Genomic DNA, 576716 nt, shown 5'->3' with positions numbered 1-576716 from the left:
AGAAACTTCCACCGAAATGATTCGGCTCAACGTGGAGTTATTGATGATCAGAACTATGTCGAAACCTGAGAAATATAAATGAGAAAATTTATGCTTATATAGGGCCCGCCATCTATCGTTACGGATTTGAACTAGGTATTATTTGAAGAATGGTAACACTTAGCTGTCATCTGATTTGACAGAAAATTAGTTTTATTCTTCCGCTGAACGAAAATGGGAAATAATGCTGGGAAATAATGCGACATTACTTTGAAAATCATGGAATGTTGCAGAATGTGTACGAAAATTTGGTACGGCAATGGGAAGAAGAAAAGCACCGAATGAAGCATATGTGCGTTACTTTGCGAAAAAAGTAAGAGAAACTGGGTTGCTTATTGACAAACAAACGCGTGACCGACCAAAAACAGTGCGTACACCCGAAAATATTGCTGCAGGGGCCGAGAGTGTTCGTGAATCACCAGGAACATCAGTTCACCGTCGTTCTCAACAATTGGGCATTTCGGAGACATCATTGAGACGAATTTTGCGTAAAGACCTTGGTATGACGCCGTACAAAGTCTATATGAATGAAGTTGTATTCTCTCATTAACCGGAAGGATTGTACTTCAAAATAAAAAAAAAAACAGTTTGGAAAAATATTGAGTAGTTTGATTTTTATAGCATTTTTAATTCCGTAAAGTTATATGGCGGACCCTATATTATAGCTGGATGTTAACCCATTTAACATCTTGGATTTTCGAATACATTACTACAACTTCAAAATTCACACCAAATAGGGGTTCATGCTGAATAAATGACCGTTGAAGATTCTCAGTTCCCAAATAAATGAATTCTGCTTGTTCACAAATCTGTCGAATTCGAAAGCGCCACAGCAGAGAAGATGACACTGCTTGAAAAATAGTCATTCACTGGTTGTTACTGTAAACGGCTCCATTACCTAGAAGAAGGTAGAAACATTTTGAATCATATATGATTATACCGAGAACTCCGAATTCTCTTTTGCTTCTCTCGTAAACGTCTCTCTCTCTCTTTTAGTAACAGCAAGAGCTCATTCATCATAGGGGATACGAGCACTATTTAAAGAGTCTAGCGAAATAATTCCTAGACAACACCTTTCGTTAGGTAACTTTTGACATTTGTTAAGTGGACAGATGTACAATGTACATGGTTTGGCGGATTTCACATGGGATTTGCATTTGCATCCTTACAAAATTCAATCAACACAAGAGTTGAAGACAACAGATGGTTATCAATGCAGAAATTTCTTGAATTGGTTCTTAGAACATGATGCAAAATCATCTTTAGTGATGAAGCTCCTATCACATAAACAAACAATATTGCCGCCTATGAGAAAAGAAAATCATCGATTAATTTCAGAAAAATAATTACATCCACTAAAATGTGCTGCTTTATGTTGTTTTTAGGCACCCGATTTTCTTAGAAATGAAAAATAAGGCGCTGTTACTGTCCGTAGACATCGCTATAGGCAACTGATTCAGGATTTTTCATTGACCTGACATTGAAGCAATAGACATAGACGATCTTTATTTTCAAACAAAATTTAGCCACAAGTCACACAACAGGGAAAAACAATGCACCGTTTCTCGGTCGATCAATTTCACATAACGGTGACATAAACTGGCCATCTATATTATGCGATCTAACTACACCAGACTACTCTTTGTGGGGTTTTGTTTATAGTAAAGTCTATGTGAACAAGCCATCAACGATTCTAGAGCTGAAACACAACGTTCGGATCGAGATTGCTGAGCTTAGTCCGAAGATTAATTAAGATTAAGATTAATCCTTCAAAATTTTAATTCGCGTATGACAGCTTGTAGACGTGCTCATGGTGGACATTTAAATGATATAATTCTTTGTATATAATTGTTAAGTGCCGTATTTTGAAGGGAAATAGTGGAACTTGAAAAAATCTAAATCGTTTTAGGTCAGAAATTCACGGATAATGATAGCATTGTGTGAAGGTGCACTATCACGGTGTAAAATTCAGGCGTTGTTTTTCCACAAATGACGAATTGTTTCACATAAACGTAATGCCCGAATAATAGTCTTTATTAACTATCTGATCTTCCGGCAAAAATTCATGGTGAACAATACCGTTGTAATCCATAAAAATCGTGAGCATCACTTTCGTTTTTGACGGAAGTAGTTTTTCGACGTGTTTTTTTGGCCTTGGTTCATTCGAAACTCTCGACTTACTCGCCTGATGTCTGAAATGCGTGTCGTTCTCAAAACCCACGTCTTGTCTCCAGTAATGATGTGTTTGATGAATGGTGGGTCGGATTCAGCTTTGGAAATCATGCCTTTGGCGGTATCAGCGTGTTCTCTTTTTTGAATGAAATTTAGGACCCTTGGAACCAACTATGCAGCAACACGGGGCAAACCCAAATCTTTAACTGCAATGTCCTGAAAGGAGCGATAAGCTCTGTTCGAGTCCTTGCCAGCTCTCTGATGGGTAATTTGCAATTATTAATGAACTTTCCTCTCACTTTATTGACGTTTCCATCAGTTTTCGGTGTCGACGGCCTGCCACTCCGTTCGTCTGTCCGGTGGACTTTCTTCTGAAGCATGCCACTCGTGAATAGCTGCTCTTATTAGAGTGTCATTACTGAAACAGTTTCGAAACGTTTTTTTGGTCGGCGCGATGTCGTCAATCTACTCTCTGAGAATGCTCTTCCACAAGCCAAATGTCGCAACTAAAGAACATATGTATGGCGCCATCGCTCGGTACTTCCCAGTATATGAACCTAGGGTTATTTACCTTAGCCATGCGGTACAGATATTTCAAGAAGTATCCGAGACGATCTGAGCCAGACAAATTATTTCGATAAGTTTTGCTCTTAAGAAATTTCCGGATTTTCCGGAATACTCATTGTGAGAGGAGAACAGGAATTGAATATTAGGAGAATTTTGAAGAAATGGATTGCTGAATCGGTCGTTTCTCCCTCGTTGCATAGTTTTTGCGAAAATAAATTGTAGATTTTTTTGGTGTATTCCAAGCATTCGAAACTTTGGCAAGGTACCCACTATACAAAATATTGACGTTTTTATTTAGACACCCTTTTGAAAGCATGTTTGTTTAAGTGTGTAGATACTTGCGTAATAATCTTTGTAGTTGCTGTAGTTCTTTTTTCAGTTTTTACTAAAGCTGAATTAATTACCGTTTCATAGTTGATAAAAGCGCGCGATGTGTGGTTTGTGTAACGCGACCGCCATGCGGTATTGCCGATAAGCCTATTAAGTATATTATATGCGTTTACATCCTTCCATATATTGCACATATACATACATACATATACAAAAATATTTCATAATTATTTAATTAAAAAGCATTTATTTATCTACTGCACAGGTACGCCACTACAAATTTCTTGTAATTGGGAATTTGTATTGGTATTTCATGTTTGCGTAACTTACCTTTTGTTTTATCTCGGTTATAATAACGAGTACGCATATTGAATTTAATTTAAACACCAGCTGGCAACGAAGCTCCCAATAGTGTAACTTCGCAAATTTATTTGTATTCTCAAATGAAATGAATATTAATGCAATGAAAAATTATAGTTTAAGGCCTGCATAAGCAAAATGTAGAAATGGAAATTGTGTCATAACTTTAAATTGAATAATCACCCTTTTACGCGGGCACTTAGGCCAAGATCAAAAATGGGAAGCTGCTTGCCCCCTTAGCGAAGTCGTGGAAGTTATTAACGCCTATTGATTCAGAATCTTCCGAGCTTCGTTCCTTCATAGCGTTTACATGGAATCCATGGATGTCAAGTCGAACAAACGATCCACCTTATAATAAACGGTTATATGTTTCGCGATTTCCTTACTTTTAAGCTGCAGCGTCATCACTATGTCATGCATTCGTATGCAAAAAGTATATAAAGTTGCTACGAGGGTTGCCTTTATATTCTTTTGCGCCCAATAATCAAAAGATAGTTAATACAAATGGCTTTATTTTTTTCCAAGATATTATCTTTGGAAGTTAGTACACTTCTGCATTGACTTGAAATTTTCGCGTCTAACTGCATCGTTTGGGCGAGATGAATTACTCAAAAGAGCAAATAAAACTCGTATGCGAAAATTTTATATTTAAAAATTACAGCTCATTACTCTCGTAGCTCTCTCAGTGTATGCAGACGATCGTTGGATTCACCATCAGACACTCAACGCGACCTTCTCCTTTTTAAAGAAGCAGGCAAAGGCAGTCGGCAAAAATACCTTTTATCTATTTATTTAGTATTTATCTACATAGAAGGTGGCATAAGTACCCCAGCTTATGTTGTGAGAATGAATACTCGCTTCATTTGCTGGCTGTAGCGAAAAATACCTTCACTACATTGGAAAACCCAAACGGAGAAAGACTAGATTTCAGCTGGTGTTTAAAATTGGCGCCGATCACTACAAGAAATAATAGATGGCCGACGCGCTTTGTTGAAATTGGCCAAAATCGCTCAGGTAACTACTGCGGCAATCAACAAGAAGAAGAAGAACAGATTGTCGGGCTGAAGAGTTTGCTTTTTCTCAGCGAGTTATTTACAAACAAAGCATCATATAAACTAGGAGTGCCAGTTGCCGATATAATTGAATTTAATATATTTTGAATTAACTGATAAATTCAATTTTAAATTAATTAATAGCTTTATTTTATTTTTATTTGAATTTATAAGATTTATTTCAATTGAGTTGATATTTAATTAATTAATTATATTTAAAAGTAATTAGTTTTTATAAATTGTTAATTTAAATAAATAATTTATTTTTTTCTATATTTTATTTATGTTTCAACTTAATTTGGTGAAATTTATATTATTTGATTAACTTATTTTAAATGATTTTATTTGAGTTTAACTTTATCTTATAATGATTTGCATTATTTTATTTCATTTTGCATTATTTTGTGCTAGCCGATTCTAACTTAACCTAAACGTCATAAACCAAGCTTAGGCATATGATAAACAAACTACTTCGACACATTAGTGTTTTTGTTTTGGTATCATATACTTTTGGTTTTGTGAAAATGTCTGATTTTGTGCCGAATAATTGTCATTTGCGGGAAGTGTTGATTTTCCTCTTGCATTCGAAAAAAACGGCTGCTGAAGCGCATCGAGAGCTACAAAAAGTTTATGGAGATGCTGTTTTAAGAGAAACATCGTGCCGAGATTCGTTCCGTCGCTTCAAAGACGGTGATTTTAATGTTGACGACCGTTCGCGTGAAGTAAGGCCAAAAACCTTCGAAGACGCTGAATTGGAGGCATTCCTCAATGAGGATCCGCTTGAGAAGAGCTTGCTTCAGTATTAAGAGTTACCCGACATTCCATTTCCAAGCGATTACATGCTTTGGGAATGATTCAGAAACAGGGGACTTGTGTTCGTTATGAGTTAAAACTAAGGGATGTTGAACGTCGTTTTTTCGGCTGTGAACAACTGCTCTAGTGGCAAAAAAGGAAGGGTTTTCTTCATCGTATCGTAACGGGTGATGAGAAATGGATTCATTACAGCAATCCAAAGAAAACAAAGTCATGGAGACTGCCCGGTCATGCTTCTAAGTCGTCGCCGCGGCCGAATATTCACGCTGCAAAGGTTATGCTATGTATATGGTGGGACCAAGTTGGTGTTATTTATTATGAACTGTTAAAACCAAGCGAAACCATCACTGGGGATCGGTATCGACTTCAAATGATGCGATTGAGCCGAGCACTGCGCGAGAAGTGGCCGCAATACGCGGAGAGACATGAAAAAGTGATTCTACAGCATGACAACGCTCGGCCTCACATTGCCAAACCTGTTAAAACCTACCTGAAAACACTGAAATGGAAAGCCCCACCTCCCCAGCCATATTCTCCAGATATTGCGCCGTCAGATTATTACCTGTTCTGATCGAGGCCACATGGTCCAGTTGACCAGCAGTTCCATTCATAGGAAGTCATCAAAAAATGGCTTTATCCGTGGATAGCCTCAAGAGATGAACAGTTTTACCGCGACCAGAAAGATGAAAAAAAGTAGAAGCCAGTGACGGGAAATACTTTCAATGATAGTGACCATTTTTTCAGAATAAAGTTATATTTTCATGAAATACCTATTTTCATAGAAAAAATTACGAGAACTTAGTTGCGCACCTAATAATTTAGTATACAGTTTTTTTACTCGATTGTTTTAATTAATGTTTTTAGTTTACTTTGATTCATTTTATTTTATACTAGCTTTAACCCGCGGCAGCGCTCGCGTAGCAGTAGTTTTGAGGGACTTAGGATATGTATATAAAAGAATTACAAAGAATAATTTCATAGAAAATAATTTTTTATTAATAACCATAATATTACAATACCCGGCATTCGTTGCTATGCCTCGTTGCAAATTTATTTTTATTAATTTTCTAGTCATAGTTGAACAACTTATGCGGATTATGAAGTCTAGAGTGTGCTCTAAATAGTGGAAAATAGGAAAAACTTAGATTTTTTAGATTAAATTTAAGCAAAAATTCGATTATTATTAACGAATGAGAGTGGATAGTCAAGCAGCAATAAGAGCAATAAGCTCATATTGTATTAAGTCCAAAAATGTTCGACGGAGCAGGGAGGCCATAGAAAGGCTAGCCGGAAACAATAGGCTGCATATCTACTGGGTACCTGGTCACAAAGGCATTATGGGGAACGAAATAGTAGATGAGATAGCAAAAAGTGCTGTGAGGCTACCATTTGATCAAGAGAACGACATACCAAAACCGCTAAACACAATATACAACGAAATGGACGACCACATGAAAAGGCAAGTGGAAGCTAGGTGGACTAACTTGACCACATGCAAAACAGCAAAAGTCATGTGTAGAACTAACGACAAAAAACTGACTCCATTCGTACTTATGCTCTCGCGAAAGGAATGCAGAACTATCATAGGTATGCTAACAGGCCACAATCTACTGGCTGCATATGCGTACAAGATAGGGATTGCTAACACGGACAAATGCAGGAAATGCAGAGAGGATGTTGAGGAGACTTTAGAACACCTTCTGTGCGCTTGTCCGGCATTACTAAAAACGCGACTAAAATGCCTGGGAGCCCCACTGTTTGAGGGTCTGGAAGACGTCTCTAAAGCGGAGCTCCCAGCCCTACTTAGATTCGCTAAAAGCGCTGACATCCTACATGATGTCTACTTCAGGTATTCATAGAGGTCGGTCTCCATCTGGTATCGCTAGGGACCAAAAGGTCTATGCGCGGCTTATTGCCAACCAGGCTAACCTAACCTAACCTAACGAATGAGAGTGGTGACGCAGCCTGGGGGCTGTGTGAAGGGAGTTCCATCATAAAAACATGCCTATAACCTTCATTGGGTGAAAATATAAATGTATAAAAATTTGTACGTCATTTGGTGTTGTCGTTTCGTAGTGATGCGCGGACAACGTACAGACATTCACCTTTATAGTATAGATTAATTTACATTATTTTATTTCATTTTATTCTACATATTTTAATAATCTTTTAATTTCATTGGGTAAAATAAAATTTCTTATTTAGCTAGTTTTATTAATTTTATTTTATTTATGTTGATTTGCGTAAATTTTGATTTGTTATTTATAAAAAAATTCATTTAATTTAGTGGAATTTAGAGTTTTATTTTTTTTTTTAGTTTATTTTATTTCATATTGATTTGATTATTTTATTTCATTTAACTGTATATTAATATTTTTTCAAAGTAAAACTTAGCGCAATTTTTTCGAGTTTATAAATTTTTTTTAGTTAATTTTATTTCGGTTTCTTTCCATTACTTTAATTTAGTATAATATATTTTAGCTTTAGTCTATTTTATATTATTTTTATTTATACTAAGTTGGTTTTAATTAAAATAATTTCGTGGCAGAAATACACTGAAAGGTTTGCCATTGCCTGCCGGGGGTCGGCTGTCATCAGAAAAAACTTTTCTTATCATTTTGGTGTTTCATGTATGGTGATTCGAACCTACGCACTTCCGAATAATAGACACGCACCCATCCATTCGGCTACGGCGGCCGATCACTTGTATATATAATACATACATTTCATTTTATATCAATCAATTTAATGTAATTTTATTATTATTTTAATTTATTTTATCTTGTACGATTTTAATATATTTTTAAATTAATTTGTTTTAGTGTAAAATCTTTTCGTTAATTTTTATTTTTAATTTTACCATTATTTAATTTATTTCTCATTTAATTTTGCTTTGTTTAATTTTATTTTAAGTCATTGAATTTTTTAATTTTAATTAATTTTATCATCTTAATTTTAATTATTAGAGTTTAATTTAATTTTAATTTATTTAATATAATTCATTTATTCTATTAAGCGTTTTTTAGTTTATATTACAATATTTTCTGCTTTAATTAGTTAATTAATTAATGCTTTAATTTTATTTTATTTTATTGTACATTATTTTTACTATCTTATCTTATTTCTATTAAAATATTACAATATATTATATTTAATGTTTTTTTATTTTATTCCATTTTAATATATTTAAAATGTAATATCGTTTTCTTTTTAATTTGATTAAATTTAATTGCAAGAACATGCTTTATCTATGCCAACCGATTCGGCTGCGAATTGAATTACATGCCAATTAATTATGGCAACAATGCTACATATGGCCGGCTTCAAATTATGGTAAAAACGCCGATAAAAGACAAAAAAGGGCGGAAAAACGGATTATATTCCCATAAATATTTAAGAATAAATTCTAATTTTTTACCCTAGGCTATTGATGAAATTTAATCATTTACTATATATACCTTTACAATCAGGATAATATACATACACTCACACATTATTACAAGAACGAAATTTCTGCATACAGCTCCGAATAAAAACCTCTTTATAAAAAATAATAGCACGCTCTCATTAATGTTTTATATATTTTGTATATACATAAATAGTCGATCACATGATTTTTCATACCTACTTTCAAATATAGATAATCACATAAATAAAACATATTTACAAAGTAATTTTTCCCACAATTTTTACTAATTTCATTTCAGCTATAATACAATATTTGCTTTTAAAATGCTGACTCCTTTTTTTTGTAGTAGTTAAGAAAATTCAACACGTAGAAACAATTATTTAATACATTTTTTAATACAACTTATTTCAATAAAAAGCTATTTTATCCTAGAAAATTGAAAGCATCCATTAATCATCTCATTTTTTTATTTTTTTGTTTCTAGAATTCATAACAATTTACTTACTAGTGGCTGCCGTCGAAGCCGAATGAGTTGGTGCATGACTACCATTCGGAATTCAGAGAGAATGTAGGTTCGAATCTAGGTAAAAGATCAAAATAAAAGAAAAAGTTGTATAGTTTAGCGGTATTTCTGCCATGAAAAAGCTCCTCATAAAAAATATCTGCCAAGGTATAAGCCTATAAAATGATACTTTTTTTTCAATTTTAAACGTTTAGTAACGAAAAATGGTAACAAATTTAATCCCCGAAATATTAGCCATCTCTAGCGACACATTTTTCCAATCTCTCAGGCAATTTATGGATGCCGCGCCAAAGAAATTGGGTTTTTGGCCACAAACCAATCATCGAGTCATTTTTTGGCGTCTTCGTGAGAATTGAAGCGCTGCTCGGAAAGTGCGTGGCGCATCGATGCAACCAAATGATAATCGGAAAGCGCCAAGTCTGGTGAGGAAGCCGCATGCACCAGCGGTTCCCAATCGTAAGTTTCCACCAATTCCCGGGTCGCTCTTGTTCGATGTGGCGGTGCATTGTCATCAAGAAAAATAACTTTGTGACGTCGATCGACATATTCTGGGCATTTCGGTGTATAGCGCTGTTCAAATCGGCCAATTGTCGTTGGTAGCGTGCACCGTCAACTGTTTCACCTGGTTTTAATAGCTCGTACCAAATCATACTACGCTGATCCTAGAAAACATGCAGCATTGCCTGGGAGCCGAAGCGATTTGGTTTGGCCGTTGTTTTTGGCTTGTGCCCGGGCGGACCATACGATCGTTTACGCTTGGGATTGGAGAACTACACCCATTTTTCATCACCCGTAACGATTCGATGCAAAAAAGACTTTCTTTTGAACCGGGAGAGCAGCATTTCACAAGTGGTTTTTCGATGTCCGCAAATCGTAGTTTGAAGGCACGAAATTCGACATTTTTAAGAGCGATAAAAATGCATTGTTGTATGAAACATAACAAACAATGAACTGGATATTGTTGACAGATGACAGACGAAAAAAACAAGACATTTCGGAAGGTTTAAAAATACTCCTAGTGACATCTATGGACTAATAGCTGGAAGTCTCATTCCATATTTGTTTATCACCCAAAAAGAGTGTACGCGCCAATTATATACATATACCTATATATAGTCTGGGTCAGAAGAAAATAACCCGTTTTTTTCTTGTAACTTGAAGATATATTTCGTTCTGTTTTTTGCTGCATAATAGTCCTACTTAAGGGCTACGATGCCAAAAAGTTTGTTGTGATGTGGAATCAGCGGTGTAAGGTGTACACAAATGTTGATGACTTTTCCGAGCGCGGCGTGAAGTGAGTGACGACAAAAAAGCAGGATAAAGTGATCGTTCAACTTTTTAAGCGGGACCCTTCTTTGTGACTACGCCAAGCATGATCAGTTCTTGCTAAAAAGGGAATAGATATGAGTATCAACACCACCGAACGTCAATTGAAGGAGACGAACATATCCTACCGTCCCACATCATCAAAACCACTGCTCTCGGAAAAACACATTGAGAAACAACAAAACAAAAAAATGGCGTCACAGTATTGGATTGACCTTTCTAGTTCCCAGACGTCAACCCCATTGAAAATGTGTGGGGAACTATGAAAACACATTTCGCCGGAAGGCCAGTCCATGATTTAAAGCCACTCGTGTCTCAAGTTCGCAAAATCTAACTATATCCTTTATATTTCATGAATAATCGCGGTTCCCTTTTTCTGACACAGACTGTATATAGTGGTATCACTGTGCGTCTCGGTTATGGAGAGTGGCGACCACCGAAACATAACCTAACTTGCATAATGGAAGTGTGACCGCCATAACTTAGAAACTATTTGACCAATTCGATTCTTACAAACTATATTATTTACATTGAAGGCTTATCATATTTATTGTTCGCAATATATTCAATAAAATTTATAGTCACACCCATTAGCTGTACTGTTTTCATACCTTTGAGTTATAGGTATTGTCCGGGGGAGTGGTCAACGGTATACCGTTGCGCCCATTTACTTATGAACATCTTCGACTTGTTCAAATATTTTGGTTCAGATGCACATGACGTTTTTGGATCTCTAGGGAGTGTACATAGGAGCACTGCTTCAAATCATTTTTCATTAGCGGAACTCAACTTGTGCATGTGTTTGTATTCACCTTTCCTGTTTGGTTGTTGCCGAACCAGTCTCAATATTTATTGAAAATTTTATTTTTCTCTTCGAACTATGCTCCTTCCGAAGTGACGCACATGAAAAGAATTAAGCTTTGGCAACCAAATTAAGTTAAATGAGACTAGCAAAGTACGGTACCACTTATAGGTCGAGTCGATGGCATTCGTTGAACAATTTGTCAAAATTAAAAAAAAAATATATTGTTGCTCGAGAGCCTCGAGGGGTAATGAAATTGAAAGTAAAGTTGATGGTCTTCATTTCAGCCGATTCTAACAGGAATATCGAATTGGGAACTGACCGAATGATAATCACATACAATAGATACACATGTGGGTGCCGCAATCGCCGTTACGGCTTACTGTAATAAATAATAATTCTTATAAATCTCGAACTAAAGAAAGTTGTCTTCGGACTTATCGACAGCCAAAGGAGGATTTATAATCCGTACATAGAAGAATAGATAGATTTGAGGTTTGCACCTTATGGGGTTTTGTGCCCTCTACTCGTCATAATACCTCATCCAAACCCAGCTCCTTTATTAAACTTAAGATAGAGTTAGACTGAGCGTATGTGCCTTTCATTCGGCTGCAATTGGCTGAGATGTCTAAATCATCTTCGCGCTATAAACCTGCATTGAAGAAGGAAGTGTATTAGAGTCTCCGGGGATTGGTCGCAAAAACCAAAAGAGTTAGTTTCCTAAATCTCTTCTGATTGTGCCCCCCCCAGTATGGATTTCGCCTGCCATAGCCCCATAATTTGGTGCAAGCTAACTTTTCTTAGCCTCTTCACTCCTAAGCTTTTCCTTAATGGTGCTTTCTCCCTTAGTATGGAAGGGCTCCAATCCTTTTATTAACGAGTAGGTATTTCATTACATTAGGGAAAGACCATCTTTATTTTTTTTTGCGGATAACGAGTTTTAAAATGCTTAATGCATCATCAAAGCTGTGGTCGCAGTAATGGTATGTCCGGAGACTAAAAAACTTTCCTTGTTTGGAGCCGTCGCCTACCCTGGAACTGCTTTGGTATTACTTGAGAATGTAGAGTGGCGTTCTATTTTCCTCATTATAAGGTCAATGCTTGGGTGCTCGCGTCCAGATCCCGCTTTTTCAGCGGGAGAACTTTTTCCGTGAAATCACTGATGATTTCCCACGTTTCCTCACTGGTTGTCTTTGTGGAGAAAGGTGTTTTCAGCGTCATCTTCGGGTGTTCGTATTTCCCTATTTTGAACAGGCATTTCTGGAAATATCCGTGTTCAAAAAGCGTTCGGGTTGAATAGAAATTGATTTCGCCGAAATTCCTGCTGCACCATGTAGCGACGTCAACACAACTCTGAGAGCAGCCGTTCGGTGCATGTCTTTAGATTTAAGAAGATATCAAAATCAAAATAGGTTTCCACTCGGTGGAATAGTACAAAAAAGTAAAATATGTGGATTATTTCATAAATTATATAGATTACAAAATTTAACTGACCAGTGCGGAATAAGACTGCATTAATTTTTTTCATGTATCTTTAATTTAAATTGGTAGTTCAACCACCTTTGTTAGAAAACTATTTAATTTATTTAGAAATCTTTTATAACACCTATATGCATATCTATGTACGAGTATGTGTATTTATGTATAACTCACTTTCTTTAACGTTTATTTCTTTTTCTCTTCTCTTCCATGTAATCTCATACCAACTTGGGAAATCTTAAAACGAACTTATTTTCACTCCGTGCCAACCAATTTTATTAACGCGTGTGTGCGATGAATTCTTACACAATGCAGCCCGAACGCATTCGTCAACGTGACAGTCGCAACAAAAACGCACTACACTATTGTGCTGCACAGAACGCTCACACGCGTGAACTCGTGGCGGCGGCCAGCATCGCCGTCGCAGCTCCAGATTTGCTGGAGTCTGCCGACGAGGATGGCTTTACGCCGCTTCACTTGGCTGTTATTCAGGGCAACTTGGCAATGGTCAATTTGCTGCTGGCGAATAAAGCCGACGTGAATGCGGTCGATAACGAGGGCCATTCTGTGGTGCATTGGGCGACGGGTAAGTACCAACAATCGCTAATGGATACGTCAATGAACTGGCGATGACATTTTACACCATCACACTATTCGGCTGTGTGAGACTGAAAAAATTTTACACTGCACGCATTAACCCAGCAAACCAAATAGGTAGCGTTAAGAAATTAAATTAAAGAAATTAAAGTCTTTAAAGACCTCATTCAGGGAGAGCTCCTCAAAAGCGGTACCTATCGAATAAATGTTGAAGGTAAATATTTCCTTTAGCAAATATATTGCATTTTCAGAAGATGAATCAGATATTAACGTAATTACAATTTTAGAAAATTCTCTGTTCTGGCGACATTAACCGCTTAAAAATAAAAGGAGTCCTCTAATAGTGTTGTCTTTATGATCTAAGCTTAGTGCTTTTTTTAATAAAATGAAAGAAAAAGTTAGCACTTCTTAGGGCGTTACTGCAATCAGCAAGGCGATGCGCTAAATTTTTATTTAATTCTCCTCTTTCTTAAAAGTTGTGGTACAGAAATAAAATAGTAGTTCTACGTCACTGAATAAAAATCAGGTAAAATAATTTTTCAGTAGAAGTAAATCTCAACTACAGTCGATTTCTGCTTAGAAGTAACCTGTTTTATAAATGTTGAATTGACGCGGTTTTGGCTTAGTTGAACAAAGCGAGCCAGTCGTTTCTTGCTCGCGATCTCCACCTTATCTTTCTAAGGCAGAGAGATACTTCCAAAGCTGGAGCTTTTGCATCCATATTTCGTTATCCTCTGTCTATGTCGCCATTAAACTGATTCCAACATCTGCGATATGAGCTATCAACAACTGGCAAAGGTACAGAACTCTTGGCCGAATCTTTCCTTCGAACATTCCGAGTACTCTTTCATCGGATTTTGTTAGTGTGGTTGGTTCTTTCTTTTTTTGGGTAATTTTGAATTCGAGATGCCAGCAATACTGCTTTTTAAAACTTGTGTTTGGTACTTTATGAGTCTAGAAACAGTCCACTAGAAAAATTTCTGCATTTCTGCTTGAGTCTCGTATCATTTATAAATACTTAAAATACTCCTCAAGAATACGAAAGCTTCGAAGAAGCAATCAATAATATTTTATTTCACGGCCCTTATGGTTTGCTGGGGAAGCACACGCACTCGCAAACGAACATAATTGAACATGCTTACACATACATACATACATACAGTAGACACATTCCTTTCTATCGTTACAGTTTGCGGTGAAATAGAGGCTTTACGTTCGGTGTTGGCAGCTGGTGCGAATATCGCGATTTCTGACTTGAATGGTGGTACGCCGCTTCATTACGCAGCGCAGATGTGTGGCGCCAGTGTTGACAGCAAAATGGGTCAGGCTAATGCCACTAAGCTGGCATTTGAGATACTCGGCATTCTGCTAACACACCCGCATTCCAGCGTTGATGTGCAGGACAAGGATGGACGCCAGCCATTACTGTGGGCTGCTTCGGCGGGGTCAGCGAAGGCTGTCGTTGCATTGGTAAAGGCTGGAGCACGTGTGGAAAGCGCCGATAAGTAGGTTGCTACTTTAAAATTTTAAATGTATTAAATGTGTATGAATATATACTAGCCAATATCGCTTTGCTCAAAATTTAGTGCAACTAATATTGTGTTTACGCTTACCTTCTGTTAGAGATGGGTTGACGGCGCTGCATTGTGCGGCTTCGCGCGGTCATACCGAGTGCATCGATACGCTGATTAGTCTGTGTGGTGCACCCACTGATCTGATTGATTCGAACGGCTGTACGGCGCTGCATTATGCGGTGACATTGGGACATGCGGATGCGACGGCACGTTTATTGGATTTAGATGCGGATCCGAATCGGCAGGATCGAAAGGGGCGCACACCGGCACATTGTGGCTGTTCGAAAGGACAATTCGAAACGGTTAAAATGCTAAAGGAGCGCGGCGCTAATCTGTGGTTGCGAAATGCTAAGGGTGATCTACCTGTGCACGAAGCCAGCTCATCGGGAAGGAGAGAGCTCGTCGAGTGGCTGTTGGAGCAGCGACCCAAACAAGTCAACACTACAAGCAATGACGGGCGTAGTCTTCTACACATTGCCGCTCTCAATGACTACACTGATGTGTGCAAAACTTTGTTGGACTACGGCGGAGACATCAACGCCATATACCGAAATAGTAAAGGTATTGTGTTTACGCCACTTGATTGTGCTTTGCAAAAAGGTCACCGATCTACTGCCAAATTTCTACAGTCACATGGCGGTTTGCCCTCTAGTAAGCTCCGTTTGGCGGCACGCAGGTCTAATCCTTTTCAGGAAGTTAGCACTGATATGGTGCGTCCGTTGCGATATGTGGAAAAAGAAGAGCTACATGACTTGCAAAACTCTAAGAAGTATGTCGTGTACTTGAAACACTCGGATTCGGATTGTGCTGGCGGGGAAGGCGATAGTAATTGTAGCTGTCATGAAAGAACATACCGCAGAGAACAGAAGTTTGCACATACCTGCCGTCGGCACCAGCGCAGCAGGCGACAAGCACGCAGACGCACCAGCAGCTGTGGAGAGCCAAAAGACAGTCAAGGACACGGTAGCGATGAAGTTGATATATGTCGTTCTAAGAGCAATATCGAGATAAGGCGTCGAAAGTCACGTGAACGCTATGCGAGTTCAAGCGAATGGGATGACAAAGGTGAAGGAAACCATGATGACGATGAAGACTCTTGCGAAAATTGCTGTTATCATAAACGCCAAAAACAGCGGGTCATACGTAGAAAGTCAATATCACGGCGTCGGTCTAAAGAGGGAGGTGATCGCAGCAGCGAGAAAGAATCATCACCGGAGAAACGTAGAGTAAGAGAGGTGGAGGTAGAGCGGGAGAAAGAGGAAAACATACAAGAGCCAACATCTAAACCGAAAGATGGCAAGGAAAAGGATGCAGGAAGGGTTAGTCGCCAACAATCTGCAACTACGCGTGCAGCAACAACTATACTTGGCGACGCAGGAAAGGAAGCAACTTTTATCAAGTCTTCGGAGAACTTCAATGCAAATATGCAATCGCAATCTATGGAACTAACGGATGAGGAAGAGAAGCCGGCCGCTGAATTGGTAACCACAAAAGTCGATGTGCATCATGAAGAGGATGCAGCTAACCTGCAGCAGGAAGAGGAGACTGAGGAGAAACCACAAGACGATAAGGTAACGGACGACGAGAAAGATTTAAGCGTACTGGCAGATGAGATGAGAAAAGAAGTCGACCAGGTAGTGAAAATAGCTGCCCTTGCACTAGAAAGCGATACGCAGAATGCTGGAAATGGAAATGGTGAGAAATATGAGAACAGTGAAAAGCCAGAAGATGAAGAGGACAAACAGTTAGTAGCACAAGCGGAGGCTGCTGTCAGAACAGATACTGCAAAAACTGATGCACCTACACCACAACTCGAAGTGACGGAAGTAACTAAAACCGTACCCAGTGTAATGGAAACTCCAGCAACGCCAATACCAACACCATTGCCAAGTCCCACACCAGTAGCAGCTGATGAGGCAGCTGCTTCGACTGTTCCCTCCACTATGCTCGCACAATCTGTGGAATCACATGCTTCCACAACTGAAGTGGAACCGGTTGAATCGTCAACCATTCCTACTAGTACCGCTGTGTCGGCTACAGATGCTACAAATGTTGCAACTGCCGCTCAAGCATCGGCGGATGCACGCGCAGATGGCGGAGCTGACGTCGTAAAAAATACAATTCCAAGTACAACGGCAACCGAAACAGCATTAGTAACTGACCACACTGCACTTCCATCCGACTCTACTTCCGAACAACCACAACCACAGCCCCAGCCACAAACGCAAGCACAAAAACCGCGAGAACAAGAAACTCGGCGTTCGTTTACACTATTGCCATCGGATTCAGCTGAAGATGATGCAACCGAAGAAGTAGCGCGCAAATCAAGCTTCCAAATTTTGAAAAGCGATGATTCCGCAGGAGAAGGGCTGAGCGGTGGCGCTAACGGTCACCATAAAGATCACGAATTTAGCGACACTCAGATTTTTAAAATAGTTTCTGAGCCACAAACGCATTTGGGAAAGCCATTCCACGAACTGGAAGCAAGTTCAGCTGAAGACGAGCATAGACTTGCAGGTGCCGACTATGAGCACGAAGATCACATGGATGACGAAGACGATAAGGAGGAGTTTAGTAAGAGCGCAGCTGACATTCGCAATCGTCATGGTGTGGGTGGTATTGAGGGCCCTTTACCCGCTAGTGCTGTACTCGGCGTCTACGACTACAGCAATGGACGTAAGCGTCGCCTAAAGAAGCGGATCAAGAGTGGACCGAAAACGCGCAGCAGTTGGAAAAGCAAAACCGATGACGAGGGTGGAAATGTGCAACAGACTGGCAGCTATGCACATGCCACACAATCAAGCAAAGATCAGGACTCGGGTTTCGAGCCAAGTCCACGCGCAATGAAGAGCAAGATACCGACACCGAGAAATGTGTACACTGCACATGTGCCACGTCGCCACATCTACGCCACGCTCGATGGACGGTCGTGCAGCAGCCGACTTGAGGGACGAAAGCCGGGCGATCGGGGTGCATGCGATATGACAGCGGTAACGCGGTCCATTCAACGCAATATCAGGAGGTAAGTGAAATAAACGATTGCTCAAGCACATAAACAAAATAATACAAGGTGTTGTTGTTATTATGTTTTGGTGGCTATAAAAATTTAATTTAAACCAAATTAAATGATTCAAGGAATGTCTTCATTTCGGTGGCAGAGTTTGCCGTTCATACCAAGCATCTTTTAATTGAGCTCTCACATTGACGCTTGGAGTCATTGGCAGCGGCGGCAATAACTTTCGTTACATTTGCCTAATTTATGAGCTGACGTAATTTTTTGCGCAGCTTGGTTGGCTGTGTTTTTGCATACAAAATTCCACCAGCATTCCTTCAAGGTATAAAACCGTCTGTGAGCTTTTCAATCGGCACCTGGTCTTCTGGTTCTATCTGCCTTGTAATTACGGATACTTGTTTGTGTATATACTATATTGTATTGTGTGCATGTATGTGTATTAGGTCGACCATATTATATTTATAATCGAGTCTGCATCTTCACTTCTTTCATCTTTCTCTGCAACATCACTTAAACGACGCTCCCGGATGCCATCTTTACGGCTGTGTTTAAGATTTATTTAGAATTTTAGAGTGGCTGCTGTCCACAGGCGCAATGTTTACATACACTCCCATTGACACTTATACACACACACACTGCTTCCATTATATTGTTAAAAAATCCTCCTTGGCTTGGCCAGTTTTTTTAGTTTGGTGCTTCCGGCTACATTTAGTGAGCAGGCGCCTGCAAATATGTACTTGGCTTCTTAATGGCGCCACACTACCAGCACAGCCGTCCGTCCACAATGGTAGAGATTAAATTTTTTTAAGTAAATTTAGTTAAAATTAAATGACCTGCCACCATTTCTCATTTTTGATTCTCAATTTTTATTAACCTTAGTACTCTGCTTGTTGACGAGTGGGCGGACGGACGGCTGCCTGCCCGTGGTTTTACTGTCTTTGGAAGCTGTTGATTGTTAGGTGAGAATTTTAGTATCTTTTAATGTGGTTAAGTGCAATCAAAGCGCTATTCATGGCATTTTTAATGGTATTTTCTCCGAGGCTCGTGCACTTTGCATGAATTTCGTTTAAAGAGGGAGAGGAATTTTTTATGGTGCGCAAGTCAAGTCAAAGCGGAAAGCAAGCCATATATGGAATGACAGCAAAACAATGTACACAGAAGGAGGCTGAGAAAATGAGATTTAAAATTTTGCATATAGTAAAATATTTTCAACAGCTTGAAATGATAAAAATTTATAAGCTTGGAATTAAATTTTCGAAAGCTGTCGAAGGTATTACTTTCGTTTTTTCACTTTTCATTTTTTTCTACCTGGAACACTAAATGTTGTGTCGAGTTAAAAAATATGCAAAAAACTGCTCAATATTTATTTAGGTGGTAGCTATCAAAAGAAAAATAATAAAAGGGTTTTCCAATAAGAGGTGTTATTCCCGTAAAAGATCAATGGTTTCGTTGCTTGTGTGGCACGTAGCGCCGTCTTGTCGAAAATAAACTTTGTGCAAATCAATACCATCCTATTCCGGCCATAAAAAAATCGTTAAACATCTCTCGATAGCGCATTCACCGTAACTGTTGCTCCATCCTCCTTTTCGAAAATGTAAGGTCCAATGACTCCGCCGGACCACAAACCGCACCAAACAGTCACACGTTGAGGATAGAGAGGCTTTTCAACAATAACTCTTGGATTTTCTGAGCCCCAGAGCCGACAATTTTGCTTACTGACGAAGACACCGAGGTGAAAATGGGCCGCATCACTCAAGATGATTTTTCGATGGAATTCCGGATCCTTTACATGCATTTCAACGACCCAATCAGCAAAGACACGACGTTGTTGATGATCGGTCGGCTTGAGTTCTTGTGTTAACTGGACTTTATAAGCCTTAAGACCCAAATCTTTATGCAAAATACAGTGTAATGACGTTTGTGGAAAGCCTAGTTCCACAGAACGATGAGGAATGGGCAAACCTGGGCTTTCTTCAATACTTTCGGCTACAACAGCAATATTTTCGGCAGTTCTTGAGTGACGTGCACGGATTTTATTCTTCACATCACTAACTTGTCCCAACAGCTCGAATTTTTTCACCAATTTCTATATTGCGGTCCGATAAGATGCTTCACGATGACCCAAAAATGTTCGAGTTTTACGAGTTTTTACATTTTTATAGTGAATTTTAATAATTTGAGTGCGCTTAGTGCATCGATCCATATTTATCAATGGCGTAGTTTTTACTTGTCAGATATGAAAAAATGACAGCTTCAAAAGTGACATCTACCGAAATCGCGGGCTATTCAAAATAACATCTGTTATTGGAAAACCCTTTAGTAAAGCAGATTGTTCCATCTAGCATTTGAAAAATAATTTTTAATGCATTTTCTTATTACCCGGGTGGCTCTTCCGGCTAGGTTGTTTAACGACGGACCAGGATTTCTTGCTTGAACAAAACACTGAAAAATATTAATATCGCAACACAAACATTTCCTAGATTTCAAACCTGCGCTCCATAGCATACACTGCTGAAAAATCTCTGAAGTTTTCGCAGAACTAGGCATAAGCAGTAGGACCAATTTGGTTATGGCCACCCTGACAATTAGTACCGGAAAAATAATAGCCCAGTAGTCCATCTCCCTTCCCCTTGACATTTCATGTGGAGTCAAACAAGGCGACTCTCTCTCTCTCTCCACAACCATTTTCAACTTGAGAATGCAATTGGAGATGAGGTAAAATTTAGCAATCTCTTTAACCGCCCAAGGCTTAGAATTGCATATGCCGATGACATCGCGGCAAATGAAAAATAAAACTTTTACTCATCGAAAAATGTGCTGCCACCGTAGGACCTAAAAGAAATGCAGAAAAAAATATCTGAGGATTTCACTCTTATAAGCTTTAAGACCCAAATCTTTATCTATTACAGTGTAATGACGTTTGAACGACGAGGAATGGGCAAACCTGGGCTTTCTTCAACACTTTCGGCTACAACAGCATTATTTTCGGCTGTTCGTGAGCGACGTGCACGGATTTTATTCTTCACATCACTAACTTGTCCCAACAGCTCGAATTTTTTCACCAATTTCTATATTGCGGTCCGACAAGATGCTTCACGATGACCCAAAAATGTTCGAGTTTTACGAGTTTTAACATTTTTATAGTGAATTTTAATAATTTGAGTGCGTTGTTTAAGCGTGCATCGATCCATTTTTATCAATGGCGTAGTTTCTACTTGTCAGGTATCAAAAAGTGGCAGCTTCAAAAGTGACATCTACCTGTTATTGGAAAACCCTTTAGTAAAGCAGATTGTTCCATCTAGCATTTGGAAAATAAATTTTAATGCATTTTCTTATTACCCGGGTGGCTCTTCCGGCTAGGTTGTTTAACGACGGGCCAGGATTTCTTGCTTAAACAAAACACTGAAAAATATTAATATCGCAACACAAACATTTCCTAGATTTCAAACCTGCGCTCCATAGCATACACTGCTGAAAAATCTCTGAAATTTTCGCAGAACTAGGCATAAGCAGTAGGACCAATTTGGTTATGGCCACCCTGACAATTACTACCGGAAAAATAATAGCCCAGCAGTCCATCTCCCTGCCCCTTGACATTTCATGTGGAGTCAAACAAGGCGACTCTCTCTCTCCACAACCATTTTCAACTTAGAATGCAATTGGAGATGAGGTAAAATTTAGCAATCTCTTTAACCGCCCAAGGCTTAGAATTGCATATGCCGATGACATCGCGGTAATCGCGCGAAATGAAAAATAAAACTTTTACTCATCGAAAAATGTGCTGCGACCGTAGGACCCAAAATAAATGCAGAAAAAAATATCTGAGGATTTCACTCATGCTGGTGAGAAAAAAACAGAAGACATGATAATTGGCACTTACCGCTTCGAGGGCGTACAATCATTCAAGAATCTAGGCGTCACTATATTAAACGACAATAGCTCATACAACACAATATAAAGCAGGATGAGGCCAAACTATTACCATCTAAACTTCTTACGAGAGATTGCAAATTACGTCTCCTCTAAAGAGTATTCGAGGAAAAAGTGCTGCGAAGGGGTTTTGGTCCGCTACGACTTTAAACTGGTATCTACCGGATACGCTAAAGTGAAAAATGTATGCAACTAAGTAACGGCGAGGGCATCGTGAAATATGTCAAGTCCAAAAGATTGCGATGGTTGGGTTATATTACGCGCACGCGAGCTAACCTTCCCCAGAAATCAATCGTGTCATACAACCCCATAGTGCCTAAAGCACGAAGACGTCCAAGTTTGACGTCCCATGGTTTGAACAAGTGTTTATGGTCCTGAAAACACTGGGTGTTAGAAAATGGAGAACTGTTACCGAGAGATCGAGAATCATGAAAACGAAGCTAAATCTCAGTCCAAGCTGTAAAGTTGCCCGATTATGATGATTTTTTTATTACAAAGTGTCATTAAACACGAACCGCATTTTCATTTAAACGAAACTCATGTTTGGCTTACAGTAGCCCATTCCACCAAATCAATTTTCCGATATGTATCGTGAGTCTTGTCATCTATCTTATTAACGATTTTATATTTGAACTTCTGAATCGTTTCGGAATTCGTGACGAAACATTTACCCTGAATGGATTGCCACAGAAAATATTCTTATGAAGTCAAATAGCAGCTTCTGGTGGCCAACTGATATTCGATTTTCGATATTCGATTCCAATATTTATTTCCCAACTTTGGTGAATCGAAAAGCTATCATTTTGCCATTTGCTAAACAATAAATTTGATTTCTGGCGCATCACACAGGTTATTTAGTTTTGTAAAAAAAATAAAAATATTACAAATTCCAAACCCGATACAGACACTTTGCATTATTAGATCACCAAGAAAGTTCGTGAGTTGGTTTCCTGTAAGTTCCATGTATGATATGACCGAGGCGAATTTTAAGGTGATTTTTCATGCAATATAATTGTGGATATTCCCCTGTCTACCTGTGGTTTGCTTTTATATAAATGTACCTCGAAGTAACTCATCGATCGGTGGCCAAAATATCAACATACAAAGTTGCTGAGCACTTTTGGCCTCTGGTGGCTTGTCTTCTAGGGCTATCAAAGCCATAGCCACAGTAGGAGGGATTTGAAACGGTTCTGAGTCTTAGATTTTTATTTTGTAATGACATTGGTTGAAATCATTCAATTAAAGCAGCCAAAATTTATCGGCGTAAACAAAACTGATCATGATAACAGGTATCCTGTCCCATCGTTACAAAGCCAAGTCACATATGCTCGTGTTGAGAGAGTTTGGAAATAAGGTTTGAATGGATCCACTATGTACTCCAAAGTTTGGACCTTATACCCTTATGATATCTCTTTTTTATTCACTGTAACACTCTCTTAATTAAATAAAGGTGAGCCAGTTTTTGCGCAGAAGTGGTACACTGTTGTAATTCTTCATCAGTGTAAAGGCTTTACTCGACAAATCTGATATGTTCATCAAAATTGCGGATATTCGGTTTAAATGGTTAGGCCAGCGGCGCAAAAAATAGCATATTTTAGAAGTGAAAGAATGAATATTTATGTAATTTAATACTTTTCAAAGTAATATAAAAAATGGCGTTTGCATGAAGTTTTTGCGATTATGTATTTCTGTTTTTGAAAAGCGCGCGGTGGAATCAATGAGGCCAGCAAATTTTAATTTATTTTTTTTTTTTTTCGATTATACATGTGAATAGCATTATAGGTGAGAAAAACGTTTTCTGTAAATCGATTTTTAGAAAAATTGCGTTTATGAAAAAAAACGTGAATTAATTAACAACAAAAAAAAACAGCACAAAAAATTAATTGGCGGAAAATTGCTTATGCAGTGAATCAGTAAATTTAAAGCCCGATTTATCCAGCAGAGCTGACCAACCGAAAGGCTGAAAGGGAGCGAAGCATCCGTACGTGGCAGGAGGAGTGAAAGAATTCTAGGAATAATGAACGATGGACATATCGATTGATTCCGAATATCTCGAAATGGATAAACCGAAAACATGGACAAGATATACTTTTACCTGTGCCAAGTACTTGATTTAAGCATGACCAGTACTGCATTTTTTGTGACAACTTAGTTAAAGACGCAAAACAAGTTTTCCGTTTGTGCCCTCGTTCGATATTCCAAAGGGAAGAGTTCAGTATTAAGGTTGGAAAGCCAATAATGGTTAATAACCTAGTGAATATTATGCTTAACTCAGAAAAACAATTACGAGGGGTGCCTTTTACATGTCGGGATTTGGCAACCCTGGTGTTGTAATCTGGCAACAGCTGTATCGCAAAGTTTGACATTTTTTGGCTTTTACGTACTCAGAACCTTTTGCAATATCAGCGCTATTTGTGTTGTTTACAGTAACTTAAAAGATTCATCTCGGTCCAAAAATGGAATTAAATCGTGAACATTTTCGTGCGATTATTTTTTACAACTTTCGACGTGGATTAACTCAGCAACATTGCATGGATGAACTTAATTCATTTTTTGGCGATGAAGCTCCATCAAGGACCAGTGTTTATCGATGGTATGGTGAATTCAATCGTGGTCGTAGTTCACTCCAAGACGAATTTCGTGAAGGTCGTCCAAAATCAGTTGTTGTTCCGAAAACCATTGATGCTGTGCGCGAACTGATATTGCAAGATCGTCATGTGACCTATCGTGAGATTGAGACAATCTTAGGCATTAGTGGAACCAGCATACATTCAATATTGCATAAACATTTGACTGTCAGAAAAATTTGTTCGCGTTGGATCCCACACAATTTGTCAATTGGTCAAAAAAAGGCTCGTGTCGATTGGTCGAAGGAAATGCTCAAAAAATACGATCGCGGGGCTTCGAAACACGTCTATGACATCGTGACAGGTGATGAATCATGGATTTATGCGTATGAGCCCGGAAGTAAACAGCAGTCGACTGTATGGGTGTTTCAAGATGAGCCAAATCCAACAAAAGTTGTTCGTGCACGAAGCACTTCCAAGCAAATGGTCGCCTGTTTTTTCGGAAAAACTGGACATGTCGCAACCGTACCACTAGAACAACGCAGAACAGTAAATTCTGAGTGGTACACAACCATTTGTTTGCCAGTTGTCTTCCAAAAAATTAGGAAAACCAATCACCAAAGACGGATCACTCTTCACCAGGAAAATGCGAGCTCTCACACATCGGCTCAAACAACTGCATTTTTGAGCACCCAAAACACAATTAATGGGTCGTCCGCCGTATAGTCCTGACTTGGCACCGAATGACTTCTTTTTATTCCCGTACGTAAAAAACAAACTGAGAGGTCAACGTTTTTCGACACCTGAAGAAGCGGTTGCGGCATTCAGAATGCATGTTTTGGAGGTACCTCATTCAGAGTGGCAAAAGTGCTTCGACAATTGGTTCAAACGCATGCAAAAGTGTATAGATCTTCATGGAGAATATTTTGAAAAACAATAAAGTGATTTTCGATGATTAAAATTTGTTCTTGTTCTCTAATCCCGACATATGAAAGGCACCCCTCGTATGCGCTGACAGCAATATGGCAAAAATAGTCATCACCAAATTGCATCGCGCTGAACAACAGCGCAAATCTTCGTAAAGAGACAATAGGCCACTCCCCCTCCCGTGAAGTGATACTTGATAGTCGTCCCGCTGTGGGGGGGACGGAGCGGTCGGTTTTTAAGGGGTGAGCCGAAAGACAAGTCTTACACTTTTCGGCTTTTCAACGCTTTGAGCCACCTCAAAGAAAAAAAAAAATTTGTTAAGTACAACCATTCCTTATCCAATAGATAAAATGGGCCGACATTACGAGTCACAACTTGTTCAGTGTTTCTTTTGTTGAAGCTTTAGCCGCTACAATAAAAACATGAGCTACAAAAAATACAAAAACTTACAATTACCAACAACAACGGCTTAAATTTGCTAAATAGGCACTTATTAGTTGAAAGTAGCAAGCGCGAAGCGCGTCTAACATACATAATGTGCTTGTATGTAAGAATGTGCGATGATTAGTTGTTGGTGGTGGGATGCGATGAGGTGGCGACTTTTAAAGCCACTTGCAAATCTATGAATATATTTACTACTTAGTACTTGTAAATACCGACGCACGCCCAAACGAATTTGTCGAGGCCACACCTAACGGCATACCGCTGTCATTGTCAATGTTTTTGTTATTCCGATTGTCGTTGTTGTTGTGCACTATTTGCATTCACGCTAATACCAATTGTAAGCAGAATTAACAAGGATTTAGTTTTGCTAAGATGATGTCGTTTGTGTGTGTGTGTGTGCTAGTGTGTAGGTGTGTGTGCTTCTTATTATTGCTGTCGCGGAGTTACTCGCGTTCCCGTTCCCCTTTCACTTCCACTTCCCGGTGGCATAGCGCGCTTTCCATGTTTATTGCCATTTCACCGATTAAGTAGTTGTTGTCACTGTTGCTGCCATCACACAGATCTAAATTAAATACACGCAGCACAAGCAGCAAGGTCTCCATCGCTGCAGCGAACATTTAATTCCCGTAAAATACTTTAAACTTGTCACATCGCGCCTCTCACACCGCCCACATACATCACACTTCCACGTCATAGTGGCTGTCAACCAATTTGGTTGCGTTCAACCGCATTCAACACGTACATATACATACATACATACACACACACATACATATGCACATCCCCGTGCAACCGCGTACCCACATTTTCTCGCTTTAATTCATTTGCGTAGAACTATTTTCTTTCACAAGTCATTGTCTAAAAAGTGTATCAACAGCTTTGAATATGAAGCGTTTATTTACAGCATGCTCGCATTGCGTTGTTTTTGATGTCTAAGTAAGCGTATTAATTTAATTAGATTCAACAAATTACAACTGTAAATAAATACGAAACGTTTGTGTGTGACACTGGTTTCGTTTGTTATCTTTTGTGTGGATATTTAAGGGTGAAACCGCGCTCTCAGAATCTTATAAATTTATATTTTTACGAGTAAGTACACACATACATACGTACGTATGTAGATGTAAACTGCCTAATTAAAGTAGAGTTGTTAAAATGCTCATTTCTTCATAAAAACGAAAAGTTTGTGCATAAAGAAACTACAGAAAGGAAACTAAGACTATTGAAAAGGCTTCTATTCTTACTTACTGGGCATTCTTGTAGGCTTAGGTTTAATTTTGTTTCAGTGCTATCAAAGCCGTTCAACAGATATGAGCTTCAAAGTTGCACTAAAAAAATTCATATAATTTTAAAATCCTTATTGCCTAGACAAACGGTGGCGGTAATCGGGATTATCTCATGAATTAAGTGCAAGTAATGCGGATTGACAACTAGGCTTAATTCTCATAATTTGAGCAGATTAGGGGAATTTTCGATGGCAGCATTGCCGAAAAATGATGAAACATTTACAGGGAAGAACAATAGAGACTGCATGCAATGCTGCTTTGCTTTAACACGTTCCAAACTACATTAATTGTTTTGATATGTCGGATCAGTTTGAAATAGTGCAATTTAAGATTTTTTTTAAATAAATAATTATTTCTTAGTAACAGGGCAGCTAATACCCGTATTTGCTGCTTGCGGTCCATCTTTGACTGATAAGACTATCCAATAAACAAATCAGTTGTTCACTAATCCGCGTAATAGCCGTCTGTTACACTACAATTTTAATCAGAAGTAACTGCGCCGGTAATTCCGATTAACGCCGTGGTCTGTCTAGGAATATTAGAGTACAGTTTAACTAGATTTTGTGTACTCCTTCATTCTGAATTTGAGCTTAACCGAACCACAAATAAGACTTTAAGAAATACATATTTCGAGACCCTGCATCAACCAGTGTATCGTTTTTTTATATCCATTTCTTTATTGCCGCCTGTTTTTTAAAAACTTTAAGCAATATTTTTACTTTTACCTGCCGATTGGAATTTAAGTGTGCTCTGCCCAATCCATAAGAAGGGCGATCCTGCAATTTGTGCCAATTACCGCGGGATTAGTCTTCTAAATATCGCCTATAAGGTTCTAGCGAGCGTATTGTGTGAAAGGCTGAAGCCCACCCTCAACCAACTGATTGGACCTTATCAGTGTGGCTTTCGACCTGGAAAGTCTACCATCGACCAAATATTTACAATACGTCAAATCTTGGAAAATACCCCTGAAAGGAGAATCGATACGCACCATCTTTTCGTCGATTTCCAAGCTGCATTCGACAGTACGAAGAGGAGTTATCTGTATGCCGCGATGTCTAAATTTGGTATCCCCACGAAACTAATACGGCTATGCAAGATGACGTTGCTTAACACCAGCAGCGCCGTCAGAATTACGAAGGACCTCTCTGAGCCGCGCTGTTAGTTCTGCCTTCTCCAAGCTGGATAAAGAGGCAAAGTGAATGGGTCTGGTGGTGAACGAGGACAAAACGAAGTACCTCCTGTCATCAAGGTTTTCGAGGTTTAAAAGACTTCGTTTATCTAGGAACCAGCATTAACACCGATAACAATGTCAGCCTTGAAATCCAACGTAGAATCTCTCTTGCCAACAAGTGCTACTTTGGACTAAGTAGGCAATTGAGCAGTAAAGTCCTCTCTCGACGAACAAAATTAACACTCTACAAGACTCTCATCATGCCCGTCCTAACGTATGGCGCAGAAGCTTGGACGATGACAACATCCGATGAAGCGACGCTTGGAGTGTTCGAGAGAAAGATTCTGCGTAAGATTTTTGGACCTTTGCACGTTGGCAACGGCGAATATCGCAGACGATGGAACGATGAGCTGTATGAGCTTTACGACGACATAGACATAGCGCAGCGAATAAAGATCCAGCGGCTACGTTGGCTGGGTCATGTCGTCCGAATGGATACAAACGCTCCGGCTTTGAAAGTATTCGATGCGGTACCAGCTGGTGGTAATAGAGGAAGAGGCAGGCCTCCTTTGCGTTGGAAAGATCAGGTGGAGAAGGACTTGGCTTTACTTGCTGTGTCCAACTGGCACCGGTTAGCACGAGAAAGAAACGACTGGCGCGCTTTGTTAAACTCGGCCAAAATCGCGTAAGCAGTTATCGCGCCAATTAAAAAGAAGAAGAATATTTTTACTTAAAGCTATTTAATTAATTTAAGAGAAAAAACATTTATGGAATACACCCAGAGGTGCACTAATTTTATGATTAATAATAATTTAGATGAATTTATTAACATTTTACGTCTTTTGCAGATTTTCGCTTGAGTCTGGTGAAGGTTATGGGATTTGCAATTATTCCCGAAACAAGAGGGTTTGAGTGCGATTGCAGTCGTTTGTTATTTTCTTATTTCTTCAATTATTGTGGGTACTTTGAGATCACGATAAAATTGTGCATTTGTAATATAATAAGAGGCGTTTCATTCTACGGGTTTTTCGTGGAAGTATTTCGATGTTGGAGTTAGCTGTAGTGCACTGCACAAAGTTGAATGCCATATGTTCATATCGGTCTCAATATAGCTGAGTACAGTGGGAGCTTACTTTCGAGAGAAACTTGCGGATTTCGATGTAGTAACCAATTTAGATCTCTAAGTTTTATTCCTAGAGCCTTCCGTTTGGTGAAAATATGGCTTTTACATGTGAGTTTGCTATCAAGATGCATGTCGAGATATTTTGTGACGTCAGTTTAGGGGATGATTATCTTATTGAGCTTAACGGGTGGGCAAGTTTTTCATTTAGTGTAAAAGTGACTTGGGAAAATTTTGTCCCCTTTAGCTTAATGCGCCACTCTTTCAACCAATGAGTTATAAAGCGTTTTTCAGTAAGAGCGCTTAAACTTTTTTTTTTGAATAAAACACAAACGGTTTGACTTTTTTAACTAATTTTTTTTTTATTATGGAGTTTGAACATATACATTTAAGTATGAAATTCGATTTCTTTTGCATGGCCATCGCGTTCACGTTTTACGAAGTCCAATCGTTGAACCCAATTTTCGACCACTCTTTTGCATAAATCGGCCGAAATTCCAGCAATTTCGCGTTCAATATTGGCTCTGAGCTCACAAATCGTCGCCGGCTTGTTACTGTAGACCAATGACTTCACATAACCCCAAAGAAAATAGTCTAGAGGCGTCAAATCACACGAGCGCGGCGGCCATTCGACCGGCCCATTTCTGGAAATAATGCGCTCATCGAACTTACTCTTCAACAAATCCATTGTAGCGTGTGCTGTGTAGCTTGTGGCCCCGTCCTGTTGAAACCACATGTCGTCTAAGTCCATACCATCCATTGCGGCCAAAAATAATCGTTTATCATGTCGCGGTATCGATTTCCATTCACAGTAACGTGGTGATCGTTCTCGTCAACGAAAAAATATGGGCCAATTACGCCGCTGTCCAATTGTCCTCAGGGTGTCTGCTTCTTTGCCATGTTTTTTTTGCCTGTCCTTTTTCCTTCAGATTTTCATTTACTTCACAGACATCCCTGTGTGTGGTGTTGCTTGGTGAGGCAGGATCTTGATTTCCATGCTGCATGTTGGACACAATAATTGAAATGCTCGACAGCCTTTACAATGTCTTCATTGCTCTTGAGTGGGTGTTTTAGGTTAATCGTTGAAGTAATAAGAGTTCGGAAATGCATCCAATTGGTTTTCCTGTTGTGGAGACAGCAGCGGGTAAGCAATTCATATGAATCTTTATTTAATGTGACAAAACCACGTAGATGGTATAGGCCGAGTTACTGAGAACGGTGTCGAGTACAAGATTATATGCAAGCGACAGTGAATCGCTGACTGTCATCAAACAAGCAGTCAGCAGACTTGCTTCTCTCGAGTCCTCGTTCATAGGGTCAGCCTTAATATCAAATGGAGAGTCTCTGCTATAAATAAGTGCCACTTTGGGCAATACTTTCTGGACGAGAAAAAATTACAAATTATAAGTCTAAATTATGCCTGCCCTATTATATGGTACATAATCCTCGGCCCTTAGAACATCCGATGAGGATAAATTTATGCTGAAATACGAGTACTATGCATTTTTAAATTACTTCACGAATGTCTTGGTGATTTACGTCTGTACACCTCTTTGCACCCTGTCCATTTCGATTTGTTACCCTAATGTTTAAAGTTACGTACATTTCTTGGTGCTTGTATTTGCTTCCATGTGCCTTTTTTGATCCCTGCATTTTTCGCTGCATAGTTTCCAGTTTACTCCATCTTCTCTACTTCTGCGCATTTTTGCTAACTCACTTTTAAAAATGATAGCCATTAAGAGCTCGTCACTCCAACCACACTTCTTTGCTGAGAGAGACGTTCAAATTGGTTAAAGTGAGCAAAAGATGAAAAACAGTTTCTTTGCTAAGATTTTGCCGCTGGCGTCGCTTAGTTGCTGCCAGTTGATTTGTTGAGTTGCTGGTTTCACATTTTCGCATATTTTCGCTTGAATTTCTTTTAGCATTGTTGTTGTTTACTTGGCATTTATTAGAGGTGTGCAGCAACACGCTGGAAACACTTCTCGAATTTGTGTCACTAAGTGGAAGTGTCAGGTGGTACATAGTATTGCAGTTGCGGAGCTGTTATAGTTCAGCCGCGGGCTTCAGAAATAAAACAAAAATGAAAAATAAAATGAAACCTATTTACATAGCAGAGAATAGTGGTGGCGCAACAGTAAAAGTGTATTCATACATAGCTGGCGAAAATAAATGAAAATCGCACAAAATATTTGTGCCAAGGCCAAAGTTGGAAGTAGTGAAAAAACAGCAACAACAACAAAGCAAGTGTAGGGGAAACAAAATTCAAAGAAACTAAAGTAAAAGTATGCAAGGAAAACTGTTGATCCTGGCCAGTGCCAAAATATCTACGACAGCACCACGAATCACGCGCTGCCCAATGAATGAGTAGCTAACATGAAACTAAAAGAATGAGAAAATAACACAACGTTCGTTCGCTTATGAGCTAACAGCGAGCGTGCACGAAGCCGTCGAAGTCGAATGCCTTGTGACGCCCACACAATTCGCCTCAATTTTCGTTGTATTCCTTTGGCAGGTAAAGTTGCCTTTGGGAGATCGTTAAAAGCACTTAAAAGGCCATTCGTAATATACAAAGATAAAGGTGAAGTGGGTATTTAAGATTACATTGCTTTTTTTTTTTTTTTGCTGCCCCCAAAAGGCTAAAAAGCGAAATGAATGCAGCAAAAGTTAAAACCTTACCTGATTTTCGCGTGTTTTTTGTGGTTCGTTTTTTGCTTTTAGGTGATGCGTGCTGATGGTTGGTCAGAGGGTCAGCGGGTCAGGTTGCTGAGCAAGCTATTCGCTATTAGCCGGGGACTTGCTTTATGCTTCTTCAGCATTTGCATTTGCGTACTTGAAAATTCGTTTTTCCGGTGCTTGATGCCGCTTGTCTTGCAATTGTGAGTGCTGCGATGGGTGACTTAGTACCCATGGATGGTGCTTATTTTTTTTTCTTTATCCGGTCGCAACTTCTTTTCTAACATTTTGCTGGGACTTAAAAACAACCATAAAATGGTATTGCAGGAAAGTTAGAGTGTTTCAATTTAATTTTTTCATGACATTAGTACATTAGTACATAGTGTTTTCACTGCCTGCATATCAATATATAAAATACTTAGTTTTGCCATAAATTCTGTGACATTTTTTAGAATGCGTACGATCGTGTGCATTGTCAACTCATTAATTATATTCTGTTTCGTGGCAAATTTCGCTTGTTAACAATGGAGTGGAGAGCTAAAGAAATGCATTTCATAAGTGAGGTAAAAGTGCAAGTGGGATTTGCGAATTGCTAAAAAAACTTAATATTTCGAAAATCGTTTTTCCCAAACATCTGAAGTGAGAGGCAAAATAAGAAGTAGTCGTCCTCGCGTGGTTCGAACCAGTACAGCCATAAAAGACGTTCCAGAAGCAATTCGCAGAAATCGCTTAAGAAGGCAGAAAAGCATGTCCAGGGAAATGAATGTATCGACCAGATCCATGTCAAGCTTAATTAGAGATGACCTCCACATGAAAGCCTTTCGTCGCTCAATTTTTCATCTTTTCACAACGCGCTTGAATAAAATTAGACCCCACAGATGCCAGCAGCTTTTTCGGTGGCACGCGGTCAACGGCCATGAAAAAATTCTTTTCACATATGAGACCATTTTCACTCTTGAAGAAGTTTTTAATAAGCAAAATGACAAAATCTGTGCTAAAACTTTTAAAGACGCAAAAAATGTTGTGCCAAGAATTCATCGTGGCCACCATCCAGCCTCCGTAATGGTTTGGTGGGGAATGTTTTGTAAAGGGTAACGCCTTAATTCTCTTCACTTCTGCGAAAAAGAGGTTAAGACCGGGGCAAAAATGTACCAGGAGGATGTATTAGAAGGCATGGTGAAGCAGTTGAGCAGTAATCTTTTCAATGGAGTGCGTTGGATCTTGTGGCAAGATTCCGCTCCTGCCCATGGGGCAAAAACCACCCAGCAGTGGCTAAAAACAAAATTCCTCTGTTCATAACCGCAGAAGATGGACTGTCTAGAAGTCCTGATCTGAATCCATTGGATTGCAGTTTGCTTCACAGGTCTAACAGAAATTTGGTTTGAGCAGCGACGTCCACATCCATAGAAACGGTGCGTGCTGCAAGAGCTGAATGACCTAATCTTTTGAAGGCTTGTAAAAGCAAATGGTGATCGTTTCCAATGAAATTTTTAAAATTATTTTCCTTAATATTTACATGATTAAATACAACTAGCATCATTAAAAAAGTTATTTCATATCTATAACGGACTTAACTTGTAACAGAACTTATGGCAGGACAAAGTATTTTTGCATACCCACTAACTATAGAGGCTGCTTGAATCCTAACAATGTAACTTAAACCTAATAGCAGCCATATTGGTAAAGCAAAAGCTGTAGTTTGTATTTTGTAGTTTTAGTGATTCGATGGTTGTACTAAACCATCAATCGAGTTTATAGTGCTAAGCGAATCACACGATTTTACTTTCGTCCTGCCTTTCAATTAGGCTCGAAGTTTAGTGCTGTCTGCCGCCGGTTTGTTACTTATTTTATTAAAATCTTCGATTACTCTAATTCCTTGCCTTTTTTTGCCAGTCACAAAAATATGTAGAAGATAGATCCGAATGTAATCCGACTCTGTAGTAAGGACAGAATACGAATTGTTTGAAGCACACATACTGACATGCATATATCGATGGTTTTCGAGAAAAGTGACATAATTCAAAAATACAAAATACTGAGTTGGGTCAGTTTTCTAGATAAGTGACGGGCCAATTCGATCACCTGACAAAACGACACTAACGCCATCTCTCAGAATTGCTTCAAGATTCGCTTATGACGCTTTTACAGATAAAAATATATAAACTCTGGAGTCGCTTTTAACGGCAAAACTCCGATTTTTGAGTTAATTTTGAGTTGTGTCGCTTTTCTCGAAAACCATCGATATGTATAAGTACATACAGGGTGAACGATATGAAGTGTTACCTATTCAAAACACCATAACTTTTTTGTGTGAAATTATATTACAAAATTGTTCAAAATTGATTACAATTTTAACATATATTCACTTCAGCTCGATATGACCACCTTTTGCCTTGACTATAGCCTTCAAACGGTCAAAACGGTGCACGAATGTGATCTTGAGGTATTTTGGGTCATTCTCGTATAATCGCTTTTTTCAGTGCATCCATATAGGCATATTTTCTAGTCCTCACCTTGATCTCCAAAATAGACCAGATAGAATAGTCCATCGGACTTGCGTCTGGTGAATTCGAAAACCATTGTGTGGACGAAATGAAGTGTGGAACATGATTTTTTAACCATTCTTGGTTCACACGAGTTTATGAGACGGTGCCGAGTACTGCTGGAACGTCCATGGTCTACGACCTAGATATTTGCGTGTCCACGGCTCTAAAGCAGCTTCCAAAACATTTTCCCGATAATAAGTCGCATTTACTTTGACACCAGGCTCGTTAAAAGCGATTGGAGAGCGTTCATCTTATGAGTAACAAGAACTACTCCTCAAAAGAAGCTATAAAAAGAGGTATCGAAGCGTATTTTGGCTCGAAGGACAAACAATTTTTTGAGCAGGGAATTAAAAATTCGCCTAAACCTTGGGAAGACATTGTATCTAATGAAGGAAAATATATTATTGATTAATAAATACCTTAAACATCTTTTTTATTAATTTTAAAACCACTTTTAAAAAACGCGCGAACTTATGGACTTACCTAATACATACATTCAAATTGTCTAGTCAGAGTGAATATTAGCAGACCTTTCCAGGTGAGACCCATTTAATATCAGATGCGAGTTTTTTAATTTCTTCTCTAGTACCTATAAAACTAATTGACTTATCAACAAACTTTGTAGTCTGGCAAAATACTACATGCTCTTAAGTCCGCTATTATCCACCTTTTTCCTTAAAATTTGTCAGCCAAACTCCAAAACAGACTAACAATATCAAGCGAAAAATTGAAGAGCTTCCGCCAAAACAAAGATGGCGCTGTACTTCGAATCAAATATGAACTATTCATGACCCTGATTGATGGAAAAATTGCCCAAGTACTAACTGATACTATATATCATCAAGTTTTGTATGCTTTATGCGGAGCTAACAATAGGGATGAATGATCTGAGCAAAGTTTGTTCTAAACCAGAAAACGAAGAAGATGCCGGTATGTCCTTTCCACCTCCATGCCCGGATTAGATTTATGGAAACCATTTTACATATGGTTCATAATCTTGCGTTCAAGAAATGATCAGCGAAATCTCCGGAAAATAAAATAAGCAAAGAAGAGAAGAAAAAATATGTAAGAAAGTAGGTTTCGAAATGAACTTGTCATCCATATAGGAGGAACTGGCAACAGTAATAACGCAATTTTACCTAGAGGTCAATTGTCTAAGGATGCACCAGAAGCGCAAAGTGAAGATTATAGACGATACTGATAACATCATTCCAGGAAGAGTTCTCGCTTAGGCACTAAGGAAGATGTGCTACATTCATTATTATTTACATTAGATCCATATATTTCAAGCCTAAGAGCACCAAACGTCTCTTTGGAAAAGGAATTACTTGACGATGCCAAAATGCTCTTGGATCTGCCTAGAAACCCAAATATATACAATAAATAATATACCCCGTTTTGTCTAATAAGAAAATCTATGATTGTCTTTATTAATAGCTACTCATTGTTTCATAATTTAATAGGACTATGAATAAGTTCGTGCGAAATTTGAAACTTTATTGACGTAAAATGGTTACAAATTTAATATTCAAAGTATTGTCCATCGCTTGCTACTACTTTTTCCCATCTTTCTGGCAATTCACGGATTCCCTTTGTGAAAAATTCGGTCGGTTTTGCCGCAATCCACGAATCGATCCATTTTTTGACTTCATCGTAATTACGGAAGTGCTGGTCAGCCAGGCCATGTTGCATCGATCGGAAGAGATAGTAATCGGATGGCGCAAGGTCTGGACTATACGGCGGGTGGGGTAGGACATCCCATTTGAGCGTTTCTAAGTATGTTTTGACCACTTGTGCAACATGTGGCCGAGCATTGTCATGTTGCAAAATAACTTTGTCGTGTCTATCGGCGTATTGCGGCCGTTTTTCTCGCAGTGCTCGGCTCAAACGCATCAATTGTCGTCGGTAGACATCCCCCGTAATCGTTTCATTCGGTTTCAGTAGCTCATAATACACAACACCCAGCTGGTCCCACCAGATACACAGCATAACCTTCAGGCCATGAATATTCTGCGCCGACGTCGATGTTGAAGCATGGCCAGGGTATCCATACGTTGCCCGACGTTTTGGATTGTCGTAATGGACCCACTTTTCATCGCCAGTCACAATTCGATGCAAAAAACCCTTTCTTTTGTGCCGTTGAAGCAGTTGTTCGCATGCCATAAAACGGCGTTCAACGTCTCTTGGCTTCAATTCATACGGCACCCAATGGCCTACCTTTCGGATCATTCCCATGGCTTTTAAACGTTTGGAAATGGTTGATTGATCAACTCCCAAAGTTTTTGCAACCTCTTCTTGCGTTTGAGCCGGATCTTGATCGAGCAATTCCTCCAATTCGGTATCCATGAACTTTGGCGGCGCACCCTCGCGTTCTTCGTCTTCCAAGAAAAAAACAACACTTTTAAAGCGTGCAAACCACTTCTGGCACGTTCGCTCAGCTAGAGCATGCTCACCATAAACTTCCACCAAGATACGATGACTTTCGGCTGCTTTTTTCTTCATATTAAAATAATGAAGAAGAATTCCCCGCAAAAACACATTATTTGGCACGAAATTCGACATTTTCAAGTGTGGTAAAAATATTGTTGTTTACGCTTCAAATAAAAAACTTATACTGACGTTTGTGCCTTACGACAGTAGCTCTCCAATGAATGTTTGGAAATGTGGATCGATGGAATAATAATCAAGTTACGCCATCTGTTGTAAAACCGCAAGGAACTTATTCATAGTCCTATTAGTTTTTTATTTATCATTTTCGGCTTTTTTAAAATAAAGTTTAATGTTGATTTAATTAAAATTTATTGCATTAGAAGGTCCATATATTCAATAATATTTGTACAAATTTTCAAGTCCTTATCATTTACGATAACAGTGTGTCTACATTATTGAGACACTAAGCCGTTTCCGTTCTATTGTGTGTCTGTTACCAGAAGGACCCGGGGATGAACTACCACAGCCGCAGTGTTTCCCTAAAAGTATATTAGGAATGCACAATATACATTAGGACGGGTCGATTTAAAAATCGCTTATTGCTCGGTGAAAATCGTATTCGAACGAAAAATCCCACTTTGACCCATTTAGAGTGCTCCAATCGAGTCCAAATGTATGACCGACCCCCACTAACTTTGGACGGCCGATCCACTCATACCAGTGGCACACCCCCTGGGACTCCCCTGGGGGATTCCCCATACAATAATTTCAAAATATCACCATTTTTGGCCTTTACATGAGAAAAGAAACTAAAAAGTTCGACCCAAATTGGGGGACATCAGAATTCGTCTTAGAGGTATGGTTCCTTCGGCCAAGTTTCTTATTTTGATCCCTAGAGTATGATTTTCACAGAGCAATGGGCGATTTTTTTGCCTTCCCACAAAAGACACTAAAAGTTCGACCCAAATTGGGGACATCAGAATTCGTTAGAAGTATGGTTCCTTCGGCAAAGTTTCTTATTTTGATCCCTAGAGTATGATTTTCACAGAGCAATGGGCGATTTTTTTGCCTCCCCACAAATGACACCAAAAGTTCGACCCAAATTGGGGGACATCAGAATTCGTCTTAGAGGCATGGTTCCTTCGGCAAAGTTTCTTATTTAGATCCCTAGAGTATGATTTTCACAGAGCAATGGGCGATTTTTTTGCCTCCCCACAAATCGACTCGGCCTAATATACATACATACATACCTGAGATGTACTTTTAAATTAAATTTAAATTTTTGGACAGCTAATTTTATACGCATTTAGTAATGCTCTAGCGGGTACATACCTTCATATCTGACTTAAGAAGTTATGCTAAAAAAGCACGGGGCTAACGAATCTTAAAACGGCGGTGGGGTCTTCTGACTCGTCAGTCAAGTTTCAAATTAGGGTGCAATTCAAATGTTTTTTGATGGTGTCGTTATAAATTTGGAAATTGTAATTCAATATTAATCTTCTTCTGTCAGAAGCGGTTCATTCGGTCTGATGGGCAATTTAGTGTTATGCCTAAACTCGATCTCTACTGAATTATATGAGACATTGTCACGGAAAATCCACGCCTTGACTACGTTTTGTGTGTTACCTGTTAGACGAAGAACAAATGCACAGGAATATTTAGTTGAGTTCAACCAAAATTATTATAAACCAATTTAAGGGTAATAGAAATAAACATTTTTTTATTTCTTCTTACTGCCGCAACCAGCAATGCTCTTTCCAACTAAGTTTTATTTTTTGCTTATAAAGTTAAATATAAGCGGTTTTTTTCGTTACCTTTCTTTCTTATTATGGTTAATAAAGATGCTTAGATACCAGTTTATTGGTTTCTGCTGAACTGTTTTGCGGCAATAAGTTGAAAATTTCATCAGAATTAAATTTGAGACAGAGGGGAAAATTTCAATTTATAGAGAATTTCTGTTTACATACTTCTACCAATTCTTGTTCGGAAGCCACTCAGTACATACTGCCAAAAAAGTATCGGAAATTAGTCAGTATATCATAAAATATTTATTTTTCATTCAAATTGCGCTCTTGCTTTTAAAGTATGCATCTTTCTATTTCTATATTCTACATAGTCGCAATCCAATAAAAAATAAACAATGAATAATTGGCGTGCATGGCGGCCGAGCTGCTCCTCCTATTGTTGGCGTGCGCCTAGATGTTGTTGCACGAATGGGAACCTACACTTTTAAGCCGACTCCGAACGGCAAATGATTTTTACGAGGATCTTTTTATTGACAGAAACACATTCGGAGGTTTGCTATTACCTGCCGAGGGGCGACCCCTATTAGAACAATTTTTTCTATGATTTGGCACAGAGAGAGTCACGCACCAACACATTCGGCTACGGCGGCCGCCAACAATTCAATTAGCAAAGAAAAATATTTCCCATATGTAGCTATTTTTCGCAGTTGGCTTTTATTCTCGATGCGAACTCTCTTGTAAATCCTCTGTTGACTGAATTGGACTGTTACGAACTGTTATAAAAGCGAAAGGTTTTGGTTGTTCGATAATTTTTTGTGCTCTTTGCGAGGAACTCGTTTCCATTGATAATCTTGAGAGACGCGTATTTGCTCTTTCAAATAATGTCCACAACAAAAAAAAAACCTTCACAAATTTATTTCCACATTCCCCTCAAACGGGCTTTTTAAATGATCTATTTCCGGTAGATACTTTTTTGACCGAGTGTTTATGACATAAATTCATAACTATACACAATTGTAAGCCTTCAAAGACGGTTTGGATTTTTTTTCAGTTCGTGCACTTTATGGAATGCCGTAAAAATCTCGATGCTTTATTGTGTAGATGAAAGTGGGAAGTAGTGCAATAAGTGACAGTAGGGGGGAGTACGAGACAGGCATTGCCGGCCGAAGATTGACAAGCCAATGCGCCATTCGTTTGCGTTGCCTTGGTGCGTCACAGCGTATGCTTTTCATATTTTTTCCTCAGATTTTATACCCATCCCCTGGTGCTTTGCTATGCTGACAGTAACAAGGGCCTTTGAAGCCCAAACAAATATCAGCATCCCCCTTTTGCCTTTGTCATGTCAAATACAATTCAACTCGCTTTTTGCACGAACAAGAAAAAAACGTACAATAGTCATAACAACAACGACAGTGCGTACAAAAAACCAACAATACTGCCAGCTGCAGATAAATGAATATTGCCCGGTATTGCCGCTATTTATGCTCGTATTTTGAGGCATTTTTTCACGCACACATATAAACATATATACTTACATATCTACCTATTGCATTCAAATCTGCACAATGCTTGTATGTGTGTGTGCGTGTGCATTCAAGGCCTTTGCTCTAGCTCCTCTTTGATTCACTTATCATTATTTTAGTGTGTATGCACGTGTGTGTGTGTGGGTGTGTGCGTTTTTGTGTGGTCTTAAAAATTTATCACCTCTCTTTTGGCTATCCCTCGCAGGTATTACATGGAACGAAAAATTTTCCAACACCTGCTGGAATTAAAGTCACTGCAAATACGTTCGACTAAACTAAATGAAGCTGTATTGGTGAAGCGTGCCGTCGACGATTACCACAAATCATGTGCGGCTCTTGGCGGCGAGACTGGCACGCGCCTGCGGCGTTATCCATTCAGCGAATACACATTCAAGAATTTTGAGTTGTTCCTCTACGAAACACTGAAAACGCTGCAAAAGCCAGGCACCTACAATTTTCAGAATATCAATGAGGTTTATGAGGAGGTAAGTGGCGTCGCGTACAATATGTGCATATATGTATACATATACATATGCATTGTGATTGACATGTGTTGAAAATAAGCTTTCGGCTGAAAGTTATTGAAAATTATGTGTACTTTATATGCATAACGCTTGAAGGTGAGCTTAAGCAAGCGAAGGAGGATGTGGATGCAAGTGGGAATGTAATAAATTAAATTTTTATTTGCATACTTTTAGGCGGAACGGCGCTTGAGTCCCGATTACAACGCATACGAGAAGGCACTCCAATGCACCACAAAGACCCACCGTTGCCTCCATGCGGCACACGCATACACTGGCATCCCGTGCGCTGCTTACAGTAAGTAAAATATACTTGAAAGTTCCATACACCATACAACCACACAAGTGGGCCCGTATGGATGCGTGTACACGTATGTATGTGCATACTTAACTTAAGTTAAAGGACTTTGGTGATGGTTTTATGGGCTGTAAAATCGAATGGCAAATTTGTATGCAGATGGCAAAATTAACTAGAGCTGAAGGGTTGCCGTATTGTCGATTAAACGCGATTGCAGTAAAACTTTTCTTCCTTAACTGCACAGAATTTACAGTTTCTTAAGATACTTTGCTGATGCAGTTAATTCAAGCGAATGTACACACATACATATATATGCATGTGGGAAGGGAAGCTTGCCTGCGTACAAGAGAAACTTCTTTTTAATTTCTTTAGCTTCCATTTTATATTGAAATATTTTTAAGTAATTTAAAAGGATGCTTCCATATGAGTGGTAGTATTGCAAATACAAGGTGTGTTCAAAAAATAAGGTGACTTTTCAAATTTCGCTCCCTGCGTACATTCGACCTTCAATGTTATTTGTTTTTTATGTTCGAACACTCGTCTCGAAGATATGTTTATGATTTTAGCAATATCGCATTTTTAGTTTGTTTGTGAGAGGCATAAATAACACAAGTGTTTTGCCTGTTCGACGATTTTCTGCTATCGAAAAAAATGGACCAAAGAAGTTGCATCAAATTTTGTGTAAAAAATAAAATTAAGTGTTCAAAATTACTTGAAATGTTCACAGTGGCATACGGTGAGAGTACTCTGAGTCAAAAAAAAGTTGTGGTACAAGCTTTTCACAGAAGGTCGAGAAGATGTTAATGACGACGCTCGCTCTGGCCGCCCCAGGACATCAGCAACCAATAACAATGTTGAGAAAGTGAAGAAAACTATTATGGAGAAGCATCGAATCACAATTAGAGAAGTTGCTGAGGATGTAGGCTTATCAGTTGGTTCATTCCATGAAATCTTTTCGGAAATTTTGGAAATGAAGCATGTGGCAGCAAAGTTCGTTCCAAAGGTGCGGAATTTTGACCAAAAACAACGTCACATGAGCAGAAATTGTTGAATGGCGGCAACGATGATCCTGATTTACGTGAAAGGGTCATAACTGGTAACGAATCATGGGTATAAGGTTATGACATCGAAACGAAGGCCCAATCATCCAAATGAAAAAGCCCTGAGATATAAGACCAAAAAAGCACGCCGAGTTCGATCAAATGTCAAGGTTTTGTTTGTGAGAGATTAAAACGCCACCGTTTTCATGCCTTAGCCACCGTATTCAGCAGATTTGGCCCCCTGCGACTATTTCCTGTTCCCAAGTGTGAAGAGACCCATGAAAGGACAACGTTTTGCAACGATTGAGAAGATAAAAACCGAACCGCTGAGAGAGCTCGAGGACATACCAAAAAGTGCATTTCAGAACTGTTTTGAGGATTGGAAAAAGTGCTCGTACCAGTGTATTATATCTGGGGGGACTTCTTTGAAGGAGATGAAATAGAAATTGATGAATAAATAAATATTTTTTGAGAAAAATGTAAATTCACCTTATTTTTTTAACACATCTCGTATATAAAATCTTAAAATAGTTTCTATTTAAATCTGGAATGGCGAGAGGCTTTTCAGGTTTTCCTTGTATTTGTATATCAACTACCAAGAAGAATTTTTTTTAAATTATTATACTTATTTCAAAAAACACGATTTTAAACTGACTAATTTTTTTTTTGTTAAAACTTTATTTTGTATTCTGTCTATACTTAGAATTCTTACAATTCATTTTACAAATATTTGGTTACATTTAAGAGTGGCTTTGATTTTAGTATTAAAGGAATATTTCCAGTGGAATATCCTTTCTAATAAATAAATTCAATATTTTATAGATAAAAAGATACATGATGGTGACATGAGGGTAGAGGCCAGTTCATTTGGGTGCGATAGAAGTCGATTTCGGTATTTACTGGTTACATTTTGTATTTCCTCTTTTATTGAAGAGATGTCTAAGTCCCGATGAATTTGGGCGTTTGTCACGTACCACGGATCGTTGACTAGGGGGAGTAGAGTCTTGGACTGGAAACGCTGCAGGATTTCCAAGTTTGAATTTGACGCAGTACCCCACAGTTGGATTCCGTAAGTCCAGATTTGTAGAGGATAAGTTTGCTGTCCATTGAGAGGATGGATTTGAGGTTTAGCAGCCAGTACATGTTACGAAATATTAAACCTAGAGCTTTCCTTTTTGCAAAGATATCCGTTTTCCACGTAAGCCGTTTATCCAAATGAATGCCTAGATATTTAGCACTATCACATTGCGGAATTGGAATACGGTTTAAGTTGATTTGTGGGCAGGTGGTTCTTTTTGTGGTAAAGGTTATGTGTTGAGATTTATGTTCGTTTACTTTCAACCGCCAGCTCCGGAGCCATTTGGAGATTTTATTTATGTTTATTTTGAGCATATAAGAGGCTTCTACGGGATCCACTGCTGTCGCCATAATAGCAGTGTCATCGGCAAAAGTGCCACCTTTTGTAGTTGGCAGATCGTGTGTAAAAATTAAGTACAGGATTGGACCTAATACACTGCCTTGTGGGACCCCAGCTTTAATTTGTTGGAAATTGGAAATTTCATTTTCGTAATTTACGTAGAACATTCGTTGGTTTAGATATGATTTAAGGACCAAATAGGCATTTAGTGGTAATTTCTTTTTTATTTTAAAGAGTAGGCCTTGGTGCCACACTCGGTCGAAGGCTTGTGATATGTCCAGGAAAACTGCTGAACAGATTTGTTTTCGGTCGAGCGCTGTTTGTATTTTTTCGACAAGTCTATGGACTTGCTCAATTGTCGAATGTTCATTCCTGAAACCAAACTGATGTTTCGGAATTATTTTTTTGGGTTCAATAAAAACCATTAAACTGACTAATGAAGCTAAAGAATAATGAATATATATACATAATTAAATTACAAAAATTTACGTTTCACTAAATTAAAAGAGAAAGAGTTAAGTAGTACAAAAAATAAATGAGAAATCTAGGAAAATGAGAATTGGGGATCTCATTAGCCAAATGGGTTTGTGCGTGACTACCATTCGGAATTCAGGGAGAACGTAGGTTCGAATCTCGGTGAAAAACCAACATGAAGAAAAAGTTGTTTGTAATAGCGGTTGCCCTCGGCAATAAATGGCAAACCTCCGAGTGTATTTCTGCCATGAAAAAGCTCCGCATAAAAAATATAAACTGTAAGTCCCTCCGTTTATGAAACAACATCATGTCGCACGCCACAAATAGGAGGGGGAGCTCGGCCAAACACCCAATTATATATACAAAATAAAACGAATACTTTGACGCAGAAATGGGCAATCAATGCTATCCTTAATAACATTGAAAACTACCAAGAGAGCAAGAATCGATCTCCTACGATCTCTTTTAAAAAAAGCTTCAAGCTGATCAATATCAAACGAGATGGATTGGGTTAGGATCAGGAAACTTTAGTGATCTAAGTGCATATTTTAAAGACACCTTTTGCACAAGTTTGATGCTATCAATCAAAAATTTGTGGTATGGGCTCCAAATAAACCCGTCATATTCCCACCTACAAAATCCAGTAACTAGCACAGATAACTTTAACTAACTGATATATAAACTCTTCTAAAAGAAACAACGGCTCGAATAGAACTAACTATCGATCTTAGGGCCTAGTTTTTATAGCTTCTAACACAAGTACATAGCTTATGTATGAGATTTATCTTGCAAGCTTTTTTTATGAATAGGTAGGTGAAATGGTTAAAGTACCAAACTGGCACTCCACAAGTAGCACTAAAGTGCCGTTTTTGATATCATTAAGAGACCTCCAGCAGGTAGATCCTACAGCCAACCAGAGTTGTTGATGTGACGGAGAAGGTTAATCGGATTTAGGCTGGATCACTGCCCCGCTGAACACATTATATATCTAAAATGTAAGGATCACATAGTTTACTATGCCGATTTACCATAAGAATAAGCAAAGGATGAAAACTTAAATTAGTTAACCCTAAAATGAAATTCAGACGTAAACTTTGAAATAACCGACACAAGATTTTTTTTTGTTTTTTGCCCTCGACCATACTTCGTTGTTCGATCACTTGGTTTATACTTGGTCTATACCGATAATACTATAAGATAATGTAAGAAGAAGAAAAAATCCGGCTTTTGCCTTAAAATATCCGACACAGGTATAGCTTTTTTTGCCCACGCTACCAGAACAAATTCCCAGAACCTTTTAGTTGTGTTGCACAGTGTATTTAGCATATGTGTCCACAAGAGCGGTAGGCATGGCAGTTGGCCAAACTCTACTATAATTAATATTTATTCTTTCCCTATTACGAGTAGAGTATAGATGTACCAGATATATCAGATTTCTTATCATAGCATATTTAGGGACGTTCCACTGTGCATCATAGTGCAGTTCGCCGGTATTATGTTTTTAATATTTCTAAATAATTTTAAAAAAGAAGGCACCATAAAAAATAGTTCCTCGTAGGAGTTGCAACACAGGCTCTTATACCCGAATCTCCGCAACTGGAAATCAAACTCATTTTGACCAAAATCGGGGCTCATTAATCGCATTTTTCAATAATTAAGTAAATTATATTTAAATATAGGGTTTGATTGAAAAATAATGAGACTTATTTTTTTAAGCAGTTTAATTAAACCTTTTGGCTTATACAACTAATATTCTTCAAAATAGGACCCTTGAGCGTCAATACACCGCTGGTAGCGGTCCTTCCACTGCAGGAAACATTTTTGAAACTCATCTGCCGGAATCGCTTTCAATTCGGATGTCACAGGTTTTTGGATCGCCTCGATGGAGTCGAAACGCCTCCCCTTCAGATTTCTTCTCAGGCGCGGGAACAAGAAGAAGTCCGGAGGGGACAGGTCTGGGCTGTAGGGAGGGTGGAGAAGCACCGGAACCCCCATCTTGGCCAATGCAGAGGTGCAGAGGAAGGCGGTGTGCGCCGGCGCATTGTCGTGATGAAGGGTCCAATTGTTGACGAGATCGGGCCGAACCCGGGCGACGCGTTTTTTCAGCCAAAGGAGCACTTCTTTGTAAAATGCCGGTCAATGTTCAAAAATTCACGAACCCGGTTCACATCTTCGTCTGTTTGCGTCGCCGAAGGCCTTCCAGATCGCTATTCGTCTTCGACACCCTCCCGGCCTTCCTTGAACGACTTGTGCCACCATTTTACCTAGGCACTGGACAGAGATTGGTCCCCGCAAGCCTCCTTGAGTAGCTCAATGATTTCGGTACTCGTTTTGTTTAGCTTTACGCAAAATTTGATCGAGTAACGTTGCTCCAACGATCGCTGCATCTTCGCCACTGCCAAATCCTAGCACACTTTTAAAACAGCTTTCACGCGCGGAGCGATGTTGACTGCACCGCTGTTGCCAGCGAACTGGGACCGGTTTCTAGTTGAAGGTCCAACGATCATTTTCCCCCACCAGCCGATTCGGTTGATCGCTTGGCAGATGCTCCGCGCGGGAAGACTCATTACTTTTCAATCAAACCCTGTATTGTTATTTCACTAGAATCAGACAAAAGTCGAAAACAAGATCTTAGGGAAGATTTATAGGCGGTGGCGCGAATTGCAGTCGATGGAACAATGAATTGTAGGGTTTTGAGGAGAGCTAGATGTAGAGCAGCGAATTAAGGACTTTACTACTCAATTGCCTATTTAGTCCAAAGTAGTACTTGTTGGCAAGAGAGATTCTCTATTGGACTTCAAGGTTGACATTGTTAACGGTGTTAATGCTGATTTCTAGACAAACGAAGTTTCTTGCAACCGCGAAATCGTAACTATCGACAGTGTCGTAGGTGCCGATAAGAGAGTGCCTCGACTGTGCGTTTGATAACGGCTCAGAGAGGCCTTTCCCAATTCTGATGGCGCTGCTGGTATTGAACAACATTATTTTGCATAGCCGTATTGGTTTTACGAGTATACCGAATTCAGACATCGCGAATGCAGCTTTCAAGTCGACCGAAAGATGGAGTGTGTCGATTCTCCTTTGATGCGTTTTTTTCTAGGACTTGGCGTATTGTGAATACGTAAAATTACGTTGCCTAAGCTAATAACTTAAGTATCATCCATTTTAAGGGATAGTTGTTAAGAACTGACTTTTTTGCATTGGAAAGCTCACGTGGGGAGGACCTGGATTGCACTTGGTATTTTTAACTGACACCGCTCACCAAGGAACACAAATGACCGGCGCACTTTCGGGAAACTGCTTTTACCGCGCTAATCAAGAAGGGGGAGAAGGAACTCAGAACAAACGCAACTAATTTGATGCGTCGAAAAGTTAAAAAATTGTTAATTTTTGTCTTCAAAAAATCATTATTATTAATATTTCAGAGCAATCTAATTTTTGCGCACAATTCGAGGTCTGTTATATTGCGTTATGTGTCAACGAGAGTAGATACTATTCTCTTTTTGTCTAACTGGTTCTTCGTCTCTGTCACGTTTTAAAAGAAAAACAGCCTGAAAATGTCCACTCATTTAAATTATTCATTTTATGTATTTCCAACACTCTTTTTGCTTGATATTCTAAAGAAACACAGACAAAGCGGTTGAGCTTGACAAGCTTCTAATCGGCCCGCTTACACAAAATAAAGTAGAGTGCATAAATCCTTTAAACGTAGCTGAAGCCGGCGGCCAAGCGCAGGTACATTGCGCGTGTTGACAAAAGGCTAAGAGTGCGCGGGTAGGATGCTATCGACGTAAAGGCAGAATGGCGGAAAAGAAGAGAGGTTAAAGGACTAGTAGAGAGAAGTGACTCATTAAGCAAGAATTAAAATTTAAATATAATATAATTCAGGGGTTAGGAGACAGAGAGTGCGCTATATTCGTAGTATACAGCATTAGCTACGGGACGGAAGTGATAGAAGGTGGTGGAAAATTTCAGATTCCAGGCATTTACGTTTTAGCTTAAGTTGAATAAGAAGCAAACAAAAAGAATATTTGTTTTTGTAAAAGGTTGAAAACAACAATGTGGTGAACGGAAGCAGATGATAACTGAGTTGGGCGTGGAATCACATTTCAGGTGCCAAAGATGGTTTTGTTATGCTGGTTAAGCAGGTTTGTTGTCGTACCTGCATTGACTTTGACGCTTTGCTTACTTTTGCCACGTCGCGCCGTGCCTTGTGAGTGCTCGGCTATGCCATACTGTAGGCATTGTTTGACGCACATGAAAGGTAGAAGCTTCGATAGTTGTTAGTGTGCTCGGGGTGCGTCAATTACACTAAGCATTTTGGGCTTTTGAGGACGACAAGACATTTGCTCTGCGGGCTAGGAGCGCTTTACAAACAGTGACACCTAATGGTCCAACAACCACGGGGTTCACTCTGACTACACGCGCCCATACATACAAAATATCTAATTATGGAAAAATGCTTCTTACTATATTTGTATTTAGGAGCTTTTTCATTTGTTTTTAGCCGCAAACAGAATTAGTTCAGAGTTAGCGAGGTGTGTTTGTATTCACAGTTCCTCTGGCTGGACTGCGAAATATTGTTTGACACTAAGTACATATATAAGTTAACATGAGCCAGCTTACCACCGTGTGAAACGTTTACAAACTCTACGAATATTAAGTATTTGTTTTTTATTTTGTTTTCTCTTTTTGATTAACGCACATTAAAAGAGGACACTGTTTTGAGTATTGCAGCATGAACGAAAGGTAGCGTGCCATAGCCACGTATTAAATATCTCTGCCCTGGAACTGCTAGCTCAGGGGCTAGTAAGCTCATAGGCTCCAGCTTTTGTCCGCGCATACGAAACTCGGCACCTTAGATAATAATAATCTTTATCAGCTGACTTCAGGTGGTACGGATGAAGATGTCAAATCTCGTTGGTAAAGCTAGAACCGCCTTTGGTATGCTGTCTTCTTTGTGGCGCAACAACAACATCAGCGTTCACACAAAAATGGGAAATTTCGAATCCAACCTGGTATCAGTTCTACTTTATGCTTGTTATACATGGAAAGTGGCCAACTCTATCATTAAAAACCTTCAGGTTTTTATAAATCGCTGCTTGAGAAAAATCTCCCGCATATTTTGGCCACCAAAACAATTTCGAACTCGGATCTACGGAAAAAGAGGCAAATGAAGCTCATAAAACGACAAAAATAAAGATGGATTGGACACGCTCTATGCACACGATGCATGAAGGCTCACGAATGTTTCAGGCTGTTGACCAAGGGAAACTTTCAGATGAACAAAGGGTTGCGTTCAAAGGGAAGCTGGAAACATCGAAAAAGCTGGAAGCATCGGAACTGGAACCACTTTAAGTACATTGTCACAAATCGCACAAGATGGCGTGCTGGCGTGGTTGACGCTCTGTGTCCCACGAGGGATAAGGGACGTGAAGAATAAAAAGAAGCTGGCTTCAGCATGAAATCTGCAATATTCTTTCATTATAGATTTTCTAGATTTCGGGAGCATAACGATAAATATCTTATTCACTTACCTCGTAGACTGGACAGGAACTGTTTTAGCCAAATCTGTGGAGTGAAAGCCTCGTATTCTGAAAAGAATTGTGTTAGTTTGTGCCGCCATAGGTCTTGCTAGAGGAAAATTGAGCGGAGCCTTTCTATCTTGAGCATCTTTTTGTCTAGCTCTGCTGCAGTGCTTGGACGGGGCCATGTATATAATTGGCTCTTACACCCTTTATTGGGTGTTTGATTGAGCTCATCCTCCTATTTGTGGTGTTGTTCCTCAAATAGAGGGGCATAGAGTTTTATCGCATCTCTGAACGGCAAATGGTTTTCATGAGAAAGTTTTTCATGGCAAAAATTTGGTGTTTCGTACCTGGGGTCATGGACCTCCGAACGGTGGTCACGCACAAACCTATTCGGCTACGGCGATCGCCTATTACATTTTAGTATTTTTTATTTATTTACGATTCTCGCAATTTGGGAAGTAATCTCTAGATCTTGCAGTTTGCTCCACCAGCATAAAGTTTATTTAAATATTTTTTACGAAAGTCTATGATGATGGAGGTCAGTGATACGACTCCACGAATTTGGAATTTATGTTCATAATTATTGGATATTCAGGGTTTAACGCTTTTGTCGATTTTAGTACTTCGTTGTACTTTTAATTCATGTCGTCGTTTTCCTTGTGCCTTTCGCATTTATAATTTACCGTGGTGTCTGCAACATCTTCGCACTGCGCCACTTCTTTGGGTCTACAGCGCAATTAAGTAAATAAATATGCACATACACACATGATCATTAAAATAAGTATGCTGCCTTTATCTATCGATTTCCTTGTGCTGCTCTGTAAAAATAAAATTTAAAGTTTCACTATTTTTACAAATGACATAACTGCTTCGTTGTGAATTTGAAAAATCCTTTATACAATATATAGTTGCGTTATCGGTGGCCACCAACTAAGTAAAAAATATAAGTAAGTAGCAAATTGATTATTCGTTAATAACTAATAATAATACGAATTTCTTGGGGGCTTGTGGTCAATCTTCGAAAACAAAAAGATCGTAGAAATTTATCGCTGAGTCATTTGGATACTCCAAAATTTTGGTTTTAAATGCCCTTCATCATCATCATTCGGCGCCACAGCTCTGTGAAACCTTTGGTGTGCTGCATAAAATGTCTCGATTTGACCCGATCCTGAGTTTCTTTATGTTACCTTCTAAAGGGTTTTTCAATTGGCGCGGGTCGATTTTGGCGCCATGTGGCAGCCATTTTGTTTTGGTGACATCTGTCAAATCTTTTGTTTATTATTCAGTTGTTTATGCCAAATCATCATGGCAAGTTATACGATTGAACAGCACGTTCAAATGATAAAATTTTATTATCAAAATGAGTGTTCATTAACGCAAACGTTGCGCGCATTGCGCACATTTTTCGGTAGACGTGGTGGCCCTTCAAAGTCGACTCTTCAACGTTTGGTGGCCAAATTTGAGACGACCGGGTCAGTAAACAATCAGCCAACACCCGTACGTTCAAGGAACGCAAGATCAGCCGAGAACATTGCCGCGGTCCGTGAAAGTGTACAGCAGAACCCGAGGCAGTCTATTCCTCGCCGTGCACAAGAACTTGACCTTTCGCAGACTTCAACTTGGCGAATATTGCGTCGAGACTTGGGCCTACACCCGTACAAGATCCAACTGACCCAGGAGCTCAAAGTTGATGACCATAGACAACGCCGTTTGTTCGCTGACTAGGCTTCGAATCGTTCGGAAGAGAACCCCAGTTTTGGGCGAAAAATCATCTTTAGTGACGAGGCGCATTTTTGGATGAATGGCTGTGTTAACAACCAAAATTGCCGTATATGGGACGACACCAATCCACACGATGCATCCTCAAAAAGTTAGCGTTTGGTGTGGATTTTGGGCCGACGGCGTCATTGGTCCGTACTTTTTTGAAAACGACGTTGGTGAGGCGGTCACCGTCAACCGCGAGCGCTACACAACGATGATAAACAATTTCTTATGGCCTATATTGAACCATGTGGAGCTAGACGACATGTGGTTCCAGCAGGACGGCGCTACGTGCCACACAGCAAACGCCACGATTGACATTCTGCATGAACGATTTGAGGGTAAATTTATCTCTCGCAGGGGTGATGTGAATTGGCCACCAAGGTCATGCGATTTGACCCCGCTAGACTTTTTCCTGTGGGGTTTCTTGAAGTCTCAGGTCTATGCAAATAAACCACAATCGACCGATGCTCTAAAGGTGAACATAACACAGGCCATCGCTCAAATTCAGCCGGATCTATGCGGAAGAGTCATTGAAAATTGGACCACTCGGATCCGTTCCACCGTAAGAAGCCGAGGCGGGCATTTGAATGATGTCATATTCCACACTTAATGGAATATATGCGCCTTTCAAATAAAAAAATAATTTTGTCAATAACTCACACACAGCTTGTTTTATTCCATCTCAACATCTGCCCGCCCTTATTGAAAAACCCTTTACTTCGTCAATCCATCTTGATCTTGGCCTGCCTCTTGCTTTTGTCGCAAATTGGCGTGAATTATTTTTTTATTAGCAAATGTCTTTAAGCTCAAAAAAATAACAAAACCACGTGGTGGCAAAAAGAAAATACTTTCGCTACTGATAATTTAGTTGTGACTCTTGCCAAGAGGGATCCTTTTAAGTCGCCACTGTAGATGAATTCAATAACGCAGTATCAGCGGGAACCATACGTTGTTCAATATGAACCTACAGACAGAGTAGTTGCTCTGTTGAAACAAGCAAATTTAAGAAAGAGAAAAGGAAATTCATTGTATTCTCAGTAGATATATGTAGTGATCGATATCGTATTGATTAAACAATTTAAGATTTATGCTCGTTGTCAGGCTGACATTTTACACAAAAACTTTTGGTTTGTTCCATTCAGTTGTGAGTTACGGAGTGTTAACAATGAAAGTCAACAAAGAGAAAATTCTGTACATTTTACTGTGTTTCTTTGTTAAAGGTGAAAATGCAAGATAAACCGCTGAAATTGCGAATGGTGTTAATGGTGCCAATGCTGTCACAGCTAATTACGTGCAATTTTGGCTTCGTAGATTCCATTCAGACATTTTTGGTGTTAAAGTTGCATTTCGGACGGGCAAGCCCGTCGTCGAAAATGTCGATAAAATCACGGAAATAATCGAAGTTGAGCGCCCCAAACCTAAATATAGACCATGAAACAGTTTTAAGCCAATTGCGCAAAGCTGGAATCAAAGAGAAGCTCGATGTTTGGGTGCCGCACCAATTAACACATGGATCGGGTTTGCATCCGCGAAGCCTTTGCCAAACGGGATGAAATCGACCAATTCTTTAAACGGATGGTGACTGGGGAAGAAAAATGGATCGCATACGACAATATTGTAAAACGGCGGCCAAACCAGAACTAATTTACGTTTATTTGGTGCGACTTTAAAGAAATTATTTATTATGAGTTACTTTCGTGTGGTCAAACACTAAATTCAGATCTCTACTGTCACCAACTGGACCCCTTGAGGCTAGCAATTGACCACAAACGGGTCGAATTGGCCTACAGAAGAGGTGTTGTGTGCCACCAAGACAACGCAAGGCCAAACACTCTGACCCGTCTAAAACTCCGTGAGCTTGGTTGGGAAATTTTAATGCATCACCATACAATCTGCTCCAAGCGATCATCACCTTTTTTTCTCATTGCAAAACTTCCTGACTGATTGTGAAATTGGTTTCAAGTGAATATTTCGAAATTCGAATGTTACAGTTTTTCGCCATTAAGGACCAACACTTCTATGAGAGGAACATTATGAAGCTAGTCTAAAATCACAACAAATTACACAACAAAACAGTGCATATTTGATCCAAAGCGAACAATACGAAGCATCTTAAATAAAGTTTTCAATTTTACACAAAAATAATAGATTCCCAATACCGTACGATATCTGGGGGTGATTTTTGATAAAAAAGTATCTTTTTGCGATCATGTAAAGTACATACAGGAGAAAGTAAATTTGGCGATTAAAATGTTATATCCCCTAATAAATAGACGCTCAGGCTTAAGTGATGAAAATAAGCTGATAATTTATAAGTCTATATTTCAGCCAATAATATTATATGCCTGTCCAGCCTGGAGTAATATCGCAAAGTCACATGTTAAGAAACTGCAAATCTGCCAAAATAAGGTACTCAAAATGATGCTACGACTCCCATGGCATTTCTCCACCAGAAAGCTTCATGATGAATCAAAAACTAAGATTTTGTCAGATCAAATACAAAATTTGACTAAAAGATTCAAAATTCGTTCCAGTTTTTCGGACAATCTACTAATAACTGAACTTTCTTAATGTTCAATTAGGCCCTGGTACTTAAATGCGTATAGATTAACCCTAGCTTGTAAGATGTATAGCGGAGGTTTTTCATAGTAGTTTTTTCCTTCGAAAAAAAGAAAAAATCATTTAAAAAACCAAACCTGTGATAAATATACAAATATAATGATGTAGAATTAAGATTTAAATCATATTCTGTAAATTGTGCGATAACATAAGTATTGTAACGTTTTTCTACTTAATAAACTCTTATCTTACTTGACTGATGACAACATCTGATGAGGCATCCCTTGGAGTGTTTGAGAGAAACATTCTGCGTAAGATTTTTGGACCTTTGCATGTTGGCAACGGCGAATATCGCAGACGATGGAACGATGAGCTGTATGAGCTATACGACGACATAGACATAGCGCAGCGAATAAAGATCCAGTGGCTACGCTGGCTGGGTCATGTCGTCCGAATGGATACAAACGCTCCGGCTTTGAAAGTATTCGATGCGGTACCCGCTGGGGGTAGCAGAGGAAGAGGAAGGCCTCTTCTGTGTTGGAAAGATCAGATGGAGAAGGATTTGGGTTCACTTGGTGTGAAGAGAGAAAGAAATGCCTGGCGCACTTTGTTGAACTCTGCTAAAATCGGTTAGAAGCAGAGAAATTATTAAATAAAAACAACATGCAATTGAGTATCTCTTATTATTAATTTAAAAACTTGCATTTTCCTTAAGAACGTGGAGGTTACCCATTTTAATGGCCATATGTGTGCATTTATTTTGAACTCATTTTCTTCATCCCTTTTCGAATATCCTTATTGCTTTCCTGTTTTCTTCCGCTTAAAATTCCTAGATATTTAAATGTCACTTTTGCTTCGCATTCTATTTATTTCATTTGATGCTTTTCTTTCATTTCGTCCCTGTCACTGTGTCGCTTTTTCTGCTGTTATCCTTATTCGTCCTTTTCGTTTGCAATCAAGTCCATTGCTGACATTGTTGTTGCAGCTTCTTTCGCAGTTTTTAATCCTTGCTCACATCGTGCTCGAATCATACAATTTTTCAGCGCGTCCCCCGTGGGGTATAAAAATGCAACGAACGGGTTTTAATATAATTTTTTTTTGTTTTTTAATTTTCTACTTTACAACGCTACTCCGAACTCTCGCTCCTTTCACCATCTTCATAGCCACTGCAATGCTGCTTCATTTTGGCTGCGGAAATATCTTAGCCATTTTCGGTTCTTCTTGCATGAATGCATGTAACTCCATATACATACAAGTAAATTGCGAATGTATGGGAGTATATGAACATTCCGGTAACTTTTTTGTAATATCAGTTGTTGTGGTAGTGGTGATTATACTGGTGTTCCAATATGCAGTTGATGTAGCGGCTTGATGTTGTAATGTTGCATTAGTGACAGTGTTCGCATACCAGGAAAGTGGTGAAAGAGTCTCCGCAGGCAGTGATGTATCATTTGTTTTGTACATACATACATTCATACACACACATGTACATTTGTGAGTTATAAGTATTCTTGTCGTAGGAGCCGTACGAGCAGCAACAGTCAGCAAATGCAATTTATTTTGGTTAAGTAACAAAAAACGAGTTTCTTAGTGAGAATAATGCGAATATAAACTTAAAACAATGGACATGGAACGCTTCACGTAAGCCGGCACACATACATAGTAATGCACAGGACTACATATGCATAAATTGCACACCCACTACCGGACACCGGAAGATCCATCAGACGGCATTGCTAAATCTTTCTCTCGCATAGCGCAAAAAACTTTAGAGAAGGCGTGCGAGAATTTAAACTTTACACAACGAAGGCTTAGTTAAAATCTATGATGGATAATGAAAAATTTCGACATAACCTTTAATTTACGACGTGGTAATACATTTTACATTCTCTTTTTTTCTGTGCCACTAATTTATATTTGAGTAAAAAAGGCTGTGGAAATAAACGAGGAATTTTCCTTAGAAAACCAAAATGTCTTATAACTCTCTTTCCTAATACTGAATTGAACTGAATTGAAATTACTTCAGATTCGTTTATATTAGTTTGTGGAGAAAGAAATCCATTATTTTCCAGTTGAATGGCTGTAGTGATCGATGCCTCGTAAAGTATCTATTCAACAATTTAAGGTTTATGCTCATTGTCGAGGTGACATTTCTCGCCAAAAGAATTATTTTGCTGTTTTTTGTTTGTTCCATTCAGTTGTGGGTTGCAGGGTGTTAAAAATGGAAGTCAACAAAGGGGAAATTCGGTACATTTTACAGTTTTTCTTTCATAAAGGCGAAAATGCAAGCCAGACCGCTGAAGTTGTGAAAGGTGTTTATGGTGCCGATACTCCAACAGCCAATGGCGTGCAATTTTGGTTTCTTCGAATTTTCAAAAAATTTATGCAAAAATAATAGCTTTCTTTTTCGCCAGGCTAATATAAATTTCTAACTATTATCAAACTAAAACGTCTACGAGTATTTATTTAAATTCAATACTTGCAATAAATGAAGATTTGCGCGTAAATTTTGATTCTAAGTTGAATTCCACTAGCCACGTTAACTATGTCATAACACCGCTATATTCGATGCTAACATTCGTATGCCGAAATTGTTCTGCACTCACTAATCCACACACTCGCTAAACATTGTGTGGCGCTTTTGTCAGATCGAGGTAAAATCATCTGGATACCGTTCTAAATAGGTCACTCTAATCAGGTTGCGGAGCTATTTAAGAGCCTGGATGCAGTGGGAGAGGAGGAAGCCTACACTTTGCTCACAGAGGTCTGGAAAAGCGAAACGCTGTCTAAAGCATGGTTGACTGGATGATTGTCCCAAATCATAACAAGGGAAACAAACTCGTGCGCGAAAACTATCACGGTATAGCATTGCTAAATGTTTGTTATACAATTTTCTCTAGCATCCTAGCAAGAAGAATTAGTAACAAGGCCGAATAATTTATAAGAGAATATTAATGTGAATTTCGTCCCGGCAGATCAATCATCGCTCAAGTCTTTGTTCTTAGATAAAGCCTATAAAATTGTTATGCATTTGATTATTTCTGACGTAAACATACTTTTTATACACTTCAATCAAATTTTTGGCAGTATAATGCAAGAGAAATTACCAAAAATATTTGATGCGCTGCGAATGAGTACATAAAAGCTTATAAGATTATCTATGGCGCCGCTCCGGAACACTATGTCAAATGTCTGTATTCAACAAAAACACAGTGATGCTTTCATTATCTGTACCGGTGTACGGCAGGGAGATAGCTTATCTGCAATATGCAATTAAGGATTTACAAATGTTGAAATGCCAGCTAAAAGAGTTGGTTTAACTGTGAACCAGCAAAAGATCAAATACAAGGTTCTGTCAAGAAATGAGGAGAGAAGACATGTGCAGTGTTTTGTCATAAACGAATTTATAGAGTTATAGATAAATTTAAATGCCTTGACGTCATAGTAAAAAGCGACAACAGCACAATGGAATGTATTGAAGAGCGTCTACTCACAGCAAACAAAGTCTTTCATACTCATATGAACCTGTTTGAATAAAAACTTCTATCTAGAGCAAGTAAGATGCTGATGTCCAGAACAATAGTTCGGCCAATAGCAATTTATGACTCCGAAGTATGATGCTTGACGAATTTAGTGGAAGAGTTTCTAAAAGTATTCGGAAGGAAAATACTCCGTAAAATATTAGACTCAAAGCGATATTAGAGAGGCGAATACATGCTACGAAGTAAGTCGGAACTGCTCAGTCTAATGAATGGAAAAGATGTATTTAAATTCATGAAATCGCAGAGGATAAGATGGCTGAAGCCGTTGCTGAATGGGTTGGTGCGTGATTACCATTCGGAATTCACAGAGAGAACGTTGGTTCGAATCTCGGTGAAATATCAAAATTAAGAAAACGGTTTTTCTAATAGCGGGTTCCCTCGGCAGGCAATGGCGAACCTCCGAGTGTATTTCTGCCATGAAAAAGCTCCTCATAAAAATATCTGTCGTTCGTAGTCGGCTTGAAACTGTAGGTCCCTCCATTTGTGGAACAACATCAAGACGCACCCAAAACCCCCAAAAAAGGTGTACGCGCCAATTATATATAGGTATATATATAAGATGGCTGAGACACGTCATAAGAATAGAAAGTACTCGCGCTCAAAAAAACATTATGGGCCATACGCCGATACCGGAGAGAAACTGCGCAAAAGATGGCTAGACTGCGGCGAAGAGGGTTGAAAACAATTCGAGTGAGAAACTAGCGGTCACTTGCAAATGATAGAGAAGCCTGGATGAGAAGAGTGTAGCAAGCCAAAACCCACCCCGATTTGTAGCGCTGACTGATGGTGATGATAATGATGAATAAGGCTAAAAGAGTTCAGAAAGTTTTTCCACGATTTGTGTTCCTATTTTTAAGCTTTTTAGTAATCTTACCATCGCACACTGGTTGCGCTTATATGGGGCTGGTGGCCAAAAATACTTCCCGTAAAGATAGAGAGCTGAAATTTTTTTCTGGGTATTAGAGATGAATTTAGATAGCTTACAGTAAATATTTGTGAAAGAGAAACTCCCCGACTCCCCCTGCGCTCCAGCAATAAATAATTTAAAAAATTCGTGATTCCATTTTTTCAATCATATATAACAGCAAATATTATTTAATTATAAGATAATAAAAATGATGAAAATTAAAAATAAATAATAAACAAAGTTAACATACGTCATCCAATAAATCATATGTAGATGATAAAAAAGTGGATTTCTGATTCTTTGGCAGATTTCTTTGACCTGTTATAAAAGGGTCTGATTTCAAAAGAAGCATTTTAATTAAATCTGTATTTGTCAGTATACGAGACATCTTCCTAGTATGCTGCAGCCGGCACTTTTTTATTTCTTTATTGTTTGACTCTGCAGCTTCCTCTGAGAGCTCTCCTATCGAAACCAAAGCGTGCTCTATAACCTTTGGTGCATGAATTAAAATTGTATGCGCTGTTGCTGGAAGGTAGTACCATGGATACATTTCAATTAATTTATTCGCTGTATCTAGTGCGAATTTTTCGAATTTTTTTATATTTATTTTGTATCCTGATGCTAAGGCTTGCAGTATCGTAGCGCATCGGGCAATAACTTCTTCATCAATGCCTGTAATCTGAGATGCTAAGCTTGGGTTACTGAAAAATTTTCTGGCAGTATTGCCATCGTTGGAGTTTCCTCTACCTCCATCCTTTGGCGTATCGACCAGTAACCCCATTTTCTCTCGAAACTCCGCTTGAATTTGATGTTTTTTCTTTAATACAATAGACTTGAGTTCTCCCGATCGTACTTGCCAAAGCTTTACATCCAGCTTGTACGAAATGTGCAAGAAATATTCGAAGAACCGGATATATGAATGAAGTGGTGATAGCCCGAATTCAAAATACTTTTCTTGCACATCTCTTCCAACACATTCTTCAATATTATTCATTTCTGTAGGCTTTGCTCCACATATAAAGCATTTCATCGAGGACGTGTTGCTTAACGCGTTGCAAACTTTACCATCCACCATGGTTAATTGAAGGGCGTGCTTTATAGAAAATGTTGTATTGCAAATTTTGTGCTCTGTTGTCTTCAAGTTAGCTATTTTCTCCTTGAAGTAGAGCTCTTCTTCGACGGAAAGTGCGGCGGTCTCCTTTTTAAATTGAAGCCTGAGTGGCCTACAATATCGGGTAGACGATGGCCTGAGAGTTTTCCATATTACTTTAGAGTCGGTTACAAGCTGAAGTGGGACGTACGATGTGACAAATAAACTTTTCTCGTCATTAATACAATTGGAAAACTTGTGTTTATATTCGCTGTGGCCAGTGCTGCCATCGAATCCCCATATTCCAATTAATGTTAGAGTTTTTTCAGTTTCATCCAAACGTTCTTCAATTAAACTCTTTTGAAGCTCTAAAATACTTGAAGCCGTGTTGTCTAAAAGACTTTGTAGTTCCACTTCTGCATGTGTTTCGTCTACAACAATATTATTTGGATATCTCAATGTTTTGAACTTAAGAATTTTTTCGTATCTTGGCAATAAGTTATAGGAAACTTCTGAATTTATAAATGATCTAATGACCAAGTATTGGTGTTTGGACAACCCAATGTCGACGACAAGCGACAAGACCTTTTCAATATTTATTTCAGTTGCATTAAGGCTTGACTGAGAATCAGATGAGCGCAAAACAGAAGCTGCAGACTCATCATGCTTTTGTAGTAGGGCTATTCGGCGACGTTTCGTCCTTTTTGAGGACTCAACAAAATCCATTTTGGGCCGTCCACGACTAGAACTCAGATCAATTTGTTGAGCACTACCAGTAGGCTTCAGGACAATAAATTCTTTAGTTTTTAGCCATTCAGATTGGTATTGTACAACTAAACTTCTAATTCTTTTGTACTGAATCCAGAAGGCAAATATCTTTTTGCAAATGTACTGAATACATTTCTTAAGGTCAATCGTATTGACTTCGTAGCCTTTGCTTTTTATGTTTAGTGCCAGTAAATTATTTATGCCTTGCATTTTTTCGGCATTCGTGCCTTTTTCTTTGCACCAAAGATCAAAAATGTGGATGCGTGAAAACACACAGTTATAAGATGCTCCTATACAAAGAAAATAAAATGTGCAAAAAAAAAAAAAAAAAAAAAAAAGGTTCCCCTATACAAAGAAAATAAAATGTGCAAAACATAAATTAGTACAGTAAATTTAATGTAAGAAAAGGTACAAAACAAACGACGAAAACGAAACCAACAACACAAAGATCAACTGATAACGGTGGATATTTGTCCCATGAAAATAAATAAGACCACTTTAGTTTATTTATGAATATAAGGTAATTAGCAACTTTTAGCAACTAAACTTTTCATGATTATTACCTTAAAACATTGACAAATACAGTGATGACACTCTCAATGGGGGCATCCGGGGGCAACACAACTAAAACTTTTAGTAAACATAAAAAAGACGTACACAAAATGCACAAAAAAGGTTAAGACGTTCAAAATCACACCAAAATGTTTGAATTGATAAAATAACCTTTAAATAAACATTTATTAAAGTAAATACCTTCAATTACAAAATCCATTTTAAATTATTAATATCGGACCACTTTGTCAAACGTTTGATCACTTTGAAGTACGAATTCGCAATGACAAAGTACAAACAAAGCTCAGACGGGCTGCAAAAATGTACACAAGTTCATCCTTTCAATGCTATTTTTAAAAAGTTCCGTTAGATTTGCGGGAAAACCGGTTTGGCATTTTGAAGATTGAATATTTTAGTGTCAATTTGTGTTCGTTTTGTCCAAGTATTTTGTGATGAAATTTTTGATTTTTGGCCTATGGACGCAACCAGTGTGCATCGTACCGCTCTCGATGTTCATTGATTGATTTTAAGAAACTTGATAGCAGAAGAATAGGATTGTCCCCCTAATCTGAATAGAGTTCAGTTTGATGTTTTTTACAAGAATTTTCGATACTTTGAAATCATAAAAATTGGCTCCTATTTTAAGGCAATGTGCGGATTTAACTTTGTTTTAAATTCTTCTGATGCGGATTTGACATGGCCGTATGCCATCTTAGTCCAGCTTCTTAAATCGTTTTTTCTTAGTAATTATTACGCTATTGTATTGGCTTAATAGGTCTGTTAGAACTTGTACATTCAAAGACTTTATATACAAATAAACAATAAATAATTAAGCGGTTACATACGTCTAGCAACGCCAAAAATGCGCTAAAAGAAAAACTGTTTTTAGAAGGGATAACAATAGAAAGAAATATAAAAAAATTTATTATAATTTTTTTTTTATAATTATATTAAAAACAGTTTGAGTTATCATACAGACCGTGCCGGAACTAGTTTCGAGAAAAACGAGTTTCAGCGGACCGTTCTCTACCTAGTTAATGGCCTGTAGAAGCTATAATATTGGAAATTTCCGTATGAAAATTTCGCAGTATATTCTTAAAATACTTTCGAAATATCGAAAAAAATAGATTTTTTTGAAAATTCTTAAAGGAAAGAAAGTGGTGTAAAATTTACTACCAACTCCGCCTACGAGTATGTACATATACGAGGAGTGTAAGGGGAATTTTCATTTTTCTTAAAAAATATTTATTTATTCATCAATAATAGACATCGCTCTAAGTAGTCCCCTTCGGATATAATACACTGGTGCCAGCGTTTTTTCCAATCTTCAAAACAATTCTGATATGCACTTTTGGTATGTAAAGGATGACTTTTTAAGAGCTATAGGAAAGTTTTTCAAAAAAAAAAACATACGTAAAATTCAGAAAAACGCATGCAATTCTTATTCAAATCGATAGTACGGTCCATATAATTTAATGTTTGAAGATTATTTAATGCAAATATTGACCGCGACTGCGCTTCAAATGCGCTTAGCCCAATTTTGACATACTCCTTCCAATGTTTCGGCCGGTATCTCACATATAAATGCTTTAATTTTGTCTTCCAATGCGTTAATTGAAGCAGGCTTGTCTGAATAGACATGAGCTTTAACATAGCCCCACAAAAAATAATCTAAAGGCGTTATATCGCACGATATGGGTGGCCAGTTGACAGGTCCCGAACGTGAAATAAAATGTTCACCGAACTCGCCTCTCAACAAGTCCATTGTTACGCGTGCTGTGTGGCATATGACACCGTCTTGCTGAAACCACATGTCATGCAAGTCAATGTCTTGCATTTTGGGCAAAAAAAAGTTGGATATCATTTCACGGTAGCGCTCACCATTCACAGTTATGTTACGATTCGTAGCATCTTTGAAGAAGTACGGTCCAATGATACCTCCAGCCCATAAACCGCACCAAACTGTGACCTTTTCTGGATACATTGGTAGCTCTTGCAATTCTTCTGGCTGATCTCCACTCCAAAATCGACAATTCTGTTTATTTATGTACCCATCGATCCAAAAATGAGCTTCGTCGCTGAACACAATTTTTCGATAAAAAAGTAGATCTTAAACTTTCTTAACAGAACACGCATTTTTATAATAAAATTCAATGATTTGCAAGCGTTGTTCGTTTGTAAGACGATTCATGGTTAAATTATAGACCAAACTGAAGATGTTTGACAGTGAAATAAAACACGAAACGTGCGTCAGCTGTTTAACACGTTCGCCGCCGGCGCTGTTATTCATGGCCTTCGCCCACAGACGGCAATGTTTAAGTCTTTTCGCTCTATCGGAAGCGATTGCAGGTCATAAAACGAAATTTTTTCATAAGGGTAGTCGTTTATGGCATCTCATCTTATAGGTACGGTTTAATAAAGTACCATTGGTGGTACGCGCTGCCTAAAGACGCAATATTGGTACACGCTAAAAAATCACCCTTTACTTGAGCTCTCAGAGGTTCGATTTTTATCCTCTCAATCGTCGCAAAACCCGTCCTTTCATTGGTCTCTTCAATCTTGGGAACAGGAAAAAGTCGTAGGTAGTAGTTTTTTTGTATTGCTTCATGCGAACGGCACATAATTTCAAGGTAGTAATCCTTGTTTACAGTACGAACTTTGTGGTAAAAACTCCTGATGCATTACGCTATGGCAAACGAAGAAAACAGTGAGCAAAACCTTGCCATTTGATCGAACTTGACCTGTTTTTTTGGTCTTGGCTCGCCTGGACTCTTCCGTTGGGATAATTGGGCTTTGGTTTCTATCTCATAACCATATACCCATAACTCACCAGTTATGACCCTTTTAAGCAAATCTGGATCACCGTTGACGTCATTCAAAAATTCCTGAACGATGCTCATATGACGTTGTTTTTGGTCAAAATTCATCAATTTCAAAACGAATTTCGCTGCCACACGCTTGATGTCCAAAATATCCGAAAAGATTGCATGACATGAGCCAACCGGGGCGTCCAGAGCGAGCGTCGACATTCACATCTTCTCGACCTTCTGTGAAAAGCTTGTAGCACTTGTAAACATTTTTTTGACCCAGAGTACTCTAACCGTGTGCCACTATCAACATTTCAAGTGCTTTCGATTAATTCCACTTTTTACACAAAATTTGATGCAACTTCTTTGATCCATTTTTTTCTATAGAAAAAAATCGCAGAACACACAAAACCCTTGTCTCATTTATGCCTCTCAAAAACAAACAGTGAACATATCTTCGAGACGACTGTACCAATATAAAAAAATGGAAGTCGAGAGTCGAATGTAGGTAGCGAGTGAAATTTATTTTTGAACACACCTCGTATAAGCGGCTTCATCCTAACGAAATGTTATGAATTCAGCCGAGAAGGAGGATTGCTATAGTATAAGTGGGAGCTTGCCCCACATACCACTACTGCGGCGGCATCCTTGATGATGTTTCTGACATTTAGATTTTAGTCCCCTTAAGGCGGCCGCCGTAGCCGAATGGGTTGGTGCGTGATCACCATTCGGAATTCACAGAGAGGTCGTTGGTTCGAATCTCGGTGAAAGCAAAATTAAGAAAAACATTTTTCTAATAGCGGTCGCCCCTCGGCAGGCAATGGCAAACCTCCGAGTGTATTTCTGCCATGAAAAAGCTCCTCATAAAAATATCTGCCGTTCGGAGTCGGCTTGAAACTGTAGGTCCCTCCATTTGTGGATCAACATCAAGACGCACACCACAAGTAGGAGGAGCTCGGCCAAACACCTAACAGAAGTGTACGCGCCAATTATTTATTTTTATTTTTAAAGAGACCGTTTGCAGTTAAGTCGACCTCACGGTAATTCCATCCTCGATACTTCGTTAGTAAATTGTATTCCAAAGTTAACCAAACCCCCTCTGGCTTATTTACCAAATACTTGTTACAATTTTCTTAACAGAAAAGAAAATAAGACGGAGATATTTTGCAACAGCATAAAATATTTTGTTATTCAGTTGATTCTTGTTTTTTTTTTTTTTTTTTGGTTTGTAATTACTATCTGTGTGCTTTTTCTCTACATACACACGAGTTCATACATAAGTCAAATATTTCGATGTTCTTGTGGGGTGATTTAACAAAATCAAATAATTTAACATTAAACTGCGGTGACAGTTAGTCGTGATTCCAGTGATGCTTTACCAGCAACTCTCCCTCTTAGCCGGCCATTAACTACCAACTGAATTTCGCCAACGACTTAATCTTCTGTAAAATTCACAGTAATCACTTTTTTGCACTTTAATTAGCTAAGAAATTTCTCAACTTTGTATTTATATTGTATATGTAAAGACTAACAACTATGTTTGTTGTTGTTTTTGTTTGCTGTTTTTCAGTACCCATGATGAACCATCATACGATGCCCAAGTTTGGATTTGGCCCCTATAAGAAGACGGGCGTGGGGAGTTTCTATCTGCCAAAGATACTTACGAGTGGCGGATGTGGTGCAAGCGGAAGTGGTTGTGGTGGCGGCAAAGTTGCGTTGGAGCTATCACATGGCAAGAGCAAACAACTTATTTCCCTGCCGTCGGACAAGTTGGACAGCAATAAGCGCTACTACGTCACATTTACCGTAAAGGAATCTGGTGGTGGTGGTATGTTGGGCGCGACGGCTACAGGGAGTGGCGGTGTCACTGCTGCGGTTCAAGGAGATGCCGGCGGTGTTGTAGCCGATAAACAGCCAAATGCAGGATGCTGCGGTGGCAACGATGCAACCGGAAAGTAACAACCAACCGTATACTGTTATACTACTCCGTCTCCTCTATGCCGCACTTCCCGCGTCAGCTGGACAAGTTAATAACAAACGGAAATCAAATGCAATAATGTCGTGTGCACTTCCTCCGCACATGAGCGATGTCCGAGTTTGGTGGTCTGAAGGGATGATGTGTGGCGCGTGATGGGCGGGAATATGAGCAGGGATAGGAGAGCTAAGCAATGCTGCTGAAAAAGTTTGATTTTTGATAACTACAAGCGCGCACGAAAACACAAAACAGACATAACGGAATGGTAGAGAAAAAGCGCGGATTTATTGCTTCATTGCTTCAGCAAAACTTTCTCAGTTTTTTTTTTATTTACTTTTATATGAGTAGTTTTTTTTTTTGGGTTTCGTTTTGTTTTTGCTCAAAGGCAAAACTTTGGTACCTCACACAAAATGCGCGAGGATTCATGTGGTGTAACACTCAAATGTTAAAGACAAAAACAACTTTCGCCAAGCAATTATAAGATAAGCATTTGATTGCTCTCAAGTGAGTTGGAGCTTCTTAAAAAATTAAATATCTATAATTAGTAAGTATTAAAGCGAGGCTCCCTACACCGTTAGCCTTCTCACTCCTGATAATCGTCGCAAGTGGGCAAGATTGCGCATTACATATGGGCTAGTAATCTGAAGGTCCTAAGTTGAATGCCTATTTATTGCAGATGAAATTTTAAGAGTGTTTTGTAGCGAACGAGAGAGGTGTTCAAAAATTATTAAACGCTCTTTTGCATTTAGGTATACAAGATGAAGTCCAAAATAAACAAGAGCTCAAATAGAAACGACAAGAGCTTCCTTTTAATAACTTGGACTTTATTTATTCAAAATAATCCCCTCTGACCTTGATACACTGTTTTGCGCGGTCTTTAAGCTTTTCGAAAGAGTGTTTCAGGTCATCGACCGGAATGTCCTTCAGAATGTCGGTACACGCCTTTTGAATAGCCACTACGGGCACAAAACGTTTTCCTTCTATTAGAAATGCAATTTTCCGAATAGGTAGAAGTCACAGGAAGCCATATCAGGCGAATACGGTTAGTGGTTGGTGGTTAAAATGCGATTTCCAGTCAAAAAATCAGTCACAAGAGTGGATCGATGAAATGGTGCAATATCATGCAAAAAGCGGCAACTTCCTCTTTCGTGGTATTCAGGGCGAATTCGACGAATACGATGCAACAAATGCTTCAAAACGCCAAGATAGAAAATTGCATTCACGCTTTGGCCCGTTGGCATGAACTTCGTGTGGACAATCGCCTTGGAATCGTGAAAACAAATGAGCATTGTCTTGATTTTTGACTTCTCCCAAACACGATGTTTTTGTGGTGGCTCGTCTTTCATTCGGCATTTTGATGCTTACATAGCTTCAGCTTTAGTTTGGAAACAACACGTTTCGTCATCAGTTAGAATGTTGTAAAGGAAGTTTTCGCCTCTTTAATGAGGTCTTTCGAATGTAAAATTCTGAGCAATTTTTGGTCTTCAGTTAACTTGTGCGGAATGAAACGTGCACAGACCTTTCGTAAGTCCAAATGATCAGTTAAAATGCGATAAATGGATGTTTTGGAGATATTCAACTCCGATTCCATGAATTTCAACGATGATTTCGGTTAATTTTTGATAAATTTATAAACAATTTTGATGGAGTTTTCGGTGATTACTGATTTTGGGCGGCCCCTATGTTCATTGTCATTTATGCCCTCTCATGAACTCTGGAGCGAGACAGACAATCATCGCTATAAACTTTTTTTTATCAATTCAAATGTTTCGGTAAAGGTTTTACCGATTTTAAAACACAATTTGATATTAGCTCTTTGTTCGAAACTCATTTTTGAACCGATGGAACAAACATACTGACACTTTAGACGCAATAACTTCGCTTGCACTAAACCAAATGCCAACAAGCTTTCACAGGAAGTCTGCTAGGGATGACGCCAGTCTTTTTTATTTTGGACTTCACCTTGTAGGTCAATGGACTCATAACTAGTGGAAGAATTATTATTATTACAGAAATTAATTAATTTAATAATTGCTTTCAAGACTAAAAATAAAAATAAAATGGCTACGATGTTGCTAGTAATGGGTGTAAATAAGCATAACTGTAAAGCAGCCTTCAGACGTTGCGATTTGTTGTACCATTTGACGATAGTCGAAACATGCAAAGTTAAGTTGTATTTAGTGTACAATAGGCTAAGTTAGTTGGTTGGCTCCAAGAATTCCAAGAACGCTCATTTAGACCAGAATTCTACATATACAAAATAGAGTTCTAGATACCCGGCCATCGAGTAGTGCATCTAGTGCGACACTCGCTCAAATTTCATTCATTGCGCAACTACTCAAATGGTTGTGCGAAATTTTCAAGCTTTTAAGCAGCTAAACAAAAATTTTCAATTTTATTTGTCACCATTTCTTTAACTTTACAGCAATGTTAGCACTGTGGATGAATAATTAGTATGAGACAATTCGATATACTCGAGTAATGCGAATTGAGCTGGTGTGCAGGAACTTGTTGCTTGTCGAAAGCTCCAATATGGCTTCATCCATTGCGGTTGTATGAAATTTTTTTTTAATTTTTGTCTGTATTTTGCATAAAAGTCGCAGCGTATTAGCGCATATTGTACAATTTCATACAAATTGTTTTTTTTATATTTTATATTTTTACCCGCACACGCAAGCTGGAATTGACTGACCGCGGAATGTGGATAGATTTCATTAACCTCCGATCTCTTGAACAGTAAAAGTGAAAAATACAAGAGTAAAAGTGAAGTAAAGTGAACAACTTTTAATGAAATATAACAAAAATAATGAGAAAGCTACAATTGAGCACGCGTAGAAAAAATAGAAAATGCAAACTGATAGTTTTGTTTTGAGTAAGTACTTCAAATGTTGTTTGTTTTAAGTACTTCAAATGTAGTTTCTGTCGGTAATCAATAAATAGTATTAATGGCTGTACTTTTAATAGTGGCTTATCTTTTGAATGAAAATTTCCATTTGCAGTGTTTTTTATATTTTTTCTTTACATTCAATCACACCCACCATTTATACAAGAAGATTCAGCCAAAATTTTTACCAAATCATCCAGTTTTATATTCAACCAAATTTTTTACCATTTTTTTCATAATTCTCCTATGTTTGCCTTCCTCGTGTATAATTTCCTCTATAATCAAAAGCGATTTAATTTCATATCTCATTTCATTTGTACTCAACCAGAGCTATAAATAAAATGATTTGGGGCAAACGAATTGTACAGAAAATTCCATCGTATGAGTCTCAATGGCCAGAGCTTCGCGTGACCAATCGTACAATCTGATTACAATATTTGGTAGCGCTAAACGGATTAAAAACATCTTTTATTAAAAAAAAAAGAAAAAAAAACTCGAGCTAGTTGTCATACAATAAAACAACAGCAATTAAAAATTCAATTTTTTTTTAGGGCAATTCGCAATTAAACGGCAAATATTGTTTTTTCAAAAACTCCGTATACCACGTACATGGACACATTTTAATAAGCGAACTCCCAAATTAATTCTAATCAGTATCGACGAATAGTATGGATATGAACAAGGCCGAAGGTTGACTACTTACAATTGTGGGTAATATCTAAACCCGTTATGGGATGCCATTCGTGCTTACCATTCTGTAGTGCCCGAGTTCAAAACACTGAAAATTATAGAATAATTTTTTTTTTTCAAAGCGGTCGCTCCTCGGCAGGCAATGGCAAGCATTTTATAATATATACCCCATGCATTGCTTTCTTAGTGCCAATCAAGGCGAATCTATTAAAGGTGGTATCGGTAAATCAGCTGATTTGTTTTTTTTTCTTTCGTCGTGTCCTAGGCCAATTCAGTCTTTGTTTTCTATTTTGCTGCGACAATGAAACGCACCAGCTGTAATGAATGCGTCTTGGTGCTGTTATTTAATCCACATTTCATTTCATAGGATGAATGTCCAACGTGGACTTGTTTTGGAGCTGAATTTGCATGGCAAGATAACTCATGAAATTGTGAAGTCCATGAAAAGGTTTAATGTGAACAAAAGATTTGTTCAGCGAACCGTTGCACGTTTTGTCGTACTGGAAGTATGCAAATAAAGAAAAAAAAGCAAAACTAGCGCATTTCATAATTATGGAAGACCTTAAGCTTAGAACTTATAAAAAATGCATGGACTCCCAGTAACTCCCAGTTACAAAAAATAGTGTAAAATGCTTCTAAAGAGGCACGCAGAATCAGAAATCTTATTTTCTGACAAAAACCTATTTTTATGATATTAGAGCAGCCCCTTAACTCTCAAAATTATCGTTTTGAATCCAAATTATCAAGGCACGCTTTTCCTTCTTATGGATATAGGTGTTGAAATAAAAACGGAATATTATCTAAAAGATGTTTTAATAGATCATTTGCAACTTTGGATAGTTTCAAAAAATCAATTGCCAAAAACTTGGAGCAAAATATCAAAGTTTTCTCAACCATCTGGAAGTTTTTTAGGAAATTTTTTGCACGTTGACTGTAAAGTCTTGAGAAAAGACTTGTAACTCTTCTTATTGCCTCTGTCGAAAAATAGCTTACCTTGTTTTTCCACAACTTGTAACTTAATCAACGAATTTTCTAAAAAAAGAAAATAAATAAAGTTCGCCCCTCTTTGCTGGGAGGCAGCAACCAATGATAGATTGCAAGGTGTGGCCATTCGAAGCATAATTGTGAGTGTAACTTCAGCTGACATGTCCTAGACAATTCGGCAGCAGAATTCAGCCCGCTCATTTCACTCGTATTCACACCCTCGTCAAGTCAGTCGTTGTTCAGACGGTAACTAAGTAAAGCAAGTGGAGACTGTGTTGATTTTATCTTATATCACCAACAAATTTTGTTTTAAACAAATTGCTGTCACATCCCCAGTTACCGCAGCAAAACAGCTGATTCCTTCAAAATTGCTGAGATCCGGCTAACGGTCTGATGTTGGCCACACCTTCCAAATCGTCTGAACCGTGGACTATCAGAAAGCGTGCACAGGGTAAGCACAATTCCTTCACGAATATTTCGTACTTAGCTGTCCGAACAACATTTCGTCATAATTCGGATCCACCATAACCATAGCCTTAGGAGTAATTGGAGTTTCTCTAACTAAAAAAACAAAATAGCTCATGAAGAGCTTAAGAGCTTTCTAGAACGAAATAGCTTATGTAAAAGTCTTATACGCTTTTTGCCATTATTTTCAGATGGAAGTCAGCTGGACTGGAAATGACTGGAATGAAATTATAAATTCACTATTTTCTTTCTGAAAAAGTTAATCTAATTGGATAACTGGGCAAAGGCAAACCTTTAGTTTCCTTGCTGTTATGAAATAGTTTCTCAGAAAATCATCCATCTTTTAAGAACGGCCACAAGGCATAGGAACTCGCATGCGAAACTCCACCTAAACCTTTCAAGTCTAGTCAAGTAATACATATTTTATTTTGTATTTGTCGCATTTTGTATTTGTCTCATTTTAGCGTTTACTAAATTCTTATTTTGTCAAATTTTATGTTTCTTTTTGTCTTATTTTGTTTTGTCCTTGGTGTCGCTCATGCAATAGGGAGAGCAAATTTTTTCTTGCTGATACCAAATATCAGTGAAAAACGAAAGTTTAGTGTTTCGCAACAAAAATTTGTATGCTTTAGAGACTAAAATGATTTTATTTAGCCTTCTCTTGCTTAGTTGAGCTTAAAACTTGTTAAATTCTTCTGGTTGCTCAGTCACTTCATTAAGAAGTTGCATTGCTTGAAGGACAAAGCTGTATAACTTTTATTTACTAACTAAAAGAGCAGTACGAGTGTGATAACATTTTTGTTGTTGAATAGAGCGAAAAAGTGTGGTTGGGGAAAGAGGAGATATGTATGTGAAGAAATGTTCAAAATTTGTTGTTTTAAGTTTCCAATGCAATGCATTACTCAAGCGTATTGTACTTTTATTATATATAGGCTCTTTCAAGCTCGAGTTTTTTCAATTCAAATTAAATTACAAATTTTAATGGTAGTTCATTACACTGTTCGGTATTCGGCTAAAGAATTGATGAAACCTAGTTTTTTTGAAGCTCTGGGTTTGATATAGAAAAGTAATTTGTCAGTTTTCTCGGATTGCCCATCTTTATTTGGTTTTTTTTTTTAATTTGAAGTTGGTGTTTGGAGGAATATGCAAAATAATTTTTAATTAATTTGAAACAAATAATATTAATATATATATTTTTTTACTTCGATAAATTCACTGCCTGCTTTTTTTCGCGAGCGCAATCCAAAATTGTGGTTGGAAGGAAAGGGGTAAACAATGTTCCTAGATGTGATTAAAACAGTTTATGAACCGACAACTAAATGAATTGCGTTACTTGAAGAGATTTGTAGGTAAGCTACACTGGTATTCAATAGGCAATACAGCGCAATCCATTTAAGCGCATGTTCTTTGATCTTTTTTCCTACTGAGCTTCTGAAACGTGCCTACACTGATTTTTTTGGTATTGTATTGAGTCCATGATTAAAACTTGTTTATTCACTTTTATATTCCGAGCTCTTTTAGACGTTCATATACAAAAATAAATAATTAATAATTGCCGCATACACTTCAGTTGGGTGTTTGGCCGAGCTTCTTCTCCTATTTGTGGCGTACGTCTTGATGCTGTTACACAAATGGGGGAACCTACAGTTTTAAGCCGATTCCGAATGGTTTTTTTTTGTCATTTAATATTTTATTCTAGGAGATTCGCACCTGGGCACTTTCGAATGGCCAACCCACTCGGCTACGGTGGCCACCGGGGATGATCATAAAGACCGAAAATATTAAAAAATTTAGCGAAATTGTCTTAGTTTTCGAGCAAAATCGAACTCAATTTAGTTAATTTTATATTTTCCACTAAACAAGTATCAAAAGAGATACCCACTAACAGCTGTCAAAAACAAGAAGCTGGTAAAAAAAGGAAGTTGGACTTGAAATGCGCTGTGCTTTAAAGCTGCTCAAATACACTTTGGCTTTGTCATTTGGAAGCGGTGTTGCTCTAGAGTTAAAATAAAATCAATACTTTTTGCTAAACGATTACTCAGGGTGTTAAAAAATATATCAAATACTATATGTCCTATGCGGAAGCTTTTTTTAAAACTCCGATTCTTGTGTTTGTCACAGCGCCTCACAGCTGCTCTTAAGTGCTCGTACAATTTTAACACGTTTGCCTTGGAATCAATTTATTGAACTGGGCGGATAGATTAAACTAATTACATTAAGTGAAATTACAGAATATTAAAATATGGCTTGACTTTTAATTTCCAAGTAATGACACACTTAAAATTTCACAATGTGATTTGTGCCAAGTCCCTTCCATACTCCACTTTTATGTACAATAAGTTTTCAAAGAACTGGGTGGAATACTGCCAGTTCAATACAGTGATTGATATTCCAAGTAAGAACTGGGATATTTAACTGGTTAATCGATATTGAACTCTCAGTGCATGTTTTTCGTTTGAATTCTATTTTCTACTTAGACTAAGCGCTAGTGTTTCCCATAGAAGGCTTGCCGATGTAGTCGTTTTTCCACCTGGTACCCTTGTTATACATATATCTATGCACATACAGTGAAGTCTTGATATAAGGAACCTTGATAAAACGAATAACTCAATATAACATAATTATTGCTGGAAAAACCTCGTTGTTGGAAAATTTCCCTTACAAAAATGATCCATACATAAACGAAGAAATGTCGAGCATGAAAACCTGCGAAATGTATTAACGGTTATAGCTTCGTTAGCGCAAGCTTCTATAAAACGAGGTGGCGACTCAAAAGCCGCTAATTCTGAATATGTTGACGGTTGGAAGTGTTCTGTATACAAAAGCCTCTCATAATGCAGAGTAGTCCGTTGAGTGCACATTCTTAGTTCTGTTTTAATTGTTTTCCAAATGAGTTGGCCAGTGAAGCGTAAGTCGATTTGCCACAATTTATTTAATTTTTATTTCTGCTGCATTCAATGAAATTGTATGTGGAATATCAATACGGGCAAATAGGTGCCGCGATGCTGCTGTGTAGCGGACTACTTTTGACTGACATCTGTATTTATACATATTAATAATAAATAATCCAGCCCGTGTTTATGCTTTTCTTTATTGCTTAAACTGGATATAAAAAAAATAGTAATAATAGACTAAGAAGTTCAAACGAAATCTTCCCAAAATTTAAATACATCGTTGCATTGAGGTTTCGATATTCTACGAGTATAAATATAACGAATCTATAGATAAAACAAATTATTTGTTGAACTCCTTCAATTTCGTGACGTCTACATCCAGTTTCACAGTAGATATATTTACATATATTAATGAATTAATAACTTTTTCTAATTTTATGTTTTATATTTATAGCTGGCTTTGCAGTCGAACCCAGTTATAAGATACGGCGGCTGCCACCATATCCACATATAGTACAACCTGCGAAAAATCTATAGCACCCCAACTTTTTGACAAGTTTAACTTTTTTTTCATTTCAATTAAAAATAGATATAGACCATTCGACCAGTTATGTGCATGTGTTCCAAACCCGTTTCGGATACGATACACTAAAATTATACAAAAGTTTTTTTCTAAAAGCGGTCGCCCCACATCACACAGTGATAAACCAACGATTGCATTTCTACCGTGAAAGAGTTTCTCATAAAATACCATCTGCTGTCTGGACATGGTGTAAAATTGTAGGTCACTGTATTTGAGCAAAAATATTAAAACGCATCCAGAAATTTAGGAGGAGTTCAAACCACAAAGCTCACAACCAACAGAGGATGCCAGCGCCAATTATACTTAAAAAGGGTTTTTCAAAAGACACACCTAGACGTTGTGTTAAAATAAAATATGTAAAAATTTAGATTATTTCAGGTTTCATTATTTTTATTCAAAATACCACTCTCAACAATTATACGTGAAAAATTACAACATTTAAATGTCCGCGAATAGCACGTCTACATGTATGACAATACAAGAATAAAATTTGTTTGTGTTTCAGTTTGGAATCATTGTTGGCTTATTCTCATTCATTTTATTTTTCAAAAAGCCCACAATAAGTAGTTTAGCGGAGTGAGATCGCATGATCTAGGTGGCCAGTTTAGAGGCCATGGTGACACCATAAAAATTAATCGATCGGGAATCTTAGATCGCAATAACGCATTGTTTTCCTCTGTTTTGTGGCCAGTGGCTCCATTTGGTGAAGATAAATATCGTCTATGTCTATTGCTGCAAGCTCAGCCCACAAACAATTTTTAATCAGTTGTCTACAGCGAAGCTACAGCTGCCACTCCGCTACTCTTTCATTTTCACACCAAATAGTACATACATTTTAGTAGATGCGATGATCTTTCTGAAATTATTCGCGGGTTTTCTTCTTCTCAGATACGGCAAATTTTTTTGGAGAAATCCATCTAGTGTGATATGAGCTTTCAATTCACGAAATTTCATTATCATTGATAATCATCTGTTGGCTTGGATTCTTGTGTTAATTAAATTTTGTTAGGATGCAAATGCAAATCCTTATGTAAAGTCCGCCAAAAAGTCAATTCATGAATGTCGATTTGTTGAGAACGTCGAGATATCGATGCTAGAGATTGTTCAGCAACACTTTGCGCCACAGCAGCAATATTCTCGACAGCTCATCCAGTTTTTGTTCTACCACTCCTTTTTATATCCGCGGCAGAACTAGTTTCATGAAATTTTTTGACCAGCCTTTGAGTTGTCAATTCATTCGGACGATTATTTAACCCCAAAAAACATAAGTTTTCCGATGTTCTTATAGACCCTTCATCTACATGATAAGTTTCAACAATTTTGTGGCGTTGTTCTGTAGTTCAAGTATCGATGGTTAAAATTATACATCTGTCTACCTGGGAAATGTAAAAGATGATATATGCAAAAGGTTCCGTCTAGAACTATTCACTACTGACATCTAGGAATTACTTTTGAAAGACTATTCACATATATAAAGTACATACATAGTTTATTCTATAACAAAGACTATATAGTTTAAGTTTCAAACTTTGTACAAGATTTGTAAGAATCCAATAAATTTTCAACAAAATTTCAACCTTTCCAATGGACAGAATTTTGGAAAAAAATATGGGTACACAATTTTATAGCCCATTCAATTTTAGTATAGAATGGAATAAAGTTTGAAGTGGTTCAAAATTCTCGCTGATTTTTGTTAATTTTTTTTCCGTAACCATATAAATTCGGAAGAAAGGAAATTATAAAAAGTCAACGACATTTTTGAGCAACTTCAAAACCGTGGAATCATGCTGAAAATTTGCGTGAATCTTTCTAGTTTTTGTATAAACTTTGAAATATCGATTTACAGGGTCTTTATTGAACAATGAGCTATGCTTTTATAAGAAAATAATAAACATGCAAGTACATAAGTAATGAATATACTCTCTTGGCGCCAGTTATTCATTCTAGTTAGATACTATTTCGCTTCGTTCTTGTCAGGATGGCTTCCATTCGTCATTCACAGAGCTGGGTATTCAATTTTATTATTTGTACGTTCTGGGCTTTATTTCTCTTTTTCTTGAGACGCAGAGCCAACTTACAAGTGCCTTACCTTAAATTGTAGTCTTCTTACAATTCGTATATGTAGTGATGTTGCTGGGATTCGCACTGTTATGGTGAATGAGTTATGGTGAATGAAGAAAGAATAAATACAGCTGTAGACTAATTAAGCAGACGCTCCTAAAATACGCACACACACTTGCGGGTATACAAATTAAAGTTAAAATACAAATGCAAATACAAATACAATTATAAATACAAACCAATAGTTATGTAATTACATTTAGAAAATATGAAGAAAAATGTAAACCAATTTATTGTTGCAAATTGTAATTGCTACTTAAACTCATACTCGTATATCAAATACAATAGCATTCTTGAGGAATAAAGTATATCAGACTTTTTGCTAAGAAATAAAAATATTTTGAAAACTATAACGGAGCGAGAGGAAGAGCACAGCTGTGACGCACAAACTCATACAATTTTAACCTTAATGTGAATCATAGATAGCTGTATGTATGTAAAATTTTATTGATAAAATTGTGAAATAAATACATTTGAATAGCCTACAAAGGGATTTCATAAAAATAAATGTCGTGTTTTTATTTCATTTGCCAAGGATTCCTTATACTTGTCGAAGTTTCGATTGGCAATTGATCTTAGATTCTGTATCTAAAAACTAATGACGATTTAAATTTATTCCAGTTGTATTTGTTGTACACCACATATTTAGTAATTTAGTTTGAAACTTTCAAAAATAGCATAGACACTCGCACATACAAATTTATCACCGAACTTACTAAATGCCAATTTTAGATTCCCCAGTGATTAAGTTGCAGTGATTTTATGTGAAATTTTTTACACGTCTTCTATAAAGGTGTTATCAGATGTGTTGAGGAGAGCTTGCAACAAGCCTGTTGAAAACTTTGTAAAAAGCAGAAAAGTAGCTCCAACTGGAAGGAAACCAAAGTGGAAATAAAATTGTAGAAGTTCGGTTAGGTTAAATGGGGAGGAACCAGACAGAATCTAGGACTTGGATTAGAGGATTTGAGGATGACAAAAAACAAACCGGTTTAGGCATGTGTTAACTACTTCAAGCTGCTGATGAATTTCACCAGATGTGTGATATTTAAATCCGCAATATCCGCTGGTGTAGCGAAAAAGGGAGAGCCCCCTAAACTTTAGCCCGACGAAAGCAGGGCAGCTGAGAAGAAGGTGCTGAGATGAATCCATCTCATCCTTCAAACAGCTTCTGCAGAAAGGGCTTGAAGCAGGGTCAATCCTCATCGCATGGACACCTAACGGACATTGTCCGGTGAGGACACCTACCAAATTCGATAGCTGTGGCTTTGTTAGCCTCAGAAGTTCTTTCGAGCGCCTCCGATCTACCCGGAGCCAGAAGGATCTCGCGACTTTACACGTTTAGGTACTAAGCCAGCACTCGCTGAGTTGACGGAGGCCCATCTTTCCAAGAGCCGACCACAGGTTCTTAAGGGAACTCCAATCCTCTCATATTGCGAAGTTAAATGATGATATTAATAATTGCAGCTTTAACTTAACACCCAATAGGGAGAATCCAATATACAGTAAATTATTCTTAAATAATAAATTAAATAAGGTTCGCAGAACTTCGCTTCCATTTACTCACAATCGATAATTGAATGAGTTGAACAGTTACAGAAATGAATTGTGTGAGAGCGTAACAGTTTTGGCAGCGAAGGGGAATACAGGTAGAACGAAGGAGAATACATCGTCCCCTTAGTATAACAATAGCCTATGTGCTCATAGGCTATTATTTTTTTTTTTGAATTTTTGGATTCTCCATCGTCGATTTTATATGTGGTCAAAATTTTGTCGAATTCTAGTTCCACAAAGTGGGTCAAAACGTCAGTCAAAAAATAATAAATATTTACAGACATAACGAGATTTGAGTGAGAGCTACTTTCGACAAAAAGTTTGAAATTCATTTTCTCAAAACATCAAAAAATTTATAGGCTATTTTAATACTAAGGGGACGACATGTTGAGCGCAGAACGGCGGCGCTCTGATACGATGTAGCGGATAAAAGATGGCGATAATAAATGATATGATGAAGAAATTGTTTTTGGGTATACTTTTTCCCAGTTTTGGAATTATTGCAGGCATAGCCAAGTAGAAAAAAATGTATACGAGGAATTTTGATCCTCAAAATCTCTACCTGGAGCAGATAAACCAAAATTTCATAGGTTGAATCATATACTTAAACGTAACTTTATATTTATTTATTTAGCGAGCAAGCCTTATATGTGTTTCAAAAGAGGACATTTGTCTGCTGCAATGGTGTATGAAATATTAATCTGCCGGAGCAATAAGGTAAAACGTGAAAACAAAATTTTAATCGTTGTACATACTATATTTGTCAACATAAAAAATTTACCAGTTCCCAGTTTTTCTAATTTTTTTTCCAGAATACCAGGTGAGTTCAAAGAGTAAAGTGACCTTTAATTTTTCTCCCACACTTGTGCCAACGCCTTTTTCAATCTTCTAAACACCCCTGACCAAACTAGCGCTTTGTTTTGGCCTAAGCTTTCCCAAGGCTGCGGAGTTTATTTCCACAAACATGGCAAATCTTCGTCTTTTCAGATACATTTTCCGTTTTGGAACAGAAAAAGTTTGAAGGAGTTAAGCTCGATGAACCCGGTGGTTAAAGCAAGATTATGGTTCAATTTGTGTCTAATAAATTCAAATTTCAAATCGCCGAGCACGCCAAACCACGCCTATCCTTAATTACTTTTTGAACACTTCACATCAGGGGCGTATCCAAAACATACTTTGTTATGAGAAACCGCTTTCTTTGCCACGCTGTGTTTATCTACCAGGCTTGCCATTGCTGTTTGATTACACTGTGCAACATGGATCACTGTTTGGGAATTATTATAACTCAGCATGAAAAACCTAGACCCATATAGTAAAGCCGCCAAATTTTTTAGCATTTTAAGGGAATATTTTTTATGGTCATATTAAGTTTGCATCTGTTTACCTGTGTGTTTTTAGAATAATCAGAGAGAAATATGAAGTTTGAGTAGATTTGGTATAATAAAATTTCGCAAGGAAAAACTTTGTAGAGCATTTTAATCATTACCTCTGTCACGAAAAAGACGTTTAGACCCTTTTTTCAAGTCTAAATAAAATAGCATTTGGAAGGTTATTGAAGGATTAGAATAGTCAAGAAAATTATTTGGCGGGAAATTTGGCTATGGCTATTCTTATACAAAATCTTTAAGCAAAGTGTGTAAAAGTATACAGAGAAAAAAGCAAATATGTCCCCTTGTAATATGCAAATTTTGTATGCCCTCTTTTATTTACAATAAATTTTGTTCATAAACTCAATTTTGTTCTGAAAATCAAGCATTTTTCTTATTTAATTCATACTTCAAATTTGGAATCATTCCGCCCCCAAAAATTCTGCTACACTGTGTTAGTAAGCCAGGTATCCATTTCGAAATAGATTGCCGAAAAGTTGAAAAGATCTTCCTCAAATCACTTTTCAACAGCAAAATGATTTGGAAAATCTCTTTACTTGTCATGTCTGTTCGCACCTTAAGTTGCTCTCAATATGATTTCTGCTTTTAGTTTTGTTTTTGCTGTGCGCACAATCACTTTGTTTTGAGCTTTATGCAGATTTTGTATATCTAAATTGAAATCAAAATTTATTGCCACACTGTAGGGCGGCGGGTGCAATGGAGCCATCATTGTTGGCAATCGGGTATGAAATTTATGTTTTCAAGTTCAGACTATATTTTCAGTTTGCTTTCCTTGGCTTGGCAATGGCGCGTGATAAAACCAAAAACAACAAAAGAGCAAAACAAAACAAGAAAAAAAAAATGGGAGCAACAGCATCAAATGAGAAATGTGCAATGCAAAAGAAAACAGATAACAAATCGAAACTTGGGCAAATGTATCTTAGCTATAAACTTTGCGAAGAATGGATGAGTAACGGTGAAAAATAAGGAATAAATAAACAAAAATAAGTGCGAATATCTTCAAGAAGCTACATTTCGCTTTGGAAGTAAATTTTACTCTATCTTTATTGCATATTTTTATGCACTTTAGTATTAATAGCACGATTTGCTGTCAGAGTTTACTAAGGGAACCTGTAGTAAGACGAAACGCCTGCCGGGAGACTTAACAATAGCATGAAATAGTGTCTTACCCTTTGTGCGTCCAGTAAAATGATTTCGATAATGTTGTTGGCCAAAAAGTAAAATAAAAATTTGCCTTAAGCATCAGTATCAGACTGAATGAAGCGTCAAAATGTTAGGCACGCTGCGGCGGCATCTTTTCAAAGTATACTTCACGTAACGTCCTGATAACACAAAAAAGTACGTAAATTGGCAAACTGAGCTCGCATCGATGAAATTAGGCAACAAAGCCTGCTCGCTTTACGATAGAAAATGCGTGCTTCTTAAGAGAGTCACAAAAACGCGAATTAGGACGAATAAATAACCGCACGCTATTCTCCTCAGCTCATATGATTTTTCTTATCAAATTGCAATCAGCTATTGGGACGGCGAAAAATGTTGTCACGACAATAATGAAAAAATGCAATAGTGCGCAATTTGATGTTGTATTTTGATTGTAATTTTGCCGTGACATAATTTTTAATGATCCGTGAGAAAGAGCTGAGTGAAACTTTCAAAATAGCTACATTTTGTGTATCGAAAGGGAAATAGTATTAGATTGGTGTTATAATATAATAAATAAATAGATAATAAATAATTAAAATAAATAATAGATAATAGAACAAAATTGTTTAATTGTACGGAAATTCTTCTAATATTACGTCAGCTCAGTCACGAAAAAAAGTCAACCATTCGATATATGGAGAAAATGCAAAACACCGCAGCAAAGAAAAAAATTATCAAAAACCAACGCGATTTTTCAGCTACTTGAAACTTAAAATTAAAAAAAAAATTATCAAATTTTTAATAAAAGTTAAATTTCGTAAAGTTTGAAACTGAGATTAATATTTCTTTGTGGAAGAATGAACTTATATTTTCAAATGAAAATTATTAATTAAATTAGAAATAAATGAATTGTCAAAACTTCTCAATAAATTGTTGTATAGCTATTTTACTTAGCATACCATCTTGATCAAAAAGTCGCCAGAACAACGACCCGACGACGCTCACTCCCCTGAAGTCAACTGCTGAACTGAAGCCATTGCTTCAAACTTGAAAAAGTTACACCGTATTGAAAAACCTACCTCTGTACGCATTTTCGGATTTTCGGATTTTCACATTTTAATTTGAGTTTCTATTAAATTTTGGGTAAAAATGGATTCTATGATGAGGAAACCTTACAAATTTAGGAAAACTGTTTCGTGACATGAACGCTTCAAAAGTGATTGTGAGTACATAGAGGATGACGAACGTAATGGCAAGTCGTCGGCATCGAAAACTGATGAAAATGTAAATAAAGTGAAAGAAAGGTTAATCAATAACTGCAAATTAACCATCAGAGCGTTGGCAGATGACATGAACATTGCTAGTGCTTGGGTATTGTAGTTAATGATTTGAGTTAGCGCCGCGTTGCTGCAAAGTTGATCTCAAAGTATCTGAATTTCAAGCAAAAAAAGGGACCGCGTTGATATCGCTAAAGACAACATTCATCAAGCCTATCACTACTGAGGACGAGAAGTGAGTTTATGAGTACTACATGCAATACAGACATAAGGCGAGGGAGTGGAGAGCTCCGAATGAACCAATACCAAAAAACCACGTCGTTTTCGGTTAAAAAAGAAAGAAGTGCTTACGGTTTTTATGGATAACAACAATACCGTTGAATTTTTGCCAGAAGGTCAGACAGTCATGTCTTGGGCGTTATGAAACGTTCACGTAAACCAATTCGCTAAAAAATAAAGGGTTTGTGAGAAAACAATCCGTGGATTTTGCTCCATGATAACGCACCGTCGTACAGTGCCATTATTATACATAAATTTTTGTCCAAGAACGAAACGAATACCATCCAACAGTCATCGAATTCACTTAATATGGCTCAGTGGGAATTGTTTTTCTGTTAAGTTCTGTTTTTTATCTCACGCAGCTCCTAAAGGCAGATACATACATATATAGGGTTCATATAATAGTTTATATTTAAAAATTAAAAAAAAAATTCACAAAAATAATTTTTTCGTTAAATTGCTGGTTTCTTCGAAAGAGCAACCATTTTCATTATTTATAGAACACGATTTCGTTCATGTGGCTTTCATTTTAACCCAGTTTTCTAATACCTTGGTAAAGCTTTCGTGCTCTACCTTCCGTATGGCTTGCTCGAGATTAGTCTTAAGAACCTGATTCGTTAATGAATTATTTGTATATTATCAGTCCTTCATGGCACTCCTCAAAAAAAGTTTAACAGCGTGAAATCGCAACTCCGACATGGTTAATTCACATCGCCGAAACAGCTGATAACTCGATTGCTGAACTTGGCGCGCAAAATATCGATTTTGGCAGGGGCTGTGTGTCATGGCTCGCCACCCAAGATTTGCCCTACTTCAAGTCTTGAACATCCGGCTACAAAAGATCGTTTATCATGCCCCTGTAGCGCTCAGCGTTGGCGGAATTTTTATCTCTAGCAACATTTACAAAAAAGAAAAAAATGATGCCACCACTCCAAAAGCCACCAAGCTATCACCCTCTGAGAATATAATAACTGTAGCAGTTACGTATCATTGGCATGTTAGTGCAGCAATGAAATAATCGATTAAATAAGAATCAAAACACAGATTAACATAAAAAAATTGAAAATTAGACAACTTACGAGTTGTGGTGACGAAGTGACTTACATCGCAATAGCTTCTGACTTTTTCTCCGTCAATGGACTCACGAATATCTTCGATAACGTCAATCAGTGCAGTTATACAATCATGTCCTTTTCGAAAGCCAGATTCCCGTTGTGTAAAATAGAGTTCTTAGAAAGAAAAATGCTCAACTGTTTATGTCCGACTAATTCGAATGCTTTTGAAAGATAGGGTAAAATTGCAATTGGTCTGAGTTCACCGTCGGATTTAGGGATTGGCAAAATTTAAGCGATTTTCCAACATTTGGGCCGTTTCCCCCGTTGTTAGTATCATGTGAAAACAGTGAATACTATAGGGAAGTAGAATCGGTAGAACAGCTTTTAGAAAAAACAGTGTGTATACCATCCTTCCCAACGGCATTTGACTTAATCGAGGGAAAACATTCAAGGACGTCGGACTGATCAATACACGAAAAGCTAAATTATAAATCATGTGGTAGAGAGCAAGAAAAATTTATGTTAGTGTTCGTGACTTGAGGTGCCAAAATATTTACAAATCTTTCATACTATATAGAGCCAGAATCTAACAAGTTTTGACAATTTTTCACTTTATTTTTAACAAGACAATACGATTTGATTTTTTGTCAAGTTTGCTTGCTGCCGATTGCTCTTGCAAAACTGTTTTTAAAGTATTTGGATTTGACATTTCTAACCATTCTAGTAACTTCTTTCCTCATAGCTAAAAACTGATTGCGAGAATCGTATGTTTTGTATTTTTTCCAACGAGCATACGTTTTATTCAGTCTCTCTACAGCCTTTTTAATTTCTGAATTGAACCAAATGTTGTCATAATCTCGCTTAGTCGTTGTCTTGAGTGGAACAGGAGTGTTAAATAGATTTACTAATTTCGTCTGCAAATATTTCATTTGTTCGGCGGTAAATATCATTTTCTTTACAGAATGCCAGCCAATTTTATTTACGTCATTGTTAAGCTTACTATAGTCTATACTTTTAAAATCTCTAAAGCTAAAGTCCTGAACGTCATCAGTTGTAGTGACACAGGAGCCCAACATCAAGAAAAGTAACTCATGTTTGCCAAAGGAAGGCAGAGATAATTGGTCATATAATAAAATTCCTTTTAAGTTATTCGTATAAAAGTGGGCAATAAGAGAAACCGACACTACAACTGGTGAAGTGCGTTGGTGTCACTGAACTCACTGGTAGAAGACCAAAAGTGCTCATTATAACAGTTACGTAGTGTTCAACCAACAAATTGCAGTTGAAATCACCAGCAACAACAATATCTTCATAAGATAGTGATAATTTCTTAATGGTATTAGCTAGTAGGGCACAGTCAACATTTTTATTTGGGCGGTACACAGTACCAACACGAATTTTACAATTATCGGTCAGTCCATAAGTTCGTGCGCTTTTTAAATTTGGTTTTAAAATTAATAAAAAAGATGTTTAAGGTATTTATTAATCAATAATATATTTTCCTTCATTATTTACAATGTCTCCCCAACATTTAGGCAAATTTTTAATTCCCTGCTCAAAAAAATGTTTGTCCTTGGATCCAAAATACGCTTCGATCCCTTTTTATAGCTTCTTTTGAGGAGTAGTTCTTGTTACTCATATGGGATTGAAGTCCACGGAAAAGGTGATAATCACAAGGTGCAATATCCGGAGAGTATGGTGGATACGGCATTAGCTCCCATCCGAGTTCGTTCAGCTTGCCTAATGTTTGCCTTGCGGTATGAGGTCTTGCGTTGTCGTGGTGAAACAAAACTTTGCGTATATTCACTAAAGACGGTCGATTTTTTTTAAGTACCTTATTCAGGTTTGATAGCTGATGGGAATAATAATCAGCAGTTATCGTCTGGTTTGGTTCCAGAAGTCCATAATAAACAATATCGGCCATATCACACCAAATAGATAGGAGAATTTTTTTGGAGTGAAGGTCATCTGTAGTGGTCGGTTCTGGTGTTTCGTATTTATCTAACCATTGGCGTTTGCGAACAGGATTATTGTAAAGGACGCAGTTTCCATCACCAGTAACGATACGGTTCAAAAAACTTTGATTTTCAAGCCGTCGCAGCAGCTGAGAACACACATTCACTCTCTGCTGAAGGTTGGCGACGGAAAGTCTATGCGGAATCCATTTTCCCAGCTTTGAAACCTTTCCCAACTGAACCAGATGCCTGTGAACTGTTCCATACGATGAATTTAACCCCTGAGCTATCATATCGACTGTCAAATTTGGCTCAGCTTCCACGAGTTCGAGCAAGGCGTCGGAGTTAAAGACTTCAGGACGACCAGCGTGCGGGGCATCCTCCACGTCGCAATTACCACTTCGGAATTTTGAAAACTACTTTTGCGCAGTCTTTACACTCACGGTATCCTCTCCGTGTACTGTGTTTATTTCTGCAGTTGTTGCATTTTACCACTTTTATAAAAAAAAATACAAAATATGCCTTTTATACACATTCGAAGATTTCATTTTATTTTTTAACAACACATGATTCTATCCGCGATTAAAATCACTAGTTAAATGCACAATACAGGGTTGGCCATATTAAACTGACTCATTGAGTAACCCTATAACTTTTTACTGTAATTTCAGATCAGCTAATGACATACCGCGTTGGAAGCGTCAGTCGAAGGAGATTTATACCATGAAACAGTACACCCCAATAGAACGCGCTGAAATTGTTCAGCTGTACATTCAAAATTCCTTCTCGATTGTAAAAACGCAACGTGCGTGGAGAAAAAAAAAATAAAGTGAAAAGTGCGCCGTCAAAGAACGCAATCAAGCAAATGCACAAAAGATTTTCGTCTTCCGGCACTGTGGCTAATACCCGACGTCCAAATAAAAAGCGGCCAAGACGATCTAACGAAAATATCGCGGCCGTACGAGCCAGTATCGAGTCATCGCCGCGAACGTCAGGTAATCGTCGTTCTGCTCAGTTGGACATCCCTCGGACCACTCTACGACGTATCATTCGTTTGGATTTGGGGATATTCCCGTACAAAATACAACTAAATCAACAACTGTTGCCGGCCGACAAGCCTCGTCGCTTGGAATATGGCAATTTTGTCGTCCGAATGGCCCAAACTGATGAGGATTTTTGGCATCAAATCATTATGAGTGATGAGGCCCATTTCTCCTTGAACGGAACCGTAAATAAGCAAAATTGCCGTTTCTACGCCACTGAAAACCCTCAAATTATTGAAGAGGTACCTCTCCACGACCAAAAAGTTACAGTCTGGTGTGGCATTTGCGCTGATATGGTCATTGGGCCGTTCTTCTTTGAAAATGGTCAACACCAACCATTGACCGTCAATCAAGAGCGTTATCGGGCCATGATAACCGATTTTGTGATGCCGATTGTTCGTGAAAATGGTATGGAGCACTTCTGGTTTCAGCAAGATGGCGCACCACCACACACAGCACGAGCCACCGTCAACTTATTGAAGACTTTGTTCCCTGGCCGTTTGATATCAAAAAGCGGCGATTTTGACTGGCCGCCACGATCACCGGATTTGACGCCACCGGACTTTTTTCTTTGGGGCTATTTGAAATCTAAGGTTTACGTCAACAAGCCAAAGACACTAGGCGCTCTTAAGGCCAATATCCGACGGGAAATAGCCGCCATATCGGCCGAGACGCTGGCCAAAACTATGGAAAACGCCGAAAAACGGGCACATTACGCTATACGAGCTAAGGGCGACCACTTGCGCGATATCATTTTCAAAAAGTGATGTAAACGAATCTCCTTGAACTAAATTAAATGTTTTTCACAATGAAACACAAAAAAATGTTTCTTTTTCCATATTTTTTTAATAATAACATGGGTCAGTTTAATATGGCCAACCCTGTATATCAAAGAAAATATAAATAGTTCCGTTATATTCCGCGAATAATTTTTTGTATGCAAAAATCGTACAAAACTTATGGACTGACCTGATATTACAAACCATTTCAAAAAGCAGATATTCAACACAAAAATCTACACTAGATTTGGACTTCACAAAACATTCCAATAATCCCTCTCACAAATCCCTACTTCTTTCCTCCTTCATGCCCTTGTATATCATGCGTGTGAATTTTGTGACCTTTAGCTGCGAAGAGTTCATCACACATACAAAGTGAAGTCCAAAATAAACAAGACTGAGCTAAAATAGAAACGGCAGGACATTTGTTCTTATAACTGCGAGTTTACTTATTCAAAATAGTCCCCACTGACCTCGATACACTGTTTTGAGCGATATAAAAGCTTTTCGGAAGAGCCTTTTGGTTGGCCTTTGCGGACACAAAACGTTTTCCTTTCATGGCAAAATGCAATTTTTTTAATAGGTAGAAGTCACAGGGAGCCATATTAGGCGAATACGGTAAGTCATTGTTGGTTAAAATTCGATTTTTAGTAAAAAAAACCAGTCACAAAAGTGGATCCATGAGATGGTGCATTATTACGCAATAAGCGCCAGCTTCCTCCTTCGCGGTATTCAGGGCGAATTCAACGAATGCGATGCAACAAACGCTTCAAAACCATAAGATTGAAAAATGCATTGACGGTTTCGCCCATTGGCCTGAACTCCTTGAGGATAATTCCATTGGAATCGTAAAAACAAAAGAGCATCGAATTGATTTTTGACTTCTCCAAACTCGATTTTTTTTGTGGTGGCTCGCCTTCCATTCGGCACTTTGACGCTTTGCTTCAGCTTTATGTTGGAAACAACACGTTTCATCACCAGTTGCAATGTTGTAAAGGGAAGTTTTCGCCTCTTTAATGAGGTCTTTTGAATGCTGAGTTCTGAGCAAGTTTTGGTCCTCAGTTAACTTGTGCAGAATGAAACGTGCACATACCTTTCGTAAGGCCAAGTGATTAGTTAAAATGCGGTAAATGGATGTTTTGGAGATATTCGACTCCGATTCCATGAATTTCAGCATGTCGGTTAATTTTTGATATATTTACGAACAATTTCGATGGAGTTTTCGGTGATTACTGTTCTTGGGCAGCCCGTATGTTCATTGTAATTTATGTCCTCACAACCATCTCTGAAACGTGTAAACCACTTATGAACTCTGGCATGAGACAGACAATCATCGCCATAAACTCTTTTCATCAAAATTTGATAATAGTTCTTTGTTCGAAACTCATTTTGGAACCGATGACACAAACATACTGACACTTTAGTTGCAATAACTTCGCTTCCACTGAACCGAATGTCACCAAGCTTTCATTAGAAGTCAGCTAGGGATGTCACTTCCAACGCATTAACTTATTAAGAATATGGCGCCATCAGAAAGATTTTTATAACGCCATTTTTCTATTTTCGCCATTATAAGCGAACCATGTTTCTGATATGCACACAATATCAATAAGAGAATTCTCAAAGTAGTACTGAAACTCGTCAATTTTCCTACATAGACTCTGAGCATTGATATGGCATATTTTTAGCCCTTTTCTTATCTTACAAAACACCCGTAATATTGCCTAGTGACTTATATTTTGACTATTCCCTTCAATGACAGGCTCAGTCAAAGGTGTCATTTAAATGAAAACTAAATTAATTAACGTGAACATATTCAAATAACACAGCAGTTGTAAATACGAACGAAATTATCGTCAAATATGGAGATATAAAGATAATTAAGTATTAAATTGAAAAATAATTAAAATAAAATTCAAATGATTCAATTTTTCATTCTCATTCTTCTGAAATGCTGTTCAGTATAGAAAGATTGCGCTTTACACAGAACAAGGTAAGTTTTTTTAACTAATGAGGCATCCCTAGTAAACACCTGTTGCTTTTGAGTACCAGCTTGCGTGGTCTATTCTCCATACACTCGCACGCACACACACACTCCCTTACAGCCGCAGGTAAGTTCATATATCAAAGGTGTTGCGAGTACAGCGTTGACATTTGGCGCAATGGGGTCGACATATTTTTCACTTGCCACTTGTCACTGTTATTGCCCCTGCTGTTACTCCAATATTTGTACACACACACGCATCTGCAATGAATATAGAACAAACTCGTGCGTGGGCGTGTATTTGTACATGAATTATATTTGGTGTAATTGTTAAAGTGGCTGCGTTGGTTTGCCGATAGTGGAAACTGCATCAAAACCAAACATTGGTTGGCTTGACAGAGGCTAGAGGGGTGTAATAACGACAGTTACAGCAATAAATTCATTAATTAAGTTACGTACAAGACCAACAATAACAACAAGGACTACAACAACAACACCAATAACAACGACAGCACCAATAACAACAACAATAACTAAAAAAAAACAAGAAGGAGCGGAACATTATAATCACAAAGTCATAACGCTGCTCAACTTACAAGCGCTGCCACTGCCTGTACCGCAACCACAAACACAAACGTATACGCATACGCACTCAATCACACGCAAATCAACTTACGCACGTCAGCCTTTTCCATACGCGTTGGGATATTTACATACATATACGCATACATACACCTACAGGATGGTATGGAAGGCTGTTAGCTATGGAGTAGAACAATGGGACTATTTTGCGATAATGTGGGGACTGTGGCGATGAGCGCCGCTTCACAAACCCATTGACTATCAATTCACTGGCCAAGTGTGCATAGCCAAGTATGGATGTACTCCTATGTACGTAAAAGCACTAAAGTACTCTGTCAGCTACAGGCGTTCACTCACTCATTCTAACTGTTCTAACACCAGAGAAACCATCACTAAATGCGGCGCTTATATAACCTACAACATGCACAGGTACTTACTTATGCATATGTATGTGTGTTCGCAAATGAGTGTGTTCAAGTGTGTTGAACGTGCCACTTGCGCCTGTTACTGTTGCTGTTGATTTTGACTATTGACCATTTGTGAAGATGCCGATGATGGGAACCTGAAATTGAAGCCAGGACGTTATGCTGTTGAAGCTTATACACTATTGCAAGTGTGGTTCGAGGTACCTGGATATTGGAGCTCTCATCTCCTGCCCAACGCTGCTCATCACAAATCAAAAGTTGAGTGTAAGTGTATGAGTGTGTGTTCACTCGACTTAGTGTTGCTACTATATTAGTGCCCAGCGCATTCTTTTCTTTGGGTTAGTACAAGTACAAATGAAGTCGCGGAGAGGCAGCGAAATATTTATCACGGCTAAATAATTATACATATCGTTCTTCTTCCATTCAAGTCAGTGTATTAGCTAACACTCCGATAATGATCTCGTCCCAACAAGCACGCCATGGCATCTGGCGCATTGGAGCAGCGCTACCAACAATTTCATATTCCGACTTAAGCTAAACTTATGAGGAATGATTGTGGTTTTGAGCATTTCACGATATTCTATTCATTAGTTGGTGAGTTATCGAGCTAAGAGTGAGTAATTTTGTTATTGTATCAAAGAGAATTTCGTGTTTTAATTTTACACTGTTTTTTGAAGGGGGAAAATACCGTGCAAGCGAAGCAATGGCTTAAGAAGTGTTAGGGGGCTCCGCTCCAAAAGAAACAACAATAAAACGATGGTTTGCTGACTTCAAACATGATCGTACAGACTCCAATCATGCACAACGCAGTGGACTTCCAAAGGAGGCGGCAACGCCAGAAAACATAAAAAAAACACAAAATCGATTTCAATGATCGAAAAATGAAGTTGCGTGAGTTAGCTGACATCGTAAAGATATCGAAAGAATGTTTCGGCTTTATATTGCATGAGCGTTTTACTGTGAGAAAGCTCTGTTCAAAGTGGGTGCCGCGTTCGCTCGCTGTTAACTAAAAAAAAGCGTGTCATAAGAAAATCAAAACAATGGCAAAACTAAAATTGAACTTCGAATTGCTCTACATCCACCGCATTCGCAAGATTTGATTTCCAGCGACTAATGGCTGTTTACATACCTAAAAAAATGCTAGCCGGTAAAAAATTTCGCTCAAATGAAAAGGTTATCGCTGAAACTGAGGCCTATTTTGAGGCAAAAGGTAAATCGTTTTACAAAAGTGGTATTGAAATGTTAGAGCGGAGATGGAATGATTGCGCTGTTATTGAATTAATTTGATGAATACCTCATTTAGAACGGAACAAAAGTATTTTCTTTGTTAGGTTCAGGACTTTTTAGCCCAAGTGTTATATGACAGAGCCCTTGAAAATTGTATCTCTCAGATTTGCTAAGTTACAGAGGGCATTTGCACCATGCCATATTGTATATATGTAACGGGCGTTTTTTAAAAGTTTGAGCACTTAAAATGATAATCGTAAAAACAATAATAATAATGAATGAATAATGAAATATCAACCTCAAATAGTGGCAAGAGGGATAAGACTAGGCGACAGCTTAGGCCCTATCCTATTCACGCTGATTACGGACAAGATGATATGTGCTGTAAAATCTAAACGGGCAAGGTGATATTTGCTGGGAAATGAAGTCAAGATAATGTGCTAACGACGGCCTTATAATGGTGGACAAAGACGACCTTCAAGAAAGCTGCTTCTGCATTTAATATGCAGATATCGGTAGAGAATACGCAGAGCATGGCAATATCTGAGGTGTAAGCTCGCAGTATACGAAAAGAGTACGAAACAGGTTATGGGACTCTGCTAATTGGGTACCATTATTACATAATCGAAAGACTTAACAGCTGAAGTAAACAACCACATGAATAAAGCAGCACGAATCTCTGGAAGCTTACGCGATGGAACATGACGAAAAAAGCATCTAAACTTAAAACGTAAAGTACGAAAACAAGCAACGCACAAAGTTGAGATGCGAAACTAAGAGATTGGAGAGAAATTCGACACGTGAGACATTGTTGGGTTGACCGGAAGACGAAGAAGGGAATGGAAATCGATAATAGGTTGGCTAAACTAGTAGTGACGGGAAAGTCGATGACTACGAGGCGGGTTTTTCAGTAAGAGCGCTTCAACTTTTGAACTTTTTTGAATAAAACACAAACGGTTTGACTTTTTTAACTATTTTTTTTTTATTATCGAGTTTGAACATATACATTTAAGTATGAAATTCGATTTCTTTTGCATGACCACCGCGTGCACGTTTTACGAAGTCCAATCGTTGAACCCAATTTTCGACCACTCTTTTGCATAAATCGGCCGAAATTCCAGCAATTTCGCATTCAATATTGGCTCTGAGCTCACAAATCGTCGCCGGCTTGTTACTGTAGACCAATGACTTCACATAACCCCAAAACGGGACGGCTTGTTAAATGGACCGTAAAATGGCCGTAATGCTCTTAAAGTAGCAGCAACAGAACGATTATTTTCATAAAAAATTTGCACGATTTGCAATCGTTGCTCAAGTGCGTAGCGTTCCATGATGAAATGTATACTAATGAAGTTTACAAATGACAAGCGAAAAATAAAAAATATTGCGTCGTTCGCTCTCCTTATCGCAAAAAAGTTAAAGCGCACCTATTGAAAGACCCTATACAATAAAAAACAAACAATTTGTATCTCTAACACAAAAATTGTTGAGGAACGGGATTTAATCTTATAATAAAGAAAAAGAAGAAGAAGAAGAGAATAAATGTTGTTGGATTGAATTTTTTTCATGGCACTTTTTTCCCAATATGATAACCGCCATTTTTTCTGCCAATTCACGAGTGGTTTGGCGACCTTTCCCCTTTCAAAAGTGATTTGAGATGTTCTTCGACGAATTCAGAAGGCCTTTCGCTGCGGGACGTGTCATCGACGTCAAAGTCGCTACTTTTGAACTTTGCAAACCATTTCCGTGCTGTTGAGTTACCTCTGACACCTTCCCCATATACGTTGTAAATGTCCCGGGCTGCTTCAGTAGCTGTTTTACCTTGATGAAGAACAAAGAAGAGCAGATATCGCAAATGTTGATTTTTGGGTATTAAATTTTTAAGCCTCCAAAGTAATAAAAAATTAAATAACTCAATAATATTGTAAAATAAGCATAGTTTTGTAGAGCAGAAATAGCTCTATCGAATGAATACTTACCCTTTGCCAAACAGCAAACAAGTCATTGCAAAATAAAGGAAAAATGATATGAACTTATTCCCCAACCCAATAGAAGAACACACCTCTTTAGGGGTAGTTAACATAATATTGTGAACAGCACAATCGTTAGGGCAAAAGGCAAATACTTTAAAGTTAGTAAATCGCACAATTATCGATATGGATAGCTCTCCAGCAGCTAAACAAATACCCGATATAAAGGCATGTATGTGGTAATTCCAGGTAACGCAGATCTTTGACACCTATTATTACCATTAATTTATTGCAAAATCCATTTGGTAACAACTTTCTTTCCAGAAGTGATCCTATTCACTGACCTCCTCGTTCGTGCGACTTAGGCCTTCATCAAGTCATTGGTTTATGCTGCCAAACCTCTCTTGAAGCATTGGAAGCCAATACTAAAGTCACAATGGAAGCCATACGACCGGATTTATTGGAAGAAATGAACTGATGGAATGGGCCATGGCCTCGTAGCCACGGCAGACATATTGTATGTCGGATATTATATTCCAAAAATGAATGCTATGAAATTATTTAGCAGGTTATAATAAAAAATTAAAATTAATAAAAATAAGTAAAAATGCATCCAACAATATTTCTGTTTTGTGTTATCCTTTAAAGTTCTCTAGCTCTTAAAAAAAACGCACTAGAACTTGGAATCCACTATACCAGCGATTTCGAAATTTTCCACATTACTTTTGTGTATAATCCACCAAACGTAATTGGTTTTTTTTGTGTGGGTCTTTTTAAGGGGTTAGGGGTAGTCAGAATTTTCCAAAAATGTAATGATTTTTGCATTTTCTTAAAGTCTAATATCTTAAAAATATTGTGTGAAAGTTTTAAGAAAATCCGACAAATACGTTTTGAGTTATTCAACAATTAACTAAGGGCGCTCGGGCGCTCCGGAGCGGATAACAAAACTTTAAATGCGTTTTTCTCAAAACTATGTTTTTTGAACTAGTGATCACTGTAACTTAAAAACCGCTTAGTAGATTTCAATAAAATGTATGCTGCTTTTGTAAAACATAAAAAACTCGTGCCTGATCGAAGGATTTTTTTAGTAAAAATTTTGGATTTTTTTTAAACAATAATTAATTGTCGGTTTTTTTTTGTTCTTGAAAATCTCCGAAATATTTCTTGAGGCCGCCATATTGTTAAGTTTGAAAAAAAAAGCTTCAATCAGGCACAAGCCTATCTATTAATAAAACCAATTTCTCTTGTCCGATTGATTTTAGATGAATCTACAAGCACTTGTGATGATCACCGCAAGGTGAAAATTTTTTTGAAAATCATAATTTTTTCGGACCTCTGACTACCGCTTACTTAACCCCTTAATAATTAATAATCTTACAATAACAAATTAACCAACTACTATATTTTTAGCATCAGTCGATTTTTGGCTTCCAAGTGCTAAGAAAATTTTAAACATTAGGAAAATCAGCCCAGGAATACCTCGGAAAAAATCTCCTTTAAAAATACTTTTTTTTCTAGGGGATTCTGTTGCTAATTATGATATCCACCGCAAAAAATATTATTTTCTCAATCCCTTGATTTTCAATATTTTGCTATATAATAATATTAGGACAATTTTTTTAAGTATTGCCTTATTATGTGAAGACTGAGTGAATAAACTAACATTATCTGTATCGCAAAAAAAGTTCTTAAAATCATTCACCGAAGCCGCGCACCGCATAAGTTTCGAAGGGCTCAGGTAAAGACGCGGGCAACAATCAAGCCGACGTCAACATTGGCAGCAAAATACCAGCTGGCCTAGCGAAAAATAGGCGAGGTCCCGCTGCTAGGTAGATATTTCGCTGCTACCTCACGAAAGTGAGGGAATCGGCGGTGTTCACAGCGGGCAGAGGGTATGCCAACTTCTTGTTTTAAATCAGAAACACAAGTTATTCCTCTAAGTAAAAATGAGAGGTAATGAGTAACTTAGTTATGTTTTTGTACAACTGTGTACTCACACATACTCATATATCTCTCCATATTCAACTGTGATTGTGGAATTGCATAAACTTATCCACTTGAAGACATTCACAAATTCAAACTACGAAAAAAAACTTTTGTGTCTTATTGATGTTTTTCTTACGAAACACGTTCATGCAAGCAAACATACACACATGCAAACATACTTTAGTAAATACTTGTACATTCGTAAGCACTGAATAAGTGTACGCTCCACCTACACCTGCCACAACCAACCATCAGACCACAACACCGTTGTGGCGTAGAACTTGTTAACGAGCCCGGTAATCGATCGCTCTACTTTCAAATCCCGTTTTCCTTCATGTTCCTACAGCGAAATAACTATTCTCACTCAGAATATGCTCCAGGCAACCCATACACACACACACACGGGTATGCGTGCATGGGAATTAGTGTACACAAACACACATACACACCTCTGTCTATACAAATGCTGTTGTGATTCCACTCACACACACGGGCACATACACATGCATGCATGTAGAGCTAAAAAAAAGGGGCGCGCAAAGCGCTTGCAATTCACATTCTACGTTACGTGGCGTTGTCAGTGAACGAAGCTATAAAGCAAATAGAAACTGAATGAGAATGCATTGGAGCCGATACTCAAATAGACGTGTAAGATGTTGTGTACGAAGCATCAGCTCGCACGTGCATTAGGGCGGGTACATTTTTTTTTCGACATCATTCCAAGCAGACTCGGATTCTACAAGAAACAACTCAAGTAGCATAGCCCTGAAGACAGTTTCGAGCCCTCTTATATATTTGTTTTAACAAGCTATATTTAATTAACATGAAAGTAGTGATGGAAAAGACACCTGTTGAAAGTAAAAGGGACATAAAACCAGAATATTTGTAAAAACGTTGCTGGTTGTAAAAAAGTGAAAGATGCGAAAAAAACTTGGATAATATTTAATTTTGTTTTTGGCTGCAACTTTTGGTTTGATTTACACAAAACAAAAATTCAAGCTTTTACATTTCATATTACAATATTCAAAAACTACAATACATATAATTTGCTGTGTTCCTCTATCTTGCGATTCTTTAATAAAAATAGTATATCAAAAAATACAGGGTGCATACGGTTCTCGAGGACATGCATATATGGGGCTATAACTTGCCGAAATCATTTTTTTTCTTTTTGCTCTTTTTCAGATAGGACATGGAGGACTACACCTTTATTCGAGAAATGAAGAGACATGCAGTTATCGTCGCTATATGCGCAAATCACACCGATTTAGAAATATCTATTTTCATTAAATGCGCCCTTTGATTAGATAAGTTTTGCAGTAAATTGAAAGCCTCAGGCGGTGATGGAGGATTTGCTGCAAAACGCAAAAAAAAACACTAGAAACGTTCAGACACTGTTCGATCTGCAGAATTTTTGACGAGACCCCTTCAAAATCAATGAGGGCCCTTGCGAGGGAGCTTAATGGAGCTCTTTTCTGTCGACTTGCCTATGAGGATGTCATATAAATCTTACGCTATGTGACGAAGACAGTTTATGTTGGAGCAAATACGCGAACAGCATGTTTTCCGATCAAAAAGCCTTCTAAGCAAAATTAAATAACCTGAAGCATCTGAGATGTTTTAGTTTTGTTCTGACGAATAACATTTTGAACAAGACCGGAAGACCAACTACAGAAATGACGGAGGAATATGTTCCAATTCTACACATAGTCATACACATTTAGTTTCTAGCCACTGTTATGCGTTTAGGCGTTGTGAGCCATACAAGACAAGCCATGCTACCACATTCCTTTACTAAAGGATTTCGTGTGAATTCTGCTGCATATATCGAGGCGGTGATAGCGTATACAACTTTCGGCAAGACTCTGCTCCGTCGCACAAAGCGATGATGACACAAGATTGGATAGCTGTAATTTTGCATGACGATATAACACCGAACTTAGGGGCGCCTAAGTCACCAGTTCTTAATCCTCTGGATTGCTACATATTTTTTTCATTTTTTGCTACTCTCGGGAACATAGGGCCTCAACAAGACTCTTCCATCGTACACGGTTTTGTGCTGTTGTTTTTGCACCGTCCCATGGGATGTCGGCATCTGCTGGTTCGCGCAACATCGACCTTTTCCAAGTGTTTTTTGGTCAACCGCGACCTCTGTTCCCTTGCAGGTTTCGGTCATAGCACTGGACTCGTTATGCTACCTTATGGTTTTCTCAATGTGTGACCTATCCATTGCCACTTTCTGCGTTTGCTTTGCCTAAGGATGGGTTCCTCATTCATTAATTTCCACAGGACATCGTTACTGATGGTGTTTGGCCAGAATATTCTGCAGATGATGCGGAGGCCAATATGAGTAAGGAGTATTTGGTTCGGCCATGCAATCATTTCCGGACCCTAATGGGAAAGAAATTTTGTAGATGTTTTAACTTGGTGTAAAAAATTCGTAAAGTTCCAGCCAAGTTAAACACTTTCTTCCATATAAAATGCTCATCAAAAACAAACGCAATTTTAAACGAATTTGAACTTTCACTTTAATGGACTGAAATTATCATAAATGGGCTATACAACTGCATGACCAGAAGTTTTCTACAAATTCTGATAAAATATTTAACCTTTATTTAAATTTATACAAAGTAGTGAACTTTCATTTATAAGGTCTTTGTTATACAATGAACTGCATTTTTATGAAAAATTACAATTCTAGCTACTTTTAAATTTTAGATGGCTGAAATTGTCTTTAGAGCTATGCTCCAACCGAAGTTTTTCCTATAATCTTATGCAGAATCCTAATCTGCTAGGAACGATGTCAAACAAAAATATCATATATAAAATTACCCGCCTTAGCGTACATACATACACACTGGGCCATGTTAAATTTGCTTTTTGAATTGGCTATAAAAAAAATTAATCAACATTTTTTCAAACTGTTTTTTTGTTTTAAAGATTGAACATTGTCATTTATGAATGAAAAATTATATCGTTCAAATGATTGCCACGACTGGCTTTACAGTAGGCCATTTGATCAACCCAATTTTTTAGCACATTTTCGATTGTTTGGGCTCCAATTTCATGAATGGCAACTTCGATTTCGTGTTTTAACCCTGCAGTAGTCACGCGGTCTACATATGTAATCCACCATTGTTAAATTTTAAATTTTTTGAAAATCGTGCATCGATTTCATCGGAGATTTTTGCTACTTCTCACTAACAAATAGAGAGTCACTCTTAGTGTTCCGCTGTTAATTGTCGCATGCAGTTGTGTCGCTAGAGGTTCGTGAAATTCATGGTCTACGTATTTATGCCGCGCGACCGATTACGTAAGTATTTTAAATTAGGTTTTATGCCAATAGCTAGTTATACTTTGTAAAAGTGGACTTTTGGCATACTTTTTCATTTTACAATTTTGTGGAACTTTTCTGATAATATTTACATATGTATGCTACTCTGCTGAAATGACGTAGATGTCCTTCAGAGGGCGTTGTTCTTTCCGTCAGTATATTCCAAATAAATCTGCTAAGTATGGACTGAAAGTGTTTGCACTTGTAGATGTTCATTACCCATACACCTATAACTTAGAAATTTACGCCAGCCCGAAGGTCCATTTCGGTTAAGCAACGAGAGATTTGATATCGTGATGAGAATGGGTCAACCAATTTTGAATAGACATATCAATATTACTATGGACAATTGGTTTTCCTCTCTGAAAATAGCAAAGCAATGATTTGATAATGGAATTACAATGATTGCTACCGTTCGAAAAGATAAAAGAGAAGTTCCCCGGGAATTTAGAATAGCTAGAGGCAATCCAATATGCTCCTCAAAATTTGGATTTCACTCTCCATATACTCTGGTTTCTTATGTACTAAAAGCCAACAAAGTGGTAATAGCCATGCCAACAATGCACAACAATACAGCGATTGATTCTGACATCGGAGATCAACGAAAACCGGAAATAATAACATACTATAATCGCACTAAAAATGTCGGTGATCTGGTAGACAAGATGTGTTCTCTTTATGACGTATCTAGGAATTCGAGAAGGTGGCCGCTGACTAAGTTCTATAATCTTGTAAACCTCCGTGCTCTCAACGCATTATGCATCTACACTGCGAACAGTAACTATGAATCTGTCAAAAGGCGTGATCTTCTCATAGACTTAGCCTTGTCTTGGATGAAACCATTGGCGCACCAAAGATTAACACTTACCACGCTACCTAAAACACTGACATTTAAAAGAAAAGACTTCCTGGATCTTCCACAAGTTGTAACGCATCAAGGTCCAACGCACAATAACTACGTCGGTCGTTGCTACGATTGTGGAAGGGCCCGTAATAAAAGCACCCGTAAAGTGTGTAACGCTTGCAATAAACGCATTTGTCCTGATCATTCCAAGACTGTATGTTCGTCATGTTTCGAAAACAATTAAAACATCTCAATTATCTTCTGGTTATTTTATATATATAATATTTTGTGAAGTATCTTAATTTTTTGTTAAAAAATGAAGTTTTGGTTTTTATTTATTTTATGTAAGAACAGAAAGTTTATTTATGTTATTTTTCATTAATATTAATAGATTAAACAATAACAAGAATATTTAAAACAAAAGCAATGGAAGAATTAAATATTTATCTTTTGTATTTTTAATTTTAAAATGGATTACATATGTAGACCGTGCGACCAATTACGCCAGTTTCAGGGGCGCGACTACTGTAGGATTAAAGCATCAATCGTCTCTGGATGGTTCGCATAGCATTTGTCCTTAACGGCTCCCCACAAAAAATAGTGCAACGGGCTTAAATCACAGCTCCGTGGCGGCCAATTGATATCGGAATTTCGGCTGATTATTCGGTTTTCAAAAACGGTAGCCAAAGGTTCGAGTGTAACTTTGGCAGTGTGACAAGTTGCACCGCCTTGTTGAAACCAAATTTCGTCCATGTCATCCTCTTCAATTTTTGGAAACAAAAACTCGTTGAGCATGTCACGGTAACGCTCGCCATTTACTGTAACCGCGGAAGAAGAAGAAGACTCACCACTTTGGAAATAGGTTTTCAATATTTCCCAATTCTGTTCAAGCATATAGCGTCCAATTTCTTAAATATCAAACCTTTAAGTAAGTTATGAACACATTTGACATGTCATTTGTGTTACGATTCTCAAAAAAATAGGTGGTTCAAAAAGCAAACGCTATATGGCCCACCCTTACAAACGTATGAATATGTTTGTGTGTGCGTTGTAATTTCAACGCATTCATTGCAATCAATCTTGTATATTTCTCTTCTTCTTCTTCTTCTTCTGATTCAATATTTTCTCTTCGCTTTTCCCTACTTGTGTATGACATTGTTGCCGGCATCACCTGTCTGCTTGCTTGTTCGCTCGATATTTTGCGTGTGTGTGCCAGTTTGTGTCGTATCTGAACGCCTGAATGTGTGCAACAAACGTAAATACCAATTTAGCACTTGCTTCGCTTTCGCCATTGTTTATTGCTTTGCTTGAGCGACGGCAACACTACTTTTCTTCTCGTCGCTGTTGCCATAAGCAATCGATTGGAAACCCTAATCGAGCCGAACGATGCACAATGCAGCCAATATGAAAGCCACAACTGCTTGCGTAGCGGCATTTGAGTAGTCTTCTTGCATACTGCATACAAAAATGATAATATTTTTGTTTCTTTTTCAATCTCCAGTTTGAAAAATAGGTAAAAGTGTTTGTTTGCTTATGGATGAGTGTGTATGGATGCATATCCAGCTATGTATAGGTGACGGTAAGGAAGGCACTTGAATGCATTTTGATGGTTAGATAATTGAGCGTCATCGTGACGGATATGAATACTGAGGAAAATATGGTTACGAGCACGGAGAGTATGGAATAAATAAACGAAAATGTTCAAGCATATGTAAATAAATTTTGTTTCTGTGATTTTTTTTTTTTTTTTGTTTTAAAGAAATGGTTGCCACATAGTTAATTATGCCGGAAGAAATATTTTCCGATTAAGAAACACAGGAGGAGTGCTACTGATTTGACTTAGCGAAGTGAAAATGAAAACATCGAGAATAAGTAAAAAAATGATTTCGGTAAGAACTGGCTAATTGTCGGATGCTTTCTTTTTTTCTTGTTTTTTTTTGTGTTTGCAGAAAAATTCCCCTCTTGAAAAATATAAATATATACTCCTTGTTCGGTTGATTTTTTTAATTCTTTTTATTTCGTTGAAACATAAACATATTTTTGAAATTAAAACTTCCTATAAATAAGAAGAAATATTTCAAAACGAGAAACTCAAACAAAAATTTAAAAATAATAAACAAATATCAGCAGTGAAGATATTGAGCTGTTCTTTATAAAACTACTGATGCCTAGCGATTGTGCTGAAATATTTATTAAATTTTAGTTAATTGAAAATATTGTAAAGTAAATAAAGGGTTTTTAATAAGAGGTGCTATTTTGGTATTCAACGAACAATACTATTTTTTAATATAAACGATCGGAGGTTTATTTCATTATAAAGAGGAAGGTATGCCGTTAATATTGGAAAATAACATGAGGCAAATGACCTCCACGACCATACTTAAAGGATAATATCCTTTTGTTGAAATTTTCCATAACCAAATTGCAAAGTGGCTGACCTATGTCCTCGATAGCCTCACGCATTCTATCTTTGGGGTCTTGAATTGACCCTGGGCTGTTGGCGTAGACCTTCTCTTTCACGTCGCTCCAAAGAAAAAAGTCACAAGGCGTTAAATCACAAGATCTCGGTGGCCAATTGTGATCACCTCTTCGAGAGATAATACGGCCCGGAAACTTTTCCCGTAAAAGATCAATGGTAGCGCCGACTTGTTGAAAATAAACGTTGTCCAGATCAATACCATCCAATTCCGGCCATAAAAAATCGTTAATCATCTCTCGATAGCGCAATCCATTAACCTGTAGCACCTGTTATTGGAAACCCTTATATTTTGTGTCTTATCTACAAATAGCACACGCCCACCTTCTAAACTCGCAAAATGAACTAAAACCTAATATTCTCCACCGCATACCTATGTTTAAGCTTATTAGTCAAACACTAACAGCTGCACCTGACACAACGGAACGGTAGGGTTGTTATTATGAAGAAGTAATATACGGGCGTTATTTATCTGTATGAGAACTATTCATAACTATGGTTTGACAGCTGAGAATGTCAGGCTGTGTTGATATTTCCGTTCAGTAGGGTTTGGTAATCCATCATGAATCATTCGCACTCCAGAACAACCCTTCAATGTTCTGCAAAAAAATAAATCTTTTCACGGTGTTCATAGAGCACTGGCGGCATCGGCCCTTATTTCTTTCGAAATGAAGAAGGAGCTACCTTTGCCTTGAATGAATTTTTAGTTCCAAAGTTAGTCACCAAAACACCGCCAACCCGCAAATTTTGGCGGAAATTCTTCATCCCCGCACCGCCGCCATCTGGGACAATGAAAAGCTGCCTCCGTCCTACGTTTTGCATGGGTCCGGCAACTGGCGAGGAGTATCCCAGCTCAACGCCATCTACAAAATTCTACCCACGATCATACAAACTAGGCTTCAATGTATCGAATGCTCCTTAAGAGACGAGCAATCCGATTCGTCCTAACCGAAGCTGTGTTGACCAAGAAGCAGAACAATCAGTTGAGTGACGCTCCCAGCTTTATATGCAGTGCGTTGATTTTAAGAAAGCATTCGACACAATCAAACGGGACTCAGTATGGCTCGCGTTGAGTAGAAATGGAGTTCCCACTAAGATAATCCTTCAAATCAAACCCTTTATGAGAACTGAGAATGGGCAGTGGGTCGCAACGGCAACATCAGCGGCTCATTCACCACCAACGTAGGCGTAAGGCAAGGTTGTCCGCTGAAGTATCTTCTCTTCACCATTGTCCTAGGTGACATCATGAGTCCATTGACCCAGCACAAAAGAGGCATCGTATGGAGTTTCCACAGCCATATTGAGGACCTGGACATCGCCGATGATATCTGCCACTTCTCTCACAAACTCACTGACGTGCAAGCGAACGCGGACCGACTAGTCACGCTGGCACTGTCACGGCAGACGGGGGATCAGATGAAGTATCAACTGCAGGCTAAACAAGGCAGGGACGGCGGTCGGGCGAATGCATACAGAATAGGCGGGTTGGCAAATCTCCAGGTGCTCTAAACTGCGAATATTCAGCTCATGCTTGAAGTCAGTATTGTTCTACGGATGTGAAACATGGCTGGTCTCATCATCACACAGGGGCTACAATCTCTCGTCAACAAATACAAACGCATTATCTGTAGAATATTCTGGCTGAAACGCCATCAGCAACTACGCGATGTTGGGATCAACGAATGAGAAAGTGGCGATGGATAAGTCACACGCTTAGAAAACCACCAGGAAATCTTCAGAATGGCACTGGAGTGGAACCGGCTAAGGAGTAAAAGTCGCGATCGGCCAACTAATATTTGAAGAAGGTCTATGTTGTGCGAGCTGGCAGTTGCATTTGATGTTTTAGTAGTGAGTTTTGTTTTTTACTTGACTAATAATGACGGCGGCCATCGTATCCGAATAGGTTCATACGTGACTAGCATTCGGAATTCGGAGAGAATGTATGTACCTATGAAACTCCGTGAAACACCAAAATGAAGAAAAAGTATTTTAAGTTTTTTTTTTGCTAATAGCGGTCGCCCCTCGGCAGGTATTCCGGCGTTCGTAGTCGGCTTAAAACTGTAGCTCCCTCCATTTGTAGAACAACATCAATACGCACACCAGAAATAGGAGGAAGTGCTCGCCCAAGCACACAAAGAGTGTGTAAGAGCCAATTATAAATATATTGGGTATGGGAATAAGTTTCCGCCCTCTTAAAAGAGGTGTCACTGCTGATACTGTTTTTGTGTTCGCTCTAGTAATATACTGGTGAGTTGAAGGTCTATATGTGAAGTCTCGATGGCAGTAGTTGACATTCGTTTGAAGCATAAAGATCCGTTTTTAACTGACGGCAAAAACGTCTACGTTCGTCCCGAAATACAGCATTTGCGGAAGTTATCCGCAACTATTACCTGTCGTGTCGTATATTGACCAATATTTATTCTAATCATTCTCCATCAAATACAACTTGTAAAGAGTGTTTTCGACGCTTCAAAAAGAAGCAATTTCCACGTGAGTTTATCACTCACGAAGGGGCACGAAAAAGTTCGAAGATACTCAACTACAACAATTATTGGATGAAAACGCATGTCGAACCCTTGATGATATGTCTAAACAGTTGGATGTGGACAGGTCAACCACCGGTAAACGTTTGCACGCGATGGGAATGGTCCAGAAAGTAGGTAACTGGGTGCCACATTAATTGCAGGAGAGGGATATCGAGAGACGTTTGGTGCTCCTTCAACGGCAGAGAAGAAAAAGTTTTCGGCACCGCATCATCACTGGCGATGTAAAATGTATCTATTATGATAATCCTAAGCGTCGAAAAAGTTGCAGGCTGCATCTGGTGGGATCAGAAGGGTGTCATCTATTATGAACCTTAACTAGCGACAGTTACCGACTGTAGCTAATGCGTTTGAATCGAGATCTCAAACAAAAGTGGCCGGAATGGGACAGTAGACATGACAAACTTGTTTTCCTGCATAACAGCGCCAGGCCACACGTTGCTAAATTGGTCCAGAAATATTTAGAGGGACTGAACTGGAAAATCTTGCCCCACCCGCCGTATTCTCCAGACATTGCACTTTCGGATTACCATCTGTTCCGATCTCCTTATTGGAGTTATTGGAGAGCGTTTGACTTCTTACTAGAGCATCGCAAACTGGCTCAGTGAATGGATCAAGTCAAAAGAACTCGAATTTTTCGTCAGAGGAATCTGTATGCTGCCGAAAAGATGGAGTAAATTTGTAACTTCCAATGGCACATACTACAAAATATCATGTTTTATTTAATTGCTTAAATAACTCGTAACTTTGGCTAAGAAGGGCGAAAACTTATTTCCATACCCAATATAGATGTATAATAATAACGAATTCACTTATTTACACTAACTCCCACATTCAAAAGAAAGTGGTCTTCACGTTCCGAAAGATAATGTTTACGGTACGACTTCTTGCACGATTTGAATTTTGAAGTATAAATATATCCTGATTATTTCATGCGCAATAGTTGTTGGAAGTCCCGCCATGTCCGATACGAATAATGAAACTAACATAGTCCGCGGTCCCGTCCCACTCATACGTTCAGCGGTCAGTGCGATACTTTAGATTTAAAATCTAATTCTGCCACAGAAACCTGTTAGAAGCTTAAAATATTTTGTTGCTTGAATTTAATTTTTTTCTTAACAGCCAAGTCGTTTTTCGGCTTAACTTGTATCACTTTTTTTGATACATACATACATACCTACTTAGGATTACCTAGTCCCTCTGTAATAGTAATTTATTTTTAAAATAATTTTGTACACATCTTTTTCACGCTTTATGTGAGAAAACACTCAACAGGACATTAAATCTGGATTTAGTGCACAGAAGCAGAATGGAAAATTAATTATCTTCGCTGAGATTACATTCTCACCTTCGCTGTTGATTTATTTGTCACAGTTTTTGCCATTATTTTAATGCACTCTAACAAAAAAAAAATATATAAAGCAAGCCACAAGTGGCTTCTATACTACGTTAAAGTATCTTATTTTCATATTGGTGAAGGGATTGTGACAAAAAATATTTTAAATAAATACTTACTTTTTCACGCTCCGGCTATAAAACCTTGCTAAGTTTTTTTCGATTTCTGCAGAAAATATTTACATTTCTAGAGTAAAAATGAGTGGGAAAGAAATACCTGTAAAATACTATAAGTTAGGAATTATTTCAACAATTAAACAACACATGAGATTATTTGAAGTATGTGCTATTGGAAGTTACAACTTTACTCTATCTTTCCGGCAGCATACGGATTCCTCTGACGAAAAATTCGAATTCTTTTGACTTGATCCATTCATTGAGCCCGTTTGCGATGCTCTAGTAAGAAGTCAAACACTCTCCAATAAGGAGATCGGAACAGATGGTAATCCGAAAGTGCAATGTCTGGAGAATACGGCGGGAGGGGCAAGATTTTCCAGTTAAGTCCCTCTAAATATTTCTGGACCGATTTAGCAACGTGTGGCCTGGCGCTGTTATGCAGGAAAATCAGTTTGTCATGTCTACCGTCCCATTCCCGCCGCTTTTCTTTGAGAGCTCGATTCAAACGCATTAGCTACAGTCGGTAGCGATCGCCAGTGATGGTTTCAGGTGGTTTAAGGATTTCATAATAGGGGGCACCCTTCTGATCCCACCAGATGCGTAACATAACCTTTGAAGAATTAATACTTTTTCACTGCCGATGGATCTGGTTCACCTGGCAGGCTCCAACTTTTTCGACACTTACGGTTATCATAATAGATTCATTTTCCATCGCCAGTGACGATACGATTCAGAAAATCTTTTATATTCTACAGTTCAAGAAGTATCTTACCAAACGTCTCTCAATATCCCAAACGTTTATCAACGGTTGATCTGTCAACATTCAACTCTTTAGACATATCATCAAGAGTTCGACAGACAAAAAAGGATCTCTGCGCTTCAAACGAATGTCAACTACTGCGATCGAGACCTCACATATACGCCTTCAAATTAGTAGAGCGAACACAACAATAGTATCACTACACTTCTTTTAGGATGGCAGAAACTTATTCCCGTACCGAATATTTGGACCAGTTTTGATTACTTTTGTTTTGTTGTTCCACGAAAAAAAGGCAATTGTGAAATTCTACTCCTGTACAGAAATTGACTGATAACATTTTTTGCGACTAATACAAAAAATTCTATGACCGGAATTTAGAAACTTATATTCACTGTAAAAAGCAACTGAGCCGTACCCAACTACAATATAACTTTGTGTTAGAGTGGTGGTCTACTCTTAAAGTATTTACTTTCATAATTGTACAGTCGCTTTTCTTTCTCAAAAATTAAAATGGAAGAGTTTTATAAACATAAACTTAAAATCATCCTAGGAAAAACAAAATCATTTAACGTCAACTGCTCATCATCAGGTTCTGCTATTTGAGATGTATAATCCTCGCAGATGGAGGAAGTGAGACTGACGTTGAAATCAGATTTACCAAAGCCAAAGCGCCGAGTTAGAGGATCCTATACATACTTACTTTTATAATAATAAAAAATTTCGGCTTTATAGACTTGGAATTTTATACTGTACCAAATTTACTTACGATCCAATAAAAGGCGCTGTTGAATTCTTTTTATTATTGTATTTAATTATATATTTATTAAGTTTTTTTTTCGCAAATATTTTCTTTTAGTCTTCGTTAATTTAATTTCATTATATTTATTATTTTGTTGTATGAATGAATTTTCAATTACAATTACATACATATGAGTCGTCGTATGTGGATGGTGTGATGTGAGTGTATGAGTATTGAAAAATGTTGTATCGAAAGAGTTTATGTTGAGTGTACGTGTGTATAGGAAGCCTGCAGAGAAAAGCCAAGCTAGTATAGAAACATAATAGCTCAGATACTGGTATTTAATAGAAGAAACCAGTTTGCTATTGACTAGAATAGTACCAGTCGTCAAATTATGAGTTGCTCAGCAAATTAGTTGATTTTTATTTCGAATAGAGAGTTTAAGACTCGTCCATGGACCCATTAATCAAAATTTGCATAACATTTTTTCACTTTATATGTAACCTCGCACCTTAAGTGAGTAAGATTAGAGGAATGTATTTGCAATAGTGTTACACTGGCTCAGTTTAAGCTTTAAAATGTCAAAAAAAAAATTATTGGGAGGTTGAATTAGTTTTAAAGGTGACACACAGATGGCGCTATTTATCGCGTTGGCAATACTGAATATATATTCATGACAAAGCCTCATCCCTAGGCTTTGTTTATCAGTATCTGTCATTTCGCTGAAGTATAAACAACGCAGTGTTTTCGTGCTGCGAGTATGTCAACTTTCGTGCCGTCGAAACGCAATTTGCGGGAAGCTTTGCTTTTCTGCTTCAATTTGAAAAAAAATACAGCCCAAGCCCGTGAATTGCTGCAGGAGGCCTATCCAGACCATACTCCGTCGATTTCAACATGTGAGTACTGGTTTCGACGATTCAAAAGTGGTGATTTTCACACCGAAGACAAGGAGCGTCTTGGCCAGCCCAAAAAGTTCGAGGACGCGGAATTGGGGGAATTGGTAAACGAGGACTCGTGCCAAACCCAAGAAGAGCTTGCTGAATCATTGGGCGTTGATAAATCAACCGTTTGCAACCGTCTAAAAGCGATGGGAATGATCCAAAAGCAAGGACATTGGGTCCCGTACGAGTTGAAGCTGCGCGACGTCGAACGGCGATTTTTTACGTGCGAATTGCTGATCGAGCGACAAAATCGGAAGGGTTTTTTGCATCGGGTGGTGACTGGCGACGAAAAATGGATCCACTACGATAACCCAAAACGCAAAAAATCATGGGGTTTGCCCGGCCACGCATCAACGTCGACGGCCAAGCAGAATATTCACGGCAAGAAAATCATGCTCTGCATTTGGTGGGATCAGGTCGGCGTCGTATATTTTGAGGTGCTCCAACCGGGCGAAACAATCACGGGGGATCGTTACCGACTGCAATTGATGCGTTTAAGCCGGGCATTGAAAGAAAAACGGCCGGAAACGGTAAAAGGGCACGACAAGGTTATTTTGCAACATGACAACGCTCGGCCGCATGTTGCTTAACCTGTCAAAAAATACCTTGGAACGCTTGGCTGGGAAGTGTTACCCCACCCGCCGTATAGTCCAGACATAGCTCCCTCCGATTATCATTTGTTCCGGCATATGAGTCTCGATTTGGCGGACCAGCGGTTCTCCTCGTACGAGGCTACCAAAATATGGGTTGAGTCATGGATAGCCAAGCAGCGGCCAGAATTTTGGAGAAACGGCATCCGGAAATTGCCCGAAAGATGGGCGAAAGTTGTAGCTAGCGATGGCCAATACTTCGAATAAAATATTTTGTACCGTTTTTTTTCACAATAAAGCCCCAAATCTTCGAAAAAAACCTTTAAAACTAATTCAACCTCCCAATATTAAACTTTGTTAATGTCGGCAGAGAAAAACATAATTATAGAAAAATTGGATCGGCAAGATTTCACCGAAAGGTCGATTAAACACTATTTTCTTCTGAACTCTACAAAATACTTAATTAAGATGAATGAAAAGGTGGTACCGGTAAGCCGTACCATGATGGTCCGTATTATTTTCGATCACAAAGAATATGTAGGGTGTAAAGTACCAAGTTTAGATTTGACAGATTTCTGTAATAAGGAGTCTGCTTCAGCATTTATCCGCAAAAACCTGAAATAAGTGTTTAATTTTTTTTGAATAATAATTATTAATTTATTATTTATTATCTTATTATAATAATGAAGTACAAAGTAGGCAGGACCCACGTCAAAAAAGCTCGAGGAGCATACAAATTTCTAACCTCAGAACAACCGAGAGCTGTCAAATTTGTGAACATAGCAAACAGCAGCACCCAATATAAAGTTATATGCCGGTGGAAAAAAAACACCCTATGAAATAGCAGTTATCATATCTACAGATTCTGTTAAGTGCTACTAATATTCACTGTTGAAAGAAATTTAAAAAAATTTATTCACTCATTACTGTTATGTTTTATTTTTCGAACAATAAATAAAAATTATAAATGTTGCATTTTTCGCATTTTCTTTGTTTTTTTTTCATGTTTTAGTTTTTTTCACTACAATTATTGTATTTTGAATCGGACACAAAGTACTGGACTTAAATTTTTTTTAAGTCGCATCAGGGCTTGCGTGTGATATTTTTTATCCAAAACACTTAATTCACTGAATCGAATAACTGGGATATAATATTTTTCGCTGACTGTTTAAAAATTTCAATTCAAAAACTTCAATTCGCTACTTCTGTGCTCGGTATGTTTGTGTTCTGTTCGCTAGACGAAAAATTTGCATGCGAAAGCGACAACAAAGTTATCGAACAAGATTCGCCGCTAACGAGTCTGGTTATGCCTCATTAAACTGGTATAACTCACTACATATTTTCAGTGCCGCAAAATCTCTATTTTCTGATATTAGGCAAGTTTCATTAGACTGCGGTAAGACAGGCAGAATTTTTTTGCTTCAACTTGGTGAATCCGCTTTTGGTGTTTCCGTCTTGTTCACACACCTGGCAATTGTTAGTTTTAGTATACAGTCTACAGTTTGTAGTCCGCAGTCAAGAACAACATTGATAAGAACGAGAACACAAAGTGTGTTGACAGAGCTCAATCAAATTGGAACAATCAAAGTTGCATTGTATGAACTCGAAAAAGGTGAAGAAAAATGGAGCCTAAATTTAAAGGGGATCAATTTTATTATAAAAAATCAATAAGATCTCGCATTTTCTGAAGATCTAATGGCCAATACGTTGGTTTGCTTGTCGATATCGATGTGCAGCCTATTTTTTACAACAACTGAAGGAAGCGAGTTGTGTGATGCACTCCAAAAAGAAAATACTTGCAAGAACTAACAAAAAAAAACTGTAATCCCCATCTGTGCAGAGTGCACCAATCAAGACGCCGGATAAAAAGTGGGCAAAGACCAATAGTCAAAAATCAGATGTCTTCGCTAATTACGAGTATATAGACATTGTAATTACTCCTTACGGCTTGTTAACTTTAAACGAGGAACACGTTAAAAATCATAATACTGCAAATGTGATACCTCCGGCAACCGCGGCGAAATAATAAATGTAATTAAAAGATTAAAGCAAAACAAATCGCCTGGTTATGACCTCATAACTGCGTAGTTTCAAAGCAGCTGCCAAAAGAACTATTAAGCACTTAACATTTATAATCGACGCCACATTTAAGCTGAATTATTTTTCAATTTACTGGAAAATGGCAGAAGTCATAATGTTCAATAAGTCAGGCAGATCAGCGTACGAAGTAACGCCATACCGACCTATCTAACTGCTGCCCACTCTATCAAAAATTCTAGAAAAATTATTAATCAAACGAATTAATACAATAATTGAAGAAGAAAATATAATTCCTGGGCACCAATTTGGATTCCGCACTAAACATTCGACTATTGATCAAGTCCGTAGGATAGTTCGAGTAATTGAGAATGCATTTGAAGAGAAAAAAACATGATTTGCTGTATTCCGCGACGTGCCAAAGGTGTTTGATAAAGTATGTCATGCTGGGCTACTTAAAAAAATAAATTTACTATTAACAATTGAGTGCTATGCTATCTCATTTTACCTTGCTGTTTACCCGATCGTTACTTCAGAGTCAAACAAGAAGAGTCAAAGAAACAAGATAATTTTGTAGATGCAAATACTAAAATCTGTGTGGACTTTTGGCGTTCAGATGTGGGGTTGTTCCATCCGAAGCATTATTCAACTAATTCAAAGGTTTCAGAATAAAGAACTAAAATGTGCCGTTGATGCTCCTTGGTATATCCGTAGCTCTGATTTAGAACGTGACATCGCTCTGGATTCAGTTCCAAACGCAATATAGAAGATAGCTAATTCTTATAAAGAGAGATTAGATTATATTAGATTAGATTTTTGGGGGGTTGGATAAGTCTCACTCAGTCAGGAGACCATTGTACTACACCCGGATTGATTTCAGTAGAAAGAATAGAGAGATAGTAAAAATAAAATGTGGGTGGTAAGATGGAAAAATTAGTTTGAGGTCACTCTTCCATAAATCTCTTGGATTTATTGATGATATATAGAGAGACTGAGTGAACAAATAAACACAGAAGTCTCGATTTGGCTGACACAAGTAAATGGAGAAGAAGGCTTAAGCGCACAAAGCCTCAAGACCTGGTCAATTATGTCCAAATACTAATTTGTTTTATACAAACTCACTACAAATCGCTCCTAAATTTGGAATATTTTGTAACTAATCGCAAGGAAAACTTAATAATAAAAAATAAATAAAAAATTGTATTATGTTCCTTAAGTGAATAGTTTAAATATTATTTCCTTATAATTTTTTCTTTTTAAAGAAGTGTTTTTAATGCTTTAGAACTTACTTATAGTGTAAATTTTGAATTGCAGAAGCAATTACTGTACCTGAAAGAAGTATCAATTATTTTAAGAAAAAACAACTTCTGAGCACTTTTTTCATATGAAAGATAATATTCTGAAACTTTGGAATGAAATTCATATTTTTTTTATTTGAGCTGGTCTAAAACTGGTTACTTTATAAACATGTTGGACTAGAACTTTTTTGGTTGGTATGAACTGGTATTTTAACTGGTACTTTGCTGATGCATGGCCGAACACTTGACATTCCGTAGCACGTCGCCGACTTAGAAATACCACAGGCAATCATGGAAAAAATAGAATACGAACTGTTTGAGCTTAAAAGTTAACTGGTAGTATGATTTCTTCACAACTAGCATTTTTTTCCTGCCGAGAATCTATGTAGCTGAATCTGCTGTACTGTGGTTCCACTGGAATTGTTATTTGCATAAAAGGCGACTCGCTGGTCTTGCTGCTTATGAAATTCGCATAATTTCCCAATGATGTTTTATTAATTAAATGCAAGTTTCGGCATAATTATTCGCTTTTAAATTTGTTTGTTTTCATTGCATTAGTATAGATGTGCTTATATGAATGTAAGTGAATTTCTGCATGTATTATTTCCAATTTTTAATTGCGACTTCGGTAATTTTTTATAAAATAGTCATTAGCAATGGTGTACATTTAATTATACGAGTAATGTCCGAAATGAAAATGAACAAAACAAAAAAAAAAAACAAATGCCACAAATTTTTAAACAGTCAGCGAAAAATATTATATCCTCGTTTCAGTGAGTTAAGTGTTTTGGGTAAAAAAATGTCATACGTAGGAACTGATGCGACTTGAAAAAAAAAGAAAAATGTAAATGCAATATTTTGTGTCCGATGCTAAATAATTGTAGTGAAACTCAGAGAAAAACACAAAAAACAAATCGAAAAATGCAACTTTCATCAATTTTATGCATTGCGCGAAAAATAAAACAGATAAAAGTAATGAGTGAGTAAGAATTTTTTTCAACAGTGGATATTAGTAGTATTTAACAGAATCTATAGATATGATAACTGCTATTTTAAAGGGTGTTTTTTTCACCGGCAGATAACTTTATATTGTCAACAATGTCTGCTGAGGCAGGCAATTTGTTTTTGTTTTGAGGTAAGTTTCGTTAGGCAATTCATGATGAATAAACTTACGCCGAAGCAATAATTGCAAACTTTTCTAATTTAACTCGAAACAAATGGTTCAATTCACAGTTATCAAAAAAAAAAAACAAAAAAAAAAATAGATAGAGTGACCATTTGCTACGCTTTATGAGGTGGTGGCATCTTCCCATTAACATGGCATTTAACTCTTTAGATTATTTTCTCTGTGGTTGTGTAAAGTTCCATGCCTTCGCCAATAAACCAGATACATGAAAGCTAACATTCGACGCGCCGAGAAATTACTGAGAAACGTGGACTCAGACTTCCAGATTATGCCGCGTAAGAGCAAGTCAAGAGGCCAATGGGAGGCACATGCGTAACAGCTAGGCTCCTGTAACCGCAAATATCTCGAAAGTCGCGGCTTGTACAACCGGTCAACCCTTTTCTCCCATGAATATTGTAGAAGCTCCTTCATGAATAGTGTAGAAGCCTCTGTAAATGTCCAGCCTTAGCTAAACTCAAAGCAGGAATTCGAGGTAAATATTTTTCAATTCTCTTATGCATCTATCTGACGTGAAAATGGGACTAGAGCCACAAAATGGTTCCACGTAGAAAAATAAATGAAGTTCCCGTGTCGCACAGTGGTAGTACAACGAACCTGTAAGGTCTAAGTGAGTTGGTCATACAGACCGGCTGCCACCATAACCTTACTTAACCTAAGAGCTAGCCTTTATGTATAATATATTTACGCAATATTATATTATTTACATATAATTGGCGCTTAAATCCTCTGTTTGGTGTTTCGCCGAGCTTCAATTAGAAGTGTGCGTTTTGGTGTTTTTCCACAAGTGAAGGCATTCATCGACTCCGAGTGGCAGATTTTGTTTTTTTGAAGTGAAAACTTCTTTAGAATCGTTGGGAGTGATTTGAGAAAAAGTGAAACGAAAAAGCGACCATCTTGGCTTCGAAGCGTTATATTATATGTTGATATAAACGTAGCGACGAACTAAATAAGTTTTATTTTTTCTTGTGATTCGAACCAAAGATTTTGGATCGGAAGCTCACATTGCTAGCCGCTCGGCTACCGCGCCATGCTGTTGGCGGTGGCCTAAAAGTTATTTAGTTACGAAGCGTTATATTATATGTTGATATAAACGTAGCGACGAACTAAATAACTTTTAGGCCAACGCCAACAGCATGGCGCGATAGCCAAGCGGCTAGCGATGTGAGCTTCCGATCCAAAATTCTTGGTTCGAATCACAAGAAAAAAAAATTTTATTTTTTTTTTTTTGAAATTTGCATTGTAGGACATTTCTGATTATTTATTGAAAACAGGTTTTTGGCTTTTCTATTTTTGGTTTAGATACTGAAAGTCAGTTTAAGTGAATTGGTATAAATATTTCGTACATTAATTTTTGTGAACGTGTAATTCTCAAAAGGTTTATTAGAAAATGTATTGACAAGGTAGTTTGTTGGTTGTGTATGGTTATCGCTTCTCGGCCTTATGGCTAAGATCAAAGTGTAGCTTAATCAGCTTAACATAGATAGATCCTTCATCGGAGGACAACAAATGTTAAACTGATTTTAATATATCTAGCGAACCGTCACTCTCGAAAAGAGTGCGGGAATTTTTTATGTATCACCCCGGGGGGGAAATGTCCCCCCGGGGAAAACGGTCTTGAAGCCCACTTTATCTGTTCTTATCAGCTTAACATCTGATAGATCCTCCATCGGAGGACAACAAATGTTAAACTGATTTTTGGAAATGGGCGGAGCGTTTTAGTGGCTTGCTCCACCTCTGCCACGGGTTGGCCCGGTATTGCAGTACGGCCGGGATTTCGGCCTTGAATAAATACAAGAAGAAATATACTAATACATTTAGCTTTGGTGGGAAGAGACATAAATTTTTATATGAATACAAGTAGACGAAAATGGAAGAAATTTGTAAGTCTGTTTCTTCGGTCGGTTTGGGTATTTTTTTTGACAACATCGAAACCAAAGCATTTGTATCATATTTTAGCTATCATAAGCCACTCGTATCATTTGTCGAAATTGAAAACATTGAGGATGAATAATAATAAAATGAAGAAAATAAAATATGAACTTTATAGCAATATTATAATGAACCTATAATTATCCCGCCCCTAACGCTGCTTTCGTCTCATTCTCTCTCAGTTTGTTTTACGGAAGGTTTCACTTCTATCGCGTCTAACCGTTAGACTGGTATTTTTTTTTTTTATTGAGGTCCTTCTAGTGACAGAAATACTCTCGGAGGTTTCCCATTGTCTGCCGAGGAGCAGCTGCTATTTCAAAGAACTTTTCCAACGATTTACTGTTTCACGCACACAATGGATTTCGAACTCGGACAAACCCGTTCGCCTACCTGCTGCCACTCCATATTAAAACATTAACGTCGTACATTTTTTATTAAATTAAATAAATTATAGCTCCAAAGAAGAACACCTTTTATAAGTATGTGCATATGTGAAATACCCAGCTGTTGTTTTCCAGATATGTGGCATTTGTGTAGCGAAGTGAAAATAACATAAGCTACATACTTTCACACTGAGCTGGTTACTTTCGTGATTTATTTACATTGCAGCTGGTCGAAATCTATTAACTGTAAATTGTGTATTGGCTGGTGCTAGTGCATGAATTTTAAGCGAAAGTGCTGTTTTCGATAGCTCAATATAATGATTTTTATGTAAGTTCTTACATTAATGAAACTGAGAGTGCTGATGGAAAACTTGCAGCATTTGAATTTGTTGAATTGGTTAGCGTATTAAGTCAAGTTTCATGTTGAGGGGTCAGCAAGCAGTTAACTTTTATTTGATGGCTATAGGTTTGCTTTGAAAATGGAAAATTAAAACGAGGTCTCTATGTTAAGTCACAATAAACGGGTACGATGACCCTAAGACTGACACTTCCCTTGAAGGTGAAGATGGTAACGGTAATTATAGATCGTTGATACAAATTATAGACAGTAGGATAATAGTTGATACGCAATTGTCCTTAACGGTGCCAAGAAAAAGTGCAATATAGTAAAATCGCAACTTCTTCATTATTCAATTTTCTATATTCAATTTTAATATTTCTCAACTTTTTTTTAACCAAAACGCGAAAAGAGACCCTTTTGGAAAATATGCATAAATTGGATGTCTGATACAGCTGTCAAAGCAGAAAAAAATTAAAATTTCAAATTCCAACGCTAGATGAACACCCTGTAAATCAAAGCAGCAAAAAAATCGTTGTTGTCATTAAACTTTAAATAAAAATTGCGTATGAAACGCGCGTTCCGCATAGTAAATTTAATGCTCACTTTTGGAGTTTATTGCAGTATTGACTATTCTCTCAAATGAGCACACAATCTCGATTTTTATTGTGCAAGCTGTAATTCTCAAATCAGTATCAACGTTTTAAAACGTTTGGTATTTAAAAAAGACTTAAATTTTTTATATCTTAATATGTATTTTATATGCATTTTTTCTGCCTAGTTTCTTTCGATACATTGTATAAGTACAACTGTGCATATGAGAATGTGTGCGTAGCTACCAGCTATATAATTGTATGCACAGGCACATTGTATGAACCCTGTAGGTAACGGATTAATACTGAAAAATACTCGAAAAAAGTAGGAGTTCGCCAATTCTCAACACTTTCCGCTACTTGTGTGACCTCTCTGACCTTGAAGTGTCGAAGCAGAAAAGTACAGGTATGCTCAATGATTATAGGTTACAAAGTTTGTCCATTCGCTTTGTCGTTTGTCCATTAAACCATTTTTTCATATTTTTATTTAGTAAACAAGTTTTTCATAAACAAAATTGATGATTAAAATTGCGCCATCTTGTATTAATTATTTTAATAAATTAAAGTAACACTGGTTTGAAACTAGTGAAAAGCGATGCTGAAATCTGATTTCGATCTGAAATATTTCAAAATGGTTGAGGCCGGAGACTTTATACACTTTCTCGGGCATCGTCATGGAAAGATCCACCATTTATAGTTTACATGGAGTACTGTAAATAAATAAATTAATAATGAATATTTGGTGCTTATACCCTTTTTGGGTGTTTGGCCGAGCTCGTCCTCTTATTTGTGGCGTGCGTCTTGATGTTTTCCCACAAATGGGCCAGTTGCTTATAAATCATTTATTTATAAAAAAGAGAAGTCACGGTACTATAGTAAAAGCACAAGCAGCACCTAGCTCGCTACTAGTGGTTTTTCCCTGCGGGTAATGAATGAATTGTGTGTGTGTGGTTTTTATGTGGTCATGACATATCTTTACCGTAAATTCAATCAGATAATTAATTAATAACATTTACATTTACATTTACAATAATTTGTCGTGTATTTTTAATACTCGTTTATTTATTATAATTATTATTATTTATTAGTCGCTCAATACTTGCATCTTACGCACACACACACAGATTTTCTTACGTATGCATGCATATGTGCAAGAGCTTTCGCAGTTGCTGGCTGCATCTACGTTTCAGTGCAACACTGCGGATTCTGGTTTGCTTATTTGCAGTTTTTTTAATTTCTATACCAAATTTTTTTCTTTGTTTCTTTTCTATTTCACGGTTTTTCTAATTCGAAGAGGAGAAATTACATTTAGTAAAAAGTGGTGAATTTTCAACATATTTTATTGTTTAACTGCAAGTTTCTATGTATGCATGTTTCGTATATATGTATGTATGTATGTACTAGTATACATCGTCACTAACACTAATTGCCACTAATGCTGCAGTTGCCGCGTCCGTTGATTTCTTTTGTGATTTTTTTGTTTTTGGTTTTTGTTTTGAATGTTTCTCCATGCATTTTTTTATTATTGTTTTTGCTTTTCATTAAACTTATTTACTTTGTTAAACTTAAATGAAATTCTTTTTGATTTTCATCAGCTACACTAATCAAACTTAACTTATACATATGTATATGTATGCATGTGTGTATATATATATATATTTATCTAATTCCTATATAATGAAATAATTTACAAATGATTTTGATTACTATTTTGACTATTTGATCATTGGTTTTTCTCTTTTGATTTACTTTTGTTTGTTTATTTTTTGTATTTGCTTTGGTTTAATGAAATGCTTACTTACAACTATGCTTTTGCAATTATGCATCTATGTGTGTGTGTGTGTACATATGTATTTTCATATTTACAGTGTTCTTTGTATGCTGTGCTGTAGGCTTAACCAACAATCGAGTCAGAATTTACATTAGGTTTAATTAACTAATTTTTAGGCTTTTATAAGTACTTTGTTTGTCCTTACAAGTGCACTATTTGGCAATATTCATGCGTATCAGAGTGCGATATGCATTTCCTTTCCATTCATTTAGCATTCATTGTAAGCCTGTTCGTAAACGCAGTATTATATATTAGTTGCATTGCTTGATTGACTTTTAAGGTGCTGACCGAATGCAGGCTGACTTCGTCGTACTTCAAGCGCTTCAAGTTACATTTCATATATTTCAGGATTGTTGAATTCATTTTTGACAGTTATCAAAGCCAAGCGAACAAAGTCAGCCTACATTTGGCCAGCACCTTCTGCTGCTCGCAACATCGACATATTTACTGCACTTGCTGTAGAAATTCTGATGTCTGACTGGCACGGTTTGTATCAAAATACTTACTTTTAATTCAAAAAGATATTTTCACACGACTGTTTTGCTATCGCCAAGCGTGCAGTGGTACTACATATAATACTGTGTTTATAAACGAATGCTGCATTATTCTTTGAGCAGATACTCAGTTCAGGTGACCATCTTCAACTTCAAAAGCAGAACACTCCCATAGGATCCATGAGGTGCAGGGATGCAACTTTTTGAACTTTCGGTTGAAGCCAATTTTTTTTATTAGTATCTATGACATATTTTTCCTTAGTAGCAACCAATTTTGTAAGCGCTTCATGTTACCAGCAAAAAAAAAAAAGATTTGCGATTTTTAAACCAACAATATCGACATTCCATTCCATAGCAGTCGGCACTAAGCTACCAAAATCGTCAGTATTTGACAACTATGCCACTACTCTCTCTTTCTACTTTAATCTGAGCATGCCACTAAGCAGTGAAGTGCTCTCTCGATGAAATATACGCCTGAATAAATATGTCTCTCATCGTGCCCACCGTTATTTTATAGCGCGGAAATCTGGGTAATAACAATATCCAATCGGTGGGCGCGTGAAGTTTTCACGAGAGAGGATCTATGAAAAATTGATATACCTGTGCGCATTGCTCACGGCGAATGCTGGAATGATAAAATGAATGAATTTTATAAGAACGTAGATCTGGTCAAAGACAAGTCGTATGAATGCCTTAGCTCGGCAAGCTCTTTCTTTATCCGGTACCAACGGGTGATTGTAGAGGAAGAATTTTTACTTCTCAAGTCGAGAAGTTCTTAGCTCACGGTAAAAATGAAAGAAAAATACTGACAAGCATTTTGTAAGTCGACTAAAATTACTTAGAAAAATTTTAGAAGAAGAAAAATGCTGACATGCATTTTTGAAGTCGACAAAATTGTTTGGCGAAATTTTAGAAGAAGAACTAATGAATTTCGTATGCATTTACTTTTTCCCCTTTCTTATATGAGGTTTACTTTTTTCACAGGTATGAGTTGGGTAGCTCCTCTTAATACTTCCTTTATACTCTTAGTCATTGAACTAAACCATGGTCCTTATTCTTAATTTATATCCATCATCTTAAGAGTTATGAATATATGGTAGATGGCATACGAGCTCAGGTTACAGAATAGCTAAACTAACTTGGTTCGATTTGGCTCCAATTAAATCACTTGGTTTATAAATAAAGCGAAATACGCTTTATAAATTTGAGTGAAAGTCTGGCAACTGTTGCGTAGCACCGTTGAGTATTGAGAACCATGAATAGAGAAAGTGGGGAACCGAGCATAGCGAAAATGTTACCAGTGTTTCTACATGAGCTCTTTCATGTCCGTTTTTATTTGAGCCTGATAGCTGATGAGATTTGTTGCGCACCTCAATATAGTCCGGCTAAGCACCTTTTGATGAACTTAATGAGGTATTTATCAGTCGTAGAGTAGTTATTGTGGAGAATCTAAAATAGTTTAATCAAATAATTGTTCAGTTTTGTAAAATATTACATGAAAAGGAAAATAATGAAAATTTATTAGAAATTGGGAAAATTTGCCTAAAGTATCTCGCATTTGCCAGACACGCCCAGAGCGGGGCCAGCAGGTAGAATGACTTCTCGTATTGCAATGTGCGAGCGTATGCCATACAGAGGAAATGCTTAAGAAGATACATTCAATCAGGAAAATAAATGTATAATATTTTATTTTTTTTTTTTGTTTTTTAACAATTAATAGAAAAGCTTTAACTGTACATATTAAATTTTTTTCTCAAAGATTGAATTAAATCTATTTCCATTTAGGGCACATTTGATACCATTAACATTTTTTTCTTACCAATTCACTATTCAGGCATGCCGATTAGACATTTCATTTTCAGGTTTCTCAGTGCATGGGAGACAATGCCAGTTCGCACTCTGATAACAATTTTTATTAAAGTAAAAAATAATTTTGAATGTGTGCACGATTTCTTCTAGTTTCTAGTCATTTCATGATTATAGAGCTCGCAATGCTAAACACGAACAACAACGTTCCACAACTGATGCTGTTTTGCAAATTTCATATATTACGGTCACTTGCGCCCACTCGTTAGCAATGCAGCTTTAGCGTTAATGATTTACAGAATCTCACTGCAGATTTTCTATTTACAACATTCGGAGTTTTATTATTTTTTCTCTTTCATTGCAGCATTAATTTACGTTTATTCTTAATACTTTTAAGTTATTCTATTCTCTCTTAGTTTCACTAAATCTTAAATTTATTTAACTAATTTTATGCTAATTTGTTTCATAAAAAAATTCGAGCGTCAACCTTAAAATAGACATAACTAAAATTCCTTAAAATGCATTGTTTCATGTTGTTTTTTGTTTTTGTTTATTAATATTTTTTTGTTTTTACGTTTATCCGACAGGATCGGCAGGTAAGTTGTTTATTTCAGCGTCGGGTCCAACGTTGTAAATTCCATTTCGCCGCGTGGCAAAATTAAATCTGGGTCTGTAATGTAGACTAGCGTTGCAATAAAAGAAAACACCACAGATAGATTTGAGTTTTTGTTTGGTTAGTGGAAAAGTGTAAGGTCACAGTTAAACAAAATTGTGGATTAAAGAAATTATGAAGAATCGGGGCGGGGTGTGGTTGGGAGGAAATTAAAGCAAAATTATAATCAAGCGAAAGCGTGAAAATTAAGCGAAGGCATTAGTAACAGTGCCGTGTAGGAGTAGTGATATATGTATGTAAATATATGCAGGACTGGATACAGGTTAAGGTACATGGAAATATACGTATACTTATTAGATCAAGTCAATTTGTTTGAAGTGAAAAACACCTTAAAATGCAAAGAAAAAAATAAATCCGAAATTCTCTTTCTAAAATTCTCTGCCATGAAAAAATAAAGAAGCAGGCAACAAGGAAGAAAAAAATATTTTTTGCATAACTCATTTCATAAGTGAAAGACAGCATTTAAGTAATTTTTAGATGCACCTTCGTTAGTTTGGTTACAAAACTGGATGTGATTCATTTTCGAATACAATAAATTTAAAACATTTCATATAGCAAATTAGATTTTTTTAGTAAAGAGACTTTCAAAAGACGCGCCCAGATGTTGTTGCCAAATAAAATTTGTAAAAATTTTGATTCTTTCAAGTTGCACTATTTTTTATTCGAAATGCGACTCTTAACAACCATATAGTTTACTTTTCAAAAACCTTCAATCTTCTCCGTCAGCCCTTTTTCTATCCTCGACAGAACCAGTTTCTTGAATGTTTTCACCAACCTTTGAATTATACACATTTATGTATATATAAAGGGTGGGTAAATTTTAAGGGCCAATAAAGAATGTGAACCACCTCTAAACTTCAAGTTTTTTTCTCCATCTCATTTGACATTTTTCAATTTCAGATTAATTCAATTTGAACCATGGAAAGATAGACAATCGAGCGACGCGTTAAAGTTATTCAGGCTTATTATGAAAACTGGCATTCAAATCAAAATGCATATTGCGCACTTCATCTTCAGTGATGAGGCACATTTTCACCTCAGTGGATTCGTCAATAAGCAGAATTGCCTCATTTGGGCGAATGATAATATAATAGTCATTGCCGAAAAACCAATGCACCCACAAAGAGTGACTGTTTGGTGCGGTTTATGGGCCGGCGGCATCATTGGGCCGGATTTTTTTCCAAAATGAGGCCGGTCAGGCAGTTACTGTGAATAGTGGTCGCTATCGTGAGATGATAACCAACTTTTTATGGCCCAAATTGGAAGATATGGATGTGGACGATATGTGGTTTCAACAGGACGGTGTCACTTGTCACACAGCTAACGAAACAATGGCTCTCTTGCGTGAAAAATTTGATGGCGTCGTGGCGATGTCAATTGGCCGCCAAGATCATGTGATTTGACACCTTTGGACTTCGTCGATAAGCCAGCAACAATTAAAGAGGTAAAGGATGAGATAATTCGGCACATTAACGGCATAGAACCTCAATTATGCCTCAGGGTCATCGAAAATCGGATGAAGGTGTGCCGCCGAAGCCGCGGCGTCTATTTGGCCGATATTTTGTTCCATACGTAATTGAACTATACCAATATTATCACAATAAAGAGAAATGACAATAAGTTCTTAAAAAAATTGAATTTGATTCTAAATCAACACCGGGCCTTAAATCTTAACCACCCTTTACAATTGGCGCGTACACCCTTTTTGGGTGTTCGGCCAAGCCTCTCCTCCTATTTGTGGTGTGCGTCTTGATGTCGTTTCACAAATGGGTCCCAGATTCAAGCCGACTCCGAACGGCAGATGTTTTCATGAGGAGCTTTTTCGTGGCAGAAATACACTCGGAGGTTTGCCACTGCCTGCCGAGGGGTGACCGCTATTAGAAAAATGTTTTTCTGAGTTTGGTGTTTCACCGAGATTCGAACCGATGTTCTCTCTGTGAATTCCGAATGGTAGTCACGCTCCAACCCATTCGGCTTGAATTGCCGACAATTATTTCCACCAAAATATCACGAATTTTGCGATTATTGTTCTTAAAGATTATTGTTAGGTTAGGTTAAATGGCTGCCCTTGAGAGCCTGAGAGCATACAGGCTGTTAGAGGCTTGTGAGGGGGTGAGGAACCAGACAGAATCCATGGTATTTGAATTCGCAATATCCGCTGGTGTAGCAAAAAAGGCTTGGAACAATGCCAAGTCTCATCGCATGGACAACGGACACAGGGTCTGTTGAGGACATCTACCAAATTCGATAGCTGTGGCTTTGTTAGCCCTAGAAGTTCTGTCGCGCGCCCCCGATCTACCCGCGGTCAGAAGGATCTCGCAACGTTCCATGTCTGCGCACTAGCCCAGGGCTCGCTGAGTTGACGCGAGGAGCAAACTACAGGTTCTTAAGGGTACTCCAATTCTCTCATATTGAGATGATGCCGTCTCCAGGGCCCCCTGCCCATCCTATTCATCGGTCCAGCAGTTTCCCTCTATGCCGCTGTGAACGGGAACCTAAATGAGCCTAATATCGAAGTATTCTGATGCAATCCCTAATTGCGGCTACTTCTGCTTGGAAAACACTACAGTGCTCCGGAAGCCTAAATTTGAGCCCGATGGAGAGCTCCTCGCAGAATACTACCCCACCGACTCTTCCGTTCAACTTCGAGCCATCTGTAAACATATTTGCCATGCAATGCTTGCAAATGTTGCACCCCGCCTACTCTTCTCTTGAAGGAATATGAATGGAAAAAATTCCGCTCGGACCTAGCGAGGGTGTTAAATAATCCATCACCATGGGGATGAACTCAAAGTTGTTAAGAATGCTGGAGTGTCCATAGCTTAATTCTAGCTTATGGCCCGAATACCTCAATCTGATTGCGTTGCGTGTAGCAGCACCGGGAGCATAGGCCTACAGTGATGCACAAATTCAAAATAATCATAGATGAGCATCGAATAATCAATGTACTAGAAGATTAATACTTGCGGCTTAGGGTATACATATATTAAAGCTCCTCTAAAGTCCGTGAAGGGGGCATAATACATCTTAAGACGGCAGTGCTTGCACTGCAACCATAATAATAATATATTTTTTTCTGAGGATTATTTTTGCTTGCTTTATATATATTTTTTGGTATTCATTGCTTATTCTTATCAAAACGTATCTGGTAGCTGCTAATTAACTACTCACTTGATCTATAGTTTTTCGGTGTTTCAAAACAAATTGACTCAGACAATTTTTTTTTAGTTATTCATAAAATATAATGTATTAGTTAATAGGAATTTAAAGGTAAAAGGTGGCGCAAAATGAATCAATAAAACAATAATTTTGTTTTTGCATTGCTTTTTTGCTAAGCTAAAAAATGATTTTGTTTGATCGAGATCTTTATTTTGACTTTACCAGCTCCATTGCTTGTCTTTTTTTATGCTCCAGCCTCCAGCGACGTCACTCGCAAAAAATTTTAAATCTTTCGACAAGGTGATTAATTTTGCGCCACCTTGTGTAATACGATAAACACACACACATAGTACACGAAAAATAAAAATACACAAAAAAGCTGTGCATAAGCGTAATTTTAAAGCAAAAGCAGAAGCTAAAATAAAATTTGCAAAAAAAAGGCGAAAGCGCGTGAAAAGCCATTATTTAATAAATAATTTGTAAGACTTCAAAATTTTCAAAAATATCAGCATAGCATACGAGTACAAAAATCGTTTTTTTAACATCACTTAAATATTAAATTTGGCCTGTAGTCGCGGTCTGGCTCAGTGTTTACTTAGATGTTCGTTTGGAGGGGCAAAATAATATACGCACATTTTATTATTTTATTTTCACTCTACAATGCCATTTCGTTTCGAGTTAATATCGTTTTTATATCATTTTATTATGTGCGCCAGTACTCGCTTTGCTTACACTTCTCTCAAACTCTTTTCCACAAACGTCACACCCTTCTTCAGCAGTTGCTCATACTGGGAATGGTTTTATGCGGCGCAACAAGCAGCTTGCAACGTGTGGTAACACACACAAGACACCCCAGATGAAATGCGCCACACTCATATGTGATTATTGACCACCCCCTTACTGCCACTGCATACCAGCTGCCACCCTTTTTGTAGCCTTCCCTTGCCAGGCTTTCGATGCTATTATCTGGCATGCGTTTACATTAAGCTTTGCGCTGTTAACTTTCAGCTTTTATATTGTTCCGTTATATCCGTACGAGTACATTTTATTGTTATTGCATTTAGTGCACAATCACATACATATGAGTACGAGTATGTGTGTGAGTGTGTCGCAAATGCGAGACTGCGGCATCTTATGGTCATAAAGACGCTGCATAGAACTCTCGAACGAGACTCACAAGGTTTGCCATCAAACTGCGTGCACGTTCAGTGTTAATGTGAGAGTGTGGCGAATTGCGTTTGTGAGAGTGTAACTAAAAGAAAAAAATTAAAAAATATTTACATTTGTGTAGTCGTAGCACATCAGCCATATCCTACCACAACTGCCTTTTTATTATTTCTATTACATTCTTTTGGTGGTGCCTTCAAAGCTGCTTGTTAAGGCGGAAATTACGCAACACTGTTATTGCTTTTAGATGAATTCCCATACCTACATATTTGCACTTCTGTGCACAATAACAGCATGTCGATATATTGCAATGTTTTGGTTATTTATTTACTTTTTTTTATAAAAAATTATTTAGACTACAAAAAAATTCGTATGACTTAAAGCTTCATACTGTGTGCGAAATTTAAAAAGATCAAAAAAATGTTGATCAAAATTTCAAACTTTCTAGTAAAAATCTTTAGAAAAATGTAGAAATTTAGTTTGTGAGCTTAATGTTGTTCCAGGATTCCATCCGTTTAATACAATTTTTTGCTGCCATTGTTGGGTATTTTTCTCCATATAAACAAAATTTCGTCCTTTCTTTAGCTGATTTCAAGTAGTCATACAATAAAAAACTTCCCTTGTTGTATTCAATACAATATTCACACATATCTTCTCCGATGCGCCAACTCACATGTCACCACTGTATTATTTCCGTTTTGACAAACTGTTATGTAAACCCTTGTAATCCCGTTACGCCTGAAAGCTAGCAAAATGGTTTGATCCCTTCGTAGAATGGTGAAAAGCCAAGCATCCTGGCACCCTCATTACATTTAAACCTCAACCTATTGTGCAATCTACTGCTTTTCAAAGCATTGCAAAACATAATAAAAAAATAAATGAAAATATGCAAAATATATAGAGAAAAACTTGTAAGCACTGGCCTAGGCATATCTCTTCTGAGCTAAGTAATTGTAAACAAAGTCGCTTAATCACCGCTAAATTGTTGTTACTTTTACATACGAATTCTTCGCTTGCCGAGCAGCAGAGTTCTCTAGCGAGCAGAGAAATGGTGAATCGAATGTGGCATTTAAACGGAGAAAATGCAAAAGATGGTTAGCAAAAAAAATTCTCAAGTATCAAAGTAATTTTCGAGCAACTTCAAACTTACACTTTGTTAGTGGGCTACAAAATTGTGTACACAAAATTTGTCTAGAAATTGTAACTAGAAGGTTTTAAATTTTAATTTATTTAATTTAAATTTAATTATCTATGTATTTTATATAATTAATTACAATCCTTACAGACTTTGATACAAAAGACTTGGGCTATACTAATATAATTTGCTGAAAGTTTGAAACCTTGTGTTACATGTTTTTGTTGTGGAATAGACTATATTTTTATAAAAAAATTTAATGAATAAATACATAGTTAAAGCTTTGCATTATGACGCGCTGCCATTAGTGTGAACACAGCTGTGTACTCGCATGTAAGGACATTTGTAAAGTATTGTACATAAAAGTGAATTAATTTGTTCTTCTTGGAGCAGGGCTAGCAGCAAGAAGAATCATAAATTTTGCCATTACAAATCAAGGTAACAGCTTTGAATACATTTGAGTGCCTGAAATGCTGTCCGTACTTATTTACGTGTCGTAGCAAAATCATTTGGTTGTATTCAGACGTCATCTTGAGCGCAAAGAAAGTTCAATCAGTGGCTTTCATTTCGGACAAAGACTATTAAATCTAACTACAAATCTGAGATAGAAGTAGCACGTTGCGGTGTGTACTTATGTACTTATGGCTCCTCTACTGTGAGCTCGACAAAATATACAGCGACTGTCCAATTAAAAATCCAGTGAAGCATGAACCACGCATTTTAGAGATATTACCTTAAAAGAGGGCCAGATCCTAAAGTTTACTCTACTTTTTGTGTTGTTTTCAAGAGTGTAAATGTGTAATGGCTCTGCTGCACGTTCGCCTAGAATCAGAGCTACTAGCGAGCGTGTAACGGTAGGAAAAATTACTTACTGTATGACTACATTCTTTTCATTTTCTTTACTATTTTTCATTTCTCAAGTGGTCAATATGTTCAGGTGAGTGCCATTTAAATTGCCGTTGTTCCATCACCAACTGTCCAACCGACTGCCTTCAAGGAAGATCTACATAAGTTGATCGGAGATATGTACATATAATCTTTTTTCTTGCATATTATCTTAATGATAGTTTCTTTTTAATATGCGGTGAAACAAGCAAGGTTGACGGCGACCACCATTTGGTGGGTTCAAATTCAAAGCGCACTGTAAGCACGAATTATCAACTAAGAGACATTTTTTTTTAACATCAATCTCACCTCGGTATATATGTATAATTCTTTGACTAGGCGGCAACATTTTTCAAATCCAAGAATATTATTGCATTTTACATATAAAAAAATTCATCCGATTATTTTAATAAGAAGTCATTATTAATTTCTTCTAAACCGAAATTCTCGAGCAGACTTGCAAATTTCGAGTTGACACGCTTATAAATATAAACATACACACCTAGAAATGTAACTAAACCAGTCTTTGGAACCAAGAACGCGCGCTATTTCCACTTTTTCGCTCGTCAACTCATTCATTTCTAAGCAGTACTTTAGTATATTGAGTATATTTGGCATTGAGTAGAGGGTCACGAGAGTCAGATCGTCCTTTGCTATGCTAAAAAGCATATGGTAATCTAAGCAGCTAACCGCCAGAACATAGTTAAGGACTTTGAACTCGAATCTGAAGTCTATACTGCTGTATGTCTGCGAAACGTGGCCCGTAGCGGTTTCAACAACAAAAAAGACTTTTATAAACTCTTATAAGCCGCTGTTTAAGAGGTATACTGCGTATATGGTGGGCAGATAACTGAATTTCTAATGACGAGCTCCTTGATCGAAGCGAACAAAGGCCGGTCGATATACGCAAAGGAAAGTGGAAATGGATAGGCCATACGATTTATAAATCTGTGACTGATATTAGCAGAATGTTCCTAGACTGGAATCTGCAAGGCTTTCGCCGAAGAGGACGGTCGAAAGGAATATGGAAACGAGACCTCTATGACGAATTCATAACATCTGACGACTCGCTTACAAAGTACCGATTAAGTAAACTCTACTAGAAACTAGGCTATGAGTCTAATTACAGCCTCTACTTGCATTGCTTGCCCTATTCATCCATTGCAAGCCCATCAAAACAATGCTTGTGCAGATAGATGTATAAAGTCTTAGTTTAATTTCGGAAGGGCTATAACACTACTAAATTAGACAGAGTGCAGAGGACTGCATGTATTGGCGTCACTTCCGCCCTTAACGCCATTCTCCACTTACTTCCCGTTGATATTCAAATTCAATCCATTGCTGCTCAGGACGCTATTAGGTTGAGGAGGTTGGCCATATCTTTTCCGATAGTGAAGAGGCCCTGTCGTCATCATGTTGCAGATCTCTTGTGGTCAACTGCTGTAAGGAAGTGACCAAACGTGCAGGAAACATTTCTCTTATCTGTGTTCCGGGGCATAGGAACATAGAGCGAGATGAAAATGCCGATAAGCTTGCCGGGGAGAGGTCGACAGAACCGATTTCAGTAAACCAAATCTCAGAGATCGGTGTCCCCTTGACCGTTGTTAAAGGGAAGCTGCACTATTTCTTTCTTAAAAACATCTCAAAATAACTGTGGCCTCAGTACGAAAGAAGCAGGACGCTTAAAGTGCCGTATAATCCCCAATGCAAAAACTGTGGGGATACTTCAGAGAAAGAGACTATTGAACTCGTTTCTTTGCAAATGTCCGGGTCTGGTGGCTAGGCGCTGGAGGTTCCATATAGTGTTTTTTGGGGATAGCCCGGAGCAGTTATCCGTTTCTCTTCTCCACTACATCAACAGCACTCGATGGCTTTAGATGGTTTATCTTCCTTAAAGTTTTATAATTTTTCGCAGGTAGTAGTCTATATTATGGTATCAAAACAGCACTCTAGTGCAACTTGCAGTGTACCCGTGGTACTCTTGCGATCTAATTTACCTATCTACCTTCTTTAATTTGAAGCAAATAATCGGACGAGCTGCGCTGGTGCCAGTACACGTTAAGGTACGAGATTCAGCATTCACCTTCGGCCCAATCGACCGATAATACAACAGTCTGGTGGTCGGAAACAGCAATAGTCTGGACTGTTCTGCCAGTAATCATGAAAATATTCGAAAGGTTTATCTTTGCCACATAATCAAGAAATAGCTATAAATAGTAGCAATGTATCAATTGCCTTTAAGAGAAACTATTTTCCGAATATAGCAAGTAATATTGTGAGTCAAAAAATTGAGTCGATATAACACCCCCTCTGTAAATGCCTTGCACTTTAAAGAAGCAGTGCAACATGGAAATCTACAAAATGTCGCACTGGAGGTAGTAGTTACTTTCTTCAAAAGATTTAAAGTGATTTAAGTAACTTAGTTAAGGGAAGTATATCAAATGCAGGTATCACATATCTTAGGGCCATCCGGTGTCTTGTCTTAGACAAGCAATCTGACCAACCTAACCAAACCTAAAATAAGTAATTTCTTCAAAATTTCAAATACTATTTCCTGAATAAGAAACGGCGAGTCATAATACTTTTTAAAGTCCTGGCATAAATAATTAAGAATGTGAGGCATTTCAAAGTTATCCTCACATGTGCTTGGTGCAATAGGCTTAAAATATATTGAGTCTTGAAGGAGTATTGAGATTTATCTCACAAAGTAGGGCAGAAACGAAAAGTCCCTCTCTGCTACTATGAATCGTAGGCAAATTCAAAAGCTTAGAGATTTTATTGTATGGAGGAATATCTCTTGACGGTTCCCAAGATAAATTTTTAGTACAAATAACAAAAAATGTTTCTGTACTGATCCAGCTGACAAAAGTATGTTTTATACTTTAAATTCTGTTCCTTGAAGGATTATTTTGAAATTCGACTATTTGACGGAGGAGATAAGGGCTTTGGAAATGATAATTATTATATTAATATTTATTACTGGAACTATTTTTTAATTAAATATTGTCAGTACACAAATAAAAATAAGGTAACAACGTCTCTTACTCAAAAAAAAAAACACAAAAAATACTTCATGTTTTTTGATTGATTTGAGTGACCTCACCACATTCTTCATTCTTCTAAGCTCATTGAAGTATTTTATCGTCTCCTTGCGCACAGTATGACGCCATGTGTTTCTTGGCCTGTCTTGGGGAGTTCAATGTAGCGCCGGATGTGAGACGTCATTAACATCTCTCTTGAGCGAGCGACCGATCCAACTATATTTTAATTTGTTCATATGAGCTTCAATGCCATTTTGACCACATATACTATATGTATGTATGAATGTAAATAAGCTTACATATCAAAGGAAACTAGGCAATGAAATACTTGTGGTTTGAGTGTGCTTTTGAATAGAGGTCGCGCTCTTAAAATAGTTCATTGAAAATAAACCGATTATTTTCACCTGCAGGTCATAACTAGGTTTGCAAAATACTCTAAAAGGGTAGAGACAGACATATTTCATTACACAATAAAGGCTACATTTGCGAAATGCGAAAATGCCACAGAAATTAGTGGAATGAAACAATATTCTTTTAGCCCCCTCAACAACATAAATGCTACATCTAATGCCCTTAGATAACTGTTGCTTCATTTGAGAGTTTGAACTTGTTGAACTTTAAGAGCGTGAGTAGGTACTTTGTAGATAATAGAAAAGTGGAAATGTGTTTGTTTTTTGTAAATTTTACTTCTTTTATGAAAATTTTTAATTTTAGAACAAGCAAAGGCTGAACATTGTAAACAAACAGAAAAATGCATTTACCCTAATGCACCTAGCAGTGGAAAGCCAAACTACGCAGCGCTTATTCTGGGTCGTGAAGTAGTATTTGATGAAATAAGTAGTACTAGTCCAAAAGTAATTAATATTATACTAGTTGCAGGAGTAAGTATTCTTCCATCTCTATAAATAGGAGTGCTTTAATACTTAAGAAACCACGAGATGAGTTTTCGACCATTATAAATATTTATTGTTGTTGTGGGTGTGGTGTTACTTCACTAAGCCTTGCCAGTGTGGTGTAGTCACCGATTATTTAAAGGCAGACGCAGTAAGCGTGCCGTTTTGACAGTTTCTGTCCAGAGTGAAAGTGGTGTTAGGTGAGTAGGTTCGATGGGGCCTGTGAAAAGGTAATTAGTATTGTGCGATATTCCTTCCCATGGCAGACATGAATTGAGTATGTCGGGGTTGATTCTGGACAAGTAGGCGTTTACCCTGCTACAATATGCAGACCGTAATTGAGCCAATGGTTCGTGGTTGGACTCCGCTAACGGCATTCGGTGGTCGGAAGTTTGGGAAGATGGTGAGATTCTCCCCATGAATGGCGTTTAAAGTCTGTCTATATACTAAATATTGATGAAGTCAATTAGCTTAGGAGTGAATTCTAAAAACCCAAAATTGTCCTTTGTGCAATTAATCGAGAGACAAATTGTAAGATAACTGCGTATTTTAATAAAAGGCGAAAGCCTGAGCAGCCAGCTTCTTTTATAAATACCAGATTGTTCAATAAGTTCCGCGGTTCGATTAGCGAGGGCGTTGCTATATCCCAGATTTGTTTGTTATTTTGGTACACTCTTCGTATGAACGTACGTGAAGTCTCATTTCAATCTCTCAATTCATTCTTTGTTTACAAGCCATTTAGTATCGACGCATGTATCACAGCATTTACTACAATGGAAAAAACCAAGTATCGTGTAGTGATTGAATTTTTATATGTAAGAGGTTGAAAAGCAAAGGAAATTTACGAACGAATGTTGGGTGTATAAGGACTTTTCATTTTCGCCATCAATTGGTCCGGTAGACAGATAGGCTGCTGAACTTAAACGTGATCGATCGTACAAACCTTGAAGACAACTAACGTCAGGAACGTCCAAAAATAGAAACAATACCAGAAATCGTAGAAAAAATACAGGATATCGTAAAAGAAAATTAGTCGAATGACTGAAAGATTTTAGTAGAAGCAATAGGCATCTCACTGGGCAGTGTAAGTAACATTTTGACTGAAGTATTGGGTTTCAGAAAGCTATGTGTATAATGGGTGCCGCATTCGCTAACAATGGAATAAAAACGCAAAGTCGAATGTTATGTTTTTTTTTTCGAAAGAACAAAGTGTATTTGCGTTTGCATTTTTCATCAAATGATAAAGTCATAGCATCTGTGGAAGCGTAGCTCTTCCAGATTCTCATAATTATGGAATTCATAAAATTGAAACGCGTTAAAACAAATGTACTGATAATCAGGGAGACTCTATATATATACTCAATATTGAACTGTACTTCAAACCATAAAATTGTATTTTTCTTATCGGAACGCAAAAATTGTTGAACAGTCATATTCATAATTAAAAAAAAATAAATAAATAAAAAATGAGAGACCAAATTTACTTGAACAGCAAAAATTAAATTAAATTGTGATGAAGTGTGCAGTTTTGAAACATAAAATCAATTCAAATAAATAAGGAGCACTTTTGCGTTGTGTTTTTATTCATAATAAACTATTCTTGACACTTTCTATTCCTTTTTTCAACTCACCCAAAACTGGTGATTTTAGTGAAAAAATGGACTAGTTCGTTAAATATAGTTTATACCAGTTGAAGAGGCTGACTAGGCATTGGCTCACAATCGACATTCCAACGCTAAAAATACCAGTTGGTAGCATTGCAAAAAGTTAAAAGACGGACTAGTTGAGCTGCTAAGTAAACTGGTGTAAGGCAGTAGGTTTGATTGCAGAGTACATACAAACATATGTACATACATATAAGCAAATTCTACTCAAAGTGTTATATATACGCCATGACCATCAAGTTTTGCAATTCCTTATTTCGCATATTATGCACATACACATGCATATGTATATTTACGGTGCCATTATTACCCATCAAATTTGTTTTTCTTCCACAGCTGCAACAGTTGTTTGTGAATTTAAGGTAAATATTTACACTTGTGGCTTGTTTAATTGGCCTCCCATCGCACGCCTACCTGAATGCATACAGTAGCCAATACATACATACATATGTATGAATGTATGAGTGCACACACCAATAGTTATGCACAATAGGCGTAGGCAACGTAAACGGATTTTAATAAAAAAATGTTGATTTTATTTCATTTTAATTACTCTCCCATTATTTCTTATTAATCATGGAATTTTTAGGTTATCAAAGCAGGAAAATACACACGCGTCCACTGGCATTTGTAGAGACGCTACCCTTGTAAGATTTAAGGCAAACATATGCGATAACAAAAATAAACATTGAAATATTGAATCTGTGCAGAGAAAACAACGACAAAGAAAGTAATAGAATGTAAACTTTGAGTGGCAAGAACTAAAATATAGAGACATAAAATACTTGCATGACTTGCATGATTGTGATTTAATTTCGACATACAAATGTATGCATAAGATCAGGTCGGTGGCCATACAAACAAAACAAAAAAAGTAAAAAAAGATAAATAAAAAATAAAAAAATTAAAAAAAAATTCAAAACAAAAAATTATAAAATATTAAAAATACCCAAAGAATTATTTTGCGACGATTTCGGCATCAAAAAAAATTTTTTTGTATCCTTCTAAAACCCGCTGAAATGGTTTTTTCCTTAAAACTTAGTTCTTTATTATCCGATTTTCGACAACAATATGCCACTATTCTAGTCGTGCAGAGTTCTACATTTCGTTCTTAAGTCGTTTTCCCTTAGTTGGGCCAGTAACGCAGAGCTGTAGCCCTCTAAAACAATCAATGTGTCATCAATCTGAAGCGCTTTGAAATGCAGTAAAAGTTTGCCTTTAAGAAGAACTGTGAAAAACTTTTGATTGTGTTATAATAATAAATTATATAAAATATTAATAATAATAAAGAAAATAAGAAATAAAAATAACACACAACAAAAACAAAAAAAATTTCGAAACCAAAACAACCAAACTTTTTTTATGGTGCTGAAATCCACTAAACATAAGCTTTAAATTAACTTAAAACTTGTTTCGACCCAGTTGAGGGAGCTTTCCCTAGTTATGAAGAAGTTAAGTAGAAAAAAAAGTTCAGAATGCATCAGAAAGGCAACCTCGCAAGAAGGTACCTTCGGGAAATGCATGAGTTTGCAAAATATATTCAATATTATGCCTCAAACATACATACGTAAGGGCATAATTAGTTCATAGCAGATAACGGCAGGTAAATTTGTGCGAGAAAAATTCGTTGAACACTCCAAAATGCTCATTTGCTGGCTGATTGCCCCACTAAAGAGCCAGCTTTACAATGAAAATATATCGAAAGCATCTTAAGTGGGATAAAGAAAACGCAACTTGGACCACATTTGTTTATAAGAAAGTTTTATTTTCAGGGGATTTCAAATGTAACGCAAAGATCGGTTGATCGCCTAATTGTTTTAAGATAATCTTTGCCCTTTTGCTCTAAGCTAATGGCCATGTAGGACCTCAAAGAGTGCCTGAAATTGTTCGTATTTCAATGCCATATTTTTAAAATAGAGGCAACAAAGAAAATATGCAGTGCTTTACCTGAGCAGGATCAGGTCTTTGCAAAACTGATATATTAATAGTGGAATGCTCAAAAACCATTATGCATTCTACTGAAGCATTTTTTTTTCAGAATATCTAAATTTATTACTGCAAAAATCAACGTTTTTGTATTCTATTCAAAATGCCATATTTTCATATTTCTGTGCTCAACTTCAGTTAGCAAAATTAACCATCCTATTTTGTTTTTGAACCACTTTTTTTACTAAATAAAAAAAAAGGATTTTGCGTGATGGAAATCTTTATTCCGACCTTTACGCTCCCCGCTGCTTGGCTGTTTGTTTACTGCAGCTGTCTAGTTCACAAGTGCCATTTCCAAAAATTATATGTACATCTCCCGAAAGTGTGATTGATTTTGCGCCATTTTGAACATAAAAATTATTTATTTGCAACCAACTTTTTGGAAGAGCTATTTCACATTTCCATTGCTAGTAGTTAATGCAAATGTACCAAAACATTCACATGTAAAAAACGAATGAAGCAGAAACAGCAATTTTTTCGGTAACCCCCAGTGTGTCCGTCACTGTATATCAGAAATCATTCGTGCATCAATTGTTATTGGAATTTCTAACACAGCGGCGAACAGAGCTTCGTCATAATTTATTTTTCGGTGCATGTAAATATGTATCTAAGATATTCTATTCCATTAGGCTGTTAGGGACCACCTCCATGTGAACAAAAAAATTGCTATACCATTAGTATTATTCGGGATTCAGGTATTAATGCAGCTTGCAGGTCTGGGTAATTGAATACGAACACATTAACCCAGCACAAATGATAAAGACGTAGAATTGGCAAAATAACACAAGGTTTTAGTATAGTTAAACAAAAAAAAATGGAAAGGTAGAAACCTTACAGTGTATAAAAAATTCCAATCACATTTTTTCTACTTTAAGCTAACTGTAAATATCTGAGTGTCTGTGCAATCAGTGAATTGGAAATTTCAAAGAAAATTTTTTAAGGGTAAAAACCAAAAAATAACAATGCATAGAAAAAGTAGTTGAGTAGAGTTGCTGAACTGTATGTACGAGTACATGTAAGGATGTATGCATGTATTTTGTGTACATATGTGCGTGTACACAATCATTCATTAATTAATCAAATTTCTACTATGTTAGTATGTATTGGTAACTAAATTGAACGAACGATTTCAAACATCGCTGCAGCTCTGATAAATGAGTAATTTCTGTTGAGTTCCCTTAAACGGCGCCAGCATTTTGTTGCCTCTGCCTCCGCATGGAATCGAAAGGTATGGATAACGCTTCGAGGAACTGACAGCAGCAACACCTTGGTATTGCTTGCTTTTGCCACTTGTGCTGCCGAGTACTGTGGCCTTAAAATTGTTGGTACGAGTATTCTTGGTGCAATCAAGCAGAGGAATTATGAAGTCGCCTAAGAGAAAATTTGTTTGCGAGTGAAAATATGAAAAAAAATTTCATTTTGGAAATTCAATTATATTCTGCTATGAGTACTACGAAAAGAAGAGAACAGGAGTATATGAATATGACAAAAAATGCAATTAAATACCTTAAAGAGTGAGGAGTACAGATAGAAAGGGAGGGGTAGGAATATTAAGTGATATATACGTGACTATTAACTAACTGTAAAATTTACTATGGGGGAATAACAAGAGAGGAGCAGATGCTCAATCTACTCAACTTATATGTATGTACAATTACAGAGAAATAGACTGAAAATATATTACAAGAAGGTCGAGAAGTTTTAAGTCATCATTTTTATTTTTGTTTTTTTTTCCCCCGTTCATTAAATAAAGTGCAAAAGGGTTACATTTTCGCATTTATGCGTCATACTTAAATAAGTGATGAAGTAAGATGGACAAAACTGATGTTACCCGTCATGTACGACCGACTGTCGCAGTTCCTGCAGCCACTAAGCAGAGGGTACTGTAGGAGTAGGGCAAACACATGGAAAAGGTGGGCATCACAGACAGTGTACTCTGCCCAGCATGTGGAGAGGAGGATGAGATGGCGGACCACTTTCTGTGCGTCTGCCTCGCCTTCGCTCGTATAAGGCTTAAGGCCTTAGACACATATGTGTTAAGAAGCGACCACCTTGGCTTCACAAGATCTACCCAGATTTCTTCGGAGATAAAGTAGATTTAAAGAAAAAGGGAGTCCGAGTGCAGTGCAATGGACTTAATTGGGTCTGAGTGCTGTACTTGCTAGTCTGTCCCGACAAAAAAAAACAGTTCTAGGCACTTTTCGTTAGATGTCTTCGGTGAGTCATATCGAACGATGTATCTCATTGCATCGGATCCTACTATACGGCGACTTAAATATGACATTGCGTTTTAAAAAGTGTACTTTGGCAGTTTCGTGCTGCCATTTGCAGATAATAACATTCCCAAATAGAGGCAAAAGCGAGAAAATCAGACACAGCTGACACATTTTTAAGTACCACTACAACTAAAGAAAAAAGTGGGACCAGACAATATTGTTGCGCATGTAATAGAAAGGCGTGGGTTGCGACAACTTCGTTCTGGTAATATGAACGTCTAAAATTAGCGACGGCCTAGTAGGCCAATCGTCGAAAGTGTTGATAAAATCGCAGAAGTCGTGATGTTGGATTATAGTAAGACCACTTTTCCATTGCCCATTGCGTATTAACTAAAAAATAGTCGGAAACTCCCTTGGAATTATTTGCATAAGGCTGATCTCAAGAAGGCTGACTGAAGATATTTCGCGGCAAACTGTCCGAAATTTTATTTCATCTAATAATAAATAAGTATATTTATGAGACTTAGATCTGATGGATCCTTGAAATTTTCCCGATACTTCCTAGATTTCACTTTTCTTTCTCGCTACTACATTGAACTTGAGGGTACACTCAGAGTTTTACTTGAATTTTTTTTTAATTTGAGTATGGCTTAATGGTAGAAACTGTTAAATATTGAGTATGCAGCAACAATTTGTAGATGAAAACAAGCTGGATATTTTCAGAAATATATCAAGCAATTTGCGCTACCCGTTCCACTGCTCATCTATTCAAGTTCAAAGTAGTAGAGAGCAAAGCAATGTTTTCGTTCGTATTGATGTTATGAAGTCGTCAATACTAATCCTGCGTATAACAGTAAGATGATGCCTAAACGATAAAATAATGACGATGAAATCAAATTTACTTTTACTTTTGAGTGGCCAAAAGGAACTTGTGCCAACTATGATCTCACCCATAACACATAACTGATCTCCGCTCTCAAACATGACGCACGGCTTTGCGAGCTTTAACGAATTGCTGATCGGCTAAATCTCGTAATGTAGAAAATTGCTTAGAACTATGCTTGCCATTTCGTAACCTGCAAAATGTTTGGTATTGACATGGAAGACACTCTAAAGCAGTGATCTGCAGGCCATAGCTCAATGAGCGCTTCCTGATTCAGTGCATCCCACGACAAGGATATATCTTATCAATATTTTAACTAGCTCTGACTCTATCTCTTTTTCCTGTCACACGATAGGCTTGCGCGATATTCGCTTTAAAGGCCTGAATCGCTAATGGATTGTTCACATAAATAAGTTCTTTACGCTACCACACAAAAAAAGTTTAACGGGGAGAAACGGTAACGCCGTCGGCGCCTAACGATGTGGCATGAGCTGTGTAACATGGCGCACCATCGTGCTGAAACCAAACCAGTGAAAAATACCGTATATTTGCTTACTAATGTATGCAGTGACGCTTCGATCGATTTACAAAGGGACGTCGTATACAGGGTTGCCCATATTCGACGGACCCATCTGGCTACCCTGTATCTTTTGACAGAGACGTCAGATCGCTTAAAGACATACCGCGTTGGAAGCACCAGTCCAAGCAGATTTTTGCCATGGAACAAAGAAGAACAAAATCATCAAGTCCGATCAGGCTCATTTTTTATTGAATGGGACGGTAAACAAGCAAAATTGCCGTATTTACGCCACTGAAAATCCTCACGAAATTCAAGAGGTACCTCTTTACGACGAAAAAGTTACTGTTTGGTGCGGCGTTAGTGCGAAAACGATTATTGGGCCGTTTTTCTTCGAAAATGAAGATGGTCAAGCTGTTACCGTCAATCAGGAGCGTTATCGCGATATGATAAACACTTTTGTGATGCCAATTATTCGTCGAAAGCGTATGAGGCAGTTCTGGTTTCAACAAGACTGCGCTCCACCACACACAGCTCGCACCACAATCGATTTGTTGAAGAAATTGTTTCCTCGTCGTTTGATGCCGAAAAATGGCGATTATGACTGGCCACCGCGTTCACCCGATTTAACGGCACCTGACTTCTTCTATGAAAAATGCTGCAAAACGGACACAATACGCCGTACAGGCTCAAGGCGGCCATTTGAGAGATATCATATTCGGAAAGTGATGTCAACAAATCTACTTGAACCAAATAAAATGATTATTATCGTCAACATCAACAAATTTTCTTTGATTAAAAAAAAAAAACATGGGTCCGTCGAATATGAGCAACCCAGTACTAGCGCTTCGCTAGTACTTTTCACTAGTTTGCTGTATGCATGTCAATATAACTCGAAAAGTTACGGGTATCCCACAATGAAACATTCAACTACATAATCTCAGCTAATAATGTTAAATATTTATTTAACGGCCGCCCTGGCATACATACTTGACCTACCACCGATAGATCTTTTTGCAGAAAACCTTGTAGCGAAATCTGCAGGAAGTCTAAAAGCCTTAAACAAACCCTCATACAAGAACCTATGGAGCTAGCTCAATAAACCGGAACACTATAGTCAATATGGACAATATGGCTTCGGTTTTTAAAGGAGGGAAAAGGTTCAAGATTACTATTGAAAAATAATACGCTCAACTTTTATACGGTTTTAAATGACTAGTGGAGAAGGCGCTGGGATATACTACTCAGAGTTAGACCTAATGAAGTCGTGTAAGCTTCAAAATCCCTCTAGTGTATTCCAGTCCGAACTTTTACATCGAAGGTCAGGCTGCCAGTAAACCAATCACATTGTTTCATATAACACCCAAGATCGTTGTTCAGAGCAGGGAGGCAGTAGAAACTACATTTCTATTGGCTTCTAGATCATAACCTCTTTATACTCGGCGTCTTTCTATCCTTGAATTTTGTCAAGGAAATACCAAAATCAAAACGAATACTATACAACGAACTAAATGAAAACATGATCAGAAAATTGAGGACCAGATGGGAGAGCTTGTCCACTTGCAGCAATGCTAAAGTCTTGTGTTAACATGGAGGCCATAGTCCTGCTCGATTTATACTATTTTTAATACGCAGACATTGATAGGCGTGCTGACGGGACATAACCCAGTAGCAGCGTACGTTCGGACAGCAGGAGATGTAGGGAGCAGGGCTCAAGAGAAACTGTAGACCATCTCCTTCGCGGTAGTCCTGCGTTATTCAAAACACGCTGGGGGCACCACAGTTTGATGTATGGGAAGATGCTAGAAATGTCTGCTTAAATTCGCAATTGAAACAGGTACCATGCGGGTGGACTATTTCAAAACACAAACACATAACTAATGAACTCCATCTAGTATCACTATGGAGCGACCCGGTCTATATGTAGGTAGGTAAGTGAAATGGTTGAAATGCTAGTCTTGCACTCCTCAAGTAGCACTAAAGTGCCGTTTTGATATCATTATGAGACCTCCAAGATGGATGGGATTTAGGTTGGCGCACTGACCGAGGCTGCCGAAGAAAGGAGCACCCAGTGATCTTAATCGTCTACCTGCCAAACCCGGACATTTACAGAGAAAGTGCTCAACAGTCTACTTCTCTGAAAGGTTCCACAGCTTCTGCAATGGGGGTTAAATGGTAACCCCAGCTTCTCCGCGTGGGTGCCGATCGTCCAGTGAACGGTAAACACAGCTAAGAGTTTGGAAATTGAATGTCGATGAATCTAAAGAACTTTCTGAGCCCTTTGTATATTGTACTGGGGCTAAAGGGTTTTCGAAATAGCACATGAAGAAATGGAGCTCCATCTTTTCTGCGCTTTACTGTGAAACAATTTGAGCAGTTCCCCTTTAGCAAATGTCAGGGGGTCGCCGATGGCCGGGTAGGAGGTCTCTGAGATCAATTCAGTCCCCTTCTTGGCAAGCTCCTATGCCCTGGAACCCAGATCAGAGAAATGTTACCTGCGCACCCAAGAGATTTGATCTCCTCCTTACAGGAGTTTACTAGTTTCGTTCCGCACCATGGCGTCGTCAAAGCCTTGATCGCGGCTTGACTATCGGAGGAAATGTTAGTATCTCCCCGCTCCCACGTTCCCTAAGTATTTTGCATGCCTACAGGATGGTAGGTCTGTACGTGACTGAAATGAAAAATAATCCGAATGACAAAAAAAAATTGCAAAAATCCAAAATTATTGATACACAAAAAAATATTTCCCCCCAAAATTTTGAAAAAAATTAAATTTTATTTAAATAAACTATTATTTGTTTGGAAAAAATTTATCACAAAAATGTATCTTTCTACTTAATGAAAAATAATCTGAATGCCAAAAAAATAACATGACAAAAATCAAAAATGATGCACAGAAAAATTTTGAATAATTTAAATTATAGGTACTTTTTTTTGAAAAAAAAAAATGTATCATTGCCTGACTATGACTGCAAATGTGTAAACAATTTCAGGTATCGCATCACACTATTTCAGTGTCACGGCCTTTATTATTGCCATCAGTTCAGCCTGAAAGGTATTGCAGTAGTCGGAAGGAGATCCTCAGATGTTCGAAATAGTCATACATCTCCGTCCACCCCGCCCGCGAGCTTTGAGCAATCTGTGTATATACATACAAAATTAAATAAATAAAAAGCATAAATAAATTTTTAAATGTGTAAGGCACTGTGTATGTCATGATGCATACCCCGCTTGCTCTTCTTACTAATAATAAAAATAGTTTTCGGGAGTTTTCGAATTAAAGTATGTATGCAAAAAAAAAGGAAAAAATAAATATTTTTTTTTATATCTGGATAAACCCGCTTTCGTTTGATATCTTGATTGCATAGAGCGAGTAGAAGTAATAAAAAATATTTTTTGAAAATTTAGTCCTTTTAAACTTTAAAGCGCTTTAAAAATTAAGTATACTAATTTTTCCTGAGTACATTAAACAAGTTGGTTTTGGTCACACGGTGTTGTACAGAAATGAAGAGTAAGAAAACGAAAAAAATGTAAAGCCTCTACAAAAAAGAGAAAAGCGGGCATCCCGTTGAAGAGGCATGTGTTGTTGCTTCTCAATTTGCGTGATTGTTAGGCTGGCATAGACATACAAGCACACAAGGGTATTAAATAAAACATAGGTACACACTCACACTCACGTGTGGTGAATGTGGCACGAGCGGAAATGTTGCACGTTAAGTTTATTTAGTTGTCGGTTTGGTGGACACCATTGTTGATGCTTTCAACTTCATCATGTTGACATCAAATAACAAATTGTAAATGTTGTTGCAACGAGTTGTTCGTTGCGGCAGCTTTTATTTCATGCGTTGTTGCTGTTACTCAAGTTGTTGTTGCTTTGACGGCAGTAAAATGCATTTTCGATTGTATACCGATTGTTAGGTTCGTGGCTATTTGCGCTCTTCATTGGGTATTTTTGTGTTTTCGCATTCATGCTATTACTTTTTGTTGTAATTGTTATGGATTGCGAAGTTTTGTTTTTTTACTTATTTTTATTGTTTGTGTTTTGTTTTCTTGTTTTGCTCCCATTTTATGTAAAAATTTTTTTTTCTTACTTGTGTTGTATTGCAAATTCATTTTCCGTGTTTTGATGCAACTACAGGCCACAAAGTGCCGAACGCAAGAACCATCAATGGCGGCCGCAAGTGCGTTGCAGCGTTCGATATTTATTACATAAACGTATACATACGAATGCGATTATTTATGTGAATGTATTGTATTTTCACAAAACACTGACTGGCAACTCGCCGGAATAAATGAAATTTAAACAATGGCGCACACAATAAACAACAATACAATGCACCGCCTGAAAGCCCCACACATCAGCCGCATTCACGTGTGTCCTCGAGTGTTGAGTAATCGAAATTTTAACTTCAATTTCCAATTGGTGCTATAAGGTGGCCGAAGTTTTTCGCTATTGTCAGCTTTAGGCTAAAATTATACCAGTAGTGCGCCCGGAGTTCGCTTAAACCTGCGCAACGGAAAACGTAGTGCGGTGGAGAGATGTGATGCCTTTGCAAAGAACGATTTTAACAAAAAAAATATGAGTAAGTGGGTGATGGAAGTGAGAGGAGTGCCATGGAGAGTGCTTCCTACCTTTGTGGTTTAAAAAAATATATATATTTTCACCTTTTTTAGAATCTCGAAGTTGCAAGTGAGCGGTCACTTTTTCTAGCAAAGACTTTATTTTGTAATTTTTTACCATTATTAACGATAACGACCCAGCTAAGTCGAATTTTTTAAACACAACCTCTATTCTACGCTCACCGCTCAAACTTTCTGGTGAAGCTTAGTCTTTACAATTCTCAATACTTTCAAGGCGAATGGCATACAGAAGGTGGCGTCTTCCGAAAGCCGCTACTGTATTTTACGCGATTTTGACAACCGTCGACGTCATGAACCATAATAATACTAAACAAAGAAATAAAACACACAAAAGGAGGAGGAATTTCATGTTTGTAAAAATTCAACGAATGGCTTGTAATTTAAAAATTTCTGGCTTTTAAAATAAACAAATTAATGAAAACGAAATACCGCCTGTTAAAGTGTCAAAGCACGAATTATAAGCCTAATGTTTTTGCATTTTTATGATGATGTCGTGACAAGATGGTGTTTGTGTGTGTGTGTATAATTTTTTGTGTTTGGTAGTTTCTATTGCCTCCGCCTCTGTACAAACAAGTAATTTCCCTTAATTTTGTTTGCATATTCTCGGGTATGACGTCGCAACGAATTCAAAAGGCGCAATCTTGTGTCCTATTAATCTTGGGTTACGTTGGCAGGTGATTCGATATTTTGTACCTTGAAGCAATATTTTGGAGTCCATTCATTATCTTCAACCGTGCGATAAAACTTTTCGTCCACTTTACAAATCAACAAACAATTTGAGCAAAAAAAAAGTCATTAATTTTTCTAACAGGCGGCGCCCAAAAAAATTTGTTTAACCCTTGCCGTGTTATTTAGCTCGTCAAAACTCGGGCCCAAGTGATACGCGTCAACGCGTGGTAAACAGATTAGACTGATGCGCGAGATGATGTAACAGTAATTATGGGACTCGTGACTAAATCTGGCGGCGAACAGATGTTTATGTTTGACCCGGCTATCTGTATACAACTTCGGCTCAAGATATTTACATTTGGCCCGACGATCTATTCACGAGCCTGGCCCGTCATATTCATGTTTGGGCCATAAGTTTCATTACGAGTCAGACTATTTAGCAAACTCAATCAGACCTTACATTGAGTCATTATCTACATAAAAGGAACTGCGATTTATTATAGCACGCTTGCTGTATAGACACAATCGGCTAGAGCGTCCATTAAGCCTTAGATTTACAAATAAAATAAAATAAAAACTTATTCAATGGAGCTTAGAGTGGAAGTAAATGGGTTTCTTGCTGTTGCCTGTTTAAAAGTGTTGCTGTTTTTGAAGGCATTCACTACTTTATACCCACCGATTTATATGTTTAAATACTTCTACAAGGTTATCCTTACCATCCACTTTACACATACTTTTTTATGACTGTATTTAACTCATAACTGTTTCACATCCCTGTACATATGTAAATAAATAGTTAGGTTAGGTGTTGGTCTAAGCATAAATAGTCCAATACGATAATTGAAAATAAAATTACTCAACAAAATCATTTAACGCCATACAGAGTTGGCCATTTGAAGTGGACGCATTTGAAGAAAGAGGAAAAAAAATTGGGTATCGGAATAAGTTTCCGCTTTCGAAAAAGAGGTGTCGCTGCTGATACTATTTTTGTGCTCGCTCTACTAATTTGAAGGCGTATATGTGAGGTCTCGATCGCAGTAGTTGACATTCGTTTGAAGCGCAAAGATCCTTTTTTATATGACATCAAAAATTTCTACGTTCGTCCCGAAAAAACACCATTTGCGGGAAGTTATGCTTCATTGTTACCTTTTAAAGAAAAGTGCAGCTGAAACGTGTCGTATATTGATCACCATTTACCGTAATCACGCACGAACTTGTAAGAAGTCGTTTGGACGCTTCCAAAGCGGGAATTTCGACGTGAGTGATAAAAAACGCGAAGAGGCACCGAACAGATTCGAAGATACTGAACTGCACAATTATTGGATGAAGACGCATGTCGAACCCTTGATGATATGCCTAAAGAATTGGATGTTGACAGATCAACCGTCGGTAAACGTTTGCAGGTAATGGGAATGGTCCTGAAAGCTAGTAACTGGGTGTCACATTAATTGAAGGAGAGGGATATCGAGAGACATTTGGTGACGTGTGAGATGCTTCTTAAACGGCAGAATAGAAATGGTTTTCTGCATCGCATCGTCACTGGCGATGAAAAATGGATATATTATGATAACTCTAAGCGTCGAAAAAGTTAGAACCTACCAGATGAACCAGGTCCACCGACAGCGAAAAAAAATATTCATACCTCCATGAACCTCCACTGACAATAGTTACCGATTGTAGCTAACCGAGATCTTAAAGAAAAGCGGCCAGAATGGACGGTAGACATGACAAACTGATTTTGCTGCATGACAACGTCAGGCCACATGTTGCTAAATAGGTCCAGAAATACGTAGAGGGACTGAACCTTGCCTACCAGAACCACCAGAGGCTCAGTTGTGGGAAGACTCAGAAAATGAGCCCGCATTCGCATTATTACGGATGGCTCCAGGACCGAGCATGGCTCCGGCTTTGGGGTCTACGTGGAATCCAGCGGGACAAAACTGCAATTTGCTCTTGGAATGCATGCATCTGTGTTTCAAGCGGAGGTGTATGCAGTTCAAGAAGCGATGAACTTTGTTGTGGAAAAACGATGGAGAGGCAGATCTATATGTGTTTGCAGCGACAGCTAAGCTGCACTTATGGCCTCAGACAGACCTCCAACCACATCAGGGGTAGTAAAGTCCTGTAAATCCAGGCTGAACTATGTCGGTAGACATAATAGCCTGATGCTAACATGGGTCCCGGGACACGCGGGTAACGAGACCTCTGACTCCTTAGCTAAGATAGGCTCTGAAGCCAACTTCTTTGGCCCAGAGCCCATTTTGCCATTCCCTTCTGCGGCCATCACAGCCACGGTTAGCAAATGGGTAACTACCACCCACAAGCGAGCTGGACAGGCTGAGAGAGGCTGCAGGTGGACTAAACTGATGTTACCTGTCAGGTCCAATGGACTGTCGCAAACCGTTCTGTCATTAAGCAGACGGCTGGTTGGACTGATGACAGGTCACTTTCTGTGAGCGAAGCATATGGAAAGGTTGGGCATCTCAGATAGTGTACTCTGCCCAGCTTGTGAAGAGGAGGATGAGACGGTGGACCACTTCCTGTGTGTCTGCCCCGCCTTCGCTCGAATCAGGTTTGAGGTCTTTGGCACTGATGTGTTAAGAAGCGACCATCTTGGCTCCTTGGCACCACAAGATCTACTCAGATTTCTTCGGAGATCGGGTAGATTTAAAGAAAATTAAAAGGGAATCCAAGTGTAGTACAATTGACTTAATTAATGTCTGAGTGCTGCACTTGCCAGTTGTCCCGACAAAAAAAAAAAAAATAAAAAAAAAAAACACAAAGAACCTTGCCCCACCCGCCGTATTACCCAGCTTCAGATTACCATCTGTTCCGATCAATGCAGTCAGTCCTTATTGGAGAGCGGTTCCCTTCTTACGTTAGCATCGCAAACTGGCTCATTGAATGGATCAAGTCAAAAGAACTCGAATTTTTCTTCAGAGGAATCCGTACGCTGCCTGAAAGATAGAGTGAAGTTATAGCTTCCAATGGCACATACTTCACATAATATCATTTATTATTTAATTGTTCAAATAATTCGTTTTTTCTAATAGCGGTCGCCCCTCGGCACGCAATGGCAACCCTCCGAATGTATTTCTGCTATGAAAAAGTTCCTCATAAAAACCATTTGCCATTTGGAGTCGGAGGAGGAGTTAGGCCAAATACCAAAAAAAAGTGCAAGCGCCAGTTATATTATATATATATATATATATTATATAAATAATTTATAACTTTGGCTATAAATGGACGGAAACTTATTTCCATACCCAATCAAAAAAAATACAAAACAATTTTTTTTAATTAATTCTAAGTTAAAAACAGAAAAAAAAAATAAAATATAGGAAAATTAATTAAAAAAATTTAATTTAGAAGGAAGAACAATATAAAAATAAAAAGTTAATAAAATATGTTTCTATAATAAAAAAAAACATTTTTTTTACTTTTAATATAAAAAAGTAAAAAGAAAATTGTAAAAACAAATGAAGCAAGTTGTAGGTTTTTAATTAAAAGAAAAGTTAATCGGGAAAAAACCGATTAAAAAAATGTAAGAAAAAAATTTTAATTAGAAAAAAAAATGCATATAAAAAATTAAACTTTAATTCAAACAAATTAAAAAGAGAAAAAAAATTTAATTGAAAGAAAAAGTAAAAAGAAAATAAAAATTTTTTAAGTAAAACAGCAAAAATTATATAGAAAACCAATGTTTTAGGTTAAAAGGAAAAATTAAAAAAAGATTTAAAAAAAAAATTAAAAAATAACATGAACAAAAACTTTTCTTGTTCTTCATTAATTTTAGTTAAGGAAGACTTATTCTAGCTGCTTATTAAATATTGTATCACCCAGCCAAATGTGACGGTCATCCGTCGGGTTTCGATTTTTTTAATATGAAGTTATTTTGAATGTACACCCGAACCCGCGTTCTTTCGAAGTATTGGGTTCCATCGCGTAATTCACTTTAGGCTGAATGTTCCACAGCGGTATGACATTAGCTGATCTATCAGATCTATCAAAAGTTATAGAGTAGCCTGATGCTTCCACTTTAAATGACCAACACTTGAACTCTAGAAAAAATTTTAAACAAAAATTCAGGAATTTTCTTAGCGCATTACATATCGATAATTTTATTATGACTGTTTCGATTTATTTTCTTAGGATGACTAGACAAGTAACCAATTTTTTAGTTTGATAAAATTAAACGTATTAACTAAAGTAAAAGGAGTTTTTTATGTAAATTAGATTTTAAATTTACAGAAATAGTTCAAAAATTTACACAAGCATTTGAAAAAATTTTAAATATTTTAGTCTACATAAAATTTAAATCTATAAGATACATCACCAAAAATAAAAAACACTGTACAGAGCCAAGGCTTAAACGTAAGAATTTTTACATGCCAGCGAAATGAAAAATAAACACAAATTGCTAATAGGAGTGATTTAACAATAATACTTATACATATACTTTCATTTTGGTTTCTCGAAATATATGAAAGGAAATAAAAATTTTAGTTCCTTTTTTACAAAATTCTCTACATACAATTATATACATAAATGCACAAATTTTCTTCCTTTCAATCTGTCAAATTTGTAAGTTTAAAGCATTGCAAATTGCTGTGAGTAATACAGTTATAATTGCATGGTTGCAAATTGGGCAACTCAAATTCTTAAATGCCAGTCTGCAACTACTATTTATAGTATTTATTCTGCAATAAAGTTCTAATTCAACCGCCTTCATTCAGTGCATTGCAAATAAAAACGATCCGTACATACATACAAAGAAATTATTCCATATTTAGGTAGGGTGAAGAGAGAGCGGAAGTTAGCGTCAAATCGAGCTGCATAAGTTTTTACTCAAAGCCATACAATAAATAAACACAGATGTACACATAAATACGCAAACAAAGCAAGAAAGAAAGGAAGAAAGAAAGAAAGTTATGCTTAGAGTATTTGAAATGAAAGGAAGTGCAAAGCAATAAGAAAGTTTCAACTAAATCTACTACTACAACTACAACTAAAACAAAGATTTGCAACTAAATAGAATGTATGTATGCATGTGTACACGCACACACACATGCACACGCGACCAAACTAAAGACTAAAGTCGATTAAGTATAGATTTGGGTATAGTACCATTGAGGCTTGGCTGCGCGTACTGAATGAAACCCTCGGAAATGTAGTGATGTTGACTGCCCGTGGTGCTGGCACTGCAGCGCGGTCCCAGCGTGGAGGGGAGTATGCGTGCGGCACGTATGTCGGCGGAACGTGTTCCGGCCACCGCCTCCTCATCGTTCAGCGCGTCCTCTTCGATATACATGGACGGCACATCGCTGCGCGCGGGTCTGCAAGAATCGTAAGAAAGAAAATTAAGCAAATACGTACAGATGAGTTCATGTGAAAAGTTTTTCAAATTTTTTTAACATATTTGCTATGTAATACAGTGAATTGTAAATCAAATTAGCTATGTGGTTGCAGTGATTCCAGATTTTTATTTGCACTATTTTGACCGCAATACTTTTAAATCATTATTTTTTGAGCTGATAAAATACAAAATAAAACAAAGAATAAAAATACAATATTACTGATCTCTTGAGATAGTGATCTATAAATTTAAGTGCTGGCATTCAGTAATTTCAGCCAGCTTGAAGTCATAAAACATGAGATTTTATGTAAGAGACGGCATTCAGGAAGTAATAAGATAAAGTCACAAACAGTCAAACAAACGGGCACGTTGATGGGGTCGGTCCGACGGTCGACGAGATTTGAAAGCGAACTTTTGCGATACAGAGTACAAAGCAAAGTAAACGACTCACAGTCTTACGAATCCATATAAAAAGTGGGGAAATGGATGGATTTTGCTAAAAGAATGTAACTTAGTGGGCCAGAGCATGCTGAACTCGGAATTCAATTGGATTTTTGTATAATTGTAGCATGTGTACAGGGTGGCTGATGAAAGCCGCTACCAAAAAAAAAATTGAATAACTTTTTTTCTGTTTAAGTTATCTGTTCCATTTTTGTTTTAATTTGCAGATTGATCTTTAAAATTTATTAAAATGAATAACTGGGACACGCAAACAAGAATTTGGATAGTCCGCCGCTATCACGCACTGGAGTCCGTAGTTTTGGTACAGAGAGAGTACAGGCGGATGTTTGGCGGCGATCCCCCGAGCAGATGGACCATAATGAGACTGGTGAATAATTTTGCTGAGCAAGGAACAGTCGCAAGAAGGCCTTATCATCGAAACCCACCAGTTCGGACGGAGAAAACGATCGCTGCTGTAGCTGCAGCTATACAAAACAATCCAAGGGTTTCAACAAGAAGCTTATCTGCTCAACTTGGTGTCAGCCGACAGTCTTTGCAAACAATAATGCACAAAGATTTAGACTTATTTCCCTACAAAATTCAAATGGTTAACAAACTGAATGCAGCAGACTTGCCGATTCGCTTGGAATTTTGCCAGAAGATCCTGCAAATGGTGGAAGAAGACCAAAATATGTTAAACTGCCTTTTCATGTCTGATGAGGCCCATTTCGATTTAAACGGCAATGTGAACAAACAAAATTGTCGAATATGGAGTACTTCTAACCCACAGATACTCCACGAGACGGAATTGCATCCTCTTCGCGGGACAGTGTGGTGTGCGGTTTCTTCACGCTGTATTGTCGGGCCTTATTTTTTTGAAGAAAATGGTCAGACCGTTACGTTTGCTGGAGACCGTTATTTGAAAATGCTGAAAGAATTTTTCTATCCAGAACTACGCCGGAAGAGAATTCCTTTCAACTCTGTGTGGTTTCAACAAGATGGGGCAACGTCTCACATAGCCCAGACTGTTATGACAGAGTTGCGACGAAAATTTCCCAATAAACTGATTTCAAGAAACTCCGAATTTCGTTGGCCCCCCAGGTCGCCTGACCTTACTGCACCTGACTTTTTCTTGTGGGGTTTATGTAAACAAGAAGTTTATAAAACAAAGCCAACAAATTTGGATGAACTAAAACAATCCATTCGGGCAACAATTGCGGCTATTCCTGTCGCAACTCTCAAAGCAGCAATGAACAACTTTTTACTAAGATGCCGCACTCGCGTCAACGAGCATGGGGGGCATTTAAATTCAATTATTTTTAAAACTAGTTAAGCTACATTTAATACAATTTAATGACCTTTAACTTGAAAAAAAAAAAAAAAAAATAAATGAATTCCATACACTAAAAAAAAAGTTATTTGAGTTTCTTAATGTAGCAAAATTCATCAGCCACCCTGTATTTAAAAAAAACTTATTTAGAAAAAAAGGACAAAAAAATTTAAAAAAAATTCAATTTTTTTTCTTTAATGTTTTCTTTTCTTTTTAATATTTTTTTTTTAATTTTAGATTTAAAAAAACACGAACACCTTTTTTTGTTTTTAATTTCAATATTAAATTTTTTATCGAAATGTGACGGTCAAACGTGTTCTTTCGACTTTTTTAAGGGGTTATATACAGTTAGAATTTTAAAAAAATGGATGTGTTTTTTTTCTTAATATACATTCATTTAAGACTACACACAGAAAATTTAATATCGTTCCGGAGAATATTCTTGAAGTTAAATGGGTTTCAGAGTGCTTGAAAGTGCAAGGCAAACCTTAAATGTGTTTTTCTCAAAATGGTGTTTTCAAAGTCGGTGACCAACATTACTCGAAAACGGCTAAACCGATTAGCCTCCAATTTTCACACGAGCTTTTTACATATATTTTTTGGTAATTAATCGAAGATCTTTTCTCACCGATAAATATATATTATATATTTTTTTATAAACAATTTAAGGCCGAATTTTTGGTTAAAAATCGAATTTTGGTTTTTGAAAAACCACCATTTTGTTAAAAAAATTTATTTTGCTTATTTCTTCGATTAGTTACTAGATTTAAAATTACTGTAACGAAATCTGTTTGGTTTTTTAATTTCAGAAAATCCAGTTCAGAGATATAGTGGTCACCGCAAAATGTCTTTTTTGAGAGGAGATCCCGAAGATCAGCTGTAGCTCCTTTCCAAATAAATATTTATACTAATACAGTTAAAAGATAACATAATACGTGTACAAATTTTTAGATCAATAAATTTAAAAGTTTTCTCAAAAACATTTCTATAAAATTCGCTTTTTTGGCCTTCTAACTGTATATAACCCCTTAACTAAGAAGTTACTTTGGCTAAGCTCCTATTGGTATTTGTGGTGTGCGTCTTAATATTTTTCCACAAATGGAGGCACCTGCATTTTTATGCCGACTCCGAACGGCAGATTATTTTTATTAGCATCCTTCTCGTGACAGAAGAATACGCGGAGGTTTTGGCATTGCCTCACGAGGGACGACCGCTGTTAGATGGAGCCTTTTCTATCATTTGGAATTTCATGGCCGGGACTTGGAACCCGAATGGTAGACATGCACCAACCCAAACAAATAAAGTGGAACAACTCAGATTTTCTGTGACCCGCTAAAAGTTCATTAAAAAATACAGACTTTTTTTGAAACTAGAGACAGCTTGCAACTTGTCTAGTATAGCAACTGGTATACAAATGAGATTCCAGAGTAGAGAGCCTCTATTTGTGGATAGGGACTGCTTATTGAACACATTTTCTTTAAATTATGATCTGTTGATGCGAAATTTCGCCCCATATCCCAACCACTTCTTAGATTAAATTATGATCTGTTGATGCGAAATTTCGCCCCATATCCCAACCACTTCTTAGATTTTAATTTTTTTTTTTTGTGAACAGGATAATCATCAGAACTATAACAATAGTATTCGTTTTAGAACCGAGTGTAATGAGTCCTTTCGTTAATTCCGCTGCTGCAGTTTGCTCAGGAGAATTAGGGGAATTCTCAATGGCAACGTTGCCAGAAAACTACAGTTCATATCTATTATGAATGAAAAATAATGAAACTTACAAAGGCGCTTACAGCCTTTTTGGGTGTGTAGCTCCCCCTCCTGTCTTTGCAAGCGCGTAGTTCTAGTTGTATTCGTCGCATCGGTTCACGCTAGAGTTTTTTGGAAAGCTCTTTTCACGTGCTAACACGTGTTTGATTAATTGTTGTTTGCTTTTAGTCGTTCGTGAGTTATAGCGTCGCAAACATGGGAAAAAATAAAGAGAAAATACGGCATATTTTACAGTACTACTACGATAAAGGCAAAAATGCATCTCATGCTGCCAATAAAATTTGTGCAGTTTATGGACCCGATACAGTTTCCATTTCCACCGCACAACGATGGTTTCAACGTTTTCGTTCTGGTGCAGAGGTGATCGAAGATGCGCCACGGTCCGGAAGGCCTGTCGTCGAAAATTGCGATAAAATCGCTGAATTGATCGAAAGAGACCGGCATAGTAGCATCCGTAGCATCGGCCAAGAGCTGGGCATGAGTCATCAAACCATTATAAACCATTTGAAGAAGCTTGGATTCACAAAGAAGCTCGATGTATGGGTGCCACACGACTTGACGCAAGAAAACATTTTTGCCCGTATGGATGCATGCGAATCGCTTCTGAATCGCAACAAAATCGACCCGTTTTTGAAGCGGATGGTGGCTGGCGATGAAAAGTGGGTCACTTACGACAACGTGAAGCGCAAACGGTCGTGGTCGAAAAGCGGTGAAGCTGCCCAGACGGCTAGTTAAGCCAGCTTTGTACGCTTAATCCACCCATGTGAAGGTCGCCTTATTAGAAACATGTTCCTTCAATTTCAACTTTCTATAATGTGGGTTTCCCTCCTGTAGCTATTTTCACTGTAGAAGTTCGTTGAGAAATGTGAGAAAGTTTTATCAGAAATAAAGTTTTTTGATTTCTGATTCTGATTCATCAGCTGCAGTAGTTAGGGCGTTACTATGGCTTTTGAGGGCTGTGATTAATTATATATATATATATATATATATATAATTGGCGCGTACACCCCTTTTGGGTGTTTCGCGGAGCTCCTCTTGCTATTTGTGGTGTGCGTCTTGATGTTGTTCCACAAATGGAGGGACCTACACTTTCAAGCCGACTCCGAACGGCAGATATTTTTATGAGGGGCTTTTTCATGCCAGAAATACACTCGGAGGCTTGCCATTGCCTGCCGAGGGGCGACCGCTATTAGAAAAATGTTTACCTTAATTTTGGTGTTTCATCGAGATTCGAACCAACGTTCTCTCTGTGAATTCCGAATGGTAATCACGCACCAACCCGTTCGGCTACAGCGGCCACCAGATCATTAGTCACCATTATAAAAATATAATTTTTTTTACAAATCGGTCAAAACTTTTAAAAATATGATGTTTTTTTTCGAATATATGATTTTTGACTATTAATAGCACCTGTGATACAATTTTGTGCAAAGTTAAAAAGTTATGAAAAGCAAACGAAGTTTGCGTATCATGGCGCAAAACTTGAAAATTGTTCCTACTTAAATTTTAACTTCAGAAAAAGAAATACAAAAGAGCTGCGCATCACTTGAAATAACAGTTAATAACAATACCTGACGGTATTTATTCAGTTACGAAACTTCAGCAAATGAATCGAAAAGCAATAATGATTTTTAATGCATATTTTTTGTTAAATTAACACATCGCAAAACAATTGACAATAACATTTTGAATAAATCTGAAATATTTGCAGAATTAAAACTCGCTTTTATGACCGCAATATTAAAATAAATATAAAATATTAAAACAATACATAAAATAGGCAGAAATGAACCTTCGTATTTTTCGGTGTACATTCTGTCAAAAAAGCGACGGGAATTGGTCAAAAAAATGCAAATGATTTATTATCTATTCAAATTTATTTTGCCGCTTCAAAGTTGATTACTTCTAATGAATGTTGCGGCCCAACGCAAATTTTTAACCTATAACAATTGTAAACCTTGTTTAAGTTTTCGGTTGCTGACAAACTTAATTTGAACCTTAAACAAGATCGCCAGATTTCGAGATATTCCGGTTTAAAGGAGTAAAATTTATATTTTGTCGATATTTTTGAGGTTCTACAACATGAAGAAATAGTTTAATTAATTTGTAGTATCTGTAGCGTGCCGATGGCCGATACTTCGCCCTAAGAATCTTTTGTGTCCTACTACAAGTTTTAGAAGTAGCTAATACTATTACTGGAGGATGGTTCCATGTGTAGAAGTCCACGCAAGTGGGGAAAGTTACTGATCGCCATTCACTTGGGAATGGCCAGGACGATTCTTCTGCATATGGTTCAAGCAGCTCACAACGTCCGGGATTAGCCCACGTATCCTCTGGGTAGCTTCCGAACATCCGTTCGGGAGTGAGCTAACGTGAGAAGGCGAAATATTCCAGGATAGCTGGTTGTGCGTTGGGTTTGGGACCCGCCACTTAAAAATCGCCCCCAATGAAAAGTGTAAAAAAGCCTCGGATGAGACCTCCCTATACTGATGACGACCCCTGCAAACGAACTAAGGATTACGATTTGAGGGCATGCACCTGGAATGTCCGGTCCCTTAATGGGGAAGGTGCCTCTGCCCGGCTGGTTGATGTCCTCGTGAGAGTAAAGGCTGACATCACTGCCATCCAAGAGATGCGATGGACGGGGCAAGGTAAGAAAACCATAGGACCTTGCGACGTCTACTACAGCTGCCATGTAAAGGAGCGCAAATTCGGTGTCGGATTTGTTGTGGGAGAGAGACTTCGTCGCCAAGTACTGTCGTTCACTCCGGTGGACGAGCGTCTCGCAACAATCCGCATCAAAGCCCGTTTTTTCAACATATCGCTAATTTGCGCCCACGCCCCGACGGAAGAGAAGGACGATGCGACCAAAGATTCCTTCTATGAGCGCCTGGAACGTTCCTATGAGCGCTGCCCCCGCCACGACATAAAAATCGTGCTTGGCGACTTCAACGCCAGGGTGGGCAAGGAGGGAATTTTTGGTCCCACAGTCGGAAAATTCAGCCTGCACAACGAAACATCCGGTAACGGACAGAGGCTGATCGACTTCGCCGGGGCCCGAAACATGGTAGTCTGCAGCACCAGATTCCAGCATAAAAAGATACACCAAGCTACCTGGCTGTCTCCTGATCGAAAAACGCGAAACCAGATCGATCATGTTGTGATAGATGGAAGACACGCTTCTAGTGTATTAGATGTACGCACGATCCGAGGACCCAACATCGACTCGGATCATTACCTTGTTGCAGCCAAGCTGCGCACACGCCTCTGTGCAGCAAAAAACGTACATCTACCTACGCAAAGAATGTTCGACATCGAAAAGCTGCAATCACAACAGACAGCCAGAAGATTCGCCACTCGACTCTCACTCCTGCTCTCCGAAAGCACTACCCAACAAATCGGCATGCGCGAGCAATGGAGCCACATTTCTCGTTCCCTACGTACCGCCGCCGAAGAAGAAATCGGATTCCGGCGAGCCCGAAAAAACAATTGGTACGACGAGGAATGTCATGCTGCCGCAGAAAGAAAAGATGCCGCTTATAGAGCCACGCTGCGATCGGGCGCAACGCGAGCCATGTGGGATCGCTACAGAGAGCTGAAAAAGGAAGAGAGACGTATTATCCGAAAGAAGAAACGAGAGGCCGAAATACGTGAGTGCGAAGAGCTTGAGATGCTGGCCAACAGGAACAACGCCCGAAAATTCTACCAGAAAGTTCGGCGGCTTACAGAAGGTTTCAAGACCGGGGCGTTTTCCTGTAAGAACAAAGACGGCGAACTGGTGACTGACGTACAGAGCAATCTTAAATTATGGAGGGAACACTTCTCGAACCTATTAAACAGTGACAGCTGCGCATGTCACAGAGAAAGTGAAGATCCCGATACCCCAATCGTTGACGACGGAATTGTCGTTCCGCTACCCGATCATGACGAGGTGAGAATTGCGATAACGCGGCTAAAGAACAACAAAGCCGCGGGCGCCGACGGACTGCCGGCTGAGCTATTCAAACATGGCGGCGAGGAGCTGGTAAGGTGCATGCATCAGCTCCTATGCATAATATGGTCGGATGAAAGCATGCCTGCCGATTGGAATTTAAGTGTGCTCTGCCCTATCCATAAGAAGGGTGATCCTGCAATTTGTGCCAATTACCGCGGGATTAGTCTTCTAAATATCGCCTATAAGGTTCTAGCGAGCGTATTGTGTGAAAGGCTGAAGCCCACCGTCAACCAACTGATTGGACCTTATCAGTGTGGCTTCAGACCTGGAAAGTCCACCATCGACCAAATATTCTCAATACGCCAAATTTTGGAAAAGACCCATGAAAGGAGAATCGACACACATCATCTTTTCGTCGACTTCAAAGCTGCATTCGACAGTACGGAAAGGAGTTACCTGTATGCCGCGATGTCTGAATTTGGTATCCCCGCAAAACTAATACGGCTATGTAAGATGACGTTGCTCAACACCAGCAGCGCCGTCAGAATTGGGAAGGACCTCTCCGAGCCGTTTGATACCAAACGAGGTTTCAGACAGGGTGACTCGCTGTCGTGTGACTTCTTTAACCTGATGTTGGAGAGCATTGTACGAGCCGCAGAACTTAATCGCTCAGGCACAATTTTTTATAAGAGCGTACAATTGTTGGCGTATGCCGATGATATTGACATCATTGGCCTTAACAACCGCGCTGTTAGTTCTGCCTTCTCCAAACTGGATAAAGAGGCAAAGCGAATGGGTCTGGTGGTGAACGAGGACAAAACGAAGTACCTCCTGTCTTCAAACAAACAGTCGGCGCACTCGCGTATCGGAACCCACGTCACTGTAGACAGTTATAATTTCGAGGTTGTAAAAGACTTCGTCTATTTAGGAACCAGCATTAACACCGATAACAATGTCAGCCTTGAAATCCAACGTAGAATCTCTCTTGCCAACAAGTGCTACTTTGGACTAAGTAGGCAATTGAGCAGTAAAGTCCTCTCTCGACGAACAAAACTAATACTCTACAAGACTCTCATCATGCCCGTCCTAACGTATGGCGCAGAAGCTTGGACGATGACAACATCCGATGAAGCGACGCTTGGAGTGTTCGAGAGAAAGATTCTGCGTAAGATTTTTGGACCTTTGCACGTTGGCAACGTCGAATATCGCAGACGATGGAACGATGAGCTGTATGAGCTTTACGACGACATAGACATAGCGCAGCGAATAAAGATCCAGCGGCTACGTTGGCTGGGTCATGTCGTCCGAATGGATACAAACGCTCCGGCTTTGAAAGTATTCGATGCGGTACCAGCTGGTGGTAGCAGAGGAAGAGGGCGGCCTCCTCTGCGTTGGAAAGATCAGGTGGAGAAGGACTTGGCTTCACTTGGTGTGTCCAACTGGCGCCGGTTAGCACGAGAAAGAAACGACTGGCGCGCTTTGTTAAACTCGGCCAAAATCGCGTAAGCGGTTATCGCGCCAATTAAGAAGAAGAAGAATACTATTACTAATTAGTTAGTCCCAGTCCATCATGAGATGGTAGTCCGATGCCAAATATTGTCGGCACGTTTAATGCAATTATCCAAATATTTCTAAAAAAATATTTTTTTCAGATTCGACCCCGGAACTTCTCTTTTATACCTGGGTTGCTTGGAGGTGATAACTGAAGTCTCGGAAAACAGTCAGCGGAATTTAGGTCAAGAAGTTAGGTGTAATCATCTTAGCACCTTCTCTTCAGCTGGCCTGCTCTCAGCGGGCATATCTGGGCTCTCAATATTTTGTTACACCGGCGGTTATAGCAGATTTAAACACTACGCGCCTGGTAGATTTCATTCGCAAATTCAAGGGGTTAACATAATTAGTGACCGTTTGGACATCACCCTCTTTCTTCCCCCTTCTCGGGTTTTGTTTTGTCTTTTTTTGGCATCACAATGAACGAATTTGATTCTTTGTCCAAGTGGGCTCTCGTTTTAGCAGGCTTTTATCCTAACCTAACTTGGGTTAATGCGGTGGTTTTTAAATTATATTGATTAGATTTTTCACAACTCTTACTTTTTTGAGTAATTTTCTCTCCCTAACACTGCATAACAGCCTGTTAATATTCTTTGTTAAAGGGAATCATGTTAAAGGTGCTTTTTAAACTTTCTATTCCTGGTACTTTTCTAACAGAATTTGCCTGAAATTTATGTAAATATGGATATGAATGCCCACATACACTTGCGTATATATTCACACATACCAGCATGTTTGTGTATCTCTTTAGAGTTGTTTGGCTCTGCCCATTGATAGCATCGTGGCTTTGTAATTTAAATTCATTGGTGGTTCCGCAACCAATTGTAGTTTTTATACGTTTTGAGTTCATTTTTTCCTGTTAAAATTTTATTCAAATATTTGTTATTGCTTCAACGCAGTCACTTAAAAAAACGTTACATACTTTTATGCGCAGGAGACCCTAATGGAAAGCGAAATGTCCTGGCATGCATTGAACGTTTTCGGGGTAAAATTGTAGTTTTGGAAAATTATTTCTTAGAAACTTAAATTCTAGAAATATTCAGAAAAAAAAAAATCCTTTATAAAGAAAAAATTTCTTTCTAAAATTATTGCTTTAAATTTTTTTAAAAATAATTGTTTAAGCTCGGATTGGTTGCAATATATCGCAGGTAGTCAATTATTTCGTGCATGCGAAATTCTAAGGCACTTCTTATTAACATTCTATTCAATTAAACTTTAAATATCCAGCGAATGGTTTTGGTGGTTTTGCAAATGAGACACAACAATAAGAGAATTTCATGTATGTATATAGGTATTTCTATATTCAAAATTGGACCACCAATGTTTTATCAGCTTTATTAGATGCCAAACGATTGGAAAAATTTGATTTAAAATTTTGCTATGTTGGGTAAAGAATCACTAAACCTTAAATATCTTAAGTTGGCGCAAAATGAATGACCCTATCAAGGGAATCATATTTGACACTTGTGAGCTAGACAGGCATAAAAAGATACACTCAAAATCAAAAGAAAGTTATACAAAAACCAAATTGGCTGATTAATTTTTCCCCATCTTGTAGTTAAAAACGTTTTTTTTTCACCAGGACAATTTTTGTTGTTTCAATTCGTAACTTGTGGAAGCGAGGGAGACGACGACAGGAGAGGGGAACCAAGTTTCTCGGTCTCGGTCAACACGCCCTGAGTTCCCATTCTTCTCAATGCTTTTGAGGGTTGTTGGGTGAGCTCCTTCTCCTATTTGTGGCGTTCGTCTTGATGTTGTTCCACAAATGCGAGCGACTTACAGTTTTAGGCCGACTCCGAACAGCAGATGCTTATTTTTATAAGAAACTTTTTCATGGCAGAAACACACTCGGAGGTTTGCCATAACCTGCCGAAAAAGCTATTAGAAATAACTTTTTTTTATCATTTTGGTGGCTTATGCACGGAGTTTCGAACTTACGCACTTTCCAATGATAGTCACCGGCTGTGGCGGCCTCCTTTTTATTTCATACTTTTAGTAGTCTTTGACTTTGATAAAATCATTACAGTTTACAATAAATGCCCTTAAAACCCGTAAAATTCCTACACAAACCGTTAACACAACTTTCATAAATCGAACTTTCTCGCTCTTTGGAAAACCGCATACTCTATTATGGTTTCTGAAATTTGATGCGGAAATCGACATAAAAAAGTATTTGGAGTTGCCGGTTAATACAATAAAAACTAGCTGCATGTCATAAACAATTGGTGCAGCAAAAAGCTGGTTAAAAACAAAAATCATGCAGATGATTTCCGATTTGTTGCGGTAGCCGCCATCAATGGCGAGAGACAGGCAGGCTTGTGTAGAACTGCCTATTGATATTTGTAGCAGCAGCATAGGCAGAAGCACTAAGAAGTACATAACCAAAAACAAAGGTTATACACAAAACCAACGGCATAGCGTATGCATGTGTACGTGCATTTATATGTGGCAGATTCAACCAAATACAAACATCACAACAATGCCAACATCCGGCGGCTATTTGAGTTCGAAAAATTATGAAACCACATTCATAATTGCTTACATATGTAGGTTTGAGTGTGTGTATGTATATTTTAAAATCCCAGTCAAGCATTTAGACTTGACTTGATTCAACTCACTGCGAGCAGATCTGTAGTGCAACTAATCCGATACCTTTGGTTTAGGTCTGCCGCCTTCGGGGCGAAGCATTTGAAGATGATAGTCCATATCCGCTCGAATGTTTCAAGACGAGGTTTATAGGATTTCAGGATTATGACACATGAAAACCACTTCTTTAAAACGAAATAAAAAATTTTTCGGAGAAAGCTATATGAAGCATTTGAATAAATATCTGTTAGTGACCTCTACGCTTGGGTTGGTGGAAAGCTTTCCGGAATGGCTATAATATCGCTAAGCTGAGGTGGGTGCAAAGTTACTTGTATTATTGGCATCACCTAACTATGTAAAACTTGCCCCAGTGCTGCCCTTAATGTCGTTTTGCATTTACTTTCCATCGATCTTTACATTATCCCCATCGCTGCTCAAAGTGCAATTAGGCTAAAGGAGGTTGGCCTCTGGAGGCAATCGCTCAAGGGACATGGTAGCATTTTTAGACAGTTACTACCCCATTTATCTGAACTTTGTACAAATCTCTCTATCCGAAAACTGGAGTTTGAGTGTCCTGGTAAGGCAATTTTTGCAAGTACGCAGGATTGGAAAATCTTTACTGATGCTGGTATCTCTATCTTCACTGACGGTACTAGTGGTTTTTAGGAAGAAGTCTTTGCAATCCTGCAGGCATGCAAAATGTTTTGGGAACGTTGGAGAGAGGGAGATATTAAAATTTGTTCCGATAGTCAAGCCGCGATCAAGGTACTGACGATGCAATTGTGCAGATCTAAACTGGTCAACTCCTGCAAGGAGGGGATCAAATCTCTTGCGTGTGCAGGTAACAATTCTTTGATCTGGGTTCCAGGACATATAAACATAGGGGCAAATGAAATTGCTGATGAGTTTGCCAGGAAATGGTCGGCTGAGTTGATCTCACGTCACGCCAATAAACTTCTAAACTCGTGTTTTTATTGGTCACTGGACGAACGAAAAACGCAGCTAAGGTTACCATTTATTGCAAAAGCTGTGTGGACATTTCAGAAAATATGACTGTTGAGCACTTTCTCTGTAAATACCCGGGTTTGCTGATAGACGACAAAACCCACTGGGTGCGTCTTTCTTCGACAGCTTGGGGTAGTGTTCCGACTTAAATTCCATCGATCTTCTCTATGATATCAACAGCTCTGGCTGGCTGTAGATGTCTGTCCGTTGGAGGTCTCATAATGGTATCAAAACGGCGCTTTAGTGCTACTAAGGGAGTGGCAGACTTGTACTTTAACAATTTCATCTACCTACATAACCTCAAAAATATCAGAGTTGTCTAAGGCTATCCAGATAAGAGGCAGATTAACGGTATACATTCCGACATGCTTAGAATTGCCATTCAGTCGCGGAGTTCTGGATTTTCGGGCAATATCGACCTTTAAGTGCACCCCAAAAACAAAAACATTTTTTTTAAAGTGCAACTTTGTTGTTAAAATGTTTCACAATAATGATCTTCTTGAAATCCTGTCATAGAATAATCTGAATAGCATTTCGGATATTTACTTTTGAGACTGTTGCACGCAAAATAAAAATTTCTGTGAACAAAATTTTGATATATTGACCCGTTCTAAAAAATCCTATTAAGATGTGTCAGACTATAACTTGGTTCTACAAAAGCGGCGTACAAATGATATTTGAGTGGATACTGTAGAATTTTTGTATCGAAAATAATTTCGGTTGTGGAATTAATAATTCGAAAAAATACTCGGCATGTCTTGATTAAGCATCGGCATGTATTGCACATAAAAGAAGACATTTTTTTGTTGCGATTGGCAGTATTTTAAATTTTTCAGTGAACTTTACATGGGGGAGTTTAAAATGTTCTTGTCAATAATAGATACTACCCAACCTTTGATAAATAAATAGTTTATGAACCTGGTTAAATGCAAAATCAAACTTCGATTTTGATTTGGTATTATTTTGGTTTAAAATTAAAAAAATTATATTTTTCCCAATATGTAAAGCAATGCTTGTTGGGTATTTGGTACTAAGAAATATAGGGTTACTGGAAAGTCATTCTAAAAATTTAAGAAAACTCCGTTCCTACTGCTTAAATTATTTCGGGATGCTTTTTAGTTGCAAGAGAACTGCCAATATCGATAAATAATATTAGGTGCGCAACTAAGTTCCCGTCAATAGATGCCGCCAGCAGTGTGTGCTAGTCGGTTCTAACATAACCTAAACGTCATAAACCAAGCTTAGGCATATGGTAAACAAACTACTTCGACACATTAGTGATTTTGTTTTGGTATCATATGCTTTTGGTTTTGCGAAAATGTCTGATTTTGTGCCGAATAATCGTCATTTGCGGGAAGTGTGGATTTTCCTCTTGCAATCGAAAAAAACGGCGGCTGAAGTGCATCGAGAGCCACAAAAATTTATGGAGGTGCTGCTTTAAGTGAAACAACCTGCCGAGATTCGTTCCGTCGCTTCAAAGACGGTGATTTTAATGTTGACGACCGTTCGCGTGAAGTAAGGCCAAAAACCTTCACAGAAGCTTATTTGGATTCATTGCTCAATGAGGATTCGTGTCAAATGCAAGAAGAGCTTGCCTTAGTATTGGGAGTTATCCGTCAATCCATTTCCAAGCGATTGCATGCCTTGGGAATGATTCAGGAACAGGGGACTTGGGTTCGTTATGAGTTAAAGCTAAGGTATGTTGAGCGTCGTATTTTCGGCTGTGAACAACTGCTCCAGCGGCAAAAAAAGGAAGAGTTTTCTTCATCGCATAGTAACGGGTGATAAAAAATGGATTCATTACAGCAATCAAAAGAAAAGAAAGTCATGAGGACTGCCCGGCCATGCTTCTACATCGTCGTCTCGGCCGCATATTCACGCTGCGAAGGTTATGCTATGTATTTGGTGGGACCAAGTTGGTATTATTTATTATGAACTGTTAAAACCAAGCGAAACCATAATTGAGGATCGACTCAATCATCGACTTCAATTGATGCGATTGAGCCGAGCACTGCGTGAGAAGCGGCCGCAATACGCGGAGAGGCATGAACAAGTGATTCTGCAGCATGACAACGCTCGGCCTCACGTTTCCAAACCCGTTAAAACCTACCTGGAAACACTGAAATGGGAAATACTACCGCACTTGCTATATTCTCCAGATATTGCGCCGTCCGATTATCACCTGTTCCGATCGATGGCACATGGTCTAGCTGACCAGCAGTTCCATTCATATGAAGACATCAAAAAATAGCTTGATCCGTGGATAGCCTCGAATGATTAACAGTTTTACCACGACTGTATACGAGATCTACCAGAAAGATGATAAAAAATAGTAGACAACGATTGGCAATGCTTTCAATTATTCACTTGTAATCATTTTTTCAGAATAAAGTTATATTTTCATCAAAAAAACAGCAAAAACTTAGTTGCGGACCTAAAAAAAAATAAATTTTGTTCACGAAGTCCATAGAACGAAGTGTTGAAGAAGACGCCGAAATATCTATTTGTTGTCATTCTTAATTTGTTGGCCTATAGCCTTCGAGTACGTAGAAAAGGCCTTTTGGGTGTTTGACCGAGCTCCTCCTCGTATTTGTGGCGTGCGTCTTGAAGGTTTGCAATTACCTGCCGAGAGCGACCGCTATTAGAAAAAACTTTTTCTTCATTTTGGTGTTTCTCGGAGATTCAAACCTACGTTCTCCGAATGATCTTAGCTTACGTATCTATAAGGTAAGCTCTCGTACAAGATTTGAAGCCAGATGACCATCGTTTGAGCCGCGTTTTTGCGGATTGAGCTGATTTAAATTTATTATTCAGATTTATTAGAAAAAGTAGTGAAAAATTACATGGTTCATTCGATCAGCCTAGAATGAGCCATGTAACTTGTAGTTGGATATCATATTCTAAAACTTAATGTGATGAACTTATCTGCCAGATTATAAACAAAATTCATTCCAACATTATTTTTGTTTTGTAATATCATTTCAAGCTCTCAAGATCTTAGAAAAACACTCGATACTAAACAGGTGGTGTTTGTAATCGAGATTTGGTTATGTTGGATTTCCTGCTCAGTTTCTTCAATCCGATTATTTGTGAATACTATACGTTTTTGGATAGCTAGAAAGACATAGTTTTCAGAATAGTTTTTCAGAGTTTTTGAAGCAGATATTTTAAAAGTGTCCGGGCTTGGTTGAAATATTATTAAAGATTTTTAAATTTAAACAGAAAAGCATCGGACCTCTAGGGAAAGGACCTCTAGAAGGGAAAAGGACTTACAAGCAGAAAAAAACAAAATTTTTGTTTTAAATAAGCTTTGAAAGCAAATATCGCGAAAACGGTTAAGTTTCACATCATAGATTAATCATCACACTGAATGAATCAGAAATTACCTAAAGAAGTATCTTGCGACTTTCCCGGCAACCCTGTATACTTATACTCGTATATAAAATGTATATTTATGGCATTGTTACAAACATTGCTTGTGCACACATATTGCAGATGTGTTAGTGTCTACTCTTTACCTAGTAGGCACTACCACTATACGCACAAACACTACCTTCGACCGTTTGTGTTATCATAAAGCCGAGCACTAACCGCCACACAATCAATATAGTAAGCCATGCAGTGCAATAAAAATGGAAGTGAACATCAATTTAATCAAGAAATTGACTCAATTAATGTAATTGAACAGAATGTTCGGATAGACGATGGGCCAAGCGAGCTGTGCAGGCATTCACCGTGAAATGAGAGAAGCCTTATGGTGGCGCGTTGCTGAGCACGGCGAGATAACCAACAACTTCAACTTGTAAGCGGATGTTAGTGTATCTTCTGTGCCTTTAAAATAACTGATTATTAAAGCGTCAAATCTAAAACAAATTCAATTGTAGGACAAAATGTTGTAAAACAATTTGAGTATGGCGCGATTTGTGCAATTAAATTTAACTACCGAAAAGTATAGAAAAGTTTAGGTTTGAGGTAAGACCGTTCCCATAAACAATACGACCTCAAGAATGAGTTTTGACATTGAAAGTAAATTCAATTTTTCGATTCCAAAAGAAACTAAATAAAGAACTCTTTATTTATCTTTGACTTCTTTTTGTACTGATTCATATTTATTCACAGTACTTAAAGTGATTTAATAAAAAACTCTGAAATTCTTTGGAAAAAAACAACTAAAGCAACAAAAACAAATAACATACTATTTCCACACTGTCCCTAAACTGTTTCAAAGTGTAAAATATTTACTCGATACTTGAATATATGCGATCATTTTTACCGATATTTAAGCAGGACTCGATACTTTGCTCTTATGCCAGAAACCAGTTAAGGTATGAATAATAAGATAGTTTCTAATGATCAGGACATGTGATACTTCGCGAGATTGAGGTTTGTTTGGGCACTAGTCTGCATTTGGTCGCTATAAATATTTGTTCACGTCTATTTGAGAACTGCTCAAAAAAGGCTCATGTCGACTAACCCGAAAATTGTCTCAAATGTAAGCAGAAGTGCATTTACCATCATGGATAATATTTTGAAAATCAATAAGGCCATGTTTGGTACTAATATTAATAATATTTACTATTACTTGTGCATCTCAATATTTAGCAAAAATCGTAACCCTTGAGCATTACTTACTCTTACGTTTGAGCATAAGAATTTGTACATGCGACAAAATAGAATGTATTTACGTGCAAAGTAGCTTCTTCTGGCATTACCCGCTATTAATTCCATTTCTTCTCATATACACCCCGTTTCAAAATTATAAACACACCACTACTTTTTATATAAATATAGCTCAAAATCAAGTAATGCAAAATTACAAACTTTGTAAAAAAATAATAAAATGTATTCAAAATTTTTCAAGGCTCTCAACTGTTGAACCAGAGCCTTAAGCATTTTTCTGAGTATGCAGTTTAAATTAAATTTTAGTATAAAAAGGTGCTAGTTTTAAGTGACTTCGAAATACCATTGATTTTTGATATTTTTTTCGCTGAGGTGTTACGCCTTTTCTTCCATACGAAGTATGTGAGTGCTTGGAATTTTCTTTGTTATCATAGAAAAAGCTTAGCTCAGTCATCTAAAAATAGTTGTGTACTCGTATTTATAATTTTGCAACGGTGTGTTTATGTAAAGAACTAATAGTGGTTTGGGCCAGTATAATAATAACAAATAGTTACTTTTAAGTTAAGCAAGCCACAAATTTTCGCATACTTAAACGAACAACTTTTGCTGCATTACAGCAAACAGAGCAAAAATATATGTGTATACATTTATTCAACCTCATTGAAATTACTAAGTTCTCGAGCTCATTTCTATGCGAGTTTAATGCCCTTTTCAATCACCTCTCGAGTGCGCACAAACGATGCCGAATTGTACAGGCATTGAACACTGAGACTTTTTGGCTATTTAGAAGTTAAAAATTAAATAACTATTCTACCTATAAGACAATATAGTTCAATTAAATGTTATATAAATGAAAATATAGTCTGGCGTAAAATATAGACTCATACATAGATGAGATATTGTTCAAAAAATCCCATTTAGAAAAGACATATTTGGTAGTTTGCTAATAAAAGTTGGATTGTAGGCTGGTTTCCTTTGCAGTCACGTTATTTTGATACTACAATCATAAAGAGCTTTGTGCAGCAATTGCATGAATGAAATAAATAAACAAGAAACAAACAAAATCTAAATTTAAAACTAAGATACGTTTTAACATCTAAATACCTCAAAAGTGCCACTGTGCGTAACTTCGTCAAATTCCCATGCAGAAGGCAAAGACAGAATTTGCACTCATACCCCTCTCTGCATTATTGTCAGGTATTGCACTTAACATAGATACATATATTTGTAGTGTTGGTCGCCAAGTTAAGGATAAAAGTTGGTTGAATGAAATTATGCTATTAGAAACTTTTTATTTGTTTATCAACAATAATAATTTCAGTGTACTTTTTAGTGCATAACAAACGATAGCGGCGGCGATGGGACAATAAAAATTACACCAATGAAGCTGCTGCGGCCTTTTCGGGTGGCCACTTGCATTGGTGGCTAACAACTTTAAGTGCCCATTGTTGTTGATGGCAGTTTAGAGTCGTTGAGCCGTTTTGGGACCACAGCAGCGGCTTAATACTTTGAACTCAAACTAAGCAAATCGACGTCAGCGAATGGGCATAGACAGTATAAACACTATTGTGTATACACACACACGCGCACTGTTGCTGGTTGGGCTAGAAACATTTTTTTCTTTCTATTTAATATACATTAGTTTTATAGAACTCTCCTGCCTTCCTTAAATCGACAAGGTGCTAAGTGGATGTATGGATTATTGAATTGAATGTTAAGGTTTTACTATTTGCTTTCTCCAAATATTTGATTTTTTCTTGTTGCCTTTAAATGGACACTTTTTACCTAACTTGCGCACTTAAGCACTATTTGGGTGCATGGGAAATATTATTGAAATAAATGTGAAATATTAAGCCCCACAGAGGCAACTCAATAATTGGATTTTAAGGGGAGATATATGTAAAAATGAATTATTTACAGACAATTTTCTAATAGTTTTTTTTTTTTAATCGAAATTGAAGGGAACTATCATAGGTTTGCTTTCAAACCTACATATATATACATATGTATATACTTATATGCATACATTATGCCTTTATATGAGCACGCGAAATATCTCGAGTAATTAGTTTATTTTAGTAAACAAGTTATTCAAAAAGAAATCGGATTATTAATTTTGTGCTATCTTGTAGTCAATGATAAACTCTTACGATTTCTTCCAATAAATACCAGTATCTGAACTATAATATAGGTTGTCAAAAAAGTCTTGCGGTATTTTTATTGAATTTTCAATTGTTCATAAAATTGGTTGTAATAATGCGATTTAAGTCAAATATGCGCCGTTTTATTCGATGACGAGTTCCCAACGAGATGCCAACTTCATAATGCCCCTCTTATAGAAGCTCGCTTTCCTATTGTCAAAAAACTCGGAGAGCCAATTTTCACAGGACTCTCTTGTGGACAACTTCCGACTACCAAGCTCGTTCGCCATGGACAGAAATAGGTGGTAATCACTTGGTGCGAGATCCGGACTGTACGGTGGATGCAAAAGAACCTCCCATCCGAGCTCCCGGAGCTTCTGGCGCGTCACCAAAGATGTGTGTGGCCTGGCGTTGTCCTGATGGAAGACAATTCGGCCTCTGTTGATCAAAGATGGCCTCTTTGGCATGAGTACTGCATTCAAGCGGTCCAGTTGTTGGCAGTACAGGTCCGAATTGAGCGTTTGGCCATAGGGGAGCAGTTCATAGTGGATGATTCCCTGCCAATCCCACCAAACACACAGAAGAACCTTCCTGGCCGTCAATCCAGGCTTGGCCACCGTCTGGGCAGCTTCACCGCTTTTCGACCACGACCGTTTGCGCTTCACGTATTCGTAAGTGACCCACTTTTCATCGCCAGCCACCATCCGCTTCAAAAACGGGTCGATTTTGTTGCGATTCAGAAGCGATTCGCATGCATCCATACGGGCAAAAATGTTTTTTTGCGTCAAGTCGTGTGGCACCCATATATCGAGCTTCTTTTTGAATCCAAGCTTCTTCAAATGGTTTATAACGGTTTGATGACTCATGCCCAGCTCTTGGCCGATGCTACGGCTGCTACTATGCCGGTCTCTTTCGATCAATTCAGCGATTTTATCGCAATTTTCGACGACAGGCCTTCGGGACCGTGACGCATCTTCGATCACCTCTGCACAAGAACGAAGACGTTGAAGCCATCGTTGTGCGGTGGAAATGGAAACTGTATCGGGTCCATAAACTGCACAAATTTTATTGGCAGCATGAGATGCATTTTTGCCTTTATCGTAGTAGTACTGTAAAATATGCCGTATTTTCTCTTTATTTTGCTACATGTTTGCGACGCTATAACTCACGAACGACTAAAGGCAAACATCAATTAATCAAACACGTGTTAGCACGTGAAAAGAGCTTTCCAAAAAACTCTAGCGTGAACCGATGCGACGAATACAACTAGAACTACGCGCTTGCAAAGACAAGCTTGCGGAATTACCGCAAGACTCTTCTGATAACTTATATTTACATATTAGTTTGGCTTTTCGCTGCAGGGTAGTGACAGTAGAGCAAAAACAACAAGATCAAAGTATTGGTTTCTAAAATGTCAAAATCTGTAAGCAAATACAGACAGTTTAGAGTAATTTAAAGCAATCTTTATATTTTCGCGATAAAATGCATGGGGAAAAGTAAATAATCGGCTCTACTTCTATTGCGAATTAAATTTGCCTTGAGTTGAAGCTTTTTCTATACATCTCTGGACATTTAAGTAGCCTGGAGTCATCACTAAGTTCAAAACCACGTTCCACATTTTCAAAAATGACAACTTTTTTAACATGAAAATATTCAGAAAAAAAATAAACACAAAAAAAAAAAATTAAAAATTGTATTAAATTTTAACACTTTGCTTACTAATTTCGTACTAGTTGTGCCCCAGGCTCTGCATTTGTTACTCCTTACTGCTGACCTACCACACTCCAACAGAGTCCTCTCTCGCTGAAAAAAACACTCTTAAAAAGTCCCTGCATTATTGTATGGCGCAAACATATTAACGATGACAACGATGAGACGGTCATTGGAGTGTTTGAGCGAGAGACTCTGCTGTTGACGTTTATAAACGCCCCTGCGTAAGAGACAATGAATATCGTACACAATGGGTTTTTAGTGAGCTTTTAAAGAGACACTGGCGTAGTGCAGCGAAATACGAGTAACATACAACAGCTCTATTGAGTCACGGCAGGGAGTGTATAAAAGATGGCGGCATCCGCGAATAGCTTTTGTGCTAACGTAGTGAGTGGGCATTTGTTTTCATTTTATTGTTATTACGAGCAAAATTATCGTACTCTTTCGTATTTGCCTGCTTGTTACGTCATAGCAAGAAATACTCTCACTTTTGTCGAAATCTTGCTTTTGGGTAGATCTTGCCATACAAGTGGGTCATTCAGGCTCTGAAGAAGCAGGCTTAGTTCCATTCGATAACTAATTTTCCATATATGTATGTATAGTTTTTCCCTGGGAAATACGGTTCTGAAAAAAGGCCTCTCTGATTTGTTCGACTCATAACGAAAATACAATTTTACTTGGCGAAAATTCAAATTCCTAAACTAGATATTGATTTGAATAGATACGAGTAAAAAGCGTTCAGTAAATTTGTATAGGATTTTTCCACATATTTATATCTACATATCTGTATGAGTGTTCCGACGTATTCGAATGGGGAAAACATTTGCACCAAATGTCATAACACTTTAGGCACAACAGAAGTAATGTGAGAAAGCTGTATGGTTACGCAGCCATTGCTGACAGCCACACAAGCAGCGCAGTTAAGATAGTCAGCTTAGCTGATGCGATCTGCTTACTGATGCGCTACTTTTCTCCTATCTACAAAAGGCGCCTTCGATTCGCCAAGCGTTAGAAAGTGGCGAACAGATGAAGCAGCTGATATAAATAAACATATCTTGGCAGCGCTGAAATAGAACTGCTTAAAATTACAGCTCTCTTTTCTCTACAGGCCATTTCTCTTCTCGCTATCTCTCTGCTCCGTCACTTGACGAAAAATTTGCATATGAAACCAACAACAAAGTTATCGATCAGGATTCGCCGCAAGCGAGACTGGTTATGCTATTTTACAAACAACTTTAGTTTTATGGAGTTCTGTTCCAGGACTGCCAAGATACGAATATTTGTATGAATGTACGCTAACGCTTGTCGAAAAGAAGAGGCCTTTTATACATGCCACTAACGCTCGTTTTTCGCCCTATGCGTGGGCGCCTGTAGTTCTTTGCTACTTCTAGCTTACAATATCGGTTGTTTGATCGATCATTAAACCGCATGAGCTAATTTGAACCCGTCTGCAGTTATCGCCATAGATGTCTAGATGTGAAACTCTTTTTCTCGTGAGAGCACTGGCGTCACATTGGTGTAGTTGCAAGAGACAGATGTGAAAATGTGAACAAGAATGCGAGAAGTAGAGATGCTTCATAGTGCATTTTATATAATTTTCCTGAGTAATGCCACTCCAGAAGAAATATTAGTTGGCTTCTTATTTGCTATTTAGTTATGGTGAAAAAGAAAATTGTGAGGCTAACTTTACCTACATCACCTAAATCGTCTTAGTTTTTTGGTAAACACACTTCAAGTGACGTCAGCTCATCAGCTGATTCTGTCAAATTCGCTCAAAGCCGAATATGTCTGACGGTCTGTTAGGAGGCTCACCTTTCAAATCTTTTCACCTTGATATCACTCAAATACACACACACACAAAATAAAAATGCGCATAATCAATATAAAATACATAAACAAGCCTATATAAATAAGCAAAAAATTTAAAAGTTAAGAAATATATTAATTTATCCAATCACTCAGCAACTAACTCTCGCAGGGTATACATATATAGGAATGAAGGTATGGGAAACTGAATATAGGGAACACACTGACATGAGGGGCCTAACTTGTATACATTTATCTTATATGTATGTGTGCATATAAAGGCAGTTCATAATTAAGTGGAAACAACTTGACATGTAGCCATTTCAAAATGACTATGAGAGAACAACCGCAAAATGTTACTATATACTTGGCATCATAATTTTCCAAAGCCATAATGCCACGCTGTTTGCACTTAATTGTGTACTAAGACTGTCATTAGCTCAGGTAATGTAAATAGAGCAAATAAAATACCTTCCAGCACTTCCGCATAATTTTATCTTAGAAAATCGCTCTCATAAGTATGCAACCAAGGCGCACAAGACGACACATAAAAGGTCAGTCGCAATAAGTTAACGACGAAGTCGACGCTGTGTGCTTGGCTGTAAATCTGGCATGCAGATTAAGCTGCTCTCTGTCTCTCTTAATGGTAGAAATTAAAATGCCAAACTAATTAAAATGACGTTCGAATCCATAAACCAAAGTTGAATTTTAATACAATTACATTTAGTAGAGTGAACTTTGAGTTCCGAAGGCTAAATTAGTTTGCTAACACACATACATACATACATTATAATGTACATTAAGGCCTATGACAGCAGCTTTTGCTTTAATTAATACGAAACTCAAACTTCGAATAGCCCACTGCACATGCGGCAGTACATAGAGGGTCTTCGAAGTTTGTGACTCCTAATTTAAAATTAAAATTTAAATTCGTAACCCATTATCTGCTAATTGACATATGCACTTACTCGTATAGCATAAGAAATTGTTTGCCTTTTTGCCAAGATCCCACTATTGAGCTTCTACCTTGTTTTCAATCCCTATATAGGTAAGTTTGTGGAAAAAGAAATCCATTATTTTTTCGGTAGATGGTTGTAGTGATTGATATCTCGTAAAGTATCGACGAAACAATTTAAAGTGTATGCTCTTTGTCAAGATGATATTTCACACTAAAAAATTCTTTTACGGTTTTTGGTTTATTCCATTCAGTTGTGAGTTACAGGGTGTTAACAATGGAAGTCAAGAAAGAAAAAATTCTGTACATTTTCTGGTTTTTTTTTTTTTTATAAAGGCGCAAATGCAATACCAGGCCGCTGGAATTGTGAATGGTGATTATAGTGCCGATGCTATAACAGCCAATTGCGTGCAATGTTTTTTTCGTCGATTCCGTCCAGGCATTTTTGATGTTAAACAAAATCTCGATAATGTCGAAAGTTTCGATAAGACCGCAGAAATAATCGAAGTTGTTAGCAGTCGTAGGATGGCCCAGGAGCTAAGGATAGACCGTAAAACAGTTTTAAACCATTTGCGCAAAATTTTTACGCAATCATAATGAATTTTTTCCCCCAACTGATATTATATTTGACTGCTGCTGGATTTAAATTTAGCAAGCAAATGGTTCGTCTAATTTCAATGAAGTGCCGAACGATTTTACCCAATCTTTTCCTTTCATTTCGCCTTTCAGATTTTAAAAATCTCATAACGTTTTATTAGTTTACTTAAAATAGAATCTCTGGAAAAATATTAAGCTATTAAAAATTAAGTACTTTAAAAACCATTTTCCATTAATTATATTTACTTATAAGGCTATAATTTGCGATTACTAAAAATATTAAGCTGATAAAGCAATTTTTGTTTGTTGGAAATGTCAAAATATGATATAATGATGATAATGAGAACACTAGAAGGCCAGAAATGTTAGTAGCAACCCTCGTACGTTCCTGTCGTCTAAACAAAGTCAAAATAAAGCAGAATTGGTGAAGTATTGCATGCTAACTTTCTATTCTACTACTATGCCTTAAGGGGGTGCATGCGTCCAGAATTTAAAAATATAATCGATTTCTTATTTTTAAAAAATTATTATTCTTAAAAGTTTAAGGCGTATTTCTGTGCAAGACGATGAGATGCAAAGTTATGGTGGAAAATGTAACTGCCCGATGAGAGTTTGATGCACACAGGTAGCTTTCGTTTGAGGCAGCTGACCGTTACCACTCGTTTTTCTCGAAATTACTTTTCTCAGCACGGTCTGCATGATACATTTTTTAATATTTTTTGATGCGGTTTTTTTTAATATTCGAAAGTGTTTTCTCTATAGATTTAATTTTTGATATTAATAAAAATATTTAAAAAAATTTATAAACATAAATAAAGAGTGACATTTATGACGAAATTCAAAAATCCGGCTCGACAGACTATACCACAACTTATTTAACAAGAATTTTTTTACTTTTTACAGATCCATCAACATTTCAAGGAGACATGATGAAGACCATGGAGGAACTTTTTTGAAGTGAAGCTTCTTTAGCGGCGGTCTGATATTTGAGCGAGAATGGAGAGTGAATTGGAAAAAATGTTACGTTTAGAGATTTCGTTACGCGAGAGAGAAAAAAAGATACAACGTAGAGAGAAGGAGAAAGAGAGCTATACATTTTCTATACCTGAGACACAGGCTTCGTTGTATGTGCGGTATACTGTGTTTGTGAAACGAAACTGTGTTTGTGATTGGCGTACTGTACATGATAACAACGAATATATGTAGATGTGGCAGACGGCTTGGCAAATGGCGCAGTGGGTAAGTTAGTGCAGCTCGAATTTGATGACAATGGAGAAGTCACCGTTGCATGGCTTGAATTTCCGGATTGCTCTTTCTACAGGCATAATATCATTACCAATCGGACGACGCACATCAACAATCCCGCTTAACAACAACAAAACGATTAACGCTAAACGATCACATTTACCATTAGTTTGTGCTTGTGCGACGACCATTCTCAGGGAAGCACATATGCTGAAGTTGTTTACGAATATGATAAAAAACATTCGCAATCATTAGTTTACGTTGCTTTATCACGAGTCACTTGTATTGAAGGCTTGTGGATTATAACGAACGGAAATGATTTTAGATTCTACCATGGTCGACGAGCATCAGTCAGTATGTCTCATTTACAAGATTAATTCCGGAGACTATCGTTAAATAGACTGGAAACTGTGGATAAACAAATAATCGATTTCATGACTCAGAGAAGAAGGCTAACTGGATATACTCTTCATTGTCAGAGCCAACGAGCACATTCCGCAGATTCAACAGACTCTGTCATCCGCAAATCGAGTATAGTACTTTTGTCCGAAACTTGGTTAAATGATAACGAGGATATTAGTATACCAAATTTCAATTGCGTCATCAAATATAAGCGACTAAATGTTAGAGCTGGCGGTGTGGCAATCTACCACAATCAAGATGATAGCGTAAATATCGTCACACCAAACATGGAAATGACTGCAAGGCAGTCTCAGTCATATTCATCAACAGTCACACCAGTTGGCGATGTTTGCATTACAGAATGTCAAACGCTGAATGGAAAAACTATTGTCATAGCCGCCATCAGTATCTCACCGAACCAAAATCTTGATGACATAATATATTTCATTCACCGCTCACTACTGGTTTACAGCCACGCAGGTGCAAATACACTTGGAAGAGGCGAAGATAAAATTCCATTGATTCTCGGAGCAGATTTCAACGTAAATTTCAGATCCAATGATTCTTTGCCGTTGATTAAATTTCTTCGAGAAACACTCGGTTTGCAGATAAACAATAACCCTAAAGAATCAACAACAAAATCCGGAACTACACTAGATGCAATTTTCACACGTTATCTAGAAAATATTGAACCACGTACATATATTTCATATTTCAGCTAACACAAACCAATTAATCAGTATTACCAATTGAACCACCAACAGATGATAGTATATATAGTTAATAAAATCGAATTTTGGTTACACAAATTTTAAACTGTTGTATTTCTTTAGAAATTATCCCTGTCTGCTTCTCTTCCTCTCTCGCTCTTTCTCTCTCTCTCTCTCTCTCTCTTCTTCACACTCATTCACACACAGAAGTTTCACTTCTACCACGTGTACGATGCTGCACATGATTTTTTCATTGTACTTTGGGTCACGTGATTTTTTATAAATATAAATTTAAGATTGCATGCAATAAATGCAGAAAATTTTAAATAAATTTTGCTATTAGAGGGCTAACTAAAATAAATTGAACCCGCAACAAAATGATTTGTTGTTTACGGTCGATATTGTTTCACAAACTCTTGCTCCTTTTGCGAACGAAAACGTCTTGAAAACATGTAATGAATGGATTTGAATAGTTACATTCGCTAAAATGAATAGTAAATTCCTTATGGTGTCTGCGGTAATGTCAATCGATTACCACGAACCGTCAGCTACCACCTTATAATTTTTGCAAATCCTTCGCTATCACTTGAAATTATAAGTAAATAGAAAAGCAAAGTGGAATTTTTTTTAATTTAGTTTCGCAAACAGAAACAGAAATACAATCCAAAACGCGGTGGGCCATTGTGAATGGAAAAGGTATTACGATCCATTTGCACTCGTATATCGTCATCGCACTCAGATGATACGATTGAGGAATCGTGTAATTTTTTTTCGTACGATTGCCGATGCGTTCCCGAACAAAGCTTCCACGTTTCAAACAATGCGTCCAGTTACAAAGCAACATTAGTATTTTGATTAAATAAAACCATTCGCGCCCAACAAAGGTTTTTTTTGTATTCGTTTTTGAATGTTTTCACAGCAACTAAAACTCTTACAAACTAGATTTGAATAGAAGTCCGCTTTGTTGGCTGTTTGACCGAGCTCCTCTTCGAAATTGTCTTGATGTTTTTCCACAAATGCAGCGACTTGCCATTTTATGCCGCCTCTGAATGGCAGATGTTTTTTATGAGGAGCTTTTTCATGGCAGAAACATCGCAGAGATTTAACACTGGCCGTGAAGGGTCGAACACAATTAGAAAAAACTTTTTCTATCAATTGGTTTTTCATGCACGGGGATTCGAATGGTAATCATTCAAATAATCCGTTGAGCTACGGCGGTCGCCTAATAATGCTTAAAAAAAAAGGTGTGTGTGTCAGCTCCGACACGCGACTGGAGTTTACTCCTTAAGAACGCTTACCGTGATATTTAAAAATATATTTAATATGCAAAAGGAGTAAATGAAGACCTTTTCTATATTACTGGAAAAATAAAAATTTATTTATTCTATTCGCTATAGTAAGCCACCTGGAATGAACAATTTTTTTGGGGTTTTTCTTTTTTAAGCTGTCGTTGCAATGTCCTGTTATAATAGCACTACAAATATCAAATAGGTATTTTTGATCCGTACTTAAATCTTTTTCACTGGATATATCTGGTAGTGTGAATATAATTGGTTTATAATTGACGAAAGAAAGCTTCTCACAATCCTTCAATTTTTTCTCTATTTCACCGTTAAAGCTTTCAGACGTAGAGCCATCAATGTATTCAAACAAATGTCTAAGCGGTAGTTTATTGGCGTGTAATTGGCAGATGAACCATTGTAAGGGTTTTTGAAGACAATCTCCTCCAAAGGTTCAGACGACATCACTGGTATATGTATATAGGTTCTCAACGAACCCACAAGCACTAGATAGGAAACGGAAATAAGCACCAAAATGTGGGCAGTGTTATTTCTGACTAGAAATTAGCAACCACAAGGAAATATATATTTCCTACAAGTTTGCACCAACAAACCAGCGCCACAAGGTATGCAGTGCTTTTTCTCACGAGAAATCAGCACCCACAAGGAAAATGTATTTCCTACAAGTTTGCACCAACAACCAAGCGCCACAAGACATGCAGTGCCTTTTCTCGCTAGAAATTCGCACCCACAAGGAAAATATATATCCTACAAGTTTGCACCAACAAACAAGCGCCACAAGGTATGCAGTGCTTTTTCTCACTAGAAATTAGCACCCACAAGGAAAATATATTTCCTACAAGTTTGTACCAACAAAGTAGCGCCACAAGGTAGGCAGTGCTTTTTCTCACTAGAATATTGAAAAAGGGCAACGCGTCACTTCCGTCAGCGTACACTCCCGGTGACTCACACGATTTTACTACCCATATTTTTCATACCATGGGCCTTATATATAGTTTCTTAAGGAGTAAACTCCAATTAACTTAAAACAGAGATGATAAAAGATTCTTGAAGCAAAACCTAGTACCATGAGATTCATCAAACAAACTTTATAATTCAAGTGACAATAATTTTATTAGTGATAGTATCTTTGCTTAAGCCGCAGTATCAGCTGTTACAACCTCCGTCTAATCTGATCTATTCACAATATAACAAAATTAATTATGGCAAATTTTCAATTTTCTACTTCACATCTGTCACTGAGATCCGCATCAAACTGTGCCAGTTTTCAAAACACCTCTTTGCTAAAGAAACCTCACACTTGAAAGACCTTGTATCTGCTTTGTATTCAGGTAGATGTCTGCTACCATTCGCTATTGATTTTTAATGTTATTATTGCCCACTGAGTGTGCTGTTTAGTTCATAAGCGGCAAATTTTAACACATTTCCATGCACAGTTTAGCTGCAGGGCCCATAAAAATTATTGTGATATAATTTCTCGTTTAATTCCATTGCGTTCAGGCCGTTGCTTCTGCTGCTTCTGCAGTTCCAAGCTACCATTACCAGTTAAAGAAATTAAAGTTCATTGAAGTTCATTAGATTTGCGAAAATTCCAGCTGTTTGTCTATGTAACCGCCCAACTTGGTCACATGCACACCACCATCTTTGTGTAAATGCTTGTGGCACGACTTGAGCATCTTTCTTCTACACAAACGGCATTACTTGCATGGTCAGCAAAGGCAACAAAGTCAGATATTGGTTAAAATGGGCAATGTCTATAATGGCCACAACTTCAACCTGAACATTTTCATTGGCATATCAATCGACTGCAATAAATTTTCTATCGATGTGACCTCCACCGATTTTGGATACGGACTCGAATTTGGCTGTGACCAACTAAACGTAAACGAGTAGTAGAAAGGTGCAGTGATTTTTGCTTTAATCAGCGCTTTACGTTCGAGGTGGACGGATGACGACGGTTTGTTCGCAGAGAGATAGATGCTGTTGAGTGGAAAGGGTCGAGGGCTTAGGAGAGAGCGTGAGTGAGAGACCAGAGAAATTTACGATAAGCAAACATTTTACTCATTCATGTATAGGTTTAGATGTTCGCCGGTGTTTGTGTGCGTGGCTGTTGTGTCTATTTTCGCACATGCGAGGTTGGATAGGCGTGCATGTGTATTGGTGCATGCTTGGCCCGTGGCGGTGTCGAAAGGGAAACGCCAACAAATTTCATCTGTTCAGCTCAATTAATTCGAAATTGAGATTGAGCATCAACGATAAGTGTATCCAATTAGGAAAAATGGCCGCTCACTTGTATGGGCGGCTGCCAACAAAGCCGCGTAAGTGTGTGCGTATGGTATTTGTGAGTGAGTTACGGTACATTTAGACAAGAACTTAAGTCATCTGAGCCGAAAGAAAACGCACACAAAGAATGAAAAAAAATAAATAGAAATGATTTACGGATTTTCCAGATTGAAAGTTTTTGAAGAAGAAGTAGCAGCAATAAGCCAACAAAAACTTACAAACAGTGAAAACACTACAAAAGCCCCCATTCACAAGCACACACATACACACACACAAATGTAGGTTTTTGCAATGATGAGAGTCTCACGAGCCATATCCCAAATGGAATAATACCAAATCACGAGTCATTGCTTTGTCGATTGAACGTTAAATGACCGAAGAAATATTTTTATGTTTCGGTTAAGACGCAAACAAAAACAGGATAAAAAAGAGGATAAATAAAAATAAAATGTACCGAAAATCATTACATTTTATCAAATTCTTATTGGCAGCGGCTTACGCTTTGGAAGTATAAGTTTCGCAGCCACAGCAACCACAATTTAGGACAGATTCATACGAAATTTATTGGCACGTCACACAAACTGAAGCACCCAATTGTTTTCGGCTCAGGCACTTTTTGAAATGACGTCAAAGAAAAGGTTGTTTCGTGTAGAGCGGGGAATGCAATGTGAAAAGTTTCATCATTAAACTGAATTGATAACAATTTACGCCGCGTGAAGCTTCTTCTTACCTAAATTCCATTCGCTTGTTTCGCCAGTCAGCTGCTGGCGTGTTGGCTTTGTTCAATGACTACGAAGGAAAACTGGTTAGTGCCCACGCTTGTGGTCTGAGTTAATCAACGCCAATTTAAAAGTTAGCACATGTATTTAGACCTAAGAGCTGGCATACAATTATATAAGAACATATTTTCGATGTTGGTTTACTCGCATGTGGGGGTTGGTTTGGATTGAATTGAGAGAACTTCCAAAAAGTGATGACTATATTATCGACATGAGTTTTGAGGTATGTGAAATTAATTTTTGATATTTATTTTGTTCACAATTCGTCGCTTATTTTTTAAGAGAAAACATCGATCTTTCTTATTCGTAAATAAAAAAGGACTATTTGTTGTAATTTTTTTGTTTCAAATTAATACAGTAAAATACAATACATAAAAAACGTGAAAGTATTTGATAAACAGAAGAATATTCCAGAAAGTATTATGTTCACTCCAATTCACTATATTTGTCCCTATAACATTGCACTGTGTAACAAAAACACAAATTCCGAATATATTGCAGTTTTTTTCAGACTTGGCTAATTTGATACAAACTGTATCCTCTGAATATTGAATTAACTCTGGACTCAGGTTGAAAAACCAAATTTTCATAGGCTGAATTATAAACTTACCAGTAATTTTAATTTTTTTAATACTTCAATTATAAGCAGATATATGGCGGCGAACCACGCCGTATAAAATGTTAATAAATCTTAAGCAATGCACGACCATGAAACATAAGGAAAATTTGAAATTATTGTAAATTTGCGAATAAACTAATTTTAATTCTGTTTTTAACGAGCTTCTAATTTTGTTTTTGAATAACTTTTTTACTAAATAAAGAAAAAATGATTTTGAGTGGTGGAAATCTTTGCTTGGGACTTTACTATTTTTCTGTTAAGTGAAAACTATGGCATCCCTCAAGTGGCATCCCTCGATAGATATTTGTGTTCAGTTTATCGCATTTTCAATGGCTTGCCGTAAGATTCCCGGTAATAACTGTGCGCATTCCTGTATAATAATCTCCTTAAATGCTGGATTGCCTGAGGCTTATTGGCATAAACCCGAAACTGCAAGTAGCCACAAATGATGATTGGGATGGTTAAATCAAGCAGTCTTGTTAGCAATGCCAAATCGCCAAAGGCGGCGACTACGGAGACGCGAATTTCCCGAGCCCCAAAAACCAAGATTTTGCTTATTGACGTAACCGCTTAAGTGGAAATGCGCCTCATCTCTCATGATGATTTTCGACACAAAATCGTCCTTTCCGTTGTTGTGATTGATGATTGTCATACGCGGCTGACGGTACACAGGCACTGATGCACTGTTTCCTCCATGTGCGGCGCCCATCTTTGTTTAAAACTCGCTGTAGAATCTGTCTGTTGATGCCCAATTGTTTCTTTATTCATTTTTAGCGAAATCGGTCGCGATATTCTCGGCCGATCGACTAGGCTGGTGGCGACCAAGCCCTGCAAGTCTCGCGTTGTTCCCATCTGTTTGACTCCAGCAGTTAAGCGGCAAAACACCAACGCCACCGACCGATTTTTGGTAAAAAAAACCTACACAAATATTCCACGCTTTTGCGGAGTGCAGCACTCTATTGCTTACCTGTTGTATGCCGCAGCTGAATAGTTGACAAATGTCAGCTATGATTGACGTATGACGCCATTCACAGAAATTATAATGGTGATTAATTTGGCGTATAAATTATTAAAATCCATTAAGGCTCGGCAAGACCATTTAACCATTTTATTTCATCATAAAAAAAATAGCATACATATTTTGAAAAAAATATGGGAACAATTAATTTAATTTTCTCTACAAAAAACAGTGGCTTAAAATCTAAATAAAATATTTGTCATAAAATTGTACTAAGTCTCTTAATAAAACAAAGATCAAAATTCCACTTCAAAAAAAAATAAATAATTGCCGCGTACACTTCTGTTAGGTGTTTGGCCGAGCTCCTCCTCCTATTTGTGGTGTGCGTTTTGATGTTGTTCCACAAATGGAGGGACCTACAGTTCCAAGCCGACTCCGAACGGCAGATATTTTTATGAGTAGCTTTTTCATGGCAGAAATACGCTCGGGGGTTTGCCATTGCCTGCCGAGCGGCGACCGCTATTAGAAAAATGTTTTTATTAATTTTGCTTCCACCGAGATTCGAACCAACGACCTTTCTGTGAATTCCGAATGGTAATCACGCACCAACCCATTCGGCTACGGCGGCCGCCTTTTCCACTTAAACACCAGAAATTGCTCAAGTTGGTTGCGTTGGAGACAAAAAAAGGTCTATCTATTCAGGAATTTGTATCACAAAATGCTCCCTGTTGTTTTTTTATTGAATTTCTACACATATTATGTATCGAAAATGTATGGATCGCATAGATCATGGATCAGTCCAATTTATTATTGACTGTGCAAAAGGGCAAAAATTGTATCCTACCTAAAAGGAAATTCTGATTTAAACTTTCAAATCGCCGATCCCAGTAGCTAAAATGTTTAGTCCCTGCCATCAAAATCCATTTTCTGAACCTTGTTTGTTTATTATATTATATAAGAAATGTATACCATTAAAATTCTTGTGGTGTTTTATACATTTTAATTAGCTGCTATTTAGTCGTGTGTGTGATGAATTGGAAAAAGCGGAAACGAGTTGGCACTACAGGTGGGTTAATGAGAACAACTGGTAGATGTAACTAATGCTAGGCGCTCTGGCGTAGGTATTTGGGCAACGTACAGGTATCCCTGTAGATACAGCGTTCTTAAGTTGCAACTTTTTCGAGTTACATGGAAAAAATGCGACATTCCTTCGAGTTAAATGTTATTTAAGTTAGACGATTTTTACCAATTTTCATAAAAAAGACAAAATAATAACTACCTAACAATTATTTATTAATATACTTGCATATGAGTATGTTTATAAAGGATAAAGTCCGTGGCAGGCTTTAAAGTGTCTAAAGACAGGTTCACCTCACTTTTATGTTTTAATGCATCAGAAGATTTTTGTGTGAAGCCGATGAAGCCGATATATAAATCATTGAAACCTCCGACATTAAAGAATTGTGATAATTCAGAAAGAAAAATATCTTTTAAAGAAAAATGTAGGTATTAAGGCGCTATTGCTGATAGATAATGCTACTGGGCATCACGAAGAACTACATTACCTAAGTGTGAAGGTTGTGTTTCTACCACCCAATACAACACCATTAATTCCGGCATTGAAGCAAGGAGTCAATATCCACTTTTAAGACGTATAGTTCTATATACCAATGTCGTTTCAGTCTATTTTGGGAAATATAGAATATGGCGAAAAATTTTATTTTCTCCACTGCAAAACCCCTATATCGTCTGGTTTTAAAGCTTCAACTCGTAAGCCTGCTGGAAATCTCTTTCCTTTTCTCTTTCCTGACGTGGTGTGCGAAGATAGTTAGGTTCTACGTAAAGAAAATAAATATGAGCGCATTATAAATGTTGCTCATTCGCTGCTTGGTGAAGGATTCGACGATATGTCTAGTGAAGACATAAATTAACTATTATTTGAAAAGTTTTGGATGAAGAAGAGCTTTAGAGCTCCTTTCACAGTCAACGTTAAATTTAGTGACAGCCAAAGAGGAGGAAAGTTATGAGGATGCATCTACTCAGAAACTCTCAATGACTGATGTAGAGCATGGCCTAAATATGGCGAAAGAGTTGGAAACTTATTTTGCATAAAGAGGTCCTTGTTTAGCCCGTAGATAAATATTTGCAGCAAAACTAAATAAATATTTAAAGCCATTAAAAAGATGTATCGCGGATTTGAATGACTAAATTGTTTACCGAGAAGCAACAAGATAAAGAAGTTTTCAGCGGCGAGGATTTTTTGCCTCTGAAGAGAAGGTACATTAAATTAACACCATTTTTTGATTAATTAGAGTAAGGACGCCAAAGAGTTATTCATAATATACATTGATATTTTTTTATAAAGTAGTCTAACATTTAATGCTAAGATTTGAAAAATAAAAAAATTCTTTTTCATTGAAAATGTTGTACTAAATCTGAGTTTCCATTCACACGGTTTTGAGTTACACCGAACCGATTAATCGTGCAACTCAGGGATACCTGTAAAAATCAAAAATTGATTATTTGCACACAGAAAGCACATAAGTGCATACATAACTTTTATTTCAAAAAAAATTTAAGAAAATAAATAAATAAATAACAAACAAATAAATAACAAATAAAAAAATAATTGGAGATTAATAAAGGAATTAAAAAAAAAAAAAATAAATAACAGATAAATAAATAACAAATAAAAAAATAAAATAAAACCAAAATGTATTTACGAGCTATGCTTCTGAGTACTTTGTTGTTCAAAATTGCCAGTAGAATACTTCAGTCGCCGAAACAAAATAGAGGAAGTAACTTAAGTATCTGATAAAGTAGCTTAAAATATATCAAAAAATCTCGCTGAAAACAACATTAAAAATTGAAAAGTGGCTTCAGAAAAAATCAGTGTTATGAGATGTGATTTGATCTTGAAATTATAAAGTCCGAACGCGCTTCTATTATTCATAAAGATAACTGAAGTGGCCGCCTTAGCCGAATGGGTTGGTGCCTGACTACCATTCGCAATTCACAGAGAGAACGTAGGTTCGAGTCTCGGTAAAACACCAAAATGAAGAAAAACCTTTTTCTAAAAGTGGTTGCCCCTCGGCAGACAATGGCAAACCTCCGAGTGTATTTCTGCTCATAAAAACATTTGCCATTCAGAGTTGGCTTGAAGCTGCAGGTCCCTCCATTTGTGGAGCAACATCAAGACGCACACTACAAATAGAAGGAAGAGCTCGGTCAAACACCCAAAAAGGTAGTACGCGCCAATTATAGATATATATACCTATATAGCTGAAGTGGATGGCCATTCATTCACAACACAAATCTCAATATTTCCGTAATTTGAAGAGTTGAACGTTGAGCACAACAAACCCAGCTGGTTTCTATCGCAAAAGTGTTGTAAACGCAAAGCATAAACATTTCCCATACATGTACGGTGCTGGAGTGATAAGTCCTTGGACCGAGTCATTCCGGTAACGTAGAACCGACTGCCTTTTTCAATGTTGCTGTTTCGCTACGAAAGTGTGTTTTTCGGTCTCCATTTCACATGCTTCGTAAGACATTACAACAGCCGTAGTATTTGAGTGATTATCGCAGAATATCAGGATTGATATTCCCAGTGCGGAGTATTCTTGAACTGGCTACCTTTGGCGCTATTAAATATTTCAATTATTTTAAGTAACTAATCACTTTCAAAAATAAATTTATTATTGAATTTAAGGTTTAAATATTTTTGTATAACAAGGGCCATACGCATTGAAAAATGTGTCATTCGCATAATTCCTGCACCCTTGCATTGTGTCATGACAGCACTCATACAACTACATAAATTAGTAAAGTTTCTCTCTAACTTGTTAGGCTTTGTTTTTGTCTTTCCCTCATCAGGGCTCGCATTGTCTGGTGTCTTTTCAATTATTTCTATTTTTTAATTTTTTATACTCTCTTACGCTTTCGCTGCTGCTGCTTTTGTTAATTTTATCTTCATGCATACACCCTTCATCCTCACCGTCATCATCATCATCATCCCTATCATCAGCTGGCACTTCTTTGCTGTGCTGTGATTAGCTTAATTTAAAGTTAATTTTAGCTAAAACAAGGTTTTGTTATTCTTGACTGCTAGTAGGGGAGGTGGCGTCACCGTCGCTTCGTAGACACCACACAATAGAAGAGCATACGCAGCTGCTAACTTACACACATACATACATACGTACATACATACATATATGAAAGGCATGAGTGTCAGAAGAATGGGTGCCCTACAGCTGTGCTAGCATCTGCTAGGGATCGCATACACTGTGACGTTGCCGCAAGGGCCACACCTGCAGCTTCTGCTTGACAACCCTAACAAGTGACGGCACAGAAAATTCAATAGCATGGGAGAAGTGTGGCGGCTGCAAGAAAGCCAGAAACAGCAACGCAGCAACTCACCCAACACTGTAACTGACCGTCTCTGACTGGTGACCGCCCAAGTGAGATTTCTATCTAAATTGATGCGTTTTTCCATGCTTTTGATGAGTCCAATTAAATTAATTACCGGGCATTAGATAATCCAGTTTATATGAGCAAGCGGAGTAGACGCAGCGCGGCATGCATAGTGCTGTGCGGAATTAGTTCTAATCAAAAGGTAGTTCAGATAGCGCATACGGCTGCGTTTACTAATACAGACTTCAGTTTTTTGTAATGGTTTTTGTTCTTTTCTGTTTGTTTGTTTGTTGTTGTTATTTTTTTGCTCGACTGAAAGTGCTACACTGTGACTAGTGAGTGAAGGACGCAATGTAAAGGATCAGAGTGCGCCAAGTGGACCTGACAGCATTTTTAGTTTCAGCAGCTACACGCCTACATACAAACGCAATCTGATTTATGCACTCAAGCTTATTTGTGTGCCTAGATATAGGTATGCTTTTGCGAATACGCAAAGCTGCGATAAGCAATTTTGTATTGATGTGGATTGATTAAGTTAATTGAAATTCACACAAAGCCATTCAGCTGCTGCTAATAAACTACTAGTAAACTGGTTAATTGATGCAGAAGCTCTAGGAAAAACTTGAATGTTTGCATTAAATAGTAATTACCTATTTGATGGCCTCCTCCTAGCACTATGCTCAAGCTGTGATAAGCGAATCTTTGTTGGAGCAATACTCTGGCTGTGGTTGAGATTCACTTTGTGGTCGAATGTGAATTGCTGTGGAATATGTCGAGTGGCTAGCCACTGAGCTTTAAAACTTACACGTTTGAGTTTTGTAAAAATACAAATACTATATACATATAATAAATTGCGGCCGCCATAGCCGAATGAGTTGGTGCATGACTACCATTCGGTAGTGTCCAGATTCGAAACACCAAATGTTAGAAAAAGCTTTTTCTAATAGCGGTCGACTCGAGACAGACAATAGCAAAACCTCCGGTTGTATTTCTGCCATGAAAAAGCGACCCATAAAGCACCATCTGCCCTTCGGAGGCGGCATAAAACTGTACGAGCCTCCATTTTTAGAAAAGCATCGCACATAGGAGCAGGAGCTTGGCTGAACACTAAGTAAAGAGTGTAGGTGCCAATTATAAATACATATGTAAAGGGTGATTGGAGGTACTTTTTCGAACAGTTTTTTCTTGCGTCAAGCGTGACTATTGGCAAACCAAGTACACAATTTTGGTCAGTATTCTTTGATATTTTATCATGGAAAGGCTTGCACCTCAACAACGTTTACAAATCTTACAATTTTTGTACAAAAATCGACGCTCTGTGCAAAAGTGTAAGGCGCCTGCTTAGGCCAAGTTATTGTGTACATAACCGTTCAGCGGTTAGGCCCATTTTTGGCTGAATGGCTACGTAATAAGCAAAATTGCAATAAAGAGAACTTGCAGCCATTCAGAACAGCCATTACATCCATTAAAACCAACCATTTGGTGAGGTCTATGGGCTGGAGGAATCATCGGTTCATATTTCTGCAAAGACGTGGCTGGCGCCAATGTAGCAGTGAGTGGCGAACGCTATTGCGCCAAGATAAATAACCTTTTGATGCGGGAAATTAAGGCCCGTGATATCCACAATGCCACTACTTGCCATACAGCCCGTGAAACAATGGACTTACTGCGTCGTCTTTTTAGTGAGAAATTTATCTCTCGCCTCGTACCAATGCATTGACCACCAAACTCGTGTGATATCATACTTATGAATCTTGAATACATTAAGCAAGGCCAATATCATTAATAAAGATGTCCCAAGTGTACTTCCCTGGGGAATAGCAGGACATGCATGAAAAAGCGAGAGAACGTGTTGTTGAGGACCTCTGAATAGTATCTGTCATTTATAGTAAAGGTCACAATCCGATACAAATACCTGTCGCAAAAAGACAATACCACCTTGATGAAAAAGTTCCCGGAACAACCAACTCTTGAACTACTGATTTGAGTTCTGTTTTTTTTTAATTTTGCCACATCTGTGATCAACATTCCTACCAATATTTTATCGTCATTACTTGACATTTTCTATCTATAGAAAATCCATCTCTGCACAGTCTTAAAAATGAATTTGAATTTGCAATAAAGACTTTGTATTAAATTTTGCGTTTAAAATGCATTCGATGAAGCAAAAACCTTAGATATGTTGGGAAACTGTTTCGATAATGACACTCTAAGACGCAAAAATAATCACCCTATCGGGAAATGTATACTTTTTTCAAATAGCGTCGTACGTCAATCATAGTTGACATTTGTGAACTATGCAGATGCAGTATACAAACAGACAAGCAAAGGAGCGCGTAAGGATCAAAATAAAAATTTCCATGAACATATAATACTTTTTTTTAATTTAATAAAAAAGTTATTCTAAAACAAAATTGTACTTATAAATAATTTGCTTCTGTAAAGATTACGTAGGACACCTGTGCAGCGCTAGTAAGTGCGCCAGTAATGAATGTATTTTGCGCCAATGAACCTTTCATTAATATTAGACTTAAAGACATTGAGAACATTTTGTTGAAGATTCAATTAACGGAGCTATTGTCGCTCCAAAAGCTCACGAAACACTACTCAAAATCTGGGTGATTTTAAGAAATTTGGAAAATTGTAAAAAGATTAACAAGGAAAGGTAGAAAAGGAAGGAATGAAAAAAAATGTAACTACTTAGATTCTTCAACATAAATTGATTTTAATTGCAGTCTATAAGTAGAGTATTGCCGTTTCTGGCTACCACAATGATACCCTTTTAAAGTCTCTTCCACTCCGGCAGCGCACTAAATATCACTAACTCGTTTATTTTTATATTTACATACTGGGAATATTCGTATAAATATTATTTTTTCGCTTTTTCTGCACTTTCAACTCTTCCTTTTACTTTTCATAAAACACGTTTCTCATTCTCCCCATTACGTTCGGCTCTACACGATTGCATTACACAGGCAATACACTGCGTATGAGCGACTCAAGTGCGCACCTTTTCATTTCAATGACTCACAGAAGAGTTTGAAAAGAATTTAGAAATAGGAAACGAATAATACTAAATGAACAGAAAATGAAAATAAAATACAAAAAGCCCTCTGATTGCCACTTATTTGTATGGCCTTGGCTGACATTTTTCACACTTGGCGTTAGCCATAAATTTTCTGACTAAATAATTTCCGCATAATTTTTATGCAAATGAAAATTCCTTTTAAACTTTGGTTGCTTACCGTTGCCGCATAACTTGTAATTAGCGCTTCCTTCCTCACACAAATAGTCAGAGTGGTCAGTGTGACTATGGAGTTCATACAGCTGGCAATCCCACCTACCGTCTGCGTGCCCACTTGCCCACCCTCTTGCCTATTCTCGCGCCGACTCGTTTGCCAACCAGCACAATCCGACCGGCTCACTCTGTTTGACCACGAAGTAAACTATGGTTGCTTGCCAGCGCTGCACAGGTGGGGTACTAATTTAATTTTTCATGAGCTTCGCAAAACTTTCACATTTCTGCAGAAGAAAACAAAAGCAAATGCGAAAACAAATAATGTTGAAGAAGAACTTGCAAAAAACCAAAAGCAAAAAGGCCATTCACTGGCGGGGCCCAGTTCACCGCAAAGCTTTTAAAGCAAGTTATTTATTTGTTTATTTCCTTGGCTGCACGTTGTTGGTTGTTTATTTGCAGGCCGCCGACCGGCGCGAGTCGGAAAGTCAGCTCATACTAAGGCAGCCGCAAGAAGTCATTGCTATTTGCAGTGTAGGGACATGCGTGAGTGCTGCGCAAATTTGCGTGAATCTGCGTTTCTGAACGAAGTTCTTGCGGTGGGTGGCGACGGAGAAGAAGCCAGACTTGTGTGAATATAAAGTTTTGCGCTTAAATGAATGCCGTGCTAATTACTTATAGTTAAAATGTTTGCGAGATGAGTTCGGACAGAAGTGGCATTTACACGAGTTCGACTTGTTTAAGAACGCCAAAGAGATGTCAAGAGTTGCTAAATACTATTTGGTCAGCGTAAATGTAAACGTAAATGCCCGTCTGTTGGATGGACGGTTGGGTGGTTCAACTTGTGTATGAACTGCTACTATCTGGACAAGTAATTAACGGTAATTAGTGTTTGTTCGTAGTTTTTGTTTATTATATATGTATATGTATATGAATATGATGAATATGTAATGTATACATTTGGTGTAATTTCTGCAAAAACTGTATGGATTTCATGCATTCGATTTATAGTAAATTTGAATGGTTCGAAGAGGTTTAGGCGAAGAGGCGATCACCGTACCCGAATGTGTTGGTGCGTGTACTAAAATTCAATGGGTTATAAAACTGACCACCTCAAATTTTTCTAAAAATTCTGAGTAAAAAGTTTGATGTTTTGATGGGCATTTTATTTGTTCATAAAAAATTATTTTATTTGAATTACAACAAAAAATGGCCAAAACTACTGAAAAGTCGCTGTGCTATAGTTATGAAATGCTATTTCTATTGTATTGTATTGTGTGTATGCATATCAAGAGAGCTGAGATAAGGCTAGTTGAGGCGAAGTGTGTCGAGTAGACTTTGGGTGCGATGCACAGATGATAGATTTCAAGGTTTTTTCTTAAAATAATTGTGAGGGGATTTTCGACTGCCACGTCGCCATCGTTGAAGTGTCATTGTTTGATTATTTTCGTATATCACCAACACAATCTCAGTTTGTTTGTTAATACACTCCAAGTGATATTAGCTCATGAGCTGATTCTGTCAAATTCATTCAGAGTCTGTTAAGGAGCTCACTTTTAAAATCTATTCACCACGGGAGAGATGAACTGAGGTGAGTTTAGATGAGGTACGGCCTATTTGGCGGTTCTTCGATCTGCCAAAAAACAAAAAAGGGAGACTCTAAAAATATTCATTAATTTTTATGAAATTATTTAAAAAAAATTGAATGTTTCGAAATAGCAACTAACAACTTTATTCCACAGCAAAAAAATTACACTGAAAAATAAGTTTTATTTTTGTTCACAAAAATATAAGTCGATATTTGATTATATTTTCTTAGCAATATTAAAAGACTAAAATATTTATTACTATTTTGAATCGAAAATCTTAAAATCTCAAAATAATGGCTAAGTATCAATTTTTTTGATAAAACTCATAATGATAACAGTTCTCGGATCCGGACATAAAAGTTCAAATATTACCGTATTCCATACGTTTGATTTTATCGTTTGACCAATGATTATAATTTAAGTTCACTTCAAAAGAAAGGTGCCAAGCTGTAAGCAAAAATGATCAAAACCGCGTTTTTTATTAAAAATTGTTCTGTTCTCAATTTTTAATAAAAAAAATAAAAGTAAAATTTTATTAATGAAACACAAAATCGAGAGCTGAACGGGAACTACTACATAGTATTATGGAGTAATTTGTACAAATTTCATTTTATATTGAAATAAGTCACTTGGAGAAAAACGCGTTTAAAGCTTTCATAAGAAACCGGAAACATGCGCGACTTGTTAGTTTCTATTTTTTTTTTTTTTTTTTTGATAATTTTGCACTTACGGCAAAGCTAACTCCTGCTAAAATTCGTCTGCACTTCAAAATTATTTTCGTTTCCTCGGCAGGCTGTTATGTGCAAAGAAATATTTCTCTATTCGCAGGCACTCATTTTTTTCCATTCGATACTCAAACCTTGACAGTTTATATAATTACCTTAAGCGGGTTTACTGATCTTTAAATTTCAAGTTTTCGTATTTTTATTTGGTGAGCTCCATGCGGGTTAAAAATAAAACAATGAATTTACTTGCCCTCAATTAGAAGTCATCTTGAGGACAGTTATAAAAAGCTATAAAGAGCTTTGTGCTCTTCTTTCCAAGTTTTTGTGCAATAACTCTTTAATATGTAGATTTAACACAGCGTGTATTTCGGGACACATAACCGCTTAATGTAACAACCTGGGCGCTGGTCTTGAATAGACTGAGTCAACCCGAAATTGAAAATCAGCTGAACGGTTTCCATCAAACCGATGAGCTGGCAAAATCCAAGCTGTGGAGGAAAGTGTTGAGAATAAGCCTGTGACTGGTTGTTCGTCGGAGGTGCCTTCAAAACAATTTGACCAAAGATTTGAAGAAGTTTATCTACAATATTCAGCTGAACAATGAGATGCTAATTTTTGCGAATAATCGATTTTGAGCGGCGAGGCTAACCATTCACCTTTTTGAACAAGTGAGTGAACAAACTATGCAGTTTTAAGTACCGACAATACCTGTAAACTCAAAAAAATACCAAACCACGCCCAAAAAGTGATCGTATGGTGCGCAGTTTACTTAAATCATGCGCCAGGTTTTTTTTCAATAGACAAACGAAACGCGAAAACTGTCACTTGTTAGCGCTATTGAAACAGTCTGAATGAGTTCTTAATACTAGACTATTTATATTTGGAAAAAATGTTACTCCAGTAAAACGGCAGCAATGCGTGTGCAATCCGAAATTTTTAAAAACACTTTTCTTTGCCCGATTTGACGGTACCAGACTGCTTTCTCTGGGTTTACCTAAAGGAACTGATCTACGTTCATATGCCGTGAAATGTATAGGTCCATAAAATCAGCACGCGGCAAAAAATCGGCATTTGAAATAATTAATATTGACGAATGTGATGCAAAATATCATAAAAGAGCCGAAATTTACGTCAACTCTGATGGCGGCCTCAAATCATCATTTGCGAAAACATGAACAAATAAACATATGCCTTTAAAAGAAAATTAATATTAAATGTTAAATTAAGTTCAATTACTTAATAACTTACAGAATTAGCGCAAAAGAAAATCGGATGATGATTTTTTTTGTATTTTTTTTTTCGTGTTTTTCGTAGCGTCAGAAAATATTAACAATACAATTTTTTATCGATTTGACGCCTCCGCTTCTGTGGATAAATTTATGTGTTTTGTTGACTGAAATTTCATATAGTGAATTATTATGCAAAATTTACGTATTTTTTATTTTTTATTTATGAGCTCGCGCAATTACAAGAGCTGCTTGGCTAAACAACAAGAAGTGTTGCTAGTTGCAATCTGATGTCTCCATTGCACAACCTACTTTTTTTAATTGAAATGTACTTTTCAGAAGCGTGAATTATTTGTGCTATTTAAAGTGATTCGAAAAATTCATCTCCACAAAAAAATGTTATTAAATCGTAAAAATGTTCATGACGTGATTAACGTTCTGATACAAAAAAAAGTAGAAGGTAGTTCCATTAAATGTTTTGATGGCAATGTTAGCCATTTGGTTTTTGCTGGTATTATCATATCTTCATCAAAATCAGGCTAGTAGTTGCAATAAATCGATTGTTTTTCAATTGCTTCTAAAAATATTTGAAACAAAAGATAAACAAATAAAAAAATTACAGCATTTTCAATCAAATAATAGCGAGAATAAAAACAGTTGCGCATTTGAAGGCTGTGTGAATTTTGTAAATAACTACGTGTAAGGGTTGCGGAATGAAATTTTTGCAATTTGATTCCATTCCTTTCATTAGGAATAAGTGATTAGAAGCTTGTGATGTGAAAGAAGAAAATCTGCCCAAGGCGCGAATTGCTTGTTCGAAGTATTGCGAGGTAATAATACAAAAACTAGTATGTGACCTATGCCACAGGAGGGGAGATGGTAAGTATACATACAGCCTGCGACAAAACGAAAGCAACACAACATTTGGGCCAGAGTTTTTACTAGGTTTCTCCTTTTTTCTTTGAATACTCAATAATTTTATACGTACATATATTTCAAATTATTTGTTTTGTATTGCACATAGTAAGGCAAAGTCTTGTGATAGTACATCTTCTTATAATGGAAAACGAAGTTGGTACATCTAACATGCAACTTGGTACTACTGGTACCAACTCCACGGTTAACTTTGGCACGGATGGGAGAGCTACTCGCAGGAAAGCTAAGGTCTTGTGTAAACATTGTTGAATAAATTATTGAAACGTAAGATGCAATATTTATAAATAAATTAAGAATTACTTCTGCTATCACCAACACGTAGAGCTTGTAAAAGTGCTGTCGGGACATAGCCCAGTAGCAGCGAGAAATGCAAGAAATGCAAGGAACAAGGCTCAAGGGAAACTGTAAAGCGTCTTTACGGATGTCGGGAGTTATTCAAAACATGCTTGTAATATTACAAAATATTTAGGGGCACCACAGTGTGAGAGATTGGAGGATATCACAGCAGTGGGTTGGAAATCGGTCCTTAAATGCACAATGGAAACATGGTGTGCGGGTGGACTAAGTAAGTATTTAAGTAGTAATTTTTTATCTCATTTATAAAAGCCACGGTTTACAATTGATTCAATTGATACAATTAACTCATAAATTAATTCATTCAATATATAAAAATAAATAAAGAAATACATTATGTCATAAAATTACTGGGAATTGTCCAATAAAACGCAAAAAATGGTTCAATCATTAAAATTTATTTTTTCGCCTTCAAAATAGGCTCCATTCGAAGCAATACACATATGCATACATCAAAGCACCTTTCAATCTCGTTTGGAGAGATCTTCTTCAGCTCCTTCAGCGAATGACCTCTATAGACTCAAAGCGGCGTCCGCGGAGTGGCAATTTAAGTTTTGGGAAAAGGAAAAGGTCACAGGGGGCTAAGTCCGGTAAAAATGGTGGTTGATTAATGATATTTGTCGAGTTTTTGGTGAAAAAAGTGTTCACAGTATGAGCCTTGTGAGACGGTGGGTTATCATCGTGCAAAATCCATGAATTTTCTTTCAACAAACCGGGCCGTTTCCTACACACATTTTCTCTCAAACGTCGCATAACTTCCAAATAATATTCTTTATTTACCGTAAAACCATTTAGAATGAATTCCGAGTGCACAACATCATGATAATAAAAAGAAAATTAGTAGCATGCCTTTCGCTTTTGACGGACTTTGACGTGGTTTTTTGGGTTTCGGCTCATGTGGATAGCGCCATTCAGCCGCATGTTGATTGGCTTGCTCGTCAAACACACCCCCATATACCCACTCCTCTTATGATATGCTGGATAAACGTTGGATTCGAATTCACTTCCTCAAGTCATCTTCACCTCCTCAGCCACCTTCTTCCGAAGAATTTTTTTAAGGAAATTCTACTCTCTTGGAACGAGTCCAGCAGCCACGCGTCTCATGCCTTGTTCATGGTTTATTCGTGAGACCCGCTAAGATCACAAGCTACCTCTCTCAAACGTAAATGATGGTTTTTCGGTACCATTTCCTTGTCTTTGTCAACGTTTTCATCCGTTAAAAACGTTGATGGGCGACCAGATCGGAGTAAATCTTTAACGACTTCCCGGCCCTCTGCAAAAGCCTTATACCACTCGTAGACCCGTTTTTTTGATAAAGCACACTTGCTATAGGCTTTCTGCAACATTTTCAATGATTCCGCAGACGAAATTCCGTTCAAAACACAAAATTTAAGACAAATTCTTTATTCGATATTTTTATCCATCGCATGAAAATCGCAGAGCACACCTGCGGTTGACTGATTTCTGCTCAAATATGAACGAGACTGATTTAATAAAACACAAACGGTTAATTATTGTTCAATTTTTATTTTATCTCCTTCAAAATAATCACCATTGGAGGCGATACACATATGCCAACGTTTTACCCAATCATCATAGCATTTCTGGAAGGCCGATTTCGGTATGGATTTCAGTTCCTTCTTCGAATTCTCTTTTATGACTTCAATTGTCTCAAAAATGTTTTCCACGGAGCGGCAACTTGAGCTTGGGAAACAGGAAAAAGTCACATGGAGCCATATCAGGCGAATACGGTGCTTGCGGAACGATATTAACATTATGACAACAAGACGTGATGTGTGAGCTGGTGCATTATCGTGATGCAAAAACCATGACTTGTTGTCCCACAATTCCTTCCTTTTAAGACGAATGTTCTCGCGCAAACGCTTTAAAACGTCTAAATAATATTCAGCGTTAACCGATCGGCCTTGCGGAAGGAACTCCGAGTGCACCACACCTTCGTAATCGAAAAAAACAGTCAACATAACCTTAATTTTTGAGCGACTTTGGCGTGGTTTTTTGGGTTGATGTACGGCCCTCTTTGAACGATTTGTACCACTGGAAAACACGTGCACGCGATAGAGCAGAGTCCCCATAGGTTGTCTGCAATATTTTTAAGGCGTCTGAAGCCGAAATTTTGTTGGAATAACAAAATTTCAAACAAATTCTTTGTTCAACTTGAATTTCCATCGTTAAATTCGAAGAACACACTCGAGCTTGACTTTACAGTAGCACAGAAAACAAACTATGTGACATATCACGCTGAAATTTGCCATGTAAGCTTATGCCAGTCCTACCAAAAAACAAAAAATTTATTTTTGCCATATGCCATCCGCGGACCGTTTTATTGATAAAGTCTCGTTCATATTTGAGCAGAAGTTAATTAAAAGCTAATTGACAGATCTCGCTCAAACTCTGCGACACTATCGAGGACAGTTGTACCAACTTTCCAACAAAAAAAATTTAGACATATGTGTAACGCGCGCTTTTTAAATGACTCGTTCCCTATAGTTTTTTGACAGAATTTGGATAAGAATGTTTGTCACAATAACGATTTTGTCTGCCACACCTCTAAAATAAAGTAATAGTTAAACTCTGCAATATGAAATTCTCTATAGTGTTATGTCTTCGTCTTCGTTTAAGGACTCAAGTTTGCATAGCGTTTCTATAGGCTATTGCATTCAGTTTTAGCAATTCACATCCGGCTTTAAATATTGTTCGGATGTCAGCTAGCCGTGGATCTACTCTAAAATATGCTTCTTTTTTAGAGTAATCTAAGTAATCTTACTTGATTGCGCTTTTTGTTTTGCCATATTTAAATTTTGTACTTTCACGTTTGATAAAAGCGGGGTACAGCGAACTTGCCAGTCCCTAGCAGCTATACTTTCTTTAAGCTTAAATCCGAACTCCATACCAAAAAACGTTTGTGCGTGAGTCTACTGCTGCTGTACTCATAAATATATATTTTTCCAAATGTAGGTATTTCATGTGTAGTTCTAGTGAATAAGAAAAGCTATCTTTCATGTTAGCTTCTTGGTTATTGCACAATTCGGGGTGAAGTTAGGTAATTTCAAAGTTCTTTCAATAAAATAATGCTCAAGTTTTCTTCTTCTTTTCTTCTTCTTCTTTCATCATTCTGTATGAAATCTATGTTTTAGCTAAGAATTTGGTAATTAATATTAGGTCTTGCTAAATTATTTCTGGCTTCCAAATGCTTAGCATACGTCATTTTGGCTGTGAGAATGACTCCGAGATATTTATATTCTGCCACCTCTTTTATTTCTTTTCCTTTGTATCACCATTTTTCAGTATTGGCTAGTGGACCACCTTTTCTAAAGACCATCTCAGACTTTATTGAATTTATTTCCATGTTCCACTCAGCGCAATATTTTCCCAGTTTTTTAATCATAGATTACATGACATTGAGACTATCTGCCAGGAGGACAATATCATCAGCTTATAGAGGAAGGCGTCCATTTAGGCGGGTGGACTATTTCAAAACGCATAACTAATGAACTCCATCTGATACCGGTATGTAGCGAACCGGTCTATGCGTGACTGCAAGTCAACCACTTAAACCTAACCTAACCCAATATTCACCTCAATACTTTGAATTCGCTTCTTTAGGGCATCTCTTAAGTAAAATTTTTGCGTAGTGATAATAGAGGCAAAATTATGAAAACGTAGAAATAATTCCACTGAAACCAACGAATACATGAAATTGGCATTAAAATCATTCGTAATTGGAAATGTACAGAGCAAAATTTTTAGAATCATCATCTTTGATAATCCACTACACTCGACTAAAAAATTATCGCAGCTATCGAAACACAAAAAACTGCAGCGACTGAAATTTTTTGCTGTTCGCAACTGTACATTTCGCAGTTTGTAGTAAAATTACTTTTAATGGCTTACATTTACACCGAAGTTTTTATGTAATGCAAGTGCGCACGTACGCAATCGTATATTTAAACTTTTTATGAGAAATCGCTGGCACTGCAGTTTTTTATTTTAACTCAGCATAAAAAATCACTTCACAAACTACATACACACATGTATTTCTATATATATATATATATATATCTGTATATGCATACATGCATGAAAATGAACTTACCGCATACTTTTGCGCACATCCTGCGGTTCAGGTGGCCGCGGTCGATGCCTGCAGACGACCACAATACCCGCCACGATAATTGACGTTACAATGACGGCACCTATCGCCACAACGGCGGCCAATATAAGAAGTGTCGACTGCTGTTTATCATGTCCATGTACATCGATGCTGGCGCCCGCACCCACGCCCGCACCACTGCCACTAGCACTGGCACTCAGGCCGCCACTTGAATGATGTGTAGTTTCTGCTGGTGTGGGATCCTCGGAGAGTATAGACTCGTCTGTGTATCAAACATTGAATAAAAATGAATGCGAAAAGACAAACCAAAAATAAAAAAGAGAAAAGAAGAATTAGTGTTGAGGTAAGCAGAAAAAAATGAATCAATAATGTTTAAATGAAGTAGCTACGAATGTATGCATGAGTATACTCGCACTGGCACACTTCGACAACTGTGAAAGCCACATGCCAGTTTGCAAGAATATGTTCACGCACCCTTGCACTAAGTGCATATATACATAGTTACACATATACGCAGATATATTCACGAGTCTGCAAAATAAATGAATGGCATACAAACCCACACACACATGCTACACACTCGCCCACGAGCAGCGTAAGTTGAAGACAGTCGCAATATGCTGGTGCTTTTTTCTATGTACTTTGCCATGCAAGGAAGTTTTTATTCATGCATTGGTACCATACAAGTGTGTCCTGAGTATCTATTGAATACATATACGACGCTAAAATAGATTTGCTCCATATTTGCTTGAAATTAGTTTACTTTAATCTTATTCCAAGCATACTCGTAAGTCTCGCATCCTTTCGAATTCATTCCGATATACCAATTCGTGATAATTTCAAACTAGTTGCCAGTAAGGAGGTAAAGAATTCGTGAGGATATTGTCAACAGGCTTACATACTTCTGGTTCTGCTTTATGTGGTATGTGAGGCACGCTCTTCCTGTAACATTCCTATAACATTCATCCCGCTCGGCTGCTTTCCACCCTGAGACCGCTGTAAGCATTTTATCAAGGTGGAGCCGCGTTTATGTCTATTGACATAACCAGGTACCGGCGTCCAGTTCCCTCTCTTGTGGACGCATGGGGACTTTACTCCAGCTAGCCGAATGGATTGGTGCGTGACTACCATTCGGAATTCACAGAGAGAACGTAGGTTCGAGTCTCGGTGAAACACCAAAATTAAAAAAGAGTTTTTTCTAATAGCAGTCGCCCTTCGGCAGGCAATGGCAAAACTCCGAATGTATTTCTGCCATGAGAAAGCTCCTTATAAAAAATATCTGCCGTTTGGAGTTTGCTAGAAACTGTAGGTCGCTCCATTTGTGGAACAACATCAAGACGCACGCCACAAATAGGAGGAGGAGCTCGGCCAAACACCCAGAAAGGGTTTAGGCGCCAATTATATATTTATATACTATCCCCTCCTCCCACTGTTTTCATAAGTGGTTCAGACAATTCTGAATACCGCAGAGAATGTGAAGATCCTGGGACTCTCGTTCCGCCACCTGACCATGAAGAACTGCTTATAGCGATAATGCTGCTAAATAACAACAAAGACGCGAGAGCTGGCGCACTGTCCGCTGAACAATTTCAACATTTCAGCGAGAAGTTGGTAAGGTGCATGCATCTGCTCCTATTCAAAGTATGTTCAAACAAATTCATGCTTGTCGATTGAAATTTAAGTGTATTTTGCCCAATCCGTGAGAAGAGTGATCGTGCAATTTGCAATCCAACTACCGCAGAATAAGGCGTACAAGGTTATATCGAGCATATTGTGCAAAAGACTGCAGCCTCCATCAACCAACTGATTGGATTTTATCAGTGTGGCTTTAGACCTGGAAAATCCGTCATTAACCAGATATCCACAATATGCCAGGTCTTGGAAAAGGTTCATGAAAGCGGAATAGACACACATCATCTTTTCGCCGACTTCGCAGTCGACAGCATGAAAAAGAGTTGTCTATATGCCACGATGTGTGAATTTGGCATCACCGCAGAACTTAATCGCTCAGGCACAATTTTTAATAAGAATGTACAACTGTTGCCGCACGCCGATGATTTTGACATTATCGGCGAATTCGTTTTAATTATTTTATTATTCGAGTATCTTCTGGACTGCTTCAGTCCGTAATTCAATTTGCATAAACGCCCCGGATACTTGCAGTCTTTGCAGCCCTCAGGTTGACGCATGACACCTCTGCACCTCGCCTTATACTTCTCTACAGAACCGTTTGCATCATTTCTAGTAAACACCCTACTTTACTTTCACGAAAGAGTCCCGGCCGACCCCTTTTGCGTTTTTCAGCAATTACTTCGCCCTCAATCCTAATTCCGTCTACGCTTTCACTCACTTCAACACCGCCAGCGATTGACGATTCCGGCTGCCCAATTTGTATTTCGTAGAACATAAACAGTTACTGTTTTATAGCGATCACAACCCCTTCCTTATTAGAATATTCAGAATTACAGTCTTCATTCATATTCACATACGAGCTATTAAAGTTGAAAAATATAACGTCACTTCCTACAAAAATTGTTTTGTATTGGCATTGTGTAACCTATAAGCTTTAGCGTGAGATGCAGGCAAAGCAAACTTTTACACATCTACCGTCAAATTTTAATCGGCCAGACCCATGTCTTGTTAAGCCCCATGCCTTCGCAGCCAATTCATAGTGTGTCCTACCTTTTAACATCTTTGTTGGGCTACGATTGCGAGTATATGCTGCTGTGTTAACTGCTTGCGACCATAGAGAATGAGGGAGATTTGAAAAAGGTAGCATACATTGTGCCATTTCGGAAGCCCGGATCTTGAGATTATGCCCACTGGTCTCGTAAATAATTCCGTCTTTATAAATAAATTTCTTACAATTATCACTAATACTCGTATATTTTTTCCCGCATCGATTGCTGCTGAAGTGACAATCTTTGGTCAGGTGTAAGCAAATCTTAGTCGCTGTGGCAAGACAACCCCGATTATCATGGAAAGGTCTGTTTTGATCGGTCTCGTGTATACCCGTACAGTAAAAAATGCCAGTATATTCCTTAAAAGGTGGTGGATTTCAGTATTTTCTTATGTTCATTTAAGTTTAATCTTTAACTTGACCATATTTTTCATGGAACAGGGTATTAGGTAAAAGTCACTCTTACGATTTATTGCTATATTCGCAACACGCTTCTTCGCTGCGGTATTGTTTCCACCTTTTTTATGGTGAATTCGAGCGAATTTACCCCTCACTTAGAGCTCCAGTTGGTATGGCTAATAGCTTTTATGTTCGAGTAGAGTTAGGGCGTACTAATGTACATCTGTATATGTGTGCCCATAGATACAGTATATGCAATTTACGTGCTACATACACGCATATATATGTATATGTAAATACTAGGGTGCATCACTTCTTATACAAAAAAAATTAAAGGAATCTTTATAATTTTTACACTGGCACTAAAAAATTATAATATTTTTAGACTTATGCTAAATTATTTAGAAAAAATTGTGAGACTTAAAAAACATTTTTTTTATAAATAAAATTAGTTTTAAATTAGCAGGCCTTGGTATTAAAAACCTGGAGAACTTCATCAGCAGCATAAAGCGCTTAACACATCCGTAACTCAATCATCGTTCGTAATCCGCAAATACTCAGCCCTGCTCCTTCTCTCCATCCCCTCAATTATCACATTTCGTCCCATCGGTTACCTTCAATTGTTTCCTTTGCAATGGGGTAACAAAGGATGAGTTTGATTTCTAACCTAACCTAACCCATTCTAACCTAACCTAACTTAACCTTAGTATAAGAGCTTAGAAAGATAAGAGGCCTGCATAGTTAAAGTTCCGGTGGTTGCCACACTCCATAAGGAGGCCTAGACCCATTATGATATCATTAGTTTGGACTCAAGCTCCCCCTCCACTTTGCAATTGAAGTAAAATCATTTTGTCTCTCGAATAAACGATAAAATACTGTGAATGGCTGTCGATTCAAAGTCTGCAAGACTTCCAAAAAGTGAGAGTTTAGACAGCGATATCGCATTTTAGCAGAAGCGGGGTAAGGACAGAGGAACTGCTCAGTGCTCTTCCCGAAACCACATACGTTTCCCATGTGTTCCCATTAGACGGTGTCCGGTGATGATATCAACTACCGCACTAATGGAATTTCGGTGTAGATTTATGAGGGATAATAGTTATGTGCTCATTTCCTCTGGGTCAAGCCTGTTTAGTTAGCTCACCAGTAGGTTCCATGGCCCATCTACTGTTGGATTAAGAAAAGTAGGTTAACCGAATAAAGAATAAAGAGATGCCTATATGTTGGGCAGAATTGGTGGATTTAAAATCAATTCCGTTTATACCCAGCTGAACTGCCTTGAAACCCAAACACCATTGGTGGTGCACCGCTTAGCCAGCTCATTTAGTTCTACTATACTTTTGATTGCTATTTTGGATGAAGTACTCGGACGTTGTAAAGATTTTATAGCAGCTTGACTGTCAGAGTAGACAGACGAGTTCCTTACCCACAACGCAGCCTACCTTAAAGCAATTAACACAGCATAAAAAACGCTTCAGTAGCCACGTAGTCGTAGATTTAAGTTCAGTTGCCCCTTATTATTTAGTCTCTAACCGTCAGTAATGATAGCCGCTCAAGATAATTAATATTATCCATTTCATATTTCTTTGGGATAATTAATATTATCCATTTCATATTTCTCTGGGATTATGTTAGATTAGGTTAGGTTGAGTGGCTGTCATCCCACATATTTAGGCCCAAATAACCCCATTGTGATACTACTGCTTTACACGTTTTAGTCTTCTCTGAACCAACCTATGGATTTAATGAATTTCAATCCTATCAAGCAAGGCGAATCCGAGCATGGGAAGTCTTTTTCTGTATAGAGTAATGCATGTACACGAATGGTGTTTCACGGTTGCCTCTTCTTCAATAACTTGACACCATCGGCAAAAGTCAATATGTATGATAGTATCCCCAGTTTATATGCATGCCTTCCAATTAGACAAAGCCCTGTTAGTATCCCATCGCATTTCTCATATCCTGTCTCCTAAGATTTAATAGTGATTTTCTACGGCCATGGTTCCATTCTGTCCAAGTTTGCCTGCTTATTTAGTCAAAAGGTAATTACCCCCAACGGAAATTTTCAGAATTAATGGAGTGTCTATCTATTAATAATTTACACGTAGCTAAGGAAGTCGGTATTAGTGCATTTTTGGGATGAATATTTAGTGTTGTATCTTCCTTTGTAAGCTCAACTGCTTTTTAATTACCTTCTATATTTCTATGGTCTGACACCCAAATCAAGTTTATTTTAAAATATTGCAAAACTTTGCATACTAACTTGGGGGCATTCAACTACTGTTTTGAATGGGTGTTTTACTGACTCTAACGATTCCAGAATCGCCTGATTATACGAGTAGATGTATACTTCCCTCGTAGTTAGCGGTCTCTTCTTTAAGAGCAATACGACCTCTTTTATGAATATAATTTCTGCTTTAAAGGCACTATAGTCAATAGGCAAGCAAAAAGATGCACTGATGCTTAGGTTTTTTAGCTTTTCAGAGTAAACTCCTCCTCTCCCTGTCTTTTTAGGATGCATGTGGGAAAATTATTTTCAAAACAGAATTGTAGAGCAATTTAAGCTTGTTCCGTAGTGTTCTCGAAAGTGTTTCGAGTGCCCAAATCTGCATAAAATTTTTTAAAATGTTATCTACGAAATCAAAACTATTTGATTTTTTACGCTAATTTTGAATTTTTTCGGATGAAAAGTTCAACGGAAACTTGAAAAGCTTAGCCAAATCTTGACCGATTTCGATTTATGAGATATCATTAGAGAAATATTTGCTCTTGCCTTTTCTAGTTTTTGAAAAATTTAATCATTCACGTTGTAATTTTTTTTGCAAATGTTAACTAATCTCTGTTCCATTGATTTTATTGAAGATCTGTTTAAACATTTCAAATCGAGGCATTTTAAGCTCAAAGTCTTCGATTGTCTTGTTTTGCAAACAACATTTTCAAAAGCTCTCTTTGTTTATTAAAAACTAAATTCTTGGAAGAACTTTCAAATCAGAGCACAAGCACAAGCATTTTTATTATGCTATTATTTTTACGAAATGTAATATTTTGGGGGAGGTCTTAAAATATAATTTATAATTCCAGTGGAAAACTCGCAGCTCTGTTTTGGTGAAGCACCCTGGTGTATGTATGTATATATGAATATGTGCATACATATATACATACATATTCATATATATGCATAGAACTCATATATATATGTATGTGTCGGTGTGTGCTCTCCTATATGGTGATGAAAATTGAAATTAGTTGAATGAATATGGGTGTTAACGCTGCTCGACATTTACACACACATATACACACATAACCGTACTTGCGCATATGAGATGCGATGGCTGCAAGCGAGGACAAGAAAGTTTATGGCTTTGCAAATGGGTAAAAATCAAGCAGCAGGCAGACATAAATGCCTAAAAACTACTATGGGGTTAAAGGCCGACTGCAAGGGCAGAGGATAATAATTTGCCAAGCCATTTCACAATTCTTTAATTTTAACGTATTGCTATAGGACTTGTGACTTCGAGTTGTATTTTTAAGAGCACACATACAGGCCAATTTATTATATGCACATAATGCTGGAATAGGGAGGAGAAGTATGAGCGGATAAGTCAACTGAAATATGAAAATTAATATTGCGAAAAATTTTGTTTATTTACTTAAAGAATGCGTGTATGTATTTTTCAAAGCCAATACCAAATAAAGGGTAGGCCATATAGCGTTTGCTTTTTGAACCACCAATTTTTTTGAGAATGGTAACACAAATGACATGTCAAATGTGTTCATAATTTACTTAAAGGTTTGACATTTACGAAATGGGACACTATACGCTTGAACATAATTGGGAAATATTGAAAACCTATTTCCAAAGTGGTGAGTCTTCTTCTTCTTTTCTGATTTTCACATCGGGCGCAACGTCAATAAGCAAAATTGTCGGATTTGGGGCTCAGAAAATCCACACGTTACTGTAGAGAAGCAAATGCATCCACAACGAGTTACTGTTTGGTTCGGTTTTTGGTCTGGCGGCATCATCGGGCCATTTTTTTCCAAAATGAGCGAGAAGCCGCGGTTACAGTAAATGGCGAGCGTTACCGTGACATGCTCAACGAGTTTTTGTTTCCAAAAATTGAAGAGGATGACATGGACGACAAAAATAAAAAAATAAAAAAATAAAAAAATAAAATATAATACGTTTTATCAAAGCCCAACGAATTAGATGGATTGGGCACGTACTGCGCATGCCGAAAGAGCGAAATGCTAGGAAAGCTTTTATTTTAACACCAATTGGAGGAAGAAAAAGAGGACGCCCACGAAAGCGATGGTTAGATGACGTCGAATCAGATCTTAAGCAAATGAACGTACACAACTGGAGAGATGTAGCCATGGATAGAATAAAGTGGAGAAAAATTGTTGATGAAGCTATGGTCCACCACGGACTGTGAGGCTAAGAAGAAGAAGACATGGACGACATTTGGTTTCAACAGGACGGTGCAACTTGTCACACTGTCAAAGTTACACTCGAACTTTTGGCCACCGTTTTTGAAAACCGAATAATCAGCCGAAATTCCGATATCAATTTGCCGCCTCATAGCTGTGATTTAAGCCCGTTGGACTATTTTTTGTGGGGAGCCGTTAAGGACAAATGCTTTGCGAACCATCCAGAGACGATTGATGCTTTAAAATACGAAATCGAAGTTGCCATTCATGAAATTGGAGCCCAAACAATCGAAAATGTGCTTAAAAATTGGGTTGATCGAATGGCCTACTGTAAAGCCAGTAGTGGCAGTCATTTGAACGATATTAGTTTTTATTCATAAATGACAATGTTCAATCTTTGAAACAAAAAAAAACGTTTGAAAAAATATTGATTTGTTTTTTTTTTTTTATAGCCGATTCAAAAAGCACATATTACATGGCTCACTCTATACATAGCTTAAAAGTTGTCTTCGAAAATTCAATGCATGCCATTCTTCTTTGAAAATATTTTTGGTAAATTTGTGCTTTGGTAAATTTGTAATGTATTTTGTAATGTATTTTTGTAATTTGTATGTAGGTATTCTCCAAAAAGTTTGTGATTATAGTTATCGCATTGGAATTTAAAAGGAAATCTTTTTTTAACAAACAATTTTCCGATTTGGATATTATTTGATTGATTGATTGATTGATTAAAAAAATAGAAGTTTTTCCTTTAAGAGGAATATTAATTTTTCTTTTTAAGCGAGAAACGCTTCTGTGGTTTACATAAGAAACACAGTATGAAAAACCATCATTTACGTTTGAGAGAGGCAGCTTGTGATCTTAGCGGGTCTCACGAATCAACCATCAACTAGGAATGAGACGCGTGGCTGCTCGACTCGTTCCAAGAGAGTTCAATTTCCTTAAAAAAAATCTTCGGAAGAAGGTGGCTGAGAAGGTGAAGATGACTTGAGGAAGTGAATTCGAACCCAACGTTTATCCAGCGTATCATAAGAGGGGTGGGTGTATGAGGGTGTGTTCGACGAGCAAACCAATCAACATGCTAGCCGCAATGGCGCTATCCACATGAGCCGAAACCCAAAAAACCACGTCAAAGTCCGTCAAAAGTGAAAGTCATGCTACTCGTTTCCTTTGATTATCATAGTATTGTGCACTCGGAATTCATTTTGAATGGTTCTACGGTAAATAAAGAATATTATTTGGAAGTTATGCGACGTTTGAGAGAAAATGTGTGTAGGTAACGGCCCGGTTTGTGGAAAGAAAACTCATGAATTTTGCACGATGATAACCCATCGTCTCACAAGGCTCATATTGTGAACACTTTTTTCACCAAAAACTCGACAAATATCATAAATCAACCACCATTCTTACCGGACTTAGCCCCCTGTGACCTTTTCCTTTTCTCAAAACTGAGTCTTTAGAGGCCATTCGCTGAAGAAGCTGAAGAAGATCTCTCCAAACGCGTTTAAAGGGTGCTTTGAAGACTGAACTAATCGCTGCCCTATGTGTATTGCTTCAAATGGAGCCTATTTTCAAGGCGAAAAAATAAATTTTAATGATTAAATTATTATTTTGCGTTTTATTGAATAATTCTGATTTCGAGACACTCGAGGTGTACAGACCACTTAAAATACTAAATCTTTATATATGAACTTAATTTATTTGCTCATGTTTCTGGTTGTACAGAAGACTTTTGCCTTTTAAACACATCATATTCAATGCAATAATATGAGTAAATTATGAAATAAATGCTGTTCAAAAGGTGACGCGAATATGTTAGAAGTGAATATTTTCTAGATCATGCGATGGAAAATATTTTGCAGCCAATATCTTATTTTGCTCCACTTAAATCATCTAGCGCACAGTAGGCAAAATCCGACAAAGAAAAAGTCTCTGGATTCGCTAAATATCTTTCAGATGTTTGTAAACCTTTTCCTAGCAAAAGCTCCGAAGGTGATAAAAAAAATTTACGAGTTTCTATCAACCTTTCCAAAGTGGATTTTCCGACTCTGAAATTTACTTGGGAGAAAATAAAAGACGCATTATGCAAAGCATTAAACCCGAACAAAGCAACGGCATACGATCTTATAACGAGCATAGTACTAAAGGAACTACCTACTTGCGGCTCTAACTTCGTCACTTATATATTTAATGCGATGATTCGAGCAGAGAATTTGTCAGTGCAGTGGAAAGTACCGGACATAATCCTAGTACCTAAGCAAGGAAAGCCCTATGATATGGCATCCCTTATAGACCAGTAAGTCTGTTTCCTATTTTATCGAAAGCCTTCAAGAAAGTCTTACTAAATCGGTTCAACCCTATAATTGCACAAAGAAGTCTTATCCATATGCAACAATTTAGATTCAGGAAACACTATTCTACCATCTAGCAGGTCAACTTTTTACATAATTTCGTTAGAAAAGCATAGGAATATATAAAATACTGTGTTGTCGTCTTCTTAAGGGGCCTGCCATGCAAACTAAAAATTAATCTTCTTCACCATTTTTTTATGCTGTTAAAATCGTACTTACAAAGCAGACATTTTGGAGTTAAAATAAATGCAGAAGTTACCAATCTGTTTGAACTCAAAGCAGGTCTGCCGTTGGGAAATGTTCTGGGACTAGTACTTTATACGTTTTTCACTGCCGACCGACCTTTAACAGTAAGCAAATATCCAGCCACATATGCAGATGACGCTGTAGTAGTGGCACGAAATAGCCACATTTCAACTGCTTGTAAGATGGCGTCCATAAATTACGTGAGGTGTTTTTTTTTTTCAATTTTCTGTACCTCCCTCCCCACCTGATGAGATGTCGTGAGATTTTATTCAACCCCCTCCCCCAATCTCACGTGAGATTTTTCAAAATGTGGGTTTCTTATGTAAACGCGTTAGATTGTTATTGTAAAAAGAAAAAAAAATTGCTTCGTGCTTTTATTTACGACTAGTTAAGACTATCAATATTACTGAGTTATAAGTGTAATAAAAATTTAACAATACTCGTAGAAGACTTAAATCGTAATTACTGCGATTAAAAAAAGAATATCTACTCTAATTCAGTCCATGGAGAATGATGCGCGGTTACAAGAGAGACTATTGGGACCAACATGTCCATATGATTTTCAGTAAAAGCATCTGCTCTTTCAACTTCGTTCTGATCTATCCACTCTAAGCCGTTGACGCTTGCGCACAGTAACTCATTAGCTCGTCTTTCGACAATCCGTGAGGGTCGCACTTTGCGGTACATACGCGCTTGCTTAGCTGGTGCAATGTGAGCTGCTCGCCTGTGCTCTACAGCTCTTGTGATAGATGCGAAGTAAATACCGCATGTACTGCAGCATATTTTCTCTAAATCATCACGTATACTTGGGCAATAGAGATCATAAGGCGTGCTGATAAAGGCATTCAGCGGTTGAATCGGTAGGCGTATTAGAAATGGAGCAAATGACTTTCCGTCATGTTCTTTAAAGTCCGAAATTATCAAACGTCAATCAACCTAAGTGATGGGGTATGGAGGTGGCAGAAAACGGTCGTGAAGAATCATATGCAGATCACTCCGGCGTGGGCTGCAGCAGTTATGATCATCGCATTTCACAACCTAAAAAAAAACTAAAAACAATTTCCCTTTGTAACTCTTAATAAAAATTTGTTGACATTCGCGCTCGTTAAAACACTAAAAAAAAAAAAAATAGGCACGCATAAGAATTTGATATGAATCAACTGCAATGTACCTGGAGTAAATATTGGCTCTCTCTAAACAAAGAAGGTTGGAACCTGTCCGTGTGTCGCTGCCACTCAGCTCGTACGCTCTTGTTAATCGAGTCGCACGTTCGGCTGATAGTGGCGCGAAAACAAATGACTGGCTACACTGTACCGTAAATTCAGATTAAATTGAGCTATTTGGTATAAAACTAATATGGTTGTTTGACAGCAGTAATGTATAACGTCGAAGTATGAATGAAACTATTTTCTTTCGAACGAATTACTGAATGATCTTAATCATACTACGATTACGCTTAAGATTAAATCTCAAGCATGTACAATCTGGATAATGGAAAAAATAGTAATATATAATTTTTTTTGTTTCAATCAGAAAAAAAATTGCGTGATATTTGCCGAGACCGCCCCCTCTCTCCTACGTAAGATTAGATGAGATTTGACTCGACCCCCTCCCCCTTTAAATATCTCCCGTAATTTATGGGCGCCCCCTAATCAACCTCAGCAAAACCTTGACAGCCTTAGCATATGGCTAAACAAATGGCGTATAAAAGCCAATGAAGTAAAATCAGCGCAAACAACTTCACAAATACTTGTTCCCCAACTGTATACCAAGCTGACCACTCTAAATACTTAGGCATGCATTTCTCACAAACAGATATAATTTTAGTAAAACATCCAACGAGTCGGTTAGTAGTAAATATTTTAGGTGTTTTTCTATTTTTTATTGTTCATACTTTGGTTTTGGCATTGTGCTGTGAGAGTTCAAATCCACTGTATCTATTCATAAGCTACAGATACGCAAGCCACGCGGCCCAATCACGGCGACCAATAATAACTTATGCTAAATATGGCCAGCAGCTATCTTTTGTGCAACGAGAAATTCTTAGGAAATATTTATTCTAAGAACATGCAAAGGTATTAAATTTTGGATAAAAGTCTTCGCTGAAAACCCAATTGTGTCGGTTCGTTTTCATGCAATACTTGGAATTCCATATTTTCGAGGTCATAGCGAAATCAAACGGTAAAGGTTAAGGCGCACACATGTTGGTAACGGTGCAACAAACTACCGTTTAATTTTATTGCTTCACTCGTGCTCAATTTTATTGCATTATGAACATTTCTCCTTTATATTTCATCGTCATCGATTGGTATTTTTATTGAGTTGCTTATGAAATTCTCAATGTGCACCTTTAACCAACCAAAGTCTTTAAAAATCACTTAAGGGCCTTCGTGTGCCGCTTATTGGCTCATTTGCCTGTGATCGAATTTATATACTTAATATTTAAGCATCAGCGGCATATTGTTTTATAGCCACGTTAAGCAGCAAAGCCACATAAATTATGGGGAAATAAATTTAAGATGCGAAAGTTTGCTTCACAAGCAAACAGTTAACGGGAACTCACGTACGCTGGCGAGTATCCTGCGACCTCTTTTGTTTATGCTTCGTGGTTTTCAGTGGCGAGAGTAGAATAAAATCGCCATAAAATATTGCCCACTGAGCCGACTAGGCGCAGCTTTAAGCCCCTGAGCGATTTTCGATTCCAGCGGTGTAGGTCTATTAACATACACATGCACACATGCCTATACGAGTATACATACATACATACGAGTTCATGCACATTATATAGGGCATATGCTCATTTTCGTTTATGCACGTATGTTTGTGAGAGTGTAAGTGGGCGCGTACGCACAAATCCGGAGCTTGGCATATTGTGAGAATCTTAATGTGCATGTGATTAGAAAAAGAAGTCATGATTCCAAGTTGGGGGCGCCTCCGACTCACTAAATGTTTGCAGAAATACAGAAAAATTGGGGCTGTCAAAAATGCGTACTCACAGACTAAGGCAAGAACAAAAGGGAAAACTCAAACCAACTGCTTTGCACATAACACAAAGCCGACTGATGCGCCGCTGTGGTAGATGAAGGCGCCGCCGGTGTTTAGGTAACGAAAAGTAGCATAAAAGGATGTTGTTAAATTTTTGGGAGCGTAAATTGCTATTCTACGAGTAGCAGCTCATAATTGTTGCCTGCTTTTGTTGCACTGTAACAAACTTATGCACATATGGCTGCCTAGGATGGCCACATTTGCTTAAGTAACTGTTTGTTATGAGTTTACGGGATAGTGCTGCTTGGGAGCTATGAGGCCTATGTATATGTACGTGTGAATGTACATATGCATAAATGTATGAATGTATTTATGTAAAATTGCACGTAATTTGACGGTGTGTGTGTATGTGTGTGTAGAGAGAGATTGACAGCATTTTCTATTCCACTTTAGTCCCCTTGCATCGCCCGCACCCCGCATCCGCAATATACTTTTCTCTTGCAGCAATAGTGCTGCAATTGTTTGCCCGTAATCTGAGCTATTGTCTAGGTCTCGAGGTCAGGTTGTTGACGGGCAGAATGGCTGAGTGGCAGAGGGAATTTATGCGGAACGAACGTGTTGCTGCCATAAAATGCGAACACACATTCGCACTCTTGCACATGGGCGCTGAAGCTTTAACATAACCGAGCCATTAATATACTTGCACACTTGCGTATGTATGTGTGTAGGCGTTTACTAATATGTTGCCCAAAAATAACATTATGTGGAAGTCGAGAGCTTCTTTCGACTTAATCTACAGAGAGCAACAATATTGCTCATACGCCTTAGACGGCTAAGAAGGCTCACAGTGTACTGATCCAAATAATGCATTGCTTCGTGCCACAATAATTATTTAATAGAAGGGTATTTCACTCACTATTGTTTGAGTCGGGTGCTTGTTATACTTTGTACTACTTCCCTTTTTGTATGCAGAGGAAATTTCGTAATTTTTTTGTATTTTTTAATTTTAGGTTTTTAACTTAGTATGCATTTAATGGCGAAAAGGTTAAGGCAACATCAAAGTGTAGTTAGTGTATTGTACGTTGCAAGCATAACTGATGATCGACCCAAAATTCATTTTCATTAGCAACGACAACATCGAGAGTATTCACAAGACGAGAGTTAAAAACTAGAAGCCTTGAAAATACTAACATGAGAAACTTATGTCGATTAATGATGACAACATGCGATGGGGCGTTTCTTGCACTATTTGAGAGAATATTTCTGCGTAAGACTTTTTAAGATTTGGGGTTTTTTAAGCTCTGATTCGCTAGCGCTTTGTGGTGTGCTTAGTGTGGCTCTGATACGGTTGGCGACAGTTGGTTGGACTTCCACCGTCTTGCCCATGGGAGCAAATGTGTTTTTTTCTGCTCCGCCGCGACTAGCTTGGAGTGCCAGCGCTTAATTAAATAAAAAATGCATGGATTTTTGATATCGCCATGCAAAATGTGCCACGGTTCACAGAAACGGATGAGCTCACCTATTACAGAATTCGTTTACCGACGAGATCAATGGGAAGATAGTAGCAATTCGATTGCCTCATCTATACCTATCTATACCAATTTGCTTCTCATGACATTCTTTTCTGCACGCCGTTTCCGTGGGGTTTCAAGCTATTTACTAAGATTGTGGGCGAACACATCCCACAACATCGTAATCAGAATCTTTTTGGTCTAGAGTCTGATGTCCTGTCTGCCGCGAATTAGTTTTTAATAACCATTCCTATCATGGAGAACAGGCGCTGACGAGTTAGCCGGCCACTATGAGTTAGTGGCTCATGGAATTTTTAATTTTTCACCATGCCCATGCTTGATGAGGGGGACACATATTTAATTAGGTGGTGTTTTTTCGTCTGGCACAATGAGCTTTATGAGCTTCTCGCGGACATAGGTATAGTGCAGTGAATAAATAGCATGTCATGTCATCCGAATGGATACTCCGGCAGAAGAAGAGGAGTGCTTGCTCTATGTTGGTAAGAGCAGGTGGAGAAGGACTTGGTATCCCCTGGTGTTTCCAACTGGCGCCGGTCACTAGGAGAAGGAACGATTGGTTTGCTTTATTAAACTCCGGCAAAATCGCTTAAGCCGTTAACGCGCCAATTAAGAAGAAGAAAAATGATTTTCACGTGATGGCGATGCAAACTCAATCTAATTCTAACATTCCTTTACTGTCTCATCTGGTGTTTCTCAGGTGTCATTTTATATCCATTACTTCTTGTAATTTGCATTCATGCATACTTAGTTATTTCAGTTGCTTAATCTTTTTACGTTATGCCGAGGAAATATGTTTTTACAACAGTGGCAAATACATCCAAATCTGTGAAGCATTAATCAGATTTTATTCTTTTTCGCCAACATCTAAATACATAAATAATAATAAAGGAATGCTATCATGTTCTCTTTTCCAAACCCCTATCTCCACTTCTTATTACATTGGTGATTGGTAGGCTGCGACATCAAAGTATTTGGGACAACCTCAAGCGCCGGGGAGTCTTATCATGACATGGCGGACTTACGACTTAATGACTTACGCTTGCAAGCCAAAAATGTACGACTGCGAATCAATGTTGTACCAAAATCAACACTTTACTCCAAAATAAAAGAAAAGACCAACAGCTTCACCTATCTAGGAAGCCAAATTACACTGGACGCAGCTCCGAGGCGGCCAAACGATATCAGAATTTCGGCTGATAATGCGATCTTCGAAGACAGTGCGCAAAAGATTGATCGTAGCATTCGCTGTGTCTCAAGTAGCGCCATCTTGTTGGAACCAAATGCCATTTCCCAGCGATCTTTGAGCGTATACACAAACATTTTCGCTCAGCGGAAGAATAGAACTAATTTTCTGTCAAATCAGATGACAGCTAAGTGTTACCATTCTTCAAATAATACCTAGTTCAAATCCGTAACGATAGATGGCGGACCCTGTATATGCAACACAACTCATCGATTGAAAGAGATAAAAACCAATAAACATTGAAGTGCGAGAGTGAAAAAGAAAACGAATTAGGCACTGCGTAAGCCCGTAACCGACATAAGTAGAATGGCACTCTGCTGGAAATAGCTTCTTCATACAGAACAATATCAGAAGCAACGGTTTTGGATATCTTCCAGCACCAGGGCATAAACGAAGATAAGAGGAAAAAAATTAAGAATTCCAGGACCATGTTTGTCTGACATTAGAATTCAAACGCTCACATTTTTGTAAACATGATGGAACTCTGATCAGTACTGTAGATGAACGACGAGACTAATACCCGATTAAAAAAATGAATAGAAAGAAAGCATAGTGAAGTTAATTATTACCTCATGCAGTTTTTGGCCGGACACGAGCCTTTTCGCAAGAATTTGTTGCGAATGGGAAAAGTAAACCTACCCAATTTCATTTATACAGATACTGATATGATGATGCAGAGCATACCTTTTTCAAATGCGAGAGGTGGAACATAGACTAAAAAGCCCTGCAACGAGCTATTAGTGTATGTAGACCTGAAGAAATCATCGAGGAAATGTTGATAGGTGAAGAAAAGTGGAATGCCATCGCAAATTTCGCTGAAGATATTATCGGAAAAAAGAGGGGTGAAATGGAAATTGGAAATGCTGAAGTGCATTAAGCATGCGTTTTTCAAAACATGTTTCCTGGCCGTAGGGGAGCTAGTGAATGTGTTCTTCTTAGGACGCCGTCTTAGACCTCTACCTGGAAGCAATGCGGAGACAGTCCCGGGGTTGAGCGAAAAATTAAAGAAACTAGGAGGGATGTTTTTAGTGGAATCACCACACACGTAGTTAAGACGGTTCCTGCATGGTGCGAAGGCATTTTGAACCAAAGCAAAAAGAAACAAAAAATTGCGCTAGAGTTACAATTTATCTCACTTATATGATCTACGTTGGAATGTATTGCGTTTGAAGGTGTTGTGTTGGAGGCCGAATCACCTTTGCCATATCATAGACTTACACGAATGCCAACGAATTTTCTTCGTTTCACAATCAGTTCGCCTAATTGTGATGACCCGTTTCCTTCATATGTTGCAAGATGTGTCATAATAAATTTGAAGTCGAAGAACATTATTTCACTCTGCTTTATCTTTGATATTAACTGATGTAATTTACTGTTCTCTAATTTTAGAGCGCAGTTATGTTTACATTCCATATAAAACCTGCGGAGTTATTATTTATCCTTTCTCAAAATGTTTTTGTTGTATATATGTGTATATAATTGGCGCCTACACCCATTTTGGGTGTTTGGCGGAGCTCCTCCTTCTATTTGTGGTATGCGTCTTGATGTTGTACCACAAAAGGAGGGACCTACAGTTTTTAGCTGACGTCTAATGGCAGATATTTTTTAGCAGGAGCCTTTTTAGAGCAGAAATGCACTCAGAGTTTCTCATTGCCCGCCGTGGGACGACCACTGGATTTACTAAGAATAAATTAATAGATAAATTAATAAATAAATAAATATAAAACTTTTAAATGTTAAGCAAAATCTGGGGAAATTCCCTTGATAAACTTGCTTGATTGCGTGCTTCCCCGATATAAAATCGAATCGCATTTATTCATAAAGCTCGCAGTTAGAGGAATGTTTCACAAATTGCCACTTTGGTGCTCTTAATTGATCGATCACATTTGCAAAATGCTTAGGATTTTTGTTCTATTAAGTGTTGCATGTAAATATATATATATACGTATATGCATTAGTATAAGCACAAGTAGCAATTTGGCCATTCTGCATATCACTCTAAACATACATACATACCTACACACATTGGCTAAAATTCCTACAATAAACATCGTTAGTTTTCTATTATTTAATCTGTTGGTATTTATATGCGCATAATTTGATGGCTAAAATTAGCAAAACATGGGCAAATTGATGAATATGCCCACAAAGAAGTGATGATAGACGAGAGCTAAAGAAGAACAAGAATGAAAAGCTTTTTGTTCGGACATTTGTAAGCACAAGTGTTAAGAGATCGCCGATGAATGTCGTATAAATTATTAGTTGTGATGCACACATACCTATGCACAATACTTTTTTGTTTTGCCTGTGCGCTTGAAGAAAAACTTGTAATACACCAGCTCATGTTTATACCTAGTATATTACATACTCGTACATAGGAAGCCATAGTACTGTGCAAAACCTAAGCAACCTTTTCGGCTGAGACTAATATACATACATATATGTTTTTTTTTTTTGTTTTAGAAATCTGTAATAAGCGGTGGTTAAGTTTCAAGGGCCGGTGTTAATTTTGAATAAAATACAATTTTTTAGGAAATTATTGTTATTTCTCTTTAGTATGATAATATTGGTATGGCTCAATTACGTGTAGAACAAAATATCGTTCAAATGGCTGCCGAGGCCTCGAGCCCCACACCTCCAAAGACCACCAAATGCAAATAGCTCGTTATCTAAAGAGTGGTTAAGTTTTAAGAGCCGATGACGCTGAGGCATAATTGAGGTTCTATGCCGTTAATGTGCCGACTTATCTCATTATTTAGCTCTTGAATTGTTGTTGGCTTATCGACGTACTACTCTTCTTTCAAATAACTAAAGAAAGAAGTCCAACGGTGTCATTGACGTCAACTCTTCAACTCATCAAAATATTTTATGACATTTTTTTTACACAAATATATTTACTTGCGTAATGAATTTTTAGTAGTTTTGCTTTCCAAAAACGAATAAAACTTCTATGGGAAATCCAAGCAAATTTTTTTTAATAAGTTTTCAAACGGCGCAGTGAATATTTTGATTGAAAAATTCTTTATGTATGTGATATTTTGTATTTCAGTGCGCATTAAAAAAAGCTTAATTAAAAAAAATATTAAAACAAAACAAAAAAGCAAAGTTTACTATCGACAGGCCGGAAAACCTTCAAACTGCTGCTGATAGGCTAATAGAAGCATAAAAGGATGTGAAATTCTAGTGGGCTTATGCTGTAAAACATTTTGGTTTTTTAATTTCTTAAACATTTTATTTTAATCAGCTTCATTATACTCTCTTCTTCTACCCTCACAAAGCTACATGCGAATCTTCTTATCTCCTTGTGGAGGGGCCCCATGGCTTGTTCTTCCACAATTCGGGTGGTTTTCTGATTTTATTCTTTTACTGAGCTTTGGAAAATCGTAAAGGTGGTGATGCTAACTAAGTCTCGATTTACACAAGGAAATCTTTGGAAGGGAGACACTGGAAATTCTCTTTGAATGTTTTATTGGCGGTCATACGCGCAAACTTGTTTTCGGCAAAATTCGTAGCTTTTGACGTTTACTTCTTTAAGTTTGACAATACGAATAAGAAGCGCAAAGCGTGTCGCCAGTACGAAAACAAAAACCCCTCTGTTTTCCCCTCCCATTCTTCCCCCTTTCAAATTTTTCCCTGAGTATATCGCAACTAATAGTTTAACCTTTACCAAGGGAGTGAAGGTGCTAGATTGGACCAGATAACCAATTTTCACGATATTTTTATCTGCTTTTGACGCGGCAGGATGATCCGGGCTGGAATCAACTTGTAATTCTGCTTTCCAACTGACGCCGGTTAGTACGAGAAAAAAACGAATGCAGCACTTTGTTGAACTCGGCCAAAATCGCGTAGGCGGTTATCGCGCCAGTATACGAGGGTTGATATTTATATTTATAGTCTTGGGTACTTCCACGTAATTCATTCCCCTAAGTAATTTTCGAATCACCCTGTTTCCCCGATGAAATTTCACTTTGGCAGCTCTTCATGTTGTTCTTAGCTTTTTATTATTATAATTTGCTGTGAATATCAGTGATGCAGAAAAAAAGTAAGTTTAAACTAAGATTTTAGTTTATCCGAAAGCGAAGGTTTTATAAACTTATTCCTGATGCTTTCCATTTAAATTCAACCGGGCTATTCGGGTCATGTTCTTCGATTTCGATGTAACTTAAATATGTTGCTCTCTGGTCAAAATAATGAGACACGTATTTTTTTGTTCGCCCGAAAAAATTTTTTTTCAAGAGTTATCGGCAATTTTGTTTTTCGCCTCAAACTCGATTTTTTTTAATTATATAAGAAAATTTTTTTTTTAAATGCCCATAACTTAGTCAAAAATGAACCGATTTTAATAATTTTGGGTTCAAAATGATCGTAATTACATACACAAGCGACTTCATGTAGAAACAATTGCAAAAAAGTAGTTGAAATTTTTTTATTTAGCAAAAAAGAAAAAAAAATGAAATTTTTTCGAAATTCAATATTTCAAAAAGTGTATTTTTTTTTTTTTTATAACTTTTTCCAAATCAAAAGGACATCTCAAACTTTAATTGAGCTGCATGCCTAGTAGCTAAATTGAGTTGTTTTTGAGTAATGAATTTTTGAGTAAAGAACCTGTTTCGCACTTTTTGTTTTTTGCTAAATAAAAAATTTTCAACTACTTTTTTGCAATTTTTTCTACATTAAGTCGCTCCTGTAAGTAAGGACGATCATTTTGAACCCAGAATTATTAAAATCGGTTCATTTTTGACAAAGTTATGAGCATTTAAAAAAAAAAAAATCTTATATTATTAAAAAAAATCGATTTTGAGCCGAAAAACAAAATTGCCGATAAAGCTAGAAAAAAATTTTTTTTGGGCGAAAAAAAAAAATACGTGTCTCATTATTTTGACCAGAGAGCAACATATTTGAGTTACATCGAAATCGAAGAACATGTCCCGAAAAGCCCTTTTGAATTGAAATGGAAAGAATCTATATAAGAAATTTTTTTTTAAATGCTCATAACTTAGTCAAAAATGAACCGATTTTAATAATTTTGGGTTCAAAATGATCGTCATTACTTACACGAGCGATTTCATATAGAAATAGTTGCAAAAAAGTAGTTGAAAATTTTTTATTTTGCGAAAAACAAAAAGTGCGAAACAGGGTGTTTACTCAAAAATTCATTACTCAAAAACAACTCATTTTAGCTACTAGGCATGCAGCTCAATTAAAGTTTGAGATGTCCTTTTGATTTGGAAAAAGTTATAAAAAAAAAAAAATACACTTTTTGAAATATTGAATTTCGAAAAAATTTCATTTTTTTTTCTTTTTTGCTAAATAAAAAAATTTCAACTACTTTTTTGCAATTGTTTCTACATGAAGTCGCTTGTGTATGTAATTACGATCATTTTGAACCCAAAATTATTAAAATCGGTTCATTTTTGACTAAGTTATGGGCATTTAAAAAAAAAATTTTCTTATATAATTAAAAAAAATCGAGTTTGAGGCGAAAAACAAAATTGCCGATAACTCTTGAAAAAAATTTTTTTCGGGCGAACAAAAAAATACGTGTCTCATTATTTTGACCAGAGAGCAACATATTTAAGTTACATCGAAATCGAAGAACATGACCCGAATAGCCCGGTTGAATTTAAATGGAAAGCATCTCCTCTTATTTAATATTAAATTTTAAAAATGTGTGAATTGAATGCGGCATTGTAAATAAAAGGTGTTTCTCTAATGAATGGAAAAACTTAAAGGGCTCGAACTAGACTGAACTAATCCGGATTGTACTGTAGTAGTGGCATTCATACACTGCCTGCCTTTATTTTCACATAATGCACCCCAGCGCCCTATTCGTAGTTTCATTCCGTTCTGATATTTCTCACGGTTTTCATAAAATATACTACGGCGCCTGTCTTTTCGCCTTCAAGTAATACAATAGTTTTCTAATTTTTTTTTTATACTTTTTGTAATTTAGTAGCTAAGTTTTGACCAGCCTTCTTTATAACTATATTTGCTTCTAAATTAATTTTTAATTCCTCATAATAACTCACTAAATTTTAAATTTCTGAAAAGTAAGTTATGGTGAGCGAAAAAATGATTGAAATAAAATAATTTAAAGAATTTCTTCAATCCTAAGCTATAAGAAGAAGTTGCTTTTGTTTTGCACAACGCTGTATGTACGTAGGAGGGCAGGACTGTATAAACATACATATCTACAGCACATTTATAGCGCATAAAATGCTGTAAGAAAAGTGGCGTCGCTGGAGACACAACTCATCAAATAACGATAAAGCAGCAATCAAAATACTAATAAAATTTATGGCAAAAAATTCAAGCGAAAACAAGCGCCTTTGTTCTTGTATACATGTGAACATATATGCGCATCTAAATACATCTATACGAGAAAACACAGTACACAAACTAGGTTAGGTTAGTTAGGTTTGACAGTACACAAACTATTTGAATGAAGATTCTGCAGGGTGGGCACTTTTATTTGGTTTGTCATAATATAAGTAAGTAGAAAGAAATTTAATAGGATGGCATGAAGAAAAATTATACCGGAATGCCAATCGCAATCAGTTGTCATCAATTTTTAAATTTGTGAAAAAAAATGTAGATATGTATGTACAGGGCCCGCCATCTATCGTTACGGATTTGAACTAGGTATTATTTGAAGAATGGTAACACTTAGCTGTCATCTGATTTGACAGAAAATTAGTTTTATTCTTCCGCTGAACAAAAATGGTTGTGTATACGCTCAAAGAGCGCTGGGAAATATTGCAACATTACTTTGAAAATCATGGTAATGTTGCAGAATGTGTACGAAAATTTCGTACGGCAATGGGAAGAAGAACAGCACCGAATGAAGCGTATGTGCGTTACTTTGCTAAAAAAGTAAGAGAAACTGGGTTGCTTATTGACAAACCAACGCGTGACCGACCAAAAACCGTGCAGACACCCGAAAATATTGCTGCTGTGGCCGAGAGTGTTCGTGAATCACCAGGAACATCAGTTCACCGTCGTTCTCAACAATTGGACATTTCGGAGACATCATTGAGACGACACATACAATCGAAAATGTGTTGAAAAATTGGACCGATCGTATGGGATGGTGCATGTCTAGCCGAGGCAGCCATATGAATGAAGTTGTGTTCCATCATTAACCGGAAGGATTGTACTTCAAAATAAAAAAAACAGTTTGGAAAAATATTGAGTGGTTTCTTTTTTATAGCATTTTTAATTCCGTAAAGTTATATGGCGGACCCTTTAGTATATACTGAAAATCGATTTACTATTCAGCTTGGTACTACTTTTGTTCGTTTTCCCCCTGGTTTCTTTAAATAGAGTGTTCTCTTGTAAATATAAATTGGTTATGGCGACTCCTTTGAGAACATTTTTGAAGTCAATCGGCACGGGTACTAGTCTCAGAATGTGCGGGAGTGTGACATTTGTGGATCAGCGAAAATAACAGAAATAGAGCAGAGGGTTTCTCAGGCAACTGTGGTTCACTTTTCGCTGGAGTCTTTATGTCTTCGTAAGCTTAACGCAAGATTTGTGCCACATAAACTGTTAGTTTAAGATAATACACAATCTCATCTGTCAGGAGTTGTATTTCAAACAAAAGGGCAAATTGTTTCATTGCACGCTATTGTTTTTGCTTCATACGTACGCATATTTATTGTATAGAACAACTTCAGCGAAAACTAGGAAGAAGAAGTGTGCGTGCAGACTTTCTTCACAATTTTTGTGACTCACAATATTTTTTCTAATTTTTTATTCAATGATTCAATACCAAAGGTTTGCTCAATAATCAGCTTTCTCGTTTCCTCTTGACAAATCGTCTCTTAGCAAGTAAATATGCTGCTAATTCTAGAAATTTTAAGTAAATTGGAGAAAAAGTAAAATTTGTATTTCAGAAGTTGTGGGCTTATAAGCAAGAATTCACTCAGTATATCCAGTAACAAGGAAAACATCCTGACATACCGCTTAAATTAGGATATCATAAAGCATTTTTCAATCGGAACCAGATGCCTTTCAAATATACATAGATTTGGTTAGGTTGAGTGGCTGTCATCCGGCACACTTAGGCCTGAATAGAATTGGATACTACTAGAGCTCGTCCTTTACACTCCTAAGTCTTTGAACCAACTTCTGGATTTAATGAGTTGCATAATAATTTCTGGCATTCAAGTACCATTTTTAAAGTGTGTTTTACCGGGTCAGAGGATTTCAAGTTATAGGATTTCAAATTTAAAAACACATATGTAAGCTACCTGCAGTAGTTCATTTAGCTACATGTAATTAATCACAGCCGCGGCCGCCGTAGCCGAATGGGTTGGTGCGTGACTACCATTCGGAATTCACAGAGAGGTCGTTGGTTCGAATCTCGGTGAAAGCGAAATTAATAAAAACATTTTTGTAATAGCGGTCGCCCCTCGGCAGGCAATGGCAAACCTCCGAGTGTATTTCTGCCATGAAAAAGCTCCTCATAAAAATATCTGCCGTTCGGAGTCGGCTTGAAACTGTAGGTCCCTCCATTTGTGGAACAACATCAAGACGCACACCACAAATAGGAGGAGGAGCTCGGCCAAACACCCAAAAAGGGTGTACGCGTCAATTATATATATATGTATATATATATATAATTAATCACAGCCCTCAAAAGCCATAGTAACGCCCTAACTACTGCAGCTGGGTGGCTTCACTTAAGTGAAATAGCAGAATTCATAAAACTTTATTTCTGAAAAAACTTTCTCACATTTCTCAACGAACTTCTACAGTGAAAATAGCTACAGGGGAACCCCCATTATAGAAAGTTGGAATTGGAGGAATATGTTTCTAATAAGTCGACCTTCACATGGGTGGATTAAGTGTACAAAGCTGGCTTAACAAAGCCCAGATCTAGCTCTCTGGGTACTGTCAAATAATTTGAGCTAGTATTCAAAAGCTTTAACGATACTGCAATAGCTACTTGGAAAAGTTTATTACGTGTCCGAAGCACGTAAATGCCTTCACCGACGTCAAGAAGTTTCTTTAAAAACAATAATGTAGCAATTGACAAAAAATTTACACAAATCAAATAAACCAAAAAAAAAAAAGTAAAAATAAAAAACGTCTCTTAAATATAAAATAATAATAACTAATTTAAATAGGTACAGGTAGTCTGTCAAGCAGATGAAATGAATACAGACAGAGAGAGAGAGAAAGATAATCCTGTAAGAATTTTCCACTTTCTTTGGCATATCTGAAAATATCCTCTAGTTTGAGAGAACGAATTTTACTCATTCTCATAATATCCGAACCGGAAATTCGAAGACTTGCTCTAGCAAAGCCAGAACGCTCACAATGAAATTACTCAGTGCTATCCGCCTCCTCTACAACAATTAACAAAGAGCGTATAACTCTACATAAATCCATAGCAAAACTTTAAATGCGTTTTTCTCAAAACTATGTTTTTTGAACTGGTGATCACTGTCAATAAAATTTAAACTGCTTTTGAAAAACATAAAAAAACTCGTGCCTCATCGAAAGATTTTTTTCAAAATTTCGATTTTTTTTAACAATTAATTGTCGGTTTTTTCTCGAAAATCTGAAAAATATTTCCTGAGGCCGCCACATTGTTAATTATGAAAAAAGCTTCGATCAGGCACAAGGTTGTGTATTAATAAAACTAATTTATCTTGTCCGATTGATTTTAGATGAATCTCCAAAGACTTGTGATGATCACAGCAAGAGATTCTGGAGAAACGGGCTCCCCACAAAGAGCGATTGCTTTTACAATTTTTTTTTTTTTAATTTTGCTAAAGTCAAGTCGAAACATTATATATTAATGCCATGTTTTTATTTTTGCAAAATAAGGCAATTGACTAGCAAAGCAAAATTATGGAAAATCATAGCAATACATCATCATAACAACGCAATTCTGCAAAAATTCCAATCAACCTAAAAATGATGACAAACGCCTTATATTAACTACATTACAAATGCGCAAATATATCGTGATCTCAAATTTCTCATAACAAAAAAAAAAATATATAAATAATTGGCGCGTACACTTCTGTTAGGTGTTTGGCCGAGATCCTCCTCCTATTTGTGGTGTGCGTCTTGATGTTATTCCACAAATGCAGGGACCTACAGTTTCAAGCCGACACCGAACGGCAGGTATTTTTATGAGGAGCTTTTTCATGGCAGAAATACACTCGGAGGTTTGCCATTGCCTGGCGAGGGGCGACCGCTATTAGAAAAATGTTTTATTAATTTTGCTTTCACCGAGATTCGAACCAACGACCTCTCTGTGAATTCCGAATGGTAATCACGCACCAACCCGTTCGGCTACGGCGGCCGCCAATTTCTCACAATACCTGAAGGAATACAAAAAATTTGCCACATGACACAATATAAGAATGCAATCGCATTTTGTTTTGGCCGTTACTGTATATACTTTAAATGCTGTATTAAATATTGGCCATTACTGTATATATCAAAAATTCCAGATTTGTTTATGTGTAAGTATAGTATATATGTATATACATACAAATGCTTTCATACACAATGGTGGAAATAAGTGCGTGCGAATTTGTTACTTCCTCGAACACTTCCTGCTTGTCACGCTAATACCCGTTTGTCATACTTTCGTGCTTTCCAGTTCCTTTTGACGATTGTGTTTTTTGTTTAGTTTCACTTTTATAATTTCACTTTTGCAATTGGAGGAGGAAAGAAATTCATAACGCTTCATCAACCAGGCGCGCGTGCGTTGACGTACAAGTAAATGGAGCTGAAATTCGCAAGCACTTGAAAGGGACCAATTTTACTACTAGCTTGAAAAATATATTATGATTTTGTAGTAGGATATTGCGGAAGCACTAAAAACTTATGCATGAAAAGTTGTTTTAGATGCCAAGCGATGAATATTTAAATAGAGAACAATAGAGAACTGGGCCAAATTAAGAACTTTTGAATGATTAGTGGAAGTGGAGGACAAAAATTGCAGGAAACCAGAAACTGCACCCATATACTTCTTTTCAAATGAGTTAACCAATGATCGGTGAGACAATATTAAGATGCACCCCGCAAATTCGAAGAGGAGGTCGGCCAAATACCAATAAAAAGTCTATGTGCCAATTTATAAATATACATACATAACCGATGCTCGGGCGTAGTATTTATTATCTTCCTAGTCCTATTTAGAGTACTGTTAATATAAACTTTTTTCTTTACCTAAGACATTACACTGTCTTGCTGGATCTTAAATCAACGAACTGTTGCTCCTCAAAATGTATTCCGAATTTCGTACTTGTATAAACCTAGTTTGAAATATTGTCAAATTTGTTAGAGCTATGCTTCACTAGAAATGAGGCCTGTGCATTTGAGTTTAACTCCATTATACTCGTATAAGTATATACTTAACCAAAGTCAGCACCGATTGAAAGAGCGTAAGGAGAGACCAACGATATCGAAAATGTCCCAGTTGCGACTGGAATAAATATTTATCATTTTTCTTGATATTTCGTTTTGGCGAAAAAAGGGACGATATCCTCACCTGCGACTTTTCGTATTCGCCGAGAAAAAATCGTACCCCAAAGGAACTTATCAAGTCGGTGTGTAGGAGATCAAGAAAGTTGTAATGGAACTAGCTGAACGGACTAGCTACGTAGAAGTGCTAAGTGAGGCCGTGGTGGCCGAATGGGTTGGAGCGTCATTCAGTAGTGTCTGGATTCAAAACCTGCTGGAGCACGAAAATTTAAAATTACAAAAAATGCTTTCCCTAATAGCAATCGCCCCTCGGCAAGTCTCTAAGGGTATTTCGGGCATAAAAAGCTGCGCACAAAAAAGCATCTGTCGATCGGAATTGGCCTAAAACCGGAGTCGACCTTCCATTTGTGGAAAAAAGACACACCACGAAGTGGAGAAGGAGCTCAGCCATACAACCAACAAATGAGCTCCTATAGCAAAATTCAAATCAAAATGCATATCGCGCACTTCGTGATTTTTTCGGTCAATTTAATCGTCCAAATGTGCGTACAATCGGAAAAATTGTGCAAAAGTTTGAGCAAACCGGGTCTGTAGGAGATGTGCAAACACCAGTGCAGGCTCGTACAGCTCGTATTGCAGAAAATATTGCTGCTGTTCGCGAGAGTGTGGTTGAAGAGCCGTCCACCTCAACTCGTCGTCGTGCCCAACAATTGCACCTCTCACGCTCGTCGTTGATGAACATTATGCATAAAAGCTTGCATTTCCACGCTTACAAGGTGCAATTGACTCAAGAACTAAAGCCTCTTGACCATTTCAAGCGTCGTCAGTAATGGTGGCAGGAAATGGCAACAGTGACTGACCAATTTTCGAAGAAAATCATCTTCAGTGATGAGGCACATTTACTCCTCAGTGGATTCGTCAATAAGCAGAATTGTCGCATTTGGGCGAATGATAATCCAAGAGTGATTGCCGAAAAACCAATGCACCCACAAAGAGTGACTGCTTGGTGCGGTTTATGGGCCGGCGGCATCATTGGGCCTCATTTTTTCCAAAATGAGAACGCTCAGGCAGTTACTGTGAATAGTGTTCGCTATCGTGAGATGATAACCAACTTTTTATGGCCCGAATTGGAAGATATGAATGTAAACGATATGTGATTTCAACAGAACGGTGCCACTTGTCACACAGCTAACGAAACAATGGCTATTTTGCGCGAAAAATTTGATGGCCGAATAATCTCACGTCGAAAATTTGAACCATCGGATGGAGGTGTGTCGCCGAGATAGCGGCGACCATTTGGCCAATATTTTGTTCCACACGTAATTGAGCCATACCAATATTATCATTATAAAGAGAAATTACTATAATTTTCTAAAAAAATTGTATTTTATTCAAAATCAACACCGGCCCTTGAAACTTAATCACCCTTTATATAAGTATAAAATGATCCAGTAAGGACCGTCGCGAGACCTTATTCACCAGGAAGGAAAAACATGCTTACCAATCCACTGATGATACCAGGTAAATTTATACTTTCTCCACTACGTATTAAAGTGGGCCTAATTTAATTTCATTAAGGCGCTTGACTGAGACGGAGCGACTTTCCAATACTCAACTGGACTGAATGCAAAGATTTCTTACGTCAAAATAAAATAGCTATTTTCATTGGACCTGAAAAAGGAAACCTATAGCGACAACTTTACGCGACGTTTAACACCTACAGAAAAGGCAACACGTTCATCTTTCAGGAGCATCGTCCATAACTTTCTTGGCAAACGGAAAATACACAGCTGCAAGTAAATTGTCGCGGAACCGTTGCTGAACTACAGCAGAACCGGTGCTCATATGACGCTACATTTCTGTCTGGATTTCCTTCCGAAAAAAGTACGCGATAAGAGTCGCGAGCACGGTAGGTGATTGGATCAAGATTTGCAGGGAATACAGAGAAATTACCGAGGGCGATAATTCTTGGAGTCTGTTACATGAAACATAACCACCACAAGAACACAAATAAAATAGTTATTGCAAAAAATTGTAATTTTAGTTATCCTGACCTTGGAAAAAACGGCCTCCGAATTTGAAATCAGCATAGAAAATTACCGTAAGAATACACTTTGGTTTCTCCGATGCATAACCGCGGATTCCTATGTTATTAAAAAAATACTAAAGTGGAATACTACAGAACGCAACGATGTGGCCATCAAACCATTAATCGGTTCTCAGCGAATTTGAAGGCACCAGCTACTTTGCTGACGTAATAATTGTGATAACAGCTGTTTGTTCACAAAAGAGATCGGGAAAACTGAGAGTGTGCTGATCACACAAGAAAAAATTAACTCAGCTATCGCCCATGTTGCTTCATTGCCATTCGAGCAACGATTGATTGGAAGAGCGTAAGAATACGTGCGAGGGAGCGGACGCAATTGTGCTGTCGAGTCTCTGTAACGTAGCCGTCGAAGTGGCTCTCAAAATTTTGCTTCGGATCGCCAATTGTTGTATTCTACCATTCTTGCTTTGGGTGTAGGTGATGAAAACAAGAAAACTGGTTTATTAGTGAACAAAATTGTGACTTGTGCTGATTGAGACATGCAAAAATATTTTTTTAGTCCTTGAAAATAGTCTAAGATTTACTCTTTTACGATAAAACCTCAATGAAAAGTATCGTTTTTTTCCGCTTTCTTGTTCGGAATTCTTGAAAGTGAAATGTTGCTTGCCTGGTATTTGGCCCACGATTTCTTACATAACCTGTTCTAGCATAGATTTGAGAAAATATAGCTGTTATGTAAATTTATCATTTGATGACTTTAGATGGGCATAATCGTTAACTAGCAATTCCCGAAAAATATCATTGTATTTGTAAGTGTTCTTGTATGTATGGGTGCTGTTACATTTAAACGTTTACATGGCTTCTGAAATTTCTTCACCATTGAGCAGTTAAGCTTAGTATGAATGGAATATTTGTAGCTGAAAGCTTTTAGTTAACTCTTTGATATGAGTTAATTCAACCCTATAAAAATGGTCCTGCCACTGGGTATTCTGTTTGATTTCTTCCATCGTTGAGTTTTCACTATAGTTACAGTAACTGGCTTAGTTGTTGTAGTGGCTGAAATACTCGGAAAGCATTGGAATTGATGATTTGAAACTGTTTTAGTGTTGAAGTGCCTACGCAACGAAGCGTAGAATGAGCAAATGAAAAGGTGCTTTCGAAAAACTGCCACTTTTCTCGGGTGCCACACGGCACATATACGCACACACACATAAAGGAGCGCATATATTTTCAAGTCAGCGTGTAAGTATTTGTATGTGCCTAGAGTGTGTGAAATCAGTTAAGTGGAAGGCGTTCAACTGCAAGAAACTGCCGAGTTCTCAAAGCGAATTTACAAAAAAAAAGAGAGAAAAGTTTATCAAATGGAACCAGTTTTGTGACTTTCACAGCAGTGACAATTTGGCAGTCATGTGCGTATATATATCCATACTTACATACATATATCCAGATTTACATGTATGCAACCTTAGAAATTTAAATGTGACTTACCGTAAGGCCCCAGTTGTGCAGCCACACGCACACGCTCGATTACCACCGGTGGCTCGCTGCGTCCCTTTGCATTGACGGCATACACCAAGAATTGGTATTCTCGCCCGGGCTCTAAGCTGTTGAGTCGAAACTGTGGTTGCGGCTCCTGCATGCGTAGAACCGGTGCTGACGTCGCCTGAAAGTATGCAAAATATGCGAATTGAAAACAAAATTCTGCAAATAGCAAGAAAATACGCATATCTACACCTACGTATATACACACACACACCGCGCAGTAAGTTCGAGAAAAGATAAGAAAATGGAGGATAAAGTGATGCAAAGCATGGTATTGACCATTGTTGGCAGCAAGCAATTTGTCGGCTCAAGGCAAAAATATTTGAAAACTTTGCTTTAACAACAGTCAAAAGAGCTTTCGCTTAATTCGAACAAAATGCGCTTCGCTTTTGTGGCAGAAAATGCTGTCAGTAAATTTATGGTTTGAAAGTCGATTTCAATGGAATCGATAAGCAAATATGGCAGCGCCTGGTGCATGGCGGTCTTCAAAAGCTCTTGCCGCGAATTCATTCATATTAAGGCAGTCGCCATTTGACGCAGAGCAAAACTATTCAAAACTTTGCCTTCACAATACCAACTCAATAGGCTTTGAGCCAATTCACGTAGAATATGATGAAGAAATAGCAAAAAGAAAGACCTTAATCGCTTTAGATCAAAGTAAGTTCTTGGCTGCCAAATATGCCAGTAAGTTGAATAAAGCAATTTAGTGCACGGCGGTCGAAAGTGTTTGAAATTCGAGTAATTTAAAAATTTCTTCTTCTTCTTCATTTCAGTGACAGTCATAAAGATTTCAGTTAAATACAATCTTTTTCCTCTAATAAAGAATTCTTAAATAAATCGTATAACTGAGACAAAGTCAGATTCATTCTTTCTACTGAGGCTGGCCTGAAACCACACAGTGGGATGTTTTGGGAGCTTCAAACGCCCAGCAGTTAATTGTGCATAAATAAATGCGTCGAACATCCACTGAAAACAAACGGAAGTTCCCTTTTAAATTGTCCGCCTAACAATACAAATACAGTAAAATAATAATAAAATGACTTTATTGTGTATCTAAATATTCTTCTTCGAAGTCAAAAAACTTCTGAAAATAACTTGAGCCAATTTTCAATACACTTTTGCCACTCAGTAGAGGATACCCTTCAAAAGGACCTGTTTAAATACTTCAGCAGCTCCTTTGTGCATTGAAAAATTTTCACCTCGCATTTGGTGATGTTCAGAAACAAAAAAAAAAAAGTCAGAAATCATTAGGTGCTAAATTTGCGTTGTATGGTGGATGATCCATTAGTTTCATCTTTTGAGTGTTCAGAAACTCTACTTTCTGTGCCGATACGTGAGAGCTCGCATGTTTTTCGTGAAGGATGATTCGCCTTCGGCGTTGGTTTTACCTAATTCTCCAAATACTTCTGGGAAAGAAATCACTGACTGCTTGGACTTTCTCTAGTTGGGGCATAAAAAGACTTCCCAAGAAAAACAGGCGGTCATTTGTTTTGTGGATAGAGCTCGTCTTTGAATACCTGTTGGCAAAATTTTTTGCAATTCAAAAAAAACTTTATTTAATTAAGGTTTACAAAAATGAATTAAAAAATTTGGTGGCTCTTTCTGCCTTGCTTACTGTTCGCGTACTGCCGTTTTTCCTACACGCCTTTCGGTTTTCTTTGTTTCTCCCGTTTTCTCCTTTTTTCATCGACCAATCACCGATCGACACGTATTCAATGTTGCTTGGGAGCCACAGTTGGATCTATCCCGACCGTGCTGCCAGACTGTTCGTAACACTCCCCCCTGGTATATCCTGCCGATTAGGATGTACCGAGCCTTTCAGATCTAGAACGGCTATTTTAGCAGCAGGTCTTTCATAGATTCCACAGATTGTCTGAAGAGTAGCGCTTCGAACCCTTCCGTCGGCACTCGTTCGCACGCCAATTACCTTACCCTTGGGCCAAGAGTTCCTTGGGTTGTTTGGATCAACTATGTATGCAATATCTCCGACTTTTATTGCTTTAACGTCTTCGAACCATTTAGTTCTCCTAGTGATGGTGGGCAAATATTCGGTGACCCAACGTCGCCAGAACGCGTCCGCAAGGTTTTGTGATGTTCGCCAGTTACGACGCATTAGGACGCCCTCAGTAACTGGTTCTGCAATCGGCTTAACACCATTGGAGCTGCCTAATAGGAAGTGGTTGGGTGTTAGTGCCTCTTCTTCTTCGTGGTCAATAGGAATATAAGTCAACGGTCGCGAGTTAACTGTCATCTCCACCTCCATTAAAGCAGCATGAAGAATCTCGTCATTTGGACAGTTAGATGTCAATATCTGTTGTAGGACGTCCTTGACTGAGCGAACTAGCCGCTCCCATGCTCCGCCCATGTGTGGAGACGCGGGTGGTATGAAATGCCAGTTGGTTGCGGCCGAAGTGAAAGTTCTCGTCAATCGATTTTGGTCTACGAGCGTAAACGCAGATTTCAGTTCCCTCTCAGCGCCTTTGAAATTTGTGCCGTTGTCACTCCATATCTCCAATGGGCTCCCTCTACGCGCCATAAAATTACGTACGGCCAAAATGCAGGAGTCTGTAGAAAGCGAATATGCCACTTCGAGATGCACCGCTCTGGTTGTCAGACAGGTGAATAATACCCCATATCTCTTTTCGGTGCTCCTTTTAACCGTGACCAGAAGTGGACCAAAGTAGTCAACCCCTACATAGGAAAATGGACGACAAAATTGTGCGATGCGGGCTGTAGGTAAGCAAGCCATTCTAGGTGGACGTGGTTGAGCGCTTCTGTTTTTGCATACCTGACAGCTGCGTCGAATTCGATTAACTGCGATGCGAAGTTTTAAAATCCAAAAGTGTTGCCGAATTTCGTTGACGACTGTCTCCGAGTTCACATGATGATATTTGACATGAAAGTGATTTATAATTAAGTTCGTAATGTGATGATTGTTAGGCAGCAAAACTGGGTCCGTGCGCCCTATTATTTTAACTCGGCCATCTATTCGCAAAACACCATCGTCATCCAGATAGGGTGATAATTTGAATATTTTGCTAGATTTGTCAACGGCCTTCCCAACCGATAAAGATATTATTGAATCATTGAAAATGTCTTGCTGGGCTTTCCTCCAAAGAAAGTTTTCTGCCTTACGAAAATCGTCGGTAGTGGCAACGCTACGTAAGACTTGATTGTCTCGCACTACACTTAACCAAATACGAGCGCAGTACAAGGTCGTGGCGGTTGCTCGGAGGAGACGGTCCCATGTAGAAAATCTCTCAGGTTTGGGCACCATAAGAAGTTGTTCTGGAATTCTACAATGAGCTCCAATAAACTGAGGACGGAGTTCTTCTGTTGAAATATTTTGCGGTCCGTTAGACACGGGCCATTCGTCACACGGAAGATATAAAAAAGATGGTCCGCTAAACCATCGGCTATCGTTAGAAAAATCTGGATCACCATTCCATTTGGTGGCTTCGTCAGCAACGTTTGCTGCAGTTGGCACCCAGCGCCACTCACTGACGTCGGTAAGTTCTAGAATTTCACTAACTCGGAAAGCCACAAACTGTTTGTAGCGGCGATGATCAGCATACAGCCAGGCTAATACCGTTCGTGAATCTGACCAGTATACGGAGCTATCAAGGTGGATAGAATGCGACTCAATGATATGCTTAGCAAGGCGAGCTCCCAACAGTGCTGCCTTTAGTTCCAGGCGAGGTATGGACAATAATTTAAGCGGAGCCACTCTGGTTTTACTGGCGATCATCATACAGTCGATTGAATTACCATGTGAGTATCGTAGGTAGCATACAGCTGCATAGCTACTTTCGCTTGCATCTACAAAGGTATGTAGCTCTATTTTAGGTGTATCGTCAAATTTGACTCGCGCATAAGAACGTGGAATCCTTAGGTTTTCTATTTTTGGAATAAGCTTAATCCACCGCAGCCATTTCGCAAATTGGTCATCTGGAATTGGGTCGTCCCAGTAGCATCCAGCTCGCCATATTTCTTGCAAGATAACTTTGGCGTATACAACGTAGAAACCTATCAGCCCAATTGGGTCGTATATAGTCATAACCAAGCTCAAAACTTCGCGCTTGGTAGGTCGCCGCTGAGAAAGTAACAGATCAGAATTCTTATATTTGGATGATACACGAAAGGCGAAGTGGTCACTAGAGGTAACCCACCACATGCCTAGTACCTTCTCAGTTGGCTGCTCGTTCTCAAAATCAAGGCATAGTGCATCAGTGGGGCTGCCATTTAGGGCGGCTAGCACACGACTTGAATTCGATAAAAAATTTCTTATGTGAAAACCTCCCATCGCATGTACGTGACGCACATCTCTCGCTAACTTAATAGCTTCTTCTTCAGTATCCACGCTAACTAACATATCGTCTACGTAGTGGTTTTCTATTATGCACTGCGAAGCACCAGGGAACTCTTCACGAAATTCTTCTGCATTTTTGTTCTTGACATATTGAGCGCAGCTGGGCGAACATGTGGCCCCAAAGGTCATAACAGTCATCACGAATGTAGTTGGCTCGTTGGCATTCTGTTCATACCAAAGAAAACGCATGAAATTTTGATCTTGTTCCCGGACTTGAACTTGGTGAAACATCTCAGCAATATCGGCCGACATGGCGATTCGCTTTTGTCGAAATTTAAACAACACCGACAACAATGGGGTCGTTAGGTCTGGGCCTTTGAGCAACATGGTATTCAAGGATATATCATCAACCTTCGCGGCTGCGTCCCAGACTAAGCGCACCTTGCCTGGTTTGTTGGGGTTAATTACTGCAAAAACCGGTAGATACCAGTATCTTTCAACGGCGCTGTCGACTGGTGTCATACGTCTAGCGTACCCCTTTTGAATATAATCATCAATTTTTTGCTGAAGCACCTCAGCCAAGTTAGGGTCGCGTTGCATCTTCTTCAGCAAACACTTCGCTCGAAATAAGGCCATTGGTAGGCTATTGGGTAGCTGCATTTTAGGGTGCTTCCACAATAAGCTGGTTCGATATCGATTGCCAACTCGCACAGTGTGTTGTTGTAGCTGCACCATAGCAAATTCGTCCTCTTTAGACATTAACGCAGAAGATTTAGCTGACACGCCTAAATTATCGAGGCAAATGTACGATTTAGTAATTTTAACGAGTTCAGCCTGTGCGGAGCAGTCGCAAATGTGAAAGACAGGGTGCGCCGCATCATGGTTTGTACTTGATGCTTGTCCTTTCAATGTCCATCCGAGTTTGGACTTCTCTGCTATTGGCTCATTTTCACGGCCATATAAAGATTTGATTGGAGAACCAAGCGCAGCGTTGTTTAAACCAATCAATAGTTGTGGTACCGCGTTTGAATAGGACTCCAGAGGCAACCTTTTCAAATATTGAAATTTGGACTGCAGTTTAGCAGCGTTAATCGATTGAAGAGGCAGGTCAAGCTTTTTGACTGTGTGAACGCCTTTAAGCCCGAATTTCTTATTACCGTTTTTAGCTGATATGGCTAAGTCGACAACCACAGACTCGTCCTCATACCGATGTGTATCACCAGTCCAGCGCAGGCACAGTGGTTGTGGTGTGCCCTTTATATTTAGCTTATTCAGCAGCTCTTCGTCGATAAGGGTGAGCGACGAACCATCGTCTATGAAAGCGTATGTTGATACACTCCGTTCGCCTGAGTGTAGAACTACGGGAAGGACACGGAAAATGGTACTGCCTTGGCCCACATTGTGCATGTTAACGTTGACCGCCCGCATTGTAGTTACGCCCTTGCCATTGTTTGGAGCGTCTTTAGCAGCTAACTCTGCGTTGTGCAACAGAGGATGGTGATTTCGGGTGCAACTATTAACATTGCAAGGTGCAGTCGATTTACAACCGGCTGTAGGATGGCCCTTCAAGCATCGGTGACAAAGTTTCAACTTGCGAACAATTCCCCATTTTTGACTACGTGTCAATCCCTTAAAATAGACACATTTAGAGACATCACTGCAATTTTCTTCACAAACGATACATCTTACCGCATTAAAATGATAATTAATTGCGCCCCGTTTGCGCACCTTTGTTGACTCCTTTGGCACGATAACAGAGTTGGCGCCTTGTGCTAGTAGAAAAAGCCAATCACTGAAATGTTGTAAATTACAGATCGGTAAACTTTGCTTATGCATTCCCCAATAAGCTGGTAGTAGCCCAGGCAATTTCGAAACCAGCTTCTGTTCGAGATCGGGATTATTCAAATGGCTGGTCAGGCCTGACGCAGACATTGTTGCGCAGATGTTCTGCACTTCTACGGCGAAGTCGACGATCGATTCCAGCTGACTCTCTGACGGTGATGGAAGCTCATAAATTTGTCGCTGTAGAACGCTGATAATTAATTCTGGTCGTCCAAATCGCATTTGAAGGGTAGCAATAATTTGGGGCACGCAAGAGGAATGCAACAATAAATTTTTAACTGCATTCCGTGCTGGCCCTTCCAATGCCTGCCGCAGTCTTATAAGATTCTCATCGTCCGAGAATCCACAAACCTCAGTCGATTGGTTATATGCGGCATAAAATAATGGCCACTCAGTTGGCTTGCCATCATATTTCGGCAACTCTTTAGCAAGGCTGTTACGAGAAGCAATCTGGTCTCTACTCAAGCGTCGAGAAGTCGAGGCACCGAAAGATAAACTATTAACGTGCCCAGCTGTTGGCAAAGTAGTTTGTGCCGGTTGCGGTTGTGGCGGAGAATATCCTCGATTGAGTGTCGAATATCTGTGTACTTGCTGTTCGAGTGACTGTATTCTGTCTAATAGGCATTGAAGAACAGATCCTGTTAGACCCCCTCCTGGCTGCTGGGCATTTGATCCACTTATCAAATTGACATCGTCCGGGGCAGAGCCAGTATTGGTAAAATTATTGGCACCGGAAGCAGCTATGTTGAAAGGTGTAATAAAATTTGGAGGTGGCTGTATAATTTGCGTTGAATGTGGACCTGAATCATGCGCGGAAGTTGAAAACCTAGGTACAGTGCATTGTCCATCATCTAGGTCATCGTCAAAGCCCATCGCATCTATGCGATCCAAAAAACTATGCTCCTCTCTTAACAAAGCCTCCCTCTGACGTAAAATTTCGCTTCGCTCCTGTATAAGCTCAGCTCGACGGCGAAGCCCTTGCGAGCCAACAGAGTTAATGGAGTGAGCGGGGCTAATCGGCGGGTTTCTCTGGAGCAGTAGTCGACCGGATGGCATGGTGTGCGCTGTATTAGGCGCGGAGGGAGTTCCATATACAATACCAGCATTCAGGTTTTCGCGATGCGCCATCGAGGCTAGTTGTGGGGCAGCTGCACTATTAGCGGCACACGTTTCCAGCATCAGCAAACTGTTGCCCGGAGCGATCGAATTGGATGCAACGGGATAACTCATTGCCGCGGTGTGATTGGCGGCGGCACTGGAACTAGGCGCAACGGCGAGATTAGCCGGCGCAGCGGTCACATCGGTTATGCTCGAAGACAATGTAGTAGCCTGCGACATCGGAATTTTTTGTACGTACGTTGTGGGCAGAACAAATTTTTTAATTTGTTGGCAAAATTTTTTGCAATTCAAAAAAACTTTATTTAATTAAGGTTTACAAAAATGAATTAAAAAATTTGGTGGCTCTTTCTGCCTTGCTTACTGTTCGCGTACTGCCGTTTTTCCTACACGCCTTTCGGTTTTCTTTGTTTCTCCCGTTTTCTCCTTTTTTCATCGACCAATCACCGATCGACACGTATTCAATGTTGCTTGGGAGCCACAGTTGGATCTATCCCGACCGTGCTGCCAGACTGTTCGTAACAAATACCCATACGGTCGATTGCTGTTTTGTTTCCAGCTCATATGCTTATATCCAAGATTCGTCACCTGTTACTCGTACGCTATCATAGACGCGTTTTGAGTCACCGCGGTTGAATTACTTCAACATTTCGTTACACCAATCACCTCAATCCGATATTTGTCATATTGTGTGGCACTCAATGAGAACAAGTCGACTAAGTGTTCATGCAATACTAAGGGTATGCTGATCGCATCAGTGCCCCAGGATGCCTCTATCTCGCGATATGTCTCTTGATATTCTTGCTTTATCTGGATATTCTTGCTTCTTGTTTCTGGAACAACAACCGCTTTGGACGCCCTTCGTGAAATCAGCGCTTTACAGTCGCAACACCAAAAGTTGAATTAAGCCTGTCTTGAAAATTTTACGGGTTAATTCCATTTTTGGGCTAGAAAAAAGCTCGCAAGTAAAAAAGCTTTTCGATAAAAATATCGAATTACAGCTCATCAAACGTAGTGTTGCAAAGATGTGTGATAAAACGTGTATCACCGAAAGCAAATCTGACATAAGGTCTTATGGTCTTTATATGTAGCATAAAATTAAATGCGTGACTCGATTTTTAGGCATTTAATTTTATACTGGCGAACAAGGAAAGTTTGAGAAACATTTCGCAGTGAGCGAAACGATGTATTTAGCTAAATAGAAATGGGCTTTAGTCACGAATATAAGTTATAATATAATAATAATAATTTAGTGTTGTGAGAAAGAGGTAATCAGAGCTATGCTAGGCCATCGCCAATGCATCGGATCCATCGTTTGGCTTTCACTTATGATTTTTTCAGCATTGAATTAAATTTTTTTCAAATTCTTTGCAGTTAACTTCTTATTTTTCTCAAGCCAGCAAATAAACTAATTTTTCAGAAAAATTTAAGAAAAGAATCAAGTGAGATCACTTAAGATACGATCGTTCTTTATGCAGTATTTTCATATAGTTATCTCTCATTAAAAAAAATTAAGTAAATACAGCAGCTGTTTCCTGGGCGAAATGCAACTTAACTTTTACCCTTATGATACTGAGCTCATTGGTTTACTATGACTTTGCTATCGTTTTAAAGAGTATCAGAAACTCAAAGCCTGCAAATAATAATAATCACGCTGATCATCGTCCATTAAAGAATATAATCACACAACTATTGATTGTGACAGTAGCAAAATGATATGAATATTTAATTAATCAAGCGGGCCTCAAAAAATGCCATAAAAGCGGAAATATTGCTGCTTCCCGACCTATGTTTCAAAAGTTTTTGCTTAGTAAAAAATGTATTTCTAAACAAAATTGGTTGATTAATTTTGCGCCACCTTGTATATATGTACGTCTGTTTCTGGCCAGAGAACAAAATTACTTCTTCTAATTATTTTCCAGTTTTTTATTGCCTAGAAAACAAATATTATTTTTTAACTTAAATTTGTTGTTTAAGAAATAGAATAAAATTTTCAAGTTTTAGTTGTTTATTTAGGAAACAAAAAATAATTACTTTATGAGTTTTATTTTTTGCTAAGAAACTAAAACTAAATTTTTGGATTTAAGTTTTCATTTAGGAAATAAATTTTAATTTTCAAGTTTTATTCTTCCTAAGAATGAAAATTAATTTTCTGGATTGAATATTTTATTTATGGAATAAAAACTGTTTTTTCAGTTTTCTTTTCCTTAGAAACTAAACATAATTTTTTGACTTTCATTTATTATTTTATTTTATTTAGAAAACATATTTGTTTATGATAGTCCGACATATAGCAAAGTGTTCACTACAAGGTGAAGTCCAAAAGAAACAATACTGAGCTAAAATAGAAACGACAGCAGCTTTGTTCTGATAACTTTGAGTTTATATTCAAAATAGTCCCTTCTGGCCCGGCCTCGATACACTGTTTTGCGCGATCTAAAAGCTTTTCGAAAGAGTGTTTCAGTTCACTGACAGAAATGTCTTTCAGGATGTCGGCACAAGCCTTTCGGATGGCCTATACGGACGCAAAACGTTTTCCTTTAATATCCAAGTGCAATTTTCCGAATAGGTAGCAGTCACAAGGAGCCATATAAGGCGAATACGGTGAGTGATTGATGGTTAAAATGCGATTTGTAGTCAAAAAGTCAGTTTCAAGAGTGGATCGATAAGATGGTGCATTATCATGCAATAAGCGCCAGCTTCCTTCTTCGCGCTATGAACGCGAAGATAGAAAATTGTATTCTTTGTGGACAATTCTCTAGGAATCGTAAAAGCAAATGAGCATCGACTTGATTTTTGACTTCTCCAAACGCGATTTTTTGGGTGGTGGCTAGTCTGGGGCCTACCATTCGGCTCTTTGACGCTTAGTTTCAGGATTATGTTTGAAACACAACGTTTCATCACCAGTTACAATGTTGTAAAGGAAGTTCTCGTTTTTTCTCGACTCTTTAATGAGGTTGAGTTCTGAGGATTTTTTGGTCCTCAGTTAACTTATGCAAAATAAAACGTGCACAGACCTTTCGTAAGCCCAAATGATCAGTTAAAATGCGATAAAAAGAAGTTTTGGATAGATTCAACTCCGATTCCATGAATTTCAGCGATGATTTCGGTTAATTTTTGATAAATTTACGAACAATTTCGATAGAGTTTTCAGGGATTACCGTATGTTCATTGTAATTTATGTTCTCACAACCATCTCTGAAACGGGTGAACCACTCATGAGCTCTGGCACGAGACAGACAATCATCGCCATCAACTTTTTTCATCCATTCAAATGTTTTGGTAAACCGGTTTTAAACCAAAATTTGATATTAGTTCTTTGTTCGAAACTCATTTTTGTACCGATGGCACAAACATACTGACACTTTAGACGCACTAACTTCGCTTCCACTGAACCGAATGTCACCAAGCGTTCATTGGAAGTCAGCTAGGGATGTAGCATCCAACGCACTAACTCATTAAAAAGATGGTGCCATCAAAAACATTTTAATGACATCAGTCTTGTTTATTTTGGGATTCATCTTGTATTTAACTATTTTATTTAATTTTTTTCGTAACTCAAAGTTTCAAGCTTTATTGAAAATTCAAAAAAAAAAATCAACAAATTTTAAATTTTCGATCAAAACTCCAAACCTTTTAGTCAGGGTTTTTGGATATGCGGGGGATGTAGTTTTATAGCGCAAATTAAAGTACAATTTTAAAGTATTGATTTGTCACAAATATTTTTAACATATAACAATAATATCGAGCACTCGTTGCTGGAAGAAAATGTATAACATCATCAACAAAAAAATACTCAAAAACCAACACAAATTTCGAATTACTCTTAACTGACACATAACTGTATCAAAATTGAATGGGCTTTAAGACCGCGTACCCAGAAATTTAGCAAAAATCAGACTAGTAAGTTTGAAACTCTTAATTATATAGATTCTTTATGAGCAAAAAAAATGTTAAATAAATAAATTTGTCAAAACTTTGCCATATATCGCGCTGCTATTATTTTAAGCACAGGTGCACGAATACACGTATGACCATATTTATCCACAATACAGCCGCTGCCCCATACCAGTTGGCCAATTTTGTGTAGCCCGGTGGCTCATGTGAGATAAAATTTTCTCATAATTTATATTGAATTTACATATTCTTCCTCTTTTCGATATAATCAAATTCTGACATTCTCGGTGAATCACCCTTAAATCATCTAATCTACGAAGGAGAAAACTTTAACAAACGATTTTTTCTCGTACAACATCAAATCTATTTGCGCTGCTAAACCGCTAAAGAGCCAAGCAAAAATACGACGGTGGAAAAGCGGAGATGCAGAGATACAGAGAAGCGCACATAGCTGGCAAAGCAAGTAGCAATAATCGAACAAGTTGCAAAAGTTTCCCAAACAATTAATCATCCTTGCAAACTCTATTATAAAGTTTGTGTTCAATGCAGATCTTGGCAATTTTTTCTAGCACATTTTTTTTGTAATGTATTTTTCTTTGTTGCTCAGTTTGTCTTTATCAAAATTCTTTGTTGTTATCTCTCAAATATGTATGCCATAGAGCATTTGTATTTTTTGATGGCGCTGTTTTTGGTTTTTCTGTTTGTGTTTTTGTACTCTTGGTGCACAATCGTCTCGCTGACCACTTGCCCGTATGCGTGCAAACATTTATACTTGTATTGAACCATAAATACGAGTATGTACATATGTATGTGTGTATGTGAAAGAAAGAAAAGCACAATCACAAAGAAACATATACCTCTTATTCCAAAAAAAGAAGAAAAAAAATAGAGGATAGAGAAAATCGGCGTTTATGAAAATTATTCTTTAAACACAAAACTGATGGCTTTTTTTCGAAGATTTTTTTTTTGCCTTTTCCATTCCATAGTATTTCGCTAAAAATTTAAAATTTTAGATAAATACTGTAAATCTTTTTTATTTTGCATCTCATTGTCGTATATGCAATTAATCTAATTTTTACCTTAAATTTCAAAAATACAGAGATTAAAAGCTTTTCGACTGTAAAATAAAAACTAAAATTGTGAAACTTTCCAAGCTGCTAGAGAATTATACTTTTATTGATTATCCTAGTTTTTGAGCCAACTAAATTTGCATTGCGGCCGCCGTAGCCGAATGGGTTGGTGCGTAACTACCATTCAGAATACACAGAGAGAACGTCGGTTCGAATCTCTGTGAAACACCAAAATTAAGAAAAACATTTTTATATTTTTCCACAAGTTGGAGGAGGATCTTGGCCAAGCACCCAACAGAAGTGTACGCGCCAATTATTTTGTTTTCATAAATACCACATTTTGTGTTTAAAAAAAAAATAAATAAATAATTGGCGCGTACACTTCTGTTAGGTGTTTGGCCGAGCTCCTCCTCCTATTTGTGGTGTGCGTCTTGATGTTGTTCCACAAATGGATTGTGGATTGTGTTTTAGTTGCATATAAAAGTAGGCGTGATTGATACACAACCTCACCCATTTTTAATACCGAGAGTACCTTCTATAGGAGTAACTTATGCAACCTATTTCGTAAAGTTATCTTCTTTTTTATGCTTAAGCTAAAAATGTATTTAGAAATTTTTCTATAGGTTCAAGGCAGGTAGGTCACTCCTTTGACAGATTTCAACCATTTTCGGAATTTTGGTTTGGTTTGGTTTTCCATTGCCTGACACGGAGCGACAGCCATTAGAAAACTTTTCTTTTATCATTTTTGGTCTTTCATGTACAGAGACTCGAACCTACGCACTCTCAAATGGTAGGAGCACTGCTTCTAGTGTTTGCCAAAAAATGTCTGACGCCATACCATTGTGCGCCGTTTGGATTCAATAATATCCAAATAAATGTTTTTCAACAAAAAAAATATTTAAAGCGTTTATCCAAAAAAATCGACATCATTTTCGTTTTAAGCAGCTCAAAAGAAGTTCAAAAATAAAGTTTTTCGATTGCATTTTTGCTTGTATACTAGTCACAGGGTGCCAAATCAGGTGAATACGGCGAATGGTGTAATGAAGTAAATAAATAAATAATTTACCTTTTTATCAAAACTTCACGCACAACTCTTTAACGATTAGATTGATCTTGTGGTTGCCTCTCAGTATATTGTAATGAGGTCATGGAATATTAAAGACTCGTTCAAAAAGTGAGACTCAGTTCCCTGAGAAATCCAAAATCCATTTTTGTGATTTTCACAGCCATCCAAATGTCACACTTGAATCACAGTTTCATATCGAATTCCATATTCCAAATATTCCAAAAGATGTGACTTTAAGCACTGTTTCCTTAAAAGGGTTCCAGTCTTTTTTTGCACACAGGGTGTATAGCTCCATGCCGCAATGCATAAGTATTTTGGTATGTAAGCAGCATGCTTTGCTCAAAGTTCGAAACCTCTTTGGAAGTTCTCAGCCATGGTCTTTATTGTTGATACTTGTCTAGCCATTGACTGCGCTTCCTTTTACGAGTATTACAGTTACTTTTCTTTTCTTTATCTTCGTTATTGTTTACATCTTCTTCTTCCTTCGACTTTGCAACTTATCTTTCTATGCACTTGTGTTGCTGTTTTTGTGTACTCGTACATATACTTATAGTTTTGTTGATTGCTTCAGCTGGGTCGAACGGGCGGCGGAGCTGCTTGGTCTCTTTAAACGGTTACGCACAAATTCCCACTCAAGTAAGTGGAAGTAATTTATTGTGTGTCCCTTTTGTAACTGGCAATCAGTGAAGCGCTTTCGTTCCTTTCGCAACCATGTGCTTATGAAGGCTCGCGGCGCTTTGCATCGTCGAACCAATTGCCCGTTCGTTCATTCATTCAATGCTTTGTTTGGCTTATTAAAAAGCTTTATTGTTTCTTAGCTGTTCGAGTGGAAGCAAAACTATGAAACTAATAATAGTTGCGTAACATCCATAGGATGATAATGTTATTGCCATTGAGAATTAGAGTGTTGGAATGTGGCACTTGAGGCATTCGAAGCAGCAAGGGTTACAGCTACTGCTTACTTACTGACAATACACTCATAAATAGACGTATGTATGTGCGAAAATGGCGGCCAATAAGCAGTTCTCAGTTCGCATTTCATTCGAATTTCACATATTTCCGACCCTGACCCTGGCGGCTACCCAACTATACGACCCAATTGGCATGATATCTCATGTTCACATGCGAGTGTGCGTGTGTTTGTGTGTAGTCTGCCTTGCCTGCGAAGTCAGTTGGGTCCGTTTGAGCAATAATTGACCGTATGAATTACAAAGTTGTGTTGTTTAATTTGAATTGGCTGGCAGATAGTCATAATTGCTGGCCAACTCACTCATGTGTGCAATTATTATATACATACAGATATATGAACAGTAAAGATATCTAATTGAATTAAATTGAATGATGAAACGGTTAAGAGATCGTTGTTTCTAGTTTTTTGCTTTTTTACCCTTTAGAGATTTGTTTTTTTTTATTGTGAAAATTTAGGCAAAATAAATTGAAATTTGAGGTGCATGGCAGCTGGGAAAGAAAAAAATGACAAGTATGAGTACTCCGATACTACATAATTTCATATCCAAATAATCCATATCTACATAATTTTGGTCTTTTGACAAAACAGCTTATCTGATCTTAGCAGGTTTTGTTTTTAGTTCAGTGTTGATAAAACATGAGCACACAAACACAAGCATATTTTACTATTATAAACGTAAGTAGATAACTATTCCGCAGGCAAAAGAAATATCAGCGCGATTTGAGCAATATCGAATCAATTTGGTATTCATATCGCGAGTAGCAACATTCATATTTAAAATGTGAAAGTCGAAGGGGAAACCTCAATAAACGTCCATTGCAAGCGTGATTTCTAACCGTATTACGATATGTGTTTTTCACGAAAAAAATTATTTCGTAATTTTTTATAAACGGTAATGGTGCAAAATTAATCACCCTACGGGAAGGTTTACAATTTTTGCAATTGACGTTGTATGCTAATCATATTTGATACTTGTATAGTAGACAGCTGCAGTATGCAAAGCCAAGTATTGAAGCGCGCAAAGGTCAAAATGAAGATTTCCATTACTCAAAATTATTGATTTTTATTTAGTAAAAAAGTTATTCAAAAACAATACTGGATGATTAAATTTGCGCTACCTTATACAAAATTCATACAAATTTAACGAATTTCAAACAATTATCATCAAAACTTTCAAAACTACTTTTTAATCAGAATTTTTGAATAACTTCCAGGTATGCAGTTTTATACCCCATTCAATTTTAGTACAACAAAGTGTACTAAAGTTACTTGGGAATAACCATTAATCATGACAAAAAAATTTTAGTGGAAATTGGTCACAGAATCCTTACGCTCACAGGAAAACGAAGATTTCACTGTACCGCTCAATTATTATTCCCACCTTACTAAATATATAGGATATACAGAAGCTGCTGATCTTTGAGAAGCGAAATTTTTTAGACGTGGTACGTCATATGGGCGAATGCGGAAGCTCTAAAATCATGAACTCGAACGTGCCCACGTACCTGTATGCAATAAACGCAGTTATGATCAACCGACTAATATTTTAAAATTACCCACCCCAACAAATACTCTTCAAAATGGGTCGGCAGACAAAGAAGAAGAGGCCGTTCGCCGCTCAGATGGATTGACGGTGTAACTTAGATGGAGACGTAGGTTTTTTGGGATTTCGGGCTTGGACGACGCAGGCACGAAACCGAGACAATTGGAGGTATATGCTGCAGAAGGCGAATACCCAACGAGGGTTGACCAGTACACAATGATGAGGACATATATGTATAGACGTATATATAGTATTTATTTTAGTATTAGTAAATAATTATGGACATTTTTTTTTAATTACTTTTAATTTTCTTTTGCTTATCGAAGATATCATGGCCCCTACTTTTCCTGTTGGTGGTCGACGTGACATTCTATGGAAGCTTGATAACACCAGATACCTGGCCTATGCAGATGACATCTGCTTACTGCCACCAAAGCTTTCTGATCTTAAGGCTATGACAACGTCCGTGCAAAAGCTACTTCTTTCGACTGGACTTAAAATCAACGTCAATAAAACTAAAGCGCTGTATCTCAACAGTACCGCCTCTGAGTCATTGAACGTCGATGGGCTGTAGTTCGAGAGCGTGGAGAAGTTTTGCTACCTCGGGAGTATTGTCGACGAAAGTGGAGGCTCTGACATAGAAGTTGAACAAAGTATGCAAGGCAGAGGCACGCGTGTCTATGGCAGAACAAACTGACAATATTCAATTCTTGCGTTAAATTTCTGCTGCTGTCTGATTGCACTACTGCTGCACCGTAAAATAAGCAAGTCTGAGGTGCCTAGGATTACCAGTCAGGTCGAGATTGCGTGTGAAGTGCGGAGGAGGAAATGGCAATGAATTGGTTACACACTTCGGAAAAACGACAACAACGTGGCTAAACAAGCGTTAAGATGGGACCTATTCCAACAAGCAGGACGTTCAGTAGGTAGACCTCGCACAACTTGGCAAAGATCAACCGAATCCGAAATGGCAACTCTTGGCTTATCATGGAGCGAACTAAGGATCGTGTACAAAACCGTACTCGCTGGCGATCTGGAATTGTTGACGCCCTATGTTCTTCAGGAGTTAAAGGAAAACATAGATATATTGGGTATGGGAATAAGTTTCCATTCTTTCTTGGCCAAAGTTACGAATTATTTAAACAATTTAATAATACGTGATATTATGTGAAGTATTGGCCATGGCGGCCGCCGTAGCCGAATGGGTTGGTGCGTGACTACCATTCGCAATTCACAGAGAGAACGTAGGTTCAAATCTCGGTGAAACACCAAAATTAAGAAAAACATTTTTTTAATAGCGGTCGCCCCTCGGCAGGCAATGGCAAACCTCCGAGTGTATTTCTGCCATGAAAAAGCTCCTCATAAAATATCTGCCGTTCGGAGTCGGCTTGAAACTGTAGGTCCCTCCATTTGTGGAACAACATCAAGACGCACACCACAAATAGGAGGAGGAGCTCGGCCAAACACCCAAAAAGGGTGTACGCGCCAATTATATACATAGATATGTGCCATTGGAAGCTACAACTTTACTTCATCTTTGAATGCAGCATAATTTTAGTAATATTTGTGTTTTTCTTGATGGATTTTTGAAATGTTTCATTGCTTCCTGCCAGTTCATATGGTTTTGGATCAATAGATCATGAAAATTCACAGAAAAATTTAACTATTGTATTCATATTTTATTCATATAAATCACTTAGGTACATTAATTAGTATTCAATAATCCAGATATCCAGCAATTTAGTGCCTAATAAGTAAAAGGTGCTATGCCGACTAAAATTGTTTCCCTTTTCTCAGTTGCTCCACCGTAAATTTGTGCCTTTTAAGCTTTCTCGAAATATTCTAAATTCCAAAAAGGCATCTTAACCATTTAATTACTTTATTTGATTCAACTGGGTATTTTTACTGTTTATTATTATTTGTTTAGGGAAATAAAAAATACAACTTTGGCAATACTAGGGCACTGGTTGCGAGGCCTTCGGCGCGTACGTACTTGTAATAATTGCACACATGAGTGAATTCCCAAACGATTATGATTATCGGAAAAAATGTGTTACTCTGCAATGTGAATTCGAGTAAATTGAATTCTGTGAACCATTAGAAAAGATTTAGTAAGTGGAAAAAGTATTTACATATCTTAATTTTATTTACAAATCAGAATTTTAAGTAATTTTAAGTACAAATCAGAATTTCAAGTAATTTTAGAATACTACAGCAGCAAGTTTTAAGGTTGGAATTACCACCGTAGATCTTATAGATTCGTATAGCTCGTGAGATATGCTTCTGAACACGCAATTAAAGGCTTGCTTGGAAAACTGAACATTTTGTTGGAGGATAAAATTTCAAATGCATGTATATTAACAAGTGTAATGTAACAAAATTTATGTATGTACTTGTGCTTTTCACTATAATTCCATAATATTTATCAAATGATCCTTTTCCAATTTTTATCTTAAATAATTTCTTCGTCCATCGAAAATGTAACAGAAGCCATTTTTTTATTTTGTAAATTCCTTTTTTGTTTCCTAAATTACTGAGAAATAAGTTGTTTATTTATTTCCTTCTATGTATTTTGTCTTTGGTGCAATTTGGCACCAATAACTCGATCCGAAACTTTTGTAGAATAGAATTCGAACATAATCAAATTTCGAAACGAGTAAACGGAATAAGGCCCGAGACACCAAGCCTATTAAAATGAAATGTAAACTTCTTTCATAGTACTTAAATACCATCTCTCAAAAATTCACTTCAATTGTAGACTCTGTCTTGAGGATGATGAAATCACAGGGCTTATCATATGTAATGGCATTGTCTTGGAAAATACAAGATTGCACATCTTTCGTCAAGATCAAATGGATCCGAATGAAATCAAGAATGCTCCTGCTGCAGGCTTTCAACCAATTCCCAGCCTAGGGCAGGGAACATCTGGGTTAAATAGAACTGGTTATGATGGTTGATAGCTAGATCTGGTGGCTGCTGTGGGATCCCTTTTAAACCATCTTGTGGTTTTTATAAACGAGCTTAGCTTCGTTAGTTTAAGATGCGCTATATCCGGTACATCTGTTAAAAATGCACTACCAAGCGTGTGAAGTCTTTTTCTAGCTAATCCTTCACACTCACAAAGGAGGTGTTTAATAGTTTCCTCTTCTTCGGTGTTGTAGCAGCTTCTACAATAATCATAGTATGCAACTCCCATTTTCATGTTCAATAAAGTCGGTATCCCAATTTTTTTTCGAAGGAAACATTGCGGTGGAGGATTTATTAAAATTAATGCAATTGGTATAACAAAAGTCTGTTTTGCAATGAATACAGGTGAATTTCTCCAATATGGTCGAATGACCTTTATGAGTCGTTCTAAATGAGTTTATTTCCCATAATCTAAGAACTGATTTGGCAGCTACTGGCTTACCCAATAATTTGATTGGTAGTAAGTTCAACATCATATTTAATGCATCTGTAGGTGTAGTTCCAAGAGTTGCTCAAATACATAGATTTGTCGTCCTCTGTAAAGGATTCATAGTATTTTTGATGTACCCACTTTCTAAAGCCAGCCTCCATACCAGTACGACGAAAGTTGGGATTGGTCTTACTATTGCTGTGTAAATCTAATTGACAATGATCAAAATCTTTTACAGGAGTAAAGTGCTATAGTGGCTTTCCTTACTCTATCTTCGATTGAGTTTCCTCTCTAGTATTAATCCCAAGTAGCGGGCTTCCTCCCCAATCGAGAGTACCGTGCCACTTAGGGGAGGAGGAACTAATTCCGGGATATTGTGTTTCCTAGAAAATGGAACCATTTCGGTTTTGTTTGGGTTGACGTTTAGCCCGTTTGCTTTCGCCCGCTTTCCAACTGAATTAATAGTCCTTTAACAATTTCACAAAGCGTAATGGAAAATTTCCCTCTTTCTGCCGTAGTTACATCATCCGCGTAAGAAATGATGTAGGCTTCCTCTCCTCCAGTCCAGTGAGCATTTCATTAATTGGCAGTACCCACAGAAGAGGAGAGAACACACCGCCTTGAGGTGTTGCTCTGCTAACTTTTTTCCTAGTATTATTTTATTATTAGTACATAAAACATGTAGTAGGACACAAAAGATCTTTTAGGGTGAAGTGACTGCCATTGGGCACTTTACATATACAAAATTGTTATTTTTAAATATTATTAAACTTTATTTAAATTTTAGCGATATCAATTGTCAAAACTGAAAATCATGTAAAACTTGTACATGTGGCAAATATTTCGAAACAGAAAGAAATAAAAGTTTCTTTAATTTTTATAAGCGAACTTGGATAATTTATTTTTAATATTAATACAAGTAAACGAAATACTTGTAATTTAATAGAATTTTTTGCATTTTTTAAACATGCCAGGAATTGAAATACATTTGTTAGAAAACAACCTTTTCAGCTTCCATGTTACATGTATCAACTTCAAAAACTTAAAAACAAACCAAATAAACTTCTTAAACAATTTTTGGAATCTAACAATCAAACTCTCTTTATAAATTACCAGCAATGCTGGTAAAAATTCAAATGCTTAAATAATTTTTTGTACAGGAACTATATTCTTACGATTGAACAGAGTATTAAGTCAAATCCTAAGGCTGTTTGGCGATTTGGAATATCTAAAAAGTCAAGCGCTAGAATTCCTTCTGCCGTTCGTTTTAATAACAAATTTGCTACTACACCTGCGGGCGTAGTCAATTTGGTTGCCGATTTTTTCGAATTTCACGAGTGATGGTGCATGCTCGTTTTCTTCTTGCTATGCTAAACTACATTCATCTTTAAAATTTGACTATTTAAAGCTGCTTTCTCTGGACATTGAGAATGGGATTTTGAGGTTAAAAACTTCTTCGCACACTGTTGAAGATGGGCGGCCCGTGATTTTTCTCAAAAGCTGCCCGGCTATTGTTATTCCTCTCCAAATAATTTTTAATAAGTTCCTAACTTCTGAAGTTTTTATCTACGATTGGAAAATCACAACTATTATCCTTGTTTTCAACAGTGGCAAAATGATTGATGTGCACAATTGCAGGTCGATCTCCAAGCTTTGTATCATATTAAAACTTTTCGAAGGAATTGTAAAAGAAAAGATGCACTATGCGGATAAAGGTTTAATTTCGCCCAATCAACATGGACTTGCCATTGGTATGTCTACCGTTTCCAATCTAGCTGCTTTTGGTGAATATTGTTTTTGCACTTTTGCTGAGGATTTCAAGTCGATTGTATTTACACGGACTTTTTTAAAGCATTTGATAGAGCTTGTGATAAAGTTCTATTACGTAAATTATCCTCGCTTGGTTTTCATTCTGTTTTCTTTCAATGAATGGAATTTTATTTATCCGACAGATGGTGTGTGGTAGGGGTTGAGGGTGAATGTTCGAAACCTTACATTGCATCTACAATGTACAGGTGTGCGACAAGCCAGTATTTTAGGGCTTCTTCTCTTCGTTCTGTTTAATAATGATATTATCACCTGTTTTTCGTTTGCAACTTTTCGGAAGAATTGTGCAAAAGTTTGAGCAAACCGGGTCTGTAGGAGATGTGAAAACACCAGTGCATGCTCGTACTGCTGAAAATATTGCTGCTGTTCGCGAGAGTGTGGTTGAAGAGCCGTTTACCTCAACTCGTCGTCGTGCCCAACAATTGCACCTCTCACGCTCGTCGTTGATGAAAATTATGCATAAAGACTTGCATTTACACGCTTATAGGGTGCAATTGACTCAAGAACTAAAGCCTCTTGACCATTTCAAGCGTCGTCAATGGTCAGAATGGTGGCAGGAAATGGCAACAGTGACTGACCAATTTTCGAAGAAAATCATCTTCAGTGATGAGGCACATTTTCATCTCAGTGGATTCGTCAATAAGCAGAATTGCCGCATTTGGGCGAATGATAATCCAAGAGTGATTGCCGAAAAACCAATGCATCCACCCAGTGACTGCTTGGTGCGGTTTATGGGCCGGCGGCATCATTGGGCGGCGGCATCATTTTTTCCAAAATGAGGCCGGTCAGGCAGTTACTGTGAATAGTGTTCGCTATCGTGAGATAATAACGAACTTGTTAGGGCCCGAATTGGAAGATATGAATGCAGACGATATGTGGTTTCAACAGGACGGTGCCACTTGTCACGCAGCTAACGAAACAATGGCTCTTTTGCGCGAAAAATTTGATGGCCGAATAATCTCACGTCGCGGCGATGTCAATTGGCCGCCAAGATAATGTGATTTGACACCGTTGGACTTCTTTCTTTGGGGTTACTTGAAAGAAGAGGTGCACGTCGATAAGCCAACAACAATTCAAGAGCTAAAGGATGAGATAATTCGGCACATTAACGGCATAGAACCTAAATTATGACTCAGCGTCATCGAAAATTTGGACCATCGGATGTGCCGCGGCGGCCATTTGGCCGATATTTTATTCCATACGTAATTGAGAAATACCAATATTATCATAATAAAGAGAAATGACAATAATTTTCTAAAAAAATTGTATTTTATTCAAAATCAACACCGGCCCTTGAAACTTAACTACCCTTTACTTAAAATAATCGGATTGAGCTTATGTTAAGTATGCAATTTTGTTTAACGTATCGTAAATTTCAAAGATGACAAAAACTTCTCTTTCAAAATTTACTATTTTTTAAGGAAGATACAAATTTAATTTTTTAGAAAATCTATGTTATCCCCGCCATAGTTTCTGCACAATAAAATAATAGTGTTTTAAAAAATAATTAAAAAAATGTTTATTAAAATTTATTTATCAAAAATTATTTAAAAAATTTGAATTTTGTAACAATATAAAAATTTTACATTTTTCTTAAAATTTTGCACAAATTACGTTTCCTTGCAAGACTAATATTTTACGATGTAAAAATTCTTAGAAAAAGAGGCATTTGTTTAAAATTTCATATCTTCATTTGTCTTAATATTTAACACACCAAGCACTCATTCTACAAAGCCACAAAGTTGAAAAAATTTCTTTGATCCACCATTTCCCTTTCCTATGGAACTGCCCATTATTTTCCATTTGCCTGAGTGACAATAATTTCCTTGACTTTTGGCTTAGACCAAATTAAATAAAACTCAACGAGATGTGAAAATGCTAAGCTCAATGATTTGTCAGAGCAGCGTAGGCGTCATTGATTTCAGCGAATGAACATTTAATCAAAAACAGTGACTCTTCAGAACGATTGTAGAATGCTTATTCAAGTGGGACTACATACAATAAGCATTACATTACAAAATATAACAAGCTAATGCTAAATTATAGTAAAATAAAATTCTGGTTCGGGAAGAGCTGTTTTTATTTGCGTGATAAAAAGGAGGACAATTAATAACTTTTTGTCATGGTTCAGCTTTTGGTGAAGCCAGTATTTTTCAATTCTAAGATATTTCAGGCGCACAGGATAAGCAGCAGTAAGCATTTGAGTATTGCTATTTCAGGTGGAAAATTACTTACACCAGTTGCTTTATGATATATTGTGAGATATATTTTTATCCATAACTCCCAGAGAGTAAATGTCACACTCACACAAAACCCGCACATTTTATATTCAGCTCAAGATACATAAGATATATACAAGCAGGTCATACCAAAGTCAATAACTAAAGTTCAGTTTTAAAAAAATACAAAAGTATTAATTCAATTTTATTTAAATGCAGTTAGTTAATATACCCCGCGGAGAAATTTCTGACAATTGCTGAATTGGTCAACACATTCGAGACGAGTCGTAAACTGGTGCTAGATATCAAGCATCAATTGTTTCAATATTTAATGTCCAACAATTAAACTTACAAACACACTGCCAATAATGAAGTTCCTTGTCAAATTAAATACACAAATTGTTTAATATTTGCTTACAAAGCCATTGAGAATGAAGATAATTTTCAATGTTCGCTTTCACTTCCACTCAATCATACTCGAATGTATGCGTATTTATATAGAACTATTTATGTATGTACATACAAACATATGCAAATTGGTAAATATATAAACTGCTTACCTGGTCGTTCATAGTGGAGAGCTCATTGTCGCCCACATTAGCATCGGCAAAACTACGCCCCGCATCGTTGGCATAGAGTGGATCGCCACCAATTACTTCGAGCAGGAAGTATTGAGTGAGGCCGCCATCGTTACCCGCCACACAAACTACCTCCAAGACGGTGTCGTTGCGCAATTCACAAGCTTTAGGTGCCTCTGGTGGATCTGTAAGAAGTAGGAGAAATAATTAATTACAAACATTATGAATGTATATATGTTTATATATATACGTATATGTTTATAGTTATATACAAACATGTGCATGTGGTGTGTATACAGCTATGACCAACATTCTACAAATTTGCATACACAGAACAGCAATTTCAGAGTGCACTATGCAAATATAATATATTCACATGACATATACGAGGGCTGCCTTTTACATTTTAAGCCTTTGCGTGATGAGCTATAGTTCGATATTCTTATAGAAAAATCTAGTATTTTTTAGCACAAATTTACGTATATCGGTTTCATTTACGAACTATATTCGTTCCTTTTACAGTGAGTTGAAAAATTCATATCGTCCAAAAGATGGAATTCAGTAGTGAAAATTTTGATACTATGATTTATAACGATTTTTGATATGGACTCGGTGGCTGTTGATCCTTGCAGGATGAATTTCGTGAAGGCCGTCCAAAAACGGTTGTTGTGCCAGAAACAATCGATGCTTTACATAAATTGACAACGCAAGTTTGTCGCCTGACATGAGATCAGCATTCCTTCAATATCGTGTGATTATTTTGTCGTCTAGAAGATTTGTTGGGTACGGGTGCTCTAAACCAACTTTATCCAACAAAATTTGTTGTCAAAAGAAGCACCTCAAAGAAAATAGTCGCCTTTTTTTCAAGAAATCTCTTTTTTTCAGTGCTACACAACTATCTGTTTCCCAGCAGTTTTCGGAGAATTAAGTAAAACCAACCGCCGAAGACGAATCATTCTTCACGAAGACAAGCCCAGCTCGTACGTATTGGCGAGTTTTTGATTATCCGTTTACAGTTCTTATTTGGAACCAAATTTTTTCTTCTGAGGGAGGTATCCACTTCTGAGTGACAAAAGTGCATTGAAAATTGGTTCACTTGAATGAAAAAGTGTAGAATAATTTGATAGCAAAGCTATTGTGATTATTATTTCACCCTGTTTTCATTAATGGGCACAAAATACAAAAACCAGGCCCCGTATATTCTAATGCGACTATTATTATATATAAAGAAAGGGTGATCATCACGAAAATTCAAATTGATTGGGTAATCTCTACTATTTTTGTGTAGAACCATTCGTGGCATTTATGTTTTAGAGATAATCTCTTTGAAATATTGCCGCAACTGCACGGTAATTCGGCCATCAGTAAACATCAATTTTGAATGATTCACCGGAGGACTTCGATCGATATCTCGTGAATAACTTTAGTAATATTGGCTTCTAATGCCCCAATCAAAGCTGGTTTATCCACAAAGCAATTAGACTTAACAAACACCCACAAGTAAAAGTTCTAAGGTGCGATATCGAACGATCTTGATGTCCTGTCCTCTGGTCTGAGACGAAAGATAAATTGTTACCGAACCGACGACGTAGTAAGTCCATTGTTTCACGGGCTGTATGGAACCAAACGTTGTGGAGCCCACGGGTGTCAATTTTCGACATCAAAAAATCATTTATCATGGCGCCATTGAGTTCGCCATTCACTGTAACATTGGCGCTAGCCTCGTCTTTGAAGAAATATGGGCCGATGATCCATCCAACTCATACACCGCACCAAACGATCTTTTTTAATGGATGTAATGGCAGTTCTCGAATGGCTTCGGGTTGCTCTTCAGCCCAAATATGCCAAGTTTTCTTATTGATCGGTGCTATTATTATGAGCGCAGGTGCTCTCTGTCCGCGAAACTATTTTTATTCACAATTGGCTCCTTTTTGCATTTTTTTACTTTGTAATTGGCATAATTTAGCACCAGCATTGCACCAGAACCAACTAGCCCTTCATGCACCAGTTGCGAAAGTAGAAGTTTTCTGTACCTCAACGAATTTCCCGGCAGGCTATTGACTAAAGTAAGCTTTCATCTACGCTGAAGATTGTGTGAGTGAGTGTGCAAATATCTCTGGTGATACTTGAAATGCAGTTCGTGGAGTGTTTGAATAGCTTGTTGGCTGAGCACTTGCACCAGCTCATCCTTATTCAGCAAATACCATAATGGCGTTTGCAACTGGTTGTAGTTGTTGGCATTGCGCCGTTGTGCGAGAAAATTGCAATCTGGAAAAGGAAAGCTTGCAACCAAAAATGCCAACTATCACACTATGTTGGGCTCAAATTAAGTGCCACTTTCATCCCCTCATCCGCGTTTGGGTATTATGTGTCCCACAACAACAACATTAACCGTTTGACCAACATTTAAACATTTACAAGTCGAATTGCCCGTCCTTTGAGCGTAATAAGCAGTTGGCTTTGATTTGAGTAGACATTTTTGCAGAACTTTCTCTGGATTAATTGCCATTTATTTCAATTTTCACTTACTTGCTGGGAGTATATGCACCAGACATGGGGTGGTTTGACGCCCCACCGAGTTGCTCGCCCAGCAGGCGAGCGTTATCAGCTCGGAATCGGTTTGTGGCAGATAGGTTACCGTGCTGACCAGTCCATTGGAAGTGATTCGAGAGTTGAGCACCTGCAAATAGAAGTATATAAATTCAGAGTTGCAATGAAAATTCTAAAATAAATAAACGAAAATTCAATTTGAATCATAGAGATTTAAGTTAGCAACCTTTGTGGCTGAAGATATGAAAATAAATATTTATTTCTATGAATGTGAATATGAAAGTCTCCATACTACTAAACACAAGCACTTGTGGACTTCAAAATCTCCCATGAAATATAGTGTGAAAGAAAAAGTAAGGAAGTGCTAAATTCGGTTCGTATCGAGCTTCAAATACCGGCGCACATTTCAGTAGAATTTAATTTGGATTGGCTGTTAAGTTTTGGAATCAAACAAACTCATAGGCATTGAAGGAGTTATAACTTGCGCAGCAGACGGACGGGCGGAAATTAAGTCTTAGTATATAAAAGGGTGGTGTGGTTTTTATCTCATTTCAATAGTATTTACGGTGAGTTTAAGGGTCGTAGGTGATGGCCTAGGCTTTACTATAGAGCGGAAGGAATATCTATATATATAAAAATTAAGCCGAAAAAAAGTGTGTATTTGTCCGGGGTAATCTCAGCAACGCGTTTAAGGAAAACAATGAAAGTTTCACACATTGTTGGTGTTTCTTTGGCAAAGGTTTCTGTGAAGTTTGGTTGAAATCCGATAACGCGTGTGTGTGCGGTGCGTCGGTTAAGTGAGTGTGTTTTTGCTATTTGCCGCACGTATTTTTTGTACCGCACATAGCATTCATTAGAATTGAATATATTTTGGTCGTGTGTGTCTGGGCCGATTATTATGAAATTTGGTATATATTTATATATATTTTTCCAAGGGTGGCGCTGCCGAAGGCCAAAACGAGGACCCGGGTAACCCTAGGATGTGTTTTTACATTGTGGGTATCAAATCAAAGCTACTGATGAGTGCTTTAATACAGAGTATTTTTTAGATCTCTGAGTGACCACGGTCTCGAGATATAGCCAAAAAGGTGGACCAAGGTACCCTTGGATGTGTTTGTACAATATGGGTATCAGATGGAAGCTGTTGATGAAAGCTTTTAAGTGAAGTAATTTTTACTGCCCGTTTCCGGGATAAAGAAAGGAGATGGAGCTGGAGATGGAAGAGGAATAACTACAGGAAGAGGAAGACCACTTATTATTAAAAATTAAAAAAAAAATTCTAAAAAAATTTTAAAATGTTACATATACGCTTATTATATAATATAAACGTTAATCTGAAGTCAGTTATAGTGAAAAATTCATTGTATCATTGCCGGCGTGATTGGTGATCGTTTCCTTAACTTTTGCAGAAAGGTTATGCTAATATGAGATATTACAAATCACAAATATACGGTTGAAGCAAATATATGTCTTCGTCTGGAAAAGTTTATATAAATTTAAGAAGAGTAAATAGAACTTATTATATATCAGACTTCACGCAAAAAAGTCATTTGCACCTGAACATATAGCTGGGTTAAAGCTGGGGGAATAGAACAGTTCTCTTCTCCTTCTCCGCTTTTTCGCACACGTAATTGTATGGGATGAGTGCCCGATGGCACATAAAAAGTCACTGGAAGCGCTTGATAGGACATTACGAGATTTACGTAGTAAAAATGAAATGTTTGGTCGTGCCTTAGTGCTGCTGGCAGGTGATTTTAGACAAACACTGCCTGTTATTCCTCGAGCAACTATAGCAGATGAATTGGTTGCATGTTTGAAATCATCATATTTGTGGAGACACGTTCAAACACTCAAACTAACTACAAATGTACGTGTTCTTATGCAAAATGATCCATCAGCTGCTGAATTTTCACAGCAATTATTGGATATTGGAAATGGCAAAGTTCCTGTCGATAATTTAACTGGCTTAATAACTTTACAACCAAACTTTTGTCAAATAAGTCAAACGAAAGAACAGTTAATTCAAAGTATTTTCCCAAATTTGCCTCAAAATTACAAAAATCATGATTTTCTTAGTGAACGAGCCATCATGGCTGGCAAAAATAAAGATGTTAATGAAATGAATGCGGCTATTTTGGCTAACATACCAAGTCCAGAACAAACATATCGATCCGTTGACACTGTTACAAATCAAGATGATATTGTAAATTATCCCACTGAATTTTTGAATTCCGTTGATTTACCTGGATTACCGCCACACATGCTAAACTTGAAAATAGGAGCACCGATTATTATGTTGAGAAACATACATAAATCAACCACGACTATGTAATGGCACTCGATTAACAGTTAAGAGATTGATGAATAACGTCATTGAAGCAACACTTCTGAATGGAAAATACTCTGGTGAAGACGTTTTAATATCGCGAATACCAATGATACCATCGGATATGCCGTTTGAATTCAAACGTCTTCAATTTCCTGTTCGCCTAGCATTCGCGATTACTATTAATAAGTCACAAGGCCAAACTTTATCAATTTGTGGTATTGATTTAGAATACCCATGTTTTTCTCATGGCCAACTTTATGTTTCATGCTCAAGAGTTGGTAAACCATCGGTAGTGTTCATTTATTCAACAACGCATGGAAAAACGAAGAATATTGTATACCAAAGAGCATTACAATAAAAAAAGTAATAAAGTAAATCACATCAAACGTTTTTTAATTGCTACTACTATTCAAAACTTCTTTCCTTACTATTCAGGCGCGAGAATTTTTATAAAAAACACACAGTATTTTTCGGCTTAATTTAATTAATTGATCTAGATTTTTTTAAAGACGACCAGCGGAACGGGCGTGTTTTCGCTAGTACTATATAAAAGTGAGGTCGGAAACTATGTAAATATTTACCAAGTGCCTATTGAGTGGCACGCATTTACCAAAAATTTGTGTTAGCTTCATCATTTGATCCACAATTGAATAATTTTAATTCATTATGGAGAAATCAAGTGTTTGCTTTTTCTAAATTACCGCTATATAGTGGTAGGTGTGCTTATTGACCGACTATTGACAGCACCTACTTTCGTTGGGCAAGCCGAACGTCGTACTCCGGATGTACAACTTAGTGATTCTGTCAATTTTGATATATGATTGCTTGCTTTGGTGGGTAGCTCTTCGGAAGGACTATAATAGCACGAAATTAGAGAGAGTGTAGGGCATAGGATGTATGGCGTCACTGGCCCTTAACGTCATTCTGCACTTACTTCCCATTGCTTATCAAGTTCAAACCATTTCTGCTCATAGCGCATTAGGTTGAGGGAGATTGGCCTCTGGAGGCGATCTCCTGTAGGACATGGTTGCGTTTTGATGCAGATTTTGCCTCTCTATGTGAGAAAATATTTCAGTCTTCTTAAAACTGTTGGAAAGTATATTAGTTGTGTTTTTCAAGCAGAAGTCTTAGCCATCCTGCAGGCATGCAATTCTTAGGCATCGCTGTTGGGAGGGAGACATATATATCTTTTCCTATAGTCAAGCTACGATCAAGTCGCTGTCGTCGCCATATTGCAGATCTCTTCTGGTCAACTCATGAGCATAGGACTATAGAGGAAAATTAAATTGCAGATGAACTTGCCAGGAAGAGGTCGACAGAACCAGTTTCTGTTGTCCCCACTTCAAACATGGGAAACTGCACAATTGCTTTCTTAAAAAAGAGCAAGACAAATGATGTTCGATATCATCGAGCGCTATTTCAAAAACACTCTGGTCTCAGTACGACAGAAGCAGGACGCTCAAAGTGCTGGGGATACGTCACCATTCAATTTCCAACTCATAGAGAAGGTCACCGGTCACTGGGTGATCGGATTTCATGCGGAGAAGCTTCGACTTCCGAGCAACCCCTATTGCAAAAGCTATGGGGATCCTGCGGAGAAAGAGAATGTTGAACACATTATTTTGCAAGTGCTCAGGTTTGGCGGTCAGGTGCTTGCTTATTCTTCCTCTAAATTTTTGCCTACGTTATGGTATCAAAATGGCTCTCTGGTACTACTTGTAGTGTACCCGTGGTACTCTTGCCTTCCAGCTACCTACGTACCTTGGACAAGGACACTGAAATACATTAATTTTTGTGCGAGCTATCGTGCACATGGACCGACCGGGCTAAATTGACTACTCTCATCATTCATAGCATTTTGGTATAGATCTATATGTCTATATCTATCTAGATTCCTTTATGCTGTTAAAATTACAATACCCTTGAACACAAGTGCAGGCGAGTATAAAAATATGTATCATACATACGAATACGAGTAAAAAACGAACGCATACAAACGCCCACATGCAGCGAACGATGTGATGGAGATGAAGCAGTTGTAGGTAGTTGTAAATTCTGCATAACTGCTGATAGCAGCCAAACGGTGATGCGAAGCAGGACAAGTACAGGGGGAGTGGGAGAAAATGTGCACACGGGAAGAAATAAATAATTTATAGTCGCACAACTTTATTAGATTTTCCTGTAGTCACGTACGACGCTGGCTGTGCTGGCTGTTTGCGTGCCGGGGAGTTGTCTCTATGCTTTTACGCTTTGACAAACAATGCAGCGTGTTTCATTGAATGCTTTAACGAAATCACATTCTTAATATGGCAGAGCTTCTGCCCGGTGAGTGCAGCAACCGGAATGGGCATGAATCGAATAAGAGATGCATGACTTCGAATGACCACCAATGAAACCTGCAGCTAGAGTAAGTAGTTTGCAGCTGGCAAGGCAGGGATGCCAACTGTCCTTTTTTAATGGTGTGCGATTTTAAAATAAAAAATTTAATATTTAACATTCTCAACAGATTGCATATTTACGTGCGTCCATTTAGAGCGATAACTGAAGCAGAGAGGGTGCGAATGTTAAGACCACAATAATTTGATAGAGTCCCGAAGGTGTTGCGCTCCAAGATTTATTGAAATATTGCAAAGTGCAAGGCGAAGTGGAATGAAGTGCTTTAAGGAAAAGTTGATCACAAAAGGAAAGACAACAAAAAGTAATAATAAAAACAGAGAACAGCAGTAAAAGCGCTATAAATGTTAAGCTGTTTATGCGAAGGCTTGTGGCTCTATGAAAGCAAGGAATTTGTGCTTAATTTTTATTTCTATTATGGTATAAAACAACCAAGTCGCTTTAATAAGCCGCTTTTAATGCTGATTTAAATTATCATTTTGCTAGCTCGGGCGCCAAGCGCTTCAGATGTAGACTTTTTCTTAAACAGAGAGACAAGCAAAAAAATGCCGCCTATTGGCGAGTGGTTGATCACGATGGGTGATGCAAGATATATTCTCATGCACAAAATGTGAAAAAAAAACAAAAAAAAAATATAATTTTGAGATTTATTCAATGTTGAAACATTTTGAACTGAAATATCTTCGGTTCTTTTCAACATTTTAGTATTTTTTTAGATAAAATGTAATTTTCAAACATTTTTGTTTTTGAACATGAATTCATTTTTATGGTTATAAAAAGTATTAGAAAAAAATAAAAAAATATGAAAAATTTATAATTTTAAGATTTAGTCAATGCAAAAATTTTTGAAGTGTGTAATATCTTCGGTTCTTTTCAATATTTTAAAAATTAGTTTGGGATGTTGTTTGTAAAAGGTTTGGAAAAACATTTTTTCATTATTTTTGAAAAATAGACCAGCCAGTTTCTCTTCCTAAATTTTCCTAGACAGTAAAAAAAAATTAATTCCCCAAAAAAAAAAAAAATTTTTGTTTTTTTAATTAAACGTTATCCTAAAACATAAAGTAGATTGTTTAAAAAATCGAAAATACTTCCCTTTACAAAGCCCTGGGTATATTAAAATTAAAAATCTTAAAAAAAATCAGATAAAATGTAAGAGAAAAAATCGACTTAAGAATAGGAATTGTGCGCAGAAATGCCCACTACTGTATTCCAATAGCTTTGATAAATAAGTATATATGTAAATATTTCATTAATAGAAACTTAAATAATCCTTTCATCTACTGAACGTTTCTCTATGCAAATTTTAAGATAAGTACATGAAATACCCAACGGTATTTACAATAATGAATCCCGCTTTCTTACTGGTAGTCACGCGCTGCAGCGAGAAAGATGCCAAGCTAAACATTTTCTCTCTCCCTCCTCCCTGTATTCAATATAGTCGATGATAAACTTCAATTATTGATTAGAAACACATTTCACTTATAGCTACGTACATATAGTTTGTAAGTGTGTATGTATATACTCTTATCTATGTATGTTAAATCAACCTCATACTAACCGGCGACACATTTCTTGTGTTGTTGTAAGTCCAACTGAATTTCACTGAGTCTGGCGGATCCGCGTCCACTTCGCATTTTACCTGCACCGAGTGCATATTCAGTGCTCCGAGTGATGTTTGCTCTGTGCCCGGTCGGCATCTGGGCGAGTCTGCAATTGGAAAAGGAAACGATTTATGTAAATGTATATTTTTTTTTCATTTGCTGCAAGGATAAAAAAACTAAAACGCTGAAGAGCCCAAGCACCAGGCATTTAAAGATGCACTACCGGAATACGGTTGCATTCGTTACACTGACATTGCGGTTGTCGGCTTGCGGTTGATGATGACTTGCACACATTACGCACATACATACATATATACAAATAGACGCACACACATACACTCATATATAACCAAGTTTTGTTTGGTTTCCTTCAAGTGCCTCAAGGCGAGTAATTAACATGGTTCAGTTTGGTGTTGCGGTTGTTTTCTATATATGCGCTTGTATGTGTGTGGGTATTTGCAACCGAACGATATGAGCTAAGAAATATTTACTTTCATACACGTTTACGTGCATATTATATATATGAATGTAAGTATCTGTGGAGTATATAAACATAAGTATATCCCCTCATTTATAAAAGATACTTTTCGGTACATATCTGAATATTTGCGAGCGTAGGGTATATCAAGCACATGTATTGGGTGAGGGGGGGGGACTCAAACTCTTACGAAAATTTCAAAAAATATACAGTTCTCTATAAAAAGTTTGCATAGACATTTCAACTTTTCGAGGTATTTAAGGGGTCCTGGAGGTCTAGAGCCCGAATATTTAGGTATTTTCAAGAATTCATTTCTGCAATAAAAAGCGAAAAACGATATTTAAATTTTTTAGATCTAAAAATGATAAACAAAAATTTTTTTAATATTAATAAAAAAATAATAATTTAAAAATGGCGCTGAAGTTGACCCGATTTATTGAAGTTGACCCACGATTCGGTTGATAATATCGAGATAAATGAGTTTAAAGTTTGAGGTTCAGGAGCGCGCGGACCGTTCTCTATCTAGTTAATGGGCTATAGAAGCTATATTATTGGGGATCCCCGCATGAATATTTCACAGAACGAAAAAACGCTTTTTTGAAATTTCTAGACCACCGGGTCCCCTTAAGCGGATTTATTGTCCAAGCCGGTAAAGTGCAATGGACTCAAATTAAGTTTTTAAATTATTGTCATTGATGTTGTCATGACTTTTTATTGGCTGTAATTGGGATTCTCATTGGCACAACAATTCACAATTGCACCAGCATCCGCAGATTCGAACTCGCCACGTGGTTGGGACTGTGATTGCCGAATTTTACTTTTGTTATTCATTGCCTTGCTAACTTAGAAAGTCTATACTAATGGATGGCTCCTGAGATTTTATGCTGATGTATATTTACCGCTTAATGAATTAGTGTCTTAGATCAAACAGTGGTGTCTCCGCGTTCCTCTACTGATAGTATTTCTATAGTCACAGTGCCAGATCGTATACCTATTCCTTCTACTATTGAGATCCTTTTCACACTTTTGATGATTCGTTTTCTAACATAGCACACCATATTTTCTATGTATTTTGGAAATGTAGTAGAATATAGAATATGAAAGTTAAAAGAAGCAGAAAATGTGTTTAAAAATAAGGGAACTTTTCAGATTTCGTAGACAACGCATGGTGAAAAAAAGCATAAGGTCTGCCTAATATCACCGAATTTCAAAGAATAATCAGCTGATTCTCTGACGTAACAGGGGTCATGACATCGGTTTGTTTACGAAAATACTAAAACTACGTTGGTGATATACAAAAGACATGAATGCAGTCTCCCCCATGTTGCTTTGTTGCCGTCTGAACAACGACTGATATGAAGAGTGTGCGAATACGTGTGAAATCAGTGAGCAGAATTATGCTGGCAGCTGAAGTTACTCGCTCAATTTCATTTTTCACCATAACCGAAGGCAAAACCTTATAATCTATCATCCTTACATTCAAAATACTTCCCATGCATTCCAAGGCTAGAAGTATTTTGATGGGCTCGGGGATTTTCTGCTATTAAAAAAAATTTATAAAAAAATTTGAACTTTTTGGCCAAAACTACTTGCCAGACTTGACTCCTTGAGGCCTTTTTTTGTTCCAAAACAGAAAATACCTATGAGGAGGCAAACAATTTCCCGAATAGTGAAGATAAAATCGGTATCGTTGGAAGAGCTTAGGCCGTACCAAAGCGCTTTTTGGTCAGAGGTTATTCGAGGTTTGGAAAAAGCATTGGTACAGGTTTATTGTATATTTTATCTGATTACTTTGAAGGGGACAAAGTAGATATTGGTGAATAAATAAATATTTTGCGAGAAAATCAAAAAGTCCCTTTAATGTTGGGGGCTTCTCTTCAGTCAGAAGAGATCTTGAGTCATAAAATAATGGCTTAGACTACTTACATACTGTTATTTTCCTATGTATACAAACACAGTGTAAGAAGACACTACTCACATTGAATACATCCTGCTACCCGGTGCATACCCACAAGTACAAGCGTAAGGAAAGTACAGACGGCTACGCACATCGATTTTCTTCTTTAATGTCTCAGAATTAATAAAAATCAGTTGCTGAACTGCCTGAATTATAGAGTCTTTTATATTTCGCTTTGTTTATAACAACATTTTTTTATATATTTTTTCTACTTTCTTTGCTATTCTCTTCCGTGTTTACATCAATCTAACCTAAATTTTCAAAATTTTCTTTTGCAAAATTTCCCTATTCTTTCACCTCGAACATAACTCCACCTTACAGCTAATCTGAATTGATATCACTGCAAAATTAGTATCAAAATTCTATTTCAATCCATGTAATCCTTTGCTCTATCACTTCAACTTTGTAATTTTATGGCTTTGGTTTCTGTCAACAGCATTCAAAGTTTCTCAAAATTTAACATTTTTTCCTTTGTTATTTATCCAAAATCTTCTACCTTCAACCTTTCTCCATTCTGCTTGTGAATTAATTAGGATATTTTTCACATAGAATTCTCATGGCTAATGAATGTATGTATATGTAGATGTAAGTGTAACTTATTCGCATAAGTCTTATGGATACCAAATGAAGAAATTCATAGGCTGGATTAGGTGGTCACATGGAATAAAAGTCCAAATCGTTTGAGTGAAAAACCAATGCTCCATGTTTTCTTAGATTAACTCGGCGTATTCTGGTATGCGCTTCTAAGTAAAATCAGTGTCAGTAAAATCAATATCAAAAGAGACAAAATAAAGAGATTTTCCTCATGACCAATTAACCATCATATCGAGCCAAGTGTGCCAAAAAAATTGTACGAGTACTTAACTTTGCAACACTGGAACGTAGTGTTTATTCATGGGACTTCGTTGCATCTGATTGCTATCTTATCGTGTCATTGATGAGAGATGCACGTGAAATGCAGCACCACATTTCTTATGAAAATGTGAGAAATTAGTTTGGCTTAAAGGACGAATAATTGGCGAAGCATTTACAGAATAACTGAGAGGTAAGTAGAAGTTAGAAGGCGGCCGCTGTAGCCGAAAGGGTTGATGCGTGATTACCATTCGGAAGTGCACAGGTTCGCAACACCAATTCATCGAAATAGTGATCAGTTATCGCTAAACAATAGCAAACATCGGAGTGTATTTCTGCCCTGAAAAAGCTAATGATTAAAAAAACATCTATCGTTCGGAGTCCGCTTAAAACTGTAGGTCCTTCCATATGTGGCAAAACATCAAGACACACATCATAAATAGAAGGAGCAGCTCAGTCAAACCCGCAAAAAGGGTGTAGGTGTCGATGATACATGTAAGTTCGTAAGTAATTTTCTTCCACTTTTTGGCCTGCTAGGTAGTGTGGCTTGCTGCGAAAAAAACGATAGAACTGCGACTGCACGATTCGGCATTGTAAATTCAAAAAACAAAAGAAAGTCAAATTTTCTCCATGACAGACAACAGTCTTGTGCATTTAGAGCAGTTGATTTCGACGTATTTTTTTTTTCTATTGTATTACGCACTTCACTGCCGCTTAAATATAAGAAGTGCCTAGCAGAGTAAACAGTGTTCGGCTTTGGGGTCTACGTGGAATCCAGCGGGACAAACCTGCTCTTGGAATGCATCTGTGCTTCAAGCGGAGGTGTATGCAGTTCAAGAAGCGATGAACTTTGTTGTGGAAAACCGATGGAGAGGCAACCGATATGTGCCTTAGACAGCCCCAAAACCACATCAGGGGTAGTCGAGTCCTGTAAATCTAGGGTCTAACATGGGTCCCGGGACACGTGGATATCGTGGGTAACGTGGGTAACGAGACCTCTGACTCCTTAGCTAGGAGGCCAACTTCCTTGGCCCAGAGCCCGTTCTGCCACTCCCTTCTGCATCCATCAAAATCACGGTTAGCAAATGGGTTGCCACAACCCACAAGTAAGTTTGGCAGGCTGAGAGAGGTTGCAGATGGACCAAACTGATGTTACCCGTCATTTTCGACTAACTGTCGCAAATCCTCCTATTATTATGCAGATATGACTGCAGATAGCTGGTTGGCCTAATGACGAGCCACTTTCTGTGGGTGCGGCACATGGAAAAGTAGGCATCTCAGACAGTGTACTTTGCCCAGCTGGTGAAGAGGAGGATGAGACGGCGGACCCCTTCCTGTGCGTCTGCCCCGCCTTCGCTCGAATCAGGTTTGAGGTCTTTGGCACTGATGTGTTAAGAAGCGACTCAGATTTCTTCGGAGATCGGGTAGTTTTAAAGAAAGTTAGAAGGGAATCCGAGTGCTCTACAATGAACTTAATGGTGACTGAGTGCTGCACTTTCTATTTGTCCCGACATATAAAAATAATGTTAGCTTCGGAGAATGATCTACATGCTGTTGGGTGATCTTACGTTTCTTGTACCTGTACCTTTATTTTATAAATTACCTCAATATTTAGTATTTCAAATTTTAAGCAAAAATTGTTCATTTCCGACTATTTTTAATTTGGTAATCGGATTCAAAACACAATTTAGACTGAGAAAATATTGATAGTTTATAAAATTAAAACATTTGAAACATAAACTCAATATCGCCACTGGTAATCGCTCCGACTACGAATCTAAGACTAGACGCTTATTATAAGATTGAGCTTGAGGGCCTATTTCAAGATTTTGAGAGCAAAATACCAAAAATACAATTTTTAAGAACTCACTTCATAATCAGTTTGACTGAAATAATTAGTTATCCTGCCAATATTTTGATCGAACTGACTTTTTACCACAAAGTATCTACAAAACTACAAAATTCTTCAGACTCTGCAGATAATTGGAAATTGGTACCAAGAGATGACTTTTCTGTGACAACTTAGAGAAATTTTATATGTATATGTAGGTATATATATTTGACGCTTACACCCTTTCTTAGTAGTTCAGCCGATCTCCTTTTCCTATTTGTGGTGTGCGTCTTGATATTTTTCCAAAAATCGAAGAAGCTACAGTACAAATACATTCGAAAGTTTGCCATTTCCTATCGAAGGACGGCTGTTATTAGAAAAACCCGTCTCCGTTTTTACTGTGCACTACCAAATTGTAGGCACGCACTAACCCATTCGGCTACGGCGGCCCCAAGAAACCTTAGTTGTAATTAAAAAAATTCCGCACACCACTAACCGAGGAACCTACCATATTTGTGACTTGCATTGATTGCGTCAAATATTGCCACTTATTTTTTATATTTAAATTCACATTATTACACGTCATTATATTGGATTTTTTATTGCACAAGTCTTAAGGGTAACTAAAGTAGGAATGTTGAATGCCCCGCTGAAAATAGCTGAATCAGCGGTTTGGTCCGACTGTTCACCATTTGCCCAGTTTGCACGGCGCATTCGTAATTCACTTTGGCAACTCTTTTTCTTGTTTTTGGCTTTTTATTCTTTTATAATTCGCACATTTTTGCCTCGGTGCATCCGTTTTTTTATTTTTTAAGTGTAAGTTCATCAGCGTCTTGGCTGTCTGTCTCCCAGAAGTATTGAGTAAAATCCATAAGTTCATATACAAATTTTAAAAGACTATTTATCTTCTTTCAGTTCTTTACTAATGGCTAAAAATAGATGATAAAGTTGGTTCTGTTGTCCACTGTTATAAGCCAAAAATAAGCGCTTCGCTTCGTTTTCCTAATAATTGTAGCGTATTTTAGGCTGAAATTTTAGCCATTAATCAGGTAGCTGTCTGGTTAGGCCCAAATGTAACTACCTCCAGAGAAGTCTACATTTACTCCGATATTCAAGCCGCTATTAAATCTCTTGGTGGGGTTACAACCAATTCCATCCTTGCTCGCAAATTCCGGATATTTTTTAGCTGATGCCGGAATATTCTTTAAGTGTTCAGCAAACTCATCGACATAATAATTTTTTCCCACTATCTTTTTTTTAATAAAATCTAATCTATTTTCTGGCTATAATTCAATGTTTGGAAATTTTGTTTTGGTTGACTCTTTCTTTTTGGTCTGAACGCTAATTTCGATAAAAATATGATACAAATTAGAGAAGAGAACAATTTATTCGTAAATCGCAAAGTGATTGAGACTGAATTATTCACAAATGAGATAAAAATGTGCTCTTAAAATGTTGCATTGCAAATTGCGCAATTCGAACGGTAATTGGGAAGTGAATTACGAATAAAGGAGCGAATTGAGTATGGGCAGCGAGTTGTGTGCTCTGGGAACTTAGCACTAGTCTAAAGGTGAAGGTTTTTACTCCCAACGAATTAATTTTCAAATAATACTCACTAGATCACTAAGATTTGTATAAAAATTATCTTTCATCTTTTTATCAACTCCGAGTTCTATGTCGCTAAAAATTTTACAAACACCCCTACTGAAAATATTTCCCACGTACACCCTTGGAGTTTAATAAAACATGCATACATACGCATATTCACTTAAATGTGAGCTCATCTGCATAGGAATTTAAATACATACAAATAACCAAACACACATGTACCGTTACCGCTATTACGCACTGAAAGGCACACATGCAGGCAAATGTAAATATGTATGGTGATGGTGGTGTCGTTACATACATGGAAGCACATATACGCCCAAGCAAATTGGAGCGATTTTCAAAGCTTGCATATATATGTAGGATGCTTGTGTGCATATGTGTATGTAGGTACCTACATGCAAGTTGTTGCGGAAGTCATTTACTTGCACTTAGCTGTAGGGCAAATGCATTTGTGAGTATCTGTGATCCCTTTTTAAGTTTTGCAGTGTAGAAGTTGCACAAAACGCTTTCATATTTTAATCAAAATTATAGCGATACCAGATTCATTTTACCTATTATAGTTGTACTTGTTCATATATCTTTAAATTCAATCACAAATGTTCGATAAAATGAATTATATTGACTATTTATCGCCTGATTTAACTCATAGACCTATGCAAATCTCACACACATGCATAAGTAAATGTTACTATGAATTACGTATACTCAATTTCTTCCGTTTCTCTCTTTTGATTTTGAAAGATTTTTTTTTTTTTCCTTTTTTACTATCAGTGAAGAAATCGCAAATAAATATCAATCCATAATTTTCAATTAGACAGATACTGGGTAAATCAGGCACGCACACATGTGCATAGATAAATGGAAATTCAAAAATTATTTAAATCAATTTAGAGCAGAAAATTTTACTCAAAAAATTTTATACTTATTTTATTTATAAGGAAAAAAGGAACAGGACAGCAAAAAAAAGAAAAAATGTATTAAATATTTATAAGGAGAAAAGGAAGAGGACTGAAAAAAAAAAATATATATATATATAAATTTTAAAAATAAAAGATAAATTTTAAAATAAACAAACAATTTTTAAATTTTTTATAAAATTTTTATAAATTTTTGTTTTTGGCGGTCCTGTTCCTTATCTCCTTATAAATAAAACAAATATTAAATTTTTTTGAGTAAAATGTTCTGCTCTAATTTTTTTTTATAAAAATTGTTTTTTTAGCGGTCCTGTTCCTTTTTTGCTCATAAATACAATAAACATTAAATTTTTTTAGCAGTTTTATAGTAAAATGTTCTGTTATTTTTTTAATTTTGTTTTTTTTTTAATCGTAATTTATAAATTTTTTTTTTAATTTTTAATTAAAAAAAAAAAAAATAAAAAAAAAAAGTTTTTGAATTAAAAATTAAAAATTAAAAAAAAAGAGTAATAATAATTATAATTATTATATAATATTATATAATAATTATGTTTTAAATCAATGCGATTAGTGAGGCCCTTCAAATCTGCACTATAATCTTGCATACGTGTAAATTTCCTAAAAACTCTGAGAAAAATTATGCTATTTTTATGAATATTGGTAGAATTTCTGATTTTTTCTCAAAGTTTGAAATTTGGATTTATATGGTTTTTGTAGAAACTAAACTAAAGAAATCAAAAAATATTAAAATTAGACTTTGGCGACGAATACCTGCTTTGCCAAAAATAAAAACAAAGCCCTTGCTGACTGAAAAGGAAGGTGATACCATCCGCATATAATTCCATCACGTCAAAATGAGCAGTGATCTGCTCCACACTTATCATTTCGGATTTTCACCAGGAATTCCAAACCAAGGACCCTACATTACCCCATTTAACTTGTTTTAAGCCTATACACACTTTTACATGTCTTGTTTTGTAATATTTCACTTAGATATTATTTGAATCACCAACTATAAATTACCCAAAAATAAATTACAAAAATGGCAAAGTAAATTCACACATGTAAACAAAACAAATCATTTTGACGTTATTCATATCTACGGCGAAAAAATCGGCTGGCTGGATGCCATCACCTGTAATAAATCCGCCTTGGCAAATATATTATTTTTTATCAGCTCATATTTCCATTTATTTTTATTCATTTATTTCAATTCTTTTGTCTTGTTTTATTTTGCCATTCGTAGACGTTTTGGAATGGTGACGGACGCAACACGAATGGCATCTTCATACCATATCTTCTGTAAGCGTCGCTTGAATTCTTCCAACTTCAACTTTTTTATGTTCCTCATTTTGTCCAAGTTGAAGCTACATATGTAGTAATTCAATGGGTTCAGATCTGGAAAATAGGGTGGCCATTTATCTGATGAAATAAAATCGGGAAGCTCGTTTTTAAACGAATTTTGAACAATTTTGGCTTTGTGAGCTGGAGCGCAATTTTGCTGGAGGGCTAAATGTCCTAATTTCTCTTTAAAAAATCCATATAAGACATTTACAACACTTTTGCGGATATTATTGTATATATTACCTGATTTTTACTAGTGTTGAGAAACTAATATTACGGATTTCTTTTGCTTTTTTCCTCGATATGGCATAGACATTACATATTCAAAACATAAATTGTCTTACAAATTTTCGTTAAACAGAGAAATAGATGTTTCACACATCCTCACCTCACCCCATTTATTAGCAACATCAATTGCTTGTCGGCTTGGGCACAGACCAAAAGGCTTTGCCAATTGCGTTTCTCATTTTTGAAGCTTTCCTAGTTACTTGTAGTAAGTGCTGGAGTAGTGATAGTCCGACTTACAGGGTTTATCAATGTTTGTGCATCTAACTATCAGACATTTTGGGTATTTTCATAGGATTCGGTTTTTTTATGAGGCGGATTGGAAGCTCAATGCAAATGTAATTGCGGGTAAGGTTTGGTAGTTTCACGTTTATGTACATAGCGTGCCGATCACTTCCACACAGACTCCTTCCTGGTGGATAGATGTATATAATGATGGACAAGCGCTGCCGATTTTGACAAGCCTTTAAATCCAATATATCGAAGTTGGTCCATCAGGACTGACATTCTAAAATTAGTTGCCTTTCAAATATATAATATCTATTTGCCCCTATTCAGAGAATGCTTGCCTGAGATCAATCGGCAATTTTGAGCGAATTTGTACAAAAAGTATCGTTTCTGGCCACTCTCAGCTGAATAGAAGTCAAAAACTTTTCTCGCTTACATGGACTTTCACTGAAGGAACTGGACTCCACCTCACTTTGCTATTAATAGTAGATACAAAAGATATTATTTCAAGGAATGTATTTCGTTAGCGACATTTGTGTCTGAACCACGTCTACCTACTGGGTTCATTTAAGAAATTGAATGTTTGCTGGGTAGACTACTTACCATTTGAAAATCATACAATACAAAGAGACAAAAAAGCATAGAAATAGATAACAAATACGCAAACGCCGAAATTATGTCAACAAATTTACTAAAGTTATGTTGGACAGAAGTAAAGCATAAAATTATCAATAATATATATTTATATGTACACACACATATATACACAAACAAATATGATTGGCGAAAGACACATTTACTACTTGTTAGGCCGAGCTTATCCTCCAATTTATGAATATGTGATGTGTCTGTTGATGATAAGATACAACTCGAGCGCTTTACAGGTTTCACGTACAAGTAGATTTACCATTGGAGGAGGTATGGAGGAGGAATCCCTGACTGGAGAAATCTCGTCTATCATTTGATGTAATTTTGTAAGCTCGTATCGGGAAACGAACTCGATACCAACAGAATTGCGGTCATGTACAAATCTACTTGACGACGGCAACCGACAATCATGACACTATACAACATGAAAAAATATCAAAGTCCAGACAATGGATTCTGTGGAGAGGACAATAAGCACATAGTAGGTGTGTCGGCGGTTTGATAATTTGCATCTGAATTTAGTTTTAGCAGGGGATACAAGTTTTCATCCGTTTGCGCATATTTGTGGTACATACATCGGGTAAGGGTTTAATTTCGGTAGTGCGAATAGAAAGACATTGTTTTCAATAAAAGCGATTCTATGTCAAGAGATCCAGGTATTTCGGGCAAAGCCTAAAATTTTTCGGAAATTCGTTAATTTGCAGGCTGCAGAACTAAGAAAAATAATTAAATTCACAGAACTGAAAATTTTTGAGATTTATTCAATAATGAAAATTTTGTAGAAAAGTTTTTTAAAGAAAAATATCTTCGAATTCTTTTACGATTTGATAAAACCCTTTTTGTCTACAAATTATTAAAAAAAAAATTTGTGAAATTTCGCAAATGCAATAATAATTTTTAAAAAAATGTTTTCATTGAATAATTTTTTTTTTTCATAAAATAATATTTTTTTTTATACAATTTTTTTATGTTTCCATTTTTGAAACCCAATTTCTTCTTAAAAATTTTGGAAATAATTTATATTTTAAAAAATCTATATAAATCTTAAAAACAACCGAGTGTACCTTTAACGTTTTATAAATCCCGTTTTGAGTTTTTAACTCAAAATATTAGAAAAAAGTATTATGCGAAATTTTTAAATTTCGAAATAAATTGCATAAAAAAATTGTAAACAAATAATCTTTAATTTTTTTGGGCATTTTCGAAATCAAATTTCTTCCCCAAAATGTGAAGCATGAGTTTTTAACTCAAAATAGCAGCAACATTTTTTAGTGAAATTTTAAAATTTCTGAAAAAATTCCCAAAAAAAAAAAAATGTGAAAAAATAGATACTTTTTTAAGTGTGAAAAAAATAGATATTTAAAAAATTTTTTTTTTCAGTATTTCGAAACCAAATTTCTTCCCCAAAATTTGAAGCATGAGTTTTTAACTCAAAATATTAGAAAAAAGTATTTTGTGAAATTTTAAAATTTCTAAAAAAATTGCCAACAAAAAATTGTGAAAAAATAGATATTTTTGTAATTGTAAAAAAATATATATTTTTTTAAATGAAAAAAAAAGATTTTTTTTTATTTTTTTTCAGCATTTTCGAAACCCAATTCCTTCCCAAAAAATTGGAGAAAAAAATATAAATTATTTCCAAAAATTTTTTTTTATGTTATGTTTAATGTTAAAAACAACGAGTAGTATTTGACTTTTAAATTCCAACATTTTATACATTCCTATTTGTGTTTTTAATACCGAATATTAAAGAAAGTTTTTGAGAAATTTTTCAAATACCAAAAAAATTTAAAACAAACCAAATTATCTGAAATAATATTTTATCTAGAATTTTTTTGGCGATTTCGTAATTCAATTTCTTTCAAAAATTTGGTAAAAAGCAATTTAAAAAGTGTTTTTATCCTAAAAAATTAAGAGGAAACATCTCAAAAGTGTTAAAAAACATTCCGTTACAATAACGTTTTTCTAAAAATTGGTTTATTTGTAGGCTGCAGAATTAAAAGAGTAAAAGTGAAACTGAGAAAAATAAAAAAAATGTTGACACTTTTTAATTTACTCAAATTGTTGAAAATTTTGGTGTGAAGCTTTTTAAAGTCAAATATCTGCGATTTCTTTTCACATTTTATAAATCCCCTTTTGTGAGTTTTATATTTTTAAAAATTCAATTTCTTTCCAAAAATTGCGGTAAAAAAGTTTAATTTTTTCCATTTTCCCTATAAAAAAAAGCTTTAATTTTTACCAAAAAAAAATTTTTTTAAGATAGTTTTTTTTCCTAAGTAATAAAGGACAAACTATCAGAATGTTAAAAGAACCAAATGTGTTTGTATTTAAACAGTTCCTTACCAAAATTTTCAACATTGAATAAATCTCCAAGTATTAAACTTTTATTAAACGTTTTTTCAGTTTATGACTTATTAAATTTAAGCCTAGAAATAAACTTAATTTTTGAGATATTTAATAGGGAATCGTTCATATATAAGTTACAGTAGGCACATATTTTATGATTTCACCTTTTTTCGCGTTTGAGACTAATTGTAAGGAATAGTGGACTAAGAGGCTTATAGTCGAATTTTATGACAAATATTTTTCTAGTATATTTAAATCCACTATATTACTCGCCTGGCCCTTTTTCGCATAACAGACGACAAGGGTCCTTCCATTGAGGAGCTGCAGGGTTAAAATGTTCAACAAAATTATGTTGTCTTTTTTTTTCCATATATCTAAAATCTAAAAATAACATTGTTTCCTATGGCGATTTATCCTAAGACTGTGCAAATGGGTGCACAGTTTTGATCCCCCCTAAAAAAATAGACGCCTAAACTTTCATATCGCCGAAACGCGTATATTTTTGTGTCCACTCTACCAGAATGCATTGCCACAACCTTATTTTTATGAAAGAAGTTTGATTTTGTTGTGCAGTGTTATCAATGGTATTCAGTACACAAAACAACAAAAAAACGCAAAACTCAGTGCGAAGAGAAAACAAAACACGATGAATAAGATGTTGTGCTTGATGTTTATTTCTTTATTTCCCTGTTTCCTTGTTTATTCGTTGCTTCGTTTTTTTTTTTTTGTTTTTTTTTTTTTCAATATACTTTATATTTTCTTAGCAAAGCTTAATAGCAACGCGTGCCACAAATTCGTAGAACGGCTTCGTTTTCCAACTGAGTTTCCATGGCTCGGTTTTTCTCCATTGTTTATTGCGTTTTTATCGCTATGGTGTTGTTGTGTACGAAACTTTTGTTCTGTCAACTTTTTTTCTCCTTGCGTTTTGTCATGGCATTTATTTTTATTTGAAATGTTTCGCCTTGCTTGAATTTTCATTAATTATTCATGACATTCTCGATTTGTGCTGCGAAGGTGAGGGGCATGTACATATGTACATACATACATAGATGGCATTACGCTCCAGTCAAGTCGAGGCTGAAAACTACTTCACACGCACAGATAACAACCATACAACTACTACAATAAGTTTAATGATGATGATTTGCCTGCAGCAGGAATTTACTATTCAAATTGAAATTTGCCATTGAAATAAAGACAGTTGTTGGTTTTGGCATATGTAAATCGCCTATGCTTCGTCGATGATGTACGAAGTCGGGGGCGGGGGCATGGTAGTTGGACACTGAACTTCAGTTCTCAATATTCAAATTGTAGAGCTTTATTTTATGCAGTTTATTCATATGTGTCATTTGTTCTGCAAATAATATCCATTTCTCAATTTCACCTCACACTGGATCTGGATTTATTTTGCATGAGAGGCTAGGGAAATAACAAACGTTTGTCGAACCTTTTGCGAACTTTCTGAGATGAATAGGAGTGGATTCGGGTTAGGCGTAATCGTGAAAGAATTTATGATACATGGACCTCTGGTCTTGCATACTAAGTACTCACTATGTACCTAGTATTTGTGTGTTGCATAATTTTGTGAAAAAGTAAATTCACATAAATTTGCCAACAAAAAAAAAACATATTTAATGTAAATATACAAAACAGTAACATTTATGCCATAACCACCCTCCCAAATGAGTGATTTAATATGCGATATTTTTACCCTTCCGTGAAAGTTGTTCTTTGAATTTAATAACAAAAGTTTTGCAGGTAATAAAAACTAGAAGTGGAATTATTTGCAATTTTTTCCTTACATTTAATTTTTTTAAATTTTTTAATTTTTCCAAATTTATTTCCTCACTCTAAGATCGAAACCGACTAAAACCCAGAAAAACAAGACAAATTTGGCAACCAAAGTATTAGAAGTCACGATATAAATAAAATACTATGGAACTAAATTAAATTTTTTTACAAAATTAGATCTAGATAAAGCGAGATCAAGCACGTTGGATTTGGATAATGAATTATAGTCTCGAAGTGCTCGAGCAATAGTTGCATTACTCACAAATTAAGTCTTAAAGTTTTCCCCATAAAAAGAGTAAAAATTGCGTAGAGTTCTTTGTGGAGGTTTAATACTGAAAATAAACGAAATTAAGGACTGCCCTTCCCTTTTTAGATATTCTAAATTAATTAACTTTAGCTGGGAATAATAGAATTGAACAGGCCCCTGTTCTATTCTATTAAACGAAAGTTGGTCGTAAGGTCGCCAAATAATAACAGATACAATCAGAAAATCAGAAAATAAAATGAATATGACCACTGAAGCAAAATTTCCTATCGAACAAAATTCCAAGATCCTTAAACTCTGTTACACTTTTTAGTAAATTATTCAATATGGTGTGAAATGAGTTAAAAGTGTGGTGACGCCTCTATAATGTTAAATGAAAACATATTTTAATATTCATGTCAAGTCGATTTGAAGCTTTTGAGCACTGAACCACTGAATCTTTAATCAATAAGAAAGTTTTTAAATCATCCGCGAAGAGCAAAAAATTCGAAAAAGAAACACATTTTCTTATGTCATTGAAAAAAGTGACAAAACGAAGTGGGCCTAAGATGCATCCTTGGGGGACATCTGACGTAGCAACAAAGTGGTTCAATAAAACTCCATCGATTTTTATCACGCTCCCTCTGTCCGTCAATTATGATTGAAACCATTGCAGAAGGATGGAGTGAAAGCGTGCAAGCTAACTTGTTTACTAGAATCTCGTGCGACACTTTGTGAAAATGCCTTAGGCAAGTGAGTGTGAGTGTAAATGCAATCAATTTGGAGTCTTTTGGAAAACGCTGGCATACAGAATTCACTAAAAACAGCAAAATTAGTAGTAGAGCGTCCAGTTACAAAGCTATCTTGTTTTGGATTAATTAAGGACACATAAGTAAGGCAAAATGTAGTTTGTCCTTTCTAATGCATTCCAACAGCTTAGAGATGCTTGATAGTTTGGAAATCTTTTACGTTACTCAAGGCAACTTTTATGAACACTGAACCATGTCACCGCAGTACATTTTTTGTTTTTTGAACAGCCAGTAGCTAGCTGTTCATTGCTTTTATGACCCACTCAGAGTTAGAAATCATCTATTTACTATCGACTTTCATGGCTGCTTTATATTATATATATATTTCTCGACTATTGAGTTTCAAAAATCGAATGAAGCTGTCCTGAAGAAAAGTCGCCGATTAAGCAATATTAGAAAGAAAACACACAAGATGCTGAGAGTAATGAAGGTAATGATATTCATTTTAATACAGATGTCAATGGCAGTACTGCTTACTTAAAAAAACTCTGCACGTGATTCGCTCTTTTGACTCTCTGCGGTCTTTAGTTGAAACGTTTAAAAACATCTTTGAATTTCAATAAGAAACAAACCACAGTGATAAGTTTGAGATTTCATATTTTTGTGTAAACATACCAACTTACATGTTATTTTTCATATTAAACATAATAAAAAAAAATTTGAAGCAGAACTAGAGAGCGAAACACGATTGTTAATAGGTCAAAATTATTTTCTAGTCAAGCACTTTCTCAATAAGACAGACAAAAATATTTAACTCAATCGATTAGATTTAGAAGAGTTTTTTGGTTGGTGGTTTTTTGTGCCTTTCACTCATCTATCTAGTCGCAGAAACGACAGCAGTCAGTGGACCATATCCTAATCCTGTGAAGATTACTACGCAATCTGTAGTCAGTTTATCCTTTGCCTACCCTTTTAATTAGACTCTACGTAGACGATGCCAGAGTCTACCAAAGCAACAACAAATACGGCAATGGCGAGCTATTTAGATGAATATAGGATGAAAATGGTTCATAAACTCTGCCCAATCCAAGTATTTTCATAGCTTCGTATGAAATCGGCAGTATTTGCCACAGTAATAAAGTTAATCTTACCAACGATAAGTGTCAGCAATGTCAGCATCCAATGCTGCCACTCGTGAACTATTGAACAATAAGCTCCCGTCTACGGAATTCTTCGGCCTTATTGACTTCTCTGACCTCAGTGAACTCGGCATATTGTTCGAATCAAACTATGTTTTTAGCCGTGGTACATTTCGGTTTCAAAAATACCGACGAATCATACTTGATTTCGGTCGATTTATCCAACCGTAAATAGATCGATTACACGTAAAGTGATACAAGTACCACCTTGATAAAGAAGCTCCCGGAACAACCAACAGCCCTAGGCCAGCTGATTTGAGTTCTGTTCTTTTTGTTAGATGGCCATACCTGTGATTAATATTCCTACCAAAACTTTTATTGTGGTAGTTACGCCGTCTTGAGTAAATCTACTTCTACACGTGTTTTCGAATTTTTACAGTTTTAAAAGCGAATTTGAATCTGCAACCAGGAATTTGTAATAAATTTAGCTTGTTGATGTTGATTAATAACCGCAAATGAACCATCAGAAGGCTGGCAGAGATCTTGAACATTACTTATGATCCGTTGATGATATTGGATTTGTGTTATGTTGCTGCAAAGTTGGTCTAAGAAGGCCTGAGTTTTATGAAAAAAAGGGACTGTGTTGATGTCGCCAAAGACATGATTTCCATGGCTGAATATGTCTCAGTACTCATCAAATGCATCTCATCTGCAGACGAGCGAATGGAGAGCTCCGGATGAACCAAGACAAAAAAACACGCCGTTTTCGGTCAAAAAACAAGCATTGCTCACGAATTTACAATGGTATTCTACGGGACGAGTTTTCACCAGAAGGTCAGGCAGTTATGTTTTTGGAGTTATGAAACGTTCACGTAAAGCAATTCGCTAAAATATAAAGGATTTGTGAGAAAAAACCCATGGATTTTGCTCCAGGATCACGCACCGGCGCACCGTGCCATCAGTATCCAGTATCTGTGAATTTTTGACCAAGAACGAAACGAATACCATCGAATTCGCCTGGTATGGCTATCTCTGTGTTTTCTATTCTGTTTAGTGGAGTGGTTGAACAGCCGAAAGGAAGTCTGGCGGCTATTCCGAAAATAGAGTTCTGAAAATATTTCAAGAACTGTATCAAACGGGGTAGTTGATAGGGTGAACTTTGAAGATGATAATATACATTTTGAGGAATAAACTTGTATTTTGAATTTTCTGAATATATTCGTGTAACTTTTTAAGATTAATCGTACATTTGTTGAATTTAGAAAATTTTCTTTGTTATTTTTTCAACACATCGCCCGCCCATCCTTTAAACTTTTTGTTAATTTTTTCGTTAAGAACTTAAACCATACTAAGTAATCCGTGCAACTTTCATAATGGGATTCCTTCAACTTTGCGTCGAACTAAACCAGCAAAGCATGAAACTAGGAAATATTTGTATACACTTCCTTCCTCATTAAAGAATAAGACAATATTACTTAAAGTTTTGATGCCCTCCTTAATTTTTCGAGTATTCGCAACATTTTCGTTAGTTTTTTAGGCTTTAAAAATTGAGATCCTTATATTGCATGTGAGTTGCTTTGGAAATTGTCGAATGTAGGGATTTGTAAAAGCCTCACAGATTGTCACGCCTAGTGGGAGCTTTATTCCAACATAAATACGCTATAAGTATTTACTTATGTGCTGCTCGTGGGAATCTCCAGACGATACTTATTGCAGCATAGCAAATTTTTTTAACGCACTCCAAAGGCATCATCACAAACGGATTTACTGTGAAAACAATGGAGCGACTACAAGTCGCGCAAAAACGCGATGCGTCGCACAGACGACTTTGGAAATGAAAATATACGCATTAGCTTGTTGTTGTACATACATATGTACATGTGGTAACGGTATAATGTTGTGGGGATAAAGATGTCGCCAGTCAAATCGAGTAGAAAGCGTGCGCCCAGTGGGGATCAAATGTTGTCGGCAAACACAATCCAACTTGTTCACATATGCATGCACATCTGTATGTGTAAGTGCGTGTACAGTAAATCGCCAAAAATTTGGAAACAGAAATATTTTCTATTTTACAATTTTTAATTTTCTTAGGAGGTAATAATGCGGGTTTTTTGCGAATTAATTCTTGCCGGTCTAGTAAAGAAAAAAAATAGATTATACGAAAAATGCGAAATTAATTTTTAATTGTCATACGGCGCATTTTTCGTGGAAGACCTTGTATGTATTGAAAAAGTTAAACACAAGTCTTCTTGTTTTTTTTTTCTGCTCCATATAAAAAATTTTGTAAGCGAAAGGGTTTGCGAAATTTAAGCATTTCTCATTTTATTCAATCTCTTGGCTTTGAGAGTTAGCGTTCAGGTCTATTTTGGGAAAAATATGATCATGAAAGGTTTCTTTTAATAAATCGATAACTTCACGTCAGTATGACAGCCAATTGACCTCGCTAATATAACCAAGCCTAAAGCAACTCATTTCGTTCCGCAAAGGTATGCCACAGGCTGATAGCCAAGATTTTGATTTGATTTTTTGTACCTTTATGTGAACCGCAATTTATTTATCTCAGAGTGCATTGGTAGTTGCGCCATACGTGAGCCTCCGCACTGAAGACAAATTGACGCTTGTGACAATTTTAAAGATATTTTACTGCGTACTGTAAATTTGGTATTGATAATTGACATTTGAACTGAATGTGAAATTTCTTTGAATTGGTGAACGTTGTGCAGTTTTGCATTATGAAATCTTAAACGAAAGTGATAATTCATCACCAAAGACCTGGCATCATAGCAACTGCAAATTATGATGGAAAATAAATCTATTTACTTTTTATGTTGCCAAGGTAATTCTGATATAATACAATGCCAGTATATTTCACTATACACGACTCAAATGCCTTAACAATTTTTTATTATTAAAAAAAACATATTAGATACATTTCTTTTCGTTTGAATTTATTATCATTTCAGTGAATTTGATGGAATTTAAATTAATTTAAATATGCATTTTTTAATTTTCTAATTTAATTTAATTAATTTTGGCACAACTTTCTTATTTTCTATTTCTTATTTTAAATTATTTTATTATAGTTTGTATAGTTTTATTTTTTTAAGTAAGTTTAATTTAATTTTGTACCTCATTTTATTAATAACTTTAAGTATTATTTTCGTTTAATTTAATTTAACCCTAATCTCCTAAAGTGAGCCTTTCAGTCTCACTCTGAAATTTAAGTATTGATTATTCCCGCACCAAATAATATTTTGATTTGAAATTTTGGGTATTCCTCCAACTGATTATAATTGTTATGACGTATTTATAAGTTTTTATAAAAAACGTATACATTTTACCATTTTTTTGCAATCCTACAAAATTGTAACGTAAATCCTCAAGTGAGCCTGAAGGACTCACTCTTCGCATAGTTGGCCTATCATTTTTAAATAACATGAAAATTTGAATTCGTGAAATGAAGAAAATTATAGTAGGCACTGCATTTTTGAACTGTTGCAAAATTTAAATCCATTGAGTGCAAAAAGTCGTAGTTGGCACTGTATTTTTGAGCAGATGAAGAAATATACATATTCAAATTCTTTATATTTAGTTTTGCTGATTATGCTCACGGGTATACTTGTAGTCTGTTATTTCTCATTTGTGTAAATACGTTATTATATAACTCTGGCAAAATTTCATTTTACGATGGCTAAAAAACGGTTGAATGATTTGGAGTTTGAGGATATTTTGGAACATTGGGAAACGGAAGATGAGTCTGATGGTGAAGTCAGTGACAACAATGATGATGATTATAATGATTGCGAAGTGGACCAGATGACTGAAGCATCTGAAGAAGAAGATGAAATTTCGGATGAAAACGAAAATGCAGATATGGAAGATAATAAAGATTCTACTATTTGAAACAAGTCTCCACCACCTTCATCTAAAATTAAATCAACGAATATCCTCAAAGGAAAGGTTGATGCAGTTGTTTTACCTACAGGTAAGTAATAATTATACCAGCAGAGCTGAGCATAAAATGGAATTTATTCATACAGGTGCAACTCTATCAGACGTACTTGATTGCTTCAAACTCTTCATAAACGATGAACTTTGTGATGAAATTATAAGGTATACGAATGAAGAAGGATCAACAGTGTACTCAAAATTAGGAAAATTGTGGCACGTGGTAGACAAAGATGAACTCCTTGCTTTTATAGGACTTTTAATCATAGCTGGCCATATGAAATCAAATAATCAAAGTTGTAAGTTATTCTGGGCCAAGTTGTATGGAATAACGATTTTTAAAGCCATTATGAGCGCTAAACGTTTTGAGGAACTTTTAAGATTTTTACGCTTTGACAATAATTCTACCCGAAGTATCCGCCATCAAACGGATGAGTTAGCACCTATACGCTCTGTTTGGGATAAAGTTAATCACAACTTTGGAAAGTATTATATGCCCACGGGGAACATTGTTGTTGACGAACAGTTGCTACCTTGCCGTATTAGATGTCCCTTTATTCAGTATATGCCATCTAAACTGGAAAAATATGGAATTAAGATTCGGTGGTTATGCGACAGTGCTAATGCATATCCTCTTCGCGGCATTCCATATGCGGGTAAAGATGGGAATCTAAGGGCTGTTGATCTTGCCAAAAAAGTTGTTGAGGAGCTATGCGTAATGGTACTAACCGTAATGTAATGATGGACAATTACTTCACAAGTAAAGAATTAGCTGAGAGTCTATTGAGTAAAGGCTTAACATTGGTGGCGACGCTAAGAAAAAACAAAACATGTATTCCGCCAGAATTTTTGCCGAACAAGTCTCGAGACATTAACTCAACAATCTTCTTGTTTCAAAAACATATAACGATTGCTTCTCATGTTCCGAAAGCACGAAAAGCAGTTATTTTCATGTCAACTATGCATCTTGATGATAACGCCTTTGAAGAAAAAGGAAAAAAAAAATTTCGTAGATCAGTAAATTTTATAATAAAACCAAAGGGGGCGTAGACACATTTGACCAACTAATTCACGAATATATGATCAAGCGCAAGTGCAATAGATGGCCCCTTGCTTTTGTTATGAATTTAATTAATGCTGCAGGTATTGCTTCCAACAATATTTGGATAAAAACTCATCCTGAGTGGCACGACAAAAAGAAAAGCAAAAGATATTGCTTTTTGCGGGAATTAGGAGAAAGCCTTGTGGAGTCACAAATACAGAAAAGACAATCTGCCAAATATATGCGAACAGAAACACAAGCAGCCATTAAAACAGTATTACCACCATCTGTTGATTCGCAACCCTGTACTTCTGTCACCCTAAAATGAAAGCGCTGTCATCTTTGTCCGATGAAAATATCTAAAATGCAGAAACAAATTTGTAACAAATGGAAAAAAATATCTGTAACCAGAATTCTACAACTACGAAAATTTTTGAAAAATGTAATGAATAATTTGTCCTTACTTACTTTATAATCAAAATTTTTTTAATGCTATGTATTTAGAAATTAAAAAAAAAAAATAAATTACCAAAATTATGTTTTTCAGCACTTTTGTCTACATGAGCTTCGGAGTCTCACTTTAGGATCTGTGTAACTTTTTAAAATTAGGAGATTAGGGTTAATTTAATTTAATTTAATTTTATTTTATTTTCTCTTATTTTATTAAATTTATTGTTATTTTATTTATTTTTTTCATCTTATTAATTTTTTGATTTAATTTAATCTTTTAATTATATTCTATTTTGTTGCTATAAATACATTTTTTATTTATATAATATTTTTTATTTTATTTACATTTATTTTGTAAAGTTAACTTAATTTAATTTTATTTCTTTTAATTCTTTTCTTTGCTTAAATTTTTTCATTTAATAGTAATTTTATTTGTTTATGGTTGGTTGGTTGGTTGGTTGGTTTAAGGGTGACCCCGCATCGGAGTGCCACATAGACCGCAAGTTGGGTCCGTTGTGTTGCCCTAGAGCTCATTATGTTATATGATTTCCCCACCTAACCGAGATTTTTATTGTAGATTTTGGTCAAAGATATTAATATAATTGATGAGAGATTCGATTTTCAGGTTCGAGAGTACTGAAAGATTGTCAATTGTTGGAGAGCCTAGAAAAGCGAGTCGACTTCTGGCTAGACCGGGACAACTGCACAGCAAATGTCTGCTCGATACTTTCTCATCTTCGTCCTCGCTGTATCTGCACAGGTCGTTTTGAGGAACCCCGAGCCGAGTGCCCAAAAGGCAGTGGCCGGTGATAAGAGATATTATATGCCTTAGTTCGTGTCTCGAAAGACTTATAAGGGTTTTTGTCTGTTTTAGATTGTAGGATGGCCAGATTTGTCTGGTCGTAACGCAAGTAGTTTCCACTCGCCACCTTCGATCAGCAATGCTGTGAAAGACTCGATCAATGAGCATTTTACATGTTGAGAGCGGAATGTGGATTGTGGGTAAGTTACTAACATTTGATTGCGCAGCTCCAGCTCTTGCGAGCTCATCAGCTTTGCAGTTACCATCGAATCCACTGTGACCCGGTATCCAGATAACTTGGACAGAATTCTGAACACTTATCTTGTTAAGAGAGTGGGTATAAGAGGAGCTGAGTGCTCGAACGGCCGCTTGACTGTCGGTGAAAAAGCGAATATCCTCTAGTGATATTCTATTTTCTAAGAGAGTATTCGCAGCATACCAGATAGCGCATTCTTCCGCTTGGAATACATTACAGTAGTCGAGTAATCTAAATGATAGATTGATGTGAGGGGAATTGGAAAAGATTCCAAATCCCACTTTGCCGTTTTGTTTTGAACCATCTGTATACATAATCACAGGGCCATCGATTTCAGTTAGATTTGTCTTCCATTCTTCCCTAGTTGGGAGTGAACAGGAGAATAGCAAAGGTGGTGATGGAAGACTTACATGATAGTCTATGTCGGAAGAGATAACAGTGTTCCTGTTCAGTATGGCCGAATGGTCAAGATACTTATTCCATTTCGATATAGCATTCATGCGTGTCGCTGCTTTCGCTGCAATCGCTTTGCCAGCCAGATCGATAGGGAACAAGTGAGGCAACGTATTTAGAGCCTTAGTAGGTGTTGTACTTAAGCATCCTGTTATCAGGAGGCAGACTGTTCTTTGGACTCGATCAATTGTGGCTACTCTACACCGTTTTTTTTAATTGTTTATTCTATTTACTTATATTGCTTAACTTTCTATTTTATAATTTATTTTTTTTACAGTTTTTTATATTTAAATTTATGTTCTCAAGTTAATTTAACTTCATTTTCTTCCCTGTTTTAGTTATTATTAAAAATTATTAAGAAATTGTTAATTATTAATTGTTATAAATATTAAATGCATATTAAATATTGTTTAATTTAATTTGGTTTTATTTCTTATTATATTTAATTTTGTTGTACTTTATATTGTTTTATTTTTATATTATCTTTTTTTTTTAATTTAATATTTCCACTTAATTTAATTTTTGTATTGATTTTAATAAATATTTTAAGTGATAATTTTTACCCTCATTAATTTAATTTTGAATCACTTAGTTTTATTTCAAGTTCTGCAGTTACTTTAATACAATTTTATTCCTAATTTTACTAAATAAAATATTTACTTATTAATTATTATTTTCATTAAGTTAATTTAATTTAATCTTGTTTCTTATTATATTTGATTTTGCTGTACTTTATATTGTTTTATTTTTATTTTATTTTTTCTTTTAATTAATTTTTTTTATTTTATTGGTTTATTATATTACCTTTTGTTGTCTTTTACATTACTTTATTTTTTATTTTATTTTTATATATGTTTAGAAGTTAATTTAATTTAATTTTATTTTATCAGTTCTCTTAGTTTTATTTTCTTTATTAAATTTTAGTTTTTACACTTTATATTGTTCCATTTTCTATTATATTCTTTTTATTTATTTTGTTTCTAGGTTTATAAGCTATTTTATTTTATTTCACGTTGTTTCATTCTTGTACATTTTTTTTAATTAATTTTTTTCATTCAATTTAACTTATCTTAGTTTTAGTTTAGGTAATATTAGGTAAACTTTTTATTTTAATGTTATTATTTGTTTTATTTTGAGTAACTCTTATTTTGATTTAAATTTGCTTTATTTTACTTTATTTTGCGCTACATTTTCATTTAATGTAGCTTCGTTTTTAAAATTTTATTTTGCTTGTTTTACATATTTTAACAAATAATTTTTTTAAATAATTTATATTATTTGGATTTTATTTTTATTTGGTTTTACTTTATTTTGCTTGTTTTAATTTTTTATTCCAATTCAATTTAATTGCATTTTTTTCATTTTTCTTTACTTACTTTAATTTAATTAATTTTTATTTTGCTTTTTATATATTTTCTCTGTGTTATTTAATTTTATTTCACTTCAACGTGTATCATTTAATTTTATCTTATTTTATCAAAATTATTTTCATTTCATATTAGTTGCTTTTATTCCACTCTTAATTTTTTGCAGAGATACTGTATTTGCAGCAGTGCCTGTTCAGCAGCTTCTATGCCCTGCGAATTGTAGCACAACAAATCTGCATATCAATGTTTCTGTCAAAACGTGAAATTTCCATTTGAATTGATAAACTGAGATTCACCACCAGCATTGCTATTCCGTTTTTTGCTCCCTCAAGCTTTTGTTCTTCACGATACTCTTCTGTATAGCCTTGCTTAGGCCCTTCATCCAATGTAACTATATGTATTTATCGATATATACCTACATACATAAATGTATGTGTTTATGTGTGTTTTTGTAACTTTTGCATAAATTTCAAAGTAGATCGAAACGCTTCGCATTTCATTGCGGCTTAGCGCAAAGTGTGGGCTTAGAGGAGAAGGTGGAGTAAAGTGGCAGATAACAATGGTGAAAGGCAAGTCGAAGAAACGCATATTTGGTCTGAGGGATTTGCGGCCTAATCTGAAATTGATACGGTTCGAAAGTGACTACAGTGAAATTTGTAAGAGATTTGGGTTTCGTTTGCTTTTCTCTTACTTTTATCGGAAATTGAGAATAAAATCAATTGAACGCTTAAATAAATTTCAAGCATCTTAGGACTGGGCATATTTGTTTAAAATATATATTTCTACCGCATTGCTTTCATTTAATATCCAATCGATTTATGCAACTACTTTACTTACATTGGACTTTCAGCGTTAAGCTGGAGCTGCGCGTCTCCCCCTCCGTATTGGCTGCACCACAGGCGTAGGCACCCGCACTCTCGCGCTCCAACTGCGTCAGGTATAATATATCTGAACTTTCACCAGACATACGCATACCCTGAAATGAGAAAAATTAAATATTTAATATTTTTGAACATTTTTAAATGAAGTGAAATCAATAATAATGGCAATGGAGAAAAATAATTCTTTAATTTACATCTCTGTGCAATTATTAATAGGACAAGCGAATTCGAAAATTTTCACCCAATTACTGCCGCTTATGTGGGGAGTACACATTTGTACAATTATTCGAAGCATTTCCGACAATCGGATAATATTTAGCCGAAAAAAAAAAAAACGAAAAGAAATTGGCAACACAAAGCAAATAATTTTGGGCATCATTAAACATGAAAGCCAGTTGGGCATCTGTGTCATGCGCTCGCAGGGCAAACCCTAACTGGTAATGCCTCCGTTTCGGAAGCAATTCATTCAAACAACGGCAAACGCGCGCCCATAGCACTTGAAACCACCACAACCAGGCCTAGCAACATTGGTTCATATGATTTCCTACTCAATTAAGTTTCATCCGACTTAAGTTTTTTTCTTTTGTTTTCGTTAAAAATGGCAAATTGTATTGAATATTTCTTTTTTATGCCTTTTTCCACCAAAGCCACTCTCAGTTTCTCTGCGGCAGTCAGCTTGCATTGTAATCGTATATATTTACATATATACATGTGTATGTATGTGTGTCAGCGTATGTTTGTATATTTATCCTTGCCTTTAAAGATTGTGCTTGACAGTAGCTTAACGCCACAGGACACACTGAAATGCGTAATTCTTAATGGAAAGTATTACGGATCGCAATAAAGATTATTTAAAAAACAACAAATATGAATTCCTCGAGCTGTCAATATTATTAAATTTTCCATATAAAAACATATTCCAAACAAAAAAGCTAAAGATTTTACAAACAGCGGAAGTATTTTTTATGAATCAGTTGGCCGATAGTCTTAGCAACTCGTTCGTTTCGTAATTTAATATAAACTTTCATAATTATAAATAAATAGTAATAAATATTTTCGCCTTCGGATTTGAAACAAAATTTTGCATACTGTATCGATACTAGAATTTTTGTATGGTGGTGGGCAAAGCGGCTTGACTCATTACAATCGATCCATGTCGTTTTTTTTTCAACGCCAAATGTAGTGTCGGGAATAAATAGTAGTCGTGGAACACCAAGTCAAGTGAATACTGTCCATGGAGTAGAAAAATAATTCGCTATCAGAAATTCATTCACAACTTTTGATGCGTCGCCTATCACCTTGTGCGGAAGAAATCTGTAGTTTAGCTCACGAAGACATAAAAATAATAACTCGGTGAAAAAGTGATACACATTTGTCTGAGGAACCCCCAATTCCAATTCAATGAATTTTATACGGAGGATTTCTCATTCATTTTATTGAAGTCACACACTTTTTCAATGTTTGCTGGGGATAATCCCTTATGCGGACGGCTGGGTTTATGGGTTTACACCGTCACTAAGTGTTTTTCCTATCGATTGTAATCACTTGCGTCGATCGTAAATTTTCACAATCATCACCATATGCGGATTGAAGCATAGTTCAATTAACGGAAAGTAGGAGGGTAGATCTCAATACTCATAGCTTCATTAAGAGCCGCATTTTGAATAAAAGTGGAAACCTGAAAGAATTTACATTTTTACGTGTTTTATTTTAAAACAACATCTAGGCGGGTGTTTTGAATTACTACCAATAACCAACATTAGAACTGCTAGTTTCCAAATACGATTTCATCCACTACAAAGAGATTGAATGAAAACCAAAAATAGCTAACTTAGCAACTAAGATTTTGAAGGAAGTTGCATTAAATTATCAGCCTGGACGCCACTTCAAAAACACGTAAAGCATTTTTCCGTAAAAATTGAAAGCAGAATTCGTTGATGTAAATCCGGTGCTGATTAGGACTAATCAGTTTTTCCACAGCAAAATAAAGCATATCTTTAATAATTTATTTTCATATTTAATGCGAAACCACTTCCTTTTCGTTCTGCGAACTTTTTGAATCCTCCGCGTAGAAAGCTTCCATCAGCCCGCTGCCCTTGCACGGAATTGTCGCAGACTGTTTTCAGACTGGAGTTCAGAAGGCAGCATTTCCGCATATTTGGCCATCCAACTTACTTTCGTTTTTCTTCGTGGTTTGATTGAGAGAAGGCAATTACTCGCTGTCTGCAGCATTCAGCAGAGTAGACAAAATGTTCCCTCCATAAGATAAATATCTATTTACTGGACGTCAGCTGTGAGGGTAGATTGCTGTCGCCCGTACAGGAGCATATTCGTTAACATTATAATTAAATTTTAATTAACCAACTTCCCCACATAAATTTGACATTTCTAATTAAACTTAGTTTGGTGAAAAAGTAGGCATTTTCCAAAACATTCACGCTTTCAGTGCAACTAGTTAATCTTTAAGCGGGCCTCACAACAACAAAACAAATTTTATTCTCATTCCTAATGTTATAATTTTTGCTGCTGCTCAGATATGCTCAAAAGTAAAAACAGCCCCACCGGAATTTCCAGGTTGTTCGCTGTTTCGCACTTAAGCACGAGAAAGGAAAATTGTTTTGTACATCTAAGTTCAGCTGGCAGCTTAGCGCTCGGTAAGTCATTTGGGCAAAATATTATTACTACATAAATAAATTCAAAACCTAGTGAGGCAAGTTAATTGAAGGATGGCTTTTTTGGAAATTATCAAACAAAATGCGGATCTGTATGTATGTATTTGTGTCTAATGAATGCTGATGCTACGGCTGCTGTACCGTTAACACGTTCTAAGGTAACAAAGGGATATGACTTAATGTGTACATATATTTATGTATATAAATATATACTATATTGTAAGTTAGTCTAATTAAAGTCAAATCCTGTGGTGCCAGCCAACAACTCAAAAACCGAATACTCATGAATACAAAATTAACAGTAACAAGTAAGATGACGTGGCAATAAGCCGCAAGAGTGTTATAAATGTTTTTGACAATCAACAATACAGAATATGCTGCAAAAATATACGTACGCAACCAGACAGCGTCAAAAGAAAGTGATAAGTCTTTACTGTGTATTTTTTATTTGCTTTTTTTTGTTTTTGTGTTTTTTAACCCACCGTCTGGTAGTTATGCACAAAGGCAGGATACGGCAATTGATTAATGAAATTCGTTATTTTTTTTATGAAATTAGTTCTTTATATGGGTGAAATGCGCAACACCTCAGCGATAAAAATTGTCAAAAAACAACGCGAATTTTGAGCCACTTCCAAATAGAACTTTCTTATACTACAATTCAGTGAACTATAAAATTGCATACTCAAATTTTTTTTTTAATTTTGCTAGGTTAGGTTAGCCTGGTTCCTTGTCTAAGGCAAGACACTCGGTGGCTCTAGCTAAGTGGCCCTTCCATTCCCGAACTAAATTAAATAAGCCACTTAGATCTTAAGAAGGTAACTAGTTCCTCCAGTGAGACTAGTCCCTCCATTTCCCTGGTCTTCAAAAAAGTAATCGTCAAGAGATTTCACACGGCTACTTTGAAGTGCTGGAAATTCACAGACTCAATTTTTTCTTCATCTCCGCTACTCCTGCAGAAGTCATTGCAAGGTATACCTATTCTACTGAGTTGTAGAGCAGTAGCGCAGTGACCCATTATTGCACCTGTGAGGATGCTGGTAGTTGAATCCAAGCAGTCATTTTGTGCACATAAGATTCCGTTTTGGCGCTTTGCAGACACTGCAGTTAGTAATCGGTGACCACTATTCAATGGTTTCCGCTATTAAGCTCAAGTCAATCGCTGGGTGCAGTACATTTAGAGGAATTTATGTCGTCTACCACTCGCTGAAGGTCAAGCACAGAGCATTGTTTTCCACACTCATCCGCACGTTAGTTTCCCTGCACACCAGAGTGGCCGGAAACCAAGGTGGATTTATTAAGGTGACAGCATTCACCCAGCTGAATTTTTCACCGTAGGTATGGCTTACGTCAAAATGATATGCTTTGTTTGTATGTATTGGTATGTTTACATTCGTATGTTTACATTTGATTACTGATTTTGACGTGATGCTTGGACCAAACGCAACAACAAATAGATGTAGGGTTTTACTTATATGTGTTTGCTGTCACCTGTAATAAATTCGCCTTGCCGGAAACCCAAGAAAGTGTAGTGTTGTGTTGTTGGATAAGCGAGAGCGATCTTCTGCTTTCTTTAGCAGATCTTGAATTGATGCGCCCTGAGGCCAGTGCCTTGGTCGCTGCTTGACTATGAACAAAAATTGTAGGGTTCGCCGGAGATAAGTCCATTAGTCTCATCGTTTTTGCTGCTTTGCCTATAGCGGAGATCTCAGCTTGGAAGACGCTACACCGGTCTGGGAGTCTAAAGTAGCAATTTCAGTGCCATCCGGAGTCCATCTTTGAGCCGTCAGTAAAAAATATAATGAACCCTATCGTCAGATATGACTCTGGTCTGCTAATTATTTCTGTTGGGTGTTTGTATTTCAGAGCAAAGATTCAGATCTATCTTGGGAACCGGAAATTCTGTTTTCATAAATTCTGCTAAAAATTAGGACTTTTTTAATTCGCCGAATTTTTTGTACAAATTTGGAAACTTTCATTTAGTATAAACTATATTCTTATAAAAAAAAGAAAATAGTCAAACCTTGCCAATATGTGGTGTACACCTTCTTTGGACGCTGACGGGACTCTTATATGAAAGTATGTATGTATTTATAGTGCAACTGCAACTGCGGTGAAAATAAATCAGTGGTGCCACTTTCTGTTGAGCTTAGCTAACTGGGAATTCTCAATACAATTACATTATAAATTTCACAGGGTAGGTGAAATGGTTGATGTGTCGTCTGGCACTCCTCAAGTAGCACTAAAGCGCCGTTTTGATAATTAAAAAAAAAACAACTAATAATTGGAGTGTACACTCTTTTCTGGGTGTTTGGCCAAGCTCCTTCTCCTATTTGTGGCGTGCGTCTACAGTTACAAGCAGACTCCGAACGGCAGATATTTTAATGAGGAGCTTTTTCATGGCAGAAATACACTCGGAGGTTGCCATTGCCTACCGAGGTTTTGATAATTAATAGGATAATTACACTGTGGTACAAAAAAAAAAAGTTGCGAAAAAACTTTGGATCGGACATGGTGAGGGTTGTAGCTTATGAAAAACTGAAAAGAATGGTATAGGAGAAATTTCCAATACACCCCCAAAATCTCATTTTATGGCCATAAAACCGTTTTTCAGTAGGTTGATGTGAAGAATAACTCCGAACTTCGCCAATTTCCATCCGATTTCGAATTTGCTTTTTTAGTTCGAAAGAACAAAAACAAGCCTTTTTGACAGTGTGTTAACATTTTTTCTGAAATGACAACTGACGAGACTGTAGACGGAAGTATTTGGATTTTTTTATTTTTTCTCTATTTTTTCAACTTTGACATAATTTTTACGATATTATCCGATATTGAGGATTTTTTTTAGTACACTACTGTGTTAGTAAATTTAATTTTGCGTCAAATGAGCTATATTTGACTGTAACTGAATTAAAATTAGTAGAGTTGTGCGAGAGTCGTCCGGCCATTGGACGATCGACACACACGCGGAAAAGCTAGGTTTACCATTTAACCCCCGTTGCAGAAACTGTGGGGATTTTTCAGAGAAGTTGACTGTAGAGCACTTTCTCTGCATATGTCCGTGTGTAGCAGCCAGGCGATTAAGGTCTCCTCGATAGCCTGAGTCAGTGCTCCAACGTAAATCCCATCAACCTTCTCCATTAGGTCAATAGCTCTGGTTGGCTGTGGTTTTTGCCCGATAAATAATAGTATGGAGGTGATGCTGGCAGGAAACTTCAATTCATAGAAACGGTCGACCCTTAGCAGGCAATGGCAAAATCTCGAGCCTATTTCTGCCATGAAAAAAATTTTCCATGAAACCCATCTATCCTTCGTAGGTGAAATAATATCGTAGATCGCTCCACTTGTTGATCAACATCAAGACGCCAACCACAAATCAGAAGGGCACTTTGGTCAAACATCCAATGATTAGCGTCTTTAGAGGATTATATGTTGACGGAATTCCAAACTTTAGTTTTTTTTATTTTTTATTTTTATTTATATGCATCTGTTCCTTTCAATTGAATTAAGTCCATTTTAAACATAAAAACATTAATATCTTACGTAATAGGTATGTATGAACGTCTATCCAATGCCATTCTACATGTAGACCTTCATCGTGGTCTTGGCGTACCAACTATGACTAAAGTAACGAAGCAATTTGCCATAGCTCACAAACGACGACTAAAAAATCTTGTCAACGATGCAGCATCCAGCTTACTTCGGCGGAATTCTGCTGAAACTGACAACGGTAGCAGAGCTTATGGGAAGTGAATAGCGATTGTATTGTAAAATGCTTCTTAAGACAAGTTCAATTATCAAATAAAAATTGCTCATTAGTCTCATTTTATAAATACTGTGTGTGCAATTGTGAAAAAATAAAAAAAATAATATATTATTCTAAGAATAGATTTATTTCCCGAGTGATTTTCTTGGATTTTATCTGCTATCTCTTTAGCCGCACTTGTACATATATAACTAGATCTAATTGTGGCGGTTCTAGTTTGTAGATTATCATATTTCTATTCGGCTGGAAGCAGAAAAATAAGTAGAATGGCAGCAGAATTTCTATCTATGTATATCTGCATGGATAGGTTTGCATTGAACATACACTAGCACGCGAAAGGAGCCCATATTTGTCTCCAAGCTCCTTTGAATCTTAAATTTCCTTTTGTCTGAGCCTTACGGGGGCAACATCGAAACACGTTCCACCCATTTCAATTATATTTATTAATGTCGTTTTTCATTAGGGAAACATTTTTGCTAAGCAAATGAATAAACAGAATGAATAAATGAATAAATGTACGAAAGAAGATAATGGAAACTGAAAAATAAGACTGCAAATACAAATTCAAATAAAAATAAAAATAAAAATCATACTCGAAATTAGAATGAAAATGAAAATGGTGTTACCAAGACTGCCTTCATGCTTGTTCTAGCTTTTATGCTTTGTGCCTTCTTTGGCGCTAATTTTTGATTTTTTTTTTGCTGCAAGAACGCCTATTCCGTGCTATTAAAATTTCTGGGCAGTGTACACACACACTCTCACCCGCAACTACACCTCTCTACACTCTGCATTTTGTGGCCGAATGAGTGTTTGTACGCTTCGATTAGGTTCCTTGCTCGAAGCTTTGACTCTTCCGCTTCCACCACTAACGTATAAGTAAACGCCCGCTGCTTTCGCCTCATGCGCCGCTATTCAAAGTTGGTGTTTTGTCATTATTTTCCATTTTCTGACAACACGAAATGAATTTCATTTTCTCATCATTTCAGTCATCTATTTAGTTGAGCAAAGGACATAGTAGAACAGACACACACTCATATGCACACAGGCATACATATCTTCAGTGATATTATTTTGCTTGTCTTCAAGTGAACTCTTGTTAAGACAGGCATATGCTGAGTGTAAGGGAAATATTACTCATACGCTCAGGTGCCCCACGGTAGTGCTTTACTCTGCTTGCTCCACTTTTTTTACAACATTTGAAAGAAAAATGAAACGCTGATTGTATGTGTTTTTAATGTTAAATGGTTAATTTGGGAAAATAGCGGTTTTAATGTGACCTCAGAGAATCCGCAGCTGAGTAACAAACATAAAATTTAGTACTGGAGTATTGGAGTGTGAAAGGTGCTCGCAATGTAAGCACTGGAGGAACGCGGAATTGCACGTGAAAGTGATTTTCTTAATATTGCTTAAGATATATACATTGAAACAGGATGTTGCCGGAAAAGGAATCTTATGCAAATGTTTCTTTTTCTTGCACAACAACGGCATTTATTCAATTAAATTTTTTTATTCGCACATTCATCATTAAAAATCTAATTGAGCTGGTGTAATGCATGCAAGTGATGCCTAGTAGTATCAAAATTTGTTCGTTAACCTTTAACTACTGAGGTGGTGGTAAATTTTACACCTCGTAGTTTGTTTTCTCTCTCACTCTCTGCAGTTGGGCGCTATCAATTTCATTATCTTCGTATCTTCTCGTTATCCTATGATTATTATTCAGTTGTGTTTCTACAGTCGGGGGTATTGTATAAGCGGAGATATACCAGTGCTGGTGTCAAAATTACCACTCGTCCGGGGTTACGTATTTTTTTAATAGAAATTATTTTACCACCACATCAGACTAAGCGTAAGTATTTAATAGAAAATAAAATACCACTTCTCAGGCTTAGCGTTAGTTTTTCGTGGAATCATTTTGACTACTCCTACGATTTATTGCAACCTATTTTATTAGGTTATGTCAAATTCAAGCAAATTAAATGACTTAGCGATAGCCAGATTGCTGGAAGACGATGACGAAATCAGTGACGTTCATGATGAAATTGCTGATCCTGATTTTTGCCTTCAAGATAGTGATACAGATGATATAATGAGCATTGAAGATGAAGAAGGAAGTGAATGTGATGTTTCCGAGGAAGATGTTGCTAAAGAAATTGACAATGCTAATGAACATGGAGATGGAGAAGACGCAATTGAGTCAATAGGTGTAACCAAATATTTTTGTGGAAAAAATGGGTATAAGTGGTCAGCAAAAGAGCCAGCACGGTGCGATTCCAGGTCAAAATCCCGAAAACACATGCCCGAATGGACATTCACCCGAAACCCAATCACCCGAAAATAATTTACCCGAATAAATTTGCCCGAATACGAATACCCGAATCTTATTAATTTTCCCGAAAAATGCCCGAAAAATGCCCGAAAAAATAAAAATAAATTTTATATAAAAATGTTAATAAATAATTAAAATTCAAAATTTTGTAAACAAGTTTTAATTATATGGCATGGTGTGAAAGAAATTGAATTGTGTGAATTTAGGATATTTGAATGTTGTATGCTAAATTAGTTAAGTATTCCAAAATTTGGTTTTCTTCTTTATATCTTTGGTATTCTTTCGTTATTGTGCGTAATCGTTTTTGGAGTGATATCCAGGTTTGACGTGGTGTCGCTCTAACTTGGGCGGATGTTCATGAGGAGATTTTTTAGGGCCTTTTAAAACTATTAACTCAGAAACTGTCTGCAATGTAATTGCCCGCGCTTTGCATTCTTTTCTTCGAACCAATTGACAGTCCCAATAGAATTGATTATTTTTCGACGGTTTGGATCTGACATAAATGTATCCTCCGATTATTAATTTTTTTCCGACAAGTTGTCCCACTTCCTCAATTTCTTCCATTTTTATGAATAATTAAGAACGAATGACTGACTGATGAATTTGACACAAGAATTTTGACAACATTTGTTATGAATAAATAAAGGAATAGCACTCTTTTGTTCTTTTCTTGCATGTACTTCAAGTGTATACTAATTCTTAATTATTTTAAATTTTTTTTTCTTTTCGGGTAAAAGGATTCGGGCAAATGGGTTCGGGCGAAGACGTTCGGGCAAAAAAATTCGGGAAACTGTCAATTCGGGGAAATATACATTCGGGCGTGTGGATTCGGGCGGGTGTTTTCGGGCGTTTGGGCGTAAACAGCACGGTGCAGTAAAACTCCACTACATAACATTGGTGCCCATGGATGCATCGATGAAATGTTAGTGCCGTTTCGCGGTAGGTGCAGTACCTTGCACACAGTACCTTGCAAATACTTATATATACCATGGCAAAAATTCTGACGGAAATGGTCCCACAACCGAAGAAAAAAGGCTATCAGTACCAACGCAAGCCTTATTAAGACTAACTAAAATTATAGAAGGAAGTAACAGAAATATTACTGCTGATAATTGGTTTTCCTCAATGCAGGTTATAGAAGAATTAAAAAAAAGACAGCTTACGTACTTGGGTACATTAAAGAAAAATAAAAGGGAAATACCTCCCAAATTTCAGCCCAATAAAAACAGACCAATTGGATCTTGTTTGTACGGTTTTACCAAAGAAGCTACCATTTTATCATATGTGCCTCACAAAAACAAAGCTGTTCTTTTGTTATCTTCTATGCATCACAGGGAAGAAAGCGATATCCAAAGTGGAAAGCCGGCAATAATAGCAGACTATAATAACACAAAAGGGGGAGTTGATGAACTTGATAAGAAGTGCTCCATATATTCAACCACTCGACGTACGCGACGCTGGCCACTCGCAATTTTTTATAGACTACTGGATATAAGTGCTGCAAATGCTTACGTTATATTAATATATATATCAATCTTGTGCTGAGTTTGATGATAAATCGAGGGCAAACTTTTTGAAAAGTCTAGGCCGGCAATTGATTTTACCACATTTGCAAAGGCGACAGCATAATCCTCGACTATCCAGGTTAATTCGAGACAATATAAGTAGCATCTTAGGACCAGACTCCGTAGCTTCCCCTCTAGGAGAGCCGGCCACAACTGCGAAAAAGTTATGCTACATTTGCCCTAGTAGGTTGACGCGGAAGACTCCACATGTTTGTTTGTTTTGTACTAAGCCTATGTGTATGGGATGCAGTAAACGCGTATGCGTGAAGTGTGCAAATAAGGAATTTGATGAGTAAAAATCCTCCAAAAAGATTGATCTGCAGTTTCTTTTTTTTTTGAACATAATTTTTGTTTGTTTTCTTTTTTGTGATTCTAATGTCATAAATTTGGCTGTGAAAAGTGCCTTTATCTAGTTTTGAATTTTTTCTTACAATTTTTTTTAAGTTATGTTAGTGCTGTTTTTTTAGTTTTAAGAAAAGTGACTATGAAATAAAGTCCTTGTTTTGTTAAACTAAAAGTTCGTTTTCTTTAAATTTATTACTCTATTCATTTAAAAATATGTTTTAGTATTCCAATTAAAAACAAATAGTTTAAAAAAAATTTTTCGTTCACAAAAATTATTTATAGATTATAAAGGGGTAAAATTTACCCCCACCTCAGTAACTACGTCCAAATATTTCACCTCAGTAGTTAAAGGTTAAAGCAAAAGTCTGTAAAACGAACTCTTATGAATTAACACAAAGCGTTTTTTTGTCTTTTGATTGTATAATATTCTTAAAAAATTTATATTGAAAGGGCTTTCTTAAGGATGTATCAGCGTTGATCTTGGGTGATGTCAAAGCAGAATGGCTTACTAAATATAATCAGGAGTGATTGAGTAAAGGTTTTTGCATGCACGGACTCTATTTAGAGCATTATTAGATGAGGCCCATAAACGTCGACTATCAGAGAGCTATACAAACTTTTGTTATCCAGAACACAACTGATTCCTTGCAATTTTTATTTTTTATATTTATTTATTTACAAAAGTAAATGAATTCAAATTCTAAATTTTGCCTTCTAGTACTAGCAGCTGAACGTCTTTGGATACTTCTACAAGATAGTACCAAATACGAGGTTTGTTAAAAAAATAAGGTGAATTTTCACATTTCGTGGGATACGTACATTCGACTTTTTATTATTATTATTATATATTTTTTTATTTGGCACACTCGTCTCGAAGATATGTTCACGTTGTAGCAATATATTGTATCATTTTTTGTTTGTTTGTGAGAGGCATAAATAAGACAAGAGTTTTGTGTGTTCGACGATTTTCTGCCCTGTAGGGAAATCACTGATTATAAGACAAAGTATCATTGATACCGCGTGACCACCTCAAGTTTCAAACAATTCTCTGTTGGGTTATTGAACAAATAAACTGAGATTGTGTTGGTGATATACCAAAAAAATCAAAACTTTGTCACTTCGTTGCTATCGGAAGAACGGCTGCTTGAACAATTGTGTGAATACGTGTAAAATTATCGTGCAGAATTCGATTGTCGAATCTCTCTTGTGACGTGGCAGCCACACATTTCCCTGCTCACAACTTTGTTTTTCATCATAGTTTCTTAACTATATCTAACGTTGCAAATCTATCATCCTTCGTGAAAAATGAAATTGAGCTAGTAACTTCGGCTTCCACATCACAGGGGATTCGGATACCGAAATCTACCCGCTTTTGCTTCGCAGCTTTTTCGTACACGAACCACTTCAAAACCTCAGTTACGTCAGCTCATCAGATGATTCTGTCAAATTTGCTGAGAGTCGGTTATTGGCCTGATCTTGGCCGCAACTTTTGGATTATTTTCACCAAGAGTGATGCACTCAGTAGCAATTTAGTTCAAAATCTCACCTGCGCTAGAGGTGTGAGATTTATCCTGCGCTGACCTTAGACATACCAAGAGTATCAGGTCGTGCATAATACATCAAAATTTTGTGTACTTTGTTTCATTTTCAAGTGTACACCTACTACAGCATTTTCAATAATGTCCAAGAACGTTTTATCAATCAGCCAGCCTGAGCGCTTAGCGCCTTCAGTTGATTATCTACTTTATTTGTATATGTACTTTTACTGAGTAAGACTCTTCACAGACAAATATCATCTCCTCCTTGATAATCAGCGGTATTTTTCTTTTCCTACTGTGGAACTTAATTGCCCCACAAACTTTGGTTTGTTTTTGCCTCCCGATATATAAGTATGTCCAGAGATATTTGCAGGTTTAACGAGTCGAAACTTATTTTACTTATTTTATTACGTAACCACGTGGGTGAACTCTCCTCTCCCTACTCCATTCTCCACCTATACTTTATGAATTCTTTGACGCTTTAATTTTTTTCCTGAACGCTTTAATTTTTAATTAAGTTTCATTTGTTGATTTCAGTGGTTTATTGAAAATGCATTAGACTTTAGACTGTTTAAGTTTATTTTTTATTTCTACAGCCCATGTCAGTTGAGAAAATTTGAAATTCTATTAATTTTAATATTTACTTGGAATGAAGTGAAAATCCATTTAACTTGTGGAGAAAGTTCAGCTGCTATTCTCTAGACTACTTTTATTTATATTTGCTCATTCATGACAAATAAGTAATCACACTCCTATATTGCATAATTCATACAAATTGTTTATATGAGATACCCTGTAGGGAAAGAAAATTTTGGGTTTCCCAGTAGTATGATTTCACGAATTTTATAGCTGATATTATAAATTGCCAAATTAAGGGAACAAAAAGTGAAAGAAAAGAAGAGCGGAACGGTGAATTATTACATCAACAATAACAGCTATAGCACGTATTTTAATACATAGTTTTATAAGTATTTTTTTTTTTTATTTTATGCCATCCCAACCCTTACAGCTCTCATTTTATATCAATTTCTAAGATATAATTTATTGAAGAATACATTTATTTAAGCATAAGTTCTAGATATGGGAGCGTTGATACCATAACTACTTAAAAAAATTCTAGGGAATTCCGAATGGACAAGAAGTCTAGAGGGAATATCAAAATTTTCTAAAAGAGAAGAGCCAAATAGAATAGATCCAGTTATTGTGGCAATGACAATTAAGTACTTTAAAGTGGATCCTCTGACTTCGAGTGTGGGATAGTTAATTAGCTGGAATCGAGAATAGTAAGAAAGGTAGATACAAATTTCATGAGCGGAAACCAAATTCTAGAAACAAATTTTTTACTCGTTAAAAGCTGTTAGATTTTTGAAGAAAGAGGTTAATTTCAGCAGAAGCAAACAATGTGACACTTTGACAAAAGCTTTCGCGAAGTCAATGTGGATGGTATCTACCTGCGAAGGACAATTTAAAATTTTCAACAATCTCGAATGAGTAATTTGGAAACTGAAGATAGCTTTGAGATCGACTAATAATTGCGGACATAATTTTTGTTGCCACTTATAAAGGCAGGGCTTATGTAGGTAAGTGAAATGGTTGAGTTACCAGTCGAGCACTCCACAGGTATACATATATGATATGATATATGCATACAACCAACCGGAGCTGTTGATGTGGTGCAGAAGATACATAGGATCTAGTTTAGAGCACTGCTCTAGGCTGTCGAAGAAAGGAGCACCTTAATCGTATAGCTGCCACACTCGGAAATTTACACGAAAGTGTTCAATAGTCTCCTTCTCTGATGCCAATAGCTTCTGCATTGGGAATTAAATGGTAAATTTACCTTTCCTGCGAGTGTGTGAACGTTCAATGACCGAACCACTACAGCGATTTTAAAAATTTAATGTCGACGAGCCCCCAGAACTTGCTGCGTCCTGTGCCCATTGTACTGGAGCCAAAGGGCTTCCGAAATAGTGTACACAGCAACGGAGCTACATCTGTTCTGCACTTTTCTGAGAAAAAACTTGTGCAATTGCCCCTTATGTCTCTTTATGTTCCCCCAATAGTCAGAGGGATGCCTATGATAGAGATGATAGGAGACCTCTGAGACCAATTCAGTTAATCTCTTTCTGATAAGCTCATCAGCAATTTAAATTCCCTGTATGTTCCTATGTCCTGAAACTTAGTTCAAGGAACTGTTACGTGCATACCCAAGAGATTTTATCTTCTCTTTGCAGAAGTTGACAAATGTGGATCTGCACCATGGTGTCGTCAGTGCGTTGATCGCGGCTATCGGAAAATATAGCGTTCCTTAAGCATTCTGCTGGGCAGGCATCGGAAAGACTACTGCTGAAAAACATTAGCGGTATTCGACAGTTTTAGCGAAATAGATATATTGGCTGATTTAGAGAAAACCCCTGCTGCGACTCCCGATTCTATTTTGAAACCGCCAGTGAATATAGAGGTACCAGCGTTTCCACGACAGTCGGATCTACGTTACCGAAACGACATGGATTTATATCCGGCCGAGGACTGTCACTCCAGCAGCATTCCCCGTAAGTATGGGGAATGTTTATGCTGCTACAACAACAAAAACAGAGGTACTAGCATCGGTATAGATTTTCCTCTCGCTCAAATCTACTTACTTGGTGGAATTGCCCATGCACGGGAATCAAACTCCAGCTTGCGAATGGAGAGATATATACGAGGCTTAGAGAAATGTCGTCTGGACATTGCTCCTGCACGAAAGCTCCATGAATGCAACCCCGCGAGCAGGAATAAAAACTTTTAGTGAAATATATGCTGTTCATATACATAGTTGGTCACATTCAATAATCAAAAAGAGGTTGCAGATGGTATTACTTAGCTTAGAACTAAACTGCCGAGAAAAGGATTGCGCGAAGGCAATCCATACTTTCGAAGGCATCGTGTGCAAAAATTAACCATTTGCATATAAGAATTGGAGAAGGAAACTTTTAAAGAAAGCAAAGTAGTTATAATTATAAGTTATCCAGTATTAAGCCAATTCGGCATAGGGGCTGTGTTGCGCATATAATTGAATATGTATGGGTTGGAGTGTAAACAAAAAAATTGCCATTTTCAGTAGCCAACAATGCACAAATCTTTGCTTACACAAAATTTTACTGGTAGATTTATCACACACACGTATATGTACATATGTATGTGCACACATACTAGTAAATATTTTCTCATACGCACCCATTATTTATTACGGCTTGTTTGTGTGTATGTAATAGCAAACACGTTTATGCAATAAAACCTCCGACTGTAAAAGACACGCACAGTCAATAAGTCAAACATTACGACAACAATGTCTTTGGCACACGCAATAAGAACAACACCAACAAGAAAAGTAATCAATGACTGCAAGCGTCCGAAATTTATTACTTTTCAATGTCACGTTCATCATCACGTTTTGCCCATAATCACATAGGATTTTTCGCCATTACATGTGCGTATCCTTAAGGATCACATTTATTACGCAGCCAACCCGTATCCCATACACTAAGCTCTTCAATCATTTTCTACATACGCGCATGTACATACATATATACATGCATATGGATGGGCTTAGAAGGGAACCCATTGCTTTGAGTGTTGATTTAAGAATTTATATTAGCGTACGTATATGCATCATTTTATGTGAGTGTGAGTGTGAGTAAGTAAGGGTTAGTATATGTGTGCTTAGGTATTGGAAATAACTAAAAACGCAAATGTACGAGTTTTTCCTGATGAAGCATTTTCTATGTAGATGAAAGTAACTTACTGGAATGAGCATTCGATATACAAGGTGGCACCAAATTATCGCTTAAGCAGGAAATTTATAATTTTTGCAAATGGCGTCGTACGTCAATCATAGTTGACACTTGTGCCAGCTGCAGTATGCAATCAGACAAGCAATGAAACGCTGGAGGTCCAAATAAAGATTTCCATCACTCAAAATATATTTTTTTAATTAGTAAAAAGTTATTCAAAAACAAATTGAATTAATTTTGAGTACAAAGAAACACCAATAAAAATTGAATTGAAAATAAATATTTAATTTAAACAATTTTGTTTCTTTTATTTATTTATTTATTTATTTATTTATTCATTTATTTATTTATTTCTAAAGTCAATAAATTACAAAGATTCTTGAAAAAGGCGATCCAAGAAGCACCGATAGATTCGTAACTCCTAAAACGCTTAGGCTAAATAGCCCATTATATTCAAAGCTCTGGAAAGTAAAAGGGAGGAAAATAGATAGAAAAGAAAAGAGAAAGAACATACTTCTTAAAAATTCGTAGCTTTGATCTAGGAAACGCAGTAGACAGAGAAAGTACTCAAAGACAGAAAAAATGCTTAGTGCTATTTGCCTCCTCTAAGCAAGGCAGGCAAATCGGGTCCTCAGTGATTCCAATGGTGGTCATATGCTGATATCATGACTTGTATCCTGTAATAATACCGACCATCAACCGAACGCCTTTTCTTCCAAGTTTTACAAGAAAGTTCGACAATTTTCGGTTCGGCCTTGTCACAAAATACTTTGCAATTCTGCAGTGTTCTAGACTGATCCCTGTGTGGTAACAGCTTAAAGGTGCTTACTGACTAAAACGTTAAGTTTTACGTTACTTAGAAAACGGAGTTTAATGAATTATAGAACACTGCTTAGCTATTAAAACTTAAAATTACTATAACTGTTTTTTAAGAACACGGCCCTCAATGATGCTGATGCCCTAGTGAGCATGGATATCGCATGATTTTTGAAGTTGCAGGATGAAGCAGGACAGTCTGTGTAATAGAGAGGAAGGGGATATTATCAGTTTTTTGCCGAGATCATACGCTTTCTTACTGATCACTCACATACTGAGCTGTGTAACTCGAGAAGCCATGGTTGACTGTTCCGGTTAATTTTTTATACTAACTAAAAACCTTTGAAACACTAGTAAAGTCAATAATAGTATCCATAACACTGAAGGTATTGCGCATTTTTTCCATGCACAACATTTTTTTTATACTAAGAAAATGCAAAACTGCATCATGGGAGAAAAATTACCAAAAATCTCGTTAAATTTTAAAAGACTTCAAACTTGCCCTTTACTACATTGCAATTTAATGGGTTATGAAACAACGTATCCAATTTTTTTAGTAATTTCACGATGGCAATAGCTTCATTTAAATATCAATAAATCATACTAAAAAAATTATAATGAAAGACGTTTTTAGTTTTTTTTTACGGAAGCATTTGTAAAAACTAGTTGTAAAGTATAGAAAACAGTTGAAAAGTGGGAAAATTATTATCCGTTGCGAAAGATGAGTACTTATATATCGATTTCATCAAAATATTTTCTTGTCAAAAGGTATTTATGGCTTACTCTGTTATTGCTTTTTTAAATGTATCACTCGCACTTCAACTCTGCCTTCTCACCCAAAAGGTGTGAAATTATTTCGAAATGTCATGAAATCGTACACGACTTTTCCGTTTTATTATTGCTAAATATATATTTGATGCATTATAATAGTTCCAATTATTTGATAATAATTAATTTGGTAATAAAATTAAATCCAAACTGCAAATACCATATATGGCCCCATATGCGGTAAAGGGTTAGTTCCAATTAAAAATTGTAATGAAAATTTAAAAATTTTATAAATCTTATGCAAAGTGTGTAAGCTGAATTATTGTGGCCTTTGTTATACAACGTGGCAAAAAATAATCATGAAATCTTCTTTTTGAAAATTTTTTTACTATAAAACAAACTATTTTCAGCGACGAAAATTTTTGTTTTGACCTTTTACGCGTTTTATTGCTTGCCTGTTTATATACTGCAACTGTCTAGTTCACAGCTGTTAAATATGATTGATGTACGGCGTCATTTGCAGAAATTATAGCACCTTGTAGAATGAAAGATATACGCCATTTTACGGTCCATTTAACAAGCCGTCCCGTTTTGGGGTTATGTGAAGTCATTGGTCTACAATAACAAGCCGGCGACGATTTGTGAGCTCAGAGCCAATATTGAACGCGAAATTGCTGGAATTTCGGCCGATTTATGTAAAAGAGTGGTCGAAAATTGGGTTCAACGATTGTACTTCGTAAAACGTGCACGCGGTGGTCATGCAAAAGAAATCGAATTTCATACTTAAATGTATATGTTCAAACTCGATAATAAAAAAAAATTAGTTAAAAAAGTCAAGCCGTTTGTGTTTTATTCAAAAAAGTTCAAAAGTTGAAGCGCTCTTACTGAAAAATCCTATATATCCGATTTTCAAATTTGACTTGGTTTGTGGGACACATGCCCTCTTTACAGGTTGGTTTACTCGCATTTAGCTTGTTATTGACAGATACGAGGTGTGTTCAAAAAGTATAGCGAATTTTGTGTTTTTTCAAAATTTATTTATTTATTCATTAATATCTATTTTGCCCCCTTCAAAGTAATCCTCCTCTTTCGATGCCGTCTTTATCTCGTCAATCGTTGCGTAGCGTCGTCCTTTCATGGGCCTCTTCAGTTTCGGGAACAAGAAAAAGTCACAGGGGGCCAACTCTGGGGAATACGGTGGCTGTGGCAGCATTAGTGTGTTGTTTTTGGCATTAGTGTTTGTTTTTTGAAATTAAAAAGTTAATAAGGAAATAGTTAAGACTTATTAATACGTAGAGCCTTTATAAGAATTTAAGAACTGTGAAAAAAATCGAAAATTCTGCGAAAACTACAGACACCACTGGGATACCTGGGCGAGTTATGTTAAGTTAGAGTCCGGTAATGCTAGCTCTCAAATATTATTGGCCTTCCGTCTGGTCTTGCTCCCTTCTATCAGTGTCGAAGTCACTGCGTTTGTTCCGTTTAAACCAATATTCGCATGCCATTTTCGATGATAAATGTTCGTCATGGGTCTTTTCAAGCAAACTACGCAATTTGTTTTTTTTTTTTCTCAACAGATTATTCCATTTTTGTTTTGCAAATTTAATCTTATTTGCCTTACAGATACAACCTCATTTCGTAAACAAATATTGCCACACTTAATTGCTACATCATTTTGGCTGTGATCCACTGGATGCAAATACTCGTATATGAGTTTGTTTTTCTTTTATATTTATTAGAAATTTTAAAGTATTCAAAATTTAATGAACTATAAAAAATGTGATAAACTTAAACACTTCGTACTTTAGCTTTTGTAGGTAAATCAAGAACTTTTTTTAATCTATCATAATTTTAAAGCTTATCTACTACTATACAAATTTGTAAAGTCTTTCCACTGATTCCCACCTCTTATGACCAGATAATCCGCTCACTTATGCAATCTATTATTTTAAGCAAATAACACGTTGAGTTATTTGCTTAGCAATAATTTTTTCTCACCGCCTAATACACACCTGTTTAAGGGAGTTTAGCGAATGCTGGACTCCAGCTACAGTATGTGCTGAGTATTTTCAAGTATATTCTATTTCCGGAAGGAGATGTTAACTCGTACAATTTTCGGAATAAAAAGGTATGGTCAACATCATGATGGAAATAATAATGCGATGGCGCCTATCGTGGTACCATTACTTTGCTCTCAACAAATTTGGCCATGCGCGCCTTCGTATTAGCACCAGTATGGCCAGATTACCATTTTCGTAACTTGATTTTGCATTTTAATTTTTTGTTATTTAGTCTCGGAGTTTTAGTTCTTTCTTCATAATATTTTTCTATCCTTTTCTAATTAAAAAAATTAACAAACATTACTTATTTTGAAAAAAATATACATTTTTTAAGAATTAGTTCAATAATTCACTCAGTTTTATTTAGCTTTACTTTTTTTCTAACATCTGTTCACATTGTCCGTTATGGCGGTTATTGTTGATATTCTTCGCCTTCCGGCAGCCAAATCTCTCTCTCGCTACTGCTTTCGATATAGAAACGCACTAAAATGCCCATTTAAAGAAACTAAAACACCAAATTTTTATTGAATTTCTTAAAAAAACTTTGTATGCATGACAAAATGTCTTTGAAATGTGCGTTTTTTAAATAAAAGTGTTACGTTTAACTACAATTTAATTTATGAGTTTTTTTATTAAAAGAAACTCTTTTGTTAAGGGAACGACTTATTTGCTATATTCAAGGTTATATAACAAAATAAGGTACTCTTTTTGTAAAAACGTCGTTATGGTATTTTCAGTATTTTCTGGCATTTTTTTGCTTATTTTTACTATGAATACACCTCTTGATGCCCTATGTCCCACTAAGGATTAAGGACCGGACGAAACGATTACACATCTATGGCTTTAATTCACATTCAGTAAATTCAAACGCTTTTTAAAATGTGTCAAGGGTTTTCAATCTTTAGAAGAGTTGAGAGAAGAACATTTAATATTCTTACATTAACTTAAAAGGAGCCAAAAAATAAATTTGCACTTTCAAAATATCAAGCTTTATAAGAATCAACAAATTTTCAATAGTACTAAAAACTTCTCAGAGTGACCTCTTAATAATACAGCTCTTATTTAACTTACACTTTCAGTAGCTTTAAATTAAAAACAAAAAGAAACAAACACCAGACTTAAAAATTTTCGCATTTTGGGTATAAAAAAGCACTAAATCTATTGTGAAGAGCAAATGGTTGGCAACACGGCACAACTTGGCAATGGTGACGTCACGCACTCGCTGATGGGCGCAATCTTCTTTCCATCATTTTTGTGAAATGAGCGAGAACAGCCACAATTACTCTCGCAGTGCTGCTTCGAATAGCCAAATCCCATAATATATCATTCTTGAGGTGAAAGCTTAAACGATGTCAGCTTCTAGTACAAATACATATGTATGTATACACAATTACTTACATATATATTATATTTATGTATTAGCCTAGACCCCATATTTCCAATATTTTATCCAATTTTTCAATTATGATGCTGATCAGCGCTGCTCTTTGAGCCAGTCATAATTTTTGCGTATGAACTGCAAGTATATGAGAGGAAGAAGAGCAAAATATTGCAATATGACTGGTAGAAAATGGCCAGCTCACAAATTCATAAAAGCAACAACTCATAATCAGCGTTGGGGAAACAATTACGTACATGAGTGGCCAATAAAATAAAATGATTCATTGTTATTGCGTACTAAATGGCGATTGAGGGACCGCGTGATGAGTCCACCCATTTGCTTCTTGGCAGATTGGCCGTCAAAGCGACGAACTTCGGTGTACACATGCAAGTATACAAGTCAGTGGCGTTAATAAATATGTAATTCCAAGTTGAAATGCTGATTTTCAGATACGTTTGAGTGTAGGGGGTAATTGTGGTAATTGCATGCATATGTGCTGCTCGTAAATTATTTTTGTCGCCTTCGGGTAAATATATCATATAATATCTAAAAAAAAAAAAATATAAATCAAATGTATTGCTTTTATGTAAGTTATTTTGCTGCACGTAGCTGAGTGTCGCTTGTTAGGTGTAGAAGTTGTTGGAATTACAATAATTAGATAATACTAAAAATTTGACAAATCTAAAAACGTCTTCTACGAAAGAGAAATGCTTTTTCCATTAATTTTATACACGCATCTCTGCTTACAATGTCTTACGTGAAAGATACAACTGACAAAAAAGCAATTCGCATCATTTCACCTCTAAGTGAATACGCACACATACATACGTTCATAAAATTACATGAGTGTTATTTAGTATAGGTATACTCAGTCTCTCGCACTCGCAGCAGCTCCTGCAGCTGTATGCTTAACTTCGATGATTCTCCATCGAAATTCGCAATGACATTCACCGACTTTCGATTCAGAAACGTTAATGGGAATAAATAGGAAAGTTTTAATACGAAAATGTGCGTGCTAGTGGCGAATATGCAAGCGCGTTTCATGGTGTTGGTGCGGATCTTTGTGTGTACATATGTTTTTGCTACTTTTCTGTTTGTGCGCTGCTCGCTGGTGATTTTATAATATTACTTTTATTTTTCGTGTTTTTCTTTGCATCTGTTATTGCTGGCGAGCCTTCGTATGTGTTTGTGCTGCCTGTTTTCCACATTGCCTCTTCGTAGACATCTTCTTATTTTTCTTTCAATTTAAATGTAAATGACGGTAAAAACAAACGAAAAAAAATCGCGTAAGAATTTCATTTTGTGCGCATTGAAGCGCATCGGCAACGGAATCAAGTTGCCGAAGTTATGGCTAAAGTCAATTGGACAAGTGCCCTTGGGACTATGGGGCAGGTTGTTCGCATTGCTCGACAGAAATTCATATTAAGGAAGAGAAAAAAGAGGTTGACAAAAGGCCTCAATTGGGGTAATATTTGGTTAAATAAGAGGCGGCTGCCGTAGCCGAATGAGTTGGTGCGTTTCTGCGATACAGCAGAAATTATAGAAAAATTTATTCTCAAAAAGCGGTCGGCCCTCGGCTGGCAACGACACACCTCCGAGTGTATTTCTGCAATTAAAATGCAACTCATAACAACTATCTGTCATTCGAAGTCGACTTAAAACTGTAGGACCCCTCATTTTCGGAACAACATCAACACGCACACCACCAATAGGAAGAGGAGCTCGACCAAATACCTAACAGAAGGGGCGTACCCATAATTCTACAGTATCTAGAGCCGTTAAACTTGTGAGAAAGAACAAATCTGAGTTGAAGACCTTCTCTAATCGAACGTTTACATTTGAGGGGGAACACGCCTTCGATCCTTTAGAAATCAGTTACACAGCACAGCATTACTCTGTTACTCTATTTTAACTGAATCTGTGTGAGATTTGACCACCACTGCCCTAGTGAGCTGGATTCATCTTGCATAGTTTGTTTTGAACTATGTTGAGTAAAGATGGTTTAGAAGGAGCTGCAGCTTCAGTCGTGATTCTAAAACTTACTTATGTTAGCACTCGGGTTGATCACGAACCTGCTTATGGAGCTTCTTTTGAGGCATAATTTTCAATTGCAGAATGGTGGGAGCAAATCTCGCACGGATGCAGTGTTGCCAGAAATGAAGATTTATCTTCAAAATAAAGATATGTTTTTATAGAAGCTCGTAAAAATCTTAACTTGACTATAACAAAAATAAAATAAAAATGAATACGAAAAATAAATTTTTTTTGTTATTAATTTACTGTGCACTTGCGAAATGTGGACTTGCAAAAGTAGGATAGGTAAATGAAAATCATTTCTATGTGTGTGTTTTTGACTTGATTTTGTCTTTCGAATCTCGCGCCCGTACTCGGCGTTGGGATAATGAAACGATATTCGTTGAAATAAAAAGGTATTTTTGGTTCCTAAATTTAAGTTAGCAAATTAAATTTTCTATAATTAAATATACAGAAACATTATCAGCACCATCATCAGTCGATAGCAAGGATTATTACGTAGAACCAATGCACTCAAAGATTTATTAAAATACTTGAAAAGTAAAATTTTTGCACTTTTTGTTAATATTATAAATACTTTTTTTTGAATAGAAGCTATAAAAATAAGAGTAAAAATACTTGTGTATATATTATGAACTAGTCAAGAAAAACTGCCATGAATTCCGTAACACAATGGGTTATGGTTTTGTATTATACCTATAACAAGAGAAATTAAAAAATATTCTCTTCATACAAAAACTTTTAAAAGAGGTATTTCTAGTGATATTTCGGTGCCCTTATTTGGTATTTTGAAGAACTTATGTGCATTTCTAAGATATGTTACCAAATTTGTCTGGCAACATTGTGTCTATTGCAACAAGTGTTGCTTACATCTGCTTTTATTGAGAGCGCAAAATTAAGATGAAAAGTGGACTATTTCAACCGTGTGAATAAGAATGAACTTACGTACACACAAAAACAAAAAAAATACTAAAAAGTAAAAAAGGATACAAGAAACTATATTCAATTTAATTCAATTTTAACTGTATATGTTTATATATATATATGTAGGTATGCACAGCATCAGCTGTCTATTAGTGGGCTAAATGAGTGGAAAAATTTTGTCGAGAGTAAGCGCGAAAAAAGAAAATCAATAATGGATTTCAAACGTAGAAGTGTGATGCATTATAAAGGGTTTTCCAATAAGAAGTCTTATTTTAATATTCAAAGAAAAATGCTATTTTTTAACATAAATGATCGGAGGTTTCTTTCATTATAACGAGGAAGGTATGCCGTTAATAGTGGAAAATAACATCAGGCAAATGACCTCCACGACCACGCTTACAGGACCATATCCCTTTCATGAAATTTTCCATAACAGAATTGCAAAGTGGCTGCCCTATGTCCTCGATAGCCTCACGAATTCCATCTTTGAGGTCTTGAATCGACCCTGGGCTGCTGATGTTGACCTTCTCTTTCACGTGGCCCCAAAGAAAAAAGTCACAAAGTGTTAAATCACAAGATCTCGGTAGCCAATTGTGATCACCTCTTCGAGAGATAACACGTTCTGGAAACTTTTCACGTAAAAGATCAATGGTTTGACCCAAAACGAGAGAGTTTATTTGACCGACCGTTCATACGAGAATTTTAGTCATCGATTAGACACCAGAAGGCAGCACCCGCCACAGGTAATGGTATGGGTCGCTATAACCGCAGATGGGCGCTCTCCAATCGTTTTCATCGAGCCTGGCGTAAAGATAAACTCGAAATATTATCGGGAAAGTATTCTGGAGGTTGTTTTGAAGTTGTGGGCAGAAAAACATTTCGGTAGCAGACCATGGACGTTTCAACAGGACTCGGCACCATCTCACAAAGCTCAAGTGAACCAAGAACGGCTATAAACAACGTTCCGAACTTCTTAACGTCCACACAATGGCTCTAAAATTCACCAGACGTAAATCCGATGGATTATTCTCTTTAGGTCATTTTGGAGAGCAAGGTCCGAACTAAAAGATTCACCAGTCTCGAGGCGCTGAAAAAGTCATTGTCCGCGAGTGGGCCAAAACACCTGCAAGTCACATTCGGGCAGCTTGCGATTCGTTTCTGGACCGTCTCAAGGCCACAGACGAGGCAAAAGGCGGTCATATGAAGCAAAAGCAAATTGATTCTTACTTTTGTATTATTTCCACACATTTTTTACTGTAAATTGAATAAAAATAATTTTGCAAACTAAATTTATGGCCTTTGTAATTAGTTACACTTCGAGTGCCGAACCCTGTATAAAAGTATTTTTTTAATGCTGTCACATATGTATGTATTTGTCATGCGGGTCTATAGCAGATATTTTTTGGTATAGACTAGGTTCACATTTATCCGGCAGTCAAACTATAGGGCTTTACACAACTCAGTTTTATTCAAAGATTCAAAACTAGCATAATAGTGCAAATAACAAAGGGGTATCTTTATGGCTTATTTTGGGTGTACTAATCTCTAATGCATGAATCAATTGCTTGGCCTTTAGTTTGGCAAACCAAACATATAAAAAAAAATTGCCGATTTAAAAATATATACGCGGCATCTTAACCTAGTAGCTAATTTTTTCGAAAAATTAGCATTCGCTTTAAGGTCAAGGGCACTATCTTCGTGGAATTGTAAAAACGTTTTTTTATTGAAGATTGAAGATTGAAGATTGACACGTCTAGTAGCAAGTAGTAGGTTGAGTAGTAGGATACAGTTTAACCCTCTCGATACCTGATATATTCAAATTAAAATGAATTATGGTAACAGGGTCTGAGTTTTTATTTTCTCTTTTATTTGTGGCTTCACCCATAGTGCCCTTGTGTTTTGTATAGAAGTTTTGATATTCTTGCTTTAAATCGGTTAACACTTTCACACATGCAATGTAAAAAAAAGTAACCTCATACTTTAAAAATAACTGTAATATTGAGACCCCTCGTCACAAATGTGTTCCAGATCTTCGTATAGACCCTTCTACATCTAACGACCCGCTATGGCAGACGGTGGCGAATGGAGTTATAATTGAATTAAGTTAAACCAGCGTCACATATTTGTGTCGGTGGCACTACGTGAAAAGTCAGCTGACACATTATCTTACGCTTGGAAGCGAACATGTTAAACAGTACACTAAGCTTGTGTTTGCTCGCATAACCCCAATTAGTGATGTTCAGTGTTTATTAGATGTTTTTTCTAATTCTTAAGAAGTTCCATACGTCTTTTTTAAGCGCTAGACAAATTTTCACTTTCCTCATTTGATACTGCTTCATATTCGATGGTTTGGCATGTGCTATACATAAAGCTTGACGCTAGAATGTTAATAATGCAAGCGCTTTTAAAAAATTTAAGTCCTAAATCAGTAAATAAGAAACTGTCTCCCGATTGATGTTAAATGTTTTTTCGTAGCGTTCTACGCCCTTGCTTGAATGCTGTACACCGACAAAGTGCGATCGCAACAGCCATTAGCAATAAGGCGTTAGCATCACTGCTACGTAGGGTGTGCTAATGAATGTGTGAATGCAGTACAGTCTCTTCCGCATGCGTGCGAAAGCTGAAGAGAACAAATTATGACGCAAATTACATTCTGTTTCTCTAACAGCTATGTTATATCCCTCTAACAGTTCACTATGTTATGCTCTCCTTCCGTTTTAAGCTGATGATGTATTAGAATCTCAAGATTCTCGTTGAATAAAAAAAATTTATGCACATTACTCGTGCGCTTTCAATGCGAGAATCACTACTTTATAAAGGGTGGTTAAATTTCAAGGCCCGATGTTGAATGTGAACCACACCTAAACGTCAACGACACCGTTGGACTTCTTTATTTGAGGTTATTTGAAAGAAAAGGTGTACGTCGATAAGCCAGCATCAATTTAAGAACTAAAGGATGAGAAAATTCGGCACATTAACGGCATAGAAGTCGCCGAAGTCACGGCGGCCATTTGGCCGATATTTTGTTCCATACGTAATTGCGCCATACCAATATTATTTATCATAATAAAAAAAAATGGCACTAATTTCATAAAAAATTGTATTTTATTTAAAATCAACACCGGCCATTGAAACTTAACCACCCTTTATAAATGATTTGTACCAACCAAGCCATTAAAACAGGCTAGTAGCACTAGAGCAGCTAATTTAATAAATTGCTTGTTATTTATTTGCTCTCTAAATTGTCAAATTTTCTTTTAATTACCCTAAACTGTTAATTTTTGGTAGTCGATTTAGACATTTTAGATACCAAAAGCAAAAATACATCGCTTTTTTGTTTTGGCTCTATTGCTACTACCTGTTCGATATGGCCTGGTTATTTCATTAACGCATAATGTTTACTATTTCACTATTTTATTCACCATTTATATGAGCGCGCCTTACTGTGCGTACCTATAAATGAAATCAATAGGATGCAACGAAATTTGCATGGCAAAAAAGAAAGAAAAAAAAGGAAAACTTAAATATTGCAAAAGTATCAAACGAAAATTTTAAGTAACAATTCTTGTTCGACTGACAACGTTCGTGTTTTTATCAGAGTCAATAAAGCTGAGTCGCTATGTTGCCAATAGCAGCGTATGCTGGATGATTTTAATGAAAAATTGTGAAGTTTTATGTCACGAAATCGAAAACAATTAATTTAAAACAGTTCCCCTGATTCAATTTTTTAATTAAGTAATCAACCCAAACCAAAAGTCGGAAAGCGCTGAATATTTGTGACTATGACCAGCTTTAATTTTGAGTGGTTTATGAAAATAATCACCGCATAAAAATACCACCTGTCAATCTCTGCATTTCAATAAATTTGTTTATGTTATTAATAATATTTTTGCTACATTCGTAATATTTGCTATTAAGTACGTATCCGGGAGGTCCAATTTGGAATTGCTGCATAAATCTGGTTGAATTTGATGGCTTGGGTTACAGTAACTTTGAGTGCATCAGTCGATTGCTGTTTATTAACAAAGACTTTAACGATTTCACAAAAACCCTTAAATCGCTCATGCAGAATATCCACCGTGACGCTTCCAGTATAGCAGATAGTCCTGCTGAAACCACAAATCGTCCACTTCCATGTTGTTCAAATTGATCAATAAAATTATTTCCCAAGTTAATTTTCAAACTTTTATTAGGATGATGTCAGTTAGGCCGAAAGCCTCGTTTAACGAAAAAAAAATTCAATGTATCACTCAGGAAATTTTTGTAAATAAATCTGGCTTTAAGATTTTTTTTTGATACCTGAGAAGCCGATAAGTCGTTAACCGAATGGGCCAAATATAACTTTGAGTTTTTAAATGATCGAATTAAAGATTGTGTCAAGTGTTGACCGACAGTAGGTGTAATTGATGTATGGGAAAGTAGGGTTGGTTGTTAAAGGGTTAGGTTTAGATTCAGGTTGAAATGTGGCAAACAAATGAAACCAAGATACTTAAATCTTAACCCCCCAAAAGCAGTATAGCTAAGGAGAAGGGGCTTCACCTCTTTCTCCATTCAGCTGACGCACAAAGGACTCGAAGTAATGCTGAGTCTCACAATATGCAAAACTCGTAGAAAGTATTTTCTAAAGGCACCTACTAAATTATATGGGTGAGGCTTTGTTAACCTCAGAAGATTCCATGGGCGTCTCCGAACTACAAATGACTTCACAAGTCCTCCGCCTAGCCACCTCATCTGCTTCGAAGTTTTCTACAATGTCTCTTTGACCAGGTACCCAGATGAGCATTATTTCAAAGAATTCGAAAGCGATCGGAAGAGAAGTAAGGCATTCCCCTACCAGTTTCAGGGCCTTGATTGCCGATTGGCTGTCTGAATAGATATTTACTTCCGTGATAGCCATTACGCAAGTGGGCAGCCAATCAGCTGCTTCTTGAGTCTGAGGGGAGCTCCACGCCGAATATTTCTCCGCCAACCCTTCCATCCAACTTCGAGCCAACCGTCAGTAGGTTCTCATGCCCTCTATCCAAGTACTGCACCCCACCCAATCTTCCCTAGAAGGTATGTGAGTGGAAAATTTTCCATTTGGACTATGTGAAGATATGCATTGGTCAGTCACCAAGGGGAGAATCCCTAAATTTCTGAAGATATTTAAGAGCGGTCTGCAATTGAGCAAAGCGCTCTACTGATTCCAATGAGCGCAGACCTTTAACTCTCTCCAGCTTCTTCACAAATGATATCCTTTCCAAATAACGACTACATACAACAGAATTGGACAGAATTGGCTTTATAATGGTATTATAGAGCCAGAATACAGCTTTAAGCGAGAGGCTCCATCCTTTATTCTTAAAGAGGCTATTTTGAAAATAGAATGTATTGTTGAATAAAATATTCAATTTATTGATAGTGGAATAAGAAAGAAATATTTTTTCATAAATGAAAATAACGATTTCAAAATGGAGCTTCAGTGTTACTTGAGGAGACTGGCACTTCAACCATTTCACTAACGATAGCGAAAGAATAAAATAAATTACACAAAAGTTAACGTGTGCAACTCATATTTGCATATCCCTAGTAACATAATATAAATAAGCTCTTTAGTAAGGAGGACCTTTTTTGTACAGGCAGTCGCTTCGGAAGTGAAGATTCTTTTATAAAAAGTCAAAAAAGCTAGATTACCGGGATTGGCAAACAGGTATGGTGAAAAACAAATTCGTGAGAGTGACTTTGGCTGCCCGGTCACTGAGGACTCGGCAACAGAATTCTGCACGCTCATTTCACACGTATTTACACACTCGTGTAATCAGTAATTGTTCAGATGGCAACGAAATAGGCGCCGGCTGCATTAATTTCTTTTTTTGGTATATCACCAACACAAGATCAGTTTTTTTGTAAACAAATTCCCGTCACAACCCCCATGACCTAAGCAAATACACTGATTCCTTCAAAATCGGTGAGAGTCGGTTAATGGTCTAATGTTGGTCACACCTATGGAAACCTGATAGCGGACATCCAGATCATGCTTATGATTTAGAGAAGTCACTTCTCAAAAATATTAAATGGTGAGGACGTGAACACTCCCACCAATGGATAATTTGATCCGAGTAGTGCAGTTTTTGATGACGGTGTCGACGTTCCACCGTCATAGTCGGGCGTGGATGGCCTGCAGGCAGAGTTCTTCAAGGACGGAGGTGATAAGTCAACGAAAAGCATGCAAATACTCATAGGGTAAATATGTTCGGATTTATGGCAAATGGTATGCCCAGTGACTGGCATCTCAGCTCTGTCGAATCCACAAGAAAGGTGATTGCGCCAACTTCCGGTACCCGCCTTCGAGAGTAAAATTCTTCGCAAGATCTATGGTTATATTTGCGTGAACGATACTAGTGGATCTCGCAAAAAAGGAAATCCTCATCTACGTTCGAAAGACCAAGTCGACGACCTGACTTCGCGTGGTGTTTGTAATTGGCGTCAAAGCGCGCAATGCAGAAGCGATTGGCGCAACATTTTGGTAGCGGCCATGAGCCATCATCGGTTGTTGTTGCTAGCTAAGTATAGTACGTAAAAAAGTTGGTCACACCTCTACATTTTGCACACCGTAATAAAAAGTCATCGCCTTTCCAAAGAGCATACAACTATAGGCCCTTCCATTTATAAAGAAGCATTAAGATGCGCAACTCAATTTCGATATTTCATGCCCGATGAATCGAGTTTTCGGCGTAATAGGCATGATGCCTCCGCCATACTAATATTATCATAGTAAAGAGAAATGACAATAATTTTATAAAAAAATTGTATTTTATTCAAAATCAACACCGGCCATTGAAACTTAACCACCCTTTATTTGTAAGAATAATTTAATCGGACCATTTCTTAAATTCATTTCACATTTACCGCTAGATTTCTCTCCTATTTTTTTTTCAATAAAAGCGAATATATGGGCCACAGCTGACGCCGAGAGCACAATTTAATTTGTCTGTACCAAAAGTAGCAGCGGTTTGCGCCACAGCCGTAGTTGCTGACGTTGTTTCTGTCAAATTTGCTCTAACAAAAAATATAAAAATGAAAATCGATTGCAGCAATTTTCACTTTTTAGGCGACGGACATAAACGAAAGAAAAAAAACAACAACCACAGCAACGGATTGTTGAAAAAGTGTTTCAGTGTTAAAAAAACAGAAGAAAATGTGTAAATGGAAGAAAACATTTAGACATATTAAAAAGCGTAGGCAGTTTTGGCATACGCCTGATGAATTTACAAATTAGCTTTTGCCATAATTTCAATATGTCCTTTTCTTTACTGACCTTTATTTGCTATAGTATTAAAGAGATAAAACCTTTTTTTGCTATAGTATTAAAGAGAATAAAATAACAATAATTCAATAAATTTATTTTATTTGAAGACAAACTTTTGCTACTAAAGATTTTTGATTTATGAATTCCTTGTGGCTACTTACTCTTTAGCGCATCATTTAGTGGGCAGTTGGCGACGACAGTTAGACTCATTTATTGAAATTGGTAGTAACTTCTCATGTACTAATATATGTAATAAACTATTTTTTTTAATTTGTTACAATAAAGTGCTTTCGAAAGTAAACCCTTTTTGCACGGGCATCAGCTGTCTGTTAATTAGCTAAATGACAGTCCAGAGTATTGTTTACAAGCGTGCGGAAACGCTTTGCTGAGAGTAAACGCGAAAAAAGAAAATCAGTAATGGATCTCAAACGTAATAGTGTGATTGCATTATTATATATTTGGCTGGAAAATCACAACAAGCGATTGCTCATGAGCTCGAGCACCTTAAGGTAAATAAAGTTTTTGTTTATTGTTACACTGATACTGGTAGAATCGCGAAACGTCATGGAGGTGGTCATCAAAAGACTGAAATGGTTCAAAAAGTGAAGAAGCGACTTGAGCGAAATCCCCGACGAAGTGCCAATCAAATGGCGCAAGAACTGGAACTGGATCTGACCGTAGCATCCGCCACATACTAAAAAATGATCTTAAAGTCAAGTCTTATAGCATCCAAAAAGCGCATGATCTCACACTAAGGCAGCAACAAGTCGGACTTGAGAGAGCGAAGGAGTTTCTTCGCTTGGCCGAAAGCGGTAAATTTTCGAACATTGTGTTTTCTGACGAGAAAATTTTTCGAATTGAGCAATTCGTAAACTCACAAAACGATAGGGTTTATTTGACCGACCGTTTATAGGGGAATTTGAGTCATCGATTGACCACCAGAAGGCAACCCGCCGGCAGCACAAGTAATGGTTTGGGCCACTGTAAGCGCAGATGGGCGCTCTCCAATCATTTTCATCGAGCCTGGCGTCAAGATAAATGCGAATAATTATCGAGAAAGTATTCTGGAGGTTGTTTTGAAGCCGTGGGCAGGCAAACATTTCGGTGACAGACCGTGGACGTTTCAACAGGACTCGGCACCATCTCACAAAGCTCGACTGAACCAAGAATGGCTATAAACAACGTTCCGAACTTCTTAACGTCCACACAATGGCTCTCGAATTCACCAGACGCGAATCCGTTTGATTATTCTCTTTAAGCCATTTTGGGAAGCAAGGTCCAAACTAAAAGACTTACCATCTCGAGGCGCTGAAAAAAGCTATGGTCCACGAGTGGGCCAAAATACCTGCAAGTCACATTTGGGCAGTTGCGATTCGTTTTTGGGCCGTCTCAAGGCCATAGACAAGGCAAGAGGTGGTCATATGGAGCAAAAGCAAATTGATTCTTCGTTTTGTATTATGTTCACATATTTTTTAATTTGAATTGAATAAAAGTAATTTTCCAAACTAAATTTATGGCCTTTTTTATTGGTTACACTTCGAGTGGCCGACCCTGTAGACTACTTCAGTTAAAGTCATTTATCTCCGTAAGCTTTTCGCTGACTTACATGATATTTTGGCAAAGTACTTATGAAGTTTAATGCTTTGGAAGAAAACAAAGAACCACAATTCTATGGCTTAAAAATTAATTCATAAAACTTAATCATAATTTGAAATAGAAACTTTGACTCACAAACCCCACCCAGATCAGAGATTTTCTCTAGGGTTCTTAGAAAAACTTTCCAATATAATAGGAGGTAGAAATACGAGCACGAGACTTGGTAACACTTTTTCATGTATAAATAAGTAAGAGCGGGTTTAATGCACCGTTTATCACCATTATTAAGATCCGATTGAAGTAACTCCATATCAGATTTCCTTAATTCGGTAGCACAAAATTGACCGGTCCTAACGGAAAATTACATTGGATGGGAGAAAAATGTCATTGTGGGGCAAATTGTGGCAACCGAATTCTTTAAACGATATACAAATGTATAAGTTTACATTTGGTGATGCAATCTAAGAACATGGAATTACTGAGACTGGGGCTCCCAGTTGCCCAGCTACCTAGGGATGATATCACTAAAGCCATTTTAATCGAAAAGAAACTCAGTGTTGCACTGAACGATAAGGTAAGTTGGAGTACATCTGCATGTAAAAGCAAACTGCTGTAGCTTACTCTGCACTGGTATACAGATGGCTCGAAGGCATCAGAAGGCATAAGCGCTGGAATATTTGGCCCCAGAACCAAGCGTTCTGTACCGATTTGGGTACTTTTTCCCCCGGGCCCGGAGTTCTCAGAGGGGCCCGGACTCGAGATTATACGTATTTATATGAATTAGACATTATTGGAAAGGGCCCGCATTTGGAATTTCCCCCCGGGGCCCAGAATTTTCCCCCGGGGCCCGGATATGCTCTCTACGGCCCTGCCCCAAATTAATATATAATTGGAACTTACACCTTTTTTTGGTGTTTGTTCGGGGTCCTTCTTTTATTTGTTATGTGCATTTAGATGCTTGTGCACAATTGGAGAGACCTACAGATGGCAGATGGTTTTTTATGAGAAGCTTTTTCATGGCAGAAATACACTCGGAGGTTTGCATTTGTATGCCGAAGTGGTCATTAAAAAATCCCCATAAAAATACGGCTTTATTTTCACAAGATATCTTTGAATTTGAGATATTTTCTCTAGGTCCTTCTCTATAAATTCTTTTAACTCATAAGAAAACTTTAAGAAAAAAAAAGAAAAATACCTCTGTTATGGCATAAAAATCGCGCTTTCAACTGAGCCTAGTTTTAAGTATATATGAAAATTTTGAAAAAACTGAAAAATGACACCTATATTTTTCCAAAGACCATTGATTTTATAAATACTCATTTATATATTTTTTTCCTTTTCTTTTGGCCCTAATTTCCTTCCGAAACCTGTTTCCATGCCACAATCTGTCCGTGAGAAAGCGTACACAGGTAACTGAACCTGGCGTGCCTGGGCTTTGAAAACGTGCTTACACCTACTTGCATACCTACATGCATAACTCCATCTGTGCATATTCACAAGAATATATGAATTCACACTAGAACAAAGGGATTGCTAATTAAGTTCGTTTAGAGTACTCGGCACGAAAATAAGCAGAGAGTACTGACTTTGATACATTGCACTTTCCACAACTTTATTCGAAATAAAGTTACTCAACTCACTTAAAGTCATATACTCATATGATACATGTGTATGTAGGTATAATACATATTTTCATGCAAGTGGATGTATGAATTTCTAAGTGATTTATGATGTATTACATGTTGAGCGCAGCATTTTAATCCAAACTACAAAAGAATTAAATTGCATTGGTCTAAAAGGAAAACAGAGTGGCAGCCATGGCAAATGTGCATCAGCAAATATGTATGTATATATGTATATATATATATATATATATGTATATATAGTATATTAACAAACAAATAGGTGCAGATATATGTACGTATGTATGTAAATATACCGGGTAGTCCATCCACGAATGTGATATGGCTGGCATTTAGTCTGTTGTTTGATATTTCACAAAATTGAGCTGCTTGGAAAATTGGGGGAAATAAATATTAATATTATTATAATATTATAAATATTATTTATCGAAACTGGCGCTAATAGATCAATATGATGTTGCAATTTGAGCATATTTTCAGAGATTTTTCATGTCCTTCAAAAATATTTGCGGTTAATATCAGCGTTGATATTTCTCATTCCTTATAATCGCTCTCAAAAATAGGTCATATCCACGAGAGTTATTGTTAATTGATGTTTTGATTATTTGTTTTATCTCCTTTAATATATTTTTTTTTCTTCTTCTACTTCTTCTTTTCCTTATTATAGAATTATCTTTTTTAATTTGCCTTTTATCTATATACGTTGACAGTCAAGCGGCAATAAAAGCAATAAACTCATATGAAATTTCGTCTAAGAACATTCTTAGGACCAGCGAAGCCATAGAGAGACTAGCCGCAGACAGACGGTTACACATCTGCTGGGTACCTGGACATAAGGGCATTGCAGGAAACGAAATTGTAGATGAGATTGGCAAAAGCGCTGTTTACGTAGAATTTGAACAAGAAAACGACAGACTGAAACCTTTAAATTCAGTATACAATGACATCGCTGCGGACATGAAAACACGGATAGACAGGAGGTGGAATAATCTAGCCACTTGTATCATGTGCACACAGAATGCAGATAAATACGCTAGATTCGCACTAGCCTTGTCTAGAAAGGAAAACAGATATATCGTAGGTATACTGACAGGACTAAATCAAACTGAAGTATGCTGCAAAGAGTCCAATCTTAAATACTTTGGACTATGCTTAATGCTGATATTCATCGCTATCTTGAAGTCGATATAATTGACGAAGCAATGAAAAGCGCAAGCAGAAGACACATAAGCAGGCTACTGACGCCCACAAATTTTATGGTGAAAAGACTGCCAAATGTAGAGAAATACTTGTATAGCCAAATACGGCGTCAAAGAAAGGCGCCAACAGTGCTTGCTTAATATATTTAGTCTAATTGTAGGGTTATACTGTAAAAAAATTTCATATTCGCTTTTGTTTTTTAATGTTAACAATGCTTTGTTTATTTTTCTAAATGATCTTGTGGGCAATGACCCTTTAATATCACAACAATTACTTTTTTACTCTTATTAATAAAATTACTTATTGTCTGACGGCAGGTATAATATTTTATGAAAGCAAATACGGTGGCCGCCGTAGCCGAATGGGTTGGAGCGTGACCACCATTCAGAATTCAGAGAGAACGTATGTTCGCGTCTCAGTGAAAGACCAAACACGAAGAAAAAGTTTTTTCTAATAGCGGTCGCCTCTCGGTAGGCAATGGAAAACCTCCGAGTGCCATGAAAAAGCTTCTCATAAATACTATTTGTCATTCGAAGTCGACTTGAAACTGTAAGTCCATCCATTTGTAGAACAACATGAAGATGCACGCCACAAATTGGAGGAGGAGCTCGGTCAATCATCTAAAAAGGGAGTATGTGCCAGTTAAATATATATATATATAGGTATATATATAAATTAAAAAAAAACATTTAAAAATAAAAAACCACTGGCGCTTCCGAAAATCATATTTTCTGATGAATCTCCGTCGTATCTCGCGATTTTTGCTGAAGAGAATAACATAAATGACATTTGGTTTTAACTGGATGGCCCTACAGGTATGAACCACACATAGAAAATCGAGTAAGCAGCCGAAACAACATGTAAAAACAAATTTAAAAAAATGCTTATGCGTTTTTTGTTTATAGCCGCGAATATTACTTCATCCTAAATTAAGTCATCCAGTTGCTCTAATTATTAAATTAAATTCCGAATGCTAGATGGACCACCCTGTAAATACTTAAACATATATACAAATGTATGTGTGTAATCGCAACATATAAAAGGCATTCGAGGCTAACAACGACATAAACAATGTAACGATATTACACTAAAGGAAAACGAATGAATGCAAGAAACGCAAATCGTACATTTGAAAATGTGAAGGACCAGCACTGCAAGAGCCCAAGCGTTACAGTTGTATTCTGTGCGTGTACACACACACACACACTCTCGCTTACTCATAAGTCGTGACGTGACGTGCGGTACATACATCTCTATATACACATTTGCGTGGTTGTGAAAATGGTAAGGAAAACAGCGGAAGTCAGAGCTCACATCCGGTTTTAATGTTTTTTATTAAACAAATAAAACACAGACGCATATGAATGCAGAGAGACAAGCACAATTGTGCAAGCCACCATTGCACCCACGCCCATGCTTATAAAGGGTGCTCCGAAGCGGGTGCATTAAGAGTGAAAAGATCGTACTGCACTTAACTTGAGTGGCAGGTCCCATTTTTCGTGACTTTGATGAAGTAATTAAGCAAAATAACAAAATAGTTCTTTTAAAAATTAACAAGTCGAAAAATCGCGCTGGGCGGTGCACTACTGGGGTATTAGAAATTCACGTAACAGTTGTTTACGCATTTATCCGAGGTTGGTAAATTGTTTGGGCTTATAAAATATGAGGTCTTACAAATTTTCAGCACTGATAATTTATTCACTTTTATGGCAATGCTGATTTCATTTCAATCGATGCAACCATTTCAAGTTCTTCAAATTAGTCCAAACACAATTTGTATTTTTTTTATTTCATATTAAATACTTGAATACTTAGGCCTAAATTTTCTTTGGCCTTCACACAATTTTAACAGTACGTTATATAAATGTAACATAAAATGATGGCAACTAACCTGGGCATATGGCGACCACAGAAAATGCTGAGCAAAGTGGACTATTATATAATTATGTATATATACAAATATTTTCCTATGGTTTCTAGATGGAACATAGGGCCTCAACAAATAGATTATAATTTGATTTATTTAAAACTAGAAATTAAATTGTCTCCATGAATGACCTGCTTTCCACGCTTCTGTTTCAACTTGTCGTTTCCAAGTGTTGGCTGGCCTCTATGCCTTTAGCTCTCTTGGGAATTCCAGTCAAACGCAGCTCTTATATCATAATATGCTCACGGAGTTTACTCAACGTTTGACCGATCCAATGCCATTTGCGACGCCGTACATTGAGGTGGATAGGTGTCTGTTTAGTGGCAGCCCAAAGGCCAGTGTTGCTTATGACATTGGACAAGAATATCCGCATGATATTTCGACGAAAACGATTGAAGAAAGATTGCCACGCTTGCAGAATGGTTCCAGGTAGCTGTGCACTTTACGCTGTGCGTAGCTATTGGTGACTGTGAGACTGGTATTCAAGATTTATTCACCCTATAGGAAGATGCTATATGCTTTGCAAATGGTACTTTAATCTTATTTGGCAATTAAGAACTTGACAGCTGCAGTATACAAACAGACAAGTAGCTGAATAGTAGCTAAATAATTATTTCCATCACTCAAAATAATTTTTTTTTTTTTTAATTTATTTAAAAATAGCTGGATGATTAATTTTGAGCCACTGTGTAATATCCTGAACAGTTAATAGAAACCCTTTTTTTCTAATCTCCATATTAAACTGTCGACTACTTTTATGTAATATAAAAAAACTTCTCACAAAAAATATCTGACCCGGATAGGTCATAAACCGTCCTCCATCTACAAGACAACAGCAAGCTTAATACCGCAAATTGGCGTGGCAGTCGGGCTCAAGACTGACACAGAATTAATGCGTGAGATGTAAAAAAAATATAAATACTAGCTGCTACCCGCTGCGTCTAAAATAAAATACCGAATATATTTAACGCTTATAAATCAAAATTTTTGAAAGGGAAAGACAAACAATTTATGTTTTTAGTAGAATTTTTTAAAATTGCAATCTTAATATATATTTTATATAAAGATGCAATTTCAATACTTTTTTACTTAAAAACAAACTGGCAACGCCATTAAAAAATTAAAGGGTTACTAATCATAATTTCCCCCGATATCCACTCAAATACGTTATTGAGCTTTGACATAATTACCCATTTCCGCTATTAGAGTTAGGTGGCAACGCCCTACACAAAAGAGTTTAAAGAAGGCTTTGTTCATTCAGCGGGACACATTTTGTTTGATAACCGCATCAGAATCTCTAATTAAATTTCGTTAATAATTAAGGGGTTAGGGGTAGTCAGAGGCTCGAAAAAATGATGATTTTCACGAATTTTTTTTTGTTACTTAATTAATTTATTTAACAAAAATAAAAACATAGCATAAAAACATCATGTTTTAACTTGACTTCACCAAAATTAAAAAAAAAAAATTAATAATTGCAAAAGTTATCGCTGTTTGTGTGAAGCCCATTTCTCCAGAAGTCCCTTGCGGTGAACATCACAAGTCCTTGCAGATTCATCTAAAACCAATCGGACAAGAAAAATTAGTTTTATTAATAGATAATCTTGTGCCTGATCGAAGCTTTTTTTTTTTTCAAAATGAACAAAATGGCGGCCTCAGAAAATTTTTTTCCAGATTTTCGGGAAAAAACCAACAGTTAATTGTTAAAAAAAAATCGAAATTTTTGAAAAAAAAAAAATCCTTCGATCAGGCACAAGTTTTTTATGTTTTTCAAAAGCTGTATAAATTTTATTGAAATCTACGTAGCGGTTTTTAAGTTACAGTGTTCACCAGTTTGAAAAACATAGTTTTGAGAAAAACGCATTTAAAGTTTTGCTATCGGCTGCGGAGCGGCCGAGCGCCCTTTGTTAATTGTTGAATAACTTGAAAAGTATTTGTCGGATCCACTTCAAATTTTTACACAATATTTTTAAAACATTATACTTTAAGAAAATGCAAAAAAAAATAAATCGATTTTTTGAAAATTCTGACTACCCCTAACCCCTTAAACTTTTTGAAATTAGATGGTAACACTTTCCATAAAAATTTATCGAATTAAAGCTATTTTACCTTTACATTGATAAATGTTTACCATATATTTTTTTACAACTAATTTATTTCTGTTAAGTAGTGCTTAATTTAAAAAGAGCAGGTGGCAACACCGTTTAGAAATATTTTTTTCATTAAGACTTGTTTAAGCATCTTTCGTTGGAATTTGGAATGTGTGGTAAATTGCTATTTTTGTAATAAAATTCAGGTGGCAACGCTATCAGAATTGTTTTTTTTTAATTTGCCTTGGTATCCATATGGCAGCTACGCACATTTTTTAATAAATAACTCTTTTTTAGCAAATAGGTGGCAACACCTATCTAAGGTGGGTCTCTCAAGTTCTATTCCGTTCGACTTCTCGGTGTCAAAGAATGCATTTTACACATTTCTAAGCTCTTTTTTTAACTAACAAATTTCATTATTTGTAGTAATTTAAGCTCATAGAAACTCTTAAAGAACTATATTTTAGACTTGAAATAAATGAAATAAACGAAACAAAAAGTATAAATGTTTGACTATTTTCTTCAAGGTAGCTTTGCATTAGATCGTACTATCCGCCAATTTAAAGGGGAAACGTTTGGAAAGATTTCCATAAAATACATGCAATCAAATTGCGGAGGGTCCGCCGAAACCCCAGCCAATTCCGCTTTAACAACCAGGCAAGTTCTTCGTTTTATTTTGCGGAATTGAAAGAGAATCATCCACTACGAGGTCCTCCCATCTACAGCGTACAGAATACAGAAGCTGACGCTTGTCGCACACCGCTACTTTATTTTTCGCGATTTTAACAACCGAGGATGTCAGTAGAGCAAATAAAAAAAACTTTGTGTAGCTTAGTTTTTTGCGAAAATTCAGTGAATGGCTTGGTGATTATTGTGATTTCAAGATTTGTGATTTTTAAGTCAAAGAAAATAATAAAAGTAATGCCCCTTTTGATGCACGTTTATTTGTTTTCTTTTGTTTATTCGCCGTCCTCAAGTCGAGGATCTTGTATTCTTTCATTATTGTATTCTTTCATTCCTGGGTATCATCGTGAAGCAGCCCAGCTGCCAGGATAGATGTTTAAGTTTCCTGTTATGACGGCAACGAGTTCATCAAACAAATTTCCATAAAAAAAGGAAAAATATCTAACATTTCATTTAATCTTAAAATTAGTAATTAATTTTATCGTCGAAATAAAATTATCAAATGTTAAGAACATTTTACTTGACTTACGGAGGCTGCCGAATGGATTTGTGCGTGAGTGTTCTCCGATATAGTCCGATTTCGAAACTCTAACCCATAAAACACCAAAAATGGTAGAAAAGGATTTTTGTCTCGGGAGACAATCGTCAAACTCCAAGGAGATTAACACCCTTATATCACAGAATTTTCAACTTTCAAGCTTTGCTTGATGATTTTTATTAATTGAAACAACCTTTAACTAAAAGGAGTCATAAAAATCGGACCATTGGACTAAAATATAAAAAAGTAGGCGAACAGGTACATTTCGAAAATGGTGAAGTTAATGGTTAAGTTTTGGACATCTTGTCTGGTAAGCAAATTAATCAGAAATGATATAAGTAATAGTGGCTTTTTTCGCTGACCCAGCACATAGGTATGAACTTATATACCATTTTACTTCAGAAATTTTAATAAATATTGTAAATTTTTAGAAATAATAGCAAAATTCAGGACACCTTTTTTAAACCTTCGATTGGGCACCCGGATCTGACCTTTTTGTGTTCTGTTCGAGGATCCTTTTTTAAAGGTGATATCGATAAATTTATAGAAAATTAAATTTTAGGAAGCCACCTGCAAGCTCAAGTCGTTAGCTATAATAGAAATATGTTAAATTCACGTCCAAAGTTGAAAAAAGTCTGACCAGAGCCGGGCGCCCAACGGAGGGTTCAAAGGTCAGTGTTCCTTAAATTAGGATTAAAAAAAAAGCGAGCTGCAGCTGCTCTCGAATTGGGAACTACTTCTATAACCAGGTGCAATAATTTTGTTCGCAAAACAAATTTGAATTTAAAGTGAACTATTTTTGAAAAATAACAATACTTGTTGATACACCCTGTACCTTATGCCCATTGGCACACATGCTCGTGACGTTCAAAAGGCGTGTTGCTGACATCACTTCTTTCCTGTTTCTTAATTTTCTTTATTCCTTTCTGCCTTTTTTGTCATACTGTTTTGTATATTCTGCAACTTGCCGATGCGTCCGCCCCTCGCACTGCTGCATCAAAAAATGAAAAATTATGGGGGTTAAGAAAACAAAAGGATTAAACGAATTTGTTTGTTTCTATATTTTCTTTATTGTTGATGTTTTTCGTTATTGCTTTTTCCGGTTTATCCGGCTTTTGTTTGCTTTTGGATTTTTATTTATGCAAAGAAAAATTAATTACACACATGCGTATATAAATAAATATATCAACGAGTGTGGGTGTGACAAAATTGCAAAAAATAAATTATAATTCTGCAGCGAAAGTGCTTGCTTGTGTTGGTGCGAGTATGTATGTGTATTAGATTTAAGGAAAGAAGTGTTTTAATATTAGCACACCCGCCGAAGGCGAAATCCCTAGAAAGGCAAGCAAATCCTCAGAGATAAAAAAGATATTAAATATATATACATATTCCTATGTATGTATGTGTGCATTGATATTAGACTTGAGAAAATACCATAATAAGTAAAAGTCTCAAAAAATAAGCATATCAGACATCTTAAAAAGGGGATTTTGGGTCGGTTTGTTTTATTTTTCGTGGATTGCATATAACCTTAAAAGTTCATGGGTTTCTCTTAATATTTTTTTTGATTTTTTCTTAATAACATAAGACCTAATTTTAGGTAAAACTCAACATAACTTTAAATCATATACATATGCAAGCAAATATATTAAGGCATACTAGCGCAAAAACAACTTTGCTTTCACAAGTTAGAAAATGTTATAAAATATAGATAAACACCTTTCTCAACAATTTAAGAAACATTTAAAAACCACATGCAAATACTCCTGCCATCAAAAATTTCTTAGAGCAGAAAGAAAGGGATAAATATATTTGTTTTTTAATGCTTGGAACCTTTTAAGTTCTGGAGGGCTTCTGCGGTCCCTATAAAAAGTCAAAATTATTGTTTTTTAAATAAAGCAAAGGACGTTATTTTGTCGGATATTTATTAAAGGAAGCTTAAAAATATCGATCTGCAAACCTTTCATACCAAATTTACGAAAAAGTACATTCCAGTGGTAATTTTCAAAGCGTTAGCATCGCGGGTATTACATGAAAAATAAATAAGAAAACAGATGCCTAATTTTTTGGCCACAGAACAAATATAGGAGGCAGCATCAAGAACCATTTTTTTGGGGTTTTTTTTTGCATGAGGAGAAAAAATTTTGCAAAACATGTTTCCGCCAGATTATTTGACCTTTATTTATACAAAGTAGCTCAAGATTAATCACCCTATCGGAAGATTTATAATTTTTGCAAATGGTGTCGTGCGTCAATCATTTTCGCCCCATGTGAACTAGACGCCACTCAAAATTCTGAATTTTATTTTATTTACTTTTATCTAGTAAAAAAGTTATTAAAAAAATTATTATAAATAACTATATCTATTAAAAAAAACTATTAACTTTGTGCCACATTGTATAATTGGCGCTTATACCCTTTTATCGGGTGTTTAGCCAAGCTCCTCGTCTTATGTGTGCGTTTTGATGTTGTTTCACAAAGGGAGAGACTCACAATTTTAAGCCGCCACCGAACGGCAGATGGGGGACCTTAAAATCTGACGACATAGGAATAAAGTCTCATTTTCGACATATTTATCCCACACAAGTTGAACGAATTTTGGGCAGAGGGTCCATATACATATAAATTTATATATTTTACATACATTAACCCTCAAAATAATAAGAGTTTTGAAGAAACAAAAGTCAAAAATAAACAAGAATTTTAAGCCAATTGAAACTTGCACTGTATTTCGCTGAAATTCTATGCGCTATAAAGCTAAGTAACCAAATTGTTTAATTGTTCAACATTCTCAATACAAATCAAATTTGAAATCTTTATGAAAATTTGTGGGTTTTTTATAAATCTTATACATAGTTTTAAATTTTGATTTAAATGGTTGGATATGGATTAATTGGTTTTAGTGTAGTTAGGTGAAGTTTATTACATTTTCATTAAAAATTTATTATAATTAAAAAAAAAAATTGTAAAACATGGTGAAAATATCATGTACTTATTATTTTTCTTATAAGTGTATACAAGTGACTATAAATATATATAGTTACATACACATAAAACTACAAGTCCCTATAGGCATATCTATGATACATCCATACACAGACGAATAAATATATTTATTTGCGTGTTTATTTACACAAAAATGCTTCATCTCCAATCCAAACTTTGCATAAAAATTTTCGCTTCACTTTCCCCTCTTATTTAACTACATGCAAATAAACAACAAACAAAGTTAGTTAGGGAAAAGTTTCTTTAAAGTGAGAATATCTGAGAAAAAAAAATCGTAAAAACTATTTACAGCAAAAGCTAACTAAATTGTATAAAAGAAACAAAGAACTTTCATGGAAATAAAATAAAAAATAAGCATTGGAAAGTGGAAACCTCACACACACATTTTTATTAAATTCGCATGGAAAACAAAACAAAACATATTAATCAAAGAGAGAAAGCGCATGGAATGAAGCCCTTCATGTGACAAGCGGCTGTTACAGATGTACGAACCAGCCCACTGCCTGCCAACCACGAACTGCGTATGCAAGAAGAAGTACAGTACTTTGGTGAGTTTTTTGTGGTAAAGTAAATCCTTACAGTCACGTCCATATGGACATTATAAGTACCTAAAAACGTATGTCTGCTCTGCTCTAGAACTAGTGACGCAGAAGTAGTCCTATTACGCCGATTGGGGACCTCTTCGCTAGATAGACATCTGTGTGGGGAGTAGCGAAATTGATTCAGCGCATGACCAAAACTGTAGAAAGGTGAAAAATTGCCCTTCTCGTCCATTACAGCTGTGAGACAACTGCAATAAAAGGTTTATTGGTGAATTAAAAATTTCTCAACGTATTTCGCTAGGAGTGATTTCCGCTTTGGCGAACCATATCTCGCGATATATACATTTCATCGTTCCAAATCGGTGATACAAAAAGAAGAAAATTGGATATATCCTTCACTACCACTAGGGCCGAAGTGAAGAGAGCGAAGAGAGGGATACAAAAAATTGTGATATTAATGGACTCAATACTCTTCCTCCACATCGCATCAAGGAAAAAATGGGCGGAGCGCATTATTTGAAGACAGGACTCTGCGAATCTGCTCACGGATGGCTTGCAGTTTGACTATAAGGTTGATGAAGCTCAATTTAAGTTTGCTGGGCCACTGCGGTGTGTTCAAAGTGGGGGTTATTTATGTATATAATTAACTCTTATACAGTTTTTGGGTGTTTGGCTGAGCGCCTCCTCCTATTTGTGGTGTGCGTCTTGGTGTTGTTCCGCAAATGGAGGGACCTACAGTTTTAAGCCGACTCCGAATGGCAAATGGTTTTTTATGAAAAACTTTTTCATGGCAGAAATACACCCATCGGTTTGATCCTGCCTGCCTAGGGGCGAACCCTGTCATTTGATCCTTCATTCACGATTATTTGAACCTGAGCGCTTGCGAATGTGAGTCACGCACTGACCCATTTGGCTGCGATGGCCAAGGTAACTGGCAAAATTAGCCAAAACTATCCTTTCCACTGCATGGGAAAACTTTGGAATTAAGCTCGTTTGGGTATTTGAACACAAAGACAGTGCAGGAGCGTAGCTAGAGAACTGAGCTGAGCTGAGCTGGAGATCGTGAAGTTATTTTCATGCAAAATGAGAGGATTTGGACACCTTGACGACTTATGAACTACTTTTTTAAAGATGGTTAAGTTAATCTTGCATGGTCACGAAATCTTTATTGTCTCGTGTACAACGGAGGCGCTGGAGGGAACCTCTAAGGCTAAAAAGGCTTTTTAACAAAGTCTATTGAGGGTATCCTATCCGGACATTGTCCATTAGGCATCCATGCGGTAAGACTTGGCCTTACATCTAGTCTCTTTTGCAAAAGCTTTCTGGAAGATGAAGTGCAATTACCTTAGAACCGTTAACTTCTGGTTTAAATATCATCCGCTTGCTGAAAATTTTCAGTAGTATTAGGCGGTTAACGTAAAATGTTAATCTTTCACTCCCCTCAATAAGTTCTTTTTTTTGTGTTTGCCTGTTCACATACACCTATAAATCGAATGCAGTATCGAGTACCGATACGATTCCAGTGATTCGGTTTTGTTAATATTAACATCAAAGATGGGATTGTCGAAAATGTTGGTAAAATCATGAAAATATTGTGGGCAGGCAAGCGTGCACTTAGTCGATTCCCAGAAATTTGGTACTAGTCAAAAAAATCTTTGGAATAATTTGCATAAGAACATTTGCGACTCTCTTGATTTTATATTCGAAATAAAGTAGAAAGTTGTGGATTTGTTCCTCCACCTAATAAAGAGTCAAATTGAACACTGGTGCGGAACTATTTAAAAAGTTATGCGTTATGGCCGCAATTCCCCATTTGCTTACTAGTCATGGTTCCAAATCCACTTGAAGCGAATCACTTGAATACTAGCGGATTTTCATGTCGGGCGTGCACGCGTTCGCATGTTTGCATGCAAATGTGAATACAATTAAAGTGTTGCGAAGCGCAACAATAACTGACATAAATAAGACCATCAACCGCCGACGTCGCCTGCGCTCTGACTTTACTCGTAAATTAACACGCAACACAAAGTTAATATATAGCTTCGGAATTTAAATGCACAAATTCGCACACAATCCGTCATTTGCGTCCGAAGTCATTGCGTCAATTGCATGATACACGCACACACACACACACATACACATCCATGCATACGTGTATGCATAGAGTATATATAAATAAGGACATAAGTATGGTGAGTATGCACTTTAAATTTCATGAATCGACCGATCCACACGCGCCGGCACTTTCCACTTTCGACACTTTCATTTACAGTGGAAAATTGGAAAATCTCTTTATGCGAGCAAATAAATTGAATATTGTCACTTCTTGGTGTTTGTCGGCAACTGTTGGTAGCGCGCAATGATGCTTTCGGCGATGACGGCAGAAAATCGCAATAGCGGATAACCTTTGCGCTGGTAGTGGTGCTTCAGCACTTTGCGGTTCACCGAGCAATTTGCCAAATTAAATTAGACCACAAAAGTGTCGTCAACGTCAAGACAACAAAAATAATGCAGCAGCAACAGCAGCGGCAGCAAGAAGTGTGAAAGCTAACCATTGCCAACAACAACATTCCCATAAACTTGTACCAATATTACCGTCCACAATGAACGATCACTTCGCGCGGAGAGGGAGAACCTAACGATGGCTGGTTCTAACAGCTGGTAACAGTTGGCAAGATGCTCGGTTAGGCTGCTGCTGTAGCAAAGACAAATAGATGTGAGAGGGAGTGAGTAATGATGGCTGTTAGCGTCATCTAAGTGCGGAAAAGTAAATAATCAAATTGTGCTGGGGCGTCCATCAAAGTGTGCAGTTATGACCCCAATGCAAAACATAAACGGATAAGCGTTCGAAAGGGACCACGGCATAAAAGCGAAACTGAAAATGGATAAATCAATAACTGTATATTATGTGCATTGAGTTAAGAACGAAAGTAGCGTTGTAATGTTTTATAGCCGGTAATAATTAAATAGCCGGTTGGACTACTGTTGGGGGAGCGAGTAACCAGCAAGTGGGCGGTGCTGTAGTCTAAAAGTTAGCTCAACTGAGACTAGGCAATTTACTTTTTCATTAGTTTGAAGCAACGTGCGCAGAAAATGAAGCCTTCCAATCGAGGATGACGGGATAAGAGAAGAGGAGTCTACATAGATAATACATATCTTGGCTTATGCCTGAAGTTCCCAGAGAGGTCAGGTGCTGAAGAGTAATTAAAACATAGTTTCCTTAAATCATGAGAGAAAGTACAACTTATTAAAAAACAGGAAAAGTGTTTCCAGCGGTCGCCCTCCGGCAGGCAATATCCAACCCTCGCATATATTTCTGCCATGAAAAAGCTCCTCATTCATTACCTTATCCGAGGTAATTCAAAGAGTAGACGGCTCTCAAGAAAAAAAACAGTATACCATGGAGCCATTCTTGGACATAGAAAACGCCTTTTATAACATTGGTACTGATGCCATCCCCCGAGCGTTGATAGACTTAGAGGTGGACAGTTGCATTAGTACTTGGGTCATCTCGATGCTAGAGACCAGGATCATCAAAGCTTACATGGGAAATATTAAGAGGATAAATAGGGGAACTCCACAGAGAGGGGTATTATTTCCCCTTCTTTGGTTATGTGTGATAAGTAAAGTCGTGATTAAACTTAATCGAGGTGGAGTAAAAGTAGTGGCGTACGCTGGTGATGTGGGGGTAATGGCATGTGGACTGTGTGCGAACACGATCAGTGAGATCATTCAAAGGGCACTAGGTGGGCTAAACTCTAAGGTATAAGCTGTGGCATAAGTTTGAACTAATGTAAAACAGATGTTATGCTTTTTACCACTAGATGCAAGGTACCTAATCTTACCCTACTACTTTTAAATGGGCAAATTCTCTTAATTTCTCCCAGTGCAAAGTACTTAGGGATGACTTTGGACTCCAAAGTTAACTAGAAATTTAACATTGAAGAATGGGTAAGAAAAGCGGCTGTATGCCTGTAAACGTATGCTTGGAAGGAGATGGGGTCTTGGACCAGTTTTTCATACGAATCGGGAGTTGGGTGGAAAACTATAGGAATAAATTACAATATCAAATTACTTGGCAAAATACAAAGATCAGCCTCTACAATAACGGTCGGTGCAATTAGATCATGTCCTAAGGATGCCCTCAACGCACTGACGCACGTTATTTCGATTGATCTCCATATCAAGAAGATGCCAACCATAAGAGCATGTAGGTTAAATGAAACGACTCACTGGAGGGAAGAACTTATGGTCCTGTTAGTCTATTATTCCGCCACACTTAGTACATCTTGGGCAGGACTGATTACATCGTCCCAACGGTGGCATTTAATAGGAATTTTGCCATTATTTTTCCATCTCGGTAGGAATGGAGTAAGGGACTTCTGCTACAGTCTTAAGTTTGTAGGATACTAATCGTAGACTTCCCTTTTAAGTGCAAAATAGCTATTCTTTCGGATAGCCAAGCTGCAATACCCGCACGGGATTCGGCTACAACAACCTCTAAACTGGTGAAACAAAGCAGAAATAGCCTTACCACCTTGAGCGAAAACCATAACGTTACCTTAATCTGAGGCCCGAGCCATTGGAACATTGAAGGAAACGAAAAAGCAGACTAACTGGAAGGAGGGGGATGTGCCAGGGGTAACATTATTGCAGAATTGGTATTCACACCACTGGATGCAATCAAGAATGCAATCTCCCCAAAATACCTACGCATCGCGGATTATAGGTGGAGGGAAAATGCGATATGTAAAGTCTGCAGAATGTTCTGGCCCACCTACAACCTTAAGCAATCGTCGACATTGATAAAGATGAAACAACGGGACGCCTGTAGACTAACGGCAGTCATAACTGGCTTCTACATACAATAGTTTATCGGCGAACAAGCAGCCAAAAAAGTGGGCATGCATCACAAAATGCACTGTCATAGTTGTTATCAACCGGAGAAAAAAGGAGGTTTGTTCCATTTCCTCTGTGAATGCCCTGCGTTATGGAAGGAGAGACTGAGAACTTCGAAGAGTTGGCTGGTACAGACTTAAACAACCTTGTGAGGTTTCTCAATCACACAGACTGGATATAGACGTGAAGGAATAACTGTATAACTTGTTGTTAGCGACAAAGTGGCAATAAAATGGTACGGAAGCGCAAATTCTTGGTGAATCACTGCTTAACCAACCAACCAGCTCCTTATAAAATAACATCAAGATGCGCTCCACAAATTGGAGGAGGAGCTTGGTCGAATAACCAACAAAGAATTTAAGTTCCGTGACAAATTGAAATATGTGTATATGTAGGTACATATAATATATCAAGTTTAAAATAAAAAATAAATAATTGGCGCGCACACTTCTGTTAGGTGTTTGGCCGAGCTCCTCCTCCTATTTGTGGTGTGCGTTTTGATGTTGTTCCACAAATGGAGGGACCTACAGTTTCAAGCCGACTCCGAACGGCAGATATTTTTATGACGAGCTTTTTCATGGCAGAAATACACTCGGAGGTTTGCCATTGCCTGCCGAGGGCCGACCGCTATTAGAAAAATGTTTTTATTAATTTTGCTTTCACCGAGATTCGAACCAACGACCTCTCTGTGAATTCCGAATGGTAGTCACGCACCAACCCATTCGGCTACGGCGGCCGCCGATATCAAGTTTAAGTTAATATTTTATATTTGTAGCATACTTATACCTATTTTATAATTTATTAATGTATTTATTTCTATATGGCAATACCTTCAAATAGTTAAGATTTAATTTAAAGTTTTCTTATATGGCAATGTCCTAAAATTGTAATGACCACTAAATGTCTTTTTCAAACTGTAAATTTGAATTTTCCAAATCCCTAAAATTGTAATGACTACTAGATGTCTTTTTTCAAACTCTAAATTTGAATTTTTTAATAGGATCGATTTTGCCTATAAAAAGCCTGCGCGCTTTTGGAAAGAACACATTCCGTTCAGTGATGGTAAATGTAGGGAAAATTCCCTACATGTAGGGATATTTGTCGAAAAAGAAGGACAGATTTTTTTAAATTCTGTAAATGTAGGGAATTTTCAAAAAGGACAGAAAAAATTTTACAATAGCGGGAAATATTAAAAAAGTTCATTTAAAATAAAAAGCCGCAGTAAGATTTCATGCCAGTATTTTTTTCCTTACTTTTAAAGCGTTAATACGGCAACATTGCCATTTTTTCCTCGTTAACGCTAACGCGATTTTGTCTTCGCGCGAAAATTGTTAGTTGTCTCGCGTTTTTTTTTTTAGTTTTAGCTTTTTTTATATTTAAAATTTATATAATTTACAGAAATGAGCTCCTCCTCTTCGACTGACTTTTCGGAGGAACACCAGGAGAAAAATTCAAGTATCGGAAACAAAAGTTCAATAACAAGTGGCTTGACGACGACAGTTTTAGTGGCTGGTTGAAAGCTGTGGCTAACGATCCATTCAAATGCAAATGCGCTGAGTGCGACAAAGTTTTAAACTGCGGCAATTCTGATTTGCAGAAGCACGCCGAAGCAAAAACGTACCAAAAAATATGAAGACAATAAAAAAGACACCTAAAATAAACAGTTTAAAAAAAAAAAGCCGAGTAAACCAAATGGTTTCAGAAATTTCGAAATAAGATATAGCATGTTCTTCGCTGAGCACAATGTCGCGCTGCAAGTGGTGGATCATTTTATCCCAATCTTAAAAGTAATCGTGCCGGATTCTGAAAAAATAGAAACTCTGTCTTGTTTTAAACAGAACTGAATGTAATGAAAAAGTGTAATTTTTAGTATTTTTGCTGAATTTTTCTTCATATATGTGTTTATAATATAATAAATATGTGTATTTATATATATTTTTGAAATAAAATGTCTTATTAAACTGTCTTATAAAGTGTCAGAATAGCACCAAGCCCAAAACTTAAGCAAATAATTCAATTTTGACGTTGCAAGTGCGTCATTATAGTGTAAACACAGGAGAAAAATATGTGGGGAATTTTGTAGGGAAAATTTTTTGAAGCGTAGGGAAAAGTAGGGAATTTTTTTGGGCTGTGTAGGGATTTTTCAAAAAATCATTTACCATCACTGATTCCGTTTGGTAATCGGCGGTGAGCAGAGCTTAGGTGCTTGCCAATAACTACCTTTGTAGTGTGGACAGCGTTGGCTGGCCGCTGGAAAACAAGTGTTGCTCTTGTTCGCGCAGCTTACTAAACGCATTTGTTTTAGTTTTCCGGCGTTTTTCTTACAATTAAAAATACGAGAGAAATATTTTACGAAAAAAGAAACACAACGTTATAAGTTTTAAATAATAAAAAAAAGACAACGTTACATATTTAAATTAAAAATATATTTTGAATATTAAATAATAATCTGTTTATTGAAATCCATATATTGTAGCGGGTTTCATATTTTTTACTACTTTCCTTCCTACTATTTTTCCTTCATTAAATTTTAAGTTGATTTGAATAACCTCTGAAAATTCTATGCTATACCAAAACCCAGATTGCGATGCGTACAAGGAAGCCACAAACATTTTTTAAAAAGAAACTAAACTTTTGAAGTTTATGGTTGCGAAACGCTTTGAAACTTGACTCACCAACATTTTCATTTTTACATATTCATGTTTCTGGTATAAGGGGACGATAGTCGTTTCTTTTTGGGTATTGAAAAGTTTGGTTAAATATCTCAAGGCATAATTTGTGCTCTATCTTGGCAATTTTCAGCTATCTTCAGCTGTTATCTTTTAAAACTTCAATTGTTCCTGATTTATTCATATAAACTCTATCTTTTAGATAGTAAAAAAAAAGAAGATAAAAAGATGTATTCAAGCAAATGCCCACACTCCGTTTATAAAAACAAAATTAAATTAAAATTAAAGTTTGAAACTTTCGTTTACGTAGTTTTGTTGTACAACAAGCCATTTCTATAAAAAAATAGTTAATGTTAATGAAAAAAAAGAAATTTTCTAAAACTTCCCAATATGTCACACTCCCATTATTTTGAACACAGGTAAATAACGAGCGAGCTTGAGGCGGAAACAGTCATACGAGTATTGCAGCAAAATATCGTAAAATTATTCCACCCAAAAATATTGTTTGCCACAAAATTATTACTTTGTGGGCTGTATAGTGGCATGCCTCACCTTTTTGTTCCAAGCAAATATCAGTAATATAATACAAACGTTGCTAACAAACATACATACGTGTGTCGAAATCGTAATTTGTTGACAGAAACCGCATTTTCTGCTTTATTTTGGAAGGAAAAATGGTTTGATGACAGCGCCACACCGCAATGCGAACGAAATACGAGAGAAATGTAGTGTTTTCTCAAAATATTGATGCTGGATTTCCAAACGGCAGTGAACTTTTGTCGGCGGTGATTTTTTAAGCTCGCAGAGATTTTCAGAATTCGGCATTACTTAAATTAATTTAAGTGCTGCATCAAACATCACAAATATTTAACTGTACCATATACCTGACTCCAACAGACTAGACGAGATGTGGGCAGACCACGACCACCTGGCGAGCCCTTCCTGATTATGGGCCAACACTCGTCAAGGAGAAGGTAAGAAGTGAAGAGCTCAAGTTAAGAGAGGTTAGCTGGCACCAAACTATAGGGCTACGCCAAAAGAGGTTTAGAAAACTCATAACCCTTCCTAAGCATAAATTGAAAATTCTCACAGCACATTCAGATTGCTCAGTCATTTGCACAGGATTGGAATATTTATCGTTTCTACGACCAATCCCCGGAGACTCCAATACACCATCTCCTTGAATGCAGCGCAATATCGCGAGGAAGGTTGAGACATCTCGGCCATTTGCAGCCAGAAGATACATAAGGCTCAATCCAACCTAGCTCTACCTTAAGTTTAATAAGGGAACCAAGTCTGGATGAGATACTATGATGAGTAGAGAGCACATTATACTATGAGGTAGAGGAGCAAACCTCCAATAAATCTAAATTGTCACTACTACGTCCCTCATTATTATTTAGTACGTCTTTTCTTTTTCGGCGCTCAATTGTGGAAATATGGACGTACAAGCGAAAAAAAAATTTATTTTTTAAATAATCTTTAAAATCAAATATCTCGAAATTGTCAATATTTGCAATGACCTGAATAATAATGTAATCCTGTGTATGCACCGGCGGCCGCCGTAGCCGAATGGTTATCATTCGGAATTCACAGAGAGGTCGTTGGTTCGAATCTCGGTGAAAGCAAAATTAATAAAAACATTTTTCTAATAGCGGTCGCCCCTCGGCAGGCATTGGTAAACCTCCGAGTGTATTTCTGCCATGAAAAAAGCTCCTCATAAAAGTATCTGCCGTTCGGAGTCGGCTTGAAACTGTAGATCCCTCCATTTGTGGAACAACATCAAGACGCACGCCACAAATAGGAGGAGGAGCTCGGCCAAACACCTAACAGAAGTGTACGCGCCAATTATTTATTTTTTTATTTGTGTATGCACCAAGATGATAAATTACAATATTTGGCTCTCCGGAGGTAAATTGTGAGAGTAAATTTGCTTGCCACTTCATCAGGGTCTCCGCAGCAGAATTCTGCCCACTCATTTTAGATGTATTCACACAATCAGTATTTGTTCAGATGACAACGAAGTGAAGGGCTATGTTGATTTTTTCGTGATTCCTTCAAATTCGCTAAAAGCCGTTTAAAGGTATAATATTCGCCACAATACGGTTGAGACGGCAATGAAGTAATTTGATTGATTTTTTGATTGATTTTCGTTGATTTTTTTATATCACCAACACAAATTCAGTTTTGACGTTAACAAACCGCTGTCACACCCCATGTTACGTCAGTAAATCAGCTTATGTTGGCCACACTTTTTGAACTCTTTTCACCATGGAAAGAAAGAGCCATTTCTACATGCATTTTTTTGTACAAATGGTTTATCTAAAGCCATCAGAAAAATAATTTTTACTTAACTTTATCGTTAATCGCAAAGTATGTGATAAAAAGTCTGCAAAAATACGATTTTTTAATTTTTCTTGCAATTAAAATTAGGTGACAACCATTAGGTTGCCATATGGAATTTCTGAAAGGAACTAACTTTAAAAATTTCAAATCGATAATTATATGCAAGCCTTGCTCAAATATGTTTATTGATGGGATGGTAGTTATACATATAAAACATACTTAATTTCAGTACCATATTGTTCCATTTCAGTTATATTTTTTAATAATTTGTAGCATTTGGTAACCTTATGCGGACGGTTTTAAGGCTGACATCAATTTCGACAGCGCGTTTTTAACATCAGTTTTCTTATTGCCTACTCATATTGTATTTTAATTTTTGAAATGATTAATTCATTTTTAATTTGGTATTGAAAATTACGTGGCAACTCTGTTCGAAAATATTTTTGGTTACTTATCTATTCACTAATTTATTATTATTTATTATATTTTAATTTTTGAAGTGATTGATAATTTTTTGATTGCTAAATTACAATTTCCACTTTGAAAACTCGTTGGCACCACTATTCAAAATTTTGTTTGAACTATATATGCTAAACAATATTTTTAATTTGCTATCAGTTTGTAGATCATTGCATAAGTATTATATTGTAATTTTTCAAGTGCTTAATTAATTAAATTTTTCATTTTAAAACTAGTTGGCAACCCTATTCAAAAATATTTATGACAAAGTCAAAAGTAAAACTTTAATTAAGATTGCATTCGAATACAATCATAGCCAATATAATTGGTATAACGGTTTTAAGTAAACAGATGTGAGCAGAGTCTTCGCCTACGGAACTCGATTCAAATTGAGTTTGTGCCACTTAAGGCTACACATATAAATATATTAGAAAATAAAATTCCACAGTTTTCCACTTAACATTTTATTTGAAACAAAGGAGTTTTGTGTTCTTGCTGCAGATTCCAAACAACGAAGAAGTGTACACTCAAAATTTATTTCTAATTACCCACACTTTAAAAACCTATTCAAGCAAAGAATCAATTCCGAGTATACGAATATGAAAAATGCATACCGCATTGTGACTTTGCAAAATTATATCCATTTTAAAATTATTAAATTATTAAGTTCACTTACGTTTTTGAACCAGGCATACGACATTACTGGTGGTCTAGCATCCGCGCGACACTTGAAAGTCACATTTTGACCCTCAGCCTTGGTAACAAAGCGACTGGGATCCTCATTGGCTAAGTGCACCGACACAGTTGGTGGATCTGAAAATGGGGAAATAAAAAAAATGTAAGTATTAAATAAAATAGCCCTATATATAGAAATGTATGCATTATACATACATACAAACATACATACACACATATGTACATACATAGCAGCCATCCTCTTTCATAAATGTATAATAAGGACTAATAAAGAGAATCGTTAATAAAATGTAAAAATGTAAAAATAAAAAAATAAAAATATAAATAAAGCTGAAGTTAGCGGCAAGTTTAATGAGCGTTACAAATTACAGCATAAAAGCGAGCAAAAATAAATTTGAATGGGTCAAAAGTTGCCACCACTATGAGTCACAAACGACTCTCTAGGGAATGCTGGAACTAGTGAAATAAATTTCTGGGTCAGAACTAGTTGCATTTTGACAATTACGAGGCGGATAGCTGCTTTCACTGAGAGATAATTGCATGTAATTGGACTTCGCATCGTGTAATGACTACAGCTTCTGGCCGACATGAACAAATAAAATAAAAATATTAAGGAAAAATAAAATCAAATAAACAATGCTTTTTTCTTACTCAAACAATCGAACTAAGGATTTTCTGAACGTCTATGCACTACTCCTTCGACTATTGTATCAGGGGCATCGGCTTTAGTTGTTTATAAGACCTCTTCGTTTCGCTAAGTGTTAAGACAGTGGCGAAAATATGAAGTAACTGGTATAAATAAGCATATTTTGGCAACGCTGCCAAAAATTACATTTGTTTGTAAAAATAGTGAGCTTTACCAGTTTTATAAGGTATAACAATACTCGCTAGTGACGAATTTTGACAGCAGGACATTTGATGGGCTAAATTTCAAAAATTTTATTATATTCGTTTTTTATTATTTATATCATTTTTAATTTTTTTTTTTATATCTTTATTAAGCAGGTTTATTTTTTTCCTCAAGAATTTAAACCTTGATTTTTACTTCAAAAATATTCATACCATACTTTTCAATATAGAATAAATTTCAAATTTATTAAAACGTTTAAAACACTTTTTCAGTCTCCTTCTACAACTGACGCCTAAAACAAAACCTTTTAAATAATAATTGAAGACAATGCCCAGAAGTTATCTAATGACATGGAAGCGCTCATAGATTAGTTGTTGAATTTAACACTTTATAGATCAGAACTACGCATCTTGAAGAGCGATGCAGAACGTATTAGATATCTTCTATCGAATTTTGCAACAGTTCAGAACTAGTGAAGAGAGGCTGTAAGTGGAGGGCATTGGGACTTCCGGGCGTAGTGTACTTTAATGTATTGTATAACTTATCACTTCCTTGCATTTGAAGGCGCAGGAATACGAAATAGTCAGCTATATTCTCTAGAAGCTAGAAGTTCAGTATAGTAGTAGATTTCCTGCAGGGCAGCAAACCATAGCGCACACCAGCAACCGACTCAAAAATCATTTGCGGTAGGGCTTAGAATGAACACTTGGCATGGTGTGGTCAGTCAGGCAGAGTTGAAAGAATGAAAGGCTATGATGGAGGTCAAAGTTGATGCACAGCATGGACATTGATATGGAGCGCATAGAGATGAATACAAAAAGTTCTTCTAAAAGCCACAGTGAGCAACTCTATTGGGATTTTTGTTGCCCTCAGCTGCTTCTCTGACTATAGCTTTTTTTGATTTTTTATTTGCTGTTTTTATTACATATATATGCATAACTATTTATAATTTTTCTATTATGCTTAGAACATTTTATTAAAATTTTTTCAAACTGGACCGCACTCATCACACCGTATGGCGCCTGCTGTGCCCAATGTTGTTTTTTATGTAAAAAATATTTAACTAATATTTACACTGCACACTTTTGTGTACAAGTAAGTGTTGCCATATAAATATATATGTATGCAGCAATACATTAGGGGGGGTCAATTTTCTTTGGCAACGTTGCTAGTGAATGCAGATTCTGGATTGAATTTTCTAAAGTCAATTTCGAGCCCTCCAAAGTTTATGTTAACAAAAGTTATCTTTTATACAAGGTGGCACAAAATTTACTACATACAAATAAATTTTACTAAATACAAAAGCAAAAATGATTTTGAATGGTTGAAATCTTTACTTTCACCTTTACGCAAATAACTGTTTGTGTACCGAATCTGTTTAGTTCACAAGTGACAAATATGGTTGACTTATGACACCATTTGCAAAAATTATAAATTTTCCCATGGAGTGATTAATGTTGCGCAACCCTGTGTATACGACTTTGATATGAAAACTATATATTATGATTTTTTTTTAAAACAAATTTGTACTTTATTATATTTATTTTTCATTGATAGAACCCCATAATGGCGCTACAAAGTATTTTATGATATATGCAATGAGAGGAAAAATTACTCTAAATAAGTTTTTTAATAGACATATATATCAAGCTAAAACGTCCAAAAAGCCGCAACATATTTAAATTTGTTTTGTTAATTTTTAATTTTTACTCATTCGTTTTTTTACAATTAGCATATTTACACTTATTTTGATTTTATATTAGATCTTTTGTAATTTCAATCGCACACTCTCTCAACCAACTCCCTCTCAAATTTCGTATTAATTAAAAATAACTGGTTTTAAAATTTGGGGACCTCGAAATTGACTTTAGAGCCAAGCTCGAAAGCCTTTTTCTAGAATTTTATATACATAGAATTCAAATCTGCGAGAAACGACGTCGGTATAGTCATTCCATACAAATTGAACGTCCCTAATTTGCATACAATCGGTATGTAAATATATATTTGTTTCCCAAAGCTGTCTACTAAAGAGAAACGCATTAAATGCGGCCCATTAGACACGCTTTCGCGCGTTTTACTTATATTCCCATACAAAACAGCAGTTGCTCGTAGATACACCACGTCCACATGGAGTGCATCCAGACGAAGCCAAGGAGATTCATTTGAACTGAGGTTATATGAAATTTATCGACTAAATGAGAAGCACTATAGTGAATTTGAGTAGCTTGGCATAAAATTAGGCTAATAGGATGGAGTGTGGCGTAATTGGTTACATTCTCCACTCTGATCACTAAATCACTTTCAAGCATGAAATTGGTTTGACCAAATAAAATACAGCGAACAAAGACGATATTTACGTAGGTTTGTATGTACAGTGGCGAGAAAAAGTGGGCAGATATTTGTAGTTTCTTCTTACAAAAATCATTCGCATTAAAGAAAATTTAATCAAATTAATTTACTAACTTGTATTGCTTATTTATTTTGTATATAGGGTGTATATGTGCGTAAGTATGTATATAAAAGTGCAATGTGGCGCAAAGTTTATCAGCCTATCCTTGGATTTAAACCTTTTGCAAATGGTGTGGTATGCCAATCATGTCTGAGATTTGAGAATAAGAGAGCTGCAGCATACAAGCAGACAAGCAGTGGAGCGCTGAGGGTTTCCATCACTTGAATTCAGTTTTTTTATTTAGTAAGAAAGTTATTGAAAAACAAAATTGGATGATTAATTTTGCGCTACTTTGCAAAATAAAGACAGATACAAAAATTCAAACTTAAAAAATTACTGGGCGGCTCAATCGATTCAAATCAAACAAGTTTGTTCTGCAATTACTTATAAAAATTTAGTTTTGGATGAACGGATTTTTTCGTTTATGAAAATTGCTCTTCCTATAAATGCTATTTTCTTTTCATGCGTGCAAAAACGGGGTTTTCAGTTTATCCCAAACAACTTTTTATTCGAAGGGTAATACGAGTAACTTCTGCAAAATTCCGTGGATTGATTGATTTGTTTCTCTCTGCTATGGATAAATTTCCTAAGCTCATAAGGGGGCGTCCATAAATTACGTGAGGTGTTTTTTTAAATTTTCTGTACCTCCCTCCCTGCCTGGTGAGATGTCGTGAGATTTTATTCAACCCCCTACCCCATCCCCCAATCTCACGTGAGATTTTTCAAAATGTGGGTTTCTTATGTAAACGCGTTGGATTGTTATTGTAAAAAGAAAAAAAATTTGCTTCGTGCTTTTATTTACGACTAGTTAAGACTAGTAATCAATATTGCTGAGAGTTATAAGTGTTATAAAAAGTTAAAAATTGAAGACTTAAATCGTAACTACTGCGATTAAAAAAAGAATATCTACTCTAATTCAGTCCGCGGAGAATCATGCGCGGTTTCAAGAGAGACTATTGGGACCAACATGTCCATAAGATTTTCAGTAAAATCATCTGCTCTTTCAACTTCGTTCTGATCTATCCACTCTAAGCCGTTGACGCTTGCGCACAGTAACTCATTAGCTCGTCTTTCGACAATCCGTGAGGGTCGCACTTTGCGGTACATACGCGCTTGCTTAGCTGGTGCAATGTGAGCTGCTCGCCTGTGCTCTGCAGATCTTGTGATAGATGCGAAGTAAATACCGCATGTACTGCAGCATATTTTCTCTAAATCATCACGTATACTTGGGCAATAGAGATCATAAGGCGTGCTGATAAAGGCATTCAGCGGTTGAATCAGTAGGCGTATTAGAAATGGAGCAAATGACTTTCCGTCATGTTCTTTAAAGTCCGGAATTATCAAACTTCAATCAACCTAAGTGATGGGGTATGGAGGTGGCAGAAAACGGTCGTGAAGAATCATATGCAGATTACTCCGGCGTGGGCTGCAGCAGTTCTTATCATCGCATTTCACAACCTAAAAAAAAATTTAAAACAATTTCCCTTTGTAACTCTTAATAAAAATTTGTTGACATTCGCCCTCGTTAAAAAACTAAAAAAAAAACAAATAGGCACGCATAAAAATTTGATATGAATCAACGGCAATGTACCTGGAGTAAATATTGGCTCTCTCTAAACAAAGAAGGTTGGAATCTGTCCGTGTGTCGCTGCCACTCAGCTCGTACGCTCTTGTTCATCGAGTCGCGCGTTCGGCTGATAGTGGCGCGAAAACAAACGACGGGCTACACTGTACCGTAAATTCAGATTAAATGGAGCTATTTGGTATAAAACAAATATGGTGCTTTGACAGCAGTAATGTATAAGTCGAAGTATGAATGAAATTATTTTCTTTCGAACGAATTAGTGAATGATCTTAATCATACTACGATTACGCTTAAGATTAAATCTTAAGCATGTACAATCTGGATAATGGACCAAAATAGTATAATTTTTTTTTTGTTTCAATCAGAAAAAAAATTGCGTGATATTTGCCGAGACCGCCCCTCTCTCCAACGTAAGATTAGATGAGATTTCACACAATCAGTCCTTTACTGGCCATTTGGCTTGCGATATCAATTTGTCTTCTCATTTCTTCCAAAATTCAAATTCCTTCATTCTCTTCCAAAATTACGTTTGCCAAATTGTTTTAAACATTCCAGTTTTACTCCATTCTTTGTGTTTTTGTTTTGTTTTGTTTCTTTCAGTTCCTGATCATTGAGCAGGCAAATTTTCACTTTTGGGGCACAGATTTTTTGGCGTCCTGAATAAACTCTAATACTTTTTGCGGAAAGTTTGGAAAATTGTCACATTTTTGTACGCACTTGTTTTTAGAAACGCATGGGTTTGCAAACGAAGCAGGAAAGTTTGTGTCATGCGGTATATGCGGCATTCCTCGGATTTTCTCAGACAATTGAGCGTCAAATTGAGAATTGAATTGCTTCCGTTTTTCGGATGCTTATGGGGAAACATTGTTGTGGCCGTGCATTTTTCCGTTTAAGAATTGATGTATGTAGTTCATTTCTACGTCAGGATCATGAAAGTTTTGGGAAAAATATGGAGATTATTAGCAGTGCGGTAAAGCAAAATAGATGTCGCCATCGTTGCGTTTTTCAAGTCGATAGATTTTTGTTTTCGAAGAAACTGTTTGGAGCTCATTTTGAGGCAACTCTGAGCAAAGGCAACTCTTCTTTACTAAAATAATCAAAGCACTATTGAATAAAACCGCTTGCTGGATTATTGATTTAATGTAAACGAGATTCGAAAAGCTTGTATTGAAGACAGTTTTGAAACGCAGGATAGTCGGTAGTAGAAAGTTGTAGTGTTTGACAGTAGTTGTTTTCTTTATCCTTCAGTAGACCTGTGTTTCTGAAAATACTGAAAGAAAAGTATCCATCCAAATAACTATGCCAAAACATTCTGGTATTACATCCAACAGACGATAATCTAGTCTTTATTGCACAAATGGAGGCATTCGGATTTGACTAGGGAGTAGTTAATGTGACCAATTAGTAAATTGTATTAACTAAAAGATATTCCAAACAAGCAATTCTTGTTTTTTCTTTTCAAAATCGAAATGTCAGAAACATTGTCAAAGGTGCCCTCACACCAGTCGTATGTGGGGCATGCTCCCACTAACACTATAACATTCCTCCTCCTCGGCTGATTTTTACTCGGGAACCGCTTTAACATTTCTTCAAGGTCTATTGACATAACAGGTTCCTGCGGGCAAGTACCACTCCAATGGGCGTATGGAGACTTAACGTCATCGATAGTATCCACTTCACCTATTGCGTTCACAAGTGGTTCAGAAGGAAATGAAACATCGGAAAATGTGCAAACTACTGCCTTCTCTTCTGTTTGATAGTATAGTGAGCCATTGACCCAAGCGTCTGTATCTGTTGTCGGTCCATCTAAATCAGTTCATCTAAACTGCCAGCTGTTTCTATAGGGTTTTTCAGTAAGAGCGCTTCAACTTTTGAACTTTTTTGATAAAAACACAAACGGTTTGACTTTTTTAACTAATTTTTTTTTTATTATCGAGTTTGAACATATACATTTAAGTATGAAATTCGATTTCTTTTGCATAGCCACCGCGTGCACGTTTTACGAAGTCCAATCGTTGAACCCAATTTTCAACCACTCTTTTGCATAAATCGGCCGAAATTCCAGCAATTTCGCATTCAATATTGGCTCTGAGTTCACAAATCATCGCCGGCTTGTTACTGTAGACCAATGACTTCACATAACCCCAAAACGGGACGGCTTGTTAAATGGACCGTAAAATGGCCGTAATGCTCTTAAAGTAGCAGCAACAGAACGATTATTTTCATAAAAAATTTGCACGATTTGCAATCGTTGCTCAAGTGTGTAGCGCTCCATGATGAAATGTATACTAATGAAGTTTACAAATGACAAGCAAAAAATAAAAAATATTGCGTCGTTCGCCCTCCCTATCGGAAAAAAGTTGAAGCGCACCTATTGAATAGCCATATACTACTGCTGAAGTTGCAATTGTTCCAGCAATTCCCACCAGAGCTGTCAAACTGTCGATAGTTGAGAGCATCGATGGATTGATGGATATTGGGAACAAATGGGCATTTGCCTACTGGCTGTTTAATATTTGTATCAAACTCCGCCAAACTGGGTACACGCAGATCATGCCGATAAGGGCATGAAAGTTAACAAAATCACGCTCACTCTCCGGCTGTTAGGTTAGGTTAGGTTAGCATGGTTGCCCAGGGAGTGGGCACACTTGGACGAAGAGAAATTCGTCCTTTGTGATACCATTTTCAAGGAAGTGAGGAGAGGGGAAGGACCGATAAGGTGCAGGGAGAGGGCGGGGAGAGGTGGTGATGGGAAGGTTAGGAGCGTGCGGATTATGAACGATGACTATGTTTGCGTCAACCGCTTAATGCTGCTGATGAAACTCATCAGATTTTTAATGTCAGCGCCAGCTATCTCAGCAGGCGTTGCAAAGAAGTGAGAGCCAAGATGCCTGAATCTTAGCCCCGCCAGGGCAGGGCAGCTAAGGAGAAGGTGCTGAGATGATTCCACCTCATCCTCCATGCATCCAGCACAGAAAGGACTCGAGATGATTCCAAGTCTCACAGCATGCATTCCTCGCGCATTGTGTCCTGTGAGGGAACCCACTAGATTGGAGAGCTGATATTTTGTCAGCCTCAGAAGCTCACCCGAGTGCCTTCGGTCCACACGTGGCCAGAAGGATTTCGCGACTTTGCACGTTTGTGCATTTTCCCAGCGCTCGCTGAGTTTGCGCGATGCCCATCTTTCCAGGAGCAGACCGCAGGTAGTCAGGGGGATTCCAATTTTCTCCCTCCGCGGGGAAATCACCTCACATGTCCCTTGTCTAGCCAGCTCATCCGCCTCACAGTTTCCCGCAATGTCCCTGTGACCGGGAACCCAGATGAGGCTGATGTCAAAGAATTCGGACGCAGTCGAAAGTGAGGTCAAGCATTCCTTGACCAATTCCGAATGCACCGTCATAGACCCGAGGGCCCTTATTGCCGCTTGGCTATCGGAGTAAATATTTACCTTCTTGACTGTTAGTACACATTTGAGCAGCCAGTCAGCTGCCTCCTTGATTGCGGCTACCTCTGCCTGGAACACACTGCAGTGGTCCGGTAACCTGAATTTTAGTCTGATGGGGGGCCCTTCGCAAAAGACTCCTCCGCCAACCTTTCCTTCCAACTTCGATCCATCCGTGAACAAGTTCACCAGGCCCTGCCCCCAAGTGTAGCCCCCCGTCCACTCTTCCCTTGACGGGATGAGAGAGATGAATGTTCCGGTCGGACTAAATGAGGGTATACACTGGTCTGTTGACAGAGGGATGAACTCAAAGTTTCTAAGGATGCTTGAGTGCCCATAAGTGAGATTGAGCTTATAGCTCCAGCCCCTCAGTCTGATTGCGGTACGTGTTGCGGCAGTTCTGCCTGCGATATCTACGGGTACCACACTCCGGCTGTACTTGCAATGAATAACTCAAGTCAAATTTGAGATATCCTACCTTATCAGCTGTTACTCTTGTTCTGATTTGAAATGTACGGTGTCGGCTCGTAATCCTGCAGATCATGCAAATAATCGAGTTTTTCAAAGTTGCCGAAAAATACGATAACTAAAAGCAAAGCTCGGCAAAGATAAATGTTGCAGAGCGCAACAGAATGATCTCCTTACAAGCCGTTATGCACACCCCATTGAAGAGATAGCGCTCAACAACAGCAAAAAGAGATGTTGGCATTGTTTGAAGCGCAATTCGATTAAAGAAAAAATTACACTCACTTTTCTAAATCAGTTATTACTCAAGAAATTCTTTCAATTCAAGCCTAAAAAGCGCAAATAATTAAAGAAACTATGCCAGTCAAGTTAAAGTCCACAAATAATCGGTAGATTTAGTCTTTCTAATAAAGAAAAAAATAGTGGACAAATTTTTAAACAAAACCAGCCGATGAAAAATTTTATTTTCTGAAAAGATCTCAATTATTTAACACATACATACGCAGATACTCGTACATGCATGAATGCCAGATATACAAAGCAGTTTAAATATTTTATATCTGTTTGTTTATTTTTAATCTTTTTATTCATATTTTATCTCAACTTTGGTTATATTATTGCGAAATATTAGTTTTCTTGTACACAATCCAATTCTGGAATCCACAGACTTCAATTTAAATGGCTGTTATTATACTCATATGCACATATACACCTCACACCTCTACACTGACACTGCTACGACATTCACGGCACTTACTTATATGCAAATGTATTTGCCTCCTTTTAATTTTATCTCACATAGTTGTTCCTATACAATACAAATACAAATAATACATCTGTATGTACTTACATGCCACACGAATGATGCGCTTGTCCTCGATGGCGCTACCAGAGAACCAAGGATTCGACGCACGACACGTCAACTCGGCATTATCATTGTCCGATGTTACCTTCAAATTGAGGATGCTGGTTGTGGTATTAGAGTCCTGTGAAGAAAAACAAACAAATATATATACGAGTGCATGCATATATGAGAAATTCGTGGTTTGCCATTGCATATACATACATATATAGTGTGTGTGCATGTGTGTGTGTATTTGATAGAAAAACGCTTATGGAAAATAGTGAAATGAATTTTTAGCATCTGTCAGAATGGCTAAGACATTGGCGGATAGTGGAGTGCCGAGACAGGAGAGATAGTTCAAATAATAGCCAATATAGCGAAAGGGACAAGTATGGCAGTAATAACGGATAAAATGAGCACAATCCTCGTATACTCGCATTTACTATCTGACATTCGATTACCAAGGGGCTATAGCGATAGCAGCAGGAAACAGCGAGCAATAAGTAAAGCGCACAACGACATGCCGAGCTGTTGCCAACGAAAGTGGCACAAAAATAAATATGTACGTTTTGTATTTAACAATGTCAGTAGGAGCTGTGCAGCACAAACACACATACACATATTTCTTCATATTTAGGTCCTTAACGAGTAAGTATGTAGATGTGTATGTGGCATGTAACGGGTAGCCGACAGAGGCAGCACTGCCGTGATGTGGCGATATGGTAATGTCTCAACCTACGACGCACAGTGGGGAACGTTTGCTCAATTTTTGGTCACAGGCAGTTAGTAATAGTTAGATATCTATACATACATACATAGAAGTATATTCATACATATTTTGAATCTTTTGTAGATGGCTGCAAAAGAGTATTCCATTATCAAATTATGTTTCTTCTTCAAATGGGGGGAACTACAGTTTTATGCCAGCCTCGAAACTGCTAAAGGTTTTTTATGAAAAGCTTTCTCATGGCAGAAATACACTCAGAGATTTGCCATTGCCTGCCGCTCGCGACTAAACCACTAAAACATTTCCTATCATTTGGTGTTTCATAGCCGGAATTTCGAAGCCAAATTAATGTTGATCTGTATGTTGATCGATTGCAATAGAGAGTTAGGTGTTAGTTTAAAAAACGCTTTCCAAGCATTCAGTTGCGCATAATTTAAAACAGTCAATAATGTCGAAATTTGAAAGTATTAAAAAAAATATGTTTAATAAAAAACTGTTCGAACATTTTTACATTTTTTTATCCGAGCACGGAAAAATCCTTTAAAAATTTTTGCTTTTTCTCATTTGGCTTATGGCTCAAAGCACAAAACTTCGTGGTTGCATTTCAAAGTAAGAATTCCAAGTTAGCATTTAAAAATAATTTAAGAAGTCAAAAATGTTGAAATTAAGAATAAACTAAAATGTTAACAGAAAATCAAAAAGGCTAAAATATAAAAAACTTAACAAAAAAAAAAAACTTTTTAACCGAAGCGCGGAAAAAATCTTTTAAAATATCTGTTTCATTTACCGACAATTATTTTACTTACATTTTAAAGAAAAATTTGACACTTGTATTTTAATGTAAGGTAACAAAGTCTTCATTTGAGCATAATTAAAAAAAAAGGTCAAACAAATTTTAGAATTTCTTCGTTTCTCCTAAACCAACAATTATTTGGCTTGCAACTCAAATAAAAAGCTTTGCGGGAGCATTTTAAAGTAAAAATTCCAAGCTTTCATTAAGAAACAAATTAAAAAAAATAATAATGTCGAAGTTTTAAAAAACTAAGAAACTAATTGGGAAAAATGTTTAACGAAAAATTCAAAAGTCAAGATTTTTTAAATAACAAAAAAATGTGTTTAAGTTTTTCATCGAAAAGTACGCCAGAAAAGATTTAAATTTGTTTTCTCTTAGACCAACAATCCGCGGGTGCACTTCAAAGTAAAACGTCCACGCTTTCATTTAAGATTAAATAAAAAAATAAAAGAAGTCAAAATTTAAAAAAATTAATAAAAAAAACTTAAAAAATTCAAAAAAACGTGTTTAACGAAAAAAAAAATAAACAATACTGTTAGAATTTTTTTATTTATGGAAAAGTATGGAAAAAATACTCTACAAAAATGTATTTATTTTTTTTCCTTTAGCAAAACTTTGGCAAGTGTACTTTAAAGTAAGAATTGTAAGCTTTAATTCCACCATAATTAAAAAAAAACAGAAACGTGGAAAGTTAAAAAATGAAAAAACAAAAAATATTGGAAAAAAATTCTGTTCACAAATTTTTTCGAAATTCTTTTTAATTTTTTATGTTAAATGTATTTTGTTTTATTGTTTTATGTTAAAAGCATTTTTTCTTTTTGGATTCCCTTTAAGTCGACAATTAATTAACTTGAAATTTGAAGAAAAATATACAAAAAAAAAAGAAAGGAAAGAATTTGTAATCACTTTAACTTGGCAACCACCAAAAGTTTCTTTTCCCCTTTTCGAACAATTTATGCTAGTCTATAGAGAGGATTTTCTCCAAATTTCTCTATATGTCTAATTCGTAGCGATGAAGTTTTCAAGCAACTGCACTTGATGTGCTTTTCCCCAATTATGAATTGTATCAAAGCTTTCAAATTCAGACTACTCTAGAAAAATATAAGATACGCCATTCTTAACTTACTTCTCTAACAAAACTAGGATATTTCAATTACTTATAAAATATCCAAATCGGCTGCCGAATGGGTTGGTGCGTGACTACCATTCGGAATTCACATTTGTGGTATATATACAAATCAATCTAATTAGAATCAAGGAAACAACTATTGGTAAAACTTGCTAAAATTTCCTAACACGAAAATTAAGCTGAAAAATAAAGCATTTTGAATTTCTAAAAACAAAATTGTTTTGAGTTTACATCAAACTTTTATCACAATTTTGTATTTGTTCTTTTTGCTGAATGTGTGGTATTTCAGATTTCTCAATCCTATCCGCCGTAGGACAAAGCGTTTTATAGTAGAGGACAAAATTTTAGCACACTTAATAAAATAACAGAAATAAAATCAGCGCAGCAAATAAAAGATATTTGTATCCTAGAAATATGTTAAAAAGGTTCATGCTCAAGTTTGATGAACAAACTGGGATATTCAGTTTGAAAATTTTGCTTTTCCTTTACCCTTCAAGGGTACATAGCAGTACCTTAAGGGGGGAGCCTGGTTTATGAGGTCTAAAAATTGCATCTCTTTCCGATTTTTTTAAGCAAAAAATTAATTTAGCACTGCAAAGTTTTTTCTATCTTTTAATGAACATTTAAAAAGTATAAAAAATTTTTGTACTGGTTAAAATAAGTTGAAAAAAATGTTAAACATAGAAATTAGTAGAGTGCTGCAACGCTGGAGTTTCCAACTGGCGTACAAGATACAGCTCGTAATTATTATCTAAATCAAAAATTCAAATGGATTTCTAATTATCATGATTTTTTATTCTAGATGAACTAAGAAAACTGAGAGAAATTCCAAAATTTCAACTTTTTGGAGGTTTTAAAGAAAAAAATGCCTTTCTATAAAAAAAAAATTCACTTCAACTTGGTTTAAAAGTTTTGAAATTTTTTTTATCTATTTTGTTAGTTTAGAAGAGAACTTAATACTGAAGGGAACAAGCTATGATTCATTTCAAAAGGTTCATTAGTTTTTTTTTCATTCATGTACGCCAATTCAAAGAAATCATAAAAATGAAAAGTCGAGAAAAGAAGATAAAGTTTGTACTATAGCTGTCCGGTCACAGCGTAACTACCTAACGCTCGCCTACCTTTGGCTTTGTATCTACGGAAATGTTGAGAATTATTCTCTGTAACTTTGTGTGAATATTCTGAAATATATTAGGAATCGCTTAAAACGAAAAAAAAAATTGATGATTTAAACCAGGCTCCCCCCTTAATAAGCCTTAGACAGTAAATACTGGGTTGCCCATATTCGACGGACCCATGTTTTTTTTTAAATCAAAGAAAATTTTTTGATGTTGACGATAATAATCATTTTATTTGGTTCAAGTAGATTTGTTGACATCACTTCTTGAATATAATATCTCTCAAATGGCCACCCTGAGCCTGCACGGCGTATTGTGTCCGTTTTGCAGCATTTTCCATAGTTTGAGCAAACATATCGGCTGGAATAGCTGCTATTTCCTCACGGATGTTGTTCTTGAGCTCTTCTATGGCCTTTGGCTTATTAATATAAACCTTTGATTTTAAATATCCCCACAAGAAGAAGTCAGGTGGCATTAAATCGGGCGAACGCGGTGACCAGTCAAAATCGCCATTTTTCGACCTCAAACGACGAGGAAACAATTTCTTCGACAAATCGATTATGGTGCGAGCTGTGTGTGGTGGAGCGCCGTCTTGTTGAAACCAGAACTGCCTCATACGCTTTCGACGAATAATTGGCATCCCAAAAGTGGTTATCATATCGCGATAACGCTCCTGATTAACGGTAACAGAAAAACGGCCCAATAATCGTTTTCGCACTAACGCCGCACCAAGCAGTAACTTTTTCGTCGTAAAGGGGTACCTCTTGAATTTCGTGGGGATTTTCGGTGGCGTAAGTACGGCACTTTTGCTTGTTTACCGTCCCATTCAACAAGAAATGAGCCTCATCGGACATGATGATTTTGTTTTTCTTCTTCTTCTTTTGACTTCTTTTGTTGAATGTACCATAAATTTGAACAATTTGAGAGCGCTCGCGTGGCGTGTACTGTTCCATGGTAAAAATCTGCTTGGACTGCCGCTTCCAACGCGGTATGCCATTAAACGATCTGACGTTTCTGTCAAAGGATAAAGGGTTGCCAGATGGGTCCGTCGAATATGGGCAACCCTGTAAATAATATGTTTGGGACATGCAAAAGTTAGTTTTAATGTTAAAGGTTAAAAAAATCACAGTAAGTCTTTTCGTATGTATAGTTTTAAGAATTTAGATAACTTTTTAAATTAATTTAATATGAAAAAATAAGAGATTAATCGTTTATTTGGGAGGCTCTTTATATTGGCAGGCATTTGCCTTTATGCCATATGGTTATCCAGGACACAACAATTAATAGAAATAAATAATTGGCAAATGCATTTCTGTTAGTTGTTTGGCCGAGCTCCTCCTCCCATTTGTGGAGTGCGTCTTGATATTGCTCCCCAAAATGGAGGGACCTACAGTTTTAAGCCGACTCCGAAGGGTAAATTGTTTTTATGAGCAGCTTTTTCATGGCAGAAATAAGGCTTGCCATTGCCTGCTGAAGGGCGACCGCTATTAGAAACAACTTTTTCTATTATTTTGTTGTTTCTTACACTCCCACGGACTCCCGGACGGTAGTCATGCACTAACCCATTCGGCTACGGCGGAAGAGCTTATCCAGGATAACCTTTTCTTCAGTCGGCGATCGAGCCATTATTTTCTTATAGTTAGAAGCCGCCAACAGTTTATAGGAAACCTAGTTTCTCACCAATGCCTTACTTCACAATTAGTCAAGGCAGCTGGTAGAATGAAACCATGTTTCATAAACGATAAACGAAAGCCTTCTTTCCTTTTGAAATAAGGCACTAATAAACCGAACACAATTAACATTTATGACCGCCAAAGAATTTCCATACCTCCATTAAATTCACTTCGTAAATTATTTATGGCCAAAATTTTCCCACTGTGCAACAATTTGACAAGGCAACGGTGGCATTCTCTTAAGTACTGACATTTACATACTTATGTGCGTTCCACACGGAAGCACGGCAGTACCGAAACCGGAGCAGTGGAGCAGTGGAGCACTGGAATGGGACATACCCGAGCGCTTGTGCGTGTGCAGTTACTTTTAAGGCTTACGGTAGTACATATGTTGTAGTTTGTGGCTGTGTATGTGTGTGTGTATGCGAAAGTAGGCACCGTAAGTGTTTCACGGACAAAGTCAAATAACAAATTGGCTGCACAAAATCAGCTACAAGAACAAACACAACAATAACAACGAGCATAACCAGTATACGGCAAGTAGTAGTAGCTACTCCTGACAAGATGAGATCAGACGAGATGACATAATTAGGTTAAGCAACATAAGCATTCTTTGCTACTGCCATTGTTAATCCCTACTCCCCGCTATTACCAGCTTTAGAGAATTTCTTATTGCAATTGGTATCGTTGCTTCCGTTTACTTTGTGGCTGCGCTTTGAATGCCGTTAGCTGGCGGCAAAATTGGTAAGGCTGATTGGTGCGCTGCCAACTTTCGCTAATACCTTGATTAGATGGTAGTCGTTGTAGTTGTATGGTATGCCATTGCTGAAGCGTGCAAGAATCCGATTGTCAGCCACTTTTACTCAAATCTTTTATTTTTTGTGTAGCTACCTATACATATATCCACGTATACATATACCTACACATGCATATACATATAGCCTAAGTAGCCTAAGTGTCTGTTATATTTTATGAATTGCCACGCGAGTTTGCTTCCATTCTTTTGTAATGATTTAATTTAATTTCATTGATGGCTTACAGTACATGTACATACTTATATACATACACATACACATACTTATATATATACACATATTAGTATGTGTGCATGTTTGCATGGCTTTTGTGCTTGCCTGTCAAAAATTCTGAGTGCCCTAAGTGAAATTCGTCCGTCCAAAAATCAAGTTCGTAATTCTAATGTCCTTGACAAATTTTTGTGGCAGTCTTTGTGTAATCACGCTCCGCAATCACTCCCCGCTCACCTCACCCACTCAACCACTTACATTTCAAGTGCAACTGTTTGCTGCGGAAACGCTTAGTTACACTCTTCTCAAAAATGTACCGTCTAGCAAATATACCATATATGTATGTGTGTGTATGTAGGTATGTATATTTCACTTTTCTTCTGCACTGCATTTACTCTGATACTCGTAATTCTCTGCTCAATTCCCCGGGCGAATTCATTTCAGTTGATTTCAGTAGTTGACAATTGACAAAAGGACTTGATGTAATAGCAATGAGCTGTGGTTGCGGTTTCTTGCACTTGGGGAGCCAGTAGTGGACGAACTTGGCATGCATCTTTGGTTCACAATTTTATAATTCACGTACATTGTAGCTACAATACTTGTAAATAAAAACTACTGCAATACTTGTGAGCGAGCGAACAAAGGGAATGCTTTCATTTGATGCTTTCGAGCTTTTGTACTTGTACTTATTTACGAGTAACAAGCAATGCCGGTTTGTGGAGTAAATTGTTTTCTAAATTATTATTTCTGAATGATATTAAGCTGCCACAATTTAAAAGTCGCAATGCATTAGGTTTGCCGGAAATTATTCTTTTTTGTTTTTGGGTAGGTAAGTACATACAACTAGTGCCAAGACCCTTCCCCTCAGACATGACTGAAACTGAAGGAGCATTTTCTAAATTATTGGGAGGTTGAACTAGTTTTAAAGGTTTTTTTCGAATATTTGGGGCTTTATTGTGAAAAAACGATACAAAATATTTTATTCGAAGTATTGGCCATCGCTAGCTACAACTTTCGCCCATCTTTCGGGCAATTTCCGGATGCCGTTTCTCCAAAATTCCGGCCGCTGCTTGGCTATCCATGACTCAACCCATATTTTGGTAGCCTCGTACGAGGAGAACCGCTGGTCCGCCAAATCGAGACTCATATGCCGGAACAAATGATAATCGGAGGGAGCTATGTCTAGACTATACGGCGGGTGGGGTAACACTTCCCAGCCAAGCGTTCCAAGGTATTTTTTGACAGGTTGAGCAACATGCGGCCGAGCGTTGTCATGTTGCAAAATAACCTTGCCGTGCCTTTTTACCGTTTCCGGCCGTTTTTCTTTCAATGCCCGGCTTAAATGCATCAATTGCAGTCGGTAACGATCCCCCGTGATTGTTTCGCCCGGTTGGAGCAGCTCAAAATATACGACGCCGACCTGATCCCACCAAATGCAGAGCATGATTTTCTTGCCGTGAATATTCTGCTTGGCCGTCGACGTTGGGCAAACCCCATGATTTTTTGCGTTTTGGGTTATCGTAGTGGATCCATTTTTCGTCGCCATTCACCACCCGATGCAAAAAACCCTTCCGATTTTGTCACTCGATCAGCAATGGGCTGGCCAAGACGCTCCTTGTCTTCGGTGTGAAAATCACCACTTTTGAATCGTCGAAACCAGTACTCACATGTTGAAATCGACGGAGTATGGTCTGGGTAGGCCTTCTGCAGCAATTCACGGGCTTGGGCTGTATTTTTTTTTCAAATTGAAGCAGAAAAGCAAAGCTTCCCGCAAATTGCGTTTCGACGGCACGAATGTCAACTACTCGGAGCACGAAAACACTGCGTTGTTTATACTTCAGCGAAATGACAGATACTGATAAACAAAGCCTAGGGATGAGGCTTTGTCATGAATATATATTCAGTATTGCCAACGCGATGAAGTGATAAATAGCGTCATCTGTGTGTCACCTTTAAAACTAATTCAACCTCCTAATATTATTTCTGAATTTTATTAAGCTGCCACAATTTAAAAGTCGCAATGCATTAGGTTTGCCGGAAATTATTCTTTTTTGTTTGTATATAAAATTTTTGTTTATGGGTAGGTAAGTACATACAACTAGTGCCAAGACCCTTCCCCTCAGACATGACTGAAATTTTGGAAGGAGCATTGGTTGTACTCAGTCGATTGGCTGCCAGTTGCGGTCTTAGAGTCTACTCTGGCAAAACGGAGTTGGTGCTATTCGCCAGAAAATACAAACCTACACCTTTTAGAACTCAATTTTTTACGCCCGTTGCAAGTGAATTATCTGGGTGTAATACTTAACCCAAATCCATTGGATGCTGCACATCGAAAATCGAGTTAAGAAGGCAATGTTCGACCAAGCCACATGTCGTACTCTGGATGTCCCACTTAGTGGTTATGCTAATTTTGACATATGGTTGCCTAGTTTGGTAGGTAAATCTTCAGAAGAGTTATGGCACCACTAAATTACAGAGAGTTTAGAGGACTGCATGTATTGGCATCACTGGGACGTGTAGAACATGCCCCACTGCCGCCCTTAACATCATTCTGCACTTACTTCCCGTTGATTCGCAAGTTCAATCCATTGCTGCACAGAGCGCTATTAGGTTGAAGGAGATTGGTATCGGGAGGCAACCTGCTGTAGGACAAGACAGCATTTTGAGGCAAATTTACACTCCTTCTCCGTACTTTGTCTCCATAATCGCAAACTGGGTTTGGAGGATTGTGCTGCCAAGTTATTGTGGCGGTCACTGTAGCTAAATGGGAAGTGCTGGACTCGAAGTCCAAATGACAAAAAAAGTTTTGTTTAATAGCGGTAGGCCCTCTGCAGGTAATGGCAAACCTCAGATTGTAGCTTTGCTAAAACAAGCCCCTGATAAAAGCTATCTGCAGTTCGGAGTTGCCACCATTTGTGGAGGTCTACGAAATACCTTACCGAGGTGCACGCACCAATTACATAGCATAGTGGGATATGACCCAGGATTGCATCGGTTCATCATCATCATCAAACATCATAGCTCTGCAACGCCTACAACACAGAGTGCGTTCAAGTTTTCTTCACAATGCTACTTCAAAGCGGTCGATCTTGAGCTTTTGCTTTGTAGTTACACGATAAAGTCAGCAGACATACAAGCAATGCGATCGTTTAGTTTCCAGTTATACTGGATTCTATAGATATAGGTACAATCATCCATTCTTATTTGGCCAAAAATCTCTTGTACAATTTTTTTTTCCATATTAGCAATCTGCGCGTGGTCAGCAAATTTAAGAACTTGAACTCTCAAGCTAGCTAATGGATCCGTTTAGGACATTATAGTTAACGATTTAGGTTTGCGACGTGTTGCTGGTTGGTCCCAAAGGACCTGAACTTTATTCAAAAAACGAAACACCAAATACATGATTTCCAAGACTGAATACGATCCAACATTGATCAGACGTATCAGTAGACGGAGACGAGACGTAGGTTTATGAGTACGACACGCAATCCAGACAGTTCTGAGTGAACCAAGATCAAAAAACCCCACGTCGAAAAATCACTTCAGTCAAAGAAGAAAGCGATGCACATGATTTTTAAGGAGTACAGCGGTACTGTACAACACAAATTTTTGCCAGAGGGTTAAACAGTTAATAAGGACTATTATTTAGGTATTATGAAACGATTACGTTAAGAAATTCACCAAAAAGGAAAGGATTTGTAGGAAACAAACTTGTGGATTTTGCTCCATAAAAACGCATTGTCGCACAGTGCCATCAGTGGCTGAGAACTTCAGACCAAGAAAGAAGCGAATACCATCCGCAAAAAAAAGCCATCAATTTCACACACAACTGGCTCCATCATAAACAGAACTGCTTAATAGCTTTTTTAAAGCGTAATACCACCCTACAATATCCGCATAGTATGAACCGCGGCCGCCATAGACGGATGGGTTGGTGCGTGACTATCCTTCGGAATTCAGAGAGATCGTAGGTTCGAATCTCGACGAAAGACCAAAATGAAGATCAAGTTATTTTCAAAAAGTGGTAGCCCCTCGGCAGGCAATGGCAAACCTCCGAGGTTCTGCCATGAAAAAGCTTCTCACAAAAAAATATCTGCATTTCAGAGTTGGCTTGGAATTGTAGGTTCCTTCATTTTGTGGGACAACATCAAGACGCACGCCACAAATAGGAGGAGGAGCTCGGCCAATCACCCACCCAAAAAGAGTGTACGCAACAATTATATATAGTGTACTATATACATATATATATAAAGTGTTTTCCCATAACAGGTGTTATTTTGAATTTGATTGCGCTATCGAGAGATGATTAACGATTTTTTTTTGCCGGGCTTGGATGGTGTTGATCTGGACAACGTTTATTTTCAGCAAGACGGCGCTACGTGCCACACAAGCAACGAAACCATTGATCTTTTACGGGAAAAGTTTCTGCACCATGTTATCTCTCGAAGAGGTGATCACAATTGGCCACCGAGATCTTGTGACTTAACACCTTGTGACTTTTTTCTTTGGGGCCACGTGAAAGAGAGGATCTACGCCAACAGCCCAGGGTTGATTCAAGACCTCAAAGATGGAATTCGTGAGGCTATCGAGGACATAGGGCAGCCACTTTGCAATTCATGAAAAGTATCCTGTTAGCGTGGTCGTGGTGGTCATTTGCCTGATGTTATTTTCCACTATTAACGGCATACCTTCCTCTTTATAATGAAATAAACCTCCGATCATTTATATTAAAAAATAGCATTTTTTATGAATATCAAAATAACCGATGGAGGCCTATACTTGTACTTTTGAAGCGGTGCGATATTTGGGAGTTATGCTCGCATGTAGTGGTAATTCCACACCTGCACCCAGGGATCGCGCCAAAGTCGCCAATAAAGCGTACTACCTTAGTTTATTCAAGTCTCGGCTCTTGACTTAAAGTACAAAGTTAACAATTTTGAACCACGGATGTGGGGTGTGGTCTCCTAAGTAATGTTCAAGTCCTTTGCCAGCTCTCTGTTGGTTAATTTTGTGGTTATTGATAAACTTTTCTTTCATTTTATTGATGTTTTCATCAGCTTTCGATATCGACACCCTGCCACGGTATCTTTTGAAGCGTTCATGCCACTCGTAAATGACTGTTTTTAGTAGAGTATCATTACCGAAACAGTTTACCAAAATTTCAAAACTTTTCGCACTATTAAAAAAGGAAATTAATTCAAACCAGTTGTTGCAAATTCAATTCCGTTTTTAAAACTGTAAAAAATCGAAAGCACGTGTTGAGGTAATATAGATTTTCTCAAGACGGTGTCAGTTTTACCAATACTAAGCAATGGGGATACAATTTTGGTAGGAATGTTAACCACCGATGGAAACCATAAAATATAACCTGAAACTGTTGAATTAGAGCGTCGGCTGGCGGTTGTTCCGGGAACTTTGTCGGCGAGGTTCTATAGCAGGGTCGGATTCTACAAAAAATTTAATTAAGATGAATGAACAGGTGATTCCGCAAAACCATACCATGAGGATGTGTATTGTTTTCGATCACGGAATAATACAGAGTGTAAAGTATTCAGTGACAGATTTATCCAATAAGAAGTATGTTTCAGCATACTATCCCACATAAAAGTTCATATGTGTTGTTTTTTTGTTTTTTTTTTTTGAGAAATTAATCTCCTAATATTAATGAAAGTTGATATGAACAAATGTAGGTATGCAAATAGATATTAATGTAATAGAATCTATTAAAAGCTTTACGCCGATGAAGCAGAAATGTAATTAACAAAACCATTTCAATTGAATAAAAAATGAGCTTTTACAAAAAGGGTCATTCCAGAAAAATTCGCGCAGCAACCGCACACATTCAATATGAATCCGAATTTATGCTTTCATTAATTGATTAATTTTATTTGTGTTCCTAAAGTGAATACCTTAAATTTTGTAGCTTATAAAGAATGGTTTTCAATATATTTAAAATTCACTTATGGAGTAAGTTTGAACTAATTTTTAAATGTTAATCAATTATTGTACCTGAAAGCAATGTTATTTAGTCTGAAGAAAAATATGATAAATTCTGTTAGGCTACCAATATGAAATAGAATATTTCAAAATTGTTCGAAAGGAATGAATGGCATTTTTATTACTAGATTTGGTCTAAAACTAAGTATTTAAGACAGGTATTGGAGCAGATTTTTTCTTCGGCTAGGATTTTAAGTAGAATTTTGCTGATGCAATGCCGAAGCTTTGACATTTTGAAGAACATGTCTGTCCTAAACTTGCTAATATAGAAAAAAATAAAGATCACGAAGTGGTTAAGCTGAAAAGTGAGCTGGTACAAGTCTGGTCTAGTTCGCGACTAGTATATTTTCCTGTGGGGTAATAACGGTAGAAAATTAAATTTGGGTTTTAATAGCAGTTTGCATAATACACTTATGTTAAAGAATTTGAATGAAAATTACCAAGGTTATTCAATAATAATCAATTTAGAGGACGAGATAAATTTTCCCGCTAAATTTGACAGCTGTTGGTTTAACCCTAGAACACACACCCAGAAAATACCACGTAAACACACACCCGGGATACGTTTGTACCCGGGACCTTATTTTGCGGTTTTTTTAATGCTTATTCAACCGATTTCTATGATTTTTTTTTTAAATGTATATTTTAATATATAACAAGTATTTTGTTTTTTGTTTCATTCGAATATTCCTACTGGTTCCAGCGATATGGGCAAATAAAGTCAGGACATGCAACAGTGGATTTTTGTTTTTGTTGTTATCCTGATAAATGCAAAACAAAATAATACAATTTATAATAATATACTTGTAGAGTAACAACGAATACACATTTTGGTTTTTATTTTATTGAAATATTCTACCTGGTTCAAAAGATATGTGCAAAAAGGTCGCGCAAGGTATGGGTACGTAGATAGCAAATGCACTGGTATAACTGGTTTTTGTATTTTATATGCAGTTGCAAGGGTTGTTTTCACACGAGGTGTTGTTATAAATGCTGCCTGTTGATATTTTCATTATTGTTTTGGTGCTCAAAAGTGTAAGAAGTGAAAATATAAGTGAAAATAAATATAACTGAAACTATAAATAACTGGATACGAAATGACTTCAAGAAGAAACGAATATTTATCAAGTGCAGCATATAGAAGGTAAAAAATGTAAAATAGCATCAATGTAAACATATACTAATTTTTTTTATTATGCAGGCTAACTGAGGAACAGCGAGAATCATATATACAATCTTTATTTGATGAAATTTGTGACGATGACGCTCCCTATGACTTTGACTCAGAAGATGAAGAAGAAATTCAATTCAATGACATTGAAATTGCTGATGACGATGCTGAAGTTTCGCAAAGTGTCGCAGAAGTATTACCTGATTATGCGGACTATGAGGATGATGAAGAAGAAGAAGTAGAAGAAAATAATGGATTACCTGCTAGTGGCGAAAAATTTGTTGCACGTGATGGTACTGAGTGGATGAAAGAACCAAATGTAAGTCGTCAGGTACTCAGACAAAATATTGTAAGAGAACGTTCTGGACCAGCTAGATGCACTGAAATTTTGTCAATAGAGCAAACATTCAAATGTTTCATGGACGTTGAAATGGCTGATATAATTATGCGCCACACAAATAAGTTAGCAAAAAAAACTTATAATGCTTACAACAATGCGCATCCAAACACAACTCCTAAGTCATGGCCGCCTGTGTCAATAACAGAGCTGTATGCATTTTTTGGCATACTTTTTATGACTGGTGCGAACCATAGCAATGGAGAACATGTTCGAGATTTATGGAGCGTCAAAACCTATCCTTTATATCGTGCCACAATGGGAGTCAACCGTTTCTGTTCGATATTGCGGTTCCTAAGATTTTACGATAAAAACACTCGTGCAACACGCTTACTAACTGATAAAGCAGCACAGATCAGTGAGTTGTGGACGATGATTAACAATAATCTTGCTGCACATTACAAGCCCAGCTCATGCTTGACGATTGATGAACAATTATTTCCTTACCGTGGACGCACACGGTTTACGCAGTACATACCGTCAAAACCTGCTAAATATGGTGTCAAGGTTTGGTGGATTTGCGATGCCACAAATGCATATCCACTGCATGGACAAATATATACTGGCCAAGCAGAAACTGGTAGGGAAATGAACCAAGGCGAACGAGTGGTGAAGGATTTGTCTGCCAAATACCAAGGAAGTGGCCGAAACATTACAATGGACAATTTTTTTACGACCTTGCCAGTTACAGAACTGCTTCTCACCTGGAAACTCACGATCGTTGGAACTTTGCGCAAAAACAAATCATATATTCCTCAAGAAATGAAGCAGAACAAAAACAGGAAAATTGGTTCAACGACATTTGGCTTCAAAAATAATGTGACAATGTGCTCTTATGTTCCCAAAAAAAATAAAGCAGTAATTTTGCTTTCGACCATGCATAATGATGCTGAAATAGCTGACCGTGGGAAACCTGAAATAATTGAATATTATAATCGTACCAAAGGTGGTGTTGATCGAATGGACCAAATGTTTGCGGAATATCCAACACAAAGACAAACAAAACGATGGCCACTAGCGATGTTCTTCAACATGTTGGACATTACAGCTCTTGCAGCCTACATTGTCTACGATTTGAATAACCCTATGTTGCCTTGGAGAACAAACAACAAGCGTAAGCAGATCCTGCGCAGCTTGGCTGAAGCATTGTGTATGCCCATTATTGAAGCCAGAGCCATAAATCGTCAAGTGACGAGAAAATTTTTCGACTAAAATTGCTATTGAAGCATATTTCAACCGACCGCTGGAATCAATGGTCTCAACAGCAGCATCAACATCTGCCGCAGCGCGCACGCCAAAACCTGTGTCCGGATCTTGCTATTTATGTTACGCACAAGAGGAAAAACGCCGTAGAAAAACCAGAAAGCTGTGCGCCAAATGTAAGAAGCCAATGTGTCTCGAACATTCCGTCACATCAACAAATTGCTCTATTTGCCATGATTTTCCTTAGATATAAGATGCATTTTTATAATTTTTATAATAAAAGGCAATAATATAATGTGTGAAATGAATATTTTTAATTTTTCAAATAAAAAAATAATATAAAAAATGTTTTTTTTGATTATTATGAGGATTTTTACTATTGGGATACAAATGTATCCCGGGGTGTATGTTTACGTATATAATGTGTTTGGAAAGCTGTAGCTCCTGAACCAATGGTTCGATCTGGTTCAAATTTTGAATTTGAACTCAAAACTAAATAATCTTCCCAGATCCGAAGTTGGCGGTATAGAGGTATAGCGGTTCAAAAGTTACAACACTTCAAAGTTGAAGTGGATACATTTGTACCCGGGTGTGTGTTCTAGGGTTAACGAACTTGTCACACTCTCAAAGTTCAGGCGCATCTTTTGAAGGCATCTGTATAGAAGGTTATGCCTCAACATATTAAAGCATAAATTCAAAGTTCACGCACGAATGGGACTGTTTCAAAAAAACTTACATTGCAATAGAAATTCCAATTATTTTTGACGCTAATTAAATTTGTATTGTATCGCTCGATCGCCCTTTGTATTGAGTAATGAACTTTCAAAAGGCCACTTTAAAAATAACTGAACATTGCCTTCTGAGGCATCATCAGATAAATAGATTGTATGTATGGGCTGTTTTTTTAACTGCGTGAGCACTATTGATATCGATAATAATGGTATAACAGTTGAGGTTGGCAAACTATGTTGGTATTTATTTTATGTATGATTTGGCAAGTCATCATGAATCATTTAACGCCAAAACAGCGCTTCCAAATGGTGGAAATTTATTTTACTAAAAACAAATCTGTTCACGAAGTCCAGCAGTACTGGCATTATTGGTCCTTATTTCTTTCAAAATGAGGAAGGAGCTGCCGTTGCGATGAATGAAGAGCGCTACCGAACCATTGTGACTACAACTCCAAAAATTAGTCAGCTAAACATTTGGTTCCAACAATACGGCGCAACTTGCCACACAACGCACATAACAATCAATTTGTTGCAATATTCAAGCGATTTACAGATTTATTGGAAAAAGCAGCCAAAAATTGGACTGATCGAATGGGCTATGTAACTCGTAGCCGCGGCGAACATATGCCGGACATCATATTCAAAAAATAAATCCCATAAAATTATCTAACAGATTATAATAAAATAAAGATGCATTCCAATTCAATATTAATTTTTTATATCTGCAAGTTCTCAAGCTCTTAAAAACCCCCGATACATATTTACATAAATGGCAAAAATATTTCTGAAATAAACAAATACGCGAGGATGTATGTGCAGAAGAATAGCCTACCTCTTTGTCACTGTGTACGGTCACTTCCGCATTCCGTATCGGCTCACCATCTAGCAACCATGTAATCTTCGCCGCCGGATATGAACCCCACGAATCGCAGCGCAAAGGCACAGGTTGACCGGCTGTTAGCAGATCATTGGCTGTGAGAATTTTCACGCGTACCGGTTTCACTGCGGGAAAAAATTACATTTTTTTACAGAATATTGATTAATTTTTTGTTCGTTAATTGTTCAATAAATTACATTATGGTACTTATATACTTATACATGCTTGTAATATAACACGCATAAGATTTTTAAAGGTGCATAAGTATATGTAATAATTGCACTTACAATGAACTTGCACCGTTACTTCCTTTATTACTGGCGCTATCAGCTTTGTGCCTTGCGCACGACACTCAATTTTCGCACCAAAATAATCACGTGTCGTTGTACCGATCAACAATTGATTCACCATAACGGTCGCACCCTCTTCTACAGACGTGTGGCTGGTGCCTATCAGTTCCATGTCATCACGCCACCAGGTGACCTTTGGTGCTGGACGACCTAGACGGTGGAAAAAAATAAACAAAATCATTATTTTGAATCAGGCAAAAAAAATGTATAGAAATTCTGCAGGTTCAAGGGAATTGGGTGGCAAATTTAATGTACTTTAATATTGTAGAAGTATTGCTGATGAAATTTGTTGGATCTCACCCACATCTTTTTTTATTCCATTTCTACCCGGGCTTATTGAAAAATCCTTTGTAATATTGCATGAGCCAGTTGAGAGGTACACACCCGTACATACTAAATGAAGGAGATAATAAAAAAAGATCGCAAATGTTTATAGATGAACCAAATGAGTGGATTAGTACTGGATTCTTGCCAGAACTAGCGATTTTGTATTTGTCAGACAGTTGAGAAATTAGATGTTTAAAGCGAGAAATAGCTTATCGGCAGTCAATCTGTTTTACAGAAAAGAGAGCGGATTTGAATTCAAAAAGGGTTTGGCTGGTCATATTTTTTAGCTATTTATCCGAGCTTGGTAGCTCGACAGGGCCGTGTGTTCATTAAAATTTACGGTGTGAGTCCGAAATAATGCGTTTAAGTGAATCCTGTCCGAAATAATGCACTTATGCCAATTAATAATCACAAACTATCTTCGATAGCTTCTCAGCGGGCATTCAACAAAAGCTTCCAATATTTGGGTATCACTGACTAAGACGAATTCTACGTATTTGGTGGCCAGAAAATGGTGCCAATGGTGCAAAAACCTATTGCAAAAGAAAACAGAGAACGCAAATGAAGCTGGATTGCCCATTCCTTGAGGAAAGACAGTACTAAAGTCTGCAGGAGAGACAGACTTTGAGGTACTTGGAGACGCTACCTAGAGCAGGAGGGAACTTATAGCCGTGGAAAAAACCCTAACTTGGAAGCAAGTTAAAACTGAAACCAGAAACCGTGCAGAATGGAAAACATTTTCTTTTTTTTTTGTTTAAATTTTTTTTTAAATTGAAATTAGTTAACTTTTCTCTTTTTTTATTTTTGTATTTTTTATTAATTTTGTAGAAGAATTCTACAATTGTAATTAATAGATATAAAAAGAATACGAATGAACAATTTTTATTTGATAATTTAGCTAGCTGTAAGAAGCATTTTTCAAAAAAATTTTTTATTTTTTCTCCGTAATTTAACTAATTAAAATTATACTTTTTTAATTAAAGGAAAAATTATTTTTAGCAAAATTGTTAAGGAAAATATTTAGGGTAATATTTTATACAAAATTTACGGAAAGTTTCGTTTTTCAAAGGTATTTCAATGGACTTCTAGCGTAATTTTTAAAGCGTTAGCGTCATGGGTAATTATCAAATAGAAGATAGAATAAATTTAGAGGGTAGCACTAATTCCGCCCTATGCTCTAATTAAGAACGGTATTTCCTAATATAACTATATAAATAATTTCATGCACAAACTATTTATTGTTAATTTGACAAGAGATATCAAGGAATAAAAAAAAAAAATTAAGAAAATAATCGGTTGCTGCGTGATTACCGAGAAGAAGTGCGTAGGTACGAGTCCCCGTTCATGAAACACCAACACCGAAACAGTTTTTTCTAATAGCGGTCACCCCTTGGCTTTTATGCCATGAAAAAGCTCGTCATAAAAAAATAGCCGACCCCGAAGGCTTAAAACTGTAGTAAAACGCCATTTGTGGAACAACATCAAGACACACACCACAAATAAGATGAGGAGTTCAAAAAATACCCAAAAATGGAGTGAGCGTCAATTATAAATAAATAAAATGAGAAAAAGAGAATAATTTTTTTTAGACTTGGTAGCACTCATGCAGAAGCTAATTTGCCTGCGGTGGCTTGTAAATAGTTAATAGTCAAAAAGGCAAGCCCGAATTTTTATACAAAACATTCCAGGCTCATAATTTCAATTCTAACCCGTTTGCTGAACTCACTCACTGACCCATTTCGGAACTCTATAATTCAAAAACGCAGCAGTACTAATTACTTGCTGGTTATAGGCACTATTCCATTTTTGGCCGCAACTGTACGAGTATGTGAGCATACGAATAAGCTAATGCATGTGCATCTATGTGTACGCGTGCGATTGTATTAGAAAAGTTAAACTGAACTCCAAGTAAACATTAAAAACATCAAAATCAAATGAAACCAACTACAACAAGGGAAACAATAAGCGCATGAATGTGTTGCGCATCGCTCATCAGCAAGAGTTCTGACGCATGCGACGAAACTTTGCTACAGAGCGTTAAAAAATAAGTTTTTTTTTAAACAACTCAAACAAAATCTAATCAATTCAAAAAAGTTTGGAGCTCAGTTAGAGTACCGCATAACAACAACAACACATATACTTCCACTTCTATGTATATATGTATGTATGCGCATTACATATGAGGAATCACATTGAAAACGATGCCACGGCGTATACGCAACAAAGTTGTTTACCAACTACTTTCTATATCTTTTTATGGTTGTGCGCTGCAGAGGATTATTTTATATACATTCGTGCACTCATACATGTTTATATATATATATATAATCGCACGTATAAAGAATATAAACATTCGCGTGTAAAATAAACAAACAGCTGATGCCTCAGAATTATTCATTTACTTCCAATACTTTAGTGGCGTTACCATAATCGCGCTTGCAGCCACCCAAAATCCACAAACATTCTCGGTCGCACAAACATATATGTAGTTCATACACATGCTGATTTGAGCAGTCCAACTTGCGCATTGAGGCAAAAACATGTATGCTCAATTGAAAAAATGTCAACATAAATTAGATGACAAGAATGGAGTGGTGCATAGAAAATTGTTGTCATGGTCATGCTTGGCCACAAGCCAACACTGGCAGCCAACGGCACACAAATGTCACGTCATGTTTATCAGGAAGTGCTCACACATTTTTTGGAGACACATGCACATATACTTACATGTGTATGTACACATACCTATAATTGTGTGTGTCTAGATTGACCTTTTTTGCTTGTGTGTTTGTATATTCATTTTTATGCGCCTTGCAAATGGCTTCGACGGACGGAAAGACGAGAATCAAAAGAATTGGTTAAGAATTTCAGCTGAGCCATGGTGCTCATAGAACCCTTTCATAGTAAATACACACGTAAGTGTAATTATAGTAGGTAAGTATGTTTGTGCGCTGATATGCGAACTGTAAGTAAAAGTAGACAAGTAGAGAAAAAGTTAGCTTCTGATACTTTTTCAAAGCCATTTACAAATTGAGAGTATTCTACCGTACAACTAAGTAGCTACACGTACATGCGAACGCATACATATACAAATTTTTATCTATCATACCTTTTTATACAAATAAAATTAGAGCGTTCATCTGCAACTGTAAGTCTGAGCTCGATATTTGAGTCTCTGAAAAGTTTAGTTTTTTCTACGATTTTGGTAAATTGTAACAGAGCGATTAAGTGGTACAACACCGAACTCTGCCTTCAACAGAGCAAAGATTGGCGAAGAGAAAGCAGCATTTACGCGAGCGAATTTCCAGGCGATTTACATTATGTGGCAAGAAAATCGCTTGCCTCAAAGCAGTCAGCAGGTCAACTTAGTCAAGCGATGTCTCAAGCTATTATCGCCTGTCCAAAAATCGCCTCATGTAAGTGCAACTTTACACGACAAACTGTTTTTTTTTAATATTGACTTATATTGGCAGCTTAATCCTCAGAGTTCAGATAAGCATTCGGTTGAGCATTTTCCGCATAGTAGTTGATTTGGTTAGGGTCATTTCTTATTAATTTAGATCATCCTAATCAAATAATGAGATATCGAATCTGTCACTCACACCTAAGTATTTTATTATTTCGTTTCTTCTAAATAGTTCACTGCATCTACATACGTGAAAAAATAAAGCGAATACTTGGAAATAAGACTTTCCACTTCAGTGAAAGAAAAAAGGTCGTCAAAGTAATAAACGAATATGAGAGTATTTAGTGTCATTTTTGAATTGATTTTTGTTTTGCTTTATAATTTGATAATTTTTTTCTCTTCCGCATAAAATACCTCTCGAAATTTTTTTTTAAGAATTGGCGAGTACACTTCTGATCAATAATTAGCCGAGCTCTTCCTCCCATTTGTGGCGTGCGTCTTGACGTTGTTCCACAAATATTCGAGCGATATATATACGTATATTAAAAAAAGAATTTCAATTTTTATTTTTCTCGAAACATATTTGTTTATTCAATATCTACATATATAGTGTTTGCCTTTTGAACCACCTATTTTTTTGAGAATGGTAATACAAATGACATGACGCTATACGCTTGAACAAAATTGGGAAATATTGAAAATCTATTTCCAAAGTGGTGAGTATTCTTCTTCTTCCGCGGTTACTGTAAATGGCGAGCGTTACCGTCACATGCTCAACGAGTTTTTGTTTCCAAAAATTGAATAAAATGACATGGACGACATTTGATTTCAACAAGACGGTGCAACTGGTCGCACTGTTAAAGTTACACTCGAACTTTTGGCCACCGTTTTTGAAAACCGAATAATCAGCCGAAATTCCGATATCAATTGGCCGCCCCGGAACTGTGATTTAAGGCCGTTGGACTATTTTTTGTGGGGAGCCGTTAAGGACAAATGCTATGCGAACCATTCAGAGTAGATTGATGCTTTAAGACACGAAATCGAAGTTGCCATTCATGAAATTGGAGCCCAAACAATCGAAAATGTGCTTAAACATTGGGTTGATCGAATGGCCTACTGCAAAGCCAGTCGTGGCAGTCATTTGAACGATATTATTTTTTATTCATAAATGACAATGTTCAATATTTAAAACAAAAAAAAAGTTTGAAAAAATATTGATTAGATTTTTTTTTTTTTATAGCCGATTCAAAAAGCAAATTTTACATGGCCCGCCCTATATTTTGTACTTTTGAAAGTAATCTCGCTCAGATGTGCCAATGCCTTTTACAATCGACAAATTACCTCTGACCGAACAAGCGCTTTGGTAAAACCTTAGCTTTTCCAACGATGCGGAATTTATATCCACAATTGTGGCGGGTTTCCGTCTTTTTATAGGTGTGTTCTATTTGGGCAACTAGAAACAGTCGGTGCGTGAGATGGCTAAGGGTAGATTGCCGTGTTATTTTTGGACAAAAAATTAAATTTTTTTTATTAATTTTTGTCAATAGCAGAAAATCGTGAAAGAAACAAAAGACGTCTACGAGGTGTGTTCAAAAAGTATCGCAGGTTTTGAATTTTCGCAGGTTACGTATATTAGAATTTCGATTTTGTTGTGGCGATATGTTGGTACTCATGTCTCTCACTCATGCCGACGAGTTCGGCCATTTTGAATTTTCAGTTAATTGTTGATAGCTGCTTTGCTTGCACGTGTTGCGGCTCGTCTTCGATTTTTGCCTAAAGATGGATCAAAGAACCTGTATCAAATTTTGTGTGAAAACGAAGTTAAGTGCGCGGATGCATTCCGAACGTTAATTGTTTTATACGGGGAAGCTGCTTTGGACCAAAGCAACGTTTATCGGTGGTGCACAATGTTCTCAGAAGGCCGAGAAGATGTGAACGACGAAAAGCGTGCCGGACGCCCGAGCACTTCAACAAGAGACGAAATATTTGATGAAGTGAAGAAAATGGTATTGGGCAATCGTCGAATCACCGTTAGAGAAGTTGCTGACGACCAAGACATATCGATTGGCTCATGCCATTCGATTTTTTTCAATGATTTGGGCATGATTCCGCCCCAAAATTCGAACCCAAACTGCTGCATTTCTACCAAAAGCATCATCGCATGAACATTGCTAATGAGATGTTGGACTCTGTCCGCGAAGACCCAAATTTGCTCCAGAGGGTCGTAACTGGTGACGAATCGTGGGTTTATTGTTATGACGTGGAAACCAAAGCTCAATCATCTCAATTTAAGCTGCCGCACGCTGCCAAGACCGAAAAAAGACTGCCAAGTTCGGTCGAATGTAAAAGTTTTCCTTACCGTTTTCTTCGATTGCAGGGGCGTTTAGCATAATGAGTTCTCGCCACAGGGTAAAACGGTCAATAAGGAATATTACCTGCCAGTTATGCGCAATTTGCGCGAAGCAATACGACTGAAATGCCCGGATTTGTGGAAGAACAAAAATTGGCTCTTGCATCACGATAACGCCCCCGCTCACACATCGTTGCTTGTGCGCGACTTTTTGGCCAAAAACAACACACTAATGCTGCCACAGCCACCGTGTTCCCCAGATTTGGCCCTCTGTGACTTTTTCTTGTTCCCGAAACTGAAGAGGCCCATGAAAGGGCGACGCTGCGCTACGATTGACGAGATAAAGACGGCATCGAAAGAGGAGCTGAACAAGATAAATCAAATGATTTTTTGAAGTGCTTCGAAGATTGGAAAAAACGTTGGCACAAGCGCATAATATATCATGGGGATTACTTTGAAGGGGACAAAATAGATATTAGGGAATAAATAAATAATTTTTGAGAAAACACAAAATTCCCGATACTTTTTGAGCACACCTCGTATCTGTCAATAACAAGCTAAATGCGAGTAAACCAAACTGTAAAGAGGGCATGTGTCCCACAAAACAAAGTCAAATTCGAAAATCGGATATACGTTGCCCAGAAATTTTGAAAGCCTCCTTATTTTTGGGCGCACTTTGGGCCCTTTTAACAGGCTTGATTTTGTAACACTAAGCGTGATGAGCTGTAATTCGATATTTCTATTGAAAATTATAGTATATTTAACATAAGCGAGATTTGTTTATTCTTTGTACAATGAGTTGAAAAATTCATCTTGCTCAAATTCGCTCGAGAAAAATTTGATTTGATTTAATACGCTTTTCTGCGTTGATGATTATTTCGGTTTTTGGCATTGAAGCACCACACTCAATCACTCTGGTAGCTGGCCGGCTAAAAACGTTTGTTGAGTTAGAAACAACCAATGCTTTGCGTCTATTAATAGTTCGAGATTGTTATGGAACATATCGCGTGATAGAGACATCCTTGGGAATTAGTGGCATCAGCATATAATCATATTGAATATTGCATCAATATTTGGTCTTCAAAAAGATTTGTTCACGTTGGAAACCGCATAATTTGACAAGAAAGCAGAAAGGACTCGTGACGAGTGTGGATTGGTGTAACGAAGTGGTCACAGCAATTAGTCGCCTGCTTTTTTCATAAAATTTGGGCATATCGCAATTGTTTCGCTAGAGAGGGTTAAAATAATCGATTTTGAGTGGTGCACAGCCATTGTTTGGTAGAAGTTTTGGGAGAATTAAGGAAAACCAAACGCCGAGTGCGAATCGTCCTTCCCCAAGGCAATACAAGCTCTCGTGTATCGGATCTCGGCGACTCTCGTAGTAAGTATTAACATGCTTTTTATAGTTGTTTAGATAGTTTCTACAAACGATAAAGCCAATGCAATTGTATCATAGTTATTACACCACCCTCAATAACAACGAATTGCTCTTGCATATTCACTTCTTCGCATATTAACCGTAAGGGATGCAACGTTTCCTAAAAAAATCATGGAAGATTGAATTTTTCCAACTGTTGCACGGCCATATTTTTTAATTTTTTATTAAAAAACCACCGAACAAGTTCCCTATGAGTGTATCTTATAACAAATGGCCGATACAACTTAGCCTGAACTAACCTAACATAACCAAAAATAAAAAAAATAAAAATATATACATATACATATATACTCGTATTTATATGAATTTTGAAACCTGTCATGTTAAGAAAAAGCAATAACAAAACAATATAAATATTGAGGTCTTTTATATTAAAAAAAAATTAATAAAAAAAATTTCAAATTTTTTTACAATAAGAAAGAACAAAACAATATAGTACAATACTTTAATTTCGGTGACGTCATACTTTACACTATCTTTTTTGCATTTGGTTATAATTTTCTGCGCTTTGATAGTGATTTATCTGGCGTTTTTGATGCGAAGATGTGACAATTAAAACAAAGTGAAATTTAATTAGTTGCAAAAATAATACTGTAACAACAACAAATCTAAAACTTTTCAAAGAATTGATAAACAGTATAACTTTGATCTTCTGTTGCTAAAAGTTAAGTTCATTTTAATGATATAAAGCGCACGAAAGTTATTAAAATTAGTGCTCTGAACGGCTTTGAACTTTCCAACTTTTCTGTTTCGTGAATTTAAAGAAGTTTTGTTCAATTTAATGCGAGCTTTTCCCTTGAGAATTTGCTTGAGTGTTTACACATTTCCAACGTCTGTTTTTGTGATACACACACACATATAATTACATATAATTTTTGATAGGTTTTTCTGCTTTCCTAACAAAAGCATTATATGTCATGAGGGCAAAGTCTAATATTTTTTTTGCTTACAGTTTTGTCATTTAATTTCAAAATAATAAAAAATGTCAAAATGGTGGAGTTACGTTTTATAAAATTCGTGATATTTTCGGTCAACTTAATCGTCTGTCTGAAATCGTGAGGTTCGACGCACTAGACAGGGCTGGTTTACAGGGGGGCAGCCTTTGGTCCGGAAAAACCCGAGGCCTTCTGCTGTTGGATTCTGAGATCGTCTTTATGGTCGTCCCTACATTTCCTGCATTCCTCGCTGTCGGAGATTCCCATCTTATAAGCATTCGCCGCTACTGGACTATGTCCAGTCAGCACGCCTTTCATAGTTATACAATCTCTTCGTGTTATTGATAGCATGGACAGTCTTGTCAGGCTTCCTGGAGCCAAATAGTATCCAATATGCGCGACTAAAATCTTCTCCAGCGCTTTTAGCACTAACGAGGGCAGACTTGTCGGACTATATTTTTTTCAGCAAGGAGGGCTGCATTTTGCTTCTCTCCGTGAATGTGGCACATAACTGAAGCTCAAACATCCTGTGAAAATTTCCCTTAACCACTGCACCGAAAGTCGTATTACCTTCTGGAGCATGACCGGAAATATTTCATCAATTCCTTGAGATTTGAATGGGTCAACAGCATGATATCACTGACAATTTGGTTTCAATAGGACTCCGCCTTACTACACACAAGACATTTATTGCAAACCAAATTCCCCGATTGCAGAATTTCACGAAATTCAGTTAACAACTATCCGACCGTACCGAGCATCCCATTCAACACCACTGGATTATTTTTGTGGAGCCATGCTAAAGATAGTCTACACGGAGCCTATGGAAGTGTTTGCAGTCTTAGAATTTCAAACCGTGAAGTGATTAACAAAATAATCTCACCATTTTGCCAAAAAATATTTGAAAATTTTGATGAAAGAATCAACATTTATAATTGTGGCAGTGATATTGGTTCACTTTTCAGTTATAAATGCCAAATCTTTACTTCTTGTCGAGTTTGTATTATTTTAATTTAAATTAAATTTTTATTTTATTTCGGTTTGAAAAAAAAGTCTTTATTATTGGTTTTGAAACTTCTGTTCACTATTTATTGAGCATAATCTAAGCTAATACTGAAAAAAATTAAAAAAATTCTGAATGTTGAGGTCTGTTTTCCAAAACAAATTGAATTTCTTTAAAAAATTTAATATACTAATTTTACCTGAGAAATTAAAAATAAAAACATTTAAAAATTTTAATATTAACCAAATATGTTTCACTTTAAAAAGCACTTTACCAAAACTTTCAACAAAAATTTTAATTTTTTATAATTATTTGTTAATAATTTTTATTAAAATTTAATTGTTTTCTCAAGTTTCTCGGTTTACTTCGCATTAACTCAAACTTTCAAATAAAAAATTTTCAGAAATATTTAAGACAACGTCCCAAAGTACTATAATCACTTGACATGGAATCGGTCTAAAACTAATCCGTTGCTTGCACTCGTGAAACTAAAAGATAATCCGTTGCTTGTACGAGTACTCCTCAAACCGTTGCCTTATTTAGATGAAACATCTCAAGAAATGCGATGGATGGCAATTGGCCGTTTTTGGTCTGTATCATCTGATTTGATTTCCTTGTGGAGATACGTCACATCACTGGCCCATGCTGATGAAACAACCACATTTGGCTACCTCGAAGCAAGCATTCGGCATGAGCCAAGGATATGAGAAAACTAATAAAAAATGGGCCCATCGAGGCAGTCATATGCGCGAAACTACCTACTAACAGTAAATGACATACAATTTAACCAATAATTGTTTTTGTTTTTGTTTTTTCATTTTGGTTGAAAAATGCTGCGTACATTAGAAAAAACAGCACCCGTTACATTGTACATACATTTTCAATTTTCCAACGCGAATCAAACAAATTTCAAGCCAAAGCAAAAATAATAAGATTTGCGGTTCCGCACCACAGCCCACCCACTAACTTCTATACACTTACCCATACCTACACATACATATAAATATTCAGGGGTATGCACGTTGATTAAAAAGGGACTGACGTTTACAAATCACTTACCTCCTTTAACTTGACAGCATAAAAAAAGTTCATAGCCCTCACGAAATGGTCCGGCCATTTGGGCGATCTCCTTGCCTTGTGCATCGAAAATACGTGGCTCCTCGGGGGGAACTGTCAACAGGCAAATTACGAAAAAGGGAAACATGAAAAAAGGGTAAAGAAGCATAGAGTTAGTCGTGAAAATAAAATAAATTCGTGTTGAAATGAGCAATTGGCTTTGAATTGCATCAAATCACATGTGTCTGAAGGCATATTCGCGTGTGTGTGTGTGTGTGTTTGTAGATTAATATGCCGCTTACTCACCGACTAAAGTTAAATTAATTCTAAAGTTGCGTGTTGGCGAATTGAAAAAATCTATTCTACAGCGGTAAATTCCACCATCCGTTGGCTTCACATCGCGTATCTGTAGGCGGGAGTCCTTCGGATTATCGCCAATGGAGAAGAACAAACGCTGACCCAAATCGCTAGCTATGGCCGAGTGCGGTGCTAATTTGATATTTCCGCCGCGCGAGTCCAAGCTGCAATGAATGATTAGAGAAAATTATATATAAGAAAATTGTGAAGAATAATTTAAAATCGATTGCATAAATAATATAAGAAAAAATTTATGCAATTTTTCGTTAAGTGTAAGTTTCGTTTTAATATAAGCATAGAACACTTATTTCTAGAATGAAGTATTCAAGTTATCATTTACTATTTTTCTTTTTTAACATTCGCTATTCCATTAGTCACACGTCCATTGCAATTATAGAAATATGACAAATCTGAATCTTTGAAGTGCCCTCTTATGGCTCGTGACTGTTGCTCAATGTCAGCTGACAATTTTTATCAAAAAACTATGCCCTATATCTAAACCTTTCTGCCACATACTGCTCTCCTAAACATATGAACTCTTAGACGCTATATTTTGACTTTCTCAAAACTCGTGAAGGTATTTTACCGCAAGCCAAGTTTTCAATGCAAAGTGAACCTTATGGGGATCCAGAATAATGAACACAAAAGGAAAACCTCGTTGTGATGTAATATTGAAAACAAAAGTAATTTTTTAAGCTTTGGAGGACCAACTTATTAACTAACTGACATGCTGAAGAGACCTGATATACCTTTTATATCACGAAAGTTATCAAACGAGAGCACCTGGAAATAACCTTGACTCACATCTCCATTATAGTCCGAGAGCCAGGGGTCATTTTGACCTCATCATTTCATGCCGACTGGTTTTAATACTGAAGGCAGACGCCATCACAATGGATGACAAAACCAGTCAGTCCTATCCTAAAGTACCAAATATATAAATTTTCCAATTTTTATACGAAATGGGATTATTTTTGTGAAATTATGGCACAAAACCTTAGGATTGAAGTCCCTCTATAGAGTGAAAAAGAAATAGACTCCTCAATCGTATACTTCAGTGGCATTATGCCACAAAAACCTACACATATATCCTTAAAATGATTTTACAAGAAGTCCAAGGTATCCCATAAAATTTGGGAAAAATTAGAGACAAACGAAAACTAAAGCAAAATTGGCAATCTACATATTGACCGGACGATAAAAAATGGCTAAATATAGTAAAAAAATAAATCAAAGATATGTTAAAAATGGATACGGAGGAAAAATTTGAAAAATATATCGCATCGCCGTTAACTACTACACCTATCAACTATACACCACGGAAGGCATGCAAAAAAATCGGCAGCGCTGTTATGCGGCCGCCGTAGCCGAATGCGTTGGTGCGTGACTTCGGAATTCAGAGAGAATGTAGGTTCGAATCTCGGTGAAACATCAAAGTGAAGAAAAACACTTTTCTAATAGCAGTCACCCCTCGGCAGGCAATGGCAGACCTCCGAGTGTATTTCTGCCAAGAAAAAGCTCCTCATAAAAAGTACAATATCTGCCATTCGGAGTGAAACTCTAGGCTTGAAACTCTAGGCCCCTCCATTTGTGGAACAACAAAATAGGTCAAAAATAAGCGCAATTTTAAATGACTTGAAACGAACACTTTTATTATATTACAAGGTGGCGCATTGATTAATTTCATCCACATCTATATTTGAAAAATACTTTGTGCCCCCACTCTACTCTTCTCCGGCAAATTTCCCATTGTATCAAGGGCGTTGATGGTCGTATTTCGCTAAGTGTTAATTTTAACTCCATATTAGTCTAATCAGTTCTCTTGTAAACTTAAATCGATGCGAATTGAACTTCTCACGTAGGAATAATTCACTAGAATCCCGTTTTAATGTTTTTAAATATAAGATGCCTTTAATAGATTGCAAGTATTTTTATTCACTTTCTAAAGGTAAAAGAACAAATATTTTCATGGGCACAAGAATTTGCGCAGGTATTAAAGTCAGGTAACTCAGTAATAAACTTTTTAGCATTGTGAATTTGACGTACATTTTAATTAAATTTATTTCAGCGCAATTACAATACTTTCTCAAGCATTTTTTTATTACCTTTCACATTCAAAAAAACTATTTCGGTATATAAGTAGGTATACGAAGAATTATTACAAATTCAATCAACGAGTTCAACTCTCGTCACAAGTCATGATGCGCTGAAGAGTTTATGACCACAAGGAATTCATAAATCGAAAATCCTTAACAAAAGTTTATCTCGAAATATAATAAATTTATTGAATTATTGCATTTTTCTTCTCTCTAATGCTTTGAAGCAAACCAATTGAATTGGAGTCAATTCCTACGCGAAAGTGTACCTGCATTGAATTTAGGTCAGTAAACAGGCCTCCACTTTCTAATATGTTTGAATGTTTTCTGCTATTCATACATTTTTTTCTTTTCTGTTTTTAATACTGAGGTAAAAACTTTCCGGAAAAGTGTTAATTCACTATAACTGCACTTTGTTTGTTAAAACTAAATATAAAAAGATTAGTTTGAGCTGGCCAAGGAATAGTCCTTAGCCTCATTATGAATCTATTGCTAGGCGAAAATTTCAACTAATTGAAAAATCCGTGCAACTAATTGAAAATTTCAAAGTCGATTTAATTTTATTAAAAATAATTTATTTTAACCGATTTTGATTATAATTAGTCGTCAGAGGGCAGTATACAACTATATGACAGGTAGAACTATATAAAGGATATCTTACAACAGACAAAATTTATTTGCTACTTGAAAAGTTACAGACAAGTTCGAAAGACTGAAATTACACAGCGCAACAAAATGAAAAAATGTACGACCTGTGGTTTCATAAGATTTTTCTGATAGGTTATGGGAAATGGAGACACACAATTCACCAAACAAAGGGTTTTCCAATAACAGGTGTTATTTTGAATAGCCCGCTATTTCGGTAGATGTCACTCTTGAATCTGCCATTTTTTCATATTTGACAAGTAAAAACTACGCCATTAATGAAAATGGAACGATACACGCTTAAACAATGCATTGAAATTATTAAAATTCACTATAAAAGCGGTGAAAATTTGGCTGAGACGGTTCGTAAGACTTGAACACAATACAGAATTAGTGAACAAATTCGGGCTGTTGATACAAGTTAGTGATGTGAAGAATAAAACCCGTGTACGTTGCTCAAGAACAGCCGAAAATATTGCTATAGTAGTCGAAAGTGTTGCAGAAAACCCAGGTTTGTCCATTCCGCGTCGTTCTTTGGAATTAGGCATTCCACAAACGTCATTACACCGTATTTTGCATAAAAATTTGGTTCTTAAGGCTTATAAAGTCTAGTTAACACAAGAACTCAAGCCGACCGATCATCAACAATGTCGTGTCTTTGCTGATTGGGTCGTTGAAATGCATGAAAATGATCCGGAATTCCATCGAAAAATCATCTTGAGTGATGAGGCCCATTTCCACCTCGGTGGCTTCGTCAACAAGCAAAATTGTCGGATCTGGGATTCAGAAAATCCAAGAGTTATTGTTGAAAAGCCTTATCCTCAACGTGTGACTGTTTGGTGCGGTTTATGGTCCGGTGGAGTTATTGAACCTTACTTTTTCGAAAAGGAAGCTGGCGCAAGAGTTACGGTGAATGGATTGCGCTACCGAGAGATGACTACGATTTTTTATGGTCGGAATTGGATGGTATTGATCTGGACAACGTTTATTTTCAACAAGAACGCGCTACGTGCCACACAAGCAACGAAACACCTCTAATGGAAACCCCTTTATTTGTATTAGTAATTTTTTTTTTATGATTTTATGCCACCTCAATGCCACCTTAGTTAATGCCCCAGTTAAAAAAGGGTTACCTGAACTAGGGCGAAGTTACCATAAATTTGAACTGTAAGCGCATTAGTTCTTTCTATGCAAGTAACACAATTTCAGGATAATAAATTGCAAATCTTTAAGTAAGGAATGAGAGCATTCCTAACCGTCAGCTATCATGAACAATTTATTGCAATATTTTTAGACTCTCGCCTTACGAAAACAAAAACAGTAATTAAAAGGGTCATGAATTTTATATTAACTCAGCCTATTTGGGAAAGCCGTTTGGCAGATGAAATGGCAAAAAGGAGTCATCATTTTAAAAATGCAAAAAATCAGCTAAATCGAGACCGAAAAATTGTGTGAATATCGGCACCTTAATGTTTGCGGTCCATCCCGTGCACCAATACTTAAGTTTGTATAAATGTACATTTGTTTTAATGTTTACGCGTCTGTTGTCAAACGTGAGCGTAACGAATAAATAACGAAAAGAATACAGAAAGGCTCAGAAGCAACAGAATAGCAACGACAGCCACGGTGGCTACCACTTCGTATGACATTTGTGGTTGTGCTGCTTAGAATTGAGCCAATCACTGCTTCAGGCAAACTTATATGCAGGAAAGCAGCGCAAACAAAAAGAGCAAACACATTTTGGCAATGGCAATACATGGAACGTATACACCAACACACGTACAATATATACATACACATATATCTAACAGTAAAAAGTCTTGGTTTACTATTCGATTTGTGTTCAACTGGCGTGGAAGCCAACATAGCCGCGGGGGTAGATGAAGCTGACCGCAGTGATGAGTTTTCAATTTCCTTTTAAAATTTATGACCTTCAATGCAGCCTTTTAACCACTTGCGAATCCTTTTACCTGTATTTTCCACTTTTCTCTTTTCAAGTAGTCGTGTAGCACAAATGACTGGGCTTATAAGTAAGTAGCATTCAGTGCTTGTGTACAAGTGTGAGTATGTGAATGTAGTTGGCTAATGATTAAGTGTTTTTAACTACCTGTAAAGTGGTATTCCGGTGGAGTCCTTGAACCACAACAACAGCTTTACGGAATCTTGCGCCGTTGGTGGCGTTAAATCGCACAGCAAATCGACGCTTTTGCCCACCGCAGCCCAAACCACTCTGGCGGGTACTGTAAAGAAAATAAAAGTGAAGAAATATAAAATAAGAAAATGTTGCAATGAATATTTGAAATATGGTATATCTTTATGTGGACAGCAACTTGAAATAATCTTGTTTTGCTCTACGTAACTAGTCTATATTTACAAATACACACCCTGCAGTCAAATCGACTGGTTCTGAACTATCCCACTGTCAGTTTAGTTTACAGTTGATGGCGTTCGTCTTCTCTCATTTTTCAATGCTAACAAAAGGAAATTTTCTCATAGCAATGCCCAACGGAATTATTATCAACTAGTAAGGGCATGCATCAGTGTTAACTAGTTAATGAACCAGTTCATAATGGACAAGAAAAAAATAATATATTAACAGCTAAATAAAATAAATTTCAAGGTATGATATTTATTATTCATCAAATATTTATGAATGTTTATTTATTTTGCATGCTACCTATAGACTCCGACATTACTTGTCTAATTTTTTTTTACTATTTGGACACAATAATTACAAAAATGTTACTCAACACGAACAAACGCTCGTAGTTATGAAAGGATATGTCTCTCAGCCAACTTTTCGGAAGCCGTACTAGTACAGTACCAGTACTAGTCGGTTTTTTTACGGTGATGTAAAGTTTTAGCATTTTGACATTTTGACCGAGAGGGAAATTCATTTATCGGCTGCCGTAGCCGAACGCGTTGGAGCGTGACTACCATTCGGAATTCACAGAGAGAACGTTGGTTCGAATCTCGGTGAAACACCAAAATTAAGAAAAACATTTTTCTAATAGCGGTCGCCCGTCGGCAGGCGATGGCAAACCTCCGAGTGTATTTCTGCCATGAAAAAGCTCCTCATAAAATATCTGCCGTTCGGAGTCGGCTTGAAACTGTAGGTCCCTCCATTTGTAGAACAACATCAAGACACACACCACAAATAGGAGGAGGAGCTCGGCCAAACACCCAAAAAAGGTGTACGCGCCAATAATATATATATATATTGTGTAAGATGACTTCAACTAAAAGTTCTGTTCTCAGGTTGCTACAATTGAACGATGGATTTTTTTGTAGTCGATTTTAAACCTATAATTCCTACTTAAGTGGCCACTTTTATGTTATGTTATCTTTTTCTTGTTCTCAAAATGGCATTTTTTGTAGTAGATTTTAACCCTTTAAGTAAGCATTTTGACCGTAATAAAAGTTGGTTAAAAACGGCAATTCGAAAGTTAAAATATTCCACGAATATTTTAAGCAGACAATTTTACTGGAGGTCGCTTCAGATGACAAATTCGGAAAGGGTTTAAGATAAGTTCGTAAGTGCACAGTTCACAACAGCTGTTTTAGTAACGCAGATTTTCGTTTTTATACTTTTGATTTAAAGATATACTCGGTTATTGCAAATTCAATTTAAATTACACAATTTCAAAGCTATATTCCGTACTTCCGTTTGTTCGACGTTTTAGTTCAGACTTTGTTGGCCCATACACAACTTTAGAGTATGTTATATACGTCTCCGGTGCGTTCAAAGTTGGAATACGCCTTCTTTATTTAGATACCATATTATGCTTGTCATATTAGTAAGCTTGAACGTGTTCAGAAAGCCTTTGTGCGTTATGCTTCGCATTTCCTTAAATTTCATTTATTCTATTCACTCCTATAAAAGTCGGTGCCTGCTATTTAATATAAAAACAGTAGATATTAGATGGGTTACCGTACACTTTTCCCAATCCATTTTTCCCAAAAGTCATTTTTCCCAAAACTTTTGTTCCCAATAAAATAACTCCCAAACCAATTTTCCCAAAACCATTTTTCCCAATTCAATTAAAATCCTATTTTTCCCAAACTTGTTTTTTTTTTTGCGTAGAACTCCATTTCGCGTGGGCGGCCTTCGGCCGCGCTTCAAAAAAATAACCCTCATCAGTCCGACTCCGGCTACGCAATCCACCGTATTTTTTCGTAGAACTCCTCTAAAGAATTTATTTTATTGGGAACAAAAGTTTTGGGAAAAATGACTTTTGGGAAAAAAGTCTTGGGAAAAACAGTTTGGATGAAAAAATTTGGGAACATTTGCCTTTGGGAAAAGTAAGCATTGGGAAAAAAGTTTTGGGAAAAATGGATTGGGAAAACTGGTCGGCAACGATTAGATGGACTATTCTCTCCATCACTTTCCTTTTCGATTTGATAAGTAGGGTCATGGATTACCCATCACTACTTAATTTATATATCCCTCAGCGAAGCTTATGTAATCATGATTTTTCCTGGTTAAGGATGGTAAGAACTAAATATGCTTCCAATGCTCTTATTTCTGGAACTTTGGCAGATTTTAATTCGGTTTCAAATCATACTGGCCTAGATTTTTCTTCAACAAAGAACCGCTTCAAATTGGTACTAATTGAAATATTTAACTAAATTCTTAGTATTATCTAAAAATCTTTCTCTGTAAGTTATAAGAAATGTTATCTTTTTCCTTCATTCATTACAATTGAAACTAGTTAATTATAAGTTCAATTTTACTTTGATCAAATTATTTAGCATTAAGCTGTTTTTCATAATCTAAGAAATACAGTATTTTTTAAACTATTAATTGAATAAATAAATAAACATAAACTAGAAAAAGATTATTACATATGGGTACCTATTAAGCGAAAGGTATTTGAGAATTTTCAGTTAAGATATATTTCGGAATAGGGTTACCATCTACTTATAAGAACAAAACCAAAAAATTAAATTAAATATTAATTTATGAAGTACGAAAAAGGAATGAAATCAAATGTGAGAAGATGAAATGTTTTAAAGGTTGCCATCTATCTAAAAAAATGTTTTGTAAATTACATGAAAATAGGAATGAAAACTGAGAAAGCTTTACGGGGCAACTGTTTTAAGGGTTGCCACATATTTAAAAAAAATTAAAAAGGTTAATGGAAAATAGTGACGAAAAGTGAGAAAGCTTTATGAAACAACCTTTTTTAAGGGCTGCCACCTATCAAAAAATAAAATTAAAAAATTAATTCAAAATAGAGACGAAAAGTGAGAAAGCATTATGCGACAGCTTTTAAGGGTTGCCACCTATCTAAAACACGAAAATTAAATGTAGAAAGAGTGTACAACATATAATCAAACGATTGGTGTTCGAAAACTCTTTGATTCGGAAACTTTTTAAAAGGGCTGCAACTAATTTGATACAATGGAAGCAGAGTATACGCGAGCTCGTGACTACCAACTATTGCGACGGTCCATTTCAAGTTTAATCTGTTAAATTTTAGCTGATGCTACAAGCGCAGCACTGGAAAGTAAATTGGGTTTTACTATCGCGATTCTCTTACTTATCTGCATTGATTTGAATGATTTTTTTTATCCATATTGGCGGCTTAATCGGGTTGTAATCTTGAGTTGTTTGAATAAAATTTTATTTAAAAACATTCACGCTTTGATTATTTTTATAAATATTATTAATCAATACACTTCGACTTCTGTTTGAATGTCATTATCGCGAGAACAGAATTTTCTTGTGTTTTGAATTAATAGTGAAAATCGAGCTTGTACTGCACCTTAAAATTTACACATTTGGCTTTTAGTTATATAAATGAAATACAAGTAATGGAATGCATACGCAACGAATTCGTAGAAACATAAAAAATAATAAAAAACGTTGGAAAAATTCTTTTAAATATCAAATGAAAACTGTTTAAAAAATCTTTGATAAAAACTTAATATTTTTTATATAACCGAATCAATTAGATCCTTTACATTGATCCGCAATACACTTCGCATATTGCGAGTGCCGAAAATTTCCACGAATGAGCTTCCACTTTTTCCGATTTTAAAATAACATCTATTGAAACCCAGACTTTCAACTTTTTATTATTGAATTTAATGCAACATTGCCGCATGGGGAATGTTTATGCTGTTACAACAACAACAACAACATTTTTAACATGCCTTAGTTTATTGAATTTCATAGAAAAAACAAACGATACGCAGAACATAATTTAATTTAATACTTTTATCCAGAATTCGAGCAGAATCCGCCTCCAATTCCAATTTTGTTGTTGAACAACTTTTTTACTGTATAAATAAATTATTTTGAGTAATGGAAATATTTATTTAGACCTTTACATGCGCCATTTTCTGTTTGTGTACTGCAGCTGTCTAGTTCACAGATGTCAAATATGATTGACGTACGACGCCACTTGCAAAAAGTGTAAATCTTCCGATAGGGTGATTAATTTTGCGCCACCTTGTATCTTGCATATCACATATTTTAAACTCTTTGGACACTTGGAATTCCATCTATTTTCTTGGAAAGTTAGCACTGCACTAATGCTCCTACGAAAATAAATCCACCGAAACTATGTACAGGAGCCAAGCTTTTATGTAGTTAAAAACCGAATGCCGAAGTATGATATATTCGGGTTACAATTATCGGTTTCATATGAAAAGGCGAGCTACTTCTGCATATTTCAAGTATGCCTCACGAACTGCCATTCAATTTGTAGGGATTAAAGTTTACTCTCGTTCTTGCATTTGCACTTACAATAAATAAAGTCCGAGCACAATTTTTAAATGTAGTTGACTTTCCCATAGCCAACCCCATATGCAGTTTACTCCAGACCTGGTACTCCGAATAGTTTGTTCATTTAAGCTCCCAATGCGAAGACGAAAAACGTTGTTCGCTCGCTTGCGTTCAGATGAAAAATAAATACAGAATAATTTTGTTACATATTTTTTTTAATTGGCTGCTTTTACTTTATTTATTTAGGCGTAGCAACGAAGAAACGCATTTTTTGTTCATGCACTCCCAATTGGTCGTTTAGCAACTAAGACAATTGCAGTCACTTGCGAACTAGTTTGACTTTTCATACCAAATATCAATTTATGAAGTTGATTGTTTGCTAAGTAGTTTGGCATTCACCACAGGCTTTGTGCTTGCTTGCATTTGTTTAAATGTGAGGCTGTGTATGCTTGTGTGTGTATGCTTACAACTAGAATACAATACCGCAATAAATATACTCATTGCTACTTAGTACAAACGCTTATTCCGTTTCCTTAACGAACTGCAGAAACTATTTCCTATTTGATCTTCCTTTTTCTTTTCACTATTTCTTCCTTATTTGCACCCACGCCCACGCCCGCGTCCATGTCCATGCCCATACCCATTCCACATCGGACTTAATCTTTATTGTTCTGCTGCTGGAGCTGCTGGGGCTGTTCCTGCTCTATTCCTGCTTGTGCGGTTGTGCTGTTGTTGAAGGGCAATAATTTTGCGCTATTGATTGTTTGTATATATTTTTCTACAACTTCCGTTCTGTTTCATTGATTTCATACTACCCTCCTTTGCGGCAGCATATCTACTTTTTGAAGCACGCTTGAGTGAATGCAATTATGTACTGCTGCCTTTCTTTCCTTTTCATGTCGCTCTCTTCCCTTCTGCCACTGCCTACTTATACATTGCGCGCCTGTTGTTGGCGCTCTGCTCCAGTGCATGGCCCGTCGACCATACAAGTCTTTACTTCTTTCGTTTTTTTTTTTGATGCTGTGTTATCGCCTTTTTTGTTTTTTTGTTGTTTTTATGTTTTCTTTTTTGTGCTTGGAACAATTCGTTTGCTACTTAGCAGAAATTTCTTTTGGTGAATGGATTTTTATAGCCTTAGATTGTTGTATTTACGAGTTTGGCGTGAATTTGTGTGGCAGCCTACGAACGGGCACATGTGGTTATCGCCATCCATCCCCACATCCTTGCGCGCTGGTGGCAGAGGTGCCAAATTTCTCTCCATCTGGGATTGTCTGGAATTTTCAGTAAACTACTTTGTTCCATTATAAATATTGAGCTTATGTGTGAGGTAGAATATACACATTTTCAATTAAGTTAAAGTGCAATGTTTCTCCAGATGCCGGGTAATTGACTGATTTCGGTTTTATTGATCTGCAGATCCACCAATTGAAGGTTTGAAATTTTCAAGAGCAAGTTATAAGACGCTGTTCTATCATTTCTAAGGAAAGATTGTATGGACTAGAAAGAAGTACTATAGCGTGGAGTTTAACGAAATACGACGCGGCAACGACGCAGTCTTACTATGGAATAGGAGTAAATGGCAATAGTGCTACTTGTTGAGAAAATTATGAATTGTTTCTGCAATATTAATTAAACATATTTTTGTTCTAAGGTTAGGTTCGATTCGATAGTCGATGATATTTCCAAACCGGTTTACTTCAAAAGAGCTACCAAATATTTCCGTCAAAACTTAAACTCACATCTGGATCTATTGTTTTTTGTGTTGCACTCATAAATACTATAATCTTTTTATTAAAAAACCAGACTTACGAGATTTAAATAAAATACCTATACCTGTTTTTTACATATCTCTTGGCCTCAATAGGAAACTATTTTTCGAAATGGAATTCATAATTATGTACTTTTGTACTATGCCCAAAGTAATATCTTGAAGCTGTTACGCCCTAAAATAGGAGATACTAAATAGAAATCGTTTTAAAAGACCAATTCGTCAAAGTTTTTTTAATCTTTTCTGCAGTTTTTTAAGCTGTAACGCTTTACGATCTCATTCTGCCCCTGACATGATAAGTGATAAAAGAAAGGTGGAAGGTATATAAAGGGTGATTTTTTAAGAGCGATAGGAAAGTTTTTCAAAAAACACACGTAAAATAAAAAAAAATGCATACAATTTTTATTTAAATCGATAGTACAGTCCATATAATTTAATGCTTGAAGATTATTTCATGCCAATGTTGACCGCGATTGCGCTTCAAATGGTCTATCCGCTAGACCAATTTTGGCATACTCTTTCTAATGTTTCGGCCGGCATCTCACATATAAATGCTTTAATGTTGTCTTCCAATGCGTTAATTGAAGCAGGCTTGTCTGAATAGACATGAGCTTTAACATAGACCCACAACAAATAATCTAAAGGCGTTATATCGCACGATCTGGGTGGCCAATTGACAAGTCCCGAACGTGAAATAAAATGTTCACCGAACTCGCCTCTCAACAAGTCAAGCTCTTGCATTTAGGGCAAAAAAAAGTTGGCTATCATTTCACGGTAGCGCTCACCATTCACAGTTACGTTACTATGTTACGATTCGCAGCATATTTCAAGAAGTACGGTCCAATGATACCTCCAGCCCATAAACCGCTCCAAACTGTGACCATTTCTGGATACATTGGTAGCTCTTGCAATTCTTCTGGCTGATCTTCACTTCAAAATCGACAATTCTGCTTATTTACGTACCCATTGATCCAAAAATGAGCTTCGTCGATGAACAAAATTTTTCGATAAAACGTGGTGAGTAACAGAGGCCCAATTGCTGCGAACGGCGACGAATCGATAATTGATGGTCATCATTAACAATGGCCGATACAACTGCGATATTTTCTTCAGTTCGCACTCTATGTAAGCGTTGTTGGTGGTTTGATGTCCAATAATGTAAATTTGGTTCTAAAATTAGTCACAATAGCTCGAATAGCCGCTTCAGTGGGTCTATTAAACTCACCATAAAATGGAAGAAGCGCGCGATAAACAAAACACGAAACAAACCAACTGTTTAAAAAGATAATAGCTAAAAAGTCATCCTTTATAAGTATCTTGACTCCAGCGCCTCTTCATGAATCCAAACAATAAGTTTAAAAAATAAAAATGTACGTATTTTAGCCAATACCTGTATTAATATTTTTTTTTTCATTTTATGTTTCCTCAAAGTTTACAGTTCTCAGTTTGTATGAAACTTTGGGACATTATGACAAAACTCATATCAGAAATTACTCAATGCTGCTTTAAATATTTATAAATCTTATCTTAAAATATTACTCATACCGTTACCTTTAATTTGAGCTACAGCTATAAGCAAAACAGTAAAAATTTTGCTTTTTGTATGGTAGATTTACTTTGTTGCACTGGGTTAACATATGTAACACTATATTTTTTTCTTTTTCTTTTTTTCTCTTTGTGTATTACAATAATAAAAAAAGTAAATGTTCGGCACGTTGTATTTATTAAGCTATTAGCTTATATTCTATGAGAAACTTAGTCAGCGCATTTATATTCAGTATAAGTCAATCATCGGCCGCCGTAGCCGAATGGGTTGGTGCGCGACTACCATTCGGAGTTCACAGAGAGAACGTTGGTTCGAATATCGGTGAAACTCCAAAATTAAGAAAAACATTTTTCTAATAGGGGTCGCCCCTCGGCAGTCAATGGCAAACCTCTGAGTGTATTTCTGCTATGAAAAAGCTACTCATAAAAATACCTGCCGTTCGGAGTCGGCTTGAAACTGTAGGTCCCTGCATTTGTGGAATAACATCAAGACGCACACCACAAATAGGAGGAGGAGCTCAGCCAAACACCCAAAAAGGGTGTACGCGCCAATTATATATATATATATATATATATATAGGTCAATCATATTTGACACTTGTGAACTAAACAGCTGCAGCATACAACCGGTCAAGCAACGTAGCACAAAAATAAAGATTCCTATTACTCAAAATCATTTATTTTTTGTTTAAGAAAAAACGTTATTCAAATACAAAATTGGTTGCAATTAATGATTAATTTTGCGCCACGATGTACAACTAGTGATTGCACTCTTTTTGGGTGTTTGGATATTTTAATATTTTTCTACAAATGGAAGGAAATGTGCTAAGCTCGTTTTATTTGACCAAAATGAAGCTATTAGCTTGCGATGCTCCAATAAAATACGCTTTTTATAAATAAATTTTCGAAACTACGAAATACCTACTTTTTTATTTTATTTTTGCCTCGAATAGTATTAATTGATATTATTATTACTTTGTATCAGATGCTCTCTGAGATCTCCTAGCAGAAAAAGTTATTAAAGAAATCGTTTTTAACGACTAAATTAGATTTTTTCAATTTGTAAAGAAGTCGTTTTTGAATAGTTCTCGAACAACTAAACAATACTCTTTTATTTACATACGCATTCACATCTAGCAAACATTCCAGTGGATTCTTTGAAGTCTAAAAATGCGACGGCGACTAAATCAATGCGATAAAGCGAGTGATGTATGGATATACAAAAGGGAACACTAGAAAAAGTAATATACTTACACAAACATACACGCATATGTATATATCCCTTGGCATGGCATGCGTCCCCCTACTCAGCCCATTTCAATTTAAGTTGAAAATATTAAGGCCGTATGGAAAATATTTTAGAAATCTAATTTAATTACAAGCTATACTAAAATTGGTACGCGTGCACACACAAATACATGCATACATACCTCCACCTACACACAAAAAACCTCATTCCTATGACACAGATACCATTTTCTCCAGCCGTAAACTTAAAGAAAAATCATTTTCAATTAACGCAAATCGTTGCTTTTCAAATTTTCAGTGACAAGTTAGACGACGACGCCCTTCACAGCAGATGCAAACATACAATAGAAATAAATGCACGAAATAGCAACAACGACAACGGTAACAACAAAAAGACATAAAATCACAATGGACCAATATTTTTTCATGTTTTAATTTATGAAAATTTGAATTGTAAAAAGCTTTCGAAGCATCACAGCGTCGCGTCGTGTCACATTTTCCCCTCAACACACAAACGCACTCACACACATGCACATAGCATCATACCTTCAGCTCGAAAAAAACACCCCGAATTGCTAGTTTAAACAAATTGCGCTTGAGATATTGTCAAAATCACCTTTTTCTAGGTTGATTCAACAGTCAGTTGTAGTCGAGTCAAAAAGAGTCGGTTTCAAATGTGTATTTGCGTGGAGAATGTTAATGGTAATCTAAGGGGCTTGAGGCTGTCGAAAGCCCAAGGCCACGATTTGCACAAAAAGTTTGAAGAGAATTGTGCTGTTGATGAGTTTGCACGGCTGATGATTTACATTGTACTCGGGTGTAACATTCACAGCTGTGACTAATAAAAAAGTAAATAAATTTTACTCGAAGATCGTCTCGTGTGCTTCAGGAAGATATTACATCACTTGATCAAGGAAGGAAGGAAGATATTGGATCCCACGGATTAATGCAGAGCGTTAAGCACAATGTGTTGGAAGTAAGACGAGTTTAAGTGCGGTTTGTATCGAAAGTACTGAATTTTTTGCAAAAATAAAGCAGCTTAGCTGTCATTACAGAAATACAATCTTTGAGAAATACAATCATTTCATCTGAGAGGATATAAGTGTGTTGCACGAGGAGTGACAATTAATATCCAGGAATTTAGTCGTGACTCCGGCCCTGGTTCTGCACACATACTTATGTCTGAAAACAAGCCACCTTCCTTTAGTCCCATTCGATGACCGACTGACATACCGACGCGAATGCCGACCGTTTGCTCGCTCAAATCACATTTGATCTACCTTTAAATGTGCACAGTTCACATTTTGCGATTGCGAATTAAACGCGTCAGTCCATTCTTTATTCATTCTACAAGATTTTTTTGGCGAAGGAAGGTATTCCAATATGTATGCAGTCAATTTGTGTCGCCAAATCGCCCTTATACAAATATTCGGATTTCAAGGAAGCTCATCATGGCTCTGCGTAGGAACTCGAGGAAGTTGCGAACGCAATGCGAAATAGGCTAACTTCGGGGAAGTACTAATTGACAATCGTGGGAGTAAGTCCTTTAAATTCTTGTTTAGAGTTAGAAGTAGAGCATTGTGAAGATCGAAAATGAAATTTTGTGCGTAACGTAATTTCATTGGGCTTTATTGGCGAATCTCCGAAACGGAACATAACTAACGCATTTCGGAATAGCGTTTCTCAGTAGAAAAACACAAAAAAGGTCATCGAAAATGAAGGTTTTGTTGATAGTTTTTTGATCTGATTTGTGGTGGTCCATTTCGAATACTTTCTGGCCTAAATTGTGTAGAAGCAGTTGTTTTCTTTCGCATAACAGCAATGGGCATGCTGACATATTTCATCATTTAGGTGACTATTTGTAGCAAAAATAAATTGAATACTGATTCACAAGTTCATCTGGCATCACCCTGAGCTACTTTGTCCTGTTTTCAGAACTCAAGTCAGCACTTTAGCGAGAGTGGTTTGAGACGATTCAATTGACGAAGGTGAAGGCGAGGGTGATTTCTAAATCAGCAAAGAGTTTTAAAGATTAGAACAAACTGTAACTGTTAAGTAATTAAAAACTAAAGTATCTGGAGTATTTCTACAGCACTTTACTTTTGTTGAAAGGAAATGTCAAAAGACAAAATTGTACCCCAGATCTTCGAAAAGAAATCTTAGAGCAGCAAAAGACCGGATCATCCTATTGTGCTTTTTTAAACGGAATTAAACATTTTAAAAACGATGAAGAAATAAATATATTACTGAAGAAATAGATGAAAACGTTTCCAGCAAAGTTAAGATTGATAAAGTGGTTAATGTCGAAACATTATCCCAGGAAGAGTGCTATTGCCATCCATTGAGAAATTTTTGTTGACTTGGAAAAACCAATAAGGAAAAGATCAGTTACCCTTCGATTGGCCGAAGCAGGGCTTCACTGTAGATTGGCACGGAATGTAATTTCTCTTCGCCAGCATTTTTTATGATGTGACTATTATTTCGCTTCTTTCTTAAGTATTTTGCTCGAAGAATTTTCGAATTGTATTAACTTTTGTAAAGGGTTTTTCAATAAGGGCGGGTAGATATTGAAATTGAATAAAATGGCGTTTGCTGTGTGGCACGTAGCGCCGCCCTGCTGGAACCACATGCCGCCTACGTCCATATGGTACAATATGGGCCATAAGAAATTGGAAGAGCCACCACGTCTACCGAAAAATGGGCGCAATGCGCGCAACGTTTGCGTTAATGAACACTCATTTTGATAATAAAGTTTTATCATTTGAACGTGTTGTTCAATCGTGTAACTTGCCATGATGATTTGGCATAAACAACTGAATAATAAACAAAAGATTTGACAGATGTCACCAAAACAAAATGGCTGCCACAGGGCGCCAAAATCGACCCCGCCAATTGAAAAACCCTTTACATGAAGTAAAAAATTTATGTTTTTTTATATAAAAAAAAACAGTTTGAAAAAAATTCAAATCTGTAAACTGAAACCCGATATACAAAACATTTAAGGAATTTTGACGTGATAACGTCTTATAATTCGATGTAGCCGGCTGCACGCACCAAACAATGCGTCATTACCTCTCTCTGCAAGCGGAGCACAGAAAGAACGACAAAGAGGCACAATCGGTTTTCGGCAACTTTCGACATCTGGCTCTCTCCTATTTAAGTGAGCATATATGTATATTTATGTATATGCGCATATGTATATAAATTCACATATTTGTATTTGCATCCTTACCGAATTTATAATTAGTCACGACTAGTTGTTAATAACACCTGTTGTTTTAATGTTTTTATTATTAATTTATAGGATAGAATAGGACGATGATAGGAAAAGTAGGAATTGAAAGGGGGTATTTCGAGTGTAATGTGTCCTTAGAAAGTCAAATCGATGATGGTGCCTCTTAGTGTTGTTGACTTATTAACGTCTAATGCACAATCGAAATTGAAGATATCTTTCATGAATTTGATAAATGTTTTGTAATTTTTCTCCTTTGTGTAAATGTAACTTGATTAATTCCATTGCGACTCCATTTACCTCCTTCTCTATATCCATACAAAATATCTATCAAACAAATAAAATTAAAATTTTCTTTTGAAAAGTGCAACCATTCCATCAGTATTTTCTTATGATGTTGTCACGTTAAACTATCGTCAGTAAACCGACTTTACAGACAACCTCTGTTTTTTATTGAAACAGGTCTCGAATGCAGAGAACTGCATGTCGTTCTTAGCTATTTTTCAACGGCTGCATACTCCTATATATACAGGAAATATTGAACGTTCTTTCATTTTATTGACAAATTCCCGGCACTTTTTGAACAGAAGTTTTGTCCACAAAAAACCAAGAGCAATGACGTTGTTGGTTTTGACAGCACACACTAAACGTAATATTCTCATTTTCCCCCTCAATCCATACACATTTAACAATTTATTCGGCTCTTTGACGGCCCTTTGCTATTTTTAACTGCTGGTGGCAAGCAACAAAAATGAAAATCTTTCGAAATGATTTAGTTCTTTTTTATGATTGCTTTTGAAATACTAAAATACATAATTTTCTAAAAATATGCTGGCGGCACACCCCAAGGCGGATATCAAACTATGAATGCTGCCGCATTTACTGGCAGGTATGTATGTTTGTGCGTGTGTATGTACATACATATATAGGTGGAGCGGAGTGGAGCGTGTCCGTGTTGACAGTTGCACTGTTGTGCTATGCATTTAGCTGCCACAACAATGATGACTCCGTGCGACTATTCAACGTGCATTACGGTTATAATTGAAGAGAATGAATGGCATAGCTGGTCGTGTTTTTGTTCTTACAGATAAAGTGCCCCTGCACTAAGAGAAAGGGTAAGTGAAATGCATTTCTAGTTGCTTAAGCAATTTCAGCTACACAATTTACAACTGAAATGTTGGAGTTGCTTAGATATATACCATATACATATATATATATATATGTTTTCTTTATATCGAATTTGTCAATTAAGGTATTAAGTGGCATATCGGCCTTTGTGCCTGCTGTTGAAAGTTTCTTCTTTTACCTCTTTACGATTAAAGAAAATTGATGAGTAAAAGCACTGACACTTTCATATTTTTCGTGTCAATCCATTTGATGCGGTGGATATGGCAGAATTGTTTATTTATTATGCATTGTTTACGATTATGGTGCTAATGAGGGGCAAAGGCGAGTTTGAATGTAAAGTGAATGTATTTTTATATTATTTTCCAATGCACCACAAGGAAGGGTGAATATTTAGTTTTCACTACCTATTGAACTGCACTCTCAACCTTTATCACTCTATTTTTCTTAAGGAACTCTGCTTTTCTAAAGTGATAATTACATTTTAATGCATTTGAATTAACTTCCTGTATTTTTTTCAATTCATGATTTCTTTCACTTTTTCGTTTCAATAAATTTGATTTTCTGATAAGGAGTGGGCGATGTGCACTTGAAGTAAATACCTAATAGTGTTTACCCAGTTCCGTTAACAAAAAAAAAAGCGTTAGAAAATTCTGTGTAGAAGAGATTCAATGTGAACAGAATAATAGAAATGGAAATTTTTTTATGTAACTCTGGGGTATAAAAAACAATATGATTTTGGGTGTAAGATATCCAAGACTTTATTACGGCATGAGCAGTTTAATATATCTACCTAGATAGGTATGGGCGCAACCGAATGGGTTGGTGCATAACTGCCATTTAGTTGCCTCGTTTTCGAAACCCACAGTAGGCATGAAAAATCAAATGACAGTAAAAGTTTTTTCTCATAGCGGCAGGGGCCAGGCTATGGCAAACCTTCCAGTGTACTCGTATTTCTGCGATAAAAAATATAGTCACAAAATAATGAACCATCCGCCGTTCGGGGGCGGCTAAAAGTGTAGAGCTCCCTTCAGTTTTAGAACAAAAAAATCAAGACTCACAACACAAATTAGGAGCTCAGCTAAACAACCAAAATCTTGACAAAATATCAATTTCGTAACAAGCAATCAATATAACAGTCAACATCAGAAAATCGCTTGGACACCATTGAGAAATATTGAAAACTTATTTCCAAAGTCAATGTTGTGCAGCCCAAACAGTGCATCCATTGAAAAGGGGTTTATTGAAGAAGAAATGAGACATTCACCACGCCTGCTGTACACAGGTTTGTGCAACATTCACGGTTTTCCCCCATGTGGCTGCCGTAGCTAATAGATCGCCTCGCTATCGATCTCAACAACTCAGCATTACACGCATTACAGACCGTTAATCGACTCTCAGCGTTTTAGAAAGAGTCAGTTGATTTGCTGATGTAGAAGAGAATATGACAGCGGTTTGTTCACGAGAAAATTGGGATTGTGTTCGTGATATAAGAAAAAGTCAACCCAGTCACTGCAATGTTACTTCGTTGCCGTCTGAACAACACCTGATTGCAAGAGCGTAAAAGTCCGAGTACGTACGAAATGAGCTGCAGATGACATGACTTAGTTACTCTTACGCAGTTACTCTTACAATTTTGTTTCGAATAGCCAAACTTTGTAATCTATTATCCTTGACTTGGTTTGACTTGAAGGCTTAGTGATCGTTTTCCGGTCACCCTTTCTAACAAGGCGTATTTTCATCTTGGCTGCTATGTTAACAAGCAAAAATTCCGCATTTGGGAATCGTAAAACCCGCTTGTAATCGTCAAGAAGCCAATTACAGAAAAACTGGCTTAAAATGGTGCACTGCTGCGAAGTCAGCCGAAGCAGCCACGTGAAATGAAATAATGGGAATGTCTGCTTTTTCGAATAAACAAATTATACATATACCGCAAGAAATACATAGATTTTTGTTCATTTTAATTTCTCAAATTCCAAAGAGAAAGACATTATGGACTACCTTTTATATTAACTGTTGAATGTTGGAATGAATCTGGAAACAGTTACATTTTGAGGCAGTAGATGACCTTGCATGAACCGTGCTCCCGATACTGCACCAGTCACCTTGATCTTCCAAAACTTTCCTTCGAATTCTATAGCTTTTTTCGAAGAAAAAATGGGCCGTACCCAACTTTCGGATGCCGAATGCTTTTGAATGCTAAAAATTTCGACAAACTTTAAGGTATGCAAGACTTGATTGCACTCAACCTGGCTTTACTTAAACCAAATTCTATTTAAGTCTTTAAAAACTACATTAAATTACTACAGTTTTAAGTAAAAATTACTACTATAAAATTACTACTGTCCAGTCTCAACGAATAAATTTAAAATGCGTAAAAAGATCCAAATAATTACTTCAGGTCGTGTGAATAACCTTTGGGTAAGTTGTATGAAAAAACCGAGTACCCTATTCCTTTCAGGGGCTTATTTTACTTAAGGTCTAGAGCTCTAAAATTAGGGTACTTTCAGGATTTTTGTTTTAATAAAAAAATGAAAAACGATATTTAAATTTTTTGGGCTTTTTTTAACTTATTTTACACACAAAAATGAAAAGAAAAAATTGTTTTAATTTTAATAATTTTAAAAATCGCGCTGAAATTGACCCTCCCGAGAAATTGGACCTGGACGGTGTTGTCCATTGTGGTTCTTCTATTTATCTGAAACATAAAAACCAAAAAAATTATTAATCAGTTAGACTGCAGCTATGCCCCGTACTAGAATACAAAAATAAAAAAATTTGACAAAATGACGCGGTTTTGAATTTGACACTCCAAAAATTGTGGGTCTTTTTTCAGTTTTTTAATAAATAAAAACGAAATAATTCGAATAATAATATGATTCCAGTACGGGCGATAGCCATTGATGTTGTGAACAACATATTAAAATTTCAGGCAATTTGGTTGAATAGTTTTTTTTTTGTTTTTTTGACAACACCAAACCGAAAAAAGTACTTTCGAGATAATTGGGTTTAAAGTTTTGAGAGTGGTCGCGTGACGAATCTGACTCTACCTGTTAAATCGCCTATAGAATCGAAAATACCAAGAATACCCTTCAAAAAATTGTACAGTGTATTCTCAAAAGCCTATACTTTCGAAATATCAAACAAAGAAAACAGACTTTGAAAATTTTTTGCTTGTGCAAGATATAAGCAATAAATGCATTGCAAAGCATTATTGTAAATCGTAGTTTTCAGCTTGTCAAAACTGAAGTTTTTTTACATTTTATATAGTTTTTAATATCCCATATTCATACTCAGCTGCTGGAGACATTTATAGCAAAATGCATGGAGAAAATAAGGCATCTAATGATATATATTGTAAGCCCATAAACACGCAGTGGGTTGTGAAAAAATGTCATGCGTTATTTTTCGATTTCTTATTCAAACTTACACCCACCGCACTCATGTGCACCTGTGTTCGAAATACTAGAAGCGCGATGAATCTTTCAAGTCAAATGTATCAAAAAAGGTTACATTTCGAACATCATATCAGATAATAAGCAGAAACTATCTAAATAATAGTGCCCCTAAGTATATAGAATGACTTTCCCGGTAAGCCTCTAGATAATGATTTCAAGAAATTATATGCAATTTTATGACAGACTAATTTAGCGGACGCCGTAGCCGAATAGGTTCGTGCGTGAATTCAAAGAGAACGGGCACTCGGCCAAGCACCTAATAGAAGCGTACGTAAAGTTTAGTGCTCTAACCCTTTTATTGCGCTCGCACATTGACAGAGTTCAGGCTTCCGATGCTTCCTATCCTCAAAACAAAAAAAAAAAAACTGCGGATAATGCTTCCTACCGCAGAAAAAATGGTTAATTGTGCTTTTGGTGTTGGATTTTAAGGAAAAAACAAATCAAAAAAATTGACTTAAAATTTAACGAGCCTTATTTGTGTTTGCAATGTCTTTCTAAAAGGTGAAAGAATCCTTACCAAACACATCCTACAAATGGAGTGCTATTATAAACTACCTCCAAATGACAGATAATTTTTATGATGAGCACTTTCATGATAAAAATAAACTCAGAGGTTTGCCTGGGGCGCGAGTGCTGTTAGAAACAAATTTTTTGTATCATCTGATATTTGATGCTTGCTTCGGGTTCGGTACCTACTAGCAACAGCGGTCCATTTTTTATAAAGGGTGACGTTTTAAGAGATGTAGGAAAGTTTTTCAAAAAAACACACGTAAAATTCAAAAAACATGCATGAAATTTTTATTTAAATCGATAGTACAGTCCATATAATTTAATGCTTGAAGATTATTTCATGCAAATGTTGACCGCGACTGCGCTTCAAATGGTCCATCCGCTACTCTTTCTAATGTTTCGGCCGGTATCTCACATATAAATGCTTTAATGTTGTCTTCCAATGCGTTAATTGAAGCAGGCTTGTCTGAATAGACATGAGCTTTAACATAGCCCCACAAAAAATAATCTAAAGGCGTTATATCGCACGATCTGGGTGGCCAATTGACAGGTCCCGAACGTGAAGTAAAATGTTCACCAAACTCGCCTCCCAACAAATACATTGTTACACGTACTGTGTGCATATGGGCTCTGTCACCATCATTTTCCACCAGAATGATAAGGAAATATTTTATTCATTCTTCCTTATATACCAAAACTCTTATTAACGAAATTAAATTAATCGTCCTTTTTCGGCCGTCAAAGTGGTAAATATCGCCCCTTAACGCAACATTTTCTCTCTAAAAATCTAATCTCAGCGGTACTAATCTTAATATAACTGTAAAATGTCTATAAGCTATGGTGTCACTGTCACTATGAAGCGGGAGGCTGCCTTCGTGTTTGGTAAAACTCAGATATAGGAGAGGCTATGCCCAAATCGTGTAATGAAATGCAGTTAAGTATAGAGGCAAAATTGTGCAAAAATATTTAACAAAAAATCTTCCGATTTTCTTTTCTACGCCTTTGATTATTGTGCGATTACATCAAATAAATCGCTAATAGGTATGGAAAAATATCTTATATATGTATGTACTACCTAAAGCTAAAAAAGCGTGTTAAAAAGTGTAGTGTTTATTTGTGGAATTGTGCCCAAACAATATCGCACAGGAAAATATGCCATACAGACCATACACGCACGAGTTTTTGTTAAAAGTAGTTTTCTGTACATGAATAAAGGCTGCTTGTGTGTGTGGGTGTAAGACTGAATTGGTATGCACAACGCCATTTTGTAATTAAATCCCCGCACAGTTAGTTGCTTGCTTTGCTGTGAATATTTTGTGCAACTTTTTTCTTCAACATTTGCAATACGCAGGGCGTAAGCTCAGCGCCATTCAGGGGGGTAGTGGTGCGCCAAAAAAGCAAAGCCTATTGGTGCAGTATGGAAAAAATGTAAAATATTTTTAATTTTCTGGCAATTCCAGAGATAACTTACGGTTATCAAAGTGAAATACGCATAAATGGCTTCAGTGAGCACAGATTCGCTGAATTGCATTACATTCATTAGTGAAGTTTCTGTGAAAATAATACAATTTTCACGAATTAAAATGCCATAAGCAATGTCATATATGACTTTCATAAGCTAATTAAGAGAAAAAAATTAGTGTTTTCTTTAAAAACATTGGGCTTTTTTTACCACAAAAAATTTATACAGAAAAGAAATGTTCATTATTAAAAATAAAAATGCATTCAAAAAATAATTGTCCACCGTCACATAAATTTTAAATTAAATCCCACATAAAGCTATGTATTACGTATTCTCACATCCCTTGTTCGATGATATCCTGGCACAAATTCTATTTTATTTATTTATTGTTGTACCTGTGCGCCCATGTTTTCTGCGCGCAGTTGAGTTGTGAATTGCTGCGTACCGCATGGCGCATACCAGTTGCCTCGACGACCCGCATACCAACTTAGTTTGCTGTTTGGCGTGCCTGCTGTGGCCTCATTGTGTCTTTGCAATTCTCTATGTCTTTTTTTTCTGTTCAACTGCTTCTATCTTTGCTTTTTTATTTCGATTTGTCATGTCTTCAATTATAGTCGTACTATTTTCTATGTACATAATGAATGCGCACCGCTATTCGCCGTAACCCACTCTACGTGTGTTCTCTACGCGCCCACTCACACAGCCACCAGCACAAGCACAAGCGTAGGCAGGGGCAGAGGCTCGAGCTCAGGTTCTGGCTCTGTTGGCGACGGAGTGTCCTTGACATTTTTCATTACACTAATGAAGTTGCCGACTGCCTTCAGAAAACGTGTGCACAGCTACAATTTTCACACAGCTAAACAACTAAGCACGCACGCATACATTCATTCGTGAATTTTATAAACATGCACATACATATTACTTATATTATATATTTTTATGTATGTATATACATGCATATGTACAAGGTAACGTTTGTACAGAAGTGGGATGCAAGCAATTATGTTTTATTTTTCAAATGTCATCATTAAGTTCATGAAACACGAACTGTAGATGTAACAGTACAGGGATCGCCAAGTAATCGGCTAACTTGGAAATCGATTTGGACAAGAAATAGAAAACTTCATATCAAAAATTATTTTTCTCTTACAAAAAGTTTAATCCTTCGGACGGTGATGGCTGCATTGGATATTTCTTAAATACTACGGCAATCATTTAAGTGTTTAGGAACAAAACTTAATCTGCATATCGACAAAGCTTAAGCTACAGCTTCCAGGATAATAGGATTGTGATGCTGGAAAATATATCGGTCTAACTAAGTTGAAGCGATATGCGTGGTGGCGTTATTGACATAAAGTATCTATGAGATCAAAGAATGAGAATGAAAAATATTTTCTCACGCAGTCAAAAATTTTCAACGTAAAGGGAAGATTCTTCGTTGTGGATTACATACTCGGACTGGACTGTCCATTTCCTAATTATTTTGCTTAATAAAGAGTACTAAAGGAAGTAGAAAATTAATGCAACAACGGATTTCGTTTTTGTTCCAGCAGTCTTGTCAAGTACTTCTTAAAACACTAAGTCCATTTATAGGGCATTATCAGTGAGACTACAATTAAACGATGCACCTTAGAGGCTAGTTATATTGATCACCCCAATTCGAGAAGAGCACTTTTCATCCTTATTCACTCCGCTCGGTAGCATATGTCCTCGACAAAACTCTTCCATTGTACACAGTTCTGGGCTGTTATTTTTGCAGCGTCCCATGTAGCTCACGCAACATCGACCTTCCCCAAATATTCTTTGGCCGACCGCGACCTCTGCTCCCTTGTGGATTCCAGTCCAGTGCCATTCTCTAAATGCTATCTGGAGGTTTTCTAACCGTGTGATCTACCCATCAAAACTTTCTACGTTTGGTTTGCTATTATATGTGATTCTCATACATTGATCTCCACAGCACGTCGTATATAATAATATTTGGCCAGAATATTTTACAAATGACGCAGAGGTAGATATTTGTTGACAAAAGATTGTAGCCTCCGTTTGATGGTGATAGAGATCAATCATGTTTCACTTCCGTACAATAATTATGACTTCACACGTGAGCCGAATATCGCAGTTTAGAGCGCACCCGAATGCCGTCCTTGCTTTGTTTAGCCTCACTTGACATTTTCATCTGCTTGCGCCGTCTGCCGTGAAAGTGCAGCCGAGGTAGCAGCAGCTTCCGACAAATTCCGCAGGGCACCAGTCAATCGTTATATTTCTTGCTTTTTTGTGGCGGACTCTCATAGCATTCGTCTTGGCGATGTTAACCTTCAGTCCGTCAGTGCGAGCCAACATGACTAGTCTTTCACCTTCGCTTTCTTGCCAGAGAGGTGGCAGATATCATCGGCAAAGTCCAGGTCCTCAAGATGTGTGGTGAAACTTCACACGATACCTGTTTTGTTAGTTAATTGGCTCATAACGTCAGTTAAGACGATAGTGAAGAGAAGATACCACGGGTAGACAGCACATACACAGAGCGAGCTCGAACAAACTCTCCGGCTCTGAAATTATTTGATGCGGTATCAGCTGGTGGTAGCAGAGGAAGAGGAAGGCCTCCTGTGCGTTGGAAAGAACAGGTGCAGAAGGACTTGACTTCACTTGCTGTGTCCAACTGGAGGCGGTTAGCCCGAGAAAGAAACGACTGGGGCGCTTTGTTAAACTCGACCAAAATCGCGTAAGCGGTTATCGCGCCAATTAAAAAAAAAAAAAAAACAAAAAGAAAATGCTAAGCAGGTTATGGTGAAAACGAAAATGTTATTTTTAATTCTAATGTCAAATTCGTCTTATTGTAGGCTGTGAATCCTGGTCAAAATCAGTGCAGAATGTTTGTAAATTGCAAACGTTTGTAAATCGATGCCTCCGCACAATAATCGGCGCTTGGTGGCCAGAAAACTTCATATCGGACGCTGAATTGCACAGAAGGTGCAATTACAATTGACGTTAAAATCCGTGAGAGGAAGTGAGCATGAACTGGATTCACCCTTAAAAAACCCGTTCAAGAAATACCAACGATGGCTTTGGAGTGCAACCCACAAGGGTAGGGACGCAGGGGTAGACTAAGAGGGATCCTCAGGGCGAAGCAGCCTGCATGACAAAATAACCTGCAATGATTTTAACGGGACTAAATTGAGGCAAATCGCAAACGATGGAAATAAGTGGAAATTAAATCGCACTATGCGCCCCATAAACTGCGCTTAAGCAAACAGAGGTGTGTCACCATCTTCATTTTGGAATAGTAAGCGTGGACGTACGATTATTATGACCATAAACAGGCAAAAGTGCAGTAAAAGTTGCAACCGTAGAACGAATGCTTTGATAGTAAAACTTACTGATTTTTACATGTACGTTTTTGAGGTTTATATTCTCAATTAGGAAATGGTAAACTTTATTGAATACATTTGGGAACAAATGGCAGATCATAACACACTAAACATGGATGAACCGTAATGGAAAAATCACATCACCTTTAATGAAGACCATTAGATACCAAACATGAATCGAATCGAATGGCAAATGTGACTTTTAGAAATCTATCGATTCCAACCTTAAATGGCGTGCACATCATCTGATAATTTTATTAACTAATATTTACTTAAATACGATTGGTTTGAAATATCTCGTTGCCAGTGCCTTCAAGGGTAGTATTTTCCGTAATTCTTGAGGAACTTAATTTAGCCATATGCCCATGTGTACAAGAGATGTGAATTTTTTCGACTTTAACGTTAGCGGGATTTTCGGTTATTACAATCCCAGAATTCCGGAACTAGTCCCGAGACTTTGATATTCTCCGTTCGATATAATTCATAAAAGATTAATAGTCCCGGGATTTCGGGTCTAAAAAAATTGGGACCTTGAAACCTCGAGACTCACGTTCTTAATGTATTTAGAGTCGCTTAAGTAAGTAGGCACCTGTTCTGACTTTGTAAAATTTTGAAAATAGTACTCAATTTAAATAAAAGTTCAATATTTTTTGCAAGAAATGATATTTTGTTTTTATTTCGAAATCATTGTAGTGATGTACCAAGTTAATGGTATTTTTGTACTCCGATGCAGCACCATCAGAAAAGTTAAAAAAATAAATGATTTTATCAGATGCAAGAGCAAAATGCTTTGTGAAAAACTAGAAACACTAGATGCTGTATATATTTCGATATTTCCATGTGTAAGGGTGGCAACTCTGACTACCCATGCTAGTAAACGACCAAGAGTAGTAGTAAAAGATACGACCGTGTGTGCGGTCGAATAACGAGTTGCGCATTGTACCAATTTATTTTTTTAATCATATTTTTTTTCAATAAATCAGCAAAGTTAAAATTCAGAATACGTCTTTCACATGGATGGAGATTTTCAGAAAGCGGGGTCATAAAAAGTTATTGAAAATTCTGTTTACATACTTAGTCTGTAACATCTTAGTCTGGAAGGTTGTAATACTTTATTGATTTAAATAAATAAATGAATACGAAATATTTATTCAATCCAGTGGAAAATAATTTAGTACCTTAGCTGCTGACTTTGTTTTCCATGATGATCAGGCAAATTAAAAGTAATTTTAGCAGATCGACTTTCAATGCGTGAAATAGCGCCATATTTCAGTATTTTATTTCTTATCGAAATAATAAATTTAAATGATTTTTTTAACTTATTGCGTAGCTTTAACTACGATAGCTTATTTTGCTCATTTCTGGAGCTGGGGGCGTGGGCTATACCTACTGCGAATATCACAGCGGGGAATAAAGTGCGCTCAATATGCCATGCCTCCTTAAAAACATTTGTTTTGTTTTAATTTTAACATAAAAATAGTCGACAATTAATATTCACAGCCTCCAAAGTAACTATGAAATGTCGCATATCTCTTAACGAAATGAACTATCGAAACTCGGCACCAAGTTGACTGCGTACACGGACAATGACATAGACGTTTTTTTCCAGACTTGTAAGCTACTTATCTTTGAGGAAATTGTAAGAGCAACGAATGAAAGATGGCGTAATGAACCCACCTGCTGACTAGCCCTACAATTGTGGCCGACTCTCAATGCTAAACACACAGAATCTTTGCTAAGCCAAAAAAAGCACATTCTTAGCACACTGATTTTAGTTATAACAGGGCACTGCCTAATAGGGAGACACACCAAAAGGATGGGCGTACAAACGCATGACTTCAGCAGAAGCTGTCTAGAAGAAGAAGACACGATTTCACATATCCTGTGCCCCTGTTATGCTCTATCCAGCCGTCGATTTTTCATTGCAGGCAGAGAATTACTTACTGTATTGTAAGAACTCAGTATTGAGGAAATCAGGAACCTTCTAAAATTTTTTAAAAGTGCACACTGATTTTACAAGAGATAAGGCAAGTTCCCCAAGCTGCATCACAATGGGACATAAGCCTGAGTATGTTCCACAGTGGACAGCAGTTTTAACTTAGCTTAAAACTAAAATAGCAAAATTTTCATTCGAAAATCAGGTATTTGCGTTTTTGGAGTTTTTTTATAAAAAAGTTTCGATAGCCGGCGGGTACTGCCACGAAAACATGCTAACCGAGCCATATCGCCAAATATACAAAAATGTAATAGGACTATGAATAAGTTCGTGCGGTTTTTTTTCGAAATTTGAATTTCAGATCATTCCCATGGCTTTTAAACGTTTGGAAATGGTTGATTGATCAACTCCCAAAGTTTTTGCAACCTCTTCTTGCGTTTGAGCCGGATCTTGATCGAGCAATTCCTCCAATTCGGTATCCATGAACTTTGGCGGCGCACCCTCGCGTTCTTCGTCTTCCAAGCCAAAATCACCACTTTTAAAGCGTGCAAACCACTTCTGGCACGTTCGCTCAGCTAGAGCATGCTCACCATAAACTTCCACCAAGATACGATGACTTTCGGCTGCTTTTTTCTTCATATTAAAATAATGAAGAAGAATTCCCCGCAAAAACACATTATTTGGCACGAAATTCGACATTTTCAAGTGTGGTAAAAATATGGTTGTTTACGCTTCAAATAAAAAACTTATACTGACGTTTGTGCCTTACGACAGTAGCTCTCCAATGAATGTTTGGAAATGTGGATCGATGGAATAATAATCAAGTTACGCCATCTGTTGTAAAACCGCACGAACTTATCCATAGATATTTCTCGCAAGCATCATCAATTATTATATTTATATCCGAGGGACACTTTCAACTTTAATAAAATCATATAATATTTTTATAATTTTTAATTATTCCTTTGGGGTGAGCAAGTAACAAAACCAAAATATTATTTGAATTTATTCTTAAACTAAGTTTAGTAATTTTAGAAAAATATATCTCTAAGCTCTATTTCAGTTCCTACAATTCCGGTTAACACACTTTTTTTCTAGGACCAACAGATTTCGAGATAAAATTTCCGTGAAAATAATGACTTAAAAATTCCATTCACAATAATTTGCAAAAGATTTATATTTTGCCCCAAGATAGATAAACACCTCGGGCGGGAAAGTTTTCCAGACTTCCAGACAGTTTTTATGAGATCTTTTTTAGTGTAGAATAGTTTGTATATCAGATTGTTCAAATCGCATATACCATAATTATCTATTCTGTGAACTTTGGATATTTTATAGAGGTGACTATAAGAATAATATTTTGTGGCAGCCGCCGTAGCCGAATGGGTTGGTGTGTGACTATCATTTGGGTATGCGTGTAGAGAAATCTCCGTGTATAAAACTGCAAAATGATAGAAACAGTTTTTTCTAATAGTCGCGGGCCTCGGTAGGCAGTAGCAAACCTCCGAGTGTATTTCTGTCATGAAAAGGATCCTCATAAAAAACCATTTGCCGTTTGGAGTCGACTTGAAACAGTAGGTCTCTCCATTTGTGGAACAACATCAAGATGCACACCACAAATGGGAGAAGGAGCTTGACCACACACCTAAACAGGCGCCAATCATTTATTTATTTTCTTAAATCTCTTTATGGTGTTCTGAATAGTGAGGTGCACACTCTGAGACATTTGCGTTCAAAATATATAGTTTTTTTAATGTAGGATGGAGGCAAAAAGTAAGGTGAGTTTGGTCGTAAAATGAAAAATCTTTATTTATTCTTGTAAATCAATTTCATCCCCTTCAAAATGATCCCCTCTCGATGAAATACACTTATGCCAACGACTTTTTTCCAAGAAATTTAGAGTTTTCGGTACCAAACGAGATTTGACTTTTCGTAGGCCCAAATGGTCTTTTAAAATGGTTTTCACAGATCCTTCTGATATTCCGATCATATCAGTAAGGTAACAGTCAACCGACGATTTTTGAGTACTAACTCCTTCACTTTATAGACGTGTTGGTCATCTGTTGACGTCGATGGTCGTCCGGAGCGCTCCAAGTCATCAACACGTTCTCGACCCTCTTTGAAGTCTTTGTACCACTTATAAACATTTTTCGGCGACATGGCGAATCACCAAATGCCTTCTGCAACATGCTAAACGGTTCCGCAGCCGAAATTTCATTCCGCAAACAAAATTTGGTGGCACTTCTCTGCTCCATTAAATCAGACATTGTAAAAATCGAAAAATGCACTCTTGGTCGTTTGGTAAACACAAGCGTAAATATATTACTGATAATGACATTCACATGAAAGTTGGCCCAGATGTTACTAACAGTGCTGCCAACTCATGAAAAAAATAACCAGAGCGAAATTTTAATCCCGCGAAGTTTGACAAATAAATGCACCTTACTTTTTGCCCACAGTCGTATATTGCACCATATGGGAATGAATAGAATATTTTAAATTAAAAAAAGTTGTGACTCTCTCCAACTATTGATTTACGCGATGGTTGAAGTACAAAAATTTGTTGAAACAATGTACTCTCCACCGAAATACTGTAGTAATTTATGCTTGATTTTATTCCAAAATTTTTCCAGTTTTTCGTGCATCACAATTACATTTTTTTATGGCGGGCCTAAATAATATTGCTTATCACTTTTTTGGATTTATTTTCAGGTGCTAATTTTTTGTATATTTTTTAATCTTTCAATCAATTTTTGGAGATTTAAGTTTATAACAGAGACATTGTTGTCCGCATGATAGATGACGAGACCATCAGCATGTGAGATGATATTTCAAAATTATCTAAAAAGTCCGGATATATATGTTAAAAAATACTGGTGAGTTTATTTTGCCAAATACAACAAAATTACCAAGTAAAAACAAAATCTAAAACTCAACAATGTACAGACAGATGGGCCGTCCCCATAGCAACTATCGCTTAAATATTCTTTTTTTTTTGTTTATTGAATTTAGGCAAAATTTTAAAAATGTTTCCATAGTCAGAATGGATGTATGCTGTCCAATATTACTATCTGTATCTATTTTGAATTTATTTCACTGATTTTTGCATAAAATAAATTATTTACAGTGAAAGTGTAGCATTGCTTTAGTAAGTTTTATAGTAGGTATTATATGGTATTGGTTCCAGTGTGCAACATGAATAGTAATCTTGAGACCTGATGCATGTCACCTCTTACTGTCAATCTCTCGACTTGAATCCTTCAAGCTGTGAAACTGTTGACCCCAACCAGTGACTGGCTACCTCAGAAGGTGGGAGCCCCACTGGACGAAAATGAAGCAAAAGAAGTGGGGGATCTGGCTATCTTAAAGGGGGCTGGTCCTAAAGTTAGCACCCTTATATATACATACCAGTATTCATTGTCGCAAATTGGAGGCAATTGTCTGCACAATACTGTAGTGCTAATGATGTTTATATGACAAAACGTAGTTTTGAAAAGCCCATAACTTTTGCTCGAAAAAATTGCTTCTACGATTAAAGTAAAAAAAGTTTTTTTTTTTCAAAATATAGGCTATTAATAATTATAATTTGCAACGAAATTTTCAAAAATATTTTGTTTGAGGTCTGATTTCGCGAACTCCGATCCACCTAGAAAGTATGTACTGCGACCTGATACCCGCCAGTTGGCTACCGCTGGCTTGGTAGTTGCACGCATTCATATTTTCATACAATATATTTTATATGTGTTCATATATGTATATATGTGAGTATGTCTGTGTATAAATAGCACACGCTCTCAATGCAACTAACAATCTTCCTTTATTTATTTTCTGTTTTGCTATTTTGCCGCTTCGCTGTTGTCTCCCATCGCCATTGGTGCTTCTTATTGCTTGTTGCATTTTGTCGTGCTGGTGCGTGCGTAATGTTGCATAATTAATGAGGTAAGAGTGGCAGGTATGTGCGTTGACAAATATACTTATGCTACAAACAAGCGTAAGTATGTACCTGCACGTACATATACATAACTAAATATATATCTATGTAAGTATACAGTTGTGTGTGTGTACGCGCCAGCCAGCAGTGTCGACTTGCGTCCTCTCCTATGCAAGGATGAAGCTCATCTTCAGGGCCGTCCTTAACACTTCAGCTTCAGCATCAGTGAGCAAATATGCGCGCTTTGGTATATGTTTGTGTGTGTGGCTTTATGGGTGTACACTTGCGTGCTGTACGGGTGTGTGCGCGTTAGTGGGGGAAAATATGGTTTCAAGTTTGTCAAGTGGCACACAATAGTTCCAAAATGAAATTTACTGCTACTGCATGTTGCGAACTGGCACGTCACACACACACACATACATATATATACGTGCGATATAATTCCATAATAATAATAATAATAGCAATAATGTAATAACAGTAATATGGCGATGTAAGCACTATGCGATAGATTTGGGCCAAGCTTCTGATTTGTGTAGCGGGGTTGACTTACGAAATGCTGAGTTCTACAACTTTATGTCATCCCTTCATTAAAATCGAGTTGCATGGAAGTATTTTTCACGGCGCTTTCCTGTCGAGAGACGACCATCTCTCTCTCTCATGTTGAGGAAAATTTCAAACTCATATCTTTCGCACAAAAAGTCGATTAGCCACGTGCAAGCACACTTGCGTCGGCTAGCGTTTCTGCAGAATACTATGTACACATACATGCGTGCACACGAAATGGCACAGCGAAGGGATAATCAAGTGTAAACAACAGCGCATCATATTTTTAGAATATTTTTAGTGTCAGTCTAATTTAAATATTTAAGTGCGTGCGCCCACTTCATTGGCGCGCAGATAGGCGTGTGACTACGCGCAATAAAAGAGAAGCTGAATAACAAATAAATAAGCTCAGCCAGCGAACTACCATACACACACACACACACAAGTACAGATCGGTTAAAAGGCGCACGTTGGTGATGGGAGGCGTATGAGTAACCTTCCTTCACTAACCGCCCCCATTTGAGCCACTTTGCTGTTTGCCATGGTTTATCGCGCATTCTTTTCTGATTAACTACACACCAAAATTATTTCTGTTCTCATTGTACAACACGCCGCCAGCTGTCTTAGCGCGTTGCAATGCGACCAGCCCGTCCGACCCGTCACTGCACTTTTCCCAAATGGCCTTAGCCAGTGTATTTCGCTTTACCCTATTTGCTCGCAGTAAGGACTACTAACGATTTGGCAAAAACTTTCCAAGCTGGGCACATTTCTAAAGTAGCAAAAGTAAATTTTAGTTCGCCATTCGCGTGTACGCTTCCGCTGCCAATAGCAGCCAGTTCACTGGTCGTGCTGCCGTCCCACTGAGTGTACCAACTATTTAGTGGAGTAGCGCCCAGGAGCAGCAGTACGAATGCATTGCATAAGCTTTCCGTTGAATTTATGGCATCGCAGCACTGACACATGTAGAAACAGACAGCTGCAAAATGGCACGGAGTAGCGCGAAAATGAGAATGTTGAAGAAAGATTTCGTAAGTAAGTAATTTTAAGGATGTAAGTGAATGTGGATAGATAAATTGAAAAACGCGACGTGCAGCGTTAGCAAAAGTCCAGCACAGCAGGAATGGCTCAACAAAGTTTCGTTTGTATGTGTGTGTGTATGTATGTATGGACGTGTGAATGTGCGTGCAAGTACTTTGGCGAGTGCTTGCACCAGCACTTTAGCATTCGATTTAAAGAATTGAGTATTTACACTGCTTTCAGCGAAGTGCAATTTTTTGATTTTATTTCGATTTCCGTGCAGAAATGTCATTGACTTTTGATTCTGGACTAAATGAAAGCAGCAATAAATGGTTTGATTGGATTTCGATTAATCGGTGTGAACACGTTTCGTGGATGCTGGTGTGTCATGCTGAAAGTTCTTAATGAAATTTTTAAGGAAGGAAGGCAAAACTATAAAACACCGCGGAAAACAATAAGTATACTGGCATGTGGCAGTCAAGATTATTCATCTGAACCACAGACCTTACTGATTTTGGAAGCATTGAATTCAAAAATTCAAATCTAAATTTGGCAGAGTTATGAAAATATTATAATACCGGGCGATCAATTTAGAGGCATCGGATATTAAAACAACTAAAACTCAAATTGATTGCTTACTTTTCTTGGGTAGAAATACTCATGAAATTTATTTGTTAAAGATAAGCCCTTTCAAATGTTGGTCGCAGCTGCGCCGTAATTCGGCCATCCGTAAACACCAATTTTGAATGACTCGCTGGCGGACCTCTGTCGGTATTTCGTGTGTAAATTTAGTTGTGAAGAGCACAGTCTTAAATTTCCGCCATCAAAAGTCGTTAATCATAATGCGATAGCTTTCCCCATTCACTGTTACATTGGCGCCAGCCTCCTCTTTGAAGAAATATGGGCCGATAATTCATCCAGCCCATACGCCGCACCAAACCGTTGTTTTCGGTGGATGTAATGACTGTTCTTGAATGGTTTTGGGTTGCTCTTCCGTTCAAATATGGCAATTTTGCTCATTGACGTAGCCATAAGCCAAAACTGGACTTCCTCGCTGGACACCATAAGTTGGACTAAACGCGCAATAAACACATTTCACATAGCGTCGATTGTCGTAATTCAGCAGCAGCACAACAAACTATGGTGTGGTAGTGCAAAAATTTCTTGAATGCGATTTTGGTTTTTCTCTGCTGCGACGCTTCAACAACAGGACCCACAGCACATAATCGATATTATTAGGTATCTTAACCTAATGGCATATCACGCCAGATAGTAGAAGAGAAGATGTCTAGCGGAATCTTCCCCTCTCCATTCTTGCAGCTTCTGCAATAGTTGCAATGAGGTAAATTCAATCTTTGAGCGTGTCGACCTATGAGATAATGGCCTGTGATTAAAGCAACTAATATAGACATTTCTTCCTTGACCGATTAGGTAGCTGCTTTGAGTGATTAGAATCTCATTTTGCCTAAATTCTTTTTGTAGCATTACATGTCAGACTATCAACCCATTTCGTGTTGACTGAAGTGGCAATGCTACTTGCATCATGTAGTTTGTAGGTTGAGAGGGGTATATCTATAATCGCAATATCGAGAGGGACGCGAGTGGAGCTACAGCACAGCAAAAATAAGTTTTCGTTCGGCAGTACTGTGACTTCAATTGCGCTATTTCAAATCTGCAGCACAATTTAAAATTTTTACTCCTGTGAATATACTATGACTATTTTAAGGTACGAAAGAACGACGGCACAGAACGACGACATTTGTTTTGGTATTCTTTTCCCGCATTATAGTGTCAAAGGAAATGAAATGAAGAACTGAAAGCAGTTTCAAGCAATAGTGATAACATCTTCATCTTATACGATTGGGACTACAATTATGATTACGACTACGATTATAATAATGATTATAACGATGACTATGACTATGAAAAAGATTATGATTATGATTACGACTATGATTATGGTCGTGATTATGATTATGGCTATAACTAAAATTATGACTATGATTATGAATATGATTATGATTACGATTATGAGTTTTACTATAACTATGACTGTAACTATGTCTATAATCATGATTATGATTATGAACGGACTGATTATGATGACTGTGACTATGACTGCGACTATGACCACAAATATGATTTTGATTATGATTATAAATGAGGCTAGACTTATAATTATTCTTTTGATTCTAAATACTCATATTTTCGAAACACCTGAACAGCAAAACTCTCGAACTGATTTCATGAAAATATTTTTTTTTGAAATTGGAAATACTTTAAATTCGAAAGGGATGCGGGTAAAATAAATAAATAAAAAAGGAACCCCTCTGGTATATCTACTGAGAAATACCGTGAGCCATCTATAGTTTCAAGAATGCAACCACTGTTTAATTGATTATGACTAAAACTTTTTAGTAATCTGAAGGATGGCTTGAAGTGTGTTCACATATCAACAATATGTTGGTCTTATACAGTCAGGTTACCCCATTTTTGTTTTGTGGCGGTTTAAAATGCCTTCGCACTTGCAGCGACCGTCGTCTGCTGCGTCTAGCGGTGTGCCACTAATGCAGTCCCTGGTCTTTCTCTTCTGGATGCTTCCTCTTCAACTATTGCCTCTAATGAGCCGGACTGTAGCTTCGGTTTTTGTAACTATTAAATAATCTGTTTCATGTTTTAAAATAAAGTTGAATTAAAAAAATACTTTTTTTCAAAATTGTATGAATTTTTTTGGGAGACTTTTAGCGGAAAAAAATTTGTTTCTAACTCTATAGCAAAGTATGGAAGAAAATCTGAATGATGCCCATACAATTTAGTATAATTAAGTGAACCAGACTCTAGTACAGTGCAGCAATACCTAGAAATTTAATGTTCAAGAAACGTTCAAAAAATGGGTTTGACTACATTTTAGAGCTTTTATCGGTAAGAAGACCAGGGATACAAATATTTTATTTTGGACATTGTCATGCATTTTTGTAAAAATTGGTTTATTTGTGGGATTTAGTAGAATAAAAAGTAAACTCAAAAAATTTTTGAAAAACGTATAATAATTTTCAGATTTATTCAATGTTGAAAATTTTGCTAGTGAGTTTTGAAAGTGAACTATTTTTGGCAATTTTTGCCATTTTTTTTTTACTCTTTAGGATAAAATATAAATTTAGAATCAATTTAAAATTTTTGTTTGGCTTTAAGTTTTTTTCTTTCTTCTTTTTCATTAATAGCTGTGCTTATTTTTTTGGCAAAATTTTACTTTTTAGGTTAAACTATCAATTAAAAAAAATGTATTATATTTTTTAACAATTTTTTTAATTTTGTTGCTATATTTTTGCTCCAGTTTTTTTTATTAATAGCTTCGATTATTTAAAAAAATTTGTTTTGCCAGTTTTGAAAATATATCCCTCAGTTCTTCTAATAGCTGCTTCCTTAGAGCAACTGTCATACCTTTCCACTCATATTCAAGTTCGCAAAGCGAATAAGTGAAATACATATGTGCTTGTATGAACCCAAAATAAAAGAATTGTATATTTAATATACTTTTTTGCATGCCATATTTTTGACAGCCAAATTAGTTTACCTTTACTTGTGCTGAAAATATCAATAAAAAATGTCTTCATAATTGTAAAATTGTTTAAATACACTCGTACATATAAGACACTCACATATACGCATACGCCTTGAATATGCCTATAAGAAATCCTCTTTTTTCAAGTAATTGGCAAACAACTTTCTTCTCATTCTTACTTTAGCCGCAAGAAAATGCTTAATTACTGCTGTGCACATACTCGGAGTCAAACACCCTTTCGAGCAATTCATCATTTCTCCAACACTTTTATGTGCTAGCGATAATTACCCAGCAATGGCAAAGATAAATATTAACTCATATAAATATGTATATATATACATAAAAAATTGTCCGTATTTATTTCATATCAAGCTGCATATGCTTTCAAGATTGTCCTTAATGTTGTAAGCGATGAGGAAAAACAGAAAAATGTGAAAAGGAAGCACAACGGCAAAGTAAAGTAAAGGAAAAGGAAAAAAGAAATACGCTATGCAAATAAGAATTAATTGTGATTACACTTGGCGTATGTGAAATTGCAAAGCACACGTACGCACACACACACGCACATGCCACTGAGAGGCAGTGGCACATTAGCGCCAACTCACGTTAGTACTTAAGTTACTTACTCGTATAACTGAACGTAGCAGAAACTCAGAGTGTTTTTAGTCCTTCGTTGAACTAGGCACTTTTTAGATAGTGCCGCTCTGCGCTCAATACTCAGTAAATGTTTTGAATTGGCAAATCGGACATCCTTTTTGACCAGTAGTCGATTGAGCGATAGATTTGGATAAAGGCTTGATATGGAGAAAATAAGTTTAGACTAGTTACATTCGTCAAATTATTGAACTTAGAATCATGAAGCAATGCCACAAATTTGTTCGCCATTTCATTAGTTACTTCGTTACCCCGAAAACACCACATAAGCCCTTGAGTTCAAGCTCGCTCTTCTATGTGATGGAGTTGATTTTAGAATCTACTAATATTTTTGTATAGTTTTGGAGAAAACGAAAGCATTTTCCCATGCTTTATATGACTGTCACGGCAGACTTGGATCTGAAAGCAATGCCAACTCATTTCAATAAACCGTCCTCGGCTAGGGAAATCAAACTATTTATACAATATGCCAACCAGCACCAGTTTTCTTTTCGGTTTTAAAGCGATCCGTGATGAAATTGTTGTCCAAATCTCAGAAAAGAAATCTAAAATGCTACAAGGCAGGGATGAACGCATGGGTCTCTCTCCCGAGATGCTTATTTCTTCTTCTTCTCGATATGGGATATTACAATAATTTGTCGGGATATGAGTCTCATAATCAGTAGCAGAGCATATCCCGGTCATGTGTAGATAACCTCACAGTCTGCTGTAAGCAATGGGACTATCCATTATTCTGAAAACAACAGACCGAAGCTATACTGCTTACCACTGGAACAATTATGTACAGCATTTGGTGCCTACAAATATCACGTCATATTGCTATGATGTCTGCCTAAATAATTCCTTTTATCCAAAAGTCGTCGTGTCACCGTCTAAAACAATGCAACCGAAATGTTTCCATAAAAAAAATACCTACTTTATAGATCAAACTGGATCATCTCTACCTTTGACAGGATGCTTCACTGATATACAGACGTCTCAAAGAAATTTAAAGGCAGATCACAGGCAGGCGCTTATAGTTTTGTTACCAAAGCTAGCGGATTCGATGGGCAGTTTTTCGAGCGTCGTTTAAGCAGAGGTATATGCCTATGCCTATAGGAGCGAGCGAATTGGCATTATAAGCGACAGTCGAGCTTCACTCAAATACCCAATAGTTCTAAGGGATTTAAACTCATAAAGGGCAGCAGTGAGAGAAAGATTCTGCGGAAGATTTTTGGACCTTTGCACTTTGGCGACGGCGAGTATAATAAGAGATGGGAGAGAGAGCTGTATAAGCTTTAGTGCGCAACGAATAAAGAACCAACAGCTACGTTGGTTGGGTCATGTCGTCCGTATGAATACAAACGCTCCGCTTCTGAAAGTATTTGATGCGGTACCAGCTGGTGGAAACAGAGGAAGTGGAAGGCCTTCTCTGCGTTGGAAGGATCAGGTGGAGAAGATAATGGCTTCCCTTCATATTTCCAAGTGGCGCCGGTAAGGACGAGAAAGAAACTACTGGTGCGCTTTGTTTAACTCGGGCAAAATCGCGTAAGTGGTTATCGCGCCAATGAGGAAGACCAGAGGGGCACTAAATCGCATTCAGCTTATATTAGTCTCAGGATGCACGGGTACAGACAAGAATGACGTAATGGATGGATAAGCTAGAGATTCTGCAGTTTGAAAATTACTAGGACTTTGGCACGCTGTCAAAGGGGAGCTCAAAAGAAAAGCGCAAAGTCTACGAAACTCAAGCAGGCAACACTTAAGGCTCCGTCAAGCAAAAGGGGGGTATAGTCCTAGAAACAATTTAAACACCCTCACTGCTCATTCTAAACTGTGAAGTTATCCGCACACGCTGGGAATGTAGTCTAATGACTCTTACTGATTATGAGACATATCCGCGAAGGAATCATCGCACTTGCTTTTCTAAGGCAATTCCATATCGAGAAGAAGAAGTGAGCATCTCGGAAAAGAGGCACGTGCGCTCATTCCAGCGCTTTAGCATTTTAGATTTGTCAAAAGTACTGATGGGGTATTTAGAAACATTGAGGGTACAATAGATCTTAAGGTCAAGTGCATACTTTTATTTCATATCTAAATACACAAATACCCTGCAGCCAAATGCTCACCTCCGCCTTTTATCTTTTGTCTTTTTAGCTAAATTACCAGCCTCTTAATTCACTACTTTACACCTTTTTGTGACATAACTCGGTTAGAGCACTCAGCCTCAGCCCCCACAAAGTGAAACCAGTCATCTGATGAGTCTACACATTCATTTCACTACAGGATATGCAGCAAATTAATTTTTATATAAGTAATATATTTGCATTTTTAATATGTGTGTTTGCGTGTGCTTGTATGTGTGTTTAAATATTCCTATATGCACATACTTATACTCTTAAAAATCTATCTGCAAGCAAACGCTCTGGCGCACTACCAAGTCCATATTCATTAAACTGCCGCAAACTACAAAAAGCACACGCACACACATACGTACTTAGTTGTCCGACCATTACGATGGACGTGAATGTAGAAGTGAAGGCCGTAAGTGACCGAGCGGCGGTTGGCGTCAGAACGGGACCGTTGCTGACCCTAATGGCGGTTTTCTCACTTTTCAATTTCTGACTGCATTGCGGCCGTGCAGCTCAACACTTGCCTTTATTTTTTGCGGCTATGCGTGTGTGTTTTTAAACTCCTGCTTATGAATGCATGTATATGTATGCATACATGTGTATGTGTGCATGTATATTATGTCCGTATGTAGCTTTGGACAAGTAAATATCCTTTAAAGCGTTTTTTTGTGCTGCCCCACTATTACGATTTTGAAAATTTATACCGCACCGCCTGTGTGTGAACGCATACGCACAGCCATATATACATATGTGCAGAGAGTTGCACACAAAAAAAAAAATAGTTGCACACACGTAGCAGCGCATGCCATAGTCCAGCTTTGTGGCTAATGGTTAGTTTATTTATCATTAACTCAAAAATTTGCGTAGTCCGTGCGAGGATTTGGTTGTCCTTTAATTTTGACCGGCAGAATTTACATATGAATAATTAGAATTTTAAGCATAAGCTTATAAAAACAAGCATATCGAAATGTAAGCTTTGAAGAGACTTAGTTGTGGTCGGCCGCTCACCGATTAACATTAGATGAATGCTAATTTTTTTTAAATATAATCTGAAATGTCGTATATTAATCAGCTCACAGCCTGAGGCTTTGCGGTTGTGTAACTATTTTAGCCATGAATTGAAAATGATGTTGAAAAAACGAAGTGGAGAAGGGCGTAGCTCAATCTGATGCTGATACATGGCGACGGTTAGCAGGACTACGAAAAATGGCAAAAACGCCTTCTTTAACTCGGCCACTTAGGAAATAAACACTTAGGGAAAAAGTTATTGCTTAAAGAATGCTGTTAAAGAGCTTAACTTATGAAAGTGGTGTGAACATATTTGTTTAAAAGAAATTCAGGCAGCAAATTTTATTAGGTCTAGAGGCGCGTTTGTTAAATTATATAGTGGAAGAGAACTTTCACTGTAGTTTAAACCATGCAATTTACAGCTGAGTATAGACCAAATGTCATTTGAAAAGTGGGTGCAAAAATAAAAATTACTTAATTTATTGGGATAATCGCTTTTTTATTTTTCGATATAATTTTCTTTTAGGCTCATACACTTTGCTCAATGCCGCTTTATGTAGTTTCCTGATCGTTTCCGAATAATACAATTTGTCAAATTCTGTCATTTCTTCATAACGGGGAACAAATAGTAGTCTGAGGGATCTGAGGAAACCAAGTCTGGAGAATATGTGTTCTCATCCCGAGTTGGGACACAACATTCATTTATTTTTCGACCATACCTGCTGAGGCGTGAGTTGCTGCGCTGTCGTGATGAAAATGGAAAATAACTCGACTTTCTCGATTCAAACTAATGCCAAAGACAGAGAAATATACCGACCTACTAAACATGGCCTCGGACTTTTCAAACGATCGTATTCGAGTTTTTTTACGACTCCTCTAATTTAGGGAGTTAACCTCGGCCTATAGAATACCAACTGAAGCGTATCTCATTAATATCTGAGCGTTGGTCGGTAGAGCCGTATCTTACGACCACTTATGCCATCTCCCAGATACTAGAGGTGAGTCAGTAAAGAATGAACTAATTTATCTTCTCAAAAAACTCTCAGGCTTTTACCGCATGACTCATGACTCACTAAACCTGATATGACATTTTTACTTCCGTAAGTTTTCTCGTTGCAACACTTTTCTTGAAAATTTAACTGCTTTGCTTCTAAAGCTGATAAATATATAGAATTTTATAAAAATTCTAATTATGAATACATTTGGACTCGATTGGAGCACTCTAAATGGGTCAAAGTGGGATTTTTCGTTCGACCCAAGTTGGGGGACATCTGAATTCGTTTTAGAGGTATGGTTCCTTCGGCAAAGTTTCTTATTTTGATCCCCAGAATACGATTTTCACAGAGCAATGAGCGATTTTTAAATCGACCCGCCCTAATACATATGTATATATATATATATATGAAACTGTGCCCTGAAAGTTTTTTCAAAAACCCTGATTAAAAATTTTCAGATGCTGATAAAATTTCTGGAATTTTAGTTTTATTTTGTACGATGTTTGAAACTTGTGACTTATGGTCTTTGTTATTGATTGAACAGTATTTTTATAAACGTATAATTGAAATTATGAAATAAATATAGTGAACAGTCAAAACTTGGTAATATAATATTTATATGGGTGAGGTAAAACTAAACTGATATTCTCGCTTAACTCTGTGAAAGAATAAAAAAATGTGTAAATAATTAATGGGGAAGTCAAGACGACTACCTCCTCTTCTGCTACTACCAGCTGGTACTGCATACGCTGGATCTTTATTCTCTGCGCTATGACTATGTCATCGCAAAGCTCCTACATCTCATTGTTCCATCGCCTGCGATACTCGCCATCAACAACATGAAAAGGTCCAAAAAGCTTCCGCAGAATCTTTCTCTCAAATAATCCAAGAAACGTCTCATCGGATAATCTCATTGTTCAAGCTTCTGTCTCATACATTGGGACGGGCATGATGAGAGCCTTATGGAGGATGAGTTTTGTTCTTCGAGAGAGCACTTTACTACTCAATTGACTACTTTGCCCAAAGAAGACTAGAAAAATTTCGAGTATGCAGTTTTATTGTCCATTGCCTACGGTGCTGGGTGTGTCTTTCATATAAAAAACAAGTGGCTAGCATTCATTATATGAAGAAAGTCAACAAGACCGCCAGAAAAATAAAATAAAAAAGTAACGCAATTTTGAGCCATTTTAAACTCCCACTTTGTTATACCAAAATTCAATGGACTATAAAACTGTGTAATCGAAATTTGGAAATAACCCAAATCTCTGGTTAAAAAGGGTGAAATTTTGATAAATGTAGAAGGTTTGATTTTTTTTTAATTTGCGCTAAGTTTCTGCGACAGAATGAACTATGGTTTCATAAAATTAAATTCAATTTCGAAATTAAATAAGAAGCAAATATGCTGACAAAACTTGTCAATGACGCCTAGTGCTAAAGTTATTTAACACAAATACGCTTACTTTTAGTTCAAGCGCGTTTCTTTTATTTAAAAAAGAAATATATCAAATTTCAAATATATTAAATTTCAATTTAGTTACTGTATGCAAAGTACACTCAAATAAAAAAAAAATTGTTGCTTCTTAATGAGACTAGACGTTTAAGGACCCATACGGTAAATTTCGCATTTTATCTGTGTACGAGGTGCGTTCAAAAAGTATGGGGAATTTTGAATTTTCGCACGTTAGCTATGATTTTTGTGTGGCGATATGTTGGTATTCATGTCTCTCACTCATGCCGACGAGTTCGGCCATTCTGAATTTTCAGTTAATTGTTGACAGCTGCTTTGCTTGCAAGTGTTTCGGCTCGTCTTCGATTTTTACCTATTCAAAAAGATGGATCAAAGAACTTGTATCAAATTTTGTGGGAAAAACGAAATTAAGTGCGCGGATGCATTCCGAATGTTGATTGTGTCATACGGAGAAGGTATTTTGGACCAAAGCAACGTTTATCGGTGGTACAAAATGTTCTCAGAAGGCCTAGAAAATGTGAGTGACGAAAAGTGTGCGAGACGTCCGACCACTTCAACAACAGACGAAAAAATTGTTGAAGTGAAGAAAATGGATTTCTGAAAGTGCAAAAATTGGTTTCTGCATCACGATAACGCCCCTGCTTACAAAACGTTGCTTGTGCGCGACTTTTTGGCCAAAACAAAACACACTAATGATGCCACAGCCACGGTATTCCCCAGATCTGGCCCTTTGTTTTTGAAACTCAAGAGGCCCATGAAGGGATAACGCTACGCTACGATAGACGAGATAAAGACGGCATCGAAGAAGCAGCTGGATTAAATAAAAAAAATGATTTTTTGAAGCGCTTCGAAGATTGGAAAAAACGTTTGCACAAGTGCATAATATCTCATGGGGATTACTTTGAAGGGGGCAAAATAGATATTAATGAATAAATAAATAAATTTTGAAAAAACACAAAATTCGCGGTACCTTTTGAACACACCTCGTACATAATTGGTGATTATGTTTTTCCACAAACTCGTAGCACTTGTTTGGTTCAAATTCATTATGATGCAAATATCCGTAAATATTTGTGGATGGCAAAGCTCCTCACTGCCAAAGGAGAACTATGACAAAATTTTGTCCTATATGAGAAAAATAATGCAAAATTAAAACAAAAGATGATTGGCCACCCGTGTGGGTCTTCGTACTAAAAATCTTTGGTAATCCTAAGCTAAGCTGCACGCGTTCCAAAGCAATTGACAGAACAAGACTTGCTGTTCTGTTTCGAATAATAGAAGACTCGAATAGGCCTTGTAAGCAAATAGAAGGTGTAAATAAGTAAATATGTATATGAACTCGAATTGAAATATGCTGTCAGAAAAACCTTATTAGTCGCACCTCTTATGCATCAAAGCGTGCTCAGAAAGTTAAATTCTTACTCTAATCATCCCGGGGATGGATATATAAACGAGTAAATAGATACAGAAGAAATAAGAAACATATAGAAATAACTAAAGCGATTCCCCCATCGTCTTGAATATTTTGGTATATGAAGGTATACATATATTTATCGCAATTCCGTTATGTGGTTCTAAGCAACAGTTATCTGTAGAAAAATATGCACGACTACACAAATTAATTGAGGTCAGCGTAAACTGTGGACACTAAAGCACAAAAAAAAAGAAATAACGAGAAGCTAAACTTTTTAAGAAACAAAATTAATAAATAACCAAGCAATTATCAGAAGATGAATTAACTTCGCATAAACAAGAAAAGTATGTAGGCGTATGTACAGGGTGGTGCATCTAGCGTTGGGAATTTGAATTACGCATTTTTTGACATTGCTACGTATCATCACATCCGTGATGGGTCAGACAAATTTTGTTTAGGGCTGAACACAGGTTTATTTTCACTTGAACAAATAGACTGTACGCAGTTTTATAGCTCATTGAATTTTGGTATAACAAAGTGCAGTGCAAAAAATATTTCGATTTTTGAGGTCATGAAAACATGCACTTTATTATATCAAAATTCAATAGGTTATGAAGCTGAATATCTGAAATTTTTCTAAAGGGATCAATTTGAAGCTGAAATTTTTCTGAAAGTGAAAAGTGGGAGATTTTGATGAAAATTTGTTAGTTTCTTTTAAACTTGTACGAAGTTTGAGGATTGTTGGCTTTATTCAAATTAAATAAATACAAATATTTTGACAAAACTTCACAAAATCAAAAAAAAGCTTTTTAAATATGTAAATGGTTTTGTTTCATACAAAAAAATTTGGTTAATTTTAACAATTCAGCATTCACCTATAAAGAATTAAAATCAAAAATGAAAATAGGTATGCATCAAGGCTGGCTGGCGTACTTTATATCAAGGCGCAGCTATTCAAGGTGACATGAGTGGAACTGCCGATTTGATTTTTTATTTGTCTTGGCTTGGGATTGTCATGAAGCACAAAGCAATAATTAAAGTTGATATAAGAGGTGTAATTTTCACAATCCGTCGGCCATCTTGAGCTACTTCATAAATACCTGCTCTCCTCTTGGAAAATCTACTTTTTATTTTAGAGCAAATTCTATAGAAAAAAGACTCAAAATAGACTCATCGAGATCTGATCAGGTTGGAATAGGCTAAAGTAGCCAAGTGATGCTCTTCTGATGCCTATTGAAATTTTGGGAGTGGGGCCGAGAAGGTACATTCTTCTGAATGACGATTCTAAGCAAACAGAGAAATGTCGTCAAAAGATGTAGTTTTATTTAAACGAGTTTTGACTTAGATCACGTTGTGATAGTCGTGTGTTTCACCTGGAAAAAGAATTGACCCATCTTAAGGACAGGCTTGTGAAAGAGGATAAATTCACATCTAACGTCAGTCAAGATTCTGAGGGCAGTTGCAAAAGTTGGAAGACCCAACCAAAAAAAAGCAATTAATTGGACTTGGGGGATATGTCATAGGCAATATCCTAAATTCATAGGTCTTCTGAGAATGAGAAAAATATATTTTTTGTGAGGCATTAATATAGCTTTTAAGACATGGGGTGTCAAAGCTTTTATGAAACATACCGCAATTTGGAAAAATTGTTAAAATCCAACAATTAAAATGAAAATACTAATTTAAGTTTGGTAATCGCAAATGTTTGTCTAACTACGAGGTTTTGGATTTAGGATATTCATCTTTGTGAAACCTAAAAAATTCATAGGAAATTTGGGAAACTTTACTAAAATAAAGGTTTGCACACAAAAATACTTAAAATATAGTACGAAGAGAACTTGATAACTAGGCTTATGTAGATGCCAATCACATGCATTTACAACTCCATAGGAAAGGTTAAGTTAAAAATATAAATAATTAAGTACCATTCATAAAAGAACATAAAATTAATCTATGGTTTATGTACCTTCTGCTCAAATATGAACGAGACGTTATAAATAAAACGGTCCGCGGATGACATATGGCAAAAATAAATTTTTTGTTTTTTGGTAGGACTGTTATAAGCTTACATGGCAAATTTCAGCGTGATATGTCACATAGTTTGTTTTCTGTGCTACTGTAAACAAGTCAAGCTCGAGTGTGTTCTTCGAATTCTCTTTTATGACTTCAATTGTCTTAAAATGTTTTCCACGGAGCGGCAACTTGAGCTTGGGAAACAGGAAAAAGTCACATGGAGCCATATCAGGCGAATACGGTGCTTGCGGAACGATATTGACATTATTTTTGTTCAAATAATCGCGAACAAGACGTGATGTGTGAGCTGGTGCATTATCGTTTAAAAACGCTTTAAAACGTCTAAATAATATTCAGCGTTAACCGATCGGCCTTGCGGAAGGAACTCCGAGTGCACCACACCTTCGTAATCGAAAAAAACAGTCAGCATAAAATTCATTTTTGAGCGACTTTGGCGTGGTTTTTTGGGTTGATGTACGGCCCTCTTTGAACGATCTGTACCACTGGAAAACATGTGCACGCGATAGAGGAGAGTCCCCATAGGTTGTCTGCAACATTTTTAAGGCGTCTGAAGCCGAAATTTTGTTGGAATAACAAAATTTCAAAGAAATTCTTTGTTCAACTTGAATTTCCATCGTTAAATTCGAAAAACACACTCGAGCTTGACTTGTTTACAGTAGCACAGAAAACAAACTATGTGACATATCACGCTGAAATTTGCCATGTAAGCTTATAACAGTCCTACCAAAAAACAAAAAATTTATTTTTGCCATATGTCATCCGCGGACCGTTTTATTTATAACGTCTCGTTCATATTTGAGCAGAAGATACATCGATCTATTTTCTATTTTTTACTACCTTTTCAGAAAGCGTATTAACTTTGGCCCATTTTTCACTTACTTCCAAAATGCATAAATGGATCAGGTAGGATCCAAAATTATTTATCAAGTTGCTTAAAAAGATTATTGACAGTTAGGTTCCACAGAAGCGGAAAGATTACCTCACCTTGGGGTGTACCCCTGATCGTAAATAGGTCACATTGCTCAACAGTTACACTTTTGAGCGAGTAACGTCGTTCAAGTATCTTGGATATAACATCTCTGCGGGCGCAGCAGCCAAACAAGAAGTTTGTTGGAGGCTCCAGGTGGGAAACGAGGTCTCCTTTTCGCTATACAAGGCTCCAGGTTCTTCATTTCATTCTAAGCGAATGAAACTCAAGCTCTATAAAGCAATAATTAGGCTTTGCGTTACTTTTACTTCTGAAACCTGGACGATGCGTAAGGCTGATGAAGAAAAGCTTAACATATTTGAGCGAAAAATTCTACGCCGCATTCTTGGACCCACGTTACAACGATGAATGCCTAGCTGAGCAAAACAAAATCCAAATTGTCGACTACATTAAGCTTCAGCGTCTTGAGTGAGCTGGACATGTTCGGCGGATGGACCCAAACAAAATTACAAAAAGTAAGTAAATTGCATTAGTGTAAGCCATATGTGCCTCATAAAAGGGGTCGCCTAAGGAAAACCTGGATGATACTGTTAATGACGACGCCAAGATCTTTGGACTGAAAAACTGGAGAATGTCTGCAAAGGATCGAGATTGTTTGTCGAAGTTAATGAAGGAGCCCAGGTTCAACACGGACTGTCACGCCAACAATGAAGATGATATGCATGTACATATACAAGTTTTGAAAACTACATATGTAGGTGCATATATCATATAGGTATGTAACTATATTTATATATTTTGTTTGTTTTTTATGTCACCAGCCTCGTCGTTTTTTCTCATTGGTGAGGCTTTTTGAAAGTATACTTGTGCTTCCTATACAAATGGCCTTTATTATTACTGAAAGGCGCCCTTGAAATAACAGAAATTGTCTCTCTTCAACTCGAAAACATGATTACTCCACTTAACCTGCCGCATGGACCCGCGATTGTTTGAAATATTTTTTAAGATTGCAATTATTAGTGAATTTAAATTTTTTAATTATCAACCAAACAAAATTTTTATTGACAAATTCTTCAGATAATTAAAAAAAACGAAAAATGTATTTCATATTTTTTCTCATTATCATGATCAGCGAAACTAGTTTTTTTTGTTCAAGCGGTTATATTATTGATACACAAGATGGCGCAAAATTAATCATCCAAACAACCAAAATGTGCTCAGAGAACTCAATTTTTACTACCGCTATCGCGTGCACGGATTTAGAAATTCCTAAATACTAGACGCCGCAGAATGAATGAACCAATATTGTTTTTTAAACGAGAAGACACGAGAGTTGTGCGAAATAACTGGCGTAGCAAAATGGAGCCGCAAGGGAAGAAATAATGGTGCGCCGGTTGGCGAATATTGTAATGAAAGGTCAACTTAAAACAGAAAGTCCACCAAAGCGTTGGCGCGAGTGTTGGACGGGTCCCGATCCGTATGAAGCAATTTTTTTTTTTTTTTTTTTTTTTTTTTTATTGAAACGTTATAAAATTTGTATACATTTCATGGTATTACGCCTATCATAAGCTAACAAGTAACATTATTCTATCCTTAACATTGAAATTTAAAAACAATTATAAATATTTTACAAACAATTATACAGCGTTGGCGACTAAATCTCGTGGCTTAGTTCTTCGAAGTCTTCTTGTGCAGACTGCTTTGGTAAGCTCTGCGGCCTCCGGGTTTATGTGCTCTTTCAGCCTGGTTTCATGGAAGCAATAACTATATTTTTATTTTAAAAACTTTAACATATTGTAATTTTTGTTGTTGAAAAAACAGGACCTAGTCCTACAATAAAGATGAAGAAGAAATAAATAAATGACTTTGAGTCATGGGAATCTTTATTTTGACCTTTACCCACTCCATTGCTTGTCTGTTTTTACAGTTCACAAGTGTCAAATGTCGCTGACGTACGACGCCAATTGCGAAAATTATAAATCTTCCGATGGGGTGATTAAATTTGCGCCACCTTGAAAAACACAAAAATTTTTTTTTTTCGCGTATTGATAAAACTAACATTACAGTGCAGCCTCGGTTGAGAGTATGGGCTACTGGACTGCCAGTCGTGGTAATTGCAAGCTTTAATCTTTTTCATTAAAAAAATTCATTGAAAAATATTCAAGTTGCTTTTATTTATGGTTGAATTGAGTTTCCAATGCAAGGTCACCCTGTATATATTTACAAAAGTGTGTACAAAAACTGCGTCTAAGTTACTCTCTAATCAAAAGTTTTGATTTTCGCAGGTGATGCAGAGACAGTAAACAAAATAAACCCCTTAGCCAAAATCGGAAAGAGAACTAAATAAAATGGACAGTAAATTAAGTAGAGATTTGTTTCTAACCGAATTTGTCCCGGGGCGACCAATATTTGCTAGTTGCAACTCAAATGACAGCACGTACGCTGTACTGGAAATACTTTCGTACTTACTTTGTCGCAAATTCGAACTGAACTGTCAAAGTGACCACAACAACGACTAAGTTGCGAGTGAGCAAGCGCTTAATTTGTGATGAAGGAGCTCATTAGTACAGCTAAAGGAAATTCGCTACTACTGTACACTTTGCCCATTGCTACTCGTAGTTGCTGCACCTAGTACATTTGCGAATGTGCTAAGATTCATTACCGTTGTGTTACTAATTTAGTATTCGTGACACACAAAATGCCTCCAACTGTTGCACGTATCGCCAGTTAACGGGCATGCACAGTGCGGGTGGCGTTGGGCACACTAAACACCCGTTCATTTACAATGCCACAACTCTCAGTAGTTCAGTAGTACTGATGACAGCATTACAGCCAGGCGAGCGTGCAAGGAGACCAACGGAGTTAATTCAACGCGGGAACGGTCAAAGGTTTGAGGTGCGAGATCTGTGGGCGGCCGGTGCAAGTAATGCTTGTCGGTGACGGAAACTTAGGACGTGGACTTAAAATGAATCATTTAACTTCTTATTAAATAATTTATAAGAATTAGTCAAGATTTACATTATGCAAAAGAGTGAAAACGTTGAGGACGCCGAGGTAGCAATCGAAATATGTGCAGGCAAGGCCAAAGTTAGTGCGTGGAGTGACTTGGCAAAACAAATTTTCGCATAATTTAAAAATTCCTCAGCTGCACGGCGCTTTAGTGATTTGGTGCTGTGTCTGTTGCTAGCTGGTCGCTGGTAGCTGATTGCACTCACAAAAGTTACGCAGCGCATAGCTAGCTGGTGCAGAACTTATACACATCCAAGTATATATGTGTGTGTACATATATAAGTACTTGCAAAAAGAGGGTGGCGCTGTTGGAAAATCCAGTGCGGAGGCCGGTTAGGAGGGCATGTTGCTAAGTTGAATTTATTAGCTGCCACGTAATTTGCGTACTTTTCGAGCGCTTCATTTTTGCGCAGTTGATGCTAGGAGCACAGCGTGACAAGGGAAAATGGATAATGGAATATGGAAAATAGGAACTTAAAACGGAATAGAAGGAGTTATCATACTTGGTTTCTAGCATGCACGAGTGCACGCTCTTCGCTGCCACTGTCATATTCCTAGTTCAATTTGTAATTTATATTAAGCTGTTAACGCGTATTCGTTGAAAATTTTCACTAATAAAGAAGCACTGCGTAGATATACACACTTGGGTGAGTACAAATTGCTCTCTCATTGTTTCGGCGACTGACCTATTTTACTGGAAATTATGAACAAAAAAGTCACAGGACGCATAGCTCTAAAATGAGTTTAGAGCCTTCTTTTTTTTAATTTTAGTTATTAGCCCCGAATAAATTTCTTTAAGGGAGTAGAAAGTAATTTCAGATAATAATCTTTGTTTTCGTTCTGAAATTTAGTTTTATTGATTAGATTTTTTTTTTGTATTTGGAAATTAGTTCCGTAATAGTTTGCTTATATTGAAAGTATATTTTATATATGTATACAGGCGTGTATGGATATCGTCATCATATTGGCATTACATTCCGAGGTGGACCATTGCCTCCTCAACAATATGCTTCCATTTATCACTATATTCCGCTGTCGGGGATTCCCATCTTTCATGTTTCATCTTCCACGTCTTGTCGGTCTCTCTTTCCTGCCCCTTCTGGTTTCGCTTCAAAAACTGTTTTGCTCCTTCTTTCGCTGCTCATTCTTACGACGTGTCCATACCATCGAAATCTTTGCGCCCGCTTTACATTTCGCCCTGCGATTAAAACACTGAGTTCGTGGTTATACCGTATACCGTATACCGTATATCTTCTAATCGTATAGGGCCGAGTATTTTTCTAAGAATTTTTTCTTGCAATTCATATCTGTAAATTCACGTGATTAGCTTTAAGGATCCATCTTTAACAAGCGAATGTTGGAACCGATCTTATCATAGTTTCTGCAATTATTGTTCCTTTGATATGACAGAAGATTTCATTAGTTTGCTTTGTCCAAAATGTGCTCTTTTACCTGCCTGAATGCTATCTTGTATTGATAAGAACGGATCTTTATTCGTACCGAGTGCTACGCCCAGATATTTCAGCTCCAATATGAGCTCAAAATCTAAGTTCCAATTCTGATGTGCCTATCTTCAAAGGATCTTTTCATGTACTTGTTTTTTTTCTTCACATATCTTGATGCCCGCAGGTCTTGTAGCTTTCACTAGCCGCATGAAAACGTTCGGAAGAGTCTCCCTATTTCTCGCAAAGACGACGATATGTGTTTGAATTTAGTAAATGCCAATATAGTGAACACTGAATCACTCAAATTTAGTAAAAAAGTTATCCAAAAACCAAATTGGGTGATTAATTTAAAAGTTTCAGAACGCCTGAAAAATTGATAGTGACAACGTGGTTTCGGGGAAGCTCCGTTTCGTAAAGAAAAAAGTCATTGAAAAAATCGGAAAATACGTTAGTGTTTCATCTTTGGCAATATTAGGGATACCTCAATCAAAAATTCCGGAAATAAACAAAAAGGGATGTAATATTATTTCTCGTCAGACAATTTTAGCTTCGAAGAGGGGCACTCTTAGCAAAAGCGAGTACAAGCGGAGCAATGGCTTGAAAAGTGTTAAGGGGACTCCGCTCCATCAGAAACAACAATAACATGATGGTTTACTGACTTCAAACGTGGTCGTAGACACACCGATGATACACAACGCAGTGGACGCCCAAATGAGGTGGTAATACCAGAAAACATCAAAAAAATCAACAAAATCATTTGAAATGATCGAAAAGTGAAGTTGCATGAGTTAGCTGATTATCAAAAGCAAAGATATCAAAATAATGTACTGGCTTTATATTGCACGAGTATTTGACTATGAGAAAGCTCTGTTCAAAGTGGGTGCCGCGTTCGCTCACTGTTGACTAAAAAAGCGTGTCACAAGTAGATCAAAACAATGGCAAAACTATATTATGTACAATTGAACTTCAAATTGCTCGCACATCCACCAAATTTGTATTCGCCAGATTTGGCTCCCAGCGAGTACTAGTTGTTCGCAGACCTGCTTGCCGGTATGAAATTTCGCTCGAGTGAGAGGTTAGCGTTGAAACTGAGGCTTATTTTAAGGCAAGAGATAAATCGTTGTACAAAAGTGGTATCGAAATGTTAGAGCGTCGCTAGAATGATTGCGTTGTTCTTGATGGGAATTGCGTTGATGAATAAAGTTAATTATGAACAAAAAAAAGTGTTTTCTTTGAAAGGACCGGCATTTTTCAGTCCAAGTGCTACTTACCTTGTTTTTATCTTACTGCGTTGAAAATATCAAGAACTACCCCAAATTGATAATCTACACTTTAAAAACTAGAGTTTGTTTCAAGAATATATAAAGTTCGGGGATACAAGGCCAAGGTAAACTGGTCAAACTATTAAAACTGAGTTCACACAGTTCAAGGCTGGCGTGCCTAAGCATAAAAAGAATTACCCCAACTGCTGGCATGAAAGCGCTTTTAAATTTACCACCGCTACATTAAGCAATACAAGAGGAAGTTACTATGCAAGCACTCTCTTTTCATATGAAAGAAAAAATTAAACCAGGAGATCTCACTGGACACGTCAATATCTTGAACAGGGTTCAACATGCAGTATGCTTACGATGGCTCACAAAAATTGTACACAGATGGTTCCAAAACGCTCTAAGGAGTAGGAGCAGTAATAGTGGAGCCTAGAGCACACGCATCCCTAACACTAAGTACATATACCACAATTATCCATACGGAGCTCTTCGCCATAATGAAAACAGTAGAAATCATATCCAAAAGAGGGTTCGGGAAAGTAAAAATTAAAATACTTTCGAACAGCCAATCGGTTATCAAAGCCTTGAATAGCTTCACGTTCAAGTCAAAATTCCTAACAGAGTGTAACAATGCACTCAACAAACTGGACACTCATAATCAGGTCTCACTGATTTGGGTACCAGGACATGAAGGATACGAAGAAAACGAGAAGTCAGACTTGTATGCCAAAAAAAGGGGCCGGAGGGCTATTTATTGGACCAACCCCATTTTTCGACTTTAACAAAAATAATATAAAACAGAAAACCAAAAAATAGATCTAAACTAAAATCAGGGAACACTGGAACACTGGCACAAGCGGCCTTAATCACTCCAAAAAGTTTTTGAACTTCAATGCCAAGAGGGCAACAGCTGCTCTAACCCTGGATAAAAAAGGCCTCAGATTACTCTGTGGAGCACTTACAGAGCACTTTGCCTGTAATAAAGACTTTAACATAATAGGGTTATCTAGTACAAGATTATGCAGGTTCTGCTGCGATGAAGAGGAGTCTTTGGAATACTTAATCACTAACTGTGAGGTATTAAGCCACAGGAGACACAGAATCTTGGTCTCGTACCTACTAGAGGAGGAATTGCTCCCTCCTAAGAAGCTGGTTCAATTTCGCGGTATATTAAATAATTATAATTAAGTAATTAGGGGCGCATAATAGATCAATCTGGTCGAAGTGCATAAAGGCTCTACCCTAACCCGTACACCATTACCATTACCAAATTTTCAGACCAAATTTTTGATCTCCTTTAGAATAACTGACATATAATCTATTATTTCTATAATAAATGTCATCGATATTACAACTTCATTATACTTCCAGCTATATCTATGAAATACCCTACTGTGCGCCGAGGTCAAAAGTTGATTTTTGGTTCAAATGCGCATTTTCAATGAAGCATTTGTTCAAGAGAAAATAAACCTATGCCTAGCCCCAAACTAAGATTCTGAGACACTGAGATTGTGATTTTAGGTATCAAAATTAAAAAGTGAATAGTTCAAAAGCTATATGGACCGCCCTGTAGTAACTACCTAAAAATCCTTTTGGTACATAGACCCTGAGGAAGCATGCCAGATATAACCGGGAGAGTTTTGTGAAACTTGTCGGCAACATCAATTAAGAGCAAACAAAAAAATGGCAAAGATTTTCATTTCCTTAGTAAAGTCGGTCATACGAGTATACACAGCTGGTAGTTCTGTTATATATTTATTGTTCATTTCGATAGGTCATGGACCAGCTCAGCAACCTCGAGTATGTGCTATACATACAAACATTTGATTTCGCTTATCTGTAGCATAATTTTCTATTCATTTTTTTTTAGCACTCAATAGTTCAGCTAGGGTTAAAGTTAAATCTTCGAGTATGCTTAATGATGATACTTATATGTAATAGCCAATATCTGCCGAGTTAAGCCTTGGTTGGCATTTTTATTTTTGAGCTACGAAAGTCTGATATATGGTAGGCAATTTTTGGGCTAGAAGATACCAAACCAATTCTTAATTTTTGTAATTTATTTTTTTCCGCTACACGACTAAAGAAGATGTGGTAATATGAAGTGAAAAATGCGGTGTATTATTTGAAACCGCTAAATAAATATAATGGCACATAAAAGAATTATTTTTTCAGCGGGTTTGTCGAATAGATGCATATTGCAAACTATCCTAACCACCCGGCAAGTATATAATTTATACCAAAACACCAAATTCAAAATTGAAAAATATTATTATTCATAATAAATATTTTGTTTTGCTTCATTTTAATATTCAAAACAAGATGGCTAATGCTTTTAAATAAAACAATGAAAACATGCAAATAATTTGTTACGCAATTAACGCTTGAAATAATTCATCACAACTCACGACAAAATCAAAACAAATTAGCATACAACATACAAATGTATGATATATCAGCTTGGCGTTTGACTACAGAATGAGGTAAACCGTTGTCAAACAAAAATTTACATTCAATTTCACTTAAATTAAGTCCAAAAATCATTTTTAAATTAAATCTCTAGTATGGGGCAGGATAAATGACTGCCTATGTGAGCCGGCCCACTTAGCCACAGAATTAAAATTCGTCCATTGTGATACCATAGGGGGAAGTACCGAAAGTACACCGAACAAAAAAAAAAACAGAAGAAAACTAACCAAAGAGGTGGAAAATGGAAGAAGGAGCTTTGTATTACAGGATGACGACCAACAGTAGCTAATTACGTTTGTGTTAACCGCTTCAAGCTACTGTTAAAATTCACCTGGTGTGTGATATAATATGTATTTGAAGTGAGAGCCCAGATGTCTAAGTCTTTGTCCGACTAGAGTAGAGCGGCTGAGACGAAGGTGCTGGGATGATTCCAATTGATCTTCCCGACAGCTTCTGCAGAAAGAAATTGAGGCAATCCCAAGGCTGACCATATCTAACGAACAATATCCGGTAAGGATACAAACCAAATACGAGATCTGCGGCTTTATTAGCCTTAGAAGCTCCCTTGAGCGGCCCCGATCTATCCGTAGCCACAAGGATCTCGCAACTAGCCCAGCGCTCGCTGAGTTCACGCGAGGCCCGTCTTTTCAGAAGAATCCTCTCATTTTGCGGTGAAACAGTACCCAGCATTCGTTATGTAGCCACCTCTAAATCTCTAAAATCTAACTTAAGTTAAATCTTAAAGTAGGAATTTACAATTATTTGCTGATGCCTCTTAAAAATTATTAGGCATATATCTCTATTTCATGGTAGCTGCTCGGTTACTACTTTAATCCATAAAGCGAGATTTTATCTGGGATGCACTTTCAGCCGAGCTCGCCAATAGTATATATATATTATATGTATATAATTGGCAGATACAGTCATTTTGGGTGTTTGGCCGAGCTCCTCCTCCTATTTGTGGTGTGCGTCTTGATGTTGTTCCACAAATGGAGGGCCCTACAGTTTCAAGCCGACTCTGAACGGCAGATATTTTTATGAAAAGCTTTTTCATAGCAGAAATACACTCGGAGGTTTGCCATTGCCTTCGAGGGGCGACCGCTATTAGTAAAATATTTTTCTTAATTTTGGTGTTTCACCGAGATTCGAACCTACGTTCTCTCTGTGAATTCCGAATGGTAATCACGCACCAACCCATTCGGTTACGGCGGTCCGCCTATAGTAGTTCCCATATATCGCGACCATTTAATTGCCATCTTCAACGCAAAGGGTGTATAGCTATATAATAATATTCAGGCCAAAGAGTCCGAAGCTGCTTATTGCTGTCACTTCTGCTTGCAACACATTGTAATGGTCAGGTAAACGTAGGCTCAAATTTAGCTTAAAACTCCCAAAGCTTGGCTTAGAGCAATCGATAAAGATATCAATCAAGTTTGGGTTCATGTCCGACGCATTTTTCCATGCGTTCCTCTTAGTGATTCTTGGGGAAAACTTAGTGAAACTTATGAAACTTAGTGTCAACGTATATTTTGTATACATCATACAAAGGATACACCCATAAAAAGCGTATCAAGCTTCTGTCACATGGCCTTCGATTTCGCTAGAATTTTGTTTATGAATTAGGTTCAAGGAATTTACGCTCACGGCAAGCCAAATGCTTGTTGGTGGTGAAATTTCACAGCTGTAGCCGTACCTGCAGAAGTTGAATCTCGGTTGGTACCAGCCAACTGCTCAGTAGTTTAGTTATCTTCCAGTCAATGAAATAAGTTTTCCTTAAGTATTTTATCCATTCGCCTATTGAATGGTGTGAAGCTCCCAATTGCTAGCAAAGACCTTCACAGCAGCGACAGTCTATCTCTGTAGAAATATATTACGGCTTAAGAATCTTTCAGAAAATGACAGTAACTGCTGTGAATAATGATTTACTTGATATGAATAAATCCTTACATTCGAATTCGCTGCAATCTACAACAACACCAGTGGGTGTTGCAAAATCACAAAAAAGAGAAAAAATTAACAATACTTTTCGCAAGCTGCCAGTAGTCATGGCCTCTTACAGCAGCTTCCATGAATCATATTTTATGGCAAAAGGATCAAAAGGGAAAAAAAGAATAAGAAGAAGCATAAGTATAAGTAATATTCAAAGCACCGAAATAATCAAACCCAATATCAAAGTAATAACAACAATTTATTGTACGCCATATAAAGTTGCAGAGCTTAGCGCTACAGTGGCTACAATCACGAAATACGAGTACTCGTATGTGCCAGGTTAAGTTCAATATGGCGAGTGTGACACCAACCACCAACAACTATTGGCTAAGACCCGTATGTGATCGCGGCACCACGAATAGCTGCCGCGCCACAGCCACATCCAGCAGCAGCAACACAATGACAAGGACGTTGGCAATACAAAATACTATGCACAAATAACACCAGTCATAAACAACAACAATGCACGAGTATTAAGAGGTTTGCTGGCACATAAGAGAGGGCGAATGAAACACCACTCACGTTGAACTGCCACGACACGCTCAACCGCCTATCAAGCCAACACATATTAGCCAGCTTTTGCCGTATTGCACGGTTGGCAAGAGAGCCTCAGATCCAAGCAGCTAACCGCACACGTGTCGCGTATATGTACGTGCGCTTGTGTGGCTGTTGGCCATTTCGGAAGTGCTGACTTTGTTGAATGACGACGCAACTGAAGCCATCGGTGGCGGTGTTTGAATGGCAAGTGGTCGCTGTGAATACCGCAACGTCGGTGCAAGCAGGCAACAGTAGCAATAATAACTCAAAGATACGATGCGATTTCGAGCACGAACTGCATACAAAGAAGTACTAACCCCACCGTAGAATGCGCTGGATGAAGAAGTGTAATAAATAAGTAGATTGCACCAGCGAAAGGGTGGCAGGTAATATGTGTACTTATTGCTCGCGCGGACGTGCAACACTCGTTATGAGTTGAGAATAATTTTGTGCTTCTTTGTTTACGCTGGTGTTGCGGGTACCTTCCCCTGTGTGTATGATGTACCTGTGTATATGTGCATCCATAGTTGCAGATCGAATAGTAGAATTTTTACTTTATTTCGATTTTAGTAGTTTATTCATTGTGGAATACCGTACCTCAGGAAGGAAACATTCGGTGAGAAACAGTGATTGTAAAAAGAAAATGTGTGGGCTCACAAAGTATGAAAAAATATGTGCGTTAGAAGCATGTTGGGAAAAGCGAGTGCGTTACACAAAGTAAATGAAGAGGTATTGAATTCTTTTTTTTTTGTTTTTGGATTGCATATGAAAAGAAAGACTTATGGGACCGCTTGCGAAAATTGAGAATTTCATTGACATTTTTGAAGTAGATAACGTTTGATAGCAGTTCTGGAAGGTAGGTACAATTTGATTTTTGGGATAAATCGGACCCTTGAACTTAAATTCAAAGAAAACTGGACATAAAAGCAAAAAAAATATTTTTTTTATTGTAAATAATGTCTAAAATCGGGCATCATATCATATAACAAAATTAATCAGAAACTACCTAAATAAGTATATTATTAAATTTCTAGGATGAATTTCGCGGCACGTTAGGTTCGGTTAGGTTAACCTGGTTGGCTATAAGCCACGCATAGACCTTTTGGTCCCTAGCGATACCAGATAGAGACCGACCTCTATGAATACCTAAAGCGGCGAATCTAAGTAGGGCTGGGAGCTCCGCTTTTGAGACGTCTTCCAGACCCTCAAACAGTGGGGCTCCCAGGCATCTTAGTCGCGCTTTTGATAATGCCGGACAAACGCACAGAAGGTGTTCTAAAGTTTCCTCAACATCCTCTCTGCATTTGTCCGTGTTAGCAATCCCTATCTTGTACGCATGTGCAGCCAATAGATTATGACCTGTTAGCATGCCTATGATAGTTCTGCATTCCTTTCGCGAGAGTGTAAGTACGAATTGAGTCAGTTGAATTTCGCGACAATTCTGTATAACTTACATTTATATCAGCAAAGAAATAGCACATGCGGGAATCCTTACTTTCTGCTCCAATTTCCAAAAAAGGTGTTGCTGAGAGTTCTTGAATGGACGCAGATCTGTGGCGAATCTAATTCGTCTTTGAAAATATACGATATTTGTTTTCGGCGCCATAAAAGTGATACTTTTCAAAATGGAGACGAGAAGCAGCTTTACCAACCGAAAAAGTCCAAAGAAAAATATTTGAATGCATCGCTCAATGAACATTCGTTGCAAGCGCAAGAAAAGTTGGCGAAATTGGTAGAAGTGAAAGCAACAGTAACTTCAAGGAGCTTGAAAGTAAAGAGATACATACAACACCAAGAAAACTGAGAGACAAATGAGTGGAAGTCTCAATATGATGTGTCTGATATATGTACTACGAAATGTCAGAATCACGCGAGACCTAATGCGGCAATATCGGCTCAAGACTACTTAATTATATGAAACTGTGATGGAGGAAGACAATACCCGATGCGGCGTTGCTTGAAGTATTGAAGAGAAAGATTCTGCGTAAGATTTTTGGACCTTTGTAAGTATCACAGGCGATGGAGCATTGAACAGTATGAGATTTACGGCAACATAGACATAGCGCAGCGCATAAAGAACCAGCGGCTTCATTGGCTGGGTCATGTCGGCCGAATGGATACAAACGCTCGGGCTCTGAAAGTATTCGATACGGTGCCACCAGGTGGTAGCAGAGGAATAAGGAGGTCTCCTCTGCATTGGAAAGATCAGGTGCAGCAGCAGGACTTGGCTCCCCTTAGTGTGCCCACCTGGCGCCGGTTAGCACGAGAAAGAAATGACTGGCGTAATTGGTTAACCTCAGCCAAAATCGCGTAAATCGGTTATGACGCCAATCAAGAAGAGAACAAGATGATTAGTAGAGGGTGGTCCATATTGTGCATTTATTGAAAAGTAATTTTTCTGACGAAGCGCATTTTTCTGCTGGCGGCTATGTTAACGAGCAAAGTTGCCGGATCTGGGAATCGAAACACCCGAAGCGATAGTTGGAAAGCCAACGCGTCCTCAGAGAATGAAAGTTTGGTACGGATTTTGGAGCAGTGGCATCATTGGCCCATTTTTCTTTGCAAATGGCTGCTGATAACGCCATTTCGGTCAACCGTGAGTGCTACAAAGGCACGATAAACGATGTTTGCGGCCGAAAATTACAGGTATGATCTTGGACTGTATTTGGTTTTAGAATGGCGCTGCAAGCCACACAGCTAATTTCGCCATTGATCTTCTGTGCGCTAAGTACGGTAGTCGTGTTGTCAGCCGTCCCTCGCAGCTACGATTTGATTTATCATCAAAAACGGCAGATGCTTGTTTCTACTAGTTCTAATTTCCTGAAACGATAATGAAAGCTACACTGTCCAATGAGAGTTTCTAAGACCTTTCTATCCAAGTTTTCGGAGTCTACTTGATGTTTTTTCCGAAGGCAAAAATAAACTGTTAGGTCTGCTCGTATCGTGAACTATCCATCTGGTGTTTTGTAGATGCCCTATCTTCCAAGATCCATAAGACTAGTTGAGGTGATTTTCTGCCGAAACGATACATTTAAACAAAAATCTGCGTTTTTTCGCCACTATTTTTTATTTAAAAGTTTTAAAAGGTCAAATTCGTTTTCAATGCGTCCAAAAACACAAAAGTTTTAAGTTTTATACAAATTTTATTTTTGCATATTTTTCGAACTTTTCCGTTTTTTTTTTAGGAAATCGATCACTGTGGAGTTTTTCAAATCATTAACATACAGCATAACAGCAATTTTGGGTACCAGTAAGACTTCAAGAGCTCGAAAAAGTTGTAGAAGTCGGGGCTGCAGAACTACATCCATTGGACGCCTTCTTGGTGGCCACGCGCTAGAAATCATTTTTCATCATTAATCTGATAAATCTATTTACTGATTAAAGAACCATTCACATTCTTTTAACACTTGTGTTTTCTATATCAGAGTGGCAAACTCAAACTCAAAAAAAGAGGAACTATTCCCCAATTTTTTTTATTTTTTTTTTTCTTTTTTCTTTTATCTTTTATTTTTTTGTTTTGACCAAAGCATCGTTTTCTACTGTGCGCTTGTAAACATTTGATTATCTGCGGTGCTTATGCAATGTAATGAGAAAAAAGCAATTATAATTTTTTTGGAGAAAAATGTGGAACGCAGCGGGTGGAGCTGCCAGTTCCCATGGTTCTTAAAAAATTTGTTGCTGCCGTTGTACGCCACATGACAAGTTTGGGCGAAATAAGAAACGCCAGTTTCTCAACAATGAACGGCCTGCCAGCCAGGCGCTGTAAATGTGAAAGCAAAATAATGTGAAAAAAGGAATGCAATTCAAGAAGCAGCGCTATGCACAAATGATTGTCAACATTTGTGTTGCACTTGCTGTGTGCGGCGGTAACGCACTGGCATGTCAATGCATCACATCTTTTTTCCAAATATGCTTGTACACACATACACACATATATCACATGTGTATAAGCATTAAAAATTCTTGTTTGCTTTTTATTTCGCAGCTGCTGATGCGTAAACAGTGCGGATGATTAATTTTGATGGTGGTGTTTTTGCTCTTGCCGCTGCTGCTGCTGCTGCGACCGCCTTAATGATGCGCGCGTTTATTTGCATTCCACATCAGAAGCGGTTAATCGGCAAAGCGCATGTTGTTGAAATAAGGAGGGTTGTGTAAGTATATTTTTTACAACACCAACATGTGCAGTTCGTACCCGCGCGCCCGCCAACAGACCAAACGACTGTCCTCCACCAGCAATACCTTCGTTATGCAGCTACATTTTAATTATTTGTTTGCACACCCAAAACACTGTTGCTTTTGATGATTTGACATTAATTCCGAGAAATACTCGAAGCGAAAAAATAAATAATTACATATGTGTGTGTACGTGTGTGCGCCCACATGTATGTATTAAAAACTTCATGCATTTACAAGTACGCGGAGCGCCATCAATAAATGTAGCGCGTGTAATTAACTGAACGAAGCGCAGTCATCAGGAATTTTCAGTTGCAACAAGTGAGCAACAACAGCCAATAGCCAGCAATACATAGCTAAAAACACCAAAGTATTGGCACACAGAGGGGAAGAAAGTGCGGGTGCGTGCGTAAGTGCAGCAAAATTTTGCAGAAAATAAATGAGGCCCCAGGCAATGAAGCTCCAGGCATACAGAGTTGGCGAACAGCAGAGTGTGAGGCGGAAGACGCGCATTGGAAATACTTATGTGCTTAAAGATTGTACAAAATAAACAAGCGCCGCAGTAAGGCAGAAAAAGCAATCACACGTAAACGGACATGAGGCAGCATGAAGTTCACTGTCCGTTGCGCCATTGGCATTTTCAACTCGCAGCGTTCAATTTTAATGCGCACATACAACATGCAACGCACACACACGCATACACACAGACACACTGCAATCGCACCTATGCGCAATGTTCACCGCGCGTACGGCAGAGCGTTGGTAAGGACGCGTCACCTTCGAAGGCGTAGACTAAGAGTGAGTGAGCGTAGAGCAGCATTCGCAGCAACCATTGCCGCCGAAATACGCACATTTTGCATGAATTTCTGTAATTGCGAAAGCACTTTGAAGTGAAATACGAGAAAAACTCTCAAATGCCGCAGGACATGCGATTATCAGCAAACGCTCTACTGCCCAGCCGCGCAACTGCCCAAGGCCCGTTACCTGCGAACTTTTCATACTAACAACGTGTGCACTAAGGTGTGGGAAATTACATTTTGATTTTTTTTTTCCTTTTGTTTTAGCAGCGGTTTGTTTTCCCTGCTTAGCAGAAGGCAGCGGACGTGAGTGGCAGATATTTATTTTAATTTACGTCTCTGTCATTTCTGATGCCGGATTTGAGTGGAAATGAAATGCTGACTCGCAGGCAAAGTCGATTTGATCCTGATTTAATGTAATTCGAGATGAGTTTGCGAGTTATAAACGTTGAAAAGGCCACGAAATTATAAAATGTATAATTAGATATGTCCCTTGAGCGGTGCCAAGTGGCAATGACTGCGTAATTTTTGTTATCAAATATTCACCGCCATGCACGTAATTATTTTTTGTGAATGTTTATTGCGGTAGTGCATGGAAAGCAATCTGTTCGTGAGCCTTTGAGGTGGAACTTTTGAGTGATAAGTGATGCTAACGCGCCCGGCACACATACGAGGCTGATGCTGTGAAATATTTTTGCTTGATTTCATAAATATTTATTTTTTCTCAGCATCAAAATGCGACCTCCTTTATTCCTACGCTTTATCGTGCAAAACTTTCTTTGTTCGAATCAGTGCTGAAAGTTTTAATCTGTTAATTCCTTCATGGAGCGCGGCTTTTTCTCTTTCACTGCTTCAACTACCCCAAGCTTGTTGCTTTTAAAGCAGATTTCATCTTACGAAATTTTATTCCACTAAATAATGCGCTGTGCCAATCAAGATGCTGTCTAAAATATTCTTGCCAGACAAAGCGGAATGAGCTGGTGCATTGTTTTGGCATTGGCCCTATAATTTGTCTTTCCACAATTCGGTTCATTCGTAAATACTTCGAAATTTTGTCGCGGGTGCACGTGAGTCACCTTCAACGTGAATGAATGTGAGAGGTATTGCATTTGAAAAATAAGGCTTCACGCTGTACAGCTGGAGGTCACTGACATTTGAAACATCGGTATTTCTTATGCAACATTTCATGCGAGCCACATCTTGTATTCTGCATAAACAATTTGTTGTTGTACTGCTTGTTCCCGAGAGTGGTAGGTAAACTGAGTATGACCGAATTTGTTGGTGGCAGTTTGATAGTACATTCTTTTTTTTCCAAAAAAGGAGAATCACGAATTTTTCCAAAACTAATTTTATCTTGTTCAAAAGCTTGTTCACGACATTCATTGAATTTTTCAGAAAGTAAAGGTGAGTACTAATAACACACCGCCAATTACACATTAAGCATAGTACTGAGTTCGCGTTTTACGTGAAATGGCTGTCAAAATATATATCTACAAATTGTATTGCTGTGAAATACGAGTGAAATTTTGTATGTAGTTCATGGCAAAGTAGTACTCACGCCGAGAAAACATCGGACCAGCAACATTTCTTTACACCTATTTAAATCCACATTTCATTTAAAATTCAGCGAAAGCTGACCATTCGTTTCCGAGTGAGTTCGAATACTACGAAGGTATGACATTATTAAGCGAAACGTCTTCGCAAAGTTTATATTTTTTTTTGTTTCAATATATATGAGTATTAAAATATCAGTACAGAAGTAATTTTTTCAAATTTCAGAATGAGCGATCTTAAGAGCTAATAAGTCTGTGGGCGGAAAAACAGGCATATCTTTGCTTGCTCTCAATTTATTGCTATTTCAACCAAATTAGCTGGTTAAGGAAATGGAAACAGCGGGTGATTTTTAACCTATTATCTTTTTAAACAGTTAGTTTGAACAGCTGACTCACGTTTCGTGTTTTGTTTCATTGTCAAACATCTTCAGTTTGGTCTATTATTTAACCATGAGTCGTCTTACAAACGAACAACGCTTGCAAATCATTGAATTTTATTATAAAAATGCGTGTTTTGTTAAGAAAGTTTAAGATCTACTTTTTTATCGAAAAATTGTGTTCAGCGACGAAGCTCATTTTTGGATCGATGGGTACATAAATAAGCAGAATTGTCGATTTTGGAGTGAAGATCAGCCAGAAGAATTACAAGAGCTACCAATGTATCCAGAAAAGGCCACAGTTTGGTGCGGTTTATGGGATGGAGGTGTCATTGGACCGTACTTCTTCAAAGATGCTGCGAATCGTAACGTAACTGTGAATGGTGAGCGCTATCGTGAAATGATATCCAACTTTTTTTTACCAAAAATGCAAGAGCTTGACTTGCATGACATGTGGTTTCAACAAGACGGTGCTATATGCCACACAGCCCGCGTAACAATGGACTTGTTGAGAGGCGAGTTCGGTGAACATTTTATTTCACGTTCGGGACCTGTCAATTGACCACCCAGATCGTGCGATATAACGCCTTTGGATTATTTTTTGTGGGGCTATGTTAAAGCTCATGTCTATTCAGACAAGCCTGCTTCAATTAACCCATTGGAAGACAACATTAAAGCATTTATATGAACGTTGTAAAATTTGCTTTTTGAATCGGGTTTAAAAAAAAACTAATTAATATTTTTTCAAACTTTTTTTTTATTTTGAAGAGTGAACATTGTCATTTATGAATAAAAAATAATATCGTTCAAATGACTGCCACGACTGGCTTTACAGTTGACCATTCGATCAACCCAATTTTTGAGCACATTTTCGATTGTTTGGGCTCCAATTTCATGAATGGCAACTTCGATTTCGTGTTTTAAAGCATCAATCGTCTCTGGATGGTTCGCAAAGCATTTGTCCTTAACGGCTCCTCACAAAAAAATAGTCCAACGGGCTTAAGTCACAGCTCCCAGGCGGCCAATTGATATCGGAATTTCGGCAGATTATTCGGTTTTCAAAAACGGTAGCCAAAAGTTCGAGTGTAACTTTGGCAGTGTGACAAGTTGCACCGTCCTGTTGAAACCAAATGTCGTCCATGTCATCCTCTTCAATTTTTGGAAACAACTCGTTGAGCATGTCACGGTAACGCTCGCCATTTAATGTAACCGCGGCCCCTCGCTTATTTTCGAAAAAAATGGCCCGATGATGCCGCCAGACCAAAAATCGCACCAAACAGTGACTCGTTGTGGATGCATTTTCTTTTCTACAGTAACGTGTGGATTTTCTGAGCCCCAAATCCGACAATTTTGCTTATTGAAATGAAGAAGAAGACTCACCACTTTGGAAATAGGTTTTCAATATTTCCCAATTTTGTTCAAGCGTATAGCGTCCCATTTCGTAAATGTCAAATCTTTAAGTAAATTATGAACACATTTGACATGTCATTTGTGTTACCATTTTCAAAAAAATAGGTCGTTCAAAAAGCAAACGCTATATGGCCCACCCTGTAAGTGAAACATTGGAAAGAGTATGCCAAAATTGGACTAAGCGGATGGACCATTTGAAGCGCAGTCGCGGTCAACATTTGCATGAAATAATATTCAAACATTAAATTATATGTTCTGACGTTTACGTGTGTTTTTTTTTTTTTTGAAAAACTTTCCTAGAGTTCTTAAAAAATCACCCTTTATTAGAACACTTGAAAAAAATCTACTTTTTCGCTCAGTACCATTGTCGTTTTTAAATACATGTGTACCTTTCCTTTACAACAGTAATACGATTTATTTATTTAAAAAAAAATTCCCTTCATACAAATTTTAACTCTAGTCTTAATTATGCTATGCTCCCATGACACGTAATTCGCTTGCCAACTCGTAATTCACTTCCCAGTTGCCCTTCAAATTGCATACATTGGAATCCAAAATTTTGAATTGATTTAGTCTTGGGAATTACGAATAAATCGTTGCCTTCCCTAATTTTTAACGAAAATCTATCGCAATTAAATGAAAGAGTAAACCGAAACCAGAAAAATTTTCATTTTAATAAAGCAAAAAAAGATATTGGGAAAAAAAATTATTATGCATCCCGAGAAGGTTGCTGAATTCTTAAGAATTGTGGAGGTGGCCAAATTGTATTCTAGTTTCTTCAACTCTTCTATTATTTCTAATAGTATATGGCAGTTTTCCCGGTAGCCACACGACTCATTTATCTTGTCGTCCCATATTTATAGTGGTATCCTTTCGTCGGCCTGCTGTCATTTGCTGGATATTTTTTTTATTGCAGGAAAATGAAAAGAAAAAGTTTAATAAAATCTTAGCTCTTTCTTTCTTCACCGATAAGCAATAAAAATAGTTCTGTTGGATAAAATAAAAATATAATAGTTATTTATAATTTTTGTAAGCAGACGCTCGTTGACGCCAAAAAATTCTCCAACTGTGTTCCCTGCCTTAGGTATTTTCTGGCATTATTATCCTATTTTGCTTCGGAAAAGAAGACGACAGTAATTGTATGGTCACTGCTGATGCTATATGCCACGCAAACTGTCAGTTGGCCTCTACGGTTATACGAATTGACATCGCTAGCCTTTTTTGGCTTAGAGGTCCTTCAGAAACGATGTTAGGCCCAATCCAGAAACGGTTCATGTACCTCGCTAATACTAATTTGCTACAAAATTGGATACACCAGATGATCTAGTGCAGGGCAGGTCAACGCCTTCGAAATTTTGAAGCCTTTGAAAATACGATACCATTGGGTGTATTATCAGTCTTTAGTCGTTTTCACCAACTTCGCTAAAGATAATAATTTCAATGAATCAATAATGACGAAAATGTTTCTCAGCCACCACCGCTGAAATTTACTTTAGCCCTTTATGACTTCTTCTGGAGGGGCCACTGTATTACTTAGCGAGCAGTAAACTCCAACTTAATTCTAAAATTAGTGCACCACATTTCGTATTTTTCATATTTTTGTGTACCTTGATTAATCAGCGAAATATATCGGCATTTCCATTTCACATTCTCGTTGCAAACCATATATTTGTGTTTGAGAAAAAAAAAGAAAACGATTCCAAAGCGAAAGTGGTTCAAAGCGAAATCAACGATGTAATATAAGATACTCAGATGTCGACCGCATAGACGTACACTCCACCGCATCCTCGGGCCATACACGAAAGCGTCGAGCATCCGGTTTGCGAGAACAAGAAACCAGTCAACCAGCCACCAAGCCAAGAGTCTTCGTCAAGTATTTGTGTAACCAGAAACAAGACGCGTTGGTATGATGGCGGAGTCGATTGCAGCAATCATGCTGTTCCGTCGCATACCAACTGGTGACGGTGGTAGGCAACTCAATCAGAATTTCATACAAGTAGTTTTTGTAGTCCAAGTCGAACTTAATAACGACGCATTGAGTGCCATGCGGTAATTGTGCAGATTTAATTGTCCACTTCAGATACTCGTCGTATTGAAGTTGATTTCCTCCTTGATGGCAGCAGCATTTTCAAGGAGTCATATGATATATTTTCAATAAAATTCAGCAAATTTTTGAAGTTTTCTCCACTTGCTATTGGTCATTGTCACTGACAAATATCAGTAAGGAAAGAAAAAAGGAAAAACACTTGACAAGTTGTAATTGTGGATGTGTTGAGGATAAAATTTAATTATGTTGCATGTGGAAAGCATACTCGAAAACAATTCTTTCAAGTGCTGCTGGGAAAAATTAAGCACTTAAAATCTTTGCAGACAAAGTAAAAGAAGAAGACGAGGATAATAAATTCAATGAAATTTAAAAATTGAACAGCAATAAAATTTGGAAAAATCTTATACCGAATACACTGATTGGCGTCGAACTGGTGCAAAAGTGATATAGAGTGGGCCAGTTGGTTTTCGGTTTTGGTTTAGAGACACTAACTTCTATACTACTTCTATTTTCACTGTGGAAAATAGAAAGGCGCAAAATCGCCCTGCTCGCAGTGCTCTCACGGTATAACTAAGCATTCTCCAAACATCATCATCCGAAAGTAATAAAAAATTAAAAAAAAGTAATAAAAATTATAAAATTAAACGGTCGGAATTTCCACTATTCGAACATATACTATAGTTTCTTGAATGTTCTATTTTATCGAATATAGCGACCGCAGAATTGCACGACCTATGTTCAAGTTTTCTTTTTTTATACAGAGAGAACGTGTCCAAAAATTTTTCACAAGTAGGCTAAATCACCAATGGGCAGACCAGAAGAGAGCAATTAAATGAATTCCATGGAAATAGAGCCATAACTCGTACGAACTATCATAGTTCGCACTTGGGCGGGTTCTGCGCTACTTCTAAATCACTTCGCTTTACTGTGGGGTGATTTTGCTAAATTTAATCAAATTAAAATTTTATATTTTTAGGCATGTATGTATGTATGTATATGTGCTTGTTTTTCATTTTCCAGTAGAAGCAAAGGAAAATATTATCGCACTTTAGTTGTGACAAGGAGCAATTAAAATTTTATAAAAATATATAGTAAGTTTTAGAAATAAAGTTTAATTAATGGAGTGCAACTCATGTGTACAAATTTCAGTATTCTTATAGGAATGACTTCTATATTTCGTAGGAATCAAAGAAGTTAATAGGATGGATGCAAGCCATTAGTTAAAGCTATAAAGGTGTTATATGTGTATTTACATATGCATAATTGGCGCTTACCATCTTTCTATTTACGGATTTTTATTATATCAATACCAAGGAATAATAACCATATAATGCGGCTTCAGATAAAATCAACAAGCTTCCAATCTATTAAGTAATTTTACCCTCGTGAAATTCTTCTACCGCTCCTTTGCTTTTGATAACCGCGTCTTGAGCTGTTGGGTCGGCCGAACACAAGCAGTTGTTTGGTATTTTATACGGATGACTGGATATTGGGAAGCTTAGCAGGCCCTTCTATAGTTGGGGAATAAGTTCGTAGCGTTTTTATGTTTTCTTTTATTTTACAACGATTTGTTTGCTGTTTGGCAAAGGCTAAGTATTCATTCGATAGATATCTTTCTGCTCTACAAAACTGTGTTAATAATATCTTTGAGATATTTAACTTTTATTACTTTTGAGGCTTAGATATGGAATGTCCAGGACAATATTTTCGACACCTGCTCTTCTTTGCTTTTCATCGGGGTCAAAAAGCTGCCGAAACAGACCGGGACATTTGTGACGCTTATTGAGAAGGTATCATAGCCGAGTCTACAGCACGGAAATGGCTTGCAAAGTTCAAAGATGGCGACTTTGACGTCGATGGAACGTCCCGTAGCGGAAGGCCCTCTGAATTCGATGAAGAACACTTCAAAATCACTTTTGAAGGAAAACGGTCGCCAGACCAGTCGTGAGTTGGCGGAAAAAATGAAGTGCGATCATAAAGCGATTCTCAATCACCTTCATTCAATGGAATTTACCGAAAAATTGGGAGCCTAGGTGCCTCACGAGAAAGTCTCCTTCAAATTGCTTCTGAGGAGCTCGTCTGCTATCGAGCAAGACGCGGTCATAAACAGCGTTTTTTGCACCCATTAGTCACGGAAGATGATAAACGGTGCCTATACATCAATATGAAGCAAAGAAAGGAGTAAGAGGTTCCAGGACATATGCCAAGCCGAAAGTCAAGACGGATCTTTATCCAAAGAAGAACCCGATATGTATTTGGTGCGACTAGGAAGGCGTGGTGCATTGGGAAATGCTCGGTGAACAAGGAGTTCTACATTGCCCGGCTACACCACGTGAATGAGGATATTCGGCGCAAGGCTCTATGTTGCACAAGTCGTCAAAGCCGCACTCCAAGAGCTCAAATGGGGGGTACTTCAGCATCCGCCGTATTCTTCGGAACTTGCACCGACCGATTACCATCTTTTCCACTCCCTGTGAAACCATTTGAAGGGCACTACCTTCGATAACAAAACTGACTCAATAACTTCTTTGACACCAGACCAAGCGATTTTTGGCGGAACGACAACAAAAAAGGCGGATTTTTTTTCAAATTTTTTGTGAAGCTGTCCAACATACATATATAAGCAAACATATGTGTACATAAATAAGGCCATGACAAATATAGGGTTTTTTAATAAGGGGTGTTATTTTGATACTCAAAGAAAAATGTTACTTTTTAATATAAATAATGGGATGTTTATTTCATTATAAAGAGGAAGGTATGCCATTAATAGTGGCAAATAACATCATGCAAATGACCACTACGACCACGCTTACAGGACAATATCCTTTTCATGGAATTTTCCATTAGCGAATTCCAAAGTGGCTGCCCTATGTCCTCGATAGCCTCACGAGCTCTATCTTTGAGGTCTTTAAGCGACCCTGGGCTGTTGGCGTAGATCTTCTCTTTCACGTGGCCCCAAAGAAAAAAGTCACAAGATGTTAAATCACAAGATGTTAAATCACTTTTCCCGTAAAAGATCAATGGTTTCGTTACTTGTGTGGCACGTATCGCCGTCTTGTTGAAAACAAATGTTGTCCAGACCAATACCATCCAATATCGGCCATAAAAAACCGTTAATCATCTGTCGATAGCCCAATCCATTCACCGGAAACACCTGTTATTGGAAAACCCCTTATGTTAATCCGTTGGAATAATAATAGGCCTCATTTTACATCAGAAATACTAATACTTTTATTTGGTCAGTCCATAAGCTCGTGCGTATTTTAAAGGTGGTTTTAAAATTAATAAAAAAGATGTTTAAAGTATTTATTAACCAATAATATATTTTCCTTCATTACTCACAATGTTTTCCCAACGTTTCGCAAATTTTTAATTCCCTGCTCAAAAAATTTGTTGTCCTTGGAGCCGAAATACGCTTCGATATCCCTTTTTATAGCTTTTGAGGAGTAGTTCTTGTTACTCATATGGGGATTGAAGTCCACGGAAAAGGTTTTGATCACAAAGGACAGGTGATAATCACAAGCTGCAATATCCGGAGAGTATGGTGGATGTGGCATTAGCTCCCATCCGAGTTCGTTCAGCTTGCCTAATGTTTGCCTTGCGGTATGAGGTCTTGCGTTGTCGTGGTGAAACAAAACTTTGCGTCTATTCACTAAAGACGGTCGATTTTTGTTAAGTGCCTCATTCGATAGGAATAATAATCAGCAGTTATCATCTGGTTTCGTTCCAGAAGTTCATAATAAACAATACCGGCCATATCACACCAAATAGACAAGAGAATCTTCTTGAGGTGAAGGCCATCTCTAGGGGTCGGTTCTAGTGTTTCATCTTTATCTAACCATTAGCGTTTGCGAGCAGGATTATTGTAAAGGGCCCATTTTTCATTACCAGTAACGATACGGTTCAAAAAACTTTCATTTTCAAGCCGTTGCAGCAGCAGAACAGACATTCACTCTCTGCTGGAGGTTGGCGATGGAAAGTCTATGCGGAACCCATTTTTCCCAGCTTTGATCGACTAGCGTGCGGGGCATCCTCCACGTCGCAGTTACCACTTCAAAATTTTGAAAACCACTTTTGCGCAGTCCTTACACTCACGGTATCCTCTCCATGAACAGTGTTTATTTCTGCAGCAGCAGTTGTTGCATTTTACCACTTTTATAAAAAAATACAAAGTATGCCTCTTATACGCGCTCGAAGATTCCATTTTATTTTTTAACAACATGTCTTCTATCCGCGATTAAAATCTCTAATTGAATGCACAATATATCAAAGAAAATATAAATAGTTCCGTTATATTCCCCGAATAATTTTTTGTATGCAAAAAACGTGCAAAAGTGAACTCATGGGTAAAATACGCACGAACTTATGGACTGTCGGTCAGTAAATTGAGTGCAAACGACAGAACATTAGCGAGTTTTCTTTTTTCCAAGAAAAATAAATTTTTTTCATTACAAAGAAATTCTCGATAAATGGAAGAAGTCTAGAAACGCACAATTTTTCTTTACATTTATATAAATTAAATATTCTATTCGAGTTTACGTTCTCGCTCCAGAAAATTCAGTCAAATTTTTGATGCGACGTTGTTTGATATAAAATGGGCACATTGGATATTAACTTCCAGCTTTCATGCAATGGTTATTTTCAAAAATGCAAAAAAAAAATCGATACAATTAAAAGTAATAAAAAATAAATTAAGTACAAGGGATGAAATAAATATAAACATAATGAAATAAAAAAACACATTTGTAATTCAATTTTTTTTTTTTGTAATGGGTGTGATACCCACTTTTAATTAATATGTCCCATGCAAGAAACTATGAAATTTGGCGCATACACTGTAACTCCAAGTAGTAGTCTAAAAACATTCGACGAAAAAATTTCAAAAATTTTATAATTCAAATATTTGTTTGGAAAAATTTCGAGTTTTTCCGAAAAAAAATATTTACAATTTATTTAAAATTTTTACAAAAATGCCTACAATTTTAAAGTTTTTTGTAAGGATTTTCGTGATTTGGAAGTCCATAAGTAGCAAATACATATTGTCAGTTCGGGATAAAAATTTCTCCTGCTTTGTATTACGTAAGGACTAAAATACCGTCTAGTCAAACAACGGCAATCGGTTGATTATACATATATCTATGAATCATATATGATAGTTTGTAGAGCCTACAGTTTTACGCCCCCTCCGAACGTCACACGGTTTCTTCAGAGGAAAATTTTTATATCAGAAATACACTCAGAGGTTTGCGATCATTGCCTGTTAAGCCGTGATTTCTATTAGAAAAATGTTCTATCATTTGATGTTTCATGCCTACTGCAGGTTTCGAACCCGAGACAGACACACACAAACCCTTTCGGCTACGGCGGCCGCTGATTAAATTCAAGAATAAACTTGAGGGAATTAAGTGAACCACTAACTAAATTAAAAAGGAAAAGTTATTTTCCCTACAGGGATCTATTTTAATTTACATGCGTCCCCTCGACCACCACACAAACATCCGTTTGATGGCATAAGCATTTGTTCGTTTGCATAAGCAAATATTTTCATTTCATTTCATTTCGTCAGCGTAGCAAAATAAATGCGATTTTAAATTTTATACGACTTAATAATAAAATCACATTAAAAATATCGCAAGCGGGAGGCGTACGACTAAATTTAGATGAAAATGAAAAATTCAAAACTCAAGGGGTTTTCGCATTAGTCATTTTTCACTGGCAGTCAGTTGAATACAAATTTTGTTGATATGCGTTTGACGCGCTGAACGCTGTCGCTGTCGCTTTCGCTTTTCGGGTACATGCGCGTTACGTTTTTGCCAAATGTTTGCTTTGATTTCTGACTTCTATGTAAATGTGTACAGTTCACGCTCGATTTTGTCAACCAGTTCAGATAAAGGTTGAGCACTAAAACGCTTTGTTTACATACATGGGAGTAAAAGAGAGAAAAATTTAATTCAAATTAATTCATCCTTTTTCTTTGTCAAATAAATTAAATTAATAAAACTAATATTTCAATGATACTTGCTTTTTTTCGGACGAAAAGTATATAGTTTTATATTCTTAAAATTTTTTTTGTTCAAACTAATGCTTTGCTAGTCAACACTCGGTAAATTTATTTAACCCTAGAAGGGTTCGGTTAAATTGTAGGCGCTTATAGGTAGCGATGAGTAAATTTTACTCACTTCAGAATTTTTACGTTATTATCTGATTTATTTTGTAAAATAGTAGTTTTAAATGAAAACAATTTAAAGCCAGCATATAATATAAGTGTAATTCTTTATTATAATATGTAAAATAAGCAAAAATAATACTTTATTATTGATTTTTGACGATTATGAATACATAAAAATTGTTTTTCAAGCACATTCAGGGCACTTTTTTGGTGCATGTTCACCGCAAATAGCTAATCCACAATTGCAATAAGTGGTGGTGTATCTACGTTTGGTATAACTACAAAAATTACAGTACTTTTTTGGCCCCTTTTGGTCTTCTCCGGCACTATGGGCCTCTTGGCTTGCGCCTACAATATTCTGAATGGATTTTTTCAACGCCAGGCTCATGTTTGTATTAGTTGCTAATCTTTTACTTTGAAATCCTTCCGTTAATTCCTTGTGTAGAGATAACATAAAATTAAGTCGGGATTCTGGCTTTTGCCCACGGCGTATGCGTTTATTCCAGCTATGTTCATCATATTTTGGAAAAATGCTAGAGACCACCTTCTGGTTTTCCTGCCATGGTTAATGTTTTGGCACATCTGGTCAAAATTGTCAACTCCTCCTTTTGTTGAGTTGTACACATGCACTATTTCTGGGTTTCCAGTGGTCTCATGAATACTACCCGTACTGTGCATACTAGACGCCAATAATACAAGTTTATTATTATTGGGCTTGTATGATACAACTGTCAAATCCTCATGAAATATAAACAATGAAGTGGATGCGGCTCGTTTTTGAAACTTTATATCTGTAGCTCCAATAGGCAATTGTGGCTTATTTTTTTTTATTGTGCCAACAGTTGTTGTTTTGTATTCATGACGGAGACGTTGAATGAGTGGTACACTCGTAAACCAATTGTCTATCGTGACATTTCGATTGGTTGATTGATAGTTGCTCATCAATGGTTATATAGCTTCCAGCCTTATAGTTCACTCTGCAATTGTTTAGAAGTTTGTCCCAGATTGAAGAAACTGGAGCTAGTTTGGTCATTTCTCTTTTAGCAGTTCTTGTTTCTTTGTCATCGAACCATTTCCAAATTTGACAAAACCGCGTGAGATTTATCATTATAGTTCTCCCTTTTAATGTTTATTTCTTTATTTGTATAAACCAAAATATCTTCCAATATGTCTGCGGTAAAAAACAGTTTGAAGCAGCTGGCAGGACACAACGAATTTTTTGCATTTGCTGTTGGGCCAGGGCGAATGTGAACAATATTTTTTGAGGGAGTTTTTTGACCTAGCGCAGCAACAGGTTCCTTACTCCAAATAAAATTTCCATCTTTTCCGATCAGATTGTTGGTACTAGGTGTAATAATTGTAATTACCTCTTCTGTTTCACGAATTTCTTGGGCAGCTGATCTTTCATTTCTTCTCCCCTCAATAAGTTTCTGTTTTTTACGTTTGCTGCTTCCAGGTGTTCCTCCCTTTCTTCCTTTTCAGCTTCTTCTGCATTTATGATTCCGTGTATCAAATTTTCTTCGACATCATTTAATTCTTTCGGTTCTGGTTGATATTCCGGATCTGCAACACTGTCCCAAGAATCCTCATCAAAGTTACAAAGCTCCAACTCCAAATTGTCTTTTTCCTCAGATTCTAGTTCAAGTATTGCATCCAAAATATTTTGTTCTGATAGCCCGCGACCTGCCATTTGTATGCTCTGTAGTTTTCTTTACGGTAACATAATACAAAACATGAACATAATTGTCATAATTCAGCACAAAATATATTTTTTAGACACGTAGTAAGTTACTGATAAATAAATTTGACTCACACAATTTAGTACGTAAAGGGTACAGATGAGTAAATTTTACTCACTAACATTTTTTAAATTGTCCACAAGTGCGATAGATCAAACAACACCATTCAATGCTTGCGGCAGCCGACTAATGACAAAGTGGGCCAAGCACTGCTAAGGGCTTGACTTTCAGTGTGGCCAACCTGCAGATTTACGAACAAATCTATTCCTTATGTGAGTAAATTTTACTCACAGTACCCTTCTAGGGTTAAAAAAATAGAATAATAAATTTTTTGGTAACTTGAATTGTTTACCTTCCCTATTACCAGGATGTTTTATGTGTATTATTTTGGAACCAAAGCTGCCGCTACGTGCATTCTAAAATTCTCAGAAAGTTCAATTTCATTCTCGCTGCTATTAACAGATGCTCACGCAGGTTTGTTCCAATCGCTGATATTGCCCTTGAATTTATTTCTCCTCTAGCTAACTGCGGTTTTAAAACGACTTCTAGTCGAGATTGAATCGGGGATGCTCAAAAGATCTTTTGTGGCGAATAAAGCCGCATCCCGCCTAAAGATTAAACTTTCTTCCAAAATCGCTCTTAGGTATTTAATTAAAGATTTGGTGGATACGAGAGAATCGCATGTTCTTATTGTTACCTCATCCGGTTGTTTTTACTTTAGCCGAGAGTTGCTTCCGGTATCTGAGCTGCAAATTTGTGTCAAAAGTTGTTCCATCGACCCTTTTTTATGACTCACCTCAGTTTCGTACAATACAAAGTAGAAGATGAGTTTTATTCGAGGCAAATCATCGTAAATATGAATTTGCAGAAAACTATCGAGAGTTTTTTATAGTGGGTAAGTGGAGCCTATTGGATAACGCTTTATTTTATATTTCATAGAGAGAATACATTTCCAAATCCTGAAAAGGGTATTACGTGGGTATGTCACGTGATTTAAATATTTTGGAAATTGTCGCAAATATTTCTAAAAATTTGTGTATTTCTTATTTGCAGGCTTGCGTCAGAAGTAGACTGGAAAACAATTTTCCAATAAAATTTAATAGTTTCCAAATCTACTCAATGTGGAAAATTTTGATATATGGTTTTTTAAACGGAAATATCAGCGATTTTTTAGAAGTAAACGTTTTTTTTATTTTTAAAGAAAAACAATGTTTTGCGAAAAAATGTTATATTTTTTTTTGTCTTTTAAATTTTATAATGAAATATCTACAATTTATTTAACACTAAATTTATTTCTTTAGTTTTTTTCAAGAAAATTTAATTTTTTTGGATAAAATATAAATTAAAAACATTTTTTTTTGGGTGAAATATAATATATTTGGGTAACATTTTTTACCATTTTTGAAAAAAAAACTAGATTTTTCATGTACCGATTTTAAAATGCAATTTTATTTATCGCTTAACATATTTTAATTTTATTTTTTAGGATAAAGTGCAAATTTGAAACATTTATTTTATTTTTTAATTTAAGAAAAAAAATAGTTTTTAATTTTTTTTCGAATAAAAACAAAGTTTTGGTTAAAAATTATTTTATATTATAATTAGTTTGTTTAAATTAAATATATATGTTTTTTTTAATTAAAAACAAAAGTTTTAATTTTTAAAATAAAAACAAATTTGAAACATTTTTTCAAAACATTTTTTTCTGGATTTTTTAAGTTAAAATAAAAATTAAAAAAAATGGTTAAATATATCTTTTTGTCATCTGTCGATTTTTGTCTTATGTCGATTTTAAAATGAAATATCTACGATTTTTTAACATAAAAAATTAAATGATTTGAGATTAGATAGAAACACATTTTTTTGAAAAAAAAATATATATGTTTTGGCTTAAACTTTTTTTTGTCAATTTTAAAATGACGAAAGTTTTAATTTTTTAGCATAGGTAGGTAGGTGGGTAAGATGGCAAGAGTACCCAGGTACACTACAAGTAGCACTTACGTGCCGTTTCGATACCATAATGTTATATATAACGTGAAAGGATTTAGGGAGGAGAGAAAACAGTCCACAGCCATCCAGTTGAACCTGTTCTGCCGACCCCTTCCTGGCAAGCTCATAGGCAATTTCAATTCCTGTGCCCCGGAACCCAGATAAAGGAAATGTTTCCTGTACGTTCGAGACGTTTGAGTCCCTTCTTAAAGGAGTTCACGAGAAGATCTTTTGAAGAACGAGAACCACTACGGTTTTAGTCTTCTGAAGCATTACTGGCATGACACCATCGATACCTGGGGATTTGAAAGGGGAAAAGCTCTCGATTGCCCAGTTTATTCTGTTGACGGACAGGACCGTTGTCAGGGACATCGCAGGTAACCCCTCCTGCCGGTTCGCGTCTTCGTTACAGACTGGAGCAATAGAGTTTTCCGGGAAATGGGCATCAATAAGGATTTTTAAGGATTCGCCTGCAGATTCAGCCCACTCCCCGTTTTCTCTTTGGACAAGAGTCTTACAGGAGTGATCCTTGGATAGGATCCTGCTGAGTCTGGCCGAGTCTTTTACGAATTCGATGGATTCGCAGTACTCTTTCCAAGAGTTGCGCTGCGTATCTCTAATGGCTTTCTTATACTCTTTAAAAATTCCGCGGTAATCTTGAAAGTTCCTTATTTGGTTTTTTAGCATAAAATAAAAAAAAATTTTTGAAAATTTTTGAAAAAAACAACCCCATTTTTTTCTTCGCTTTTTAATTTTTTAATTAATTTAATTTATTTAGTTTTTTTTTTGGCTAGCATTTTTTTATCATTTTTAAAAAACAACTAATTTTTTTCACATGGCGAATTTAAAATGAAATGTTAACGGTTTATTCAACACTAAAAATATTTGTTAAATATTATGCAAATTTTAAGCAAGTTTTTGAGGAAAAAACAAAAGTTTTTGGCGTGTATCTGTGTCTTCAAAAATTCAAAAGAAATGTCCAGAAAATTTGTTTAAAACATATTTTATCCTAAAATATATCAAAATTAAATGAAATTAAAATTTTTTAATACATTTTTTTCACAATTTTTTCAGTTTTTTCCCATTACACGCATGCCTACAAATAAACCAATTTTTAGAATGATTGACGACATTGTCCAAAATACCAGGGTAACTTAATATGGAATAGCTCACTGCCTATTTCGAGAAGGGATGCTTATTTCACAACAACAACGTCGAAAAAATTAAGTGGTAACCCAACTATTCACATAATCGATATTTCTCTGAATTTTTATGCGTTTACTCGTATTCAATATTTTATGCTTCTGTATACAAACGAGGAAAGGCGAAAGTTGAAGAAAAAAGTAGCCACCAAGTAGGAATACATATAGCCCCAAGCATTTTAAAGTCAAAAATTCCAAGCAGATACTTTCACGCTTTTATTAAATGTTTAATATTTGGTGCCAAAAATTTCTTGTCGGTGCTATTTTTTCTATGGGGTACCTAAATGGGTTTCCCTAACATGTGTTTGGCACTTATTTGTAACTTACATGCATACACGCACACATACATATATAGAAGCCACCGAACAGTTGTGTTCTAAAAAAATTCTTTAAAAATATAACTTGGCAATGTGACAGCAGCAAAATATTTTACGCAATTTCCTATTTTTGCCCGGGTAAACAAATCTCACGCACAGCTTGCACTTAAAAGCATTTTGTTTTCTATTTTATATTATTTTATGTATTTACATACAAACATTTGTACATAAGCATGCTAACATGTGAGCGCTTGTTTATTTGCGAGGATATGCAAATATTTAAAAATAAATCATAAAATTGTACTGGCACACATGAAAAGCATTTTGCGCAGAGTCATTCACCTCGTTGGAAGCTTGTGAGAAATATTCTTGTAATATGTATCTATGTATATATGTTTCGCTATAAAGGGACAAGTACTGCAGCTACAAAAAGAAAAGAAAAACTATTTTTGAATATTTTTATATTTGTCCTAAAAAGACATTTTTAGTGCAAATGGCTGAGAACGAAAGAGGATGGCAAGTGTAAACACTTGAGTCGGCACTGGAATTTTAAATCACGCTTGAAAGTTATAGTTTGGCACGGTAGAACACATACATAAAAATATTAGTTCAAGCTATGCCAGAAGATTTTATATAGCATCGCTCCAGCAAACTAATGCGACCTGGATCTCGAGTGTCCATTGGTTAACGAATCGCCAACGGGCACTTTATCGAGTAAAAATCATTAATTATCAGCAACATATTGAATTACTACTTTTTTAATATTTTAACCAAAGATTTTGTATAAAATAGAAATTTTAAACAGCTTTCCCAGTGAACACTCTAAAAATACCACAAAGTTTTAAAATTCTTGAGAAAAAACTGCCATCTTCTGAAGGAAATAGAAATTACGGCTTTCAATGTCAGCAATAGTTCACAAAATTTCACTTCACAGCTCACAAATAATAAAAAAAAAATATATACTACCTGTTGGAAGTTTTGGGGAAGATGTATCAGAAGCTCTAAATAAGTTGTATAAGAAAGATGGAATCGCACTTGCAAGGAAAAACTTAAGATTTAATAATGTGATTTATTTTTCTCAATAAAGCAATTCATTTTTCAGACCATCTTTCTTCCATCTTGTCTTTATCTATTTACATAAAATTGGCCTTCTCATCCATTACTGGGTGTTTGGCCAAGCTCCTCTTATTTGTAGTGTGCATGTTAATGTGTTCCTAAATGTAGTCTCTACAGTTTTATGGCGCCTCCGAGCTTCTTCATGGTAGAAATACACTCCGGAATTTCCCATTGTCTACGAAGAGGCGACCACTACAAGAAAAAACCTTTTCTATCATTTGGTATTTCACACCAGGGCGCTTGACAACAAAAATCGGAAGAAAAAGAAATTACCGCATGAAGTACTATGTATGTACTAAAAGCCTCAAGTGAGAGACAAGTATTCAATCAGTTACCAATGGGATGTGGGAGCAATTCAGATGATTCAGATTCCGATATACTTGCAGCAGACATTGCTCTTCAGCTTGAGATGCGGAAGATTGCTTATTAGAATAATTTTTTTGTTAGAATTATTCATTCCATTTAAATTTCGTTGAATTTCTTAACTTTATTGCTTTTCATTCATTTCATATAAACATTTTATGAAATTTGGTTTTAAGGTCACAAAATGCTTACTCATATATTTTATTTCAAAGAGTGTAGATATGATTTAAAAACTATGAGTTCACATTTTATTCGAATTAAAAATGTCAAAAACTTCTCTTAAAGCGTGCATGGCATGATTTATGTTGTAGGAGGTTGAAACCCAAACCGTGGTTCGATGCTGAGCGCACACTGTAGTTTCACAAATCACAGAATGCACGAAAGTTGACCGGTGATTTCCTGTAGGACAAGTGGCGCATAGCACTCTTTGAGTCAGCAGCATAGCACTCTTGGCAGCAAACTGTGGTGCAACGCCAGGCGAAATCTTTACTGGTGGCTTAAAAAGCTTAGTCATCTGCACATGATCGGGATGTGGTCCACAGATTCTTATCGTTTCTGCTACCAATCCCAGGAAACTCCAATGCATCTTCTCCTTCCATGGGTTGAGACATCTCGGTCAATTGCGACCAGAAAAAGACACATATGCTAAGTCCAACCCACCTCTATCTTAAGTTTAATACGGGAACTGGGTGTGGATAAGGTACGATGATTAGTAGAAGGAACAAAACGCCAAGAGTTCGAAGCGCAAACCTCAAATAAATCTACATAAGTCTAAATCTGAACACACAACTGAATCGTAGCGAAGCACAAGAACTGAAATGAAACAAGGTTGCACAAAATAAATCCCCAAATCTGAACAACGAAGACTACGATTTTGTGTCGATCAACTCAAAATGAGCGGAGAGACGAAATTTCACTTAAGTGGTTACGTCAGTAAGCCAAATATTATATTAATTTTTGGGTACTGAAAATTCGCGTATGATGCACGCAATGCCATTACATCCACTTAAAGCCACTGTGCGGTGCGGCATTCATGCGGGAGGAGTGATTGGGCCGGAGGTTTTTTGTTAATACGCCATCGGCGAACACTATAAGGCCATGGCAAACGACTTCTTACTGTCAAAATGAACAACAAGGAATATTGTGAAGGGCCATGACAAACGACTTCTTACTACCAGAATGAACGACAAGGAATATTGTGAAGGAAGATTTTCCCGGTCGCGCAATCTCCGGCGATTACGATCCTGGCTATTTGGCATGGCCAACAAGATCATGCGATTTAACCATTGTCACACAATTGCAGTCCGGAAGGAGAATATTCATCAGGAATACGAACAATATTCATGACAAATGTATCAACACTGGCAGCTTGTCAGAAAAAATTGTAAACATTCAGATTAAGATTTCTAGTACGCCAAATCATTTTTATTATTATTATTTTCTTCTAGTAAAACAATTATTCAAAAACAAAATTGGATAATAAATTTTGCGCCAGCTTGTATGTATATCGATTTCTGGACCACAGCGTACTGTGCCGTGGAAATTTTTTGAAACCAGAGTCAGTCTTCGTCCGAAAAGTTAACTCAAAATAACAAGTTTTAACATATTCGTAAAAAACGAAGGAACAGTTGAACTAACAAAAAAATTATTTTAAAAAGAGAAATCTTTATATTTTTTATTTAAATGTATTTAAATACATAGTTTATATAAAATATTGATGTGTGGTGTCAATGATGTGAATTTTATCACTTGAAATTATGACGAAACATTTGTCTGTTTTCAGAATTAGATTTTAATTTTATCTAGAATGAATCTATTTTTATTTTATCCAGAATTAATTTTATTGAAGCATGGCATCCAAATGATTATATGAAAAACTGAAATAGAATATCGCTACGTGAACGTGATTTGATGGAAGGCAACTTTTTCGCCAAAGAGTTCAGGTTCACAGGTACCAGTAAATATCAGGCATTCAATTTTGTACTGACCGCATTTTGTGTTGGATAAACAATTGTACCGAGGTTTTCTTTTAAATACTGGTATTATGCATTAATATTAGCTTATAGCATTTCAATATATTATTTATATTGCAAACATTTCACATGAATTCGCTTCCACAGAATTTCGCCACAAAAGAATTTGTGCTAATTTCTCACTAATATCCTCTATCCATTAATTCACTCAGTCTAACGAGACAGACGTACATTATTCAGTGGCACTAATCGTTTATTGTAATTAGGGCAGTTGGCCGAAATAAATGGCGCTAAAAAATAAAATTTATATATCTGATTTCACCTAAATCAGCTTTAATAAACCCAAAATATTTGGACCACACTAATTGGTTTTTAAATTCCACATTTAAGTCAAATAAATACGAAAAAGCCGTATTGTGATTAAACTCATACATATATATAAGTTCATGTGTGTGCATATAAATATGTATGTGGTTACCATGAAAATCGAAAACAATTCATTCACATCGCTATTTGGGACTAATTGCTATTTTCCGTTTCAGCACTCAAGCGCATTCAACAGCATTGCTGTCATTACTATTTAACAATACACACACATTCAAATGTGCAAGTATGTGTAATTATGTGAATGATACCCTGCACTAATTCTGATTAGTTTAGAATTTGCATAGAACTAGCTGTTCTGGGTAAGAGACTGGTTTTTCGCGCTATCCCCACGCAACGAACTATCTTGAAACACTTCCTAAACTAGTTTTGGTCGTGGTGAAAAGAATTCAGAAGGTATGACTCAAGCAAGATAGATTTACCGGATTTACTCTTTAACTATAATGAAAAAAAAAATTGTGAGGGGAAGTTCAGCTGCCATTTGAGAGATTCAGCTGAATTCTGCAGGATCATTTCACATGACTTCAAACACTCGTCCAATCAATCGTTGTTCAGACAGGAATGAAATATTATTGATTGACGAACGTAATCTCAGTTTTTTTGTGAACACATTCCAATTGGCGTCAGTCCATCAGCTGATTCTGTCACATTACCTCAGATCCGAATAAAGGTCTGTTAAAAAGCATACCACCAAAAATTTTTTCACCATGGGCGTAGCCAACTTCAGACCGTTAAGCGGTTTTCAGCGAATTTGAAAGAATCTTCTGATTTGCTAACGTACCCGGGGATGTGAGGGCGATTTGGCGGCGAAAAAGCTGTGATTGTGGTGGTGATATAAGAAAAAAGTTAAGGCAGCCAAAGGTCATTTTACTTCGCTGTCGTCTGAACAACGACTGTTGGACAAGTGTGTGAATACGTGTGAAATGAGCGGCTAGAACTCTGCTGTCGAATCCTCAATAACCGAAGTTAGACTCACAATTTGGCTTCGGATGGCTAAGCCGGGTAATTTGCCAGTCTTGGCACAATTCTGCTGCCGAATTTTCAGTGAGGTGGCAGCCGAAGTTACTCTCATCCTTTTGCACCAGATGCCCAAACCTTGTATTCTATCGTTCTTGGGTTATGTTTTGAACATTGCGAAAAAACTTACCGTCTAGGATTATGTTAAAGTGTATCAGGCTACACAGTCATATTATTTAATTATTGATTATTACAGAGTTTGATTGAAAAGTAATGAGCCTTATGTTTTTTAAGCAGTTTTATTAAACCTTTTGGCTTATACAACTAATATTCTTCAAAATAGGACTCTTGAGCGTCAATACACGCTGGTAGCGGTCCTTCCACTGCAGGAATCGTTTTTTAAACTCATCCGCCCGAATCGCGTTAAATTCGGCTGACACTGTTTTTTGGATCGCCGCGATGGAGTCGAAACGCCTCCCCTTCAGCTTTCTTTTCAGGCGCGGGAACAAGAAGAAGTCCGGAAGGGACAAGTCTGGGCTGTAAGGAGGGTGGGGAAGCACCGGAACCCCCATCTTTTCCAATGCAGAGGTGCAGAGGAAGGCGGTGTGCGCCGGCGCATTGTCGTGATGAAGGGTCCAATTGTTGACGAGGTCGGCTGATCGCTTGGCAGACGCTCCGCGCGGGAAGGCTTATTACTTCTCAATCAAACCCTGTATTTTGTTTATTTATTAGAAATATAATTATATTACATTACGAAAGTCAGGAGTAGCTCAGAAATCTGTAAGAAATAGATTATGGGTATCAAATTAGTGCTACGCAATTCAATAAAAAAAAAGCAAATTCACGTTTGAAGAAAATAACCTTTTCAGAGCAATAACGCCAAAATACAAATGAATGTATTGGCCCTTTGTAATTGTCGTATGATAAAAACCCTTTTTTTAAATCCAAGCCTTTAGCTAAAATGTGACTGAACAGAATCACTCATACTTAAGGGCCAGCACTAACTTCACAGCCTTAAAATGTCGGCCGCAACATTGATTATCAAATGAGAAGAAACCTCTAAGTTGTGATCATCGCCCCAGAAGCAATTGATAAATTTTGATAAGAAAAGTGTTTTTAAACCAATTAATATTAACACAAAAAAAATTAGAGAAGATTTACCTGCACTCTTTTAGAAGACCTTTCGTTTAAAAACGCCATATCTTCGGAATATTCAAACTCAGGCACTTCACTCGCAAACGAACGGTAACTTTTTGCACAATTTTAAATGACATTTGCATTTTAAATAGGTCTGAACAAGTGTTGCTCGCATGCTGGGCGGTGTTTTCATGGCGTGAACTGAGAGTGGTACTCACGCCGTGAAATTCACATGAAATTTCGTGTGATGGATGGAATTTGTATGGATTTTTTGACAGCCATTTCACTTGAAACGTGAACTTAGTTCTAAGCTTAATATATGGAAATGGATAGCAAACATTTGCCTGTTTCTCTGCCAGGAATGTTTCATAAACTTGCCAGTCAAGGTGGAGCCGAGATATTTACATAGTGCTCGGGATTCGATTTAATTATGGATTTGAAATGGGTATGAAATGTTTTTTTTTTCCAGAAAATGAACCTACTAAGTAAGTAGCATTAGAGTCCAAGGATTAAAATACACATTTGCAAATCTAAATTAAATCACTCAAATTAAAAATGAACTTTTTTTACAGAAGGTGCTAAGGCAAAAAATATAACATAGTGTATCCTAAGACGTCAATCAAATACTATGCTTTACCAGCTGAGCAGTATATGTCGGGTATTTGCGAGTAAATATATATAAAAATTAAAAAAAGCACCAGGAAGATATATGCCGACTTTAAAAATTTCACTCAGTGCCAATTGATTTTCGCTCACGTTTTCGGATATTCAGCAGCAGAAAGTAATATAAGTGAAAACTAAAAATTTATTTTTGTTTAATTTTGGTTTGATTTAATCAAAGTCTAGCAAGAATTATAATAAAATGCATTTGGCGGTGTTAGATAAAGCAAAACTTTTAGATCTTTCCTAAGAATAACGATCGGTTTGATAGAGACTACCTAAGGGTGCTCACAGTTTACTTCACCGGTCATAGAAGACTGCACTCGCATTTGGATTTTTTAGTCCACTTATACAGAGTGTCCACTATATCTGGAAAATGACGAAGCCTCTAAAGACATAAATTTGTATAAGATATTTTTATTTTATTTGGTTTGCTGTTAGGAAAGTGGCAATCAAGGATATTTCAGCCTTCAACAGGATCAGGAGCGTGACATTGCTACCACAAAGATATTTTACTATATATTAAAGTGTCTCTCGAATCTTGTGGCACCATTTTCATATTTTAAACTTATATTATAGTATTTTGGTTTATCTTATCTTCTTTCACCTTTCCTCATCATACCATATTTCAACTTACCATATTGTATTTTATCTTATCACACCTTTTCTTTTCTTATTTTATCTTGCCTCTCGTTTTATTTTCTTGTCTTATCTTAATTGATCATAGCTTATTTTATTTTATCTAATAATATCTTAACTTATCTTTGTTTATCTTATTTTAAAATACGACGTTTCATTTTGTTTTATCGTATCTTGTCTTACTATATCAAACCTTTTTTCATTTTATCTATAATAATAATATCTTATCTTGATTTATTTTGTCTTATCTTATCTTATTTTATTTATATTTAACCTTTTATAATCTTACTTCATCTTATCTTGCCTGATCTCAAGGTATCTGAACTTATCTTATTTGATCTCATCGCAATTTATTTTATCTTATGTTATAATTATTATCATATTTGCTGATCTTAGTTTATCTGATTGTATCCTTTCTTATTTCATTTTATCCTACCAGATCTTATTTAATGTTATCTCACTTTTTATTTTCTTCTTGATTATATCTTAATTGTTCATATCTTACATAATCTTATAAGTTTTAACTTATCTTTGTTCGTCTTAGATTATCTTAGTTTTTCATAATAAGCCTGAATAACTTTAACGCGTTGCTCGATTGTGTATCTTTCAATGGTTCAATTGAGTTTGTCTGAAATTGAAAAATGTCAAATGAAATGCTTGACGTTTAGGTGTGGTTCACATTCAACATCGGCCCTAACCACCCTTTATAGCCCGCCTCATGTTTTCTGATCATATATTATCTAATCTTACCTTATCTAATCTTACCTTGTTTTATTTTATCTGATCGTAAATACTTCAGCTTATCTTACCTGATCTTAGTTTATATGATCTTACCTAATTTCATCTCATATCAACTGATTTCATCTCAGCTCGTCTTATTTTATCGTATCTTTCATTATTTTCTTATTTCATTTTATCTTTTCTTATCTTATTATTATTTTAGCTTATACATATTACCTCATCTCTTCATTTCTTATCTCGTTCTTTCTTAACTTATCTGAACTTATCTTATCATAATTTATGTTATCTTATTTTATTTTATTATATCTTATCTTACTCCGGAAATTAGAACAGAAACTGCGTGTGGCAGAAATGCGGGTGCTGAGGTGGGCCATCGGGCCAAAACTTCAAAAAATTCGACTCCGCTGGTATGGCCATGTTATGAGAAGACCAGATGACCAGACAGTGAGGCAAGTATTGCAGATGGATGAGTTAAAAAGAGAACCAGACAGATCACCAAAAACATGGAAAAATACTTAAAGGGACAGATACCTGTAAAAGTTCGAAAAAAATTTTGTTTTTTTTTTCATAAAATGTTAATATAATACTTTAAGAATATGTCAAAAAAAAATTGGAACGTAAATTTAAGTATTTTTTATATAATAGATCGTCAACCGTGACGTGCGTTCGTGCGCTGTGAGAGGTATAGTTACGTTGCCGACTTTAGACGCGTTTTTCTCAAAACTAATATATATTTTTCGTATTGGCGTACACGATAACTCGAAAAGTTATTGACCGATCTCCCTGAAAATTTGCACACATCTTTTTTATGATATTACTTTTTATGTGTTTTGAGTTTTCGAAAATTTTTCGAAAAAATAATTTTTTCGAAGCAAAATTAGTCGGAAAATTCGCCCCATAATTCCTTTTTTTTAAGCATTTTATTCCGGTAATTTTTCCCCCATTTTTGTTTAATTCATATAGATTTTATGACACTAATAAACAAACAAAATTTTGGGTTTTTGCATCCAGGTCACTGACGCCGATGCTACAATGCCCGCCAGTTGAGAAGTCCCGCTGCGACCTTCCTGGAAGAATTGAGTGTACATCCGCCATTTAAAATGATTAAAATAAAAAAAAAATTATATTATTTTAAAGTATAAATAAACTGTATGCCAATTTTGAAAAAAATATATTGACTATTTCGTTTTATATAATTTTAATGAAAATCAGGGAAAATATGGCCGTTTACAGATATCTGTCCCCTTAAAACAATAACTACATTCAATGCAGACGCATGAGTGAAGAGATGACTCAGGACGATGTGACCGGGAGATATCACACAAGGAGAGCCGACCTCAAATGGGATAGCCTAGCCTAGAAGAGGAAGATATTTTATCATATCTTATTTTAACCCATCCCACCTTTTATTACCTTCCTTTATCAGACCTTTAATTTTATTTTCTTATTTTATTTTATCATACCTTAACTTATCTTATTATATGTAATATTTTATCTCATCTTATCTTATTTGGCTCTTGCATAGCTCAGTAGAAATTCTGTTAAACCCTATCATCAACTACTTATCTCGCTCTCGGTTAAAGTCACGAAATATGCGGTTTTTAACCAGTGTTTGAAAAATATGTAATTCTGTATTTACCGGCAAAGTGCTGCTACAGCTCATAAACCAAATAATATTTGTAGAATACAACATTGCTCGGAATACAATAATAATTACGAAATGTAAAATTCAGTATGCTTCCCACCACATTGCGGTTTCCTTGAATGCATTTCACGCTACAATTATTTCAATTGTCACTAAATCACTTTTAGCTTTGGCCACGACAAAGGCAGCCGCAACCACAACTTTGCACGGCCACGCAATGCAACGGAGTCGTCAACAGCTGTACTATTCTACCGGTTGTCAGTCGTATAAGCACACATACAGACATGCATGCATTCACACATAAATGCGTATTAAGGTACCCAGTCTCTTGTAGTGAAATTCATAATAACTCATAACCCAATTTCCCCCAACTATTTTACGTTCTTTATCTTCGGCGCACGTTCGTGCTTCTTCTTCTTGCTATTCTTTTTTTTTTATATTTTACTTTTTACAAAAACACATAATTATATTTATTCTTCTTCTTATTTGCATGTTTGTACGCTGTGTGAAATAAGTTCATTTATATCATTCGAGTGCTCACACACACACTCACACATACAAAGCTGCATAAGTGCCTACGAGTGCATTGCGAGTGTATGTGTGTAATGTGCCAAAAATGTACTTTCAGTTTGTGAAAGCTTGCATCACAGATACTTCAGTTTATTGCTGAATGCAAAAATTTTCCAAGCATCCTGCTACCAAGGATACCGACATGACGCAGCATCGTTTCGTTGGAGTTGATTTGCTGCGCCAACGAATAAGCAGGCAGGGGTATGACCGAGTGTGTCTCTGGCTTTCTTGCTCATTTGCGCAAGTTTTCATTTTGTTTTGTTTGCAAATTTTTAAATTATCATATTTGCATTGTAATTGCATTCCTCGGTGTACGAGTATATCCGCATGATATTCGCTTTGCAAGAATTTAGTTTACAATTTTCCATATTTACATATTGGGTGGTTTAAAAAGATTGTTGGCGAAATTGGCAAATTTAAAATATTTGTGGGCTTATTTTTTAATGGGATTTATTAAACATTACAAGGGTGATCTTTCGGCATTTTTCGTTCAGATATGTCATGACATCAGTGTGGCACGTTTTAGATTTTTGGACCCTCATAGAATGAGGATGCATTAAAACTTCCCACCCGAGCTCACTTGGCTTTCCGAATTACCAATGTTGTTAAAAGTCTGCATTTCTGTACTTTCATGTTGCTCTACAAAAAGAAGAGACTACACCATCGGTTATAAAATTGGTGGAAATTCACTCGGAGTGGTGACTGGCGAGAGACGACCAATGCATGAGAAAACTCTTACGCTCATTTGAAGTTTTATATCCACAACGTACTGCGAGACCAACTGCAAGATCGTCACGTACGAATCAACTTAAGAACTAAGCAAATGAATGCAGTGCATTTTCATTAACACAAGTGAAAATTCGGTTCATTAAAAATTCTTATTCTCAAATCAAGAGGCACCCACGTATCAAGCTTGAAAGAAATCACCGAGAATTCGATTACTACCTTACCCAAATCTTTAGTGGTCATGGATGTTTTAAAGCATACCTTCGTCATTTTGGGCACGAATAGATTCATATTGCGAACTGTGCCAGTCAAGAATCAAAGAAGATGCGGAACAAGTGCTTTTCGTATGACCCCGTTTCAGAAGACTTAGGAAAGATAACCTAGTTTGATACCCGAGAATCTAGTAACACTGATGCTGAACAACATCTATGCATAGAATGACGTACAGCATGTGACTCTCTGAGTGATGCAGCAACTCCAGAACAGCGAGCAAGCAAGGCGTAGCCGTGAACGCCAAGAAAGCACGTGAACTAACAATATGCACTGTACTATGACGATTGGAGGTTAGAAAAATAAATAAATAAAAAAATAATTGGCGCGTATACTTCTGTTAGGTGTTTAGTCGAGCTCTTCCTTCTATAGGGTGGGTCATGTAAAATTTGCTTTTTGAATCGGCTATAAAAAAAAACTAATCAATATTTTTTCAAGCTTTTTTTTATTTTGAAGATTCAACATTGTCATTTATGAATGAAAAATAATATTGTTCAAATGAATTCAATTCAGTCGTGGCTTTACAGTAGGCCATTCGATCAACCCAATTTTTAAGCACATTTTCGATTGTTTGGGCTCCAATTTCATGAATGGCAACTTCGATTTCGTGTTTTAAAGCATCAATCGTCTCTGGATGGTTCGCAAAGCATTTGTCCTTAACGGCTCCTCACAAAAAAATAGTCCAACGGGCTTAAGTCACAGCTCCCAGGCGGCCAATTGATATCGGAATTTCGGCTGATTATTCGGTTTTCAAAAACGGTAGCCAAAAGTTCGAGTGTAACTTTGGCAGTGTGACAAGTTGCACCGTCCTGTTGAAACCAAATGTCGTCCATGTCATCCTCTTCAATTTTTCGAAACAACTCGTTGAGCATGTCACGGTAACGCTCGCCATTTACTACGGCTCACTCACTCATTTTCGAAAAAAAATGGCCCAATGATGCCGCCAGACCAAAAACCGCACCAAACAGTGACTCGTTGTGGATGCATTTGCTTTTCTACACTAACGTGTGGATTTTCTGACGTAGCCACCGATATGATAATCAGAAAAGAAGAAGAAGATTCATCACTTTGGAAATAGGTTTTCAATATTTCCCAATTTTGTTTAAGCGTATCGTGTAGCGTCCCATTTCGTAAATATCAAACCTTTAAGTAAATTATGAACACATTTGACATGTCATTTGTGTTACCATTCTCAAAAAAATAGGAGAGGCCTACAGTTTTAAGCCGACTCCGAACGGCAAATGGTTTCTTACCAGGAGGGTTTACATGACAGAAATACTCGGAGGGCTGCCATTGTTTACCTAGACACGATTGCTTTTAAAAAAATTAAATTGTTGTTTCAAGCACAGTGATTCGAAGCTGCGCTATTCCGAATGGTAGTCACGCACAAACCATTCGGCTACGGCAGCTGCCAAGTTCGGCGGAGGTTTACTTCGGGTTAAAGTCCTACACTGACAGAGTGAAGCTTTCGATGCTTCACCTTCTGAAAAAAAAAAAAATACCAGTCTAACGGTTAGACGCGATAGAAGTGAAACCTTCCGTAAAACAAACTGAGAGAGAATGAGACGAAAGCAGCATTAGGGGCGGGATAATTATAGGTTCATTATAATATTGCTATAAAGTTCATATTTTATTTTCTTCATTTTATTATTATTCATCCTCAATGTTTTCAATTTCAACAAATGATACGAGTGGCTTATGATAGCTAAAATATGATACAAATGCTTTGGTTTCGATGTTGTCAACATATCTTTGAAATACCGCGTCAATTGTTGTTCTTGATCGTGTTGTCGATTCAGTTCGATTGTTACACATTTTTAAATTGTATGTTGTATTGAGAAAATCAATTAAAGGAACCGCTGTGCCCAATGCAAAATTTACGTTAAAATCGCCACTTAAAATCATTGGAACTTTATCGTAATCTTTTCTAAGTATCCGCGATACTTCTGGTGTATACTTTATTAAATTTTCGTGAATGAATTCCGTGATGCTATTTATTGATTTTTTTTTCTGTCGATATTCACGACACTTTTCTGCATTATTTTTCGGCATAATTGCGGTAAATATTTAAAAATGAAAATATTTACGAATATAAAAATACACACGTGGTTGCTATTATGAGCGTCCCCAGCAAAACCTGCGTGACCGAAACTCTAACACAATGACATTTTTTTGAATGTTACAAACACATATGCACGCAGGTTTTGCTGGGGCGTGACCGAAACTCTAACACAATTACACATATGCACTCGTATTTGTTTGAAAATCGACTTTTGTTTTTGGTTCTCCGTCACCTTTGGAAAATGTGTAAACAGTAAGCAAACTTTATTCATATATTTTTCCTCATTTTTGCATCAGTAAAATTAAACAAACGCCGTGGCCGAATGGGTTGGTGCGTGACTACTATTCAGAATTCACAGAGAGAACGTCAGTTCGAATCTCGGTGAAAACACCAAAATTAAGGAAAACTATTTTTCTAATAGCGCTCACCCCTCAGCAGGCAATGGCAAAACACCGAGTGTATTTCTGCCATGAAAAAAAGCTCCTCATAAACATATCATAAAATAAAATAAAATAACTGTATAAAAAAATTTTTTTTCTTGTGATTCGAACCAAGGATTTTGGATCGGAAGCTCACATTGCTGGCCGCTCGGCTATCGCGCCATGCTGTCGGCGCTGGCCTAAAATTTATTTAGTTCGTCGCTACGTTTATATCAACATATAATATAACGCTTCGTAGGCAAGAGTGTCGCTTTTTTCGTTTCACTTTTTCTCAAATCACTCCCAACGATTCTAAAGAAGTTTTCACTTCAAAACAATATCAAGTTTGGTTTTGTGGGGGAACTTTTCTCAAATGTTTGAAAACTGTTTGTTGGAAAATACTGAATGCCCTAACAGTGGTGATCAAGACGAAATACTTAGGCTTCAGTTTCCTTAAATTTTTTCAAGATTTCATTAATTCTTTCAGTTGTTCATCAACTAGAGCGAGTTTAATCATGAGCATCTACATTTACGTAACCAAAATTATTAAACTTTATAACTTTTTTTCTAAACCGCATTTAATTAATAATGTTGGCCGCACTCTCTGATTTTTTTAAGCTAAAAAAAATATTTGAATTTGAATAAAACGTTGAAAAAAATATAATAGCCTATTTTTGTATGAATCTAAAATTCTTCTTTCTACATTACTTTTCGAAAGCGTTATCAGATGCGATGTATTATATATATTATTAAATATGTAAATATTGAAGTTTTAAACTTTGTACCAGCAACTTGCTACAGCACCTTTTGGACTACCCAATATACATACGTATTTTAATATTCTATGTGTTACAGCCACTTCCTACTGGTTATTGCGCCATCGGAGCATTTAATGGGAATTACATACATTTCATGTGGCTATAATTCTCATCCGAATAATAACATTTTTAGTTGCAATCGCAGTTTAATCTAACCTCGCTTTTTCTTGTGACGTCTTTCAATTAGATTTTAACCGCTATCTTTCACAGTATCACGAAGTGGGTGTAATAACGCCATACACTCCAAACTACTGCCTTAAATTAAACCAAACTTCATATACGCATTCCAGCCGTTCGATTTCTATGTGAAATTAGCTGACAATCAAATCGCCCCAACATTCATATTCATATCATAACCTCATCATTATCTTGCGAGCAGACAAATTACGCTTGGTAAACCATAATTTGGTGGTCATTTTGCGCATACGACAAAGCCTCCCGGCTTCCATTTTTCCACTGACTATTGATTGGAAATTCCGCTTTCAATTATCAATGCAGTGGCTAAGTTTCATTTGCATTCAGTTGCAGTTGTTATTCGAGAAATTCATTTTCTTTTGACATTTTCATCAGCAATAAAAACAAATTTTTGCAGCATCATTTATTTGGCGAGTAGTGAGTGCCAAATGTACAAAGGTAGTGAATTACAATACATAAAACATGAAACTGGTTTTGAATTCGTTTGGTGTGTTTTCAAATAGACGCGGGCATACAATTTATTTATTGGAAATTGCCAATTTTGCCTTTGGTGGCAATAAATTTTTAATATGATTTGTTTGGTTGTGTGTATGTGTGTTTTTTGTTGGTGGGTCAAAAGGGAGGTTTTGAAATTTTTTTCGATATGATGGATTTTCAATGCTCTACAACTGCGCGTGTATTACATAAATTTATTTTATCAAATTAAATCTGAAAATTGCCAAACGTGTGATGGCATAGTCAAAATTCCCAATATACAGCTGTAGTCAACGGCAAATTTGTCTTATGGCCATCTGTGCAAAATTTATCATCCAATTTCGTTTCTGAAATTTTTTTTTTACAAAATAGAAAAAAGTTATTTTGAGTGATGAAAATCTTTATTTACGTGCTCCATTGCTTGCCTTATTCCCAAGTGTCAAATATGAGTGATGTACGACGCCATTTGCCAAAATTATAAATCTTCCGATAGGGTGATTAATTTTGCGCCACCTTGTATATGGCTACTATGTGTCACAAAACAATAAATAGCAATAACAATAAAAAATAGTATCGTCAACACGATCATTTAATAATTCGAATGAAGTGTTTCGACGAGCTTTTCATATCAGCCTCTTTTGCCACAAATGAAGAATCCTCCGAACCTACTTGAGCAGTTCCTCTGAAAACTGTACGTGTAGTTGAATTTGTAGGTGCGATAATAGAATATCCCACTCGAAGGATCAGTAATTCATGCGGTAAAAATCTAAATCTAAATCTGATTTCAACAGGTGTCGAAGTCAATACTTACTAAGGCTAGAAGTTTCCCTACACCCATCAACTGAGCTACAAAAATTTCGCCACGAACTATGTTTTGCTTTTTTAAGAGCACTTTTATAAATTCTGGGGCTATCTTTAGGATGTTCACAATCGTCTATCCGACAAACGGATTTAACCCAATCAAACAACAGTTCTTCTTAAGCGTAATTAGTACTTCCGACTACCAAGGGGCAGGCCACATTAATCGCTTTGTTGTAGCTACTGGTGAGTTTTTCTACTACTTGATTGAGACTAGTGCTTGTAGCTAAACTTTGCAAAGGCGCTTCATCAATGTAGTTATCTAGAATACCCAATTGGTCTTCCTAATATTTCTTCGAAATATCGGAACTGGTGGAGGGTCAGAGAGATTAAACTCAAAATACCTATGATCTGAGAACGAGTTCTCCTTAATATTTTTATCTTAATTTTTTTTTTATCGGGACAGCACTCAGGTTACGTTTTGAATTTTCTTTAAATCTACGGGACTCCGAAGAAATCTGAGTGGATCTTGTGGTGCCAAAGTGCCAAAGACTTCAAGCTGATCCGAGCGACGTAAAAAAAGTGGTCCGCTGTCTCATTCTCCTCTCCACATGCTGGGCAGAGTATACTGTGTCAGCTGTCTACCTTTTCCTTCGGCTTCGTCCATAGAAAGTGGCCGATCGTCAGTTCAACCAGCTGCCTACCTTCTGCTTACTAACTCTCCAACAATCTATTAAGACGGAGATAACATCTAGGGCAATTTTAATATTTAAAACCTCTTCCTTTTCTCTCTAGTGACAAAATTGGGTTCTTCACCTATGTTACAAATGAGTAACTTAGTACCGAGGATAAATTCTGCAAGTAATTTAACCCTTTCCGTTACTTCCCCACAGGGAGTTGTGAGCGTTAGCATCGCATTCCACAAACACCACAACTTTACGTTTATTGTCGCGGTAATTCAACCAATAATTAGAATTGTTGATATCAAGACTTGCTACTACCAGATCGTTTTTACTTAGATTCGATAAAATGAATATATCCAGAGTAGCTGTTGCTAAAATTCAGCCCCTAGGAACATCCAATGCGGCATCCCTTGGAGTGTTTGAGACAGAGATTATGCGAAATATTTTTGGAACTTTGTACGCTAGCAACGGCGAGTATCGCAGGCGATGGTACGACGAGATGTATGAGCTTCACCACGACATATACACAGCGCAGCGAATAACAGAGATAACAGAGGAAGGCCTCCTCTGCTTTAGAAAGATCTGGTTGGGAACGACTTGGCTTCACTTGGTGTTTCCAACTGGCATCGGTTGTACGAGAAAGCAATGACTGGCACCCTTTGTTGAACTCGGCCAAAATTGCGTAAGCGGTTATCGCGCCAATCAGGAAAAAGAAGAAGGAACATCGTAAGAACCAGACACCAACAGCTTATAGCCTGGCGTAATCAATCCGCAAACCCTATTGGCGCGAGTCCAGTGCTCTTGAATGGGAATACCATCATTTCCGTGATTTGCTAAGCGGATCAGTAAGCGAGCAGAGGTCGATTTAGATTGCTGGAGCTTAATCTGCAAACATTTAGTGCCCATCAGGCTTGGCAAACTAATGCCACTATTTGTTTAGCTCCACAATAAAAATACTTTGCATGTCATATAGACTGCACTCGTCGTGTCAGTTGAGCGGGTGTGAGGCTATTATTAGGATTTATTATTAAAAAAAAGCAAACCAAACAAAGCTGTACCCATGTGCAGATGAAAAGCCTAGGTTGCTGGCATAACCTCTGAATAGTCGCTACTTTTCTTTTGGTGTTCCGCGTTCACATCGGTTGGCGCAGGTGCGCCAATTAAGCATACAAATTATATAACTGGAATACTATAAACTTCCAACTGGCATTAGAGGGTAATGAGATAAAGAGTAATACCGCTTAGGGCAACGCCACATTTTAAACTATCTGTATAATCCACGCCTAATCATGCTAAAGCGGATATTGCATATAAGCGCAAGTGGCACAATTCCTAATAAGCTAATCCATTTTTCTATGCTAGAATATATACATGCACATGCACATACCTACCCTACATATATATGTATATATATATATATATATATATACATACATGCACTCGCACATATCTCATATACTCTAGAAAAAGAACACAGTGCAAAAATTATACGCTTGAACACGCATACGATTTCAATCTACATGTGTCGTGGTAAATTTAATATACTTGCATATAATCATATACAAATACAGATACATAGGTAAATATTTATTTCATAATTTCGCAACTCATTTTGCTGGTATTTTTTTCCTTTTGTTTTATTTTGCCTCCGTTTTTGCTTTTGGTCTATTCTTTGCCTTTTTTCATACTATTAGTTTTTACACATTAAATACTCGCATTGCTGTGTGTATTTTCCTGTTCAGCTGAATTATTACATTTAATTAAGTGCATATGTGCGCGCACATGACCGGCAACATCATTAATCATTTTGCAGCAGCAGCCTAATAGGATTTGCATTTTTTCCTTCGACAATTCATTTTGTTTTTCGCACATGGTCTAGTCTATTTGCAGTTCCCGATAGTGCGTTGGTGGTAAATAATTGTTCATTAGAGTAAATTATTTTTGCCGCACAGCTTATCCCTTTTCCCATTGTGATTGTGATATGTGTGTTCATATGTATGTGCATGTGATTACAATTTATTTAATTTATGCATTAAACAATTTTAATGTATTTATAATACGAGAAAATTTTAGTTAAAAAAAAATAATTTTTTGCTTTCATTAGCAAATTTTTTCACTCATGCGCTTATATCGACAAAAGCCTTGGTTGACAACTACTATAATAATAGGATAAGAGAGAGATGCATACAATGAAGGTAAAGATAAAATGATTCGAATATTTTCCATATTACGTGCAATTTCAAATACGCTTCGAATGAAAGCAGAAATTTTTATAAAAAATCCGTGTCGAATAAATTAACTTCGCCTTTGGTAGTGTTGTTGTTTTTGTAAATAACTCTTAATGTCTAGGTTAGGTTAGGTTTAGCAGCCGCATCGCACATAGTGACAGACAGGGGCTGGGCTGGGCTATTTTTTCCCTTCCAGATTGAACCATCCTAAGTTTTGAACAAAGCGTAAAAAGTTTTTGATACCTATTACACAAAAAAACAAAATCGCACTTTTTGTCTGATGAATGACTTTTGATACTTGATGTTTACTAATTTGACAACGCTGATTCTAAATATACCCTCATTTTTTTTGTAACAGCTCTTGTTTACGAGTTATAGCTATCACAAAAAAATCACTATATTTCAGTGTTAATTGACGAATATTTAAACAAATATTAAGTTTTCTTAATATTATTTGTTATGGCATCGTCAAGACGAGTTTGTATAAATGACCGGAATAGTTTTTGTTTTATTTGCGTAGAGTATACATATGTTTCAATAAAACCGTTTGAATGTGACATCGCTCGTAAATGAGGCGTACAAAAATTACTTCGGTCACCCAATGGAAATGAAGAATAAGCCTTGGATTCCACAAAAGGTATGCAAAACGTGCGTTGAGTTTCTACGTTTGTGGACGAATAAGAAAAGAAATAAATTTAGATACGAAACTGCTATGATCTGGATTGAACCTGTGAACCACCACGACGACTGTTATTTTTGTATGGTAAAAATAACTGGCATTCACCGAAAAAATCGAGGCAAATGGGAATATCCTTCCATACGATCGGCACATAGACGTGTTTTGAGCCCTACGATGTCATCGGAACCTCAACCTGGTGCTTCACAGGAAGAACCTTTACATTTTGAGGCAAAAACAGACAATAGCGATAGTGACTTTGATTGTGACCTGGGAACACCAAAACCATTTAACCAAGATGATTTAAACGATCTCATTAGAGATCTGGGACTGTCAAAGACTGGTTCAGAAATTTTGGCGTCTAGATTAAAAGAAAGAAACTTAGTCACAAAAGAAACTAAAATTTCTTACTATCGCAGAAGAGAACAAACTTTCCTTGAATATTTTGCTGAAGAAGATGACTTTGTATTTTGTAAAAATGTACCTGGTTTAATGGCTGCAATGGAATTACAAAATTACGTTTCTAGTGAGTGGCGTTTATTTATAGATTCATCAAAACGGAGTTTAAAATGTGTTCTCTTACACAATGGGAACAAATTGGGCTCATTGCCAATTGCACATTCTACTAAAGTAAAAGAAGAGTACAACTATTGCTCTGGTTTTAGACAAAATTAAATATGCGGAACACAATTGGGTCATATGTGTCGATTTAAAAATGGTAAACTTTCTTTTAGGCCAACAAGGTGGTCACACAAAGTTTCCCTGTTTTCTTTGCTTATGGGATAGTAGAGCTAAAAATAAACATTGGATTAAAAAAGATTGGCCTGCTCGGGAAGCGTTAGTACCAGGACAACAGAACGTGATAAACCCACCTTTAGTATCAAGGCATCGTATAATTTTACCTCTGTTACTTAAAAAACTGGGGCTTATAAAAAAATTTGTTAAACCTCTTGACAAAAATGGAAATTGTTTTCTTTTCCTGTCTAAAAAGTTTCCAAAATTGAGTGCAGAAAAGATAAAAGCGGGTATTTTTGACGGGCCACAGATAAGGTCGTTAATAAAAGTCTCAAATTTCATAGACACTATGACAGTGATTGAGAAAATGGCATGGAATGAGTTTGTTTGGCTTGTTCGAAATTTCTTAGGAAATAAGAAAAGTTCTGACTATTCTCAGCACGTCCAACAACTAATGGGTCACTTCCAAAGGGTTGGATGTAATATGAGCATTTAGTTACACTTTCTTCACAACCATCTGGACTATTTTCCAGCCAATCTTGGGGATCTCAGCGAAGGACAAAGCGAGCGATTCCACCAGGACCTTCGTACGATGGAGGAACGCTATCAAGGTTACTGGAACACACACATGATGGCCGACTATTGTTGGAGCATTAACAACAGTTCTATGCCTTCAAGTTCAGCAAGGAAATCATATAAAAGAAAAGGCAATAAAATAAAATAATCTTTAAATCTATAGTGTTTTATTACAAAAAGTCAAACGTGTCATATAGAGCTGATACAGGAATTTCAGTTACAGATTTGAAATTGGCATTAAAAATTGGATTAAAAACATGTATCATAACCCAATCATCAGAAATGCTGTTGTGCAGTGTTATCTATCTTATATTCATTGAGAAGTAGGATCTTAAATATCGGACATGTGCCAAAAAGGTGTTGAATTGTTTCCAACTCCTCCTCATTCCTGTAGCTACGACAGAAATCATGCATGTAAACGCCTGTGTGATTTCCTGTGAGACAATGTCCTGTGAGGGCCCCTACTAAGGTCTTCATTTGAAGTCTACTCAATTTTATAATACTCTTGGGGAGACGTAGATTTAGGCTTAACCATGTTCGCCTAGCAATTTCACAGGTATTGGCACTAATCCTTTTTTTATTTACAGAATTGATTAGCGCGTCCATAACAGGCAGCTTACAAGTTGCGAGAGGTACCCCCTTAAAATTACTTATGTTTGGCATACAAGTCTTCTCTTCTCTTGCAGGTTGGTCAGCCCTGCAGTTCCCTGGTATATCTCTGTGGGCTGGAACCCAGCATAAGATAATACGATACAGTTTAGCCATCTCATTAAGAGATTGGCGACAATGTAAGACACTCCTCGATATTATTTGGAATGCATCCAGAGCAAGTAGGGCAGCTTGGCTGTCTGATAGAATGACGATATCTGTTCATGATATTCTGTTTATCTCTAACCATTTTAAGGCTTAATGAATAGCGTTTATTTCCCCTTGAAAGGCACTGCAGCCATCCAGTTGTTTAAAGGCAGATGTAGCAAAATATCCAAAGCCATGGATGGCGTGGTTTTTATGACGCCACGTATTGCTAATTCCGCTGATCTCGGCACCTTATTAAAAAAATTAGAATAGGTTGTTTTCTGCATAGCACACTACCAAACAACATTTCCATATAGAAGAATGCGTCCGACAACAGCAGTATAAAGCCCACGTTCAGGATATTACAGCTTATAATATTCCCGCATGTTTAGTCATTGGCTGTACGAGCATTTGCGATTGTCATAGCCGCAAGTGCTTAACGTTACATAATGGTAGTAGTTAGAGGTGGCACGTAGATCGTATTGCACACAGTCACTGAAAGGACCTGGTTCTCACCCAAAGTCGAACCATCCAGCTCTGGTTTCAAGCGCCACATCCAGGAAAACCATACCGACTCTTAGGCTAAACCTGACGGGGGTATCTGTTATTAGCCACCACAACTTATTTGTGTGATTGAGTCAGTCAGAGAAATTTCACGATTGATGGAGCAGGGTTGAGCAACACGGATTGCAGCGGATGAACCAACAGGCCAGCGGTGTATTTATCAAAAACTGCGACAACTCTAAATCCTGGAGCCCTTTTGGCAGCCGAAAAACCCTCAAGTAGACGTCAATGTCGAGGTTACGTGCGGCCTTTAAAACAGTTCAGCCGGTCCGCATTCTTAATCTGGCAGCCCCAGAAGCGGACTCGGATACGTAGCCTAATCAGCTGCCTATCTAAAATTTATTGATTACTGAAACCACAGGTAGGTAGGTAGGCAGGTGAAATGGTTGAAGTACCACTCTTGCACTCCCCCTGTAACACAAAAGCGCCGTTTTGACACCATTATGAGACCTTCAACAGGCCAGACCATCTGCAGGCAACCACAGCTGTTGATGTAATGGAGAAGACGGATGGGATTTAGGTAAGCGCACTTACCCAGGCTATCGAAGAAAGGAGCACCGAGTGAGCCTAATCATCTAGCTGCCAAGCTCGAACATTTACAGGGAAAGTGCTCAACAGTCTCATTTCTACAGCTTTTGCAATGGAGGTTAAGTAGTAAACCTAGCCTTTGCGCGTGTGTGCTTTCTACCCTGGTTGCGGATAGAGAGATCTGTTCGAATTTGAGAGAAATACGGTGTTAGCTACCCAAAAATACTACCATGTTCTTGGAGAGATTGCCTCCAAAGGCCAACTTCTTTTAACCTGATTGCTCTTTGAGTAGCTATGGCAATAACGTAACGTAAAAACGTTTACTGAAACCCTAACAATATAAGCAAAATTGGCTGGAATCTTCGATGGCAAACTTTGGTCGTGGTCCTATGCTTCATTCTGGAATGAAAGGAATAAGTAACATATTGGTAGTATGATCGGGACTCGATTTTCGCTGCGAAAGTTTTGCCAAAGAACTTTCATAGTCAATTAATTTCAGATTTTCATTTGCAAGCAGTACAAAAGTAAGTAAGTAATACCAGTGTCAGTATCGGCATCCGTATAAGTAACATTATCAGAGTCAGTATTAGTGTTAGTGATTAGTACTGAGTACCCGGAGTGTGTTTTTGCCATGTAAAAGCTGGTCATAAAATACCAACAGCCGTTCGGAGGCCTAAAACTGTATGTCCCTTTGTCGAAAAACTTCAAGATGCGTACCACAAATAAGAGGAAAAACTCGGCCAAACACCCAATAAAAGGGGTAAGCAACAATTATATAAATTTAACTGCTTTCTTTCGATTTTTACAAATCTTCTCGATTACATCAATTTACTTTCCCAATAAAAACACGAAAATATGTCGTCATCAGTCAAATAGCACAACTGCTACCGATTAACATAACCTCCTGTTGCCCATTTTTACTCAAACTGCTTGCGACCCTCCCTTTCTTGTTTAAAGCAACGACAATTCGTGTTTGAAATCAATTATGACACTTATTTCTGATTACCTCCATCCACCATTCGTCGCTTACACACCTAAGCCACTTAAGTTCAGTAATTACGTTTCGCTCACCCCACAAAGACATTCAACTTCACACTACGAGTAATATGAATTTATCTTTAAAACGAATTAATAATCGGGTGAGTGCCCGCCCAACCAGCTCGCCAGTAAGATGTTTGTTTACTGCTGTTTATTTAGCATTTAAAAACGCCCCTTTGACTAATTTTCAATTAACGCTAAATCCAAAATGTCGACAAATGTAGCCGATACGATGGCTTGAGCAAACACTGGCTGCCTGGCCGGCTGTCTGCTTGGCTTCCCTTCGCAGAAATGTAATAAAATAAAATTTAACGACTTTTTGTCATGCCAATCCACTTGACCCCTTCATAATCAAACCGTTCAGGGGCTTATGTGTATATATGTATGTGTGTATGCACCCTTTCGCGGCGCGAATTAGTAGAAACTTAGCATTGCCGTTATGCTTTGTCATAACTCAGAATTCAGAATTCAGTGGAGACGCCACACTCATGCACAGTCACCCGATCGCAAATCATTCCGCTATATGACTAATCTGCACGAAACCACCCAAGCTTAATGTATTTTCACTAACACAGTCATACGTTTAACTTATACAACTCTCCCACACAGCAAATGTCAATAGTTAAGTGAAAGCAGCTGGAAGCCATTAAACTTATTGCTTAGCCAGGTGTCGCCAACGCCATTCCCGTCGTACGGCTTGGTAAGTCATTGAACGCCTGCTCACCCTTCAATGGTCAACGGAAGCGTGCCAAAATGTGATAACGGTGCAGAATGCCAAAAAAGCGATATTGCTGAGAAATTAATAAGCGGGAACATTTGCTTGTGGCGCGTAAAATATCATTGATTATGTTGGTATTTTTTTCGCTACGGTCAAATATAAGGGTCTAAGGTTAGTCCAAACATAAATATATTTACGTATACATGAATACTTTAATGCATTCGAAAGGCACGTACACCAATAAAATGTCGTTAAATGGTTTTTTGTCTGTCAATTGTCTGGTATTTTGGGCGATAATATCCATATACTTAATTGAATGGATTTGACTACTAAATATCTGCAATGGTGGAGATAACGGAGAACTGAATAGCTTAGAGCTTAAATCATTTTGTCCATTTATATACAACAAAGATGGTGCTGCTACTTTGTTGTGTTTATTATGGCTACGGAATATCTGAATATTTCGAAACTGTTTTAAGACAATGAAAGCCGGATGAAACTCAATTTTCTAAACAGACTCGTATCCATATATATGAACTTCCTTAAACCGAATCGTCTGTGAAAATCATTGAAATGAATCTGAGAGTCCCTTAGACATTAGTCCGTAGGACTTCGTAATCTCAACTCAAGGCTGGTGCCATTCAGCTGCTGACAAACGACGTCAAGAGTTGTGAGCGAATTTCTGGCAAAAAGAAAAATTATGTAATCGCAACATTTGTCGCATTCATGTGATTTGGCACCTTGCAAATACAAGGTGGCGCAAAACTAATCAGCCAATTTTGTTTTTAAATAACTTTCTTAATGAATAAAAAAAAATATTTTGATTGATGCAAATCTTTACTCAAGCTTTATCACTTTTGTAAAATGGAAAAAATGATATCCGTAAAGTGACTGCCGTTATTCAGCGCAGTTTTCATGACTATCCGCACAATTTCTGGTGATAACTGTTCGCATTTCTATCGAATATTCTCCTTAGATTATGATTTATCGGAGGTTTGCACTTCGACTTCACGGTCTTTTGTGCCCTATACTCATCACAGTACCCCAGTTTCCTTATTAAACTCAAGCTAGAGCTGGATTAGACTGAGCGTATGCGCCTTTTTTGACTGCAAATGGCTGAGTGGTCTCAACATTATCCGTGCTATAGCGCTGCATTCAAGGAGAAGAAGCATTGGAGTCTCCTGGGACTGGTCGCAGAAACGACAAGAATGGGTGGACCATAACCCGATCATGTGCAGATGACTGCGGAGTCTGTAATGGGAGTTACAAGGTTTTTAAACCGCTTTTGGTTGATTTCGCCTGGCGTAGCCCCATAGTTTGGTAGTAGCCCCATCTAGCCTCCCAAGCTTAACATAAGCTCGCAACTTCAAGTCGCTCCAAAGAAAGTACTATCGGTTAATTGAATGGTTCGATCTTGCTGGTCCTGTCAAATCGCCAAGATGGTAATCGCTGGAGATTACGTGACCACTAAGCAATTCCTTGGCAATATCCACTGTGGCCCATTCTGTGTATGCGGTTGCATTGTCTTGTTGAAACCGCTTGCTTAATATTCATCCCACTCTGGCACGAAGAAGTCGCTCATCATGGTCCTGTAGCGTTCACCAGTAACAGTGACCGATTACGATCTTCTCGCGTGAACGCCACACCACACAATGGCTTTAGATTTATAGCTTTTCGTGCATCACACGCGGATTTTCAGTACCCCAAAAATCAAAATTTCGCTTATTGGTGTAAGTGGAAATTCGTCGTACCGCTCATAATGATTTTCGACACAAAATCGTAATTTTCGTTATTCAGGCTTAGGATGGCTTGAATTTACACGCGATTGACGGTCAGCAGACATTAACTGACGTACTGTTTGCACTATGTAGGGGAACATGTATTTATAGCTCTTTCACTAAAATTCGCTGTATTGTCCTTCTAGTGATGCCCAATTGCGTGACAAGGTGTTTCTTCGAAGGACCAGCAATGTGGCGGACACGTCCAGCAAGGTCTCATGCGATTCCGGTCTATTCAAGTCGAGCAGCTAAACGACGGAATGTTTGCCCAGGTGGCGTGACAAGATTAGGAAATGGACGTCGATAATCACGCTGCGGAAACTCCACAGACCGATTATTGGTCAAACAAGTCGACACAACTATCCCATTCTAAGCGTGCTTTCTGCTTATATACAGCAGCTGTCTGGCTGATAAGTGCCAAATATGGTTGAAGTACGACGGCATTTGCAAAAATTCTAAAATCTTCCGATAGGGGGAGGAATTTTACGCCGGAAAATAGACTGAGTGAGTATAGTCAATCAAAACAATTCTAAAAAAAATTAAAATGATGAGAAAATGAAAAAACTGGGTATGGAGCATTATTATATAAAATCTATAGATTCACGCGCTTATGATATGCATCCAGGCAATGAAAGAAAACCGTCATGAATAGATTTAGGCCTTACCAAGCAACATTCCTATAAAGGGATTACGTAGTTCATTTGATAAAGTAATAAATAAAAACTATGTGTTGAAAAATATGCACTGATTGCAATCATTTGTAGGAGATCATTTTTTTGTTTGTCAATAGAGTGTGTATTATTAGGTAGCCCAAGCGGAGATGCTGCTCGATCATATTTTAAGAGGAACGATGGCCACTTTTGTTGGCCAAATCACCAAAGCAGCTTTGGTGCTATTAGTGCCTAATTTTCTACACAACTTGCGACTATTTTACCCAATACGGAAACGGATGTGGTACCACCGTGAACGTGTATATGAAAAAAGCGCGAAATAATCGTGACCCGGAGTCATACCACATACCAAGTAGAGCTTTCGCTTGCACTGTGGGCCAGAAGACCAAAAAATTTGGCCAAAAATCATTGAAAGATTTTTCAAAATGCAATATAGTATCATCATATAGATAAGTGAAAGTAGTTATTTTGTAAATGTTATAAGTTTTAATGAAATATTTAAGCTTGTATAATAAGTTAATATAAGTGTAAGGCTTAAATGATCACCATATGGCTATTGTTCTAAACTGTCACTGTTTTACTGAAATGTAGTATTTGTCATTAATTAATTATATTGCATTTTCTCATTAGTTGCAATCATGTAGTATGTGAAAATAGTCAATAGCTGAAAAAATAAATCTGATGTTAGAAATATTGAGAATAATTGTGAAAAATTTTGTTTTTTTTTTACTACTTGTTAATACGCCGATTGAGCCTTGCGCAAAACTCCAGAAGCTATTAACAATTTCTTTACATTAACGTCTTCAGTAGTTCATGTGTAACAAGCTAAAGGTGCGGTTTGCTGCGGTTTTTCATTTTCTTTAAAAAAAAAATGAAGTTTTACTGATCTTTGCGCGAGTTGACTGTATATCAATCATTTGCCAAGAGGGTGTAAAAAGTTAACCAAGTATTAAGAGTCACACAATTTTAACTTATTTAATTCATAATGACTTCATTGAAGAAAAAAGAGGTTCTTCAAATTATGTTAGGTAATAATGACATGAATATAACCGTTGATTCAATTTTAACTAAAATTGGTATCAATAAATCAAATGTAGGTTGTAAAGGATTGGAACGCTTGAAAAATGCTTTAAATAGTTTAAAGTCAAAAAGAAATGCAAAATATCAGCATTGCAGTAGGAAAATAGCTGTCTTTGAGTCACAAAATTCAGAGTGGTTAGATTCTGAGTTTACTATTCCTGACTTAGACCTCACAGCTAAAATAAGTAAGACTGAAATACTTAAAAGAGGTCGTCCATCGCTCGATTTTGCAGAAAAATCTACTAGATCGAAAAGACGAGAAGTGTCTAAAATCAGTGAAGAACATGATAATGATCGCCAGAAACTATTAATTGCTACTAGTCATGCGGCACGAGTTTCAGGGGAAGCAGATTTGCGATCGGTACTTAACGAACTTTCAAAAAACGAGGAACAGGCTAAGAAAATTAGAAAAATAATGACAACACCTTTTCCTACAATAGAAAAGAAAAGCCCAGAAGTGGCTTTAGCATTTCTTTTCGATAATTCTATGTCTAAACAAGTCTATCAGAATATGCGATTAGCGACCAAATCTAGTGGAGCAGACATTTGGCCTGCGTATAATGCGATTAGAGAAGCCAAAGAAAAGTTAAGACCGTCGAAAGAGTCAATTAAAATTTCTGAAACGTTAGCTGAAGTATCACTTCAAGAACTTTTAAACCACACGGTGAATAGAATAATAGAAATACAAAGAGAAGTTTTACACTGTCTTATTCAAAAAAATAAAATTACTGAGCTCAAAACTATTCTGATGTGTTCTTGGGGATTTGATGGGAGTAGTGGGCATTCGCCTTACAAACAAGGTTATGATAGTGTCAATGAGAAACAGACTCCTACAGATGAAAATCCTCCTCCACTGTAACCTCCTCGTGGTAGATTCCGGAAACTACAACTTATTATGTAGGCTAACTGCAGGCGTGTCTCTTTATCTGACATATTGGATCCACCATTTTCAATTGTTTAAATCTAATTGCAGATTTGTCAACAGCGATACAAAAAAGCCCGAGTAACAAGTTTCAAATTAACCAGATAAAATTAAAAAAAAAAAGGTCCGCATAAGGGATTCGACATTTTTAATTTCTAAAATCTGGCAGCAGATTCGTAATCAGCGCCCCCAAAAACCCCTAAATACTAAGTTTGGTAAAAAATAATTAATTTTAAAAAATTTATGTCCGCCATATTGGATCCGCCATTTTGAATTGTTGAAATCTGACTTCATATTCGTAATCAGAGACCATCAAATCCCCTAAATACCAAATTTGGTGAAAAAAATCCAATTTTTTAAATTTCATGTCCGCCATATTGGATCCGCCATTTTGAATTGTTGAAATCTGACTTCATATTCGTAATCAGAGACCCCAAAACCTGTACATAGCGGTATTAAAAGTTATAAATTGCTGGTGTTTTGGGAATTATGAATTTTGGCCACTTATAAGGGTCTCCTGGCCCATAGTGGCTTGAGGCAAACGAATATAGTAAACCTGTCCAAACTTTTTGTGAGCATGAAAATCAGCTTTCGTTTGCATTTTGACAAAAACGGATGCGTTATGAAATCAAGCAAATGCTACACACAATTATTTCCACACATACATATATGGTATTTATACGAGCAGTAGCATGTATGTACAGGCAGAGCTCACATGTCGGCAACCAACCAGAGGAACATCTGCACACTTGCATCCAAGGGCGCATGTATGTTGGTATGTGTCGACGATATATAGCTGGAAATGGCAGAAAGGAAACGCGTGTCAGTGCTAAAAAGTTGCAGCGCCTACCGATAATGACAGCAACAGCAATGACAACAATAAAAAGCAATAATCGGTGCTCAGTTTACGCGACTCTCCCTCGCGATGCAGCAATGCTCAGAGCGCCGCGCACGTTCGTATTGTATTTGGACTGATATATGAAAAGGAAATGTAGGCGCTTGTGTTTTCCGCAAATAGCAATGACAACAAAAACAAAACAGCTACATATGCACAATAAGCTACAAGTGTTGTACAACAACTATGTACACTAAAGAGCTACATATGTGTGAAAATATGCTTGAATAGCATTCTCCTTCACTTGTATGTGTATGTGTGTATTTCACAAAATAAATGAAATAGCATTTTTATGAATTTGTGACTGTTGCATATATTTTCCGCATTGAATGCAAATGAGATTACGTGCGCCAAAGAGCTCGCATACTTAGTTGCAGTTGCGGATAGAAAAAAATGAATCAGTGGTGAGCTTCTATTTAAGGGATTATAGGGTAAATGCAGTGCGTGTCATTATATTCGATATACAATAGCACAAAATAAACTCAAACGCTTATTAAAATATCAAAAAGAAAAAAAAGATTATCATTATTCCAAATGACATGCAAAAACATATAAAATAGCAAAAACTTAATAAGGGGTGATCAGATTAAAGGTACTTTTTCCAATAGGGGTATGTTGACAGATCACGCGTCACTACTGTCGCACTAAATACATAACTTTTTCAGTATTTATCGCCATTTCTTCATGGAAAGACTTACGCATCAACAAAGTTTACAAATTTTACAATTTTATTACGCAAATCGGCCCTCTGTGAAATGTGTTCGTTGGCCGATCAGACTAACTTATGGTGTGCATAACCGTCCAGCGGTGAGAACCGTTTTGAGCTTAATGGATACGTCAATAAGCTACATTGCCGTATTTGGGCTAAAAAGCAACCGGAAACCTTTCAAGAACAGCCTTTACATCTATTGAAAACAGCTATTTGGTGCGGTCTATGGGCTGGAGGAATCATCGGCCCAATTTTTTTCAAAGACATGGCTGGCGCCAATGTAACAGTGAATGGCGAACGCTATCGCGACATAATAAACAACTTTATGATGCTGGAAGTTGAAGCCCGTGATCTTCACAACAACAACAAGTTGGTTTCAACACGATGACACTTCTTGGCATTTAGCCCGTGAAACAATGGACTTACTGCACTGTCGTTTCGGTGAGTAATTTATCTCTCGTCCCTTGGCCACTAATGGTGTGATATCACACCTCTGGACTTTTATTTGCGGGGGTATGTAAAGTCTAAATGCTTTGTAGGTGAACCAGCTTCGATTGAGGTAGGGGAAGCCAAAATTACTCACGTTATTCGTGAGATCCCGATCGAAGTCGTCCAGGGAGTCATGCAAAATTAGTGTTTAATGATGGCAGAATTACAGCGCAGTTGCGGCTAACATTTGAAAGGGACTATCTTTAAAAAATAGAAGCCATGAATAGTTCTACATAAAAATTATAGAAATTGTCCAATCAATTTGAATTTCCACACTTTTATTTTTGCTTAAAATCCGATACCTCTAAATTGATCACCCTTCATAAGAAAAATTTTAATTATGTTCTATTCCATATTATATACAAGAATATAAAAAGTATTTTAAAATATGAATAAAATATTTGTTTTATCGAGTCCCATTATGCGCATGGGTATTTCCACCAGAAGGTCTACCACAGACAAATTATTAAAAGCTAATATAATTACATATTTTTGGTCTAGTATGAAAATCCTGGGGCTGTAGCCCATGACTCCTGAGATGGATGTACATCATGATAATAAGACTAATGATAACATATGGAGCGGTTGCTTGAGTATCGAGAGCCACTCTCTCCACAGTGCAGGCAAGACTAATTAACTGCGATGGGGGTGATGCTTGGCTTGAAACCGGCTTAGCAATCAGCTGATCGTACCCTGTTGAATACTACGAAGGAAGCCTTCGGTAGAGGAAAATGATGTCATCTAAAAACATTGAAGTACTGAGTCTGCAGCTCCCACTTACTTATCTACCCAGAGACGATATCCCTAAAGTCATCAAATTCAAAAAAGAAATTGAAGGGAAGCTCCAGGAGTAAATCCTGCACTGGTACACAGATGGCTCGAAGAAACCAGAAGGAATAGGCGCTGGAAAATATGGTTCCAGAACCAAGCATTTTGTGTGACACATCTTCCAAGCGGAGATGTATGCCATCTGTCTATGCGCAGAGATAAAGTTAGACAGAAATTTCCGGAATGAGCGTAATGCCATTCTCAGCGGCACTCAGGGCTTTGTCATCCTGAGAGATTAAGTATGCACTTGGCTGTATCGAGAAACTGAGACTACTAGGAACGTAGATTGTATTTGCTAATTTGGGTTTGCTAATTTACAGGCGTATAACTGGGAACGAATTAGCGGACGCATTACCGTTGCGGCCTCGCCATTAACAGGAACCCAGCTCTTCCTTGCCATATCATCAAGGATAAGATTATGACTGACGAACTAAGGCCAGACATAATCCTTCTCGGAGGGTTCAACCAAGAGGTTTCGAACACTCATAACCCTCTCTAATTATAAACTTTTACACAGGCTACTGCAGATTGCGTAGTCATCTACACACGATCGAAATACGGTCCACTGATTCCTGTCGCTTATGCGATACATCCTCTTCTTCAATGCAGCGTTATAGCGCGGTGAAGTTTGAGACAAGTCGGTACTTTGCAGCCAGAAGAAAGACACATCGCTCAATCTTTCCCAGTTCTACGTTGAATTTAATAAGGAAGCTAGGCCTGGATGAGGTACTGTGATGAGTAGAGGGCACGAAAGATATAAGTAAAAGTTACAATGCAATAAAATAATCAGAAACCAGTGACTGAAAATCTAATTTCTTCTTATAGTTTTCATTAAAAAGAGTTACTGATTTGTTCAAATCCTTATAGGGACCGTCAGTGGTAGTGTCATTCATTTGTAAATGTAAATAATTTCCTCCACTGAACCCTCATTATTACTTTCCTTTCCGCTCAAATCCGAATCTACTGTCCTCGGTCTTAAAAATGTCGTCACCTGTAGGAAAACCTGCTAAAATCTGAAAAAAAAAGATATTTCGACCTAATAACTCGGCTTAGGGAAGCATGTGCCAAAAGTCTCATTCGAATTATAGAGAAACTCGAGTTATGGTTTAGTTCGAGCCATGGAAAATTCGAGTTTTTGCAGTGGCCGTTATGAAAGTTTGACTGTTTATAGAAAATTTCTTGTTGGCAATGGTGATGTGCCACTATAGCCATTTGCAAATTCCTTCTGCTCTAAACTCAACATCTGAGCTATATTTATATGTTTGTGGAACCTATACACTCTCAGATGGATCAGAATAAAAGGGATAAAGTAGTATTGGGGGCATAAAAGTACATTTGTTCACTTTGTTTAGTTGAACTTAGAAGAAGTGCACGCCTCATGTGCTGAATCATGCAACACGTGTTGGTTGCATGTATCGGAAATGGCAGCTGCTCCAAGCACCAACAAAATCATAAAAGTATTTGCATACTTTACTACTTTTTTCGTTGTAATTGCTGATGCGCCATGTGCTCTTCGCCTTTTCAGCTACGAATGCCACAAAGCAGCTGCTGCTGCTGCTGCGGCCTGTATTTAGCACTCGAATCACTTGCTTTATGACAGCGTTTTTGTTGTGCTGCCAAATGGTTTCGAATGGCAATTAACTGTGCAGGATGCTAATGTTTTACAACAACTAACGCTGCTATGATTAAGCGGCAATATGAATGCGGACTGACAAAGGAAGTGCGAGAGGCGTTAGTAACCTTTTTGCAGGCAGCGCCGCATGGGTAAGCACTTTAAATCGCGCCACCTGTGGCGTTAAGTCACAACATCAAATATGCATATAAAAACTTGAGTAAGATTTCGCAGCTATTCCGTGCCATTTCAACGTTTTTTAAATGTGTTCGAAGGTGCTTTGCATGGTCACTGCTCAGATGAATGTGTTTATGTGTGTGTATGTACTCGTAGTTATACATTCAAACAGAAATCAAAAACTCGTAAAGCATTGAAAGCACACCGGAAATCCACCATGTTGACTGCATTTTTACGACTCTCATCGTACACGGTGCCGACATTGCGGTCGTCTGCTATGAATGCATTTGCGGCAACAATCCAGCACGAACAACAACAGTTGCAATGCCGCCACCCACCACGTTCCAAGTACCGTTACGACGAATATCAAGCACAAGTAAAATCTTGAGTGGTCGTAAGTCGTAAGTCGTGTGTCGCCTTTATCCGATTCGCAGTCAACGGCAAGACATCTGCGTAACACATAAACTCGCCTTTTATGACTTTTCTTTGTTGGGTGTTCGTCGTCGTCGTCGTCCGCTTTTCTTGGAATGCTCACTGTCTTCAAGGCCATTGGAGAGACGTGCGGCCGCTTCGAAATTTAGTTCACTGCTTTTGTCCTCTTTTTATTAGTAGGTATGCAAGTAGGTAAGTAGTTCTTTATTTTTCCGCTTGGAGTTTCTCCATTCATTTTAGTATGTTTTCTGAATGGCTTCCGCTGCAGCGACGTGCTGCCTCCCCCCATTTCCTGACTTAGCACGCCTTCTCTTTCCGCTATATGTATACGTACATGCATGCATACGTACGCATATGCATACGAGATTTGGCACATGCATTTCCATCTGTCTGTCCGCCCTCAACATTTATTGGCGTCGCTTCTCCGTCGCGCCGTCAACAGATGCAACAAGCGACACTAAATCAAATTCTTGCACATGCTTATGTTATGCAGGCACACACATACATATACACTTTTATGTGCAATATATATATACGTATGTATGTGCAAAGGAGTATAATCTTCCTGAAATCAACAGGGCACACCATTACATGCGCATAAAACGTGTACATGTAAAGCATTTTGAAGTCTTTGATGTTAAATCTAGCAAATGATTCTTAGAATTTCTGGAAAATGCTATTTGGATAAACATAATTTTTATGAGCGCTGCACAGGTGTGGCTATTAGCTTGGAATTAGTGATGGTTTTACGAGGGTCGCTGTGTTTATTATAAGCCCTATAATAAAAAACGCAGAAAAATGCACACACATGGATACACGACACGCAGAAACATGACTCATCACCTGACACGACCTTCTTTTGAAGAAACTCCTATTACCGTCTTTTTCTACTAATAATCAACATGAGCACCTTTTGAACTTTTGTCAATTTTATTGCAACATATCAAGTACGCCTAGGGTTGCCTTGACCTAACTAGTATGTACCACGCGATGATCTGACATTTTAAGTTTTTGCACAGCATTAATATTGCGAATACTCCTTAAGAGACGTGCAAGCTGGATTTCCCCACACCGAAGCTGACTAAGCCAACATCCTTCGCGTCATAGTAGAACAACCAGTTGAGTGGTGCTCCCCGCTTTATATGCTGTTCGTTGACTTTAAGAAGACATTCGGCACCATCAAACGGCTGTCGCTGTGGTCGACAGAAAAGAAATTCCCGCTATGATAATCGACCTCATCAGAACCCCTTATGAGAACTCCAACTTACCAGTACTTCACATGGCAATATGAGCGACCCATTCACCACCAACGCACGCGTAAGACAGGATTATCCCCTGTCGCATCTTCTTTTAGCCATTGTCCTAGACGCCATTATTAGCCAATTGACACCCTGGACAAAAGAGGCATGAAGTTTCACCAGACATCTTGAATAACTGGACTTCGCCGATTATACCTGCCTCTTCTCTCACAAACTCACTGACATGCAAGCGAAATTGGACAGACTACTCACGCCAGCACGCACTGTTGGACTAGAGATCAACATCGGAAGAACCAAAGCTATGAAAGTCAACCACAATAAAGCAAGCCATATAACGGTTGACAAGGTTGAAATTGCGGTGGAATTTGCCGAAAACTTCTGCCACCTTGGCTGTACTATCGTGGTATACGGCAGAACAGACGAAGATCTAAACTGCAAAATGAACAAAGAAAGGGGATGCGTTGGAGGGAATGCATACAATATAGGCGAGTTTACAAATCTCTATGCGTTTTAACTGGGAATTTTTAGCTCATACTTGGAGTCAGTATTCTTGTATGGAAGTGCAACATAACTGGCCTTTAACACCATCATACAGATGTTACAATCTTTCATCAATAAATGCCTTCGCACCATTTGTAGAATATTCTGGCCGAACACCATCAGCAAGGACGCGCTGTGGAGATCAACGAATGAACAACCCATCTTATGTCAAATCAAAAAAAGATAGGTCACACGCTCAGAAAACCACCAGCATCCTGAAAATGGCACTGTACTGTAACCCGCCGCGATTGGGCCAAGAAAACTTGGAGAAGGTCGATGTTGCCCGAGCTAGCAGATGCCGACATCACATGGGACGGCGCAAAAAGAACAGTCCAGAACCGTGCACGATAAAAGAGTGTTGTCGAGGCCCATGCGTACTTGTGCACGTAATGCTCACCATTAAAATACACCCTTTAAATCAGCATTTCAAAATGTCAAAAAGTGACGCTTTATCGGAAAAGTTGGAGGCTCAGAGAAGTTCTCTGAGTTCATAAAGTGGTTAGTTCCCTTATACAGGGCCCGCCATCTATCGTTACGGATTTGAACTAGGTATTATTTGAAGAACGGTAACACTTAGCTGTCATCTGATTTGACAGAAAATTAGTTGTATTCTTCCGCTGAACGAAAATGGTGGTGTGTACGCTCAAAGAACGCTGGGAAATATTGCGACATTACTTTGAACATCATGGTAATGTTGCAGAATTTTTTTTTTTTTTAACTTTTTATTTGTTTATTGAATCTGCCTTTTCAAAGGCCTCACAATAAGTATTCAAATCTTAGAACTAAAAAGAAAAAATTTTATTTTATCTCATTTTCTACAATAAATAATTATCAAATGGCCCTCTACTCATCGGGGTGGTAGGTCATTTCTTCGAAGCCTGGTCGTATGTTGCGTACTCAGGAGTTGACGTGCGAACGGGTTCGGGTGATCTTGCAATTTCAACTGATAGTTTTCACGAACTTTTTTGAATACTTCCTTCACCATCGGTACATCTAGGTCCCTATGGATGTTGTCGTTTCTTATATACCACGGCGCTCCAGTTATGGTTCTTAAAATTTTCGACTGTGCTCTCTGTATAAGATCGATACTGGAACTGCTGGCCGTTCCCCACAATTGGATTCCATAAGTCCAAATTGATTTCAAAATTGCCTTGTACAAGAGGACTTTACAGTCAAGGCTCAATCTTGATTGCTCATTAATTAGCCAGTAAAGGTTTGAAGCTTTGATTCTCATATTAAGCCGCTTTGCCTCGATGTGTCGTCTCCATGTTAAACGCCTATCTAGGTGAACGCCAAGGTATGTGACGTGATCAGACTGTGGTATGCGTACGTTGTTAAGGGTAACCGAGGGACAGTCTCCTCTTCTAAGCGAAAATGTGACATGTTTACTTTTTATTTCGTTCACTTTTATTCTCCATTTTTTCAGCCACTTTTCTAAAAGTCTGAGATATTTATTTAGCTCTCTAGATGCCAGAGACGGATCATTTTGAGAACTAAGCACAGCGGTGTCGTCAGCGAATGTAGATATAGTCAAACTATCGCACTCGGGCAGATCAGAAGTATAAATTAAATACAAAATTGGGCCTAGTACACTGCCTTGAGGGACACCAGCTTCAATTTCATATTCATGAGTCACATAATCGTTGCATTTTACTCTGAATTGTCTGTTTGTTAAGTACGATTCCAGAACTTTGTGTGTAATAGGTGGCAAACAGCGTTTTATTTTATGTATGAGACCCTCATGCCAAACTTTGTCAAATGCCTGTGCCACATCTATAAAAATTGCTGAACAGTATTTTTTAAGTTCAAAACATTTTCTTATTTCCGCAGTTAACCGATTTACTTGCTCGATTGTCCCATGTTGTTCTCGAAAACCAAACTGATGTGGAGGGATTATATTACGTTCGTTTAAAAACGGCATCATTTTGTTTCTCAAAACTTTTTCAAATAATTTTGACAAACACGGCAACAAACTGATTGGTCGATAGGACGATGGCACATTTAAGTCTTTGCCCGGCTTAGGAATCATTATTATTAAAGACGTTTTCCAGCTCTTTGGAAAAATGCCTACCTCGATGATTGCATTAAATATTACAGACAGCACAATTATAGCGACTTGCGGTAGATTTTTTATCATTAATGGTGTTATTGCGTCATAACCTGGCGCCTTTTTCACCTTAAGATTCTTGTTAATAACTGCCTGAATATCTTCAGGGGCTATGTTGATTGGTTCTGAGTTTAACGATGCGTTGCCACTACTTTCTTCTAGTATTTGTTCATTTGCAGAAGAATTTGGTTGGAAAACATTACTCAGATGATCGGCGAATATCGACGCTTTATCTTCAGCGCTACGAGCCCATGTACCGTCAGGTTTTCTTAGGGCGCTTTGTACTTCTACTGGCGTCTTAATGGTCTTAGCTGCTTTCCATATAGAAAAATTTGTGTGCTTTGTATTGGATAAGCTCTCAATATAGTTTTTGTTTTTACGATCTTCGTCCAAGTGAAGTGCACTTCGCAGTTTTCTATTTGCAGCAGACAGCCTTTGCTTAGCACCAGGGGATCTGTTTTGTTGCCATTCTCTTCTTAACCTTCTTTTTTCTAGTAGTAGTCCTTCAATTTCAGAGTTGGAGACATTTGTGGCAAATTTTGGACTTAATTGGTATTTAGAGTGCTCTAAAGCTGATGTCATCACAAACGTGAAGTCATCAACAGATTTTTCAATTTCAGCCTCGCTATGAACTACAGGATTTGTGTTAATGTGGCTGCTAATAAATTTTTTGTACTTCAACCAGTTTGTTTTATATTTAGAGTCTGTTGCAGAGCCAGGTATATTAGCGTAATAGGTTAATATTACTGGAGAATGATCTGATGATAAATCATACGACGTTTCTGTAGTGACTGAGTTTCGATTTATATTTCTCGATATAGCAAAATCTATGAGGTCAGGAACTTTTTTAGGATCAGAGGGCCAATAGGTGGGATGTCCAGGAGATATGACATCCAATTCGTTTTTTCGATCAATTAAAGTCTTATATAACTGCCTACCTTTGGGATTCACTAATCGAGAGCCCCAATACGTGTGTTTTGCATTATAGTCTCCACAAGCTAGAAAACGTTTCCCCAATCTGCTAAAATATTCCTCAAACTGCTCTTTTGTAACAGCAAATCTTGGTGGAATGTGTACGGAAATTACGTACGGCAATGGGAAGATGAAAAGCACCGAATGAAGCGTATGTGCGTTACTTTGCGAAAAAAGTAAGAGAAACTGGGTTGCTTATTGACAAACCAACGCGTGACCGACCAAAAACCGTGCGTACACCCGAAAATATTGCTGCTGTGGCCGAGAGTGTTCGTGAATCACCACGAACATCAGATCACCGTCGTTCTCAACAATTGGACATTTCGGAGACATTATTGGGACGAATTTTGCGTAAAGACCTTGGTATGACGCCGTACAAAGTCCAATTGGTTCGGAATGAATGAAGTTGTGTTCCATCATTAACCGGAAGGATTGTACTTCAAAATAAAAAAAAACAGTTTGGAAAAATATTGAGTAGTTTCTTTTTTATAGCATTTTTAATTCCGTAAAGTTATATGGCGGACCCTTTAGAAGTACAGTAGGTTCTGTTTTTATGCGGTACATACGTTCCGCAAGAAACAGCATAAAAAAAAACAGCATAAAAAAGCTACTAGTTCTATAGTAAAACTATAGATACGTTCCAAATGCTAAAACCGCATAAATCTGAAATAATGTAATAAAATCGCATAAAAAAGGGCACTAGTCCCATATTATAACTATAGATACGTTCCATAGACCGCATGAATCTGTGATGAGTTTTTGCTTAGCTGGTTTAGAATCTTGTTTATATGTACAATTCCCGATAGGTCGACATGCATTTTGTAATTTAAAAAAAAAAACCGCACTATTTCAAAACCGCATAAAAAAAAGCCGCATAAAAACAGAACCTACTGTAATTATGTTCATTGAATTCACATCGGAAATCGTAATAAACCATTGCACGAAATCTTTTACGAGTTAACTAAATTTTCTTGCTAACACTTAACTTTCTTCTTCTTCTTCTAGAGTTAACAAAATTTTCTTGCTAGCACGTAAGTTTCAAGTACATAACTATGAACAATAGAAATCGTGTTGAATAAAGTCAGAGTCAAAAATGTCAAACTTTCTAGTGAAAATGTTAGCTATCTCTTAATACGAGTAACACCCATAAACTCATCCGCCGACCTTTATCTGCAAACTAACTTCAAATCCAATTAAATGTCTCTTTTAAAGTACCAAATTGACTGATAATTGTATTTGCATCGAAGCTCGCAAACTCTCTCTCAGAACAGAATGCCACTTACTAACAGGAAATGTTAAGTTCAAAGTGCTAGCTGTACAACATTTTTTAGATGCTACTTTCAGCCGCAGTCAAAGCCGTAGCAGAAGAGCGGAATTAATTAAGTTGTGGCAAAAAAACGCGATTTGCTTTATTTTTTGAAAAAAAAAACATAAAGTTTAGTTAAACAACGAAGTAAATACTCTATGTTAACTATTCTAAAATCCCAAAACTAAAAACAAATCAAAAGGATAAAAACTCACAGTTGGCTTTCTGGCACCAAGAAACTACCAAAAGAAAAGTAATCTCGATCGCGAGATATATGTGCAAGGTGACAAGTTAATAACCCTAGAATTAGAATTTAAAACTTTTGCAAATGGTGCGTGAATCATATTTTACTCTTGTAATTAGACAGTTGTAGTATACAAACAGACAGCCAATGGACCGCGCACAGCTCAAAATAAAGATTTTCATCACTCAAAATGATTTTTTTTATTTTTATTTAATTAAGAAGTTATGCAAAACCCAAACTGGATGATAATTTTGCATACCTACCCTAATGTTAATAATACTCTAGTCAACTTTGACCAAGAACATAGACCTCTTGCAGCGACAAATAGAAGATGAGCTGCGTAATACTTTTTCAAAGGAACACCATAAATCCAGCCAAAATCTGGATAAAGAATGATTTAGAGCCATTATTTATGTTAAGCGTATTTTTTAGCGTCTTGCTAATGGAAGAAAAAAGAATAATGAGATTTTCTTTGAATGTTTTCAGCCATTCTCATACATACATACAGTAGTATATACTCGTGTGTATGTACCTTAAATAATTGAATTTGCGATTCTTTGAATTTTATAGACCAAAGAAATTCTCAATGAAGCAGAAAATGGGCAGACTTGAAGCATGAAAAAATATGGTATTGCAATGAACTTTTAGGTTTAAAACCTGCTAGGTGACAACCACTATTCCTCTAAGCCATATTTTTATAGTTTCAGGTTTCCCACTTTCTATAAAAACGCACATATAGCGTTTTTCAATAGGTGCGCTTCAACTTTTTTCCGATAGGGAGGGCGAACGACGCAATATTTGTTATTTTTCGCTTGTCATTTGTAAACTTCATTAGTATACATTTCATCATGGAACGCTACACGCTTGAGCAACGATTGCAAATCGTGCAAATTTTTTATGAAAATAATCGTTCTGTTGCTGCTACTTTAAGAGCAGATTTTCCAAAAAATCATCTTCAGTGATGAAGCTCACTTTTGGCTCAATTTGTCAACAAGCAAAATATGCGTTACTGGGCAGAAAGCAATCCACACGTGATTCATGAGACACCGTTGCATCCCGAAAAAATCACTGTTTGGTGCGGTTTACATGTCGGCGGCGTAATTGGCCCATATTTTTTCGTTGACGAGAACGATCGCCACGTTACTGTGAATGGAAATCGATACCGCGACATGACAAACGATTATTTTTGGCCGCAATTGAATGGTATGGACTTAGACGACATGTGGTTTCAACAGGACGGGGCCACAAGAAGAGTAAGTTCGATGAGCGCATTATTTCCAGAAATGGACCGGTCGAATGGCCGCCGCGCTCGTGGGATTTGACGCCTCTAGACTATTTTCTTTGGGGTTATGTGAAGTCATTGGTCTACAGTAACAAGCCGGCGACGATTTGTGAGCTCAGAGCCAATATTGAACGCGAAATTGCTGGAATTTCGGCCGATTTATGCAAAAGAGTGGTCGAAAATTGGGTTCAACGATTGGACTTCGTAAAAGAAATCGAATTTCATACTTAAATGTATATGTTCAAACTCGATAATAAAAAAAAATTTGTTAAAAAAGTCAAACCGTTTGTGTTTTATTCAAAAAAAAAGTTGAAGCGCTCTTACTGAAAAACGCTTTATTTTGAAATGCTAAATTTCCAACTCTGCGTGTAACTGATTTCCTAGTTAAGTCATTCGTTTGAATCGATATAAAAGTTTCAACATAAGAGACCATGCTGGTATAGTAGCAAAGGGAAGCAGGGACTTAAGAAAGATCAAGTGAAAGTTAAGAAGCAGCTGACCTCAATTTGTGTCTCTACCTTGTGCCAGTTAGTGCATTAAAGTAAAATAATTTGAAAAAACTAAATATCCCTAGTTTTCAATAAACTAGATAAGACTCCTAACAAAAACATGAACAAAATTATAAATAGTAAATAATACATTTTTTTACGCTTTTGGTATTCGAATCAGAGCTTAGGATGCGTAAATGCTCGCTTTTTTTTCTTCGCTTTGAGAAAATTTATTTTTTGTTGCATCTATTTTTCACTTTCCAATGCTCTACACTGTTGGCCATGCTGTGTGAATCTCAAGTGAGAATAAGCCAAACTGTTTGTCACATATTAAATTGTCAGGATCGAATGCAGTTGATGCGCTGTACTCTGCTCATTTGGTCTTCTGTATCTGCCCTACAGAAATACTATATATGTACATATTGACACATTGGAATGAAGCAAAAAAAAGACTGAAAAAACAGAGACAACACATAGAAATTCGCTTGAAATTGTTGCTATTGCTCTTGCTACTGGCGTTGGTGATGTTGCTTTTGCTGTCAATGACAGATTGGGAATTTGAGGGAAAAATGAAAGCCCAGCCATTGGTGCACATGTGGCGCGAGTTGGGGCATTTGTTAAAAGCACTGCACATTTGAAAGTACAAAGAGCTGTGAATGCTGGTGTTTATTTATACACATGTGAAGATATATGCACCCTTTAGGAAAAACTTGAACTAGTGTAAAAAATGTCTGGTTCAAGACTAATACTATTGCACCAGTTTCGCACCACTTCGCTTATCATGTCGCGAGTAGCGACAACTGTCTTCAAAGTGTGATTGTAGCTAAGCAGAAAAGTAAACGAAATGGTTATTTCAAACTTTATAAAAGGCAATGTGTGACTTTTGAAAATTCATCTTAATTACAATTTCGGTGTGCATTGTTCATAACTCCACGCCTTGCAATCGAATTTGGTGCCATTTTTTCTTACTTATAGGATTAGCTAGGAATAGTTCTAGGCTACAGTTGAAGACGCTTGTTAGGTGGCGCAAGAGTCGAAATATTTTTAAAACTCATAATTATAGATCGATTTAGGTCTTAACCAGAATTTATCTTAAGTATCTAAAAATAAATGCTTTAGGTGGGGTTCATAAATTCCAAAAATCGATTTTGTGGACTACTCAATTCATATATTTATTAATTCCATTTATTTATTTATTTAGTAATCGACAAACAGGATGCTTACAAACTATGATAGGTATTGAGTATGGGAATAAGTTTCGAATTCCTCTGCCGAAAAATTCGCATGCTGATTTCGCATACGGATTCCTCTGATGAAAAATTCTAGTTCTTTTGACTTAAGCCATTCATTGATCCAGTTTGCGATGCTCTCGTAAGAAGTGAAATGCTCTCCAATAAGGGCTGACTGCATTGATCGGAACAGAGATGTATGGGGAATATGGTGGTGGGGCAAGGTTTCAGTCCCTCTAAATATTTCTTGACCGATTTAGCAACGTGTGGCCTGGCGTTGTCATGCAGAAAAATCAGTTTGTTATGTAAACCGTCCCATTCCGGTCGCTTTTTTTGAGATCTCCCATTCAAACGCATTCACTGCAGTCGATAGCGATCGCCAGCGATCACCAGTGACGGTTTCAGATGGTTTAAGCAGTTCATAATAGATGGCACCCTTCTGATCCCACCAGATGCACACCATAACCTTTGAAGCAGGAATATTTTTTTTTTGCTTTCGATGGACCGGGTTCACCTGGCAGGCTCCATTTTTCATCACCAGTGACGATGCGATGCAGAAAACCTTTTCGGTTCTTTCTGCAGTTCTAGAAGCATCTCATACGTCACCAAATGTCTCCCGATATCCCTCTCCTTCAATTGATGTGGCACCCAGTTACCTGCTTCCTGGCCCATTCCCATCGCCTGCAAACGGTTAACATTGACAGCTGATCTATCAACATAAAACACTTTAGACATATCATCAAGGGTTCGACATGCGTCTTCATCCACTACTTGTTGTAGTTGAGTATTTTCGAATCTTTTCGGTGGCCCTTTGCGATCTTTACCACTAACGTCGACATTGCCACTCTGGAAGCGTCGAAACCACTCTTTACAGATAATGTCTAATACCACTATTCTATTCACTTATATATATATAATTGACGCGTACACCCTTTTTGGGTGTTTGGCCGAGCTCTCCTCCTATTTGTGGTGTGCGTCTTGATGTTGTTCCAAGTTGTTCCTACAGTTCCAAGCCGACTCCGAACGGCAGATATTTTTATGAGGAGTTTTTTCATGGCAGAAATACACTCGGAGGTTTGCCATTGCCTGCCGAGGGGAGGCCGCTATTTGAAAAATGTTTTTCTTTAATTTTGGTGTTTCACCGAGATTTGAACATACGTTCTCTCTGTGAATTCCGAATGGTAGTCACGCACCAACCCATTCGGCTACGGCGGCCGCCGATTCACTTAGCTACGTGAAATCTGTAAATACATAGACACTAATCAATGCTGGTAATGCACGTTGAAGGCAATCGCCCTTTAGCCAAATAAGCAGGGAAATTTTGCCAGAATGGAACCACGACCGCACAAAATCGCCACTGAATGAAAAGAAGCTGGGGCTACCACTTAATGTTTTTTCTCGAAGCTGTCAAGAAATTGAAGAAGAGGCATGCATTGCTTTATACAGAAAAAGGCTTTCCAAGCTCCGATTCGCATTTCTTAACAGCATTGCAGAAACTAATAAAATTTATTAAATCCACAGGTCGATTCAGAGAACACTCAGGAGTGTAAAGGACAAGCTCCAGGGGTATCACAATGGGACTATTCAAGGGTATTGGTAAATTGAGCTAGCGTCCTCCTAAAAGGAGCATTCATCCCATAAAAAGCTTGAGCTATACCCAAAAAAAAGCAAAAATTCATAACAACGGAAAATGCTTGAGGCTACATTAAAGTGCATTTTATGGAGCAGATACGAACAATATATAGATACGAATATTGAATACGCCTGGTATCTAAGGATAGGATATTCATTAGTAAGTAACGAGATGTAAGCAAGATGGAATGGAATCAATGAATTTCTTCGTGCATACAACAAAGCGCACAAAGGTCTCTGGACAGACTCTAATCTAATTATAAAGATTGCATGAAATGGTCTTCAAACTTATACCGCGTATTCACGGATGAATCTTCCGCTTGGGCAAATAGTTGTATTTGTCGGTCCTGGTGTATTGCTGATAATCGAGAATTGCAACGAACTGTTAAACATCCAGTTAAGATTCATGTTTGGCGCTGCTTCTCTGAAAAATGACTTGACCGTTTATTTGTGTTTACCACCCATTTAAACGCCGTTGCGTTGAATAAAATTTACCAGAAAAGCGTTATTAATTACTGTCAGCTGCAAAAATGTTTGGAAGAACTACCCAAATTTGGATTCTACAAGAAGACAACTATCCCAAGCATCGAAGCCATAGAGTGGAAACTACAAAATGGGATTGAAATGTTGGATTGCCCTTCACAGTCGCCTTTTTCCAGCCATATTGAAAATATTTGGACAAGGGTTAAGCAAAAACTGAAAGGAAACCGAATATGGACGCTCAAAGTGCTATCGATGCAAACTCGATTTGGAGCCGATTACCTCCACAACTTCTATTCAGATTAAATAACCACGATCTCCCGCTTTCGTCGGAAGTTAGGTATCTTGGTTAGGTATCACTCCTTGATACTCCATAGGGAGTTACACATTGAAAATCGGGTAAAGTAGGCTAGCATAGTTTTCTACTCCTGAAAATCTACGTTCGGCAAGCCACAAGTCGGTCTTTGGATGTACAACGAATTGGACTGGGTCTGCGTATATCGACATCGGCGGACATGTCATTTTGCATTTACTTCCCACCTACACTCGCATTATTTCCATCGCTGCTGAAGATGCTATCAGGTTAAGGGAAATTGGCCTCTGGACGCAATCCCTCAAGAGACTTACATTTGGTGAATTTTTAGGCAGTTAACATCGCATTTTCCTGAACTTCGGACAGATCTGTAAACTGGAGTTTGCAGGTCGTGCCAGGGCAATCTTTCCAAGTAGGCTGGACTGGAACGAGGGAAAAACTGTACCGCTGCTCGTACCTCTGCTTTCACGCCCGGTTCCAAAATGGAATCGGGAGATGCAGAAGGGGTTTTCCTTAAATCAGACAAATTATTTATTTCGTTAGAATTCGCCGAATATTGCTAGTAAAGAGTCTTTGCAATCCTGTAGGCATGGAAAATGCTTAGAGAACGTGGTAGCGAGAGAGATATTAACATTCTTCCCGATAACCAAACCGTGATCAAAGCTCTGACTATGCTATGGCGCAGATCCAAACTGGTCAACTCCTCTAAGGAGGAATTCAAGTCTTTTGGGTGTTCTACGATATAGGAACATAGCGGGAAAAGAAATAGGTGGCAAACTTACCAGGAAGGTGTCGACTGATTTAATGTCAGAGGTCTCCTGCCCAATCATCGGCATTCCACTGACTGTTGTTAAAGAGGAAGTGCACAGCTTATTTCTCAGGAAAGTGCAGAAGAGATGGAGCACCATTTCTTTACGTGCTATATCGAAAAACCTATGACCACAGTACAATAGATACAGGACGCACCAAAATTTTGGGAATCTCCGGAATTTTCAAACTCGTAGCTCCGTTTACCGGTCATTGCACACGATCGGCACACATACAGAAAAGCTAGGTTGACTATTTAATCTCCATTGCTCAAGCTGTGGGACCTTTCAGAGAAGGAAACTTTTTCTGTATTCGTCCGGGCTTGGCAGTTAGACGATTAAGGTCACTGGGTACTCCTTTCTTTAACAGCCTGGGGTAGTACGCTAACCTAAATCCTATCAAGCATCATCAACAGCTGTCGTTGGCTTTAGATATCTGCCTGTTGGAGGTCTCATAATGGTATCAAAACAGCGCTTCAGTGCTACTTGGGGAGTGTTAGACTGATGCATTAACGATTTAATTAAATTTTTCGAATAGTTTCTACTCGCGTAGATTTTTTGACAATTTTTTGCATACAATGTTCATAAAGCATTGATTCATATAAAAGACTTTCGAAGAACAAGTGCTTTACAAAGGAAGAATTTAGTATCTCGATGGAAGCTCTCAACTGAGCTCTTCCTAAGATACTACTGTAGGAAATTCACCAGTTACTTGCATGTAAAACCAAACGAACGCCAACCAGTTATAATTTTAAATTTGCCACAAGTGCAGCAGTTCGATGCTTAGTGCATTTCCTTGCTGGGTGTGGAAATATTGCATGTTGGCCTGCTTATGTGCGGTTTATGTTTGACTTCCACTTAGCGCGTTGTCACTGCAGCGTCATGCCAGCGGATGTCAATGGAAGTACAAATATATACTTTTTTCAATGTCATAGCAGCGTGCAACAAATATCATAATTCATCGTTTGCTGAAATGTTGAAATGCCGGGAGTAAGTAGTCGTCAGGGAGTTAAAAGCTATCATCGTTTAATAGCAGAAATTGCTTTGGAATTACATATCTTAAACAAGTCAATCCCGGGAAGTTTTTGAAGTTAATAAGCAGTTTATTTCACTGCATTTTTAGAGTTGGCGAAACAAGCTGGGAAAGAGATTTCAGTTGGGCGGTCAGCTGCACTTTAAATGGTTTGTACAAATATTTGCAGCAACTGCAATGTCAAGCGATATTAAATAGTGGACGATGCATGCAATGGAGGACACTACGCGTATGTCAAATATCGGGCATGAAACTTATTTGCAAGCACATAAAGCACCTAAATCATTTAAATAAGGGAAACAAGGGCTTTGGTCAATGATTTTTGTGTATTATTTCCCCTCTATATGGATGGATCTCTTTACTTGAGCAAAGAATCGATGCATCGGCACATCAGTGGGAGTATCACGCTTGAAAGTAGGCTATCACCTACCTGTCACCGATCAGGAAGAAATGCCATAGCTTTGGATTTTCGTACAAGACAATACCCCACCATTATTTTTAAAGTATTAAGTAAGAAAAGATTTACAACACAATTATTCAGCAGTGCACTAGAGTTCCTCCACGAAATTTTTATTTTTTTGATACCAAATATGCAAAATTTGCTTCCATCAGAAAACAACAACCCTTTTCCAAAATTCTGGAGGTTTGCAGTGAGTTTTTGTCTAACTCTTAGGGAAATAAATGGATTCTTTCCAGCAACTCCTGTCGGATTTGCTTTAGACTCTTCTGGCAATTTAAGCACTAATATATTTTTAAAATTTTCCCGTCTTACATCTTTCATCAGGCCTATAATAATGTGTTTTTCCCTTTCTGTTAATTTACAAGGACGCCATGCTTTTAGCCTTAAAGTTATAATTCCGGTATTTTCTTAGTTTTGAATTATTGCTCAAACTGGTACCCATGCCTTGTGTCTTGTTCTTCCTTTTTCTTCCATTTTAAAGTTCTGTAAAGATTCAAAGATTCCTGATGACGATGCGATTAAAGTTCCTGATTGGCACTCACTGGTCAGGATGATTTTTTTTGCATACGATCCAGTCAGCTCACTACTTCTGGCCTTCGCCCATGTATCCTCTGCTTAGCTCCCGAGCATTCGCTTGAAAGCAAGCTAATGTGAGAAGGTGAAGCAACCCAGGATAGCTGTTTGTGCGCTGGGTTTGGGACCCACGACGAAAAAGCCCTTCCTAAATGAAAAACAAAACAAAACCTAGGATGAGAACTGTTTACTCTCATGACGATCCTTGCGAACGAAATCCGGATTATGATTTGAGGGCATGCACCTGGAAAGTCCGGTCCCTTAATGGGGAAGGTGCCTCTGTCCCTTGATGTCTTCGTAAGAGCAAAGGCTGTCATTCAAGAGATGAGATGGACGAGGCAAGGCAAGATGAGCATTGGACATTGCGATTTTTCAAAACATCTCTCGCATTTACGCCCATGCCCCGAAGCAGGAGAGGGACGATGCGTCAAAGATTCCTTCTATGAGTGGCTGGAACGTTTCTATGAGCGCTGCCCCCGCACACGACATAAAAATCGTGTTTGGTGACCTAAATGCCAGGATATGGGCAAGGAGGGAATTTTTGGTCACACAGTCGGCGTGCACAACGAAATCGCCAGCATAATTACTGTGGTAATGAACTACAAAGATGATGAATTTAAATATGTACTGATCTTACCGTTAGAATCTTAATGAGCATTTAAAAATAATAACAGCGTAGAATTATGACGCCAAGTATATTTTTTTAATATTTTTTTTTTTCACTTTTCCTAATTTAATTTATTTTTTACTGGTAGTTTTACGCTTTATGTCACTTAAGCAAAGAATTTAGTATATACATTAAAAGGTGGCGCAAAATTACTCACTCAGAAGATTTATAATTTTTTTCAAAAAGCATTGTACATCAGACATATTTGACATTTATGAGCAGACCAGATTTCTATCACTGAAAACTCTTTTATTTTTTATTTAACAAAAAAGTTATTAAAAAAATAAAAATCGGTGATTATTTTTAGGCCACCTTATACTACCGACTGATGTCACACTGATTAGTGATTCATCTAAACCTAACCAAAAAATATATGAAAGATATATACACGTACAAATGCACCTACATATAAATACATATGAACATAAGAACATTTCCACTTACTCGCTTTCTGAAAGTCCTGTGACTCGTCGCAACCCGTACGACCACACACGCTGGCGAGCAAAACACATACGAGCAGCAACTGTTCGCTCCAACCAAGTCTGGGCCATTGCCAGTTGCGTGAATTTGTGCTGTTCCCGCTGTGATGCTCCAGTGTGCTCGTTTCTCTGCTCGCTGTTCGTTTGCCATTTGCAATGGCATTGTTGCTGCTGCTGCTGCTGCTGCTGGGCGCAATGCAATAACATTTTCTTCGCACTCGAATCTGTTGAAGGCGGCAGCGAGTAGTTGTTGTGGTTTTTGTTGTTGTTTCGGTTTGTGCTGGAGCAGTGATAAATGGGGAATTTTGATTGATAATGATTTGGGAGAATTGTGGGGTTGCCATTTTGTTGCGCAAGTCTGCAATCCGTCATTTATACGCACAACAGATAAATTCTAATGAAATCTCTTTGTATTGTTTGTTTGAGTTCTTACTTGTTTTTTTTTATACTTTTTTTTTAAGTGACTTTGTAATTCTGCTAATACATTTTTTGTTTACTTCTTCTTGATTTTTGCTGTTTTCTTTTGCTTTTTTTGTCTGTTACCACGTTTTGCTGATATGTTTGTTTGTTGCGGGGCTAGCCGGCAAATTGCTTGGCAACAATGTTTAATAGTTTTTGTTGTAATTAAATGTCATTGCGTCGAAAATGTTTATGCCTTGCAATTGAAGTTTTTGTGGTATCTGCTGCAGCAAAAACTTAGCATTACACATAATTACAGTGTTGCCACCTCTTTGTAAATGCACTCCGCTTGTGTGCATAAATACATACACATATTTAATAGTGTTGGTTCGTGTGTAATTGCCAGCTCAAATGACATAAGGGCAGTGACAGCGGAACTACTCCAAACTGTTGGTTTTTGGCTGTGAATGGCAACACTTTAGTTTTATATCTGGAAATGTTGTTGTTGTTGTTGTTATGCAAGTAAAATACTTGTGGCACTATTACCGAAACTACTGACACCACTCGGAGGAAGAGCCAATGCCATTACAGCTGTAGTTATTACAGTTGGTGTTGTTGTCACTGTTGTTGGCAGCAGCATTTGTTTTAAATGAGCTTTCGCTATACAGCTGCAATGCCATAACATTTTATTTTCGTGCCAAATATTTGTTTTCGTATTTTTTTGTGTTTTTTGTTTTTGTTTTTTGTTTATTACTTTTTTCCTTTTTTCCTTTTTATAACTACTTACTCTTTTTTCCTTCCGTATAATAAGCAGTAAATATGCGCACTGCCGCTGGAGCGTAGAATAGCTATGTATATTTGTAAGTATGTATGTATGTGTGTGGCAAAAGCACTTAAGCGACACGCTCTTAATGTCCTTTGTTGTTCGCTTGACATTCACGCCGCATCAATGTGCACAGGAATCTGAAAATTTGGTAGAAAATGCAGAATATTTATAATCTTATATTTTTATATGAATTTGGGTAGAAAATAAATAGGCAACGACGCACACAGGTCAAATGGAAATAGTAAAAATAAAATGAAATAAAATAAAATAAAATAAAATAAAATAAAATAAAATAAAATAAAATAAAATAAAATAAAATAAAATAAAATAAAATAAAATAAAATAAAATAAAATAAAATAAAATAAAATAAAATAAAATAAAATAAAATAAAAAGTAAGCGCCCCATAGAATTCTGCACATTCAGGCAAAAGCGAATTTTGAATAATATGAGATTGAAAAGTACCTAATTAAATTCGAATAACTCTGCGTGCCTTTAATAAAATAGCTTAAGGGTGCAGAAATTTACACCCTTGTCAAAGAGAATACAACTGCACTTTACACTGGCGGATCCACGATGTACTGCGGCGTCGGTGTATATTCGAAAGACCTCGAGACTTTCAAGTTTTTTGGATCAGAATAGCCTTAGAATATTAGTTTTCAAGCTGAAGTTTTTGGGATAATTAGAAACCATCCACAACAACTAACGGATGTATATGTTTTTTTAGATATAATATATAGTCAAGCAGCCATATTAAAAACCATTTTTAAAGTCCCTATAACCAATTCAAAAATCGTCAGACAGTGTAAAGAAGAACCGAATGTTGTAGCACGCACGGCAGACATCACTTTCATATGGGTACCTGACCATGGTACATAGAAGGAAATAAGGAAGCTGATGAACTGGCAAGACAGGGAGCAGAAATAGGCTGCTATCAAGGTGTGCGCAAAAGGGAGATCTTCTCGCTACTCCAAAAGCAGGTCGTTGATATATGGACCAACACGGATACCTGCAAAATAACTTAACAAACCTGGCTCAATTTTAACAAATCTAGAACTGACGAGTTGTTAAGAAAGCCACGAGCAGACATATTCAGAATTAAGTCAACAATAACCGATCACTGTCCTATCGGAGACCCTGCCACGAAGATGGGGTGGCCGTACAACGACCTAGAACCTAAGGAAGCTTCTTTCACTATCTTTGCGAGTGCCCAAGTCTCATCGTTCTACGACATAGAATACTGGGGGAATTCTCGAAGGTTAACTTGAAGGAAATTGCAGAAAAAAATAGACGACATAGGAAAATTCATAGTCAAATCAAGATGGTTCGTCTAACAAAAAGCAGTGGTTCTACAAGTGGTGTATCAAAATAGCATCTTTTTTGCTAATTGGAATTAGGCTCTCCCTTTCGAGAGAGAGCTAAGGGATTAAAATGTTCTAGAAAATTATTTCCCCTGGAATTTTACTATCTGCCATCTTAACAACATATTTCTCTCTCTTAACTCTTTTGCATTTATTCACTTAGGCAAAATATTGCAAATTTACAATCCCCTTAGTAAATGTCCAAACTTGACCACAGAATGCAAAACGATTTTGAGGTTTTGCTATATGGCTCAAAGTCTTCTATCTAGAATTGGAATCAGTCCATCACCAGACAATGACCCTCAAATTATGGCATAGTGTTTTTCTATTCTTATTTACATCCTGCATGGAAGTGCCAATAGATTTTTTCAATACATAACATATTTTTATAAAAAATTTTCAGACGGTTTTATTCAAGGCGAATTTATTAAAGGTGGCATGGGAAAATCAGCTGATTTGTGTTTTTCTTTCGCCGTGTCCATGTGGCTGTCAGCCCAGAATGAAACAAGGCGAATTCATTCTTTGTTTTTTACTTTACTTTGACAATCAAATGTGCAAAACATTGTTGTTGGTCTAGTGCTAGTAGGCTTTGTCGATGAAAAGCTTTCCGGCCTCACGTTCTTTTGTATTTTGTACTACTTAAAAATCAAAACAAAAAAAAGTGTATATAATTTATAATATGCACAACAAAAAAAATTCATCAGAATTTTAATTTATTTCAAACTGCCCATCTCTCAGCCGTTGAATTGCTGACTACTTTCTAACAGCTCGCACACAGGCAATGGTAAGGCTCCGTGTATACAATCTGTCATGAAAAGTCGTTTGAGAAAAAACATTTTTATCAATTCAAGGGCATGATAAATCAGCACAACCCCCAATTGTAGTGCCAGAGTCAAGTTTTGGCCTGAGCACTTTAAAGATCAATGTCAATCAATCAAAGATCAACATCAATGCCATGCCAGTTCAGCATCATTGTCAATCCATGTAGATCAGTGATACCAATTCACACTCATCCGTGGTATGTCCAGCGCTTTCCTGAAATTTTCAATAGGATACCTTCTGTTCGTTAGTAAAATATATGAAAATATACTGTGCCGGGCCTGTCTGAACTTGCCCTTTTGGCACTAAATACACATCTACACCTTCTACTAATTGTGTTTCTATATCTGTTAAATTTATTTTTTGACCTTGTCCCGTTTTTCATGTGCACGTCTTGCTGCTGTCTTAACATTTCATTTTAAAAATTACATCAAGCAAATCGGATCGCTGTATTCGCGCATGCAAATGATAATTGAGTTTTCAAAATACGATATGACAACTGATATCAGAGCAGTGATGGCGAGAAATACATTATTCACTGAAACTGATACACGGCAAATTGAGTACTGAGGGTGGCGTCTTCAGGCGACAGTTATTTTATTTTCTGGGATTTTGACAAGTCTGACGTCAGGTCTCCTAACAATACAAAATAAATGAACAAAACAAACAAAAGGAGGAGAAATTACATGTTTGTGAAAATTCAGTGAATGGTTTGATAATTTTGTGATTTGTGGGATTTAAACTAAATAAACTAATGAAAATGAAATGCCGCGTGTTAAATTGTGAAAGTACAAATTAATATGAAGCCTCCAAAAGAAGTTTCTGTTTTTGCGTTTTTATGCGGGTGATGCCGTGTGTGTTAGTGTGTGTGTACAATTTCTTGTTTCCTGTTTGGTTGTTTCCACTGCGTTCGCCTACACTTCCTCTTCACAAACAAGTAATGGCCCTTCCTTATTCATGGACTCTGACGACATAGCGAATTCTGAATATGCAAACTTCTATTCTATCATCCTGATAATACAAACAGAATCAAATCGCTGCGCGAACCTCGTCGTTCGGAACGATACCGTCGAATGATATTCGTCGCAACATATCGTCCAGAGACGGGCATGATGAGAGTCTTGCGGAGTGTCCAAAGTAGCACTTGTTGGTAAGAGAGATTCTCCGTTGGATTTCTAGGCTGACATTGTTATCGGTGTTAATGATAGTTCCAAAGTAAACGAAACCTTTTACAACCTCGAAATCATAAATGTCAACAGTGACGTGGGTGCCCATAGGCGCGTGTACCGACTGTTTGTTTGAAGAGAGGAGGTACTTCGTTTTGTCCTCGTTCACCATCAAACCCATTCGCTTTGCTTCTTTATCCAGTCTGGAAAGGACAGAACTAACAGCGCGGTTGTTGAGGTCGTGATGTCCATATCATGGATATATATTATGACAGCAATTGTAAGCTCTTTTAATAAATGGTGAATGAGAGAAAGAAAGAAGAGCTTTCATTTTGCGTAAAAATTAGATAATTTTATGACAACTTAATTTTTCTTTCGGATCATCAAAATGTGGTATTTGGATCTGTCAACAATATGTTTAATCTTTGCATAGGAGCATTGGCTCAAAAATCTTAGTATTTGTAGCTGGGATGAATTTTGAGATAGGGTTTATTATTGCAATGCCACGATTCATTTTATCATTTCTGTTACTAACTCAAATATCAAGAGGTTTAGGGTTCCTTTAAGGTAGAGTATTTGTGAGTCAACAGTATGGACCACACGTTGCTGCTCTAAAGGTTTTTTCTTTGAACTATAAAGCGCAAAGTACAGGTTACATTTCAGTTATTCTCGAGTTAAGTAATAAACATAAATTTTTTTTATTTTGTTAATTTAAATGTGGAAAAATTATTTTTTTAAGATTTCAAGTAAAATTCTGTAAAAACTGAGACGTAAAAATGCATGCCCAGACTCGCAATCTGCGAAAAAAATCCGAGCAGAACAAAGTGACGTTTTTCTTGTAGCAAATGACAATTTCAATGTTGTTAATGCGTGTAATTCAATATAAATTTGCCAAAATATGATTGATGGTCCATATTCGCCTGCTTTACTTTACCATCTCTAGGTACTTGTTCGGTATTTACAACCCATTTCGCACCTTAAAAAATACCAGCCTACTCCACCTATGTAACTACTTGCCATTAAGCATTATATTTGTGCCAGATTTCATGTAAATGCTTAGATTTTTATTAATTTTCTTTTTATTTACATTTATTTTTTTATTTTTATTTTTATTCACTTATTTATTTCTACATTTATCTCAATGAAAATCGTGTCTTCGGTAGACTCTTGTAAACAGGGAGTAATAAACTTGTGCACTGGATTGGAGAAGTGAGTATCATAAATGGAAATGGTCAAATAATCCTAGAAACTTAAACAAATACCGCACAAGCTACAACATAAGAGAAAAATTAATAAAGAATCAGAAAAAACTTGAATCTTTTTAAAATTTAAGTTTTGATCTTTCTCCTTCACTATTTGCCGCGAAACGCTGAAAAACATTCAGTGCATTATTTTTGCAAAACAACTTCATTCGCGAGAAAAAGTACACAAATTACATTCATTCACTCTCAGCACCAACTCTTTGAAGAAACATTGAAATGTAAGAAAGAAAAATAAAAACAAGATATAAAAGTCATTTTATTGACAGATGCAAAATCGTAAAATCGTAAATTGTGATCGTAAAATGCGAAAACGTGAGCTCATGGGGTGGATTCGACTACCAGCAATTGGCACTTTTGTTGTTGTTTGATTTGGTTTGGCGCGGCTATTTGACGCCCCTTTAACTGTTACATAGTTAAGTAGCAATGCAGATGGCAATGTTTTTGACTCAATGAGACACATTTTTATATACCAATGTCATAGCCATATACATACACATACACACCTACATATGTACATATGCACATAATTACGCAGAGTATGAAAGAATAAGAGAAGTAGTGCTTAATTGACTTCCAAATGAAAACAAAAGGTTCCCATGCGGCATCGACAGGTGGCTCAATGTTTATTCCAAAAAGGAAGAAGGTGCATTTATGTGTATACATAAGTATTATGTAGTTTGATACTCTTGTGCCTAGAAAGCTGAGTCAGCTTTCTCTTTCTTCAAACACAAATAGTTAGGAAAAATTCTTTCAATATTAAAATCGAAAAAAAGGTTTTTATACCTATTTTCACATTGAACACACATCATCACGTACACTATGTGGTGAGTTTATGGTTGACAAGCGTGTAAAAACAGAAAACACCATTTTGATAGCTATCCTAAAATAAAATATTCACGCCATGAATATTCTATAATTTTTATGGACTTTTGCCTTCACTTTCCGAACAATCCAACTACCCTTTGTAAGCACTTTTGTTTCCGTTGTTCGTTGTTTGCGTCTCCAGGGCTAAACGCGTATTTACATTTTTATTTATCCACCAGCTATGCAGAGCTTTAATAAATAAGAAAATAAAAACTCAAAACTTTTATTGTGTGTCAGACTTTTTTCGCTAATGCACTCATACAAGAATAACAGCAGGATAACAGCAATTAACTCACTTCGAAAAAATGTTACTGAAAACAAAAATGAAAATAAGTTATAGAAATGAAAAATTAATAATAATAACAATAAACACAAGAGTTCGTCTCCATTATTTCGAGTTAAAGTACTACACACGCCTTAAACAAACAAGCACGCAAGCAAGGGCATCATGACACACACGCGTACAAATACCTCAGAGGTTCATTAAAGGGTGGAAAGTTGTAAGGTTGTGTTGATTTAATAAAGATACCAGGCTCGCTACACAGTCCTCTTCACGCTACATTAAAGGCATATAAAAATATAATGACGCATACATAGCTACGTACATACAAGTACACCAGTGTAAGGAAATAAATTTATATGTGTACATAAATGCATACGTTAAGAGCCTTGCCGGTGAGTAGACGAGTAGCAGTTGACATTCTGTTCGCACTCACCAAACCTTCCACCCTAATTTCTTGCTTGAATGGCAAGAACGATGAATGAAGTATCTTCTATTGAGTGTAATTCTAACAAAGTAAGGCAAGACAAGCTAAGTAGAGTCCGTTTAGGTCAAGTTAAGCTAAATCACGTCATGTTAAATCAAGCCAATTAAGTTAAGTGAAGTGAAGTTATGTTAAATTAAGTTAAGTTAAGTCAAGTGAAGTTAAGTTAAATTAAGTTAAGTTAAGTTAAGTTAAGTCACGCTAAGTGAAGATACGTTAAGTCAAATCGAGTTAAGTTAAGTCAAGTTAAGTTAAATCGAGTCTTGTTAAGTTAAATCAAGCCAATTAAGTTAAGTTAAATTAAGTCAAGTTAAGTCAAGTAAAGTGAAGTTAAGTTAAATTAAGTTAAGTTAAGTCAAGCTAAGTTAAGTTAAGTCACGCTAAGTCATGTTACGTTAAGTCAAATCGAGTTAAGTTAAGTCAAGTTAAGTTAAGTTAAATCGAGTCAAGTTAAGTTAATTTAAGTCAAATTAATTTTAATGAAGTGAGGTTACGTTAAATTAAATCAAGTCAAGTTAAATTAATCCAAATAAAGTGAAGTGAAGTTAAATTACAAGTTAAATTAAGCCAAGTTAAATTAAGGTAAATAAAGTCAATTACAATCTAGACAAGTTAAGTCAAGTCAGGACAAGTTAAGTTAAGTTAAGCCTAGACAAGTTAAGTTAAGTCGAGTCAAGTTAAGTCGAGTCAAGTTAAGTTAAATCAAGTCGAGCTAAGTTAAGCCAAGTTAAATTAGGTGTTATAAATCAAGTTAAGTTAAGTGATTTAAGGATAAGTTTAGTCAAGTTAAGTTAAATAAAGTAAAATTAAGTTAAGTCAAACCAAGCTAAATTAAATTAAGTCAAGTTAAGTGAAATAAAGTCAAATTAAGTCAGGTTAAGTAAAATATAATTAAAAGTTAAATTACGTCAAGTTAAGTTAAGCCAAGTTAAATAAAGTCAACTTAAGTCAATTTAAGTTAATTCAAGGCAAGTCAAGTTAAGTCAACCAAAGTTAGAGTTAAATTAAGTCGAGTTAAATCAAGGAAAGACAAGAAATTTACAACAAAGGAAGAGCGGGATAACCGAGAATTGAGTGAATATTACTGTAGCTTTTGTGTTAGCTCCGTATATAAAACAGCGAAACCGATATAAGTAAAAGCAAACGTCCGAAAGGAGTGTATTTCTGCCATGAAAAAGCTCCTCATAAAATCCATTTGCCATTCGTAGTCGGCTGAAAACTGTAGGTCCCTCCATTAGTAGAACAACATCAAGACACTCGCCGCAAATAGCAGGAGGAGCTCGGCCAAACACCTAAAAGAAGTGTACGCACGAGTTTTGCGGCTCGGTGAGTCGTGGAGTCGCTCATCTTAGAAGAACTTAGCGCTGCGATGCGGTTGCGCAATCGTCATGATTGTAGTACGCACGCTGTTTACCTTTCAAGTTTATCATTTCATAGGCCCTTTGAGAGATGCAGCGATCTGCCGGGCAAATTAAATAATAAACAAAAATGTAACTTGCAACATACTTACAGGCGCAAATGAATTTAAACGGAGGTTACTTAAACAACAAGGAGGAATAATATCTTAAATGTACAGTGCAGATACTACCTTTGACATTCAAAATAACAAGAACGTCACTTTCCTACATAGGCGTGATCCAAGCTGTGAAGATGAAAACCTTCACCTCTGTATTTGTCACTGTATTTGTCACACAACATAAAAGTAAAGAAAAATTGTCGCAAAATTAAATATTGGTAAAATAGGGTAAATAACCCAAAAAACTTGCAGGGAAGAAGAAATTGATAGCACAAAGCGGAAAATCGTTTTTCGGGAAAATGGATAAATTTTTACAATTTGCCAGAAAAGAGAATCAGCGTTTTACAAATTAAAAAAAAATCGTGAAAGACTTTACCGAAAATCAAGTGAACATAAAAAGTGTGCAGCTACATACATATATTTAGCACAAGGCATAATTCACACTTTTTCATTAATTTTTTCCTCTTTACTTATTTGCTTTGTGTGCCATGAAAGCTTACAAATTTTGCATGTTTGTGAGTTTTTCGATGTTTTTCTCTTGGCTTAAAAAATTTTTCAGAAATTTAATTACTGGCAAATTCTTATTGGAAAAGAACGTAAACAGAGTTAGTACTTTTTTTCTAGAAGTGGGCGAAAATATAAAACGGAGGCGTCAATATACAAAAACAGAAAAAAGGAATTGATTGTGGAAGCAAATAAACTCAGTTTAGAAATTCAACTCAAATTGCTAGAAATTCCAGTGGCTTTGTCGTAAATATTACAAAATAGATTTCAAACTCAGAGGTTAAGTTCAGGCGTAACCGTTTAAACTATCTGGAAAGGCGAAAAGCTAAGAGAAAGAAATCAAAAACTTATTTCGATGGCCGTGGAGAAGAGAAAAGCACAAAATGAAACTATTTTGAAACCAATGATTCGCCCTCAACTGTTCGTCGTAGATTTTCTTCACATCTCAATATTCGACGTTAACGTGCTGCCCCAAATATAGACTTTATTCATTTATGGATGCGAAGGTTTCGAGCAATAAGCTCAGTAGCAAACGGTCTCAACCGGACATGAAGAACAAATAAAAATACTGAACTCGTCGCTGCTAGTGTGCACGAGAATCCGCATTGGTTCATGTGCATGAGAGTGGCTGCCGTTTCAAAAACTATTGTGACTTAGACTTAACCTTTTTCAAATTCAAATCGTGCAAATGCTTAGGCTAAGGATAAAAATGTGAACAATGGCGAACTGGAACTGGCCAGGCCAGCAAAAGGAATAAACTACACCGGCTCTTGATAGAATCCATAACGCCGTGATGAAAAAAGCATTGCAGGTGAGACCAGATGCTTTTCGGCACATGTAAACGTCGTGGAGTTCAGTTAAAGTGGAGTTTTTTAGAAGTGGAGTTTTTCCTGTAAAATGGAAGCACAGCGACTAGTCATATTGCCGAAGCTTGGGAAACCTAGAGTAGATCCGTCAAGTGCACGCATGCTGGACACCGCTGGCAAAGTACTGGATGCAATAATTTACAACCATTTAGGGCAGTAATTAGAAAGTCATATACATGTCATCTCGGCAATACGGCTTTCGAAAGCATCGCAGTACAAAAGATGCAATACTAGAAGTATGCGAAATAGCAGCAAATGCTATGTCTGGACGTCAAAAATGCGCTCATTACGGCTAAATGACATCAAATACTGAATGTGCCGAACTATCTGCTAAAGTGAATCGCATCATACTTTGAAAACAGAACCCTATGACATGATATAGACGAAGGGCCAAAAAGCTAAGTGGAAGAGCTCCTCAAGGCTCAGTACTAAGCCCGGCTATATGGCCCGGCACGATGGGGTAATACGCTAGAATAGGTCTCACCAATGGTAGAGGACACCCTCAATAAAATTAAGCAAACGGGCTAAGACTACCAGACCATAAAACTGAACTGGTTCGCATAAGCTCTCAACAAAAATTTCAAAACCTTCAAATAAAGGTTGGTGGTCACACTATAACTATACATATATGTAATCGAGGGCAAGCATTATTTTCTGCCAATAAACATTCTTTCTTCAGTATAAACATAGGCACACACATAGATTAGGCCATATAGTGACATGTCGCACACGGCCAAACAGATTAAGGCGATATTGCGTGATTTCTTCCTAACAAACTGATAAGCCACTTCGGTGACACATTTTGGCCACCCCGGTCGCCCGATCTTACCACTATCGATCCTTTTGTATGGGGATACTTCAAAGGTAAAGTCATCAAAACAAACCTAGCACCATCTCAGCAGTAAAAAAATATCGTTCGCGAGGTTAATGGCATCCCAGCATCACTTCTCCAGCAAGTGGCACGGAGACGGATGCCAGATTCTAAGAGTGCATCCGACGGAACGGTCCACATTTACAGAAAAGAATTAAAAATAAGGTACAATACGTACTTCCCTGCTTTGTAATAGTTATTGAAATAAGTTTTTTAATTTTAGTATTACTCTGTTAATTTAGCTTTTCACTCCTAATTCTGCCAACGTACACCCTGTAAGTAAATTCCCATGCAAATCACGAAAAATTAAATACTATCTCGAACCTACTTAATGTATTTTTTAAATATTAGATTCGGAGTTGGAAAAAAATTCTTACCATCATTTTACTTTATTTTTTTTCTTCACAGTGTGGAATGAAATATTTATTTATTTTTATTTACTAGAAATTAAATATTTATTTATTATAAATTAAATATTTATTTATTTATTTTTACTAGTTGCTAAGACTTTTGCCAAATGAAATTACACTGTGTAACAAAAAAAAAAAAAAAACTAAATATACGTTTATGGAGACCTAGCACAACTTGTAGGTATAGAAAAACTAAGAAAAATGGTATAGGAGAAATTTCCAATACACCCGTAAAATCTCATTTATCTCATATATACCCCTTTCCGACCGTGTACGCACAATTGTGCGTGTAAGTTTAAATCCTAATGTTTCCGAAAATATCTGCGCTAGTGCAATTTAACCTGATGTACACAATTGTGCGAGCTATTTTCTTAATAAAAACACAACGAACAGTTATTGGTGTCCGTTATTTTTCGCGAATTTCGCTATTTTGATGTTGTATTTCAATCATTTGCAAAAATGAATCGAAAGAGTAAGTTAGAAAAATTATTTAAATTGTGTAAACCGAGAAATTTATATTTAAAAAATGTGTTATCATAATAATAACAGAAGAAGTTTTAATTAACAAGTGAAATTAAGTGTATTTTTGTGACGTTAATTTATGCACAGCCAGTTTAGTTTGAAGTGACACAATTGTGCGTGTTAGGACTTGTTTAACGAAATATTTGTTTTTTTTTTTCAATCAGAGCAATTGACTGAAGACGAAATATTGGGTGCACTATCAGACTCGGATTTGGAGGAATTTAGTAGCGATGATGATCTTCGAGATGCTACTTGGGAGTTACTTGGCGCGCACAGTGAATCTGCAAATGATGAAAGTGATGACAGTTACGAAGGGAATGGCGAAGGTACTGAGGAACCATCAAATGAAAACAGCAATCGCCGCGAAATTTGGAGCAAAGGACCATTCAAATAAATCCGGAAGAGAGTGCTTACATTTCTGTGGAAGTTAACATAGATGTGGAGTGTCCCCTAAATACTATTTTTATAAATATTTTAATGACGACTTTTTCAAACGCGTTGCGGAATACACAAACAGATACCACATGTTTTCGAAAGGAAAACCACTGGGGACCAAAATTGGTGAAATAAAGAATTTCTTTGGCATAAATATTGCGATGGGCTGCATACGTTATCCAAGATTGCGCATGTACTGGGAGACTAAAACGAGGCTTCCAATTGTTGCTGATACAATGTCCCGTGATCGCTTTTATCTTTTGCGAATGTGCCTCCATGTTATGGACGAAAATGAAGTGACAGAAGCAGGGAAACAACCAAATGTTTTTTGGAGGATTAATCCATTAATTGAAGCTGTAAGATCGGCATGTCGGAGCATTCCTAGAAAGCCAAGACATAATTATTCCATAGATGAGCAAATGATCCCATTTACTGGTCGTTGCCCCGTGAGACAAAGCCTTCCTAACAAACCTAGAGGAGTGGGATTAAGGAACGAAGTATTAACGACATCTGAAGGGCTGGTACTCGATTTTGAAATCTACCAAGGAAAGACGACACCACTTTCCAATACGAACTTAGGCGTAGGTCCAGCCTTCGTTTAACGTTTGGTTGAAACACTTCCAGAAGGTTCAAAAGTGTTTTTTGACCGATACTTTACGACAATACCACTCCTTCAGGCTTTACTAAACCGTGGTATTTATGCTACTGGGACTTTATTGAGGAACAGAATAAAAAACATCCACCTTACCAATGAAAGGCAAATGAAAGAAAGAATATGGAAGAATTTTGTCATAGCGAGCATAATATTGTCGTGGTCCAATGGGAGGATTCCAAAGCGGTAATCTTGGCATCATCAGCTTATGGTTGCGGGCCCGTTTCCAATGTAAAACGCTGGGGAAAAAAAGAAAAGAGGTATACTGAAGTACCGGCTCCAAGGATAGTGCGAGAATACAACAAGTCTATGGGAGGGGTAGATATATGTGGTGAAGAGTATATCTCCGATACCGAAGAAGAAGAAACTCCAAGTGTATCTAAAAAATATCGACCATCTGAACAGCCATGCATTGATAAGAGGCTTGATAGGCACAATCATATACCAGAGGAGCATGATTTGTCATCAGCAAGATGTTGCAGGCGTGTTGGTTGTAAATCCCGCACACGTTTGTTTTGTACCAAATGCAAAGTTTATTTGTGTTTAAATAAAAGCCAAAATTGTTTTGCGAAATATCATACAGAAAAATAATAAAAGTGCCTAATAAAAATAAAATATAATAAATTAACATTTCTACCAACGTGCATTTATTTATAGATTTTTATTTGTATTCAGGCCGAAACGCAACAATTGTGCGTATCCTGGAAATAAAGGATACACAGAAGATTCGGCGAAATAAACTTTTTAGCTATTTTCTACACTGACCAAAGTGATAGGGACCAAAAATGCATACCAATTTTTTGGCTAGATTTGCCATAGGTCGGAAAGGAATACTCCAATAAATATTATGTATCTATAATAACGCATCAAAACACGCCCTAATTCCTATTCAGTGTCAGTTATACCTACATACCAAATTAGTAAAACAAAAAAAATAAAATCTTAAAACTCACAACTCTATGCATTTTCATCCAATTACAATAAAACATAGCTTATTCGACGCAAAATTAAATTTACTATAATAAAAGTGTACTAAAAAGAATCCAAAATATCGGATAATGTCGTAAAAATAATGTCAAAGTTGAAAAATGGAGAAAAAAAAACAAAAAATTCCAAAACTCGTTCCATGTCTCGTCAGTTTTCAATTTAAAAAAATTGTAAACACACTGTCAAAAAGGCTTTTTTTTATTCTTTCGAACTAAGAGACAAAATTAGAAATCGGATGGAAATTGGCACAATTAGGAGTGATTGTTCACATGAACCTACTTAAAAACGGTTTTTTGGCCATAAAATGAGATTTTGGGGGTGTATTGGAAATTTCCTCTATACCATTTTTCTTAGTTTTTCTATACCTACAAATTCTGCTAGGTCTTCATAAAAGTCCAATATCACTGTCGCACAGTGTTATGCAATTTCTTTCGCATTTAAAAAAATTAAAACTTTGAGGTTTGGTCACTTTTTTTCTTATACGGATGCACTCTTCACTCAACACTTTGTCTCTTACACATATTGTGAAAAACATTGAAAACAACAACAACTTATATAATTAAATATAGAAATGTTGGCCGCTCACTAGAAAAAACACATATCTTATTGATACCCGTCCTTTCTAAAAGTTAAAATTTTCCGACAATTTCGTTAAAAAATTCTATTGCCTACTAATTGAATTTAATTGCATGATATTTCTTAGCAAAGTTTGCATGGAAAGCGCCTCTACTTTATAAAAAACAACAACTCTTTGCTTTATAAAAAAACAACAACTCTTTACCTGATTTTGCAAACAGAAAGAACCTCTTCACAATTAAATACCATTTAAATGCTAATCGAGTTTAAGGGAGTCAAGTATTTGCAGCGGCAATTTATTAACAATTTCCCGCGCGTCACTGAACATTTCAATTTAATTTGGAGTTAATTAGAAAAGCTAGAGAGTTTTTTTCCATAAATAGACTCACAGAAAGCTGAACAAATATTCAGAACAAGTAACGGGGCACATAAATATAGGCGGCTCTACTGTAAATATGTGTCATCTAAATAAACAAATACACTGGATTATGCATGAAGAAGGTGCGATGAAGAAAAACAAGATTAACAACTTTATACAAAGAAAGAAGAGCTTTGAAGTTTCTCAAAAAGTCATTAAAATTTTGAAGATTTGCCTCAAAGTAAAAAATTGAAATTACAATCCAGTCCTTTGCTGCCAAGGCGCCTGCCCCGCTAAGCAGTCTAATGCTTTTCAGAAGTGTCGTTGCTTACAACATTACAGCTGTTGCCTACCGCCGGGCGCTTGTGACTATTATCCCTAAAAAACAAACAAAGGAATTCGAAATAAAAATGTGTAGAAAAAGAGGAAAAAAATGCTAAACAGTAAATAAAAAAGTTGGATAAGAAAAATTCTAAATCCGTTTAACATGCATTGTTTGTCTCCGCGTGTTATGTTATCACCCAACAAACGAAACTTCAGCAGCAGCAGTAGCAACAAAAGCAACCTAGAAATAGCAAACAAGAAAAGGACAATGACAAGGTCTTATTTTACAGCACAAAGTGTGGGATTAAACAAAAACATGAAAAATATTAGACACACTCCAATACTTAGAAGGCGTGACGTTTGGGTGAAGGAGAGAAAGAGAAATTCTCATTTTTGCAAAGCAAATTATCAACAAAAAAAAAAAAAAAAAAATGCTCTATGGATGTGTATGGGACAGTGAACTCTACACTCATTCACACACACATATCAACACACGCCCTCACTCAATACAAAGTTAAGGCAGTCAAAGGTTCAAATTCCGGGCACACTTGTGCTGAGCAAAGCACCGAAAATAATAACTAAAAGCGAGGGTGTGCGCCACGATTAATAATTATACCGCTTGGAAAGGGTTAAAGCTGGTATGAAAGTGAAATTAAGTCGAATTTAAATTGCCGACCGACCATGCCAATCTAAGTTGCCCTCGTGCTGGTGGGTTGGCCGGGCGCTTGGTCGGGCCAGCGGACGGTCGAGTAACAAGGCGTGCAAAAGTTTGCCAGCTGTAAGCTTAGTAATTGTAAATTGAAGTGCCTTTTAAATAAGATGAAGGCAATTTTTTATATTTACCCAACCAATTTGACAAATGGCGATGAACGTTGCTGGGATCCGACCAAATTTGCGTATTTTCAATTGCAAAGGTTTGACGGAAAGGCAGTCTTTTTTAATGTTTTTTAGCATGAACAAATAATTTTATATGACCACTTAAAGCAAGAACAGAAATTGCACACAATTAGTTTAAAACGTGAGACTGTTTAAAGGCCAGAAAACATTGACAGGAAAACTGGAGTACATTAAAAATGTACATTTACTTAAAGAAGGTGCACGTGTACTAACAGTAATATCAACATGCCAAGTTTTGCCTATTTATTTCAATTTTTTATATTCCATTCAGAAATATTGCCTATGCTACAGCAAAAACCAACTTACAGTTTCAAACTCTGCACAAAATTTTAAAACACTTTCATGAATATTCCCAACTTTTTAGGCGGAACTTTCGAATGAATTCAATGAATTTACAGTTTTGTAGCCCATTCCATTTTGATAGAATATTTTGTCAGGGCGGCCGCCGTAGCCGAATGCGTTGGTGCGAGGCTGTCATTCGGAGAACGTAGGTTCGAATCCCCGTGAAACACCAAAATGATAGAAAAAGTTGTTTCCAATAGCTCTCGCTCCTTGGCAGGCAACGGCAAACCTGCGAGTGTATTTCCGCCATGAAAAAGTTCCTCATAAAAATAACTGCCGTTCGGAGTCGGCTTAAAGCTGTAGGTCCCTCCATTTGTGGACAAATATCAAGACGCACGCCACAAATAGGAAGAGCAGCTCGGCCAAATAACTTATTTATTTATTTTTTTGTTATGCCAATTTAAGGTAGCTTAAAGTTTGCATGGATTTTTGATATTTGTTTTGGAAATTTTCATGCGAAATTTTATTTATATGGATAAAATGCACAAAGCCGAAGGGGGGTAGTATGATGCTAGAAGCATTCACATGCCTAAAACTAACTTTGCTTAATACCGGAGAAGAATAACTTCCGAGGCCTTTTACTGAAATATAAAACCTCAGCAGGCATGAAAAATCATATTGTTCGCCTTCAGTCCTAGCACCCTCGAGGTATCCAAGGGATCTACCATAAGTAATTGCCTTTGCGGACGACATTGTCGTTATTGCTGCAGTGAAACACTTAAGCGATATCTGCGGCAGGGTCAATAAAATCATAGAGGTTGTACAGACGCGGCTTCTACAAAATGGATTTCAGTTCGCGGAGCAGAAAACAGAGCCGCTACTGACAGGAAAAAGTTTGAGGAAAAGTTTGTGTTTGACAAATACAAGAGTTGATCGTACCAGCTATTAAAGTATGTACCTTGGTTTTATGTTTGTCAAAAGCCTTTTATTTAAAACCCTTCTAGAGAAAGCTAAGAAAAAAACTTTAGCGACAGTGGCAGCGTTATCGCGGATATTGTTTAATATGCGAAGGCTAATCAAGGAGGCGTCAATTACTAGCAGCCATTGTTAAAAATAAAATACTTTACGGACCACCTGTTTGGCATAATGTCACGCATCACGCGCCCTATATCCCAGAAACACTCGTTCGTGAAATTGGAGATTGTCAGGCAACGTAATAGCCGACACAGTGAAGGCTGAGGACGCTAGCAGGGCTTAGGTGTAGCAGCGGCAACTAATCACTTTTCCTCCCCTACGAAATAAAGCTTGGCGGCAAGCCCGTGGGTATCGGAATTCGCCGAAAAACAGGTCTACAATTTTACCACAGAAAGCTACCGCAAATGCATTATGTTGTGTTTCATCTTATGGTTTCCCATTAAACAGTGTCCAGTTAAGAACCTCACTACTAAATTGCAACATTATTAGCTCTAGAAGCTCCCTCTTATACCCTCTACCAACCTATCTCGGCTGAGGTGCCCTAGCTAGCTTATCAATCCAACATTTATGGTCAGTTCTATGTAAATTTCATAGATAAGCATTCGAATACGATCAAAAGAGTAGTCCGGTATTCTCCGACTAACTTCAAAATCTTATGAACATTATTGCACCAGGCAGCAGCAAGTCGATTGTTTCTTCTATTCGAAAACCCAATTTAAGCTTAAAGAGAAGCTGATCACAGAATACGGCTTACCTTTCCATACAACTTCGTCTCCAATGCTAATCCTAATTCATTCCCCTTTGGATGGAATGCAAATGTAGAAAGACCTAATTTTGGTTTACATTAGTCAGTTAAAGTGAAACTGGGCTCCAAATTTGAACTGAACCCGAATTTCAGGAATAATATAAACTGTGTATCTCATGACTTCGCGCAAGAAAGACAATCACCAATTTAGACTTCCATGCATCAATCCATAGAGATTATTCAAAAGCTTTCTACCAACTATAAGCGCCACATAATCTTCTTATGCATTACACCGATTGCCCCTTTTCTCCAGTCCCTTCAAGTCCTTAACAATTACCAATCAGAATTAGTGCACCTAGAGTACTGCTATTCACTTGTCACCGAAGAGAGTCATAGCCGCGCTCTGGTCGGAATGTTTCCGCACAAAGAAAGTAATCGATAAGCCGGATGAAATCCATCTTCACAGGCAATTTATGCAGAGCCTTAATGTTTTCCTCCATAAGAATGTTAGTGACCCTTGTGGATTTCAAATATGCCTCCACTGTAAGCATGTTGAGAATGCAACTACTTCTCTTAAGAATTTTTTGTCCCGCAATCAGAACTTTTACGTGAGCAGAGAGATTAGAGCTTACGTGAGTAAGCAAGTCACTGGAGATAAAACCAGAAAATTTAGACATGCACCCGAGATACGTAAACGAAATCAACTGTCGGTTGAAACAGGATGCCCACGCCGCATCTGAAAATAACATACATTTTTCTTTTTTTGGATATCCGTCACATTATTCACTGTGAATGCATTCTGACGAGGCAGCCGAGGACTTCACAGTTCTACATAGATTGACGTCCTGCAGTGGCTGCGGGCACATATTGTATGTGTGCCATTTGAAATCATCTGGGACGAATGGATCTAGCGCCATGAAAATGAGCAGGCTCTTTCCTCGAACTTTTAGCGAAAAAAGGTATTCGAACTTTGTCGCACCAACCATATTGGCCCGATATTGCAGCCTGGGGCTTTACCTTATTCTAACAAGATGAAGTTGCATTGCAAAGAAACTCATCAGGTTGGCGTACAGGAGGGTAGGGGTGCTGAATGGGTTAACTTCGGTGGATTGCTAAGTGTGCTTCCGAGGGTGAGAGTGACATTGCGATTATTTTGAAAAGTTAGTGCGGATTTACGCAGGACAACATTTGGAAGGGAAACATTTTGTTCGTGGGAGACGAACTGATGGAGAAGGGAGAGGTGTTTTGGTTTATCGCACTGGGGCGCGCTTTGCGCTTCTTATTCGTATTGTCAAACTTAAAGGCGTAAAAATCAAAAGCGAACGAATGTTGTCGAAAATAATTTTGCCTGTGTCACCGCGAATGAAACATCAAAAAGGAACTTCCAGTGTCTCTCTTCCAGATGTATCTGGGTATAAATCGGGACTTAGAGGGGGACTATTGTAAAGGTCGATCATCAAATTTAGCTCGTATTTGGTTTTGTTTTATTGACGAATTTTCGGAGTTTAATTGCCATATGAGAGTAAATAATTTGAAGATACCTTATAGGACCCTTTCACTCCCAAAACTAATCATTTAATTATTGCAAAAATTACATATTGTACAGACCTCTCCAACTATGACTAGACAATCAATTTAGTTAAGTTTTTATTTATTTATTTTTAAATTTTATTTTTGTGTTTGTAAGCTTTAAGACTAAGTATTTCCAAAAAAATGTGTTTAATGCAAACATTTTTAGTACTGAATTCTTTCCGACATGCTTCCCCAAAAAATGCATGATTTTTTGTTTTTTTGCTTTTAAGTAATTCTAAGCAGATTAAGAAATTCGCCTTAAAATTCCACGCAGAATATTTTCCTTCTGCATAAAGCAGACATTTTTTCTATGTATTTCCACACAACAAATTCTTGAAATATTTTGACAAAAAGACATAAAAGTAAAATTGTTTCAAAATTTCGCTTGGTTGCCGCTTTGATTATATCACCGCCTATTAAAACTAATTGGAAGTGTCTATAAGCGCATGCCTGCAGCTATACGTGGCATATTTGGGGCAGCACGAAAATGTACGGATATTAACGAAAAAATTGGTTCAACATAATACAAATGTAAACAAAAATTGCACTTTAAATTCGAGTTGCTTTGTATAACTTCAAAACAACTGCAAAGCAAACAGAAAATGCCAGCAGAATGGGAATCGTCAAGTTTGCCGAAATTCTGTTGAAAACTGTAAGTTCAAAAGCTGAGTCTTGCGTCGATAAGAGCGCATTAATTACTAAAATTTATACTGGCACTTAAATTATACTACAAACTTTGCGCTCATCACACACACAAATACACAAAGCCAAAGTATGCACACAGGCAAGTGTATGCGCACACCTACGCATACATCCAAATAGGCGTTGCAGTGATGGGGCGAGCTAAGCAAGTTGCGCTGCTCTGAACCAGCATCCAACGCTTCGACCCCAAGGACCAATAGCCAGGCGCTGTACTAAATTTCGGTTTGTGTGGGGCACTGGTCAAAGTTTTTTTGTTTTGTTTTAATTTTCTTGAGTTCGTTGTTGTTCCTCTTCCATTTTTCTGATTTTTATTTTTGCTTTTCGTTTGTTTGTTTGATATTTTGGCTTAATGAAGTTCCATGAAATGCACGCAGAGTAACACCGGATTTTATGCTATTCATAAATATTTGTGCAAACCAACAACGGACGGACAAGTGCCGCTATGCCGGTGTACGCAAACTTTATAAATAAATAAATAAATTGGCCTCGCACATCGCAATCAACGCAACTTTGCAAAAATAACTGAATAATAAAGGGAATGAAAAGAAGAAAAAAAAAGAATTAATGAAAATTTTCAAAATGAGGTAAACGAAAATGAGGCCAAAAGGTCAATTTGGCTGCGGTGAAATTGTGAGCTCTACTGATATGTTTGTACGTTTGTATGTATTTTTTTACTCCTCACGTGCGAATGAGCGAATCACAGTGCGATGGTTTGTGCTGCGTTACCGATGATAGTCCAGAGGCATGCAGTTAACGCAAGGGACGCGCTCACTCATAAACATGCATACATAACTGTGTACGTATGGATGTATGTATGTATGCTTTGTGTAATTAAGTATGTATGTATATATGTATGTATGTATGCATATTATGGACAAACTCTGAGTACGCTTATTATTTAATGGGGCGAGAAAAAATTAAAAACAAATGTATGCACAAGAAAAAAAAATGTGTGGAAAGGAAAGCATTCGTTGTTGTTTTAAAATTAACTGAAACGCGGATTTCTGGCCTCCGTACATTTTTAGCTGGTACAGGTGCAGACTCAGGTGCGCTGAGTTTTGCTGCGCAATTTATTATTTTCCCGTTGATAGAGGAAAGGGCAGAATGGCATGAAGGCTCACGCACTAATATTTCATTAAAAAAACAAAAAACAAATAAAAATTACATAAAAACGAGGAAACAGTGCCAAACTTTACTGCTTACTAATAAATTATGAAAAGATTTAAGTGTTCAGAGGTTTCTGCAGTTTTCTGTAGCCCACTTTTGAAGTGGAATAGGGCAGTCGAAATTTTTGGGCTATAATAAATAAGTGAAATGTTTAAATTAATAAATACTGAGTGAATAAATAAATTAATTAATCAAAAATAAACTAATTAATAAATTTTGAATTTTGTGAATTTTTATACCCGGGAAAATTTGAATATAACTCGAAAAATTGAAAATCGAAATGAAAATGAAACTTTCTGAGCTAATAGAGATTATATTGTCAGCTCAGAGCTTAAAGTATCGGCTGGTAATGAAAATATAAGAAAAAAAACCTGAGTAGCGGCTTTTAGTTTTAGGAAAAATGTTCTTTCCAAAATAAATTTTTTTGACACACATTTCTTTCCTGAAATATTAAAAAATATATAAAGATATTAACAAAGCTGAGTAAATCTCAAAAATATAATTTTTTTTTACAAAGCTGAAAACATTTCACTTTAAAAACTCACTACCAAAGTTTTCAACACTGAGTAAATCTCCAAATTATAAATTTTTTTACACAGCTCTACAAAAAACCAATTTTCAGAAAAATTGACGGTAGCATGTTAATGAAAAGAGTAAGAAAAATTAGAGTAGGGCTGCTTCTCAAATATTAAAAAAAAAAGAATTTCCCACACCTTTTTATTAAATATATAAAGTTACTTTAAACAATTCTTACCCAAATTTTCAGTACTGAATAAATCTCCAAAAAAATTATTTAAGTATGCAAATTCAAAACAAAAGAATTTCCCACACCTTTTTATTAAAAATATAAAACTATTAAAACTAATTATTTCAAAAATGTATACTTTTTCATAAAAATTAAGAAAAAAATGTATAATGAGATTAAAATGAGCCGAAGATATTTGGTCTTAAAAAACTTCCCACCCAAATTTTCAACCGTGAATAAATCTCAAAATTATAAAATCTTTTTGAGATTTTTTTTTTTAATTTTTTCAGTTTACTTCTCATTATATTACAAATAAACCAAATTTCAGAATACATAGCAATGTATAAATGAAAAAAATAGATAAAAGTAAGAGCAGGAATGTTTCTCAAATAGCATAAAAAAATAAAAGGAATGTCCCAAAAGATTTTAAGAAATATTAAAAAAATATTCCATAAACAAATTTTTTTAATTAAATATATTTTTCTAAAAAACTCACAAAAAAGTATAAAAATATTAAGAGGAGCCGAAGATATATGGCCTTAAAAATCAGTACAAAGTTTTTGACATTGAATAAATCTCACAAAATCTCTCTTATTAAATTTTTAACGAAAACATACAATTTTTTTTCAATCATTTTTTTAAGTGCTTTTTCCCCGAAAAACTGAAACAAGATTATAAAAATATTCCGAAGATATTTCACCTTAAAAAACTCGCTACCAAAATTTTCAACATTGAATAGAACTCAAAATTAGTAAATTTTTTCAAAGTCCTTTCAGCATGCCTCTTATTATGCTCAGACCAACAAATAAAACAATTTTCTGAAAAAACTACTGGAATGTATTTATAAAAAAAACAAAAAAATAAGATAAAACTCAGATTAGGAATGTTTCTCAAATATGACAAAAGAGCAAAAGAACGTTTGCCAAAAATATTGAATTTTTTTTTATATATCATATATTTTTCCCTAGAAACTTAAAGAAATGTAAAATAATATCTTACAGAACCGAAGATATTTGACCTTAAACAACTCCTTACCAACATTTTGAACACTGAATAAATCATTCAAACAAACCAATTTTCAAAAATATGTACGGCAATGAATTAATGAAAAAAGCGAAAAAAATTTGAGTGGGAATGTTTCTCAAATATGAAAAAAACCGCAACAAAAGACTGAGAAATTTCAAGAAAAATATTCAATGTTTTCCAAAAAATTACATTTAAAAGTATATTTTTCACTGAAAAATGCAAAAACAAAAAAAAATATTAAATTTGATTATAAATAAGCGATGATCTTTGACCTTAAAAAGCTACATATCCAACTATTTACCTCTGAATAAATCAAAAACTTATTAAGCAAAAAAAAAAATTCAGTTCATTCCTTACTATTTTCAAGCCTACAAATGAACCAGTTTTAAGAAAATTTATGGCAATGTCCAAAATACTTCGATCAGTTGACAAGAAATCTCTCAGCTATTTCTTTGACTAAAAATTTTAAGACTTTTGGAAAAAAATCAGCTTTTCAACGGGGAATCATAAAAAAATAAATAAGTAATTGGCGCGTACACTTCTTTTAGGTATTTGGCTGAACTCCTCCTCCTATTTGTGGTGTCCGTCTTGATGTTGTTCCACAAATGGAGGGACCTACACTTTCAAGCCGACTCCGAACGGCAGATATTTTTATGAGGAGCTTTTTCATGGCCGAAATACACGCGGAGGTTTGCCATTGCCTGCCGAGGGGCGACCGCTATTAGAAAAATGTTTTCTTAATTTTGGTGTTTCACCGAGTTTCGAACCTACGTTCTCCCTGTGAATTCCGAATGGTGGTCACGAATGGCAGAATTCCATTCGGCTACGGCGGCCGCTGAAGTTTGCCCTTGTCATGCCAAGAAATCACGGAAAATCAATTCAATGCTGTAATCTGGTGTCCAAATAAGAAATTTTTTAAGGATATTATCGAAAACGATGTTTGAGGAGTCAAACTGAGCGTTTTAGTAAGCAGGTGAATAAGCTGAGTGTCAGTCTAGTAATTTTGTATTTTTAACCAGCATACGCATTTGGCGACCAATTACATATAATTGTGAATAATATAGTTTACGTGGCAGTGCACAGTTTTCAGTACTTGAAGGATTTGTGCTCCCACAAAATGTCCAGCATATGTTTTATAAGCCTCATGAGCAATCGTAGAGGAGGGCGGGTGAATAAAACTCTCAGGTTACTTTGCATTATTTTGTTGGGAGAGATCTATGGTTCACAAGCGCTAGGGTATGAAAAATTTGCCGGCACTTCACAAAGTCATTTTGGCTTGAATGTCTATAAATATACTGAAACACTCTTTTTAATCTAGAGAAAATGTGCGCATCTGTGAACATTCCAAATTTCTATAAATTTTATGTTATTTAGAATCACCTACACTTCTGCGAGTTCACAAGTGTTCCCCAGTGCCACTATTATGAAAGTGAAAAATGGAAGCAGATGGCAAAGAAATGTGTGTGCTGTTTAGCGACTCAATACAGTATAGAAGGCAACAGCAAAGTGGGGCTGCCAATAATTCCGTTCTGGTAATATAGACATTGAGAATGAGGTATGCTCTGGCAGGTCAATCGTCGAAAATGTCGATAAAATCGTTGAAATAGTGAAGTCATATCGGAATGTTAGAACTTTATATATTACATTACTCAGGCACTGAAAATTGGCTATAAAACTGTTGGGAACCATTTTCGCAAAAATAGCATAAAAAAACTCGAATTAAAGTAAGAGAAGGAAGTAGGTCTACGTTTGGGGTGAATGGTAACTAGCGCAAAAAAGTGGGTCACAAGCCGAAACGTTCAAATGAAAGTCAAGCTAGAATTAATGACCAGGAACATTTTGTTGCATATCTGGTGGCTTGATTGCTCTCACAATGCCAACCAATTGCTAAAAAGTTATCAGATGTGTGGTAGTTGATCAAGCAGAAATAGTTAAAGTTGGTGAACAGGAAAGATGTAGTATTTAATTAACACAACGGTAGTTCGCGCACATCATTAGTGATGTACCAGAAGCTTTTTTTCGTGACCCTTTGCTTCTCTATGGAGTAAAAGGAATAAATTAAAAGTATATAAATACGGAGGCTTCGCGCCCACTTTCCATTGTCAGGTGTTTGGCCGAGCCTAACCCCAAATTTGATACACGTATGCGTCCTTCTGTTAGTTTGCAAAAGGGAAAGCCTTCATTTTTATGTTTTTCCATAGCAGAAAATGCACGCCAATCGTCAGCATTGACAAATATGAAACGAAGGGACGCCTGCAGACTCACGGCAGTGATAACTGGATTTTGGTCCATAGGAAAGCAGGCAGCCAAAATGGGTATCCGTTACAATTTATACTGTCAAAATTGTAATCAACCTCGGCAGGCAATAGCAAATCTCCGAGTGTATTTCTGCCATGAAAAAGCTCCGCATAAAAAATCATTTGCCATTCGGAGTCGGAGCTCGAGCTCGGCCAAACAGCCAAAACGGGTGTAAGCGTCATTTATAATTGTAATCAACCTGAGAAAAAGAAAGCTGTCTTCCACTTCCGCCGTGAATGCTCTGCCCTATAGAAGGCGAGGATGTTAATCCTTGGCAAACCGCTTTTTGAAAACCTGCAAGAGCTGGCTGGCAAAAAACTTTATAAAGTTTCTAAACTGGACAGTGGATATAGTCGTGCAGGAGTAACCCGTATATCTTGTTGGTATCGAGGATGTGCAACAAAATGGTGCATAAGCGCTAATTGAATACCTGCTGATTCACCACTTCAACCAACCAACCAGGGTCACCATAGCTACTGAGGTGACGACCACTGTTAAAAAAACTGCTGCATTTATTAAAGTTTAAATATTCACAGCGGGCATTGGCGGCCGCACACTCTCTTTTATTCATATAAAATAAAATATATAAATTTTAAATCAAATAAATTTATTGAAGAGTGAGTTCATAAAGCACTCAAATGTTTTTGTCTTATATTTTGCGAATGTATACGCATATTTTTGAATAACTGCACTGAACTACCGTGCTCATATCCTGTTGCTTGTTAAAAATAAAGGTATATGCACAATACATTTCATTTAACTAAGAATATTCAATTAAAATACACAAAAAGAAAAGTTAAAAATCAGAAAATTCAATATAAAATTAATGAATAGCTGCTTTTACATTTCACAAACACACAGAGATGTACACAAACATACAGCAATGCACTCACAAACTAGTCAGCGCGCATCTCTTCGTCTTCCCCACAACAGGCCACGGCGTATACGCAATTTTTTCGCCATATTGCCTGTCAGCTGGTTTTTGAATTTATTATATTTTATGGAAGGTTTTAAGCTTACGTTGTTTTTCAAGTGAAAGCGCACAAAACAATCAAGAATTTCATGCAACGGCGCGTATCCCCCGGCTGCCGGAGTCGAAATGCAGCGGAAGAAAAAAAGTAAATCAATGCATGCGATGTTTTTGTCAATAGACAGATATGGTAGGCACACCTACACACGTACGTGCATGCATAAATATTTGCATACATTTATCGTATGCATGCTGAGCGCACACATACACACTACTTACTTACTACCTATCGAGTTTGGCTGTTGACACCTGGTAAATATAAACTAGCACGGACCAGTGCCTCCTGCTGCCATTACCTTGCCGGCTTGGATACTCACTGTTGGCTTCTGGTTGCTGGCTGTTAGCTGCTGGCTGCTGGCTTTCAGCGCAGATGCTACTCGCAGCGTTAAAGCCTCATCAGTGGCATTCTGAATCCAATTAATATGCACTGCGCGCTTGGAAAATATGCCGTCTCATTCGGCTCGTGTCCTACATGCACACGTTTGTATATGTAAAATGCAATGCGCAGATGTATGTAGATGATTGTACGCGTATGTATGTGTGAATGCATGTATGTATTCTGCGCTGTAAACTCGAATGCGACAAATAAGAAACGACAATATGAGTTTTTATAGTCAAACCAAAATATTGCAGCTGTGTGACATTGCCAGGTAGCCATGCAATAGCAAACGAAAAAAAAATCGAATATGGTTTAAAAAACTAATATATGAATAAAAGCATTAAAATATATACTCGCATCTATTCCGTTTTAGTTAGACTTTACACAAGAGCCATCAATTATTCCCATTAGTTAATTTTACTTAATTTGTTTCATTGTGTCTATACCCTCTCAAAAATCAAAAATATGCTCGAAAGTAAAATAAACTGTCAATTGTGTAGACAAATATATATTACAATAAAAAAATTTTAATTACTGCAATAGCCAAATTGCTCCACAGTTTAAGTGCCGCGTGCTTGTCACATAATTTTTGTGACACTCCCTTAACTCTCCACCATTCTACTGGATCGCATTCAAGAATGTAAGGAAAAGCAAAATAATGCGCATTCGTAGCCCGACACTCTTGGCAGCATTCTTAGCCACAATGGCACGCAGCATCGAGGCATCTCAAATTGTCAACAGCTGCCGTTACGTGCCAATGACTCTAACCAACGTCTGCGTCTGCTTGCAGGAGCGTAGTTTAAGAACCACCGTGAGCTGCTAGGAAATAGTTTATTTTAAGGATAATCTTATTTAAAGATGAGCGATACTCTTAGAGTATATTATTATTTTCTCAATGGGGAAAAGTGAGTATGAGGCTTGAAGCGTGCTGGACTGAGCGATAACAGCTTGGCAAAAAAGATCAAAATTGTTTATTTAGTTCGAAATTAGTTTTCCAAAGCAACAAAAAATTTATAAAATTTGAAGTGTTTTGATACTCGAAAGGCTCTGTTATAGTTAATTTAACCCAGCGAAAATAAGTCAGCGACTTTATGAGTAGTTAGATCACTGACGTCTACTAGACTAATTATTACCTGAATTCTAAAAGTACCATCTACCTGGTCCTGCTGATGCTCCGGTGAGAAAATTCTTTGTGGTTTGGCGAACACAAAGAGAGAGGATCAAGCTCAGAAGCACCAGACTGCAATTGGTGTTGGTGTATATCCCCGAAATAATAGTAACAAGATTGTACCCATCAAAGGATACGTGACGTCACACTAGCCTAGTTGTGCAGTGCTGTCAGCCCTCCGCTCTTCGCAATAAATGAAATGCTTTTTTATGCACAAAATGCGAAAATTTTTGAGTTTGCTGTTTGTTTATGTTTTAATTTACAACTACCAAAATTGTAAGATAAAAAAAAATTTGTATAATTAAAAAAATGTTTAAAAAATGCCACTATGAGAAGATTTTAGTGCTATTGAAAATATGTTGATTCTCCGGAAGTTTGATGTCTTCAAAGTGCAAATCCCATTTTTTGCTCCTTTTGAGATTATACAAATATATTGGATCCATTTCTCTCGACTTTTCCTAACAAGCAAATCCTTCTTACACATTTTAAAAAGTCTTTGAACTTACGGAATACGAGTTAAAGCCACAGAGATGTATTTATAGTAAAAGAACCCAGAGAAATACGAGAGAATACTGAAGAAATTATACGAAAACTGAATACCTTATCTTGTTACATAACCTCAAATGTAGCAAAGAGTGTTTGTCGGCGCTGATATTAGAATAAATGTAAGGAGTTTTGAAGTTCGATAAGAAAAACACAATTTTATGATTTGAAATAAACTTTACTATTCAGTATAGTCTTCCTGAACAGCAGTACGCTTAATACGCTTGCTCCAATGAGATTCCAATTAATGAATTCCATCCCTGAAGTGAGAAACTGGAAGGGCTGCAAAATACGCTTCCACAGCTGTTATGACCTCATCGTTCGATGAAGAACCCTACCGACACATCAATTCGTTTTAAGATGGCAGTCGCTAGATTCCAAATCTGATAAATACGGCGGATGCTCCGGCATTCGATCTTTAGCTCATGGATTTTGGTCATTGTCAATATGCTCTTGTGACGCAGTGCATTGTGCTGATAAAAACCAATTTTTTCTCTTGCAAACTGGGTGTTTTTTTCACGAAGGTTTTCCTTCGGCTGGTCCCAAAGATTACAATAATATTCAGAATTTATTGTTTTACCAGTTTGCAAGTAATCAACAAACAAAATTTCTTTCGCATCCTAAAAAACTGATGCTAACATCTTCTTAGACTCTTGTTTTGATGTATTATCATAGCTGAATCGATGCAGAAAATCAACTTTATCCTTTCAAAAACGCTCCAAATGTTGATGAAAAAGTCGCATTCGAATGTGTTTTTGATCCATTGTTAGCGAATATTATTATTACTTACACTGTCCAAAGAGATATCTAGGGCTTAGTAGGGTATTTTCAGTTACTGGACGATTTTTCAATACGACCACATTTCCACAATCGTTCAAAAATTTCACTGCACAATACTTGATTTTGTTTGATTGTAGCAATTACTGTGACATAGCCTGTAAAAAAAGTATGGAATTACAGATTAAAATGAGACTATTAGCAACGCCCTTTCTTATCGAGCCACAAAACTTGTTGAACAACCTATTACTCGTATATATGTAAATAAATGTCATAAAATTTGACGATTGTTTTCGATTGAAAATCAATGTTGCCAGCTACATTTCACGACTGTGAAATTAGTACTGGCCTGAAAGTTTTCGGACGCTAGCAATATCATAATTTTTCAATTAGATATCCGATTAGAATGACAATAATTAACAATAGTAGTGCCCTTTTTATCAATACTTTTGACCAGCTTTTACGTTTTACTCTCCTAATTTTATTGCCTCTAACTCCCGGCGTTTAATCTAACTTAAAAGCAAGAGTGGTCGTAGTAGTCCCGATCGATTGTCACATTCTACTCAAACTCAGTAGTATTCAAAGTAATGAAACTAGGAAACTGATTTGCGTACGAGGTAGCTTTGATCGGTAGGAAAGCTCAGCTCAAAAATTCTGTGAAGAGAATGTGAAGAAAGATAGTTAATTAAGTACTGAGTTTAGAGCACTGAAGAAAGGAAAACACTTTAACGAGTGTAGTCGAAGTCATAAATTGGAGCTGTGAGCATTAAGCCTTCATGAATAGAGGAAGTTGCTTCTAAGAGAGGGCGCCAATGCCGACAGACAATGGCAAGGCTTTGATTCTATTTAAGCTCGTTAAAAAGCTTCCAACATAAGTTCACCTAATACTTCTATGACTGTACCCATGTAAATAGAATATATGGAAAGTGAAGTGTTCACACATTTCACCTCTGATCTCTTGAAAGAAGAAAAACATGAAAATAAAACTAAAATATTGTACTAAGTAATACTCAAAATCAAAGTCTGCTATGAATATTCGATAACTGGGTTATAAAAATAAATAATGATGAAGTATGAAGCATCAATACTCTCTTTCTTTTGGCCGTTACTTTCAGATATGCCACAGACTCTTTGCGGTTCTCTTTCCATAAATAACTGATATTCAAAGTTGTATAAGTCTACTTGCTTTTATCATTTATCCACAGGACTAGGCTTTTCTCTAAGTCCTAGGCTGAAAAACAGCCTTCCAACTGCCTGAAGTTGAGAGTGAATTAATGAAAAAAATACTGGAAAAAAATAGTAAAATTTCGCTAATTTTGTATCAGTTATCTACTCACACTGCGACTATTGCGATAGTGGCAGCAGTACGAGTAAAGTATAGTTTGGGATCTTACACATAAAGAGCATCGAATTTCTTCTTGTAAAATTGTAAAATCATCACCTATGGACAAGTTTCAACCACTTACTTATTTAATTTTTAATGAGTTAGTTTTCTTTATTTTTTATAATTCATTTGGTTCCAAGTTTTAAACTTTGTTCTAGATTGTTAAAAATTCGACAAATTATTATTAAAATCTCAAACTGTTTAATTAGAATCAAAAAAATTATTAAATGGGTACACAGTTTTATAGTCCATTAAATTTAGCGTATAGAAATTGCAAGCTTGGAGCGGCGCGAGATTCTCTTTGATTTTTTATAATGTTTTTCCTTAATGACGCTGCGTAATCGCTCCATATAAAAAATTATCGCGCATTCGTTATGCGCAGAAAATTCGCAACACCTCAGCGAAAAAAAATTGCCAAAATTCAACGCAAATTTTTAGCTACTTGAGACTTTGCTTTTTCATACTGAAATTTAGTGCGCTAGCCATGCAAACTCACCCAGGTTTTTCTAAAAATGTTGACTAAGAAAATTAAGTTTAAATTTTAAATTAAATTTTGATAAAAAGTTTTCGAATTTTTACAAATTTCGGGAACATTTTGAAGCTCTGCATCATACAGTTTTTATATAAAATTTATAAAAAATAACGAAAAATTAAACATATTTAAATACAAAATTAGTCAAAACTTGTGAATATATATTATATATATACATATATATATTATAATTTTGCAGCGTAGCATAGATCTTACAAAATATGAAAAAAATTAAGAAGAAAGAAAAGAGCCCGCGTTAGTGATGTTTACAATTTTTAAAGAGACACACAAGTGGATTTCTCTGCAAGGCATGCACGGAAGTAGACACACACACACACATATATATATACAAGTACATATATAAATAGGTATGCCATGCGCTAGTACGTGCGAAATGCAATTCGATTCACTGGCCTTTTATACACCCCAACAATTGCTGCACCCAGCTGCAGTCTTGGCAACCAGCCTCATTTAAAAATAGCTGATTGAAATAGGAGTTCGAGCATATGTATTCTCGCAGCCATAAATAAGTGGACAATTTTTGTTGTTTAAATTATATGTGTTCACTTGATACACAAGCTTTGTGCGCCTTGCGGCCTGCTGTAGAGTTTTTCACATTTTCCAGCCGCGCGTAATATTTCCAACTATTCCGGGGACATATTTGCTGTGCGGTTCAAATGATTGGGCAGGAAGCTGTAAGCGAAATGAAAGACAAGCAAGCAGAAGACATACACTAGCAAAGAAAAGTAAAGAATGGAATAGGCCTGCTGAGATACTCAAATGCGTTTTGTGTCTGCGAGTATGTAAATTTATAGTGAATCAAAAAAGTGTTCATGGAAAAAGCATTTTTTCGCTTTTATATTTTATTTCTTTTTGCTTTGCATTTGTTAATAAAAATATACAGCAACACAATAAAGTATATACAAGGAGTTTTGGGGACATCTGGATACTTAAATTTTAATTAACATTTTTAAGATTTGCGTTGGTTTATGAATTTTAAGAGCCTTGCACTTAAAGCCACTTAAAGTATTTTATTTGGTCGCCTTTGGCTTTTAAAGAAATTTTTCTTTTCTTTCTTAATTTTAATAAAATTCTTATAGTTAACCACCCATTTGATATTTTTTAGGACTGAGTTCCGCTTATTAATTTTGTATGATGTTCTTGATTCTGTAGATTTCTTCTTTTTATCATGTCTTAAGTAGAGCCTGGAGAGAATCTTGGAAATACTTCTGTAGCAGTACGGAAGACATTAATGAGGTGGCTAGACTTAGGAAACTGCTATCTAAGAATCCGTCTATGCCAAGAACAACACGAAAAATTCACGGGGAGTGGACTGACAGTTGTGTGGATTCTCTAGAAGGCCTAGTCAGCACACATTTTCCAAGGTGTGCGAACTCTAAAGATCTCAATCCAAGAAGAAATATTGTGTACGACATCCCAATGAACGTAATTACGACCAACAAGATAGAATGGGCTATACAAAGTTTAGACCCATATAAATCGCCAGGATCGCCAGGTAAGCCATCTTGTGGTACCATGGTTAGACCGATATTCAAGGGATGCTTGAGGTTCAGCTACGTTCCTGTATTGTGGAGAGAAGCGAGAGTTATGTTAATTCCAAAAGCGGGAAAAAGCAACCCTCTCTACCTGAAGGAGTACAGGCTCATTAGTCTGACCTCATTTCTCCTGAAAACGTTAGAGAAGATTCTAGACACATATATTAGAGGCACAATTGCTCCAGACGGATTATCCAAGGTGCTGCATGCTCACACTAAAGGCAGATCTACTGTAACTGCACTTCACTCACTTGTACTAAACATAGAAAAGGCGTTAGAATATAAAGAGTATGCTCTAGGAGTATTTCTAGATATATCAGGGGCCTTTAACAACGGGACGAAAGATGGTATTTTAAATAGCATAGAGTCACTTAATGTGCAGCCCGCGATTTATCTATCGATAAGGCAGCTATTAGCTAGCAGGAAGATAAGAGCGGAATAGAACGATACGAGCGTCACCAAATATGCATGCAGAGGCACTCCGAAAGGTGGGGTACTATCGCTGCTATTATGGTTACTTGCAAAGCAAACGAACTACTTAAGAAATTTGGCGGAGAGGCACCAAAACTAGTGGCATATGCAGATGACATAGCTATAGTAGTTACGGGAAACGGTACACCAATGGACATCTTGCGCAGGGCAATGGTATAAACACCGGAACAACGGGCATTGTACTTTTTACCAGCAAGTACAAAGTCTCGGCGTGGAACCTTCCAAAACTAGGCAACAACGAACTACTTTTTATAGATCATGCGAGGTACCTCGGAGTAATACTTGATAGTAAATTGCTGTGGAAGCACAATGTTGAGGAAAGGATGAAAAAGGCCGGTAATGCTGGGTTTTACTTGGGGTCTATCACCCTCTCTGATGCAATGGTGCTACACGGCAGTAGTTGGACCTATATTGCTGTATGAGGCCTTAGTATGGTGGGCTGCGACAAGAAAACTGACATACTTAATGACACAGGAAAGGATTCAACGACTCGCTGCTCTGTGCATAACAGGAGCGATGAAAACCATTCCAACCACTCTGAGCGTATTTCTGCCATGAAAGAGCTCCTCATAAAAAACCATTTGCCGTTCGCAGTCGGGTTAAAACTATAGACCTCTCCATATGTGTACCAACAATAAATCACACATTCCAAATAGGAGTAACCAATTATTTATTTTATTTTATTTTATAAATGTTTCAAACATTCTACAATTTTCGTTATCCTAGGAAGCTCTGGAATTATAATATCAAATGAAGTGCAAAGTAGAACAAAACATATAACAAAAAATTTACATACCGCAATATTGTCTTTTTTTCATCCCGTTTTGATGTACAGTGTCATTTAGCTGGTTAATAAAAATAGAGTTGCAGCAATCAATACTTTAATCTTACATCGCACGCAAAAATTAAATGAAACTTTCAGAACAGTTGCCAGTGAAATGTTGTCAAGCGACTGTCACTCCAGCAGCATTCCACGTGGATGTATCGGGAATGTGTATGCTGCTACAACAACAATAGTAGCAGTACCCCTAAAATCCAAAAAATTAATATGTAATGAAATGAGTATGTAATAATAAATAAATACAATGAACCACTGTATGTATGTATGGGTATGCGTAAATGGTATATTCATTTATTATTTTCCTTATTGAATTTTTCGCAGCAGATTCTGCTATTCTATAGCTGTTTATATATTTCAATTCCCTCATATATTTGAGTTATGTGCGGAAAAAATATTTAATATTTACGAATAGAGGAAAACCCGTGCGTGGAGTGGGAAAATAGTCATCAATAACTGTCAAATTAGCGGCGGTGTAGGCTGTAGACTGTCACCGACAGCCAAAATTTCCAGCAGTGTCAATATCGCTGTCAACCACTTATGCGCCTACTCACCATCTCACGCATTCGCTCACTCACTCACAGAGCCACCCATTCAGTTACTCATTCAATCACTCACTTATAACTGTTAGCGGTAGCATAAAATTATGACAACCGCCGCCATGCAATGCGACTTAACGCACGTAAATATGACAGCGACGTGACAGCAGTTATGAAGATAATGACAACAACAAAGTCAATAATAAATCAACCCTCTGCTTAAAGAAATTCGTTTGGCAGACAAACCGACTAACTAACAGAGAGACAGGCTGACATTTCTCGTTCTTTGTTTTTGTGCATTGTTGTTTTTGCATACTGCCTTAGCTGCCGAATTTGGCTTTAAGCTACAGTACCCTCAGAAGGTAAGCGAAACGAGAATAATGAGAAATAAACACATGTTTTTCATGAGCAGCCACATGAAAATTAAAATTGACAGATGACATTTGGTGTTTGACATCTGAGGAAGCAGCCAACGAGCATGCATCGCAAACAATGGAACGGAAGAACAAAAGCGAACTCTAAATGCTGATATGGGAAATGCATTAAAAAAAACAGAGTGAAAAGGTTCCCAGCAGCATCCGCTCAGCGAACGGGGAAACAAAGAAACAAGTAAGAGAAGAAGCAGTTAATGAACGTATGCAGAGAGAGAAAAAGAGCGAAAAGGGGGGCACAAAATTTCGGGAAAGCTTAACCCTTATGGTTATATGGTGTAAAAATTCACCCATTTTCGACAATTAGCTATCGTTTTTTTTATTTGTGGAGTGAAATTTTTGCATATTTCAAATGCTTTTCAGCTTTCCTCCTTGTTTAATGCAGGGTGAAGTTATTATGTTTCTTGTATAAATATCTGAATTGCCTCATTTACGTGAGTGAGATTTTATCCATCTAAGTTTTTATAAAAAAAATTGTATGTATTTTGTAACATTTCCAAGTGACATAAATGATTTTTGAATCTGATTCTGAGGAGAATATTCTGCCAGTAGAGGCTATCGAGACTAAAAAACGTTTTTCTGGACTGATTATATGCTTCCGCCACACCAAGAGCCGTCGATATAGAAAATGATATTTTCTAAATAGTTTAAAAACTTCTTTGTACAATATATTAGAAGCTCCTACAAGTCGTCAACAGGTGGTTTCGCGCGTGTCCCATAGCTGTGGTAAGTATAATACTCGAGCTTTCGCCATCGTCAGTCAAACAATCTTGACTAAACCTGATTAGAAAAGGTTTTGCAAAGTAAAAGCGATATCATGAAAAAATATGGAAGCACGGAGCTTACAACTCCCACTAGCCAAACTTCTCGGGGATGGTGTCTTTAGTGTCATTAGTTTTGAAAAAAAAAAACAGAAATACATAAGTCGAACTGAAAAACAAAGCGAACTGAGGCATCCCTGCCTTTGACGGGAAACTCGAGAAGAATACTCTGCCAAGAGAAAAAAGGGACAAAAGGCAAGTGCCGACATATGGCGGTATATTTGATACCAAAACCAAGCTGTCGCTACCAATGGCCAGCTACGTAAGCGTATTCCAAGCGGAAGCTTATGCCATCAATCTGTGGGCTGAAATAAACCTGCACAAAAATTTCTATAGCGAACCTACTGCCATACTAAGTCATAGTCAAACTGCTCTCAAGATTTTATCATACTTTGATCTAAAACCCCACCAGTTCTAGAGTGCGTGAAAAGATTAAACTTGTTGAGGATTCAAGTTCACAAGGTCATAGGCGGTAATGAGGTAGCTGATGAGAGAGACTGTAGCTTCAAAACGAATAGAAAGTGAGCCCTAACTGGGTGTGGGGCTATACACCATCAAAGAGATGTGCAGTTCAACTGTTATAGAACCCGGCTCACAAGGGCATAGAACGTAACGAGGTAGCTGATAGATTGATTAGAGAGACTGTGGTTCCAAATAGCAAGTAATAGGGAGTGAACCCTAACTAACTGTAGAGGAGCTCAGTAAAGTAGAACAAAGGCTAAGACTCTCAAGCTGGCACCGCACTGTGAAACTAAGCCAGAAAAACTTGTATATATTTCTTTGCTTTAAATAATGAATATTTTCATTCACTTTTCTAATGAAAGAATTTTATGAAAGTCGTCCGATCAGTTGTTCTGATAGAAAAAATGATGCTGTAGGTGAACTGCAAAATCTTTATGTGTCATGCCAGAGATTGTAGCATGCTTGGGCCTTATTTCCATTTGGAAAAAAACCTTTCCTGTTATAAATACTATTTCTTTGCGTTTATCCACCTCAAAAGTTTAATAGCAAACCTCGTATTCGGAAAGGCTTATAAATCTAATGCATAATCACTCAAAAGTTTAGGAGAGGACGAATTTCTTGTTTAATAATTTCCAAAAGAAATTTGTTCAACAACAGAGGTGGCCGAACGCATTGAAAAGCTAGCTATTAGCCAGAATTATGGAATAAATTGGTACCAAACCAACAACACATATGTACTTATTATATGCATATTAACCAAATAAAAATATTGCTACTGCTGAGCCACTATTGTGAACTAATTAGGAAGAGCAAATGACCTCTAAGCCAATTTTGTCTGGGGCATGCAAGTTTATACTGCAATGTCGGCTGGAAGCGTTGATTTATTGCATTTTTGAAAGATTTAAGGTGTTCTAACATCACTATCCGTCTTTCGGAGGCAGCATCAAACTGTATACCTCTACTAAATAAAAGTTCCCACTGAAGACTTTCCATTTGTGGAACAACTTCAAGGCGCGCACCACAAATTGGAGCAAAAACTCAGCCAAATACTCAACAAATGGATATACGTGGCAATAGTTTGAGCTCGTTGATATATAACATCACTTGTAAGCAATTTTTTAGCCATATCGGCTTGCTATAAAATTTATATAGAAAAACTTAGATGGAGATACAATAAACGTCAGCGAAACATTATTAATCTATTGAAGCAAGCAACAAGTTATTAAATATTAGTTCAAATTAAAAGTTAAAAGCATTTGCTTCCTTTTATTTCAACGACTTATATCATTTTTACTTATTTCCGAATACTCCTCAGTTCTTGTGAAATATAATAAGAGCTCCATGATAGTCTGACTATACGAAAGCGCATCGCGTTTGGTGTCCATATTAAAAGAATGGAATCATTGAAATTACCGTTATCCTGTTCTGTCGATAATGTAATGGGTACATTAACAGCACAATTTTTTTTCGGGTGTCAGCTCCTTCTATTCAATCTGGAGTTGGAGCGGGAGTTTTCTCTAAATCAGCCAATATTTTAGTCTTCTTTAAACTGCCGAAAAGTAGAAATGTTTTTCAAGCAGAGGTCTTCAAGTTCCTGTGGGCATGCAAAATGCTTAAGCGTCGACATAAATATCCTTTCCGATAGTCAAGCTGCGATCAAGATCCTATCGCCGGCATGTTGCAAGGAAGAAACGAAACGTCTCGAACGTGCAGAAAACATTTCTCATATCTCGGTTCCAGGGGATAGGAACATGGAAGGGAAGTGAAATTGTTGATGAACTTGCCAAGAAGGGGTCGACAGAACCGATTGCTGTTATAGGGAAAGTGCACAATTTTTGTTTGAGAAAAGCGCAGAACAGATGGAGTTCTACCTTATGGCGTGGTATTCTAAAAAGTGTTTGGCCTGAGAGCGACACAAGCAGGACGCTGGAGATCCCCCGCTATTCTATTTCCAAATTTATAGCGGTGTTAACCGGTCACTGGGCGTTCGAAATTTATGCGGAGAAGCATCGGCTTCCGTACAACCTCCATTGCAGATCATGCTGAGAGAGAGTATGTTTTACACTTCCTTTGCACACGTCTGGGTTTGGTGGCTAACCGCTTGAGGTTCCTTAGTGTGCCTTTTGGGGATAGCCTGAGGCAGTTCCCCATCCTAGATCCCTTTTCTCTCCTCCACTACTTCAACAGCACTGTATGGCTTTAGATTGGTTTTTCTTCCTTTAAGTTTTCTAACTTTTCGCAGGTAGTGGTCTAAGTTATGGTATCAAAACCGCACTCTAGTATTACTTGTACTATACCCATGGCGCTCTTGCTATACAACCTAACTTACCGGCTCCTCTTTGTCGTTGTTGTAGGGTTACTTATGAATGCATCGAATTTTTTCTTTTTTACCTCCGTTAAGGAACGCTGTCAGACGCAACTGTGAATTGTCAGACGCAACTTGTGAAATCTAATATCACCTTAAAATTTCCGAGTCATATACCTCGATGCAATGAATATATCGTGAGATATGACTTACTAAAGACAACTAGCGGAAAGTGATCAGAACTTTTTTCCGCCACGAAAAAAACAACCGCATCCAGTGGCATCCCAAACAAACAAAAAAAAAACTTCAACCAAAAACGCAGATTTCTAGTGGAGTTCGGTGCCAAATTTGTGCCTAGTGAAAACTACCGAAAAGCATATATGAAATGCTTAAGAAATATAACATATTTGCATACTTGAACCTCCCCAATATTTTCTTGAAATAAAAACAAAGAAAAAACCAATTTACACCATAAACTGCATTTCAACAAAAAGTGTCACTAACATATTTTACTTTTCATGGTATTAAACTATTTTCCATTGGTACCTTCAAATCAGCTTTTTCAGAAGAAAAGTGTCAGGGTTAAAACTTTCCAACTTTCCAACTTTCCAACTCGACTTTTTCGTCGTCCTATTGTTGTTTTTTTCCTGCTTTTGGCTCTTATGCTTTTCCGTTCCCGCCTTTCAACTGTCAAATGCACATTTGTGTCGAATCCGTCATTTAGCCCCTACCAAACAACGCCTAGTGCCGCATTTACAAATGACGCGTTGGGTGCGCGACCCCACTTAAGTCCATCCGTTGCAGTGTTTAACTTTTTTTTGTTGCTATTCGTTTATTAAATTGAAAAGACATAATTTATTGCGATCCACGCTAAAGTCATGGATTCAATGCATGAATGGCACAGCTTGCAATGCATGCCGCATGGGGGGAGGTTGTTGGGACTGTTGGCTGATGATGCATGGGTGGTTTGATGTTGTGGGAGGCGGCGCCATTAATGTCATCGTCGCCGTCGTCGTCATCGTCGTCAACGACAATTAACAACAAGTGTTGCCATACTAATGCGTTAATTGCGCCATTGTCACTGATGTAAACAGGCCAGAAGTTTGAGTTCGCCTGGATCGACGGGTGACAGAGGGTGCACAGAGCGTTGCAACAATTGATGTTCTAATGTTTTATCGCCATTCAAGCAATAAATATATATGCAAACGTATGTGTGTGCATGTTGGTAAACTTCGAGCCATATTGGAGGCACACAAATTCCAAAGTTTTCAAAGTAATTTTTTGCAAAATTTATGGCTCCCATTTGGCTGAGAAGTTTCAGTTATTCGAAAAGAAGAAACACAAAAGAAATTTGCTGGAAATACTTAGAGGTATGAGAGTTTAGTTAAATTTTATTTCCTTCATATTTTCTAAGTTTACAGACAAGATACCCGCCATCAAAAAAACCAAAAAAAAAAAAAAACTGATGCACATAAAAAAATGCAAATGCTATAAAAAATGTTTACAAAATACTCTTCTCAAACTGAGGCTACCGAAAACCGTATAAAATTTAAAAACTGCAATTCTAACCTATTCCTATAGTATACAAATACAACACAATAGGTTCACAGAAACCTCCTAATTTTTGTATTTTCATTGAAATTTGCGACTAAAGTTTAGAAATTTCTTGTTTCTGTGTAAACCCGGTAAGTGGAGAGAAATCAATGTAGTTTTTATTCACAAAGCAGGGGAGAATTCAGATGTCCTTCCGAAGGATTCAAAATCAATCAGCCTGTCATCGTTCCTTCTAAAAACTTCGGAACATTTGATCGATCTGCACATAAAAGGTTGCTTGAACAGTGGTAACTTCTCGGCAGCACCACGGGCTTCTCCTAAGGATAGGTCCACAGATACTACCCTGCACTCAGTTGTGGGTACTATTGAGCAAACTTTCTCAATTAAAAAATATACTCTAGCAGCATTCCTAGATACTGAAGATGCGTTTGATCTCTCCAGAGAAAGTACCTCCGGCCTTTTGTAAGTTTGGAGTTGATGTGTCAACATTTTATCTGTGTACGTAACCTAATAGTTCGTCTGAAAATAATTTCCAAATTAACTGCTTCTTGTACCGCTCGCACAGTTTTCAGAAGAACTTCTCAACGAGGTTTTCTTCTCCTCTTATATAGAAGCTGGCTGTAAATAATCTGCTTTTGATGCTCGATCGATGCTCGATAATCTGATTTGATGCAAAGTGATCGCTTAAACAGATAGCATAGTTGTTGCCACGTATGGCAAATACCTTCCAACTCTAAGCGATCTAATGCAGACCGCTCTTAAAAAGCTACCTAGCGGTTTGAGTGTGAATTTCGAGGAAATATAAAACTCGATCATTTGTTAAACCATAATTAAATGATGTAGGGCCAGAAGTGGGAGATAGCGCCTAATATTTAGGCATAATTCTCGACAAGAAACTAAATTTGAATATGAATGTAGAGAGCAGAGTAAGGAAAGCTACTGTAGTTTTATTTTTATGCGGAAATGCCATAGGACGCAGGTGGGGTGTTTCTCCAAAGAACAGTCACTGTATCAAGGCCGCCCTTAAAATTACACCCTCTGATGTTCTGAAATTCTTTCTTTTGCCCATTGGGACTTTTTTCACAATTTTTTTTTCCTTCAGCTGGTCTAAAAGGTTACAATAATATTCAGCATTTATTGTTTTACCAGTTTGCAAGTAATCCACAAACGAAATTTCTTTCGCATCCCAAAAAACTGATACTAACAACTTCTTGGCCGGTTTCTAGACATGAACTCATTTCGGAGCCGAAGAACCAGGTTCAGCCACTCTTTAGCTCTTGTTTTAATTCAGGATCATGGTGATAGACACAAGCCTCATCCATTGTGCTGAATTGACGTAAAAAGTCAACTTTATCCTTTCGAAAACGCTCCAAATGTTGATGAAAAGGTCGCACGAGAATGTGCTTTTGTTGCATTGTTAGCGAATATATTAGCGGTACCCCTTGTGCGCACAGCTCTCTGAAACCCAATACTTCAGTCAAAATACAGTCGACTCTCGGTAATTGGAAATTCAAGGGACTCTTAAAATATTACGAATTACCGAATGTTTCAAATATTAAATGGTTCGAAATTTTTGAAGGAAAATAAATAAAACTTCGAATTATCAAGTGTTTTTATTTCACTGCTAATGTTTTACATATTAATAATTTGAATTAATTAATCTTCGAAAAGAACTCATTTACACGGGTTTGCTTCGAAGCACATTGCTGCTGCTCAGACTTTTAAATAATTTTTTTTAAGGAGAAAAAATGCATGATATGCTGTTTCATTAGTTTCGTTTTGTATACAAAAGCTTTGTAAGTTATCGAATGAGGCTCTTGCTACCTTAACTGACACCTCTGCTAAAGGTTCTGATGTATCGTCTTCATCTTCATCGTTGCTCTCCTCATTCGTATCTGTCGCAGATACTATCAAATTTCGCCATCGGTTAGTGATCCTGAGACAGCAACATCTTCATCCACTTGAACATAGTCAGAAAAACTCACACCGTTGATGTCAACTACTTTTACCATTGATGGGTCTTTATCATCCATAATTATTTGTGAATTGTTCTGATCTTCTTTCACTTATTTTTCTTTCCTTTCTCTTTCTTTCAGACGAGGAAATTCATCTTTAGTTGTTCTTTTCCGTGCTCTAGCAGTTTGAGCAGCAGTAACTTTCTCCTTGCTCATTATCATGGTTGAGAGAGTACTGAGAGGAATCTTAAATTCTTTTGCATCACCGCATTTTTTCTCACCTCCTTCTACTTTTTCAATTAATTTCTTCTTTTCAGCAATCGTCAAACATTTATACTTTTTAGGACTCATATTTAATATAAATTTAATCTGTATACCAACGAAGCGATTCGTGCGGAAGCGTGCATCAAAATGTGCATATGGTTTATGCGTCACACGCAACCACGCACAGTAAAGGTATTTTCAGGGGAGTCCCAAAAATCTAAGATCTTACTAACACACCAAGAAACTTTGCAAATTTGAATTGCCGAGTGTTTGATCATATGAGTTCGAATTGCCGCGTCGTAGCAATGATTTTTTCCTTCGAATTACCGAAAGAGATTTTCTAGGGGACTCGTGATAACTCTGAATTGGTCAGGCAAATGACCACCACGATCACGCTTACAGGACAATATCCTTCTCATAAAATTTCCATAACCGAATTGCAAAGCGGCTGCCCTATGTCCTCGATAGCCTCACGAATTCCATCTTTGAGGTCTTGAATCGATCCTGGGCTGTTGGCGTAGACCTTCTATTTCACGTGGCCCCAGAGAAAAAAGTCACAAAGTGTTAAATCACAAGATCTCGGTGGCCAATTGTGATCACCTCTTCGAGAGATAACACGGTCCGGAAACTTTTCCCGTAAAAGATCAATGGTTTCGTTGCTTGTGGGGCACGTAGCGCCGTCTTGTTGAAAATAAACGTTGTCCAGATCAATACCATCCAATTCCGGCCATAAAAAATCGTTAATCATCTCTCGACAGCGCAATCCATTCACCAATAACACCTGTTATTGGAAAACCCTTTATATGTAAGTACTTGGATAAGAAGTGCGGCCTAACTCGTTCAGTATTTTCAGCTCTACACAATTACAGTCGAGATTTTCCTACAACATAAGGATGTTCAAAAATATTGAACATTCCTTGTACGAGAAAATGCACAAGACTGGCAGAAATTTTGTTTGTGGTTTCTGTAGTAGAATGAGCTATATTTTCAAAAAAAAAATATTAAAATTGAATAAGAAACAAATACGTTGACAAAACTTAACAATACGTGCCTGTGCTGTAGTTATTTAGCTCACTTTATATGCACACAAATATATGTACACTACTTGTGTATGTATGTGCTGCGACATCATTTCCGCATTTCCTTCACGAGATGGTGGAACAAAAACGATGGTATATCCCAGAGGATTGGAATAAATTACTTATTTAATGTAGAAAACAAGTTTGTGTATTTTTGCTGGAATTGAGTGAAAGTAAACTTAACTTTATGCAATTAACAATATTTTTTTGTTAATTATCTTGCACTTATTCCTGAAATGTAAATTATATGATTACTATTTCAATACACTGTACATACATACTAAATTTTATGCAATTGTGAGACAATTCAGTGATTTAAAGGAGAAAATTCCTTTGTCCCTTAAATAAATCATAAAATTTATTATAAAGTAATTGAAATTGTGAAAGTTTTCCTCGAATAAGAAAACTATTCCACATTCCTTGGAGTACGGCTTTCCTTCATTCTTTATCATATTGGTATTTAATTGGACATTGGGTTGAGATTAAAGTATTTCTTTAAAAATAACCAGCTTCTAAGAGCTTCTATTAAATTGGGCTATAATATTTTTGGTTTTCATCTTGAATATTTTGGGTGTTACGTTGCCAATTTTAATTGGCAACGCACACAAAGCCAAACGCACTTGCATATGGGCACAAACAATGCATGTATGTATGTGTGTGCATTTATATATGTATGTAATATAAGTATATTCACTTTTGCGAACATATGCTTTTAGTGCACCGCAGCAGATACCATAAATCATAAAAGTTGGCAGTAAGCGAATATTTTTATCTATACGTATCGAAATTGAAAGAAGGGGGCATCACGGCAAAGCTAAATGCTAAAATATCTCAGGATTAGTATAAAGTAAAATATGAATGTAAGCAAAAATTGAATTAAAAGTGCCAAGAAGCATTTAAAATAGATCCTGGCTAAATACTACGAAATCTGAATGAATCCAACTTCTGTGCAAAAAGTGCCGAAAATTTATAATTTAATTGAGTTAACTGGCAAAAAAGATAGATTTTTTTGCATTTTCTTAAGAATAAAATGTATCCGAAAATTTTCTCAAGCATGTATAGATAAAATGAATTATTATTACAAATTCGTGCCCAATTTTTCTTCAAAAGCAGCAATTGAACTTACAAGAAACGATGCTAAGTTCATTTTGGGAGATTGACAACCTTTATTAAACTCAATACTTAAAATTGTTTAATTGGTTATTGCTATTGGTGCTTCGAAATATGGTATGGGACCTGTGACTTCCCATCGGTTTTCAGAGGACACGGAAAAGCCAATGACTAAAATACCCATCATGACGTTGCACAGATGCCAACCATGGACGATTGTGCTTCAAACACAATTCAGTACAAAAGTACAACAACACGCAAATGCAATTGCATTATCAAGACTAATGGGGTTAAGTGTAGTCAAAAGCCCGAAAAAATGATGATTTTCAATATTTTTTTTTGTAGTCAATTGCTTTATTTTACAAAAATAAAAACGTAGCACTAATATATACATCATGTAAGTTAAGTTTAACAAAATTTCAAAAAAGAAAATTAATAATTGTAAAAGTTATCGCTGTTTGTGAGGAGCCCGTTTCTCCAGAAGTCCCTTAGGGTGATCATCACAAGTCTATGGATATTCATCTAGAGAAATTAGACCTAGAAAAATCATCAAGAGAAATTAGTTTTATTAATAGATAGCCTTAAGCCTGTTCGAAGCTTTCTTTTCAAAATTAACAATACGGCGTCTCAGGAAATATTTTTCAGATTTTCGAGAAAAAACCGACAATTAATTGTTAAAAAAATCGAAATATTCGAAAAAAAATCCTTGAATCAGGCACGAGTTTTTTATGTTTTTTCAAAGCGGTATAAATTTTATTGAAATCTAATAAGCAGTTTTTAAGTTGCAGTGATCACCAGTTCAAAAAACATAGTTTTGAGAAAAACGCATTTAAATTTTGCTATAATTGTTGAATAACTCGGAAGGTATTTGTCGGATTCAGTTCAAATTTCCACACAATATTTTTAAGATATCATAATTTAAGAAAATGTAGTCTCTTGAAAATTCTAACTACCCCTAACTCCTTATTACGCATGCAATAAATCCACCAGCGTTACAAAAGAAGATTTCAAATATCCTTCATGAAAGTCACTGAGGTGCCTGTAAATGAAGCAAATGTTAAGACGTTATTTGAGGTTTCTGAAGATAGATTAAGATATTAAAAATTGTTTAAATTTTGCAAAACATGTTACGTATTTTCAAACACTCGAAAATGTGATTTTTCTTCATGGCCGTTGGTGTTCACATTAATTTTGCTGGTCCTTTCTTTTACTGAATGTAGTTGATCTTGGTTGTTTCTTGTTCCAAATATCCTTACTTTTTCGATTTGTCATCAGCAAAGCCTTCTTGTTTCTTCAAGGCTGTTTCAATAGCAGCCTCTCATAAGCTATTGTAAGTGATAACGGATCACAATTCACCTCGGAGGAATTTCAGACCTTTTGCAAATTGAATGCGAATGGGCATCCCATTTCTTTTCATTCAGCATGGAATGGCTTTGGCGAACGTTTCGTAAGAACTTTCAGTGGTGCGTTTTCTACAATTATGTTAATTGAAACTCAGCTTGAAAAATCTTTATATAAATACTTGGGTACATATAACATGAGCCCACACCGAACACAAAATGTACGCAATTATGATACAACATCTTTCGTAGGTTTGTGAAGTTTATGCACGTAGTTATTCCGGAGCCAAATGATGGGTTGCAGACCAAATCCTTGAAGTTATTGGTGAAATGAAGTACCGTATTTAAATAAAAAACGGGAATTGTCAAGCGTTATCAAAACCAGTTAAAAGCCAAGTCCGTTGTTTCACACACTGATGCTCATCATAGTTCAAGCCAATCTACTTACACAGACGATATTAGCATTGAACTAGATTTTGAATATCAACATTTGCATCGATTGCCGATTTATCCAATTTATCAACATGAAAGAATATTTCTAGAGCTAATGGTTCCCATACGTCAAGTTTTTACCAGTAGATTCAAGCGATCACTTAAATCACCTGATGTGCCTCATTCTAATCGTGAGCGTTTCACAGTTGACAGATTTCAAGCAAATTAGCTGCGAAGGAAATGTTGTAAATTCTCAATGCTGATAATTTGTTATTTGTTATTCTACTGCTTGTTAAATATATTTCAATCGTTATAAATTCTTCAAATAGGTCAGAAAACAATTGGTGACTTTTTTCATTCAATATTAAATACTTGAATCGTTTACTCAAACAGTTTGCTCTGGCTTCCACTCAACTTTGACGCGGAATTATGACCCAAAGAAATTTTAGCTGTTTAGAATTTATTTTAAATTTTTTCCAAAATATTTTATAGAAGAAGTTAGGACCTAAAGATGGATTTCACTAAGAGTTGTACTCTGTTTGCCAAAGCAAAGTGGTCCAGAAGTTCTCGTATTCACTGTCCATAAAAAATTGCACAACAAATTCTTAATGTGAAGGATTTTTGGATTCTTTAACACCGAGTTACATCGACGATGCCATCAAAAACCAATTGCATCTGAAATAAGAGAACGTAAATGGAGATGACTTGGCCATATCTTACGGAAAAGTGGCACTGAAATTAGCAGAAAAGCGCTGGACTGGAACTCCCAAGGACAGCGCAGAAGAGGCAAACCTGGGGCTCTTCGCGACGCTGTATCGGAGGGGGAATACAAAGTCGTGAACAAAACAATAACCTCGCAGCAAGTGAAAAATATATTCGGGAATCATACAAAATGGAAAAATTTTACCCTATACTCTACGAGACGAAGAAATGATGATGATGATTTTTGGGTCAAATTTGAGTAAGGCTGTTACGAGGGGTGCCTTTTATTTGGCAGGATTTAGCAACCGTGGTGTTGCAATCTGGCAACTGACAGCTGTATCGCAAAGTTTGACATTTTTTGGCTTTTACGTACTCAGAATGTTTTGAAATACCAGCGCTATTTGTGTTGTCTACAGTAACTTAAAAGATTCAAAAATGGAATTAAATCGTGAACATTTTCGTGCGATTATTTTTTACAACTTTCGACGTGGATTAACTCAGCAACATTGCATGAATGAACTTAATTCATTTTTTGGCGATGAAGCTCCATCAAGGACCAGTGTTTATCGATGGTATGGTGAATTCAATCGTGGTCGTAGTTCACTCAAAGACGAATATCGTGAAGGTCGTCCAAAATCAGTTGTTGTTCCGAAAACCATTGATGCTGTGCGCGAACTGACATTGCAAGATCGTCATGTGACCTATCGTAAGATTGAGGCAATCTTAGGCATTAGTGGGACCAGCATACATTCAATATTGCATACACATTTGACTGTCAAAAAAATTTGTTCGCGTTGGACCCACACAATTTGTCAATCGCTCAAAAAAAGGCTCGTGTCGATTGATCGAAGGAAATGCTCAAAAAACACGATCGCGGGGCTTCGAAACACGTCTATGACATCGAGACAGGTGATGAATTATGGATTTACGCGTATGAGCCCGAAAGTAAACAGCAGTCGACTGTATGGGTGTTTCAAGATGAGCCAAATCCAACAAAAGTTGTTCGCGCACGAAGCATTTCCAAGCAAATGGTCGAATGTGTTTTCGAAAAAACTGGACATGTCGCAACCGTACCACTAGAACATGGCAGAACAGTAAATTCTGAGTGATACACAACCATTTGTTTGCCAGTTGTCTTCCAAGAAATTAGGAAAACCAATCGACAAAGACGGATCACTCTTCACCAGGACAATGCGAGCTCTCACACATCGGCTCAAACAACTGCATTTTTGAGCACCCAAAACATCGAATTAATGGGTCATCCGCCGTATAGTCCGGACTTGGCACCGAATGACTTCTTTTTATTCCCGTACGTAAAAAACAAACTGAGAGGTCAACGTTTTTCGACACCTGAAGAAGCGGTTGCGGCATTCAGAATGCATGTTTTGGAGGTACCTCATTCAGAGTGGCAAAAGTGCTTCGACAATTAGTTCAAACGCATGCAAAAGTGTATAGATCTTCATGGAGAATATTTTGAAAAACAATAAAGGGATTTTCGATGATTAAAATTTGTTTTTGTTCTCTAATCCCGAAATATAAAAGGCGCCCCTCGTAAGTGGTATACCAACCAGTACGTATAAAATTACGAGTATACCAACGACTACAGTTACGAATATGAATACGAAGGCGGCTCCTGCTTTTATTTGCGCTGTGTGTTTTGATGTTGTTCCAGAATTAAAAACGGGAATATGAGTAAAAAGGCGAATACGAATATGAATATGAATATGAATACGAACTGAATACTATCACGAGTACTAATAGAAATACGAATACGAATAGGAATTCGAAGGCGAACACGAGTGCGAATAAGATTACGAGCCGATTCGAATACGAGTGAAAGCACGAATTTGTATACGAATGTAATTATACTTGCCCAAAGCACTCGTAATTCCTATCCCTACGATTTTTGCTTATACAAAATTTTTCAAAATTTGTTCAAAGTTACAAGTGGTTTAACTAGAATTTTTCTGAGTATGCAATTTTATAGCCCTTTGAAATTTAGTATAACAAAGTCTAAAGTTCAAGTGTCCAAAAAATAGCGTTGATTTTTCGGAATCATTATTTTATTTTTTTTTTTTTTTGTGGTGCCAGGCCTTTTATTCCATATAAAGAAATGCGTGCATGTACGGTGTATGGAGGAAAAGGAGTGACATCTCAGCGAACAAAAATTTCAAAAAATCAAAAATGCTTATTTCACTATGCGACAATTTTGGGGTCATCAAAATCAAACCGCACCGGACCTTTTTTTTCTGAAAATATACCTATTCAATAGCAAAACCCTCGCTGGGTTTTTAAAAGTTAGCTCGATTTTTTTTTTATTGCGTTTTAAAGTTTTCTATTTTCATGAGATTTTGGAGTTTTACCTGTACGCTAAATTTTACTTATAAATCGACCTTTGTTTGATTTGATGCAGCTTGATGCAGAAATTTCGTACATGTACAAATAAACTTATTTTGAGAAGAACCTATATCTCAATACGCAATTTTGAATACCAAAATTTCGAAAAATTGTATGTTTTTACCATTTTTTACTGTAATTATGAAAATAATTAAAATTTCTCACTATTTCTTCTAGCAAAAATGTTGCAAAATGTACTAAAAAAGTCATTTATAAGATAAAAACATAAAACTGAACTTTAAGTTTGTTATTTTCTAAAAAAATAAATTTTTAACAAGATTTTTCTTCATAAAAATAATTTTTTTATACTCTGCTTTAAATTTTTTTTTAAATATCTAAAAACTCTGTAGGTAAAAATATTAAATAGATTAAGTAAAAAGAATATAGACTTGAATTCTTATAATTTTTTTTTTATTAAAATAAAGAATTTTTACGTACTAAAACCTTAGAGACGAGCTCTTTTCGACAATGATTGAATTTCAACATCATCATTATCAGAGTAATCAGATTCATCAGTAAAGAATTCCATGCCTGTCTCTTCTTCTTCTACCTCATATTCTTTTTCCTCCTGGTTACTCCATTTTCCTTCATTTTCTTCCTGGTCGTATTGAAAAATATGTTTACTCCACCAACATATTTCGGCTAGTATGGCACCTGGAGCTCGTTTTCCTCGGTATCTTGACTCAAATGGCATCGCAGTTTGATGATAGCGCTCTCCTTGCTCATCTGATTCTGTCGACAATTGTTGACTAAAATAGTCCAAATGTTGGTGAAGAAAGTGAATTTTCATTATGATCAAGCGGTAATTGTACACACTGGACTGAAACGTATTTTTTGTTTTTCGCTTTCTTTTTGTTCAATCCGATCACAGTATTTGCACAACTATAACAATTTTTTGGATCATGTTCTTCTGGATTGTGCCATAGCATTGGCATTCCAAAAGGCATTCTGCTTTGTTTTTTGTGCAACCAATTAACTAAACCAACATAACAAGCTCTACACACTATGAAGAAAAATCTTGTTAAAAATTTATTTTTTTAGAAAATAACAAACTTAAAGTTCAGTTTTATGTTTTTATCTTATAAATGACTTTTTTAGTACATTTTGCAACATTTTTACTAGAAGAAATAGTGAGAAATTTTAATTATTTTCATAATTACAGTAAAAAATGGTAAAAACATACAATTTTTCGAAATTTTGGTATTCAAAATTGCGTATTGAGATATAGGTTCTTCTCAAAATAAGTTTATTTGTACATGTACGAAATTTCTGCATCAAGCTGCATCAAATCAAACAAAGGTCGATTTATAAGTAAAATTTAGCGTACAGGTAAAACTCCAAAATCTCATGAAAATAGAAAACTTTAAAACGCAATAAAAAAAAAATCGAGCTAACTTTTAAAAACCCAGCGAGGGTTTTGCTATTGAATAGGTATATTTTCAGAAAAAAAAGGTCCGGTGCGGTTTGATTTTTGATGTCGCACTGTGTTTGTAACACACTCTCCTTGACTTGAAGGGATGACTTCGTCTGGGGGGCTTCAAATTCAACTTTGAGGCAGATGATTCTGAATCGCTGAAAAAGCTTTTACGTATAATATTTATTATTATAATATCGGTTGCTTTTTTAGGAGTTTGAGTATTTAAAATGATAAAACAAAGAGAAATATTGTTGGAATGATTTTTTTTAGTATAAACTGATCGAAAATTGCATGGCAGTCCTTTTTTGAATCTGATATCCGGCATAAGTCCGCCGCGGCTATGAATTACATGGTCCATTCCATCAGCCCAATTTTTAACTACTTTTTGCAATAAATCTGGATGCATGGCGTCAATGGTGGCTTGAATATTGCGATAAATCGATTGTTAGGCGCGTTTTATGGTAAGTTGAGCCAAAAATTCAGTCAGCATGGCTTGATAGCGCTCGCCACTCAACGTAACATCAACTAATTCCTCAATTCGAAAGAAATGCCGCCAGAGCTCTATGAACTTTGCGTACAGATTTATTTTTTTTTTGTTTTTTTCAAAGTAAATTTCTACCATTTGAAATCGTTGTTCTAGTGTTAAATGATTCATGGTGACTGGCCAAACCTTACTGAGTAGAAATGTCAACACAGTTTACCATGCCTAGCTGTCAAATCAACTATGATATCGAGAAAAGAAAAAATCACGAAAAAATTATCTTTGCTATGTTTAACCGAGTGAAAAAGCATTTGGTTTGCTTAGCATTTACTGAATGTTTAAAGAATTATAAAAAGGAAAATATTAGTTTATATGCATATTTATGTGACACACTGTACATTGCATTTATGCACGAAAACGAGGGAATATTTAAATGCTCATGCATGCATAAATATGTAAAGTTTTGCATCCGCATTCGCCCAAATGTGTCAAGAGCTTCACAATATTGTGGAATTACTTGATGTTGTAGGACTGCAAGGCACTCGCTCACTCCCATTTAAATAATTCAAAAGTATGGCATGCAAAAGTATGCCTTCACACACACACACACACTCACACGCGCGTACATACACCTAACCATTTAACCAGACCAACATTGACCGACAGCTTGATTTGTGTATAGTTGTTTTATATAGTATTTTCAAGATGCTGGCTTAGAAGCTCCACCAAATGGCCTACATATATATGTATCTACATATGTGTATGCATATTTATAGGCACATATACGTACGTAGAGATAGATTTTTATAAGTATTTGTTCGAATATGCAAGATGACCAGTTTCCAAGCTATGCTTATACACACACTTATGCTTACTGGGCTGGTCCAGTAAATGGAAAACCCATTATGCCATATGGAAATTTCTTTAGTGCTTGCGGTGCTCTCATGTGTGCCATTGCCATTGCCAGCTTCGTCATCACCAACGCCTTATTGCGTATGCATGGAAGTAAGTCAGTGAGTGAGTGAATATGGAAATCAGTGAGCATGCACACATACATACATATGTATTTTTCATAAAGGCACGTTCGTTTCATCTAATAGAATATACATATCTGCTCGAAGCACAATGTAGGCATGTGTCTGTCTCAATAGAATCAGGCAAGATTTAAAATGATTTATTTGCGTTTATTGGTCCGAGAAAAATTTGTCTACGACTTGGAAATTTTATACATTCATACATACATGCATATACATATAAATATATTTAGCTACATATGCCATCTTAGTCAAACCGTAACTGCTGAAATAACATTTGACCTCGCCCAATGCAAATACTTACCTACAAATATGAGAAGAGTATTCATTTAGTGATTTATATTTACATACATATATTACACATATGTAGATAGGAAGACTTTCTGTGCAATATATGCACATAAATACTTGCATTTCCACTCAAACATTAGTATTCAAACAAATGCAAGCAAATAGTAATAAATTAGTTCATAGCTCCCATGAGGAGGAAACTAATAAAATTGCAAGAATTTTCAAATATTTTCTAAGTTATACAAATGCAAAAATATATGCATTTATGTGTGGTTGTAAAACAATTTTTGGTTTTGCTCGAACTGCAATAACCTGGCCTAACTAGCTTAGCGATGCCGTGCTTATGTGCATGGGCGTTTATGTACGTCTGTCTATTACGAACAATAACAAATTGTATCGCACGTGTTGTGCTTATCGTTTGGCAAATGAACGTTCATGTAAAAATTTACTTGGCCTCATCTCTGTTACCGAGACAATAGCTCTTGTTTACAGGGTGATTTGCGAAAGAGTTGGAAATTGTCAATTCAAAATTTCACAATTTCTACATAGCTTCTATATTGTAAATGGAGATAGGCTAACTTAAGGGGCCCCGGTGGTCTACAGCTCGATAATTTAGGGTCTTTTCAGGAATTTTTTTACAATAAAAAAAATAAAAAATGAAATTTAAATTTCTTAGACTTTTTATTTAACTTCTTTTACATACAAAAATGAAAAAAAAATTGTTTTTTTAATTTTAATAATTTTAAAAATGGAATGTTTCATGAATTTTTGTTTACAATAAAAAAAATTAAATACATTACTTAAATTTTGTGTGCTTGTTATTTAACTTCTTTTACATACAAAAATTAAAAGAAAAATTTTAAAATTTAAAATTTTTTAAAATCAACAAAATTTTTTTTTTAATAATTTTAAAAATGGCGCTGAAGTTGACCCTTCCAACCCGGACGATGCTGTCTATTTGGCTCTTCTATTAATCTGAAACACAAAAACCAAAAAAAGTATTAAACAGTATGACTGCAGCTACTAGAATAAAAAAAATTGACCAAATGGCGCGATTTGAATTTGACACTCAAACAATATTTTCAGTTGTTTAATAAAAAAAAAAAAAATGAAATATATAATAATAAGACTTTAGTACCAGCGATAACCATTGTGAACAACATATACAAATTTCAGACGATTCGGTTGAATAGTTTTTTTTTTTTTTTTTTGACAACACAAGGCTGGAAAAAGTCGTTTCGAGATAAATGAGTTTAAAGTTTGAGGTGCACGAGCGCGCCGACCGCTCTCCTCCTACTTAATGGCCTGTAGAAGCTATAAACCTCGGAATTTCCGCATCAAAATTTCACAGTATATTCCTAAGATACTATAAAAAAAAAAAAATAAATAATTGGCGCGTACACTTCTGTTAGGTGTTTGGCCGAGCTCCTCCTCCTATTTGTGGTGTGCGTCTCGATGTTGTTCCATAAATGGAGGGACCTACAGTTTCAAGCCGACTCCGAACGGCAGATATTTTTATGAGGAGCTTTTTCATGGCAGAAATACACTCGGAGGTTTGCCATTGCCTGCCGAGGGGCGACCGCTATTAGAAAAATGTTTTTATTAATTTTGCTTTCACCGAGATTCGAACCAACGACCTCTCTGTGAATTCCGAATGGTAATCACGCACCAACCCATTCGGCTACGGCGGCCGCCCTAAGATACTATACTCTCGAAATATTGAAAAAACAAAAAATCGATTTTTTGAAATTTCTAGACCATGAAAACATGATTTAATAATAAAAGGTGGGACAACTGATTTTAGATGCTACCCCTTTCCATTGAAGGGAAAGAGGGGAATACGTGTATCACCTTTCTGAAAAGGTAGTCAAGAATTAAAAAAGATCGATAAAGCCATATAATGATTTTATGTTATTTTAAGAATTTTTTTCCAAGCGGAAGTAGCCGCAATTAAGGGGGGGGGTAACGTTTTTAAATTTTTTTTTGTGCATTTTTTTTTTTATTTGGTTTTTTAAATGAAGAACCTTTCAAGAATATTCTGTGAAAATTTTAGATGAATCGGAGCAAAACTTACAAAGATACAGCCATGTAAGTGTTGCTACCTACCTGGCTCAACCGCGCGCCATTTGAACTTTAAAGCGTTGTTCCCACAACTTACGTTTTCAAAGTCGGTGCCCCTCATAACTTTGAAACTACTGCACCGATCCTTTTGAAATTTTGAATACTTTTTCTGTAGATGTTTTACAAGGTAACGCCGAAGAGTTTTTTTCGAATTTGTTGATACTTTTGTTTTTACGGTAACTAATATAATTCACCGATTTTTTACGCGAAAATCGTATTTTTGACTTTAACGTGTTCCCAAAAATCGAAAAATTTTTAATTTCAAAAAACCCTCTCGGCGTTACCCGGAGAAAACGATTATCTAACGAAATAACTTTGGTTTTTGATTTCAGATGATTTAACACCAAGTTATGAGGGGCACCGCAAAACTACTTTTTTTTTAGATGCGTCCGAATAATTTCTGCCATTGCCGTATTTTTAAATATTTTTGGATGAAAATTTCACAAAATATACTTCAAATGCTATAGTTTTATGTAGTAAAAGATTTGACGAATAAATTTTAACTGTGTCATCAAAAAAAACTCATAAAAATGTGCCTTTTTTTCCATGAATTAACGTTACCCCCCCCCCCCCCCCCCTTAAGAAAGCTTAGTTGCTTTTTCGGCAATTACTAATTCGATAGCCAAACGGCAATTAGGGCCTGGGCTCGTCGCTTGTGCGTTCGAAATTAGTCGGAGAACGCCTAAATTCTCTCTCGATTCCACCCGAATACTTGGATATTAAGCTCATTTAGATTCCCGGTCACAGCAGAATAGAGAGCCAAGCTGATGAGCAGGCTAGACGGTTTCATCGCAAAAATGAGAGGATCGGGGTTCGCTTGTGAACCTGTGGTCTACTCCTCGAAAGATGGGACTCGCGTCAACTCAGCGAGCGCTGGGCTAGTGCGCAAAGGTACAAAGTCTTGAGATCTTTCTGGCCACGGGTAGATCAGGGGCGCTCGAGAGAACTTCCAAAGCCGCAGCCTCGAATTTAATAGGTATCCTTACCGAACATTGTCTGTTAGGTGTCCATTGCGGTGAGGTGTGGGATTGCTTCAAGTTCTTTCTGCAGAAGCTGTCTGGAGGATAACATGGAATCATCTCAGCACCTTTTTCTCATCTACTCTCCTCTCATCGGACAAAGATTCAGACATCAGAGCTCTCACTTTTTCGGTACACCTGCGGATGCTGCGGGTTTAAGCATCACGAACGTAATATGAACTAAGTACGAAAGCCTTTTCTTCCTTTGCCACATATTGGGTTATTTTCCTCTTTTTTTTTGTTTTGATTTTACCCTTTGCTGTTAATAGAAATCAAGTCATTTAGAAAATAGTTCTTTAATAACTTTTGGCGAAAGTTTTTTCTAAGAGAGGTCGGTCCTTGGAGGCTATGTTAAATCTCCAAGTGTATTTCTGACATGAAAAAGTTCGTCTTAAAAAACAGCTGTCGTTCGGAGGCGGCACAAAACTTTAAATCTCCCCATTTGTGGAAAAATATTAAGACGCACTCTATAAATTAGAGGATAAGCTCGGCCAAATACTCAAACAGAGGGTGTTCGCGACAATTATATGTATACCTTTATATATGTGCAGTGTACTCTCGCCTAACGGACACTTCTCATAAGCGGACACTTGTTTCAGTACATACCAAAACTTCTTAAATTTTTAAGATTTTTTTCCTTTAAATGGACAACCTTCCCATAACACCCTAACCCTCCCATAATATATTATTATTTTTTTCCCCGTTTTTTTCATAGGTAAACACCTCCAGCGGCTACGTTGGCTGGGTCATGTCGTCCATATGGATACAAACGCTCCGGCTTTGAAAGTATTTGATGCGGTACCAGCTGGTGGTAGCAGAGGAAGAGGAAGACCTCCTCTGCGTTGGAAAGATCAGGTGGAGAAGGACTTGGCTTCACTTGGTGTGTCCAATTGGCGCCGGTTAGCACGAGATAGAAACGACTGGCGCGCTTTGTTAAACTCGGCCAAAATCGCGTAAGCGGTTATCGCGCCAATTAAGAAGAAGAAGAAGAAACACCTCCCGTAAGCAGACAAAATTTTCAGTTCCTCGTAGTCCGATCCCTTAGTTTTTACCTCGAACAAAAGCTTTCCATTTGCGAAAAACCAAGTCCGCTGGGATTAACAAAACATCGACCCACCTGCTCTTACGGAGCAAAGAGACAAGAGTTCTTTCGGGCAGTTGAGGATGGAGAATCTAAATTGATATTTGACGGACTCAACCTTACTTAATGCCACCAAAAAATCGAACCGAAAAACACAAAAAGTACCAGAGCTCGACTAGGCAGCGAGTTGTTTCAGTAAAGCTAATAAAATCCGCTGAGTTAAAATTAAAGCCTACGATCTTAGTTTTTGCCGTTATAAGTAATTTTTCATGATGTAACAGCATAAAACACAGCCCCCAAGGTATTTAGAGAATGCTCCTCTAGGGACAGTATTTGGCAAGTTGTATATAAATCCAGGTCAATTCGGTAGCGTAGGCTCCTCTGTTTTGGTTAGAACATATATCCTGTAGTTAAGTCAAAACTGGCTCTTAAATAACATTGACCAAAGTTCAGTAGAAACCTGGCTCTATATAAGGCTGGGTAACCAAGGAAAATTTCACAAAGCCTGCATGGCTTTTAATGTTTTTGGGATAATCGAGGTTTGGTAGCTACTCTTTGCAGCAAATAAATGCACGAGCAATGTTTAAGTAGCTACTTTGCTTTCAAGGTAAATCTTTATGTCGCATGGCTAACCCTTTTTCTTTTACACTTTAATAATTTGTTAAAAATATCGTTTAATCTGTTGATGGTATTCTACATAAATGAGCTTGAATAAAAGTAGATGAGTTAATCTGATAATAACATCCCATATTTTATTAGAAGATAGCTGAGGATGTAATATTGCAGTTTACAAAGACAGCGGTTATCCTGTTGATATCACATAGGACCTTAACAATACCCTCTTTCTATAATTTTCCTTGTTTACATTAACCTAAGCGTACGCTTCGCTTTCATTTGTAAATGTTGTAATATCGTCACTGCAAAGTTGCCTTCTTTTTCTGCCTTCAATCAGGGCAATCTTATAATCCATCTCTCTTGGTTTCGCTTAACTACTATTTATCCAAAGCTGTTCCGCTTTGCGAACCGGGGACACTGTGAAGGCTCTTTTTCTTGAGGTGGCTCTTGTTCTGGCGGGAGTACTTTATCATCACTATAAACCGGTTGAGAGTTGCAGTCATGTGAGTTAGGCGAATGAAAAAATAAGCAAAAAGTGCGAGTTGCTTTTAAAAATTGCATACTTATAGGCAGGTGAAATACAAGGTGGCGCAAAAGTAACCTTGCGATGTTTTTTGGCTGTAATTTAAAAAAAAAATGAAAAACTTTGATTCTTCTTGTGGATTATTTTTATTTGGTCTTTTAATTTTTTTTTACATCAAGTCGAGAATATGATGTCATGTAAATGGCCGCCGCCACAGTTGATTGCCATTTGAGCCCTTTTTATGGCATTTTCCATCACTTTGGCCAAAACTTCCGGCTCACATTCTTGACGGGTATTGTCTTTAAGAGCTGCAAGAGTCTGAGGCTTGTTGAGATAAACCCTCGACTTCAAAAAGCTCCACAAAAAGAAGCCTGGAGCGGTCAAATCAGGTGATCTTGCTGGCCAGTGCAAATCACCAAAACGGGAAATTAGGCGCCGGGGAAATGCATCCTTCAGCATATCGGTTGTGTCACGTGCAGTGTGTGCTGTTGCACCGTCCTGTTGGAACCACATGTTTTCCAATCCCAATTCATCAAGTTGCGGCAAAAAGAACTCGTTGATCATTGCTCTGTAGCGCTCACCATTCACAGTAACCGTTTTTGGCCCACGACGTCTTCGAAGAAAAAAGGTCCGTTGACTCCTCCAGCGAAAACAGTACACCATACAGTGACTTTGAGCGGGTGTAATGGCTTTTTGTGGGTTACACGCGTATTTTCAGTGCCCCAGAAGCGTAAATTTTGCTTATTGGAAATGGGCTTCATCACTCATGATTATTTTTGATGAAAAATCATCTTCCTCTTGGTGGTGATTAAGGATGGCTTGAGCGTATGTTAGACGCGATTGGCGGTCAGCAGCTAACAGCTGATGCACCGTCTGGACTTTGTACGGAAACATCTTCAAATCTTGTACCAAAATTCGCTGTAAAGACCGTCGAGTGATACCCATTTGGGTGGCACGTCGTCTGGTCGATGTCGACGGCGCTTCCATGACATCCTCGGTTACAGCAGCTTTATTCTCTGCAGAACGGCTACCAAGGGGTCTGCCACGCCTGGCAGCATCTCGTGTTGTGCCAGTCTTTTCGAGGCGAGCGGCTAAACGTCGCAGTGTTTCACCAGTAGGCGTTGGACGGCGAGGAAATCTGCGACGAAATTCACGTTGCGCCAAAGTCACCGACCGATTATTGGTCAAATAAATAGTCAACAATATTCCGCGTTCTGGAGCAGTGTAGCGTAACATTGTTTATTAACGTGTATTTCGCATGTGTTTACTACACAAATGTCAAAACAGAACTGACATTAGGGGCCAATCGCAAAATTTATAGCATTTTCTGATAGGAGGATTACTTTAGCGCCACCTGTTACTAAGCGCAGTACACTTTAACAAATACTGCGTTAAAAAACTGTAGCACAGCGACTTATTGACAAGTTTTGGCAATTTATTGGTTTCTGATTTTATTTTCATAATTTTTGTGTGAAAATAAAGTTTATTCGCCTACAAAAACCAAATAAATTCAAGTTTCATACTTTGTGTAAATTAAAAAACAAAAAGTTTCGGCAATTTGTTGGTTTCTTATTCTATTTTGATAATTTCTTATAAAAATTTAGTTTATTCCTCTAAAAAAACATATAAATCTCAGTTTCAGATTTTGAGTAAATTAAACAAATAAGTTTAAACCAACAAATTTCATCACAAAAACTTGCGGCAATTTTAAAGCGAATTAAATTAAATCGCGTTGATTTTTGGCATGCTTTTGCTAAAGTAATGAAAGTACTCAGTGCACCTTAATTACTGGATATTTGACCGAGTTCCTCTTCCAATTTGTGAGGTGCGTCTTAATATTTTTCCACAAATGGAGGGACCTACAGTTTTAAGCCGATTCCGAACGGTAGATAATTTTTTATGAAGAGCTTTCTCATGGCAGAAATGCACCCAAGCGTAATGCCTGCCGAGGGGTGGCCGCTGTTAGAAAAAACTTTTTTTATCATTTGGTGTTTCGTGCAATAGTAGTCATGCACCAACTCTTTCGGCTACGTGTATATAAATACTAAAAATTGGTTGCATTGCTATATCTTCGATTTACTTTAATTTTTTTCCACTTTATAAACTTCTAGTCCATTTTGAAAACACCCTGTATGGGACTGTCATCTATAAAACAAAAACATATGCACGCATTAGATAAATTTGCTGAAATATGATGAATTTTATTTCATAAATTATTCGCCTCAACAGATTCAGATCCACTTTCTCTCTATTTCTATTGCTTCTACTCCGCTGTGCCATGAATTTACTTATATTCATACGTACGTACATACACATGTATATGTGTGTGTGAATTTAATGCGATTCGACATAGTCTGCGCACAAAAAGCACTCAAATTACTCATTCGAGACCAGTTGGAGCGGAGTTGAAGCACAAAAAAGCAAAATCAGGATTTGAGATGTAACAAAATCTCGGCAATGGAACGCTTTGGGGCCTTAATTAAGCTGTACATTCATGAAAGAAGAATATTTTTTTTTTGCTGCGCTTCAGAAAAAATTCACAAGTGTGCAGACAATAGTGTATGTGTGCTTGTGTGTCTGTAAAAGTAAACTGATACAAATGTCATTGTGGGATAAAATTATTAAAAGTATTATACAATAGCATATTTTTTGTTATTGTTGTATTTTTTGTGAATATTTCAAAAATTAATGGGCCAATTTATTGAGCTTTTTTTTGGCGTCCAACTGAAATTCGAGCATGCAAGCGCAAACCTAGACATTTATTTGGTGCTGGAGACTACAGAGTCGGGGTATTTTCTCCAATGTTTGGCTGGCTTCGATAGCTAACAATTGGTTTTGTGGGAGACACAATTTTTTTCCTTTGTATTCAAAGCCGAGTACAAAGCGGTAGTAGAGGTATGAGAGGCATTACTTATAAAGGCAGTGGCTGCTCTCATGTTCAAGCTCTGTGCAAGAGTAAATCAATAGAGGTAATATTTATTTAATTTATGCGAGCCGAATTACTTAGTACCAAGTTTGCAGGAAAAGAACCACTCAGTTGCGTATAAACTCCAAAAATCATCTAAGACCTGAACGAAAAGGATTGAGGGAGTTCTAAACAGGGCTTCAGCAATAGGCGTCTTCGATTCGCCAAGTGTTAGCAAGTTACGATTAGATGAAGCAACTGGTATAAATAAACATAAGTACTATATGTTGGTAGCACCTGAAGATAGCTGTGAGAGCTCTGGCCAGACCCTTTATGTTCTCATTCTTCTTAATGCTGTTGTTAACTGTAAACTGAAAACTAGTCTGAGAGAGCTTTGAGAGCTGTGTCCAGATCCTTTGTGTTCTCATTCTTCTTAATGTTGTTGTTAACTGTAGACTAAAAACTAACCATTCCCAAAGTTGGAGCAGAATGCTGCCTAATATCATAAGAGTGATTTGGAAGCATTCAAAATAGTGAGTTATACCAGTTTAATTAAGTATAACCATACTTTCTAGCGGTGAATCTTACTTTATAACTTTGTTGTTGCTTTCCATGCAAATTTTTCGTCATGCGAGCAGGCCCAAACATAGCCAGCAGAGAAATAGCGAATCTCACTCGTCTAATATAAGTTTGTGTTGCTCAAATGTTTGGTAGAGTAACTCTTTAGTCGCACATAAGAAGTACAATTTATTAATTCCCAATAGGAATTATTTCTCTCTAATGTGCGGCATTTCGTATTGAGTGCCAATTATCTGACTGTTTTTTCCCCTGGCGGTGGTGCGCAATTTTGCCATATCAAAACATGTCCGGCATTTTTGCTATGGAGAAAATTTTAAGGAAAAAATTATAACAAATCAAGGGATTTCTAAGTAACTTTAAACTTGCATTTGGGCTATAAAACTGCAGACCAAAAATCGTTCAAGAAATTCTCAAGAAAGTAAAAACCGTGGACTTGTATGAAAAGTTTGCATGAATTTTGCTAATTTTTGTATAAAATTTTAAAGTTTGATTTTATGGGTTTTGCTAGACAATGAAGTATTCTTTTATATAAGAATAATGAGCATTACAAAAATAAAATAGTTAAAATTTGTGAAAATGTGAACGTACTATCATCAGAAAATGCCACTGAAGTTTTACCTTTGTTTTTAAAGCGGTTGCAGGCGTCAGCTAATTTCACTTATCTTTAGTTGTAAATAGTGCGTTTATTACTTATGGGGAAAATATCAGACCATTACTTGGCTTTCAGCGAATTTGACTGGGAGACGTCACATGGGTCAGCGGTTTGATAACGACAAAACTGTGGTGTGTGTTTGTGATACACCAAAAAAATCAACACAGTTTACGCTCATGTTGCCTCGTTGCCATCTGAACAACGACTGATTGGACGAGTGTATAAATACGTGAAATGTGTGAAATGAGCGGGCAGAATTCTGTTGCCGAGTACCCGGTGACGTGGTAGCCAAAGTTACTAGCTCAATTTCAATTTACACCATAGCTGAAGGCCAAACCTGGTAATCTAGCAGGCTTGTATATGCATAAGCAGCATTTGACGAGCAGAAGTGTGGAGTTTTTTTTATTCTCTTCCTCTCCATATTCCCTTTTTGATTAGCGATTTCATCTGCTACTAAGAACGCGAAAAAAATATTTTGTATTTTGTTTAAGTCTTTATATAAATATATGGAATAGAAAATTCCTAAAAGATTGTCAAAATTATTTATCCAACTGAAAACCGTATTAATAAAATTACTTCGCCGATTTTTCCTGGAGAGTATACAAGTATGTCATACAAAGAAATGAACTTGTTTTTTTGGAACCCACATATAATTTTCAAATCAAATAAAATATTGAGAAATAATTTTTAAATATTTTCATTTGACATTTTTGCTTAGTAAGCACTGTGTGGCGGCCGCCATTTATCAACTTTTCACGGATTATCAGTATTTGTGCAAATGTCGCTTCTCTAAGTTTTTTTATGTTCCTGCATTGAATACTCTTCATATTTTATTTAAGCAAAATATAGAGAACGACCAAGAATGGTAGAAAGAAGATTGCACTCATCAGAGAGTGCGTGATGCACGTTTGTTGTTGCAGTGTTGCCAACCATTTGCTCTTCACAATAAATTTAATGCTTTTTTATACCCAAAATACGAAAATTTGTAAGTTTGGCTTTTTTTCTTTTTGTTTTTAATGTAAAGCAAATTTGTTGATTCTTATAAAACTTGATATTTTGAAAGTCCAAATTTAATTTTGTGCTCCTTTTACGTTAATGAAAAAATATTGAATGTTCTTCTCTCAACTCTTCTTAACATTAAAAACCTTTGACACAGTTTAAAAAACGTTTGAATTTACTGAATGCGAATTAAAACCATAGAGGTGCAATCGTTTCGTCCAGTCCTCAATCCTTAGTGGAACATAGGGCATCTAGAGGTGTATTCACAGAAAAAATAAGCTACCAGAAAATACTGAAAAAACCATGACACCTTTTTGTACAAAAAGAGTTACATAACCTCAAATAGAGCAAAAAAATCGTTCTCTAAATTAAATTGTACATATCCATAACACATTTATTAAAAAAAACTAACATTTTTGATGTAATTTGTCACGCATACAAATAGTAATACTAGAACACTTTGCAAGGGTACAAAAAGCCATGAGCCCGACGGCAATCGATTCTA

At 36.9% G+C, this 576716-nt stretch overlaps 2 protein-coding genes and 2 pseudogenes across 2 annotated transcripts; 3 read left to right on the top strand and 1 right to left on the bottom strand.

Moving 5' to 3' along the window:
- Positions 1–13361: 13361 nt before the first annotated feature.
- LOC129236409 (protein phosphatase 1 regulatory subunit 12B) lies at positions 13362–65647 on the top strand. Its single transcript, XM_054870788.1, has 6 exons — positions 13362–13458; positions 14659–14974; positions 15093–18065; positions 40624–40903; positions 41117–41237; positions 65259–65647. The coding sequence occupies exons 1-6, from the start codon at positions 13377–13379 to the stop codon at positions 65645–65647; spliced, it is 4161 nt and encodes a 1386-aa protein (XP_054726763.1). The 5' UTR covers positions 13362–13376.
- Positions 65648–114612: 48965 nt separating this feature from the next.
- LOC129236611 (U2 spliceosomal RNA) lies at positions 114613–114730 on the top strand (annotated as a pseudogene).
- Positions 114731–114795: 65 nt separating this feature from the next.
- LOC129236503 (U2 spliceosomal RNA) lies at positions 114796–114976 on the top strand (annotated as a pseudogene).
- A 6190-nt stretch (positions 114977–121166) lies between these two features.
- On the bottom strand, positions 121167–512858 carry LOC129236403 (uncharacterized). The gene is made up of 17 exons (XM_054870777.1): positions 512480–512858; positions 500418–500861; positions 386125–386257; positions 381226–381440; positions 380923–381033; positions 370342–370554; positions 370010–370179; positions 353220–353355; positions 343559–343695; positions 287987–288125; positions 262372–262520; positions 256070–256220; positions 253523–253725; positions 229653–229827; positions 198788–199067; positions 149218–149426; positions 121167–121231 (listed from the first exon to the last, which is right to left on the bottom strand). Exons 1-17 carry the CDS (start codon positions 512856–512858, stop codon positions 121167–121169), a joined length of 3309 nt encoding a protein of 1102 aa, XP_054726752.1.
- Positions 512859–576716: the final 63858 nt, after the last annotated feature.

Source organism: Anastrepha obliqua, chromosome 1, assembly GCF_027943255.1.
Source record: "Anastrepha obliqua isolate idAnaObli1 chromosome 1, idAnaObli1_1.0, whole genome shotgun sequence".
Classification (NCBI taxonomy): Eukaryota; Metazoa; Arthropoda; class Insecta; order Diptera; family Tephritidae; genus Anastrepha; species Anastrepha obliqua.
The sequence above is the reverse complement of the archived record's forward strand: the minus strand, read 5'-3'. Positions and strand labels throughout refer to the sequence as shown.

What these genes read in the sequence shown, in the direction of transcription:
- LOC129236409 (XM_054870788.1), top strand. Translation starts at nt 13,377, where the DNA reads ATGGTCAATTTGCTGCTGGCGAATAAAGCCGACGTGAATGCGGTCGAT. An exon ending in TCAATGAGGTTTATGAGGAG is followed by an intron (nt 40,904 to 41,116) that starts GTAAGTGGCGTC and finishes GCATACTTTTAG; the next exon opens with GCGGAACGGCGCTTGAGTCC. An exon ending in CATCCCGTGCGCTGCTTACA is followed by an intron (nt 41,238 to 65,258) that starts GTAAGTAAAATA and finishes GCTGTTTTTCAG; the next exon opens with TACCCATGATGAACCATCAT.
- LOC129236403 (XM_054870777.1), bottom strand. Translation starts at nt 512,858, where the DNA reads ATGGCAACCCCACAATTCTCCCAAATCATTATCAATCAAAATTCCCCA. An exon ending in TGCACAACTGGGGCCTTACG is followed by an intron (nt 199,068 to 229,652) that starts GTAAGTCACATT and finishes TTTGATACACAG; the next exon opens with ACGAGTCTATACTCTCCGAG. An exon ending in CGCGCAGCCAAGCCTCAATG is followed by an intron (nt 121,232 to 149,217) that starts GTACTATACCCA and finishes TCTACATTACAG; the next exon opens with ACCCAGATTTAATTTTGCCA.